We start from the raw sequence: 576,716 nt of genomic DNA, 5'->3' as shown, positions 1-576,716 counted from the left end.
GCCCTTCTTATACAGCACCGTGCTCCCTCACTGCAGGTCTGCAGAGTCTTCCCATTTACAAATGACGGAATGGACAGAATGGAATGGGATGGAGGGTGGAGAGGTCACCTCATCCAGGAAGTGGCCAACCAGGATGCACCTAGCTCTTCTGACTCCAGAGCCCACTGTCCTGGCACCCGCTCTGCTGATTCTGAGTGATCGTCAGTGGTCTGTAGAGAAAGAAAGAAGAGGGAGAGAGAGGGGAAGGAAGGAAGGAAGGAAGGAAGGAAGGAAGGAAGGAAGGAAGGAAGGAAGGAAGGAAGGAAGGAGGGGGGAGAGAGGGAGGGAGGGAGGAAGGAAGGAAGGAGGGAGGGAGGGAGGGAGGGAGGGAGGGAGAGAGGGAGGGAGGGAGGAAGGAAAGAAAGAAAGAAAGAAAGAAAGAAAGAAAGAAAGAAAGAAAGAAAGAAAGAAAGAAAGAAAGAAAGAAAGAAAGAAAGAAAGAAAAGAAAGAAGCCCCTGCTTCTACCAGTCCCAGTGTCTGACCTGCTCCAAGGTCCAAGTTAGTACCACTGACCTGGGTCAAGCTATGGCAGTGAGGCTCCTGGGAAGGGAAGCACTAATTTGCTAATTATACATTTAAATTATTGGCATGGATCATGTTTCCTGATTAGATCTCACAACGTTCAGCATTGCTCCACAAATCTTGAAAAGGTTTTTGGATATTTGTGGTCAACAGAGTGGGGAAGAATGAGGAATGGGCAGGCACTCGGCCTTGGACTTCATCCTCGGATCACTGAGCACGGCTCTCCTTTCACTCAGCCATTCTCCCGTCTTCAGCACTCTGAGTCCCTGCTAGCACTGTGGCAGGTGTTGTAGACAATACACAAATGAGCAATGTCTGCCCCCTCTCCACTGGGCACATCTGAAAAGGCTTCCTGAGAAGAAGGAGGTACTGGTAAAGAGAGGGAGCCACTGGCCCCAACAAGGTCACGTCAAGCAGAGTGACGTACGAGGTTAAGACTTGAGTCAACCAAAGGCTTGGGGGACTTCGGGGACAGACACGTGGATAGTGCAATCAGAGCACAGTTAGCAGAAGGGAGCACGGCGGGAGGTGGGTGGGTGGACAGCAGGGCCAGATGACCAGGCTCTGTGGGGCTGAAGGCTCGGTTCATCCTAGCAGAAAGCCATCTAGAATCTTAAGCCATATAATTCGATTTTTATTTCAAAAGGGTCACAATGAAAAGAAGAGACTCAGAGAGCACACATGCACAAATACTCCAGATCAGGAACTTGGACTGGGTGGGGGGTGGCAAACCATGGCTGGCGACCAAAGGGGGCTCTTTACAGAAATGGATTTCCAGCACGTGGCCTGGGAGACTGTCAAGGGATTGGAGCCGGGAGGGTTTCCTGTGGAGGTGACAGGACTGTTGAAGGTGGGAATGGAGGAGAGGGCGAGGTTGACCAGGTCTGGGGCTGAGCCACAGGTGAAAGCCACCCAGCACCCGGGAGGAGGACCGCGGACGGGAGAGCAGCTCCAAGGCAGGAAAGTCAGAGATGCCATTTCCAAGCCTGTGTGAACCAGTCCCGAAGGGAAACCTCACGTTTTAAATCACTTTTGTGCATCAAAGACGTCATAATGATGAACAGTCAGTCCTGCCACGGACGGACGCCATCATTCCCATCTTAGGAGAGAGAAGCCTGCGCCCCGCCCAGACCATCACACGTCCCCAGCAGACACACCACTTCCATCCACTCACTCAACCGGACTTCTCTCCCCAGCATGCAGGTGGCCCACACGCTGGGTCCCTCCCTTTGGCTGCGGGGCTTCTGGGAAGGAGCAGCTTCGTGGCTTCGTGGCTTCCTGGCCTCCTGGCCTTCACATTCTCTGCTGACCCCTGGTCTCAGCCACAATGCTTCCCTGGGTCTCTGGGGAGCTCCCTTGGGACAAAGGACAAACTGACTGCTCCAACAGCTTCCCCAGTGACCAGCACTCTTCCTGAGCATCCCGGCCTCTCCTCCCCCAGAGAGCCCAGTCCTGGCCTCCAGGAGTGCCTGCGGCCCTGGGCAGGGACCCTCCGAGTCCTGCCGCTCTGCCCGCCTCTCCCACTCACTCCTGCGGTGGAAGAAGTGTCCCTCCTACCAGCCCCATGGCTCCACTGCTCCTGATTCCTGGGAACCTCGCTCCAGCCATTATGATCAGAACAGAAAACAAGGTGACTGGCAAACAGAAAATGAAGCAGAGAAAAACTCTGTCCCCACACACCCCTTGATCTCTTTATTCCCCTCTCCCTTTCCCAGCTGAGCTGCTTGAAATGGCGGTTTATACGCGGACCCTTTGCATCGTCCCCCAGGCTGTCCTGATCTCTGGCCTAATCCGGCCGCCGAGAGCGCAGACATTCCTGGCTCCATGGAAAGTTGATCACACTCGTTATCTTCTTCGGATCCTGACAACCCGGTGGGAATCATAACGCTCCCCATATCACACAGGAGGAAACTGTCTGAGAAAGTTGAATTTGTCCTTGTCGTTCCTCATACACGGCAGGATCAGACCAGGAACGTCCTCCCTCCCCACAGCACATCCAGGACAGCCATCCACCTGCCTCAGCAGTCGGTGGCTTGGCTCGGGACCTGGAAGCTTTGGAACCGAGCGCGCACTTCCACTTGACTTCTGGCCACGGGAGCCGCGGGCTGGTCCGTTCGCACTCTGCCGACTGCGTCTTCCTGGTACTGCCTAGAGAAGGCCGTGTGGCGCCTAGAATGTCATCTGGTAAGAAAACGAGGCCTCCTGGGTGGGGTTGCTCATCGCTGGGGAGCCCTCGAGCTGCCGTTCTCGCGGACCCCTCCTCTCTTCCAGCGGAGCACCCCGCTTCCGACGTCGGCCAACTGACCAGGTGCGTTGCAGCCGAGCTCCGTGAGGAGTCACAGACAAACACACGTATGTGGCATTCGGAATATGCCACTCACAAACTCCGGCGAGGAGACCCCTGTCAGCACGCGGCCATCCTGCACAGAGACACGTACCGGTCACCTTCTGCCCATCTGCCTGGAGGGTGCAGTCGGGGCATGGAGGGGTGCGTCTGTCTGGGTGCGTGGGTCCTGCTTATGCTAATTACCTGGATGCAGAGTCCCAGACATTGAGCCTGGAAAAACTTTAAAGGCTCCAGCTTTACCATTTTATAGGTCAAAAAGGTTCAAGGTCACCATGTCAGGTAAAGGGCCACATCTGCACCTGATGTGACTGAGTCCTGTGTGAAGGGACTGGTGGAGATGTGAGAGCGCTGAGACCCAGGCAGGCCTGTCTTGGCTCTGCCCATGTCACTCCTGAGTCAACCAGTGGCTTCCTGCTTCCTCAGTCTCCCCTGGGGTGAGCGGGGCCTGGATTCCACTCAGAGGCTCCTCCTTGGTCCTGAGCTTTTCAGCGGAATGCATCCCATTAGCCCTGGACTGGGGAGAGCAAGGGCCACACGGTCCCCGGCCGAGCAGCCATGACCTGAGGAGCCTATGTTGAGGTGGCGTGCTGGGCGAGCCTGGGGCAGCCGGCCAAGCTCCCAGCCAGTCACTCCAGTCAGTTAATTAGGCCCCTGGCTGAAAAGGACCATTGATCTCTATAGACTCTGCCGGCCAAGCTCCAGAATCCTTCTTTAATTGAAAATATGCTGATCCACCTGAAAACTTGAGCAGCGGAAAAGACAAGACCCAAAAGGCTGGCTCATGGTGCAGCCTGGCAGGCGCTGCTCGCTGCTGCTCGCTGACTCAGGTTGCTGGCTGGGGAGGAGGATGCCCGCTCCGCGCCCTGGAAACCCTGTGCCCCCTGAGAAACCCTCCCGAGAGCAACCGAATTGGGCGCCAGGGGCCTGGGGAGAGGGAATGAGGCTTCCGCTGTGCTCATCTTCCACTTCCTCACCCACCCCCGTCTTCTCCTCTGGCCTCGAGGGTCTAATAAAGACCCCGTCAGTCTAAATGCTGTGGTGGAGAAGGCAGGAGACGGCCCTTTTCATTCCCCTCTCCTCCTCGTCAGCTGCGAGTCCTGAGCGACGCCTGCTACCCTGCTGGGCCTTGTGTCATTTCCCTGCGGCTGCAGTGGTGACTGACCAGCAATGCACTAGCGCAGACAGAGCGTCTGTCCTCACGGTCCTGAGGCCAGAAGTCTGGAGCCATCATCACGGCGCTGAGCTGGGGCGGCAGGGCTGAGCTCCCCTCGGGCTCAGGACGGGGCTGGGGCCGAGCCCTGCCTCCTCCAGCTCCTGGTGGCTGTGGGTGTCCTTGGCTGCTGGCTGCATCCCTGGATCCTCAGGGTCAGCATCTTCCAACCTCTACCCCTCTTCACTCCAGCTTCTCTTCTGCACATGTGTGTAAAATCTCTGCCTCTCTCTTAAGGACACAGGAGATCGCTCACCTGATTCTCCAGGGAAACCCAGCCTGATCCTCATCTCGAGATCTTCAGCCTGACCACACTGGCAGAGACCAACTCCCCTGACCCCCCGCAACAGAGGTAATGGATTTCTGGATCTCTGCGTAGAATGGAGGGAAGTTTTCAACATGCTGCAGGCTTCAAATAGTTCACTCATTAACACATTGGCCCTTGGAACTATGCTATTTTACGCACTAAGATATATATCAACTGCAGAATAGTCCACATTTAAACCTGCCCTGATAAAAAGCTAATATTTTAGTGTTGGACTTAATCGAAGGAATTCTTATATACTCTGAATTTCGAGAAAACCAGCTTGTTGTGCTACCTGTCACATTTGAAAGAGTCCATGTTAAGTCTCAGGGGCTTGAAATCTTGGTGGAGGAAGAAGTGACAGAAGACCACTTATGTCCTCTACCTCTTTAAGAGTGAATCTCATTCTGAGAACTGAATGAGTCGTTTATCTGGGAATGTAAACGGATGACTACATTTTAACATTAATACTGTCCTGCCTGGTTCCGACCTTCCTGGGATGTTGGGTGTTTGGTTTAACGGTGCCAATGTGTGTAAGTGGTAGCTACTCCAGGGAGGGTATGCTGCAGGGGGAGGAGTGAGACAGTGCCCGAGGCACAAAACCCAAGACCACACACACACCCCTCAGTAATTAAGGGAAATAATATTTCATGTTATAATTTTGAAACTAAAAAATGAATTAAAAAACCCATGATGAAAAACATCACATGTTTAAATAACAATAAGAAGAGCAGTCACCAGTCCAAAACGAAGAAACTGGGATTAGTGCTTCTGTTTTTAGATTTCAAGCTGGATTTTGCAGTTCCCTGGATTTTCCACTCCAACCGAAAGGTTGGCCAGCAGGAACACTTTGATAAAGGACAGGCCTCTGAGAGTCAATGACGGCTGGTGGACATGAGTCATTCTGCTTAATGAATATTTATTAAGTGGCTGCATTCTAGGTGTGGGAATGACAAACATGAAAGTCTCGGGGTAGGTCTCTGCTCCAGACCAAGTCTGAAGGCGTGTGGATAATGGCGGGACTCAGCAAGCGCACAGTCATGGGGAGGAGCAAGAGCTGCCTTTGCCCAGCCCCTTGCCTTACCTGTGACGCCCTGCGGTCTTGCAGAGCTCCTGCGTGAAGAAGCCCTTTACTCCAGCCGGTGAGCTTACCCAGAGGCCTGTACGCTATCCTCCTCAAGCACCACCGTCATGGTTTAGATATTAGGTGTCCCCCGAAGGTGCATGTGTGAGACGATGCAAGAAGGTGTAGAGGTGAAATCACTGGTTAGGGGAGCCTCAGCCCAATCAGCGAATTAATCCCCCATAGGGATTAAGTGAGTGGCAGCTGAAGGCGGGTAGGGTGTGGCTGGAGGAGGTGGGTCCTTGGGGGTGTGCCTTTGTGGTGGTGAGGAGAGTTCTCTCTGCTTCCTGGTGTGATGTCTTAAGCCACTTTCCTTCATCACATTCTTCCGCCATCTGTTCTGCCTCATCTCAGGTTCTGAGGAATGGAGTCAGCCATCTGTGGACCGAGGCCTCCGAAACCATGAGCCCCCAAATAAACTATTCCTCCTTAAAATTGTTCTTGTGGGATCTTTTGGTCACAGCAATGAAAAAACTGACTAAAACACATTTCACTTCAATTGTGTGGATCATATTCTATCTGTTGGGCACTATTTTAAAAAATCTGTGATCTTCATAGTTTCTTGGGGTTTCCTTAGCAGAATCTCAACCCGGGTGAGGGCAGCAGGAGGCTGGACTCCACCCAACCAGGGCAGATCCACACTCAGTTGTATAGCCTGAGCTTCTGAACAGGAGACCATGTGAAGGGGATCTGTGACCTATAGCATTTGGTAATAACTGGTCTTGGTCTGTGAATCCCAATCTGGGCTGCAATGTCAGATCCCTGGAGCCTATTTCACTGTGCAGATGCCCCACTGTCCCTCACTGCACTCCTGCCCATATCCAGGGAGTCCACTGTGGGATGCAGCCCTCCATAGGCAACAGACACAGTGAAGTGTGGGTACCAGTGCTTTCTATGGCTCTAAATTTTACTGGGTTGTAAATTCCTTGAAAATTTCTGATTTATCTTTGTATGTATCAAAATGCCAGAATACAGCAGGCACTCATTTGAAATTTTGGATCTTTCAGAGTATCAGTTAGGAAGACTGGTTATGTTGCAGCTATAAAAATAACAGAACGAATGTGCATTCTTAAATCTACGTACACACTGTGTGACAGCTGTTACTATCAAACACACCATCCCGCCCATCACCACCCTGCTGTACACCGGACCTCAGAACTTGTTGGCCTTGTCCCTGGAACTTCGTACCTTTGATCAGCATCTCCCCGTTCCCCACCTCCACCCCAGCAGACACCATCCCACTCTTGGCTTCCTGTGAGTCTGACTTTTTTAGATTTGACATAGAAGTGAGATCATACAGTATTTATCTTTCTGTGTCTGGCTTATGTCACTTAGCAGAAGAACCAAACAAATGTTATTGCTTTGTATCAGCAAGATAAACGTGTCTGTCAGGTAGACAGGGAGCTGTTTCCCGTCTCATCCTGGGATCCAGGCTGATGGAGCAGCCACCACCTCAAATGCTAGTGACCACAACAATGAAAGAAAAAGAGGGTTCTAGAATGTCACACACTTAAATGACAATGTCATTTCTGCTCCCAATTTATTGGACTGTACTATTTATACATCCCCATTCAACTCTAAGAAATGAAATCCTTCCACGACTTGGGAACTGGAGTCCAGGAACACCTGGTTGACAGTAGCAATGACCATCACAGTGCACTCTTCTGGTCAGCAGACTTGGGCCACTTTCAGGCGAGAGGCATCCTCCCTTGGAGACCATCCAATAAGGCATGGCATCAACCTGGAGCTCGCAGCAGAGGTGCAAGACAGTCTCTGCACAGGTCATGAAGTTCAGTGGCATCCATGCCAGGTCTGAATGTGACTTACCTCGCTTCTGATGTGGGGGAGTGTGCTGACCTGGTGCTTCTGTGGGGGGTGAAGATTCTGAACTTTAATGGGAGCACACCAACCCAGGGCTTAGATGAGGGCCACGCAGCCCGGTGCTTCACGAACGGTGAGATGGCCTAGTGCTTTTATGGTGGTTCTGGTTCCTCTGTGCTCAGGTGAACGAGCAAGGGTTTTGAAGGTGCAGGTCCTGCATAGTATCGTAGGTATCTTCATTACTTGTTCAAGGGCTTTTTATGTTGGGTATTAGTCAGTTTTCTGTTACTGTAACAAAACGTCTGAGGGAATCAACTTATAAAAAAGAAAAGACTTGTTTGAGCTCATGTTTTGGGGGTTCCATCCCATGGTTGGTTGGTCCTATCGTTATTTCATTCTCGGCAAGGTCACACGTCACTGAGAGAGCATGAGATGGAGCGAAGCAACTTAACTCATGACCAGGGAGAGAAAAAGAGGACGCGGACAACCTCCTTCAAGGGCATGCCCCAGTCACCTGATGTTCTCCCACAGGCACCTCTTAAAGGTCCCACCTCCTCTCAACAGCTCCACGAGCTGGGGGCCAAGTCGTTAATACATGGCCTTTTGGGGAACGTTTACCCAAACCACAGCATATAACTTCATCACTAAATTTTGCTAGTTTATCAGGCCAAATCATTACTTTTGGACCCATTTAGGAAGCACAGACATTTTCTTTAAAACAGGAGGACAACAGAGTAAGTGTTTCGTGAGGTCAAGTCCAAACGCACCGAGCTGAAGGGATGCAGTTCGAGCTGAGGGCTCTTACGTGACCGAGCAGAGGAAAGACGATTGCCGGCAGAGGCACTTGTGCACCTCCTAGGGCACCGGGTCCTGAGGTCGTCAGTCATGTAGAACCCTGGCGTCTCTACACGCTTTATGTCCCGGTGAGGACTGAGGCCCCTCCGCCTCACGGCAGCCTGGAGTCAGGACTCTGGCTTAGCGATCGGGCAAGTCGCTCATCGTCACCCCGGCTTTGGCTGTCTTCTCCCTCAGAGTCTGTGTTTGTCCCACCTGTTTCCGGTGGATGCCACCGCCTCACCCCCTTAGTGAAGGTGACCCCGCTGGTTCTCTATTCACCCGGCACACCTCATGCATCACGGGGAAATTACGCCCACCGTGTTTACCCTCCTGAGACTGTGGGGTTTAAAAGCGCCCCCACCCCGAATTCCACGTGTTGGAAACTTAATTCTCCAATTCGTATGTTAAAGCTATTTGAAGGCAGAGGCTTTGGGGGGTGACTACGTTAGTGGAGGTCATGAGCATGGGCCCTCTGTGATGGCATCAGTGGCTTTAAGAGACCTGAGCTGACACACTTGCCGTCTTGTTAGGAAGCAGTGAGAGGCCTTCACTGGATGCCAGCCCCAGGCTCATGGACTCCCCAGCCTCCAGCACCGTGAGCCAATTAACTTTCATTCTTTATGAATTACTTGGTCTCAGGTATTTTGCAATAGCAACAGAGAGTGGATGAAGATACTGACCCCAGGCCGGAAGAATATACTCTTTGAGTTTTGTTTCCCTGAACTGAGACACCTATTATCGTGTCGATGCATACATCTGAGAGAGTAGTCTCTGGTGAGGGACGATGTGCACTTTCAAGGAACAGAGCTCAAGGGTCATCAACCCTTGGCGGGATGGAGGACTGTCAAGAGGCTCAGAGGGGGAGTCTGTCTCCTTTATCAGTGCCCCTAACCCGTGCATTGCCTTCAACAAAGAAGGGCCAAAATATTAGTTTTTAAATGCCTATATTCAAAAAAGTCATTTCATAGTTACAGATTAAAATACAGTCTGAATCCTTAACAAATGTAAGAGAAGGTGATATTTTCCCAAGTAAGATAGCTGGTGGGAGGCTGACCCAGTGGCTGAAGGAAACAGAATTGAGTGCCATTCTTTGAGCCACTTTTTAGTTAACTCTACTTGGTGTCTTACTTAGGTACATGCCAGACGCTGAGTTTGCAATGGTGAACAAGAACAATAAGTCACTGTCCTGCCCCAAGAAGCACAGCCTCTTGGTGGGGAGCCACGTGGGTATTCCTACGTATGTCAGGTGAGGGCTGAGGTTAGAGGCCTGTAGGCTGGAGCACAGTGAGAACCAGCCACTGGCTCACATCTCTCCCCTTGCCTGTTGTTGACCTCCAACCTCCAGATTTTGTGAAAATCTTGTTTTCTAGTTCATTTATAAAATGGAGACCCTAAACTGACTTTTCTCATAGGATTTTGGTGAGTACACATTCCCCAGTTTGTAACACACAGTGAACAAGTGAATAAGCCACTAACTAGCTTTTAAGACTTGGTTCCTTTCACGTATCATTTATCAGGGATACTGTGGGACAGAGTTCTCACTGGCTGAGATACAATCTAGGTGATTTTCAAAGGTGGAATCGAAGATTTGTAGAACCCTTGGCTCTTCTAACCCTACATTTGTAGTATTACCATGAAACAGCAGAGCATAAGTTCCTGGTGACAAGTTAAAACAAGGCTTGACTCATCTCTTACAGGCCAGGGTGCAGTGACAGGTCAGGGATGTGCTTTTGCAGGCTGGGAATATTGGTGGCTGCCAATCAGAGGGAGGCACAGGGCTTGGAGGCGATCTTCCCAAGCCCTGTGCCTACTGTCCTCTCCCTTGCTGTAGCTGCTATATTTATAGAGCCAACCTCTGGAGCATCTAAGTAAGCTACCTCAAAGGAACTTACCAAAGAAAATCAAGAAGCTATGGGGAAGCCAGCTTCCCTTATACAATTGTGACTTTGAGTGCAACCCTTCGAAAAGTATGCGTTAAAGACAATGTGTGTCCTGATTACATTTCTAACTCTCAGCCGTGCCAGTCTCCAAAAATGAGAGATGACATTTCTATGGCACCTCCAGGTCTCCAGAGCTTCATCAAAATGTCTGCACAGCCTCCCTTTGTCCATGAAGTTGAAGCTTTTTAAAACAAACAAACAAACACACAAAAAAACACCAGGGAAGTATCTGACTCCGTTTAGCAGATTAGGGTCTTTGTGACATGCAGATCCCTCAGGGTGTCTTCTCCATCCTTTTCTCCCACAGAGAGTACAGACAATGACGGTGCTGCTGCTGATCAACCCCAGAGCAGGGAGAAGGGATGAAGAGACTCCGCTGTCCTTTCCTAACCGTCTCCATTGGATCAGGATCTGGGCACCCTCCCTGTTAGGAGGTGCGGACTGGTCAGGCGTGGCTGGAGACGTGACCCAGACACACACGACAGACCTGTCCGCCAGAGCAACGCCTGAGCCGATCTCACTGGGTGCAGCCCAGCCCCTGGTAGTTCCTTTGACAAAGGATCACTGGAAATGAATCTCTGAAAACTTCATGTTGCGTAGCACTAGTGCCGCAAGGACAGTGCTGGTGGCGGCTCAGAGTGGAATGCAGAGTGGGTCCACTGGGTGTCGTTTAGCGTGATAAAACTACATGTGTAGAATCTCTTTCTTTGTGACTTCACAGGTGACATGTGAGGACAAGCAACAGTGAGGCATGGACCCAAAACTCTGAACCAGGGAACTGAACTGCCACCAGACATAACCCTGATGTCACAGGGACGTGTTGGCGCAGAGCCCTGGTGAGTGTGGCAAGGTCTCACCCGGGTGACCACCCTCAGAGGTCCACAGTCTCGGCACTGAGGTTTGTACTTGTTCATGGTGCGTGTCCTCGCAGGCCAGCTGGAGGCCTGTGCTCCACTTTTCCTCCCCTCGGTGACCCAGAGCGTACTCTGTGGAGCTGTGTCTACGTTGGGCATCGTGGCAGGTCTTATGCTGACTGTAACTTCCTGTCTACAATGGTGGGGCTTGTCACATGGTCCCACGCGGCTCAAGGAAGCCCCAGGGTGCAGCTGATCATTCGCCCAGAAGGGGTCACTGTAGTGGCCCCTATGCTATCTTAACAGAACATGATGGGCTCGGGGTCAGTGTGACCTTCGACCATAACCAGATTGGAAAAGTTAGCCCCTCTGAAGAGTGTCTATTGGATGATACCCGAAGATCATTAGATTTAGTAACAAAAACAGTCCTAGATATTGTCAGGTCCTTTCTGGAGAAGTGGGATTTAAATAGAAGCACATGTTTAGATTCCACAGGTAAATGCCTACCGTGGAAATGGAAGCATCGGTTTAGCAAAACCTCCTTCTTCGTTTCCCTTGATCTGACTCTGGTCACCAAGCAAAATCTTGAGAATTAGGCTTTCATGAGGCTTTTCACCAAAGAAAGACAAGGATGAACAGGCAGATGCCAGCATCTAAGCTACTCAGTATGATTTTATTTAAATCAATATAGTAATATTCTGGTTTTACAAATTGCTTCCTGTAAGCTTAATTAACGGGAATTAGCTTCTTAAGTTAAACCAACTGCAGGGTGCTGGAGAGGTGGCATTTCTGAGTCTATGCAGCTGAATGGAGGTCAATAGTGAAACACAAAGAATCCAGCAAGTTTGTTTTTGGACACATCATCAAAGGAGGTTAGTGGCTTACCCTATTAACAAGTGGCCCCTTTTGTGCTGCCAAGATCCCCTTAAATGTAGACTTGGACGTGCACCAGGATCATGTAGGTGGCCCACATATTCCAGGTTGCCTTCATAATCAAGTTAAAAATCAGAAAGTTAAAAGGAATACTCTTAAGTCAAACTACCTTAATAAAAGTATATACAAATGTCAGCTCGGTTCTTTCAGCCTTCCTCACAAAGCAGTGCGAAAATGTCCTAAGACAGACTCATTGCCTACAGTTATTTTCCCCTTACATCCAACATAATTTGAGAAATGTAGACAAGCTCCCTCTGTGGATGTGGAGGTTGTTCTGGGGTTGGGGCGTGAACCTGGGCTGAGACGCATGACGGGAAGCCTCTGGTGCCCTGAAGGGTCTGCTCCAGGGAAACAAGGGGCGTTCGGGGGGAGTCTCGGGGACGCGAGGAACATATTATCTGAAACTGAAAGAAAGAAGCCTTTTTGAGACTGGCAGAAAACTTGGCCACGATGTGGCCTACGACTGCTGGAGGGCAGAACTTGTAGATGAGGGTGGATATTTGGCTGAGGAGACTTCCAAGCTAGTGTGGACGGTCCAGTCTGTTTCTCTCTGCTGCTGATAGAAAATGAGACAGGAAAGAAATAACTAAGGAAGAATAAAAGAAGCAGCCTTGGAGGACTTGAGAGGTTCTCAACCTCTCCAGATTGCCAGGGATGCTAAAATGAGGGAACCCGCTGCTGAGGAAATGTGCTCTGGAGGGAAGGCCAGGGCGCCCAGGACGGCTTCTGCGAGGAGCTTGGCATGTGACTGATGTCCCAGAGGAAGCCAGCGTGACAGGGCTCTCCAGAAGACTCTGTGGAGAGCTGTCTGGACGGATGGCATGCATGGGAGGCCCATGACGTCCTGGGAATGTTACACCACAGAGACGTGTGGACTAATGGACAGCCTGGACCAGAAAGGAGATGCTTTCCAGGTCCCCAAACTCTGTAGGCAGCGAGTGAACCAAGAATGCTGCTTGTCTGCAATCCCGTGCTGCCCTTCAAGAAAAGGAAGAATGACTCAGCGGGAGGAGCTGCGGACCTGGCTGGGTGACCAGGCAGCGGCTGAGGGGAAGGGCCACAGGGCTGCAGAGCACCCAGAGGGCAGAGCGTGAGAAGCTAGCCCTGTGGGTGGTGAGCATGCCCAGCCTCACGAGAGACAGAACAGCAGGAGAGACAGAGAAGAAGGCCACGCGAAGATGGAGGCAGGGGTCGGGACGAGGCTGCCCACGCCCAGCAACGCCGGAGCCACCAGGGCTGGAGGAGCTAAGCGAGGGCTCTCCCAAGGGGGTGGGAGTCTTCCGAGTGAGCTGGGCCCTGCTGACACCTTGATCTCTGGCCTCAGAACTGTGAGGGCTTTCCTATTGTTTTAAGCCACCAAATGTGTGGTAACTTGTACTCATAAACACAAATGAACGGGAATCGTGTGCCTGCCCTTTGTGAAGGGTCCTGTCCAGGTGCCGGGGAAATAACAATGAACGGACAGTGTTCCCCAAACGTGCAACTAAACTAAGGGCAGTGACTACTGCAGAGGGCAGTAAGTCCTAGATGAGGACAGCCCAGCAGGTGGCGAGGAGGTAGCCAGGCTCAGCTTGATGGACACAGGGTGACTGGGGAAAGGCGCCCAGGCTTCCGGCACTGACATGGTGGGGCTGTTACCAAGATGGACAGAATCAAGAGGGTTGCCAGGCTGGAGGAGAAGGTGACTCCAGGTTTTAATATTTCAAGTTTGAGGTAAAGGTAGAACATGGAAGACGTATGAAAAGCCACGGGAGTTAGGCGTGTGGCTTGGGGGCAAGGCGGGATGGTTTCTGCCGAGTAGAGGTGGCGGGGTGTGTGTAAATGGAAGTTGAGTAAATGGAGACAATTGTTTCAGGAAGTTCAACTCTGAAAAGGAAGCAGAGAGAAGCAGACTGGACCTTCCACTCTGGCTTGGGGGAGTCACTCAAGGGAAATATCAATGGGGGGTGGCTTTTGTATGGGAGGGTTTCCAATGACCATTTGTTGCTGTGGCAACTGAAACAGAGGGAGATGCTGAGGACTCAGGACAGAGGTGTAGCTGAGGGGTGAGCCAGGGCTCTGAAGAGCCAGGACACGGGCCCTTGACTAGTGGCACATCTGTTCTGTGAGACCAGAGTGAAGACAGAGGATGGGTCGAGATGCCAGCAACCGTGGAGGTGGAGTGATGCAGAGAAAGAGGCCCACTGTGTTAGGGACTTGTTGTAGGTGACAAATGGCCTTAAACCTGGCAGCTTAAAGCCACCGCTGTGTATTACCTTGCGGAGTCTGTGCATCAGGAACTGGGGTGGCTGAGCCTGGTGCCACCAGCTCAGGTCTCTCCTAAGATAGCAGTCGACTGTCCATCAGGGCCACAGTCACCTCAGACTTCAGCAAGGGGGGACCAGAGCTCGCCTGGCCACGGGCAGTGCCTGGTTTCTCGTCTTATGGGGATTTTACGCTCAGCCTGGGGTCCTCCTGGTGGGCAGCGGCTCCTCCAGGGCCAAGATTCCAGGGGAGGAAGCAAGGCAGCACCTGGGAAGAGAGGCACGCAGCCTTTCCACACCCTCTGCTCAGGAGCAACGTGTTCTGTCTTCTGTCACCTGTCATTCACTAGACCCGAGTCCCATCCACACACAAGGGAAGGGTCGTGACTCTCCCTTCCTGGAAAGGAAGCGTAAGAACTATTTTCTGGACATGTCTTTTTAAGCTACCATACCCATATCATCTGCTGAAACGAGAACATACCAAAAATGCTGAACTATTGGGCTGTCATGTGGTATTTTTCTCTGACCCATAACAAAGGTAGTCATTGTCAAGACACACGTTTATTCAGACTATCTGTGTATAGACTGAACAGAATTTGCCAGAATTTACCTTTGCACTGTCTGCTAAATACTCGGAGAGATGAGAAAAGTCTAGTGTGCATGGATGTGGTATCAGGAATCCTTTGTTCTGGGTTTCCTGTCGTTCCATTAGCATCTTCATGGAATCCAGGAAGATCCGAAACTCGACTGTTCAGATGAAAGTAGAGAAGAGCTGGGGAACGTTCTTCTGTTCCCTGGTCCAGTACATCACTTGATGAACTCAGGAGGGTGGCCGTTGACCAGATCGGACAGAAATCAACTGCACATTGTGGGAGGCCAGTGTATCTCTTACCAACACTTTCCTTTCACATGGCCGCCAGGCATTTATTTGTGACCTCTGAGTGCTAAAATGTTACTTTCTTTGATTCATAGGGCGATCAGGAGAAAGACGTTAACACGTGTTTACTCGTGTGACACCCCCAAACCAATTCCATGGCCGCTGTTTCCAACTAAGCCTTGGCTTCCACGGAGGGGACAACACTTTGATTGACTTGGAAGTGCTGCTGTCCTCCTCCTGGACATGGAGACCACATTGCAGGTCTTTCTTCCACCGTGGTTGCCTTCCCATCTCGCCAACCCCGATTCTCTTCTCCAGACTGCGTGGCAGGCTGTTTTGGGTCTGCACCTCTCTGATCCATCTCTCTGTGAGCAGCAGGGCCCTGCAGCCTTTTGCTGGAGCTGCCCAAGTCCTGCTGTGGTGGCTGTCACACCTTTCCTCTGTTCACGATCCGAACTCATAGGAAACATGGTCTTAATAGTGCAGGGTTAAGAACTGAGCCAGCACGCTCTACGTGCAAAGCACTGTGGTTGCTCCACAGGCAAAAACCAGACTGTGACATTAGCAATGACGACGCACTTAGCTGCACATTTATGTCTTATCACTTGGAGTCATGTGGCAATGAATCAATCACCATGGCAAACTTCGAGTTTTGGCTGCTAAAATCAGTGGTGGTGGAGAGAAACCAAACCTGAGCGCCATTACGGAAGCAGATAATCTGTGCCACGCCCGTTTCACACTGAAACTATTGCTGCCCTCAGGCTCTGGATTTTGGGTCACTGTACATATTTTGTGCTTTTCCCCTAATTTTCTCTCCGTACTGCCCTGGGGACTTTCTGAGTTCCATGGAAAGTTTCTGGAGAGATGAAATTCTCAGTGATAAATCAAGGATGACCCCAGGTAAGCAGAAATGGCTGGTCTTCTTATGTTAAAAAGAGACCCCATATTTAAAAAGAATTGACACCTCTACCTGGCAGGTGAGTCCATCTTGTGAGACACGCCTCTGCCCATTCCAAGTTTGGCATGACCGTCTCTGCCCACCAAGCCTGCAGTGGGTCTCCTAAGGAATATCTTCCTCCCTCCTTCCTCCCTGGACCCACCCCACCTCACGACTCCCACAGCACACAGGCTGCCCTCCCTTTGAAGAGGAAAGTCAAGGCTCCTGTTTGACCGCGAGCCGCAGAGCAGAAGGGAAGAGTGGAGGCAGGTCCTGGAAGCTTGTCACGGCTGTGCAGTGACTCCAGGTGGAAATGTGCGTGGGCCCCGATGTCCTCATTCAGTGGCTGGGTGCCAAGGAGGCTGTCCTCCCGAGCCTGACGGCACTGTCAGATGCTCCTGTGGAGGCCACCGGGAAGCAGGAAGGCTCTGCAGACCAGCTGTCCCCCACTGAAGAGTCTCTGCAGGGAAGGGCCCTGCTGGGTCCCTGGGAGTCGCCTTGCTTCTTCTCTTCCTGCATCTCTTACTTCTCATAGCCTGGCGACCACTGCCTCCTCAACACTAGTCTACAGAAATGAGCTTCCCTTTCCTTCCTCACTGACCAGTCCCATCCTCTCCCCTCTCGGTGCCAGAGTCAGAATGCAGCGTGGCCCCTGGGTGGCTTGCTAAACTTGGGGGTGCGGTTTGTCTACACTGTGGTCACACCCATTTACTGTCCCCTCTGCCCCCTTGCCTTGTTCGTCCTCATGGTGATGACCCGCCTTCTCACCGTTGGCCTGCTCATTGCCCAGGTGTGCCGCCCACAGGAGGCCTTGGGCGCTGCTGTCCTTCGTCCGGCTGAGCAGAGGCCGAATCCAGCCCCACAGCCCATTTTCCTGGAGCCACCGCTGACTGGAGGCCTGGCCAGCAGAAAAGCCAACCAAAGCTGAGGACTTCCGAGGAGGCAGAGTTCACTGAGCGCTTTAGGAATGCCCTGTCTCATCTGCTCCGATCTTGTCTTGGAAGAGAAGACCTGGCCTTCACAACCTATGGCCCGAAAGTCCCCATTTTTCTGTGACGATCATTGATAAAGGTGCCCACTAGCTCACTCAAGAGCTTCCTGCAGTTTTAAAGGAAAACAAACCAAAACAAGAATGAGAAGCAGCCGTGCTTCTCATGATACTATTTCTGTGGCACTGAATTGTTCCATGAACTGTGGACACATTTCAGGAGCTCAGAAGAATCTCCAGGAATGAGAAACCGAGTCTGGGTCAAGGGAAAGGAAAGGTACGGTCAGCAAGCCTGGCCCTGTGGCCTCCCATCCCTTGGTCCCATGGCTGCCCAGCTAGCCCAACCCGCTCCCGACTCTGAGGGAGGGGAGGCTGCCAGGGAAGGCAGGACGGTTTCCCCTTGACACTGAAGACTTTCCGTTTGGTGATGAGAACAGAGCAGAAGTATTCAGAGCTGCCAGCTGGACCTCGGGCCATGTTTTGGAGACGTTGGGATTGTTAAAACTGTCTTTTACCCAGCTGTCTCCAGTGGTGACAAGAGCTCACAAAGCCCAGAGGGGTGTCTCGCAGTGCGCTCTGGGATCCCAGCCCTGGCTTTGCCAGAGTGCTGGAGAAAGCCAGTTCCTTGGCTGCCAGGAATGTTCTCGGTACCAGGCGGGATCCTTGCTTCCTCCTTTCTCCAAGTATTTAATTTGCTTAGTGATGGTTTGCAAGCCATGTTCCTACAGAGCACACGTTTAGTGCTGAGGAGTGCCACAGTTCAGCTAGAGAAGGGGTTAGGTCCCAACACAGAAACCAGAGCACAGAACAGGACGGTACCTGAGTTTAGCTGTTGCTGCCATAAACCTTTTAAAACCCTCCAACACCCCAGGGAGCAATGAGTTCACAAAAATAAAAAGAGCACGAAATATTTATTAAAGTGATTGAAAAGATGCCTTTTAGAATCCCAACTCTACCACTCAGGTGGACAATTGGATCTACTGCCCTCCAGATTTAGTTTTATCATCTGTAAAACCGTCAAGCAAAAATACTTAGCTCATTGGGTAGTTGTATTAAGTTAGATAATAGAAGTTAAGATCTTAGTATAGTAACTTGCATGTTACACCCTTAAAAAATGCTCCGCTACTCAGAGTTGAAATAGTGGAATGTAATCCTCCAGTAAAATATTTTGGACTCAATGAATAAATTGACTTTCAGATGTTTTCAGATGTAGTACGGAAAAAATGTACACATTGGTCCTGACCTTAAGCACTTCATAGTTTAGTCATGGAGAAGACATAGGTACAAAAACAGTAAATATCAAAAATTTCAGGACGATGTAGACTGATAGCCAATAATCGAGGCTACTGTTGTGTGAATTCAGACACGATCCAGGCAGAAAGTGGGGTGCTGAGCTCCGGAAGCAGGAGGAACTGACTCCTGATGAGGGACTCCAGCCCTGGGGAGGCGTGGACATCCAGAGACGGAATCAGGAGAAAGCTTGTCCCTTGATGGGACCACTCCTGAGTGGAGGCCAGAAAAGAATGACCAAGTAACCAAAGAGAAACAGAAGGGCAGAATCCAACTGTCAGGTCTCAGCCCAGGTCGCCCATCTGCCTGGAAAAGGTGGATGTGCTGGTGGCTGTGAAATGAAGCGTTTCAAGTCAATGTGACCCCAAGACTGGAATAAGACCTCCCTAGCTGCTTTGATGGATAGACTGGTCCAGAGGAGGTGGCCTTGGAGTGACACTGAACTCAATAAACACTCGTGCATATGATTCTGTGGCATAAATCAGGAAAACATTGCACCCACCCAACGATTTGTCTCTGCAGGTCAAAAATTTCAATTGACCCCTACGGGTCAAATTCAAGCTTCCTTTTATTTTTCTTAGTAGTTTTATGTTTTTCTTCTGAGAAAGTCATTGTGAGTCTCTCTCTGAGAAGAATGTGTTTATATGAACCCGTCATTTCTCTAAAACGGTGGCTTCATCTTCTGTTCTCCAGCTCCAGGGAGATCGCAGAGAAAGCAGATGAACTTTAGCCCATCACGTGGCGGATATCCACAGTTCCTGTCTCGAGCTGTTGGCTATTTGGAAATCACTGGCCACCATTCTGCCCAGACAGAGCTACCTATTTTGTGGTGCATAGTGTGTTCTGGTTCCACCACTTGCTCTGATTCGTGGGCTGCCTATAAAGACGGTCAGCACCTCCTGGGTCTCTAGCAGCCTCTGCTTCACCATAACATCCTGTTTTCCTTTTCTGCCACCTCTTGGCATGCACCCTCCCAATCCATGGTACCACCAGAAGAGACGGGCAGTGCAGGGCCTGGAGAGAAGTAGGCACCATTTGTTGGACTCGAATTTACCCAAATTCACGTGGCCTGATCAATTGGAAAATGTCCCTTTTAATTTCCTCTTACTGCATAGATCAGAACAATTTCTTGATAACTGATATGTTTTGGTGACTTTTGGGTTTAGTATGTTTAGGACAACTCTCTAGAGACAAATTATTCAATGAATCTGAAATTTCTTTCCTGGTTTTCTTTTCTAAAATAGATTTACATATGACCCATGACCTTGATTAGGGCAGATTGCTTGCCATTGAAGTTATAGTATTGTCCTTCAGCAAGGACATTTGTCTTGGCAATTACACCACATGGCCAGACTTAGAAGTCAGGTCAAGGTGGACGGCAGGTGCAGGTGGGCCTGTGGTGTAGCCCAACAGGGTCCCATGGTCTGAAGGCAAATCAGAGGCTGATGTCCCTACGCTGCACCTGGGAGGTCTCTCTTGCTCTGATACTTCAAAGCTCTCCTCATGAAAGCTACTGCGAGAAAGGGAACCTCAGTCCCTGCTGTCTCGGGATTCACCCCAGCGGGAGAAAGAATGACCACCGAGCGTTGGACGCAAGTTGGAAATTCACCTCAAACATCTCCAAAGGGCTGTGAAAATTCTCTTCACAGAGAATCGGATAAATAGCCTAAGGTGCACTTGGTGTCAGGGGGCTGTGGAGAATCCTACGGACATTCGATGTGTGTGAGGCTCAGGTAATAACAAAATGATACACTCGGGAATTTAGTGAAAATCAAGAAACAACAATGGTGAGCTGTGTGGCAAAAGAAGCCAGAAGGGACTGATGAATTTTTTGAGTCATCTAACAAATCTTAGCAGAACCTCTGGTGGACGAAATGCAGTTTAACGAGGATGCGGCGTCGTCCATGAACAGGGATCTGGCACATCGAACACGGTAACACCGAAGGATGAGGTAACATGGAGCTTGGCCAAGACTTGGCTTTGCTTCCCTCTTAAGTAGTCTAATGCGCTTAAAGCCTCTGATTCGATAAGCCATGTTGTTTGTCTCTTCATTCCTGGAACAGGCGGCCTGAAGAACAATTTGGTTGTGGAGGCTGAGTTTCGGCAAGGCCAGTGGTGCTGAGTGAGGCAGCCCAGAGGGGACGGTGCTTTTCACACTGGAAGACACACGTGTGCCTCCTGGTCCATGGCGCCTGCCCACGTCCGCCGCAGCAGGAAATGTGGAAGGACTAATGATACTTGGCAAACCGGGGCACCTACCTCTTGCCTGTGCTGGAAGGAGCCTGGGGACTTGGTTTCTGAAGCTGGGTTTGAGTCTTAGTCCTGCTCAGACAGCTATGCAGACCCTCTCCAGGGGCCCGATTCCTCCTTCACAGGACAGGAGCAGGATCTCAGACCTGCAGGTCTGCAGAGAAGCCCAGGCATGCTGCAGCTGTGCACACTGGTAGCAATCACGCCCTGGACACATCCCCTGGGCTCGGCCCTGGAAGGCTGAGGTAAATTTGCACCAGACAGAGCATATTTGGTAGACAAATGAAGTGAAGAGGGAAGGAAATGTGTTTTCTCTCAAATTCTGTAAACACCATCTATCCATCCATTTTCAACTATCCAAATCCTTTCCCCAGTTCCACTTCCCCATGAAGCTTTTGTCTCATCGGACTGCAATGGTTAATTTCTGAGTTCTCTATTCATAGATTCTTTTGTTGCACTTGGATGTCTCTTTGCTCCACCTACATAAATCGTGAGCCTCTTGAGTGTCAGTAATCTGCTATTTCCTTGTTCCCTACTGCAAGCAACGTGGTGCTGTCCCCACAAGATGGTTTAATAAGCACTCACTGACCAGTGGACTGAAACCTTGCTTGCTGGTCTGAAGCATCATCTGGTGGCTAATGTGCTGGAATACACAATTGGATCACATCAATGAATGCCATGGTGCTAATGTTAGGCATCATTCATTTTGAAAATGTATATTGAAAAACTCCTACTTTATGGACTTAGCCACATTTTATGAAGGTTATTTGCATTTGCATTTTCTAATCATCTTTTATGATATCATCACATTTTGATTGGTACCAAAGAGCCTTCATAAAACACTGTCTTCAGTTGAAAACCTTTAATGAGGAATGAAAGTCCCCTAACATTCTGGAATACATGGAGCTTGAAGCCTGTGAACAGGCTTGATCTTTATCTGAAAGTTTGTTTTCCTTTGCAATGCTCGGTGGTTGTGTTGGTTGCTGTTTTTTGCAAACCCATGATTGTGTCTATTGTTAACTCCCACTAATTCAGTACCTATTAAGAAGCACCTACTGTGGACCCAAAATTGTTAGCTTGAGGGGTTCAAAGAAAGGTATGACAATCTTTGTCCTCAAGATGCTTACTCTCTGTCCATTTGATGGAATTTTAAATAGTTGCCATAAAAATGAGGCGAAGGTAGTGATGTTCCTGTGCAGGGTGTTGTGGGATTCCCCCGAAGTCCTCAGAGCCCAGCCTGGGAGGGGAAATGGAAGCAGGGGTAGAGGATCCGATGCAGAGGACTCTGCTCCATGGAAGGAGTGGAAGCCTTGTTAAGAATCTGAACTTGGATCTGTGCGCTGTGGAGCTCATGAAAAGTGCCATCACTGGTGTCAAAGCCTCTGTATTGGCTCACTCTAGCCGCAAAGTGTGAGTGTGAGTCCAAGGAGACAAGCAAGCTGGAGACGGGGAGACCAGGTGGAAAGACGTAGCAATCACCTGGGAAGGGGCGATGGCTTTTACTCGCAGTTGCTTTCCGTGGAACTGCAGATGCTTGGGCATGCGAAGGCCCTGCATTCATTCTTTAAGTAGTCACACAGTCGGTGAGCACCTGTGACCTTCTGGGCCTGGAGCGCAAAGGGACAGAGAGAACATCTAACTCCTGTCAAGGCAGGACACAGAGTGTGGCCAGCACTGTGTGGCGGGTGTGACCTGGAGTGAGGCACACCAGTGAGGGACTGTGAATCCACCCTGGGGCCAGGAAAGAGTCCAAGAGCCAGCCCGGAAGGGCAGACATGGCACAGAGGCTCTGGGCAGGGGGAAAAGTATCCAGAAAGGAGCAGAGGTGCGAGGGGCCTGGTCTGTGTGGGGAAACACGGCGGGTCTGCACGGCTGGAGTGTGGTGGGGAGGGACCCCGTATGGAGCGCTATGTAGTGGAGAGCGATGTGTGCTGCCTGGAAAATAACCAGGAATCACAAAGGATTTTAAACCAGGATACCTCCCACTGAATCTGTTTGGGAAGCTCTTCCCCCAGCAGATGAATGGATTTCCGGAAGAAAAGACTGGGCTAGGGAGACCCAGAAGCCACGAGATGGTCTGGTAAGGGAGGTAATAGGAGATGACGTAGAGGAGCTCAAGTCCAAGAATCAGGACCAGGTGAAGGTCGCAGGGAGTGACCCTTGGTGCCCGGCGGAGGCGCAGGCACGTGGCCTCCTCTCCACCGGACTGCAGGGAAGGTGAGCACGGGGCGGAGCCTGGGTCTCTGCAAAGACGGAAGTTGAATGCTTTCGTTTGTCCTTCGAGCTGCGGAGTTGAAATCCTAAGGTGCGCACAGCGAAATGCTGGGGATGAGTGGTGGAGAGCACAGCTAGCAGGCGCGAGCTGAAGAAAAGGAGTGAAGTGTGGGAAAGATGGAGGGCGAGCCGTTCCTTCCATCTACCTACCCACCCACCTACCCACCTGCCTATGGGGAGATGGGTGTGTGTTGGGGATCCACGCCAGGCCTCGTGCAGGCTAGGCAGCTCTGCACTGAGTTTCATCCCCAGACCCTCAGGAAGATCTACCGAGCACACACGATGTGCCAGGTACCCTGCTGTGTGGTGGGGATATGGACCATGTGGGCCAGGGAAGGACCAACTGGCCCTGGGGTTTCTCATGAGCTTTGAAGGTGAGTTGGCTTGATGCACGTGCTGGTGGAGCCCTGGCTGTGGGAGAAGGGGTGACGGTAGCAGTGCACAAGTGACCTAAGGAAGGCAGCGTGGCACAGCCTACATGAGTCTCAGGATAGCAGAGTACAGCAGGATGCATGCCGTCACCAAGCCAGGCCTCAGTACCAACGCCGCTGCCGTGTGGAGGGCGGATAGCCCTGAGGAAGCAGCTCAGTCGCTGTCAGTTTTCTCACTTGGGAAATGAGGGTAAAGAGAGCCACCTTTGAAGTCTACTACTGGAATTCAAATGAGGAGCATGTGAATTTCCAAGTCAAAGGCTTGGCTCAGAATATGTGAAAAAATAATCAATTCTAGTCATCACGATTATTTGATATATATATATATTTAGAGCCATAGGAGAATCAAAGATCTAGAAACTCGGGTGATGGACACCTGCTCTGAATTCGCTGACACCGCTGTGGGCCGAAGCTGTGCACACTGTCAGAAGGAGGAAACAGCCACAGATTGACTTGTGGAAGGATCTCAGGGTTTTCCATTGCTGTCAATTTCCTTACTTTTAACTTTTATTTTAGTGAGTTCTGCATGATGTCTAATAGAGCAGGCCCACATTATATAACTTCCTCACATGAGGTGTCCCAGTTCCTAGGCTGAAAACTGAAGCTCAGGAAGATTGATTTATATGTCCAGAATATATTACCACTACCAAATTCCAGGGGTCAGCTTGGTTTGTGATGCAGGTTACCTGCACAGCTCTAAGGTGCATGCAGATACATCTACCGTAACACTGCAGGTGCATCTAAGATGCTCTAAGACAACATTGAAACAGAGCATCATGAAATCAGGCCCAGAGGGCTAGAGCTTTGTGATCTGCCCAATGCTCTGCCAATGGACTGGGCATCCTGGGGCTTAATCACCTGAAGAGAACATGGTGCTTACTGAGCATGCTGGGTCTCCAGGCAGGAAGTTCCCCAGAGCTCACAGCAAAGATAAGCAAGGCAAGGGCTCTGGGAAGAGCCAGCGCAATTGTGGGGCTGGGGCCAAGTAAGGGTGATTTTGTCCCAGTTGTCAGGGTAACTCTGCCTATTCAGGTTAGACAGTGCGTGGAATCGAGGGCTTGTAGCTTGGGGATCATTTTAGAAGTCAAACAAGGAGAGTATTATAACCACAGGAGATGTGGAATCTGTCTGACTTACTGTGATGGGTGATGGGCAAAAGCAAAGTAGCAGCATTATGATCTTTGTGCCACGCCTCTGGTTTCTAAACCTCCAAAAGCATCCTCCAGATGGCCTTACAGGCCCTCTCTCCAGGGACAATATTTAATATATTGGAATAAGTCTGAGCATCAGTCCTTCCTGTTGTGCAATATGCATCTATGGAGCTATAAAAATCAAGAGTGTAAACTCCCTCTCTCCTCACTCCCAGTGGGATCTCTGACTCCGAGTGGGCAGAGCAGAGATAGCTAGGCTTTCAAAACAGCTCGACCTGAGTTCAGGGTCCACTCTACCAGGGGCATGGCTGGGACAAGTTACCTACCATTTCAGGAATCTTTGGCCCCGTCTGTCAGATGATGGCAAGCACACGAGTCGGTCCAGAGGGGTGGAAGCCCCTCAGACACAGTGCGTGTTCTCGCCTCTCCCTGACCTCAGTCAGCCACCAGCAGGAACCTGGCAGAGAGCATCACCAAGCTAAGATCCAGGACACGTCAGTTCCGTATCCATCCTGTCAATTCTGCATATGTCCCTGCCCCTCGTGGGGTGTTTTGGGAAAACCACTGGCCTTGCTGAAGGCTGGAGTGGGGGCCGCGAGGGCCCCTGAGCTCCCAGGGCAGCACTGCCCTCAAGGGTCTGCTGGGGTCTCTGCCACGGTGCCGTCTGCTCACCAGCCTGTGCTGACCCTCCTGCTTCTGAGGCAGCCTGAGATTTCCTGGCGAATCCCTCACTGCACTGCTGTGAGCTGCCTTCTTGTAGTCATTGACTTTTCCCGGTGTGAGGTCTCGTCTCTCCACCTGGAACAACAACATCTCTGAGGGAAGGTGAGCTTTAGGGCTTCTTGGCCTCTTTCTGTTTGAACCAGGATGGAAGTTGGTGATTCCTAACCCTTGCTGAAGCGACAGTGTTTTGTACAGAGCAGCCAGGAGACAGTGTCAGGAGGGCGAGCAAAGGTGCCTTTCTGGGAAGGCCGATCCTCAGATCTCCTGTACACCGTGTCTCTACTTTTTCTGCCCCTCTGCAGAGACCTGTGGATTTTCTTGGGACTTACCTTTTTAAGGGGAGAATTTCTCTGTAAATTTTTGTGAAGTCCTTCTCCAAAACAGGCTGTGCTCTTTGACACCATGAGAGATTTTCAGTTCCTTCCTTCTGGAAGGCTCCAGGCAGAACCAATCCACGTGACATGTGCTCCCGTGGTGGGGGTGGCAGGTGTGACTCAGAGCATGTTTGACTTCCAAGAACATCTTTCCATGGGGTAATGGCTAATGAGCTCACCTTGGAGTCTGCCAACAGAAGGGCCCGCAGAGACGGAAGTTGTTCATAGATTGATTAATGTGCCTCTTGTCCAGGGATCGCAGCCACATCCATGAAGCACATCCCAGATGTGAGGCGCAGGAAAGCCAGGCCGTGGGACACACGTAGTTTTGAGTCAGGAATCTCTCAGCCCTCCCTAGCCAAGCTCCTCTTTCCTGATGCGGGAAACAGAGACAAGAGCACCTGCCCTGGAGATGATCGGGCTTAGATAAGTCAGCGTACACGATGGCTGGAACTGCGTCTGGCACGGGGAAGGCATGAACGCTGGAGTGTGGTGCTAATGGCCGTGGTGGGGAAGTCCTTCCTGTTCTCCATGGACAGAAATCCTCCTGGGCTCTGCAGGGGCCGCCGCCCCAACCTCCGCAGGAATCCTCCCGGATCCTCCCAGTTCCTTCCTTGGGCTCCACGACGCTGCGCTCGTGCCTCTGTGGCCTGCTTCCTGACCCCATCCCACCCCATGACTGGAGGTCTTGCTTTGTGCATCACCAATGCTACCGGCCGGAGCCCCTCCGCCTCGTGGCCCTGGCCCCGGTGTGTTCAGGGCTAGTCAGCAAGGCTTTGTCATCTCCCCTGAGAGCCCAGAATGATGTGAGCAGCTCAGCTTAGTTCAACACAGTCCATAGCTGGTAAAAACACCTCGATGGCATGTGTCACCAGAGTGGGGACACTTTCTGAGTGACGGTGACTGGCTGTGGTGCTTTCCAGCTTACCCTCATCGGCAAGCAAACGGGAAGGATGACATTGTCATCCCCGAGTGATGCTGGAGAAAGAGCAAGAGGTGGCTCTGCTCCCCAGAGCCTGGGATCGTCATCTTACCTGGCTCTTGTAGAACTTCAGTTTTCAAGGTGTTTTCACATATATTTTCACTTATTGCTTGCTTAGAGCTCTGAGAGAGCTTCTCAATCAAAACTGGAAGCCAACAAAAACTCTAGGGTCATTTAACAGCATATATCTTGGATGCCCACTCTGTGTAACGCACCCATATATCTTGGATGCCCACTCTGTGTAACGTACCTCATAGGCCCCAGAGACCCACCAGGGAGGAAGGGAGGAAGGACTCCAGCCCTCCGGAGTTGGAGAGCAGAGGGAGCCAGGGAGGACCAGGAGGGGTGGGACGTGTCCCCACACAGGGGCGCAGTTGGCCCCAAGTAGGACTTGGGTGGGGGTGGGGAGATTTCTAGCTACTGTCTTACATGTCGGTTTCTCATTGGCCTTACGACAGGCCAAACATCTGCCCTGCCGTCTCTGGGATTGGTGAGAGCCGTTGGAAAGCGCAGGTAATTCCACATATTAAATTACAACACACTGGGCGGCTGGTAGATGAAAGGGCCTGGTTTTATGATCTCATTCTTTCCATGCAGTAACCATATGGTCGCCTTTCAGCTGAAACACCGTCCTAGGCTGAGCTGCTTGGCAGCTGCTGGCTGTTTTTGTTCCATACAATCAAGAGTGCTTTTCTTTTTTGATTATAAACACAATCAATATTAAATTTTTTGTATAAGTCGAGGAAGTCAGAAAAGTAAGAAGAAGAACAAAGAAACCCCACAATGCTGCAGCCCAGGGAGTGCCATCATCTGCCTTCCCCAGTGTCCCCACCCAGCATTTTCCCCTGATGTGGTCATTCATTCACACTGATAACCGGGCCCTCGTGGATGCTCAGGCCAGCCCAAGGCAAGAGAGGAAGCAGGTCACAGTGGTGGATTCAAGTGCTCAGCACGGTGGCACCTCACAGATGCGTTTTAAGTTGAACAGGGGATTTTGGTTGGTTTTAGGTTTTCAGGTGATCCGCCATTCAGGGAGAAGCTGTAAGCCGTAGGACAATCTGAGCCACGTGTGAATATTTTATTATTATTCCCTATAGTGACCTTTGAGGCAGGTGCGTCTCCTCGTTCCTGCTTTGCAAGGGAGTAAACTGAGTAACAGAATCAGACAGGTGCCAGGCACTGATCACTCATGCGTGGGACGGGCACCACTCTATCAAGGTCACACTCACCTGACCTCCCACTTGGAATCCCAGGTGGTACACGGTTTGGGCTCCTTATCAACGTGCCATCTTCCAGGAGACCCAAACAGAAGTGGTTTAGTTAGACTCGATGAGACTTTGTGAGGAGAGGGCTGGCTGTGGACCACGTGGTGGGCACGCTGCTGGTGTGTGGGCTGCACGGAGAAGATCCTCCCTGGCTCACAGGAGTAGACTCAGGAGGAGCGCAGCTGGATGCGGGACCAGCACGAGAGAGGAGAGCCCCGGATTTCAGGGTGAATAGGAAAATACTCCCTGGAGACGGAAATGGAAGATGGAAGATGTCTGGGATGGAAGACATCCAAGAAGGAAGATGGAAATGTCTGGGATTTTGGGGTTTTGGGGGTTTTGTCTTATTTTTGCGTGTGTGCATCCACTCCTGATTTTGTGTGACTCATTCTTCTGAAGACTTCTAAGCCAAGTAGCCCCGGGCTACAGCTGAGTTCCAGATACAAAGACAATGGCATGTCTCCCAGTGCTAATGTGAGCTGTCCTTCCCCCCTTAGGGCTGGGTGAGGTGTCCCAGGCCCTGGGGGGCTCTCAGGACCTATCCTGAAGCCCCGAGTCTTCCCTGCCTGTCCTTATGCTGCTTGCTCTGTTGGCCACGTGCTCATCCTAGCCCTGCCCTGGGCTGCCCTGCCCTGACTCACCACACTGCACTGTGCTGGTTTGGTGGCTTGTCTGTCTCTCTACTCTGTAATCCTCTGAAATGCAGGAACCAGGCCTAGTTTAGAGGTTGGTAAATAACATAAAGTTAATTTGCTGAATCAGTGACAGAGCAAGTGATAAATGAATGAATGAGAGCTGAACTTAAGTCACGGCTATTTTATGAACTTTTCCTTATCACTGGACTATATTAAAATCCAGCTCACCAGGACTTGATTCTAATCTGTACAATACTGTTTGCCTTCTCTTACTGTATTTGTTGGGTACCAATTATGTGCAGGACATTCTGATCTCATTTATTTCTTACAACAACCCCATGAGGTCATTTCTATAGGTAAGGAAATGAGCCAGCATAGCCAAGAGCCTGCAGGGCACTGGGAAGTGGCGGGTGGGGTGTGTGCCCAGGTAGTGGGAGTCCAGAGTTCGCAGGGGGTCCCCGCCCCTGGAAGTCCTGCAGGCCCTGGGGCGGAAGCTCCTTCTCTCTTTCCACTGCTCTTCTCATGCGGCCACTTCCTGAGGGGTTGTAGGGAAAGGGATTCTTTTCCCAGCCGAGAAGACCAGGAGACCATGTCTGGGCGCTTGTCTGCTATCACACAGCCACTGTCTGCCAGAGCTAGGGGCAGGGCCGCTTCCTCAAATGCAGGGCCAGGCTCCTTCCCAGGGAGACGGCGCCTTAGCCACCCTCTTATCAACAATTCGGGGCAGAGGGTGGAGCTCATGGCACCCTAGAATTGCAGGAAAGTGCATGGTTACCTAGATCAAGGTCCTCCTTTTAGACAGTAGGCCTAGAAAAGCAGGGTGACTTCCCCAAGACTGTGGAGAAGCTAGGCGAAAGCCTGGAGCAGAGACGACAGAGGACTTACAGTCAGAGGATCTGGGTCCAGTCCTCACCCTGGCACTTGGTTTCTGCTGACTAATATAATAGAATATGAGGTGTAAATTATTCACATCCCAACCAAGGCTTTCCTGCCTTTTTCTCTTTGTAAAAACTCCGTTTATTCTGTCTGGCCCGGGCTCCTCTATTGCGCTGCTATGGGCTTCTCTCTTGAGCTGTGTTTCTGGTGGTCTCCTGAGGGACCCTCCCAGCTCACCGCTGCCCTGTCCTCTCACCAGCCCTCTGTTTCGTCTTGGATGCAAAATCAACTTCTCTCCCTTCCCGTGGTGCTGCACCAGCGGCTCGGGCCCCTTGCTGGTTGTCATCCTGAACCAGCCTGCCAGCACTGAAATATTCATGGCTCCCTTTGTGAAAGATAACACTGGGAAGCTTCTCATTGTAAATTAAAATTGTCAGGGAGGCAGAAACAGTGAGAGAGGAAATAAAGCCAAACCAAGTTTGCCAAGGTATTTCAGTGGTTATGACCAAGAAGGGTGCCCTTAGCTCCATCCTGCCAGGGCCACAATGGGGGCTCAGTGGGAGATGCAGTCACCCTCACTGAGGACCGAGAGTCGCCATCTTGACCACCTCCACGGGTGGAGTTTTTGCTGTGTACCTGTTCCTGGTACATAGTAAATATTTGCTAAATAAACGAATGGCCTTGGGGGAGTCACTAATCTGTTTCCTGGCCTATGAAAGAATGCAAGCCACCATATGACAAATGCCAGGCGTGGGATCATTAAAGATATTTTGTTTTTTCCTCCTTCTCTTCCTCTTTTTCTTCTTTCTCCCCAAGATTGAGTCGATCCTGGGTTTCCCTTTGAGTAGACTTCTTGTGGTCCATCCCAGAGTAAATCTAGAACCCCTGGGGATCTTCAGACCAAAATAGTCCTTTCAATGTGGGTGTGTGGCAAGGTGCATCCCTGGGGTTTTGCCTGGACCCTCCATTCCTGGGAGAGAGAATGAAGGAAGGGCAGCACGGATCACAAAAGGCAAGTTGCTTGGTTCAAGGAAGTAGGGGCTTCCTGTGGTTCAGTTGCCTGTGAGACCTTGGGGTGTGGGGGGCGGACGGCAGCCTCAGTCAGGGTAGACCCGACGAGGCTCAGAGGCAGAGAAACACCCTCCCGCCACTGTGGGGTCCTCGGTCGAGTGAGCTCTTAGCACTTTCTGTTTCGACTATCTGATCCCTGACTCTGCCACCATCGTCTTTGTATTCCAGGGTCCTGGGCAAATCACAGGGCTGAGCTGGATTTGCAGAATGAATGAATGAACAATCAGAAAGGGGAGGGGTAGGAGCAAAAATGGACCCTCGACATATGCAGCATGGTTATGTTAAGAGTTTTATTCCTTTTATGAGGAAGAGAATACAAAGGGCCAGGTCCAGGGACATCACAGGAGGAAGAGAGAGCGGCACCTCAGCAGAAGACACCCCATGCTAACCTAGACAGGAAATGGATCCTCCGGGCTGCCTTTCCCACCCAGACAACCAGGCCCAGTGTGGGAGGGTTGGCCAGCGGCCGGCGGGCTGCAGACATGTACCAGCCCTCCCGGGAGTCCTGGGCAAGTCTCTGGCTGCCAATGACCCCACACTCCTTCCCACTCCCCAGAGCAACCCGGCCACGCTCGTCTAGCCAAGCTCGCGTCTGAGTCCCGTTCTCTGACCTCTCTCTGACCACAGCCCCTGCGTGCATCCTCAGCGCTGGGTGTACAGACACTCGCCTTTGAGTTGAGGAGATTCAGCTCGGCCCTCAAACCCTGCAGCCCCCTTTCACCTGCTGGTCCCCCCGCCCCGAGCACAGAGCTCTGCAGACTCCTGGGGGTCTGTCTCTTCAAGGCAGAGGCCTGTCTTGTGAGGACCCTGGGTGTCATTTCAGCAGACTTAGCTGTAGAGAACCCGGGCGCCTACCCCTCCGAGCTCTGCCCGCCCTCCCACTCTCCGTCCCTCCCTCCAAGTTCTCTGTGCTGAACTCAAAGCTCATTTTATGGTAAAAGCAGCAGCAAGGCGAGTCAGGGTCCCAGAGGTGACCAAAGCAGCACACTGGGTACGTGCCATGCAAGGAGTTGTCGCCAGGCATGGAGACAGTTGCTATGGAATATGTTGAAGCGAGAAATGTGGCTTAATTGTGGATGTGATTATAAATGTGATGCTAGTCAGAGAGGCCCAGGCAGCTGGCATGGCTGTTCCCACATCAGGGAGGAGAAAGGGCGGCAGAAGCAGCCCCAGGAGTTCCAGCCGCCATTAACCGTGCGACTCCAGGCCTCCTTTCCTTCACCCAGGTCCCGCAGGTGGCAGATCTAAGCATTTGCGAACTCACAGTCGTAGTCTGTCATGCGGCACATTATGAACTTCCACTGGCGATCCCTGTGGGGAGGTCCGGAAAGGGATGTCAGCGAGGAGAGCCGCCCACCGGGAGAGTCCCTGAGCCGCCCAGCAGAGGAGGGACCCCTGCTGGGAACAGGATGGATCTAGGAGCTGAAGGGACGCCTAGCCTCCCGTGTTTGCGGAAGACTTGTCCACGAAGTCTCCAGAGAACCCACAGACCTGCGGGAGGCCAGGCTGCCCCTTGCAGGGGACGAGGCCCCAGCCATGCAGAGGATCCTGTTCCCCGCTGGTGGTCAGCTCCAGAGCGTCCCCCAGGACCGGAGGGCCGGAGGCCTGCGGTGTGGAGTGAAGCTCCCCAGCGTGGTGCACCTTCCTTGACACTTCTTTCTCCACTGAGGGCTCCCCTGTACCAGCTTGGCCTGCACGTCTCTTAAGAAAGCCCGATGCAGAGAAAGGAAGGGAGGGGAGCACTCTGGACGCCCCGAGGTGAGAGGACATGCCTGCCATTCTGGACCACTGGAAATAGAATTGCCCGATCGTTCTCGTCGGGGAGGGGCACATGGGACAAAGAATCGCTCAACTTGGAGAAGAACATGGTCTGGCGACACGTCAAGGAAGGGTCCCTGCTAAGGGCAAGGCCCTGCTCTTCATTCAACCACTTAACTGCCTCTCAGGCGTCCACCCTGCCCGACTCTCCTGCCATCCTGCACCATTTAACAGCAACCACAGTGACTGAGCTGTGAGCACCGAGCCCCTCCAAGGCTCCCGGCCTGCTCCACAGCACACGTCTCTCCACCTCTCACACGGGCCTACTGAGGTGAAGAAGCAGCCTGGGAGGGTGAGTTCCTCTCAGGGAATACAAGTAACAGGCAATGCGGCCAGATTCCAGATCTGCGGGAAACAAATCTTGGCCTTTTTCTTACACCACACTCTCTCTCAGCAAGGTATCCCTATCCCACCAGAGGATGCAGCTACCACACCCCTTGCTCAGTCCTAACGAAGGGCAAAAATAGCTTCTCTGTATTCGATTATTCAAACCCTTCCAAAGCACAGCGGGATCCTTTAACTCAGAATCATCCTTCTGAATGGGAAGTGGGATGCCCACTTGTTCTGGAAGACGATGTACCCTGCTGGAGCCGTCCAAGGCAGGCTTCACAGTGCCAACTGCTGCTCTAGGTATCTCTTTAGGGCCGCTGGGAGCACACTCCCTAGCTGAGTCTTTGAGGCCCTGGGTGATCAGCTATTCATTGGTATTTGTTCCTACAATTGTCAGCAGAGGACATGATTTGTTCTAGATATTTAGCAAATTGGTGGCAGGTCTTGTTTACTTGTGTACCAAGAAACAGAGATAAATGAGACTTAATGGCCAACTGTTCACACTGCTTTTAAAAAGCAGTTAATTTATCCTGAGAGAATTTGGTCCTAATGGGACTAAGCCGTTCCACTAGGTTCAAACTCCGGTTTCCTTCCAGGATGGTGATTTTCAGCCAGGGGCAAATTTGCTCCTTAGGGTATATTTGGCAATGTCTGCAAACAGGTTTGCTTGTCACCACTGGGGATGAGACACTAGTGCCATCTAACGCATAGGCCACACATCTAGAATCACAGGACACACCTCTGTCTCCAGATGTCCACAGTGATAATGCAAGTTGAGAAGTTCTTCCCCAGGAGGGAGCCACCATGATTGGCATATGAAGGGAGAGCAGGTGCCCAGTGAGCCCTCACTGACAGTACCATCCAACCTGGGCCTCGGCATCTTCAGAAGGGTCAGGAGACCCTACTCGTAGATCCCTAAGCCACTGATATAAGTGATAGCAGCAAAATTGCATGGGTGAAGTCATTCTATTTTGGGGGGTTCATTTTTAAACAATGTTATGATGCATACCTTAGTTTTCTATGATTCTGGGTTATCCACATAACTGAAAATTTCCAGACCACCAGGAATTGAGCATTTGAATTGCCAAAATATATTTATTTTGTAAAATTTTGGATGTCCTCTCTCTGTACTGTATCTTTCCTTCCTTCTTATTCAGGAAATGGAGAAAACATTTCTTTCTGACTTGCAGACATTGTTAGGAGCACTGAGCACCCTTCTATGATACTGTGCCCGTTGCATCATGGGAACACCTCCCTGCCGGATGGCACTAGCTTCCCAAATTTGCTGAGTTCTCCGGTCTTTCTTTTCCTTAAATATTTTTGTTGTGCATCACATCATTCAGCTATTTCTTCTCACTGACGAAATGCGTTTTATTCTAAGTAATATTCTCTAAGTTGCTCCTTCTAGAAAATAGGTAAGTGAGTTAAAAATGTGTCTCAAGAAAAAAATAAGTAAGGTGTGAGAACTGTGGGGTTCTTCTGTGGGTGTTTTGTTCTTGTTCATGGAGCCTGCAACCCGTACTGTGCTTTTCCAGAACTATTTAATAGCTTTCTTAAAGGAATTCTATGCCATCTTAAATAAGTTATCTTCAGTTAAGTGAGGTATAATTTCATTTGAAAACATAAATATACACAAAAGATAAGTCACACTTGAATTCAGCATAGCCTGTTATCTAATGAACTAATGTAAGTTTTATTCAGTTTGAAAAACATGCTTTGGTAATTTTCCAGGAATTCATTTCTGTATAAAGTGACCACCAGCTTACTAAAAGTAGGTAAAAATCCATCTTTTACCCCTGAATTAACCTGCACCTCTTTCTAGATCATAGTGGAGCTAGGGATGAACCCCATGCAGGGAGCATATCTGCAGGAATTTTGATTCCTGTTTTCTTTTTATTGCTTTGTCTTGATATATTCCAGATGGGGTTGTGGAGCTGACCGTGAGAGGAGATTTCAGTCCATGTTTGTTTCTTTTTTCTTAGGTTAAATTTTCCTCTTTCATTTAAAAAAAAATTCTAGCTTTGTCAAGGATAGAGGTATTCCTCTTTCATTTCTAAATATGTTTAGTGGGTGCTCTGGTCTGATGTTAGTGCCCCCAGTTCATAGGCTGGAAGCTGATACCCAGTGTACCAGGGGCATTAAGAGGTGGGGCCTCTCAGGAGGTGACCAAGTCTTGAAGGCTCTGCCCTCACCCATGGGATTAGTGCCCTAATAAGGAGGTTGAGAGGAGCTGCCTTGTCCCATCTGCCTATGAGGACACAGTGAGAAAGTGCCACATGTGCAGCAGAGAGCAGCCCTTACCAGACATGGAATCTGCCGGCACCTTGATCTTGGGCTTCTTAGCCTCCAGGTGAGAAATAACTTTCTGTTGTTTATAAATTACCCAGCCTAAGTTTTTATGTTATAGCCACCCAAACCCACTAAGAGCGTAGGCTATTGTATTCCTCTCTCCCTTCCCCCTCCCCTCCTCTCTTCCTTCCTGCAACCCAAGGTGGGGGTCGTATAGGTTAGGGGGACAGAGTCCAGTGTGACAATGGTGCTCTGCAACTATTTTTGCCCTCTGCCTTTGATGCTTGGTGAGAAAAGTGCTCTTTGCAATTGCATGTGGAGAAGAGCCTGGGACCTCGGGGGACACCAGGCTTAGGACTCTGCTGGGGTCAGGTGGAATCCACCCTCATCTCCAAGGGGGAGCTGCCCTGGGAGGGGAGCTCCTGAGCCCAGCTCACTTCTCCTTGCCGCCTGCACTCCAGCCAACTCCTCAGATAACCCTTGACTGAGCAGGAAACTAAAGTAGGGAACACTCAGCGGGCAGTGTCTGCAGGCGTGACCTCAGGGAAGGGACCCTCTCACCTTTCCACGGCAGAGAAAGTGGTGGTTGCTCCTCGAATGTAGTAGTCATAGTTGTAGGAAATCATGTCCATCTCCTCCCCATAGTGGCCTGGGTATTCTGTCGTCAGCCTGTGGGGAGCACAGAGGGGTGGAGGAGAAGGTCAAGCTCGCCACGATGGCAGGGGGCAAGCAGCAGGCAGCACGGAGAGGGACGAGGGATGGACGCCTTGGGTTACAGCCCTCCAAGCCCCTCCAGGCCCCAGGGCAGCGCCCTCCTGCCACCCTGTCCCCCTTTCCTGCCTGCACGATGAAGAGGCACAGACTCCCCGGACTTGGATGCAGCATCCAGTGGATCACTCTGTTCAAGGTGTCAGGGATAATACTACAAACTGCGGAGTAGGCTCATTATTACATCATAAAATCAACTGATTTGGCCATGACCAGCTTTAAACAGGAAGAAATAAAATAGAACAGAAGATATCAGAGAATGCATTGCAAGCAATAAAGATAAGTTTGCATGTGGGGGCAAATTTTTTTGTTTCAAATATTCGTGTATGTATATCAATGTGATGTACATATTGTGTGATAGTTTAATATATATTTCTTATGTGTCATAATTAAACAAGTGTTCAAAAATATTTAACTAAAATGTAAGCTCCCCAGGTGGAGTTTTTGCTGTGTACTGGTTCCTGGTACATAGTAAATATTTGCTAAATAAACAAATGGCCTTGGGGGAGTCACTAATCTGTTTCCTGGCCTATGAAAGAATGAAAGCCACCATATGACAAATGCCAGGCGTGGGATCATTAAAGATATTTTGTTTTTTCCTCCTCCTCTTCCTCTTTTTTCTTCTTTCTCCCCAAGATTGAGTCGATCCTGGGTTTCCCTTTGAGTAGACTTCTTGTGGTCCATCCCAGAGTAAATCTAGAACCCCTGGGGATCTTCAGACCAAAATAGTCCTTTCAATGTGAAATGGGTTATCCAAGTCTATCTCCATCCCCAAGACCACCCGGGAAACAGCTGGTTAATGAGTGCCGGTCATTCCATTTGGTTTATGTTCATCATACTGATGACAGAAAGATCTTCCCCTTTGTAGACTAACGATCTTCCTCCTAAGATTATAAGGGTGGTCATAAAATCTGGAGAAGACTGAGTTTTAAGCTGCAGGGGTCCTTGGAGGATTCTGGCGTACAGACGCAGCAGGACAGTGGTCAGCCCAGGAGTTCTGGGCATGAGTGGGACCCAAGGCCACTCCTGGCTCATGGTCATGGCTTTGTCCACATTGCTCCCCTCCCTGCCTCCTGGGATCTTTCTCCGTCAAATGCCAAGCTCAGCCCATAGTGGGCCGCGTGTGTCTGCTTGATGTGCAGATGAAGGAAAGTCAGGCTGTTAGTTCAGGTGCCCATTTTGTGCCTCTGAGGAGACCTGGAAGCAGGACTTCCTAATTCTAATGGAAATGCCAGTTAAACGTCTCATAATGGACCTAGTAGGGCCTTGTTTGAATCCCACTGGTTTGTGCCCTGGAGATTCTAATAGGACTGTGTTAATGTTTTACCCACCCCCCAAAAAAAGGAGATTATTGAGAACATGAATAATGTTCAATGGGATTTTGGGGATGGAAGTCCTTTTATTTCAGAGAACATAAAATACTCTCCAGAACAGAACTGTTTGTATATGAGGTATAAAGGTTAATAATCAATCACGTTTTTATCTCTGCCAAGGCAGTGTTTTATGTTTGGCAATAGTGTGTTAGGCTAAATTCAATTGCCAAAACTATTTGGAAATAATCAGGCTAGATTTTTGCATTTTAAGTTTATATTGGCCACTCCAATCTGCCCTCTGATTACTTGGATAGTTAAGTACATTTGGAATTCAGTGGGGGAAAAAAAACTTGCATTTTTTGATAAACAGCAAGAAGCTTTGAACCCCAAAGGGGGAAAGGATGATCCAAAGCTTTCAGTAACTAGGATTCTCCATGACTTCATGTTTGGTAACAGACACAAGGTTGCCTGCTGGAGAGGAAAGTGCATCTGGGAAGCCTGCTGTGGATAGGGCTGCTGCCCAGTGAGTTTCTAGAATGTTCTGGGGAAAATACAGCACATGCTCACTGATCCCAGCTGGATTCAGTTTTGTTTGACGTTTGGAAGTTTCTTTGTTTTGTATCATAAAACCATGAGATCAAGTTAAAAGAATATCTCACAAAACTCCAGATAACGGGGATAGAGAAATCACCCTGACTTTATGAAACTAAAAATATGGAGGGAGACATGGCCCAATCATTGGTAGAAAGAAAACCTCCCAAACACCACCCATAGCAAGAACGTGTGTTTCAGCACCGCTCGGGAGTCTGTATTTTTGAACCAGATGGATGTGTCTCCATTTGGTTGTTGATGATACTTACCCGCATCCTAATCCGTGAAAGCCCCTGCAATGGCTCCTCAGAGAGAAGAAAGGATTTGAACTTTCAGAGGTAGACACTAGTGAGACAGGGCGTGGGGACTAGCCGGGAAGTACAAGAGGCTCCAAGGAAGCACCATGGTAGGGGACTGTGGACCGTGGCATTGGCCTTCCTCAGGGCAGGTGTGACTCCGACTTCCTTGTGAATTACTAGGTCACTCTAGGGCAGTTTTGGCAAAGCCACTTCAAACCGAGCCTTGCCACACATCTCTAGACCGATTAAAACAGTCAAAGAAGCCTTCAGCTTGGCACCATGGAGGGAGGGCAGGTCAGGAAGGTGGCTTTGCTTAATTTCTTGACCTGATTACTACCTAATTCAAAAGTCCTGTTCTAATGCCCCACAGCAGGCCAACCCCACATATTCAGCATTTGATTAAAATAATGCAACTGTGTCTGGCATCTTGCTTCTTAACCTTGGCCATACAGTGAGCTCCCAGGAGCCCGTGCAGATGTGGGCACCGAGAAGCCCCCTGTAGGCTTGCCGTTGGGTTGGCTTACAAGCTACATTCAACCAATGAGAAGAGATCCCCCTTCTGACAGGCACACCATGGGGGACTTCCTGAAGTCAACCCAGCCTGCTCACGATCCATCCTCATACAGGGCTGTTTCAGCAAGCAGTCAGGCATGAGAACCTGTCACACAAGGCTGCTTTGTCTGCGTCAGCAATGCCCTGACCCCTCCAACAGGTGTTGCATCTGAACCAGTTCAGATTATTTTTGCAAATACAGGAAAAACAAAATCCAATGCAACCATGTATAAAGAAAAGTGCCCATGAAGGAATAAATACCCCAGCTTACCTCCAGAGGGCTGGGGCTTGGCCAAGTGGGACTGATGGACCAAGGCCTCTGTAGGGCCCTTCTCTGCAAAGATAGCCTGCACCCTGGAGCTGGGGTTGAGAACGAGAGTCAGACGGCTGCACTCTCGTGGCTCTTGGGGGTTCATATTTCATCAGTTCAGTGTGTATCACAAGATACGGGAACACAGTTCCAGGGATATCTGTGGCTTAAATTGAAAGAGGAGCATCCCTGAACATTTTTCAAACTGCTCTCTTGGATCTGAGTTTCCAGCTCTCCATCCAAGCCCAGGCCTGGGTGGCAAGCACCTGTGTTTTGACTCAGTTGACTTTCATCAGTCACACGATGCCACCGCCCTTCTGGGCCTGCACACCAGGAGGGACGACTTCACCCCAACTTACCCTCCACTGAAGTGACCACTTCCCTGGCTTCGCCACCAGCTGCCTCTGGTGCTATTTCCTACGGCTTTGCTCCCAGAGGTCTTCTTTCCTCACTAAGGTGGGACGTGGCTCAGAGCTGTGCAAAGAGCAGGGGTCTTGGAGCAGATGGCCCTGCGTGGCTCAAGTGTGGCCCTTTGAAGAAAGCCACAACTTCTGGCCCTCATTTCCCGCTCTGTGGAGCAGTCCTGCAGATGCTGGGTGTGAGCATTACCTGAGCTTACACAGGAGCACAGGCTCGACTTCAGCACCTAAGAGCTGTCCTCGTTGTCGTCATTGGGAGCTCCACCCCAGGCTATAAATTCTATCTATATCCACTCACACTCATCCGCTGACTGGGTGCACGAGTTGCTGTGTGGAGAACTGACGCGTGGCCTCCAGGATCCAGGAGGGAGGTGCAGCAGAGGAGGCACAGTGAAGACACAGACCTGGCTGCGATCCCAAGGCTCGTGTCCTAAGCAGCGAGGAGGCCCAGACTTGGGTGAACCAACACTGAGGCCCCCAGACACATTGGAAATTCCTGCTTCTGAGGTTTGGGTACAGGAGGGAGGCCCTGCCCGTCCATGTGCAGCAGCAAAGACAGGTCTGAATTATGACCGTGGCTCCGTAATGGCACAGCCACCCCAGCTGAGGAAATGCATGACCCATTCCACCCAGAGGGGCTGCTTGGGCAGGATGAGCACCTGGTGCCCGGCGCAGCACAGATGAGGTTGCTCGCGGGCCTGGGTGTGCTGAGCCTAGCAGGAGCAGCTTTAAATTCTCAGAGCCTGGGGGTTCCCATCTCCGTACCAATGCTTCCAGCTCTTTGGGAGGAATCCACATAGAAGCTGTCCTCTCACCAGGCCTCTGGGAAATGGGCTACCAGAGGTCACCCTCCAGGGGCAGCGGCAACAGACAGCACGGTGGAGGGACCTGCGAGTCATTCCTGTCCCTGACATAGCAGGACGAGGAGAGGCTTGCACACACACCCATCTTGCCCTGAAACGTGGGCGATGAGGCCCAGAGCTGAGCAGGAGCTTCGAACGGGTGCTTTGGAGGGGAGGAAGCAACGGGCGACTTGGCGGATTTCATTGTTAACCAGGGCTGTCCAGGACTTTGGAAAAACCACACTCTGGCTTGTGACTTGGGAACGGAGAGAGGGGGGCTAGGCCGCAGGGAATGTGAAGTCGGAGATTTACAGAGTCCCTGGGATGAAGGAAGAGGCAAAGGTCAGGCAAGTCGATGACTTATATATTTTCCAGTGAACCCACTGAAATACCACTGACCGTTTAGAAAAGGCAACAACTGCTCGGTGCAGGCCCTTGGCTCCGGGGACACGCTTGGTCTCTGCCTGGCCGGGAGACAGTCTGGTGTGCGTCAGGCAGCAGCTGGGCCTGCTCAGAGAGTGAGCTGTAGTGCAGCGCTCTCCGAAGGGGGGCTCCTCCAGGGACATGTGTTGGTGGCTTGCAGACACTGGACAGGCAGTTTAAATTCTCCCTTACAAATAAATACATGCACATTTACATGCTGTCCAATCCAGAGGGGACCGTTTGGAAACCATGTCTGCATCCATCAGGAATGCACTTTCTTGCCAGGGTTAATGAGGCGACGCTGTCCGGCGAGAAATGGCACAGCCCACATCGGAGCAGCACCTTGGTTCCCACCAAACAAATAAACCCTGTGCTCATTTGGGAATTGGCTGATGATCTGTTTTTTCCAGCTCAGAGTGGTGATATGTCCAAATCCCTAAATGTTCTCAGCACAGAGATGCTAGACACTCAGCTAGTTCAAAACAGTACCCGGCATCTTTCCAAAGGGAAGGGAAAGAGCGGGGTCCCCACCATTGAAGCGGAGTTCCCTGGGAGGTGGAACACCAGTCACGGTGAAGTAAGGGGCGGTTTCGCATCAGAGGGTCATCAGGTGGGAGCACAGTTCTAACTTCACTCTGCAGGGCCCTTAAAAGGATCCAGTAAAATAAGGCACAGAAAAGATGTCTTTGTCAACCAGAAAGCTCCATCGCAGCCACCCAGTCCTGGCCACCAGGTCTAGGCCCAGCAACGTGCAGTTATTCATTTCACGGATTTATTAAGGGTCTACTTTGTGCCAGGCCATATGCTGAGATGCTGGAGAAATAAGACCCGTTTATGCCCTAGAGGATTCATCCAAGACATGATAGAACGCCGTGACTCAGGCAACTTAAATTTGCCCCTGAAACGTCTAGACGCCCGTGTGGTAGTGAGTCACGCTGCGTGCCGTGGTGCTCAGTAGACACTCATTCTGCTGCTTCCCTGAGGTTTCCTTTGAACAGGTGCCATTTCCTTTGGCCACGGTAGCTCTCAGCTCCAATACCATACCAGAAACAGAGCCCACCCCGTGGGAGCCCCCTTAGCGGACCTCACTTCACAGTCAGTTTGCCCTGCCTTTCTGCGGAATTCTCTCCTCTCCCCTGCACCATGACTGTCTGATAACAGCAATGTGTGTGCTGTTGGGGAGGGTGAGGGGTTCTAGGCTGGGAGGGGTGGACCAAGGCGAGACCCGAATGTCTTCAGCAACTCAAGAAGAGTTGCTCACCCTGTTGGTCATTAGTAGACTTGTCCCAGGTGTGTCTCCATGCCCACATCAAATTCTCACCGTCTTCATTTGTGAGTTACATTTAAGGGAGTTTTTTTTTTTTTTTTTTTTTTGGTACCAGGGACTGAACCAGGGGTTCTTAACAACTAAGCCACATCCCCAGCCCTATTTTATTTTTTATTTTGATACAGGGTCTCACTAATATACTTAAAGGCTCTGGAAATTGCTGAGGCTGCCTTTGAAACAGTGGTCCTCCTGCCTCAGACTCCCAAGTGGATGGGATCACAGGCTTGCACCACCACAACCACGAGACGCGATTTCTAAATACATAGAGGAAGGACATCTAGCATTTGTGAGGAAGCAGGGGCAGCTCGAAACCAGCCTTTGGGTAACATTGGAGTCTTGAGCTTCATAGAATAATAGTGGAATTTGAGGCTCAAAGACCTATCATTTTAGGTCTCAGCTTTCAAGTAAATATGACAGCAGCCACACTCAGAGTGTTGACACAGACTGCAGAAATCCTCAGCATGCAGGAATTCTAGGAGGTAGGGTTGCTTCTCCTTAACCAGGGTGCGGAGCAGTCTGTGCCTGCTCCGAGGGACTCTAGGATGTGTAGAGCAGTGGTTTCCGGCTGAGCCCGGCCTGAGTTACTCCACTTTGTAAAGCAGAAGTTTGTCACAAGCTACTCCATTTGTAATCTCAGTGCTGAGGTGAAATGACTCCACACCTTGTTTGTACAAGTAAATAACCACCAGCTGCCTGGCACAACCCTAAGACACCGACTGATAAATTAATCATGTTAAAACCATGACCCTCCGTGGACTTACAAGATTAATCAGAGGCACGCGGATGCCTGAGCGTATCTAACTCAGTGGAAAAACCAGGCGCACAAGCTTATGGAGGACAGCAGACCACACTGGATGAGGCAGCCCCTCAGCAGAGGTCCAAGAGGAGAGGAGCACTCTGACTCCATCGCCTGGCCACTGCCCAGGAGCCTGGCCAGGGGAAGTCAGAGAGTCGCCACAACGATTGCTAATGCAGTCAACAACCAGCTGTGCTGGCCAACAAGGCTTTGTCTGCCAGAGAGAGGCTGGTTCCATCCTGTGACATGCAGATGGGGCAGGGGACACTGCAGAAGGCTGCTCCTAGGTCCCGGCAGGCTCCCACCTGCTCCCCTCTCCTCTTGGGAACCTTTGTTCTCTTTGAAGACAGTCCTGGCGTCTGGTTGTCCTCTGCTATCACCTCTGGAACTGAGGCGTCCGAGGCTCAGAAGCCCTCAAAACACCTGGGTTCCCAGCTGCGATCCGGGGTCTTGGCAGCATGTCTGCGGACGGCCTCCAGGGAGAGCCAGGACTCGGGGCGTGGGCGAACTTCTGCATAAACATGCTGAAGAGCAATTCCCCCGAAGTCAGGGCCTAGCTTTTCATCAGATTTTCAAAACTCTGGGGAAAACAGCCGTATTTTAAGTGATGCACTGAGGCTGTTCAGAGAAGTAAAGAGACTGCACAGGAGGGGCTGGAGGAGAGGTTGCAGGAGGGCAGCTCCGGGACTGGACCCCAAGGTCCTGTGGCCTGCGACCCTCCTTCCACCTACTCCCGGGCCAGGCCTATGACTCAGGACTCACGGTGGTGGTGCCACCAACCCTGGCCATGCCTGCTCACCTGGCAGTGCAGGAGAACGGCTTTGAGGAAGCAGGCTGGGGAGCTGGGCCGGGCGCTGCTCCTTCACGCAGCCTCGGGCCTTGGCTGGCGGGAGGCCTGAGTTCACTGTCAGTGCTTCAGGCTGAGCTTTCGGGACTGCCTCTCCCCAGGGACACTGCGAGCCTCTTGGCCTCTGTGGAGTAACCCTGCCTGATGGCAGAGGCGACGTGACCCGCCGGGCTGTCCTTCCAAGCATCAGGCTGCAGAGAGCTGCGTCACTCGCCTGAGCCAGCCTTCAGATCATGTTGACCTTTGGGTCCCTTTGTCCAATGCAGAAACGCCTGGCTTGTCAGGACTTGGGACAAAGTTATCTGGGTAAATAAACACACCCATTCTCCTGGGCCCCTGGAAGCCTAGGTCGATGGAGCACTGGGCATCGGACTCAGGGGAGGGGAAGAACAAAATCTCAGGCTGTGGTTACAAATTGATCCAGAGCAGCACCTTTGTCTAGACTCTAACTCCCAGTAGGGCTGTGGGGCATCCAGGCTCCCGAGTGGGTCCTGTGGCCTGGGATGTGACAGGAAGTCAGCATGGTGGAGGGAAGAAGCACAGGCATAGGGTCGGCTGGCTCCAGCTCAAGAGTCAGCCCCACTGTGGGAAGTGGCTAGGCCATGTGGGGTCAGCCATGGCCTTGCTCCAAGTTGTGTCCCTTTCTGCCCAGAGAAGGACATGGGAGCTCTGGGTGGCTGCAAGTCCCTTGCCATGTGACTGTTCTACCGTGATCATGCATCTTCATCATGCTGTGCTGCTCTGTGACCGTGCAGCCTTACCTGAGGCCAGAAGCAGGCACCAGAGTGCCCCCAGGCTCCCCAGCAGCCCCAGGAGTGGGGGGACCGGGTTTGGCTCCCAGACTCACCAGCAGGAGTATGGGCACCTCTTGCTGTAGCGGCAGCAGTAAAATTGCCACTCCCGGTCCAGCACTGACTCGAAGTAGCGGCTCTGGAAGCCCGCCACCAGCCCGTTGTTGGAGCATGTCTGGTACCTGAGGAGAGAGCAGACCCGGAGCCTCAGGCGCTGGCAGACCCTTCCCCAGCCCCCGGCTCTGCCACACGCTCCTTCCCTGGTCTGGCTCCTAACAATGTATTCCACTTTTAAACAGATGACAGAAGTGGTGTGGAGATGGCAAAGCTCACTGATGGTATTCACATGACCCAGAGTCTTTCAGCTGGAGGGAGCTGGGGACACTGCTCCTGAGAGCCGCTATGAACATATGTGGTCAGGTGGAGGAATATGTGAATGGTGGTCATGACTTTTACAAATGCAGGACTGTATATTTTTTCCTGCCTTGTAAAATATCATCACTTTACCTGAACCTAAGCAGCAGACACACGGAGCTGCAGGGAGCGGAGGGACCCCAAACCCAGTCTGTTCTCTCCTAACAGCACCCAAGCCCAGAGGTGTGCAAGCCCTGGTCCAGAGCCTCCTGGCGGACAGCCAGGACCACCACCGGGTTCTCAGGGCTGTAAAGAACCTTGCTATCGCTCCTGGCGCCACAGGGTCCCCAGCTGCCCAGACCTGCAGCCACTGGCCCGAGGCTGGAGCATCCTCACAGGGGAGCAGCAGGCCACTGGAACTCAGCTCCCTGCAGGTCCCTCTGCTGCCCAGCACCAAGCCCTGCTCCAACACGGCGGCTCCACCCACCACAGTCCAGAAAGGTCTCCTGGTGCCCAGCCCAGCTGCTGCTGCTCCTAGAACCGCCCCTTGTGTCTGCCGGCCCCTTCCTCACCCAGGGCTGGCTGGAGGCAGTGCAGGCACTCTGTCCCCCTCCAGTGCTGGCTTCTTTCCCTCCCCACCCCACAGCACCCCAGGTTTTGCCCCTTTCTGGGATGATGAGGGCGTTGCTCTTCTCTCCCTCTGTTCTCACCTTCACCAGCTGCCCTGGTCTGTGTCCTGTTGCCATGCAGAATACCTGACCCGGTGCTTTATAGAGAATAGAGGTTTATTTAGTTCAGTTCTGGTGGCTGGAAGTCTAATGGTGTGGTTCAGGGCTCTGCTGAGGGTTTCTTGCTGCATCTTAACATGGCTGAGGGTACCACAGGCCAGACAGAGCAAGCAGACTGACCTGGGTCTCTGTCCCCTTCTTACAAAGTCAACGGTGCCACTGTGGGCCCCATCCACACGACCTCCTCTATTCCCAGTCACCTCTCAGTGGCTCCACCTCCAAAAACCGTCTACATATGAATTTGGGGATCTGATTTCCATTACGTGCACTTTGGAGGACACATTCAAACCGCAACACAAACCCTTACAAAACAGGTCTTCAGCTGCCTCTGTCTTGGCATTTCCCACTCATCCTGGTGCTGACAACCCCTTTCAAGAGTGGGCCCAGCGGGTGGTGTGTCATACAGTCCCATGGCTGCTGGAATACAGCCCTGCTTCTCCAGGAAAGATAAGTCCCCAGAAAGCACAACAGGTAAGGCAAGAGTCAGTGCCCTGGGCTGCCTGTGAGGGAGGCCCTGCTGCGACACCGTCAGCCACTGGATCATTCTGTTCTTTCTCGTTGCTGGGAACGAACGTGCAGGTCTGAGGACACTAGGCCTCAGCTGTGCGTGTGTCTGGGGGGAAGGCGGCCGCCCTCTGCATTCGGGCAGCCTTCCTCTACCCGCCATGCACACGTGGGCTGCAGGGTAGCACGGTGGGAAGGTAGCTCTGGGGCTGACCTTCCAGCATGCTCTCTGCTGCCTAACTCCTAGCAACGTGGGCAGAGCTCTGAGAGTCAAAGCAGAGCTCCTGCATGTGCCAGGAGAGAAGGAGCAGCAGGCTGGGGCCCGGGTCTGCCCCTCTCCATTGCCAGGCTACTTCCCTCAGGACTGGGCTGGCTGTGGCCTCCCTGGAGCCACGATTCCATGGGGTTCCACGGGGCTGGTTGTCCTGTGCACTCAGCCCGCCAAGGCAGTCAGTTCCCTGAAGTAGAAATGCACGTAGGGAGATAAGCCGACCGGTCTCACAGAGTGGAGTGCTAAGGACAATCCAAGTTCTAGGAATTCCCGCTGGCTGTCAGCCAGGCTGGTGGCTGAGGGCCCCGTGTGGGAGGCGTGCTGTGTCGCTTTCTCACATACCACCTCAGATAACGCTGCCCAGAGAAGACTGATTGGACCCCACAGGCGCCAGGCCTGGGAGCATGCGGAGAGCCGTCAAGCTGTCCCCAGCTTCGGTTAGACTGCCTTTTGGTGGAGTTAACCATGCTCAGGAGATTGGTGGTGAGAATCATTCCTTCCAGGATGGGGTCTTGGAGTGGAGCATTTCCCTAGTGTGAGTAGCCGAGAGGCTAAGAGCATGGGCCCTGCTGCACTGTTAGTCCTGACACCCAGCACCTTGCTTCCTGCCCCAGTGGCCTCAGTGGCCTCATCTGTAAAGTGGACATAATAATTGCACATATTATCAAGTCACTGTACAGATGACATAAGAGAGTGCACATAAGGTTCCTAGGAGTTTGTTCTTTCTATGGTTAATAAATCGCTCATGGCTGTCGTGGTTATTATTACCATTATTATCATGTTTGGTACTGGGGACTGAACCACTCAGGGATGCTTAACCACTGAGCTACGTCTCCAGCCCTTTTTATTTAGAGACAGGGTCTTGCTAAGTTGTGTAGGTCCTTGCTAAGTTGCTGAGGCTGGCTTTGAACTTGCGATCCTCCTGCCTCAGCCTCCCTGGTCACTGGGATTACAGACATGCCCACTGCAGCCAGCTCGTGGCTGTCATTGTATTCCATCTCATCTCTCATCTGCACAGTCGCTGGGTGTGCACTCAGCAGAGGCTGCTCCCCTCGAGTGACCCGTGGCCTCGTCGCTCTCCCTAGCTGGTGACAGGTGGCCTCCCGCTCTCCCTAGCAGCTGCTTTCCTAAGGCAGAGCTCACTGCTGTGGGAGTCTGGCCACCGCATTGTAGCACACCCCCTCCTCCCTGCCCAGGAGGATGCAGGGTCCTGTGGGAAGCAGCCATTTAATCTTCCGTTTGCATCCCTCACAGGCCCTGACCCAGGTCCAGCAGTGTTAATGGAAGAATGAATGAACAGTGACCGAGCAGCCATTTCCGTGGGTCAGAGGCCAACGTGACTGAGCCCCTCACTAGAGTCTGTGCAGGGCCCTGAAACTCTCTCCAAGCAGCTTCCGCGGAGCCCGGAGCCCGGAGCCTGGCTTCTCCCCAGTGGCCCGCTGGAGGGCGGGTGCAGCAGCTCCAGCTCCGCACGCCCTTCGCCTCCCCGCTGCTCTCGCTCGACATCGTCTTTTAAAAAGCGTCCTGTGTAGTGAGACTCACCTGAGCACTGACCTCAGCTGTGGGATTGCCGCACAGGGGCCAGGCAGGTGAGAGGGAATGGGGGGCACCCGGGAGGGGGCTGGAGGGCCTGCATTGCTGCCTTACCCCGACTCCGTTCCAGAAGAAACTGTTAGTGGTGCAAAGACCTGTCGGGGCAGAGATCCCCTCCGCGGCACCCACTCGCCGCTCCTGAACAGCCGGGGCTGCCAGCTCTCCTGGCGGGCTGGGCGCGACCCAGCCGAGGCTCCACCCTGCTTCACTCACTGTCCCCTGAAGCTCGAGAGTCAATTTCCACTTCACAAACTGCAGCAATATTAGCCCTGCTCCACCTGATACTAGAAACTTTCTGGAAGGAAATCACAAGGCAATTCCTCCTCCTCTGACAAGAGCATTTCAGACTGTTCTGAGAAAATGACCCTTCTGAAAACATTTGCTCTCAAGGCCATCGCTCTGAAAGCAAAGACAGAAGACGTCTTCTGTCTCTGCAATTGTAAGACAGAGGCAACAGGATGCAGGGAAGGAGGCCCCTGAGGAGGCAGCAGACGGAGTGCTGGGCCCACTCTGGCCTCAACGTGCTCCGTGGAGCCCCACCTCAGTCACTGAGAGGACTCCATGAAAAAGCCGAGGCAGTGACTGGAAGACCCGGGATCCAAGTTCAGATTTATTTTAGGCCAAAGCTCAAGCTCGTGAGCTTTCGGGGAACATGAAAATTAAGTCTACCTTGCCCTCTGTTTCTGGTCACTCTGGCCAGGCTTTCTCCTGTTGTCTGGATTTTTCATCAAGTCCAGGCCACTGGGCAGGAAGGACACAGAAGCCAGACAGGAGGTGTGTGAGCCTGTGGTTGTTTGTGAACCGCAGCAGGGAGTTCAGTCCCTCCTTCCCTCTGGTCCTGGGTCAAGCTCAGAGAAAGTCTGACCTCTTGGCGAGCTGCGGCCGGGTTGGGTGGGGTCTGAGCAGGGTAAAGGGCCCCAGGACCACTGTGCTCAGGAGCTCTCCAGAGCTGGTTGTGCTGGTCTTTTTATTCCCAGCTCCACAAACATATTGATGTTTCCAGGGCTGCTGTCCTATCTCTGACCCCACTGTGAAGATGGGCCAAGATCAGTGCTGACTGTAATCCAGACCAGTGTCCGGCTCCCTGTGTGGAGGGGGCTGTGTGGTCTGGCCTCCTAACTCCCTCAAATTTCTTCCCATTTATTGAAACTGAATGAGGCTTTCAATTGAACCAGGAGGGTTTCCTTCTTTTAAAGAGTCAACTTTTGCTAATTCTGTTTTCCCCAGAATAATTCTTTAAGTTGCTCTCAGGCTCTTTAAACCTGGTCCACGGAACAGTGAAACGTTCATTAAGCCTTTCAACAAATGCTCACAGGAACCTGCTCTGTGGATGGGCTGTACTTGGTCTGGAATTCTTTCTGGAGGTCTGGTACTGACAAGCAGACCCCATGATGATGGACATCAGAGCCAAGAAGCAGATGGGGACCAAAAACAGCAGAGCAGAGAAGTGGGGCCGGGGTGGGGACCACGGGGCAGGGAGTGGCAGGGCCAAAGGCGAACCCAGCTGGGAGGCAAGTCCTCCAGTCAAAGGAGCTTTCAACGTTCTGGATTTGTCTCCTATACCTGAAGCCAGTGAATCCATGATCCTTCTCACCCCTTCTGCTGACGCGTGTACCCGTCTCTGGGAAATGACAGGACCAGAAGAGAAGGAGGGGCTCTAGGTCAGCTGCTGGCACAGCTGATAACAGGCGGGAGAAGAGCTAGTTATTATTGCCACAATTGTAAGTATTTAGAATTTAATAGAAAGAGAGGCTGCATGCTAATTTCCAAACACCACTTTCTGTAAGTTTGGGGCTGCAATTCAGAGCTGTCGGGGTGGAATGCTGGTTTAGTCAGCTTTCTCCTGCTGTGACTGAGTGATCTGGCCAGCACAATCACAGAGCAGGACAGGTTTATTTGAGGGCTCGCGGTTTCAGAGGCCTTCATCCATAGAAGGCCCCTCCATTCCTTGGGGCTCGAGATGAAGCTGAACACCATGGCAGAGTGTGTGGCAGAGGGAAGGAGCTGGCATCATCAGGAAGCAGAGGGAGACTCCACTCTCCAGATACAAATATATACCCCCAGGCCCACCCCAATTCCTATCTCCAGCCCCGCCCCGCCACATCGGTGACCACTTTGATTAATCCCATCAAGGGTTAATCCACTGACCGGGTTAAGACTCTCACAGCCCAATCACTTCTCCTCTGAACCTTCCTGCGTTGTCTCACATGTGAGCTTTTGGGGGACGCCTCTCATCCAAACCACAGCAAGTGCCTCCAGGAGTCAATGAGACCAGCCTCAGAAAGCAGATCCCCACCTCCCCAGCTCAAGAGGTCCTCCTTCCTTGACAGTCCAGCTCACACTGCTGTCCTCTCCTGTGACCTGTCCATATAGCATGTCCTGTCGCTGAACAGCCTGTGGCGTGACTGTGAGCTTTTGGAAGATAAACATCCACCACTTATTACCCACCCTCCTGCCAAGGCCATAGGGCATGAGCAAAGCTATTCCTGCCTACAACTGGGTATGAGTCCTGCTGTCCACGCTCAGGTTCAAGTTGGCTGTCTGTCACCAGGCATCAAGACATGGAGCAGAAATGACCTGCTGACCAGTTTCTCTGGAAAGAAGGAACTAGCACAGGATAGAGGGCAAATACCTCCCCAAGACACAGAGTTCTGCCCATTTTGGAAAAATACAGGTTGCAGAGACTACCACAAAGTCCCTAAGAAAATCCAGACTATCTTATGAGAGGTGTTAGGGTCCTAAAAGCATTTCCAGGCCATTCAGGCTCGACACAGGGGCTTATGAACATCAGCTATGACAATATTTGTCAACCAAAAGGCCCAATGCTACCTCAGTGTGTATTAAGTTGTAACAAGATACTAATAATGTGTACTTAATATTTGGAAATTATAATTTAATTTGCTTCAAAAGCAAATTGGTCAGTATCGGACAATCTAACCCAGCAGTTTGGAATTCTGCTCCAACTACTGAAGTGATCAGCCTTGTGATGTTTATCCCAGGAGCCCTGATTTCTGCAGAGCAGTCACAGAGTCGCCGTGAAGAACGGTTGTTGGATGCTTTCCATGTCTGGGCATTGTGCTGAGATTGCACACGCATCAATAACCAAATGCCATGATAATCAGCTCCTCCATCACTTTCTTATACACAAGGAAATGCAGGTTTAGAAAGGTTAGGTAATTTCCTTAAGGACACACAGCCAGTAAAATACGTGTGTTACCTCATTTAACTCCCACAACAATTGTGGGCATTGTTTTCGTAGATGTAGAAACAGGTCTGAGGTTGGCCTGGCCATGCAAAGGCTTCAGTAGGACTGCATTTGGGGAATTTTCTGTCTGGTTCCCGAGTCTTTCAACGCTCAGAAACATACACACTCGTCCCGACTCTGGAAGTCTCATACGGATCAGAGGATCCCAGGAGCCCAGGGAGAGGCAATCTCTGAAGGGAAGAGATGAATTTTGCCGTCCTTACAAGAAGAGCCAAGAGCCCTTTTCTCCCAGACAATCAGGTCCCAGTACTGAGAAGCTTGGAGGGAGGGATCATTGGCGGAAAGCCCAGGTCTGCCAGACCCTGCTCTGCCACACAGCCACCTGGCCTCAGAAGTCCTGGTAACGGGGATGTGAGACCTTCTTTGGCTCAGCACTCACCATGGCTTTACCTAAGGAAACAGCATCAACGCCTCATGCCTGACCCTGGCACTGGGCATCAGGCTGGCTCCTCTGCCATTCCTTAGCAACAAGCGGCAGGTCTCCTTCAGAGCCGCGGTCTCCCCGAGTTTTAGACAGATGCAGCCAGTATACCCGCTTTCTAGTGCCACCATAGGGCTATACCAGGAGCTCCTCCAGGGCACAGACCCTGTGTGATCGACCCTCAGATTCCTTCATTCTGGCAAGTGCATGATGTAGCATTGGAGGGGAAGTTAAGGGAGGACTGGATCACGAGCCACACGTCGCCACGTGCCTGAGGCTAGGGCCATACCACCTGCACTGAACCTAATGGACTCACTGGCTTTTCAACGGCTGCACTCTCGTGGCTTCAGCTCCTGACCTGCGACATAAGAAGACTGTTCCGGGTACAAGTCACCAGGGCCTTCCAGGCCTGGGACTCTTGGATTTGGCTGTGGTCAGTTGCCTTTTAAATCCCATTTTTACATGCTTGTTTAGCCTTTCCATCTTGAGTGACTTCGCACCAACCTAACAGCTGTGAAGACGGCACACAGGATTCACGTCGGCCCCCCACGGCCTCCCCGCGGCTACCTTTCAGAACCCGGGTGTGTCCGTGAACCGGGAGACACTAACAACCCCACACTCCAGACTTCGTTGGGATTTCACCAGCTTTTCTACGAATGGCCTTTCTCTGTTCCGGGATCCAAACCAGATGATGCCATGCGACATTTAGTCTTCATGGCTTTTGAAATGAAGAGTTTACTATCTACTTTTTAAGTGGATGGAGACGTTAAGATCATGGGAGATGCAGGCTGGATGAGGAGCACCTCCCGCGGTCACAGGGAGCCCTGGCATCCCCTGGGCGTGCTTTTGAGATCCTCAGGAAGTTTTAAAAGACCAGGCTGCATGTTGGCCCTGGCGAGAAACCAAAATGAGACATCAACAAGAAGCTGAGCCCCTGCTGGGAATCAAGGACAACGAAGTGGACCTTCGCGGGGACCGCTCCAGCTTCTCGTCGCAGGGAAAGGGGGCCTTGGCTGGATCTGGAGGGCTCCGCACTCGGGTGACTCATCACTCACTACGTGTGTGCTGGGCCAAGGACGCCCGCACCACGCCAGGCCACCGGTCACGTTTATACTTTGTGAGGGACTCAAAGCTTGAACAAGACAGCCAGGAGCACAGGAGCAGGGCAGTAAGGAAGCTGTCAGAGTTGGGCGAGGCCGGCCGGTGAGGCTGTGCCCAGCTCCCACTCAGCGCAGGAAGCCAGCGGGCCTGGGCTGCGCGAAGCCCCGGTCCTCATTACAGTCACACGTGGACGTGTCCAGCTTCAGGCTTCCCTGGTGCCGACAGGGCTCTGTGGGACAGTGGCATTTCTCCTCTTCTTCTTGTGTGAACGGCCACTGGTGAATTCAGCTCTAGCACAGATGGCGCCAGCATAGAACACTTCCCCAAATGCAGCTCCGTGCGGACCTGCCAGGCAGAAACGAGCCTCCCCGAGCTCCAGGTTCACAGATGCTTCTGAACTGCCACCGAAGGAGGTCCGTGCCAGGCGTGGTCCTCACTGTAGACTTGCTTCGGAGCGCCCGGCCTTCTCCATAAGCACCTAAACACCGTTGTCAAGTTTGCGTTTCAGACTCTCCCCCTCTTAAAATAAACCTGAACGCTCACTTGCTTGTGCAAGGTGGCCAAGTCGCACAAAGCCAGGGACTCTCACCTCGAAGGGATCAGAACTGGAAGCCTTTGGGAAGATGGAATCGCTTCCCAGCCTGCGAGCCATGTCTTTCCTTTCAAATCTTTCACCAAGACTGGAGTCTGAGCTCAAAGTCACAGGCAGCTGAAAAATACCTGGGGCTTAACTGGCAACAGTCCTGGGGCAGCTTAGTCCTACAGGGAAGGGGCTGTCTTGCATGTTCCAGCCCAGTGACTAGAGGAGGGGGAGATGGGTAGGAGCAGGTGGGAGGGAGAAGGGAAAGCGCACTGGACCCCGCCCACCAGAATGCAGAGGGGAGGCGGGGAGAGATCTCACCGGCCAGCCTGTCTCTAGACTCTCAGGGGCCAAACAAAACCCTGTCTCGTCACCTTCTTCCTCTTTTGCTTGGGAGTTCTTGACAAACCAGCCACGAATTGGCAAGTTTAAAACTCGACATCATTTGGCTTCCCTCTCTGGCAAGGATGTCAAAAGAATCCGCAGACAGCCAGAAAAGCGAGGTACTTCCCGGCGCCGCCCCTCCATGGGCTGCAGAGGTGGCCTAGGCTGAGTGCCCATTTTCCAATGAGCCAGGAGCCTGGAGAGCTGAGCCCTGGGCCAAGGTCACATTGCACATTGTCACTAGCACCAGGATCCACTCCCAGGCCTCCCGGCTCAGAGTGCAGGGCTGTCCCTGCTGGACGGAGGAGCACAGCTGAGTGCTCCTGTCCTGTGGCTCCACAGAGGGTGTTGGAAGGAAGCCCTGCCCACGCGAGGGTGCCCTGAGACGGGGCCAGGAGCGACAGTTGTACCTAGGTCACTCCCATGCTGCTGCCTGGCGTGAGCCCGGCTGTGGGAGTCCTGGGCTCTGTCCTCCAGAAAGGCCTGATCTCTGAGTCAACCAGCTGTCTGAGGGTTTGAGATCATGCGATCTGCTTGCCAGAGGCAGCGAATGGGTACAGTTGGCCAGCCAGGCTGTGCAGGCAGCCCCGAGCCTCGCTCCCTGCCCCAGCTGCCCCTCCCCACCCTTCCCCCGGCTGGCGGGCCCTCGCTCAGCTGCAGTAACCAGGCTGGCCTTCAGGCTGGCCTGTGCTGGCAGATCCGCCTCTCCCAGAATGAAGGACTAGCCTGGGTCTGGTTCCGTGGTCCAGGCTCTCCTGGGGGAGGTGAGCTCTGGGGCCAGGAACCACGCTGGGGGTCTGTGGTGGCTCTAGGGGCCTGTCACTGTGGCTAAGCACATCATCTTTGGAGCTAAGACCGTCTAGAGCCAAATCTCAGCGTCCCACCTAAGGAAAAGCACCAGTGTAAGACCATAGTCTGTCCACCTATGGAATGATTGATAGATTTGTTTTGAGCATTAAATGAGATAATCCATACAGAGGTGCAGCAGGGTGCCTGCTCAGGGTCAGCACTCAATACACAGCAGCTGTTTTTGTCAGAGACCCCTCTCTCACCTGGCTCCTCCACCCACTGGTGTCTTTTCCTCTTGGATTGTGGTTGTGCGGCCCCTGCCTTATGATGGACCTGCCGTCCCCACTCCACGCAGTGCCCACTGAAGCCCCTCACAGGGCTGCCTGGCTCTCTCCACAGACAGCACACTGGCAGCAGCCGGCTGGGCTTCCTCCTCCTGAGCCTGCCTCCCCAGGGCTGGCCTCTGCCTCTCCCCCAGACCCCAAAGTCCAAGCTCCACCCAGGTGTGGTGAAAAACTGGCTGCCGGGACGGGCTTCTGACCAAGTACCTCCGGGGCTGGACCAGGCTGGGACAGTCACCTCAAGGGGAAGGGCAAGCTGGGACCCCTTCCATGCCCTCAGGGGAGGACAGGACCTCTCTCTTAAGGCCTGAGTAACTGTGCTCCAGCAGCAGAACCCACTTTGGGTTCAGGCGGAGAGAATGTTCTCGACACCAACAAGAGGGAGAACTGGGGATCCCCGCAGGGAGAGCCGCCTCCCCTCGCCTCCCTTTGCCTGGGTTCCACCGCCCTCTTCCCTTCCCTTCCTCTAAATCAGTGTTTCTCAAACGCTCTGTGCTGAGGGGCCAACGGTTTATTTTCCCTCAGCTACTGTTTTGAAAAATAGTAAAAAATCAATCAATAAATGACAAAATGGAAACAGGATTCCAATGCCACCGTGGTGTTAAAGAGTCTCTTGAGCAATTTGAATTCCTGCACGTGGCTATGCTGCGGACCCACGCCAGCCCCTGGACCCAGTCCAGACGAGCTTCCACCCCTGGAAGCACAACGCCTCAGGGAGCCCACCTGCCCCAACACTCGCCACCTGGGTTTGTGTCCTGGTGCCCCCGGGGCAGCCCTGCCCACCTGGAGCACACCAGGGGAAGGCAGGGCACAGGCCGTGCCAAGCTGGGGCGCCTCTCCTCCCAAAGAATCTAGTGCCTCGGGCACGAGCAGAGACGCTGCCCTTACCATTCCATGCCGGCCCTGTTGATCTCCTCCCACCAGCACTCGGAGGGCTCGCCCAGGCTCTGGGGCGTGGGCATGCAGGCGTAGTTCCACTGTCTGTCAGAACCTTCCTTCTTGCTGAAGATGCTCCTCACGGCCACCACGACCTGCCCGTGGGGACACTGGAAGCTGAAGCCCTGCCGGTTCAGGTTCACCCACCCGTCATCGCTGTAGTCGTGGTACTGCTGGTACGGGTACCCGTAGTCACCATACTGACCCCAGGCCACCGTGACCAGTGGCAGAAGCAGCCACAGGAGAGTGAGGTCCATGCTGCCTGGCGTTTGGCAAAAGAATGTCACCCTAGGTTTGCTGGGCTGACTTTTATACAGCTGCCGCCAACATGTGGCTTCCAGATGTGGGTGAACGGGATCCAAGTGCAGTGTGTCATTGCTCAGGCAAAACTTCTCCACTCTGAGAACTTGGCACGAAGTATATTCAGCTTGTTTTAAGGTGGAATTCTAGGAATATGTGGGGAACATGTAAGTTGGAGAAACTCCCTAGAGAAAGGACGACTTTATAGACAGATGAGGAGAGCCAAATGGTTCACTGCCCCTCGAACACTCTCCTGGAAAAGACTGGTCCCCAGTGTGTGTCCCTCACCTCTCATGCTCCACTCCGCGGCCCGCTGCACTGCCCCCTCACTGGCAAATCCCTGGACTTGTGCCCAACCCACCCCCACCAGAGGTGTCCGGAGTGCTGTCTCAAAATGCAACACTAGGAGGAAGGACAGCTCCACTCAGGCCCCTGCCGACCTGGTGCCTGGTCTTAGCCCAACACTGCTGGACCCTGGGTCCAGTGTGGGTGTGCTGGTGGGGGGTGACTCTCCGGAGGCCTGAGCTGCATGTGGACATACTGTGGACCCTGAGCAAGATAAGCCGGTTGTGATTTCCACAGGGAGCATCTGCCTAAGCGGCTGAAATCGGACCCGCCCACATCTAGAATCTGCTCTGCTCCCAGTTCCACAAAGGGTTAAATCTGAATACACCCCTTCTGCCCCTCCCTGTGTTTTCCTTCACACTGAGTTGTCTCTTCCTCGAGCTACAATTTATATGTACTAAAGGCACCTTTTGTGACATTTGGTATACAGACGGGTCACCAGCACCATGATGGAGATGGAGCGGTCCTGCCAACCCCACACGCCCTCCATCCCTTTACAGCCAGGTCTCCACCAACCCGGGTCCCTAGAAGCAGCGGCCTAATGGCCGTCCCTGTGGCTTTGCCTGTTCCGGAATGTCAAACAAGTGGAATCGGGCCCTGCGTAGTCTGTACGCCCTCGCCCTAGGCGTGACGCTCTTCAGACCCGACGGTGCAGTGCTAGGCACTCAGCTCTTGTTGGGTAAGGATGTGCCATCCATAGTTTAGACTTTTACCTCTTGAAGGGCATTTGGTTTGTTTTCAGGATTTGAAAGTTAATTATGTATAATCACATAGAAGTAATTATGAATAAAGTCACTCTAAACACGTACAGGCGTTTGTGTGCAGTGGGAAATTCCTTATTTCATGGGTAAATACCTGGGATTGGGATGGCCACATCACAAGGCACATGTGTGTCTGACTTTAAAAGAAACCGTGGCTCTGGACCAGAGGAGCCGCGAGTCTCCCGCAGTGCCAACTCCTGCGCTCTACCTGTTTCAAATGTGTTCTCCAGGTGGCTCTATGCACACCAGTGTTCTCCAGAATGGAGAGCCCGTGAAAAATCATACGCTAAGCCCCACCCCTGCCCTGCCCGCCCAGGAGGCATTCGGGCCAGATTATAGATCAAAGTAGTCTTACAGGAGAAACAGAGTCACCCCTGGGAGTTAAGCATCTGTCTGTGTGTGTGTGTGTGTGTGTGTGTGTGTGTAAATGTGCTCACATGAACATGATTACCAGAGACAGAGAAGAGCCTCTGGACTGAACAGGTGTGAGTCCCTGTCTGGTTTTCGGCACTGTCTTCTTCCACTGCTCTGTTCTACCCCTAAGTGACCGCCGTGCTTGCCCTGCAGTCCTAGCTCAGCGAGAGCCCTGATGCTGGAGCGAAGAGTCTCACCGTTGTCTGAGCCACGCCCATGCCACTCAGGCAGGGCCCAAACGGTGACACCCTTGACAAGCCCCAGGGTGGTTCTCCTGCGTGGCCAGGGCCGAGGACCATGGCTCTAGACTTTTTCTTTCTTTCAATTTACCATCCTGATGCTCATGAGCTGTATCCTGCCATCAGGGCGTGACTCACGAGAATCTTCAACCTTAAAGAGCCTACGAGACAGTGCACATCATTGTAAGCATTTGTCCTTATCAGACATTTATTTTCCAATCATTTCCAGGTCCTGCCTGGTCCACATTCTCTGCAGACCTCTCTTATTGGACAGTTAGGGCTGCCATGACTGGACTTCCCGAAATGTGCAAAAGTGAACATCTTTAGGCTTGTTTGGGAATAGACTCCTGTCGCGTGGCACGGAAAGCAGCTTAACTCTTGCCATGCCTCAGGGGACTCCAGGCACTGCAGAGGCCTTTGCTCAAGTTGCGAGACTTGCAGGAAATGCTTTCCGAGAGCAGGCATGAAGGAGTCCAGTTTAATGCATTGCTGGCTTACCCGGCATTTCAACCACGTTATCAGATTATCTTCCTCGTGACTTTATGGTACGTACCAATGATGCACAGACGGGAAAACTGGTCCGAGAGTGTTTTGGACTAAATTCCTAGAGCTGAAAGTATGTGACCCCAGGTCTTCTGAGTCCTATTCTGCAATTCCTCCCATCACCTCATCAAAACTTGGTTACTATTATAACTCAACCTTTAGAAATTGCCAATAAAGCAGTTATAAAGTTCTTTATCTCATCACACACCTAGCTGATTTCCACTGTGGATTTCTGCTGCTACTTGCAAAGTGCCCTGGACAGTCCCTGGGACTGCATCTTAGATCAGTAGCTTTCCGGGTGTGGTCCTAGGGTCAGCAATGCCTGCTTGCTAGAAATGCAGATTCTCTGGCCCCATTCAGACCTACTGAGTCAGAGGCTCTAGGAGTGTGTGTCCTAACAGGCCTCTCAGGGGCCCGGCGCACGTTAAAAGTAAAAACCACTGTGTGGAAGATCCTGGGAGCATTCGACCCAATTCCAGGAGTCACTAGGTAGGCAGGGGAGCCCGTCTGACCCGACTCATCCCTCATCACTCACTCCAGAGCCCACGCTTGTAACCACCAGACCTTTGCACTTCCCCAAACCTGAGGGAAACGGAAACATTTCTCCTTAGAGTATCAAGGTGGCCGAGCTGAAGAGTGTGGATGCAGGGCAACTTCCTGCCTGACCATGGGACACAAATCCTTTTTTCTTTTTTTTTTTTTTTGATGGTGGTGGCGCTGGGGATTGAACCCAGGGCCTTGGCATGCAAGGCAAGCAAGCTACCAACTGAGCTATACCCCCAGCCCTCAAATCCTTTTTTTCTGGCAACGACTTTCATCAGCTCGGAGCTAGGGATCTGTAGGCAAGCTCGCTCCCTCAACTCCTTCCCAGGTGCTCGCCTCCCGGGGTGTTCCTGCGCTCCTTTGTCACCATGCTCTAAGATTTATGGCTCTCGGTCTAAAGGGAATAAAAGCGTCTCGCTTTGTCTGTTTCTTCAGTCTTGCAGTCTCCAGGAGATCCTCACAGACACACGTTAATAACCTGCATGCTTCTCCCACCGATCTGACTTAGGCTGATTTGATTTCGAGGCCCAACTACAGATACAAGTAGAACTAAGCGTGGGGAGAGGCTCCCCCTGCCCTCCAGAGCTAGGCCTTGGGATACCATGGACTCGGTCAACGAGAATTTAGAAGCCTGCAGGATCCTGCTACCTCTTTTTCTTCCTCCTCCTCCGTTCTTATCTTTTCTTCTTCTTTCTCAACAGCTTTCTCGAGGTAATTCACATACCAGGCAATTCACCACTTCAGGGCCAGAATCCAAGGGCTCTTGGTACATCCACGAGTGGTACATCCACCACCACAACCCGTCTTAGAATATAGATACATACAAGTATGGGTGCTGGGAGTTCCGCCCAGGGGTGCGCTGACGCTGAGCTCTGACCACAACACTCTTTAAAATTTACTTTGAAACAGGTCTTACCAAGTTTCCTAGGCCGATCTTAACTCACTGTCTTTCTGGGATGACCACCATACCACCAAATCTGGCCCGTTTTAGAACATTTTGATCACCCTACAATTACAGTGAGATTGCAATAAATCACTGAGTTGATCTTAAAGCATGAGATGGAACTGTCTTTACTCACCAGCTGGTAGTCCAGATTCACCAGCTGGCGGGACAGAGGGGCAGGCTGCAAGTCTACACCCCTCAACCCCTCCAGGGGTTAGAGTCCACCACTTATACCAAACACAAAGCATGTCAGTACATTGATCGTAAGTGGCTGTTGCTGTGATTCAAAACTACAAACAAGCATCATGAGATCTAGAATCATAAGCAGAAGGGGAAGTGGGTCAAAACAACCCTAGTTGAGTACAAGTTAAAGAATGGTTAGTAACATCAAGGCAATTATTCTCTGACAGGGCATATTGTCCAAGAAAAATGGAGACAAAGAGGAGAACGATTTTATGTTGTGTAAGAAGAACAGGAACATTCGCGTTTCTAAGCAGGGTGCGCTAAATGGGGTCAGTGTGGCAGAGGCCGAGTTTTCTCATGGGAGAAGCATTTCTTACAAGACACGGTGTCTCAGGGAAACAAGGAGCCTGGTTATAGCCCACATAGCCTGGCCCATAACACTACAAGAAATCCTGTGTCTACTAGCTGTTTTCTTCCATTTCTTACAACCGACCTTCTTTCAGTTCCTAGATTTGTCTATTCTGGACATTCTGGATAAATGGAATCACTTGAAGTGTGATCACTCATGACTGACTTCTTTCACTCAATACGATGTTTCCAAGACTCACTCAAGTTGTAGTGTGTATCTGTGCTTCTTTCCTTTTTATTGTCACAAAATGTTCTACCATATGGATATACCACATTTTATTTTCCGTTCACAGAGTTGATGGATATCTGGATTGTTCCCACTTTGGCTATTGTAAACATCCACTCCCGTATGAGTTTTTGTGTGGGTTTTCCTTTCTCTTGGGCAGGTACCCAGGAGTGGAATGTCTGGGCAAATAGCACCTCCGTGTCTCACTTTTGAGGAGCTGCCAGCAGCTGTGCCACTTCATGTCCCCACAAGCAGCGTGGAGGGTTCCACACCTCACCAACATGACTGTTAGAATGGCCTGGGTTCTCCTGAGAGCTGTGCCAATCCACAGCCACTCACATATTTTGAGACCCAAATCTACTCGTGGTGGCTTCCTTAGGCATTCGATCCTTTCTCGAGAGTCTGAATATCCTACTTCGGCCTCCTCTCAATGGGAAGCCCCAAGTGGTCTTTCAACTCCTCCTCAGTTACTTTGATACTTCCAGGGTTGGACTAACACTGTTGGGCACTGGCAGGGAACAGTGAACCTCCCTGGTGTCATCAAGAGCGGAAACTGACCCTCTGCATTCAGCTTTCCAGGTGTGACCTATCTGCTCCGGGACAGGCCATTGGGACAGCAGAGGGCAGGACTCGTTCTGGACCAGGATACAGCTGGCAGCCCCAGGTGAACAGAAGCCTAGCCTGAAATATTGGGGGGAATCATTGGAGGATTCCATTTTTGCACAGTGACTTTTTTCTTCAATTTCTTTCTTTAGTGTTCTGTAGTTTTTATTGTAGAGGTCTTTCACCTCTTCTGTTAGATTGATTCCCAAATATTTTTTTGAGGCTATTGTGAATGTGATGTATGGGAATGCATTTGATTTGTGGGTGTTGATTTTCTACCTTGCTACTTTGCTGAATTCATTTATTAGTTCTAGAAGTTTTCTGGTGGAATTTTTTTTGGATTTTCTAAATATAGAATCAAGGCGTCAGCAAAGAGTGATAGTTTTGAGTTCTTCTTTTCCTATTTGTATGCCTTTAATTTCTTTCTCCTATCTAATTTTTCTGGCTAGAGTTTCAATGATGATGTTGTATAGAAGTAGTGATCAAGAGCATCTTGTCTTGTTCCAGTTTTAGGGGGAATGCTTTCAATTTTTCTCCAAGTAGTATGATGTTGGTCATGGATTTAGCATAGATAGCTTTTACAATATTGAGGAATGTTCCTACTATCCCCAGTTTTTCTGGTATTTTGAACATGAAGAGGTGCCGTGTTTTGTCAAATGCTTTTTCTGCATCTATTGAGATGATCATATGATTTTTGTCTTTAAGTCCATTGATGTGATAAATTATGTTTATTGATTTCCATAAATTGAAACAACCTTGCATCCCTGGGAATGAGCCCCACTTGATGGTGGTGCACTATATTTTAAATATGTTTTTGTATATGATTTGCCAGAATTTTATTGAGAATTTTCGCATCTATGTTCATCAGGGATATTGGTCTGAGGTTTTCTTTCTTTGATGTGTCTTTGTCTGGTTTTGGTATCAGGTTGATATTAGCCTCATAAAATGAGTTTGGAAGGGTTCCCTCCTTTTCTATTTCACAGAATAATTTGAGGAGAATTGGTGTTAATTGCTCTTTGAAGGTCATGCAGAACTTGACTAAGAATCCTTTTGGTCCTGGGCTTTTCTTGGTTGGTAGGATTTTATCATCTTCTATTTCATTGCTTTAAATCGATCTGTTTAAATTGTGTATGCCCTCCTGCTTCAGTTCAGGTAGTTCATATGTCACTAGAAATTTGTTGATGTCTTCAAAATTTTCTATTTTGCTGGAGTATAAATTTTCAAAATGGCTTCTAATTATCTTCTGTTTCTCAGTAGCGTCTGTGGTCATATTTCCTTTATCATCACATATTTTAGTAATTTGAGTAGATTTCTCTCTCTTTCTCTTTGTTAGGGTGGCTAGGGGTTTATCAATTTTATTGATTTTTTTCAAAGAGTCAACTTTTTTTTTGTCAATATTTTGAATTGTTTCTTTTGTTTCAATTTCATTGATTCCAGCTCTGATTTTAATTACTTCCTTTATTCTATGACTTTTGGTATTGATTTGTTCCTCTTTTTTCTAGGGCTTTGAGATGTAATGTTAGGTCATTTATTCATTGACTTTTTATTCTATTAATGAATGAGCTCAGTGCAATGAACTTTTCTCTTAGCACTGCCTTCACAGTGTCCCAGAGATTTTGATATGTTGTATTGGTATTTTCATTTACCTCTAAGTATTTTTTTATTTCACCCTTGATTTCTTCTGCTCATCAGCAAGACATAACAATTGTAGTTATTTATGCCCCAAACAATGGAGCATCTGTGTACATCAGACAAACCCTTCTCGATTTCAAGAATCAAATAGACCACAACACAATAATCCTGGGTGACTTTAACACACCTCTCTCACTACTGGACAGATCTTCCAAAAAAAAAAAAAAAAACTAAAGAAACTATAGAAGTAAACAATACAATCAATAATTTAGACTTAACAGACATATATAGAATATTTTATTCATCAACAAGCGAATACGCTTTTTTCTCAGCAGCACATGAATCCTTCTCTAAAATAGACCACAAAGCAACTCTTAGTAAATACAAAAAAATGGAGATAATACCCTGCATTCTATCAGATCATGGTGGAATGAAATTAGAAATCAACAAGAGAATAAAAAATAGAAGCTATCTAACACCTGGAGACTACATAATACACTATTGAATGCACAGTGACTTTTCTCTTCTTTTAACTGTGTATAATCAAAACTTGGCTCCAGCTCTCTGGGGCCAAAGCACAGTCTTTATATCCACACTTTCAGGAGCCCCATGGCAAGTGTCTGTCGAACCATCGTGTTCTCCTTCTGGAAAGACTGCTTTCCAGTTTCACGTGTGGCTGAGGAAGGTCCTGAGCTGCCTCCGCCCTCCTACTCTGCTCCCCCCATTCAGGTGTGGTGGGCCTGAGGTCTGTGAGCCCAGGCATTGACCTGTCGCCCTTTGCAGCCAGGCCTGGGCACAGGGCAGAGCCTGCTGCAGAAACCTGCTCTGTGCAACACTGTGGTCCAGGGCCTGCAAGAACAGACCATCCCTGACCTCAACCTCCTGCTTTCTGATGCTCGGAGAAAGACAGAAATGGGGCAGACCCGAGTGGAAGTCAGGACTCAAGAGTTGACCAACAGCATTATTACTTTTCCAAATCCTACTTAGCATAAGTTTGGAGCAATAGCAGCGACCCAAGTGCTGTGTAAACCCCTCGACTAGTGCACTTGACTGGGGAAAACCTGCTATGGGGTTCCTTCTTTCAATTAGCAATAATCGTGCCTCAGACAAACCTCATTGGCTATGATACTGCCATGTGCAAAGCTGAGGTTCCTTCTTAGAGTGCAAGAATTCTTTTTCTTTTCTTCAATAAATTCTACTTTTATACTCAGTCATCCTGGTTTGTGGATTTTGTTCTTCAAATTCATAGGACAAGAACCCAGAAAGAAGGAAAAACTGACAGTGAGTTCCTGGGGTCTCTGAGAAGTGCAAACTCACATAGACCCCAGGTGCCTGCAGAAGCAGAGAAATTCCGCCTTCACTTGCCAGCAGAAACAGGGAATTTCATCTCTAAACTTCTATTTCAAAAGGATTTTAGACCATGTTCTCTCTATTTCACTGATATATTTTGTTTTGATGAGGAGACTGTCCTGGGTACTGCAGAATGTTGATCACATTCCCAGCATCTAACCACGAGATGCCAATGGTATTTCTACTGTCCTGTGTGACAATCAGAAGTGTCCCCAGACACTGCTGAAAGTCCCTCTGGGAACAAAAGCATCTCTGGTTAAGAACCAATGAGGTGGGTAAGTCTGTGGCCTCTGCTCTATCTATAAAGTGGGAGGTACTCACAGTACTTGCCACTCACCAAAGAGAATTGTGGGAATCCACCAAGTAATGATCTTGCAGGGCCTTTGTAAATTGCAGAGCTTGATACAAATGTAGGTTGTCATGGCCTCAGAGAAACACTAGAAACTGAAGTTGAGGGGATCATCATGCAAATCAGCGTAATGAGCAGCCCTGGGGCCCTGCGGCAGCCAGCGTTCCTGCATAGATGAGTCACCGGAGGGTTTGGGAGTGAGCGAAGCCGGGAGGATGTGGCTTCTCCACGCTCAGCGGCTCTGTTAATCATGTGGGTGAGCGTGACGGAGTGGGTTTGTGGGGAGAAGCATCAGAACAGGGCTGAGCACCGAAGGCAGAGAGCAGGGGAGGCTCTGGAGCAGCAGCAGAGAGAGAAGCCACAGGGCTGGAGATGGGAACCAGGATTGTGCCAGGTGGGCAGGGAGGTGAGGCGACACTCAACCATGTCAGCTCTGAGGCGCCGGAGGAAGGAAGCTCCCGGCTATGAGTGCACTATTACTTTGGGTGCCTGAAGTCCCCGGAGATGTGTGGGCTGCCAGAGACGATGGCTGTAGTTGCAGCAGCGTGTGCTCATAAGGGGAGCAACAGGTCTCAGAAGACCGTCCGCAGCCTGGAGCTCGTGACGCACTAGAGCGCATGTTAGGGAATGTCCTGTGGGGAGACTAGGGTCCAAATGTGGGGAAAGAGAACACGATTAAATCAGAAAGCACATGAGTGATGTCGTTCCAAGACAATCTTCCCCACTTGAATTCAGCTTCTGGGTGTTTAGATCTGGAGCTTGTGAGTAAGTTGTACTATCTTACCTTCGTGCAGCGTTTTGCACACACAGTCCAGCAGACAGGAGGAACTCAATAAGTACTCACTCTCTGTATCTGCAGGATTAACACGCCCTCAGTTTGTCTTTGCATTAAAAGAGGCAGTCACGCTGCTGGGTGACCAGATCCGGACCCAGCAAGCCCACATGCCCCCGTTCCAGATCGGAACCTCGAAGCACCCCACAGCCCCACAGCCAATCCCAGGGGGCCTGCTAGGTACCCCCCAGAGCAGTTGGCATTCGAGACGTGGTGAACGTGTCCTTTAGGGGCAAGGTGACATATCCTCAGTTTTGGAAGAGACCGATCTCAAACATTTAGCAACCGGGAGCCTCCGATCCACCTGAGGTGAGGTGGCAAGGGCCAGGACTTGGCCAAAGCAGTGTTCCTGAAATGAACTCCGTGCAGAGAAGAGGACTGTCTGCACCCCAATCCTGGACAAATGCAAAAGGCAGGTTCCCGGGTTCCTGGCCCCCCAGGGGAGGAGATTCTGAAGGTGCAGCCCTGGAATTTGCCTTTTCAAGAAGCTCTTCCATGACTGTTATGCATAGCAAAGTCTAGGATCAAAACTGAAGGTGCATATTTATTTCCTGGGGGGTTTCTCCTTTCATATTCCCCCTGTTTGAGACAGAACAAGACAAGGTCTCAGGCCAGGGAGCAAGCACGGTGCGCCTTGGCTCTGTGGCATTGGGCTGGGTCCTGCCTCCCTCCGGCCCCACCCAAGCAGACAGTGACAGAGAGCTGGAGGCCCAAGCAAAGGCAGCAGCCCAGCCTCCCTCCACCCTTCGGCAGCCTGAGCTCCACACACTGAGTGCTGCGAGTCCTATTTTCTACTCTCACTTTTGTAAATGCTGCAATATTAACGCTTAACAAAATGATTGGACTCTACGTCAGTGAGCTGGCTGCACCTAAACAGAAGCACCAGAAGATTGCAGCCCTGTCTGCTGTGTTGCTGGAGTCCTGCTGGGTGTGTGTATGTGTTTACAGACATTTGTGCACTTACACATACATGCACATGCTTTACTTACAATTTATCACAACAATTTAAAGAGACAATACATGTAAAGTGCTTAGAACAAAACCTACCACTTGAGAAAGAAACTTATTTTGAAGGAATTAGCGGAGAGAGGTCAAAATCTGAATTCTATTGCTGGCCCTCTGCTGGCCACGCCCTGGTGGGCAGTGGCTGGGTCTCTGCAGGCAACCTTGGCTTCTGCAGGCTGGCCCCTCTTTCAGGGTGGCTGCTTCCTACCTCCTGCTACATCAGGGTTAAGGGTAATGTCCCAGTGGCTTCAGGTGTTGCTGGCCCTGGCCTGCTTGCTCCTGACCAATTCTCACATCGTAGTGCCCAAACACATACCTTTGCAACATTTTCCCTCCAGAATGTCAAAGGCAAATCTTTTCCTGAAAATGCATGGGGACTCCCTCTGGTTTGCCCTTCTCTGTGTGGGTCAGGTTTCCCACCAGCCCAGGGAATCCTCGTCCCCAGAGATCTTCCTGAGCAAAGGAAACAGGCTCTGCGGGCCCGCTTGCTTGTGTTGCTGTCTCTCTGCACACCCTTTCACACTCAGCAGAGGGAATGTCATCTCATCCCCTTCAGGGGACACATCACCAACTTTACAAACAAGTGATAGAGGCGTAGAGGGAAGCCTGCCCCAGGCCACCCAGCTGGGCCTGTGAGAACACAGAGCTCATGTGCTCAAAACAAGGAGTCTCTCAGGATGGCCAGGGAATGGCTGAGAGCTTGCAATCAGATTCCTGGACCTGGAGCCCAGAGACTGATGAGGGTCTGGGGAGGGAGCTGGAAAGCGAGAGTCTGCAAGGCCTTGTCTGCTACCTCTGCCTGGGCGCTCTCCCTCCTCCCTGTGCCTGGAAACCTTCTTCTACTGTAGATCTTGACTTCTGGGGAAGTCTTCCTGACCCCCCAACTCAGAAAGTCCAGCATCTTACACTGCACCAACCTCCTTTCGTGCCCTCAGGACTGTCACTACGATTTATTTGTGTAATTATTTGATAACCTCTGACTCCCCACAGTAGACCGTAAGTTCCCAGAGGGCCAGTCCTGGGCCTGCTCACACACACCAGGGTCTCCTCAGTGTAGAGTATGTTTCTGTCACATTGCTGACACTCAGTACATACTTATCAGATGTCTGGTGACTAAAATTAGGAACGGGGACCAAATGACCTCTGAGGTCACATTCAGCCTTCTGACTAGGAATGCCATCTACCTTCAGGAGCGAGGAGCAAATTCTGTATGATGCTCCCCAAAAGATCAGATTCAGATCAAGAAGTAGTTCAGAAGGACAGCTTTTCTGACATCACTGACTGACAGATGACCCCAGGATATCTAAGCAGTGCTGCCCACTGAGCTGAGAGATGAGCCATCTGAAGGCAGGGAACATGCTTGTGGGCACCAATGTTTCCCCAGAGCCCAGATCAGAGACTGTGTCTTAATGGTAGATGCTGAATCAGCATCTTCTTGCATGGATGATTGAAGTACAAGCCTGTTCTACTCCTCTTTTCTCAATTCATATCCCTCTTCCTTCAAAAGTGCTTTTAGGAGTCACTGAAGCAAGACTTGAAATAATGTGTCCTTCTGGCTAGTGATATTACCAAGAAAATTATCAACAATGAGCAGCGCACCACGTGACAATATCCCAAACGGGATGGCTTCGGGGGCAAAATGCAGTTCATGCAGCACAAAGGCAAGACTGCAAAACTACCATTCTTTGGCAACCAAAGTGAGCAAATCTTCAACAAAAGCAGAGCATCAGTGCACAAGGAAACAAGCTTCTGGTCTTTTTAACTCACAAATATGAAAAACCACGAGGAATGCCTTGCAAGATCTAGCTTTTCTCTACTGTCATGTGAGCACACGTGTGCATCAGATGCACCCAAACCAGCTTAAATGGCCCTGCGTCAACATGTCTATTTTTTGTGACAGTGTGGCCAGGCCAAACGCATGACAACTTGTGATCCCCAGTAGCTAACCCGTGGCTGTATTCTGATAATTCAGTAATCCAAGTTCTCAAGACATCCTGCATCCTGACTTTCAGGGTGCCTTGCAGAGCCCCCAGATGGTCTTTGCTCTCCCTGGGGCAAGGAAATGCTCCTCCATTCATTTCACAGCAACAACAAGAGCACCGGTGCTTCCTTAAAGCCTGGAGCAGTACGTCTGCTTTAAATAGTGTCCTCCCAAAATTTCTGCAAATGCAGAACCTCAAAATGTGACCGTGTTTGGGATGAAGATCTCTGCACACACAGTTAGTCAAGAATCGTAAGACTGACGAGGCTAAGATCCTGTGATTCTTCCTAATCATCCTGGTCACCTTCATCAACTCATCCTGGATCAGGCTGGACCTATAGGCTGATAGTTGGTGACTTATAAGAGGAGGAAGGGACACCCAGAGACAGAGACTGGAGGGAGCATCCAGAAGCTAGGAAGAGGTGAGGGAGGACCCTTGCCTAGAGCCCAGGAGGGTTCGCCACCCGGACCACTCCTCGATGTTGGACTTCGGCCTCCTGAAGGGTGGAGAATGAATCGCTCTTCTAAGCCACCAGGTTTGTGGCACTTTGTTACAGTTGGAGAACTAACCCGTCTGGATGCTGGGGTCACCTCCAGGGTGGCTCGGTCACCCTTGCAGCTACTCCTGAGTGTGCTGGGCACAGTCCTTGACAGCCTCTGCAGGTCCCCTGGGACACTTCTCTCTGTCTCACCCTACCATTCCAAGAAGGGGGTCCCGACCCCCATTCTCGTGCACCGACTCGTCTGTTAATTAGGAGCCACACACATACGCACTCATCTCGGCATCTGGAATAGGCCTGAGAAACATCAAAGGTGACGTCAGAAGTCTTGGGACTTCAAAGTTCCATATGTACAGCCAGAGACCCACGGAGGGCGAGGCTCTGTGGACGACGGGCCCTCACCAGCCCGCTCCCGGGGAGGCCGAGCCACTGTGAGCAGTGGCTCTCAGCAGCGGGCGCGCAAGGGCCCCACCAAGTGTCTCCCTTCTTTGGGTCCCATTTTCACTCTGGGTGTGGACATGTCCCTCTGCTGGCCGGAGGCTGACAAGCTGGGCCCTGTGGCGGGAAGGGCAGTGCTTTCCTAGGCAGCAAGATCGTCAGAAAGGAACCAAGCGCTGCATGTCAGCAAATCCCTCGGCGCTCCAGGGACACAAGCCTGGGCTGAGTGGCAGCTGGAGGGGAGAGGGGCTGAGGCAGCAGGTGTTCCTGGGGGGTTCCTGATGAAAGGCGGGGCGTCCTGGATGGCCACCAGGGTGCTGTTGGTTTCCTTCATGACGGGCATTGGGTCCGTACTTTGAGTTCACCTACTGGCCACCTGTCAGAACCATGAGCGGTGTTAAGGACAAGAGCATTTCCTTTGGGAAGCACGTTACGTTACGTGTACCCCTGCTCAGTGAACGTGGGCTACAGCGTAGGAAAGTACCCGGCATGTTAAGGGAACGGGCTTATAGCTCCTTCATCCTGCCTTTCTGTCTAGAGTGTACTGTGGAATAGACAGTTACCCTGAAGGACTCGAGCACTCACAGGGCACTAATTTCTAGAATGACTTTACTGGCTTGTCTAGGAGTGATCCTTTCTCACTCTAACTGGGGTTGCATGTGTGCTACACCTGGAATATTATACCTCTTCAACACCTGCATTTCCCATCCAGGAATGTAATGTATTTGTGCATTTATCAAATCTTGCTGGAGACCTCTCTGGGCTTCTGTTTCCTCATTTGTTAAGAAAGGAGATTGAATTAGATGAGAAGAAATCTCCAACTCAAACAGTCACTGATTCTACATTTAAAATATATTCTTTAAAAAAAATACTTTTTTTTTTTAATCATTGACAAAACTTATGTCTCAGAAACCTTGAAGTCATCATTTAATTATTGGTCAACTGGTTCTTCTGTGTTTATCATTAGACAGAGCTGCCTAATAAACTACCGCATAGTTAGACTATCCAACAGGTCCCTGGACACTAGACCTTGGCCAACTAGACACATACTCTTTTCACTTTTCTGGCATGGAAAAGGAAGTACACTGGAAAGTTCTCCCCAGCACCTTGGAATCATAGGACTCTGCTCTGCCTCCTTTGCAGAGCCAGATATTCTGCTACAAATGGATTTCAGGGTGAATAACACCTGCATTGAGCTCTGGTGGCCTGACTACAGACAGCCCCTTTATCACTCTTCATCAGGCACGCTGGGCGCAACCCAGCTCAGGCCAGGATACTTCATGGGACAATGACAAGAGAGCGTTGGATCATTTATGGCCAGTTCAGTACAAGCTCCCAAACCCCACAAGTGCTAGAAAACCTCAAATGCAAAATTCAAAGACAGAGAATCATGTGCAAATTTTAATCTTAAATCCTTTAAAAGAATTATCCAGAGAAGTCCAGAGGTGATACCAGAGTAGAACGTGCCACCTTATCGGTCGAATCTGGGAACATTCACCAGTGATTCACTCACCCCCTTTGCCTCTGAACTGCTGTCTGTTTTGGCTTCTTCACTCTCGGGGTGGAAGTGCTCGCTGTACAGTGTCTGGATAGTCCTGCGCATCCTGGGGGTCATGGCGGGAACGACTCTACTCCACTCTGGTTACCAGCTCGCCCTCCAGCTGCTCCTATTCCAACTGACTCAGGAAGACAATTTGATGATCGAGATGAGACCTAGGACTCTTTTTCCTCCATTTCTCTTAATTTCCTTCTGGTCCTGGTTGGAGACAGGACGGAAGTGAGGGATAGCCACAGTTGAAAACCCAGGAAGTCTTTGATGAGGTTTGCAGAAGCTCCTCTCTCTCTGCTGGCTCAGAGAGGTTGGCAGGAAACCCCCAGACAGTACCTCAAATCCCGGCCCCCACCGTCCTGCCCTGAGACTCCATTTCTACCATGAACATGGACAGCTCAGAAAGCTTTTAGTTCCCTGGCTGTTAGAAACCGTCTCTGATAAGCAGGTGTGTGGTGGCATGGGGAACGGTTGCCAGGGGCCCCCGTTGGTGAGAACTGCCTTTGGCTGCGTGAACTCTAAGTCGGCGCTCACCCAGCTGTGAGGCACCCAGTGCAGAGCTCAAGGCTTGGTTGTTGGCACTCGATGCCCCACACCCATCGACCAGGGGCAAACACAGCTCAGCGCGGCGTGGCCTTCTCTCTGGGACTTTCCCGATGGCCGCAGAGGCGTTTCCTCCCAGCGCAGCCGTGACACTTTGTCTGCGGTGCTTCTGTTCAGATTGCAATTGTCTTGCTTCACTGCTTTAAAACCGGCAGCTAAGACCGTGTGTTCCAGCCAGGAGCTCCTCGCCATCCGTGGGGACACAGAAAAGGCTCAAAGCCACTTGAGAACTCATCTGAAAGGATGGCTCAAACACAAAGCTCCTTTTGCAAAACTGGAAGAGAGGGGCTCTGTCCCCCAAACAGCAACGGAGGCAGCAAGAAGCAAACGCGTTTCACAGTCACCCAGACAAGGGTGGCGGGAGACTGAGAGTGAGAGAAGAGATTGAATCACACAAGTAAAAATTCACTAATGAGGGAGCCCAGCAGGAAAACCATTTTCATGCCGGGTGAAGGCTGCATCAACGGGCAGAGTTAATAGTGTGAGGCAAGTTGGTAGGAGAACGTTAACAGGGACGCACTGGGAAGGCTCCCCAGGTTTGCAGGAAAGGGAATCACGATCACTCGACTGCTGACTGGCGGCTGACCTTCAAGTCCAACCTCACTGACGCACCAGCAAGAGGCAACGCAGCTTCCAAGGCATGTGTGAGAAATAGTCATTGGTGGATCCTTCACAACGGATTTCTACAGGCGGTGCCATTTGTCGCTGTGCGCTGTGCGTGCAGACAGCCTCCCACTGACCGACAGAGAGGACGGAGAGGAGGAAGAGGGAAGCTGGAAACGGACCCTCTGTGGGTTTCCACTGACACCACTCCTCCTCTTCTGTGCCTTTTCATCTTCTCAGTTATTATCCAAGACGCATGTGCAAATGCCTGCCATCTGAAGGCTGTGGCAGATTAGGGCTGGCTGGGGGACTCTTCTCCAAGAAGAGGGAGGAGGTAGTCCCTCATCAGTTCCGGGACCTCCTCCACGGAGACCAAACCCTGGCCACAGGCTCTAGGTAGGAGAGCAAGAGTGGGACCTAGTGCTAGATGGAGTGAGGCGGGCAGGCGTATTCCAGCATGTGGCGTGCGAAACCGGGGCCCAGGGTTACGCCACGTGCATCTAAAGATGGCAACTGGCAGAGAGCAAACGGCGTCCTGATTATGCCTGGAGAAAGGCAGAAGGCGTTTACAATTGGCTGTATGATAATCAGTCCAGCCGCCTAGCGCGTGGACAGATACACTTTACATGTATGCTTGAGCGAGTGATCGCTTGACCTTTAACAGGATTGGATGGACATATCTGGTTACAATTGCTTATGCATGAGACTGCTTGTATATTGAGGGTGTTATTTGAATAAACGGGAAGCTGCTTCATGAACCTCTGAAGTGTACGTGTCTTTCGCCCGCTGGTCGGGCCGTAAGTGCGAGAAGTGGCACCGAGCCGCTTGGAGCAAGCCAGGCAAAGAAGCCGCGGTTTTTCGTAAGCGGCGCCAGCGGCTTGAAGCAGCCCCGGAGGAAGCGCGGTTTTCCGTACCAGCACAGCACAGCCCTGTCCTAGGTCCACGCCGTGTCTTGTCAACCCAGGAAACGCAGCACTGCATGTATACAATCCAGCTCCTCCTCAACATTAAAGGGCTATTTGAAAGTTAGGGTGAAAGCAGCCCTTAAAAAAACAAATTTGGTGTCTATTTGCCAGAAAGTTCCAGGGGGTATTACTGTGGATGGAAATGGTTCTAATTCCTGTTCTTGGGAGTCCACCGCCTTCTGTCTGTGGCTGGGGTCTGCCTTACCCCCTTGAGAGGGGCAGGCGAGTTGCTTAGCCATTCAGGCTTGCTGGCAATTTGGAAAATGAGGTAGTTGAAGTAGATTAGCTCCAAAGTGAAGGCCTTAAGACTTCGGATATATCAGACAACTTTCAAAATCTGATGAGAACTGTAGACCTTCTTTCTAGAACAAAGTACATATATTTGACTCTCAGCATACATTTTCAGGGAATTTGGGGACACACTGAACCCTCCATGGACCATGGGTCCCTGCTCTCAAGCGTTCTTTCCTGGTATCCTATTACTATGAATTCATACCAAGAAGGGGTAATACTCAGGGCCCTGGCTCCTGCCCTCTAAGACACCAATTTTAAATTCAATATTCCAGAGACTACCAGTTAAAAATAAAAGAAATCTGATGTCTTGAATTTTAATTCATACAACATTATAACATTTTAATCAAAGGACTTTAAATTATTGGCCTTAGGTTTCTTATTGAGTTTTTATAAATAAAATTAATTTTTTCTAATGCATCAAACTTTCTACTTCCATTATGATTTCAAAGCAATTTCCCTTGGGGGAAAATATTTTGACCTTGGACAGTGAATTTACACATTTTAATAGGAACTAATATTCACCCGTGAGACGCCTTTGGTCCTGCCTGGCGTTGTTTCAGAATGTCAGGAAGGAGAGGGAAGGGCTGAGTGCCTAGCAGACGCCATCACAGATTCCCTCTGTGATCTACCTGGTGGACTGGAGCACAGAGATGATGGATCCAACGTGCGAAATGGGAGACGGGCAGGTGGAGGAGAGGCGGCACGCACCACCCATTTCAACAGAGGAACGGAGTCAAGACAGTCCCACGAAGAAGGCAGCCCAGAGGAATCAGCACCTTCTAACTCACAGACTCTTTTTTGCCTAAAAGCTTCTAGGCCATCTTTCATTAAAGCATTTCCCAAACCCCAGGCAGCGTGGGGCCAGGGCTCCTCCTGTACATCCCTCTCCTCCTTTGTCCCATCTTTTGGGAAAAAGTGTCAGAATGGGAAGTGGCAACACTTTCCTGTTTTAGTGCCCAAAGCCCCGCAGATTAGGTTCCTTGGGCCAAGGCATCGAGAGCCCAACGGTCCCCTTTTCTAAGCTGCAAATAATTTTGGAAATGAAGAGCTGTCAGAGAGATGACTCGGTATAACGTGACCTAAGTTCTCCCGGTTCAGTTGCTCTCAACCATTCCCATGCGCACGAAGAAACCAAAGATGGATGAGTAAGGACAGTCACATTTTGATCTGCAGCAAGAAGAGGGAGGGGCCCTTAGAAGCAAGGAAGGACACTCGTGAGAAGGGATGCCTGGGAGGGGCAGCTGACGGCGCCCCGTGCAGGAGAACGCAGGAGGGCCTGGGGACCGTGCACGGGGACAACTTTGCCTTCTTCGGTTCACCTCAAATACTTCCAATCAGTAGACGAAAATGATATGTTCCACATTAGTCTGAATATGTCAGTTATTTTATTTTGAAAACTTTTGCACATGGTAGGCAGTAAAATATTTGTGGAATGAATGAAATTATCACCAACACCCCTGAGCCATATGATAACTAAGCTTAAAATCCTCCTCGTTAAAATGCAGTTCTAAAGCTGAGGCCCCTCAGTGCCGACTGACGTTTATCAGGCCTGGCCTGGCCATCTGTCCCACATAAATGCCACCAAGGTCATTCTTCACAGCTCTGCGTACTGTGCTCCCTTCTAGTCTTGGGATTTGTGTATTCTGTTGTCTTCGCTTTTCGTCATGGCTACATTGATAATGCACCTTTCACTACTATGAACTGCATGAGCGACATTTAGAGAATACGGGACAAGTGTCACAGTGCCTTTGCCCATTTGCATAGGTGTATATCAGCAATGTTTTCCTTAGCAGGTTGCAACCCTGGGGCTCCACGGCCACTCAATAGCAAGCGGTGGAGCAGGTCCTTGGTTACCTGCTTCCCGGTGCTGGCTCTCAGCTCTTGCAAGGCACCTGTGTTCTGCAGCGAGAGGGTCGAAGTTGCTGATAAGTGGGAACCGGCTCACCATGTAATTGTGATAAAGCAGAGTGAAAAGCTCCAGAGGAATAACAAGCACTCAGGACCTGGCGCCCGGAGGCTGCATTTGGCCCCGAGTCCCTGAGGCTCCCACCCTGCCAAGGCCGCAGCCACGAAGCCTGCTTCTCCTTGGGCAGGTGATCCGGCAGGTGATCCGGCAGGGGCGCCCTGCTCTGCACTCGGGGCAAAGCTGGGGCGACAGGAGACTGAGGCTTGCAAGTAACCTTAGGAGAGTGCTCCTCCTCGCCCACACCTCCTGCTGCCCCTGCGAATCTGCAGCACCAACTGGCCTCGCCCTGTTTTCTGGGCAGCCGGGCTCTCCGGTGCCACCACTGGGGCAGAATCTTGCCTCTGCGCTTCCTGCTCTGGCTGCCTGTCTAGCCAGCTGGTGGAAACCGCCTCACAGCCAGGGGTCCAGAACTTCACTGGTTCCTTCATATAAAGCCATGAATACAGGGTTCGGCCTGGGCTAGTAACCACAGACCAGCCTGGGCTGCCCGTCCCACCACACCCCAGGGGAGCAGCTGGGCTCTCTGAGTTCTCAGCTCCAGCCCGACCAGAGGGGGATGGCCCAGAGTGGGAGCTACATGCTTGCTAAGAGACTGAGCCGCCGCTGGTGGCATTTAAAGGTACGGTCTCATTTAGTTGTCATTGCGCTGCTGTGACAGGACCAGAATAGCCTGGTTCCCCAGCCAGGGAGCAGGGCGTAGGCAGGCGAGGCAATGCCCAGGCTCACCCTGAGGGACGCCAAGACCAAGCTCTGGCAGTCGCTGCTTCCCTGTCAGCCGCAGGGCTGTGCTGGGTGTTCCCGTCTGCAGGATGCGCGTGCAGGACACGCCAGCACCTGTCCCTGGGAGAGGCTGCAACTCGGGTTCACTCCACTGAGCCAGGGCGGGGACTCTAAACCCCCACCCACGGGCCCACGTCCCACTGCAACTTAGGCCCACCCAGGAAACGAGAGCACGTGATTTTGTGCAGACGCTGTCACCTGAGGGCAGACTCACCCACATCAGAGTCCTGCGTACTACTCTCTGAAACCCTGAAGTCACTCACAAACTGTTGTCAAGCTAGGGCTGCTTCCCTGTCCTCCAGAACTTCTGGGTGTGGCGCGGTGCAGGGCCCGGGCTCCGGAGTCAGGGGTCTGGTCCTAAACTCTCTCTTCCTGGCTGAGTGACCTCAGGCGAGCCAGGTCCTTGAACCTCAGTTTGTTTTATCAGTGGTATGTGGCTGTATTGGTCAGGGCTCTCCAGGGGAACAGCATCAACAGGAAGTGTGATTATGACAAGGGGATTTATTGGATGGGCTTACACAACCAGAACCTGGATAGTCCACAATGGCCGTCTGCGGCTGGAGAGCTGGAGGAACCAGCAGCTGCACAGTCCAAGAGGCGGAAGCTCCAGAACAAGAAGGATCAACAGTGCTACCCTAGTCCAGGACCAAGGCTTCTGGAAACTCCCTGGAGAATCACTGGCAGAGTCCGCTTGGGAAGAGTGAAGAAGCAAGAGTCCGATATCCTCAGACGACGGAAGCAGAGATCAAGAACCCGTTCAAGAAGAGCCGAGCTTGCGTCTGCATCTGCTTCCTTGATCTTCCAGCCTTTATTCCATCCAAGCCACCATCCTATTGGGCGGTGCTGCCCACGCTTAGGGAGGGGCTCCACTTCAGTTCCTATCCCACATGCCAATCATTCCTAGACACGCCCCCGTGGACACGCCCAGAGGCCTCTTAATCATCATCTCTTAATCCAATCAAGTTGACAACTCAAATTAACCATTACAGTGGCCAAGGAGGTCTATCCATACCATGCCTTGGTTTCCCCTTCCTTAGGAGGGAAGAGATCTGAGACTCCTTCCTGTCTCCTCCATTCTCACAAAAGCTTTCTAAGCTACATCTAATGGCCCAGAAACAGGAAACCCAACCTAAGATACTTATTATAGGGTTCAAATAACATTTGTAGAAGGATCCTGAAAGGGGTGAATCTACCAGCAGAAGGGGAATAGGACCCTGGCCCGCTCCCATGGCTTCATATGCAAAAATTCCTTAAGACATAGGAGAGACTTGAATTACTGATGCTACCATAATAAATTATTTCTTTGGAAGACATGCTTTTAAATAATTTGCCCAGGGCCCGAAAACATCCAGTGTGACCTTAGTCACAACCATCATTCACCAAACTTTAACAATTCCTCAAAAATAAAGCAGCATGGCAGCATGTAAAGTCCAATAGACCTAAGAATTTTCAAAAGAGCATCAGATTCTCATTAATTTTTATCTGACCAAATTAACCAAAAGGAGACAGAGTATCTGCCCATCAGTTGGTACCTGTCAGGCCCAGTTCAAGTTACGTTAGTGTAAGTGGATCAGAAACATGAAGCCATCAACCCTTGGATGCTGTGGCTTTCTTTCATCATTAACACCAACACCCACAGATGGACAATGTGCCAAATACCACCAAGCCCCTCTTCCTCACTCCTCAGATCCGGTGTGACAGCATATGGTCTCATGGTAGACTTCTCCTCCTTCTTTATTATACACTCTCTCTTTTTTCTGTAACTGTTTTTTTTAATTGATTTTATTTTTACAGTCTGCATTTTGATTCATTGTACACAAATGGGGTACAACCTTTCATTTCTATGGTTGTACACAAAGTAGATTCATATCATTCGTGTAATCATACATGTACATAGGGTAATAATATCTGTTTTAGTCCACTATCTTTCCTTCCCCCACCCCTCCCGCCCCATTCCCCCTGTACACAATCCAAAGTTCCTCCATTCTTCTCTTCCCCCCACTGCCCCCCTCATTATGTTTTATAATCCACTTATCAGAGGAATCATTCAGCCTTTGGTTTTGGGGATTGGCCTATTTCACTTAGTATGATATTCTCCAACTCCATCCATTTTCCAGCAAATGCCAGAATTTTATTCTTCTTTATGGCTCAGTAATATTCCATTGTGTATATATGGCAGTTTCTTTATTCATTCATCCATTGAAGGGCATCTAGGTTGGTTCCACGATCTAGCTATCGTGAATTGAGCAGCTATGAACATTGATGTGGCTGCATCACAGTAGTATGCTGATTTTAAGTCCTTTGGGTATAAATTGAGAAGTGAGATAGCTGGGTCTAATTGTGGGTCCATTCTAAGTTTTCAGAGGAATCTCCATATTGCTTTCCAAAGTGACTGCACCAATTTGCAACTCCACCAGTGATGTATGAGTGTGCATTTTTCCCCCACATCCATGCCAACACTTACTATTGTTTGTGTTCTTGGTAATAGCCATTCTAAATGGAGTTAGATGAAATCTTAGGGTGGTTTTAATTTGCAGTTCTCTAATTACTAGGCATGATGAGCACTTTTTCATCTATTTGTTCATTACCTGTATATCTTCTGTGAAGTATCTGCCCAGTTCCTTGACCCATTTATTGATTGGGTTCTTTGTATTTTTGGTGTAAAGTTTTTAAAGTTCTTTATAAACTTGGGAGTTTGGAGATTAGTGCTCTGTCTCAAGTGTGTGTGGAAAAGATTTTCTCCCACTCTGTAGGCTCTCTTTTCACATTATTGATTGTTTCCTTTGCTGATAAAAAGCTTTTTAGTTTGAATTCATTACATTTATTGATTCTTGCTTTTATTTCTTGTGCTATGGGGGTCTTGTCTTGTTAAGGAAATCTGGTCCTAAGCCAACTCGATGGAGATTTGGGCCTACTTTTTCTTCTATTTGGTAAAGGGTCTCAGAGGCAGGCAAATGGGCAAATGGTGGATGATAGGCAGCAGTCAGTGAGCAACTGCTCTTAAAAGTAGGTGAAACACTGGCAGACAGTGGGTGATCAAGGTGGACAAATGGGATAAACAGCAGGGGATTGATGAGCAGCAAAGACTACCTCACAGAGAAACAGAATTTCCTCTGCTTGAATCCCAAGTTACGGGGTGACAAGGATCACAGCCTCCCTCTAGTCCGCCATCTTGGATCTCCTATTATAGTCTCTTCATTTTAACACCAGAGGAGTGCCATTTATAGAGAAATCAGTCAATTCCTGCCACCTTGGTGACCACCCCTACTGTAGGGGCAGACTCACCCAGGGAAGTAAATAAAGCCATGACCCTAAAGAGCTACCCAGCTTCCAGAAGGGCGCAGACTGCTTTGCAGGAGAAAAGCAAGGAACCAACATCCCCACACACACAGAATGTCACCGCGAAACGCCCACCTTGAACTACAGGTGGAGAGGGCAAGTATCATCCTCTGAGACTCTCTCATGGAAATCTCCTATTATCAACTTAATTCAGCAAACTGCACGTTGAATTTTATTTCCAGGTGGCATGACCGTGGCAACCTCCGATCGTCTCACCAGAGCAAACACAAATTCTCCATAGAGAGTGTGCGTCCCAGCAGCCTTTCCTTGCAAGCTGAACCAGACAAGGGTTCACAGGAAGCCCGCCTGAATCACAGCCAACAGCCGTGGACCCAGACCCACCAGGACATCAGGCCCTGAAGCACAGGGTGCCACATACAGACCGAGTGTGTTTAATTTGTGTAAAGAAGTAAGAGATGTTGAAAAGGGACACGAGACTGAAACAAGAGCAGCAAGCAGAGCCTCTCTCGGGAGAGTGCGGCCTGGGCGTGCAAGAGCCCTGGGGCAGGCTCGGAGCAGACGCCCAGCTGAGAGTACAGAAGAGGAAGAGGGACTTGAAGACGCTGGCCAGAGAGCAGCGCCGCGGACAGGGGATGGGCGGCATGACACACACGTCTGGACCCAGAAGGGAATGCAGGAAAGGCCACCCTCTCTAAGCACTGGTGGCCGTTTCAGAAACCCCAGGTGCGGCCCGGGCGGGGCTGAGCCTCCTCCCTGCCGTGGACTTCTCCAGATCCTCAGGCCTCTCTGAGGCACGGCTTCCTGAGCCTCTAGCCCGCCGCCCCTTGCTCTGCCTGCACCCTTGTGCCTCCGAGAGGGTCCCTCTTCCCGTCTTCTGGGGGTGTGAGGCGGCGGCTGCTTTAGCATGCCTTCTGCCTCAGTTCTAGGGCGGCCGTTCCCGAGGACCCTGCCCCACCCCAACAGTGGGTGCATCTAGTGATCTGGTTCTGGTTGTTTCCTTCCCTTCCCGAGCAAAGCTGTGGGTTTGGGTTGATTGTTTTGCCCTGCTGTGTCTTTGTTTGTGACCTGGGGTGACAGGGTGGCTTTTGTTCCTTGGGGAGAGGTTCTGGATGAGGTTTCACGCTTCACCTGTGGCCAGAGTGTGTCAGCAAGGGATGCTGTTCTCTGGTCCCCAGAGCTGCCTGGGACTTTCTCGTGAGCGCCCGAGGGATGTCCGCAGTAAAGAATCGCTGGGTGAGACCCCCTTGTCTGTGGCTTCCCAGGCGCCATCTCTCCCGGTGGCCTACACTTGGGCTTTAGGGATCTGTTTTAAAAAAAAAAGAAAACCAGCTTCTTTCTTACTGACGAGTTAGATGGCCCCATCCTCCTCGGGTGCTCTGCTGCACGTGACTTGGACTTGATGCTCGTGACTCCTCTGTCCTGGGGTCCCCTCCAGCTCAGGCCAGTCCAGGACTGGGGCACGGAGTAAGCCTCTCCCTCCAAAAGCCTCCCCAGACCTCTTACCTTTGTTAAACAAGGGGAGCTTTGCCCTCTCTTAGAGAAAACGTGGGGAGATTTAGGAAGACACCCAAAGAACAGATACAGTGTTTTTCCTTTTCTTAAACCCAGACCTGTTGCGTGTAGTACCAAGACTTAGACATATGTGTTAAACACATGGATCGAGAAGAGATTACTATAGCTTATTTAGGCAGGTGGCAGATAGACTAGCTGAATTGCTTACAGTTCCATCTTTGGAGCTTAAAAAAAAAAGGTCTTGGATTAAAATTTCAGGTTGTCACTACCTGACCACGTATCCCAGGACAAAATTACTCCATCTCCCCAGGCCTCAGTTTCTTATCCTGAGGGTGATTCATAAAAGGAGGGTTATGAGATCAGAACACGTTATAGCAGTAAAAATGCTGCGCGGCCGCCAGCGCATGTTCTTTCCTCCCTTTGGAATGAGGAATCATCGTGGGCGTCGACGGCACTGTGGACGCTGAGGATGCTGGAAGGCTCACAGTCCGTCGGTGAGCCAGGCTCTGCCAATCTGCGTCCGTCTCACCACTGAGCATGGCTAAACCAGCTAAACTTCTCATGGAAAATAATCTCAGAGGGAGGCACCGAAGGGGCTGCCAGGGTCAGAGAAAGAAGGAAGATGTAGGGAAACGGGGAAGAGTAAAGAGAGAGCCCATGGCTTGGCCGGTGGCACACTGGCACCTGGTTTCCTGAGGCCCAGAGGAAGTCAGATGATGGGCCTGCTAACAGGAGGATGGCCCCGGCTTCCAAACCATTCCGCTGGACTGATTCAGCGTTCTTCTGCGGCAGATGAATGGGCCACTTTGTAGGTAAAGTAAGTAATAAATATAGCCTGCCTGATCACCAGTGAGCTGTACGGCTCTGCCGAGAGAGCTTGCTAACAAGCCGGGGGACACGGTCTCCAGGACCCTTGGCTGCTGGGGGATGTGCCCGAGTCCCTTGCAAGGCATGGTCCTGGCCACACAGCCTTGGGCGGCTGAGGTCGCAGTTTGAAAGATGTGAGTGTGTCTCACCTGAGTCCATCCTGAGTTACCAGGAATGACTAAGACCTCACAGGACAAAGCTGGAGGTCGAGTGAGGTGGTGAGTTGGAGAAGTCCTTATTCATGGACAGCGAAGCTGCCGGCAGATAAGGCCTCGGTCATTTACTCAGAGAGAGCAAAGTCCCAAGGGGGAGACAAATGCCCCCTCCCCCCGTGCATGATCGGCCTCTGCCCACTCACTAGGAGTGGCAGAAGTCGCAATGACCACGAGCCGCCCAAAACCCACAGCCTCAGAATCAGGCTCAACTGACTGGGTGCTCCACTTCCAGGCTGCATGTGCCTGGAGAGGGTCTCACCTCTGAATCCCTGCTGTGGCCTCCTCAGCTGCTGAAGAAGAGGCAGAAGCCTCTACCTCGTACCTTAGTAGTGCTTGGCACCGGAGGACTTTTCATAGCAGACCCCGCTGGCTTCCTAGCCCACATCCACCTCCTCCCTCCTGCTGGATGGCCCGTGGACACTAGTGGCAGATGCCAGCTCCTCCCTCCAGGAGGCTTCTTGGTCCTGAGCTCAGTGCTTCCCGAGTTTCTCACAATGCCCCTGCTCTGCTGCAGTGCAGTGTCGGTCCCAGTGCGTGGGACTTGTCCATCCTTCACTCAGTGACTGTGTGCTGCCTCGGCTACCTCTGTCATGCTGCATCCTTTGTCCCTGCAGTGAACAGCAGGTGAGCCATCCTGGCAGGAGAAGCACAGTGTGTCCCAAGGACACCGGGCTGAGCTACATGCTCCCTCCCCACTAACTAGCCAGGGAGACAGCTCTCAGACAGCCCAGGGACCTCGCATGCGGTATGCACCCGCCTTCACTGAACTGCACACAGAAGTAAGGACGTGCCAGTTCAAGGTGAGGGTGTGAGTGCTTGCGGCTCCTCGTCGGGCCCCTCCTGTCTCTGAGGGAAGCTAGTGCCATGCTGGGGGCTGCAGAGGCCCATGTGGAAGAAAGCAAGGGCAGCCTCTGTCCTGCAGCTGGTGAGCAGTGAGAACTTTAGTCCAATGCCTGCCCCCCACTGATCCTGCCAATGACAGTGGGTGCCTGGAACATCTGCCCCTGAGGAGCCTTCAGCAACAGCTCAAGTGTAACCTTGTGACAGACTTCCAGCCAGGGGTGTCCAGCTAAGCAGTGCCTGAATCCCCAACTCCAGAAATGGTGGGAGAACAAATGTGTTTTGTTCTAATCAGGCAAGTCATGGTGTAGTTGTTATGCAGTAGTAGCAGATAAATACACCAGCTGTACGGCCTTACCCAGAGATTTAATTTGCTGTCCTCCAGTTTCTTCATCTGAGTTTCTGCAGCTGCAAATAGGGGGATAAGACCACCCACTCCCCAAGGTGATTCTGAGATCAAATGATATGAGGCAAATAAAAACAATTTCTACAAAGAACTAGTTAAAGCAAGAGAGTCCATTTCTAGACATACCATAATTCAGAGGGAGGCCTTTTCATCTTAGTTGTGTGATAACAAATGTCTGAGGTCCTAGAAGAACAAGCGAGGGTTGTGGGACACCACTGTTGGGTCTGTGGGGAGACTTCAGGGCCTAGCTGTGCAAGCAACTGCCTCAGCGTTAGCCTCCTGCGTGCACCGCTCTGACATTTGTCAGCTGATAATTAACGCCTGGGTGGGGGGAAATCCAGCATCCTCTATTTATATTAAGCCTAAACGCTTCTTCTCTCAAAAGATTCAAAGGAGGACGGAGCCTATGTTGGAAGTCTCCGCAGCGCCTCTGCCTGGCACAGGCTGTGGATGGCTGCCGGTCGGCCGTGGGTGGGCGGGCCACTCTGGTCAGCAGGGAGCCTTCCATGAGAGACATGACCAGTGAGCCCACATGAGCAGGCTCCAGGGTGTGCAAAGGCGTAAGCTGGACTCGGCTCCCTTGGGGCTCGAAAAGCTGCATGTGCAGAAGCAGCATTACCCAGACATCCCTCAGCCTCAGAGTGCAGGGAGAGCAGGGATGAGCCCTAGGAGTTGGTTTGTATTCAGGCCTCTTCATTCTGCTCGAGAATACGAGGTCTGTGGCTAGAATAAAAATAGCAAGCCGTGGTATCTGAATGGAACTTGTAATCATTTACAGTGTTTTCCACCTCTTCATGACCTCACAGGATTTTAAAAAATCAATCATTCCTCGAGAACTGTGTTCGGTCTTTATTAGTTCCAAAACACTAGGCTTAACATTGTGGAGCATAAAACGCGTGAGAAAAGTTTCTTCTCCAAAAGAGAAGATAACAGTAACTATAACAACAGCAGCAGCAGCGACACCGTGAGACATCGAGTGAGACCTTGTGCTGAGGACTTTGACTCATTGTCTCATTTTATCTTCACAAAAACTTTTAAAAGAAGATAAAATATTCCTATCAAAGATGAGGACTAAGGCTCAGGAAAGGTAGGAATTTCCCCAGAATATAGAAGTCAAATGCCCACAGCCAGGACCTGGGGATCTCTATGTCCCAGGTCTTTGTGAAGTGCACTCTGTACCTGGCCACCTCCTAACTCATCTCTATTTCAGATGTCATGACACCTAGTGACATTTTATATAGCATTTTATAGATTTACAAAAGCATCTTTATACATCATTATACTTATTTTCACATCTGACCTCTGAAGTTGACATCATCCCCATTTAGCATGAGAAAATACAAGCTTGGACAGCCTCTGCGACTAGTTCAGGGTCATCTGTTAAAATCAGGGTGGACCTGACAGTCTCTCTGAGCAACCAAGACACCTGTGGTCTTTTCCTGAACGCAGCGCTCACCAGGAGTTTCTATCCAGCTCCTCCCCATACTTGATTTGGAGACGAGGCAGCCCCAAACACAGACATGCAATCTTCCCACGTTAATCCAGACCCTCTGTCCTGGGTGGTGCTTGATCCTCCTCTTGAAACCCTACATGTCTAGGAGTCCTGGACAAGTACACACGTCAAGCTAAGCCAGCGACCGTCCCGAGAGGGACCAAGGCGCTGGTGTCTTTCCCTTCCTCTCCCTCTCACAAGGGCCCAGGGGGCAGTGACATGGCCTCTGCAGCCCCTTAAAGCTTTGCCATGGACTCCAGAGCATTCTGTCAGGTGCTCACCCAATGCAAAGCTGTGGCTTTGTGACCTCAGGACCAGGGCCAGGAGGAAGGAGTCTGCTGCTCCAGTCTGTGCAGAGAACATGGAAAACCCCCTCGGCAGGATGCAGAGCGCTTCTAGATGCCCCCGCGTGGACCGTCCCCCTCCCCATTCGGCTGACCAGCACTGTATTGCAAAACCAAGAAGAGCATCAAGAGATGGAAGGAGACTCATCATCCCGGAACTGAAGGACAGGGTCTCAATCTGCATTTTCTGTTCCGCGGGGCTCAGAGGCTTCTGTGTGCTCAGGAAAACTTGTAGAGATCGTGCGTGCCTCCTGGGTCTGTTCCATGTTGTGTATGCTTGCTGCTTTGTTTTGTTTTTAACTTTTTGGATTTCAGGAACGGATAATTGTTTTTATTGTATTTTATGAAAGTACAGTACGAGAAATGAAAATTGAAAAAAAAAAAAAAAGTACTGTGTTCTCAACCAATGAGTTTGAGAAGCGTTGACCCAGACCACGTTTACTTCTCTGTGAAAAGATCTCTTGCCAGTTTAAGTGCTTGAAGAAGCAAACGGGGCATAAGGAAAGTCACAAGGACGGATGGGGACCCAGCTGTCTCAACTGTCTTGATTTGCATTTCTGAGGCGCTCTGGTTGCGTGAGAGCCATCCAGAGCACCAGGGAAGCCTCAGAACGCTTCCTCACAATCCCATTGACCCCTCTCTGCTTCTTTAGACTTCAATGTCCATAGGTGACTTGGAATTACCAGCCGACACCTGAGCTCCGAACAACCAATCTTCAGATTTGACCTTCTCCTTTGGGGGAAGAGGAAATGTTGGCCTTGAGCATGATGGTGTCTGCTGGTAATGACGAGGCCATCGACAATATTAACCAAGCTATCTGATTTAGGATTCCAAATTCTAAATTTAGCATTCAGACATAGGTTGAAGTCTTTATCAGCACATCTGAGTTTACAAAGTAATATTGAGATCTACCACCGAATATGGAAAGGAATGTGTAGTATCTGTAGGAAACTGCAGGGTTTTAAAAGCTATTTCAGGTCAAATCACATGTCTCCGTAAAAGTCGTGCTAGGCAGTCTGACAGATCATTCAATGTGATAGAGCAAGCCTGTGAGCTTACAGTCTAGTTGCATTTAAAAAAATAATTATCTGGCTGTGTTTTTGAGAGTGCATTGTTATCATGTTTCAAACACAATAATTAGTAGAGCTAGCAGAAGTAATACAGCTTCTCCATTTGGATTTTAAATTTCTGGTGTGTCAAAGAATTTTATAGCAGCCCTATTTAGCTCATGGGGAAAAAAATCCAAATATTTGACAATAGGAGAATTTATATCAAGGTAGATTTATAACAAAATACTTACTGAATATACTTTTTCAAATAACAAAGAATAATGTATCAATTCATAACAGTGGCTCTTCAAAAGAATATCGGGCAAAAAAATCACAAAATAGAAAAGTGGAATTACTGTATGAGTCATAACTACATGAATATATGTTCTTGTGTTCAGAAAAAGAATTAAAATGTAGCCAGGTGGCATTTATTGTGTGTTTTTGTCAATAAAAATATGAAAAAAAATTGAAAAATAAATTTTTATGTTATAATTTTTAAAAAAACCACAGCAATTTAGAGACAGTTTATGACAATTCAGGAACTGCCACAAATCTCAACAGCAATAGGAAGCACAGAAAAATAAAAGGAAGCAGGTGGATTGGAGAGTCACTAGGGCAGGCTCAGAAAGCCGTGGCCTGGCAAGTCCTGCCCGCTGCCTGCTTCTGAACAAGCAAAGGCCCTGGGGAGATGGCCAGGCCACTTACCTGTCACATGCTGCTGTGACTGCAGAGCGTTTGCAGCACAGACCGTGTGGCCTGTAGAGCCTAAAGTATTTACTACGTGGCCCTTCCAGAAGACGTGCTGCAAGTGGCTGGTCCCCCAGGGTCCCTGTGCTGGGCGATCGGGTCACTGCATTGCTGCTGTGGAAAAGACTCACGCTGGCCTAGCAGAGTGAGCAGCTCCCACGAGAATGGGAGTTCCAAAAGTGCACGGTGCCCCTCTCTGCTCTCTGGCTTCCTGCCTCATCACGTGATGCCCCCTCCTTCCACACTGTCTCACTGTGACAGCATTAACCATGTTGTGACTCAGTCAAGGGAACCCTCACCAGAGAACAAGCAAATGAGGCTACTTAATCTGGAACTTTCAGCCTCAAAACTAAATAATACATCTTTTCTTAATAAGATTCCCAGTCTCAGGGGTTTTGTGTTAGCCACAGAAAATGCGCTGATGTAAGTGACAACTCCTAATCTAAATGATAAGGAGGTTTGAATTGAAATCTATTGCTGTTTATGGGAGTTCCATTTCAATAACAGATGTAGAGGAAAGACCCTAAACTACTGCAAATTACTTAGGTCTCTGTCTGCAAATAAGTGTTACTGATTGATTATAGGCTGAAGAAAGTTTGAGAAAGAACCAGGGCAGTATTTTTAGAGAGAACTTTCAGAGCACAGGCTTATTTCTAAGCAGAACTGTCATGCATAAGAGTGCCAGAGCTACATGACCCTCATGTGGAACAGAAGTGAAGGGATAGAACTCAAGTGACAGCCGAGTCACCTGGGCCTTCAGGGCCTCCTCTGGGTCTTTCTTATCCAAGACTCTCAAGCAAGAAGCTGGTCGTCCCAGCTGGAAGCATATAGTGCCCGTGGCAGCATCAGTCAGAAAAGAGGGAAGCTTGGTCACTGTCAGAGCAAGAACGTGTCTCAGGGAACCAACGAGTCGTCAAAGGGGACGTGTGCATGCCACATCTAGTGCCACTGGAGCCTCAGCCCAAGCACACAGGCTTTCCGTGCCTTCTGCTGCCCAGCCCACCTCCTCCCTGCCTCCCTCTTCCTTCTCCCCAAGAGATCATTTTCCATGTTGGGCTGCAGACAAGTGGCCCATGCCAAAGTGGACTTATTCTGCACCCAGAGTGGGCCCCTGACCACTTCCCACCCAGCAGACACTTTGCTGCAGGCTCCGACACTGTCACCTGCTTGTGGGACAGCCATCCTGTTTTGAGGTCCCCTCTCTGGGTACAGTTTCATCTTTTGTGGGACAAATGAACTGTGTCAGCTGAGGACCTGGAGGTGAGCAGCAGCCGCTCTCAGAAGTCCCTGCAGGGAGGCCACAGATCCTTGCTGAGTTCTTGTTCTCTCCAGTCACCCTCCAAGTGATCTCTGGTCAAGCCACACCCACGACCAGACACACGTGCTGAGTACTGGAAAACTAGGACCCAGAACACGTACCAGACACAGTTGTGCAGGAACCGTGGTTCACAGCCCCAGCAAAGGTGGCACTAGGGACAAAGGACATGCTCTTCAGGAGTGACTGGCCATAGGCCAGATATCCTGTTAGCTCAAGGATGAGCACTCTGACTTCCCCTCTGCCCTCCCTGTCCTTTGCTTCCTATCCTCCCTTGTCAATTTCTTCCTCAAAGCATCCCCAACCCAGCAGCTGCAGTGATCATCTGAATTCTCCTGGGACTGAAGAATGTTCTGTGATCACGTGAAATTGCAGGGAGAGAGGGATCTTAAGTGTCTCAAGCCACGTCAGCCAAGCACTTGCAGCTCCCTTGCTCGCCGCTGTTCAGAACCCGCCTTCCTGACTGCTCAGAGCCCAGGAGGAGATGGAGATGCAGGACGCAGCACCCCAGCCCACCATGCCCACTGCAGGCTCCACAACATCTCAAGTAGAGGTGCAAACCAAGGAACAGCCAGCTGGGTGTGAGGCAGGGCTGCGCTTTGCTTTCTCTGCCCATATCTCCTCTCTGAAGAGAGATGGAGTCTGGGAGAAGCACAGCAGAACCAGATCAGAGAGGTGCCCAAAGGGCCTGATGCTGAGCTGATAAACTCAAGAGGACCTGGGGGAGGGGGCTGGAGGGAGAAAGGGAGCAGGACCAGGAGGAGGGAGGGGTGTGTGCGGGTCCTGGGCCGCCTGCAGCGGAGCCTGTGGAGGATGCTGCCCTTCCAAATCTCCCCTGTGCTCCCAAAGGGCAGTCCCTCCAGGGCCACCATTCCCTGCCCACCTTCTGCCAGACAGACCTTTCTCCTCCTCTGTAATAACCTTGACCCCCCCCCCCCTTTCTCTCTCTCTCTCTGTCTTCTTTCTCTTTCTCAGGTCCTACCTCTCTGTCTGAGAGAAGGATCCATGCTAAGATTTTTGTGATCAGTAACAAATTAATTTCTCAGATAAAAAGAAACACTTTAAAAGAAAAATTTAAAAAAGAAAGCAACAGAGTGAAGAGTCAACCTGCAGAATGGAAGGAAATACGTGCAAACTATCAACCTGACAAGGGATCGACGTCTGCAATATGATGCATTAGTCAGCGTTCCCTGCTAAGACAAAATACCCGAGAAAAACAATTGGAAGGAGGAAAAATTTATTTTGGCTCCTGGCTTCAGGGATTTCAGTCCATGGTCAACCAGCTCCATTGCTATGAGGGGAGGCATAGCAGTATGGCAGAGGGGGTGGCAGAGGAAAGCCGCTCAGCTCATGCAGCCTAGATGCAGAGAGAGAGCAAGGAAGAGACAGGAGACCCATGTCCTCCAATGAGGCTCCTCTTCCCAGTGTCCACCACCTCCCATTAACACCTTTGAATTATGAATCCGTCAATGGATTAATCCACTGATGAGGTCAGAGCCCTCGGGATTTAATAATTCCTAAAAGTCACCTGGAACACTGTTGCCTTCAACACATAGGTGGACATTTCAACTCCAAACCATAACACGAAAGGAACTCAAACAACTCAATGGGGAAAAATCCAACTTAACAATGGGCAATTGATCTGAAGACACTTCTCAAAAGAAGACACACACATAGTGCACAATCATAGAAACGAAAAGTTGTACCCCATTTGTGTACAGTGAATCAATACGCAGTCTGTAAAAGTAAAAATTTTTAAAAATTTTAAAAAGAAGACATACATATGGCTGATGAGTCTGAACAATCCTCAACACCACTAATCATCTGAGAAATGCAAATCAAAGCCATAATGGAATGCCAACTCACCCCAGTTGAATGGATAGTGTCATAAAGATACAAATTAGCAAAAGCTGGCAAGGACGTGGAGAAAGAGGAATTCATACCCTGTGGGTGTGAACGTATATTATAGCAGCCGACGTGGAAAACAGTATGGAACTTTCTCCAAAACTTAGAAATAGAACAACCACATGATCCATCTATCCCACCACTGGGTGTAGATCCAAAGGAAATGAAATCAGTATGGCACAGAGAACTCTCAGGCTCAGGTAGGACTATTCACAATAGTCAAGATGCAATCAGTCGAGGCGTCTGCTGAATGGATAGACTATGAGGTACACAGAACAAGCAGACATTACTGAGTCAATGAAAAGCATGAAATCCTGTCGTCCACGGCAACCCAGGTGGAACTGGAGGACGTCGTGTCACGGAAGTAAGCCAGGCTTATTTCTTGCCCTCCCTCATTTGTGGAAGCTAAAAAAGTTGTAGGGAGCAGAAGAGTGGTCGCTAGGTCTAGGAAGGGTCGGGGAGGGGTGCAGAGGTCAGACAACAGGCCCCCACATGCCGTCAGGGAGAAGCAGGGGTCCTGGCGCCCCAGGGGAGAGGAGGGTGACCGCAGTGTGCAAGTTGGTGTGTGTTTCAAAATAACTAGAGGAGTCCAAAGTTGCCCAGTATTTACTGAGTTTTCTAGGTGGTACTTATCACGAGGCCCACGTCAATGTGCGTGAATACAAACCCAGAAAGATTGGCAGAGCAGTAGGTGGCCGAGAAAGGCTGATGTCTGTCTTTTGGACCCTTTCTGCTGTAGCCACTGTGAGGAAGACTTGGGTCTGGTTCCTTGACCTCTGAGCTGGGCCACACAGGTGCCTCCTGGTGGGCAGTGCAGACAGGTGGCTCGTTCCCCACAGCAGAGCACGAGGCGGGGTGCTGGCTGGTTAGGCCACATGTCTAACATTTGGAAAATAATGCAGGAGTACCACAAAGCTCTGTGGGCCTCTCCACGCATCCTGACATTTTTATTGCCGTCTGTCCTCTCCTCACCGATTCAGCCTATGTGACTGTCCTATCCCTGTAAAACACCTGGTGCCCGGAAGCTCACCTGTGAATAAAGCACAGCGAGGAGTCATTGTCAAGTTGTTTCTGGAAGCTCCGAAGATGGCAAACAGGATCAGCCTGTCCTCCTCTTAGAGATGGGAAAACTTATTCATGAAGACATTCTGAGGGCCTGCTGAACAGCTGTAGGAGGCAGACCACGGGCAGAAACCGAAGCACGTCTGGGTAAAGGAACCTGCCACCTGCCTGCGACTCGAGTTCTGCCAGGCCGCGCCGTCCCCGGGAGCCTGCCTCCTGACTGTCGTTAGCACAGGTCCTCTCTCTGAACACTCTCGCTTCTGGGTGGCCACACCATTTAGCGAGAGCTCGCTCCCATTTTGTAGCCTCTATTTGTGGTTTTCTGCATGGCAGCAAAGGAGATCTTCATTGCTTTGTACTCATTGCCAATCTCTAGACAATGGATGGCACCTTCTGCTCACCTGTGGGTCCAGCCCCTCGAGTGGAGGTGTGCTCCTCTCCTGCTGTACTGGCAACAGCTCGCACCAGGGGCGCCTCGTGTGCCTGACACTTCATTAGGTGTCCCTCCTCTGTTCTCTCAGGTCCTGGGAATGCGTCTAGAGAGGACTGGATCAAGCGTACATCAAGCACGTCTAGAACACAGGGACTGAATGTGTTCTTGAAGGTTTGGAGAACTATGGGGCTCACGAGGACTGGCCAAGGGCACCCTGAGACGTGTGCTCAATATTCCAAGCCTGTTTGCCCGATGGCATCTGCAGATTCTAAAGAAACAACCGAGGGCCTAAGAAGCACCCAAGCTCAGATCCCGCCCAGGAGAGGCTCCGAAAGAAACACTGCGGGTCGCAGCTGGACTCCTGCAGCTCCAGACCAGAGCGCATCTCGCAGCGGCTCAGGTGCCTCCACTCAGGACTGGATCAAGTGGTCTACTTCTTTAACCACTTGCCAGAAGTAGATGTGGATCCTCTCTGGGAAGACAGAACAGCAGCCGAAGCCCAGCCCCTGGCCGCTGCTTTCCTTCCTGCCCTCACCTCTCATCCTGGACAGATGGCCAGCCCGGCTGATCTCCACGCCCGCAGTCCTGTAGGCTTCTGTCTGCTCAATACTGAAACCAGGAGGACTTTCTAAGACACAAAAATTGTCTCACTCCCCTTCTCAAATACTTTCCTGAGGTTAGTTAAATAAGTGCTAGAACTTAATAGAGTCAAGCCCCCATGTTTTTAAGTGGTTAGCAAAGGTACCCGTGACCAGGCCGTCTCCCCACTTCTCTCTTCTCTCCCCCTGGCTCTCTGCTCTGGTGTGGACGCCTCCTCCAAGGCCCCCGTGCTAAAGGCTTGGTCCCCAGTCAGTGGTGCTAGTGGGGGTGGCCAACCTTTAGGAGGAGCCCTGCCGGAGGAAGGCTGGGGCAGCGGGTGCCCCAGAGGGGATATCAGGACCCTGCCCCTGCTTGCTCTTTTTGCTTCCCAGCCTCCAGGAGGGGACAGGCCTCCCCACCACACGTGCCACCATGATGTCCTGTGCTGCAAAGTGACCACGGACAGAAACCTCTGAAGCCTTGAGCCAAACACGCCTTTCCCGCTCCTCAGCTGTTTATTTCAGACGGAAGTCGACTCTCTCGCACGCGACACGCGAGCTTGAGAGGACAAGGCTCTCCCGGCCTCCATGTGTCCCCTCCTGCCCGTCAGCCGGGCTAGGGTTTACACCCCTGTTCCTCTCCACATGTGATGCTCATCTGGTCACTTGTCCGTTTTTCTTTTAAAATGCAGCGGATATCATGTTTTTTTCTTCCTCGGTTGTTTCTAATATCTGTCTTCCTTACAGGTCGACTGCGTGCTGGCAGAAGGACCCAGTGCAAAAGGAGGACGTGCGGCCCCGCTTCCAAGGTCACTAAGAATTCCAAGGAAGAAGCGGCAGCAGACGTCCAACGCCCACGGGCACGTGCAGCACAGGCTCCTGCGTGAGCATGCATCTCACGCCCTCCTGAAGCTGGCCCTGGTGGAGGGAGGCAGTGGGACCGGTTGACTCCTGGAGCGGGCGGCTGGCACCGTGCCTGACACCGCAAGCGCCCCTCGGTGGTCTGTCGGGGGAGGAAATGAAGGAGAATCCTCGGGGCAACTCTAAACAAGTTTTCAGACTTTTCTCAAAGCTCGCACCCACCCTTCTGTGGCCCTTCTGTCCACACCCGGCTCCCTGTGCTGTGGGTCCCCCTTCCCTCTCTCCCCGCCCTTCCCTCTTCAGTGTCCTCGACTTTTCAGTGAGTGTTTTCCTTTGGCCACAAAAATATTTTGTATCTTTCTAGCCTCAAACCAAAAATAAACAAATCTCCCTTGATCCCCGCCCCTGCCATCCCAGGACTTGGCTCTGCCTGGTAGAGTGGAGACAACCTCCAAGGCGTTGCAATCAAGCTCCCCGGCTTCCAGGGAAGCGTTCTGGAAGGGTCCACAGGTTCGCAGAAATCAGCACAGATCTGGGCTCCTGCTGTCTTGGTCGAGGCTGGGTCACCTGCCTCCCCCCGTCTGCGAGTCTGCCTTCCCTTGGACCTGGGGACAGCATCTTATCCTGCTCCTCCTTCCTTCTGCTCAAGTCCGGTTTGTGCCTGTTCTCTGTCACTCGCCCGTCGTCTCTGTGCTGAATTCTGACCCCGACCTTCCAGAGCGTTTCTTTGCAGGTAACCCACAGATTTCAAATTCAACACTCAAAACCTGAATTTATAGTTCTGCCCTTGAAACTTATCTTCAAATAGCCTCTGAGTTGTTCATGGAGGCTTATTTTATTAGCTGCTGTGACGTGCCAGCCAGATGGTCCTTGCAGTGGCCAGCTGGCCTTCCCTACCTGCTCAGGATGCTGCTGGCCAGCAGCCCTGTGCACCGGCCTCTCCAGAAGGGCCCAGCGGAAGACAGCTGCCTGGCCAGGGTCGCCCCGTGAACGGAGATGACCCAGAGGCATGGCCCCAGAGTCTCCCCAGGTCCCCACTGCTTGAAGGGCCACCCTGGTCTCGGCTCCGGCAGGCCAGCTGGGGCCTCACTGAGTCTGCACAGAGCCCAGCTTCCGCCAGCTATTGTTCCCTTCCCTTCTCTTCCGTCCCTTCTTCCCACGGGTCTGTGCCAGGAGGCGCTCTTCAACCCCGGGCACACCAACGCAGGCTGAGTCTGCTTCCTGAGACACCGTCTGTCACCGCGGGCGTCTCACTGTGAGTGTCACAGGCTTCTGGGCTTCCGAGTGCTCACAGGCCCAGGCTGACGTCCCGTGCCTCCCCTGTGCCTCCTCCGCCGTCTGGGTGATGTCCTCTGTCCTCCAGCGTCACCTCCCAGGACGTTTCCTGACCCTCACGATTCCCAGGCTGCTATTTCCTTGCTCCTGGGCAACGACCAAGCACAGCGATTTCATTTCAGTGACTTGAGCACCACACTGGCGGCGGTGAAGTCAACTCCGAGTCAACTCATTTCCAGGTTCTTGAGAGACAAGGTCATGCTTTTTGACTTTATGGAACCCATGCCTTACAGGGCAAGGCATGTGGCTGGAAATAGAATAAAATGCATGACTGAATTAATGAAACGAATGAACGTGTGCTCACGTGCACGGTGACACTAAGTTATGCACAATGTATGTTAAAAAAAAAAAAAAAAAAAAAAAAAACCTTAAGGAGTAAGATTTCAGGCACCTGTAAGCTTTTAACTGAGAAGAGGCTGTAGCATTGGCTTCAAGTTGGCCATTTAGATGTTCAAAACAGATAAGCTATCTATTTTCCAGTCAGATTGTTTTGGTTACCTCATTTGATAGCTATTTGATGACTGTCTCAATTTAAGGGCAATATTTCAGCCAGCAGCTAATTGAGGAACTAAATGCAGTAAAGTCAAATTTCAAACACTGTATTCATGCTTTTGTGTTCAATGGAGTACAGTTCACATTCCACCCACAAAAATGATGTCAACTCCAAGGGAGAAGAAAGATAATCTATGTGCCACTTGGTTTTTAGTTGGAAAAAGAAAGAAAGAGAAAGAAAGAAAAAGAGAGAGAGAGAGAGAGAGAGAGAGAGAGAGAGAGAGAGAGAATGAATTTCTGGATTCAGTGGTCAAATTAAATGTAAATAAATCCTAAATCTAGATGGAATTCATCCAAGAATTTTGAAGGAACACTCAGGACTCATGACAGTATGAAAACATTGTTAGCCATGGCTACCAGGGCAGAAGACCGTCCACACATCTCCCATCTGTAGGACATTTTCCAACAACAGACTGAAGAGTTGCCTACTTCCATATTGAGCAAGGACATGGAATCTTGATAAAGGAGGTAGACTGGACATTTAAGCAAGCATAGCCTAGCCTTTTCCTGCCAGGGCAGATCCTGGCTAGTGAATTTACTTAAACTTTTCTGGATAGTGAATTCAAGGACAGAACAATGATAACAAAGGATGTAGCCAAATAGCAGATGCTTTCCCCCAAAGGCATTTTAACTGCTCTGAATTCTAAAGACAATGAACCAAGTGCTTCTAGTGAGGAGCTTAGGAAAGTGGGCAAGTACACAAGCTGCGTTTGAGGGGTTGAATTCCTCTTATTGGGGGACCTTCCTCTCCTCACTCACCCCTCCTTCCTACAGCCTGGGTTACCAGCACCATTACTTTATCCACCCACATAGAAAAGAGTCCTACTCTTCTACCCCCAGGAGAGCTGGTTTACCAAAACAAAAGCCTGGCATCTCTTTTCCCTGATTAAACCTTTCTTTCAACAGTTCTTGGAGGACAGAATGAAGCGGGGTGTCCTAGCACAGCAACGGGATTCCAAGATGCCCATTCTGTCAGCCCCGTCTTCTGCTAGATTCCCCCGTGTTGAAGTAGTCGCTTGTTTGGTTTTTAATGAAATTTGCCATGACACTCCTCCCTCCAAAGTTTCACACGTGTGCCCTCCCTTCCTTCCTCCTGCTAACAGATTTCTGGTCTTTTAAAACCCGATGCAGAAGTTCACTCTTCCTTCAACACTTCAATTTCACCTTCCTGGCGCCCTTGCTAAGCATAGATTACGACCTGATCCTGGACCAAAGCACCACCAGGAACTAAAATATTAAGTGACAGAATCCCAGAGGTCTCATGGCCTTTGAGCCTCCTGAGTCTCACGAGCCAGTCCCATCCTGATTTATTCTTTCCTACTATCCTTACAACCCAGCAAGAGATGACGCAGGAGGTAGAGGTGGGCCTCAGATCCACGAGCTCTGAACTGAGGCAGGTCCACCTGAGACTGAACATGAAGGGAAATGAAGACACTAGCACTTATTTCATGCAATAACTGTATCCCCAAATTTTAAAATAAACTAAAACGCAGCTACGTGAAAATCCAATGTGTGCCTGTGTGATCCTTCTCTTTCTAGATCCTATGGGGAGGCTAGGAGGTAAAGGAAAGTAGAACACTTGGAAAGCAAGGAAGGAACCAGTATTCATGGAAAACTGCTTATGGACCTGCCATTTCTCCTGCCTTGTTTCATTTGGTCCTCAAAATTATCTGATGCTGTGATCTTGGTCCACTTCACACAGGGATACGCTGAGACCCAGTGATGATTCGGCATTTACCCTTAATCCCACGGCCAGTAATAAGAAGGAACGGGAATCTTAACCCAGGAGTGGGTGCAGGGCTGCTGCTGGGGTTGTAGCACGCTGTGTTTCCACCAAGGCACGTTCATGAACTGGGAGGAAAGCCTTCTGGGGAGCGGAGTGGGGCTTCGGCGGAAGTTCCAGGGTGAGCATTCTGTTCTCAAATTTCTTCTGGAAATCCCTTCTGCAGACTCTTAGTTTCAGCCCTCAGACCATCATCTGATTGCCCGTCAGTAATTCACCTTTGCACAGATGAAGAACGGGCATGTGAGATTACTCTGCTGAAGGGACACAGAGGAAGTAAGGAGGACCTGTTCTGTCCTCCCTTCAGATTCGCCATCAGCCTTGGAGGCAGAGGGCTGAGCAGCCACCTCAGGGTGGTGGCAGAATCTTCCTGAGAGGAGGAGCCCGCTGGCCACCAAGGCCAGTTCCCAGACGGCCCTGTCAAGCTGCTCAGCTAACTAACCTGGCACTGTCCCACTCTACGTCTCCTCTTTATTTTAGATTTGTCCCTTTGCCAAATGCACTTTAAATGTTGTCACTAATAAAGCTCTTTATCTTCACATTTGCTGATTGTGGTTTCTTCTCCCCCGCGTGTGTGTGCACGGGTGTGCTTAAGGAACAAGGGAAGGAGAAATTGCATCTCTTTTCATTAAGAATCAAGCTTCCTGCCAGAATCCTCAGAAAGTTAGAGGTTTCAAAATCAAAAAGCATAGAGGGAAATTGCATAGGTATCTGGAAAAGCAGAAATTCAGGACAGCGAAGGACCAGCAGTGCGCCTGGGGAGGGGATGACCTCGTCTGCTGTGCGTGCAGGTGTGTTCCCTCCCTCTCCTTGGGCTCCCGCCTCACTGACTGCCCAAGGACCAAAGCACCCGACACCCTCGCAACACCTTCCCATGAAGGAGTTAGAGTGTAACCCCTGGGTGGCTCAGGGCTACAGCAGAGTCCAAAGGCAGCAGGCTGTCCAAGCACCAGGCCCTCAGTGGTGTCCACCTCGATGCTCTAACTCAACTTGCTCCTCACCGGGTCAGAAGAAGCAGATAGAATGTGTTAGCCCAGGCGAGACCCAGAGTAAGCAGTAGCTGCTTGCCTGCTCAGAAGTTCCCCGGCCCCTTCCCAGTTACTGTAGATTTCCAAGTAAAGATTTGTGCATTTCCAGGGAAACCGTCTCTCCACCCGGTTCTGGAGCACATATGACCTGCGGAAAGCCAGGAGGTGCTCCCTCCTCAGGCCATGGTGACTGGAGCGGGTGGTCACCTCAGCTGCTCCCGTCAGCAACTTTAAGAATGGTAGCTGGGAACACGGTGTAGACGCCTTCTTGACACCCGGGGGGCCACACAGCCTGAGACTCTGGCAGCCACCTTGGAATCAGCCCCAGGCAAGCTGATGCAAAGCTGGTCATCAGGTGACATCTCGAGATGCTAAGTACAACCTTAGCTCTAGCCAGCTCACTTCTGGAATTTTCCATTTAATGATCCAATACATTTATTTTATTTTTAAGCCAGTTTGAAACTGTGATTTTTCCATTCACCACCCAGAGCCTCCTAACGAATGCAGTCTGTTGGAGACATCCCGTGCCTCCCCTGCTTTTGGCCAGGAGAAAATGAGGCCCACGGAGGAACCAGGTTGCCAAGGTCAGACGGGGACCTGGAGGCAGCTTCCTTTCTCAGAAACGTCTCAGGCCACACGTGTAGACAGTCATGTTATTTGCTAGCTGAATTCATGTCCCAGGCAGCCTTTCACTTACGAACTCGTGAAAACTATTCTCCTGGTTACCGGGACTCCCTGGGTGTGGCCCTGAGTAGTTCAGGGTGAGTGGAGCGAGACCTCGCAAGGCCGTGCCGCCTTCCTACCCTTCTCAGAGCTGCTTGCATTTGCTGCACCGGGCGTCTTGCTTGAGGGGCTGCGCCCGCAGGCAGCCTGTCCTCGAGTGACTTCTACAGCAACCAGCAGGCGTGAAGACCCGTGCAGAGTTCAAGTGATTTTCCCCTAATTACACGGTGTGTTTCCCAACTTTGTGAGCAGCTGCCTGTGTGGAAACCAACCTGTTGCTGGGCTTTCTAAGATGCTGCGAGCAGGCCAGCAAAACACTCACAAACAGGCACCCCACTTCCCAAGTCCCCCAAACTAGTCCATAACCCTGCTGCTTTCACAAGACACTCCACCCGCCCCCAGGCCTCTTTCCCCACCCCCATCTTTTTATGGTACTGGGGTTGAACCCAGCAGTGCCCTACCACTGAGCTACATTCCCAGCCCTTTTTGATTTTTATTTTGAGACAGTGCCTCACTAAGTTTCTAAAACTAGCTTCGGACTTGTCATCCTCTAGCCTCAGCCTCCTGAGTTGCGTGGATTACAGATGTGTGCCATCATGCCTGCTTCTCAGAGAAATAATAAACCCAAACACTGAAATATAAACTACTTATTCTTTTTTTCCCAACTACTTATTTATTTAACAATGTCTATTGAGCATCTACTACCCATCAGGCTGAGTCCTAGGCCCTGGAGATATCCCGGTGAGCAGGACACCAGCAGGGAGCTGGCCGGCTAGTCTCCTGGGGTGCCTGCCCTGTGGACAGAGGAAGGGAGGAGGACCCATGGAATCAACAGCCGTGCTGCTTCATTTCTTGGAAGCTGATTCTAAAGCAATTGTGAAAGTGTTAACATGTTAACATTTCGGTTATGAATTTCATGGGCACTCACTACATTATTCTTGGTCCTTTCTCTTTTCTGTTTTTCAAGTTAAAAAAAGTGGTTTGTAGAAGTGAGTAAAAGGGGTTGTCACTGGATATCAGACTGAAGTGAGCTGAGGAGTGGAAGGGGAAGGGGACAGAGGTGGGATCATTCTTTCAGGACATTTGGCAGAAAAAGGAAGCAGAGTCTGGAAGCGGGACGTGGCTGAGTCTGCTCATGGCTGGGAAGAACCCAATGGAGGCAGAATCTGGATATTCAAGGCCAAGAAGGAAGGTTGTTCTTGAGAACACAAAGCTAGAGAGGGACTGGCGTTGACAGCAGGAGAGGACGCGAGGTCCTGTGACCCGTGACCTCGGAGACAGGCTGAGGGCAGCCACGCTGCAAGTGTGACAGTGGAGGCCTCCCTGGAGGTTTGCCCGCGGCCGAGTCCTGCTCCTCCTCTATGCGAGATGGTCACGAACACGCCTTTCTCCCCACACGCAGTAGTCGTGTGCGTTACGGGCGTGGTGTCCGTTTCAGTTCAGGAGATCGAGCACTGACTGGTTGGCTCCTGGACCTGCCGCACCTCGCCCTGACGGGGGTCTTTCTGGACTCCGCTCACCGGGCACCTGGTGGCTGCTGGGGTCTCATTTTCACCTTTACCACCACTGCCCCATTCAGAGGCCCCTCATCCCTCATCTAGACCACTGTGACAGCTTCCTATCCCTCCCCGTCCGTCCCAATGCAGCTTCCCCCTGAGACGGGGATTCTCCCCCGAGACCCGCCCATGGCTTCTCTCTCGTCCAGATAAAGATCAGCCTCCGACCACCAACCCACAGTAGCCATGGACCCTGGGTCCAGCCGACTCCGTCTCTCCTCCCTGGGCTCTTTCTCCCCGATCCAGACTGGCGTGCTTACGGGTCCTCGAGTTACTTCTGCCTCCCCTGCCTGTGGGCTGCATGCCAGCCGCCCCTCCGACCTGTCCCTTCCTTTGACTTCCTGGCCCTCCCGTGGATGGCTGCCACTTCCCTCCAGCCTCCTCCCCACATCTCTGCTGACCCCCAGGCCTGGAGCAGCTGCTTCTCAAGAGGACGCCCAGTCCACCCCATCCACCCCTCTGCATTTATCTCCAGCTCACTCTCACTCCAGATCATCTTCCAGCTTGAGGACAGCTCTGTCCCACGGAGCACTGCTTCTCCAACGTCTTGCAAAATACCTGGCTTTTGATAAGTATTCTTAAAATTGTTTGTCAAATAAATCAAGGAAAGCATTTTTTACAGAGAGGGAAATGACAACTCGGGATGATCAAAGGCCCTGCCTGAGGACGCTCGCCCAATAGACGAATGTTGAACCTGGCCCTCCCCCGCCCTACCGCTTCCCCCTCCCGTCACCTACCTGCCTCCCCTCCCCACCTGTCCTTCTCTCACCTCCTACTCTCACACCCTGGCATGTCTGTGTGCTGTCGGTACCAAGGCATGGCGCATGGATGCCAACCAAGTGGACATTTCCAGCCCACGGTTTTCTTCAGAGCTGAAAGCCATATCCAGGGGTCTAGTCAACATGTCCTCCTGGAGGGACTGAGGTCAAACTTAAGCCCATTGAACTAATCTGGTCTTTATGTTCCAAACCACAAGGTGACCACTCCTTTTCCAGCTGCTACGTGCTCCGTAGACATGGGCACAGCATCATGGGAACGTAGGAAGAGCCCAGCTCTACCCGGAGGAGCAGAGGAGCTCCTGAGGGAGTTGCATGCCCGTTGCATGAAAGGGTTTATGACAAGCTTCTTCCCCTTTGTACACGGGAAGTCCAGGGGTCAGCTGAGAACACCATCCCCTCTTTGGTTGGACCATATGGTGACTCTGAGTATAAACGCCTGGTGTTCCAACTCCAGTCCCTCCGCAGAGCTGGGCTGTCATCCTAGCTGGGCTCCCAGCTCAGCCCCTCCGCTGCGAGTCCTGACTCCAGAGCTCTGTGGGATAATAAACACAAGAGCATGGCTCGAAAATAGAGCCTGCATCTGGTGTGGATGGTTGTTTTGGTTTAATTAGGACTTGCTGTTTCCTGAATTCCTATAATCTCGTTTGATGAATTGTGTTGGTTACTTGCTCTGCAGGCTTTGTACACGTGGCACTATCAGAGGAAATGACTCCCTCTTTCCCCTTGGAAAATAATTTCCTGGTGCACTAAAATAAATAAATAAATAAAGGCAACCGTATCCACTTTTTATAGTTGTCTATAGAATTTCTGAGAACTGCCAATACCATGATGGACAGTTGCTCCTCCGGAAGAAGGTGGGCCTGGCTCCAGGGTGCCCTGAGCACATCCCACCCTGTACCCATGTCTGCAGGCACAGTGGGAGTTACAAGATGAGTAAGACCATCTTATTGTCCCAGAATTTCTCAACCCGATTCCAGAAGTTTCTCAAACTGCCGAGGTGGCCACGCTACACGGCAGGCCCTGATAAGAGCTTCAATGAGGCAGTCAGCCCCGTCACTTGTTCATCCCAGCATAGTTCAAAAAGGACTTCCACACACGTCACCTCGTTTGGGCCTCGCTCTGGCTGGTGGGATGGTGTTAGTACCTTCTTCTCAAACTGGGAACACAGGTGAAATACTGGCACACAGATCTTTAGAATCCCGGTTGAAGCTGTTCCTCTACCTTCTACAACAGTGCAGGTGAAAAGGAAAGGAATTTCCTAAGCAAGAAGAAACACGTGAGGACAGCCATCTGCGGAGGTGGGAGAAGGTGAGCCCGGCTGTCCGCCGCCTTCTGCTGGTGCTGTCGGAGCTACTGCAGCAGGTAGACACGGAGCTCTGTGTCGACGCTTGATGGACGCAAAGGCAAACTATTCTTGCCTTCAAGGATTACTGAGCTCATGAATAAACATAACCAGAAACAAATGAGCCTAATTCCAGGGAACATCTAAACGGCAGCCCTGCTGTGAAATGCATGCCCCTGCTACAGCAGGGCTTGATGTTGGTTTATTTATATTTTATTTTATTGATATATTGACTGGCTGCAGGGAAGGCAGGTTTTTTTTTTTTTTTTTTTTTTTTTTTAATGTGAGAGGGTTGAATTGCTCTGAGGAAATCAGTGCCTTAGTGATGAGACACTGAGCTGGGCCCTGAGAGCCAGGACATGCTGCAAGGCTGCCCTGCTCCATGTCCAGGGAGAGTCGGGGTGGACACTCGGGTGGACGCTGCTGCCCAGAACACTTGCTGGGCTTTCGGAGGCTCTGCAAGAGGTGCCGAGCTGTGCTGCTCATCCACCCTGGAACCAGCCCACGCCTTGGAAGAAGCAGGTAGACAGAAGGTGTGGGCACACTGTCCTCTGTGGCCAGGGCAGGCAGAGGAGCCATGACTGGCCTTGACGGAGCCTGAGGCCTTCCTGTCGGGAGGCGGTACACGCAGAACCGCATTTCTAAATCCTGACCCTGGGTCTCTAAATAAAGCAGACGGGTATTGTGGCACAAGTATGGGCAGTGTTGGGCCATCTGAGTGGCTAGAAGGGCAGGGCCTCAGGCGGCCCACCGCGCACTGAGGAGCAACGCGGCCTGCACACGCGCAAAGGAGCAACCACTCGGGCGCTGACGCAACCCCAACTCTGCCTCGCATCACCTGCTGACTAGCGGAGCTCCCAGCCAACCCATGAGGACGCGAAGTCCCCAAGCTCCCTCCGCCGCCCACCCTGGGTTATAAAGATGCCGCCCCATGGGACCCCCTGCGACTTCTCCGCCCATCCTGTGGGACTGGCGAACCCGGGCCCAGAGCCTTCCCAGGGAAGCTTGTCCTCTGGGCTCACACCTGGCCTGCCGCTCGCTGGCTACCCTTGTCTGACCCGCTACCCGGGTCTGATCTTATGGCAGCCCACACACTGCACCAGGCCCTGCACGGCCACCTTCCAAACTAGGTCTGCCGGTCGCTCTGACCGTGTGTTAAACACGTGGCTATTTGATATGAACTTTTGCCACAGCAGATGACTTGAATAAAGAGTTGGTGGATCTGCTATGTCCAAAGTCACAGTCTGGGGAAAATGCAAAGGGTTATGATGGAACTGGGGACACAGCACACGAACATGGTGTATGAGCATGGTGTGGAGGCGTGGAGACGTGGAGGCGTGGAGGCGTGGAGGCGTGGTAGGCGTGGAGGCGTGGTAGGTGTGGAGGCGTGGAGGCGTGGAGGCGTGGAGGCGTGGAGGCATGGAGGCGTGGTAGGTGTGGAGGCGTGGAGGCGTGGAGGTGTGGTAGGTGTGGAGGCGTGGAGGCGTGGAGGCGTGGAGGCGTGGTAGGTGTGGAGGCGTGGAGGCGTGGAGGCGTGGTAGGCGTGGAGGCGTGGAGGTGTGGAGGCGTGAAGGTGTGGTAAGTGTGGAAGCGTGGAGGCGTGGAGGCGTGGAGGCGTGGAGGCGTGGTAGGTGTGGAGGCGTGGAGGCGTGGAGGTGTGGTAGGTGTGGAGGCGTGGAGGCGTGGTAGGCGTGGAGCCGTGGTAGGCATGGAGGCATGGTAGGCGTGGAGGCGTGGAGGTGTGGAGGCGTGAAGGTGTGGTAAGTGTGGAAGCGTGGAGGCGTGGAGGTGTGGAGGCGTGGAGGTGTGGAGGTGTGGAGGTGTGGAGGTGTGGCATGGAGGTGTGGAGGTGTGGAGGTGTGGTAGGTGTGGTGGCATGGAGGGTGGAGGTGTGGAGGTGTGGTAGGTGTGGAGGTGTGGAGGTGTGGAGGTGTGGTAGGTGTGGGTGTGGAGGTGTGGTAGGTGTGGTAGGTGTGGCGAAGGTGTGGAGGTGTGGATTGTGGAGGTGTGGAGGTGTGGAGGTGTGGTAGGTGTGGAGGTGTGGAGGCGTGGAGGCGTGGTAGGTGTGGAGGTGTGGAGGCGTGGAGGTGTGGTAGGTGTGGAGGTGTGGTAGGTGTGTTGGCATGGAGGTGTGGAGGTGTGGAAGGTGTGGAGGCGTGGAGGCGTGGAGGCGTGGAGGCGTGGAGGCGCGGAGGTGTGGAGGCGCGGAAGGTGCGGAGGTGCGGAGGTGTGGTAGGTGTGGAGGTGTGGAGGTGTGGAGGTGTGGAGGTGTGGTAGGTGTGGAGGTGTGGAGGTGTGGAGGTGTGGTAGGTGTGGTAGGTGTGGAGGTGTGGAGGCGTGGAGGCGTGTTGGCATGGAGGTGTGTGTCTAGGAGAGGAGGCAGCTCCTGGCAGGGTCCCTCTCAGGAAGGCTTTGTTTGGTTTCTTGGAGCGGAGAAGGTGTATTAATTTAGTTCTGATGAAAGAGTAACAGAGAGGTGATAGGAGAGCGGAAATGAAAGGAGCAACATTCGAGGTCACAGGGGAGGATGTGACCTGAGCTGTAGGGGAGTCCTGTCGACAGCAGCGGCTGGAAGGGTCCTGGCCATCCACGTGGGCTCCTCCCACAGAGCTCAGGTCAGCTTGTCGCCAGACTGACTACTATTTTGGTGTTGATTTGCCATCACAGTTTCATTGAAGTTTCCTTGTCATGCAGTGAACCATACATATTTAAAATATGCAATTTGAGACGTTTTGACTTCTGCACGCGCCTCCAAAATCATCGCGGACACCAAGAGAAAGAGCGTGGTCACCCACCATGTGAGCGCTCGTCTCCCTTCCCAGTCCCTCCCTGCTCTCCCCACACCCCTCGCCAGGGGAACTCGGCTGCTCTGCCGCTATAGATTCCTCTGCATTTTCTAGACTTCACATAAGTGGAATCATACCACACGTGCTGTTTTGTGGTCTGGCTTCTTTCACTTAGTGTAATTATTTTCAGACCCATCCGCGTTCTGCATGATTACTACCTCATTCTTCTGAGTCACTGAATCATGGTCTACTGTACGGGTGCCACAGCTGATTGTCCAGTCACCCGCTGAAAGGCATTTGGGTCATTTCCAGTTTGGGCTACTGCTAAATGAAATTACTATGGACATACTCATAGACAATTTTTGGAGACATATGTTTTTATTTCTCTTGGCCAAGTACCTGAGAGTGAAATGCCTAGAACATATGGTGGGTCTATGTTTAACTTTTTATGAAAATACCCATTTTTTTCCAAAGTGGTTGTACCATTTTATGCTTTGGCTAGCCTTGTCCCAGCTCTCCGTGTCCCGGTGAGAATATGGTGAGAGTGTTGACGTGGCCACCACCAACGTCTGCGCCATGCTGTTCCACTGTGGCTCTAATCCGTGGTTCCTGACTGATGCTGTTGAGCGTGCTTCACCTGCTTATTTGCTGTCTTAGGTTTTTTGTGGTAAGGTTTTTCCCAACTATTTTCTGATGCTTTATTAAAATTGAGTTTGAGAAGTTCTTTATATGTCTTGAATTCAAGACCATTATCAGATATTTTACTTGCAAATATTTTCTCTCAGACTGTGTGGCTTGTCTTCTCATTCTCTTAGTGGTGTCTTTCACACAAAGTTTTTCATTTTTGTGAGGTCAAATGATCAGTTTTCTTATGAATGGTGCTTTTGGTATAATATCTAAGAAATCTTTGACTAATCATGGGTCACAATAAAGATTATAGGGGTCACTATAAATCTTCCATAAGACTCATAGTTTTAGTTTTACATTTAGGTATACATCCACTTTGAGTTAATTTTTGTTTATATGATATAGATTTAACTCCCCTCCCAAGTCCTCCCCCTCTTCTTATGCTGGGGATCCAACTCCGGGCTCACACAAGCATAGCACCTCTGAGTTACACCCCCAGTCCATTTTTCTATATGAATAGCCAAGTGCTCCAGCACAATATATGGAAAAGACTACTTTTACTCCCTTGAAATACCGTTTTTCTTTTGTCAAACATCAGTAGGTCATCTCTATGTGGGTTTACTCTTGGACTTGAATTCATTGCTCTATTTGAGTTCAGAGTCCTGCTGCTGCTTGAATGATTTGGCAACCATTTCCTTCTCTTTAGTTTCTTGAAAGAACTTGTTTAGGATTGATGCTATTACTTCTTTAAATGATGGTAGAATGTACCAGTGTTACTTGGTATATACATGCTTATTATTTTTATATCTTCTTATTAGACTCCTTTATCATAAATGGAACTTCTCACTTCTCATAATTCTTTACCCTGAAATTCAATCTGTCTTACATTAAGATAGTCACGCGAGTTTCCTTTTGAACAGAGTTAATTTGGTGTACTTCATACGTTCTTTTACTTTTAACTTATTCATGTCTTCCTACATAAAGTGGATTTCTTATAGTAAATATGTTTGAATCCTGCTTTTTAATCAAATCTGAAAATCTTCTTATGGTGTCTACATCATGTTTATTTAATGTGATTATTGGCATTGGTGGTTTTAATCCAAACATAATGCAATTTAATTTGTTTCTGTTTCATTTGTCTCTTTCCCCCTTTTCCTCTCTTTTCCTGCCTTCATATTATTTTACAATAATGTTTTCTTCTCCTTTGCTGGCTCAATAACTATAGATATATGCTTTTTCTTAGTTGGTTGCTTTAAGATCAAGAGTATATATTTAAGGGATCAGAGCATATGTTCAAATTACTTCCATTCTCCACTCCAAATCTTTGTGATATTTTTTAATTACCTAAATATTTATTCTATTTTCTTATCACATGCATAGTTTCCAAAGAGAAGTCTGTTGTTCTCCTTATCTTTGTTTCTTTGTTTATATTCCCCAATTTCCCTGTGGTATGTCTACATTTACCTCTATGTCACTGACTTGAAGAAATTTAATTCTGATGTGCAGAGAGGAGTCTACCATCAGGGGTACTAGAAAAAAGACTGTGCTCATGTGACCTGGAAGGCCACAATCATGAAGCAGAAATGAGATAAGAAATGCTGTCAGGGGTGATTTGGGGAAAGAGCTGGATAAGAAGAAGAAGGAAAAAGAAAGCCAAAGGGAAAGAGAGAAGACTTTTCTGATTGGCACATATTAACCATACAGAATGGAGGGCTTCATTGTAGAATATTTGTGCATGTGTAAAACCATAATTTGATCAATTTTCCCCTTTTCCCTCCTTCCTGAGCCCCTTCCTGTAGCCCACTGGCCTCCCCTGCCTTCTAACTTTATAGAGTCCCCTTCTTCCTGTTTTCTTTTTCTGACCTCCACGTAAGTGAGAAAACATACAGTAATTTTCTGAGTTTGACCTAATTCACTCAAAATTATAAAATTACAGTTTACAGTTCCATTTTCCTGCAAAAAAACATAATTTCATTTTTCTTTATGAAACTCCATTGTATATCCACACCACCTTTTCTTTATCCATTTGTCTGATTCCATAACTTGGCTATTGTAAATTGTGCTGCAATAAACATGGGTGTGCATGTGTCTCTTAAATATGCTGACTTTAATTCTTTTGGATAAATAGCAGGAAGGGTATGGCTGGATCATATGGTAGATCTATTTTAGCTTTTCAAGGAGCATCCATACTGCTTTCAATAATGGCTATACTAATTTATATTCCCACCAACATCATATGAGTTTCTTTTCCCCGACGTCCTCACCAGGATTTAGTGTTCTTTGTATTCTTGATGTTTGCCATTGGAACTAGAGTGAGATGGACTCTCAGTGGAGTTTTGATTTGCATTTCCCTGATGGCTAAAGATGTTGAACATTTTTTTCCATACAATTGTTGGCCATTTGTACATCCTCTTTTGAGAAGTATCTATTCAATTCATTTTCTCATTTATTGATCAGTTTATTTATTTTTATTGTTGAGTTTTTTGAGCTCTTTATATATTCTGGATATCAGTCTCTGTTGGAAGAACAGCTGGCAAATGTTTTTTTCTCCTATTCAAACCATTCAAAAGATGATGTTTCAGTTTTCTGTAAACATCAGAAGTACAACTGAAAAGATAACCATAAAGCAAGTTGTATTTTCATTTTACATAATTAATTTTAATAATCAGTGTGATAATAATACATTAAGGTCTTGATATACAAAACCTTTAAGAAGAACATAAGTCAGCTTTACTGGTTCGCAAATATTTCCTTCCCCAGAGGCTGTGGATTACACCAACTTATCCCTTGAACTCTTCTCTGGGAACCCATCAATCTATAGGATAATACACCTGGAAACACATTTCCTGAAGTACTAATGGCTGGGGTTGATTACAAGAGAGCCAGAGCACAGGTGTCATGCTCCAAAGACAGGACTTTCATTCCATCCCTGCTACTTTCTGTTTGAGCCTGAGAAAGTCACTTAGCATTGAAACCTTAGTTCCTTCAACTATGGAATTAATGAAGCAACATTCATTACTTTTAGGAAAAGAACTTCTGTTCCTGACTTATCAGCATATTACAAGAATCAGATACCATACTTGTGAAAATACTTTCTCAAGCGTAGAGGATTATCTAGGTCTTGAATTTGCTTTTGTCAGAGAAATTAACAACGTGGTTTGAAGGGAAGGTCAGAGTTCATTAACGTATTGGTGGAAACAAGTTTGCAAGTAGCACAGTGTGATTTTGGGGAGGATGAGATAGTAGGTGGACTCCAGAATTTTAGGTACCGTGGAATAGCAGCTGGTGGGAGATGGCAGGGAGAGGGAATTAAAAAGATGTCGGAATTTATAACCTGCAACAGCTCTGTAACAAAAATAAAATCAGAAAAATTAAATCAGCACTAGAAAGGATTGGGTCCAGCTGCCACTGTCAGATGGTGACCCACATGAGCCGCTCCACACATGGGCAGGGTTCCGAATTGCCAAGGCCACGGTCACCCATTTCTGGGAAGAGTAGAGGAGCAATGTAGGCCAGGAGAAATCACTGTCCTTACGAGGCTTGATTTATTCCCACTTCCCAAGTTGTGATTGGAGATTGGTCGCTATGCAACCCACACACAGAAAAGAGCAATCTTTTCTACAATCAGGAGATGGAACTGCTTTCCCAGGCTGTCAGTCCTGTTGCTATGGGAGACGCTGTGTTTACAAGTTTGACCCCTAGTGGAAGTATGAGGCATAAGACCAGCATAAGCTGACGACTGGAGTTAGGACCCAGACCCCCTTGAATCAGCAGAGGCATGTCTGTTGTTTACTGAAAGAGCTTTCGGAAGCTGTTGAAGACTGATTTTCCTGCCATTCATGCTTAAAACTTTCTGCAAGTCTGTTTCAAGATAAGTTCACCCTTTACAAGAGTTGCCAAGTCAGAACTTCCCTCAATCCCTCTACAAAGTCCAGTGACATCCACTTGCCATCTGATTCCTATGGAAGCACGGTGTTCCCCAGTCAGAAGAACCAGGGTTAGGAGAGCTCTTAAAGCCCACCCACTCCTTGGCATGCTTCATGTTCTCTGGGCCAAATGCTATCCCATGCATATATTAACTAATTTAATCCTTCCAATGACATTTGTTGATCTCACACCAAACTCTTGCCAAACGTAAGACCCTATGGTTGCCATAAAATAGTTCCCTCAGGAAACTCAGAGAAAAGTAGGTGAGGTGGACACATAACTCAGTATTTTATATTTTTTTAAATTTTAAAGCCGTGATTATGTAAAAGGGAATACGGCAACCTGGAGGAAGGATCCCCATCTAGGAAGTAGGGGCAGGGGAGGTGCCAGGGACAGTCTACTGAAGGTGTCACCTGAGTGCTAAGCTCAAAAATGAGCCAGCAGTGTGCAGCAGGGCTGTGAGGTGGCCAGGAGGACATTCCAAGCAGAAGGGAGAGGACGGGAAACAAATGCACGGAAGCAACGAGCCCCTGGAGACGTGCAGACCTGCAGACGCAAAGACAGAGACGAGAGATGAGCTAAGACAGCCAGCGGAAGGAGCGGGGCAGGGCCGGTGCAGCCAGGTCGCCGTTCCCGGGAGGGTTCTGACCGGAGGTAAGGGGCCCGACCTCCGTGGGGTGTATTTCACGGAGTCCACCTCCTCCGGAAGATGCGGCCAGCACAGGGTTGAGACCGACCCCCAGTCGGGGTGCTGCGGAGCTCTGAACTCGGCACAGGAAGTGTCACAATGAGGACCCCGGGACGAGCCACCTAGAGTGAATCAGCGCCACCCAGGAAATGCTCTTTCTCCAACCTCCACTGAACTTGAACAGCGTCCTCCTTTGTTCTCCTCCTACGGAGCCATGTTTAGCCCATTTCCCATTAAAAGCTAAAGGGTCATTAAAAGCCAAGGTCAGACTTCTCTTCCTGCCCCGTCTTGGCCACTGACTGTCCATGAGTCCTTAGAGCCAGCTCCCGGTTCCACACCCACAACTGGATTGGAATAGATGGGCTTGGCTCTGTTCCAGCAGGAAATGTCCAGGAAGTCAACGCTGTTTTGTTTTTTTGTCTTCAAAGATACAAAAGTACCACTTGGCATCTCCCCTCCCAGTGTTCACGAGTAGGACAAGAAAGTGAATATGTGTGATCATTAAACTTCACAGGTCTGCAGCGTGAACAGGGTGCATTAAACACACATATGGCGCCTACGAAACAGCACGTAAAGCATTTGTGTGTGCTAAACTAACTGCCCAGGACGCCCTGATGTGCCAACTTAGTGAGTCAGGTTTAATTTTCTTAACTTTGATTTTTTACTTGAATTCTTTACTTGAATAATCCTCTGATTGGATACGTAATTATAAAGAAGGTGAAAACTGACTAAAGGTCTTAGTTAAGAAAACAATACAAAACTCTTCACTAAAATGCTACTAACATTTAAGTTGTCGATAATGACTGTTTGAAACATTCTACTGGGTGGAAAGCAAGAGGTCAAAGCTAAAGTGACAGCGTGTCCTGGGTATGTTTCTAATGGTATTACAAGTTTGGTGGCTGGCAGTAAGTTGGCATGCCCACTGCTTTGCTGAGACCCAGTCTTAAAGCCAGGACTGCTTAAGCCAATCAAAGGTCATCCTTCACGTTCAAGTGTAAACAATCCCAGCTCAGGCCCGGTTGTCTTTCTCTTGAAGAGATTTGAAGAGCGGCTCTAATTGCTTGACCCAGAAACCAGCCACGTACAGCAGTTCACTCTGACAGTCTTTGGACTTGCTCTTGCCGGCCTCCTGCTCAGTTTGTCGGATCCACCCCCATCATTAAAGGGACAGAACAAGATGCCGCCTGGGCCAGGGGTGTGATGTCTGGAGTCTGTGCTGGAGGCCCAGAGTACATCTGTCGTCCGTCAGTTGGTCTCTCGTGCAGACATCTGTTGTGCTCTGGGCTGTCCACCCAGTCAGCAGCCTGTCCCTTGAACTGCAGGGATGTGTGGAGCCCATGTCGGTGGAAACATGCAGCAATGAGGGGCGTTCTCTGTGAGGAACCGTGATGAGAACTCACGCGGTCCTGGAGGTGGGCACGCTGCCCTGGTCAGCAGGAGAGGCAGGAAAATGCCTGCCTAGAAGACAGCATGCTGGCCGTGAGCACCCAAGGGCTGCTTCCAGGAGAGGCGCTCTTCATGCTGCTGTTGGCTGGGAGGGAGCTGGGAGACCCCTGGAAACCCTTGGGTCCCTGCAAAGCTTGTCCAGGGCTGGTAGGGACCTTGGCTATCGGTCCCTTCCATCCCTTTAAAGTGACACGACAACACATCCCTGTCTCCGGTCTGAAACTGGCCACTTGGGTCATCACTTTCAAGTTGCTAGGACAAGAGCTGACTGCAGTGGTTCTGTGTTTGGGCAGGGCGGCAACCTGGAGCTGAAAACGGGGGCCACTGAGACAGAGTCGCAGCCTGGGAAGGTCCCTACGGCATCGCTGCCATGTACAGGGCCTCCCAAGTGGACAGCCTGCACCCAGGGACAAAAGAGAGCCACAGGGTGCAGGATGAGATCATCACGACGCTGTGTTTACACTGGCTAACGTTTGGTTTCTGTTTTGTATATTTTGTAAGATACATATTGTTACAATTGTATAAGTACTATAATAAACATGTATATTAATCAGGGGACAACTTAAAACATTTTCATTACTCAGGGTGCAAAATCAAGGACATTTCCAGGTCCCTGAGGCTGTAGCTCAGGCCAGAGCAGGCACTTCTGGAGGAGGCCTGTCTGTGCCTCACATTCCAAAGTTCTGGGGTCCAGGCAACTTTTATTGTCATCCGTCATCTCTGCAAGAGCCTAGCTATACTTACAGGTAGCCGTAAGTTGCTGCTGTTTCCACAGAAGCTCTCTCCAAGGAAGATTTAACTTAAAAATGTTATAGAGGAAGATACAATGTATCCGAGCCTCTTATCTGGTTGCAGCAGCATCAGGATTTTGCAGGGGCAAGAAGAGTGATTAGCTACCGAAAGATGCAGTGTTCCCTGGGTCATTTTAAGGGGATTTATTTTATCTGTCTGTGCTGTACACATAAAATCTGGAATGAAATGGGAGTGTGTGTGTGTGTGTGTGTGTGTGTGGTATACAGTATACATTCAGTATATATTTAGTACATTTATAGTAGCATATATAGTATTTGGTAGTCTAGAGAATGGGAAAAGAATAAACAAAACAAAGCAGAACCACCCAAAGCACGGAAGTACAAGTCCCCCATAAATAGGTGCTATTATTGATAGAAGTAATTCTCAAGACATCTTTTTGGAAAATGACTAAAATAGAGTAATGTTTCAATGGAATTCTTTTCCAATTATCTGCACTCCAAATGGTTCTAACACTGTGTCCTTGGATCCTGAGAAACTGCCCCAAAGGCCTCCTTGGGTTACCAGTGCAGAGAGTCCTAAAGGTAAACATGTTCTAACCAATGCCTTTATTTAAAACTGGAAAGGGATTCAGAGGAATATGGGAAAAAGCATTGTGATTGTAACAGGGTGATAGAATCATACATATTTCCCCTAGTATTTGCCTTTGAATGTGGCATCATGGCAGTCTGACCAAATAAAACAGTAAGTGCGATTGAAGCCTTTGAGGCACAGCTTGTGGTGTTTTGAGGGCCAGTATTGAATGTGAATTTACCCCATGGAGGAAGACACTCCTCACCGTTACTAGGTCACTGTGTATACTCCATGGAAACTTCCTTCCAAGGTCACTGTATGGGTCCCACCTGGCTCTGGGGGAATACCCAGGCCCCTTGTTCTTCCTGTTTACTGAAATTTCACCAGATACTGCTGGTGCTGGAAGTAGGCCAAGTCCCCACCTCTTCTCTTCAGTAAGTGAGCTAAGCCCGCCTGTCTGCAAGGAGCTGCTGGTCTGTGGGAGACACAGGACTACCTCGGAGGCTCTGAAAGCTCTCCTGGGACTGTCACTCAGCATCTTGGATGTCAATAGATGCCTCAAACCCAGCATGTCAGAGAGGGATGTCCAATCTGTCCCCCTCCCTGCCCCAGAGACTATGGTATGCATGGCCTCCCGCATCCACTCTTCCAGCAAAGTGGACCAAAACCTTGGAGGAGTCTTCTTTGTCCCTAACACTCATGTAGCTCATCAGGTAGCCTTGAGAATGCAATGCCAAAGCATCCAGACCCTGATGCCATCTTCCCACCTTGCAGCTCCTGCACCCAAGCCTCCCTCAGCAGCCGCCTGGTGCACTGCAGTTGCCTCCTGTGGGTCCCGGCTGCGCCTACCTGTGCTCTGTGCAGTCTCTACTGAACAGAGGCAGTCATGCCTTAAAACTGTCAATCAGACCTGGCCCCTCCCTCTATGGGGAGGACACTGGCTTCCCTCCCCCAGAGCAAAAGTCTCATGATTAGCCCCACCCCTTCTCTCCAGCATCTGGAGTCTTTAACCTTCCTTGGCAGAATCTCACTTTTATTTCTAAATTGTTACAGCTGCTGACTGAACTGACCCTTTCAAAACTTGGCTATAATCATTCGTAGCTGTAAATTCACTGTATTTGTGAAATTTGTAAAATAGCTCCTGGTTTTGCTAGATACCATAATCTTCTCCAGATAAACTTATATAACAGGTCCCAGCATCTTGTTTTGATTCCAGTATAGAATTTTTTTTGATTTACTGATGTAGTAATCATGCTTATTTTTCTATATAGAGGAGTTCCCTGTTAAAAAAAAAAAGAAAAAAAGAAATCCTAGGTACCAAAGAAATAAATCAACTGAGAGGAGAATATTTGTTTTATACAAAAATCACCTAGAGCAAGGCACAGTGACTCACACCTGTAATCCCAATGGCTCAGGAGGCTGAGACAGGAGGATCACAAGTTCGAGGCCAGATTCAGCCATTTAGCAAGACCCTAAGGAACTTAGCAAAACCCTGTCTCAAAATAAAAAATAATAAGGGTTGGGGATGTGCCTCAGTGGTAAAGCACCAGGGGTTCAATCCTCTGTACCAAAAAAACGAAAAACAAACAAACAAAAGAAACCCTGGAGCTATTCTAGAAACAGCTTCCTTCATGCTATGGATTGGATTTGTACTTTGTTTCAGGAGCAAAGTCAGGATCCTCTCACGGATGCCTCCTTTGGTTCTGCTGGTTTTCTACCATCTTCACATTTTTCATTATGTATTAATTTCCTTTCTCCTTCCCAATAACTCCAGTGTGGCAACAATAGAAGGCTTTACCTTTCCCGTCACCTGAGACACGGAATCATTCTCAGCTCGGGGATTCTCTGCGTGTTTCCTTACGGAACTCACTGTTCCCACTTCCCTTTGCCAGGAGAAGCAGGCTGGGTTCTTCCCTTTGTCCACATGACCCAGGGACGGGCAGAAGCTTTGGAATCCAGGTCTGAGCGCTGGCTCTGAGGGGGTGCAAGCTTGATTGCTGTGCAGTATGTGAAGGGCCGGGGGAAGTTCCCCAGGTTCAAATCCAAGGCCACCCTCACCCTCAGGTGCCTTCGCTGCTCTGAAGAGTCGCAAATGAAGGTCTGAGCTCCAGCTCTGCTGGTGCTGACCGGCCACATGGTGCTGGTTCCAATGTGAGTTTCTCCAGAGTCTGATCCTCACAAAAACCCTGGAACGGGATGTTATTTCTTTATAGCCATGAAGACAGAGGTGGCCATCAACCACTGGTGGCAGAATTGGACTTGGAGCCAGATCCTCCAGCCCCAAGCCCAGAGTTCCTGGGCATCCTGCCACGTTCTCACTCACAAACCACCACTGCAGGTGGGCCCTCCAGGTCTTGGAAGCCACCCAAGTGAAGCTCCCCGCCAGTTTGTTGTTAGCTGCAGTTACTGCAGGTAATTTTATTAGCCAGTAACCTTGGGGCCACTTGCACCAGACCGGGTGGTTCTTAAGGTAAGCCCTGTTTAGCAGGAGCCCTGATACCAAAAAACACCTGCCCATCTCAGCACTTGAAGTTCCCAAGCGCTGTCTGACCGTCATTGACAATAGTCATTGAAAGTGGAAGTGTGTCAGAACAAGAAGTTCAATGGGGCAGATGGACACTGTGCACTAGCACACAAAGGCACCGTGAATTAGAGGACAGTCCAGCTATGCTGACTACTTAGTGCTCCCCCAATAATGTCATTACGATACAAATAACATGAAGAACTCCTTGATTGTATTGACACACCAAGAACCTACCAAGATTCAGCGGCAATGTCACTTGAGATACTTGGGGCACAGAATGCATTTATTGAATTTTTTGTTTTATTTAATTAATCTATTTTTAGGGCAAGTCCTAGGGAGGTACTATATGCGCTTGCCTGGTGTAGTTAAAAGCAGGTGGTGTGTTCTGAGTCCAGTAGGTCTTGCAAAGGAGGGTCCAGAAAACCAATGAGCCAGGACAAGCCGGAGCCCACATGACACATATTTACCATAGTAGGATGGACACGTATAATCTTCCAACGATGGCTGAACTCAGTGGAAAGAATTGAGAAAAAATGTTCCGCCTAAATTTCAAGTTATTTTGACTATGGCCGGTCAGCCTGGCTCTTGGCTCAGTTTCCATCTGCCCCTGGTGGCAGAGAGCCAGTCACCTCCCTGGTCCTGGGCTGCCCAACTGTCTTTGGCCAAGTCCTCAAAGACCTCCCTTCTTCAGGGCCTTCTAAGCTCGACTGGAGCAAACAGTGGGTGCTTGAATCTCATCAGGTGGTAGGTGACAGGGCATCTTCTCTGTGGTGGCACCTGGTTGCTAAGGGACCCTGGAGGCCTCCATCATGACCCCTGGCTCCGTGCCCATCTACAGACGCAAGGACTGAGTCTTTATTCCCTTCGCTGAGGCTGCGGGTAGCAACCAGTGGTGACTTCGTCATGGAAGAACCCAGGCAATGAAACAGCCCCAGGTCGATCTGAGCTCCTGCAGGAACACGTGCGCAGTGCGGCTGGCGACCTGGAGGCTGTGGAGAACCAGAGGGTGCCGTGTGCACGGAGGCTGGGCAGCGAGAGGAGGACTTCCCGGCTCAGAGCCTAGGGTGTCGCCTTCCTGTGCCCAACGCACACCAAACAGCACACAGTGTGACCCCAGGTCCGCTAGACGTGCCTACTGGGAAGTGACCGCACCTGGAGATGGAGGGGAGGAGCCTGTTCCGGCTGACCCGGCTCAGAGAGAAGGCCAGCTGGCCCAGTGCGGGGGGACCCGAGATGCAGGGCCTTTCTGACATCTCAGTTGGCATGGCAACAGAGACCGGCACCCCAGGCTGGGTGCAGGGCCAGATGCTGGCGGATCCCCCAGACCCTTTTCCTTCCAGCCCCCAGGAGAGGACCCTGAGCACACGCAGTCCCCTGGAGGCTGGCCGTCTGTGGTCGTGCTTCCTGTGGGCTCCATCTGGCCGCTCTCCTGGGGGCGACATCCCTTCCACACTCACTAGCTCAGCTGCCCAGGGCTGCCAGCACCCTGGCACCTCCAGTGGGTGCCTCCAGTGACAGAAATGTATGGCCACAGTTCTGGAGGCCAGAAGGCCAAATCGAGCATCAGCAGGGTTGCTTCCTTGCCAGGGCTGCAAGGGGAGGATCGGCTCTGGTCTCTCTCTGGCTTGCAGATGGCCACACAGTACATTATCGTCATTTTATTTCTGTCTCTCAGTATCCAAATTTCTTGTTTTTATAAAACCATGAGTCTTATTGGACTTCAAGGACACCATAGTGGCCTCATTTTAACTTGACTATCTGTAAAGGCCCATCTTCAAATGAGTCCTCATTCAGAGACCTGGGGTTAGAATTCCAACTATATCCCTTTTTTTTTTTTTTTTTTTTTTTTTTTTGAGAGAGAGAGAGAGAAAGAGATACCCAGTTAGACCCACAGTGCACATGACAAAAAATATCTGGGGGTATCTCCCTTGTATTTCCCTCTGCCATCTTTACTAGATGGCATGCTATCATTCCTCCAACCCTCCCTGCAAACACAGAACCACAGGGTTTCAGAGAGACAGGGAAAGGGGGAGGTTTTGTTTTTACCAACGGAGTTGTCGACAAGGAGAGGTGGAGGTATGGCCAGGATCGAGAAGCTAATAGACTCCTGCGTACCTTGATCTGTGGAAAGAGATCACTAAGCGGGTCTTTCCAGAAAAATCTCCAAGATTTGAGATGGCCTTGGATGTGTGAGGCAGGTGATGATCCAGACAGAGGGTCTCCACAGGGCAGGTTGCAGGAAGGACATACTCACAGACAGGGAGCATCGTGTGTTTGTACTGTGGAATTGCCTTCTCACAGGCTTTAAATTTGAACCTTAAGAGGCTTGCAGAGAGAAAGCATCACAGAGTGAGGAGTCTGTAAGAGCATGGGCCGTGGAGACAGGCAGCCCTGCCTGGACCCCAGCTCTGCCCTCCGAGCTGTGTGACCATGGACAAGTTACCTTACTTCTCAGACCCTCGCTTTCCTTGTCTGTTAAATGGAGAGAGACGTGAGGTTTACGTTTGCAGCTTGAACTACCAACTTTATGATATAAAACATTGTCTTCATGTATGACGTAACAGGAGTGTAGTGGGCGGTCACTGAGTGTCATCGTGGTGGGTACAGGAGGAGGGAGGGTTGAGGTTAGCGATTTTCATTCTTGGCTATACTTGAGCATCACTGGGAAGTTTTAAATATCTGAATGTTTAGGCTGCACCCAAAGTTTACTAAATAAGAATATCTGGAAGATTCTAAAATGCAGCCAAGGTTGAGAGGCACTGATCTAGATTACTTATTCCAGTTTAAATTATACTGTGAGTTAATAAAATATCTACTCAAACCATTAAAAATCCAAAGGCATGCCATACATAGAGGGAAAGTTTCAACGCAGTTTCAAGCTCTGTAACTCTATTTAAAAGCACTTTGGAACTAAAACGAAATGAAGACCACATTTATCACCCTGAGGACATGTTCACTTTGACTGCCAAACACTTTTTAGATGTTAGAAATTAAGAAGCTTCAGAGGGATGTGCTTTGCAGACTGATGAGAATTACCCCGTGTTGTTCATACCCATAAACTAGGAAGTACTGGTGCTTTTCAAGCCCCTAACTGCCCAATCATTAGAGGCCTGAGTGCCTTTCGTTTCTCTTCCTCTTCAGTTTAACACACCCCTGGGTCCCTGAACTTCTGGTCCACTTGCATCAAGGGTAGGCTCACCCCTTCTGGAATCATGCATGGTCACATCAGCAAAGCAGGTTCCCATTAGGAGACAGAGTATGAACCTGGGGAGGAATGTATCCCAAATCCTGGGGAGCCCAGGGTCAGCTTGTGCTTACTCAGCAATCCATAGTTGTAGACATGCTTCCAAAGATATGGCCAAATTAATGGAGCCAGGATCTGGGTTTAATGGTGTCTCTTCAGAAAGTCAGTATCTTCTCCAGCATATCCAAGCCCTGAGTCTCCACAGTGCTATCCAGGTCCCTGGAAAAGACCCAGTCATTCTGGCAGATAGCAAGGAGAGCATTGGCTGGCTCCATGGTTAGATTGGCAGAAGGCATAACAGGAAGTCCAGCCTCAGATGCCTCATCTACTGGCCTGGCAAGTGGTTGATATCCCCACCTTAGAGATTTCTTTGAGTTGGAGATTGAAGACCTCAAAAATGTGCAAGTGTATTTTGGGGTGGAATTAACCCTGTAACACAGATCCATCATCAATTCCTTTGAACATATGATTATGTGTGTTGATTGGTCAACTATGAAAAGACGTAAAGAACAAGTAGAAAAGACTGAGGGCCAGTGGGGAAGATAAAGTGCGATGCGCCGTTTTGCTGCTTTCGTGAGACAGGAGGAACAGTGGTACCCATGCAGGTGCTGAGTAATCTCGGGGGACGTGCTTCATCGTCCACTGGTGCACTGGGCTTAAACAGGAGGTTCCGTCACACGGCATCCAAAGGCATCTGTCTTGAGCTGGCCGAAGGCATCAGAATGGAAAATGAAATACCACAAGGGGCACTCACACCCCCGCTGTTGGAGGGGTGCCTCCCAGAGTCACACCAGGGCGAGGGGTAGGTACTGGGCTGGCGGGCAGGGCTCTGGAGTGGTCCTCAGTGACTTCCCTCCAGCAGTCCCAGGGTGACCTCCAAGCTCTCCGGCGGCACAGGTGATGTTCTTGCACAGGGGCCTCTGCCTTTGCCAGCTTCAGTCCTCGGATTGCACTTCCCTGCGGCAACACTGCTCTGTGGCCCCTTGGTGCCCACTGGCCTCTCCCCTCTGCCTGTCTGACTTCCATTCATCCTTGAAGACTTGATCTGGACGTGGCTTTCTTCAGTGAATCCTTTGCAACTCCCCAGATCTCAGGAGCCCCTTCTTCCTGTAAATGCTGATAGCTGCCTCCTGTCATTACCACTGGGGCCTAAGTTGGGTATCTGTCTATGTAGTTTCTGTAGATAGAGAGAATAATTTATTCACTGCAGTTTAGGATGATAAGAAAATAATTAGATAGATGGGTGGATGGATGAAAGGAAAGTCTGCATGGCTGAATTCTGGATCTTTCTAGAAACTCCTGAGCCTGATATAGACTAAGATATGGAAAGTGGGACAGGTGGAATGTGAATACCTTGTATCAACATTTTGATTGTCCCTAAACTACTACAGTTAAATCTTAGTTGGAGTTTCAAAAAGCATCCCCAGCCCTATTTTGTATTTTATTTAGAGACAGGGTCTCACTGAGTTGCTTAGCACCTCCCTTAGACTGAGGCTGGCTTTGAACTATTGGTCCTCCTGCCTCAGCCTCCCAAGCTGCTGGGATTACAGGCGTGCACCACTGTGCCTGACCTCAAAAAGCATTTTAAACCATGCCTATTTCTTCAAGTTCTTCCCCTAACAACATTTTAAATGATTGATACATTTTGTACTTTTTAATATGCAGCTTACTGGTTGTCTCAAGTTTATATTTTGGGTCTAACTTTTTGTTATGGTTTAGATATGAGGTGCTCCCCAAAAGTTCATGTGTGAAAACAAGAACACTCAGGGTTGAAATGGTTAGATGATAAGAGCTATAACCTAATCCTTCACTGATATGGATACTGGGTGGTAACTGTAGGCAGGTGGGGTGTGGCTAGAGGAAGTAAGACACTGGGGACATGCCTTTGGGGTTTACATTTTGTCCCTGCTGAGTGGAGCCCTCTCTCTGCTTCCTGGTGGCCATGTTCTGAACTGCTTTCCTCCACGATGTCCTTCTGCCATGATGCTCTGCCTCACCTTGGGTCCAGAACTATGGGGTTGGCCATCTATGGTCTAAGACCTCTGACACCATGAGCCCAAATAAGCTTGTCCTCCTCTAGTTGTTCTTATTAGCTGTTTTGGTCACAGCAACACAAAAACTGACCAAAACAGCTCACTATAACTTACCTATTGGTTAGGCTTTTACATGTTCAGGATTTCACCCATGACAAATGACTTCACATGACATAACAATGGTGCCTGGTATATGCCAGGCCCTGGGTGAGGCACGGGACTCACTGTTGACTATGACTAATACCTGTGCTCCCGGAAGTTGACATATACCCGCTGCATTTGGGATCTGAGACTTCCTAGATGTAAAGAGGCGTCCCCACTTAAGGACAGAAAATGTGCCCTCAGCAGATGAGTTACTTTGCTTATAGTCACGCAAGCTAAGATGCAGTAGAATCGAGGCTCACGACCAGGACTGCTCACTGCAAGTTCAGCTATTTACAAGATGACCGGATCTAGAGGTAAGTTCGGTGGCCTGGATGTGTCCTCCTACTATGTCACAACAAAGGTAACAATCAATAAGCAATGCCAACAAGATCGAGGCAGACGGAAAAAGGAGCTCCAGGAGCAACTGACAGATAGAACCGAGAAAGCCGAACACTGAGCACAGGGTGGGGGACGCTGGGAAAGCAAGCGGAGCAGGCCGCAGGTCTCGGGGGCTGGGAGTCAGGGTTTCCTGGGGGGTGGAGGTCGGGAGGCTGCACGGAAGAGCCATCATGCTTGCAAAGGCAGCTTAGACCTGCAGATTCTACTCATCCTCCAGGCTTTTTGTACTCTGGAAAACAAACTTTTCTCTTAAGAAAAGTTAAACTAGAATAATTGGATTTAGGGGACCCTAAATCCACCTGAGGGCAGGGGGAGACGCTTCATGAATTGTGAAGGAATTAAGTAAAAGCCTCAAATTGAACAGTAATAATCCACTGTTTACTTCCCCAACCTTGCCCTTGGATAGCCAAGCTGTGCCCCCATCCAGTCTCAGTGGAATTTAATTATGTGCCTCAAATTTAATTATGAGTTGGAAAGCAAGTATCATTTCAAGAAGGAGAAGAAAAATAAGAGTCAAAAAAGAAAAGAAGAAAGAGCAAATGATGGGGGAAAATGTTTGCAAACCATATATCAGACAAGGCTTAATATCTAAAGTATTAAGGAACCCTTAGTTCTCAATAGAAAACAAAATGGGCAAAAACTTAACTAGACATTTCTCCAAAGAAGACATGCAGATGATCAAGGATATGAATAGACACTTAACCTCATCTATTGTCAGTGAAATGCAAATCAAAATCATAATGAGATATGACCTCATATCTATCCAGATGACCACTATTAAAATATACAGAGGGTTGGCGAGGATGTAGAGAATTAGACCTGTGCACACTGTTGGTGGAAATGTAAAATGGTGTAACCACTATGGAAAACAGAGTAGAGGTTCCTCAGGGGGGAAAAAATTCAAAATTCAAGATAAAAATAGAACTTTTATATGATTTAGCAATCCTAGTTCTGGGTAGTTCTGCAAAAGAATTGAAATTAGGATCTCAGAAAGATATCTGCATGCCCATGTTCACTGTAGCATCATGCACAAGGGCTGACGTGGAAACAATCTCTGTCCATAAATGAATATGGAAAACGTGGCACACGTGTGTCTGCGTGTGTGTTGTAGGGAGTAACCCTGGATTATGTGTGTGTGAGAGGAATATGATCACTTAATAACAGATTGCATAATTGCATATGCGCATGCCATATAGCTGTACCATACACCTGTATATTTGCTGTATGAAGCAAGTACATGTCCTACCACAGAAGGACAACAGTACACGACTCTAAGATAGTCAGAGAGTAGAATGGTGGTCGCCAGGCACCGGGGAGAGGGGACAGGCAGAGTGGATAGTCCAGGTTACGACGTTTCAGTGACGTTTCAATGAGTAAGTTCTAGAGATCTGCTGTACGGCGCCGTGCCTGTGAGTAGGAAGACTTCATTGTATGCTTAAAATTTTATGACGAGGGTAGATCTTCTGTTAAATATTCTTAACCACAATAAAAGGAATGGACAAAGAAGAAATTACTCAGAAAAAATAGAGACTGTGCTGGCTGGCAGAAAATGAGAACTTTGAAAACCAAAAATTAATGTTTTTAACTAACTCTTTACAGCCGTGAAACAAAAACAGTGCTGTAAAAAATAGGAACAGAGAAAGAACAAAAAATGTCTTGGAGACCTAAACATTACGGACATTTACTCATAAAGTCGATGCAATGTTTGGGAGAGAAAGTCAAGGGAAATCTCTTAGAAAATAAAAAGAGTAATGAGCTGGAAAACGGGAGACAAAAGAGGAAAATCAGAGAATCACCTCATATTTGATGTTTAATATTTTCTAAGATAAAATTGGGTTGTAGAATCATCAGATCCAGGAATTTAAGGTGGGGAAGGTGGGGGACAGGGCCGTAGGGTGAAGAGAGATGTGGCTGAAGCCGAGAGGTTTGCTCAGGACCCCTAGGGAGCTTCAGAGCACTGTGAAGACGCCCTCAGCAGAGACAGACCTCAGACGAGACCCCCAGACCAGTCACGTAGGAAAGGCTTGAAGTCAGAGGTTCTGAGCCTGTCGGTGGCCAAGCTGGGACCCACAGGTAGTGGAGAAAGGTTTCAGATAAGGGGGAATTTAAACTCCGACCAACACTCGCATACCCACATAAGCTGTCATTCAAACACGCCAAGTGTCAAATCATTTATCTCCCTGTATCTTTGTTTTAGAAAGTTGTTAAAGGATGTTTTCCATCAAAGAGGGAAATACAGAAAAAAATGAGGAGTCAGAATTCAGAATTCAAGAGGCAGGAGGCAAACAGGAAAAGGCACAGGACAGTCTCAGAGTCAAAACGAGAAGGCCCAAGAACACAGCTGTGAGCGGCCTTGCCACCAACCATCGAGAACAGCAGACAGAGGCAAGGGAAGGTGCCAGAGGGCGTGTCTGCCAGAGAAAAGACAAAACTATAGACTCTGCCTGTCCTTCACAAGAGGAAGCAGACCTGGCGGAGTTGGGGAGTGAGTTAGTGAGAGACCCACAAAAGCAGCGACTAATTCCCCTGAAGTGGAAAACTGGACAAGACACAGAAGCCAGTGGCACTGGGGGGCCCAGCCATGAAGTCCATTGATGTGACCCTGGCTGTGCAAATCCTGAATATTGACAGAGCCAAACCTGTAATATAATATTGCTGCAGTTTGGTCTTGAATGTCCTAAGAAGCCCGTGTGTTGAAGGCTTTGTCCCCAGGCCTGGGATGAGCACACTGGGACCCCAGCCTCTTCCAGTCTCTTATTTTGCCTCTGGCTGCCAGGAGGAGAGCAGCTTTCTCTGCCAAGTGCTACCACCATGAGGCACTGACTTGCCACAGGCCCCAAAGCAGTGGAGCCAACTGCCAGTGGACTGAAAACTTAAGCCAAAATAAACCTTTGCTCCTTTTAAGTTTATTATCTCAGACATTTTGTCACAGTGATGGAATGCTGACTAACACAAATATATTTGGAATACCTTTGTAAATGTGCCAAGAGAAGAAATATCAGAGCTAAGTCCTCATTTCCTATTGTAGGAAATCAAATGTCTAAACTTGGAAAATCAAGGAATGGATTGTAATGTTTACCTAGCAAATGGAGATTAATAATATAAGATGTGGCCAAAGGAATTGACTATCACATAGTAGTAGAAATTAAAAATGAAAAGAGATGGAACTACTATTTTTCATTGCAAACTTTGTGAAACTGTTTAAACTTCTAGACTACAATGTATATTAATTCGATAAACATTAAAAATTCAGTACATAGAAAATTAATGAAGGAAATTAAGTACATAGAAATTCAATGACAGGGAATTTAAAGACATTTTGATACTTTTTTTTTCTTTTGTAGCAATTTGATATGACTTGTAGAAATCTAAATCTAATTATGTCCTTGAGACACATTAACTTACTTCCTTTCATTTTTAAGAAGTCACGAATCATGATTCTTCCTCTGTTGCCTGTTGGGATGTTGTTGGTGACCTAGTAAATGCTTCGCTTGAGAACGAGGACATCAAAGCTCTCCTCTTGGCAGAGTAAGGATGTGAATCACCGAGATAGGAGCAGAATGTTCTGAGCTGACTCCAGCATTTAGCAGCCACTGATGCCACGTCACTACCAACATGCTGAGAACCCTGAGGTTGCGTTAACCTGGGGAAAACCGAGGGGTATTTGGCATGCTTCAGCCAGGTTTGATTAGAGACAAGAAACTGCTCAGTCTGTTAGCACACCACCTCAGAGCCTGCTTGAGGCTCTTCGGAAAGGGAAGCAACTTCTTAAAGCTGCGAAACATCTTTCCTGCGCTTCCTGCTTTGCTGAGTACCTGGGGAGGCAGGGTTCTTAGTGTGAGTAAGTGGGTTTTTCCATCCTCTAGTCTTAAAGCTAACTCATAAAATACACGAGGGACAGGAATCTGGTTACAAGCCAAAAACTCAGTTGTCCAGCCTGAGCTCAGTGTTTCAGTAAAACTGCAGCACATAGGAAATCAGGGTGGCCAGGCAAGAGTCTGCCCTCAGTCTGCCAAGGAGTTTGCCAACACTTGTTAAGTTAAACATCATCTTTAACTTGCCTTTTTCTTTCCCATTCCAAAGCACGACATGATGGCTGGGTGGCCAAAACACACTTTCCCAGGGTCCTTCATTTCATTGTGAATCTTCCTGTTGGATACTCAAGGGATATTTAATAGCAAGTTGTAATTCAGAGAAGGAAGAGGGGAAAGGAACCATTGGAGATGGAAGCTAAAGCTGTCTATTCTCAGGTCTGCCTGCCCCATGTCACCCTGGACACCCTGCTTGAGAGTGTGGATATCATGATTGGGACACACGACCACTGAGCCAGGGGCTGTGTTCCCTGGAAGAGGCATCCAAGCAGGCTGGTCCCCTTTCCAGGGCTAAGGCCGCTTGGAGAAGGCAGTGAGAGGGAACGACTGGCAAGGTTCTTCTCAATGAAAACATGCAGTGGCCCCTACACGCTGGTTACACGTGGAGGCGCAAATGAGCCACGTTTTCCTGAGCTCTGGGAGGCAAACCCAGGGGAAGATGAAGGTGGTAGTTTTCTGGAGCTCCAGGAAATGACCACGGGAAGATGAAGGCACCGTGGGGCCTGGAGGATGGAGGACACCACTCCGGGGAATTTCCCTGGGGAAGAGCACAGAGAATTCTTTGACCTGCAGCAGCAATCACCTCCCGGCTTGCTCACATCCGGCTGTCAGACCTGATGCACCGTTGCTGCTGTGGCATTGTTGAATTGAATGACTAAAAAGGTCGGCATCATTACTATGTGGTTTGAGAAGAAAGAAAATGCCAGGTGGAAAATCCGTGGGTCTCCAGGGCCTCTCATCCACAGTTCTGCTCTGATTTGCTGACCGTGCTATGACTCTGATTTGCTCCAAGGAGCAAAACCACCTGTGGCAGCTCCTGAGTCCTGTGGCCACCTAGCCCTCTGCTCTGGGTGGAACACAGGCCACTAAGCTTATGAGATTCGGTGTCAGGTCTGCCCACAGGCACATTTGCTGGTTTAAAGCTTACACACAGGTGAGATTAGCATATGAACTATGTGGCCACAGGAGAAGTTCTGGGGCTCAGGGCAAATACTTCAAGAAGAGGCCAAATAATCTCATCATGGATTCTTCGTATGACCTTACAGCAGTCACTAGAAACTGCTAGTTTTTCTACTTCCTGTAATGAAAATTGCTTTCTTTTTGAAGTAACTTGAGAGAAAATTGTAATATATCACTGATTCATAATTAATTCTCGAGATTTTCTTCCTTCATAGAATGAGACTAATAAATTATCAGTATGTTATGTATTAGAAATTAAATCATCTCCTGGCAATAGATAAGCAATGATTCTTGAAAAGGCTAAAAACTCTGACTTATACAACAAAAGACTTAAATTTTCATCTCACCTAGTTTGGTGCTGCTAGCATGATTCATGGCTTTAAATAATTTTATTTGTTTACTTCATTGTTTACTTTTTTAAAAAATATTTCTAGGTACTTCACAGCCACGATACTAAAGAAGACAAGTGTACATGTAGCAGCATGTAGAGCACTGTATATTGATGCCAACCAGTCATGTGAACAAAATTCCCAGAATTTTGGTCACTGTTTTGATATCGAGAACAGTCTTTGATAAGACCGTGAGTTTGATATTGACTACATGCCACCATCTTTTATGTGACAGCAGAGAAAAGCAACTTATTGCAATACTTTTTTGGCTATTTGTTTATCAAGCAACTTAGCAATGGATTAGCAGAGAGTTGCTTCTTAAAGAGTCAAGAAGCAGGAATTGAATGAAGCATGTGTTTCAGAATAGAGATGAAAACCTTGTTGACAACTTCTCATTTCATCGTTTTGCCAAGAGTGGTTATAAACTCACTCAAAAATGTAAAAAAAACTTCACTAATTTGTGATAATTACTACTAATAGTCACTAATATAATTACTAATATTATTTTGTGTTGAAGCAGAATTGAGAACAAAGTCATGAAAAGTTGGCAAAAATGCCCCAAAGGCAGATCTCGTTACTTCCGTAGGTATTTACTAAAATGCTTACCTCTTGCCCAGAGATTTTGCATTAGCCCACCTTTTCTTTATCCAGATATATATGAAATAACACTTACTCCCAACAAGACATGCTGTCTTTCCTGCGTTGGATTAAATGAGCACTTATTTAGAGCTTAGTCTACATCAGGCTGGGGCTTTCCATTGCAGAAACTGAGCTCACTCCCAGTCATTCATTTTCTGAGACCACCCCAGCACTTTACTTATACCAATACCTAACATTTTGTTTATATTAAAGGCACAAGTTAACTCGGTTAGGGCACTCGCTGCCCTGCTTTATTGCAAGCCTGACACTATACTTTGGGCATAATAGGTGCTCAATAAGCACATGGAGAAAGACAGAAGAGGCAGTGACCTCTTCTGATTGTGGACCATTAAGCAATAAGTACTATCATATCTAAAATAATAAATGCAATTGAATGAGAAAATGCAAATTGATCTTTAAAAATCCAATTACATAAGGACTTTGGAGATAATATTTGCTGTGTGTGTTTCTATTATTAGTGTGAATAAATTATTGTATCTCTTTAAAAACCCCCTTGGTTAAGTCAGGCAAGACAGCAACCCAGACTTGGGAATGACCACTGGCCTTAGCCACACCACTGCCCTATGAATCAAAGATTCTCGAGACAGCTGAGGATCAGGGAAGAACCAAAAACAACCTTGTAAATTCTCAGTCTTTTGCTTGTGCACAAAGAAAACACCCTATAAATAAACTCTACAAATAAAATTGAAACCCTGGAGGCTTGGGCAGAGTGAGGGGACTGACCTTCTGCAGGCAGAGCTGGGGACATGGGAGATTTGAGACAGGATCCACCAGTGGAGACTTTGGTTATAATCCCCTTGGTTATAAGGAGTCCTCATCAGGTCAAAAAATGCGTCACCAAGGGCAGGGTCCCATCCATTGCGTTCCAAACACCACGGTGCCTAACAGAGGGACAGGTGACGAGGTATCATTAGTGTGGGAAAGGATCTTTACCAAGATATAAACAAATAACTGACTGCTCACTCACTGAACCTGTTTACCTAAAGAAAGCCTCTCCCCCTGCTTGTGAGGTAAAAGGTAGTCTGCTGCATTTGGGGGGGTGCAGTGTCAGCTCATTCTTGAACAGGAACCAGCTGTGGGAATCTGGATTGGGGACTTGCAGGATAGTTGTCCATGGAGTAGCCTGGGGTAGAGGAGAGAACCCCTTTTCTAATGGTTAGTAAGCTTTCCTGCTCTTTGCTCTAGAGGGAGACACTAGCTCCATCTTCTAGGTTGTTTACCATACAAAAGTGCTGGAAAAGAGAATTTGCAGCAGCCCATGTCTCTTTTCACAAGGAATCTGAAATATGAGAGACTTAAAGAAATGACTCTCAACACACGCATCACATGCATCTGTTCTAAGTGGCAAAGAGGAAGGCACGCACATGAGAGTGAGCAAACACGTGGACTTAAACGCAAGGGGTGGTGTGCAGAATCAGAGTGTGCGAGCCTCTGAAAGAGAGGCTATTTGTCAGCCAGTGTGTCAGAGAAGACTCTTAGGAGATGGTAGCACTAGAACAGAGACCTGTACCACGGAGCCATCCGAGTATCTGCCAACAGCATCCTACACTGAAAGAGCAAGCCAGCCAAGGCCCAGTGCAGAACGCGGCTTGGTGGACAGGACAGGAAGTCAGCAGGAAACCCAAGGAGAGTGGCCAAGGCAGGAGCAGGAGGAGTTGAGGTTGGAGAGCGAATCAGGGACCAGGCGATGCGTGGCGCCCAGTGGCCTTGGTGTGCCGAGGAAGAACTTCCTTTGACTTTAAGTTGCATAGGTTGCATTTGGCAAGTTCATAAGTGAATGAACAAATGAATGAATGATTTCCCCTTATTTCTGAGTTGAGTGGACATAAAAGGGTCACAGGATGGGGACTAGTTGAGAAATTTTCATTCTAAGTCACTGCCAGGCCTAGAGGAGCTGGAGCCTCAAGAAGAAGGACAAGAGTGACACAGAGGAGCAAAGAGACGAGGGCGTGCCCCGCAGCCGCCTCCAAACAGCGGAAGGCCCGGGCCCGAGGCCCACAGGCCCAGGAGCACTGCTGTCCCATGCTGCTGCTCGCGCCCCTCGCCAGGCCTGGCTGCCTGTCCCTGCCCCTTCCCAGCTCCCCTGGGCATTTTCCTTCCCTGGCTTCCTTTCTTTTCCTCCTCTACACATTTCTGGCCTCCATCCCTCCTGCTCCCAATTGCCATTGCTCAGGTCTGCGGCCCCACTTTGCCTCCACCCGTCTAGCTGGCGAAAGGCTCCTTGTCTCTTTCTCCATAGCTCCGCGTGACGCCCTGTGAGGACTGCACCTCTCGCCAGTCAGAGCTTCCTCCTCCGCGGGTCCTGGCAGCGGGAAACGCCCTCCCCTCCTCAGGCTGGCCCATGGGCGACCGGGGAGGGCGAGACTCCCACTCCAGTAACACGGGGGAGAAGCACCCACCGGCCCCATGGTAAGAGCCAGGCCGGCTCTCGGACGCGGGTCTGGCACGTGGCAGAGGTGCTGCCCGTGCATCTGTCTTTTCACTGTGTCACCACCTACCATGAATCAGCAGGTCACTGGGACTGGAAAGTGTGTTTGATTTTATTCCACCAACCTCTTCCGAGGGTCTGTAGATGCCAAGAACTGCACTGGGCGCCCACTCAGACCTGCTGTGCGGCTCAGGGAGCACAGCACCGTGGGCAGGTGGGGCCTGCGCACCGCAGGACTCAGAGCCCCTCGCAGCAAGGGATACCTGGCGGCATAGCTGAGGTCACAGCCCCCAGAGCCGGATTCTTCTCATTGCCACTGAGTGGCCCGGCGGCTCTCAGGGCCTCAGCTCCCAAGGGCGGGCTAGGCTCTCCACTGTTGCAACCACAACTCAGCACCAACTGCTCTCTGGATTCTTGTCTTGAAAATCCAAGGACAAAATCCATGGGACAATGGAAGGCAAGAGTGAAAGAAGTAAGATTGGCTCAAGTGTGAAGAACAGAAACAGAGCTCTTGGGAAGGCACAGGGAACCCGGCAGGGGCTGCGGCAGGAGGGTGCTCCTCCAGGGCTTACACAGCACTTGGTCAGCGCTACAGGTCCAAAGGTATGCTACTAAGGGTTTGGAAAAGGGCCAAGCTATCCGTTAGCCCTGCCATCCTACGCATCTCTGTCCAACCCTGTTTTCCGGCTGCTGGTTGGGAAGCGGGAGGTGGAGGTCATCACATGGTGGATGCTCAGCTGTGCAGCTCCAGCGCTATGAGGAACAGGCGTTGGCATCTGCTCGGGCCGGGTTTTCCCAGCCTGCCACACCTCAGACCTGTGCAGGAGTGGTGGACTCTGCACAGCCGGGGCCTTGTGCTCACCACCCCACCAGCCAGCCGGGCCACCACTCTGCAGCTCCCAGACAAGGGCTTGGCTCCAGTGGGACAATCACACACAAATAAAATAGTCCAGGGTTGCAGGCCTCAACAGACACACTCACGGGACACAAAGTAGGCCCAGAAGATGGGGCATTAGTTGTTGATAAAGGTGAAAGGGAGGGCTGGAAAGAAATCAGAGAGGGCCTCACGTAATGTGTGGCACTTCAGCAAGCTGCATCCGGACCCAGAGCCTTTCCCTAGGTAAAAAGGCACAGAGACAGGCAAGACCTCCTCCGAGCAGCTCAGGATGGTGGCCGTGGAGGATGCAGAGTGCTGTTCTGTGTGACCCCGAGAGTGCTCGCGCTGAAACCTTAATTCTCAAATTCATACCTGGATGTTATTTGGAGACAAGGGCTTTGGAGGTAATTAGCGTTAGAGGAGGCGGTGTCCCCAGGATGGCACTGAGAGCCCTACCTCACCGTGTGGCCCCCCGGCCTGTCATGATGCAGCATGAAGGCTCCCACCAGATGCAGACACCATCCTGGTAGACGTCACAGCCTCGAGAACCATGAGCTAAATCAACCCCCATCTTTAGAGATTGCCCAGCCTGCGGCATTCAGTTATGGCAACAGAAGACGGGCTTGGATCCAGGGGAAATGAGCTCAATCAGAAGAGATGATGCCACAGAATCAATCAGCAGGGGAATCGCACTTGCGTGTGCTCGTGAAAGAATTGCGTCATGTTACTGTTCTGGAAGAACTACCAGGTACCTGCCCTGCCCTTGATATTTGGTTGCAGTGAACTATTTAAAAAATGAGTTAACACCTCCACTACAGAGAGGCACACATATGTGCACGTGCACCTGACCCAAGCAGTACGGAGAGTCAGCAGAGAGTCGTTATTGCTTCGGACAGACTTAGAAAGGATTTCACAGTTTTAAACAAAGTTTGCTAAGGATATTTTCACTTTAAGAGTTAACACATTTTTATTACAGAAAGTTAGAAAAACAGAGTTAACAAAAGCAGAACAGAGAGATATGAACATTTTCACATTTCCCAAAGAGAGTTGATATTTTGATTATTTCCTTCTAGCCCTTTTTCCTGCACAAGCTTTATTTGTTTGTTTATTTGTTAGCCTAATTGTTAAGACCAAATGAATTTTAGGCTGCAGAGAAGGGAATGGTTTAATGGGATTTCACCTCAGATAGATGGCTGTAAAGGTCGTTTGACAACATTTATTGATTTTCCATTACGTGTCAGGCACAGCGCGGAGTGCTATGTCAGAACAGTAAACACCGTGGGCACAGCATCTGCCCTTGCAGGTTTCCATGGAAATGTGAAGGCCTGGAAATAAAAGGGTGGTGGAAACTTTGGGCTCTCTTAGCGAAAGCTCCCCTCTGCAGCTCCCGTGGCCCCCTCGCTCTGCAGCCCGGAGACTGTGACTGAGCACCCACAGGTCAAGGGCCTCCGGGCTCTTGTGCCAAATGATAGCGTGCCTTGATTGGAGCTAACAGGAAGGTGTAGGACTGCCTCTCTTCTCCTAATTCCTGGACCAACGTTGACTCCTTGAAGCTGCCCTTCCCCTGGCAGCCAGAGCTGCCCCCTCTACCTGCCCCCTCCCTCGGTGGCAGCACAAAGAACAGGAGGTGGCCCTGCTAGTGACCTCAGCTGCCCAGGCTGCCTCCCTCCTGCCACAGGGTGAGGAGACCTGGCGGCGGGGAGCAGAACCCCAGGGCCGAACACACCACGCGTTGTCTTTTATCTTAGATGGGCAAAGCCGTCCCTCCTCCTTCCACACCCAGAGAGCCAGTCACCACTAGCAGGGGAAGCTCAGGGGTGGGCGCGACTCTGTCCGGTGACTCCTGCTGCAGGAGATCCAGCAGCGCACACAAGCTGCAGGTTCTCACCCTCCGCCGCCAAGCAGAGAGCCTGGCCCAGATTGCGGAAGGCCCCTTTCCAAGTTAAGGGACAGTGGCTCCTACAAGTCCCTGGCCTCCGTGGGCTGACCATTAACCACATCAACCCACCTCAAACAATTCCTGGTCACGGATCTCCTCTCAATAACGTGCTCACGCCAGGATCCCCGGCAGGTTGGGGAGTGCCATTACACACGCTGTCCCATCGGCGTTAATAAGTAACTGAGGGATGGCGGGTTCAGGAGCAGGCAGCCTGGTGGTGGCACCACAGCGGGGCACAGAGGGGTCGGGTGGCAGGAAGGCAAGAGTCCTGGAGGGTCTGTAGAAAAATGTGACAAGAGTGAGCTTTCCTCATTCCTCTGCACACACGCCCTGATCAGTCAAGGTCATTCTCACAGCGACTGGTAATGCCATGAACTTGAGAATCCACTGGGGCAATCGCGTGTCTCTATCAGCCGAAGCGAATGCCTTTGAAGCTGGGAAATTCCTCTGACTGGTTAAACATAACACAGGCCCGCTTGGAATGGCCAGACCGTAAACGGGACAGCAACGCGTGGGAGAAAAAACCTGGATGAGGAGTCACCATGTGAGCCGGGAGCTCTTCTGATGGTCTGACTTTGGATTTTAATCGGATTCGGCATTGTGATTTATGACACTTCCCCCTATAAAATACTCCCTAGCTCCTCTTTCTACCAGACCCAGACATAAATACGGATACAATCTCCGTCATTCCCCTGTGGTCCCTGCAGCTGTCGTGACTTAGATTCCCCATAGGCGGCCGTGGTCCCAAGGTACCCACCTGGAACAGAGGCCGTGGCAGGCACTCCCCGAGGCTCTGAGGAGGCTCAGAGGACACAGCGTTTCAGGAACGATGAAGCTCTGTGCCTGTGAGGTGCACTCACCTTCTGCACAAACTGTGACTAGGGAGCACATCAGTTTCAAGGGCAGGAAACCCAGATGCAGTCAGCAAGGATTAAGTTTGGGGGTGGGACTGAGAGACAACGGGAAGGGGAGGGGAGAGGAGGGCAAGGAATGTCGGATTCTTACTTTATGTCACTTTTCAATATGATAAATACAGATGAGTTTTTATATTGCTATGTCTCAGCATTTACAGTAAATTAGAAAAATAAGTGGGGCACACTGCCGGGGAGCCCATGCGTGTGTTTACTTGGGAAGCCCAGGAAGGTGTCCAGTGTCCACTGAAACGGAAGCCCCTCCGTGCCTTCACCCTGTCACTCCTGACGACGGTCATCACAGCGCACACTTGCCTCTGCCTTCCACTTGAAGCTTTCCGAGTGTTTATTAAGCACTCCTTTGTCATATGATCTCAGTGCCGTTAGTGTAATTAACTGTATTTAATGACTAGAAAACAGAGGCACAGGGATTTAATAAACTCCCCAAGATCCCCTTTACTGTGGAGAAATCTCCGGAGCACTAAAGATGCATGGAGTGACCCTCAAAGCAGTCTGTGTTCCCGCTGTCCTTGGCAGACACTGGGTCCCACAGAAGCTAGGTCCCCGGACACAGGTGGCCTCCGACATCCTGCTATGGCCACCCATCGCTGGTCACTGAGTTCCCACGTGCGACTGAAAGAACACTGTCAACTACTGACCCGAACCTGGGCCCTGCGCCTAGTGAGCGCTGAGAGTCTGAACGCCAGTTACACTTTCCGGAAGCCAGCATCCTTCCCACCCCGCGGAGGGACACCTGGGCTGCCGCCTGCAGAGAGCCCCTGAGACATCCCTCTAGGGAGCCTCGGTGAACTCAAAGGCGTTTTGCACATGTCAGATGTGTTACTCGCTCTTGCGCTTCTGAGGGCCACCGGCCTTGCCCAGGACTCATGTCCCCACAGCCACCGGGATAAGAAGCCCTGGGAGGGAAAAGTGAGAGCCACTCTCAAGGGAAGAGGAGAAATAAATCCCCGCCATGCGAGCCCTGCACCTGCGTCAGCCAGCCCCAGCTCCTTAACAGCCTGTCTTCTCTCCCCCGGGCCAAGGCTCTCCTCCTGCAAATGGCCCCAGCCCCACAGCCATCCAGCCAGCGTGGACATTGAGCAAATGAGCTTCACCCGTGAGTCCCTTGCCTGAAGCGCCACAGTACCATCAAGTGTCCTCAATGCCTCTCTCCCTGTCACTGAAAAGGAAGCATAAAACATTCAGCTTCCTGTTAAGTTTGGGGACTCCTTAATACCGAAGAACACGGAGAGGCTGGAATCCTTCGGTGCATGACTGAGTGTGATTAGCCGGAACGTGACGTCCCGCTCGCTGTTTGATGGAGCCCCGGGGTGGTTCTGAATCACGAAAAATCCAAGAAGAGGCAGAGGGTTCTAGGAGAAAATGCAACCCCGTGGCCAATGTAGAGCATCAACCAAAGAAAGAATCCCTCCCGGAACAGGGTAGACTCTGAATGACGGAGTAAACCCAGGACTGGAGCAGGCGCGGCAGGCGCCGGCGGGGGACTCTCCCAGTCTCCACTACCAAACCTGCATCCCGAAAACTGCTCTTTCTCACCCGCCAATAGATTTCCCAATTTTGATCTTAGAATTTACAAAGTTTCTCAAGTACTTGCTTTAATACTAGTCTGTAGATGGGAACTTCGTTTCTCCGGATCCGATCCTCATTCTGCTTCCTGCTCTGGCCCCTCGGGTGCCTGGGGCCTCCTGCACCAGGATGGGCAGAAGGGGCCTCTGTGGTATGTCCAGCTTCAGGGGAAAAGATCTGACAGGTCTAAGTGCACTGGCATTGCACACATCTGTTAGCTTCTCCCTCAAGTCAAGGAACGTCCGTTGTGTGATTTGCTAAATTGTTGTTTTAAAACAAAGTGTGGATTTTCATCACATGCCTCCTCTGCATCTCCTGAGTAGCTTAGCTGATTTTTCTCCTTGAGTTCTTAATGTGGTGAGTTACTTTTTAGATTTTCCAACATTGATTCTTCCTTGCATTTCTGCAATAAGCCTTCCTTGATCATGATGGACTTTAAAAATAATAGGGGGCCAGGTTCAATTTCCTTATATTTTGTGAGATTTTTATTTGTGTTTGTATATGAAAATTTGTTCATTTACAAAAATTTGTTCATGTATCAAACTCAGGATAGCTTTATGAATTGATAGGGGAATTTTTTTTATTTCATTTTCTCTGGAAAAGTGCTTATAAGAAGAGTAAGTGATGAATTCTCTATTTGATGGGTAAACTTGTCTACTAAACATGTCTACTAAATCAACTTTACTAATATTAATATTAACATCTTAATCAGTTTTTATTTGTTTGATCTATCAGTTTCTGATAGTCGTTAACAAATCTCCAATTATGGATTTTGTCAGTTTGGAGAGTGTGATGAACTGTTCTTTTAATCATTAAAAATAACTCCTTTTACAACTATTGATATTTGTGCTTTAAAATCCAGACTTATCTGATATTACTATTGTAATATCAGCTTTCTTTCTTTGTACTATATATTTTAAAAAGTTTTACTTCAAAGTTTTCTATGTCCTTGCTTCTGAGGTATATTGTCGCTGCCTGTAGCAACAATCCCGCAGATATTTGTTACCGCCTGCAGCAACAATCGCGCGGGTATTTATCGGAGGTGGACTAGAAATAAACTACTTCTATTCCTGAGCTTCTTCCTTGCTTGCTTGCTTATTCTCTTGCTCATAGAGGAAGAGAGGCTTGCTTGATTTTAGAGGAAGAGGGGCTTTGAGAGGGAGTAAGACTTTGCTTAGAGGAAAAGAGACTTGCTACACTTTCAGAGATCTACTTCTTAGAGTTCTGCTGCTGCTTCTTAGAGGTGCGTCCTGCATCCTGTGAACTAAAGGTGCGTGCTAGAGGTGCGTGCTAAAGGTGCTGTCTATCAGGGGTGCTTCTTAGTGGTGCGTCCCGCGTATTGCGATCTGTGATCTGCCTTCTGCCTACTGCTTTTTGCCTTCTGCCTACTGCCCGCTTATATTCCCTCCAGGATGCAGAGGGTAGGGCCACGCCAGTGAAGATCAGGCGAGGAGCCAGCTGCCCAATCACGGCAAAGGTCAAAACAAGCAGGCAGGAGCAGGAGCACTCGGGAACACATGTGCACGCGTTGTGTGCGTGGACTCACTTGAATACTGCCAATGACAAAGCACCTGAGTGTGTTTATGTTAACCGACTTCCTCACCGCAGATGTGATCGAAACAACTTCTGGCTGGCTGCCAGGCGCCATCTTGGCGTAGTCTGCATGGCATAGCCCCTAACGGTATATAAGTAAGGACTGCTTTCCACTGAATTTGAAATTTTCTGCCTTTTAAGTGCGAGTTTCATCCCTTCTGATTTACCACGAGTACATATCTATCTGAACTTTCTTGCATCTTTTTGTGTGTTTTCCATCTCCCATGTTATTCATCAAGTCCTTGTTCATATTCTATCCAGTTTTCTTCCTTTTCTTCATCTACCCCTTTGAATATATGTATTTTATTTTCTCTTCATCATGGACACATAATAAAGTCCAATTTTAATCGATGTCCCTTATTTACCAAGTGGAGTAAACCAATGCTTTAAATCCAAACCCCTCATGTTCATGTCGTCGACAACCTTCCATTATGCCCATAAACTCCTCAAAATGGTCCCTCTTGTTGTTTGCGTCATTGACACCATCAGGCCCCCGTTTCCTTACTCATTGCTTTCCATGTCTCTAACCCTTTTTCTGGAATAATCTTCTTTTCTCCAAGGCTCACCTTTCTGTGGTTTCTTCAGTGACCATGATTAGTGAATGTGTCTTCCCTTCTTTGAAAATGATTTCATGTTGCCATACACTTCCATGACAGCTGAGCTGGACACTTGGAGGTATTATTCCATTTCATTCTGTCTTCTGTTGCTGCTGAAGTCAGCTACTCGTCTTGGCCAGTTTTCCTTGTAAGGAGACCATCTTTTTCTCTTGGTAACAAGAGATTTGACTTGTCCTTGTCTTTGTCCTTCCGCAGTTTCTGTATGGAATTCGCTCTCCTTGGGATCGATCACGCAATTTTAATGTGAAGATTCATGTCTTCCTTTAGCTCTGAAAAATTATCAACCAGTATTTGTTGCTTTTTGTTCATCCCTTTTTCTCCAGCAGGGGTATATTAAACTTCTCACTCTGACTTCAGCCTCCTTTAGCTCTTCCTAGGATTCCCCATCTCCACCTTTTCCCTGCGGTGGATGTTTTGCTCAGATCCATCTTCCAGTAATTAATTAACTAGTTTTGTTTTCAGATACATGTACTTTACTGTTTAATCTATATTGAGGTTTTATTTTTCAATTTTTCTGCGATTTCTCTTTTTCTATGACTTTGCTTTTTGTCTTCTGATTTCTGTCCCTACTTTTAAAGTTCTAAAGTGAACATTTAAATACGTCTCCTTTCTCAGGCGACCAGTCTCCCTCCCGTGCTGCTGTCGAGTCTTCCTCAGGAGGAGCTCGTGCTGCCTGACGTTCCTCCTTCCTGGAGGTGGTGTTCAGCGGGAGTTCTGTTGATTGAGCTGTGAGCCTGACCAGGCTCCATGTTTGCCTCTGCAGGGCCTCTGGGTTCCACCGCAGCTGCACGTCCATGCTGACTTCTAAACCTGGGGTTCCGAAGCCCCATGGGCCATGTATATTTAGATCCTACACACTCTGCTCTGTGACTTTGAGACCCCGTGGGTCCCGATGTGCAGCTATTCCTGAGGTCACAGGTGGATTTCTGATCCTTTTACGTGGGCAGGACCTGCTTCCGAGAGTCCTAGCAATAAGTGGAAGACGGCTACAGCTGTGTGTGATGACTCAAACGACTTCAGCCCCAGGGCCTGTGCGCTCAAGCGTGAGAAGTCCAACCCCTACCCACAGAACTCTCAGTACCTGATGTCCTGCGAGTCTCTCCTCCTTTTGACTTCAGGGTTCTCCTTATTTCTGCTGCCTATGGATCTTCTCTTCTGTTGAAGTTTTATGCCTGGAGCAGGAGGAAGTTCCTTCTGCTGGGTTTCCCTGGCCTTCACGCTGGACTTGGCAGTGCTGCACTCAGTTCCTGGCCTCGAAATCTTCACTCGATGCACAGAAATCTGTCCCGAAGCTGCTCCGACCCCTAAGCCCATGGTTTGTCCTAAGTTTCCAGTGTAAGCTTCCCATTGGCAGAAAGACAGACTTCCTGTCCCTGTAGCATAATTGATCTGTCTTAAACTGTTTTTTCCTTAAGTAGGAGATGTCTCAAACATTTTAGATGTTTGTATAGAAATACTTGTAAGTCAGAGAGACATTGGTGAGTATGCCAATCAATACCACCTACTAATTATGTGGCCCTCAGGTAAGTCTCCCGAGCCTCAGTCTCTTCAGATTTTAAATTAGAATGAAAGTTTCTTCTTCAGGGCTGGGGTTGGAGCTCAGTGGTACAGTGTTTGCCTAGCAGGTGCACGGCCCTGTGCTGTTCCCTAGTACTGGGAGAGTTTTCTATGTAGGAACATTTTATTTCATTCGAGGCTTGAGTGACTATGTATTGAGCATATGACTTGGGAGAGCATTGTATTTACAATGCCATCTACATTTCTTTGTCCAGAGCAAGCCTTTGATTCTAAGGCACATGATTAGTTTTACCAAATGCAAATAGGTGGCACTTAGTTTTTAGTGTATGTATGTCCTATGCAGTATTTGGTACATCATACTAAAAAAATCATTCACTGTTTATCCAAAATTCCAATTTCCCTGGGTATCTTACATTCTATCTGGAAAACCTAAACTGGACCCACCTATTCCAGTTTGAACAATAGGGCTATTTGGGAGAGACCTCCTGTGTGTGTTCCATGTTTGCCAACATCTCCTTTCAAACCAGATGGCTAAGCTCAATTATAGTTTCATATAGAATCTCTCTCAAGGCACAAGGGACTTTTTAATCAAATGGTCCACCCCTGCAATTGAAGTCTCAACATTATCTTTATTTGATCTGTCCTTCCTTTGGATCAAATTAGCCACATGTGCAATGAAGTTGACAGAGTACAGAAACTTCCTACATCTTTTAAGTCAGCTGAGCTAAAAAGGAAAGCGACCAGCTCTGGGCACGTGGTGGGTTAGGAAGTCAGTCCTCCGGGAAGGGTGCTTCCTGCCTGTGTTCTCTCGCTCTGGCCCTCTAAGGTCGCTCTGATTCACAACTCCTCACTCACCATCTGGGGGGCCCTGGACAGACCATCTCCTCTTCCAGGGGTCTGTTTGCATCAGAAAGCCTGCAGATCCTCATTCCGTTACCACTTGGGGACTGTCGCAGATGAAGGAGCAGCCGGGAGGTGGACAGCATCAGGCACACAGTGGACAGTTGAGAGGACCATAACCACAAGGAAGGTTCCCCAGACAGGAGACCACGCTGGGGCCTGTGCCCTGGATGAGGTAAATAGAGCTGCGCCTCCTTGAGGGGTCCCCAGGGTCCTTTGTGGTGATGGGCTGCTTGGTCAGGCTGTCCATCAGCAGCTCCCAAGGGCAGCTCTTCCTCTCCTCCCCTCCTGCGTGCCCTATGCCTTGAACCTGGGAAGTGCCTCTTCCTCAGAGCCCAGGCCACAGGGTGCTGTTGCCTTCGCAGGAACCAGGAAAGCAGGGGTTCCCTGCAGCTCTTTCCAGCTCTAGCCAAGGTCCCGAGGACCTGCCACCCGTTAGCGAGAACATCAGACCCTAGAAAGTGAGAGTGAAGCGAGAGAAACGTGGCCTCTGCTCTCTTTTATTCCTTCTCTTGCCGTCAGAAACTAGGGGATGGGTGGCAACAACGCTATAGAATTGGACAGAGCTCGTGAGGAAGGTGGGAGGAAGAAAGAGAGAAAGAGGAAGGAAGGAAGGAAGGAAGGAAGGAAGGAAGGAAGGAAGGGAGGGAGGGAGGGAGGGGAAGGAAGGAAGGAGGGAGGGAGGGAAGGCAGCTAGTTCTCTCTGAAGTTCCCCATCTTAGAGACTAGAGTGGACTTGCGCAGACCTCTCTCGCTCTGTGCAGCAGATCTTTCCTTGCAAGCAGCGAGCAGTGACCTGCTTAGAAACCGTCTGTCTCTGAGGCCATCCCAACAAAGCTCCTGTCTCGGGTACAGCGGCTCCTGGGACCGCATCTCTCTACCATGCGGTTTAAAGTGGAGCTCAATAAAACCAGGATTCCTTTCACAGTGGGGAGACTCGTCCCAGCTGCCTTCCAACCCCCAACAGTCTGTACCCCGGAGGCAGTTGTGCGCGGTGGGAAGAGGGAATCGGGGTAGTCAGCTTCTTGCAGGTGTGGGCACATGGAGTGCCTGTCTATACCCGCGTCCCTGCTGCTGCGTCCTCCTGGGCACCCCGAGCCCCCCTCCGGCACCCTCTGCACCCTGGGTAAGGAGTAGATGAGCATCTCCATCTTCCAGGATCTAAACTCTGGAGAGAAGGGAGAGGGTCTGTCCCTCTCGTCACTGTCCCTGTGTCTCTCACGCCCGCCCAATGCCTGACACATCAAGCCTAGTGATTAACGAGGCTGTCATTGCGTTGCTGTCCATCCAGGGTGACAAGTACCACCAGTTCCCAGTGGTCGAGTCCTCTAGCATCACTGCAAGCCCCTTCCTTAGATCCACGAGGACGGCAGGCGGGGCTCCCTGGAGCCTCTGGTTGCAACATTTTTGTCAATGGCTCAATATACCACCTCGTTTTATGTGCCTTTCTGTGTAAAAACGCCTTATTTCATGTGTTTTTGTTCACTAACATCAAACTCGGGCTGGGGATGTGGCTCAGTTGTTAGGTGCCCCCGGGGTCAAACCTAGTACCAAAAAAAAAGGAAAGACCCCAAACGACAGCAGCAGCAGGAGCCCCTCAGACCACCGCCGCTCTCAGCGGTTCTCACTGACGTCCTCCCCTTCAGCTCTGGAGTCAGTCGGGTTCCTCGGCGGCTTGAGGGTCCTCCTCCCTCGGGGATCCTCCCCTGAACTCACTTACCAAACTCCTCCATTTCCTCCAAGGACCACCCGAACCTCAAGCCTCTGGTCCTCTCAGGCTCAGAGAAAGAAATAAGCTTCTCACACGCAGAAGATGGGCTGTCATCCCTGAGTCCTTCGGAAGTCACTGAGAGGCACCGTCCACGCCAGACAGCTTATGGATCTTGAGGTCAGAACCCACACCTTTGTCGCCTCTGAATCCCCGGTCACCCTGGCAAGGACTGGTACACGACAGTGACCGAGAGCTGCTTTGTGAAAGATCCTCACGTGGCACCTGCACGGCTACCCAGTGCCTTATCTCAACAGCCGGGTGCCGGGAAGCCTGGCTTTGCCCTGCCCCTACCCCAGGGGCATTCCGCTCTCAAGACAGAAACAGAATTGTTGCCATGCTACAGAAACCAAGGCCTGTCCTCTGTAAAGAAGGAGATCACATGTCAAGTTCTTTCCTTATTGGACAGTCCTGCTAAGCCAGGCAGCCCAGATACCCATGACCATTTCACGTCAGAGGGCGGGCACTCAGGGCTCCGTGCTGACCACTAGGAATCTCTGTCCCCAAGTTCTTGTGATGGACAGCACAGCACCCGGGTCTGGGTCGCGAGGTCAGCAGCCCTCCTCCAGGGCATACTTGCTGGTGGGATGCCAGGGACTGTCCCTGCAAGGCTTGGGCTGGAGCCCTGGAGAGCTAACACACCCGATGGAGCAGCGACAGCCGCCTTCTGTCCAGTCCACGCTGCTGACCTCTTGGGAGTGTTGGAGACACTCATGATCTTGGCCTCTTTCCGTCACCTCACAAGGCGACAGAGGTGGGGCCAGTGGGGGAGGTGGGAAGGCGAATGAGATCAAGAAGGAAGATCCTTCAGGCTGGTTACATCACACATAGGTGCCCCTGGGTTACCCAGAAATCACCTCCAAACCCCTCCCAGGTGAACACAAATGATTGATAAGAGTCTCAGATAAAGCAATGGAACCCTGATGTATGGCTTATGGAATTAGTCACTGCTCTCCACTTGGTGGGTCAACTAAGCTGGAGTGTAAGAAGAAATGGCAGCCCACAGTCCTGTGGCAGGGGAAGAACAGATGCCCCTCTGTGGAGTAAGCCTTAGGGGATCTTCTGTAATTCTTCAGCCCAGCTGGGCATAGTGTTACACACCTGTCACCCCAGTGATGCTGGAGGCTGAGGCAGTAGGATCACAAGTTGGAGGCCAGCAAATTAGCAAAACCCTGTCTCAAAACAAAACAAAACCAGAAAGGCCCTGGGATGTGGCTCAGTGGTTAAGCATCCCTGGACTCAATGCCCAGTACCAAGGACGACTCCCTCAACCCCGGCCCTCTGGGCTCTGCTTCTCAAGTCCATCTTCATTTCAAGGAGCTGAAGTCTAAGGAACCGTATGCCCAGAACTACCCAGGTTCAGCACTGAAAGGACCTTAATCACAAAACAGTTTAGCTGGAAACTAAACATTTGTAAATGCAAAAGTAGAATCTCCCAGGAGGCAAGTGTGAGTTTCCCAAAGGCACCAACCCAGCTATTAAAGCAAGGTTATTATTGAGCTCAGGTGTCCAACATCCACACCTTGACCAGGGCCCCTGCAGGTGTGTGTGGCTGGTTGCTCTTCCACTGTTCCCTGAGGCTGGAGGTCTGAGGACCATGTGGCTCAGAATTCCAGCCAGCGAGGGTCTAGGTTCATCACAGCAGTGAACAAGCACTGGATCCAGGAAGCTGAGGGGACATGGAGAGCCCTGCAGCTGCAATGGGCAGTGCCAGGACTCTGTGGGCATCAGCACGTGGGCACCGCTGTCCCGCTGCAGATCACACCACCTGCTGTGGCAGCAGCTAAGGTCAGGACAGTTCCTGCAGGTTCTGAGCGTTCCTGGCCTCTCCCTCAGCCCAGGCTGTCTTTTCCGTCTGGTCTTCTCCTGCTTGAACACCACAATGGCCTCTGAGCCTCGCTCTCCCCGGTGCCGCCACCTCCTTCTCAGGACTGTCTCTGAATGACCAGTTACGCAGGTGGCTTTCGAAGGCCTCAAGCAGAGTTCAGAATGTGCCCTGGATGACAGTGAATAGCACCAACAGCTCCTTCCAAAGACTTCTGCTCCCCGAAAGAACCAGGGCTGCCTGGACAAGGCCCAAATCCCACTACTGAGGAACATGACGCGATGTCCCAAGGACACAGCTGGCCGCGGTGCAGAGATGGCAATGCCAGAGTGCAGACGCGTGGACAGGGAGCCGTGAGATGCTGTGTCCCAGGGTTCCCGTGACAGTCTGGAAAACCTGCAGACCCTCTTCCAGAATATTGTTTTTAAATGCACAGAATACAATATGGTTTGTTTCAAAGGAAAGCCGTTATATTTCAATATGTTCCTCAAAACACTAAAAATCAATTTTTCCCCTACGTATACATGTGTGTGTGTAAATACATATTTTCTTATTATCTCAAGAGGCACCAACCTTGGACTGGACAGCACTCTAACTACTGTGATTCTGAAGTAGAGATGAGCAAGCACAAAATTTTGGTGCAGGAGGCTGCACAGTGACGAGGTCTCCGTTGGACTTTTGATTTGCTCCCTGTGCTGGTGAGGAAACGGAAGGCTAAACCTCAGTTAGAAGCTAGCAGAGATAATGGGGTTATTTTTTCTATCCACGTTCATGGGCCACACTCAAGAACTGCTTATCTAGATGGGTGGGAGAGCCTTCTTTACCCTCCAATGTACTTGAACAAAAAAAATATCTGGAGGCTGAAATAAGATCTAGAACCTCAGGCACCAAAACAGGGACATGTTGCCTTCCACAACCTCCAGTGCGTATGCAGCACCCTCAGGGAAAAGAAGGCTCACGGTAAATGCAATGCCTCCAATTTCTTTAAAGTAGGGAAAGGTCCAAACATGGAATGAAAAGCCATTCTTCCAATGCCAGCATCGGCTAGGGGACGGACATGAGTGGGATGCACCTGTTTATGAAAAGGCAGGACAAGAGTCCTTTCTGTGTATTGTCCCTTCTCAGGGGTAAGAAAAGCAGAAACCGGCTCCCTCCTCAACGGCCGCAGTCCTGGCTGTTGACTTCCTCCAAAGAAAGTCGGGTGGGACAGCATGAAGCCTTAGTCTCCTCTTGAGAGGGGTTTCCACCTTCGATGTAAACGTTGATCCAAACCCCTTCCAACCCTGGAAAAGTGTGAGAGCACCATGGAAACCCTTAAGAGTAAAGGAGAGAAAATCCAATTTCACTCAGATGGTCTGAATAATACACTAGAAATCTCAGCCCCTTTGAACAACAGAAAATTGCTTGAATATTTAAGCAAGCATTTGTTCTTGGGAAACAAAATGTTCCGCTCTAGTGGTTGCCACAGCAACTGCCTGGGCTAAAAATACAGAATCCACCATAAGAAGAAAAAGTATGTACCGAGCAGGAAAGGGAAGAGAAAATGGGAAATCGCTCAGAGGAGGATCGCGGGCAGAAATCGGCCTGCACAGACCGGCAGGGACCCGATGGGTGGAGAGCCACTCCCCATGGGCACTGTGCTCAGGTAGAAGCCTCGTCTCCGCCCCATGCCTCCATTCTCTCCCACACCTCCCCACAATGTTCCCTCCCCCAGGTCACATTCAGCCTGTGCAGGCAGCCCACCCTCTGGGGCCACCCGGGGCCACAGCACAGACGCAGCTCGGCCATAGCACACCAAGGCTAAGCCTCTGTTGTTGCTCTGCCTCTCCTGGGGCCTGGTCTCCCAAGGTTGTCCTCTGAAGAGACTGAAAGAGTCGCCCCCCTCCTGTCCAGGATCCTGCTGCAGTCCTCGCCGTCTCACAGGTACCCCGCCGTCCCCAAGCTTTGGACGTGGACACCTTCCGTCTCCTTAGCTCCTCATCCATGCCTGGCTGGCTTTAAGAACAGCTTCCTCCTGGAGCACATGTGGCTGCTCTCGCTCTCACTTTCAAAAGCAGCTGGGACGTCAGTTTTGTGTGTTTCCATTTCTTTAATCTAGAATCTGGGCTCCTAGAAACAAGGATCCTGCCATAAGCTTTCACTTTATCCCCCACCCCCCACCCTCGTGGTGCTCAGCATGGTGTCCCCAACCTCCAATCCCCCAGATCTCCACCACTGTGAAGGCTGGATGGGGGCCAGCCTTTGCCCGGGTGGGGGTCTGTAGGGCCGGGCCCTGGGGTGTGCCTGTAACAGCAGTTCTTCATTCAGTACAGTCCTGGCAATAATGCAGCGTGGCTTCCTCTCGGAAGACTCCTAGCCAGCTGCAGAGACCCCTCCAACCTGCACGGCCTTCTTGTCCCACCCCCCTGCTCAGGTCTGGCTTAGTAGAAGGACAGCTGATTTAACAGAACTATCAGCTTCCAAGTACGCCAGGGGTGTAGGTCAGGGTGCTTCGCTGCACCGGGGAGACCAAGGGTCTGGACCAGGAGAGCAAGTCTCGGTCTCCAGCCCCACCCTGTCCTCCCCAACCTCAGCTAAGAGCCTGGATCTCTGCTTCCTCGTCTGGACAAAAGGGTTCTTCATAGGCTGCCGAGGATCAGATTGGACAAGGGTGTTGATGTGCTTTGAAAAATGCAGCCTATGGGGCAAATTATCCGCCTGCCCTGGAGCTCACAATGTCCCCCGGCAAAGGAAAGCCCCAATGCACCCACAGCTCCCAGCCCGGCTTCACTCCTGCTTATTTTCGGTTCTGCCTTAATGTCTACATTCCCTTAACTCCCCTTAAATTAGCAGGGCTACTTTGCATGAGGGACCTCAGAGGCTTCACCTGGTGGGCAGAGCGATTTCTCCGCCACTCCCCATCCAGCTGCCGTGGGAGCCCAGCACTTGCTGCAGCCACACTTCCTCTCTGCATGGCCTGGCCCCACGTCCAAAGCACCCTCCAGTCTCCCCATGAGGCCACTGCTCCCACCGGACCTCCCGGCTCTGCCTTTTGGGCTGAGGAAAGTCATGCTCCAGGGAGGCCGTTGATGGGGCTGAGAGGAGCGGACCTGGCCAGAGCCCCCAAAGGCAGACGGTCGCCTGGGCCACCCCCACCTTGTTGCTGAAGCCCAGCAGTGGTTTCCCAGGCTGCAGGATGAAGCTGCCTCCAAGAGGCTGCCCAGGACCAGCGCCAGCTGTGGCTGCAGCACGCCATGCCCTGGCGCCCTGGCCCACTCAGCTCCAAGGAGGCACTGGGAGATGGTCCCGAGGCAGCTGCCATGCTGGCCGGAAGAAGCCACCCTGGGCATTGGCATTCTCTTTGCACAGCAGCCTCCTCTGGAAGATTCTTTCACTCCTTCAGGCCTCCGGGAATGTGTGCATCAAGTTTTTGTCCCTATTCTCCTTTCAGAAGCGGGAGACCAGCAGGCCTAGCAGGTTAGGAGCTTTCTCATGCCTGTAGCAAGTGCATGATTATGTTCAGTCAGCAGGCTGAAAAAATCCACTTAAGACGCCCACGCAGATGGCCTAAAATAGTCCGATTTCTGTCTCCAAGAGTCTAATTCACACCTAGATCTTGAGGAGAATTTGAATTACATTTCCTTATTTTAAGTTATCTAACCCATTCCAATCTCATAATGCCTCAGGAATACTGGTTGAGCCAGAAATAAGCGGGCTAAATCCAGGCATGGTAAAAATGGTATTTTCTCATTTATTCTTTTAACCCTTTGATAAGCATTTACAGAGGACCACCGTGTTCCAGAAAAGCCTTCTGCTGGTGATGACAGTCATTGGCACTCAAATCTGGGGATGGTCGGGGGCGGGTGAGAGCTGGAAAGGGTGGCATAGGATGTCGCTTTGTCTGTACATTGTGGGCAGGTCTTTGTGCTCTGCACGCGCACAGGCTTGGGTATGAAACTCAGCTTTGCCACTTCCTAGCTTTGGGCTAATTGTGTAACTTCTCTGAGCCCCAATTCCTTCATCTGCAGAATGGGGTGGTTACAGTACCTACCTCACTGGGTCAGTGCCAAAGGTAAAAGGACCTATCAATTCTCCAGTACTTGGCTTAGTGCCTTGGGCACAAGAAGGACTCAGCAAATATTGAGAAACCGATATTCAGTGGGGCCTATTTATTTGATGTTGTCTAACATGTTCACGAATATTGCTTGCAATGTGACAGGCAGTGGATCAAGCACCAGACACCGAAATATGAGTGACCTCCAGTTCTAACTCCTGAGTAGCCCAGCATTTAGAGTCGTCAGGGGGGAGGCTATTTCCTGAAAAAGGAACCAGAACATAGAGTAGAGGGGACGACAGGGAGGTCTGTGTGGGTTTTATAGGTGCAGTCTGTGCTGGGGCCACAGAGGTGGTTCCTGGAAGAGTCGATGTCAGGATGGGAGTTGAAGGCAAGGCGTTTTCCGGACGCAGACATGTACTCGCGTGTAGAGATGAGAATACTCCAGACAGAGGGGTAGCGGAAGCCAAGCAGCAAGAAGGAAGGGACTGGGATCAGCCCGTGCACCTCGCAGCTGGTCACGGGGAGGCCAGATCTGGATGGGACAGGCAATGAGGATGAAAGGAGGACTCGATCAGGTCATGAGGCCTATGCCTGGGGTGAGGAGCCCAGGTTTCATCTTTCGCACATTTGAAGGATCTGAAAGGTAATAATGTGGGAAGTTTCCCTGTGTACAGACCGGAGAGTCCACTCAAAGGAACAAGGTGACAGGGTTGAAAACGCTTCCAAGACTGCTCCAGAACCCAGTCAGGATACATGCATGCGCATGCGCATGCGCACGCGTGCACACACACAGGTATAGCACACCCAAACGGCTGAGAACCAGAGGCTAAGAGAGAATCTTATAAGCAGTCGGAAAACAAAGTCTTCAGACTTTTACAAAAGCAAAATAAAACCGTCAGCTCTTTTCTCAAATAAAACAAGGGATGTCGTACTTAAAATGTGAACAAAAATAACTGCCAATCTAGAATTCTGTGCCCAGTGAACACAGCCCACTATGAAGACGAACACAGACATCTGGGCTTGTTCTGGTTATTTACAGCCAGGACGTATGTGAAGAAATATAAAACACGCTCTTCAGGATTAAGAGACACACTGCAGATAAAGGCATGGAAGTGCAGAAAGGTATGAAGAGGAGTTCAGAAGGAAACGGAGTGAATACTGACTGCACCGCACCAGAAATCCCACGCACGTGAAGTTCAAAGCCATGTACAGCTGCAACCATAACATCAAGGGTGAGAGGAGGAGGGGCAAAGTGAAGACTTCAAGATGAGATAGTCTACAGTCTCTGGATGTTCAGAGAAGGAGTAAAGCCACTGATTTACATTAGTCATGGGCGTCTACTGTAATCTCTGTGAAAGCCGCCAATAGAATGTGTGTGTGTGTGTGTGTGTAGTACTGGGGAGTGAACCTGCATCACTGAGCCACATTCCCAGTTCTTTTTGTTTTTTATTTTGAGACAGGATCTCACTAAGTTGCTGAGGCTGGCCTCAAACTTGTGATGCTCCTGCCTCAACCTCCCAAGAGGCTGGGATTACAGACAGGCACTACCTCACCCAGCTCGAAAGAATGTTTAAATATATGTAACAAACAGCATTCAGGAGGGACACTGAGAAGTTAAAAAAAAAAATGCTCATTTAACAGAAAATAAAGGGAAAAAAGATAATTTAAAAGTCTGGCACAAGTAATTAAAATAGAAAATGCACACTAAAATGAAAGATTTTACCTCCAAATTATACTAAATGTGTGTTTATTAATACCTTGATTAAAAATAAATATCACATCAGATGAATAAGAGAAACATGACAATATGTTCTTTACAAAGAGTACAATTTAAATTTAAAGATCCAGAAAGACTAAAAGTGAAAATGTGAAAAGTTCTCTGACTTGTAAACACCACCCAAACGAAAGCACCTGAATCTTCAAAGGTATGGGCTGGTGTGGACTTGGTCTCAGAGGACACCCGGCATCAGAAAGGGATGTTCCAAAGTGCCAATGGTCGACCACCAAGAAGATACACTAATTCTAAAAGTTTATGCACCTCCAGTATAAGTTTTAAATGTATGAAGCAGAAACAGAAGTAAAAGGAGGAACAGATCAAGTTACAATCCTAGAAGACTACTTAATAACATTGTCTCAGAAACTAATGGAAGGAAGCCAACAAACATTTTGCAAATATGGAAAAGATTTAAACAACATGATAAACAATATTAGAGATACAGATACAAAACTGTAGCTATATAGAGGCATCTCTCTATATACATAAAAGTATCTGTAGATATGTAGAGGTTAATGAATATAGGTACATCTATATTGATACATTGCACAATATAAGAATATTTATTCTTTATAAAGTAAATAGAACTTTTACCAAAACTGACCATATGTTGATTCCTAAAATATTTCTAAACAAATGTCAAAGAATTAGAATAACTAAAGTATATTTGTTATATCATAGTAGAATTAAGAAAAAATAGATAATAAAAATTTCTTAAATATATAGGAATTACTATTCCTCTAAATAACCCCTAGCTCAAAAATTAAATCTCAATAAAATTTTTAAAAAATATTTTATATGGATAATTAAAAATATATGTTAAAATGTGTGAGATACAATTAATGTAATAATTAGAGCTAAATCTGCAGTCCTCAAACCTATATAATGGGAAAAAGGAAAGACTAAAACCCAGCACAAGTAAGTTCCCAAGAAGAGAACAAAACAAAAAAAAGTCAAGTTAAAAGAAGTAGAAGGAAATTTACAAAGATAAAAGTAGAAAAAATTACAGGAGTCTCTCATAGACATAACTAACCACAACAGAAAGTTTATTCCTAGAAAAGCTTAATAAGACTGATCAATGCCTAGCAAGACTGATGAAGGAAGAGAGAAAAATAACCAAGATCTTGAAAGAAAAAAAAAAAAAAAGATGCCATGGGTCCTGTAGCTACTACACACATGAGGACATTATTATCAATTTGTGACAAACATGATTTGAAAATTTAGATGTAATAGACAAGTTCCTATAAAAACATAAGTTACAAAAACTGACACAAGAATAAAACAGGAAGTAAGAATAATCCTCTATCTATTAGAAAATAAATATGTAATATAAAACCTTTCCCACAAAGATATTTCCAGGCCCATATGACTCAGTAGGAATTCTTCTTGAGCACTCCTGATTTCTAGTCTGGCATGTAAGGAACTTCAATTCCCCATTCCTATCCTAACAATAGGAAAAACAAACAAACAAAAACCTGAAAAAGTGAGGTAGCCTGGCAATCATGTTCCTCTAATTGGAGAGAAAAACGGATGAATGCGGAGAATCACTACTCATCGGAGCAGACACTCAGGAGCAGAACCGTCCATGGGAACCAGTTCTGGGGCAGGAAAACCTAAACTGTAATGGACAGATTCCTGGGGGCTCAATGTGGACAGGAGTTAAGTACTACAGGGAAAACCATCAAGGGCCTGGGGTACAGGGTTTTGTGAATTTAACCTCCCATTCTACCAGGTCCTCATGGTGATATTGGAGAAAACCGCGCCCCCCCGCCCTTGTTTCCAACAGGAAGAAGATAAAAGTGACCATTTTGAAATATGTTACTCTTTCTCACCAAGACCCACCGTTAGGACAAACTTCAACCGGAGCCTGACCTCTCTCACCATTTCTTTTCAATGTCATACTGCAAGTCTTAGTTAATGCATGAAGATAGGACGAGACGAGAAAAGAAAAGGCACATAGATTGGGAAGGAAGAAATAAAATGTTGCAGATGACAGGATCATCTACGCAGAAAATCCAAAAGAATTAACAACAACAAAAAACCCTCCTGGAAATACTCAGCAATTATACCAAAGTTACAGGATAGAAGGTTAGTGTACAAACACCACTTACTTTTCTATACACTAATATGGAATAAGTGGAATTTGAAATTAAAAACATTACCGTTCACATTAGCACCTAACAATGTAATATTTTAGTAAGAAGTCTAAATATACCTGTACAAGATCTCTATGAGAGAACTACAAAACTTTGATGAAAAAAATAGAGTCTAAATAAATGGAGAAATGTTCCATGTTCATGGATAAGAAGAGTCAATATTTTCCAAATCTTAGTTTCTCCATTTGAGGTACAGATTCAGTACAATCCCAATCAAAATCTCAACAAGTTACTTCATGGTTATTGATAAACTAATTCTAGAATTCATATGGTGAAATAAAAAAGCCAAAGGATTCAGTCAATATTGAAGAGAAACAACAAAGTCAGATTGCAGACACACTACTCTACTTCAAGACTTGCTGTGTAGCTACAGTAATTAAAATAGTGTGGTATTCATAAAGGAATCAAAAGATCAGTGGGATAAAAGTGAGATCACAGAAATACAGTGTCACACAAGTATAGCCAACTGATCTTTGGTAAAGGAGCAAAGGTAATACAAAGGGTCAGAGAGTGTTCTTCAACAAATGATGCTACATAAATTTAACATTCACAGCAAAAAAATCAGTCTAGACTGTTGGGAGAAATCCTAGTTCTTGGCTGGCAGCAGTGAATGTCTCAAGTGTGTAAGGAAAACTTGCAGGGAGGAGCGTTCTGCTTCGGCTACCTAGGAAAGTAAACGACTGCCCCAAGTTGACTCAGTGTTACTAAGGGAACCGGTATAGGAGCCTGGTGGTCTGATCCCCTGTGGTGCATTGTGGTTGGGCAAGAAACCTATAAAATGTACAGCTGTTCCCACAATAAACGGGTTTACAGGCTGCTCACCACAAGCCTGCTTCCACCCAACTCCCAGAGTCTGGGTCTTGATTCTGCACCCTTACCCGGCATATGAGCTAGCCTGGCACAAGAGAAACTACACTAGACATAGGCTTTACACTCTTCAAAATGAAGTACAGACCCAGAACTACACAACTTCTAGAAGATAACCTAAGAGAAGATCCAGATGGCCCTGGACATGAATTCTTAGATGCAATTCCAAAGGTGTGGTCCCGGAGAGGAAGTACATGCTGAGAATAATGCGTGCAATGTTCCAAGTGACCTACTAAAAACCTAGATGTGATCTTGCAAAAACAGAAGGGAGATCAGTTGAGTAGAAGAAGGGATCCAAGGGGGAGAGAGGTACTAATTCCCTGAAAAACTCATGTGTGCGATATTTTTACTCCCCAAATGTGAGACAAACAAGATTTTATCATGAAGGGCTTTGTGTTTATTTGCTGGCAAAATCCAGAGTTAATGGGATGACTGCTGAAATATGATGTGTTGTCCTTGCCGTCTGAGAAACACTGAATATAAACCAAATTTGGAGGTGAGGAATTTATACAAAACCAAATGCATATTCTTGCATTCTTTAATGGACTTGACAAATTTTCCCTAGCCAGCAATTCTGATCATCAATTTTTCAAAATATATTTGGGCTGCCGCTACCCAGATGCTTCCCTCAGGCTTGAACTTACTCCCCACGGCTGGTGGGCATGGAGCCAGCACAGAAACGAAAGACCCGAAGTTCGCGTGGCCTCGCCACGGTGGTTGTGTAGTTGGCTGTTCATCACGGTGACAAACACCTGAGAGAAACAATTTAGAAGAGGAAGGATAACTTTGGCTCACAGTTTCTGAGCTGCCCTGGCGGGCCAGTTCCGGGGCTCTGGGCTGCAGAGAGAGCATGAGGGGAGGGTGTGGTGGAGGGAATCGTTCAGCTCAGGACAGCTGGGACCAGAGAGAGAGGAAGGAGACGGAGCAGGACCCACCCCGCTGGGCCACGCCCCAGGGACCCACTTACTCCAACTATGTCCCAGCTCGCAGCGATCCATTTGAATCATTAATTCATAAGTGGCTTAATCCACTGATGAGGTCCGCACCCTCGCACCCCAGTCACTCCCCCAACCCCTCCCCTAAACCCAGCTGCACTGGGGACCACGCCTTTCCGTGCAGTATATACGCGGCATACCAGCGGCATGTCACATTCCTCACGTACGCGTCTGGCACTGGGAGCCAAGTCCAGCTGTCCGCCCCACACCGTCCCCTGGTTTACAGTTCTAATCCCAACAGGGAGAGAATGGCCTAATGGGCTTACCTGTAACAGGGAGCCTTTAAAAATCAGAATTATTCAAAGCACGACTCCAGCAACATTTACCCTTGAGAGGCTCTGAGGCAGGCAGCACAAAGGGAGGCCACGGAGGCTCTTGGCAGCCAACCCCGGGCAAGCAGCTGCTCCTCCACGTTCCTCAGCCTCCTCCCCACAAAAAACAGGTAGCACGAGAGCCGCTATGGCCTGCCAGCCCCGAGAGGCTAGTCCCTGTTGCTCCCAGCGTCGCTCCAGTCCAGGGACCTCAGGCAGCGCCCTCGCCTAACTAGCCATGCAGATAATGGCAAGTTCTGCAGCAAGTGTGGGCCCTTAGTGCTCTTCAGGGGTCTTGATCCGCACCGAGTCCTTCTCAGTCACAGCAAAATCTGGAGTCCATGAAGCCTTAAATACCCTCTGGTCCATCAACCCCTGTTCACTGAGGTGGGCGGCCTGGGATTCAGACTCCTGCCGTGCCGCCTTGCTCTCCAGGCGTCCTAGATTAGAACTATGGGAAATATCACAAGTCCAGACCTAGAGCCAGATCAGAGGAAGGGAGCCAGTTCCTTACAGGACTAAGTAGAGGTTCTGTGCAAAAAAATTAATAAAACATTTTGAGGAGGTTAAATGCCCCCAGGGATAAGGACTTGGCCTCCTTTGTCAGCACAAACTCAATGAAAACTAAGACTTACGTGTAAATGTATTTTTGTTGAAGTTTTTCCATTGAGATTAGAGGAGGGCAAACTGATTTAGATAAAATGAGAAGTGACCTCAGCTGACCCAAAACTTTTGCCCAAAGCACAAAACAAAGCCCCAATCAAACTCTACGCTCAGAAGTTCAGAGAAAGGTCAGTAAAGGGGAGGGTGGGTAAGAATGGAGACTGAGAAATAAAAACATGGAATGAGTCTCCTTTTCCTGACCAAAAATTGTACTGCCAAATTGTCCTACGAAAGGCTCTTTATACAGATGCCCATCCAAGCCCAGTTAAAGTAAAAGTAAGAGGCAATCATCAGACTCCTGACTTGGTTCTCAAGGAAAGGGAAGTTCAGTGAAGCTTCTGAGTTGCTGACTCGTAGACAAACAGGTTTCTCATACATCAGGAAGATGTGCATTGATTGAAAGGGGCTCCCACTTTTTCCCCAGGGACGTAGGGGCCTTGAAAATGATTTGGTGTTCAAGCGTACCAAAGATCAAAAGCAGGGACCACACAAAGCCAAAGGCAGCCACTGTGTAGACCAGGCCTCTTAGGTCTGCTAAGGTGTAGGCTGGAAGTAGGTCAGCATCTGCAGAACCATAGGAGGACCCAAACTAGAGCCAAGAACTAAGACCTCGACATTCCTAGACAGAAATTCTAGAAACATGAGGATTATTCCATGATGGTAAATCCATAAAAGGTAGCAAAGAATTGTTTTTTATTTTTCTTTTTAACTGTATGCCATGAATTTTTTATATCCTACCCCAATCCTTACCTTAAAATGGTGTTAGGGAGAGAAGGCTGGTCAGGGGAAGAGAGGGTGGATCACCACTTTGATCTAATGTGGCATATACTATATTTTATAAGCAAGTCAGGTAACTTGGGAAAGGCAAAAATAAGTTATTTGGGCAGAGCATGCTTAGGGGCAGCAGTGATCAAACATCGGTTTCAGTTAATCCACTTAAAATACAATTTGCACAACCCCATCCTGCATGTAAACCAAAAACATGGCTCCAGACAGAGCAAAGAAAACAGGAAACAGGCCCATGAGCTATTCAGTCCTCCCTGTCCAGCACTAGCTGGTCTTTGTGGATCTGACTTATATCTTGAGAGAGAAAGTGCAGACACTTGAAGTTCCAGCTGGGGAGGAAAGAAAAAAGGCACGGCAGACCTCAGGAATAATCTCATTTTCCACTCTCCTCCATCCCATTCACTGCCTGAACCACTATGCAGTGGTAAAAGAACAAATAAGATTTGATTCTGCTCTTGAGAAGCTTGTGATCCAATGGACAGGAATATATAAATGGTAGTGAAGTCAGAACTCTGAGAGCCCAGACTCGCTCTCTGTAAAACATGGAAAGTGAGAGCCACCCACCCTGTGAACTTCACCCTTCCAGCTTCCGGGAGAAAGGAGACCAGTGGAGGAGAAAGCCAAGGCTGAGCTGTTCAAGATCAAGGCACCTGCACTGGTATCTGGTGAGGGCTGACTCTGCTTCCAAGATGGCGCTGGTTGCTGTGTTCTCAGGTGGCAGGAGGGCCACCTTCCACATGACTTAACTCCCAAAGGACACACCTCTCAATACCCTCACACGGAGGATCAAGTTTTAACATGAATTTTGGAAGGAAAAGACATCCAAAGTATGGCATCACACATTGGGCAAGTGAAGTGGAAGAAGGGCTGACCGTTTTCTGAATTTCCTGTACACACGGTCTCATGCAATCATAATGAACCTCAGAAGCAGATATGGTTATACTGATTTTACTGAGTCTCTAAGAGTTCAAATCATTCTTATAGGTCATCACAACTCATTTTAATAATAAACAGTACTTCCCAGCACAGAGATTTTTCCTGCATTGACTCAGCCCTGTCAAGATGGTAGCCCCACAGGACCTGCTGCAGGTGAGAAAACAGTGTGAGGAGGTGGGGAGCAAGCTGAGTGCTTTCCCAGCCGATAGGTGTTGTGTTGGGGCTTTACACCCTTGTCTAGTTCACAGACCTCTATCAGGGCATAGCAAGCATGGAATACCAACCTTGCTCTGTCTGACTACAAAACCTGTTTTTTCTACACAGTACATTTGTGACTATGTAAATGATATACTTATTTAATTACAGCAACTTCAGTTTAAGAAATAACTTTTTAACAGAAAGAATTATCTTGAAAGAGAATGAACTGTACGTAGCGAGTTCTCTGCCGCAAAATGCGTTGAAGTGGAAGCTACATGGTCAATTGGAAAAGGCACTGTGCAGGAAGCCAGACTGTGACCAGGCCTGGGGACTGGCGGAAGTGACTCAGCTGGGAGCTGTGGGTCCACAGTATAGTAGCACAAGTGGCCCTAAGGAGGCAGATTTGAATTTTTGTCATATGGTTTCTACTTGGATTCTTCGTAACACTGTGAGGCAATATGAAAATTCTTCCCCAAGTATGTACAGTACCTATCCCCACCCACAACAAATCTCAGCAGGTCTGGGCTCAAGGGAAGCCAAGAGCCCTCCATGCCAAACTTGAATCTACTTCCGTCCCTATCCCACTGAATCCTGGCGCCTGAACATGCTCATCACCACCACTTTCTGTCTGCCAGTCACTCACCTTGGTTCCGTTTCCTCATCACCTAATTTTATTCATACTTTGGGAAGCTAATTATTTCAGAGGATACCAAGGCCCCAGGATATCTGAACCAAACATGGTAACTCCAGTCCCCTTGGAAAGTGACTCACTTAGTCCTGGGCCTGTGACACAATTTCGACTAAGGAGATGTCAAGGAAGCTCTGTCAGTGAGTCTCTGGAAAGGTGTTTCTCACTCCTCAAAAGGTGTGTAGTCTAGCAGATTCATTTTCTGCCTGAGTGCTGTCACCTGCTTAAGACACCTGCGAAGAGAGAGCCATCTGGTACCATCTGGGGCGCCAGCATAAGAGGGCCAAAGAAATGCCTGAGCAGAGGAGGGCTGGGGCCGGCGCTGTGCTCACAGAGCCGCGCTCACTGACTGGCGCGTGGAGCTCCTCCACTGGGCTTCTCCTACAAGGACCTGCGTCCCTGGTTGTTTACCTGTTGTTAACGCCATTTGCCGGGGCTTTTCAAGTTGTAGCTAAAAGCAGCCTTGCTGATAAATTGAACTACTCTGCTAATTCTCAGGGTTTTAAACGTGACATCTCTAAGAGTCCCATCACAGAAGGTAAACTTTCTCTGAGAAGACTAGGAAATAAAATATTAATAAGAGTAAAAATGATTTAAAGTAATACAATCATTATTATTGCTAGGCATCATGAAAAAGAGATTTTGGAATCAGATAAACATGCTTACAATATATCTCTTCATCTTGCCAGCTTATTAATCTTGGGAAAATTATTCAAGCTCTCTGATGTTGGTAGCTCATATTTTGAAAGGAAATGATCTAACAGTATTTTTGCAAAGTTGTATGAAATTATGTTTATGTATTTAAAGCATCTGGAGCACAGGAGGTACTCAATAATTAGTAGCTCCATCAGTTGATCTCTTTTCTAGCCTGCAAAACTGATAATAGAACTTAGTTCATGAGGTGTACCTGAGTAGTAAAGAGACCCTGAGGGTACATGATTGGTACTTTCTATGAACTATAATCTTCTCTTTGGGGATGGGAAATGGCTTGATCAGTTGGGCACAGTGGTGCACACCTACAATCCCAGTGACTTGGGAGACTGAAGCAGGAGGATCGCAAGTTTGAGGCCAGCCTCAGCAACTTAGTGAGATCCTGACTCAAAACAAAAAAATCAGGGCTGGGGATGCAGATCAGTAGTAGAGCCCCCACTGGGTTCAATGACCAGAACTGAAAAAGAAAAGAAAACAGAGAATCAAATAGAATGGAGGCCTTGCTATCTGGTACAGGACTAGGAGACAGCAGTCGCCATCTGGATGTTAGAAGAGGGCACCATGGGAGGGGCAGAGGCCTAAAGACAGGTCATTACCTCTTTTGATATTTGGGCAGAGGCTGGCTGTCCTAGAACTAGAAAGCTGAGGTGAAGTTGTGTCACAGACACCCGGAGCTAACAAACCAACGGTCCAGTTGGACTAGCAGGGAGAACGTCCTATAGGTCCTTGTTGCTTTCTCCAAGGCTGTCCCCCCTCCTGTTCTTTCACTAAATGACCATTCTGTGCTCTTTCACATTCAGTGACTCTCTTTTTCTTTCTTAAATGTTGTAGGGAGTATTGAACCCAGGTGCACTCTGCCATATGCTACACTCCCAGCCTTTGATTCGATTTGATTGACTCCATCTGATTTGATTGAGGCAGGGTCTGACCATGTTTCCCAGGCTACAGGCTCGCAAACCTCCTGCCTCATCCTCCCAAGAGGTTAGATGATAGGTGTGCACTGTGGCGCCCGGTGACGTTCGGTGACTTCCATAGTTCTTCAGAACTCAGTGTTCTCCTGTGTTTTATCAATTCCATTAAAAAAATAAGGCTGGTGTCTTAGCTGTGTGTTTGGAGGCTTTCCTCCAAAGAATGCTGACATTTGTGATTCTCCCGTGAATGCCAGGAAGCGCCCTGACCAGAAAGCCCTAGTTTCAGAGAAGCAGTTGATGAGTGGTGACTTTGAGCAGCACTGTACTCTCCTGGCATAATTTACTGCCTATAAAACAAGGAGGCTTGCCTGAAGTCCCTCCTCTGACTCAGAGTCACCACCCGGCCCCTCTGGCTGCCTTTTCAATCCCATTGGCCTTTTCTGTTTCTCAGTGTGGCCGCCATATTGTATAAGCAGCTCCCTCTGCCAACTTCTGCCACACCAGGATGACCTAGCAGCGAGCACCAGGGGTAATCTCTGGTGTACAGTTAAACTCCCTTTCTTGGTTCCCTTGCAGAGGTGGGACCACTCAACTGGGTCCTGGAGAACCTAATGTGGGAAAAATTGACCTCCAGGAATGGTCCTAAAAAGACTCTTCACCTTCCTGCCTCCTCCCTCATTTCCTGGCAGAGCCTAAAGATCCAGCAGAGGAAGCTACGGTCCTGGGATGTGGGGGACACATGATGGAAGCACACTTCCAACTCCACACCTGTCCTTGCCCCAGCCCCCCACCTCTCGTCCTACAGTGACATAAGCGAGAAGTCACTTTTATTGTGTGAAACCACTGAAATTTGGAGGTTATTGAATTATTCTGATTGTACAGCAAGCTATTACAAGTCTTCTTGGAGATTGAGTGTCGTGTCACCTTCTTGACAGGGCTCAGTTAGATTATATCTGGTTTCCACAAAATGATCACAACAAAATATAGTTAAAGAGATAAAAAGAAGAAGGAACAAAGTAAAGGTGCACATTCTTAAATAAAAAAGAGCTGTCTCTTTTTCATGCCATTATTTTTCTCTGCAATTAACAATCAGACATTCTGAGAACCTGGACCAGGTATTTGAAGGCCTCTGCCCCTGTCCACCAACACCAAACACCTCAGCAAGACTCATGGGAACGTCGAGTGCCCTGTGGGCCTGAGCGCTGCAGAGGGCCCCAGCGGTTCTCCACCCAGGCTCACACGCTCCGAGTGATGGAGCTGTGGAGCAGAGACGTCCATGTCAGGCAGCAAGCAGGTGGGAGATGCCCTCGTCCATTTTGTGTAGAGTGCCACAGACCTGGCCATCTATCAAAAGTAGAAACGCAGCTGGCTCACAGCTCTGAGGTTGGAAGCACCAAGGGCCTGGCACTGGCATCTGGTGAGGACCTTCAGCTGGGTCGTGCCCTGGGTGGAGGCCGGAGGGCACGCGAGGAGGAGAGCACAAGTCAGAAACAGGGCCTGAGCTTGCTTCTCATAACAGCTCACTCTGAGATACCCAACCCACTCTGGAACGGTGACATCGATCCATTCATGGGGACAGAGCCCTCATGGCCAAAGCACCTCTTACTAAGCTCCATCTCCCAATGCCGTCATGTCATGTGGGAGATCAGGTTTCCAGCACATGAACTTTGAGAGCTGTGTTCAAACCATAACACAAGACTCCATGCTTGAAGGTGCTCTTTCCTTTGCATCAAAAACTTTACGGGTCAGCCCTTTACTCTGTGTAGAATAAGCAAATTAAAATAATTTTTAAAAATATCAGTAGAATAGAAGCTACATGGATATTGGTTAGAAATAAGGATATGTCACAAGTAACATCAACTTCCAAATTATGCTGAATTAAACCATACAGCAGCTCCAAAAACCTAAGAGATAATTTTGAATGAAAAGAAAAACTCAAGAATGCTAAATGTGTCTTAAGGCCAAGGGGATTTCTGGTGACTGGCCATTTGACTTTTTGACGCAACATCTAATTCATCTTTGCATCCCTGAAACCTAACCCTGGGGCCGGTACTTGGTGACTGAACCATATTTGTTGGATTAAATTGGCTGTGCAAGGAAACCTGGGGGAACCCTCCAGGGTGGTCAGTGTGCAGTGAACGCATTTCCCTAGAATGAGAAATTAACCTATTTTGTTGAGAAAATGTTAGGATGGATCTATTTTATCCTTTAAGAAAAAAAAAATTTGTAAATGCTAAAATTCAGCTAGTACTCCATGGGTTTACCTTATTACATTGGGGACTGAATGGAAAAGGGAAGTAAGTAGGTGGCATAGGCGTTTCTGTCCGTTTGCCTGGGAGTAAACCAAGGACTGACTGGAACATTTATGGTGCTCCCATGGAACTCTCCTATGGACAGAGGGGGAAGGAAGGGGAGATGCCAGCAAGAGGGAGTTACATGTCAGTCAATGTCCTCCCAGGATGGTCCCAGGCAGAGCTGAGGACATGGAGGTCAAATGTAGGAATAGGGTCGTCCCTCCTTTCAAATATTACTGGAAGGTCCCGGGTGCTTCCTTGAGGGGACAGACAGCAACGTGCTTACCTCAGAGGCGAGGGCCATTGCTGACTCATGGACATGGTGCTGCTGGGGTCTCACTCTGGGGTCTCACTCACAAAGGGACCAGAGTTCCAGCCACAAAAGCAGCAGCTCTGCATCAAGGAGAATTAGAGGCGATCGGGCCTGAGGAGCAGAGGGTTCCTCTCTTCTCCACGAGACAACAGCAGCCAAGGGAGAAAGTCTACCGGGAGCTCCTGGAGGACGGGGACGTGTCATTTGTCTCTGTGTTCCCCATGACATCTAACGTGGGGCAGCCGTTCAAACCTCAGATTGGCGAGTTTAACTGAAGCCAGTCGGTATGTTGTGCCGCCTACCATCAAATCTACCAGAGGCAGAAGAGGGGGTTTCCTGACACGAGTGAGGAGACTCTATAATCAAAAGTGGTGGGGAAGCTTCTGTGGTCGTCCCCCTTTATCTCCAGGGCACGCCTTCCAAGACCCCCGTGGCGGCTTGACACCATAGACATACCGAATCACTTCTACAGTGCTTCTGTCCTGTGCACACACACCTGTGACAAAGTTTAACTTATAAATTAGGCAAATAGATATTAGCGACAATGAACTAGAACAATCATAATAAAATATGGTAACATGTTACTGAACATAGCTCTCTCTTTCCCCGTCACGGGATCTTACTGCACTGTGGGTTTTAGCAACCTCAGCGTAAGTTGGTATTTTCTTCCTGTACTCACTTGAGAACTTACACTTTCCCACTTACAAGAATTGCTTCGTGGCTTCTCTTTAGCATATTCAAATTACCAGTATCACTACTCTTACACTTCGAGGCCAGTAAGTCAGACAAGGGTCACTTAGACACAATGCTGGGTCCCAGGGCAGTCAGTCTGATAACACCGACTGACAAATGGGGCTGTATACATGCAGATGCACTGGACAAAGAGATGGTTCACACCCTGCAAGGAAGGGAAAGGGACAGCAGGAGGTCTCACCATGCTACTTGAAGAGCAGGCAGTTTAAAACTTGGGACTTGTTTGTTTCTGAAATTTTCCATGTAACTTCTTTAACTGAAACTGCAGAAACTGAAATTTCAGATAAATGGGGGTGACGATTTGTAATTTGTCATCCGGGACAGAGAACTGAGGTTTGCATCTTGAAAGGAGGGCTTCGGGAGGGCTGGTCTCTAAGAGAATGATATTTCAGTGCGCCATACGCAGACACAGAAAGATGGTTGGCCTCTTCTGAGACAAGTCCCCAGGCAGAATGGCTCTGACGGTCAAACCCCACACTCTTGGGAATGCACAAGAGCCCGACAGCCACATATCTTCATATTTTGAATGTCAATCAAAGTTTCAAATACGGCATCTCAGAGCACGTATTTCATGTTATTCCCTGAAGAAGGTTTTAGAGAACAGGCCAGTCTTAGTCATGGCCCTGGTGAAAAGAGAGATAGGGAGATATCCTGTTCCCAGAATGTTGAGATTTCAATCAGGCACAGTGACAGACACTTGATAGGGAGATTTGCAGAGCATCCACCCCGGCACATTCCAGCTGTCTGCTCCACAGGGGCTGATGTGCCACGGCCTGAGCCCAGGTGAGCTGGGAGGACTGTTTAGCCTAAAACACCCGAGCAAGCCATGACTGCCCTCCAAGCCTGGGCCTCCTGGGCCTCATCATGACTGGGCGAGTACAGGCATGGAGAGACGAGCCCAAGGGAAAGGGTGCCGATGTGCTTTAAAAAAAGACAAGAAAAATGTCTCCAGAAAAAGCCAATTTGAACTCTTATTTAAAACTCCATTGCCTGGAAACATGCCCCACTCATCTCCTTGGACAGCCTAGGGCCTTGGTCCTCTGCAGAAAGTGGTGAAGGCCCTGGGCTCTGGGTCAGCCTCCTGTCTGAAGGGATGCCCACGGCCATGAAGGTGTGTCTCTCTACGTCCCCACCCATGAACCAGGCAGGTACGCGAGGGGTTCAGGAGGAGCTCCTTCCTCATGTCTTCTTTTTCCTGGCATGGTGAGGGTAAAATTATCATCAAAGGTCACTTACTGGGGCTGGGGAGATAGCTCAGTTGGTAGAATGCTTGCTTGTCAAGCACAAGGCCCTGGGTTCAATCCCCAGCACTGCCAAAAAAAAAAAAAAGATCACTTACTCTGAGTGGGACACAACAGGCTAGGTGTTCCTTTTAAGAAAGCAGATACTTATAGAGACACAGCACAAAGTCACAGCCCCTGCAAGGGCCCCTTAGTCAGCACTGTGACTATAAGAAAACACTGAGTCAACAGGAGTTAAAGAGGTGCCCAAAGTGAATGAGGGAAAACAGGTGTGGAAAGGAGAGAGAGCCCCAGCAAGGGGCCGGATCCCAACAAAAGCAAGTCCCTTGACATAAAGGGAAACACAGGACTTCAGAACTGCACAACGGTGGGCTGATTCTTCTGGAATCGGGCATACTTTCAGGCAATGTCGTTTTCTGATAGTTGTACAAATAGGCGTTTTAAAGAACACATTTAAAACACTTTTCCTTAGGTTTAACTTTCCATTAGCTCTGCAACCTGTCAGTCAGTTGGCGTCTCCTTTCCTGATTCTGCATCTGTAAAGTGGAGTGCCGACATCCATCTGGAAGAGATCTTCAAGAGACCGCAGCCTGGCAGGCGGTAAGTCAGGTGATCACCTGCCTGGCGTTGCACCCCGCCCTCCATCTGCACTGGCAGGGCTGCTGGAGGGTGGGACAGTGGCTCAGCTCCCAAGCTGGTCATGTTCAAGCTGCAGAACCTGTGAGCTCAGTGCCCTGCACAGTGGCCAGGACTTTGCAGAGGTGATTCAGTTAGGGACTTTTGAGATGTGGAGATAAGCCCCTGGATTAACTGGGTGGTCCAATGTGATCACAAGAGAGAGGTCATGTGAAGACAGACACACAGAGTATTAGGTGCTAGACAACAGATTTTGAATAGGAAGGAAGAGCCCAGAAGCAAACTGTAGAAGCTGAAAGAGGCAAGGAACAGATTCCCTCCTGGAGCCTCCACCAGCCCGCTGACACTTTGACAACTCATTTCAGACTTCTGACCTCCAGACCTGAAGGAGAATGATTTGTGTTGTTTAGGCCATTATGTTATGGCAATTTGTCACAGGAGCTTCAGAAAATGAATATAGCAGAGTTTGTTGTTCTATCTCTAGTCCAGACCTGTATCCTTAGATCTGGATTCACATACGAATACTTTCTTGATACCTTTGCTTAAATATATCAGAGCATCTCACATTCAGCTTCCAAAACAAATTTGCAGCTTCCATCTGCCGTTACCTCCCTCTTCCCACACAGCGCACCTGGTCCTTCCACAGTGACCTCAATCTCAGGAAATGATCCTAGCATTGCACAACCCAGAGGCCTGGGCAGCCTCCTGGCCCTGCCCTAAGCCCATTGCCAAGTCCTTACTGTAAAAGGCTTTGGATTCCTCCAACCTGCCTCCCTCTCTCCCCCGTTATCAGCAACCTAATCATGCCATTCCCCTCTCAGCTTAGTCTAACTGGTCTTCTTGCAGCTATTCTTGCCAGTTTTAAGTACATTTTCCTACCCATAGTCAAGGGGATCATTTGAAAATACAAATTGATGATGCTTTTCTGCTTAAAACCCTGCACGCCATTGCTTTACTCATGAGATTAAAGCACAATCTTCACCATGGTCTAAAGGTTCATATTATCTGTTTGCTTATGTAATTCTCCAAAAGGATCTCAGACTGCAGTGTTGCTCGCTCTGTGCCTGAGCCATGCTGACCTCCTTGGCATTTTTGAAGCACATCATGCTCTGTCATGCCTCGGGGACTTCACAGTTTATTCCCTCTATCTTGAGTGTTTCCCTGTCAGTCTTACTGGTCTGTAAATCCTCTAAAAGGCAGAGAAAAGAAGTAAGTCCCAGCCTTCATCTGTCATTCCTCTGCACTGCTTAGCATAGTACCCAGCGCTGCTGTGGATCAGACAGATAGACGATCTGAAGGTAGACAGATGATAGATGGATAGATAATAGATACATAGAGAGACGATGGATAAAGGTTGATGATAGACAGATAACAGACAGGTGTTTGCTGAATGAGTGAAGGAGGAGGGCCACCTCTTCTCATCAAATGTAATGCAGACTGAACTTCTCTTTGGGTTGCTTTGCTTTATGGCAGCACTGTGTTAGTCCACTTTCCCTTACTAAAAAAATGTGCCTGAGATCATTGTACACAGAGGAAAGGTCTCCTTTGGCTCACAGAGGGCCTCGTCCATGGCCAGCTGGCCCTGCTGTCCTGGGCAGTACCTCAGGGAGGGAGGATGTGGAGGAGCCCAGCTTCTCACCTTGGGGTGTCCAGGAAGTGAATGAGAAGGAGCAAGAGCCCAGGTCCCATGTCCCCTTCAAGGGTGGCCCAGTGCCCCCTCTTGAAAGCTTTGCCAGTGGAGCACCCCAGCTGGGACCAAGTTGTTGACACATGGGCCTCTGGATGACATTCCGGGTCCAAACCACACTAAGCACAAACAGGGGACTCCAAGTCTGGGCGTCTGTGGCTCTGCGATTGAATCTGACTCTAACACCTTGATGGAGGACCTGAGAGAACATCAGAGAGTAACCACTTTCACTGGTTTGAATGAGCTTTTTGTAGGGTGTGTGGTAGGCCGGATTCCGAAATGACACGGCACCAGGGACCCTCCTGAGGGGGTGGGGCCCTGTGAATGGATGAGGGCTCCCTCCCTCCTGGATCCTGCTACAGTGTGTGCCTGAAGGATCGTGTGGATAACATCAAGATGATCCTACCGAGGAGGAGCTGAGCTGGCTACGAGCCCTCAGAAGCAGTTTGCTCCGGCTTTCCTTGGAGGAAGAAGGCAAACAACCATGTTGTGTGCTGCTCGCAGAGAAGGGCAGCCTCTGGGACAGAGAGTAGACCCTGCAGACAGCTAGCAAGACTGCATGCCTCGGACCCAGGATCACGGGACTAACTCCTTCCCAGGCCCGAGCAGACTTGGATGAAAAGCTCCAGGTGAGAGGGAGACCCCAGCTGATGGCCTGGCCGCAGCCTTGTGAGGCCTGACTGGACCAGCTGGGCTGTGGCCCTCCCCACCCAGGAGAGCGCTGCTTCAGCCAAGTGTCCTGGCAATTTGTCACGCAGCAGTAGAGAAGAACAGAAGCGATATCCCCAGACTCTGCACAGTGCCGGGGTTTTGTGCTGGGCACGACAGGCATGCCACATTAGGACCTTCCATCAGAAGTCAGTTTCCAATTATCTGCGGACCCAAGAATCACAGAACTTAATTTTATTTTTTTTCTTAGTAGCATAAAACATTGACTTTTCTCACTCTGAAAACTCAAAAATAGCTGAACAGATTTTCTTTGGAACTTTCCAAAAATAAAGATTCTCTTCAGGGCTGAAATCAAGTCTGGGAAATGCTGATCTACAGGGGGGGGGGGGGGGGGAAGCTCACGCAGTAAGTAGCTGATAACAGGCCACACGGACTGACCTTCGGGTTCGCTGGAGACAATCGTCCATTGTTCCGCCACTGCGGTTGCGGGCAGGGCAGCAACCTGGCACTGGATGCAGCCCAGTCACTCCCAGGAGTAGAGGGGTCAGAGCTGAGCCATAGCCACGACATCGTCCTCACTGAACGCGGCCCCGCAAGGCAAGCAGACACCCAGAAGGGGCTCCGGGCGGGTGCTCCGGCCCTCCCGAGGGCTTGAAACGGAATCGTGATTCCTTGGAAACAAGAATGCGCTTTCTCTTCATTCCAGATTCTTCGGGAAGTATGCTTGGCCTCGTTTCGAACACTCTCTGTCTCAGTGGTTCTGCCACAAGAGTCCCCCACTTCGTCTGCCCCGTCTGCGGGTGTCGCAGGAGACTGGATGTGGAGAGCAGAGAGAGCACAGGACACGCAGCAGATGTGAACTCCAGGGCCCAGGACCGGACGGGGCGGCCTCCGCCCCACTGCACAGCCTTTCTTCGTCGTTGGTTCTCCAAAGGTCACATCACCTTTCCAGAGCACTGTGCCTGCCTTCCCTTTAATTATGGGCAGTTGAGACAGACTAGACTGGGGCGGCTTCTGTGGGGACAACTGTGCATCCTCTCTGCCTCCGTCCCCTCTGAGTCACCTTACAGACCCCCATCCATGAGTCTCCTGGAGCTCTGCTGTGTGCAGAGTCCCCCACACTCAGACCTCCAGTGTGCCCACAAAACCTACTCAGTGAATCCCGAATTCCTTCAGGGCATGTCCCCGCCATTACCTGACTTTGGCGTGGAGTTGAGTTGAAAGACTGGGTGCTGTTCTGGCTGAATCTTGGCAACTCACGTTACCTCTGTGATCCTAGCTTCTCTGCCATGAAATCAGAATCATCCCTACACCCTAACAACGACCTGCAGGGCCAACAGTTACATGCGAAGCACATACAAGCCATTCCACATGTGTTATGGTTTGTATCTGGAATGTCCCCAGAAGCTCCTGTGTCAAAGGCTTGGCTGCCAATGCAGCGATGTCCAGAGAACACTGCTGCTCTCGGGAAGAGACTGGATCATGAGGGATCTGACCGCATCAGTGGGCTGATCCGACGCTGGCTGACTGGGCTATGAGGATGTGGTGGAAGCAGTAGGCAGGATGGGCTCATGGTTGGAGGACAAAGGTCACTGGGGCCATGCCCTTGGGGACTTTATCTTGTCCCTGGTCCCTCCTCTTTCCCTCTGCTTCCTGGTTGCCCTGAGCTTACAGCTTCTGTCCACCCTATTCTTCCACCATGATGTTCTGCCTTGCCTTAGGCCTAGAACAATGGAGCTGGCTGACTATGGACTGAAACCTCTGAAATTCTGAGCCAAAATAAATCTTTCCTTCTCAAAGTTGTTCTTGTCAGGTATTTTGGTCGCAGTAATGCAAAGCTGACTAACACGACATGAAACACACTTCAGAGGATTGCTGATTTCTCTCCATTTTCTTCTACTCCATTTCACAAACTTTCCACTCAGGTGTCACCATTCCTCTTTCAAACACATGCTGTAAACACTCTTTTCTCTGCATACTAGTTCACTCACATCCCTCTACATTTCTCTATCTTTCCTTTCTCCTTCAGCTGTTATTTTTCCTTTAAGGTGCAAATAAATTTCACCTTCCCCCATGAAACTCCTGTGACCCTGAGCCGAGCTCACAGCCCTCACAGTGTGTGACCCTTTGAATTCCTGAAGTCCTGCGCCACTCGTTTGGCACTCAGCTTCTGGCCCCCTGGCCACTTCCTTCCTATGCCTGGCTGGGTCCCCATTGCAAGTAGGAACTCCTGGAGAGCAGGGCGCTCTGCTGGCCCAGTGCTGTGGCTGAGCAGGCATTCTCTACACGTCGCTCAGGAGGACAACGCCATCCCAATCATGAAGCGTGATCATTCTCAGGTGAATTGCAGACTCCGGTTTGACGTGTTGACACGCGTCGTGCATTCTTAATTAGCAAGTTGTCAGTTCGGCCTCATAGCTGCTTTCCTAGGGCACTGCACAACCACATACCAGCTCTCGTCAAGACGTTCTCAGGAGGTAATAAAGATCATTCCCTGCCATTCATTTTCTCAAAATTGAGAAAAGCAAAGAATAGTGATTTATGTGATGTATTGAGAAAATGTAATGTGAAATTTGATATAGGAAATTAAAATAAATTTTTTCTGGCCCCCCCCCCATGCCAATAGCAATGTTTCACTAGCAACTAGTCTCTTATTTGACATCATTGAACTACCAATAGTTCTGGATGATTGGGAGTCTCTAGTTCTCTGTTCAAACTTTTAACTTTAATACCCTGAAAGAAGATGATTTTATTGTGCCTCAATTGTCATATTGGGTTTTGTTTACTGATTTTTTTCTGATTAAAATAAAATCAAAAGAAATCCAAAATAGGTGAAAGGAAAGAAATAATAAAGGACAGAAAACAACAAAATAAAAAGCAGAAAAAGATTAAAATACAGTAAAATTAATAAAATTGATAACTCTTTAGCCACGCTGAAGAGACACCAAAGAGAAAAGACACTCTGCAGCGTCAACAATGAGGAGAGACACCACCTGCACCCCAGGCCTTAAAAGGCTGATGTGGAAACACGCGGACATCCTCACACAGTGCACTCAGCAGCTCAGATAAAGTGGGGGAAGTGCCCGAAGGGAATTTGAAAGAAGTAACTACCTATCACTTAAGAGATGCCCTAAGTAGCTTTTTATCTATAAAAGAAATGGTGTATATAATTAAAATCCTCCCCCAAACAAAACTTCAGGCCCAGATGAGTTCATGTTCAATTCTACCAAACATTTATTGAAGAAATAATGTCAATTCTAGACCAGCTGTTGCAGAACTTAAAAAAAGATATGACCTGACTCATCTTCAGAGGCTCATATTACCCGACAACTGAAATAAGAAAAATACACATAAAAAACTGGATATCACCATTTTTCATAAATATAGATCCTTAGTAATCTTTTAGCAATTCAAGTTTGCAACAGAAAAGATCCATTCTAACAAGTGGAGCACGCGGAGACCCAGGTCACTTTAACCTCCAGAAATTCATCAGTAGAACTCATCATGGGGAGAGGAGGAAAGGCAAAGAGATGATTGGTTCAGTAGTTTCAGGAAACGCATTTGACAAGAGTCAACACCCATATGAGATAAGAATTCTCAGAAGAGAGAATAGAAGGGAATTTCCTCAATATAATAAAGTTTTAAAAAAATGATCTCACTCTACCAACAAAAACTAAGTTCAATGGGTCATAGATCTAAATTTACAATTTTAAGAGCTAGAACCAAACTTTCCAGAAGATAAAGTAGGAAGTGCTGGCAAAAGACACAAAAAGGACATAAAAAGTATGAGCGATAAAAGAAAAAAACTTAAGTGGGACTTTGACAAAATGTTTAAGTTTATTCTTCAAAAGACATTGTTAAAAGTGAAAAGAGAGGCTGGGGTTGTGGCTCAGTGGCAGAGCAATTGCCTAGTGTGTGTGAGGCCCTGGGTTCCAGCTTCTACATAAAAATAAATAAAATAAAGGTCCATCTACTACTAAAAAAATTTTTTTAATGAAAAGTCACAAAGTGGGAAAAATATTTGTGAAACCTATATGCAATAAATAACTTCATATATTCAAAATACATAAAAAAGCACAACTCAAAACAATAAGTCATCCCTATATATAAAATTGAGTAGAGCAAGGGAAGAATTGAGTGAACTTTCATCCAAGATGACATATGTATTGCATATAAGTAGTGAAAAGATACTCAACATCTCCAGTTATTAGGAAAATGTACATTCAAATCATATTGGGTTACCGCTTTGAAACTACTAGACCAGTTAAAATTAAAATAGTTGTCAAGGTCACCTGTCAGTAGGATGTGGGACAAGGGGAACTCAAACTCTGCAAAAAGTACACACACTTTGAAAAGACTCTGGAGCTCCTGACGCAGTTACCACTTACCAGGTACTCTAATAGTTACATTCCTACCAGCTTCCCAGAGAAATAAAACTCTGAGCACACAGAGGCCTAACCCAGCCCTGAGAGCAGCTCCATTCACAATGGCGGGAACTTGACACAACCCAAACATCCAACGCCCAGGAAGGGAACGCAGGATGGCCTTGTCTGTGACGGAGAACCGCCCACAGTGCTAGGGGACACGGGCAGCAGCGCAGGAGGAGCTCACACAGTGTGGGTGTGCTGGCACAGACGCCACCGGCCACAAGGCTGCCCGAAAGATGTCGGAGAGCAGAACTCCAGCCACAGAAAGAGGGGAGGGCTGGTCATGGGCCAGGCAGCTGGGGACAGGGAGCATGATGGAGCCTGAGGCAACGCTGGGGGGTCTGTACCACCCCGTATCTTGCTTGTGGTGGGGGTCGCATGGGTAAACACTGGTGCCGAAATGCATGGAGTTGTACGTTTAAACTAGCAAACTCTATTGCATAAAAGATGAGCTTCAGTAAGGCTTCTGAGAACCAGTCACACCATCACTGATATGCTCACTGCCTTTCCCTGCTTTGGGTACACTTTCTAAATGAATTTAAAAACTAAAAATTGCATACACTTCATTTTCCACTTTCTAAAAAACTCAGATAATAAACAGTTCCGACATTACTGACAACTTGGTGAGATTTAAATCCTACAGGATATTCCATGAGTGTACACCCTAGTTATTCTTTCCCTTCTTGATAGAAATTGATATTTTGACTTTTCTCTATATTAATTAATACTCTGAAATACTATGTGTATATATTCTTGTATATTTTTCAATTTTTTTCTTATAATAACTTGTCGAAGCTGCAATCATTAACTCAAAATATAAGTACATTTTAAGATTTTTAAATGCATTCTTAAATTGTTTTCCAGGAAGATTATGCTGACATAACTCTGATAACTAGTATACGAAAAGAATGCTGTATTCATTATCATTTTAAACGTTTGCTTACACTGTCTTCCAGAACTTTGCAATCTAGCTGGCCCTGGGTGGTAAGTCATCTTCTCTATACCTCTGTGCAGAAAGGGCCAGTGCATGCCACTCACCCACCTGTGCACAGGGATTATCTCATCATTTCCAAGGAGCTGGGCGTCTGCAGATGCTCTGCTGGAGTGACAGTCTGCTCTGACATCATCTTCCCGACACTCCAGAGCATGACTGTGCCCACTGCTTACCCCTGCCTGGCTGGCGAGCTCCTCATGTGGTTCTGAATGCCCAGTGTCCACCCGGCTTCTGTAAAGGCGTCTGATCTGGGCGTGCGCTCCTCCTCGGCTGGAGTGCAGTCGCACGCCCCGTCCGTCCTCCCACATCGAGGCTAGGACTCGCTCTTGGTTGCTGTTTGCCTCCCTCCCTACCTTTTCTCCTTTCTCACCACTTCCCTCTCATCTCATCCAGCCAGCACCCTTCCCAGTTACCAGCGATGACCACGTAAGTAGAGAAGGAAGGTGACACAAGGCTTCTGAGCCTATCCTCTCTGGCCTTAGGCTGGTCAGTTTTCAGCCCCTCTTCTCCAGTCCCTTCCCCGCTGGACTCGACGTTCCCTTCTTCCTGCCAGCGTACTCCTGCCCAGGTCCTGAGTCAGTACGGACAGCAGATGTTTCGATTCCTTCAGGCTACAGCTGGGTTTGGGGTGGCTTTGGGTAGGGCACCCACTTACTTCTGATGACCTGTGAGACTCAGCTTGGGCACCGTCTGTGCCTCAGGACCTTCTGCAGGTCTGGTGGCACTGCCTGCTCTCCCCTGTCCTAACCAAGCCCCTCTTCCACCTGCAGTCGCCGGCCCCTGGACTTCTGCACGCCTATCTTCCTGCAAGCCCTCCTCAGACGGCAGCTGGAGTGATCTTTTAGAAGCATAAATCATTCTTTCCCTTTCACTGATTTTCAGGGTATTTGTTTTTGTTTTGGCTGGTGGTTTTATGGTTCTCCGCCTGTTGTTATTTTTTATCTGTATCATCATAAACTCCAAAACATATTTCACATTGCTCACGGTCTTCAACGTGTACCAGTGTGAGTTCCTCCAGCAAGCTCCCGGGGGACCCTTCTGACACAGCCCTTTTATTTTTGATGGATCCCTCACTCCCTGGCACCACAAGGTTCACCAGGCCTGTGTTGCTTATCTCCAGCCCCATGCTGGACATCAGCCCTTTCCAGGAAGCTCTGGGCCCTTCCAGTGTTTCTGTCCCTCTGAGGCCAGACTCCGGGCCTCAGGGGGGTTCTTGCCACTGGTCTGGCCTGCTTCTGGGACGTCAGAGTGGACACAAATAGAGAATATGCATTTATTTGGCTTTCCTGCATGACTACATTTTAGAATAACAAAATTTCCAAATTGATAAGGAATTTGTTTTTCTTTCTCTTCAGTTTGAGAAATGTGTTTATTTCTCCTCTATTTAGTGTTGCGATCTGCATACAAGCATTTCCACTTTTCTTCCAGATTGGAGTGGTATGGTATAGTTGAACATAATGGCAGCACATGGAGAGGTCACAGTAGCGCAAGCACCCAATGTGGCACTGTAATCGGGTCGGTATCGCTCCCCAGCGGTTCCCCTTTCCTTCCCCTCTCCCCCACCCCAGGACCCTTACCTCCACCCCACTAATCTCCCTTTGAATTTCATGAGGTGCCCGCCCACTATCTTTTCCTTTTTCCTCTCTAGTTTTCACGTATGAGAGAAAACATACATCCCTTGGCCTATTACACTCAACATAATGTTCTCTCTCAAGTTCCACCCATTTTCCTGTAAATGACATAATTTCATTTTCCTTATGACTGAATAAAGCTCCATTGTGTATATGTACACATATTCCTTACCCATTCACCCCCTGGCGGACTCCTAGGCTGCTTCCTTGGTTTGGCTGTTGTGAATCGGGCCGCTGTAAGCGCGGGGATGCCTGCCTTGCTACAGCATGATGGCTGCGATTGTGTAGAATAAACCCTGAGGAGCAGAATGGCTGGGTCGCGTGGTGGTCCCATGCTCAGTCTTCTGAGGACCCTCCACGGTGATTTCCACGGTGGTTGTACTAATTTACAGTCCCTCCCACGGTGCACAAATGCTCCGTTTCCCCACATCCCCTCGGCATTCATCACTTGTATTCTGGACGACTGCCACTCTGACAGGAGTGACATGAAATCTCAGTGTCCTTTTGATTGGCATTTCCCTGATTACTAGGGATGCTGGAAATTTTTTTGTGTATTTGTGGCCATTTGTATTTCTTCTTTTGAGAAGTGTCTGTTTAGTTCATTTGCCCACTTATTACTGGGGAGGGGTGCTTTTTGAGGTCTTTATATATTCTAGATATTAATTCTGTCAGAATTGTTGCTAGTGAAGATTTTCTATTCTGTAGGTTCTGTTTTCACATTCTTAATTGTTTCCTTTGCTGTACAGAAGTTTTTTTTTTTTTTTTTAATTTGATGGCATTCCATTTATTATCTTTAAACATATTCTTCTGAGTTTTAGGGGTCCCACTGAGGAAGACATTGCCTGTGTCTATACGTTGGAGGGCTGACCCTACGTTTTCTTTTAGGAGTTGCATAGTTTCTGGTCTAATTCCTAAGTCTTTGATCCATTTTGAGTTGATTTTTATGCAGGGTGAGAGTTAAGGGTCTAGTCTCCTTCTTCATGTGGATAGTCAATTTTTCCAGCACTGTTTGTAGAAAAGCTGTCTTTTCTCCAATGTATGTTTTGGGCCTCTTTGTCAAGGATCAAATGAATGTGATCTGTGTATGTTTGTCTCTGTGTCTTTCATTCTGTACCATTGGTCTGTGTGTCTATTTTTATGCCAGTGCCATGCAGTTTTGCTACTGTAGCTCTGTAGTGTAATTTGAAGTCAGGTATTATGATACCTCCAGCATTGCTTTTATGATTTAGAATTTCTTTGGCTATTCTGGGATTTTTATTCTTCCAAATGAATTTTAGGGCTTTTCTTTCTAGTTCTGTGAAGAATGCCATTGGTATTTTGATGGCGATTGAATTGAATTGTATATTGTTTTTGGTGGAATGGTCATTTTAACAATATTAATTCTAACTATCCATGAACATGGGAGGTCTTTCCATTTTCTAAGGTTCTCTTCAATTTCTTTCTTCATTGTTCTACAGTTTTCACTGTGGAGGTCTTTCAACTCCTCTTTGATTACATATATTCCTAGGTCTTTTATTTTTATTTTTTGAGGCTATTGTGAATAAAATTGTTTTCCTGATTTTTTTTCCTGAATAGATTGTTAGTACACAGGAAAGCAATTGACTTTTGTATGTTGATTTTAAAATCTGCTACTTTACTGAATTTATTAGCTCTAGCAGTCTTTTGATGGAGCTAAGGAGAAGACCATACCATCTGCAAACAGCGATAATTTGATTCTTCTTCCTTTTCTTTTTTTTTTTTTTTTTTTTTTTTTTTTTTTTTTTTTTTTTGCAGTGCTGGGGATTGAACCCAGGGCCTTGTGCTTGCAAGGCAAGCACTCTACCAACTGAGTACCAACTGAGTTATTATATACCCAGCCCTTCTTTTCTATTTTTATCCCTTTCATTTCCTTTTCTTGCTTAATTGCTATGACTGGAATTTCTAGTACTATATTAAAAAGAAGTGGTGAGAATAGACATTCTTATCTTATTCCAAACTTTAAAGAAAATGCTTTCAGTTTTTCCCCGTTCATTGTGATGTTGGCTTTGGGTTTGCCACATAAAGCCTTTGTGATGTTGCAGGAGGCTCCTTCTAGCCCTAGTTTCTTAAACGATTTTATCATGATTGGGTGTTGGATTTTGTCAAAGGCTTTTTCTGTATCTATTGAAATGACTAAGTGCTTTCTGTTCTTGTTTCTATTTATGTGACAAATTCCATTTATTTATTTACATATGTTAAATTACCCTTATAACCCTGGGATAAAACCAACTCGGTCATGATGTATAATCATCTTAATATATTGCCAAATATGAATTATTAATATTTTATAAAGTATTTTTGCATCTGTGTTCATCAGGGATATTGTTCTATAGTTTTCTTTCCTTGATGTGTCTTTATCTGGTTTTAGTATGGTGACACTGGCTTCATGGAATGAATTTGGAACTACTCTGGTACAATTTAGCTGAGAATTCTTCTAGTCCCAGACTTTTCTTTTTTGGAAGCCTTTTTATTACTGCTTCTATCACATTTCTATTTATTAGTCTGTGTAAGTTTTCTATGTCCTCTTAATTCAACTTGGACTGGTTATATGTGTCTAGAGATGTATCCATTTCTTCTAGGCTTTTCAATTTATTCAAATATAAGTTTTCAGAATAGTCCCTAATGATTCACTGGACTTCTGTTATGTCTGTGGTGATTTCTCTTTTTCCATCTCTAATTTATTATTTGGGTCTTCTCTTTTTCTTTTGGTTAGTTTGGCTAAGTCAATCTTGTTTATCTTTTCAAAAAACTAACTCTTCATTTCATTGATCCTTTGTTTTGTTTTGTTTTCATTTTCAAGTTCATTGATTTTGGATGATCTTTATTAATTTCTTTATTATACTGACTTTGGAATTGGTTTGTCGTTCTTTTTTCAAGGTCCTTGAAATGCATTAAGTTGTTTATTTGGGATTTTTCTGGTTTTCTTATGTAGACAACAGTAGTTATAAACTTTCCTCTTAGAACTGCCTTCTTAGTATCCCAGAGGTTCTGGTATGTTGTATCACTATTCTTGTTTGATTTTAAGAATTTTTAAATTCCTCCCCAATTTCTTCTATCACCCATTCATCATTCAAAAGTAGAATAGAAGAGTGAAACAGACATTATTACCTCATATATACATACAACTGCATGACCAATGTGATTCTACAATATGTACAATCCAAAAATATGAGAAATTATACTCTGAGTTATCAAAATGCATAAATGCATGCTACTATCATGCATAACTAATTAGAACAAATAAAATTTTGTTTTAAAAGTTTATTATTCAATCTCCATGTGCTCATATTGTTTGTGTATGGCTTTTTATGCTTATTTCTAATTTTATTCCATTATAATCTGATGAATGCAAGGAATTGTCAATTTTTGTATTTGTCTAAGGGTTGCTTTGTGGCCTAAAATATGATCTATTTTGGAGAAGGTTCCATGAGCCACTGCAACTGTGTTTGGCTGTTGTTGAATGAAAAACATTCAATAGATGTCTCTTACATTCATTTTATTTAAAACATTTATCTGGTCCAAAAAAAATTTTTACTGAGTTTATGTCTGAATGACCTATCAATTGGTGAGAAAGGGGTGTTGGCATCACCCAGTATTATTTTACTGGTGTTTATTAGAGGTTTTAACTCAAACAGTGTCTCTTTTATATAATTAGGTGCATAAATGTTTGGGGCATAAATATTTACTACCATTATATCTTCTTGTTGGATGATTCCCTTCACCAGTATAAAGTGACCTTCCTTGTCTCTTCCAATAAATTTTGGCTTTGTCAGACATGACAGTAGCTACTCCTGCTTGTTTGGGGGCTCCATTCAAGTGGTATAGAAATGTCCATCCTTTTCCTTGCCTGTAAGGCAAGTCTCTTGCAAACAACAGAGTTGGGTCTTGTTTTTTAATGTGTTCTGTCTGTCTATATCTCTTAATTTAAAAGTTGAGACCATTTACATTCATTGTTATTATAGAGAGATGTTTATTAATTCCTGCTATTTTGATTTCTTTTAAATGCTCAATTTGGTACTGTTTCTCATTTGCTTAGCTACTCTTCAAGTGGTATTTGTCTATTTGTGATCTCTCAGGTTTTTTATTCCTTCAGTGTGGAATATTTTTTCTAATTAAGTTCTGTACTGTCAACCCAGTAATGAGAAATTCTTTAAGTATCTGCTCATGTTGGAAGTTTTTTATTTCTTCTTCAATTTTGAAGAGTAGCTTTGCTGGATATGGCAATCTTGGTTGAGAGTTATTTTATTTTAGGACTTGAAATTCATCATTCCAAGCCCTCCTGGTTTTTATGGTTTGTGTTGAGAAATTGGAAATAATTCTGATTGGCTTGCCTCTAAGTGTAACCTGACATTTTTCTCTTAAGACTTCTAAAATTCTCTTCTTGTTCTTTACATTAGGCCTTTTAATTATAATGTGTCATGGGGAGGATCTTTTTTATCTTATCTATTTGGAGTTCCCAATTTTTCTGGGATCTGAATGTCCATCTCATTCTCAAGTTTTGGAAATCTTTTTGTTAATATTTGCCTGAAGAATTTCTGCATTCCATTTGCCTGCATCTCACAAACCTCTTCAATTCCAATGATTCTCAGGTTTGGTCTTTTAATGTTGTCCCAGAGTTTTTGTATATTCTGGTCATGGTTACTTATTTTCTTTTCTTTAATACTGTTTGAAAGTTCAAGACTGGCCATTTCATCTTCCAACACTGAGATTCTGTCTTCAGCAAAGTTTTCTACTAGAAAGACTTTTCACTGAACATTTTATTTGCTTAGTTGTGTCTTTCATTTCCAAGATTTCTGTTTGGTTCTTTTTCAATATCACTATCACCTTGTTGAGTTTCTCATTCATATCATGTTTTGACTTTCTTAATTCACTCAGTTGTTTTCCTGTTTACTCTTGGAATTCATTGATATTATATAATCATTCTTTTTTTATTCTTTATCTGATAATTCATCCATTTCAATGTCTTTGGAGTCAGTTGCTGGTGAGTTATGGACTTTAGGAGGCATTATGTTACTTTGTTTTTTTCAAATATTTCTTGTATTCCTGTGTTGGGTTTATGCATCTATTGGGATGTGTAGGAATCCTCTTTCTTTAAAAAATAATTAAGGCTTTTAAATCTACATGAATTCATAAGACTAGAAAATCACCATTTACTAACAAAAATGAAACAATTGATTCAAGAAATGAACATTAACAGATGATAAAACCATTAGGAAAATTTCTGGGAACCTCTACAATGGAAAGATAAAGCTACCTCATCTGACCTCACTCATCAATTTTAGCATGTAATACATATACTCTACAATGGAAAGATAAAGCTACCTCATCTGACCTCACTCATCAATTTTAGCATGTAATACATATATATATATACCTCACCAGTCACCATTTATGAAATTGTCTTAACCAACAAAACATGAAATTGAAATTTAATCAAGGTTAAATTGTCATTTAGATCTATTATCTTCTAGGCTTCCCTCACACTGCTGCTCCCCATCATTGTGAAATCAGTCCAAATGGTTCAACCTTGCTGGCTTAAGTAGCACTGCTTTCATTATCAGTGAGGCAGAATGTCCTCTCACGTGTTCATTGTCCATTTGTATTTCTTCTTTACTCATTAGTTGATTTGAGGGTCTTGCCACTGATATCATGAACTCTTTTTCTCTGGTTGCTGCATATGTGCATGGAAATCTGTACAGATGATGTAGCATGCTCCCTAAGAGGAAAAGTTGAAGGAGATACCATGGAGGCCTGGAGGCTGGGCAGTTCTGAGGCTCCCAGTGTCCTGAGTCCCTGAAGATCCAGCCTCTCTGAGCTCAGGGCAGAGAACACCAGTCACCTACGGGCAATGTGCTACTCTATTCTGAGAGTGTAAACAGGAACCAGCTGGAGAGTCCCAGCTTTTCTTGGCTGTGGACCGCTATAGGAACTGAAATATAAAACAGGTTTGGCAAGTGGAGAAGCTAAAATATATATTACTCTTTGATGGAAAAATATTTAAAATATGTAACAAAGTATCAGAGAGATTTATTTATGAAAAGGTTTTTATTCTACTTTTAAAAAATAGTTTCAGGAAGGTAATTCGAGTCCAAAGAAACTGTAACAAGATGGCACTCAGCCCCAGCAATGCCCAGGAGGACCCTTCCCAGCATGAAGCTTTATGCTTAAGGTGGCTCTTCTATGTTCTCGTATTCCTCCTTTGTTTTCTGTTCCCTTCATAACTTTTCCCTCATCTCCTTTCTGAAAGCCAGCCAGGATGAAAGAGTCCACTTTCACCCTCCTGTTTTCCTTGGGTCTTTCTAGGCTGGAGTCCTGGAGGTCAAGATTCTGGAAAATCAGAGCATCTCAGGGAGGCTGGAGTATTTTTGCAAGGCTGAAGCAGGTGTGAGATAGACGACAAGAAGAGTCAGTGGGTCAAGGGGAATAAAAGGTCAGCATCAAAATGCTGAAAGAAATCAGCACAAAAAAACAGTCAGGAGAAGCAGGGGAGAGACATAGAGACCCACAAAGAGGAAACTCGTTAATCATCTGTTCTGTATCATCCCTAATTGACATTTCATTTTATCGGCATAATTCTAGGAGATAGGTATATTATCCATATTTCACCCAAGAGGAAATAGAAACTCAGAAAGGTTAAGTCAGCTGCTAAATGTCACACAGCAAGTGTATGCTGTTAGGGAGGTTTGATTCCTGTTGTCTACTCTTGAAGGCCACCTTTCTGAAATCATTCTCACTCCAAAGAAGAACAGAAGGGGTAAATGGACCATGGAGAAATAGTGGATTCTGGGATATCAATTTTTGTGAAGTTATAAAAAAGGCACTTCTTCAAAGATATATGAAAACTCTATAGAATTATAGTTTTTAACTCTGACCACCGTCCCTTGAACATAAATAGGAAACAAGGGGTCTAGATGGTAAAGCTGGCAAACTAGGCGAGATTGAAATCAAACTTGCTCAGGAACCCAGGAGAAGGAATTATTTGAATTCTCTTGGAAGATTTCATTTCTGGAATGGTCATGACCTAGAGAAAAACTAGGCAGTGGGGCATGGTACCTGGGTTATAGCTCCTTGGGAATATTGTGCTGTCAGAGAATTTAGGAAGCACCAAACCTTGGCAGATATTATTGCTTTTTATTTTTATTTTTTATTTTTCTGAAATATCCTCCATCCCCTTCCTCATCTGCCTGGAGAACTCCTATTGAGCCTTAAAAGTCCAGTTTCAAAATCAGTTACTCCATGCTTCGAAGTTAATCAACCCATTCTTGGTATCCCTTGGTGCAGGGGAAGAAGGAATCAATGGTGGCCACCTTTAAAAGAAACCTACCATAATTTGAAATGACAAACAATTTTAAATGCTGTATTAGAAATGTTTCCATCCAAGACCTTATTGTTCTATTTTGGCTATTTCATTCTTAAGAAGTATTTCCACCAAAGGGGTAACAAGATTAAAAGATAACAGCACTGCATCCCTCCTATAAAAAATGTTTGACCCGGAAGGTTAAAATGTGATTAGAAAATGACATTTGTGCTTCCATTATCTTTTCTACCTTAGGTGGCCCCTCATACTATAAATATGTGAGAATTGATAAGAACTCAATGACCCAGTCTTCAATTTCTCTCTTCCTCTGACTTTGCAAGTCTACCATTTTGATCTACAAGATTAATTTCAGAAACAAGCTTCTTTTAGAATGCTGCTTCCTATAAAGCAGGAACTCGGGCTTTTTTTTTTTTTTTTTTTTTTTTTTTTTTTTTTTTGGTGGTGCTGGGGATTGAACCCAGGGCCTTGTGCTTGCAAAGCAAGCATTCTACCATCTGAGCTATATCTCCAGCCCAGGAACTCAGTCTTTTTTAAGCCTTAAAGCTACCTTCGCCACTGTTAAAAGGTGAATGGAAACCTACCAACTGACCCACAGTCACGCAGAACTGCAGCAGTGATCAGATGCATTGATTTTTCACTGAGAAGTGAATTCCTCAACAGCCCCTGAAACCAGCCCTAGTAGGAGCCTGGCTGTAGTTTAACTCTTGAGTCACAGCTCAGGAGAGGAAATAGACAGCATCACCCATTGGATGAGAGCCCAGGGACCCCGGATTCAGGGTCCAGCAAGGTCGGACAGTGTAGCAGTGGGGGGTGGGCAGCACACATTTAAACAGCCACTCTCATCTTCTAATAGAATGGCATATTTTAATATCAATGAATCTCTGTAGCTCTCCCTCTCCCCTGTCCTGGAGGGTGAAAGAAAGGGAAAATTCCAGGCTCTGCAGTTCCTTGGGACCACTGCAGTGCGGCCCAGGAGCAGGTTAAGCAGACTGCAGTTGGGACAGAGCACCTCCAGGAGAGGGGGCTCTGCCCAGTGGCCAGAGACGGCTGCCTGCTGACCGCCAAGTGCCCATGACCTGGCCAGCCCTGGTCATCCTGCAGGCTTCATGTCATCCCTCATGTCCTTCCCTGTTTTCTCTTCTGTGGTCCTGTAAAATGTAGAGAGTGAGGGCCCAGAAAGGTGAGCAAGAAAAGTGCAGCATGAGATCCTCTATTGTCTTCAATTTTCAGAAAAGTGCATCTATCTTCTCTGATGCTGCAGTCCAAAGCTTGGCACGGTGGTGCAGAAACAGCGTCGGGGCCCAGGGAGGGGCCACAGAAGAGAGGCGGGAAGGGAGCCTCACCCCAAGCAGCCTCGCCCTCCTCCTGCTCAGAAGTTCCTCTGGAAAGACTGAGGGACTCAGGGACACCACCGCTCAGAGGTCGGGACTGACTCATCCTGCTCCCATCTCCACTGACAGAGCAATCCAGCGGGGCCTGCAACCACTGAGGCCTGACGTGCTAAGGCTTGTCATTCCTCCAAGGCAGAAGTCTGGGCGTAATTTGTCTCTTGTTCCCCCAGATTTGCTTGCAGAACTATATAGCATGCTAAAGTTGCTGCTGGAAGAAGGAAGGAAGGAAGGGAGGGAGGGAGGGAGGGAGGAAGGCAGGAAGAAGAAGAGGAGGAAAGAGAAGGAGATGGAAGGAAGGAAGGAGGGAGGGAGGAGAAGAAGAAGGAGATAGAGAAAATAAGGAGGAGGAGGGAAGGAAGGAATAAAGGAGGAAGGAAGGAGGAAGGAAGGAGGAAGGATAGATGGATTGATTTTTATTATTCTTTGAATAACTGAAGAGTTTTGACTCTATAAAGCAATTTTTGAACTCTAAGATAAAAATAACTGTGAGAACAGCACTCTATGGGTTACTGATAAAAAAAAAATCTTGATTTTGAAATATACCAGGGGAGAAAAATCAGAAGGGTTCAAGGGGCCAGTATCACAGAACTCAACAGAGTCCCGGCTCCCTTCTGTTGCATCAGTGAGACAGCCGATGCCCCCAATCCCAAGCCGCGACCTCCACCCAGCACAGCTAGAGCGTGACTCCACAGAGACCATGTGCTAGAGAGCTGGCCAGAGGCCAGCACATCCCTTTGAAGGGGTCGAAGTTGCCCTGTCTGCAGTGTTCTTTGGAAAATGACTTTGGGAGAAAAAATAAAAAAGCAAGTTTTCAACCAATTTGGTGAATGCTCATTGCTGGGGAATTAACTTCGAATAAAGAAAATCTAGATGGAATTAACTTGGGGGTCCAACTTACAGTGTATGACATCTACGTAAGTCCGTGTTTCTTTGGAGCCTAAAAGTTCTGGTTTTGAGTCAGAAGACACCTGCATCAGAGTTGCCCGTGCCAGACTGGCTGGCTCAGTTCCCAGCCGCACTGCCTGGCCTCTGTCCTCCTGGCCCCGTTCTCCACTTACCCAATCCTAGCCGACCTTCGGAGGAGGTCCAGGCTTCCAGCACCTCCAGGAACCTTCTCCAACCTTGTGTCCCCCGGGAGACCGTTCCCTTCTCTTTCCCCTAGGGGCCACAACTATCCAGACCATGCATTACCCATGGGGCAGGAGGTATCTTGTGGGCAAGGTCTAAGCCAAACCTCGGTGGTGACCACTGCTGAGACTCCCTGCTCAACTCTGGCGCCATGCCCACTGGGGCCATGAGAATCCGCTGGCCGGACCTTGTACGCGACCTGCCCTGACCTGTGTTATCTGGCGTGATGCTAGAAGATCAACTTCACCCGACAAGCACCAACCCCTTCTCCAGGAGAGGACAGAGCGTTCCTCCACCCAACTTTCATCACTTCTAGATTTTTCTAAGCCTGTTATCATACATGCCCCAAACCAAATTCTCAAAACCTACTGCACTTTACAAACCATCTTAGGCCTGAATTGTTCTTTGGTAACGTGAATCGTATAAAAAGACTCACTTTAGACCGTGCTGGAAAGGCACTTGGATATTTGTTATTCCAAATCTTTGCATTAATAGAAAAGAAAACTGAGGCCCAGAAAGAGCTTGGAGTCACCCACAGTCCCAAAAGGATGTGGTGGGGACCAGGGTCTGGATCCCAGGGTCCTGGCCTCAGGTCACTCCACTGCTCTTCTACCTGTCTCCCTCTTCTCAACTAGACAATCCCCTGGGAAATCATCCTGTTCTCTTGTAGGAGAGGGTCCCTCTACGAACAAGGTCTTGAACTTTCTGACAAACCCTGCCCATTTTCTGTGCTCCACCAAAGGTCTTGACTAAGATCTTAAAGGGATCCTGGGGTGAAGTCTCAGTGGACAGCGGTCACGTCTGTGCACTGTGATCCTGCTCGCTCCTCAGGAGTGCCAGGTGGATTGACTGCAGCCAGGCCAAGAGCCTGGCGCACACAGTAGCTTGGTCGTGGTACTTTGCCTTCCCTTCCTCAGCACCAGAGACCAATTTTGATAATCATGTAGAAAATCCAACAGGTGCCCAACTTCTGTAATCAAAATGAATGACAGTGGTCAGAACAAAGCTTTCGGTTTTCAGAGTGTATAAATAGAAATATAAAAAATCAAGAATTCTAGCTTGGAGAGTTGTCTGTTCTCCTAACCCAGCACTGTTTGGTTTATTACTCTGTAACCAAGAATGGGTGAAAGTTTCACAGGGCACACGGCTCCATGTGCTGAATTATAGATTTCCCAGTGCATGAGTTTACACTGGCGTTTACATTCCTGAACCTAATGCTTGAGGGAGCAGATGACTAGCACATTATATCATGTGTGAGTTCACTTTTTAAAGCCGAGTTTAAAGGATAGGAAATGAGACAAGAAACTAAGAGAATAAAGTCTTAAATAGCGAGGAAATCTTAACTCTGTGGCCCCAGATCATTCTGAGAAATCAAATTAACAATTTTTCAATTTTCTGATTTATCTTCTTCTTTACTCCTTAGTGACAGGAAAATTATTTTCATTAGAGACCTTTAAAATATTAGCTTCCATTCATATAGTGATTATATGGCATCATGATAGAAAAGACCTCACAAGAATAGACCCCACTTGACTCTTGAGGAGGTAGAGCATGAGATCTTAGTTTTGCAGATGAAGAAAGCAAGATCTGGAGACAGCTCATGGCAGCAGCGTGGGGACAAGAACCCGGCGTCCCGGCAGAGAGCACTGCTTCTCCACGGCACGAATCAATCACTGCTCCTCCAAGTCCACGCAAACCCACGGGAATGGCATTGACAGCAGAGCCGGTGACGCGGGGCCAAGTATCCACACCCACTAGTACAGACCAAGACGGGCTGACCTTACTGCCTGACCTTGGGAAAGTCATCTCTGTGCCTCCGCATCCACTTCTGTAAAGTGGGGATGTTCATAGTTCAAACTTCTTAGATTTTTTTTTTCTGTATCAAGCATCTTGAATTTTATGTTTTTCTTTATTTGTTTTTTATTTAAACAGGCTGCATTCAAACTTCTTAGATTAGTATGCGGACAATACATGGAAAGCAGCTGGCACAGTCCCAGTGGTCCCTCAGCTCTGTTATTGTAAAATCACTAATTCTCTACGTGCCACAAAACAATCATTACACTCCCTGTGCCTTCCCTCCATGGGATAACCCCCAGCCACAAGGGCGTTACCAGGAGGCAGCTGGATGTGACTGGGGTGGGTTCCTAGCTGTCAGTCCTCGGTGATGGGAGGAGCCAGCTGCAGAGGGAACCCTGGGCAGCACTGGCTCTGAGCGTGGGGACCAAGTCCCCCTTTCTTCATCTACAAAAGGGACTACAAATACCCAGTCTTTTTAAGGTAGTGACACTCAGAACTGTCAACCTTAATAAAAAGCATGTTATAGACTGTTCATTGCTCCATAAATTAAAGCCAATCGCAGGAACGAGGGTGGTCTTCTTGTATGCATAAGTCGTGGCCTCTCACCTAAGTGGCCTTTGGCCTCAATCTCATGCCCAGCATCTGGGAATTTAGTGTCGGGATAATGAGTTAACATTCTACTAATTAGGTCTCGCTTGTGGCCACAAGTTTGGGTATTTGCTCACCTACAAGGAAAATGTGGTTTTGCCTTAGAGCATGAGACCCTGTCAAAACGAATGACAAGGCTCCGCGACAGCCGGCTGCTCCTTCCCACGAGCTGGGATAGGATGACATACACACCTCGCCCGCCGGCCCTGCTCTGGGTGCTGTCCTGATTGACCCTTTGCTTTCACATTGCCTTCGAAATGTCACAGCCTGGGCAAGGGTTGCTCCTCCAGCTGGCTTGGCGATGTGCTGAATTTTCCTTCTCTCCTTTCCCGGCACGGCCACCTCTGTCCTCTGGACTGTGACCCACAGGAGCCACCGGACTCGGGGCAGAAGTGGCGACTGGAGCTTCCCGCCTGCGGAGCTTCCCGCCTGCAGAGCTTCCCTCCAGCTGCCACAGAGAGGCGGCGGCTGTTCTCCCTGCCTCCTCCCTTGCCCGGGTCTCCTGGGAGCTGCCTCGGGGCAGCATCTGTCCACACCTCTGCAGGAGGACTACCACCGCAGGGCCTGGAGGTGGCCTGGCAGGTGCGCTGGTGCCTGACTAGCAGCTTCTTTGGGTTCCATCTGAGGAAGCTGCAGCCAGCATCGGCCGGCCTCCCGAGCTCCTCCAGCCCCATCTGCCCACCGCGCCCTTGACTCTGCGGGCTGCGTGGGGCTCACTGCCACATCCAGACCAGCTTGTCCCCCACCCTCTCCACTCAGCCCACTTCAGGTACCAGAATCCCCGTGATTCCCTCCTAGTGATCCCCGTGGGATAAGCCGGCAGGGCCGGGGGAGTAGAGAGGCCTCAGTGCCGCCCTGTTCCAGTGCTTTCTGCTCCAGTGGGTATCCCAGTGGGAGACGGCGGCCAGCCACCCGCCAGCATGCACGGCAAACGTTCTGATCACTCATGCTTCCATTTGACCACGAGGGAGTTAGAGACTTGCGGGGTAGAGACCTGAGCCCCAGAACCAGGTGCCTTCAGAGGAAACTAGTGGGTGGATCCCCAGCAGCAATCGAGCACTGATATTTGGTGTGCTAAAAATAAACCCGTGCTGTCCCGCAGGGGAAGGTACCTTACCTACCTTCTCTTTCCCTTCCCGTGTCTTGATGTTTCAGTAAGACGAACTCTTCCCAACTCAAAGGGTGTTCCTCCTATGGCTCAGGATTCACTCAAGAAAGTACATGGTAAGCTAGAGTGAGCACCATAAGCACAGCCATGAGGCATCACCTCCAGAACCACACCTGAGACGGGGCATCACCTCCAAACCACACCTGGGATTATACCAGCAAGGTGAACCTGAGCCTAGGACAGTTCATACCCCTCCCTCCATGACTTCATTTGCCTTCAATTCAGTGGCTTCCAGAAATAACCGAAGTACCTAAAAAGAGTTTTAGGGCCTCTAGATCACGTGAATATGGATGCTCAGTAGGGAACCGTCTTGGTAACATGGCTAGGTAGCTAAACTGTCCTATGGGCCCAATGAAATCAGCCTCTAACAGACACTCCCTGCCCCCCTCACGCCCTGTGTGAACATTTGTACTGAGAGCAAAGAGGTCCTACAACAGAAAGGCAACCCTGGAGGTCCAGCCCTCGCTCTGTCACTGGATCTGTGTGAATTCGGACAAGTTATTCAATATCTGTTTTACTTTCTTCACCGTTAGTGTGACTATTAGTAGTGACTTTCTCTTCGGCCTGCTTTGCGGCTGTGAGAATGCACGCACACCCTCTCACACACGTGCACACACACAGACACATCTGGTAGCGTTTGAATAATGTCGGGTGTTGTTATTGCTAACCACGATTAGGGTCTTACAGGGTCAGCTGAACCCATGAAAAGACTCAGTCTCCCTTACCACATCCCAACAGGTGTGGAATATTGTCAGGCTCTTCCCAGAACTCCGAGGTGGACGGACAGCACCAGCCCTGGCCCCAAAACTCGCTCCCAGGTAAGGGTTTCCTGGCTCAGCTGATCCTCCTGGACTGACGACGGCTCCACGCGGGTCTGTCTCACCGGCCGGCCGGCCCAGTGCTCAGCCTCCAATTCCCTTCATGGAGCCAGAGCGATTCCCAGGGGTAAGTGCTGTCCTTAGCAATCTTCTCCCCTCAGGAATCTAACAGTTTCCATAATTTCTCTCATTCTCTCATTGAGGTGTGACTTTGCTGAATGAGAAAAGCATTTTTGCTAATATTGGGTATTCGCTCAGATTTAAATAGGAAATCCTGGTTGTTCTGTCCTCAACTGTGGTCTTACAAATCTTAGGCCTTGAAAGTCTATAACAACGTCCCTGCCAATTGAAAATATTAAAAATAAAAATCGTGATACAGCTTTCCAGTTGGAAAAAAGAAGCTATTAAGCATCTAAACTGAGCCAGGCCCTTGGCAGGACAGAAGGACACCATGGGGACCATGTGAGGTGAAAGGGCGCCTTGGTCAGATGGACCGCTGACCTCTGTCAGGACCAGGTAGGCCACCGTGAGGGGTGGGAGAGAGGAAAACCGTCCGAGCAACACAGGCCCAGAGGAGCGCATGCGCAGAGGGCATCCCAGATACTGAGAGGAAAGTCACGTTCTGCAGCTAAATGTGAATGGGAGCCTGAGGCGCCGCAGGGAGGAAGTGACCTGCAGGCATCCACATCTCCAGGCCCGTCTGCTCATCTCCACAACAGTAAGGGCAGAATCGGAGACCCAGGGTCCTTTCCAGCTCAAGGGACACTGAACTCTCACTATAATTATAAGCAAGGACCCCGGGGACCTCCGCCCTCGCTGCTTACAGAGGGAGGGCTCTTTGTCCTTAATGACTCCACAGAAGCAGTACCATCAGATCCAGTATTTTCCTTTGGCAGATTTTCTTTGAAAATATATTTTTTTCCAACTAGTTATAATATTTCCATAACAAAAAGTAGATTCTGGTTCTTTGAGAAGAAAGATTCCTTTCCTGAAAAATAAACCCAAGATACTCAAGGGGAGGAATGATTGCTTCCTGGGCCATGAGAAGCTCTGTGGGTGGCCAGAGGGGGTAGAGGGTGGGAGAGCAGAAACGCCATTGGCGAGACTGTGGAGCAGCCCATCGGATCCAGTGCCATCGGCCAGCAGGGGATCGGCACTGTGGTCCAGAAAGGGGCAGCCGGTCGACACTGGCCTTCAGCATGGCTGCCTGAGGCTGATTTTCAGGAACTGCTTGGTCCCTTAGCTCTTGGCCATGCGAGGCTGTGGAACGGGAGCACCCTCCTATGCACGCCTGCTTGTCCCTCTCAGGGACCCGGAGCGAAAGTCCCTTACCCTTCTCAGCCACAAGAAAGCCTCATGCACAGCAGGCCAGCGAGTCACCATGAGCCCCTGGCTGGTCATAGATCCGTTACAAGCCAAGGACCCTTCAGATTTGTCCTGTTGCCAGAGAAAACCCTGAGGACAGTTTGATGTGGTAATTCTTGCCAAAAGTTTTAAGATAAAAGTGAAATTTTAACAGATCTGACTTTTCTTTTCCATTTGTTCCCCATACATTAAATAGGTTGTTTAGCCAATTATCTCAACTGCCTCGCTACAGCAGGAAGATAACCTTCATACAGAATCTATCTCAACGTTTTATCATCCCAGACCTAGCACCAAAACATGATTTTATAAATCATTTCACCTACTGCATCTCCATTTCCCTTTCCCTGAGATGGAGATTAACATATTACTCATCATTAAAATTTCTTTGAGTCCTTATCATTTACAAGGAACTGTGCTGGCTGCTTTTAGGGATTCTTTTCCTTTGTCCTTAAAACAGCCCTGTGAGGCGGAGACTGACTCCTTAGAGCCCCTGGAGAGCATGAGTCCTGCCAAGCGCCACAGCTCCTGGGGACGTGGGCCAGATTCGAACCACTGCACCTCAGCGCCAGCAGCCTGTATCCTCAAGTCCAAGGTCCCCCTCACTCCTACCTGGGGAGTGGTCCCTGAGAACAGTCCCTGCAATCTGGTGCCCGGGTGAGATTCCTGAGGCGGTGGCTGTGCTCCAGGTGGGCTCCATCCCAGGGTGCTTCACAGAGGGCCAGAGAAGCACGGAACTGGCTTCTGAAGAGGCCAGCACTGGGGACCGTGCACTGTGCTGCTCCTCCAGTGAGAGACTCAATGGCAGCATCCTCCAGGAGCCTCCCTCGGGGCCAGCTGCCTGCAGGACCCTGGACTGGTGGGTTTGGGAGAAGAATCAGCACAGAAAAGAAGATGACTGCACGCACAAATCTGGCTTCATTAATATGCATCATTAATTAGTCAGGCAAACTCCTCAAAACAGCATCCAAATCAAGTTTAAGTGCAAAAGAGAAAACAGCTACTCTCCTAATGAGAAGGAAATGCAGTTCCTCCATTCATTCCCCGAGGGGCGTTGCCAATGTACCAAACTTCCCCAGTACTGGGGGTGGGAGGAAGGGAGGGAGGGAGGAAAGGAAGGAAGGGAGAGAGGGAAGGAAGGAAGGGAGGAAGGGAGGGAGGGAGGGAGGGAGGGAGGGAGGAAAGCAGCTCCTGGCCCCAGGCCAATGCCAGTAGGGCCTGCTCAGCTCCAGGTCCCGGCCCCTCCCTCGCACCCTCCGCCGCAGCTCTGGGATCTGGGGCCCTGGAGAGCTAGAGAAAGGGCGAGAGCTTCGACCTGGTTGTAAAGAAACTATTATCCAGCTGCATAGACTTTCTGTTCCCTTAAGCATGGACCCTGGTTTTAGATGATCTTTTTAGATATGCTCTTTTCAAAAACAAAAGCTAAAAATAAACCTCTAAAAAAAAATCCCACCATCATTAACACAAGTAGCTTATTTCTATTTGGTTATTGTTCCTCCACCAAAGGGCACAAAGCAGTTACTCAGAGGGATAATTTGGGGGACAGGAATGACAAAGACCTGCACCTCCTGAAGGCTTCGGCCTCCAAAGTCCTTCTCTGCCAGAAGCTAAGCCACCTGCTCCTAAACACCAAACCCAAGTGACAGCAAGATAGGGCCAAGGTCGCGCTGGAGAGGCGTGCCTGACATCAGCTTGAAAAGATAAAACCTGGTTCGTGTTGATGTAACTGTCTTCGAAAGATACCGTCCGCCGTCCGCTGACTTGTTTAGAGAAGAATACGAAGAGGTACGTCCTCTAGAAACCTGGGAATGAAGCTCTCGTGAAATGAAAGGCAGGATTTAGGTGTGAGGCTGAACCGAGCCTCAATCCCAGGCTCAGAGGTCGCCCTGTGCTGAGCACTTCTACCCTCGGGTTCTGAATTAGCTCTTTCTTCCCTTCCTCCCTCCCTGCTTCTCTCATCCTTTCTCCGTTTCTCTCCCCCACCCTCTCCTTCTTTCTCTCCTTCTCTCACGCTCTCTTTCCAGTGCTGGGGGGAGAAGCCAGGATCTTGACTGAGTAAACACTCTACCCCCGAGCTGCAGCCCCAGCCCCAGGCCCGAGTCCCACAGATTGGGACATGTGAGGAGCTGTGGCCAGCACACAAACAAGTTAGGTGGCCTAGTTCCAGAGAGGAAATAAATCCAGAAAACTGAGTCACAGAGTTATACACAGAAAATATCAACTCCCTGATTAGGTAAAACTTCACATTCCACTATTAAAAGGATCACAAGGTATTTATTGGTTTTAAAAAAGAAAAATAAAAAAAAATATGTTATAGTTGTCATATGACCCAGATCAATATTCGGGAAAGTACAAACTATAGAATATACCAGGAAAATCCATAAGGGTGCCAGAAAGATTTAACTGAACTGTCACAGAAAATCAAAGCATTTACTATTGGTAGCAGCAATCCCAAGATGGCTTCAAGGTCCCAACACCAAGAAACTGCGACTTAGGCCAGTGCTCAAATCCGACCACGTTTGGCGTGTGCTTCACGAGGAGGATCCGTACACAGTTGTCAGGTGTGCTACTGGTCGCAGCCCTGGTTCCACACGCACTCGCTGTACCAACATGGACGAATCACTTGGCTAAGGTAAGCTTCTGCCTCATTATCTGTCGAATGGGATTGATAATCACTTAGACCCAACAGTTCGTAACTGGGTTAATGCCTGAAAAGCAGCAGACCAGGATGTGTCAATGAACCGTGTGGCCACCCTCCTCCTCCTGGTGGACAGAACCAGGAGGGAGCTGCTCACGGCAGGGGTGGGGCCTGGGCCACTGAACTCTCAATCTGCTCCTCACACAGCCTCCAATCTTTACACCAAGGCCGCTGGAGTAACGCAACTTCCAGACCAAGTCTGCAACTGGGAAAAAGACAAGGAAGCCAAAGCCAAACACTGTGTGCCTCTTTCTTTGCTCCCCATGACATCAGAAAGGCTTTGCCAACAACAGGAAAGAGTATAAAATGCACATTGATCTACAACTTCATTTCTCTGTTTCTTTGACTCTCACCATCACTTATTTTTACAAATTCAAAAATTAAAACCAAGTGCAGTGGCACATGCCTGTAATCCCAGCAACGCAGGAGACTGAGGCAAGAGGATCACAAGTTCAAAACCAGCCTCAGCAACTTAATAAGGCCCTAAGCAACTCAGCAAGACCCTGTCTCTAATAAAATATTTTTTTAAAGGTCTGGGGATGTGACTTGGTAGTTAAGTGCCCCTGGGTTCAAACCCTGGTACCAAAAAAATAAAAAATAAAAATAAGAAACAAGATTCCTATAAAGTGGACATCCCATAGAGATGTCTTAGGTACCAGGGAAAAGCAAGGGAACTAACTGATTAGCTTCAGTGAGGCACCAATCAGATAATCACTATCTTCTTAATGAATTAGGACTTAATCCTGATCCATTACTGGCCCTTAATATGGACAGTGTTTGGATTTCACAAATCTGGCTTTTTGATCCAGCCTGAGGGATACCAGTGGCCAGGAATAGATGAGGGTTTGTAAAACCACTGGCAGGAACCTCCCACAAATACGAGACCAGCATGGCGAAGGCGTGAAGCAGGGAAAGACCACTGGCTGGACAGAGCCAGCACAGGGCTGCCAAAACCCTTCCAGCCTTGCTGGCTCACTGGAGGAGGACGAGGAAGGGGCAGCATCTGAAGAGCAGTCTTCCAGTCCACTCTTTGCTGGATGGTCGGGTGGGAGAGGGTCCCCTTGGCCCAGGGCTCCCTGGACTATCTGCTCCTCTCTTCTGAACCTGGAAATCACTGTGACTCTCAGGATCCCCCACCTGGATAGAACCAAGAAGAGAAAAGGTGGGGAAGGCTAGAGGCCCAGAGGAGAGAGGAAAAGGAGGACTCCACCGGAGGTCCCCACCTAGGGGCCGCGTGCCCAGCAAGAAAGAGGCCAGGAGGCCACAGACCGTTGCTCCTCCATGTACGCAGAGGCCTCCACTATCTCTGTGCAGATGCTCTTCTAGGAACTGAGGAAGCAGAGATGAATAAGACCTGGTCCTCTCCCAAAGATCATCATGAGGCGAGGAGGGAACCACAACACAAGCACACATACAAGTGCACACGCGCGCGCACACGCATGCGTGCACGCAAGTGCACACACAAGTGCACAAGCACACATACAAGTGCACATGCACAAACACACACATTCATGCACACACAAGTGCACAAGCACACAACAGGTGCACATGCACACACACATGCATGCACACACAAATGCATGCACACACATAAGTGCACATGCACACATACATGCATACACACATACACTCAACCCCATTTTCATACACAGGCATGCCACGTGGCAGTGCTAATGTGAGATGTGAATTTGTCTAAATGGGTCCCCGGGGACAGATGCCCAAGAGCAGGTGGGCTGCTAGGCAAGGCATGCTAAGGAAAGTCATTTTGGCCTAAAAGAGGGAGCAAGGCTTTGGAAAAGGTCAAACTGAGGTGCGAGCACGGGAGGAGAGGACCCTGAGCGGAAGTTTCCACACATACCAAGGGCAGCGACAGGAGAAGCCTGAGAGAGGAAGTGTGGAGGGGATGCAGGGGACGGGGAGTGCTGGGAGAGGCGCAGGCCCACCATAGCAGGCGCGGCCTCCATGTCTGGAGGGGGCAGTTCCTCTGTGAGCACAGGCTCCTGAGCGCCTCGGTGGACAGGCTGGAAGGGGACCATCAAGCACACCTCAGCAAAGTGACACTCATCCTCGTCACAAATATGGGGACGCCTTGAAGGGTTATGGGAAATAATACTCCTGCAAGATAACCCCAGAGAGAAACAGAGGGAGGTGCAGCTCCCAGCTCCGGAGGAGGGAGGGGAAACTAGCCCAGGATTAACCTCCCAGCAAAGCCCTTCCCAATAACAATGGCTCCTGGGGGAAAGGGGCGGACACTAAATGCTGGGCCCTAAACTTTGACCTTCCCCCATTGCAAATTAATCCCAAATGGAGGCTCAACAAATAGTGAAACTCTGGGAAACAGTGGATCCCAGGGAAAGTAAGACAATGGGCAAGATTTGAGTACTCATCCCTCGGATCTGGACTCCTATCTCCCCAGACAGCAGGGAGTTCCGCCTTCACCCTCATAACTATACAACTAGCCCCTAACGGCCGGCCTGCACATGCGTGGCTTCCAAAGATCAAACCATCCTCATCATACCCTATGAAACCAAAATCCCCTCTGTACTCGAGGGCCACTTTCACATCCAGAAAATGAGCCCCAACAACAGTGCCCAAGTCCACGAATGAACAAGAGGCTTCTCTGAATCCGCTGAGGTCTGCATTCTGTCCTTTTGTGCTTACACGCATGGCCTTTGTTCTTTAAGTCAATTTTGGTCCTAAATGTTGCTGTCTGGAGCGAACGCCATGTCCTCTAATTTTCTAAAATTGCCAGGCAAATGTATTAGAAAGGCAGGTAAAAACCAGGCCTTCTGTTTCTTTACTGAACTTGAACTTAAGTCTGAAAAGAAAGACTCCCTTCATGTCTCCTCACCCACACGGGTGCCGGTTCCTCCTGTTACCAGGCTCCCGTGCTGTGTGTGTTTTCCTGTGGCAGGAGGAGTGCTGCACACCACCTGAGAGGAGTCCACACTGTGGCGTGGTGTGGCCCCTTGGGATCCAGGATAAAAGGACTCAGTCCTAAGTTAGTCTCCAAACTGGGAGGGAGCAACACTGGTTAGGAAAGAGGAAGGCGGTCTGGGGGCTCCAGCCTGCAGGCAGCTCAGGGTCACTGGATTCTGGGCTCCAGCTCCTCCTCCTCCTCCCTCTCCTCCTCCTCCATGTTCCCAAGCCCCTGCCTCACCACATGGTTAAAGGAGCAGCCACCAAACAGAGATGTCCAAGTCTCATGGAATGAGCTGGGGAAATGTCGACCTTTGTGAGCTTTTGCAAAATCTTTCTTAAAGGGCCTGAAAAGACCTGGCAAGTGCTTTGTCTTCCTGGGCAAATAGGTGGAAGCGTGTGGCGGTTCAGCGTCAGACGCACTGAGTGCTTCCGAGGCTCCGGGTGCCTCAGAACTGCACACAGATGTCTTCCTTCAACCATCTCCACAGCCCCGCAACACAGCTGTGAGCGCTGGGCAGATGAGAAAACCGAGGCAGAGAAAGAAAGAGGCTCGTTCAGGACTCGGGGCTGGTGTGTGGTGGATGCACATCTTGGCAGCCTGTCACAAGAACTCTGGAAGCCACTACTGCATTATAATGCCTCCCAACGGCATGTGCCCGTGAGATGTCCTGTGTGTGGAAAGTGGACAAATGTCACCTGAGCTTCTCAAGTGCAAAGTATTCCAGTGGATAAACATGGATTCTTGTGTCCCCAAGAGTTCTCCATGACGCTGCCCTGGTGCCTGTAGAGCGTTCAGGACGGCGTGAGCCGGAGAACACACTTCCACGTGGGTAGTGTGGTTGCTGTTCCGACTCTCCAGTGCTCCAGCCCTGAGCACCTGAACAGCTGGACCTTTGTCCACTTTAACCTTGAACAGCAGGACCCGCCTTCCAGCCCTGGCCATTACAAGCCACCTCACACTTCGCCCCTGCCTGGCTGAGGTGCTCGCCCGGGAGTCCCACGCCGGCATTCCTGCACCCCCATTTTTTTGTGCAGAGAGGATGAGCATCAGCTGCAGGGTTATGCCCGCGAGGGCGGGTGAGATCGGAGAGGGTGATGCCCAGGCAAACACCGCAGATTCTGTTCGGTAGCACCGCCCTCAGCGCCTCACCTGGCCTACGGAGCTGGGCGGGCAGGAACAACGGCTGGGGCGTTTCCTTTTGTGAGACTGAGTTAACGTTGCTGGGGAGACAAACCCAGGTTCCCTGTTCAGTTTACTTCCAGCTCCTGTGTCTCCTCACCTGGGCGAAGCAAAAGAAGAAGAGGACTGTGGCTCTTCTGTTAAAAACTCCTGGAGCTCATACTCCAGGTGAGAATAATCCACTGGAGGAGCAAGCAAGTGTCGGGAAAGTGACTCAGCGGCCCCGGATTCGAGTGTGCTATGGGGGACTCACAGAAGGAGCGCTGCCTGCGTCTCTCTCAGGACCAGCTCCCGCCTCCCTCCAGCTGTCACCAGTGCAACCTGCAAGTTGGAACTTGTGTGCGGTTCTCCGCACAAGCCAACACGGGACAGGGAGGGTTAGAACGCTTGCTGCCAGGGAGTGAGTCGGGGTGGCGATGGAGCAAGAAAACAAACGGTATCCCGTCAGGGAGGGAGCGCAAAACCGCAGGAGGGAGCTCATCCATTGACTTTGATTAAAAAGATAAAGAAACAGGTCACTGACAGAGTTGGACCAATGTCCAGGATGATCTGGGAAAGGCCCTGGGTCCCACTCCGCTAAGGCTGCGTCTGCTGGGGTTCCCCCCGTGTGCCAGCGTGTGCCGCAAGCCAGGCAGAGCTTGGTGAAGACTGAGACCCAGCCAGCTCTGCGCGGCAGGCGCGTGTTAGTGTCTGCACACGCCTGCTGGTCGGGCGTCCTCATCCTAACTCGTCCTGGATCCCGAAGGTCCAGGACATGGTCCCTGTTTCCCAAAGCTCAGCTGAAACATTCTCCCCAGGGATGCCTACAGCAGACCTGCAGATGAGATTTGGTCCATTTTGGACATGCTCAGAGTCTGATTACCGTGTTCTTCAACTCTCTGCCCATTGGAAGCTACATCTTTCCGTATGTCCTTTATTAGACGACAAGATTCTGGAGTGTAAGAAGCGTCTTGTTTCTGCTTAGCAGTGTCTCAGTCCCTACACGTAGCTCAGCACACAGCAAGTGCTCGGCTCGTATTTGTCAACAAGTAAGTGAAGGCATCCTGAACATACATGACCAGCAGGCAAGGGATCACGCCCTGTGAGGCCACAGGGAGCCCATAGAACCAAGGCCGCTTTGGCTCAGCTCCTTCTTAAGCATGTATCCTTTTCCAGACGGCGTTGCTCAGAGGGCAGGCTGGACATTTGGATCACAGCAGGTTCACATCACAGCTGCCTCTTTCTCACACAATGTTGGGGTCTGGCTTTGCTCCCATGACCACGGGAGGTTCAAAATGATTTTCAGAATAACTTTGCAGGGTTTTTGGTCAGCTCAGGTTCACTTGTGTTTCCCAAGACTGGAAGGATCTGAACCTCATGGGTAAACAGCTCATTGGCTGAGACACAGAAATCCTGAGAGCACTTGGCAATTTCCTAGCAGTTTACACACGGCCAACCTGCCTACCTGGGAAGTTTGGGTGCAGCCTCCTCTTCCCCTGGAGGTTCCTACAAATGCCCTGGGGCTGAAGGCAAGTGGCCGGAGGCACCGAGAAGAGCTGCCTCCTGAGCTCTCTTCTGCAGCTGCAGGAGGATCAGGAACTGAATCCAGCTCCAGTGGGGAGGCCAGATCACGCACTCTGGAGCAGAGACACGGGCAGCCCGAGTCACACCGTGGCTCAGAGCCCTGTCGTCGATGGAGCTCCCTGTAACCTCACAGTAAGAGGTTGTGACCAGAGGAAGGCTCAGAGGACGAGCAGGATGTCCACGAGTGAGATCCCTGAGGCTGCGCTGGCCACCCTGCCTGTGGTCAGTCCTGGGCCGGGCACTGGAAGAGCCCAGAAGTCACTGGCTCTTTCCAAAGTGAAGAGTTTCCCCCGAGGAGCGGGAGACGGTGACTGGAGGAGCCCGTTTGGGCTCGGCCCTGCGGGCACGCTGACCAGTCCACCTGTCTGAGACCTCTCATTGTAGCAGTGGCGGTGGTGCCCGCCGTGGTACCATCCCAGGGCTACGCGCACACTCCAGCCGTGACTGGCCCACTGCAGGTCCGCTCATCCTCTGGCGTCTGCATTTCCCGCCCGAACGTCTCCATGTTTCTTTTTCTGTTGTTACTCAGGCCACACGGTGTGCCCTTTACCTGGGCTGTGTGTTTCACGTGCTCTGAGGAGCCGGGCAGTGCCACTCTCTGGGCTGGAAGGCACGTGTGTACATGATGGTCATGACGTCCTGCAGGATGACTTCGGCCCCAGGGATTGCCGAGAGAGCCCAGGGAAAAGAGCGTCAGTGGGCGACTAAGTCCAGAGGCGACCAGAAGCCTCCTCTGCTCACCGCCGTGGCCCGAGCTCCTGCCTCCGACAGTGGACATGGGCAGTGGGCCGCGCCAGACGCTGCTGTCCTGAGCGCCTTTCTTCCTGCCCAGGTCCACCTCGCCTGGGCCCCACTCCCAGATCCGGCCCTCCTCCTCCGCATCCCTGCCCTCTTCCCTGACCCGCTGCGTGCACCTGGCCCCTGGCTCCACCTGCTATGGTCCTCTGTCCCGTCCAGGGCCATTTCCACACTTACTAGTCCCAGCCTTCCCTCCACGGTCTCCCTCCATCGGAACCAACTTGGCCTCAAGCTTCTGCCCTTTCAGTCTCAGCTCAGCACTTTCCAAAGCCCAGGAACGACTCACCGTGTTCCTGTACTTCCTGCTCTGTCTCCAGACTCTCTCCTGATTCCCATCTCCTTCAGCCCAGGAAAACCTCCCCCTGGGGATGCTTGCTGACCACCCGCCCCACCAAGGCCTGACCACAGGTGAATTTTGAAGTAGAGACCCCGCAAGCTATGCAGGCATGAAAGTGGGCTTCTGCCATTCAGGGGCTCAAGGACTGGCAGATAAGGCAGACACATCAAAGAAGTCAAGAAAAACTGGCCATGACAAGTCTCATGTGCGCATAAAACTACTATAGGACATTTTCCTGGGTGTGAAGGCACTGGAAGTATTTGACAACAAATGGCTCTAATTAATCATTTTTATGATCCTCTACTTTCCAAATTATGCCAACATATGCGTAAAACTTGATTTGCTTGAGTGCAGGGGGTAGAGAAAAGAGAATCTGCTGAGTCAGGAATGATCGGTCAGTGTGTCACCACAGGACGGGACTGGACGACGCAGAGCATAAAGCGCGACTGCAAGGATAGCGTAACCATCTCAGCAGCAATTGGTAAGTCGATGGGTTTTTATCACTTATTTATTTCAAGAATGGCAACAGTTTTGAAGCATTAAATTTCAAGTACACACACACATACACACAATGTGCTAAGGCATCATTTTTCAATCATTGTCTTTCTAGAGTTGACTATTTTAAATTTCAGATATATTAGAATAGTCCACACTGTTTAGAGGTTGATAGTGGCATTTCCTACAGTGCAAACAAAGCAGGGCTATTGATTAATGACAGAAGATCATCTCGCTTTAGTAGGTGCGCTGGCAAATGGAGAAAGCTACGGAACCAAGACCTGTGCTTGCAGAGCTGGCTCTGCCTCAAAGGGCAATGCTCAGTCAAGGCCGCAGCCACCTTGCTGGGGTCTGGACACGGCTTGACTGAGTGCCCAGGGCTCGTGGGTAGGAAGCTGGGTCCCCATGGTGATGTGGAAGTCATGGGACCTTCAGGACATGGAGCCCAGAGGGAGAGCATCAGGAATTAAGGTAGCTCTGCTGGGACCCCGTGATCCTCACGAGGGGGTTATTATAAAAGAGCAAGACTGGCCCTTCCCCGCTCTGCCTCTCCAGGTGACCATGTGATCTCTCCCTCTTGAACATGCTCCTGCCATAATGCCAGACACCATATGTCTTTCTCACCAGAGGCTGAACAGATAGATTTTGAATCTCAGAAACTGTAAGCCAAATACTCCTCTTTTCTTTATACCTTTCCCAGCCTCAGGTATTTTATGATGGCAATGGAAAATGATTTAAGACAGACTACACCTGGCACCCTGGGAGCTCAGGATTGTGTCCTGACTAAACCTGCCGTGATGAAGAAAAGTAAAGCCAACAGTCTCTACACTGACGCCAGTCTTCACGCCCCTGCTTTAAAGAGTTCACATTAGTTATTATGTAATCTCACATTCTGCACTCAATTTTTAACTTCTATGAGAGTGTAGAGGCATTTCTTGTTTTGTTTTGGGTACTAGCATGGCCCCTTTGATTTTAGCACAGATAAGCAAAGATAAATTATTTGTGAAGTAGTATTACATGATTAATTGAGTTTTAATGCACCGGAACCAACACTGCGGGTAGAAACGGTCTAATGGAAAGTGTCCTCGGGAGCACTCAGATGTTCAGAATTACATAGACGCATCTGGGATTTTCTTAGCCAAGTCGAAGATTAATGGTGTTCACAGTTTTTGTTTGGGGCCTGGAATCGCGCAGCATCGAGTCAAACCTTACAGACAAGGAACCACCGGTAAAAGGGAGGAAGCCAGCTGTGGGGGCGGCCCGTGCCCCCCGGAGGGACTCCACATGTCCAGAGCAGCGGCCTCAGGCTGAGCCTACCCCGAGTTGCTCTGTTCTGTAAGGTTCCTCTGTTTTGTCTGCCATAAGCTGCTCCCTGCTGAGTCTCAGGGCTCAGGCCGAAAAACCCCACACCTTGTCTGTACAAACCCCCCCAGCCGCCGGCACAGCCCTAAGACACTGGCTGATAAGTCACTAGTAAGAATGCAACTGGTCAGAGTGACCCTGACTAAATTGACCAGAAGCACAGGCTGCACAGGCCCCTCAAACCCAGGGTGGCAAAACCCCGGTCGCCAGCCAGCAAGGAAAAGCGCCAAGGAGGACCCTCCGAACTGCCTTCCCCGGGTTCCAGCCGAGCACCGTTGCTCCTGGCTTCGTCAACCATACCCAGCCCACTCCAAGCTGACACTTCGGGCAGTCACTCTGAAACTGCCCTCTGACAGCTCTGCACCTGACCAAGTTCCCGGCTGGTTCCTCATCTTGTCTGGCCACCTACCTTGGTGCCTGCCCTGGGCTCTCAGCTCAGCCTCCTGAACCCTGAGGCTGCCTTACCCCTTCCTGGCTCATGACGACAGTGACCAATGAAAGTGGTGCGGCCTGAGAATTTACTGTCACTCAGTAAGTTCCGACTTCGTGGAAAGTCACAGACTGCTTTGGTCTACGTTAATGGCATGACCCTCTCGGGACAGCAGCCTTAGGCTCCGCTTACCTCAACCCTCGTCTCCCCGGCAGCTCCCAGGGTGCCTGCAAAGCCACCCGGGGCCACAGGGAGCACAGTGTGACAGCCAGTGTCTGTCATCCAGGGTTTGTAGTCCTGGAAGGAACACAAACAGGAGAAAACTAAAATATAATCAAGTGGTAAAAACATGAAACGCACAAGTTTCAGGGAAGCGAATGTGAGATGGATGAAAATCTCTGCATGTAATCTGACCCATGGAGTCTGCTTCTGTCCTCCAGGAGACTCCAGGGTCACCTGGAGTTGTCCCGGTGACAGAACATGAGGAAACGCTTCCCCAAATCTGCCCTGGGGGCCTAGGAAGGCGTTGGGGACTGTCATCGATGTTGAGCTAGGTCAGGTGCCCTGAGGGCCCTCACTGTTCTAGAACCTGGACCCCATGGTAGACAGGGCCGTGCTCTCAGGCACCAACGTGAGTGGAAGAGAACAACTCCAGAGGCCCCTGTGCCGTGGAGACGAGCAGGCGTGCAGGAGTCTCTGGGTCCTCCCTGCCCTTCCCGGGAAGCCTGAAGGTGCGGCACTGCCAGGTCGCCCCTTGGTCCTAGGGTGACATTCTCTCTTCTGCACTTCCCTTCTTTCTTGTCCCGCTCCCCACCAACATGGCCTTCGTCCTACAAGGGTTTGACAAGATATGGCAGCAAAGCCAACAAATGTAGTAACTTGGACAACATTCTCCTACCCCTATCTCCTCCTAAGTGGCTTCCCATTCCTCAGGGTCTCTGGAAAGTGGCACTGGAGTGAAGGCCCGGTGAAGGGCAGGGGCAGGGGCTGGGTTTCTGGGGCAAGAGTGCCTCACACAGGGCACAGCTGTGCGCCAACCCAGGGCAGGAACCTGCTGGCGTTCCCAGGGAACGGCACCATGCCCGGCCCTGGGATCAGGGTGAGGAAATGGGCAGTGTGGGCAGCTGGTGGTCAGAGGAGGCAGGCATGGGGACGTGCCAGGGAAGTCCCGGGAGGATGCTGACTCCAGGAACAATGACGTGAACGAGGAAGACGAGCAGAGGAGTGAGACCACACAGACCAAGGCTCGGCATCACTTGGCCGGTTCCACAGGACAGCAGGATGGGAACTACGGAGACCAGACAAGAGAGCAGTGCCATCGTCCAGGTGGAGAAGAATAGGTCTGGACGTGGTGAGAAGCGCTGTCTTTAAACACCGTCGAAGGCGGCACCAGGGACAAGGAGGAAGTGGAGGAGTAAAGAAGGCCCACTCTGTCCAGTCACTGGAGGTCCATTCCATAACATGGAGACCGAGGAGGGGGTGTTGCCGAAAGCACGTCGCCTTTGGACGTGGTGACTTCGAGAGGCCTTGGGCAGGGTGCCTAGTTGACCACTGGACTCAAGCGTCTTACTGCAGTCAGCAGCCCGGACAGCAGGGTCAGGGGAGGGCCCAAGGTAACCAGGGGAAACGCAGAAAAGGAAAAGTCACCGACTGAGGCTGGGAAGCCGAGGAGTGTCCTTATCAGGAGGCCGATCTATTCTACTGTCGGCCTTCACGGTAAGATTTATTGACCATTTGTGCTCCTGTCTTCGCAGTAGAACTTGATATTGTGGGGAGAAGACGAAAACCCATTTTTAAGCAAGGTTCGTGCACAGCTCACAAAGAGCCATGGATCCACAGCACCAGCAGGAAATGCATGCCACCCATCATCCGTTTTGCCTCACTCGGAAATTACACTGTTTCACCTAAAAGTCAAGCTTGAGTCTGCGCAGCTCCTCTTTCCACCGTCAGCCTGTGAGGACCAGAGACCCTGTGTTCTTCATGGTGGTCACCTCAGCACCCAGCACTGTGCCTGGCACAAACTTGCTTGGGCCAAATGAAGTTGGCAAAGTGGAGGGTCCAGCAAGCTGACAGCCAGAGCTGGTCAGAGTTTAAAGGGATGAAAGGCAACAGGATATTTTTAGGACTCACAGATGTGTATTTGTGAAAATGGCAATTTTCTACCAGATAAATTGTCTACTTCAAAATACAAAAAGGAGTGGTGTGTAGAATTATAAAGAAGCATTTCAGCTAGCTATGAAAATGGTCTTCGAGAAATATATAAACTCTTACAATGAAAATTTCTCTTTCTTACAAAGTTGGAAGAGTGAAAATGTAAAATGGTGTCTAGACGGATCAACAATCCCACTCACATCTGCCACTTTAGACAGTTCAGTCACAGTCCCTGGTGCTGCCTGTCAGTCATCCAGTGTGCTGGTGCAGAAGAGCAAGTGTTTCCTCTTTCAGCGCCTGCCATAGTCTTGGACAACGGTCCCCTCATCTAACTTCTTTCTCAGCCACTTTTCTAACACGTAAATCAGAAGTTACCAACGCATGGCCCCAGGTTCGGTTAGAATTCAGCAGTATTTCATTTGGCCTGCAAAGAGATAGATTCCTTTTTTCATATTGAAATACATGTTCCCAAGCCAGGTAGGGTGTCACATGCCTATAATCCCAGCAACTCTGGAGGCCGAGGCAGGAGGATCACAAGATTGAGACTAGCCTGAGAAACTCAGCAAGACCCTATGTCAAGATAAAAAATACAAAGGGCTAGAAAAAAAGAAAAGATGTTCACTTTTTTGTCTATATTTTCTTGAGGAGAAAACAGTGGAAACAAACCCTGGAGTCGTGTTTTCCAGTGGGAACATCAGCTTGGAGCTGAATAGCAGCTGCCTCTTTACGTGGAGCCATTTTCCAGTTCCTACACATCACTCATGTTACACATGCTCATCTGAGTTTCTAGCCTCTGAGAGGAGAGGTTTTCACTTAAAATAATTTTTTTGATTGCAAATCTCTAACCAATGGACTCCAACCATCCAGGTGCATAACAGCCACAGTATCCCGGCCCCGCAGAGACACCCCCTCCAGCCCCTCATCAAGAGAGCACTCCACGGCAAGGCGGGCCTCTCAGGGGCTGCCAACGCTGGCTGGGGGTTCTGCTAAGAGACATAGCTCAGTCTTTGTTGAGCTCAACTTCTATTCTTGCTCTGTCTCCCATTCTTCGTAGAAGGAAATCCTTCTGAAGTTTGCATGATTGAATAGGTTCAGAAAAGGCAGCAGAGACCCACCACGGGGCTGCCCAGGCAGAGGCCCACTGAGCCTCTAGCGCTTCGGTTTGCAGCCTGTGAGAGCTGGATTCATCGTTAAAATGATACACTTTGTTATACGTGATGCTTGTTCGGTAGCCATGCAGTGGGACTAAGCGTCACCCACGTGTGCGATGACCTGGTGGACGTTTCTCCATTTGTCTGTCGAGCACGGTGATAAATGCCACCTTGCCCCTTCGCCACACCCTCTGTGATCAAGACTCGCTCTGAGAGCGGTTGGAAGAGCTGGCAACTGACAGCTGAGGTGCCCACCCTCCGTGGTGATAGCCCTTGGCTGGCAACAGCAGGTGCACCTGGTCGGGAATGGAGATCCTCCTCCTTCCAGCTGGAGGCGACTCTGAGGGGTCGTTGCAGCTGAAAAGCTCCCTTGGGGATGACCCCTCCTGAGTCTGAGCTCCCTCCATGACTGCTCGGTCCTCTAACCCCTCCTGGGTCCCAGCCTCCTTCCTTGCTTTTCTACACAGGCCCGACCCGAGGGCATCCCACGCCAAAATTCTTAAAGGAGACCTTCACCTCCACGTCGGCTCTGGGGAATCTGGTCTGCAGCAACACTAACGTTCTTTTCCTAATTGGAAAGACCCCAGGATCAGAGAGAGATGAAGCCTCACTTCCAAACACTCAGGGCCCACTAAGTGAGGACCCTTGACTCTGAGGTGTGTGGGACTGACCAGAGGGTCAGGGTCACAGTGAAGGAGTTGGGCGCCTGGGAGTGTGGCGAGGAGGGACGCCTGCACCAGTGCCACCCAGCAGGGACCTGAGAGGCCGGCTCCCGTGGCAGACCTGGTGCCTCTCCTTCGCTCTCTGTCCAGGCCTGGTTGCTGCCCTCCCACTGAGAGACGGGAGGCCATTCCTAGAAGTTCCCTTCCTCTATAAGTTGACCCGACTCATTTCTATCTTATCAGACCTGGAATCTGACTAGGGCAAGAGGTTACAGGAGTGGCTGCAGCTCACAGAGCTGTGGGTCACACGGTGTCACACGGTGTGCAGGGTAGGGTGTGGCTTCTCTGCTGAAGCAGGCAGCCAAGACACAGCAGAGTGACAGGGGAAGCTGGATGCTCTGGGCACGCTCTGGTGACAGGCTGACTCAACTGCTTTGATGACTTTAGGGAACCGGTGTTGATGTATTAAGTATATAATGATTTTCTGTTTACGTAGGAAATACCATTTTCTTAAATGTGCACATTTGTATGTAAGGAATGAGAAGCCATTTGTGTTTATGAAATATGCATTTTAGCCAGAAAAGCACATTTGACAATGTATTTATCAGTATTAACTATAAGGGGTATATGTATTTTTTCTTTACACTATTTTCTCTAATATTTAGATGACTAAAAGTATTTAAAATAAGTTAAAAAAATTACCACTTGCGACCACCTGAGGAAATCACAAGCCAGTTGGAGGGAAGGAAAAACAACTCTGCACTGCCAGAAAACAGTAAAAAGGGGCCAAAGGACTGGAGGAGGGGTGCTGGGGACAATGGCCATGTCCTACCCGTAAACCTGCTGGTTGCAATCCTGCACCTCGGCATAGGGGCCACTTGTGATTCTATAAAACTGCTTTAATCTCTTAGAGTCACTGAGCTAAAATGTATGAGAAACGAACACTGCTTCATGGTGCACATGGTTGAATTTTGCCCATTGAGTCTACAGATTTTCCAGCTCTCTTTCTAAAAACGTGGACATTGACAGAGAACATATAGAATCCCCCAAGTGGGAAAGGCCACCGTGAGGGGTTTCGGAGGACTTGGAGAATGGAGAACCTGGAGCCTCCATTTAGTCTCCTCTCGGTGGAAGTAGCTTCTCCTGAGTGAAGATGGTCAGCCTGCCTTTCCTGGAGACCCTGTAACTCCCTTACCAGAAAGAACTGATTTACAAGTGGAAACCATTTCCTTGCCTGCCTCATTATCATCACTACCGCTGTCTTCAGAACTGTAATTACAATCAGATACCTGGTGTGACTGAAAAGTCAGGAAGGTCCGAGCTACACACTGCAAGAGTGGTAGGAATATTTTAAGTTACATCAGAAAAAACAATAAACATTACGTGTGGGTCCAGATTCTGAGCATGTTGAACAAAGAAAGAAACTGCATAATGCTGTCTGAATTTATTAATATAGGCACCGTTACTGGATTTTAAAAAGTTAACCTGCTAGTTTAAATTTATGGCTCTTACTGTTTTCTCACTGACTAAATTCTACATTCAACATTGACACAGGTGAAATAAAGCTGCAGGTCATACGTTTCTTGAAATAGCATTATAAACGTTATCTAGAGACTTTGAGAGAAAACTGCTGAGGTGATTTTGATCGTCCACCCACGCTTACATCAACAATCACTCTGAAGAGCCCTGGAAACGCTCCCATCACGGCAGCCCTGAGAAGCACGCTGCTCACGGGAGTCTCCATAAGTGGAGCTGATGAAAGGCTGAAGACAAGATGAACACAGGGGTTTCAACAGGGATCCAATGATGCAAGGTGGCATTTCACCATGAGACACAGGTGAGCATAACTGCCTAACACCCTCGGGTCAACGTGGTGATGGGAGCGACTGTCTGGAACTGCATTATGCGCAGGTGCAGCAGCAAAGTCGCAGAGGTAGCTGACTACTTCAGTTTTTCAACTGATGTCCTCTGCTTGAGCTACCAGCTCAAGCTGTCCTACTATTTAACACCGGCTCACACTACAACTCCTTCATTAACATCGTGTCTTTGAAAAGGATTTTTTTTTTTTGGCCACTCTGGAAAGAAGTGGATACTACATGGCAATCAGTGGAGAAATCAAGAGGAAATGAGGGTGGCAATTTTCAATATGATTCCAATACTTGACGAGTTAAGTAGTGTCCGACCACTACACACCCATAAGTAACTGAACCAATGGAAATAAAAGTCGTTTCTTTCAATTTATACACATGAGGCTTTCCATGTGCACATCCTGTGGGTAAGTAGCTGAGGTTCTTTGAGAGTGCTTTTCCTTCCATTTTACATGTCCTTCTTTCCATGTAACTACCAGGTTATTAGGACACAGACACATACAAACTGCTTGGCGTACCTGCTCAATCGACAGAACTGTTAGAGATTTGATTTGACCCAGGGCACCATAGAAGTTACTGAGACACCACAGACACCAAGAACTGAGCACACAAGGAAACCTTTACCCACAGGCATCTTGACAGTGAGGGGTTCATTCATCACTGTGATGAGTTCTAAGGAAGTTGATGATATGGCACCAAGAGAACTGTCCAGATCTGACGAGTAGGGGCCAGGTTTGACTAGCCACAAAATCCCTTAGGAAGATTGATTCCAGACCTGATTATTTCATGAACTCAGAGTCTCACATGAAGAAAAGGAAAAAATGTTGAAGCAATAATATGATATATAATAAATCTGAATGTTCTGTTGTGCCGCCACTAAACCCACAATGACCCTAACCATATAGCATTCTAGAGTATTCCATATAAATCCATTACCTTTATAGATGAACATTGAAAGGACCTGAAAAACATCAAGTAGAAATACTGCTCCTAAATGTTTTCGTAAGGAAATGTGTATCAGAGAGCAGGGGTAAGTTTATAAAACTACAGCAGGAAAATGTCTAAAGTTACAGAGGACAGAAAGATACATATTCCATCAACAGGCAAAGAAAAAACAATCCACCGTTTTTCTCCTGACACCAAAAACACTCACACAATATGTGCAGGGATTTCAGATTTCAGAGGCAACATATGCCACCTTTACACTTACATCCAGTACAATTTTGAATGAGATTGGGTCAAGAGAAGGTCCTTTCCTGTGCTGGGACATGGAACATGGTGCCAGCAGCTCTGCCAGTTTCACTTGCATGACAGAGAATCACGCTGGAATCAAAATACCTGCAGCAGGCTGGAATATTTTGTGTAGCCCGAGAGAAATGCTTGTAAGAGAATCAAACTCAAGATACCCTGGCCTAGAAGCAAAGCCAAACCTTCTTTCCCAGGTAATTCTACTGTTTAAAAAACAGCATTTGTTTTGCTATGAGGTCTTCACAGTGGTTCTTTAAGCATAATTAACTTGTCTTGCTCAAGACTGGTAGAACTCCAGCAGTACCTGATAGCAGCAAACCCAAACACCTTGTGGTAGGAAATACCTTCAAGGGACCTGGAGACCCATGTAATTAAAGCCCCACTGGATGCGAGCTCACAATCCAAAATTACAAAACACTTATGGGAAATTTCACCAGGTAGATACATAAATATGAGGACTAGGTTCCCACCAGCAGTTTATAATTGAACAAAAAACCAGAGACTACAAAATAAAAATATTCTAAATGATTACACAAAGAAAAACATAGGAAAATAACACGTTGTGAAAAAAAAGAATAGGATATTTTGAGAAAATGCCTAAAATGAAAAATAAATCCATCAAAATTGTCCCCGTAGAGAGGTTAAGTTGGAATCTAGCTACAGGTATAAAGAGAGTTAATTAACTGAAATATATATCTGAAAAAAATACCTAGAATGTAGCATAGATAGGCAACTGGATGGAAAATACAAATAGGAAATAAAGAAATATGCAGGATGAAGTGAGAAAGTTTCAAATCTATATAGAAAGGTTTTCTGAAGGAGGTAAATTAATTGGACAAGATATTGAAATGTTAATCTTGATGAAAGACAAGAATCCAGAAATTTAGAAATCCACTATGTCCCTAACAGGATAAAATAAAAATGAGCTCACGCATTGATCTCATAACACAGGAAAGATAAAGAGAAAATATTGACGGCATCTAGAGAGAAGACATTATGATTTGCAAAGAAATAGCATATAGTCCAGTCCCAATCCATTCAATAGCAACAATATAAATCAAAGGTAATGAAATAATGTGTTCAGCACTGAGAAAGAATCACTCTCAATTTAGAATTTCATGTCTGGTTAAACTACCATTCAAGACTGAGAGTGAATTAATGTTTTCAGACAGATACTGCACAAGTTTACCATGAAGACACCCTTACTGAAAGAATTTCTAAGTAGTTAAAAAAGAATTTTAATCTAGAAAGTATGAGCAAAGCGACTGGAAAACATCAGCCATTCTAAGCAACTACTGGATTTCACAATCATAATAATTCTTGACTTTACAGATACACAAGATCAAAATAAAACATGTAAGGTAAAATGCTGGACATAACGATGAGTGATTGGATCCCCATTGTCCCCGTCTTCCTTTTTCTTCCCCCATGGAGGTAAGAGATAGTGATTAATTACAAACTTTGTTAAGGACAGTGTGCATATTAGAACTTTAAGAAAAACACAAAAAAGAAAAGAAATTGAATGTGTAAACTGCAAAAGCAATAGACACAGAAGAGATTATCAAGAATATTAATGCATGATCATGACAGACCAAGGGACCACGGAAATCAATACACTCACAATGAACTGAATGTTTCTCATCCACTTAATCAAAAGCCAGGCATACCCACAAGCCCTCCATCATCTTGCAGAAGTAGCACACTCAGGGCTGGCCTGAGCAAGTCTCAAGTTTGGACAAGAGAGTGGGTTTCTCCCAGTATGCCCGCTCCAGCCACACACTGCCACCATGCTGTATTACCACAGCCATGACCTCATGGAAAGTTCTCCAAGACCATATTTTGCATCTTATGTACAGATGGCTCAGCCTGAAATAGCCAGAAAGGCACACTTCACCATCATGAAGCCACACAGAAACGGTACTAAATGTTAGTGGAAAATAGGTGTTCTTCCCAAGGGACAGACTTGAAATGGTTCAACTCATGGATTATATGAAAGGAGAAATGCCCTTAGATAAGGACCTGAATCTACTGGCCAATCTTCAAAGGAACAAAACATGAGGTTCAATGACAGGGAGTTAGAGAAGAGTCATGTAGAGACCTCTAGGAAAGGTTCCAGAGTATGAGAACCTTTGGTTTCTCATGTAGTATGGAAACTCGGACAAAATCCTCCTCCATACAGGGTTGTCTTGAAAATCAATTGGTAAGATGGGCCACCCTATGGATGCCTGTCAGTCTCTTAATCTAGCTACCTAGAGTGTGTCCAGTGATCTTATGAATGAACTATCCAGGCTGGGTAGGCTGGAAGTGGGTAAGGTCTCTATAATAATTTCATATGTCATTTGAACCAGCTAAGACCATGCTAAACGTCCAATTTGCCAACTACTGTGTTCAACTCCAAGTACTCAAATCGGGGCCCTACGTGGAGGGACCCGTCAGCTAACTGGATCAAGTCAACTACATCAATGCCATTCTGTGCAGAAAGGGAACCATCTAACTCACTGGAAAAGAGCGGGTATTTATTTTAAATGTCTCCTCTGTACACCATTCTTCGGCCAGTACCAATGTGGACCTACTAAATCTTAATGGAAAATCATAATGACCACATACAAACTGTATCACAAGGGAACAAAAGTTAGGTTCCTACAGGTAAAACCCCCATCAGTCACGTGTCTGACGAGAGGCAAAAGAAAAGGGAGCTGGTAGTCAGGGATAGAATCCATAACTAAACTACCACCTATTCCCTTTGCTCATGAAAACCACTGACGCATAAGCAGTATGATCAGGTGTTGTGGTCTTGCCAGCCGAAAGCATTTTATCGGATTGTTCTGTCAGGAGTTTTCATTATAGAAATAATGATTTTCTTTTCAATTATATTTTAATCATGACAATAATTTTCAAACTATATGTGCTGCCCCAAAGAAATTTACAAGCCTCCCTCATCATGGGAGGCATTGATCCTTCAGATCAATGCGCAGGCCGGGGAGAATTTGGGTCTCTCTTGTGCTGTTGGAGCAGAGCACATCAGAGTGAAATCCATCCCCGCATTGCGCCTGAAGTATTCGCACACAGCATGCTAACTGAACCCTAAGGTGTGTCTATCTTTAAGAACACTTGTGAAAACAGATATTCAAGAGGGGCAGAGTCACATTAAGAAAACACACACATAGAGTCCCATAAGGCAAATCAATGATATTTGAAAAGTGTAACTGAAGTGCTATTGGATATCGCTGCTGGTCCCAAGTCCATCTGCCCACCACTAGAATGCCGGTCCTCAGGAGAGGAGAGTCAGTGGGGAAGAATCAGGTCAGTTCAAGAGCAGGTAAGAAGATGGGGGACCCACTACCCCCCAAGACTACCTTAGGGAGCCTGGCCGTGTAGAGGGGCCTTTGCAGGGGGGACGAGTAGCTGCAGCAGGACAGGCAGGAGGGCTGTGCTGGGTCAACCTCCTCATCTAGGGCACGTCTGCTTCCCTGCTCTGGTTGGGGCACCGCCATCAACCTTGACCTCCTGGATCTGTGCCCTTGACTCTAGACAAACGTGCTGCACTGGGCAAGTTAAACTTCACGGCCAGGTACCTGCTGTGTGTCAGCTGATGCACGGGACTAAAGCACAGGAGGGCCTTATGCGTCCCCACGTAATCGGAAGGCCACCAGGTGTTCTGGCTTTTGTGAGCTAGAGAAAAAGTTATTTCGCTGGTGACATCTTCCCCATTTAGGTCTCATTTTTCCTTAAATTTAGCCAGAAGATCAGGCAAAGGGAGGAAAGTAACTTTGCGGAGGAAGTCTGGCCAAGGAGTGGCCACCGCTGTGACAATATTTAATTTGAAATCTTGTTATGTTAAAACAGAATGAAACATGAACCGGGTTTCTTCCAGTAACTTTCCCATTTGATATCCCTGGCTGTTAAATTAAAAGTGACCTTCCTGCAAAGACATAATATCACGAACTAATGAGGAGAGGCGATCCTGAAGGCGCCCAGCAGGAGTGAGTGAGAGATGTCATTCATAAAGGAACCGTGCACCTGGCAGGAAGTGCCTTCCCATGCCAGGGAATGTGGACACGCCCTTCCTGCGCACGGCAAGGAAGGATTTTTCGAATTCTGTGTTCCACCATAGTTTTCACAAAAGTACTGTTTTGGTGCATCTCATTTCTCAGAAGCAAATAAATGTAAGTCAGTGAAGCCTGAGCAGCAGGTGGACAGTAGAATTAAATGCATGATTGAATAGAAAAGATAAGAAGAAATCAGAAACCAAAGAGCCAGGAAGGAAAATTTACCAGTTTACTAACTAGAGTCTGAAACAGAGGGAAGCATCTGTTCTGGTCGCAGAGGCCAGAGAGAGAGAAGGTAGGCACGGCAGAGTCCAGGATCCCCGAGCCATGGGGACAAGCCCGACCATGGGAGGGGTGGGGCGGAAGGTAGGGGAAGCATCTGGAAAACACCAGCTTCTGTCCTGCTGAACACCAGTCGGGACGCCAAGTAAGGCCCGTCGTCTCATCTGCTGCTGTCTCCCTTGGCTCCTCGCCCAGCAGGCTGAGATTTGTCACGCAGCACCTGGTTAACTCTGCCACGCAGCTCTTCTGCTCAGGGTGACCTTGGCGTCCACACAGTCACTCTTCCAAAGCAGCTTGTTCACATCTGCAGGGCCGGTCAACGCCCCACCTTGGCTACCCACTCCCGCGGGCACCTCCCGACTCTTGACGCCTCCAATGCAGACCCGCTCGTCCACACCCTGGGCCACCTCTCTGGGGGACATCAGTCCCCTGCCCTTGATTGGCACATGCTTTCCAGTTCCATCTCCTTCAAGGACACTCCCTCACACCTGGCCTGGACGCCTCACCCAACCCTCCAGGGACCGTCCTGCCAAGCTCTCCTCCCTCGCTCCCGTCTGTCCAATGGTCTCATGTGTCCACAGACAAAATCAAAACAAATTTAGGTTCAACACCTTAACGCCTTCTTCAAGCTTCTAGGATGGAGTGACTTTTCATCCACCAAGTTGGATGGGTGTTCTGAGGAGCTGAGAAGAACAGGTTGGTGTGAGAGAGAGAGAGGAGAGAGAGAGGAGAGAGAGAGGAGAGAGAGAGGGAGGGAGGGAGGGAGAAGGCTGGGAAGGGAGACAAAAGAGGACAAGCAGATTAGGGGTTCAAAGCTACTCTCTTCATAAGGCAGGGACAGGGGGACAGAAGGACGGAAGACAGTTACATAGGGCTACTTCAGGTCACGACGTGAGGATGAAAGCAGGAAATAGTTGGCCGGTTGAAACGGGTCGGTGGGAGATACGGTGCCTCTGTCTTCTGCTTTCCCACGGGTCAGAGAGTGACTTCATTTCAGCGCGGTGGTGTGGAATTTAGCCAGGACTCCATTCTGAGTTTGGTCTGCTCTATTGGGACCCGGAACAGGAACTAAGTCCAAAACAAAGGTCCCCCATAACTTTTCGTTTGACACATGCTGACCTGACACTGAATTGACAATTACAAGTGTTCATTTGGCCTCTGCAGTCTACATGAGGTCCTCTCCTTCACCTCTTTCCTTCCTCATTCTTAACAGGTGACCTTGGCCCTCCCTTAACAGAGAAAATAAAAGCCAGGAAGTAGAAAGGCCCGTTTTTACACCCCGCCTACAACTGCACCTGCATCAAGCAGCACCAGGCCTTACCGCCCTGCTGCTTGTTAGGCTGTCTGACTGCTTCTCTCATGCCTGGACCTTACATCCAGCTCCTATTTAAATGTAGTTTTTCATGATTAAAATTTTAGTTCAATAATTTTTAAAAAGAAAGTAACTTAATCACATGTGCAAAGTCTTCCAACCACGTTTTCAGTCAGCATGGCCCCCTTGTGAAAAGTCAGCAACGGAAAATCAGATGTATAAAATGAGGGGCAGATAGGTCTGTGGCCCGAAGTACATGCTTATAAATTCCATAGGAGAAGCACAGACAAGGCACAAACTGTCCAGGGCAGGAAGAACTTGATTAAAGGGAGGGAACATAAATTGGGGCAGAGGATTCATGGACCTGGGCCCAGGAGAGAGTTCCACGAGGATGTGAAGGTGGTGTGTGAGGGTTCTGAAGAGAGACCTAGACACGGGACCGTCCTGCCAAGCTCTCCCCCCTTGCCCCCGTCTGTCCAACGGTCTCATGTGTGTCCACGGACAAAATCAAAACAAATTTAGCTTCAAAAGACCTTAATGCCTTCTTCGAGCTTCTAGGACGGAGTGACTGTTCATTCCACCAAATAGGTCAGAGTTGTGAGTTGGCGCTACCAGACACACTGAGCGAGAGGTGGCTAGGGGCAGAAACGCTGGAGAAGCCCCAAGCCCTTCCCCTTCCCAAGACTGCGCCTGTCTTCACGTCCCTCCTGCTTCAGCCTTGTTTGAGTCCAGCTCAGGAGGACTCTGAAATGCCAGGCCAAGAAACGCAGGCCTTGTTCTTCAGAATACAGAGATGGTAAAGCGCGGCACTTGTGTTTGGCTTTTAACCAGCGAGGAGGAACTCAGAGCCGTCCTTCAGAAGGCTGATCTGATGGCAGTGTGTGAAGAATTTGAGAGACTAAGGAGCCAGAGAATCCAGCTCAAAATGACCACAATTCTGAATAGTATTAGTGCTCTAGGTAATCGTGAAGTTTTTCAACTAACCTTAATATCAAAGAAAAGCTACTGAAAATCCATGTGAGAATCCACTCTACACGGTTTATACAGCTGGCATGTCACAAAAGCAGGTTTATCATCTGCTTTTGTAAATTTCACAATCTTATTTTTAAAAATAAGATATAAAAGTCCAAATAACACTCTGAAATACGGACCACAACAGTGCAGAAAAAATACTGCAGCCAGGTTTTAATTACCTGGGCAATTGTTAAAGTGTAGATTACCAGGCTCTTGAGACAAAGGGTTGGCAGGCTCTTCTCTAAAGGGCCAGTGAGTGAATAATTTAGAAATCTGTGGGATACTTGATCACTGTTGCAAATGCTTAACATTTCTGTTGTAGCAAAGAAGCAACCACAGAGAATACATAAAGAATAGACAGGAACTAGGCATGGTAGCACTGGCCCAAAATTCCAGTTACTTAGGAGGATGAGGCAGGATAGCAAGTGCAAGGCCAGCCTAAGAAACTTAGTGGACTCTATCTCATAACAAAAATAAAAAGAGGGCTGGGGTTGTGGCTCAGTGGTAGAGTGCTTGCCCAGCATGTGTGAAGCACTGGGTTCGATTCTCAGCACCACGTATAAATGAATAAAATAAAGGTCAACTGACAACTAAAAAATATTTTAAAAAATAAATAAATAAATAAAAAGAACTCGTGGTCAAGTGACCCTGGATTCAATCCCCAGTACCTAAAAAAAGAAAAGAATAGGCATGATTGTGTTTCAATAAAACTAGGTTTACAGACTCTGTCCACGGATATTCAATGGAAGGTAAAATTCATGGCAGAAAGTCTGATGAGAAACATAACATTTATATAATCTTGACATGGCCTCTGGTGAAGGCCCAGTCCCAACACAACATGGTGGACAACAGGAAAGAAGTGGCTGTGTGCAGAGGCAGCCAGGCCCAAAGGGTTGCCTTGCTTTATAACAACCACTCAGGAAGAACTCACTGTCTAACCAGTATGAGTCCCTTCCCAGAGCAACATCCCAGTGACCTAGTGACCTTGCCCTAGCCCCCACCTCCTAAAGGTCCCACCACCTCAACACCACTCACTGAGGACCAAGCCTCCAGCACACAAACCTTCCAGAACAAACCACACCCACACCACAGCATAGGTCAACTACAGGTAGAAAAAGAGCCCAAGTCTGTGAGAATATAGAAAAAGAATTTTAAGGCCATGAGAGGCAGGCACAACCAATTCATGCATCAGGCAGAATATCAGTTCTTCAGAAATGTCCAGCTGGCTTTGATCAGACTCTAATTTACAATAATATGCGATTCAATTAAGTAAAAAAAAAAAAAACCTGAACTTGGTCAAGTAGAAAATGCTAATGAATCCATGGCATATTTCAATATGTCTCAAAATATTTTCATCGATGTTGAAGAAGTACAACAAATCAAAACCACCAGCACTGTGATAAGAAGAAGCCCCTCACTGTAATGGAATCTGTCCAACAGCCTAGCACTGCCGCCATAGTTAAATTTAAACACCAACAACAAAAAATTACCTAAGAATGGGGCAGATCCACATGTGATGGGCCCAAGATCCATGCAATTTGCAGATTGATCTCTCTCCAGGGAAAATAATGTAAAATTGTGAATATGATACAAGATGTAATAATAATGAAGAAAGAGAAAATAAATCATGACAAATTACGATTTTTTAAAAGTTGACAAACACTGTAATCCAGAAAAGTGGGTTAGATAGTTGGCATGACTTTCTATACTTCTCCTAGATTTGGTGGCTGCATATTCTTCGACTGCCTTTCCACATGACAACATTTCTGTAAGAGTGATCCATGCAAGAAAGGACAGGGTTGTGCTGGTAAGAAGCCCTAAAACTAAAGCTTAATTGGCAACAAGCAAACATTGCCCTACCCAGGGATAAAATGCTTCTTAGCGATGTTACTGTGCTTGTAAGAACATCAAAGGATGATCTCTGGGTTGATGGAGTCCTGGAAAAGTCGGAAGTCTGGGGGTTATGCCAAACCAACCAAGCACCTTGACTTTGGGGCATTTTATGAATAAAGAATAGACTTTTGAAACAAGATAGGACTAGGCTGCTTTGTACGCATGAGAGTGATACAGGACCAAAGTCTATAGTTAAATAAGTCCAGAAGGGCTCCTTCACTAAGAATAAACAAACATCCTACCTGCTGAGACAGCGTGGTGCAGGGTGTTACAGAAAATCTTGGTGCATGCTGCCATGGAGGATCTTGGACCCATGAACATTCAGGCAGTTTATTTTCCTCCTTTATTATGAGCAAGTCAAGTTCAGAGTTCAAGAAGTTTAAGATGACTCCAGTTGTTACAAAGTAACAACTGATAAGGATTTAAAACTGCCAGGTCAAGGGCTGGTTGGGCCCAGTTCATCAGCTAGGCTCTCGGCTGCCAGGGTCCCAGCCAGAGGACAGGGTGCAAGAGCAGGAGGAGCAAGTCAGAGGATGACCTTCAACTAGCCTCTGTTCGGCTCATAAAGTGAGAACACGGATTCCAGGGCAGGAGCAGCAAGGTCAAGAGTGAGCGGCAGAACTGGGACCCCCACGCGGTGTGGACCCCAGTCCACCCGGCTGCCTCCTTCCGGAGTGGCCCCTGGGCCAGCCCCAGAAACACAGCTGGTGACCACCGACCGCCTCTGGGGCAGTTAAAAGAACCACACCTGTTTAATCAGAAGCAGGAAAACTAAAGGGCTAAAATCGTTGCTAGGTTAAGGGCTGCAAATATGCAAATCAGCATGAAAATGGGTTCTGAATCTCTCCAGGTGGCACAGCTAGGCCCATGTGGGAATCCGTCAGGAGGCAGATTCTGAGGCCTGAGAACAGGAACGGTGGCCGAATATTTGCCTCTATTAACTCAGAAGAGTGCCCAGAACACTCTAAGTTGCCAATAATAATATTTGTTAGATTAATAAGAAATAAGAAATAATCATTAAATATGCTGTCTTATTAATTCCATTTTACAGATGAAGCAACTGAGACACAGAAATATTCTATTACTTGTCCAAAGTCAAACAACAGAGCCAGGATTTGAACCAGAGACCAGATGCTACCACCTCATCCTCACTGGGCAGGGAAGAGCTGACACGGAGTCCAACACACACCAGGGGGGCCCGGGGCTCTGTTCCTGCATTCGCAGCTGAGCCTCGGGTCATGCTGGGTGTCTGTCAGTGGTTGACACCACACGACTCAGCCTATTTTTGACTAGTTCAGTCTCTATAGTAACAAGGCACCTACAAGTCCTGGCTGACCAGAAACACGTTACATAGAAGCAAAATCCCCTTAGTGTTGTGTCCTCCCTTCAGATTTCCCACCGCATCAAAGAGCAGTGCGAGCTCGCTTTCCTCTCTAGGCCAGACCCGAAGGTTTCCAGTCCAGCTCGGCCCCTTAATGTGCTTGCTCAGCCTCGGCCAGACGCCAGGCAGCCTCCTGCTCCTTCCCTGCCTTTGTGAGGGAGGGGTGTGAGTCAGAGCAGGAGAGGCGGCGTGTGTGCGGTGTGCGTCCTGGCGGAGACCAGAGCAGGCCCAGAGGAAGCGTTGCTCGGGGCCCAGCCCGAGACTGTGCTGGGGAGGAGAGGCACAGAGCGGGCTCCTTGGTGACGGGACAGGCTTCTTAGCCAGACCATTATGTTTTCAGTGAAGGTAGGAAAACCTACTGCTTTAAAGTCACCAGAGAATCTCAGGGAGTCAGGGCAGAAAAGGGCAAGGGTGAGCCACAGTCGATCTGAAATGGCCCCACAGGCACATGTGTTGGAGGCTTGTCCCCAGCCCCGGGAAACTATTGGGAGGTGGTGGGACCTTTAAGAACTCAGGCCTAGAAGGGGAGGTTTTAGGTCACGGGTGGGAGTGTGTCCTCAAAGAGGACCTTGGGTCCTTAGGCTCTTTCCTCTTTCTTTTCACTTCCAGGCTGCCACGAGGCAACAGCTTCCTCCACCACATGCTCCCATCAGGATGTGCTGCCCCTCCACAGGCCCAACGCACAGGGCCAGCCAACCACGTACTGAAGTCCTCCAAAACTGTGAGCCAAAATAAGCCTTTCCTCTTTTTAACTTGATTATCTCAGGTATTTTGTTACAGTGATACAAAGCTAACACAGGATAGCAACAATTATTGCGCAACTCCAAGTATCCTGGATTGTACCAGATATTTTATCATTTTAATCTCATTTAATTCTCCCAAAGCTCAAGGTCACTCAGTGGCAGAGTTGTAATTTGAACTCAGTTTTTTAGGATTCCAAATGCATTGCTCTTCCCCCTCTGTTAACCTCCTTAATATTTTGAGCAATATCTTGACAAAATTTGTCTTTGAGAAGGCACTCTTGTTTTATTTCCTGGATGCTAATGCTACCTCAGATATCTGATGTGGTTTTCATGGGACCTTATTCAAATGAATTGGTTTGTGGAAATGTGAGAGAATAAGGTTTTAATGGGACCAGCAGTAACGATTTAGTGGGACCAGAGCTGAAAATGTACACGAGCTTTTCAAGAAAAAAAATGTAGGCAACCAACATTTTCAGTTTGAAAATAATGGAGTTAGTCCGTGGTGCTCACCAGTGCTACCGTAGAACTCACCTTGAAGACTGAGATGGGGGACTTTGCAGACTGAAGCCTGCACGCACTTAGACGCACAACTTCTAGTTATGTGATAAAAGGGCCCAATGAGAAAACGCAACCCCAGCAGTGAACCCTGGAAAGACATATTCACCAAGACAGAACTAAGGGCCGGCCACAGAAGGCTGGCTTTAGCTAGGATATCCACGATGAAGGGAGAAGGATTCTATTTCTCTTAAGGAGGACTAGAAGCTATCCATGAAGGAAAGAAGATTCCAGAAGTATGCATCTGCCATCTTCAAAGTCAAAGAGCCTCGGAATTCTAGCCTCGGTAGCTCGGGAAATAAAACAGGTTGGGTGACCAGCTGCTATCAAAATGTGTATTTCAACCCATAGAAGGAGTAATGGATTCATAAGCCAACCTGCTGAAAATGGAAAGAGTGCTTGAGGAGGGAGGTTGCTCCCTGCTCCCAGAGATGCCATTTCACTCTAGGTAGAAGGGAGGGAGGGAGGCAGGGAGGGGGAGCTTAGCTGAGCTGTACTGCCACCCGCACTGTAACGAACTCCCGCCATCCATCTCCCTGGTCTGGAACCTGCCCTGCCTGCGATCCTCCTCAGTGCCCCATCCCTCTCTCCAGGACAGACCTGCAGCATCTGCTCCATGTCCCTCCTAAACGTCCCCTGCCTGTGGGAGGCCCGTTCTGTCCTCAGCAGCTGCTGCACCCCCCACTGAACCAACTTCTTTCCCGACCCTGTGAAGGCCTGCCTGTCTTCCAGCACGTCACACCCTGCACGTCACACCTCGGCACAGTGTCTCCGTGCACCCTTCGGCTCCGTGATGGGAGTAGGAGGTGCAGAGAGTAAACTCCAGGGGACAGATCATGGCAGAAGGCCAATTACGGCCACTTTGTTGGAACCAGGACCTCCGCCTGCACCTCCATCGGCCATTCTCAGGTTCCGGAGGACCCGCCGCTTTGCCCCCGATCCAGCTAAGTTTGTGCATCAGGTTCTGAGTCTGGCTCCTCCGGCTGCCCTTGTTCTCCGCAGGTGGCTCCTGTGGCTCCGCCACTTTGCCACTTTTGTATTCAGGGAACCAGGGAATTTCGGAGTGGCAGGAACCCCGGGGGCCAAATGCCAACACTTCCCTATGGGCAGGGAGGCTGGTGAGGTGAGAGAACGGGAGCCACCCTCAGTGGGTCAGCCTGAGGACACAGGAAGTTGTCTGTTTCCAGGAGCCGATTGCCGATGGCGGCCACCCTGCCCTGACACCCACCACCTGACCTTCCTCTCTCAATTTGCTGAGGCCGACTTGTTACCTAAAATGTGATAGGAAGAAATGTACAGGCTTTTCTCACCAGAGACTCTCAGCGACTCCTTTGGGTGCAGAGGTCCCGACAGAGGCACTGATTCAACAAAGAAGTGAGTTTCGCAAAATAAAGCAACATGAGTCCTAAAGAGATGGCATTTTTCTTCTCGGCTACCACCTACATTGCATATTTCATTTTTTGTTTATTAAAATGTTAGTACAGATTTGAGCAAAAACTATTTATTTTCTCAATTCTGAAACAGAACAAATCTGGGATGTCAGAAATCTCAAACCGAATCTGTGCCATGTGTTTGTGTCTTTGATTTCGAGTTCCTAATCAGTGCTAAATCACCACAGATGCACGGATACTGTCATCCCATAAACATCAGTTCATCTAGAGATGAATCGGCCCACAGCCCATCTGGAGACAGAAACGAAAGCAACATTCACCAAGCGCCATGCGTGTGTCAGTCTCCCATCTCATGGCGACGCCCACAGCACTCCTGGAGGTGGGTGCTGCTCCTCACACGTCTCTGCCAGAGGAGGCAACCAGGTTGCGTGCTTTACAAATGGCGGGGCCAGGCTTGAATGCAGAGCCTGGGGAGCTGTTTCTTCTCTCTGCATCTCTTCCCAAAGAAAGCCCCAAAGGTCACCAGCATACTGCGTCAACCTTTAGAAAAGGAGAGCAATGAGGAAAGGACACTAGAAAAAGAGAAGAATGACCAAGTGCCTCATCAGTCCAAGCAGAGAGGACATGCCCCAGGGCATGGAGGAGAGAAGTCAAGGGCTGTCCATACCCATCAGCAAAACAGGCTGAGCCAGGGTCCTCTCCTCAGACCTCGCCCTGAACAAGAGCCACTGCCCACATCGTCACACCTGTCCCACACTGGGGGGCCTCTGTAGGAGGTGGCCAGGACCAACGAGGGCCATGGATGGTTAGCAATAGGAGCTGAGTATCCATCAGTCCCCAGGACCCACAGCCAAGGCACACAGGAACTGGCAGCCCAAGCCTGGCTCTTCCATCCAGCTGCCACTGTGCACCTTGTGGCCAAGAAGCTTATAGTCCTCAGGAGCTAAGTTGTTGTTTTTTTGTTTGTTTTTTTTTTTTTTTTTATTTTTACTTTTAAAGACTGCATTTTGATTCATTGTACACCAATGGGCTACAACTTTTCATTTCCATGGTTGTGCACAATGTAGATTCACACCATTCATGTACTCATACATGTATGCAGGGTAACAATGTCTATCTCAGTCCACTGTCTTTCCTTCCCCCACCTCTGCCCCATTTCCCTCTACACAATCCAAAGTTCCTCTATTCTTCTATTGCCCCCCTAACCCCCCATTATGTATCATCATCCACCTATCAAAGAAAACGCTTGGCCTTTGGTTTTTTAAATTGGCTTATTTCACTTAGCATGATATTCTCCAACTCCATCCATTTACCTGCAAAGGCCATAATTTATTCTTCTCTATGACTGAATAGCATTCCATTGTGTATATGTACCACAGTTTCTTTATCCATTCATCTGTTGAAGGGCATCTAGGTTGGTTCCACAATCTAGCTATTGTGAATTGAGCAGCTATGAACATTGATGTGGCTGCATTACTGTAGTATGCTGATTTTAAGTCCTTTGGTTATAAGACCAAGGAGTGGGATAGCTGGGTCAAATAATGGTTCCTTTCCAAGTTTTTTGAGGAATTTTCATACTGCTTTCCAGAGTGGCTGCACCAATTTGCAACTCTACCAGCAATGTGCAAGTATGCCTTTTCCCCACATCCACATTTTCTCAGCAAAGGAAACAATCAATAATGTGAAAAGAGAGCCTACAGAGTGGGAGAAAATCTTTTCCACACATACTTCACACAGAGCACAAATCTCCAAAATTTATAAAAAACTTAAAAATCTTTACACCAAAAATACAAAGAACTCAATCAATAAATGGGCTAAGGAACTGAGCAGACACTTCACAGAAGATATACTGGTGATCAACAAATACATGAAGAAGTGCTCATTATCTCTAGTAATTAGAGAAATGCATATCAAAACCACCCTAAGATTTCATCTAACTCCAATTAGAATGGCTATTATCAAGAACACAAGCAACAATAAGTGTTGGCATGGATGTGGGGAAACACATTATTTTCCAGAGACTGCAACCTTCAGTTATGAAACCAGTAAGGGCAAGCCTACTTCTGCCCACAAAATCTATTCACATTCATGGATTCAAAGTTGGAATTCACATTTTCTTTCTTATTTTCTTTTTCCCTTTTCTCCTCAATTTTAAAGGACTTGTCAAGTACTCTCTGAGTGGCAGGTTATGAATGAGCCCCAAGAGGACAGGACCCACGTGAGCAGCTGAGGAGATGGATCGAGACTCCAATAATGCGCGTCTCCTCGGTGACTCCTGATATCCACTCTCGGGCCTCCTTCCTCTCCACAATGTGTCCTTTCTCTCAAATCCAGTCATTTCTCCGCTCTGGTTTTTCAAGTTTCTGCTTCTATGAGCTTCCCTTGTTCTGACCGCTGTCTATTGTGTCCGGCCATGCTCGCGTTCTTTCTAGAAGTCTTCATTTCTCAATGAGCATTGCCATTACTTCAAGTTCTTTTCCAAGTCCTGAAACCACATCTCTGAACACACTTAATTCAGCTTAATCTCTGGTAACGTCAGTCAGGGCGGCGGTGGCTTCTGATACATAGTAGGGCACTGGAACGTTCTGTCTCCATCTTGACGATGCCACAGTGTACTGGGAGATGGACTTGAGAGTGGGGCAGGTCACCACGTTGACGGGAATTGTACCTCAGGAAAGGACTCCCGGGGATGGTTTGGCAAGAGTCGTTCAAGTGTGGCTTGAATGTCGCCCGCCCAGGTCCTCTGAGTCCTACTTCTGCTAAGGTTTTGTTTCTCCATAAGAGGCAGGGGCCTGAGCACGTTGATGAGGCTGCCGTGGAGATGAGCGATGCTCTGTCCCTGAGACACCAAGGCAGGTGTCCTTCCGGGTCTTCCAGGTCACAGGCAAGCGAAGCCCAGTGCCCCCTCTTAACTATCTGAGTGGTTCCCCTGTAATAGCTCGAGGTCACAGGCTAATGAAAACAGACCACGCATGGACGTTGCCGATCGTGGGGACAGCCCCCATCATTGCTTCGCCTCGCTCTTGGTTCTCTCAGTTGTGAGGCATGTGCTGGACGCAGGGAAGTCCTATCAACACCAGGACGGTTGGTGGTGGTACTTCGCTGCCCTCGAGATCAGAGACACACTCAGCAGAGGCATGGTAGTGGGGTCTGCTCTGAGCTCGAGGTCACGCTCCATGCCGTCTAGAGCAGGGTCACCATCCAGCCAGCCCTGGGCAGACGGAGAGGGCGAGCGGGTGTGAAGGGCAGAGTCACTGAGGACAGAGCAGGAAGGAGTCGGAACCCACCTGTGCTTCAAACCCAGCCGCTTCACTCTAAGCCACTCTCCGTGGACATGCTCTCTAGTGCTCTTAAGAGATATTGCAAAGGGTATTCTCAATATTAATTGGGGGAAGATAAAGGTTCAGGGAGGCCAAGTGTCTGCTTCATCCACTAAGGGAGGCTTCCGAGATTCATGAACAGGTTTCCTGTGGCCCCGGATGGAGAGCAGCTCTGCCTGCTGCCTCCTGGAACAGGAGGGTGCGTGTTCTCGTGTTTCAGATTCTACTTCTGGATCTGAGCGGTCAGCACCTTTGTGGGGCAAGGGGAGAGGATCAAGTGATGAGATGTGAGCTTTCCAGCTGGGAGCACTGTCCAGGTGGTGGACAAAGCCACACAAGAAAGCATCATAGCAAACTGAGCCAGAACACTGTGTAAGTTTGTTCTGACGGGAAACTTGGCCTGTGTGATGGTCACGCAGGGGTCCAGGGCTGTCGGGGAGAAATATCCTGCAGGATGGACAGGGAGACACGGAGGCAGAGCAGAGGCTGGCCTTTTAAGGAGAGGCAATGGGAAAAGCTGGAGGTCCCGGTCCAGGGCACAAAGGGGACGCAGTAATGTTACTGGTTGAATTCCAGAAACCAACACATCTGAGCCACCCAGGCAGCAGGCAGGGCACAGCCGCAGCAAAAGCTCAGCCTGACAGTGGTCACCCTCTGAGCAGTAGATCTGCCCATGAGCAGAGGCCAGCCTCACGCTGGGGCTGGGGGAGCCTCATCCAACCCCAAAGAGGGCCCTGGCATGAGCTGGGCCAGACGTAGGACCTGGCCAGCAGGCCAGCCTTTCGGGTGAGGGTCCACAGAAGGCGTGGTAGGAGGAAGGGCCCACACGTCTGCCTGGTGCACCACACAGCCCGGAGGCTGGGGTTCAGGGAGGAGAGCAGGGGCGCCCAAAAATCAGGCTGGTCATCTGAGCCAGGCTCAGCTCACCAGCCAGGGAGTGAGGAGACAGGGAGCCCAGGGCAGGAACCGGAGGGCGAGGGGTCGTCAAGGCGCGGACTCTGCAAGGCTCCGCCCACATGCCAGCGGGACACAGGCGCGGGCTGGCCTGTGCCTGGCGGTCACCACGGCGGTGTGGTCACCCTTCCTACAGGCTGGCCCCACGCCCCAGGCCAACTCCCTTCTCTCTTAACATTCTTCAAATTACTCAAGGAAGAAGCTTCTTGCCAGAACGCCGAACACGAGTGCCCCTCACGAGGAATTAGAAGAGAAATCAAGGTGGTGCCTTTCCTTCCATGTATTTTTCTATATATTTGAACAAAAATATGATAACTCCATACGTCACGTTCTGCAATTCAATTCTTAATGAGTATACAGTTTTTCCAGGTCAGTGTAACAAAGCTAATTCATTATTCTTAATTGCCACACTAATTTTCATAGCACAGATATAATAATTTATATGCCATTTTCCCCACTAAGGAACATTTTGATTTTTAATTTTTGTAAAGGTCTACCAGCACCAGCATGCTTCCTCGTCATTACTCTGCACGAGCTCGGCGTGACCGTCCAAAACAGACAGCCAAGCATCTGCTCCCACCCACCCGCTGACAAACCAAGGTGGGTCTGATGCGTTCACCGAGAACAGGGGCCGGGCGGGGGGCGAGGGCTGGGCAGAGGGGCCGCGGTGCTCTGGGGATCCCGTGACTGCCCGCCGCGCCTCTGTTGCACCTAGGTGGAGTGCGACAGAGAGCCCCTGGCTCTGGGGGACACCAGGAGGCCTGGGCGTGGGTCCTGCCACTACCAGCTGGTCTTCTCTGTGGTCACAATCTCTTCTCATCGTCTGTTCAAGGGAGCTGGGTTCCAAGGCCTCTGCCTGGGGTTATGGCAACTTGAAGCAGTGGACTAAAATTCAGCTGTTAGGAGTGTGTGTGTGTGTGTGTGTGTGTGTGTGTGTGTGTGTGTGTGTGTGTGTGTACACGCCTGTGTGTGTCTCTGAAAAAAGAAAGAGGAAAAGAATGAGACTAGAAAAGGATCAACGAGAAAGAAATGATAACAGGGAGAAACCACTTCACATCTTTCACGTCCTGAACTTGAGACTCGGTTTCTATATAACGAACATTTCCAGTGCCTCGAGGGAGTGGGTCTGTAGATCGGACTGTTTAGTATTACGATTCGAGCCAATAAGTACAGGATGCCACTCTTCACCAGGACAGGTGGCACGCCTGAAGGCCCGTGTACCTTCCCGTGGAGCCGCTGGCCACCACTGCCTCCTGACCACAGCCTCTGCTGGCACACATGCTCTCCTCTGGGCCTCCCCTCTGCTGGGCCTCCCCTCCTCTGGGCCTCCCTTCCTCCATCAGGTGCTTCCCCTTCGTTTGTTCTGTTGAGTGGCTGACTTAGGGCATGTGTGGCACGGGGAGGCAGTGGAGGTGGTCCCCGCCCTCCGCCCCGTTGTGTCCTGGCTTCTCTCTTCCTTTCCCTCCGCTCCCTGTCCGCGCTCAGTGGAACCTGTTCTCTCCTGCACATCCTGCCAACCCCTCCTGGAATCTTCCAGATGCCCACCAGGAAGCGCTCCATCATGGCCTTGCATCCGCTTTCCAACCGCACTCCCTGAGTGGCTCAAACAGTACGAACTCATAGTTCTGGTTCTGAGCTCACAAACCCGGGGGTCCCACTGGGCTAACATTGAGGTGCCGGGCGGGCGCTGTTCCCCGGGAGCTCCCGAGGCCCCCTCCCCGTCCCAGCTCTAGGGACTCCCACGCTCGGGCTGCGGACCTTCCCCCACCTCGGAAGCCTGCCACGGCCCATCAGGCCTTTCTCACACCGATCATCCCCCTGTCCTCCACCACACGAGGACCTGCCGCTACATGGGGCTCACTCAGACGACCCCAGGCAATATCCCGGCTTTAGGGACAGCCACGTGGCACACAGACTGCCCTCGGCAGCCTCAGTCACTGCTGGCCGGGTGACGTGGCCTGAGCACAGCTCCCAGCACCAGATGTGGCCTCGGGAGGGGCAGTGCTCTGCCTTCGCCCCGCAACCCAGCAGTGCGTTCAGTATGGCAGGGACCGAGTCTCAAGCTACTGGTGACCCTGGCAGACTTCCTGACCCTGACCAAGTGAGAGGGCAGGGTGTGGGGCGCTGAAGGAGACGCCCCTGGAACGGAACAGGTCTCCTGGCTTCCTCCACTGCAGAGATTTGTGGCCTGGAAAACCCACCTTGCCTTCTCTGAATCGTCACTTCCTGAGGCTGGACTGAGGATGTCCCCTTCAGAGCGTGTTTACATGCCTGATGGAGAGAGCTGATCATGGCCAGGGCCGGGCCCGGGGCTGCGTGGGCGAAGACCTCCTTCCTCCATCACATCCTTCAGATCCCACCTCATGCATGCAGGCTGCCTGGGCTGGCGGCCCCCGCCTTCCACTATCCAGTCAGCCCACTGACCTGCACCAAGGACCCGCACAGAGGCACTCTGGGGACCCAGGGGCGAGTCCAGTCAGCCACCTGACCTGCACCAAGGACCCGCACAGAGGCACTCTGGGGACCCAGGGGCGAGTCCAGTCAGCCACCTGACCTGCACCAAGGACCCGCACAGAGGCACTCTGGGGACCCAGGGGCGAGTCCAGTCAGCCACCTGACCTGCACCAAGGACCCGCACAGAGGCACTCTGGGGACCCAGGGGCGAGTCCAGTCAGCCACCTGACCTGCACCAAGGACCCGCACAGAGGCACTCTGGGGACCCAGGGGCGAGTCCAGTCAGCCACCTGACCTGCACCAAGGACCCGCACAGAGGCACTCTGGGGACCCAGGGGTGAGTCCAGTCAGCCATCTGACCTGCACCAAGGACCCACACAGAGGCACTCTGGGGGCCCAGGTTGAGGCCCAGAACTGAAGGGAATGCAACCTGCTCAGGGAATCTGGGAGTGAACACGCGATAGTGAATAACAACAGTTCTTCCACACTGGAGTCCAAGACGCCCTGGCTGCCGTGTGAGGGGCCCTGCCAACAGGAAATGGGTGGCTCACAGGAGACCACCATTTAACCAGCTTTGGGACAAAGCCAGAGTAGAAAACCAGGAAGAAGCCTGGGAGTTTATTCTGAGCCAACCCTCTGACCGTGACCTCCAAGGATCCTGCTTGCTGCCGAGGCGTGTTCTGGAGACAGGGTGAGCACACCACAGGAGCACGGCCATCCCTCCTCCCACCGACACCGACCTCTGCTGGCTCCCCTCCCTCCCACGTTGCAGCAGGATGCAGAACGGCCTTGCTTTTTTCTGGGAGTATTTAGAAGCAGTCCCCCTTAATTACAGTCATCTTATCTCCTTTGAATTCACCAAAATTACCCCTTTCTTGCCATCAGCACCGTTGCTCCCTGACAGGCGGTACTAGTGAGCTTTGTGCAATGCTGTGTCATTGCCTTTTGAAGCGACATCCGCTCCATAGACTGATGCTCCCCTCTGACTCACTTGGTGGGAATGCGTCCCCCTGCCAGTGTGAGTGGGTGGGGCGGGGACGCAGGGAGAGGCACATCCAGAAGAACATCCGCCAGGGTTCTCGATCAAGGACAGGATGGTTTCGTCCCCAGCAGAAGAGTAGGGGACCCGCAGGAGCAGTAGTGTGCCCGTCGGCGTGGCAGTGTCTGAGTGCGTGGCAGTGTCTGAGTGCGTGACAGGGTGGGTGGAGGTGGTCCTGCTTCTCAAAGGCGTCCGATTAGCTGGCGACTCTCGTCCACCTGCCCCGTCCTCCACAGCCCGAGGCTCCAAGGCTCGGCTCTCCTCCCGCTGTGCTCTCCTCCCCACGCCTCTCCAAGCTGGCGCCGAGGCCCCAGGAGGCCCTCCTGCCTGCCAAGCCCACACGCTCCCGTGCCCAGCAGCCTTCCTCTCCTCGGCCTCCCCCAGCGACACTGAGAAGCCAGGGAGGCTGTGGTTCTGTGAGGGTCCATTTGTGCGTTGCTCAGGCTACTGGCTAAAGACCTACCATGTGGCAGGCCATGGGGACACAGGAGGTCTGTCCCCAGAGACCTCACAGTTCCATGAGGCCATGAGCCAGGGAGGTCCCGGCACCATGGGGCTGACACCCACACCCACGGCAGAGCCCAGGGAGCAGGCAGATGAGGTTTCCCGAGAAGGCAGCTTCTGGGGGACACCCCCTCAGGCCCCCTCCGAGGCTGCATCCTGACATCCTGCTCCCATCTAGGTCTGCAGGCCCTGTGTGATCCAACCCCACGAGACCACACTCTCCAACTCGCTCCCACCAGCATGAACCATCTGCTCTTCTGAGGACAAAATCGAACAGAAAAAGAGGAGGAATGACTCTAAGCCCAACCCAACACCAGTTTGCAGCTCTGATCATGCTCTTATCATTACTCATTTAAATAGGAGTACCTTTCCTTTACATCTGCCTACTGGCTGGAATGCAGATGTGATGGTGGGAGCTGGGGCAATCATATTGGATCACAAGATTCAAGAGGTCGTTTGAGGATGGCGGAGGAACAAGACAGAAAGAACCTGGGATCCTCGTGACTGTGGGACTGTAGGGTTATCCACCCAGACCTGCACGTCAACCAGAATGTGCTTGTATTATGACCAGTCCATTCCCATTATCACTGTAGGTCTCTCCTTTAAAAGCATCTGAAGCAAAATCCTAAATAACACGAGCCCCTTGCCTCGAGGTCTCAACGGCTGAGGCACGTTGGGCTTTCTTTCAATCATTCCCTCACAGTCTGGAAACCTACACGAATGGAGACAGGCTGACAGCGTCATGCTCTGGGATGTCACTGAGCATACAAAATCCTGCAGCACCTCTCAGATCACACTGCTTGAGCAGGTACTTAATTTTTATCTCTATATTCAGAAATCAGTTTGCACCAGTAACAAACATCATCTGTAGGGAAAGAGAAAAAAATTCAAAGTGACAAATGGAGTCCCTCAGAATAGTGCTTCTCAGACTTTAGGATGGCAGCAAGGTTGCCTGGAGGACCTGAAACAGAACTCTGGCCCCGGCCCGCGTACTTGGGGTGGGGTCTGACCATGTGTTCCCCACGCGCTGCCCAGCGTTGCAGCCTCCGTGGGCCCTGGGCCACCCTTCAGAGCATCACTCTGGGACGTGGTGCCTCAGGGAACCTCCCGCAGCCTTCCGCGCACCCAGATGCGGGGCCTCAAATCACGGAGGCTCCGGGCACTGCTGCGGGGGAAGGAGCACCAGAAGACCACGTGGCCGGCTGTCCTGGTCAGCTTTTCTGCTGCTGTGACCGGAGGACCCAAGCTGCTCAATTGTAGAGGAGGAAATGTTTATCTGGGGGCTCACGGTTTTAGAGGTCTCAGTCCACAGAAGGCCGGCTCCATTCCTCGGGGGTCAAGGTGAGGCAGAACGTCATGGAGGAAGAGTGTGGCAGAGGGCAGCTGCTCACACGGTGATCAGGGGACAGAGAGACTCCACTCTCCAGATACAAATCTGTGCCTGTGGCCACGCCCCCGTGCCCACGCCCCCCGTGCCCACCTCCTCCAGCCACAGCCCACCTGCCTCCAGTTAGCGCTCCGTCACCCCACCAGGGATCCATTCACTGATTAGGCCAGGGCTGCGGCCCAATCCTTTCTCCTCCAAACCTGCGGCCTTGGCACTTCACATCCAAACCAAAACAGCGACTGAACTGAAGCAGGATCCGGGTGACTAGCAAAAGGGGAATCTGCACCCCCACAGAGGACCTGAGCACGGGGGGATGGCTGCCGGTCTAGGGTCAGTCTGTCCACCATCCTGCTGGCCACCGAGCCAGGGACACACTTGGCCCACTCCCAGTGTAGTCACTATGGCAGCAGCCTCTGCCGAGCCACAGGGGCGTCTGAGATCCTGCCCAACTCGCGCAAACAGAGCACAGGCTCGAAGGTGCCTGCCCTTTAGCTGGGTCTCCGCCCGCTTGCTGGTCTCCTCCTTCAGTGGAACTGCTGCCCGCACCCCTACGGAGAACCAGGAGCATGGGTTTAAAGACAGCCCGGACCAGCCCACTCCCCGGTTCCACACGGGCCGCGGGCAGACGTGACGCCCAGGCCTGGGCATGAAGCATTGGCTGTGTGAACACAGACCCCACCTTGGGTCTCAGCAAAGCCCACAGAGGACCTCCTCCCTCCTCCCTATCCTCTTCCTGTCCTTCCTCCTCCTTCCTCTGCCTCTGCCAGTCTCCAACCCCGCTCCTCGCGCCTCTGTGAACAAGCAGTGGGTCTTAGCACAGCTTGACTCCCCCCTGGGCTGGCCCGCTCTCCTCCCCTGACCCTGCAGAAGTGCCAAGGTGCTGAGCACCTGCTTCCCGCCTGACTCTGCCCGGCCTGCCTGGCACCCCCTGCCTGGTCTGGGAGCGCCGGGTCCTTCAGGGTCACCATCTCTGCACGCGGAGGCCCCAGCAGGGGACTGAGCAGCACATGCTCTCACCAGTCCCGACAGTGTCCGGGGCCACGTCTACCAAGCCCCAGTCTGTGTGAACGCTGACCGCTCTCCCCAGCTGTCCCGAGTCAAGGCTGTACAAATGTCTGCTTCCAAGAGCTTTCACGCCCACTCCCGACTCCTGCCCAAAACAAAATCCATCCAGGAAAACTGGTCCTAAGCTGAATTTTGGAATGCTGAGGTCAGACTTCTGAAAAGCCTCTCTCTTTTGCCCAACAGACCCTCTGTCGAGCAGGCTAGGGGAGTTTCTGGGCCCAGAGTCTGTCTCTCCTCCACTGCCTTATTACCAGCCCTTGGTGGGGAAGGGGCACCGCCCTAGGAACAGGGTGGTCACAGGAGGAGGCAGCCCCTCCGAGCGTGCTGGAGTAACAAGCGGGGACAAACTCCACAGCCCTGCTCCTCCCAGCCACACGGGAGTCTGCAGATGTGTTCTAGAATTCCTGCGTGGAACAGAGCAGGGTTGGGGGCTCTTCTGGAGCCAAGGCTAATATTTTAGGAGCTTCTTGATGAATGTCCACTCCTACGTCTCCCGTTGCGAGATGAGGCTACTGCAGGTCTCCCAGCCGGATCCCTCCCTGGGACCCCACTGTGGTGTTTATTTTCAAACCAGAGTGAAGGGTGCTCAGAGGCCAGGGGCAACTCCCAGGGACAGCACGGGGTGGAAGGCATCTCCCTGAGCCCCCTGCATGATCGGGTGCCCCTGGGGAAGAGCACCCAGCCAATCATGCTTATCAAAGCATGAAAGCCCAGGGCTCCGGAAACTCATTCTACCTACAGGACTCACCGTGAAAGCCCTCAACCAACATTGTCAAAATAATGCTGGTGTCCCTGGAACGGGGGCCTTTGTGTCTGCACCTGTGAAAGAGACTGTTGTCACTCAGGGTTTTTATTTAATATTTGTTTCAGAAACAAATTTTGAAACCTGGTGCTGCTTAATTATCTTGCTTCTACCTATGAGTTTTGTTACTCTAGTTATCAATCTAGAAAGCTTTAGAGTCATTTACGGAGACCACAGGTCAGTTGATTTAGAAAAACATGCTTTAGTGCCCTTAAGCATATTAAGAAGCATCTATCAATGTAATCTATCTGATTTGCTTTGAAAGTATTTTAATTGTCTAAAAGAACCTCACCAAATATATCAATGGCTTTATAAACAGAAAATTATACTTAACACTTTAGTGACTCTTACATCCTCTGAACACTACGACGTTCATATGCACAGATTTCCCTTCTGCTCTTCATATTTAAAAAATCACACATCTGAGTCGGTCGTTCAGTTGTACAGTTTATACTGGCGCCGTGACCCCATCTGCTAGAATTTCAATTGTCCAGCGCTGTGCAACGAACTGCACCAGCATTTAGAGGTTTGAGACAGCAAGAGCTCATTTTCTCCGAGGGGCCGTGGGCTGGCGGCTTCACTGGCAGCTCTCAGCGTCACCCAGCAGTGGGCCTGGCACCACCTGACTGGACTCTCCACGTGGCCACTCCAGCAGGTCAGCCAGGCTTTTCCCATGATGCCACGTGTCTTCCCAGCATGCAACCCGAGGAGGAAAATGGCAGACGCCAGCAGAGTCCTTCAGGCCAGGCCTGGTGCTCTGCAGTCACGTCTGCCTCCCCCTCTTCCGACGGTTAGCAAGAGCCCACACCATCCCTATTCAGCGCGGGAAGAGACCCGACGGAGCATGAACACCAGAGCAGCGATGTCCTGGAGGAGGCTCCTTGCAGACCAGCCCCTGCAGCTAGATGCTCTCCTACGTCAAAACCTCATATGTGATACGTGCTCTTGGGGAAAGAACTGTCCTCTTCTTGAACACACAGCAAGACATTCCCAATCTCCCTCGACGTCATGTGGCCAGGTGGCTGAGTTTTGGCTCTTGGAGTGCTAAGTCCCACTCCCAGGCCTGGAAGGTCCAACCGTCCCGCTTCATCTACTGTGGACTCCTGCCTGAACCCATCTTCCCTATGATGGTTGCAAAATGATGGGTTTCCAACTCGGACATTCCCCTCACGTTTCCCAGTCGGGAGTCGGCCGCACTGTACGCGAGAGCCCCCTCTCATTCATTTATGATGCACATGAGCTCAGTGCTATCTGTAGGCACTTTGGTGTTCAAATTATCTCAGCTTTGGTGCGTGAGAGTCTGTTCCAGATGGAGCCCTGTCTCTCTCTCCCTTCTTTCTTGCCTTCCCTTCCTCCCTCTTCCTTTCTTTTTCTTCAAGAACATTCTATTTTCTAGCATAAGAAGATATTACAGCCTCATTTCTACCCACCCTGCTCCAGCCCAGGCATTTTCCATTTCTCAAGGAGCCTGATTCTTGGGGAGATGGTATTTAGAAACTAAGATCTGGATGTTGGCTGAGCTCATTGTTATTGGGGTGCTCTTGCTCCTAGGCGCTGTCAGTAGACAAAACTTGGAAATTGATGAATGCTTATATACGTACACATGCAAATCAAGGCACATTAACAAGCAGTCATGCACACACGTCTACACAAACATGTACATGGTTAGGAAACCAGGAGTTCACCAACACCACTAAATGCCACCTGCTGGCAGGGTCTTTGCTGGCTCACCCTCACCCCATCCACTACGTCCTTTGTGGGCAATGAGCTCACATGTGGCAATGACCTACTCATGTGCTTGGTCCTAGAACACATCATGAGTGGTCTCAACTACACAAAGGAAACCTAGTGAAAGTCTAGCACTGCTGTGCTGCTCCCCTCTACGTGTAGTCCAAGGCGGTGCCCACGATCAGCTGGTTCCTCACTCTCTCCCTTCCGTGTGTTATGCAGTGTGTTTGAAATACCTGAGGTTCCTGAGCTTACCTTTTGGCCTTAGGTTCTCCTCCCTTCCCAGGCTGCTGACATAACTATGTGTTTCTGAAATAGGGAGCACACAAGCTCCTGAAAGGCAGGACCCTGCAGAGACGTTCCGGAGTCACGCCACCCCTCGGCAGCCTGTCTGGTTCCCTTCTCTTCCAACACCCCTGGGAGTCCCCGACTTTGTCTATTGGTTTGTCCTACCTCTGTTGCTTTTTGCAAAGATAAATATATGCATTTTAAAATTTTCTTCTTTAATAAAAGGTCAACAGACTCTATATATGTTCTTTGGTACCTAGCTTTTTATCATTTAACAATATCTTTTGGTAATTACACCATAGCAGTTCCTAGAGAACTTTCTCATTTTTTAATAATTAGATAGCTTTACATTATGTGAATTACCATGGTTCACTCAACCCATCTCCTATGAGTAGACATTAGGTGATACTGAAATTTTTTCAGTATAAACAATGCTGAAATAAATAATCTTTTGCATATTTTTCCACATTTTTATTGGTGCATTATAGTTGTACATAATTATGGGGTGTGTTGTTACATATTCATACATGCACACAATATAACAATATAATTTGGGAATACACTCCCCACCATTTCCCTCCTCCTTCCCCATCTCCCACCCCTTGGTCCCTTTCCTCTACTGATCTCCCTTTGATTGTTAGGAGACCCCCATCTTTGTTCTACTTTTTCCTCTCTAGCTTCCACTTATGAGAGAAAACATATATACCTTGACCTTCTGAGTTTGACTTATTTTTCTTAACATGGTGGTCTCCAGTTCCACCCATTTTTCTGCAAATATCACAATTTCACTTTTCTTTATTGCGTGTTCTTTAACATTAGGAGGAAATATTTAGAGTCGAACCTAGGGTCAAGAGGTAATTGACAACGTCACCACCATGAAGTTTGTGACATTTCCCCCTTTCACCAGCAATTTATGAAAATGCCTGCTTCTCCAGCCTGCTAACACAGCATATGGATAAGCTCACGAGTTGTCGCCCATCTTGGTGGGTAGGTAATCGTTCTCTCTTCTCCAGGTTCATTGATGTGTTGCAAATGGCATTACGCTCAGTGAGACAAGCCAGAACAGAAAGAAGAGTGCTTCGTGATCTCACTTATCACGGAATCTACGCGCCAAACACGTGGATACAGAAAGTGGTGACCACCAGAAGAAAGAAATGGGGAGATGTCAAAGGGTCAGCTTGCAGGTATGTGGAACAAATAAGTTACGCAGGATAAATAAGACGCAGGCATCCAAAAGGAAACAGTCTCATCTATTCAGATCGTAAAAAAGATGCAATTCACCAAAGAAGCAGGAATTCTCCCCAAGTAAACCAGGGTCACAGCAAATTAGAAAATTCTCAACTGAGAGAGAATGGCTACCACACAGTGACCTGGGTGGCATGTAAGTCCAAGCACTCCCCACGTCCAGAGCAATGCTTCTCTGAAAGCCTAGCCCAGTCCTGTCTGTAACTTGCTCTGCCAACTGGACATCAAATCCCTCTGCTTCACACTGGATGTTTCCATAATTACACTTGCAAATTTCTCACTCTGTCTCTATTTAATTCTTTAATAATCTACTTTAACCTGTTTTCCTGATTAAGGTGGGGAAAAGTTCCATATGCCAGTCTAAGTGAACTCCATTGGTTCAATCAGTATTGGCCACTTGCCTCTGTTAGAATTTTCTGTATATTCCTCCTTGCTAGGAAGAATGCATTTGTATAGGTATATAAATACCTCAATTAATTCAGATTCTACTTTGTACCTTTGTAGCTTCTAAGATCACTCTAAGCCTGCTTTTCAAGACTCCCCCACCTCTCCCACAGAGTTGATACTGTAGATCACAGATTCTTCATTGTTTTCACAGTAGAAAATTGTTTCAAATGAAACTTGATATATCTAAAAGATCTATACAAAGGATACATTAGAGCATGATCGCTTGCACAAAAAATTCAAATCATATTCTTCTATTTGAAAGGCTTCCTAGGTGCATTTTTCATGTGAATAGAACAACTGTAATATACCAATTAAAAATGTGGAAAGAAGATTGAATAGAAGAAATACACTGATAAAGGCAATGGAGATCTAATGATGAGCATGAAACTTTAAATTCAGGGTTAAGCATGATATTTCTATTTCTACATAAACCTCAGCACCAATTTTATTTTGAAGCAACATCCCCTGCAATTTTAGGCTATTTATTTAAATGGATCAAAAAAGAGGAATGCTAACCTTTCACTAGCTATCACTGGTGACATCTAGCAATTATAGGAATTCCTCATTGTGGTCCAACTTGAACCACACGATAGAAGTATGAACCCTAACATGCAATCACCATGCGGTATGCTACCTGTTCACTTGCTATTGCACCATTGACTGTGTTGTCTGAACAAAAATATAGGAGAAGTACAGTCAATTTTATTCATACATACATAAAATATAAATATATATATCCATTAAAAATGTATTTGTGAAAATTTCAAATACTTTTAAAAGCCATGACCAACCAGTTCTGTTGGGTAACAAATTGAAACTGTGTGCAGTTGCACACATGCACACGCACACAGATGTGTTTTGCCGTCTCACAGTGCACACTGCTGACTGCTTTACCTGTGTGTTTTCCACAAAGGCTCAAAACAGGCCCAACAGGTAAACACCAGCGCCAGTCCTGCTGAGCTTAAGGAGATTTCATAACTTGTTGAATACACGTAGCCCAGGGACGGAATTCAAGCCTAAGCCAGTCTAGCTCTAGTTGACCCTTTTTCTGTGTTACCCCCCAGGATTTCTAATTGCCAGTGTCATTCCTCGCCTAACTCCCTGACGCTCTCGAACCTAAGATGGGGGAAAGGTGGAAATTATAAGAGAGCATTATATATAAAAATATAAAGTGTGAAAGTCTTGACTTAATATTAATTAAGGGTTGCCCATTTTTTGCATAAAATAGTTCAAAGTAAGGTTTTTCTATATAGAAAACTCCCCAGGATATATTTAAAATATCTTTCAGTATACCAGAAATCAAATTACACACAATTTTCTAAGCTTTAATAAGCTTCCTTCCTTAGATATGATACCAAATAGTAAATCCTTAGGGTCTAGGGCAACCTGCCTCCAAGATGGCCCCAATGATCCATGCTTCCTGATACTTAGGCTCTGTAGCATCCCTTTCTATATGTACAGTGCTGGCCTGTTTGTAACCAATTAAATAATCATAGAAGTAATAGCATATCTCTTCTGAGACAGGGTCAGAGAAGACATTAATGCTTTTTTTTTTTTTTTTTTTTTTTTTTTTTTTGGCGGTACTGGAGATCAAACCCAGGGCCTTGTGCTTGCAAGGCAAGCACTCTACCAACTGAGCTATCTCCCCAGCCCCAGTGTTTCTATCTCGAATGCTCTTTGGTCAATCACTTTGAGGGAAACCAGCTTCTATGGGGAACAGTCCCATGGAGCAGCCCACATGGTGAGGAACTGAGAGGCCTGTTGCCATCAGCAATATAAGGCAGCCATCTTGGAAGCAGATCCTCCAGTCTCAGCCAAGTCTTCAGATGATGTAGTCCTACTTGATATCTTGACTGCAATCTGGAAGACTCAACCAGTACCACCCACATATACCACTCACAGATTGCCGATGTGCTAAATTGTGGAGTAATTTGTTCCACAGAAATAATAACTAATATAGGACTTCCACATTTATGTTCTACAGCTTCCTCCAAACCCACTGGGGATTTATTTATTCATCCAAAAAGTATTTATTGAATGTCTCATCTATGGACATTCATATCAAGTTGAGTCGTCAGGAACCTAAGAATATAGCTGTGAATAAGAAGTTCTTGCTTTCACAGAGTTCACATTATAATGGAGAGTTATTTATAGTTATTTATGTGTTTGTCTTATCTTCCTGGAAAGATGACAAGATTCTTGAGGAAAAGAACACTTACTTTTATGTCCCTACAGAAAATAGAATGGTTAATCTAGTACTTTTACATTATCTTGTAATTTTTTTATCTATGTGATTCACCTCCACAGAGTATTTCAAGACTCTTGAGTGCAGAAACTCCGTGTGTGTGCATGCATGTGCGTGTGTGTGCACGCGTGTTCAATGAAACGCTCGCAGAGTCCCCAGACAGAAGTCTCTCTGGGCAGGGCTCCAGACCCACCTTCCAGAGCCCATGTGGGGATGATGTCCTGTGAGAATGAGCACCCTGTTAGGCTCACTGCCCCCCTTCTCACCGTTCCCAGCGAGGTAGACAGTCCCAACCTGCCCCACAGATGTTCGGCCTCCCCCATTGAGAGGAAGCTCTCATTGTGAACAATGCTGAAATGTGTCACTGAGATCTGATGAGCACATAACTGGATGATAGAGAACCAAACTGCCATCCCTTTAGTTTCCGCAGCTTGGATCAGAGGAATGAAAGGGGGCCAAGATGTATTCTTGCTTCAGAGTCTTGGAGGTTTCCACCCTCCAAGGAGGTGTCCTGTTTCACCTTCATCGTGGTCAAAACTCGACCCGTGATCACTGTGTGGGTTTCACTTCTGCCCAGACCCACACCCTGTGGGCACCGTCCAGTCTCCTGAGCACACAAGTCACCCCCGTGGACGCTCTGCACGGAGCTTTACCTAACTGTAGAGCTTCGGCTCTCAAACCGGAAATACAATAAAAACCTGCAGAGGCTTGTAGGTGGGAGTGAGGCCTGGCGGGGAGGAGGAAAGGTCAGGGAAGGAGGACTTTCCACCCAGCTCTGCAGAAACACGGGCTTGCAAGACTCACCAACAAGAGTTCAACAGAATGCTACCCAAACCAGGGGCTGTGGCTGCTAAATAATAAGAAGCCTTTATCAGGAACACTAGGAACCCTGTCACAGGAGAAGCATAAAGAATTCCAGGAAAAACGTATTCAAAGCCCGTTTCCTAGGCAGCCGAAGCCGCCCACCTTCCCCTGCGCACATGGAGCCAAATCCAGTTCTCAAATGCGCCACTCGCCTTGGCTTTCCAAGCAAGCCTGCAAGTTCCATGGCTTCTTTCACTTGCTGGAAGAGGCCTGGATGAGAAGGGTTTGCTGCTGCGGTCTGGCCATTGGAACTCCTTCTGCTCCAAGCTCACCTTCCTGCCAACGCACCTGCGGCAAGTGTCCGATGGCTGTGGTCTCCTGGAGCTGGGCTGGCACCTCAGGAGCTGAGCTAGAACGCAGCCTTGGTCTTCCCACGGTTTCTGAAAATGCTTGGGACAACAGAGAACATGAGCGGTTTTCTGGGGCCCTGGGTCGCTTTAAGAGTCTGGCTTTAGTTGGGTTAAGGGCAAGGAGGCAGATCTCAGGGAGAAAACGAGAGTTTGAGTAAGTAAATCACGGTACATCTGTGTGATGAAATATGACACAGCCATTAAAAACGTGTTGCAAGCCAGTCCTTGATGGTATGGAGGGAAGACACGGGGTCAGATGGAAAAGCTCCACACAAGTTTCAAACATAGAAATGTCCTAGGAAAGTGAACATTTATGTATCTGGAAAGAAAAAGTCCCAAGTGTTGACTGTAACTTCCTCTGAGTATAAGAGAATGGAATCTTGATTCCCTCAGATTTTCTATGATGAACACATTAAATTCTAGTCATAAAAAGGCATTAATTTCGGATAAAGCCAAGCAATCAGGGGAAGGCAATGGACAAGCTACACAAGAGTCATGCCAGTTTACAACCCAGGACCTGCCCTGGCCTGGAGACCGTCTGCCTTCCCTCCTCCAGCTCCTCTGGGCATCTTCACAGGCCAAGGTTTCATTATCCACCGCCATAGGCCTCGTAGCTCTTTGAATGTCCACCCTGTTCCCCGGGACTGCGTCTTGTTTCCTTTTGCACACAAACCCCCACCTTCAATGACTAAGCCGAGAGGCGGGTGAATAGTCGGTTCCACAGGCCCAGGTCAGTGGAGGACAAAGGAATGGCAAGGGTGTGTGTTCTCTCTCTCTCTCTCTCTCTCTCTCTCTCTCTCTCTCTCTCTCTCTCTCACACACACACACACACACACACACACACAGTCCCTCACTGAGGTGGGCAGCACCCTGCATAGAACTTGGTCATCTTCAACAGACCCGCTTTAGGTGGACACGGCCAGCGCCCCCTCGCTGCCCACGGCACAGGCTCTCGTGCCCTTAGAGAACACCCTGAGCAGGGCTGACCAGACCCGCACAGGATCTGGCTCCAGACACCTTACCGCAGAAAGGACTTCACCAGAAGCTGCTGCAGCCAGGTGCCCAGCACAGAGCAGCGGTTAACAGCTGCTGTGCCCCTTCCGGCTTCCCAGGCAGCCAGACCGGCCCTTTCCTGCAGGAACCAGACTCCTCAAGGCGGAGGTTCCGAGAAGGGTGCAGAGGAAGTCATGTGACATCACAGCCGGTCACCAGCCGCCGTGTTTGCTTTGGCCCTGCTCAACGCCATTGGAGCCTGCTGTTTGGTAAACACCCACCTGGACGGGATGCCAGGTCTTCCGAGGCACAGGTGTGCTCCGGGCTGGCCCACCCCACCTCATCCTCACCTTTCTCCTGGCAGTTTCTGGAATTGACATTTGGGTTTATAACCCCTGCTTGGAATGAAGCCGTGGGAACAGTGACTCTAATACTGGGAAGGACATCTTCAAAAAAAATTAATTGTAGCAGCAAACATCCAGAAGTGCTCGTGCAGCACCAGAGTCCATCCCTGGGGATCTGAACGCGGTTGTCACCTGACCCTTCAAGGCACACCCAGTCTGCACCATGGATTCCGCTCAGGTCCCTTCCCACTGGTTCTCTGGGTTCCCCAGCTCCTGTGTGCTGGGGTCCAACCTGGGCACTGAGGGCTCTTTTCAGAGGACTGAGGTGGGACTACGGAGCCTCGTAACTTCCATCCTCCCCTCCCGGTCCCTGCAATGCAGGATCAGTCCGAGATTCCACTTGACGGTCCGCCCATGCTTGCCTTCCACCCTCCCCTTCACGCTCAATCATTCTCACTTTACCTGCAAGAAAATCAAAGCCAGGTTAACTACCCCAGAGGGCAAAACGGCACCTGCAGAACCCAGCTCTGCCTGACCTAGGGAGGGAGGTCGCGCCAAGGAGAGCAGGGCCTGGACCTTCCTCCCGACCGTGACACCATCTTTTGTACAGCAACAGTGATGTTCGTCCAGTGGTGACCTCTGTCCCTCTCGTCCCCTCTGTCCTTCTTTCCTCCCATCCAAGTCCTCTTCACTTGGGAAAACGGCATGCCAAGGACTCAGTCGAGGACTGGATATTCCAAGGCTAGCATCCACGTTGGTGGAAGACACGATGGGAGCTGTGGACACTGCCCACCCAGGGCACAGTCTGACAGGTCATGCCACCCTCCCTGACGCCAGGAGCTGGCCTTAGCTGTCTGTGTATTGTTACACTGTGCAGCAAATGCAAACTGCAAATTGGAACCGAGTTGCATAAAAGCCGAGTCATGTTCACACACTCAGCGAATATGGACAGAGACCTGCTCTTGCTAAGAGCGGTGTTCAGATGTGGGGCGTAGTTAGAAACCAGCTGAGCCTCCTCAAAGGCTCCTCCTCAGGCAAGCATGCATTACAACGGTCACTGCTTCCCATGGATGTGTGTGAGGCAGTAAGGACACAAGATGGCCTTCAGGCTGCAGTGCAGATGTGGCCTCCGGGTTCCACCAGCCTCCAGGCTTCCCTGTCACCCTCGAAGGTCACACAAGGGCACAGCCTCACTCCTATGCACCTTCCTTAAGCTGATTGCTTGTTTTCTAGGTTGATACCCCGGCCCCCATTGCCGTAGACTCAAGTGTGAATGGAACTGTCAGCCAAAGTCCCACAAGGCAAAGAATACACCAGGAGGTCACCAGAAGATGTCCGAGAAAAGTGGTCGCTTCCTCCTGTGCCACAGTTCCCAGGAGGTGGCCTGAGTGCCTTCGTTTCTTTTTTTCTGAGAACCAGGGTACATCTTGAGTTCTTCATAGTTACCTTTTCTCTGATGCTTTAAACAAGAAAAGAATACAACCTAATAAAAATAAAATTATGTTTAAAATCTACTACTTTTTTCAGTGTGTTTTACTATGGTATACATACTCTTGTTTAAACCACATAACTTAATTTTTTCATTTATTGTACAAAAATGGAGCAAGGAAAACATTATTGTTATGATTTTACAGATGAGAAAATCAGAGCTCAGAGTTTTTGAGTTACATGCCCCAGGGCACACAGTTCTCTCTGTTTAGTGCCACGCCTCAAAGCTGGTGTTTGACAATTTTATTTGAATGGATAGTTTCATATGCTTCCATTTTTCTTGTTTTCATATGTATCCCAGAGAGTACTTTCTCCCAACATTTACTCTCTGTTAGTATACCTCCATTAAGAGAAAAAAATCTGATTTGTTTTTTGTTTTTATTCATAGGATACAAGAGTATCTTGAAATTTTGTTACAAAGATCACGACATTTAATACTCTTCTTCCATAACCAGACAATGGCTGAAATAGTCCTTTTTATGTTTCATTGGTCAGTAAATTACTTTAATGATTAACGGGTTTTGCTCTTTAGTTGACTTGGTTAAAACATGATGTTGAACAAATTCTATGGCTGAAGCCGACAGTTCAGTTTGATCTCTTTATTCTCAACAGTAATAATAATAGTGCAACGTGAGCTCACAAACTTTAGAGAGGTGGAAAGCATGGCTATTTGGTTTCACGAGGGCTGGGCCCAGAGTAGCCATGACTTCACATCTGAGCAGAAGAAGGCAGGCAGATAAGGAAGTACAGGAGGCTGGTGCAGAAAAGCAAAGAAACTCAAGCTGCTGGGTGAGGCTGCGATGACCGGCCCCTGACAGAGAAACTCGCACTTCAATTTCCCACCCACACAACCTTTCCTTTTCCTATCTCCTGGGTCTATCCGATGGTCTCAGCACCCCAGGCCTAGGAAACCCTGTGGACATAACGGAGGAAAAACCTGGGATCTTGCTAACACCCAATCAGCTTTACACCAGCTGAATGACCTTGCTGAAGATGAACGGAACAGAGCTGGGACTCAGGAGAGCTGCTAACGGACGTGAGGCAGGTCTGCAGAGGAGATCCCCCCAAGTCCCAGTTGAAGCATGTCTGAGAAGCAGGTCTGCAGAGGAGAGTCTCCAGGTCACAATCTAAGCACATCTGTCACAGCAATGGCACAACTGCTCTTGGTGATGATGTTTAAAGAAACCCAATCAATGAAACATCGGATTTTGTGCTTCTTAACACTTCGTGTAGTCGCCTGGTGAGGTTACTACGGAGACCATGGACCCCTCTCACATCTCGAGCAATCAGAGAAACGCAAATCAAAACTACACTGAGATTCCATCTCCCTCCAGCCAGAATGGCAATTATCAAGAATATAAGAAACAATAAATGCTGGCGAGGATGTGGGGCTAGAGGTACACTCATACATTGCTGGTGCAACCACTCTGGAAAGCAGTGTGGAGATTCCTCAGAAAACTTGGAATGGAACCACCATTTGATCCAGTCATCCCACTCTTACATTTATACCCAAAGGACATAAAATCAGCATACACAGCCACATCAATGTTTATAGCAGTTCAACTCACAAGAGCTAAACTTTGGAACCAACCTAAGTGCCCTTTGATAGATGAATGGATGAAGAAAAAGTGGTATATTTACACAATGGAATTACTCAGCCATAAAAAGGAATGAAATTCTGGCATTTGCCAATAAATGGATGGAACTAGAGAATATCAAGCTAAGTGAAACTAGCCAATACCAAAATACCAAAGGCTGAATGTTTTCTCTGATATGTGGATGCTGGTTCACAATAAGGGGGTGGGACTAGGGAAGAACAGAGGTACTTTGGATTAGACAGGGAAATGAAGGGAAGGGAGGGGGAATAGGAAAGATAGAATGAATCAGGCTTTACTATCCGATGTGCATACATGATTACCCGTGTAACTCTACATCATGTACAACCAGAAGAATGAGAAGCTATACTCCATATATGTATACTATGTCAAAATGCATTCTACTCTCATGTGTAACAATAAGAACAAAAAAATAAAGTAAAAAGCCTGCTTTTGCACACACTGTCCTTGTCCCCAGTTTCTTCCAGTTCTCCTCTCACTAGTGGATCCATGGACTCGAGATCTGCGGGCCCAGCGGGAGAGGTGAGAACTCTTTCAGATAACTTCTAAGGCTGCTTCTCAGTCTGACGTTCTGTTCGCCGGTGAGTTCTCATTGCAGCCGGGTCCCAGCCTGACGGGCCGGGTTAGGTTTCTTAACATGCTGAGCTTCTGGAGCTTCACTGTAATTGTAAGGAATAAAAGAAATAATGGGTTTCTAAAGTCTCATCTCCTCCCTACAACCTCTGTGGGGAGCCAAATAACACTCCCCTTCCCAGAGATGTCCACACACCTAATCCTGGACCCTCTTAATATGTTAAACTATGTGGCAAAGGGACTTGCTGATACAAGACAACAAGATGATCCTGGATTATTTGGGGACTCCAATCTAATCACATGAGCCCTAAAAAGCAAAGACTCTTTGACTGGAGTCAGAGAGATGTGGCAGAAGCAGCAGCAACAAGCAGAGGGGAAGGTGAGGAGGGGGGAGCATGGGAAGGACTCAACCACATGGCTGACCTTGAAGATGGGGAAGGGGCCACAACCCAGGTAATGCAGTGGTCCTGGGTGCAGAGAATGACATCTGCCAGTCACCATCAATGAGAGGAGGCCTCGGCCCATCACTACTGAAGGCCACACTGGGCGATAACCTCCAGACCCCCAGTGAGGACCCAGCTCTGCTGAGTTCCTGATGTGGTCTTGGGAAACCCTGTGTCTCCTCTCCATCTACGACCTGTGAGAGATCAGATGTGCGTTCCTCGAAGCCTGCAGGCCTGTGGGGACAGAAAGCTAAGGTCCTACCCCAGGACAACCTAATTCCAGAGGGATGGATGGGAAGCTGCCCCCGGAGTTATCCAGGCTTAGGTGCTGCCTCCCCCAGGCTTTTATTGCAGGACCCAGAGAGGGAGCTGCGAGCCGCGCTGAACTTGGAGGTGAGGTGAGCTGCTGGTCAGGGTCTTCCAGGACAGGTTCTGCATCAGTGTGCCCGCCCCACTGGTGGAATGTCACCGTTCCTTCTCCTGGACCCCAACTCTCACTCAACTTTTCTCATCAGCATTAGGTCGCCCTCCACTCTTGTGCTGGTTAGCTCTCTCCTGGGACCTGGTCTCAGGATGCTACTTGGTTTCCACATATAAAGATGCTGCAGGCACTGGGTGAGCAGCAGAATGAGGGCACATGGGTCTCCAGTACACTCGCTCTGAAGGACACAGCTCCTGAGTGTCCCTGTGATTCCTTAGAGCACCACCGTCCCTGAGAGCAGGGGCTGCAGGAAGACGTGTCAAGCTGCCCCTGGAGAGAGTGAGCCTGGTCTTCTAAGCCCCAGTGCCTGCCAGTGTCAGGACATGCCTTCCACACAGCGCAGTTGACCTGGCTTGGAGTCATAGGGGACATGTTGGGGGAGCAGCTATCTGGAGATGCATTGGTCTGGATGGTCCCAACAAGTACAGAAGCCTAATTATGTACGAGTGGGCATTGTATGGGTGGGCTCAGCTGACCACATGTGCAGAGGGCCTAGGACTCTTCAGGAAACATGATCACGGACAGTGGTCTCCATGGCATGATGGGATCAAACAACCCTGTTTCCCAGAATCTCAAAGCCACAGAGGAAAGTGATTCAAAGACTTCCAGCTTCTGTGACCACATTCAAAGGGACTAGAGCCAAGCAGGGGCCCACACTTCGGCTGTGCAGGTGCAGAGCCTCTCCGTTGGCCTCAGGGACTAACCTGGCAGTCACATTGGCTGAACTTCGCTGGCCTCTTTGATCTCTGGCTGTTCAATATGGCCCTGTGCTGGGCATTTCCAGGACTTACCACAGCTTCTTCTCTCCTTTCTTTCTTGTGTCACAAAGGTCTTGATTGTCTCGATTACAAAGCACAACTCATCAGATGCCAACTCTCAGAGTGATTTGCTTCTCATTCTACCTCCTGTATGAATTTTTTCCTTATTGTTTACTCTTGAAAAATGTCTGTCAAGTTACATGATTGCTATGGGCACAGCTATTTGTCTAGAATCTCTACTCAGGAGCACAGAAGCGGAAGGCTCCTCGGGATAAAAGGGAAGGAGAACAGGTGGCAAGCTTTGGAATCAGAAATTCTGGATTTGAATTGCTGACTGCTCTGCAGTAGCCTTCAGTAATTGTGAAATTTCTTGTTGCACGTCTCCTCACCTGTGAAGTAGGAGGATTAGGCCAGTGTTGTGAAAACTCACTGGACGTCTGTTCTACGGAGGCCTCCCAGCCTCTCCATCTCTCTCCTGGGCTCGCCTGCTCCTCCTGCGCGGGTCACACCTCATGCCATTTCAGGAGCTGTCCTTGAGCACACCAGCGCTTTCTACCAAGGACACTTGCATGTTTTCTCTCGCCTTGGAAAGATTTGCCCCAGGTAACCGTGTGGTTTGCTCCCTCTCGACTTCGGGTGAATTGCTTGAGTCGGAGTCGTTCACTGCCAGCCCCGCCCACCCTCCTGAGTACCCTGGGCTCCCTCAGCTCGGTCATATCACTTCTTCAGCAGTTTGCACACTGTCCTCGTCCCACAGAGGGAGGACAGGGTCACTTATTCCATCCACAGCTGTACCTGCAATGATAGAAGCATGGCCCAGACATTTTAGGTGCTCAAAACATAAATGAGTGGCTAAAGGGACTTAGGTAAAGTACTAAGTGCCACACTGGAGAGAAGCAGAAGTCACTGCCAGACACAGAGCATTTGTCTGAAAGAAACTTTCTGGAGTTTTCCTTGGTGATCAAAACCTTAAACTTGCTTAATAACTTGGAATTTAAACTTCCTTCACTCCGAAACCTTGAGGGTGAGGAATAGTTTGCATCCAGGGAACGAGGCTTAGTCTCCTCAGAAGCAGCTACATACTGCACCAGAGGATGACTTGCGGCAGGTCACTCACTGAGCAGGTGACAAGGCAGGGGACGGAGGGGAGGGCCATGTTCCCCTCTCAGGAGGAGGCCTGGGGCCCGGCAGTGGCTCGAATTGGCCTCACGAGATATGGACTCAGGCCCTTACTCTGTCGCCTAACAGCTGAGGGACCTGGACTACAGTTTTCCCTTCCTGTATCTGGGGTTCTCTTCCCTTTAAATGACGTAAAAACAGCCCCCATTTCCCAATGCTTCCACGTCTTGCGAAAGCCTGGCTTACAAGACAGGAGGCCAGGCGCCGGGAGTGTTTGCAAACTGCTCATGGCTTCCCAGGACTGGTGGTTGTTACCATTGTCCAGCGAGGACAGTAGCCTCTTCAGGTTCTCCTGACCTCAAAAAGAAAAAAGTGCTACTTAGTCACTTATACGAGTCTCTGAAGTGTGAAGTACATTCTGCACGTTTCTTCCCAGCTACGGCTTGCTCTGCTGCAAACCCGGAGAGCCGTCTGGCACAGCGCTGGTTTACTCCAATGGTGCTTCTCTTCAGGAAACTCAGAATGCATCGCAGACAAGGATCTCGCTCGTTCTTTCACTCTGAGCGAGGAGAGAGAAAATTCTCTGAGGCCGAGGGCTGGAGGAAAGCAGGATCGGGAAGCCCTGGTGGCTGTCTTGCCTGCACTGCCCCCACTTCTGAGGGTCCATGGAAGGTGGGCCTCTGGCCTGCTCCAGCTCCACCAGGAACCCAAGCTGGGGTCTCTCCCAACAGCGGGGAAGGTGGGAAGAGTCTTTACAAGAGTCTGTGACTCTATCTTACACCATCTTCATGTCCTGGCTGTTCATCCACATTGCACCAAATATCTCATGACTGATAGCCCTTACCTGGATCCCTGACCACTCGTTGGAGGCCCCTTCTAGTCTCCAAGAGGCGTCAGTCCTCCTTGAGGTGACAGAAGTAGGGAAGGCTGAATTAACCAAGCAAGGCCTCAACCTCCTGCCACACAGACCCTCGATATCAAATCACCCAATCTCTCTTAAATTACAGGATAGCCTACTTCCACTCTGCGTTTGATCCTGTCCTCCTGGTGGGCCCCAGGTGACAGAGACTACACGGGGACGTGGATGCTTTGGCCTCTGTCAGCTTCACACATTCTGAGTTGTATCTGAGGCCCGAAAAACAGACCAACAGGACACATTCTTCCTAGAAAAAGGCTCAGCAAAATTTGGCCCATGTCTGTTTTTCTCTAAAAATAGAACTTCAGGGACACCTGAAATGCAGGAAGAGCCAGAGGCCTGTGGGAGCAGATGCTGCCAGTGAGTGCTGGGTCCCGCTGGGCCCTGGACGCTTGCTTCTGCCTTTCCCAGTTTCCCCTGAACTCAGCTCTTGTTCACCAGGCAGCTACAGGCTCAGGTTCAGAGGAACCAGTGGCCCTTGGAAGCCTCTCAACCTCTCTCTGGCTGCTCAGAAGTTAATAATTGAGAGACAAGTGTTGGTGGGAAGGAAATTAGTTTATCCCAGAACCAGCATCTTGAGAGAACTAGGAGGGGCTACTGACTCAGAGCCTCATCTCAGGAACTTAGGGGCACATACGGCTTCACAGGGAGGGTAGGGAAGTGCAGGAGGGCTACCCGCTGAGCAGGGTCTTCCCCACTCAGGACCTGAATGCTGCAATCGACCTTGACCTGGGCCAGTTCCAGAGGCGCAGTGTCTGCACAATCAACACCACAGCAATTCAGAGCATTGCCTGGGTTAAGGAACGTTCTGGTATAATCTGATCCTTCTGATATAATCTGAAGGCCACCAGGCATTTGGGGTTCTACAAATCTAAAAAAAGGTTATCGGGCAGTTAACATCCTAAGGGCTTAGTCGTGACTTCTTTTCAGAATTGAGAACGCTGGCAGAGGAAGCGGAAGGAGCCTCGTGAAGGGCACAGGAGCGGCACTCCCAGCTCTCCCCACACCAGCACCTTGGCCTCCCCACCCCACCCCACCCCACCCGCCGCCTCTGCCACCCAGGCCCTGGGAGCCACCGCGCGGGAACGGCTCTCTGTGTCTCAGGTTCATCTTCCTCTCGTTCCATTTGCCATGATTGTTCTATTTACTATTTGCTTGTTTCTTCTCTGATATCCCACGATCGAGGATACGCTTCCCATGAAGAGCTGAGAGTAAATACTTCAGGTTCATTCCACACAGTTTCTGTGGCCAGCGCTCGACTGCTGCTGGCGCACAAAAGCAGCCAGAGACAACACACAGATGAAGCTGCCCGGCTGCACCCCGACCACTCTACACCAACAGACTCTGAAACTCGAGGTTCATATACTGTGCACATCATGAAATTTTCTTCTCCTTTCGGTTTTTAAAAAAGCATTCAGAGCTTTCAGGTTTTACAGTAACAAGTGATGGAGCGGATTTGGCCCACAGTCTACAGTTTAACGAGTCTTGCAATAGATTGTAAGTCCAGGAGGACAGGAGTGAGTTCATCTGCTTTGTCATTGAATCTCTCATATCTGGCAGCACACCTGGCACATAATAGATGTTCAAGAAATACATATAAAATGAATGAACCCATGAGGCCAAGTTCAAAGTAAAAGATTTGTGAACTGGTAGGAAGAGCAGAGAAAAAATCAATAGCAAAAATCTAAACACACAGAAGATCCAGAGACAAACCACATGAATACAGGCATCTCATACTAGACAAAGGTGCCAAAAGCATTCACTGGAGGAAAGATAACTTATTCAACAAATAGTGCTGGGAAAAATGAAAAGCCACATGTAACAAAATGAAATTAAACCCTTATTTCTCACCCTGCATGAAACTCAACTCACTGTGGATCAAAGACTTAGGAACTAGACCAGAGACTCTGAGACTACTAGAAGAAAAAGTAGGCCCAAATCTTCACCATGTTGACCTAGATTCTAACTTCCTTAACAAGACCCCTAAAGTACAAGAAGTAAAACCGAGAATCAATAAATGGGATGGACCCAAACTAAAAAGCTTCTTTTCAGCAAAAGAAACAATAATGTGAAGAGAGAGTCTACAGATTGGGAGAAAATCTTTACCACACGTACATGAGATAGAGCACTCATCATCAGGATATATAAAGAATTCAAAAAACTTAATACCAAAAAAACAAATAACCAAATCAATAAATGGACTAAGGAACTGAACAGACACTTCACGGAAGAAGATATACAATTGATCAACAAATATATGAAAAAACGTTCAACATCTCTAGCAATTAGAGAAATGCAAATCAAAACAACTCTAGAATTTCATCTCACTCCAATCAGAATGGCAATTATCAAGAATACAAACAACAAAAATGCTGGCAAGGATGTGGGGGAAAAGGCACACTCATACATTGCTGATGGGAATGCAAAACGGTGCAACCATTATGGAAAGCAATATAGAGATTCCTCAGAAAACTTGGATTGGAACCAACATTTGACCCAGCTATCCCACTCCTCAGTTTATACCCAAAGGACTTAAAATCAGCACACTACAGTGATACAGCCACATCAATGTTTGTAGCAGCTCAACTCACCATAGCTAAACTATGGAACCAAACTAGATGCCCTTCAACAGATGAATGGATAAAGAAAATGTGGGAGATATATATACACACACACACACACACACACACACACACACACACACACACACACACATGATAGAATATTACTCAGTTTTAAAGAAGAATGAAATTCTGGCATTTGCTGGTAAATGGATGGAACTAGAGAATATCATGCTAAGTAAAATAAGCCAATCCCCAAAAAACAAAGGTCAAATGTTTTCTCTGACATGTGGAAGTTAATTCACAATAAGGAGGGCAGACAGGAAAGAATAGAGTTACTTTATATTAGGTAGAGGGGAGGGAAGGGAGGGAAGGGGTGTGCGGGAAGGAATGATAGTAGAGTGAAACAGACATTATTACCTCATGTACATGTATGACTGCATGACCTATGTGATCCTGCAATATGTATAATCAGAAAAATGAGAGATTACACTATCAAAATGTATAAATACATTCTACTGTCATGTACAAGAATTAGAACAAATAAAATTTGAAAGAAATTTTTTTAAATCTGAACACAGAAAACCTTCTGGTCAAAAGTTGAATGAACCCAGTCCTAAATTCTATGTCAAAATGTCCGTGGCTAAATGCACACCGTCTCGTGCAAAGGTGTCAGTCCTCCACAGATTCAGAGCTCTGCGCACACCCTGGTCCCTGTGGGGTAAGCACATCGGACGTGTGTGGTAAGGTTTTGTTTTTCTGCTTTTAGGACTGGAGATAGTACGAGAGGGGCTGGTTGGTGTGCAGACTGGGTGGGTCAAGACTTGGGTAATCTAAGATGAAGAAAATCTTAGAGTCTAGTCATTAGAGATGCTAAGTCAAGTTGATTTCAGAAGCTACTAATTCAGTGGACCTGGTTGTGATAATGGAGACAAGATGATTCCTAAGGGCAGATCTTACCGCAGATGGCATTTTGTTCTTAGCTTCTGTGCTCTTGCAGAAAAGGATTTCAGGAGACATGAGACTTAGCAAAAGTATATCAAAGTTTATGAAGAGAGAAGAAGTGGGGGCAGCCTCAGGGAGAGGGTGGGTCCTCAGAATGGGGGCACCAACTCACCTCCGTGTTGCAGCTTCCATTGGTGTAGGAGAGGGAGTGTTAGAAGGTCCAGCCCGAGTACCATCTCTGGGCTCTGGATGGACAGCTAACTACCTGAGGGCAACTTGGTCTTCTGGGCCTGGCAGGTCCTAACAGGACTGGTCTGCAGAATTCATGGTCCGTGGCCCCAGTCTTGATCATCCTCTTCCCCAGGTCTAGGGACCTCTGCCTGTGCTGCTTGCGCAGGGTCTTGTTTAAGATGTCTCAGCGACAAGGCCCTGCTGAGCAAACGTCTGTGCCTTTCATTCTCACCCCTTGAACTTTCCCATCTTCCTCTTGTAAGAGGATCATTTATAGAGCTGAGATCAGGCGAGGGTCCTGACATAGCTGTCTTGTCAGAGCGTGTGGTGTCCCTGAGGGCCGCTGATTAACTGACTCATTCTGCACTAGGTACTTCCTTAAACCCCTGGACCACGGCTCATATCTAATGCTACCTAACAGTGGCGCATGCCTATGATCCCAGCTATGTGGGAGGCTGAGGAGGGAGGATTCAAAGCCAGTCTGGGGCAACTTAGAAAGATCCTGTCTCAAAATGAAAACAGAATAAAAATAAAAAGAGTAGCTCCATAGTAGAGTGCTTGGCATGTGTGAGGCCCAGGGCTTGACCCCAGGGACTGCACAAAAAGAAAGAGTTATTGGTTCAAAATGCAAATTTAAGATGTTTTCTAAAACAACTATAGCCTATTTTTTATTTAAATAGTAGTGAGAATAGCTATTTGAAAATTTGTACATGTTTGTGTGGGTGCGTGTTGCATCCTGCCCAGCAGGCAAAAAGAAAAAGAAATCCTTTTCTCTGTTACCTCGGTTGCTTTTACTTGAATGACGCCTCCCGTTTTCCTGGTTGCCTGTCTGTTCACCAGGTCGCTGACCCACCTTTTAAGGCCTTTCTGTTCATTTGCATGAAGCTCCTATATTTATCTATTTACATATTTAGAGAGAACTTCCTGATCTCAAGTTCCCTCTGAGAAAGGATTTTTCACCTGAAGTCCCTTGGATTTGCAGGGGTGGAGGGCTGTGTCTCTGAACCTGAACAGGAAATACTGTATTTACTTTCCTTGGCCTTTAGTTGAAATTAGGATTCCTCCAGCTCTTGACTGTATATAACCAACCACATTGATATTAGCAGCAACTGTAACTTTGCTGCCAAAGGAAATTATATTTTCTAAATCACATCGCATATGCTAAAATATGTTTCATGCTCATTGCAACTTCAAAATTACACTGGTTATTAGACCTGCTACTCAATTATCATGGGTTAACTAATTTAAGGGGTTAATTAAGAAGAGATTTATTTTAGTATATTACAAAATTTTTTTGTAATTGAATTTCAGCAGAATGTATTTTCTTTGTAATTCTAGCTATTTTTAAAATGAATTTTAAAACATCATTCTGAGAGAGAGACCCATAGGCTTCACCAGGCTACCAATATGGTCTGTGCATAAAAAATTAAGAATTCCTACCCCGACTAACACTGCTGGCTTCTTTCCACACTTTCTCTTACTTGTCTTTGTGGAATAAGAGTGAACTCATCTAGTCCATAAGGAGTCATAGAAGGAGCAGTACATCTTCAGCTCATTCCTGGCTGTCCTCTCTCCTACACAGGCTTGGCTCTGCCTCCTGCCCTCTGCAGCTTTCAAGGTAGGCCCTGCCCGGGCCACCTGCAGCCATCGGTAACGTCCCTCGCTTGTGGGGTGCAGTATTTAAGAAGCCCACAGCAGCCTTACCTCTAAACCCCAGACTCTGTCTTCTATCACCAATAAAATTACCTTTTGACCATTAGTCTAATTTCTGTGTCTATTCCTAACCTGGTTCCAAACTTGAATGAACAGCACATTATGAGTACCTTAATAATTTTGCAAATTCTACTCAAAATTTATCTTTCATTTTTCTTCATCTTTTAACTACCGAAATTTAATTTCTGAATTGGTCCAATCATTCTTTTCTTTTTAATTTCATCCACTGCCTTAAGCTCAGTGAATTTTTGCTCTCATATAAATAAGCTTTCGTGTTTTCTTCTGGTATCTTTAAAAGATCAAACATTTTACTTTAAAATCTTCATTAACCTGGAATTTATTTTAACATACATCATGCGATGATGGCTTTCTCGATAGATTTTCTTTCAAATTTCAAACAGCTAACGAAATTCCTCAAATGACTGTCTGTTGGACATTCCTCCATCTCCTCTCTCTCCACAGCAATTGCCTACCGCATGCCTCTCCTGCTCGGCGTGGCTACGCAGGCCTGCTCACGACCATCCCAGCTCCCGGCGCAAGAGCAGCGGCTTGAGTGGACGTGGCCTTTCTGAGTGGTGTTTGGGCCTGGTCCACTGGTAGAAGCAAATTGCATGGCCAAGTGTCCCATCCATGGAGGAGGTAACTTCCCAAGGGTCTGCTTGCGGGGAACTGTGGCGTCCCTTTTTCAAGCCCTCTAGACAGAAGACCTCTTAAAATGGTAGAGACCCTGAGCGTCTCTTCCTCTCAGATATCATTCTGCCAAACTCTGCGGGGCTCCTGAAGGGAATACCGCAGGCGCTGCTTTCAGACTGTGAAACACTATTCACTAATTTGGAGAAATGAAAACTCAGTAAGCTGACCTTTTATTTAGAGTCATCGGGTGTATCTTCGTTTAATAGATGCCCTTTGTCCTTTGATGCTTCACCCACACGCGACCTGCCTACCTCTCATCCATTTCTCCTGGGCAGGCTGAATCTTTCTTGTGACCTTCATGTCAATCAAGACTTCGGTCAGGGGTATGTGGTGCATAGAAAGAAACAAATAAACACACACACAACCAGCCTCCTCTTAATCCTGTCAGTGTTTTCCTGTGGAAAGGAAGAATCCTTCAGTTAGACGGTGGGTAGGGGCGGGTATTAGCTCAGCAAAATGGTCCACACCAGGGAGCCAGATCAGATCGCTCAGATGGACGGTTCAGTTCTCTCTGTCCTCCAGTAAAACCAGCGAGGCTAAGGGCGATGCCCTAGCAGGAAGGCAGCAAATAGGCAGGCGGAATGGTCAACAGCACCTGAGGAAAGACGCTGGCCCATGTTTACACGTCTTCTCTTGCTTGGATTCTGATTGGATCACTTTTGCCTGGGCCACTTATGACCTTAGGAAGAAACATCTGCTTGTGAAAAGTGTCCCCAGCTAACTTCGGTCCCAAGTCCCGAGGCTGCCTCTAGTTCCCCCGCCTCGGCACAAGCTGGTCTGAGGTCTGGTTGTGCAGTCACTTCCCGTCCATGCCAGTCCAGCTCGGGTCCCTGGCACAGGCGGCACTGCTTTTCTGGGGCTCTGGCCCTGTGCGCAGCACGCTGGCTACCAACAGGAGCTGGCCTCCAACTTTGTCCTTCATGGGACAGCACTCAGGACTCCCACTGAGGACACGTGGGGCAAGTGTCCTTGCACCTGGCTCTGCACTCACGCCCCGTGGGACCTACCTGGAGGAGCTTCAGGTAATGGCCAGCTGTCCTGCAACATCTTTCAAGTGTCTCAGAAGAAACCAGAGGCAGACATGCAGCAGCTGCCCCAGCGTCCCTGCGGACAGGGCTCTGCCTGCTCAGAGTCCCACGTGGACCCTGTCACAGGAGTCGCTGCCTTCAAGGGACACCCACACTCACAGGGCCACTACAGCTGCCACCACAGCACAGCCAGGCCCAGCTCAGCCTCCTCCACTGCTGTGCTCTGCCCCCAACCCCTGGCCTGCTGCTCTCTGGCACAAGGCCATCCTCGGGCCTTGAGACTCATGATTCTTTTGTGCTGTGTCAACCAAGTGACCTCCGCTGGCCACAGCTGCTTCCTTTCCTCTACTCCTGGCTTTGTTCAGGTTGCAGTTTGTCACACCGAATCATTTTCCACAAGTTCTGCGTTGTGCAGGTGCCTCTGAGCCGAGAATAACTTCTGAGTCTGGGAAATGTACCGCCAGCCCCAGAATATTCCTGAAAACAAATGCAGGGTCTCGAGCCAGTATCTCTCAAAGAGGAAACCCCAGGACACATATTGCCTCTTCAGGTTTCCCCAGGGGTGAGGCAGGTCGACCCACTGCAGGCTGGGAGGAAGGGAGCCTTTCCCAAGCAGCGCTCGGTGGGTCAGTTCTTACCTGGAGTGGCAATTCTTAGAGTCTGCGCATCTACTGTAAAGTTTTAGGGAAAGACACGGACACTGCTCTTCTCCACCCCGCCACATGCTCAGCATGTGGCTCCCCTCTAGGCTGTCCCCGCCTCCCCACCCTTGCAAGGGGCAGACGCAGCATGACAGCTACAGCCAGGCGCACATGGCTGGAGTTGCCTTGGCTCCCAGTGAATGATCCCCTCCCCCAGGATGTGAAACAGTGCCTGGAAAACCCTTCCCACCCCTCCCACCTTCCAGGGACCCGGCTGGAGACCAGCCCAGCCCTCACCCCACCTTCTCCAACCCCTGACAACCATGGCTGAGCCGCAGATGTGGTCCCTGACCACTCCCCCATCCCCGTGCTGGGCATCTCGTCCATTCCCATTCGCTTTGGTTAAGAAAGGCCCTCACGCCATGTTAAGAGAACAAATAATAAAGATCGTAGGATATCTCAACAGATGCACGAAAATCATTTGACAAAGTTCATCATGCTTTCATGACAAAACCTCTTAACAAACTAGGTTCGGGAGGAATGAACCTCAACACAATAAAGATCACACAGGCCAAGCCCACCGCTCACTGCATCTAACCAGGAAAGCTGAAAGCTTTTCTTCCAAGACCCGGACAAGACCAGGTACACTAAGCACTAGTTCTGTTCCACACAGCAGCGAGAACCCAGAGCAATTAGAAAACAGAAGGAAAGAAAAGCATCTACACCAGACAGGAAGAAGTAGAGTCGTCTCTGCAGAAGAGACAATCTTACGTGTAGAAGACTCGAAAGACTCTATCAAAAAATTATCACAACTAATAAAGTCTCACAACACAAAATGAGTTCTATTTCTACATACTAACAATTAAGTATCTGAGCAAGAAAACAGTCCCATTTACAATAGCACCCCCAAAAATAAAATAGTGAAGAATAAATTTAACCATGGAGGCAAACACCTGCACACTGAAAACTAAAACCAATAAAAAGAAATCAAAGAAGACACAAACAAATGAAGAGGCATCCCCCAGAAGAACATCGTTAAAACTCCAAATGATCTGCAGATACAACGCAATCTCCAGCAAAATTCCAAGGACATCTTCACAGAAATAGAAAAAAAAAAAAAAATTCTAAAATTTGAGTGGATTTTAAGAAAAAGAAATTATTTGATTTCTTTTAATTTGCAAAAGAAATGCAAATCAAACCACAGTGACATGCCAGCTTACCCAGTTAGTATGCCTAGTATCAAGAAGATTTTTAAAAATAACAATTGCTGGTGAGGATGTGGAGAAAAGGGACTCTGACATACTGTTGGTAGGAATTAAATTAGTTCAGGTACTATGGAGAAGAGTATGCAGGTTCCTAAAAAAACTAAAAATACACCTACCACATGACCCAGCTGTCCTACTCCTGGATGTATATCCAAAGGAAATGAATCAGCACATCTAGTGGATAGCACACACTGAAGCCTTGTTCACTACAGCACTATTTACTGTAGCTAAGATACAGAGTCAACCCACGTGTGTATTCATGGGTGAATGGAAACAGAAAATGGTGTGCACATGGAATGCTACTCAGCCATAAAGAGGAATGAAATCCTGTCATTTGCAGCAAAATCTATGGACCTGAAGGGCATTGCTTTAAGTGAGCAAAGCCAGACAAAGAAAACAAACATTGCATCTTCTCTTTCCTGTGTGGGAGCTAGAAAAAGTGGATCTGAATGTAGAATAATGATTATCAGGGGTCAGGAGGGATGGGGAGAGAATAAAGGAGGTGGAATAATGGGTACCAAAACAGAATGAGATACAGGAATGAGTTAGTGTTCCACAGCACAGTGGAGTGACTTCAGTTCACAATGACCTAGTATACATCTTATAAAGATCCAGAGGAGAGGAGCTCAAAACTCCAAAGAATGTGACAAAGAGACAGAAATGCTAATTACCCTGATCTGATCAATGAGTGCTGTATGCATGTGCTGAAATATCAGACTATGCCCCATTAAACATGTATTTATTACATGCTCAGTAAAAAGTAAAATTTCATTTAAAAAGTATATATATATATATATATATATATATATATATATTATAATGTTAGAGCAATCAAAACAGCATGGTACTGGCACAAAAACAGACACACATCAATGTAACAAAATACAGCACCCAGAAAAGCCGTGCATAAACAGTCGACTAATATTTGATGCAAGTGCCAAGAATACACAATGGGACAAGGAGGATGTCTTCAATCAGGAGTGACAGGAAAACTGGATATCTACATTCAAAAGAAGGCACCTGGACCTCCATCTCATACCACTCATAAAAATCAACTCACTGGAGCAACGTAAACATAAGACCCAAAACCATGAGACTCCTTAGACGGAAATAGGGGCGACTCTCCTTGAAAACGGGTCTTAACAATGACTCTGCAGATATGACACCAAAGCAAAAACACACTGGCAGGGCTGCACTGGACCGGAAGCTCTGAGCACAGCAGAAATGATGGGCAAGGTGGGCCGCCTCCAAAATGGCAGAAAGTAAGTACCTGTGAGCCTTGCGTCTGATAAGGGTCAACGCCTAGAACATATCAGGAACTCATATACTCAAAGGCAAATTAATTAATTAGACAACTAAGAGTGGGCAAAATATCTGAATAGATGTTTTACCAAAGATATGCAGCTAGCTAACAGGTACCTGCAAAGATGCTCACTGATCATCAGGGAAATGCCATAGCACCTGTCCTGACAGGAACACCAGAAGCCAGGCTGAGTGACTAGAAGTCAGGGGAGGAAGACCAAGACAAGGAATGATCTAGAAACTATGTGCTATGAGATCCTGTTGAAGCCTCATTTGGCATAGATTGGCCCAATTTTGGAAAGGAGAAAATTATGAGATCTGATAGTCATTGTCATGGACCCGAGTATGATATATGGACGATGACCAGATTTATTCTGGATAATTCCAAGTATTCGGGGGAGGGTAGTGATAAGTAGGACCAATAGGCAAACTCTACATGGAGAGTAGAGTCCCAACTCAGTATAAAAGCGTCCACCCCTGGAGGTGCCCAGGGGGATCATAAAGCCTCGCTACAGAGGACGTCGACACTGGGGAGTAGCACAGAGTCAAGCAGCCCTTAAGTCCCACGGCACTAATAAGTCTGGTCATTGCATCAAGAAGACAAAAAGGAAAGTGAACTCAGCAGGACCGACACTTACTGAACCTCTGCTTGGTGCCGTGATGGTGTGGTCCCTGGACCAGGTGCTGTGCCAAGCTCTGGAGCTACCAAGAAGAGCGAGGCAAGGTCTCTCGACTCCTCCACTCCTCCATCCATCGAACAATAGACGTATCTGTACGTGAAGAACAGACAGCAAGGTAGACGGAGCCGCCAGTGCTACCTGAGCAGGTTGGCAAGGCCTCGCAGTTAAGGTCACACCACGGCAGGCTCAGCAGGACAAGTCTTCACCCCGGCAGCTGGTCAGGACACAGGGGTTCCCACACGAGGACCAGAAGGGACAGGATAGTCCCGTTCCATCTGCAGACACCCCTTCCCATACAGAGAGAAAACGTCAGTGTGGTGAACATTTGACGAGCACACGACCGGCATCTGGGTCAATCACGATGGCGGCGTGAGGAGACCTGAGCCTGCAAACAGCCGAGGGGGGATCCTCAGGTGGGATCTGCCAAAGACGGCCCCTCTGCTGCACCTCTCCCCTCCAGCAGTCTTGTCCCAAGTCCTTTAAGGACTGCGTCTTCTTCCTTCCCCAGCATGGCTCCAGCTCTCCTTGGAGAGGCTACACGAGGCCAGAAACCTTTGGCTTTTCCACCTGCCTCAGGAGACTGGAGGGGAGGGGAGGCGGGTGAGAGCCGGCATCTGAGAAGGGATTCGGCACTATAAACAGGACTTAAAATATTCCAGAGGCTACCACAGGCCAGGGCCATGGAGTCGGGCAGGGCTGGCCCCTCATCTCCTCTGCACGCAGGCCAGTGAGTAGGCTCGGCTTTTTCCATTCCTCCCCACGTAGATCTTCAAGTACAGCGGGTGCAGGTTTTCCAGCCCAGTTTATCTGTACTGTCCTGTCACTCACTCAGCAAACCTTCACAGAGCACACTGTGTGCCAAGCACTGTTCACCTGGTGGCAGCTCTTTCTCCATAGCAGCCTTCTCTGGGCTGGGTGGTGGCTCAGTGGTGTGCCTGCCTCTTTTGCCTGGCGCTCCCCCAGCACTGGATTTTAAAAAAAGGATTCTCTAAGAGGATCTGTTTCTTGATTTGCCACCTCTGAATAAAGAAAGGAGTTGAGAGCTGCATCTGAAGAGTACTGTACCTAAGGACTTTATGGAAATAGCAACTGAGGGTGGTTGAACTTCTTGGTATTATATTGCAATTTACAGAAAATTGAAGAGAGTTCTCAGCCTGTTTCTGTAATTGCTATAATCTCTTACTCTAAGGGGCCTCGTGGCTGATTTCTAGATACCTCTCTTCCCTCAACTCCACTAAAGGCCAGCCTCCACTCACTGGCCAGACACAAGTGGCTCTCCTCTGCTTCTGTGTGAACCCCAAATCTCCCTGTCCCTTTCTGGGAACCTGACTGCTCCCCTGACCCCTCTGAACCTTAGTTCCTCATCCATAAGAAAACATAATGGCGGCAGCTGGGAGGGTTATAGTATCGGATCCAATGTATTCTACTTGCGAAGTTCCTTAACCAGAACCTGAGGTGCATGTTTTCACGTCCCGTGAGTCCACACTCACTACCGCTGTAGCCCTGGCCCCCCTACTCTGGTTGTACCCCATTAAATCTACAGGCCACAGAGTACGGCGCCTTGACTGCAGCTGACACCCCATAAATAACTGTGGATTCATGATCTAATCAGAGCCTGAAGCATGAGTCGCGGCCTTAAGAAGTTCACAGTCTGGAGAGGCAGACGCATCACTCTAGGGTGACAGCCGGAGCCTTGGCCCAAGGGGCGGCAGACCCCACGGGCGGAGGCCCCTGAGAGGCGCTCGTTCTCCAGGAAAGACTGAAGAGGGAACCTCAGGCTGCCTCCTTGGCCCCAGTCCTCCCTCCATGCAGAAGGGGCGAAGACTGCCCTGTGGGGAAAGGTAGGGGAGGAGTAATGGAACCCAAACCCCACGCCGGAAGGTCCCACGCCGGAAGGTCCCACGCCAGAAGGTCCCACTCGCCAGCCAAACGTGCTCCAGCCCAGGCAGGCAACTGAGCTCATCTGATCCTGCTGGATCGCTGTCGTCAAGAGCAGCTGCACCTCCCGTTACCTCTCAGCCACACTGCTGTCCCCATGTCCTGCTCCATGCCTAACCATGTTCAAGGTCCCCTGTCAGTTGGTGCCTCCCCCCCACGTCCCTTCCTCCAACCCCATGCACCTGTGGAGAGGGACCATGTTAGGGGATAGATGATAACTGTGGGAAGTGCTCAGTGTATGGCTAAGGGACAAAGTTTCCAAACTAGGCAGAGCCAGGCAGGGTTTTAGGAATTAGGAGAAGGCTCCATCTCCCTCCATGGAGGACAAAGCTATGGGTATTTAGGATTTAGGTCACAACCTGCCAGTTAGCAGAGGCAAATGGAAGGCTGGGGTGCATGCACCAGGCCCTGGGTTCAAGTTCTGGCACACAAGGAGGTGGGGGAGGAGGTGGGGTGGAGAGAAAGGGAGGAGAAAGGAAGCGAACCTCAGAGACTGATGCATGGAACAGGTACAGTGGGCTGTAGAGTCCCATCCCACCCCCAAGGAGCTGGTGACAAATAAAGGTTTCTGGTCAGGCACGGTGGTGCACGCCTGTAATCCCAGCAGCTTGGGAGGCTGAGGCAGGAGGATCAAGAGTTCAAAGCCAGCCTCAGCAACTCACTGAGACCCTGTCTCTAAATAAAATACAAAATAGGTCTGGGAATGTGGCTCAGTGGTCTAGTGACCCTGAGTTCAATCCCCAGTACCAAAACAAAACAACAACAACAATAAAACACAGTTTCTGGACTCTCCACCCAAAGATTCAGATTCAGAACATCCAGAAATCTTTAACAGGTTCCAAGCAACCCTTCTTTGTGGGCAGGTGTGGAAGCTACCAGGCCAGAAGCCTCCGTTCACAGAGGTAGAGGCAGCCTGGCCAAGGCAGATCCACTGGCCTGTTCTGGCCGGGCTGGGGACAGGCGGTCTATAATTTCCCCCGGGCCTCAGCAGTAGGCAGTGCAGTGGAGATGGGAGCAAGACCTGTGTGTGTTTATTTGCAGGCAGCGTGACAGCCATTTGATTGTTCTCAGCAGCACTGCTCCCGGGGGCCAGCCCGCTGTGCCCAATTTTCTTTGATCTGACACTTAGGAGATTTTCACTGCTGCTTTTTGCAGAGCTGAACACAAGCTGCAAAGGCCCAAGGTAAATATGTCTTCTCAGAGGTGCAAACCTAGCGCCCTGGTTGCTAAGAAGAATGGGAGGGGCGTCCAGAGTTTGAAGAGCATTTGAAGGTCACAGCTTGGGAAAGCCTCCTATTCAAATAAGTCCCTTCTCCAAATGCCCTTCCAAGTTAAAACCATGTCCCCTCTCACTCCCTCCCCGACGCGAGATCAGGATCGGCAGGGGAAGGGAAGGGAAGGGAAGGGAAGGGAAGGTGCGGGGAAATGCTGTTTGTGGGTCCAGCTGGAGGAGAAATGTCCACTCCCTCTGCCTCCTTTTAGGACAGCCTCCCTTCTTTTGTACAGTGTACCCTCTAGAGGACAAAGTAATGACACTGAGAGGTGCGAGAGCGGGAAGCAGAGCGGAGGAATGGAGACAGGGAATGAGAAGAAGCCTGCGCTGCCCTCACAGCTGGACAGCCTCTCCCCTGTGGCGTCCAGCAAACTCCGAAGCCAGGAACGTGAGGCTTGCAGACGCCAGGCGAGGCGCTCAGGTGGAAGAGACCACAGTGCAGAGGCCCTCAAGTCCCGAGGATCCCCCGCGGCTGGGATGCAGAGCAAGGGAAGAACAGGAGAATGTGACCTGGAGAAGTAGCGGAGCGAGGGGGGCAGCCCGCGGAAGACCCCGAGGACCCGCGGAAGACCCCGAGGACCCGCGGAAGACTCCAACTTGACCACAGCAGCACCACAGCAGAAGTTTAGCATAATCATTTGGTGCCCTAAGTAGGAAACTGTGGCTGCGGTGTCACCACTAGACTGAAGGGTGGAGGCAGGGTGACTCGTTCGGGGACCACTGATCCTGTGAGACACGTTGGTGACTAGACCAGGGCGAGGACGATGGCAATGAGGAGGTGGTGATGGAATCTCCTCCTTAGTACTCCTGTGAGAAAGGAGAAGGGAAAGAGCGAGTGCGGGAAAAGCAGGACCTGGGGACGGGCTGACAGGGACCATTATTCTCTCTGGTTTTGCGTATTTTGGGGGGAGGGCTACTGGAGATTTAATGCAGAGGTGCTTTACCCCTGAGCCATGTCTCCAGCTCTGTTTGTTTTTATTTCAAGGCAGGGTCTCTAAGTTACTTAGGGCCTCACTAAGTTGTGGAGGCTGGCCTTGAACTTGCCACCCTCCTGCTCAGCCTCCCCAGCTCTGGGGTTACAGGTGGTGGCCACCACAGCTTCCACTTTTGCATATTTCAAACCTCTTATAAAAATATTTTTAAAATTTGGAAAGAGAGTAGATGACTTCAGGAAGCCTCATACCCGGGAATGAGCATAGAGAACCACCTCGGGACACAGGGCAGGGTTTGGTCTTCTCAAACAGTTGGAAATAAAAATGTGAACAAGTTGTGTTCAGGGACAGAGGAAGAAAGCAAGAGGGAAAAAGAAAGACCATGTTGGGTGACCTCAAAATTCCCAGAAAAGGAGGGAAGAAACAGGAAGTCCAGGTTGGGGCTTGGAGAGGGAGAAGATCCGGCAGTCAATACACCTGGTGTCAGAGCAAAGAGCAGAGGAGAGTCAGAACTCGGGAGAAGGCAGGCTGCATGTCTGTATAGGAAGCTTGCCAGAAACTGAGACCTACGTTGTTTCTGGGGATTTCAACACCTCCCTCAGCGCATTGTTCCATGAAGGCCAACCCTCCTGTGGACCAAGGTGGCTTTTCCCATTCCTGTTGCTACGAGGGTCCTTTGGGTTTGTTTCTTCTCTGCAATCCTCCCACAAGCCCACAAGGGCATGGCACCCAGCACTAGATGTGAACCTCTTTAGGAACCTTGGTGATTACAGTAGTCTAAGGAACCCTCACCCTACAGTGACCCTCACTGTTCAGAGGAATTAGCAATTCATATGAAATCCCATAATTGGCTTTATGGAGGAAGGGACAGGAAGTGGCCAAGGGGACAGGGCTAGCTGTTCTCCCCGGGAAAGGAGGAAATGTAGAACACGTTAAGAAGTCCTGGCTCTGGTCGGCTCCAGGGCCTGGCACGAGCCATGAGAGAAACTTCCACTTCCCTACTTCTGCTCATGGGCTGCAAGGCCCCTGGCACCAAGGAAATTTCCTGTACTTGTGCAAAAGCTCCAGGAATGCCAAACTGCAAGAGTTCCCGCTGCGCTGGGCTGAAGGAGACTTGCCTGGCTTCCAATAAAGGAGGATTTGCAAACTGAATGACTGATATCAAACAGATTCCCAGGGGATGATTTAACATGCACGTGAAAATAAATGAAAGGTACTCTTAATGTGATATGGCGTCTTCAAAAGATGAGCCTAACACACAGCAAGTGTCGAAAGCACCCGTCCCCCTGAAGTCTGAGTTTAAAGAGAACAGAGGGGCACAGGCCGCTCTAGGGCTCTGGTGCTGGCCCTGCAGATGTGCAGTCCGTGAAATCGCCCCCCAGGTACCTATGACCTTCATGTTTTTCTTACATATCTTACACTTGAATTAAAAGATAATAAACTCTTTTCAAAATGTTGCCTATCCCAAGCGGGTGATCTGTTCATTAGTTAGGGTGACCTCTACTTGAATTAACTAAGGCACCTACTTGACAATGGTCAACTTTAACGTCTTCTCAAATACTCAGGTAGTCTGAAAATCGCCTCAGTGCAGACGTGGTGCAGAGTTGGAATGGGTGAGGAGTCCTTGAGCTGCCGACTGCGTGTTGAAGCACCGGATGAGCGGCTTGTCCCTCCTCATTCAGCCCTGGCCAGCACCTTGGGGGACTTGCAAGGAAGCAAGCACAGGAAGAGAGGCAAGAGACCGGGGTCCTGGGAAATGGGGCTCGGTGCCTTCCGTGGCTCCTCCGTAACACACCACGACTCCGACCTTACAGTTACTGGTGAGACCGTGTGCTTGCCACCCACGGGCTGCATGGCCACGAGAAGGGGGTCCTAGCCTCACGTTTCCAGCACCTACTAGGTGCTTCACAGCACCTACTGGGTGCCTGCTTCACAGCAGATGCTCAATGCACACTGTTCTTGAACAAGTGGATGAACAAATGGATGAATAAATGAATGAATCTGAAATCCAGCATTCATTTTAGTTGAGTAAAAAGAGGAGTCTTCCAACCAACCCTAAGACATACACTTGCACCCCTACTACCAGGAGGAGTCAAAAGAAAAACTGTTCAAATAAATGTCAGGTTACTTTGTCCTTATTTTTAGTGTATAAAATTTTTCATCTTAATAGCACTTGAAAACCTGGATTTCCTCATTTTCAGCGTATTAGTGAATCTTCACATTTAAAATAAGGAACCTCTATGATAAAGTCATAAAGGACCCAAGGGAAGAATAGATGAAATATAAAAGTCAAAAGCGACTCATTAATAATCATAAAAGAAATAGGCTGCACCAGGACGGAGAACTAGACGGGTTAGCACAAAATAAAAAGAGGAGAGAGACTCTGTCAAAACACAGGCGGAGCTGAGGAAGAAGGAAGGCTGCAGCCCCGGGACCCAGGTGTGGCGGGGGAGGGCGGCCATCTGTAAAGACCTGCCCCACAGAGCTGGCCAAGGGCTGGACCTGGAGCAGAGAGAGCCTGCCCCAGGCCCCAGGATGCACCCAGCACCCCCGCCCACCCCAGGGTCCCCTGGCTGCTGTCTGCCGGCCCTGCCCACGTGGTGAGTGGTACTGCAGTTACTTGCCCTCCCAGGGCTAGTTCCGACGTCTGGCCTCGGACGCTGTCAGCCCTGTCAGACAGCACAGACCCAGGCCTCGTCTTGCCGCGTCCCAGCTGATCTCCTCTTAGAGTTTCTTCTGCAGTGAGCTTTTTATTTAAACAACAGCATCATGGAGAGAGCACCCACAGGCCAAGCCATTCATCTACTTAAAGTATACCATCGATGGTTTCAGTACAGTCTCATACTCAGGCAGTCACCACAGTCGATTCCAGAACGTTCTAATCATCCCAAAAAGGAGCCTCGCGCCCTTTTTCAGCATTCCCATGTCTCCCCACCCCAGGCCTGGGCAGCTGCCACTCTGCTCTCTGTCTCTACAGGTTTGCCTATTTTGGCATTTCATATGACCGAGACCATGCACTGCAGGGTCCTTTGTGGCTGGTCTGTCACTGAGTATAAAGCTTTCAAGGTTCACCCCTGTTCTAGCAAGTATCAGTACTTCCTTTGTATTTCTGACAGCAGTCCATTGTGTGAATAGACCACATTTCATTTATTGGTTCGTTGATGATGGACATTTGGCTCAGGCCTGCTTTCTGGCTCTTGTGTGTAATGATGCTTAATGCTGACATAGTGTTCTTCCCTGGGACATTAAAATCGGAAGGAAGCCAGGCAGCCATCTGCCTCACACCTCTGTTTTAGTCAGCTTTTCACCACTGTGATTAAAGATCTGACCAGAATAACTTTAGGGGAGGAAGAGTTTATTTGGGGGCTCACGGTTTCAGAGGTCTCAGTCCACAGACACTTGGCTCCATTCCTCAGGGCTCGAGGTGAGGCAGAACTTCATGGAAGAAGAGTGTGGTAGAGGGATGCAGTTCACATGATGATCAGGAAGCAGAGTCTTCACTAGCCAAATACAAAGGCTCGCCCCCGATGCCCACCTCCTCCAGCCACACCCCACCTGCCTTCAGTTGCCACTCAGTCGGTCCCAGCAGGCGATTCATTCACTGACTGGGCTGAGGCTCTCGTAACCCCAGCACTTCTCCTCTGAACCTTCCTGCATTGTCTCACATGTGAGCTTCTGGGGGACACCTCACATCCAAACCATAACACCCCTTCAACTCGACATCCCTGAAATTATGTTTGGCCGCATTTGAATGGTTCCCAATTCAAATTGGGAACCATTTGAATTGAATAGGAGCAGGGAGCTCCCTATTTCCTGTGAAGAGGCAGCGTTCCTCTCCTCCCGCTCCTGTGAAGCTCACCATCCATTCCAGCTATAACAGCCAAAATGTGTTTTCTTGGGTTGTGTCTTGGGCCTAGCCGAGTCTCCTGGAATCAGGGTACAGCTTACTCCCTTTCTCACACAGCACTGAACATTTTAATCTAATTACTGTGCCTCCTAAGTTTTTACCAGGTTCTCCACTGGGAACGCTACATGATTTGAGATGTTTCAATTTTAAATTTCTGGGAAGGTGAACAGCACGTCTCAACGTTTTTTCCACGTGCCCTTTCGACTTGCGTGGGTTTGACAACAGCCCCCAGATTTGCCCCTGAGAAATGGCTGTAGGGTCTGATTGACTTGAAACCCACTCTTAGCTCCAGAGATGAACACCAACTGGCTTGCTTAGGTCAGATCAGCGAACCTTGTTCCCTCTCGCCCTCGCCGAGGTCTGGAGAGAGAATCTGGAATGGAACACGGGACGAATCCAAGTGCACTCAGCCGCTCTCTCTGGGAATGGCGGGCGCGACCTTCCTCTCTTGTGCTTGATGACATGGGGACGTGAGACTTGAAACGCTATTGGGGACGTGGGGAGCGTGCAAGCTGAGGGTGAGGCTCCCATGGAGGAAGCAGAGTGGAGAAATGTGTGTGGTGACCTTGGGGTCCACCAGCACTTACCTGCGCATGACTCACTCCCTGAATTTTTGAGTTCCATGAGCCGAAATGCCCTTTTTTCCAGCTTAAGTTAATGTGGGCCAGGTCTCCCACTTAAAATCGAGAGACCCCAGTCAGTAGCACCTCGCTTAAGGACGCATCAGTTCCCTGCTGCAGGCTAAGACATGGCGCCCCAAGACTACCACTTCCGGCCCACGACCCTCATCCTCTAATCCACGCCAAGTGGCAGGGACACTGTGCTCTGGTCTGTGCTCGGTACGCAGGGGGCGCTAAACGAGTGGCAGCCATTGCCCTCCACATGCCCTCCCAAACACAGAAACAGGAAGCTCCCCTCGTGTTCAGAGACCTGAGGGGACAGAGGCTTAAGGCACTGTCTGAGGGGACGGTTGGCAATCAGGAGAACAGCGAGGAGACCTGAGACCAAGGGCCACATGACACAGCCAGAGAAGACACAGAAAGGAGGCGAGAGCAGGGTCCTGCGCCACCGTGGTAACCAGTGACTGCTCCCCAGCACCTGGCACGCTGCTCACGTGCCTCCAGGGCCCCATGCCCAGCGTCTTCTTCTTGCTTCAGCCTCTCATCCAGGCCCAGGTTGAGCCTCACTGCCCCGGGCAGTTTGCTTCCTCTAGAAGCTGTGTCCACACCCGCAGGCCAGCCCCCAGCACAGCCTCAGCCTCCGACGCCCGGGGCCAGGGCTGCTCCGCACCTGCCTGCTGCTCGGGGCTCCATGGCCTGTGTGTGCAGTGAGGTCTTGCACTGGACTGCAAAGAGGAAAAGCGTGTCCTTCTGCCTCCCCAAGAAATCGAAGGCTCCATTTTGGTCTTTTGCACTTTAGACACCACGGGAGTTGCTCCGTTTTTTGTCACTGTGAGCTAAAACAACCAATGGGAACAACTTAGAGGAGGAAAAGTTCATTTTGGGCTCATGGTTCCAGAAGTGTGGTCCATGGTGAGGACCTTCCATGCCCTGGGCCTGAGCTGAGGCAGAACATCGTGGCAGAGGGTTGGCGGTGGAGAGCTGCTCGGTTCATGGAGCTGGGAAGCACAGAGAGAGAGAGAGAGGGTAGGCACCAGGGATAACCTAAGAACCCAGGAGGCCCACCCAGTAATCCATTCTAAGTATTACTCCATCAAATGGATTAATCCACCAAGTGGGTTACAGCTCATGTAATCGAATCATTTCATCTCTACACAGCCCTACAGTAGCAGGTTTGGGGGACACCAATATCCAAACCATAATACCAGCCCAAGGTTTCCCACTTTAGTACTGAATTGCAAATGCGACTAACCTGAAGTTCTCTCTTATCTCTTCAAGCAAAAGAGAGAAAGAGAGTGTGTGTGTGTTGCTAAACCCAGGGCCTTGAACCCAGGGCCTTCCGCCCAGTAGGCAAAGAAGACTGATCCTCAACTGCACTTCTGTTCTCTTTCTCCAGGAAGGACACTGTAGGGCCCAGCTTCAGTGGAGTCCGTCTCTAGATCCTCGCCTTCTGTCCAAACCCGGTGCGTGGGAGCAGGTGAGAACATGGCTGCTGGTGCCAGAGTCCCCTCACCACTGACATCCTGGCCCAGCGTCACGTAAGGCGCACTCCTGATACCTGCTTAAACTGACTTTAATGATTGCTCAGAGCAAAATAAGATTTGGAGCACCAGACAAAGGGACAATTTCAAATATTATTTCTGTGACAAGAAAATATTCCTAATGACCTAAGAGAAAAAAACCTTCACAATCAGATAGTATGCAGTTATTTGCTTTCTACAAAGTTAAACATATTCATGGGGAATCATTAAGCCTTATTTTTGATGAGTGAAAATTGTTCACTGTGACTGATACAACCCCCTTTCAGTTCCATCTTGTTTATATGAACGTTCTCAGTATTTACTCATGTGAAACACGGAAACATTACCTCACACTCTCAATAAATATTCATCCAAGAACACAAACAAATTTTAAAATAACTTCATCTATCTCATCAAGGTAGACATTTGCAATAAAATTTTGTTCTGTTGGCTATTTATCAAAATTTATGATACACTATAATGCTTCAATCAACTGTATAGCAATACTATGGAGAACGATCAATCAATTTAAAACATTCTTAACACCTAGGGCCTTATGTCCACAAAACAAAAATTTTAAGAACTTTTAAGAGAGAGGGAGAATTATGATAGAGTAATCATAATATTTTGAACAATAAAATTATTTCACATTTGTACAAAATTCTGTAGGGAGTAGTGAAATGAGCATTTTATTACAAGAAGGAAAGGACTGCAAAAATGTCTGATAGTTAAAAAAGATTTGTTTATGTAACTTTTGAATATTTAAACATGATGAATTTCGATTCAAATGGACATATTGAAAAGAGTGATAAATGTGTTTTCTAAGAGTAACCTGCAATAAAAATGTGTTTGATGGAGGCCAAGATAGGAGGATTACAAGTTGGAGGCCAGCCTGCACAACTTAGTCAGACTCTGTCTCAAAATAAAAAATTAAAGGATTGCAGATATAGCTCAGGAATAAAGCACCCATGGGTTCAATTCCCCATACTGGGAAATATATGTTTGGTTTTACTTCATTGAGGATAGATACACGCTACTCTTAAATCATTGTCTATTAGTTCCAAAATCTGTTCAATCTCAGAGTCTGGCCTGAGTCACGTTGTTTTCTCTTGAGGAGGTGCTTCATTTTCTTGGTTCTTCGTATGTCAGGTAACTCCGGATTCTATGCTGGACATTTTGAACGTTATGTTGTGGAAATTCTGGATTCTGTTCTTTTCTCCCAGGAACATCACTACCTTCGTCTTAGCAAGTACTTTTCTGAACTAGGTTTCAACTGCAAAGTTTACTTCTGGGATGATGCCGCCAATCTCTGCTCAGATCTTTGCATTTGGTCGGCTAGTTTGAGACAGTCCTGCCTGTGCACAGCTCAGGAGTCAGCTCAGGACCTGTGAGAGCCGTGTTTGGGGAGCCCCTCTGGTTCTTTCCCTTCCAGAATTTTTCTCTTACCTTTGGTAGTTTCCTGACTTCGCTGTTCTTAATCCCCAAGCCTGAAAGACTGCCAGCTTTGCAGTGCACGATGCTTCTGCACGTATTTAAAAGCTGGAGTCAGACTTGTTCCTTTCCCGTGAGGTCAGGGTTGGTAGCCATCGGTCTCCCCACCCCACGCAGGTGTGAACGCCAGGCTGTGTGCTCTTTATTCCAGATTTTGCAGTGATTTTCTCATGGGTGGGAGGAGGGTGGTCATCAAGTAGGGTCTTGGTTCACCATACCTGGACAAAGAACCCATTTTTTTCCATAAAATGTGAATATGTATAGGCTGGAAATGATGCCCTTTGCCATTACTTAGACTAATGATGAAAATGTTAGATATTGAATTTGTAAGGAAGTACCTATTTTTTCCCCCCTGAAGTTGCTCTAGGGCGTGTCAGAAGCTCTTCTGTGCCCTTTCAGGTCCTTTCAGCCTCACCTGACTCTTCCTCCATCCCACATGATGGCCACTCGCTCTGCCCGAGTTTTGGCCAGTGTCATGCAGGTAAATCTTGTTGTTCCTCCTCTGTGTCACACCAAGTGCCTCTGGCCTCCCATCCTACTGACCACCAAGCATGAGATGCAGTGGGACCCAACACGAAGCCCACGTTTGTGTGACCCAAAGTTGGGGACATTAATACTCTGGGGATGAACTTCTGACATGTGAGAAGAGAGCAATAGACAAATCCTTTCTCCCCCAACTTCTTCTGAGATGGAGTTCACTGGCCTTGAGGAGTCAGTGCAGCAGAATCGAGCGAGCAGTCGTGGTTGGTGAAGACCAACTCAGTCCATTGCTGTATTGGTTCCCTTGTTCCCAACTCAATCTCCTTCCTCCCTAAAACGACCCCATATGGTAGGAGTACAGAAGATTTTTTTCCTCAGGCTCAAGAGAAGAATCCCAGCTAAATAACCTACATACCACAGCTGATTCCAGTCTGCAGGACCTTCCTGGCCACTCTAACCTGCAAGGATCACCCTTCTGCCAAAGTCGCTCAAGTTCAATGACCCACTCTGTTCGTTAGGAGGAGTTTTACCCCCACCTGTGTGACGCTGCAGCAAACAGAAGACTTCCAGGCCCAGGCTTGCTAGAAGGCCTACTTCCCGAAGTAGCAGTAGACCCTGGAACTCTGCCCCTCAGTCTTCTTTCTCCTTTTCAAAAAATGCTCCCCGGCTGTCTTACTCGTGGAGCAAAGGGTAAAGAATCGGCAGTAGGTGTACAAAGACAAGGTGGCAGGCATTCGAGCGGTGTGCGTCCCACCGAATAAGCACTTCCTAATCCTTCGCTATGTCCTGCTCTTGGTCATGTGAGTGCAACTGCCATCTCCAGCTGTCATGTTGGTGGACAAAGGAAGGACTGGAGGCGATGTGTGTGCCCCGAAGGGAAGCGAATCATAGTCCCCGGGAGCAGGAACTTTCTAATCATCGGTGGAGCCAAACCAGTAGAGCAGAGAGGACAGCAGGAGCCCGCCTCCAGCAATGTGGGTGAAGAGGCCGTTTCCAGTGTGACACCCAGGCCGGAACCGCCTGCCTCTTCATGCTCAATGCCGAGTCCCCAGAGCTTTAGATGGAACGGTTTCAGGTAGCCTGAGAACGCGCATCTCTAACAAGTTCACAGGGGAGGCTAAAAATACTGTTATAACAATAATGCTCATAATGCTGCCTAGGGACACACTGCAGAACCCTCTCGGGATAGCAATTAAAACCGTCCTTCATCATGGGCAGGAAGCCATAATACGCCCTCCTGCGTCGCTATCGTTGCCTTCTGGCTGCGGCCAAGCAGGAATGAAGTCCCTCTCTTTCCAGGGTGACGACCTACTTGCAGAGCAGAAGCAGGTCTGTGCACACCACGTCAGGAAACACCACCAGACTGCTTTCCCCAGGTTCACCACCTCAGCCTGCCAGCATGACTTCAGTTAAACTAACTTTTGGAGAAACTGGCATCTCCTGTGCCAGCAAATGACATGATCCAATAGTTACCTCTCCCCTCAGAAGGAAGACCTCAGTTGGCACTGGCCACCAAAGGAATCACTGTAACCAAGTGGGGGGGTCCCAAAAATAAGCAAAGTGCCGTGTCAGGATGCCACACGTGAGCCACACACAAGAGCTGTCCTCTGGAGGGAGGCACCCCATAAAATCCTTCTCCCTCCGACATCACCGGGCATGCCTGCAGTTCTGGGAGCTAAAGGCCTCTCTGCCGGCTGCAGAGAAAACCACACACAGGCTGGGCAGCCACAGCCTCCAAATATCTTTGCCCACAGAGTCTCTGTGCCACCCTTCCCAGAGAATTGAGTTGGTGCTGTACCCCCAGTGGTGCTCCCCGACCCCCCAACAGCACAGGAACCCCCATGGGCCCAAGGAGCCATCTGACTCACGTTCTGGCCTTCAATGACATTAACATTTGGATGGGTAAGGCCTCAAGGGACAAAGGAAACAGAAATAGAAGGCAAAACCTGGCTCTGGAAGAAGTGAAATCACCAAGAAAACACAGGTCACTCTGCCCCACAGTTTCTCTGTGAAACAAATACACAGGGCCCTGTTCCACAGAAGCCGACCTGTTCCCCTGGGGTCCTGGCAGCTGAGGGAAAAGCTCTCCAAGACAGTGTCTCTGCAGAGATGCCTAAGAGACTGACTCCTACTACCTTCAAAGAAGTCTGGCAGGACCAGGGGAAATTCAGCTTTCATTTAGCTGAAGCTACTTGAGTACTGACCATTCGTCAGACATGAAGACCAGCACCTGTATTCTTGCTGTGCCGAGGAACCAGCATCCGGCTCTCCCCTCAGGAAGGCCCAGGCCTGCGTGGGCACATTTGGCTCCTGAGGCAGACATCAGGAGGCGGAGGAGTCCGGTGCGTCTAAAAGATGAGGAGAAGAGGCCTGGTGGGCTCCACACGGCCCCCCACCAACCGCCACACAGGGGTGGAAACAGCAAGAGCAACCTCTCCAGTCTCTCCCTCAGACATGGGGAATGAGAGCCACCTGGAGCTTCCTCTGCAGGTGACCCTGAGGTGGAGCCGCAAGTCCCACCAGCCTAGGGAACAAGGGACCCAGGGAGCCACAGGGAAGGGGCACGTGGAACATGTGGCTCTTCCCGCTTCACAGAGTGGCCCTCAGGGGTCAGGGAGCAGGACAACACATCTGTATAACACAGGGCTCTATACCAAAAGTCTCTGTGTCCAGCTAAAAAGTACTGAGGGAGCACCAGGTAGAAGTCCATCTACGAAGCGCTTCTGGATCTGATGCTGTGCTGTGCTTTTTGATGGCTACCAGGTTTGGTTATCACTGAATCATGGACTGTGAGTTTGGCCCAAATGCACATCTATAAAGTGGCAGCAAAAACTAATTTCCAGGTTCTGGTGACTCTCGTGTTCATGTGTCACCTTCAAGCCATCTGCTCTTCAGAGTGGATGTCATTAATGTTGGAGTCTCACGCTGCAACCTGAAGAAGAGTGGGGGAGCCAGCATGGATACAGCTCCTCCCCCAGGGGCCGAGCCTCCCCTGTCCACCCGTCATGGCGGATCCGTGTCCCCTCCACGTGGGTACAGAGAAGCACCCATGCCCAGGACCTGCATGTGACTGTGTTTGGAGATGGAACCTTTAAGGAGGTAATTAAGGTCATAAAGCCCCGAGGGACCCACGCAATACTGACCTGATGGCTGTCCTTACAAGAAAAGATTAGGACACACCCTGCCCAGTCCAAAGGGCAGGCGTGGGGAAAGCCAAAGGCAGACATCTGCTAGCCAGGAACCCTGAGGAAACAAATCTCCATTGCTCCAGCCCCGCTGTCTGTGGGGTCTTGCCACGGGTGCCCTAGCAAATGAGCACACGACCTCACTTTATTCCTATCACAGTTGTGATATTAAAGTGGATGGTGCCCATTTTCAAAGCGATGAATGGCGAGCTTAGAGAGTGCACCCAGCCAGTAAGCGGCAAAGCCATGGACCCGATCTGATTCTCTTCTCACGCCCCACCTGGGCTCTCAGGCCACGCTGGGCTCTAACCCTGAAACTCCCATTCCCTACTCCAACACACCAGGCTCGGAAGTCCCCGTCACGGTGGAAACACCTGCAGAGAGCACCACATGGGTACCTTCCGGGAATTCCAAAGGCCAGACACCGAGCAGGAGGCGGGGGTTCTGGGGGGCGTTGAGGACGAGCGAGGCTTGCAGAGGAGCAAGGGGACCCACCTTCCGCTCTGTGGACCCCGGGCTTTTAAGCTGAGGAATTCCTCACACTCCACAGAAAATGGATCCGTGGGCTCAGAGGACCCAGAATCCAAGCCTAGGTTTTTAGCTGGACAGTCTCCTAACGAGCGCTATCTGTACGCTATCTCGTCAACAGCCGTGTCGTGGTGACAATGTTCCATTGGCGAAACTAGGTGACGCATCCGTGGAACGAAAGCAGGACTTTCCGCACTCTGAGCCCTTCCTCCCCGTGGACCACCAGGCAAGGAGGGCTGCATGTCAGCCCATCTCTCAAGACCCCTCTGCAGCCTCCTACAGCTGCCCCTCTCCCCACCCTGCCACCCTTCACCAGTCTCTGGGGGCAGGGCCTCTGGCAGCCTCTCCCCGGACAGTCTTGGTTTGGACAAATTATTAAAAGGAGCTGGAGCCTAGCAAATCAGAACCTTAGCTCTCCAGGCCGCTGGCTCTTCTCTAAGTTTTAGGAATTCCTAAGTTCCTGATTCTTCACCTCAATAAGGGACGTCTTTGCACCTGTGTTCCCAAGGAGATCAGGAGAGGGCAGCAACCTGTCTGGGGATACGGAAGCCACGTGTGCCTCTTCACTGTGGTGACTGTGAAATCCTGCCCAGCGCCATCGTGCTCCTCAGGGAACAGAGGGCGAGTCCGGGGTCGCGAGGCAGGGCACAGGGAGGGGACAGCTCCGATGCTGAGAGGCCTCAGCCCGTTCTGCCTGGACGGCAGCACATCTGCTCAGCGGCGCGGCCCCACCCTGCTTGGCCCGGGTTTCTGGGCCAGGGCCGCTTCTCCAGGGAGGCCGCCCCGCCCGCTCTCAGGCAGCCACACCCTGTGCCCAGCGCCCCTCCTTATCTGCTCTGTTCCTCCTTTGCTCTCATCACCCCTGGTTTGCGTCTCTGCTTTCCCGATATGGGGTCCCCTCCCCGCCCCCCACATGGCGGGAGTAGGCTCCCTGAGGACCTGGACTGTGACCGCTTTGCTCAAGGTCACCTTTCAGCGAGCACAGCAGAGTCCAGCGTGGAACAGAGGCTCGCTAAGTATCAGCGAAGAGAATGGAGGTGGAAGGAAGGGGGCAAGCCAGGCTGGCTGCCGCTGTGACCCGTGCCCCAGACCTCCCAAGGCGCCAGCTCAGGACACAAGAGTCTCTAGGAGGTGCTGCCTGAGGCAGTGCCCCTGCCTCCTTCAGGATCCAAGGCTGTGCTGTTCCTCTGCCTCTCCTCCCGCAGATGGCTCAGCAGAGTTCTCAACACCATGCCATGGCCTCCCCTGGGTGGCGGCCCAGAGTGGCACAGCCTGCAAGCAGAGCCCAGGGCTCCTGACTCCGCCCGCATCCGAGGTCACTAGGCAGGATGCCCCAAAGCCTCTCCTCTGCTCCCCAGAACAACACAGAGAGAAAGGGGCACGTGGCGGCAAGGGCCGGCCATCAGCCCTGGTGGCACTGCACTTTCCCAGGCAGGGCCAGGCCACCTTTGAGTCTGCGTGTTGGCCCAGAGCCAGAGAAAATAAAGCCACCGCCCTCACCTGCCCAGAGGCCAGCTCCTGCCAGCCTCCCTCGTATTCAGGCTCCAGCTGCGACCCACCTGCCTCCCCTCCCATTCTCTCATGGGGCTTCGTCTTCTAGAATGTCCTTCCAGCCCAACTGGCTGGCAAGCTTCTCCCACTCAGGATTCAACCCAAATGGGGAACTTCCTGACCCTGACGTCCTCAGCCTGGACTGGCCCTGGCCCCCCTCCTGCCGAGGCCCCTGTGCTCTGCTGTGTCCACACTAATCACTGCATTGTGATCGCAGCCCCCCCTGCCAGGGGCTACCGATAACGAAAGCTGCGTGCCGTCCTTCAGGACCACTGGCCTCCAGTCCAGAGTGCCACACACACACCTGCAGCGGCATGAGTGGCCTTTCACTTGCTCCTCCACATGGACTGGACTAGGCACGGTACCTGACGGACAGGCCTGCAGCAGAGGCAGACGGACCTTTGCTCAGGAGTGTGCATCCTAACGCGGGCAGATAATAACCCAGGGGACAAGTAAGGGTTGATCATTATTACGTCACAAAAAAAAAAATAAATGGTACTTCACTCAATATTAACAGAGGGTCTTCCTTTAGGAAGAGCAGCCAGGAGAGGCACAGCTGGTCACAAACATGACCAAGCTGGGCGCAGAGCTTCCTCGTCATCGGCAGCCCTCTACCTGGAGAGTTTCTATCCTGCAGGATCCACTGACAGTGGAGATTTCAGCCTGGTTTTATGTGCAGATGACAGTGCAGATTAGGTCATCCCAAGGTCCCCTTTCCAGTTGCTCATCTTCCAGGTCAGTGAGTTGGGAGGACTGGGATTCTGCAACACAGTCAAGATAAAATGTGGTCACTCCTGAGAGCTCACTGTGCTGGAGCCCTGAGGCTGGCCTTGGGGACACCATTAAAGGACTCGTTCGAGCCCTGGCGAGGCACAGGTGCAAACACCCGCAATGACACCAGAGAAGCAGCCCAAGAGCAGGACATGAGGAGCCCAGCAGAGGGGCAGGAGGCAGGCCCGGCAGAGGGCTGCGGCTGACGGTGGCTGGGCCTGGCTGGAAGGTCAGCAGAAGGGACAAGAAGTTTCAAGCAGTAAAGCTTGAAGCAGAAAGCATGAAGACAGACTGGCAAGAACAGAGGTGCGGGGGAGTCCCAGGGTGGTGGCAGAGGATGAGAAGAGGAAGAGGCTGGGCCTGCCCCAGAGTGTGTAGGCCTCGGTTCTTGTTCAGAGGCAGCTTGCAAAATATCAGGAAGTAGATTCCAAATCAGAGTCAGCATCCACAGAAATACCTGGTGAATTCCCTGTCCTGGGAGTGGGAGTGAGGACAACACGGCAGGTCCTGCTCCCAAGGCCACCCCAGCCTTAAGGAACACAGCCCCTGGGTGAGAGGCTGGTCAGGGAACACCTGGGGACACAAAGAAAGGGACAAGGAAGGGGAGCAGATTTCTACCCCATTCAGACCAGTCATCCCGAGAGCACTGAGGAGGAGGGACAGGAGGTCTGTGGGGAGGAGCCTCCCCACCCGCCAGGTGCTGTCCAGCCCTGGGGCTTGTGGAATGTGCCACACCTTCCACAGCAGGTGAGGTCAGCCAAATGGAGCCTCAGGAGCGGTCACACTCCCAGGCCTCCTGAGAACCCAGGGGCACCCCTAGGACAGCACCTGCCCTCTGTCCCTCCAGGTGCTCTGACACAAAGACCTTCTTGTGAGAGGTCCCAGAGGGCCAAGCCTAGTGCCCAGCCTGAACCGGAAATCGTGATACATGGAGACACACAGCAGATACACACCAGTTTCCCAATAAGAGGAGGTCAGAGCCAACCGGTACCGGGCGCTTATTCTGTGCCAGAGTTTGATTGTACACACAGGTCCGTGAACTATCTAGGTGTTTACGTACCTGCTTGTTAGGTTGTACTGGACAAAAAAAGCAAGCTTTGAGTCTCAGTTTTGCCTCAAGTATGGTGCCAGGGGCTCTAACCCTGACTCGGGCACCTCTCCGTGTGAGAGACCCTGGGAAACCCTCCATTCCTGCAGGATCAAGTTTTCCTCAGCTGACAGAAAGCTGACTGCTTTCTTTAAAAGCCCCCAGTCTGACAATGGAGGACAAACCTTGTTTGGAGCAAGCGCCTGGAAATACGTCTGGGAGGTGTCTGTGCAACTGAGCACACCTGATACCTCCGTGGCTCATTAGCTCACCCACACACAGGCCATTGGGAAGGCAAGGGCAGGTGTGCCCAGGGCTCTTGGCCTGCCCCGCCAGCCACCCTGGGCTCCCAGATCCACTTCCTCATGGAATTTCCCGTGTCAGGAATCTGCACCCACCCGCCTCCTGCAGCTCTTCCCACCTGCCCTTCATCTTGGAGTCTAGAACCCCTCAGGTGCTGCCTGGGGTCTGGATTCTGCGCTCTGAGCTCGACTCCTTGCCCTTGGGGACAGCACCACTCGGGAATGCATGGCGAGACAGGGAGTGGAGTGCCCCAGCAGCTGGGAGAGGAAGTAAAAACCAGAGCAATACCGAGAGGAGGCCAAACTGAGCACAGAGCAAGAGGAAGAACACCTGGGCAGTGGAAAGATGAAGAGTGGACGCACAGAAAGCGAGCCACAGCCAGTGAGGGAGGCGCCCGAGGGAAGGGGGCTTGGGGTGGGGGAGAGCTGCAGAAATCTACCCTTGCCTGGGGCCCGGGACTCACGAATTTCAGTGTCAATAAAAGTCACATCAGTAAAAACTGCACGTTAGAATGTGGACTTCAGCCCTGCTCCAGGGCTGGATCCCTGGGTCCGAGTATGGTCCTGGGCATCCCCATTTCTGCAGGCAGCCGGGGAGCTTCTGCTGGAGGCGCTGGTACGTGCGGCTGTCAGGCTCTGAGGCAGCCCCCCGCAGGACTGGAACCCAAGCCTCCCTTTGGGACTCCACTGTCTGGGCCCTGACAGGCAGAAACTGGCTCTGTGAGCTCTGACTCTGCTGGCCAGGTCCCCACCTGAGCCTCTGAATGAGCGCAGTTTTCTCCTCGGCACTTTGGAAGGCAGCTTGGTGGGTATCACAATTCAGCAGACCATGTCTTCTTCCGACCAAAGGCTCCTGGGAGCTCAGCTACACCGGCCTTCCACAGTCCCCGCTCTCCAGGTCCCCGCAGCGCACACTCCTCTTGAGAGACCCTAGCTCCAGAACAAAGTCCGTGGTCAAAACTTCCACATGTGAAATGGAGGAAATGTCATTCCAGCCCAGAATAGTTCCACTCACCACCACAGTGTTGAAGAGGGGTAATGCATGACCCCAGGCAGGTAGTCTACAGGTTTGTCAAGTGACTTAATATCAGAAATGTCCATGGAGGGACAATGGCAATTGCCTAGAAAAATCATATTTTTTCTTGAGACCTTGAAGTGGAGAACAAAGAAAAGCACCCTGTCAAGGAGGAAAAGCTGAAATTTAACGCCGCCTGTTCTTCATCTCCTCGCTCGGAGCTCGACACACACCCAGTGAGTCTGGCTCTGGAATCAGTGGGTTCCACTAGCAGTATTAAATTTCCAAGCCTTGGTTCTCTTTGGGCACTACCTGGTACCCTGCCTCACCTGAACGCCTGGTTCCTTGCTTCTGGTTTCCACATCGACCTCCAAAGGTGGCTTCCACGTAGAGGCCATGGGATGATGAGTAACCGCAAGATGCGACTATACGTGTCCCAGCGGGATGCAGAGACTATCAACATCTCTGGCACTGCCACAGTGATACGAGCTATCCTGCACTTCTGACAAAAACAAAACAACAAATATTTTTACTATACCCATGTATTCTCTGGGTCGGAAATTCAGAAAGAACGGCTTATCTCTGAGCCACAGTGCAGACTCAGCTGGGAAGACCTGACTCCCGGGGTTTATTCAACAGTCAGAAGCTGGAGCCCCCTGAGGGTTTGCTCGCCCACAGAGCTGGCGGTCAATACTGGCTGCGCACTGGGACTTCAACAAGGGCAGCAAACTGGGACTCTGACACATTGCCATTCCATGCAGCCGAGAGGGCTTACAGTGAAGGGCCTAGGTTTTACCAGCAAACAACTCAAGGGAGCCAGACAGGACGCAGTAGCACTATGTATCATGTACCCTCAACTCCACTACGGCTTTACATCTGCCTGATTTAAGGAAAGGAACAAGACCCTGCCCCTCAATGAAGAGGTGTCCATGTTATGGGGCGCAACTTAAGAACAGACCGATCACCACTGAGAAGTCCAAATTTGAGAGTCTTTATTAAGCCAGCCACTGTCTCACACAATGCCCCAAAAAATGACTATTGGGAGAACAGCCCTGACCATAGGGTTGCAGGGGTTCTTATACCAAAATCACATCAATCGTAAGTGTCTGTTGCTATGATTCAAAATTACAAACTAACATCATGAGATCATCGAGAGAGGGGGAAGTGGGTCAAAACGACCCTTACCTAGGTACAAACTGAAGAATGGTTACTAACATTCACACAATCACCGTTCACATGGTGCATTGTTTAGGAGCAATAGGAATCAAAAGAGAGCAATTTTTCTTTACATAAGAATTGTCATTTTGTATTGCTAAACATGTCACACTAAGTAACTGATGATGAGCACAGAGGTGGGGTGTTCCCATGGGGGAAGCTTATTTCCTACATAACATGGAGTCTCAGAGCAAAATGGAGTCTGTTTAGTCATTTCCCTTAGAGTCTGGCCTATAACATTCTCACAGAGCCAGATCTGTCAGCCCATCACATCCAGATCACATTGTAAAACTAATAGGAAATACTGTTGTAACCATCTCCAGAAGATACAATTGCTCAGTCCACCCTCTGGCTACAGTACTTCGCATCCCTCTCACTTGCAAACTACTTGTCTTTTCCTCCGAACCCCCCACGTCTTATCCCATTATGACATCAGTTTAAGTTATTTAAATCAGGTCCAAGTGTATGTGAGCTCCATTCCTCCAACCTAAACATCAGTGAACTAAATAAAGTCACTGGCCCCACACACCCACCCACACAATGGCTGAACATGCCACTGTGGACGCTCCTGTTGCAAAAGCCAGGAAAAGAGAGGTGCACAGCAACCTCGGTGGCACACATCTTTCTGAAACCCACCCTGGCACTTGTTGCCTGCTTTTGATTAAGGCTCAGTTCTGCTGCTGTTCTCTGGTTCTTACTCACCCCTGGGTTCTGGGTCCTGCCCTCTGAGTCATCACAACTGTGCAGTAAGAATGGTCTGAGTTTGCAACAGGCTAGTTTATAGGGGAAGAGGCCAAAGGTCCCCTTCATTGGTATGATTTCTGTCCCTTTCAGTGAAGGCTGGTACTTTCCTTTTAAAAACTTTGTGAACTTTTCAGTATCCATTTATGATATACTCTACCAGACAAAAAACTGCAGCCAAAAACCTTGAGATGGGTTTCTCTGCACCTCCGGCTCCCTTTGAGAACGCACAGGGCAGTGCCCTTAGGATTTTCATAAGTCCTATTGTCAGAGAGGGAGGTCAGGTTCTCCCAGTCCCTCTGCAGTGAGGACAGTGATCTCAGAAGAAAGAGCACTTGGGCGGGAAGCCAAGCCTGTCACTGCCACTCAAAGCCAAAGCCTTGTGGGGGGCTGGACATGGTCAAGTCAAGTTGGCTCTGGAGGGAGGCTTCAACCAGGTGGACCCAGGGGCCTCTCATATCATTAGGCTCAAGCAAGCTAATCATTAGGCTGGAACTAATGAAGACGACCAACCACGAGAACTCAAAGCACTGTTGTCAATGGACTTGAACACCTAAGAATTGCAAATGCTGGGACTGTCAGATGAGGAAAATAAAATCGTCATGAACTGTCCGATGTCGCATTAGCTGCGAGTAACAAAGATAAGGTACCAAAACCAAATAAAACAAAAACCCGCCAGTGGTGAACAATCTTACAATATCACTCCCAAATTGCTTGTTAACTAGAAACAAGAGTGGGCCAGGTAGCTCTAAATGGAGAAACCACTGGATGGACACCAGCTTCACACGTGGTCCAAGCCAGCAGCACTGGTGGGGGCGCGGTGGGGCTGGGCCTCCCTGGGCAGCACTGAGAAAGGCACACGCCACACAGGTGAGACCCCTGCCCAGAACAGTACTCCAGAATCTGCACATCAGCAGACAGGCGAATCAAATCAAGGGACATTTTACAAAATAATTTGGCATGAACTTTTCAAAAATATCAAGACGATGATTTTTTTAAAAAAAGGGTCTCAGGGGGCTAAGGCTGTAGCTCAGTGGCAGAGCCCTTGCCTAGCATGTGTGAGGCACTGGGTCCAATCCTTCGCACTGCATAAAAATAAACATAAAATAAAGGCAAGCTGTCCATCTCCAACTACAAAATTAAAAAAAAAAAAAAGAGGGGTTCAGGAATTTTTCTGGATTTAAAGAAACTAAATAAACAGGACAGATAACAGAATGAGTAATTCTTGAGTCTATGATTCTATCCTGGATGCAAGAAATTAGGAAAAAAAGTATTGGGACAATTGGAGACATTTGAATTTGTCTATATATTAAATTATTTTATGCTTTCAATGAATGTATTGGTGTTCCATCGGGGCATATCCTTGTTCTTTGAAGACATGTTTACAGATATTTAGGGTCACAGTAACAAGTAAACTCTTAAATGGTTCAACAAAAACTACTTGTGGGAACGTGCAAGTGGTTGGAGCAAAAGAGAAAATGCAAACATGGCAGATGCCAGCAGCCGGAAAATCCAGAATACGGGAGCCAGACATGCACGAGGCGCCACTGTTGCAACTTTGTATTGGTTTGAATTTTTTTAAATTAAAACCTGGGGGAAATACCAGCTGCAAAGGAGACGGAGAGTGAGACGTGGGAATCATCAGCACCAACACTCCACGCCACCGGCCGCTCCTTCCTGCAGGACAAAGCAAAGCTTGTGCGGCCCGGTGGGAGGGAGCAAGTCTCCCAGGGTCACAAAGAACAGCACTAAAGTGTTGAGTGGGCAGAAACCAGAGGGCCAAAGCTCCAGGCGTCCCTCACCGCTCAGAACTTTCCTCCCCGTGGAAAGTGCCCCACCTGACCAAGCAGGAGGGTTCAAAGGAAGGATCTGCTCCCCGGTACCACTGGTGAATCTGTCCTACTGATGAAATGTGAGCCCAGGAAGAGAACACACCAACAGACAGAATCAGGTGTGCCAGGGTGCTGGGTCCAAGCTGGCGTCCTCTGGCATGTCCCTTGTGTTCCTTTGATGTTTTAAAACTGGCCAGGAGAAGAGTGAAAAGAGATGGCACCACGGAATGACAGCCCTCAACCCCAAGTCAGAGGGTCAGGGCAGCACGCAACTCTGGCTTCAGTGTCTCTCGTGTACACATTGTCCTTTCCGTTTGTCAACCAGCTGTCACCATCTTCTGCAAAAGCCAGCAAGCTGACATCTCTGGGCCCCTGGTCACTCTTTGAACCTGATCTGGGGCCTGCAGCAAGTCACACTGACGTCAAAGCATGAGGGGTCCCCTGGGGAGGTGGTCTGAGCTGAACCATGGAGCCAAAAGTGCTTAGGACTCTAGTGCTCTTGGTTTAAAAAGGTGATGAATCTGCTCCGTGAGGCCCCGAGGAGAGACAGGGTTTTCTCCTTCCCTCGAGTGAGCCAAGCACAGCCCACTGAGCTTTCCAGACTCGAGGCTCACGTCGAGGTTCTCTCTGCGTCTCTTGGGAGGAGGGTGACCTCCTCTGAGTTCTGGTTTTGCAGCTCATTGCGTATGTGCAATTTCATGTGTAATGCATCTAATCACACTTTTAGAAAGATCTGTTGGGTTTTCTGTTCGTCTTAAATGGCTTATTCTGGAAGAGACGCCCACTGTGCTAGGAAGCAGAGTCTGATCTATCCTGCTACTTTGTAACTCCAGTCTTGTCAGAAGCAGGGTGTCCACTACAGCAGGGCACCTGGAATGTTCAAGAACCCCCACTAAGGAAATGAGATCACAGAGAGACAGTGAACCAGCACGTGTTCCTCCAGGAGTCAGAAAGCTGAGTGAACTCTCCTCCTGCTGGAGATGAGGGCTCCGTACACTTCACGAGACAGCACCCTCCCTCCTCTGTCTCATGAAGAAAAGTTCAGCACGAGAGCGGCAGAGGAGAATGGCCTGATCTACTCATCTCATCCCTTTGGTAGCATGGGGACTGAAACCAAGTGTTTGTCACCGTCATGAAGGGACTTGAGCACTCACTGAGCTTGGCAACCAGACGCTTGGGGGTCCCAGTTAGTTTCTCTTCCCCAAGTCAGAGCCAGAGGGAAAATAAATCAGTTATCTTTCTCATCCCATATTAATTCTAAAACTAATTTGATTTTCATCTCCTACAGTGTGCTAGGAAGGCTTGGAGATGCAAAAATAACTAACCCACAGCACCTACTCTCAGATTACTGATGAAAGAGTGGGGATGAGCCTGCTTGGATCCAACAGAACCAATAGAAAAGGAGAGGACGAGCAGGAAGAGAGAGGGTGAATCACAAGGAGCGTCCCAGGAAGTGTGGGAAGAGAGGGTCCATACCAAGACCAGACAAGGGAACTCTCTGCCACAGGAGCAGAAGGAAAAGAAGAGACGTGCAGAGTTTTTGCAGTGCAATATACAGCAAGATGACTCACATCGTACTAGCGAGTTTGTCCTGGAACTACCTTGAGCCATGATGGATTTATCACCAGTATAATCTCAGAAGCTTCCAATATGGATGACTTACATTAAGGGAAACAGTAGAGGGATCATTAGAATAAGATATGTAGAGAAAATATTTAATTATGGCTAAATGTCATCGTGTCAGTCATTCTCTGTAGATACACTTTTCTTAAATCTGGTGATTAAATGTCTAATTACATTTTAAAATAAAAATTCCAATATTTTTTAATGTTAAGTGAAATAAGCCAGGTATAAAAAGGTAAATCTTGCATGATCTCACTTATGTGTGAAATCTAAAAAAGTCTAACACTCAGAAACAGTAAAATGTTGGTTACCAGAGGCAGGAGATTGGTGGGAGGAAAAGAGGTTGATCCAAGAAGGCAACATTTCAGTTAGGAGGAGTATGTTCAAGAGATTCATCGTACCTCAAGGTGACTGTGGCTAATGACAACATACTGTGTACTTGAAAATTGCTAACAGAGTAAATTTCAGGTCCTTAACACACTTCACATACACACACGGATAGGTATGTGAAGTAAGACATCCATTGATTAGCTTGATTTAGCTATTTCACAATTTAAACATATATGAAAACATTATGTTGTGCACCATACCTGTATGCAATTTTTACTTGTCACTTAAAAGTTAATAAAAATTTGAATATTTTTAAAAAATAAATCATGGTTTATGTAATAATCTAAGGGCAACGAGCTACTCGTCATTCCCCAAACATAAACATTGAGATAAATCCTGGAACATGAACTAAAGAAATAGAAGCATCTGGGTCAAGAGCCGTCTGTCCCTGTATTTACTCATTTAACCACTAATTTAAATTTGACATTCTCCCATGTGGAGTCCTGCAAGCCCTGGACACCCAGGCTAGAGCAGGACGGAGCCTGCGATTGGCTGGGCCCTGGAGTCACCCAGGTCCTCCTGCAACCACTGTCTCCCAGTGAAAGAGTGGACACCTTGCAACTACCTTTGCCTCACATCTCATCCCTTTGACTTGCTTTTTTCCCCTAGAATGCTAACTAGTTCAAAAATGTCCTGTCCCTTCCAAGTGATGTGCAGAGTTTTTGCTCTTTTTTATCTATTAATGTTTAATAAATTCAATTTAAATTTCAACCAAAGTATAACCAAAAAAATTTTTTTCACGTGGTGCTGGGGATGAAGTGTTCTACTTCTGAGCTACATCCTCAGCCTCCCTTTTTTATTTTTATTTCATGCCAACATATCCAGATGGGCCTCAAACTTGTGATCCTCCTGCCTCAGCCTCCCAAGTGGCTGGGAGTACAGGTGAGTACCCCTGTATCTGGATTCGCTACACAAACTTTTAAAAGGGAGTTAGAGAATAGATTCCCACTGAGACCCCCTCTTTCCTTCCTCAGATTCTCTGGGTATCCAGACAGCACAGCAAATAAAATTGTGGTGTTTCATGGCAACTCTGGCCACCCGACTTGTACTTTTGGCAGTTAGTGACTAGTCAGAACTTTCTCCACTGCTGAGCAGGTCGGATTTCATAAATTCATTTGTTCAAAAGTGAGGCTAACCAAGCAAAATGTGCATGGACAGACCAGCATGCCCATGGGCTGTTGCTTGGAGCCCAGCTTCCTGGACCAAATCCCAGCTCTGCCGCTTACCTGCGACCTGAACACCTGACCTCTCTGTGCCTTAAACTCCTCATCTCTAAGTTGGGGAAGGGGAATCTAATATCTCCCTTTAGTGAAAATTAAAGCAGTTCATACATTTAGAACGGCACCTGGCACATAAGAGGGCTTAATAACTGTCAACTCTATTAGCTTTCTGTGAAAACTTCAGTTTCCCCAAAGAGCTGTACCTAGGGCTGGCATCAGTTCTAACCCTTCTTTTTTACTTTTTTATTTCAACTCTCTTAATAATAGGTTTCTACGTTGTCCCTCTTATTTTCACCACATTTTATAATAAGAGCACAAACCTTAGAAATAATGGACATTTTTATGAACCGGTGTTTGAATTCTGGTATCTGAATAATGAAAACTTCTTTTCAATAAATTGGAAAGCCTGTGGTTGCCGCCGAGTATTACAGGAATTATAGGGCTGCTTTTTTTTTTTTTTTTTTTAGCTTGTTCTTTTTATCTTGCTTAATTAAAAACAAAAAAAAAAAAACAAGAAAACACACCTCAGGCTGTGAATACCGGCAAAGCAGCGGTGGCCACCGCGACTGCTCCCATGACCTGCTTGTTGATGGGGCAGAGTTGGCACATTGTAACCAGTGCCTGGCCCTGGAATGTCTGAAACGGATAAGCTGACAGGCCATCCTGTGGAATGAGCTGAAGTACGTTTGGGCTGAGAAGCACATGTCCCTCTTCTCATAAAGTACACTTACTCTATAATGCCGGGGTGCTCGGCAAATTAATAGGGGGTGATGAGTGTCTGCTGTTGTGGTGCTGAGGCTGTTGTGTTGTTGTGGTGAGTGACTTTTTGTGTTGTGATGAGTGGCTGCTGTTGTGGTGTTGCGGCTGTTGTGTTGTTGTGGTGAGTGACTTTTTGTGTTGTGATGAGTGGCTGCTGTTGTGGTGTTGTGGCTGTTGTGTTGTTGTGGTGAGTGATTTTTTGTGTTGTGATGAGTGGCTGCTGTTGTGGTGTTGTGGCTGTTGTGTTGTTGTGGTGAGTGACTTTTTGTGTTGTGATGAGTGGCTGCTGTTGTGGTGTTGCGGCTGTTGTGTTGTTGTGGTGAGTGACTTTTTGTGTTGTGATGAGTGGCTGCTGTTGTGGTGTTGCGGCTGTTGTGTTGTTGTGGTGAGTGACTTTTTGTGCTGTGATGAGTGGCTGCTGTTGTGGTGTTGCGGCTGTTGTGTTGTTGTGGTGAGTGACTTTTTGTGTTGTGATGAGTGGCTGTTGTGATGTGTGGCTGTGGTGTCGTTGTGGCTGGGAGCAGCAGGCAGGTTCTTTGGTCAGCACCCCGCGTACATTACCTCCGACACTCAAACCCGAAACCACAGCTCTGGCGTCACACTGCCTAGATGGGCTCCCACTGGCTGCATGGCCTGCTCAGGAGGCAGAGCTGCCCGGAAGCCCACCCTCGGCGCTCACATCTGCCTCTCCAGGATGTCCCCAACTTGCCACCAGGGCTCCGGAGCCCACCTGGGGTGGTGTGCTGACTCCAGGGTCCCATGGCAGAACTGCTCCCTTCCCACCAGTGTGACACCAGGACCCCGCCCACGCCCGAGGGACGCAGCCCCAGTCCCTCACCTCTGGCTGGGGCGAGAGAAAGAACCAAGTCCACGGACTCATCTGAGATGAGTTCAAGGTCGGCCAAGGGGAGGGAGGTCCAGCCAAGGGCCACCCACTCTGGGGCCACGAAGATAGAGCTACCTTTGTTTTCCATGGGTTTGTTTCTTCATTGGTGAATTGTTTTTTTCATTTTCCTGATTAGTTCTAAAAAAATCAATTCTCTTTTAAAATTTTCAGGCAATTCAGAAAGCTATCTTTTAAGTTTCCTCTAATCACACCTCATGGAGTTAATATTGCGCTGTGGGTCCTTCGGGTTGTTTTTTTCAGTGTGAGAGTGTGACGTTTAGTCCACTGCACACAGCAGAACCCCTTCTGCAAGCCCCAGCCCGTGCCCTGCAGACCTGCCTGTTCTGATGTAAATCACGCGCAGCCTGGGCGTTCACCTGTGAAGTGAGACCAAGGTCAACGCCATCCATCACCGTCTTAGCACGAGCTGGCATTTGTATTTAAAACAAAATGACCCATCCTTTGGGCTTTGGGGGTTATTCTCTATTTCAAAATTAGAGTTCACGATTCTTTCTCCAGTCCTCCCTGCCCACATCTACACAGAAACTATAAAAAGTGACGTCAAATTATGAATATTTATACCTATTTAAAACACCCTTTAAAATACTCGCTTGAAAGCACCCAGGCTCACGGCTTGTTAAAGGCACACTGACGCGTGTCTCACGTACACTCTGGGCTGCTGAAGATCCACACAGGGCTTGATTCTAGGAAGGGCTTCCTGAACACCAGCACCTCTCATGTCAATCCTCAGATCAATGAATAAGGAACTGCAGCTTCTCAACCTTGTTGAAGTAAACATGCTGGCTGTTTTCCTCTGGCTGTCAGTGTTAACCACTGTGTAATTAACAGCAGCTGGTGCTCATAAAGTCCTGGCACCCAACGGAGGCGTGGCAAGCTCTGCTGAAGAACAGACCCATCGGACACCATGCTGCCCTGCAGGAGGCATGGTGGCCCCGGCAAACCAGAGGTAGGCAGCTGACCCCAGGAGATGGGGCACTCAGGATCCCAGGTCCTAGGTTCCGGAAGCCACTGCTACCTGGCTTGGAACGTTAAGTTTGCATAAAGTCGGGGGAATAACAGCACCACTGCAGTGTGGTGGTGGGCACTAGATGGGCCCACTCTGCCAGGGCTGGTGGCGGTGACCAGGTGTGGTCCCTGTCCGCAGAGGTGGAGTGCATGGCGGTGCCACATGAACCCAGCACTGCAGAGAACACAAAGAGAAGGTTCCTGCCAACTGTTGGGCACTGTCAAACAAACACTGGGCTGGGTTCTTTGATCCTGACAACTTGGAGAGGGAGGTCTTCTTAGCCCCATTTTTCAGATAAGAAAACTGGGACTCAAATGATTTTTGTTCAATATCATAGCATCTAGAAAGTCCTCTCTCTAGAAGGGGCAGGAAAGGGGAGGGATATTGGCCAAAAAACATTGTTCTGCTGTGAACATGCATGAATCTGTAACAACAGATCTCACCATTATGTTCTACAATAACAAACCCATTAAAAATAAGGGGGAAAAAGTGCTCTCTCTAGAGAAAAGGGTACTGCCTTAGTTCAGGCTGCTGTAACAGAATTTTGCAGCCTGGATGGTTTATGAACAGCATAAATTTATTCTCAGGTTGGGTGTTGGGAAGTGCAAGATCAAGGCTTGGGACTCTCCAGGTTCTTTAATAAGGGCACTAATGTAGTCCACCCTCATGGTCTAGTCACCTCCCAAGGTCTCACTGCTGAATACATCACCATGTGGGGTTGTTTCAGCTCAGGAATGGGGAAGTAGAACCCGCTGTCTTCAGAAGGTGCTGCAGCTGTTAGGTGCCTTGCTGGCTGTGTGCCAACCCAATCTGACACACGTAGGCCAAGTAAACGCCAAACACTTAGGATACCCAGGGTTGGTGAGGATGTCCAGAAAGCCACTCCCATTCAATTAGTAAGAGCTATGAAAGACAGGCACGGGTATGCCTTTCACCCAACAGCTTTCTTAGCAGCTACTTATCCTACATGTCTTTGGGGGCAAATATGTCAAGATAAAAAGACCCTAATGTTAGGTCGGAATTTGGGCGACTGTAGGAGGGAGAATGGAGCAACTGAGACAAAGGGCAGTGCGCCAAACAGTGATCAATCAAACGGACAAGAAAACTCCACTGACCCTTAACTCTACCTGTTGACCCTTAACTTCACTGACCCTTAACTCCACCTGCTGACCTTTAACTTCACTGACCCTTAACTCCACCTGTTGACCTTTAACTCACTGACCCTTAACTCCACCAGCTGACCCTTAACTCCACCGGCTGACCCTTAACTCCACCGGCTGACCCTTAACTCCACCTGTCACTCAGCAGGACCCCCGCCCATTCCAGCCTATAAAGACCTGGACGGCCAGGGCCACGTGCGATTTTCTCTGGCTCCCTACCTGACCTGTAACCTGGGGGGCTGGGAACTTCGCCTGAGAGTCAAATTCCAATAAAGCTTGCTTCGGCCGCTTTCTGTCCGATTTTATTTGGCCGCTAACCGTGCCCCCGAGCTTACACCTAATATTCTCTCCAACATTGTTTGTAATGCCAAATGTAATTCCAACATACAAGTCTTCCAGTTTGGAGCTAAACAAATTGTGCTACGTAAATAATGAGATGTGATGTGCCCTTTAAAGGAAAGAGGGAGCTGGACGGGAAACGGTGCCCAAGATTGACATCTGTGTGCGATGGTAATTTCCTGTCAAGGATTGGAAAACTCCTTATGGGCAGAGACAACTAAAAGTGTCTTCTGAGAGGAAAGGAGATTAGATCTGTGTGTTAGATGAAAAATGGAATTGTGTGACAGGCTGAGAAGAGGAAGGCCCTCCAGGCAAAGCCACCATCCACTGGGGACTGACACCAAGTAGTGGAAAGACCCCTGGTTGTGGCCCCACGCTCCTAACCCTAGAGTGTCTGGGGAGGGCCTCCCAGAGTTTGCACACGGAAGTCCCCGGCTTGGCAGTGAAGAGGGACATTGCCCATGAGAAGACAAAGCGGCCTTCGGGAGGGAGAGCTCTCTTTTGATGTCTCAGGTTCCCCACCTCTGACTTTGGCTAATGAACACTGTCATTTCATTGAGTCTAACAAATTAGGACTGTTGGGCTGAATCAGAGGGAGCTGGTATAGCAGATCAGGTTCAAGACCAGATCATTTCTGTTTTCTTTCTTAGAGATACAGTGTCTCAAGGACCTGGGCTGAAAAAATTATCTGATCGTAAACCATAGAAAGTAGCAACTAAACACAAAGCACTGTGTTCACAGATACTGAACTCACTTGTCAAAGCAAATGAGTTTTTATCTGTTTTCCTTGTTCACAGGCTGTTTTTGTGAGGTGGCTAATTATTCAAGTGAAACTTGTGGTAGGCCTCTACCACATCCTGAGGAAAGGCACCACTTTTCAGACTTACTTGATTTATATTGGAGTTATGAAAAATAACATTTGAAAAGTAAATTTGTACCCTGAAACAAAAAGGTTTGAAACCACTGCTTGAGAAACTAGCTAGCATGCCCTCGACAATCTTCCACACTGAGGAGATAACGTGAGTAGCAGGGTCCAGTCCCCTGGGTCTCTCCCAGCTCCAAAGGAACTGCCCCAGATGTAGCTGAAAGGAAGACAGAGACCACGCTGCACTGACGCGGGACCATGTCGTAGTTATTAGGAATGAACTTTCTAAGGGAAGATCAGCACCAAGATACTTAAGAAGAGCTCCAAGTCCCGGCCCCTCCCCCCACCGCGCCCACATCTGGGGAAGCATCAGGCAGACAAGGACTGAGCAGAGCCGCCACTGCCAAGAGAAGGGCTCTGCCTCAGGCAGGCCTGGCGCCACGGGCAACGTGACCTAGACAGTTACAGAGGCCTCCAGACACGGAGCTCGCCAACCCAAGGCCTCCCAGAGAACAATACCTGCTTCATGGGTCTGTTGTAGGCCACAGTACACTCCCAGCACCCAGCCCAGAGGAGGCGACAGAAATGTTAGCGCGCAATAGACGAGCCACGTGACCCTGAGCCAGCGCTCTTACGTGTGAAGGCAAAGAGTGATCTCTAGGATCACTAGACAGCCACGAGTCCGAAAATTCTCTGAAGCATTAAGACTACTATCAACAGCAACGCTAAGCACTGTGAGCACTGGTTTCACAGAAGGGTGTGGCCCCTGCCTCTGCACACTCGCGGGTGGGCTGCTGGGGCAGGTCCCATGGCAAAGGCAGGGGATGACGGGCTGGCCTCTGTGGTAGAGGAATTACTCGATTGCACGACGTCCACCACAAGGGTAGAAGCAGGGAGACCTGAGCAAAGCTACTGCAGGGACCCCGGTGGCAGAATCGGTGTAAAAGCCCATTTAGAAAGAGCTCAGGAGAAAATGGCACGGCCCTCAAGCAATAACTGCAAACGCCAAGTCAGCCCAGGGCCCGAAGTGGGCTCGTGGAGGCCGGGGTCTGAAGCTCACTCTGGGGGGCATCAGCAATGCCCCTCTGCCAGCCAAGGCTCCTGACTTGGTTGATCGGGGAGGTGACCGGGGCATTCACTACATTGGGCCTCCCAGGAGATGAGGGTTTACAAGCGGAGAAAAAGAGACCTGTGCTTGTCATCTCAGCATGAGACTGCAGTGAACATGTCCCAAGTCCCCTGGGCCTGGCAGTTTCCCCCAGAGCTGCCAGGGTGGCCTCTCCAAAGGCAAATCTGCCCAGGTGCTTCAAAACCCCAGTGCTCGCCGCCACCCTCAGGGTAGCCCCAGCTACCTCCTTTCCATCCCGCGAACACACTGTCCCTCTGGCAGCTCCCCGGGCCTGCAAACACTCGGCAACCGCCGAACTCCTCCTCATCCTTCACGGCCCACTTTAATAACTTCTGAGAAATCCCATCCCCTCCCTGGACCTTGTCCAAAGCAGAACTAATGGCTTCCTCCTCTGCAGACTCAAAGCTCTCTGTACACAGTGCCATTAAGCCTGCACACAGAAATAGAATTATGAACCCTTAAGGCTGAGAGACAGGGTCTACAGGGGACAGCTAGGAGCTTTAGAATTGGATTAACCCATGTTAAAATGTAAGCACGTTCTTGCCATATTAACTTCAAGCAGGTTATTTAATTTCTCTACACTGTTTCTCGTAAGAATAATAATGCTCATTTTACAGTATTGGTGTCAAGATTGAGATCATTTAAGTCAGTCACCCAACGGAGGACCTGGCTCCCAACAGGTCTCCGGAAGGGGCGAGTCCATTCCAGACCTCCAGCTCTCCAGGGTGTAAAACGTCCTGTGTGTGTGAAGAGCCCCAGTGGTGAACTGACCCGCACATAGTGGGTGCTTGGCAGGCGTTAAGAGGCATGAGTCTCCAGGACATTTAGTTCTGCATTTTACAAGCACCTCCATCCCCAGGTCAGGACAGCAGTTTGAGAGCGACTGTGTCGCAGTCCTCAGCTGGGGCTGTTCCAGGCCAGTCGCTCCCGGAGGCGCAGGACGGCCCTGGGTGTGGGTCCTGAGCAGCGCGCCCAGGCCTCTTCAGAGAAGCGTCTCCTTGCTCCTCGGGACTACTGTTCCGCCTGCTGCTCCTCATTTCCTTCTCAGCGGTCCTCCCACTCCTGGCTGTGTCTGCTCAGTCTTCCCCCGCCTCCGTTCTTCACCGCATATCAGGTGGTCTTCCCAGCCCGCTTTGAGCTTGGGGCTGCACAGCCTTCTCAGGCCTCCCAGGGCAGCCTGGGCCTCTGTGAACCCTGCATCTCCAGAGCAGCGCCGGCTCTTGGCTCACCCAGAGCCTCCCCGTGCCTCCACTTCTGGCCTTCTTTTCTTTTTGCGTTTGAGACAAGGTCTGGCTAAGTTGCTGAGGCTGGCCTCCAACTTGTGATCCTCTCTCTCTGCCTCCCAAATCCCTGGGATTACAGGTGAGCACCACCACGCCCAGCTTCAGGTCTGCTTGTGGCAGTTAGCTCGGGAACTGTGAGCAGGTGGTGCTCTTCCAAACACAAAGTCCAACCCTAGAAGACTGACAGGTCTGGGGCCGATCCAGGAAAATGCACGTCTGCTCAACCGTTCTCACTGCACCCAACATGGATGGAGCAGCGGGGGAGCACGGCCTCAGGAGTCCCCTGGGTCCTGCTCTGCATTGTCCTCATCACATCCTGCACGTGTTTAAGTTCTCCAAAGCCTGGTCTGTAAAACTGAGACAGCCATACCTGCCGTGCATTAGTTGATATCACGTGTATCCGTTATCTATCAGTGCCGAGCAAATCAGCCCAAAATTTGTGGCCTAAAAACAGCAATCATTGTTCTTTAGCTCTCATGGGTTTTGGGGACAAGGATTTGAGAGCACCGAGCTGGGTGATTCTGGTCTGGGGGCTCTCGTGAGACACAGATGGTGGTCAAGGACCCTTCATTCACATGCTTGGTGGCGGGGCCAGGAAGACAGGGGCTGGAGCAACTGGGGTTCCCTGGGCATGTCCCTCTACCCACTGTGGGGCCTAACAGCCTGTCCCCACTGCCACCCTGCACAGTTCCTTCAGGGTCCCTGGATTTCTTACATGGTAGCTCAAGACTCTGAAGGCTTGGGGAAGAGTGAGCACCAGCAACTGGCAACTGCATCATCTGGTGGAGACATTCCAGGGGAGAATTAGACACTTCCTCAGTCTGCAAGAGTGACAGAGATCCTGGACTGCTTTTAAAGACACCACAGTATGTGATGTGCCTGTGCCCCATTTTTTGAAAATGTATCAAATGGCTTAACAGAGAAATGTCTCTGCCTCCTACCATTCCTGCCAAGGTGAAAGCGTTTATCAATTTAGGCAAAAGACACAAAAAAATGAAAAGGAGAGACAGAAAGAACAACAGTTGCCACTTACTGACCCCTCGCTACGTGCCCTGCCTGGTGCTCCATGCTTTGTAGACATCGGCTATTTTAATCCTGAGAACCAAGGAGGCTCCATCATTAACTCTGTCATGCAGAACCTTAGAGCCTACAAAGGTGAAGCGAATTGTCCAGGACTGGAGAGCTAGGAAAGGCATAAAATGCCATGTAATCCCGAAGGGCCCACCCTAACGACTGTGGGCACAACCACCATGTCCCCACTGAGACCGTCTTAGCCGGGTGAGTGACTGAGGAACCCGTGACTTGATGCCAGCCCCACTTGGCTATGCCGAGCGGTAGGGTATCTGAGGGAGCAGGTGAAATGGAACGCAAGAATTCAAGAGGCCCAGAAATAGCAGTACCTGGCGGTAGCTCGTGGGGAGAGAACAGAGGAAGTGAGGGCCCAGTGGGACGAGCAGGCAGCCGGAGGCTGGCCCTACCTGGCTACTTCCTGGGCCCTCCTGAGCACAGAGGGCCTGTGAACAGCCTCCAGCCAGGCCCTTCTGCCACCACTGTGCCAGCTTAGCCACCTCAGGCTGTCTCCCACCAGCCACGGGTATTTCCTCACCACCTCTCCTTCAAGAGGGAGAAACTGCCTCCCTTGAAGCTGACAAGTGTCCTAAAGATTTGCTGAGTGACTGAACAGGCAGAGATCATTGAACGAGGATGGAGGAAAATCTTGTCCTCCAGTTCATTCCGCCCAGGGTGAGGCCAGCCAGCGTGAGGTACTGAGGAGATGGAGCACAGTCCTCTGCAGGACCCACAGGGCCTCTCCTCCTCCAGACCCTGGACCCAGGTCCTCAGAGATTCCAGCACTAGTAACAGTGAGCTGTGTCCCCCACATGGCTTGAGAACCACAGCAATTCTTGCCATGTGCCCCAGGAGGTCAGCGGGCCTCCCCCGGCATCCCTTTCCTTGGATGCTTCTGGCCCCCCTCCCATGTCTCCACCACCATCCCCACTGTTGCCCTCCGTTCCTGTCGTCTGAACCTTTCTAGACTCCAGCTGCCCTCGAGTACTTACCCTCCCCTGTGCAGTGTGACCCTCATGTACTCCTCGTTCCCTCTCTGGAAAGTCAGTCCTTCAGGACATACTTCTGAAGCAAGCACCGGGCATGGCTTAAGTAGTGGGGACTCAGCAAAGAATATGGCGGGGAAAGCCCCTGGCTTTCCTGAGCGTATTTTCTAGGGAGTTTTTAAACAGAAGGAGAATTTACACTGCACCAAAAAAGAGTGGTCAGGGGCAGTGTAAGAGGACTGAATTCAAGTGCAGCATGCTCAAAACAGGGCAGGGAACTTCCCTTTTGTCTCTCATTGAAACCACAACCCGCCCAGGTTTGGGAAGCTTGGTAGAAGTGAGATGATGCCCTTAGCCAGGCACCTGGGTTCTCGCAGGATAATGCAACCTTTTCTGGAGTTACCTGTGCAGTCTGGGGATCACCTGTACAGACCTTATCCCCCAGGTGTGCCAGCATCTGTCTCAACGCCCTGCCTGGAGTTTCCAGCCATGAATCCAGAGGTGGGGGAAGTTGCTGCATCCACCCAGCGTCCTTGCCTTGCTCTGACTAGTTCCAGGATGGCGCCACTGATCTGCAAGTTCTGTCCACAGACTGCTGGAAGCAGGTGCTTGCCTGTGGTCCTCACGCCCTGCCACAAGCCCTCCCAGGAGCTGGGTCAGCTTCACTTTCAATCAGAAATTTGCAGGGTAAGAGGAGTTGGATGACTTAATGAGCAAGTGGATAAAAGATGAGTTTTACATTAAGACCAAGATATTTTAGGGAATAGAATGAAAACATCACATGAATCTCAAAGTTAAAAGCATGTGACATAAGTCTAGTTTCTTCACCGGCAGCTTTAGGCTTGCCCCAGTCTTCAGGGGGTTGCTGTCCCTCTCATCCACCTGCCCAGTGGATTGGTCAAAAGGCTCTGGTGAGCGACGAGCACTCTGAGGCTGCCCTGGCCTTCAGCCCCTTTTCCCAGAGCCCCTGGAGGCAGGAGGGAAATGTCGATGCCAAAGAGCAGCTTCAGCTAGCATTGGCAGGTTTCCGCAAGACAGCCCAACCAGAGGTGCCCTGGAGCAAGAGACAGATTGTTCTCTTTCAAAGTAACAGCTTCCAGAGTACAGAAGTTTCACATTTGAGCAAAAGAAAATGGCACCAAGGTTCTTTCCATTTTCTCTGCCAGTCTCAGCTGGTTGACATTTGACCTCACGATATCATGGTACCTGCTGTGACATCAAGCATCTTACACTCATGCAGTGACCTTACGGGCAGGAGAAGAGGACTCACTCGTCCCTTAAATCCTTTTAGAAGCGTGAGACTGCCTTTCCCAAAAGATCCCCGACAGAGACTTCCCCTCATCTCCCACTGGACAGAACTAAGCACGAAATGCAGGCAAGGTGAATGAAGCTCTGCGATGAAGCCTCCAACCAAGACTGGTCCGCCTCGGGGAGCTCAGGAGGGACCTGGTTCCCTGAAGAGTGTGGCCACCAGCACGCAGGCCAATCAGGATTCTGTTTGCAAGGGAGAGTACAGCGCTGGGCAGCCAAGAAACCAATGGAGTGCACCCTTCAGCACCTCCGTGTCCCTCGCCATAGTCACACGGCCCTGCAGGGAAGCAGGGGCCCCAGCGGGGAATGATGCCCCGCAGTTTTCCATTTCTGAGATGAAAGTGCTTTGTTGCATATTTGTTTTTAATCATCTGATTTACACAATATTCCATCAGGCAAATCCAATGGGCTGCTTTCCAAATTTGAAAAGTCTTATCAACTTGGAAGAAAGGAGCAAACCAAGGCCAACTGAAAACTGACCTCTTCACAGAGCAAGTGTGAATGTGCCTGTCCCCTGCTGAGTGGCTGTGACACCCCTCCCCCAGCACTGGAAGACACACTCAGGGACACAGGATGTGCAAGTTGGGACATGGTCACCTGCTCTCCCAGCTGCTGTGCATCTCATCACACAGACAAGCAGGTGAAGAGTGACAGCAGAGCAACAGAGGCAGGACGGGACCCTGCTCTGCTGTCCACCGTTTTCACAAAGACTCCGAGTTCCCACTTGTAACCCCTATCAAGGAAAGTCACATGCTATACCCAGGTAAGACTGATAATAAGTTGAGTCATTGTAAAAAGGTGACTTGGGATGGCCTAGAAGAAGAGATGTCTTGGCCTTCAGGAAGAGATGATAAAGCAGATCAGAAACCACCTTCTCGGTCTCCTGCAGGTCCACAGGAGGCCGAGCCCTTGTTAGGAGGCCAAGAGGCCCTCCTGCAACCTTTGGCCGGTCGTTGTCAATCACTCTAATTAGACTGCATAATTAGAGAGATTTACCCCCTAGTTCAATGGTAAATTTCCATGGGATCCTAATTCCAGGTGTCCCAGAACCAAATGTCCTCAATTCACCTCGGCTCAGGTCAGCATGTGGACAGAGGAAAGCTACTGCCTACCATGCTCCTCCTTCCCCTGAGGCCCGTTTCAATAGTGTCAGGCCCTGCACCACATCTGGGAGGGATGGCTCTGGAGCTCTGTGGTTCCCAGCAGCGCTGCGGGAATGTTTAGGAACATGACCCGCCCGTTCCATATGGCTGGCTGTGGTGAACTACCAGTCCATTTCATTCCAGAGCTCCTCTGCATAAAGATCCCGTTTTCCCATACCTAGACCTATTACAGGTGGGATCGATGATTAGATTCTTCATTAATCTCTCACTTGTCATACTCTCCTCTGTGATCTTCTAAAAGTTACTCAACCTCCAGAAGCCTCAGGGGGTTGAATTAATTATTAAATGAGCTATTATATGGAAATCAAATGGAAATATGTAATAATATTTAGTGTTCCATAAACGTTAGCTGATATGACTAAAGGATTGCATCATTTTTACTTAGTAGTGGGCTCCTGGAAGGGGAGGAACTGAGCTCCTCTATTCCTGCCTCAGGAGTTTGATGAGCACAGGACAAATTAAGAAGAGATTAGCAAATCTGTGTTAGATTTTATCAAAGTCACCCAGCACGTGTCGTCTGCACCATTCAAATGCTGCTTGTCACCTAGACACTGGCTCTGCCTTCTGGTGTGCAGATCACTTAGTCCCAGTGAGTTGTAGTTTCCTAGAAGGGTGGGATATCCCATTCCCCGTAGACCCCACCCCACCTGGCTCCTAGTAGGTGCTCCGTAACTGTCCACAGGCTTACACTACGTTTCTGAACTCTGAGAACAAGGCAATCATGTGAAATGTGTGTAAGAGCAGGTGGCATGCACAGTTACACCCCAGCAACACCATAATTTAGGAGTGGGGGGCTGGGGTGGTGGCTCAGCGGCAGAGCGCTTGCCTGGCATGTGTGAGGCCCTGGGTTTGATCCTCAGCACCACATATAAATAAATGAAATAAAAGATTCATTGACAACTAAAAAAATAAATATATATAAAAGAGAAAAATTAAAAAAAAAAAAAGGAGTGGGATGAGAAGTCAGAACCATCGGGGCACGAGCTTCATTCAGACTGACGGGAGCGGGGTGGGGTCCTGACAGTGGGAGCATGCAATAGGAGCCATGTTCTTTGTGGGCAATGACCACACTTCCTTCTTTCTCACGAACTTCCCACAGAGTCTGGCGAACACCAGATGCTCAATTAATGTCAGTTCAGATGAACGTATCCTTGCTTAACCCAGCCCTGGCTCAGATGGGTGCATGTTGCACATCCCTGCACGGGGACACAACGCTCCCGTCCCACCCTATTCCCACCCTCCACAATCTCAACTTGGCAGAATGAGAGTCACACTCTGACATCCTGTTTGTGGGGGCAGATACAGTCCCAAGCAGCTAATGCACACTTGGCTTGAAGCGCTTCAGTGTCCTTAAAATTTTCAATGGTGAGTCCTCCTTCCTATAAGACAGAAGATCCTTCTGAGGTATCTCTTGAATGTGTTCTCTTTTCAAATTAGCTCTTCCTTAGGAAATAGTGCTCCCATCAGGACCAGGCCTTGAAAATTATTAGCATAGACACTTCTTCAGGAGACAGACCAACCAGAACTATCAGTCGAACGTGTTAGACTGTATTAAAATGAGAGAGAAGGGGACTTTTTTACTTGGTCTCTTCAACCAACATTAACTTTCCAAAGACCACAGGAGATGTTTTGGACAGCAAATGATATAAGATTTAAATAAAAGTGCTTAACCAATAAGGAGGTTTATCATTTTGCATAATTTGAAATCTGGAGGTACAGCAATTTCAGGGTGATTAACTCACTGACAGAAACATCTGGATCTAGCTCAGCTGTCCTGCAGCTTTCCCCACAGCCCCAAGGTCTGCTGGGATTAGTCTCCCATGCTGTCCACAGTCTTCAGAGGCAGAGAAAGGGAATGTCTCCTCTTTGGCCAGAATCAGTACAATCTTCCCATGATTAAGTAATCACTAGGCAAGGACAGGCCACCACCGTTGGCTAGACCAATGAAGATCCACTTGTGATTGGGTAGGTCAAGCTTTAAAAAAGCACATGACCCCTTAGAGGAGGTGAAGTCAAGCCCTTGCCCCCAAGTGCAGAGTGGTGGCGGGGGTGGGCTGGAGTGCAGGTGGCCTGCAGGGCCCTCCATGCCAGTGCAGGTCTGAGGTCACCAACCTGTCACCCCAGGTGGGCCAGCACCAGGCTGGGTGTGGCTGCCTGATCCACACAGCACCACAGCCCCAAACCCCAGAGCGCCGGTGATTAGCTGACCTCAGCCTCCTGGGAACAGCCAGAGTGAGAACATGGAAAGGGCGCAGACCTGAATGGGAGCTCAGACTCCGGGGTGGACCAACAGTGTTGGTTCTTTTCCAAATCCTGAGCGGCATAAATTGGACCAACAGCTTGACCCGAGTGCTACATGAACTCCTAGATTGGCACACTCGGGTGGTAACCTGCTAACCGGTCCCTTGCTTCTGTGAGCATTCTGTTTCTATTCTTCATGCTGAAATAAGTTCTACTCCTTACACTCTTGTCTTCTGTCATCCTGTGAATTCCATCCTTTGGATTTGTGAGACAAGAACCCAGAAAGAAGGTAGCAGGTGAGCCACTGGGGCCTGTCACAACACTGGAGGGCATCACCTGCCACTTACACCACTCAATGGCAGCGGACAAGAATCCAGCTTTGCTGGTGTGACCCTCAGAGTCCACGCTGGCAGCATCCCCTGCTGTGATGGCCTGTGATACTGAAAGGGCTTTCTGGGCTCCAGCAGAAGCAGGGAACCAGGTTTCAACAACAACGAGCTTCGCTAAGAGTGATCTCGAGCGTTAGATGTGGTGATGATCGAGTTTCTATTTCACTGATGATTTATTATTCACTCACAGAACCTGAGGTTGGCCAGTCTCTACCGTCCTTGCTCTCTGGGACCCCAGGACCACAGGGGCCTAAGGCCCAGGTCTCTCCTCTCAGCATTCTCAGAAGGGCCAGAGTGAGTGTCTGGCTGAATTGTGTCTGCCCTGAAGTTCACATGTTGAAACCCCATCAATCTGAACCTCAAACTTGACTACATTTGGAGACAGTCTTTAAAGAGGTAAGTTGAAAGAGGTTGTTAGGGTGGATCCTAATTTAGCCCCATAAGGATGTGTCCTTATAAGAGGAAACGTGGACACCAAAGGAGACACCAGGGGCACACATGCAGAGGAAAGACCATGTGAGGACACAGCAAGAAGGTGGCCAAGGAGAGAGCCCTGAGGAGAACCCAAACCTGAAGACACCTTGATCTTGGACTTGCAGCTTCCAATACTATGAGGCAATAAATGTCTGTGGTTGAAGCCACCCCATCTGTGGCATTTTGTCATGGCGACCCTAGCCAATGAATGAGGAGAGGCAAAGGGGCACAGTCTCAGGGGGTTTCCTCTACCTCCTGCTCCCCAAGAAGTCCCCAGCATCCTGCCCTCCCTCCGCATGGCAGGTGGCTTCCCCCAGCTGAGGGGCCTTCCACCCATGATGAATGCCAACCAGCACTCGGATTCCTCAGCAATGAACACAGAGCAGAGCGCACAGTGCAAAATCCCTTCCTCCTCCAACTCTGCCTCACACCACAGAGGACTGGAGGGTGCTGTGGGCTCAGGCTACAGAAGCAGCTTCCCTCAGCCTGGAAAAGCAGCGGCAAGTTTTGGACCTGACAGTGAACTTACACAGAAAACCCACTTGAGAGTTTTCAAAGGGCAGGCAGTTTCCCTAAAGATGCCTCCATGTGTCATCCAAGAGAATGGGGCTCATGCGGGTCAGCAGCTGGCACGAGGCGGGGGGAACAGGTAAGGAAACTCCTGACAGGCGTCCTCTCCTGTGAACCAGTTAGCAGAGATGGGCATGCCTGACACTGCTAGGAACCAGGGATGGAGATGGGAGAAGGGAGGAAAAAAGTTCAGTGTATAAACTTGTATTCATTTCCTGTGGCTGGTGTGACAAATTTAGTAGCATAAAACAATATACATTTATTTTCTTATAGTTCTAGAAGAGAGGGGTCTGAAATGGATCTCCATGGGTTAGAATAAGGGAGTGTCCAGGTTGTGTTACTTTATAGAGGCCAGAGTGGAGAATTTATTTGCTGGCCTGTTCCAGCTTCTTGAGGCTTCCGCATTGGCTTATAAATCCTTCCATCTTCAAAGCCAGTAAAGTCCGGTCAGCAATTTCTCGTGTTGCATTCTTCTGGTGCTGACGGGCCTGCCTCTCTCTCTGACTAAAGAGGACCCTGTGATATAACCCAGGATGATCTCCCATCTCAAGACCCTTAATCACCTCTGTAAGCAAAGTCACATAGATTCACATGCTCCAGAGGTTCAAATGTGGACATCTTTGAGAGGACAGTAATTGCAGAGGGTCGGGGGGCATTATTCTGCCTCAATCTGCTCTCAGAGATTTATTTCTATTCCACAGAATACACTCGCCCCATCCCCAAAGTTGCGATCTATCACAGCATAATTCAGAGTCTAAATTCCATGGAAACCTCATCAGTGAGAAGCCCCACCTCTCATCTTCACAGTCATCCAAGTGGATATGAGGAGGACACTGAGTGTGAGCCATCATTTCAGAACAATCCTTTCCTACCTGGGAGCTGTGAAACCAGAATCAAGACATCTACTCAGAAGTTTAGTGATGGGACAGGCATGGGAAACCAGTTATAAACATCCACACAGAAGGAACTGGAAGAGTCAGCAGTCCTAAGCAAACCTGAAGTCCAGGAGCAGAGTTCATTCGGCTCCGGGGCCCCAGAGGCTCAGGCCTCTCTCTTGGAGACACCCTTTCTCTTTCACAAAAAGGAACACTTGCTTGAGGTGAATAATTCTACCAGCCTGTTTCTTTCCCATAGAACTCTGAGGAAAATGAATTAGTAATTAAAAGAATAAAGATATCCAAGCCAAATGATATCACTGGACTCAAACTTTTAAAGAAGAATTAACATCTACTCTACACAAACTTTTCCAGAAAATTAAGGGATGGAATATTTCCCAATTCATTTTATGAGGCAAGAATAAACATGACACCAAAACTAGACAAAGACATTATGAAATAGCGAAAATTACAAATATCCCTCATAAATGTAGAAGAAAAAATTCTTAACAAAATATTAGCAAACAGAGTTAGCAATATATGAAAAAGAATTATAAACTATGACCACATTTGGCTTATTGCAGAGATGAAAGCCTGGTTCATTATTTGAAAATTAATCAATGCAGTCTATCATATTAATAGTCTAAAAAGAAAAACACATGATTAAGTCAATTGATGCAAAAAGTTATTTGACAAATTTCAACAGGTATTCATGATTTCAAAAAATTATCAGAAAAATAGCAACAGAGGGGAACTTGATCAACTTGATAAAAATCATCTATATTATACCTAATGCTTAATCTACATTTCACCTAATGGTTAAAGGCTGCAGGCCTTCCCATAAGATCAGAAATAGGGCATTTATTCATTGAAATGCCAGAAGTACTAGCCTGTCGCTGGCTCTTTGCGGTTCCAAAATCCATGGATATTTGTCACCGCCTGCAGCAACAACTTGCATGGGTCTTATGGGTGGTGGAGTGGAAACTGAGGCACTTCTATCTTTCTCTTTGGTGTGCTGCTTTCTTGCTTGTTTATAGAGGATAGAGGAAATGAGGTTTACTTGCTTTGAGAGGTGAGAGAGAGACTTTGCTTATCAGAGAGAAAGAGAGACTCTGCTTAAGAGAGACCTTGAGAGAAGGACAGGCTTTGCTTAGAGCTTAGAAGAAGAGAGACTTGCTACACCTTAAAGTCCTGCATTCTGTGAACTAAGGGTACATCTACCTAAGGTGCCCTAGTGATGCGTTTCAGTTCTCAGTTCTGCGATCTGCCTTCCACCGCTTCCCCTACTCGCTGCTGCCACGCGTGTGTCTTCTTCTACTGCTTTTCTGCTAATGGCTGCTGTGTCTCTGTCTCACTCCGCCTACGCTTATATCACCTCCAGGAGGCGGAGAGCAGGGTCACCCACGCCTCTTACACAAAGATTAGGCGAGACGTTCCGAGCAGGCAATTAGTGCTCGAGAACACATGCGCATACATTGTGTGTGTGGATGAGAAAATCACCTGAGTGTGCTTATGTCAATTAACCTCCTCACTGCTGATGTGATCAGGCGCCATCCCGGCGCCGCCAACATGGCACAGCCCCCAACACTAGCCAGTGCAATAAGGCAAGAAAAGGAAATAAAAGGTATTCAGATCAGAAAACAAGGAAAGCAACTCTCTCTTTTAGAGGAGAACAATGTTGTCAGAAAATCCTGAGAAGCCTAAGAAACAAGTACAACAGCAAACAAACAAACAAACAAACAAAAACCTAGGCTTATACATGAATTCAGCAAAGTCTTGAAATTCAAGAAAGCATACATAATCAATTGTACTTTTAAGTACCAGCAATGAACATGTGGACACTGAATTCAAAATAAGATACCATTAAAATTGTGAAAATGATAAAAAGAAATACGTATAACATTAATAAAACATACAAGAACTGAATGCAGAAAACTGCATAATGCTGGTAGAAGATCAAAGAAAACCTGAACAAATGGAGCTGGCAAAGGGCAGACACATTTATAAGTGAAGACCACGGAAACAGAGTCATCCAAACACGTCTGATATGGGTTGGATAAAGGTGCGAAGGCAATCCAGCGCAGAAAGACAGGCTTCTCAGCAAATGATGCTAAACTCCATAGAAATCCATTGGCACAAGGATGAATCTCTGCCTGGGTCTTAGACCTTACGTTCCAAATTGATCAGGATTAAATCCAAAACTACAAAACTACTAAAACAGAAACTATTTAGGAATTCGGAATTGGTAAAATGTTCTTAGACCTGGTAACAAAGACAAAAAGGAAAAATCAACTTCCTCCAAAATTTTTTTTTTTAATTTCCTTTGCTATACACCTTGTTAAAAGGATGAAAAGACAAGCTACAGAGTGGGAGAAAGTGTTTACAGATCATACATCTAACCAAAGACTGGCTTAAAAGTAAATTTTTAAAGCTCTTGAAACTCTAAGCAATCCAATCGGGAAATGGATAAAAGACATGAACCATTTACCAAAGAGGAGACACAGATGAGCAGGAAACCTGTGCAAATGTCCAACGTCATTAGCCACCAGGGAAATGCAAATTAGAGCCACAAGGAGATATCCCCAACATGTCTGTGAGAACGGCCGAGGTAAAACAAGTGGCCACATCAATGCTGGAGAGGACGTGGAGAGATGGGCCCACCCACGCGCTGCTGGTGGGAGTGTGAGCCACAGACACACCAGGAGACGTGCAACTCCCACGTGACCCACCAACTGTGTTCTTGGACATTTATCCCAGAGAAATGAAGACACATTCCCACGAAACTGTACACAAATGTTTAGAGCAGTTTTATTCATCAGGTTCCAAATAAGCCCGATGTCCTTCAGTAGGTGAATGATTAAACCACAGGACAACCACGACACAGATTCTACTCAGCACCCTCCTGGAAAAACCTCCTGAAAATCAAGCCAAACGAGCAAAGCCAGTCCCCAAAAGTTGCGTGTTATATGTTTCCATTCCAGAAATGGCAAATATCTCAGAAATAGAGACCAGCCACCAGCTTAGCTGCCGAGAGTCAATGAGGCGGTGGGTGGGGAGAAGTGTGTGCAGTGAGGGCACCTCACAGTGACGGGCATGTTCTTCATCTGCACTGTACCCGTATTGCTCCTGGTCATAACAGGGCAAGGTGTTACTGGGTAACAGGAAAAAGCATATCACTGACCGCTTCCTCCTCCTCCACCCTCAACGGATCACTCCAGGTCCCCCCAGTTGGGTTTTGGGCTTTCCGCACACAGCAAGTAACTCAGGCACCAGCTGGGTGTCCTATGACTCCATCGACTGGCACCGTCAGCTGGCGACAGCATCAGACCCACAGGTTAAAAGCTCCAACCCACACAACTGCCCCCACTTCAAATCCAGCCTCCAACCCCCATTCTTCACCTGTGCTCCTAACCGACCAGATACGGATCAGAGGTCCCCAGCCTCCCTCAGGTTCTACTGTTTGCTGGAATGATTCACAAAGCTCAGGAATGCTTTACTACGTTTTCCTACTCATTATACAAGCACATGACTCGGGAACAGCCAGATGGAGGAGGGGCCTAGGGCAAGGTTCAGAGGAAGCGGCGCGGAGCCTGGGCACCCCGACGTGCCCAGCAACCCCCAGATTCTCTGAATGTGTCCTTTTGAGTATTATGGAGGATTGTAATGAAGTCATGATTAATTAAATATTTGCCCATTAGCGATCAATTCACATGATGCACTCCAGCCCTTCTCCCCACCCTGGGAGCTGGGGTTGGGGCTGAAAGTTCCAGCCATCAATCATCTCATTCGCATATGAAAAGACATTTATTACTTTGGAGAGTCCAAAGCTTTAGGAGCTGTGTCCTCGGGATGTGGAGACAAAAACAAAGGCATATTTCTTTTTCTAAATCCCATCACAGTTACCAAGGGGGAGACTAGATAAGGGGAGGAGGGGCCTCTCTCTATCACTTCTTACACTACATTGTGAACCTACAACTATTTCAAGATGAAAGGTTTCATTCAAAAACAATTTTTAATCGGATTTACATAAAATTCTAAATCTCCATCTATTCTGCTTCCAGAGAAGATCTGACCCACTTTTAAATACAGCTAAAATGGCTTGCAGGGAGCCCGGGTGCACCTCAGCTTGGGTGTGCCTTGCCAGTCTGTCCCGGTTCTCACCACCTCTGTGTCCCTCATCTGTTATTTATTACCCAGTTTGTCCTCTGTTCCACCGAGGGAGACGCGGCCCGGTCCTGGTGAGACATTTGACTTTTCCACTTAGTAGACTGGGCTTGCGTACACCAGTAGAACTGGGTGTTAGCAGATCAAGGTCGCGCTATAGTGTTAGCCACTGGCTGACCTCATGCCTGAGACACACAGGCAGAGACCCTACCTTATAGTAGAAACTTGTGAAAATTTCAGAAAGACCTGAGTTTAAATCATGGTTTCTCCAACTGACCTTGAACAAATTACTTAAATTTCCACATTTTTGCTTTGAAAATGGTGTCACTAGTACGTAACACCATCAAATCAATGCACCCACCACCACAGAGTGGGAGTTCATTGGTAAGGTTTCCCCAGAGCCCCAGGACGCCTCCCCTCATTGCTGTGCATTCTTCCCAGAAGCAGCAAGGTATGCTAGAAGAGATTGGCTCTCACTGGACTTCTACTCATATATCTACCGTCAACTGGAACTTTGCTGCCTGCATGTCTTTCTAGAGTGATCTCACAATCCTCCCAAGATTATTGTAAGGATTCTACAATGTAGACATTGTTATATGTTCGCCTTACATTGGAGCATAGCTATTTGGTTATTTTGACTTCGGCCAAACTGTGCATTTAACTACTTTCTACCACCTCTCACAGTCTCAGGCTGACAGAACTTGGTAGAGTTTGTCTTCCCAGACTGTTTTCCAGGGAACAGCCGTGTTTTTTGCATCTCTTTGCCTGTTACTAACATAAAGTCAAGAACTTCCCGATCTACCCTGTTTTGCAGCCTCAGAGAGACTTTGAGAATTTCCTCTCTGCCCCACCTTCTTCCCCTGGCACCTGGACCTCTTCTGGGATGGCCCAGGTCAGTGACCTGAGGACTGCACTGTGGCTAAAGATTCTCAGATCCTGTGTGTCAAGTACACAGTACTATTACTGAGGCCACCTCCCCATGGTAACTTTATTGACACGCCTTTCGTGAGTCAATGATCTTTTATTGGCATTAACTTATACTGGCAAAGAGAAAGGGACAAAAAACACAAGGAGCAGGCTGAGTGTAGCCCCAGCTCACCCTGAGGACTGGCTGCTGGCCAAGCTGCTCAGGGCTGTAGCTCAGCAGAGATGAAGAGGCTCAGGAACAACAGGACACTCCCGCCTCTTCCCTGAGCGTCAGGGGCCTTCCCAGGAAGCAAGACCAGGAGAGTCGCACGCTTACTTCTTGCTGGGGAGAGCCCAGACTCTAAGACAAACCTGGGCCTGAGCCCTGGTGCACCCAGTGTGGCTGTGCAGACTCGGGCAAGGCCCACGACCTCTTGCTGGGCGTGGTTTTGGGGGTTTTTGTGTTTTTTGTAAGATGGAGATGATAATCATACTAGTGTCTGGCTCATGGGGTCTTCGAAGGTCACACGGAGGCAACACAGGAAATGTGTTTCTGCACTGCCTCCTTCATTAAGTGCTTGGCGCTGCTGGTATCCTATTCATGGTGGGATTTGCAATAAGCCAGGGAGAAGGAACAGCGGGGTGGAGGTATTTCAGCCACTCTCAGTAAAAGAGCCACAGGGCACACAGGTTGTACTGGAAGGTGCTGCAGGGCAGCTCACACCCCTGTGTCCCTCAGGTTCTCAGGGGAAACACTTAAAAATTAAACAGTCTCAGCTGGGCTGCAGCTCCAGGGCGGAGCGCTGGCCTCGCAGGTGTGAGGCACTGGGTTCCATCCCCAGCACCGCCTAACAAATGAAACACAGGCATGCTGTCCATCTACGACGACAAAAAGAATTTTAAAAAGTGAAACAGTGCTTTCCTGTGAGATTAGAGTTCCAAAAATCTTCTCTTTTCAGTTTTGGTAACTGTGTTTGTTTGTTGTTTGTTTGTTTTGGTGCTGGAAATGCACTCCAGGGCCCTACACATGCCGACAAGCTCTCTGCCACTGAGCTACATCCCCCAGACCTTAACAGGGGCTTTTTTTGTTTTGTTTTTTTTAACAATATCCTGGCTTCACTTTTCCATCTCTGTGAATTTGGATGTTATTCATCTTTGTCAATATCTGTTTTCTTATCTACGGCATTAAGCTCTGGAGCCACCTGAGATGAGGTCCGTGGAAGGGCTTGGTAAAACTGGGATCACCAAAAGCTCAGTCACAATGACTCCAGGGCTGGCCCTAGCAGTGCCCCAACTTAACATCTGTGAAGTGAAATACACTCTCAAACTGAAATCAACAACAGCTTAATTGGTCCTGTTAAGTTTGCATTTTGTAAAATACATGTAGTAAAGAAGATAAAACTGTGGAGAAAATTGTTCTAATAAGGTACACGCATTTAATGTGAAGGAAAGTATTTGCAAAACTCGATTAATACTTTAGGAAGGTGATAAGATTCATAGACTAATGGGTGGAGAACAGAGAAGATTTCAATGCGGTCATCACAGAACCCATCCCGCTGACAGCCCCTCCTAGAGCCCAGACAGCTGGCAAGGTGTTACCATCAGTGCTGACACGTGGGGTTTTGTTGGTTGGTTGGTTGGTTGGTTGGTTGGTTGGTTGGTTGGTTTGGTGGTGCAGGGGGTCAGGGGACCAGGGATTGAACCCAGGGCACTTGACCACTGAACCACATCCCCAGCCCTATTTTTTTGTATTTTATTTCGAGACAGGGCCTCACTGAGTTGCTTAGCACCTTGCTTTTGCTGAGGCTGGCTTTGAACTCACGATCCTCCTGCCTCAGCCTCCTGAGCCGCTGGGATTATAGGCAGGTGCCACTGTGCCAGGGCACATGTTGGTTTTTATCCTATTGCTCCCCGATCAAGAACTGCCCTGGAGCTGCAGCCCAGCTGAGACTGTTTAATTTTTAAGTGTGGCAGAAGCTCAGCCACAGCCTGGCGCGTTACACCCTTCCTTCCCTCGTGGCTCTCTGCTCCCCTCTCCGCCTGGGCCTGCTCTCCCTGCAGCTGGCACCTGCGGCCCACCCCAGCTGTACTGCCTCCTGGTTCATGTGTGCTTCGAGTCCACTCCAGACATGCTCCTGGGATGTCTTCCTCTGTGTTTATCTCCCTCCCTTTCATCTCTTTGATCCTGGGTACCCCTGCTGATTCTTCTAGCCCTTCGTATTGTCTTAGTACTCTGCAGTATTTGTATCCTAAATCCTAGTCACTCCTAGTGCCCAGCTCCCCAGATCTCCTCCCTGAAAGTCCTGCCAGGTGTGGCAGCTGGGCAGTAATCACCGCTGCCACTGCAGGAGCTCTGTGCTTCCCTGAGGGTGGATCTCCCTCTCCAGGCAGATGGTCCCTGCTTGGGGCCTGGGTGGGCCTCTTATTTGTGTACATTGTGTGTCCTTTGCTCGTGACTCTCTCCAGAGGACATGAGGCCTTACACAGCAACAGGGCCTACACGTGCACACAGACACACACACGTGCACAGTAATGGCAAACTGGAAATTATCAATAGAAAAGAACAAAAAAGGTCAGTTTGCCGGGTTGGGGGTGGGGGTTCTAAGATCCTCCAGTGCCGGGTTCCAACCCACGTCCTCTCTGAAGATGCTCAAGTCACCAAGGCTCAATGCCCGACTGTCCGCACGTTATTTGCTACTGAAACCCTGCTACTGAAAGAGCAGGAAGGGAACCAAATACAAGCCAGCAGCAAGGGGAGTATCGGAAAGAGCCCCAGACTTGGAGTCCTCCTTCATTCGTTTATTCCTTCATGCAATAGGATTTTTCAGCATCCACTGTATTCGTTAAAACTACAGGGTACCATTTCCTGCATTAGGCCCCAACAGACAAGGCTTAAAATCCAAAGGGCTCATTCAAGTTCCATGTCAGCAGATTAAAACTAAGTTGTGGCCTGAGCTGGGAGAACCGGGAGAGGAACAGACAATGTCCCAGACAGGGCCTCCTGTTTAACCTTCACGAAAAGGTAACCAAGTCGTCTGATACCCACAAATCAGTTATTTTTCTATTGTTTTGTTTCCCAGATTTAGAAGGAGAGTAATTTTGAAATGACTGTTCTGCTTTTATTTCTTTGTTTCTGCTTTTTCCAGACTTTCTGTCTGCAGAACCAACATCCTTGGCTCCACCCATAGAAACATTGTCTTTTAAGCCATGAAGAGTTGCCTAATTCTAGAATCACCCTTAAAGTCAATAGAGATCTCTCAGTTAAATCAGTTATGATTTTATCCTTTAATAAGTACATATCAGGTGCTGGTTGGATAACTAATTCTCTAGCCAAAGTGCCCCATGTCACCTCTCTATCCTTATTTGTTAAAGGAAAATGAAAATAAAAAAGAGGGCCAAACTTTTGAGTACCTCCCCCCTGGGTACATAAAAACATTCATCCTGAGACCTACTTTTCTTTTCTTTCCTTCTTTTACCTTTTAAAATATTTCACATGTGGATTTTCAAGGAATTCACATTTATAAAGCAAATTAGGTAAATCTAATAATCAACATGTATAAAAACTAGTCAGTCTCTTTGGTAATCAAGTCATTGAAGAAGAAATGCCGTTACGAGGAGAATGTGAACCACAAGGACATCTCACTACGCACCCTTAGGAACAGCTAAATAAAACACTCGCCACGTTAGGTACTGGAGAAGACGTAGACTAAGCAGGACTCTGACCAGTGTGTCAAAGAGTCCAGCCCACTTTGGAAAACAGCTTCACAACCTCTTAAAAGGATGAAATGGATGTCTGTCCTATGACTGAGCGAGTCCACTCCTAGTCATTTATTTATCCAAGAAAACTGAAAATACGGGTCTACAAAATCCTCGTGGAGGAGTGCTGACCATAGTGTTAGTCACAGTAGCCCCGATCAGAAGCAAGGCAGGTGCCCATCACGGGAGAATAAACATACTCCACATTCACACAGCAGAATGCTAGTCAGCAACAAAGATCAACACGCTTCTCACAGGAACAGCGCGGATCAGTCTCAAAAATATCAAGCGGAGACTGCATTACTCCACTTACATGAAATTCTAGAACCTGCAGTGGCAGAATGGCTCCTGGGGACAGGAATGAGGAGGCATGGCTAAGAGGGCACCAGGAAAAGTTCTGGGGTGACTGGAACATTCCTCATCTTGGTGTGCATCACCATTACCGATGGACTTAAAATCTGACCATTTTCTACATTCAGTTCTACCTCAATAAGGCAAACTGGACAGGATGCGCTGGGGGAGGCTTAGGAGACGGGACAGGTTGAGGCTGGACTGTGGTGACAGCTGCACACCTGTACCCATGCCTCTGAACTATTGTTCCCTTACAGTGAGTCAGCTGTGTGATTTGTCAACTGTATTTCAATCAACTGTCAAGTAAAGACAATGCCTCGCTATGAGGACATGGAGAAAGACCCCACTCAGCTTCTGCATGGGATGGGCCTTCTGGTCAGTGTGGTGACAGGCGCCAAGGGCCTTCCAGGAGGGGAGCCTCCTGGCCCAGCAAGGCCACTTCAGAAATTCACTACAAGAAAGCACCAGAAGACACACGAAGACCTGGATTTAGAGAAGTTCACGCAGGTGCCGTTTGTAACAGGTAAAACAGGAAGGCAATTTAATGTCTGTAAATGCCACGTTAGTGAAATAAATACGTATGAAAGTGTGCACCTGGGCGGCATTTCAATAATGTTAATCAACATGATCGACATGGAAAGCTACTCATAACATATCGGCAGGTCGTGGCGAATATGCAGAAGGCAGCACGGTGAGCACTACACAGGACCGAGCTCTTTAGTGCTACGCAGCAGTGTAGGTGTCTATGCTAACCCTGCTCCCACCCAGGGCTCACAGCAGGGATACACCACACGTGACAAGTGCAGCGAGCTCTGGGTGCAGGAGGATCATGTGTGCCTTTTTAAAAGACATAGATGATTAACTTTCAAAATAATCTTTAAAATGGGTCAATAATGGGAGGGAGTAGAAATCACTGGGACTGCGGTTCACGTGGGGTCGAGATGAGGATCTGGGGTAATCATGAGGTCATCTGCGTGACCCTAATGAAAATCTGGTGCAGTGGAAATGAGACGTTGACTTAGGCTTCACACTGTGCCGCCGAAGACAGCTGCAAGGAAAGCAAAGCATTTGAGAAGGTCACCTCTGCCTGGCGTTTCTGTCCTCTGGACCCCGGCATTCCAACTTCCGCACATGCTTACATCAGAAAACACTCCCTCGTTATTCTCCTGTGATAGCCTGATCAGATCATCCATCTCAGCCCCAGGGAGAGAGCCCCGGGTCAGAGAGTGCTTCCTTCCCCAGTTTACAAGGCACAGCCACCTGCTAGACCGTTCTGGGAAGAGCTCGAACGGGAAGAATTCATAGGTCTACAGGATTCACTTGCTGTCTAGAGTTCAGAAAGTTCTGTGAAGCTGCAGAAGGCAAGCAGCTCCATGTCCGGAGCAAAGCACGGTGGGCAGGTGGCTCTGAAGAAAACCTGCCCCTCTCAGCAGTCCTTCCAGACAGACAGATGGACAGACATGTGCAGTGCAACCTTCTCTGCGAGCTTGAGCTCCAGAGCAGGGTTACCTTGGGCACAGCTGTCTCATCCAAAGAATGAAACTGGCTCCCAGAGAGGGCACACTTGTCCAAAGTCAGCCAAAGTCAGGAGTGAGCTGTGATCAGGGTCCTCTGGCCCCTGGAGACTCAGAGCTGAGGAAAAAAGGGACAGTGTGTTGTGATGGAAGACCCTGGGTCTAGAAGCTGGTCTAGCACTGGCCATGTCCTTCACTGGCCGGGCGCCCTTGCCACCCTTCAGGGGACGTGCCTCCCTCCTGTAATGAGGGACCTCCTTCAGACCAGACACCCCTCTCTGCCCTCCCCAGCGTCGGTCCCGCCAGCACTGCCCTGCCCTGTCCATAGTTCTTTGGGTACCTGTTAAATCATCGCAAGGTGAAAAAGATGTCCTGTAAGCTGCCCAACCAGGGGCCAACGTCTCCTGCTTGCTCTTGCTGTTTATGAGAGGCGTCATTTTTTCCCCTGCATGACTGGATTGACCAGGCACGTCTATGTCTGTACTCAGAGCTCTGATGCATATGATTTGCAGAGTGAATACAAGTTTAATGTTCATTAAACAGACACCAAGAGCCCAGGGATGTGTGGAGCCAGGAAGAAGCAGGCTCCCGGGCAGCCGCCTCTCCCAGGGGCTGGGGCACCCAGGTCCTGGACCAAGAGGGGAAGAGAATGGGTGCAGAAGAGAGGGTCTCACCACAGACAAATAGCCACCCAAATGAGAGTTCCCATCTTCAGTCAACTCCACCCATCTGACAAGGCAGAAGCACTGCCACACTCAGTGTGGCCACCCGAGTGTCCAAGGTAGGCTTTGGTCCAGCAGGAGTTTCTTTACCAGACGGCCTGTCCTCTGGGTGCCACCTAACATCCTTCTTGGTCTCCAGATGCTACGTCATTATGATCTTGCTAAGGAGGCCTCTCCTTAGCCTTGAATTGGGTTGAATTTTGGGTTCCTAAACCAAACTTTTGGTAAGGGTCTTCTCTTGTGAAAGTCCTTTATGCTTTTTGAAAAAACCTTATAAATGTAATTTTATTTTAACATATAATACACAATGATAAAAATAAATGTTTTCAGATAGGGTGGTGTTAGACTATTTATTTCACTTTCTCGGCAGGTCATAACAATAAAAAAAGTCACTAAGAAAACTGCCTAACATTTCCTCATCAGAATGTCTTGCTTCAGCGTTTGTTTCTAGGGAGCACCCCGTTAAGCAGAAGGTGCCTGTGATCAAAGCAAACCGTCCTGAGGAGATGGGAGGAGCCTCTTGTGGCTGGACAAAGTTTTATTTCACGGTGGTGGTAGCACAGAGATGTGCTCCATTACTGTCGCCAGGAGCCCAGCCTGAGCTGCCAGGCCAACCTGCACACACAGATAAAATACACCAATGGCGTTCTCAAGCAGCCTGAGGAAAGAAGAAAATCAGACCACGATTACGGTCAATGAGGGCTAATGATAATGGTGAGCTTAACATTTAAACGAGTATTTCTTTCAAAGGGGATTAAACATAACAGTATAATGTGAACTTCAGAAACACCACAGGCACGGCATGAGAACACCATTTAGGGCTCGCGACCCGTGGACAGAGTACCACCCTGCCCTGGAGCAGCTCACGCTAATTGCAGAGTTATTATTTTTCTGTGAAGTTTCTATGTTAAATTACTGAACGAATTTGTACTTTGAAAATCTAGACTGTTGAAGCTATCAGGAATCAACCAGATTGTCAAGTATACATTCCCTTGGTTTACAAAAACTGAGATCCATATATTTTTCTTTTCATGCTTTGCTCAAGGTCCACGCTTAACCACCGAGGGAACAGTAGCATTCAGGTCCTCAAAACTGTTCATGTCCCAGAGTGCCAGGATCCCACACACGTGTGGATCCCGTACTTTGCCCTCAACGTACTCATATAAAAGTTAAAATGTAAGTCTATAAAGAGGTCAATGTCCACCAGTAATGAACCAACCAATAAATCTCACTGATTTTTCAATTTATCCATCACAATTTACTGGTTCATTCCAACAGTCTTTCTAAAGAAAGTTTGGTTTCTGGATTTTTGTTGTTATTGTTGTTAAGATATCCTGCAGTTTAATTTATAAACCAATGTACAGACAAGGTCTTCTTTATTCTGTAGGTTGAATAAACATTTTCAGAGGAAGATCATTGTTTTTACTAACCCAATCATAACATCAGTTATATAAAATAGAAGATATCTATGTGTCCTTACTTATCCTATATCAAATAGGATATTGTTAAATTGTGCATTTCCTCCAGGCATGATAGCACCTGCCTGTAATCTCAGGGACTCGGGAGGCTGAGGAAGGAGGATCCAAAGTTCAAGGCCAGGCTCAGCAACTTAGCTAGATCCTTACTCAAAATAAAAAACAAAAAGGCCGGAAATAAAGCTCAGTGATAGAGCATCCCTGGGTTCAATCCCTAGTACCAAAGCAAAATAAAACAAAACACTACCTACACAACTTTTTAAAGTAAAACAGTCACACACAAAAATCCACCTTGAATTTTCTTATCAAGACTTATTGCTGTAATATTACACATATCTCCTTGCCCTCTAAAGATCTGAGTGATCCTTTGAGAGTCAGACTTTTCAAATGAGTCCACAGAGGCTGAGAGTTGTTAGAGAGTAAATGACATAAGGAAACAAGCTCTGGAGTTTTCCTCCCAAAAAGGCATTGGGGAAGTAAGAAGTTCCCTGAGTTGAATCATAAATATTTCTGTGCACTTTGAATGTTCTTCGTTTGGAGTTTTTACTAGTTTTAGAGGTGCTCCAATTAAGGGACTGGGACACCAGCAAGGGCCTAGATTCATCAGCCGGATCTCCAGCTCTTAATTATTGGGTGCTGTCAGGCCCTACAGCACATTACACTTTGATCGGTGAAATACTCTCCCAAGAAATTCTATTTGTAAAATATTTTCACAGAGAATTCCAGTTGCCGATATATTTTTGGCAAGGAAACAGCAGGGAGCTGAGAACCTGGTGCCTGCGGGCCCTGCTGACTCAGTGACCAGGGTAGAAGGCCTGACCTGGAGAAGCCAGCAAAGGCTGGGGCGGAGCTCACAGGGGAAGGACAGGTGCTCCTGAGCGGCAGCTCATCAGCCACCTGGCTCCCCAGGCCACTGCCAGACCCCTGGGTAAGGAGTGTTGACCCAGAGAGGCAGAGGTAGTGCTGGAGACAGTGATGACAGAGGAGAGGAGACACTGAGGCCCTGAAGACGCTGCCCCCTGAGCACAGTGAACCCTGAGGTCTGCACACACCAGCCTTCAGAGCTGCTCGGAACCTTCCTGAACCAGATCCCAGAGTACAGATAGGGCTTGGCTCTCAGCCCAGCAGCAGTGGAGCGGAGAAAGTGAACTTAAAAGAAAATACCTATGATATATGCAATAACATGGATGGATCTCAAAATAACTATGTCACGTGGAATAAGCCAGACTTTTCATTTGTTTGTTATTTCCGTACTCCCACGGTGCTGGGGACTCGAACCCGGGCCTCAAGCATGAGGGTCAGGCACTCTACGTGATGCGCTACATTGCCAGCACAAGCCAGACTTTTAAAGTTGAGTACATACCCTATGATTACATTTATATAAAACTCTAGAACATGCAGACTGACCTATAGTGACAGAAAACAGATCACTGGCTGCTTGAGGGGCAGGGGACAGGGTGACAAATGGGCACAAGAAAATGTGCAAACTGTGGGGTTTGGGCAGGTAGGGACAAGTGTGCTCACTGTGGCCAGTGGTGATAGTTTTGGGGGCGTTTACATATATCCAACTTATCAAACTCTATGCTTTAAATGTGAGTGATTTCTTGTCTGTCAATTATACTTTCTTGAAAAAAAGATCCACAGGCACACTTCTCTTGTAGAGATTCTGATTGAGTTGGGCCAGGGTGGCGTCAAAATCTTTAAAGGTCTGCCCAAGAAAGGGGAGGGAGGATGGGAGAAAACAGGGGGGATCATGAACCAAAATCAATTTCCATACATGTATGAGTTTGTCAGGATGAACCCAACTACTATGTATAATTATAAAGCTTAATAATAATAATACATTTTTAAAATCAATTGATGAAAAAAAATAAGTCTTCCCAAATAATTGGGAAAGCAAGTTCCAGGTACAGAACCTTGTGACCATAGTCAGGACCTTGGTTATCTACAGTGGTATTGGAAGCCACTGATCCTTGGTAGGAACCAAAGTCGGAAATTAACATTGTCAAGATGGCCAGACTACCAAAAGCCTTATACAGATTCAATGCAATTCCTATTAAAATCCCAATGACATTCTTCATAGACATAGAAAAGCCAATCATGAAATTCATTTGGAAAAATAAGAGACCCAGAGTAGCCAAAGCAATCCTCAGTGAGAAAAGTGAAGCAGGAGGCATCACAATACCAAGACCTTAAACTCTACTACAGAGAAAGTAACAAAAACAGCATGGTATTGGCACCAAAACAGACACGTAGACCAATGGTACAGAATACAAGACACAGAGACAAACCCACATAAATACAGTTATCTCATACTAGACAAAGGCACCAAAAATATACACTGGAGAAAAGATAGCCTCTTCAACAAATGGTGCTGGGAAAACTGGAAATCCATATGTAGCAAACTGACATTAAACTCCTATTTCTTATGCTGTACAAAACTCAACTCAAAGTGGATCAAGGACTCAGGCATTAGAGTAGAGAACCAGCACCTAATAGAAAAAAAGTAGGCCCAAATCTTCACCATGTCAGCTTAGGAACTGACTTCCTTAACAAGACTCCTAAAGCACAAGAAGTAAAATCAAGAATCAATAAATGGGATAGAATCAAACTAAAAAGCTTCTTCACAACAAAGGATGAACAATCAATAACGTGAAGAGAGAGCCTACGGAGTATGCAAAAATCTTTACCACCTGCACCTCAGAGCATTAATCTCCAGAATATATAAAGAGCTCAAGAAACTTAACACCAAAAAAACAAATAACCCAATCAATAAATGGGCTATGGACCTGAACAGACACTTCACAGAAGAAGAAATACAATCAATCAACAAATATATGAAAAATTGTTCAACATCTCTAGCAATTAGAGAAATGCATATCAAAAGTACACTGAGATTTCATCTCACTATGGTCAGAATGACAATAATCAAGAATACAAGCAAAATAAATATTGGCGAGGATGTGGAGGAAAAGGTTCATTCATACATTGCTGGTGGGATTGCAAATTGGTGCAATCACTATGGAAAGTAGTATGGAGATTCCTTAGACAACTTGGAATGGAACCACCATTTGACCCAGCTATCCCACTCCTTGGTTTATACCCAAAGGACTTAAAATCAGCATACTACAGTGACATAGTCACATCAATGTTCATAGCAGCTCAATTCACAGTAGCAAAACTATGGAACCAACCTAGATGCCCTTCAACAGATGAATAGATGAAGAAAATGTGATATATATATATATATATATATATATACACACACACACACACAATAGAATCAATGAACTATAAAAAAAGAATGAAATTATGAGAATATCATGCTAAGTGAAATAAGCCAATCCCAAAAAATCAAAGGCCAAATGTTTTCTCTGATATGTAGATGCTAATTCACAATAAGGGGGGTGGTAGGGAAGAATAGAGGTGCTTTAGATTAGACAAAGGGGAGTGAAGGGAGGGCGCGGGGTATAGGGGTGGAAGGACAGTGGAATGAATAGGACATTATTTCCCTGTGTGCATATATATATTGCACAACTGGAAGAATGAGAAGTTATACTCAATTTATGTATGATGTGTCAAAATGCATTCTACTGTCATGTATAACTAATTAGAACAAATTTTTAAAAAATAGATAAAAAAAAAAAACCCTGCCAGCCCCAGTGCCCCGTGAGAACACAGGCCCTGTACAGACAAGTAATTTCCAGGGCATCTCTTACGTGAATCTGATCAGAGGAGTCCGCCGGGCCACTTCTGCACACAAGCACATCACATAGCTCTGCGACGAGTGGAAGTTCATGTCGTCCCACACGTCTCCGTTATCTTACTGCGTCTCCTGATAGCACTGGTGTGGGTGGTTTCCTATGCTCTGGAGGAATCTGTCACACTTGGACATGGGTCTGCTCATTTGCAGAAGAGAAGCAGACAAAATGGGCTCTTGGAGCCCAAGGTCAGGAAGGAAGAAGGAGCAAAAGAAAGGTGGGTGGCTGCCGCCCACCTTGGAAGGGAGAGAGAACCCACTCTCCTGGACGGAGCCTCCAGGACTGATATGGTCAAGTGGCAGGAACCAGAAGGTCCTCTGCTAACTGCTCTTCCTTTTTGCTTTGGGAATCAGAAGCCTATTCACAAGTCAGACCTTTTAACTTTTCACAATGTTCATCTCCCAAATTACCAACCCTTAGCCAGTTGTCTCCAAAGCCTACATAGGTGAAGGCCAAGAGAAGCTCATCTGTGGCTTAGGCCTAAGCTCATGGCTGCAGGAACAGCACTGTGCTCAGAGACCACATAGGACCAAGGAGGAAGGATCCCGCCTCTCAGTGTTGCCATGGGGACTGCGGCTGTGCTCACAGAATGCTCTGCACATCATGACTCTTTTTAAAAAGAGAAAACAGTTCCTATTTTCCAAAGGCTGAGTGGGGAGTGAGGAGGTGGCGAGAGGGGAAATAGAAGGTCTATGAGGGTAAGAAGTGGGCATCGCGGTCCAGGCAAAGGTGGACTAAAGCGGAATGAGGCCAGAAGGCCTCCCTCCACCACTAGGGAAGTGGAGAATCACTCCAACACACGGGCAGAGGCCTCCGTCAGCCACCGCATGCTGTTCTCCGGCAAAGCATTTCCTGCAGGAAAGAGTAGATCTGAGATTTGCAAAATTCATTTTCAATTTCTTAGGCGATAGCCACCCAATCAGAAGTAACCAGAAAGCATTCCCTCCGAAGGTCCCAGACACCATGAAATGGGATCCCTTTCCCTCAGAGCGTGCAGACCCTCTGCACATGTGTGCACAACTTCTATCTAAGGTTCTCAGGACACCTGGGCCTCTCCTCCCTAGGAATACAATCTACCTTTCCCTGATGGCTGTCCAGACATTACCCCCAAGTCTCCATGGAAGAACTGTTCCCATGTTTCCTATCAACAAGAGTGGAGCCAAACAGCCTTTGATGTCCCCAGAGTTACTTGATCACCCACATGACACTGAGCAGAACTAGGGGACTGGGAGACAGCAGCTCAGCCTGACATCTGCCCAAGGCCAGCAGTAAGGAGTGATATGAGCTTCTAGGTCCGTCCAATCTACCATCTGTCGCTGGCTTACCATGCCACCTTGGGTCACTGACTTCCCCACTCTGCACCATCTGTGAAATGTGCATAATAGTACACCATGTCCTTCAGTCCCTCCTTCATCCTCTCCTACTCTCCCTCCCTCCCTCCATCTCCTCCTCTCCACGCATGTCTCTCTCCCCCTCTCTCTGTCTCCTATAGAAGAGAGATAACATGTCTGTAAAGTGCTTTGAGCTCCTTGGAGATAGAAAGTCTATAAATATAAGCTGTTATCACTGTTGCCATGGAAACACACACAGACCCGTACTCCATTCCTGCCTTTGCTGAGCATAACTCTGGCCTTCCTGCCCCACTGGCAGTTAACCAATCAATGGCTCTTCAAAGCTCTGCAACCAGGCTGCGGGTGGGGACTCAGGACTAAACTTTTTGGTCCTCTTCCTGTCACTTTTCACAAACTGTGCTTCTGTACTAAGGCAGAGGGTGGTGCAGTCTGGCCAGACCAGCTGTTATCCAACCATGTGAATTATTGCAGACGTAATCAATATGCAGATTAGGGTCAACCCAGACCCTAATCTGCGGCTTATTCTACCCGGTTGCTAAGGTTGCTCCCCATGCCGACTGCTCGACTTCACAATCAAGGCTGCCAGAATGCCGGGACGGGACCCCACAAGGGCCTGCCTCTTCCTGTTGGCCCATGGCCTCTGGAGAGCGGAGGGAGGGCTTCTCACTGTTGTGTCACAGGACAGATGTCACCTGTGCCCACGCGGAGGTTGGTGAGTAACTGAGTGAATACGTGCTGTCCTCTTTTGCCCCGTGGGGAAAGGATGCTGGGCACTCCTGTGCAGGATGCTGGCCTGGACTCGAGACCCCAGAGCACATGGTACCTGCTGTGGCTGGTCTGCTTCCCTCCACCACCAGGTGAAGGGCACGGGGCCACTCGGTTTCAGGTGGTCCTGGGAGAGCCCGAAGCCTGACACAGGAGAGTCCACAACAACTTCCTGAGCCTCACTCCTCCCAGCCACAAAGTCTGAAGAGCACTTATCTCATAGGTTCGTGGTAACGGTTGAGCGAGATCTGGACAGAAATCCACAGCTCCGTGGTTGGCACCAGTAAGTGACAGCCGCATGTTGTTCCCTTGCACCGGCCTGCCACACACATGGAGAATGCCCTTTGCTTTGAATGGCACACCTGCTCACTTATTCTGAAGTCCTGGCTGGTGCGCAGCCTCACTGAGACGGGAGCATGTGACTGACTGCCTTCATAAGTGGGGGTCTGGGAATGTGAAGGGACAGGAGATGCTCCAGCGCTTACAGGGACCAGGAAGGACCTGCGGCATGCTCTGCAGGGTCCAGTGCAAAGTAAAATATGGGGCATTTGCTAAAAAATTACTTCTAATTTCCAGAGGATGACATCTGAGCACTAAACCAGGCCTGGATCCTTCTAAGCTGCGGCCCCTGCCCAGCTGCAGAGGCTACATCCTCGTGAAGCCAGGGGCACAGGTGACCTGGCTTTGTGGCTCCCAGTCCTGGTGCAGAAGATCACGGCGACAGCCATCTGTGGGAGCTGCTTTGGGTATCACATTGGTCTAACATGACATTGGAAGGACCAGGAATGATCTGGATACACTGAATTCATGTTCTAAACTGAACTTGAACTATAGTAAAGGTCACTTCAGAAGGACAAAGCTCATACAAACAAGTGAACTCGTGAGAACAATTAATGACAGCATCAAACACAAGACAATTGTGCCTAGAGGTGCAGATTGTTTCTGCATCCTTGTTCACAGAGAGGCCGAGGAGGAGGGAGGTAAATAAAAAGAGTATCAAGGACATCAATTTGTTCAACTGCTATGTATTAATCCTCCAGTGTATACAAGGCATGGTGCTCCACCAAGCAGGAGGAACAGAAAGGTGTGTTCAGTCACAAGGTGAGAAGGTTAGACCAGATGATCTCTAAAGTCCCCTTCAGCTCTGACCTGCTAGGGTTCATCAACGAAGAAACAGAGTTCACCTCAAAGACGCTGGAGTCTAGAGCAACAGCAGAAATAAAGCAGAGTTACTCTATGTAGATTGTTATTCTGGGTGTTTATGAACACATGCTGGTTCAGCGAGGAGTATGATAAACTAAGGGGAATCACAAGAAAACCCCCAAGGGGATTTTGCAAATATTTTTGAAAATAAATTCAATGTTTGGCCTCCATCCTCCCAACACTGGGCAAGGTCTAATCTATCCTGGTTTCTTGGCTTTGTCTCTGGTTGCTTTACACTTCCATGGCTATGTCTTGATAACCCACAATTTTTAGTGAGATAATGGGACCACTGCAAATCCATGACATTCTGTTTACCATGGGTCTTACAGATGGCAGGGAAGAAGAGGTGTGCGTGGGCACTCATCGGGCCACAGCCATTGTGTGCCAGGCCCTGCCATGTGCTTTTAATCCTCAAATAAGCCTGAAAGGCATTAATATTTCCACTTGGAGAAACTGAAGATTAATTTGCCCAGATTACTAATAACTAATAGGAGGAAGTGAGAATCTCATCAAGGTTTGTCTGGTGTTTAAAGCCTTGTGCTCAAAAATTGGCTTCAACACATTTAGGTAAAGACTCTTCTATGAATTACCAGGAAGAGTCACACCTTGGTGAAAAGAAAGGGTGTATGGCCCGTCTCAATCATATTCTTTATCAGTGGACAGAGGGGAAGGGGGAGTGAGGACCACCAGGAATGAACCAGTAATTAATAAGAGCGGGCCACATTCTGCCCCAGCCTTATTTTTTGACTCTGGGAGAATTCACCATCTGCCTGCCCTGTAGCTTAGTTTTACTATCAGATGAAGAAGAAGACGAGCTTCCTGTTTGAAGGGGGATAGAACACAGATGTGCTCTTGGCTCTGACATGCAAGGTGGGACAGGAAGTGTGAGAGCCACAGAGTGGAAGGACAAGGGTCTCATCCACTTCACATCCACCCTTCCCCTCCAGGTGCCCAGAAGGGAGAACTACCTGCTGTGTCCCCAAGCCACTGTAGTTCCGGCCCCTGCTACACTGGCTTGGCTTGTCTCTTACATGGAATTGAGGGCCAGCCTTGAGGTGGATTTCCCCTTGAGTCAGGGCCTACCTCACCTACTCTGCCATCACTGAGCGCACGGGCACCCTGGCAAAACAGTAGTTTAGGGAGCACATCTAGCAATGTCTGCAGACCACGAGACATTTGAGGCATTTGAACTCACCCTCAGTCGCTCGGTTGAGGGGCCTGAAAAGCTTGCACCTGGAGGACGCAAATTCTTAAACATCATACTCTACAATCTCCGAAGGACCATGTTCTGTAGGTGCAAGTCATCTGTTCTTAGACATCGAATGCCGAGATCATGTCCAATTCCAGCACGGGAGCACTTCCTCCCTGCCCAGGGCTCCAGTTCTCAAACTTTGACGCACATCTGCAGCACCAGGAGGACTCGTGAAATGAATTCCTACCTCCACCCTGAGAATTTCAGATTCAGCAGGTCAGGAGTGGGGCCTGTGAGTCACATGTCTAACAAGTTCTCAGGGGGCTGCTGGTGCTGCTGGCCTGGGGACCGTGCTTTGAGAGCCACTGACACAGAGCGTGTGCCTCCTGCGGCATGACGTACGGAAAGCACAGCACCACCACAGGCCACTTGGTCTTAGAGCCAGATGCTAATGGCAGCACTCAGCACCACGCTCTTTTAATACAGTCAGAGGACAGGGATGCACTTCCAGTCCGTCGCTCAGTAAGTAGAAAATACATAATTTATTTAACAAATATTCTAAGTGCTTGTTTTCAGTCAGGCATTGGGAGCCAGGAGGGACAAGGCGGACAAGAATATCGGCCCTCACAAAGCTTTGACTCAAGCGGGAAAAGCTGTCATTTATTGAACGTCTATGAAGTCCTAAGCCCTTTACATTAATGGCCTCAGGTTTGCATAAAGTCAGTGACACACGATCATCATGATGTCCATTTCCACAAAGAGAGCAAGAAACCTGAGAGCTAAGTAACTTCCTCGAATCCACGCAGCCTCTGCCCGCACATATCCCCGGCACCACCGTGAAATGCAGTTGCCTAACTGGGAAGGGACTTTCAGCTGGAATGCCCTACATTTTGTCAGAAAAATTCTTTTTTCTTAGAAAAAGGATTCTTCATTCCCATGACCTGAAAAGATCCCTGAGGTGTTGGGCATCGTCAAATGTAAGAGCCCAGGGGCCAGGGTGGGAGATCACGGCCTACCAGGAGGAAATAGTTTGTAACCCTTGTCCATAACCAACTTCTGAACCATCTGGCCAGGCAGGCTGGGGTTCAGAAGTTTACTCTAAACAGCAACCTTCCATGCGACCAGCAGGTTCCTGGTTAAAACTAGAGGCTCCTCCTTCCTGCCATCATTTATTCAAGCGACACTTCCTGAAGCTCCTGTGCTCCAGGCACTGTGCCGGGCACTGTGGAGAGCTCGGGGGTGAGGCGTGGTCCTCACCAGCAAGGGGCCCATATGAGCACAGCTACTCCGCCCTCCAGGTACTGGACTTGAGTGCCTCCCTGGGGTGTCTCACATCTTAAGATTTCCAGGGGTTGTGCTTTTTATCTTTATTCATGCTCCAGTTCATACATCAGTTCATGCTGTGTTTTTATTTATTTTTAGTGGAGCTCTTAATAATAGGAGTTAGGCATTTAGTGAGATAATTTCTTTAAAAAAAGAAATGACAGTTATTTTTCAAGATTTTGCTAAAATACTTTTAAAAAGCAGGAGGGTCCTGGGGCAATGAGAGAAAGGGGAAAAATCCATGGAAGTTAAAGAATCTATGATCCTTAACAAAAGATAGGAAGCTGCCCTCAAGGAGGCCTGGGTAGGGATCTTACAGGAGGAAGAGGCGAGCTTTGGAGGGGAGTAAAGTGTGAGCGAGGTTGGCAGCGGGAGAGAAGCAGACCCAGTGCTGGCTTCCTCTGGGCTTTCCCGCCCTTCACAGTTAGATTGCCCGTCTAGACCACATGCGCCTCAAATCTGATCCTTTTTTTTTTCTGTAAGAAATCAAAAATTAAAGTTAGCCAGCTCCCTGGTTGGGACATCGTTAATAGGAGATTACACATCTGATTCAGTTTGGAGCCTTGAAATCAGACTTGAGGTACCACAGAGGACTCAGCATTGTCGCCAGTCTATGTGGGGGTGAGGGTTTGGTGGGGCAAGAAGAGAGAACAAGCAACTGGTGACAATCAAGTCTCTGTTTCTTTCTTTCAGATATCTGTGCAAAGGTGCCACCATGAACATGCAGTGAGCACACTGTGAACACACCATGGGCCCTCTGTGAACACACCATGAGCACACCGTGCACTCTGTGAATACACCGTGAACACACTGTGAACACACCATGAGCACACCATGAGCCCACCATGAACACACCGTGAGCACTCTGTGAATACACCATGAACACACTGTGAACACACTGTAAACACACTGTGAGCACACCATGAGCATACTATGAACACACAATGAGAACACTATGAACACACTGTGAGCATACCGTGAATACACCATGAACACACCAAGAGCACTCTGTGCACACACCGTGAACACACCATAAGAACACACCATGAGCACACTGTGAACACACCATGGGCCCTCTGTGAACACACTGTGAGCACACTGTGAGCACACCATGAACACACCGTGAACACACCGTGAGCACACCGTGAACACACCCCATGAACACACCATAAGAACATACCATGAGCACACTGTGAACACACCATGGGCCCTCTGTGAACACACCGTGAGCACACTGTGAACACACTGTGAACACACTGTGAGCATACCATGAACACACTGTGAACACACCGTGAGCATACCATGAGCACACTGTGAACACACCATAAGAACACACCATGAGCACACTGTGAACACACTGTGAGCATACCATGAACACACTGTGAACACACCATGAGCATACCGTGAGCACACTGTGAACACACCATAAGAACACACCATGAGCACACCGTGAACACACCATGGGCCTTCTGTGAACACACCGTGAGCACACTGTGAACACACTGTGAGCATGCCATGAACACACTGTGAACACACTAAATACATTGTGAACACACCATGGGCACACCGTGGGCCCACTGTGAACACACCATTAACACACCATGAGCCTACTGTGAGCCCACTGTGAACACACCATGCGCACACCATGAGCACACGTCGCTCATTATCCATGGAGCCCTGACTTCCTAAGCTCCGTCAACAGCTGTCTCCAAATTTTCCCTTGCATTTTCAAATTCCAAAGAGCAAAGCAGTATTGCATGTTTCTTTCCTCTAATTTAAGAACACTGAGGGAGCTTGTTCACAGTAGTCTCATCCCGGAAGCTCGTTCCTACACTCAGCTTGGAGCTTTTAATAACGTTGCTGTCCCATCTCCCCAAATTCCTCACACACCCTACAGTGGCACGTCTCAAACATTAAAGTTAACAATTAGCTGGGAGGCGCGTTCCCCTGCAGATTCCTGAGCCTTATCTTGATAATCTGGTTCAGTAGGATAGGATAAATCCCAGGAATCTACATCCTAAGGAAGTTAACCAGGTACATTTGATGGATAGCTGGTGGTTGGCTTATTGAGACACTATGCAATTCCATCAGGACTGGAGACGTAGGTGCTCATTCAGCTCATCGCTGCATGCAGAATATCCACCCCTCACTGTGCTAAGGCGTAGGGAGTACCAACATGGAGAGTCTCTTCTCATGAAATTAAAGTGTAAGCCAGTGGTCACACATGAAGAACCCCATCTGCAACAAAGGGCACAAAGAATTACACAGTGCCCGGAAGACCTCTGGCTCACGCATTTCCCCTAGTTCCTGAGTATAAGGACGTCTTCCTCTGAAGGCCTAGTAGGGGTTATCCAGCCAAGAGAAGAGAGGTGGACCTTACAGACTAGAGGGAAAGGCCTTGCTAAGGCCTTGTGGCCAGAGGGAGTTTGGAGCATCCAAAGTTACCCAGTGTCTTCAGCAATGGGGATTCATACAGACTTCCAAATGTCACTCTAACATTCCAAACTTCTGAAAGGCTGGGGCAAGGGAAGACTTGTGGATTTGCTTAAAGTAGCTCTTAATTCACAATTAAATGCAAACTGCACTGAGATCAGTTGTCAGTCATCCAGCCCAAACTGAGGCTGCAGAGGGCACACAGGGCCTGGGGAAATCGCAAGTTCCATGTCACCACAACCCGTGCTGGGAATGGGCAACAGCTGTCTGCATCCACAGGCCCCTAGAGAGGCTGGCAGAGTTTGGAGTGACTGTCACTTTGGGAAGCAGAGAAGGTGGGGGACAGGATACCCACAGGGCCGCCCTTGCCAAAAAGCAAAGCCCAGACTGTGCACCGCTCTCCCGCACCTGTTTTCCGCACACTCCTCGGGATCTTCTCCAGACATGCTCCCCACTGCTTACAGAGCCACCTCTCATGACCCCAGTGGCCTGGACTCTTCTAATGGTTTACTCTTAAAATGGATTGTTTTTCTTGACACAAAAGAAAGGGGCTTGATCCCGTTGAAGAATAAAGTGTTAGATAATGTCTCCCTCCCAGGATTTATATTTGAAAAGTCCCGGACAACAGTAAATAACAAAAGAGCAAATACAGATGTGCCAACTTTCCTCATCCCATGGCAAACACAACAACAGAACCTCTTATTTTTAGCTGGGCATGTGGTACTCAAAAACTCTTTCTCAGCTTCCCTTATACCTAATGAGGCCATGTTCTGACCAGTGAGATGGGAACAGATGTGTCCTGGGACCTTTTCTAGGATGGATATTTCTGTAAAGAGCAGTTGTCCTGATAGTTTTCCCCTCTGTCCTTCCCTCCAGCCTGGCACCCGAGGCACCATGTAGGAGGTACAGTAGAAGGGGAAGTTGGAAGAGGTCTGGCTCCCTGAGTGCTTCACAGAATAGTCATCACCCCTACATGGACCACCTACCTCTGAGTGAGAGGGAAATAAAATCCTACGCTGCTGAAATCACTGTTATTTTGGGTTTCCATTACTCCCAAACATAACCTCATTTTTTAGAAACTATCAAGAAGATTTTTCTTTCCTTTTCTCTTTCTTTCTTCACAGTGAAGATTTTTCTTGGGGCTGGAGTGAGGGGCATCCCTCAAATGTGGGAATGACATCCTCTGCCTTCACACATGGCTATTTCTTTAGGTCGGTCCAAGCTGAATCATAAGGTGGACAGTGAACATGATCTTGGGGGCAAGAGACCTCCACCTGAGGCTAGTCCTACCACAGACTTACCAGTCATTTTCCCTCACTGGTGTTCCACTTTCTCATCTGAAAAACAGCCTTCTTACAAATCTGATAGTTTCTAAGACCAGACGTGTTCAGCCTTTCTTAATGCCCATACCAATCTGCCAAAGGAAATTATTATTAGGATGAAAAATTCCATCTTACTAAAAGATTGTGCATCCAGATATTAATTATTTGGAGCTTACAACACATTCTACAATGGGTCACTAACATACATGAAGGTTTGGTTCCCAAGTAAACTCCAAAGTTACTTAGCTCACAGTTGGTATGGGGGAAAAGAGCACTTGGTCACAAACTGGAGAGATGGACAGGAGCATCTTCTATTCCACTGTTGGCAGAGAGGGCACATTCTTCCCTCAGCCCTGTGTTCTGGAATTGAGAACAGTTGCCTCCAGTACCAGTGTTTCCCTTCACACCCAGATTCATGTGGAAGCTAAGAAACCAGGAGTCTGGCTGGTATTGAATATCCCGGGCCTGCTGCAAGTGAAAGGCTACTTTCTGAGTGTGTCAACATTTCCTTAAGCAAACATTATGCAGACTCCATGGGGGATGCAAACGGGGAGGATGTGCTGCCTCTGACTTTTCCTGTTGGCTGGTGGCCCAGGGCCCCAGTGTCACCCAGCTTTGCAAGGGAGTGGAGAAGCCAGGAGGCAGGCCTGGATCCTGTCCTGGAGGAACTGAGTACCTTTGCCTTCCTGCCCTACGAATGAGGTTTCTGAGGGATATCATAGTTTCCTGAAGATCCCTGGTCTGCTTCACTCCAGTTCTTCCTTTAAAGAGGGCAGTCTAGACCCCATGTGTTATCTTTATTAAAAAACAAAACAAAACAAAACAAAACCAAAAACAAATAAACTTTGCCCCAAAGGCATTGTTTCCATCTGCCTGATTCAACAGCCCCTGCCCCTGAGTCTCTGCACATGCTTCCTCTGCCTTGCCTGCCCTCTTGTCCTCAGAGGCTCACTCCCCCTTGACCAAGTGTCTTCATCTTCAGGAAGCCTCCTCAACACTCATGAGGAAGCATGTCCCCTCTGTATGCTCTCCCAGCACCCTTAGCAAGGGTCAGGCTGACCCACCTCAGAGAATGAGCTGCTGAAGCTTCTCAACTCTGCAGCGGCCAGCTCAGCGTGCCGCTCCTCAGTAATCAGTGGATGAATGCTCTTCCTCTCTGCTCCTCCTGGTCTATCACAGTCCTGACCAGGGCCTGCCCCCTGCACAAGGGTGTCTGCGTTCCCTGAACTCTCATTGCACCTGAGGTCGCCACCTCCGTTGTGGAACGATCTTCACCCCCAGCACTGCTGCTCGCTCAGTCCTGCGTCCCTCCTCCTCTCCCAGACCCCACCGCTGGAGTCCAGGCGCTATCTTCACCCGCCTTTGTTGTTCTCCCAGTCTCCACAGCAAGGCACACACAGCAGGTAACTGGTGAATGATTGATGGATGAGAGCATGAATCCAAGAAAGGATTTTTAAACTGTAACCCAGAGGAGACTGGCATTTCCTTGGAGAGCTTTTAACTTAAAAAGCAGAGGCTGTGCCTGGGTGCCCTGAGCTATGCCTGCCCTTTCCATGTGTCTAGTTTCCTTCTGAGGACACAGTTAGGCCTAGTGGTTATGAAACTGGGGTCTCGACCCAAACAGCCTTGATCTGAATGTGGCCTTCCTCCTTCTATCTTTAGGGACTTAATCTATAGGAGTGTTAGTTGCTTCTTTTATAAATGACGATGGTAATAATAGGACCTACTTCCTTAAGTTGTAAAAACGTTAATATAAAACAGAAAATTAAAGGTCATCCATATTAAGTACTTGGTATAGAACCTGATTTACAGGAAGAGTCTAATAATGCAGCTATTATGCATCAGTGTAGCTTCTAATGAGATGACAGAAGGCTTAAATCAAGCAAGAACTCCTGGGAGGCCAGGGCCCCAAGGTGCTGTCTCCTGGCCACTCCACTTATTTCCATGGGCAGTGTCCCTGGTGGCACCCCTGTAAGGAAAGGCACAGCACTGGCTTTTAGCATCCAGAAGCTGAGTACCTAGGTGGGTCTTGTGACTGTGTATGTGAACAGGCTACCAGGTTTGCAGGACGCACTTCAGTAGAAGTGGCTTCCCAGTGGGGTCACCGGCTGTGATGCTGCATGCCCCCTAGGTATGGAACAGGGCATGCTATCACTTGGTAATGCAAACCCATGCTGTCGGCTAGCTAGGACACAGCCGTTTGCCTAAAGGATTTGCTCCTCGAGAGAATAAAACCTTCCTCATTACTTTGTAGAGAGATGAGTATAAATAAAGTTGTAATCCACTTTATGCAAATTAGTTTGCATTTTCCTGCCTCCCAGCTCCTCCTCAAAGTAAAATAAAAGCAAAACAATCATTTTTCATTACTTCCCTTTGGTTTGATCCCTACAAACTTAACCACATTAAAATGTAATATTGGTAGGATGATATGGAAATGTACAGTGCCTCAGAAAGAAGAAAAACGGACATTTCTCATGAGGTGTAGAGGTTCTCTTCTCAGTGTCTGCCCTACCTGTCTAGTTGCTCACTTGAGTGTGTGCTATCTGCTCCAGGGCCAGCCAACAGCTCGGCAGCCACTTGATCCTCTGCCTGGCTCCCTGCTCCATATCCTGGCCACACTGCAGGGAGGAACCGAGGCCAAGGCAGTCAGGGCTTTGGTTTCCCAGCAACCTATGACCTGCTAGGAAAACGTGAACTGTGCTGATCTGATTCCCTCTCCGTGGAATCCAGACTAAAAGTAAAGCAAGCTTTCCAGTTAGCAGTGGGTCTGCAACTGCAAGATGATGAGAAAGGAGGCCCATAAGAACCGAAGCCAGTGACCTCCATGCACACAAAGTTGCACTGGGGGGAGCAGAGGAAGCAGAGAAAGTCAGCGGGTGGTTAGAAGGGAGAGAGAATTCAGGGTGCAGCTGAACTGCTTCAGCGGGTGAAGGCTACAACAGCTAGAAAACAGATCTCCAGACCCTGGCCCAGCACCACCTCCAGGACAGGACCTGAAACACCAGCATTTGCAGTGACCTGTCCTGCAGTCCCGGGATGGGTGCCTCTGCCTGGGCGTTCCATGTGTATTCACATGGAACTGTTTTAACTATTTTACTGAGAAGGCGTGTATCTGTTTTTGCAAGTGCAAGATCTTTTTCTAAAAACCACATCTGACTTCAGAGTTAAGAGAGGTCTTGGCTCAAGAAAACATGAAGCCAGCTTTGGGACAATAGTAACTGACAAGAATGATAATATTGCCTGTAAAGTATAGGTTCCTTAGATTCTGTGCTCCTCAGAACCAGAGCCCCTGCTTGAAAAAGGACACTACCACGTGAGGAGTCATGCAGGGGAAGGTAGCAGGGCCACCAGGGAGTCCCACCAGGATGGAGAAATGAGAGCTTCTACTTTGAAAAGTGGAAACAAGGGAGGCAGAAGAGAAGTTCTCAGTAGATGTAGGGCTACCACCACGCACATGCACCAGATTCACATCTTCCCCTCCAAAGCGGAGAACTGGGGCTGGCCAGCAGTTATAAGGAGCTACTCTGAGTTTCCCAACAATAGGCTGTCCCGCTGCCAGGTAGGGAGGACAGAGCCCCTGGAGGTATTGGACTGGAGACTATCTGGCTAGCCACACAGCCCTGCAGACGGCAGCCTGAGCTGGAGGGCCTCTGCCGTTGTCAGCACCGGGCACAGGAGCCAGCACCGGGCACAGGAGCTCACCCATGACTCTTCCTGGCCTTCGACTATTGCTTCAGTAAGAAGCTGAAGATTAGAGACCATAAAACAGGCATTCCTTTCATCTCTAGAAGACTTCAGATATTCCGAGCAGAAAAGGGGTCATAAAACACTTCCCCAATCCTATGTCATCTACATCCATCCTGGGCCTGATGAGACCGTGCGGCTAAAGCAAAGAGCTCCTGGTCTTCCTCACGCTGCACATAAAAACTATCCCCATTCTGCATGGTGCCAACGGAGCTGAACCTCCTGTATTCTCTGGCCAGCACAGCCTGGATAAATCTACATATGTACATCTCCTGGCTTTTGTTTCTATAAATTGTGACTCCTCTGTAGGACCAGCGGAAAAACAAACGAGCCTCTTTTCCCCAGTTTGTTCAAACCACATAAAATTCATTTTCCCCTTTTACGTGGTTTGGTTTGCTTATTTCTTATGTGGGTGGATGGCCGAATTTCGGCCGGCTGAGATCCAGGCAGATTTCCTGACTTGGCTGCTGATTACAGTGCCTCTCTTCCAGGATAACGAAGTGGTGGGATCTATCCTCAATGAAATTAGTTCTTGGAAAGGTGTTCACTGGTTGCCTTTTAAGAAAATGGAAAATTCCAGAAAGGAACTTCTGTTCATTACATTTTTGAGATGGGGGTCTCTCATGTTGTTCAGGCTGACCCTCAAACTCCTGGGCTCAAAGGATTTTCCAGCCTCAGCCTCCCAACTGCTGGGGATGTAGCTGAACTACACCCTAGTCTTGGAACTTTACAGAAGGCACTCCTTGGTTCCTGCCCTGGAGGAGTACCAGGAGCAGGTGGGTTGACTCTGAAAACTGCAACAATGACCTGGCACCACTTTCCTGGGACCCAGTCCAGCTAACTGGCAGTCATTCCAGGGAGTCGTGATTCCTTACAGAGATGATGCTCCTCAGTGGCCCTGCTGGAACAAAGTAAAAAGCATTCCCCCATTGTCCTCTCTGCTGTGGTCACTTCTGCCATTCACACACTTCATAATTTGACAAAGTTCACTGGGGTAGAAAGGAATTCTGGCAGGTCTCACTACACCTGCTTTGTGGATGTCCCCGTTAAGAAACAGCCCAGCAGAGAGCAACTGAGGCAGGTGCCAGTCAGGACCTGGCAGCCAAGGTGACCTGTTACTTCCACTGAAGGTAGGAAGGGTCCAACACACCAACAGGCCTTGGCAAGAAGGTTCCTGTTCATTATTTTCATATTGTGTCCTCAGACAGGACAAGGGTTCAATTCCAGACTCAAAGAAATCAGAGGAAAGCGCCAGAATGACCTCAGATGAAAGCAAAGGAATAATTCAGTTTGTTCCCATCCGGGGGGATGGTTTCTTTAAGAGACCAAAACCATTCTGGAGAATGATCTGCTTTTCTACTAAACATGAGGAGTCCCTTCTGAAGCAGAGTGACACCCTGGGGAGCAGTCAGGCGTCCTCCTATCAGGTGATGGCCAGGCATCCACCAGGCCCTGCCCTGGTGACCAGACTGCAGCACTTCCCCAGCTCTGCACCACAGGGCTGCACACTCAGGCGGCCTCCCAGGGCACACAGAGCCGCCATTGAGCACTCTCCTCTGCACTGCACACAGGCTGCTGCCAGGATGAGTCACTGTGCCACACATCCCCCATCCCCTGCGCCTACTTAAAATACTCCAGGCCTGGCTGAAAAGCACCCCACTGTGTGTGAGCACGTGTGTGAGCGTGGGACTGGCAGCCCAGCCCTCCGTGCTCTCTGCAGAGCAACTGCATCTTGTGGCCAGGGACCCGGGGTCCCGGGGTCAGAATGCCAGCAGCTCTGAGTTGTTTTTCAGACCTGTTCTCTCACACAGGCTGCCAAGTTGCACCCTCTCTTTTGCACCCTAATTTTAGCCTTCCTGGGACCTTGTTACTGGGGACGGCCTGTCCTGTCTTCTCCCAGCCCCACTTCTGACTGGTTGTCTTGCTGCTCACAGGACTGCCCTGTCCTGCTGTCATCCCTTAGACCCTGGCTCTGCCCCCAGAAGGTTCCGCTTTGACCACCACAGTATCTGGTTGTTCCCTGAGTTAGAACCTGTCATCCTCACTTGCACAGAGGTCCCTAATCCCCCTCCACTCTGCAGCCATTTCGCTCCCTGCGTCTCCTCCATCCACCCACACACAGCATTAACCTTGGGGAGAACCAATCACAGGACTCCAGAACCATCCCTCTTCCCTAGCCTGCACAGAAAAATACCCTGAGCCTTTAAACTGAGCTCAAGAATTTTCTCCTTTGTTCTGCAGAGAAACACTGCGCTTCACAGGCATGTATCAAACAGCTTCTTAGTTCCCCAGGATCTGCACCTCCGTCCACACCCAGCGACACACCCCACCTGCCAGAGGCACCCCTCCCTCCCAAGAACCACGCACATTTTGCTTTCAACCTGCTGCCACAGCACCCTTCATAGAAGGGGCCTTGGAACAAAAGCCCAGCCCAGTACAGCCCAAAGGGACATTATGTGCTTGAGTTATTCATTACTTGAGTTAGAGGAGGTCACAGAACAGGAAGCATGCTGGGATGTAGGGAAAGGTGGCATGGAGGGTGGGGAATTCGGCAGGGTGACCTTCTACTAGCCTGATGGGAACTCAAGAATCCTGGCAGGGGGTAAGTCTCAGAGTGAGAAGGCGGTAAATTCATAGCAACAGCCCCAAGGTTAGACAAGGTCAAGTGGAAACAGGGAATTAAAACTAAGCTAGCTACTTAATAGTTCTTGTTATGCACCAGGCCCTGTGCTTAGCGCTTTCCCACAGCTCCGCCTCATCCTTGCTACCATGTAGCACTCCAGTTTTACAACCGAGGGGACAGCACTGAAGAGAACAAATGATTTGCCCAAGGTCACACAGCTAGCACACACTGAAGCTGGAATGTGGACCAGGCGGTACCATGTGGTGAGGAGGTTAGATGGGTGGGACAATTCCAGATAGAGTGGCCGGCCAGGTGGAGTGGGCGGTGAGCCACTGAGAGGTCTCTGAGATCCCGTCCTCAGCAGTAATGCCCAGCTGAGGTGGAAACATGGAGGGTTCTAAGAAGTGGGGGTGGGGGGGTGGTACTGGTTTAGAGTGGGATGCAGCAATGGCTCTGTAGGCATGACCTTCAGGGCTTCACCAACACCTGGGGAGAGTTACATGCACCCAGGCAAAGAAATCAAAGCCAGGGAATCAAAATGTGAAAGGGCAGATATCTGCCAGAGGAAGACAGTAGGTCAAGGACGAGAGAGAAAGCCGAGAAAGCCTGTCTTTGCCAAACACAGCATCAGAGTTCTTGGCATTTGCCACAGCCCTGGAGAGCTAAGGTAGGGCACTGCCTCTGTAAGGAAAAACGGGGATCCTGATGAAAACTGATCACTCTGAACCTCTGGGTACACACTGTTTGACCACATGCTTCTCCTGGAGGGGTAGGGGTGGGGCACAGGCAGGGCAACCTCCTTCCCACGCCCCCTTCCCCCATTCACCCTTTTTTGCTGGTTCTGCCCACAGGGTTTTCTCCATCTTACAGTAGTGGACACTAACAAACATGCCCTTCCTGGCGACCTGTTCTGCTGGAAAGTCCTCTGTGAGGTAACTCCTGCCTGGAGGGGGACCAGGGGCATCACATCGCAGGTGCAGCTTCTTCCTCCAGTTCTACCACCAACCACCAGCTTGGGGCTTTGCCAACATAAACACTGCAGGGGCAAAGTAGGGGGTGGCTTCCTCTCCCAACAGGCTGTTCTCACAGTTGCCCTTGACAGAGCCCTGCAGCAGCCTCTCTGGGGCTGTTCCAGTAGGTGGATTCTTCTTCCCTGAATTTTGGGAATTTTCAAGTTTGCTCAGGTCTTCAGGTGGGCCTTGAGAAAGATGACTGAGACAGAGCTCATTTTGTCAAGCTTGTCTCCAGGCCTGCAAGGTCGACCTTGGGGACAACCTTGGGTGGCCTGGGCAAGCATCTCTGTACTGGAGAGATCCTTGCTATGGGGCTGGGAAGTCCCCCTTTCCAGGATGGGTCATGCCGCTCTCTTGGGATGGGCTTCTCTGCAGGGACTGCATGAGCATTCCTCATTTTTCTGCTGTGTCACTGCCCTGAGAAGTGATTTGTGAAGCTGCTTTGGGGCTCAGTGGAGGGAAATGAAAACAAGAATTTGACTTTTTAGCAACGGCAGATAAAGGATGAAAGGGGTACTCCATGCCCAGGGCTGCCCTGCAACGTCCTGCCACATGACCTGGGTTTTCTCAAATGTACTTTTACAGCCCAGCGAAGAGGTCGGTACTCCCAAGGGGCGCCCCCGAAGGGGCGTGAAAGCATGCCAATTAGAATACCAGCCACCGACCTGGCGAGGAGAGTCCTGGGCGGCCGGGTCACGTGCAGACATTGTCCCCCGGGGTCTAGGCTGGCCTGAGCCACAACCGGTTTCGATAGGACGACTCACTCCAGGCTACCGCCCAGGGTGGGTTTGGCAATTGTCCTGCTCGAGGTGGTTCAGGCCGCCCACAAGAAGCACAGCCCAGGAGTAAGAAACCGGGGCTACCGGCCGGGTTGGCCTGGCGGAGAGGGACGGGCCGGAACTGCGGCCACAGTGGTAGGGAGTGCGAGGGGGCGGCAGGTGCAGGAGCTGAGAGGCAGGCGGGGCGGAACTGGGCAGTCACAGGCGTCCCGGAGTGACCTTCCCCCACCCCGCCAGGGCCTAGGAGAGGTGGGCCTACAGCTAGGGGAGACCGGGAGGAAGGGCTGGGTCGGCACAGTGGGGCCGGGCTTGCCGGCTTCCACGGGGCTCCGGACGACTCAGGTGCAGTACATTCCATCTCCGAAGGCGCGGTGCGCGCCCAGCCAGGAGCTGGGAAGGCGCTACGCGGGCCGCAGGAGCCCTGCTCTCGCTCCCTCCGCCCTTCTCCGCGCCCCCGCTCCCCAGCCGGCCCCTTCTCGCTCCTTTGTGCCAGCCCGGCGCCCGCCCCTTCGAGACTCAGGCCCCGCCCCTCCGCGCTGCGATTGGCCACCCGGGCCGCCAATGGGCGGGGCCCCCGGCCGCGGAGGCGCGGTATATAGTAAAGGTAGGGCGTGCGCCGCGGCCAATTCCTCGGCTCGTGGCCGGCGCGCGCTGCCGGTCCCGCAGTCCGCCGGTGCGCCCTTCCCACTGGCTTCCTCCTGCCCCTGACTGTCTCTGCAGAGGTCACAGGAGGCGGGGGTCCCACGCGTCCCCAGTGGCAGAGGGAGCGGCAACCGGGTTCGCGGAGCCCCTGCGCCCCCAAGGGCGAGAGGAGTGCGTGGCGGACCCGAGAGCCGGCAAGCCGCTGCGCGCCCCCCATAGGTGCGGGCTCGGAGCCGCCCAGCCGCGCGTCCCTCCCTCCTCCTCCGCCCCCGCCGCCTCCCCTCCTCCCGCTCCTGCCTCGGCTCCTCCACCGCGCGTCTAGCACTCGGAGAGCCGCAGCGGCAGCAGCGCGTCGAGCCTGCGGAGAACCGGGCCCGGTCGCCGAGCGGCAGCCGGAGAGGAACCAGGGCGCACGCCGCAGTCACCTATCCGCAGCCTCCCGGCGCGGCTGACCCGCCACCATGGCCCGCGGAAAAGCCAAGGAGGAGGGCAGCTGGAAGAAATTCATCTGGAACTCGGAGAAGAAGGAGTTTCTGGGCAGGACCGGTGGCAGTTGGTGTAAGTACGGGATCTGTAGCTCGCTCAGCTCCTGGTCTTCCCTGGGCGGCGCATCCCCAGCGTAGGCCCTGCGGACAGTTCCGCACCCTTCGTGCTGGCCAGGGCGGAGGGGCATCGGATAGGAGGTTCTCCTCTCATCACGCCAGCCTGGGCTTGTCATCCTGTGTGAAATGCGGAGTCCCCACCAGGCAGAGGGTTATATGTACGGTCGCGATCTCGTCTTGGCAATTTTCAGTGCCTGCTACCGACATCGCTTGAGCCCTTCCCTCCCGGGAATGGTCAGGCTCCGGAAGACTGGATATGTCTCTCCCCTAGCCGTATCCCAAGTCCTTAAAAAGAAAGGTTTGGGTTTGAGAGAAAATCATGAGGTAATCGGATCTAATGCAGATGAAGCTGTATGTTGTCGCATCCTTTTTTCTAGTCCAAATATGTGCCTAGAAGGGAGAGGAGAATGGGGAGGGGAAGAGGAATCCATCCACACTGCAGTATTTCATGATCATAGCCGGGTTTTTCCCCAGTCACCACAGCCCAGAAATGGCCCAGTAATCTCCGTGTCAGGAGGTCTAAGCCTTGACTGGAAAGACGGCAAAGTCTAGGGTTTTCAAGGTCTACACGGACAGATGCGGACCAGCAGCTTGGGTTTGATTGCAGCACAGGGTCAGTGTAAGAAATGTATGGCATAAATGGAGAAACAGCTCATCTTACAAGATTTTGTGCAGCCTGTTGCTTCATTGGATGGACCCCCCCACACCCCCCCATTCTGCCATTGAAAATTAGATACCTTACTTGTTTTTGCCTCTCTACACCGGGAGGCTGACATTTTTTTAGAAAGGTCATTTTGAAGGGCAGAGTTGTAGGCACATCTATGAGTCGTGACTGCAGAAGGGAGGGGGGACCTCTCCCTGCTGCATCACTGCCCCCTCCTCCTCCTCTGGTATCATCATCATCACCACCACCACCAACACCCCTGACACCCCCACTGCAGTCACTAAGGCAACCTGAAAGGGGCTGTTGCAGTGTTCTTGTTTGGGAGGATCTGTGGGAATCTGCAAGAGAATGAGTCAGGGAAATAGTACTTGGCTGACATTTTGAAATGGAAGAAGCTGGAGTATGATTTTTGTGAAGAAAAAAAAAAAAAAAAGCATCCTACAGTGAGTCTGCCTTGATTGAAAGTGAAGGGTTAAAAATGCATCATACTTCAAGGTTAGTCAAGGTGAAGCCTCATTCCGAAGTACTGGAAGCACAGGTGTTCCTGAGCCATACAAAATGCAGTTCATTAAAGTAATGGCTTCTTATTTCCTTTTATATTTTATTTCATTTTGGGGAGATCGTTTCTCAGTGGGCTTGTTGTCATAGTGTCTCAGGCATAGTGTGTTTTTTTGATGTGGAAAGGAAACTGAAGAACCATGCAGTGTTAGGGTGAACAGCTCCCAGCCAGGGCCATCTCCTAGCAACTCCTGGTAACTTGAGTGAGGCCTGGGAGGTGCACTGCGGAATGGGCGGCCTCCTCCCCAGGCTGGCTGCAGCCTCTCCCTGGTGGTCTCACCCGATGCCCATCACAGGGCCAGGGTCTGCACTGACTCCAGGCATATTGTGAAATTTGCCCTCTAGTGTATTTTTTCCTTCATAAATATATTTCTTTCCTCATTCCAATTCCATGCTTCTTCTTAGATAATATTTGCCTTAGAGCGTAAAGCAGTATGGAACAGCTAGTTCTTTACGCCGACATTTAATAGGGCAGCACCACCGTGAGAGAGGGAGAGGGAGAGACAGTGTTAGTTAATATTTGTGTCTTGATGATCCACCCAGCAAGGTGTGAGTACAGTGATGTGTGAATGCAGACACCAGACTGTCGTGTCTTGTCTCTCCTTCCCAAGGTGCAGATGATGGGCTAAATCTAGTTTTTCTTTGGCAGAAATGTCTGCTCCTTTCTTGCAGTGTAAGAAATGACAGAGTCTCTCTTACGCGGGGAAGGTGACAGTGATTGCAGTCTCATACAGAGAAAATGCCCCTTTCCAGCTCTGGGCCCAACATGGATGCCCTTGGGACGAGGGCAGGCTGCCCTTGGCTCAGTTTTGCTTATAGGTAGATTTTCACCAAGATGGACGCAGGAGACTCGAGCCTGTCACCTGCTGGAGAAATCACAGCATGCAAATCACCTTGTGCTTTCCACCTTTTCAGCTGGGTTAATGGAGGCATTGGTGGTTTTTTTTTTTTAATGTAGAACTGGTCCCAGGTGCCTTTTTCCCCATCTGCCTATAACCTTTTGAAGGATACAGTTTTCTTCCCCCTAACTAAAATCCTTTATGATTGCTTGCTATTTTAAAAAGGAGGGCAAATTGCTTAAAAGGGAAACACACCTCTACCCCTTAACCCATGGTGCTGCCCCCGCTGGTTGGGGGGATTTATCCAGCCCTTTTTTTTTTCCCCTCTTTTTTTAAGTCGCCCCTGGTGACCCGTGTCTGAGTGAGCTCACGGCTCACATGCTCCCCTCTAACCAAGTGGCCTCACAGCAGTAACTGGGCAGGTTTGGCTAAGTAGCATATCAGAGCAGAAAGAGGACAATTCCACACTTCTCTGGGGGTGTCCTATGGGCGGAATGAGTTGGATCCATGTGCCCTCCGAATGGCTTGGTTTTTCCCTTGCCCTGTTTGTATTTTAAACTGCAGCCTTGGGCACGTACTTTCTTCTGTTGTCAGAATGAAGGATCTGGAGTCCAGGGATGAGTAATCAGAAGAGGCAGATGTGATCGAGCTAAGGAATCCAAGGTGGGCTTGGGAGGGCAGCGCGGGGGGAGAATCTGAAGCAAGCTGGGAGCTCTTACTGGCCGACCAGCTCCTGCACCTCTTAGGGGCATTCACTGGAAAATTTTTCCAGATCTCTTGACGTCACAGCCTTGCCATTTGCCTACTACTGCTCAGATACAGAAGGCAGCGTTAACCCTTGTCCTGCTGGGAGGGACGGAACCCTGGCGGCTGTGGTTCTGCCTCTTGCAGCCTCTGCCCTCCTCCCTGTCTGTCCTGTGCCTCTGCCTAGTTTTCTTGCTCTTTTCTTTTGTAACAGGAGAGAAAGGGTTAGGATTAAATGGTTCGGCTTGGCTTTATGTGTTTTCCTGGCTTTGACAGCTCCCTAGCATGGTTGCCCTGGACGGTTCATTCCTGATGGGGAAGTCTTGAAGGTATGGAGAGGGCCACGTGGCCGCTTCCCACCTTGGACATGCCCCCTCCCCCGGCGCCTCCCACCCGAGGCACTTGTCCTCAATAACACTTTTGTTCTGTTTTTTTTTTTTTTCCCCCAAGGACCCTCTGTGTGGTTCATGAGCTCTGGGTCTTTTTAGAAGTAACCTAAGCTGCTCTGTCGGTCCTGACTTGGTAACCGTGCAGCGTGCGGGTTGCCTCTCCTGCATTCGCATGGAGTTGCCTGCCTGGCACAGGACTGCCCGGCCATGCCTGGTACAGCCTGTTACTGCGCGGCTAATCGGGGAGATAATCCTCGTAAACCAGTAACTGATAGCCTGTTCCAGTCTGTGGACTTCGCGTGGTTTTATTTTTTTTTTTCCCCTTTTTCTTTTTTGGCAGCAAGCTCAGCCTTCCTTCTGTTGTCCTGTTAACTATGAGAAAAAGAAAATGGAGTGCATCGAGTCAGTCATTGCTCGGGTGTCAGAAGATGAAATAAAAACGTGCTGGACATTTTTACTGTAGGATTTCCATTGTTCTCTTTCTCCCCTCGTCTTGTCCCCCTGATGGAAATATGCTGTGTTCGGTCAGTGACACCCCAAAGGTGGAGTGGTAGTGGAGAGGAGAGTGGCGCTGGGTTGCTCTGTCAGCCCCCTCAGCATAAAACATCAGGCACACAGAGTTTGGAAGGGCAGGAGCCTGGATTGTTGTGCTCAGTGTCGAGGGATGAGCCAGAGAAGAGAGTGTGTCTCCAAGGGAGCATGCTGTCATATTTTACATGCATTGCATAAGCATGCAGATTTAGTTCTAGATTTTTTATTGGTGAGCCTCATGATTTTTTTTCCTTCGGGAGTAAAATACCTCCCATCAGAATCTTGGTCGTAGTCGAGCATTCCTCCACCATCACACTAAACAAGAAGAAGCTTCCTCTTCCATCAGTGTTGGAAAAGGCAGCTCTGCAGAAACAGGCGGAGGGGAGCCGGGCAGGAAGCTGTTCTCGCCCAGGAGCTGTAGGCTTTGGTTCCGCGCCCTGACTCCATCACAGCCTTTGTGTCCCTCTGCTCTCCCTGCAGTTAAGATCCTTCTGTTCTACGTGATCTTCTATGGCTGCCTGGCCGGCATCTTCATCGGAACCATCCAAGTGATGCTGCTCACCATCAGTGAATTTAAGCCCACGTACCAGGACCGGGTGGCCCCACCAGGTAAACCCACACAACTAGGGTCTTTTTCTCCAGAGGGTTAAGAAAACCCCTTTGGACATTGTTCTGCAATCCTGTTTCACCAGGCCTGGAAGGAGAACACAGGAACCTCTGCCGCAGCTGCGTCGCCTGCCTGCAGTGCAGCGGAGCTGCGGGGTGGCGATGTCTTGCTTCCACAGCTCAGGCGTGAGGGCAAAGAGTCTGCTCCTGTACCCAATCTGCCTCTTGCCAGTCATGTGACACCATGGGCAAGTCGGCCTAAGGACCTTTCTCCTGGCCTTGACCCTCACAGGTGTGGTTAGTGGGGTCCTTCGAGGGCCTTCCCAGCTCCAACACATGCCCTTCTCCTCCCTGAGGGGCCTAAAATTCAGATGAAGCCTTTTGAAAAAGCACTTGAGCTCCTGTTTTAAAAAGCTAACTTATTTTAGGGATGATGTGAAGCCCTAGTGGGTCATCCACTGAGTGACTTCAGGGGTCCAGGCTCTCACCTGCTACTGACTTTCAGTTTGACCTTGAGGAAAGTCATTTTCACTTCTTAATATTTATGCCTGTTTGTTTAATGAGTTTTATTTACTGGCTCTGTGGATCCTCCTTGCAGTTTAATTAACTGTCTCCATTAGCCCTAACAGCTTAAGTGAACAAAAAGATTGTCATAAAACTGCAGACTGTCACGAGTCCCCTGGTGTGATCTGGGTGCTACCAGTGAGGCTGAGCTGTGTCCACATCAGTCCCTGCATAAATGGCCCACTGCTGCCACGCCGGGGCTGGCAGGACAAGGCAGCGAGCAACAATAAACATGAATTTACTGTGTGGCTCTTTCAAAAGCTCACTGTCTGGGACCTAGAGAGAGAAGCGGCATTCACAACTTTGAGTTCCCATCCACAAATGACCTTGAGGTTGCTCTGGGGGTGCTGAAGATGTGTCCTCCTCTGCTTTCCCTAGGCAAGGGCTTAGTAATACTCCCTGTAGGTGACAGTCTTGATGCTGTCTGTGGCACTGAGCAGCCCAGATCAGAGGCTGCTGCTATACCACCTCCCTGGTGCGGGAAGGGTCTTCAGCGTGTGGCACGCGTTGTCTTACAGTCCTTAGTTATATGGCCCTCCACTGTGGGCAAACCTCGAATACTTCCAGTGCACCTAGGAGGGAAGTGGAAAAAGAAAAGCATGTGAGTATATAAAATGTCTACACCTGTGTCGCGCTGCACGCTTGCCCCTAGGAAAGGCTGAAGCAGACTTCCCAGCCTGCAGAGAAGCTGTGGGTCTGAACTAGACACGTTTTACGCGGCTTCTGTGCTGAGGAAGCTCCGCGCCTCTCCATGCCCTCTCCTGTTATTAGAGTTCTTACAGTGGCATTAGTGACATAAGTTTGTGTAAATCTTTTGTTGTGCTTTTGCCGCTTACACGCTATTCTTCAATCACAGTGATGCTAATTTATGATTAGATGACCACAAAGCCAAGCAGTTCCTTTTATTTCCTAGATTTAAGAAAAGAAAAAGTTCCTTGACTATATAAATTTTGAAGAGTCAGCCTTTGATAAACAAAACAGGAGTCTTCTCCATGCTCTTTGCTAAAAGGGAAATTTCACTTTCAAAAACAAATAACCAGAGCGCCTGACCTTGTAAATAAGGATTTGCAAATGACCTTGACTTGACTGTCTGAGGTGCTCAGTCCCTTCCAGCCCGCGCTCTCCCTGTCTGCCCCCCCCCCCCGTCCTTCCAGCCCCCCTGCCTAAAAGACATGTTCCTGGTACCTATATTTAGTGTGCTCACAGCAGTTGGACGTACTGACAAACCTCACTTCTCCAAAGCAGTATTAGTTGCTCATCTGGGAAATATGCGTTCTTGTCCTTTGGTCTGTGTCACAGGAAAGTCTTGAGTCCCCACCTTCCCGGTTGTCTCCTGTTATTTGTCTTGGAATTTCTTTCTCTCTTCTCTTCCTTACCCATCTCCTTATCAGGAGAGTCTAGACCAAGTTCCCCTGCCCACTTGCCCTGTGGGGCTTGTCTGTGTCTCTACCAAGGGACATGACATTCATTTGAAAATAATGATGACCTACAGCCAGGGCTGTGGAGCACTGGCTGCCAAGAATTGTGGTCCTCGAATGGTCCCTGAGGGCCCTGTGTGTTCTAAGGGACTCTTACTGACTCCTCTTGGCACCTTTCAGAAAAGATTTAAAAATTTGTATTTTGGAGAGCTACAGCGATTCCTGAAGTATGCAGACTGAACAAATGTGTGGAAGGATATCCTGACAATTGTTTTGGCTTCAACTTCATGTCCCGAACCCTCCATTTTTGTGATGGTTAAAGAGCGAGAACGCGAAGTCAGCTGTACCTAGCAAGTGAGACAGGCTCCAAGGACGAGCTAATGCTGTTATCTGCTGAATGTGAGGCATGAAAACAGACTTGTCCCAACTGGGTGTCGAGTGCCCTCTCCCCACTGGAATACCTTGTAATTAGATCTCTTCCAAATAGCATGTGTGGTGGTGGCCAAATTAAGCAGTGACAATTGTGCAGTGCCGTTGGGTCTCTGTGTCTGAAATACTGGATACGCTGAAAGGCCAAACATGCAGATCACAGAGAAAAAGAGTACACTATAAAATGCAAGTGAAGTTTCAGGGAAAAGTGGGTAACACATCCGGTTTCTTGGCCCCAAGCAATGGTGGCTGTTAATGCATGTGACATTCCTTACAAAGTCTCATCAATGTGGGATGTTGGAACAGATCTGCCTACTCCGCCTAGAAGGCAGAAGGCTAGAGTCTCAGCTGAGATATTGAGACATACTAAATCGCTATTTTTGTAGCTCAAAAAATGGTTGATGATTGGTAATTCTGTGTTGCCTATCCTAAATATCAAAGCAGCCTCTGAAATCCTAAGCTCCATTGCACATAGCTCCATGTTCAGTTTGACCTCAGAAGGAATAGCAGTTGGAGCTGGACACTATTTGAACACTTCTTAGCTACACTAAGCCTCAGTTTTCTCAACTGTAAAATGGGAGCAATACCCTGTGAGATTAACTGAGGTAATATATGTAAGGCAACCACTACTTTATGGAGATACACCTGCTGGTGTTGAGGAAAGGGTGGCTGTGACGGCCACTCTTCTCCGTAGCCTGCCCTTTCGCTAGAATTCCCAGGCTGTGTGCTGTGGGTGAGTGACAGGGATTTCTTTGCTTACTTAAGTTTTCATGGAGTCAGTGAAACCTTAGCTTTCTATGAGGAGTTTGGAAAACACTGGCTGAAGAAACACATTTTTAGCTGGGTGTGGTAGTGCATGCCTGTAATCCCAGTGACTCTGGAGGCTGACACGGGAGGTGACAAGTTCAAGTTAGCCTTAGCAATTTAGCGAGGCCCTGTCGCAAAAAATAAAAAGGGCTGTCAGTGTGGCTCAGTGGCTAAGTGCCCCTGGGTTCAATCCCCAGTACCCAAAAAATAAAAATAAAAAAAATTCCAGTTTTAAAGGATTGGAGAGGATTGAAGTGATATGTGGTTCTCTGTGACCTTTCACCCAACTACACTTGTGCAGCTGCCACCCTCTCGTCCACAGGAGGCCCTGCCAGGATGTCCTGCCATGATGGTCGGCAGCGTCTCCCCCAGCCTGCTCTTGCACTTGGGTCTGGGGGTAGATGTTCTCAGCTGTGCGGAAGAGGGCACGTGCACAGGCACCCAGACTCACCCACACTGTTGTGCTCCTCAGGCCCTGTCCTGTTGGCCCTGCCCGCCCTGCTGCTCTGCACCGTGGTGTAATGGAAAGGTGTCTCCCTCCCACCCACCGCTGCCCTTCCCCCACCCAAGGTCACTTGGCTTTGCTACTGCGCAATGAACTGAAGGTCGCCTAGTGTCAATCCTGGGTGCAGGGAGGTTCCCAGGTGGCTTGCTTCCTGGCAAGCAGGTTTGAATGTACACTCCTGTTCTTCCTCTTCAGCTTGTGGGTGACCTTTTGTTTTGCTCTAAAGATGGCTCCCGGTGGCAGAACTCCCTTTGCAAGGGTCATATCCTTGCCCTGTTGGTATCAGAATGGGGCAGGAGAGGAGGGAGGATGCAGACGCGCAGGCCACGGTGCACTACCAGCAGTCTCGATTTCGTCTTGTTTGTGAGAGGAAGACATCTAATCTGAAAAGCCATTAGGGTACAAGCTGTTGCAGTGAAATCTTAGCATGCTTAAGTAGAATTCCTGAGAAGTCATTATGTCAATCTCAGAAAAGCTCATTTTTTTTCAAGCTACATCACAGTGTATTATTACTCTCTCTCACTTAGATTTCCGAGGGAAAATGGGAACTCTTTGGTCTCCTTATACTTTGAAGGACTTGTTATTTCTGAGTGTGATAAAGGTGTTTTCTATTCTTTTTTTTTTCTGCCCTAACTAGAAGCTCTTGGTTTGCAGTCTCTCCTCTAACACACATGCAGGTCAGCTGCTTTTACTTTCCCTCCTCCCTTCCTGCCCCTAGATGGTCCTGCAGCCTGTCCCTGGAGGTTGGATGAGTTGGCATATGGTTTCCAGAAGTTACTACCCATCCCGTGGTCTGGTAAAGGGCACAGGGCAGGGGACTCTACCTTGGACAACTCACCTACCCATGTAGCTATTTCTTTCTAAAGACAAGGCCACAACTTGGGTGTATAGAAAGCTTAATGACTAGCTTAAAGCGTTCTCAGAGTTGCGGAAAAATGGGTTCCATTCTGTGCACAGTTGAAGATGAGTAAGCAGAGCCGAGACCTCTGACAAATAGCACCAGGTACCAGACCGTGGGAGTGCTGGCGAAGACAGCGCTGGGGCTGGAGCGTCGCTGAGCGATTTCTGAGGGCTGCAGCGTGGAAGGTGATAGTGGAAAGAGTGCCAACCTCAGACCTTCGGGTAGGACAGTGGGTTCAGTGGCTCCCCCTAGTAACTCAGGACCTGCAGGCTCGCTCGACGCAGATGAGACTGGAGAGAAGCTGGGAGATGAACCAGGATGTGTTATCCAGCAGCTTCCAACAGTAAAGTGTGTCCTTTCCCACACACATGCCTGGGTAGGCCTCAATGGATAGCACGTACATAACACAGTGTCCTTCAGGAGATTAGTTACTTACTATGATGTTGTATATTTAGACAAGTCAAATATACCATGTGTTCTTGTTCTTTGACCTTGAACAAAAATGCATCATTAGTATAAAATGCTGGGATTTGTCTGTTTTTTCTCTTTCTTGTCCTAGGAACAGTCACAAATACGAGCTGTACAAAATGTCAAACATAATGCTCCTGTGGAATTGTATCTGCTTTTAAAAATCATCCCAACTAAATAATTCTTTCACTGCTTGCCTGAAAATTAATATACAACTATAGGGAAGTCTGGTGACAAAGGCTAATTCCTGAGTGCCGAAGGGCCTTCAGCCAGTGTGCAACCTTTGGCTTGAGCAGAGGAAAGATTTCTGTCCACCAAGGGCTTTAAGGCCTCAGGAGACAGTGGGGAGCAGCTGTGCAGTTCGTCCAGGACCTCACAGAGGGGGCGGACGGTGTCCAGCAGGGGACAGAAGTGACCCTGCTTGCTTGCAGGAGGCTTTTTCCTGGCTGGTTCTAGCCTGAGCCACAGGCTGACTCTAAGGTGGGAGGAGAGTCAGAGTCACTGAGTTTCCAGAAAGCACAGAGTGGCCTTTTTCCTGTGCCCTTTCTATATTCTGTTAGGTAAGTTGAACTAAGAACCCACAGCTGTAATATGAAAACAAAATAACAGCCTAGAAATATCTTCTATCCTATGGAGTGCTACCATTGAAGGTGTGTGTGTAAAGTCACACAGGCCCCTGCAGTTGTTTTTTCAACTGGAAATCACTTTCCAACTTGGAGTGTATAGGAGACCATGATAAGGGTGCCTTGTGTGTGTGGCTACCTTCAAGAGCATTTCTCTGCTCCTGGGCCTGCTTAGTCATATGGTAGTCTCTTGGAGGTTTCTATGGAAAACGATACCTATTTAGAGTACTTGGCTGGTGATTCATCAGATGTATTAAATGACAGTTACCAGCAGCTGTGCTTTGGGATTTACTCGTGCTGCTACAAGGTTAAAATGGCTGCATTCTAGTTTAAATACTTCAGACTCACAAATACAGATATTATAATCTTGCTACATTATAAACATAATTGAAAAAAAATACTTTTTTTAATATTTATTTTTTAGTTGTAGGTGGACACAATACCTTTATTTTATTTTTATGTGGTGCTGAGGATTGAACCCAGGGCCTCACTTGGGCTAGTTGAGTGCTCTACCACTGAGCCACAACCTGAGCCCCCGATGAAATACTTCTTAATGGAAAGCCTCTTCTTTTGTCTCTCCCGCTGGCACTGGGGATTGAACCCAGGGGAGCTCTTCCACTGGCTACATCTCCAGCCTGGTCTTGCCAAGTCGCCAGGGCTGGCCTCGAATTTGCAATACTCTGCAATACTCCTGCCTCGGCCTCCTAAGCTGTAGGGGTTAAGGGGATGGGGCACTGGGCCTGGCTTCCTTCCCCTCTCTCTCTTGTCCATCTCCCTTCTGCTGTGAACACCTATAACAGTGTGGAGAATGTGTTTCCTTATTTCTTAGGAGATGGGCAGCCTCTGGGTGCCTGGGAGGGGCATAGACGTGACTGTGCAGTGTATCTCCAAAAAGCTAGTGGGAAGCCCAGGGGCTGTTTCTTTAAAAAGTCTAAATCTTATGCATAGTCGAAATACTCATTGAAAACCAAATATTAAAATACTACACACCCACATTACTATTTCAGTCCTTTCAGGGGCTTGATTAAACATGATGTGTAGCTTAAGACAAATGTTCCTATTGTACGAGTGGTGCCCAGGGGAGAGCTCAGCCAGTGCAGCCTAACCTGGTAGACTTGAGTTCAGGTACTGGGGAGGCAAGTGCTTAGATCTGTCCTGGGCTATAATTTGAAACCACAAGCCACTGATTGGGTGTTCTGCTATCCCTGGCTTCTGGGAGTCACATTGCAAACAAAGCTCATCATTGTTCTCAGTATTACTATAACTTTAAGGAATGGGCACTAGAGAAGGGACAGGCCTAGAGTGTTCCATCTAGTGCAGACATGAAGATGAGAATTCCAGTCCACAAGGTGGGATTCGTGCACCCTTGGGAAGCGTTAGAACTGGGGAATTTGTGGACTGCAGATGATAAAGTTGCCAAATCCAGTCCTGTTCCTCTCTCTTGTCAGTAGTCTCATAAAAGCAGAGTGAATGATCTGAAGGGTTTGGACATCATTTCAAGGGTCCTTTGCCTGCTCTCAGGAGTATCTGATTGCTTTAGAGAAACTGCTTTTGAGAAGAGGAATTTCCCTAAGGGTTTGGAGAAGATCTTGTCCAAGAAGTCTCCTAATTGAGACTGTCCAGGACAGAATAGGCCAGATGACTGACTTCTAGTAGCTTCGAGGATGAGGAAATCCTAGGCTATCTGGCTGAAAAGACAGGAGGCAGAGAAAGTAGATGCTCGACTGAGATCTGCAGAAGAGCCCTCTGGGAGGCAGCGGCCCACGCTGGGTTGGCCTCTTCTGCTTGCACTCACATGTAGTACATGTGTGCTCCTAGTGAGTGTCTGCAGGACACTGTGTGACCTGAACCCAAATTATTTGTACATCTTTTCTGGAAACATTTGAATCAGAAGTTGGGCATATTAAAAGGATGGCCACTAAGGCTTATGTTAATTACTACCTTCTGAGATGCCTCAGGACAGCCCTAACCCTACAGAAGAGAGTAAGCATGGCTGAGCTTCCTGGGACTTTGCTGTCACTCCTTGGCTGCTTCTGTCAAAGATAGTTATTACTTAAAATGGAAAGGACAGGACAGAGACTTTGGCCCAAGATCTAACCCAGCTGGGCAGGTCCTAGGGATCCCAAGACTCAGTGCTTAACTGACCATTTCAGCCCTTGTATTTCCAGCTCATCAGTTTTTGATGCTTCTTGGTAGAGTGGTCAAGATCTCCCAGCAGCCTCAGTCTGCGTTTCTCTCCTGTGTTAACGTGCAGACCTGGCCGCCGAGGTCCCGAGCGCTGCTTCCTGAAGGAGTTGAGCTTTCATGGCAGTCGGTGTGAGCCCCCTGCGTTTTCATCATTTCCTGTTTGCCTTACTAGGCAGACATGAGATGAACCGTGCAGGACTCTGGGTCAGCGCAGCTCCATCCCACGTCAGACGTCAGGTGCTCGCTAACAGGTGCTTGGTGACACGGAAGGCTGGCACAGGCGTCGTTGTAGACCCCCGCTCCAGGGATCCCGAAAAACACTAGCGTGACTGACTGGGAGGAGCTGACATTCGGGCCTGACACAGGTCGCCTGGTCTCTCAGTGGTGGATACTTGGACTTGACGTAGCCAGGGAGTGAAGCACCTGCACAATCCCACCTGCTTTCTGTCCTTTTTTCTGTGGGAGAATCTGCGAAGTAGCCTCACTGTTCTCCAGACACATGTCAACAAAAGGTACTTTGGCCACTGGAAGGGAGAATGCAGGGGCATCTGGCACAGGAGAGGCAGACGCCTGGGTGTGGCCCAGGCAGGACGGAGCCTTGCAGTCGGTCCCCACGCTCACCTTGGGCCTTCCAGGGCCTCTCCTGCTCGCAGTCTGTTGGGTGAGATGCTCAGATTTCACGCTGGTCTTGCTTACGTTTTGTTAGCAGTTTGATTTTTGCTGTAGCAGCCACTGCTGCTGGGCCACAGGGTGCGTCTTTGTCACTTGTCACACTGATGTTCTTTCTGTCAGCCAGCTGCAGTTCTTGCCCCTCCCTCCCTCCCTCGGAGCCTCTGCGGGGCTGCTCCTCAGCTTCATTGACCCTCCAACTCTTCTGCATCTTCAGGTGTTGCTCTGCCCCAACACTCGGGGCTTGTAAAGGCCGTTCCTGCCTGGCAGGTCCCGAGGCACTGGCCTGTCTCCAGGGCCTCTCGGGTCTGTCTCCTCCAGGCTTGAAGGCTGTTCTAGGAACACCATGCGTTCTTCTTCTGAGCTCCAGTGAGCTTCTTGCTTTGGGCTGCCCTGCACGTCCCCCAGGCCCAGGCGAGCTGGCGTGACTCAAGTTGGGAATGACCGTCGCCAGCTGCCTTCCCCATTGCCCTGTGTGGGTGTTGGGGGTATCTTTGTGCACCTCTGGTGGCTTCACTACTGCAGGCTCCTTTGCACTATATGTGATCACAGTGTGGTTTCCAAACTTAACGTAGAGAGATCACTCAGGAGTGTTTAAGGTGCTTTAGACGATGATGTTCGGTTGTGGTGACCTCTTCCACTGTAAAGTGAAGAGCTCCCGTGAGCAGATGCTGCTGCTCCCCTTGGATTCATTTCCACCCCTGTCCACAGCTGCTCTCCGTGTCCTTCAGATCCCACCTCATGCTTCTCAGGTTTCTCCTGCGGTCTTGTCTTGGGCGCTCCTCTGCGCACCTCTCCGCCCTCACGCTCCTTCCCTTCATCTGCAGCCCTTCCATTCTTCTAGGGCGTTGTGTCCTTGGAAAAGCCTGCTCCCAGAGCCACTTGTGAAGCTCAGAGCCATCCTTAGTAACTAAAAAAATAATAGCCACTTGGTGCCATTGCTGCTGGCCCTCAGGCCCCCAGATGGTGCCGCTGAGTTTTAACTACTGCAGTCTCCACCTCTGCTTTGATTCTCTCTCTCTTCACACCTGTCAGTATTGCCACTCATAGATGATAATTTCTGAGAGCAGTAAACCAGGGTTCTTCAGCATCTATTGATGCTTGTTAAGAGTCTTGAGTCTTGTGCTTTGAATGGGTGGGTATGGCGTGGCGCCTCCGAGGCTGCAGCCCCCAGGGAGTGATGTGGGTGCTTTCCTGACCTGCGGGCATGGTGGGAGGCACAGAGTGCAAACCCTAGGCACACAGACTTAATTTTACCTTGCCTGGTACTGATGTGCTCAGACCTGGGTTGGTAACCACATGTACACCCTAGGTACCCGAGTTGAGGCTAAAAGATCCACGTGAGGTTAGAATAGCTGAAGGACCGTGTCTGTGGAGCAGCGTCGGTGTGGACCTGGAGTGGTGTGAACGTGTTGATGTGGGACATACAGGAAGATCTTGGTGCTCACAGCTTCCTGTCATTCAGGAGGGTCTGTCACCTGTACGCCCTACTAGCTAAAATGTGCACACAAGGTTCCTAGAGAGACAGCAGGCTCTGGAGCACTGCACACCTGGGCTGGAATTCTGATCCCACTTGCTGTGATCTTGAGCCAAGTACTGGCCCTTCTGTGCAAGCCGTGTTGTCATTCGTGAAGTGTAGGTAGGGCCTACTGTGGAGTGATGGGAAGGAAATTGCTCAGTATGTGATATTACGCCAAGGTGCTTAATCTAAGTGCCTGAGAAGCAGTTGCACAGGGTGGTAGGAAATCAACTCACTGCTTTAGCCAGGGTGGGGTGGGCAAGTGTGCGTGTTCAGGGAGGGTCTGCTTTCCAGTGACCTCGTTGACGTCTCCCTGATGAACCCATCTTCCTACCTCTCCACTTGGTCCAGGATTAACACAGATTCCTCAGCTCCAAAAGACTGAAATTTCCTTTCGCCCTAATGATCCCAAGAGCTACGAGGCCTACGTGCTGAATATGATGAGGTTCCTGGAGAAGTACAAAGACACGGCCCAGAAGGATGACATGATTTTTGAAGACTGTGGCAGTAAGTAGCTTCCCTGTAGATGTTTGTGGTTCATTTTCTTTCTTGCTAATTTTAATTTTCCTTATCTATTCATTGCCTTCTGGTTGAGGAATGCTCCTGAAATAATTAGAAATTAAACTCTGGCCATATTGAGAAGAATGCATCTTAGGAAGCTGAGCACTCTGGGTGAGGAGATGAGCTATTCCCTCTTACTATTTAACGTACTAATTAGGGGTAATTCTGACGAAAAACTAAGAAACTCTGACTGAAAACTACCAGTTCCAAAAATGAGTGACAGTTCTTTTGTGTTACAATGTACCTGCTATTGAACTAAGCCTATGTTGAACTGTGTAAATGACGCTGCTGATGAAGCATGACCCAGTTTCCTTTCCATCTTCTAAAATAGCTGAGTCGTCCATGATTTAGAGGCAGAGAGGTACTGCCAGAGACCAGGTGGGTGCTGATCATCAAGCACAGGTACCGTAAAGCTTTGCAGTGGGCCCTGTGCCAGCTCTCACCTTCATTGACATGTCTTCTTAGGCTTCTCTCCCATGGAGGGAGAGAAGGCTGCTGGAGAGTGTCACGCTGTGCGTGACATGAAGAGGAGCACTAGCTTGGAATAGGAAATCGAGACAAGGGACAAGGCCCCTCTTCCTTTCTTGGTGGTGCTTAGGGAGTTGCTGGTATAATAGCAAGATGATGTTTGTATTTGTAGGTGTGCCCAGTGAACCCAAAGAACGAGGAGAGTATAACCATGAACGAGGAGAGCGAAAGGTGTGTAGATTCCGACTTGAGTGGCTGGGAAATTGCTCTGGACTAGAGGATGATACTTACGGCTACAGAGAGGGCAAGCCCTGCATCATCATAAAGCTCAACCGAGTTCTGGGCTTCAAGCCAAAGGCAAGTGGGGATATTTTAAATTTTGGAATTGAGATAAAGTACGTAATTGATATGAAAAGATAATCAGTATACAGGAGTTCTAAAGTATGTTCAGTTGGAAGCCTAATCAGTAGAGCAACACCAGAAAGTTTTGTATCTCCCCTGGAATTCCTGGGGTTAAAATGTGAATCTCATTTTCTAGTTATAGAAATTGTGAGTGGCAAAACCAGATTTTGAAGTAAGTCCTGTAGCCCTCTTCGTAATATTTCTGCTTAGTATCCTTTCTATGACATGAAAACTCTTTACAGATGGAAAAAGATATTTTTGAATTAAATCTCCTGGATATGCAGTCATATTTCTGGTCTGCCTGGAGCCACAAGAATTTTCAAAAATTGTTTGATAGTCTGAAAACATAAATTTTTTTCCCTGAATGAAGACTTCATTGCAGTAAACAGAAAAGAAACCCCACCTAAACCAAACTTTGATAACCGTTCAGTTGGCTTTCTACAGCTGTAATGGGGAACCGTTCCTTGAGATCTCTGAAAAACAGCAGATGGCATTGCTCATCATTTTGTGCGAACATATTAATTCTTTAAAAGAAAGAAAAAAATTATTTGTGTCATCTCTGCTTTTACAAAATCAGTTATTTTATCCTCCCCATTATGAAGGGAACAGTGCCACCCTCCCTCATGAGTCGTGTCTCACAGGTGTCCCTCTGTCATGAGCGCTGCCTGCGTGAGCAGTTTTCAGCCTGGTGGAGACTCGGGGAAGGACCGTTATGAACACACTCACTTCTTTTCTGAAATCTGGCCCTTCTATTCAGTAATTTCTACTGAATGCTATTAATTTGTTTCCACAAACTTGCTTACATACCCATGAATAATATTTTCAAAAGAAACTGAGTGTAGAGGTGAAAAGTTTTATTAACTGAAGCATACCCCAGCGCTCTCTTATTGCCACCAAAGACAGACATGGGTGAGCAGGTGGGCAGCTGGCTGGCTGGCCTGGTGGCGCTCCTGCAGGCCTTAGTGTACCTCGCCACAGAATTTTAATCTTCTCCTCACTTATATGTACAAAGATCCGACGGAAGAAAAGTGGTGAGAACCGTTACAGCACACGTGGATTTGATATTCATATTGCTCAGGAATGCTCCGAGATCAGCCGACTATTTAGCAATAAAAGGACTGGTGTGGTGTGGCTGCAGATGACCGAAGCTCATCTCCGGAGTCCTCCTCAAGGGACTGAGGGGTGCTTGCACCTCACAGAGGCAAAGCCTGGCCTGCTGTGATTCGTCTCTTCCCTGGGTGGAGTGCCTGTTAGTGAGGATACGGTAGCATGCCTGTCTCCAGCCTGGTGGTCCATCACCCTTCTGATTCATCACTCCCACCCAGGACCCACCTGTCCTGCTGTCAGGAGTGCTTTTGTTAGTGGTGGCAGGAGTCCGGCATCTCACTTGGTGTGCATTTCCTCAGCTTCACAGGGTAGATTCTGGCAACTTCTTTGATCAATAAGCACTTTATCCTATTTTTTTAAAGATAAATATATTGCTGGCAGACAGTTTGAAAAGACTCAAATCTAGATGATCATGTTTTTCCACAATGAAGAGTAGCACTGCATTATCAATTACTTCCAGAGGTGCAGGACTGTCCATTCCGTCTGACCTTAATCAGACCCTGTAGGTCATATGCTGTGCTGCTAGAAGCAAGCAGGCGGCTGTCCTCATCGCACCTCTGACGAGGTCGAGCCAGGGTTGTAGCAGAAAGGGCTGGGTGCGGGGCCCTGGGCAGTACCCTCCAGCCATTCTACACACCAGACTTTGCTAACAAGCTAGGAGGGAGCCCTCCTTCGGTGGCAGCCTCCCCAGCCCTGGAGCACGGAAGAGGAAAGTCTGCTTGCAGAGGTGCTGTCTCCCATGGCACAGAGGAAAGCCTGGGCTGTGTGCAAACAGGTGTCCATTGTCACCTTTCCCATGCCTCAGCAAATTGTGAGCATTGTTTTGGGGTTGGCTCTTACGTTTCACTGTCCTCGAGTGACGTGTCCAGTTGGTCGCTACTGACATTCCATTTAGCACTGGCTGCATCACAGCCTGGTTGTGGTGCTCACAGCACTTGGCGGTTCACTTTCATTTCAGCAAACTCAGATTTATTTGAGATTGGTCAGGGGGGTCGTTTGTTTTACTATCCTGATGTGTTTTATTATTTCAGTTGATTTATTGTGACAATGTGTATTGGTTTGGGCTGCAAACCAGTTTTATTTTTCAGAAATTAAAAGAAAAAATTCTTACCAAAGTGGGTTTTACTTTTAGCCTCCCAAGAATGAGTCCCTGGAGACTTACCCGGTGATGAAGTATAATCCGAATGTGCTGCCTGTTCAGTGCACTGGCAAAGTAAGGACACATGGGTCACCGAGGGTGGTGGGATCAGGGCAGGGGACCGGGTGGATGAGACTGTTTTAAGTTAGAGGTGAAATTCTAACATAGGAAATGAGAAACATTGCTTTCAGATACCAGTCTCAGGAACTAGAGTTACTGTAACTACTGGGTAAACTCACAAGGACAGAAAAGTATAACAAAAATAAAACCACATGGACTTTTCTCCTTTGGTACAAGAAATTCAGATAACTGAATTTAGTTCATTGGAATACTGGTTTAAATAATTCCTTACTGAGCTACAGAACTGTCATTCTGAGCAGTTTTCAATGCCGATAGAAAGTCACAGCAGGACTGAGTTATGAACACTCATTTCTGAAATCTGGCCCTTTTGTTCAGTAATTTTCTACTGAATGTAGAAGTGCTTCTCAGTGCCTCACAGCATATGTTAAAAATGTGGGACCAAGCTTTTTTTTTTTTTTTTTTTTTTTTTTTAAGTGAAGACTGTCACCTAACAGTTGGTAGTATGGACTTCTCTTTAAAAAAATTTTAAAGATTAAAGTAATAGACATCCCATTTTCCCTCCAGATCTTAAAATAGATACCTGATGAATTGTTTAGAGAGAAGGCAGAATAAAAGGGAATCCCCAAAAGCTATTTTATGCTGGCACCAAAAAAGGAGATGGGTGTAAGAAATGAGAGAAGTAGGTGACCTTTGGAGACGGTGTCACTGGGAGTGATATTGCTGGGACAAGGCCAGGACATTTTTCATGGTTGACCTCATTTCCGGGAGGCTGTGTAGGCTTTGAGAGATACTTATTTGGTATTTGCCTTGGTTTCCCCATTTGCACAGTGAGAATAGCTCCTTTTGTGACAGTCTCTCAGGCCCCTGTGGATTATACTGAACGTATGTACCCCACTGTGGCATCAGACACCTGCCGGTGTCTTCCACTGCTTGAGCAAGGTCTGAGCTAGCATGTCCGGGGAGGGCGGATTTCCCTCTAGCAGTATCTGCACACTGTTTGGGGTTGAGAATCTCATTGTGAAGTGGAGATCCATGATGTGAGCCATTCAACTCTCCTTTCACTCTGGTTTTTAGAGAGACGAAGATAAGGATAAAGTTGGGAACGTGGAGTACTTTGGCCTGGGTGGCTACTCCGGCTTTCCTCTGCAGTATTATCCCTACTACGGCAAGCTCCTGCAGCCCAGGTACCTGCAGCCCCTGTTGGCCGTGCAGTTCACCAACCTCACCTTGGACACTGAGATTCGCGTCGAGTGTAAGGCATATGGGGAGAACATTGGGTACAGTGAGAAAGACCGTTTTCAGGGACGCTTTGATGTAAAAATTGAAATTAAGAGCTGATCACAAGCACAAATCTTTCCCACTAGCCATTTAATAAGTTAAAAAAGATACAAAACAAAACCTACTAGTCTTGAACAAACTGTCATACGTATGGGACCTACACTTAATCTACATGCTTTACACTAGCTTTCCTGCATTTAATAGGTTAGAATGTAAATTTAAAGTGTAGCAATAGCAACAAAATATTTATTCTACTGTAAATGACAAAAGAAAATAAAAATTGAGCCTTGGGACGTGCCCATTTTTACTGTAAATTATGATTCCGTGACTGACCTGTAGTAGCAGTGTTTCTGGCCCCTGAGTGTTGCTGCCTTGTGTGTTTTATTTAGTGTACAGTACTGTAGGTGCATACTCCGGTCATTTTTCAAGCCATGTTTTATCATACCTGTTTTCTACTTTATGTGAGCAAGGATGCTGTCCAAGGTGTAAATATTCAATGGGAATAAAACTGGCATGGTACTTTTTTCTTCTCGGTTTGGCTCTTTCAAGGACAATGGCCCATCAGTGAGCATTTTCACACACTCCATAGTCTTTACCTGTGGTGTTAGGTCTTTTTTTCCTGGGGCGGGGGTGGGCTGTCATGGGGAACTGCCCTTTACATTTTATGTGACGCTACAGAAAAACACAAGACGGTGATGGGTTGTGCTGCGCTTCGTGGTGAAGGCCCTCTTGACCTTCCTTGCCCTGTCCTCCGCGTGCTCTGAAGCTATCCGAGGCCCAGGCCTGCACCGCTCTGCCTAGGCACGGGGCTCATTTGCTTATGCATTTCCTTTTTTTTTTTTTTTTTTTTCCTTTCTCTGGAGGCATCACATGCTGGTGCTGTGTCTTTATGAATGTTTTAACCATTTTCATGGTGGAAGGATTTTATATTTATGCAGTTGTACAATTTTATTTTTTTCTGCAAGAAAAAGTGTAATGTATGAAATAAACCAAAGTCACTTGTTTGAAAATAAATCTTTATTTTGAACTTTATAAAAAGCAATGCAGTACCCCATAGACTGGTGTTAAATGTTGTCTACAGTGCAAATCCATGTTCTAACATATGTAATAATTGCCAGGAGTACAGTGCTCTTGTTGATCTTGTATCAGTCAGGTTAAAACAACGGACAATAAAAGAATGAACACACATCCCTCATGTGCGTGATCACTGTCGTCTAAACACCCTAGTCTGACTTCTGTCCTTTCTGTACTGTTAGTTATCCAAGATCTTGAAGAAGTACTGCACCTGGAAGACAGGCACACACTTTGATTAGTTCACACACAGGTTCAGCCTTGTCCACCTGCACCGGCATCCCAAAGCACCCCCTTCCCAAGAGCCCCCGAGGTTAAAATGAGGCAAAGAATCAGTAAACCATTGGTTTGAAGTTCAGTTTCAGAAATACTTTGCTGGGCTACTTCACTCAGTTTAGAAAACTTGAAATTTTATTTCTTGATAGTGTTTCACTAGATATGTTTGTTTAAAAAAAATATATATTAAAGTTAGCAGTTCAGAAAGTTAAAAAGATTCATACTGTGCTTTATGGTTTGGGGCCTCACCTAAGTCCTTAACTGAATTAAACAATTAGCTTTAGTGTGAGAGATCATAAGACTCAGCTTTCTGAAAACTGTTTTCCAAGCATGACTGAGCTGAAGGTTTCTTATCAGGTAACCAGTGGGAAACACCCAAATGAAAATCATGGCATCAGATTTCTGAAAGTGGAAACCTCTCACAAAAGCCTGTGCAGCCACACCTTAGCCAGGCCTGAGGGAGGAGCTTGGTGTGAGCTGCACCTGAGTCCCTCTTAGGGTCCTGTGACAGGAACACAACACACCAGCAACAGCTTCAGTCCTGCCTTCTGTTTATTCTTTAAAAATACTACCTGAGACGCTGCTGTCTCTACAGCAGCAAACTGTTGTAGACTAGTACCAGAGGCACAGGACTCCATTTAACAAGCAGGAAAGACCCTGCAGAAAATGCCTATGTGTTTAACCTTACAGGACCCTCCCCCACTACTGAGGGAGGGTGGCAGAGCCGAAGCCTGCCCTTTCTCCAGGGTAACCTGGTTAGCAGGCAGGAGTGTTGTTCCTGCACCAGGTCTTCTTGTTGAGCATCAGCTCACTTTGCAGGTTGTAAAGAAGTCTTAAATTTGTGATTTTTGTAAATTAGAAGGAAAGGGGCTGTAAGTCTGAGGAAAGGGGAGAATTTCTTCAAATTGGTGGTAATTTGCATTTTTGAAGCTGTTCAAAGGTCTCAACCTTGGAGAACAAAACCCTGTGTGCTGCGTGTGCATGTGTGTGCACTCTAGCTCCAACCTACCTCTTCCTTCATGATTCCCAAGGTCACTTCCTGTAACCCATCTACACTGTGCAACCCCATTTCCCACCATGACCCGCAGGCAGGCTCCTCCCGCAGCTAGGAGACTTGGGAACAGACTCAGCAGATCCCCACAGCCTCCTCTGTGCCACTGTGCCACACTGCTCTCAGCCAGGACCAGGTCAGTGAACAACTGACTCCTCTCAGCTGGCACTCAAGCGTTTCGTACTTGCTTGTTCCTGGCCGTCTTTTCTCTGTTTTCTTTTCCCGTGTTACCAGTGTATGCCTACCTCAGACAATCCTTGGGTGCAGGGAGTGTGCCCTCTCCCTTCCTTAGAGTGTGTTTATCCCATTCAAAAAAGGTTTTATAGTGCAAGCTATATAGCCCACCTCCTAGAATGCCTGCCTCTCATGCTGGAGGCCCGGGTTCGAGTCCCCAGCACTGTGGGATTGTGGAAATAACAAACAAATGAAACCAAAAAAAGGTTTTATGCAAGTCCCATCAATCGAAATGCTGAGTTCCTCACACAGAACAGAAAGAGAATGAGCTTGCTAAAGATGGCGTTTCTCAAAGGTGGGCTGAGAACCACTTGGAATCTAAAGCACTGAAATATTTAACTGAAGAGAGGAAAAGGGGTTCTCTTCCATGCCTCTGGCAGCAGTGTGCCTGGTGTGCTTTGCCCAGGGTTAATGGGGAGACGGCCTTGGGCTCCGAGGCTTGAAAGTGATGGATCTAGCTGGAATACTAGGTTTCCATTTATGGCAGTAAAATAAATAAATTCATGTATAGCAGTGAATGAATTTAAAGAAAAATAGTAGGAAAAACTTTAGAGGGTACTTAAATAAGTAAAACTTCATGAAACTTGACAAGTGGCTGAAATGAGGCCTTTGCTTTTTTAAAGCACAGCATTAACAGAAGCCAGTTTTCCATTTCTGTACCTGTTAGAGCAAACTTTAGCTTGAACCTATTTCGAACAATAGCACCCTGTCTGCTCAAGCTATACTTATTTCCAGAGGGAACTGCTCCAACTCTAAATTAAAAACATTATCAGTGATCACAAACAAAAGCCCAGTTATCAAAATCTTTCAAAGCTCAATAGTAGCTCAAACCCCTGGCTTTTTAAAGGCTTAGTAACACCTCCTTATCTGTATATCTGGCCTGTGAAGGAGAACCAAATGAGCCTACCTTGAAAATCCACCAGTAAGATCTTACACATGCAGACAGGAACCATCCAAGGAACATTCAAGAACAAACAGTTTTAATCACAAAGGGACCTTGATCTCAAATTCAACAGAGAGAACCTGACTCTCATTCTTTAAGGGTTGGGGGGCAGCATTAACCAGATATGTTATCTGTAATGCTCTGGGCCCCACACCAGGAAAGATGACTAAGAAAAAGAAAATACGCCTGTTATTCTCCCAACCGATGGTTCCAGTCAGCACCGACATCCCACCCAATGTGAAGCAAACAGGCTGGGCCAGGGCAGGGACCCCCGCTCATGCATTAATTCTGTGTTTTTCTCCAAGTGATTTTTAGCATCAGTCTGTTCTGAGGAACCAAGTATCTTATTAAAGTATTGACTCTTATTGACTACAGAATCCAGCTATTTAATCAAAAATGATTCTCATACCCTGGAAAAGGTCCAAATTCTAATAAAACTACAACATACTATTTCCACCATGCCCCACAGCACAGTGTTTTATCAACTTGAATTTCATAAAATCCGGAGTCTTCCAGGCAGTCCACAAAGGGCTACCTTTTCCAAGGAACACATATTTTCCCTCCCTACAGTTTGCCTTTTTTAGGCCAGGTAGGATGAGGCACCTCGTAATTTGAAACCTAGCCACAATAATGACGGATAGAGTCATTATTGGGTCTCTGGTTTAAGTGCTTCATGGATCAAATATTTCATTCCTATGAATGAAACTCTCATTAACTGTGAATGAAGGCCCCTTAATGCCCATAATTTATTATAGGAATTCTTGGTCATGAAATTAGCAAGTGGTGGAGGATACAGCCCTGCAAGGCAGGGAGCAGGGCCGGTGCCTTGATAGGAAGCAGAGTTCCAGCAGGACCAGTGGCAAGGATCGGGCCTTGGGGAGGTCCAGGTGATTCTGCAGAGGGGCCTCTGGGTGCCAGGGGCCTGGTACAAAGCCAACAGACATTTCGGGGTTGTGGTACAGAACGTGAACCGGCACCAGGAGAGAATGCCATGACTCCCCAAACCTTTGTCCGAAGCCGACCTTTCTTCTTTCCTTGCAGCTGCAAATTTCTCCTGAGGTACCTATAATGTTTCCAGCACAGACCATGAACTGGTGGAGGGGAGCGTTCTTACGAAATGTTTGTCTCTACGCTTATTAAAGTCTTAGCTGGCCTAAACTGTTCTCATTCATACCTACTTCCTTTCTCTCCTTCTGCCAGTCATTCATTGAACCAGCATACCAATAACATCCTATCATGATGACTGAAAGATGCACCCGATTCTCAGATAGCTCATGGTCTGGAAAGAGGAAAACCCATGCAATCACTCTAGTCTACAATGAAAGAGATGGAAATAACTGTCGGTGGAGACCAGATATTTCATCAAGGGATTGACAATATAGTTTTGAGGACAAGTTAGGTTTGACATAGATGAAGGAACAGCAAAATTTAGCTTAATATACAATAGATATATAATATCTACTTTGAAGATTAATTTGAAGGATTCTTAGTCTCTATCACTGTTAGATTTAAATAAGAACAATGTCTTATTACTACTACACTACTTAAGTACAGCATAATTTTATCCATTAATCTCATCTCCTTCACAACAGTTCTGTGAAGCTGGTCACCTCATCTCATTACAGTGGAGGCTCCTGAGAATCCGGTGCCATGGCCTCTTCATGTAGTGTTAGGTAGGAGTTCGGGGATCCCAAGATGGAGGAGACAGGATAATAAAAAGAAGCCACTAGAGGACAAGACCAGAGGCCTGTCCCTGTTTACAGTAAATCCCATTACCATGACAACTCCTGCCACTGAGGACTTATCACCATGCCTGCCATAGGTTCAAATTTTAAAATGACCAGTGGGCAGTAGTCTAATTAAGTTTTCTAAAGTAACCAGTGAGGGGAAAATTGGAAAATATTCTAATCAGGTATCATAAGATAACCAATGGAAGAAAATCGGTAAGGTCTTCAATCAGGTATCAATAAGGAAGAGAACACCCCACAGTTCAGAATATAAGACCCTAATTTCCAGACTTTGGGACTTTGAGCCCCTCTTTCTTGCTCTGCCCACTCTGTGCTCCCTAATGGAGTGCTATCTTCACCTTCTATAAATCTGTACTCTGTTACTTCTGTGTGCCTCACTTAATTCTTCATTGGTGACACCAAGAACCTGGACTTGACTGGACATCCTAACGGAACATAAGGTGGGAACTTGCTGAACTGGCAGGACAGGGACTTGAACCTTTTTATCACTTAAGTCACACTGGCTCTGTGGCTTCTTATACAGCAGTCTCTGCATTTGCTGATGATTACACTGATGTAAAAAATCACATAACAATAGAATTCAAACACAAGTAAATTTTCTGTTATTGGCTCAAGCAGACTTAAGAAAAGCTTCAGAAGACTTTCCCAAGTTCACCCTGAGTAGGCAAAATGGGCCTACCTATCCTGGAGCATTTGGGTTCAGCAGGAAATCTTTGCACACCCTAATAACTGGCTTCTCATCATGGTCTCTAGCTGGGCTTCACCTTCCCGATGCCCAGCTTCCTCCACAGAAAACTGAGTCAGACATCTTGGAGGTAGAACATAGGGTCTATTTTCAAATGGTTCTTCATGTTAGTTGAGCATCAGAAATACCAGTGAAGCAATTTTTTTTGTTTATTATTTTTAAATAAGAACAAATATGGTCACATATTGAGGGAATTTATCCTGTTGTGCAGTTCCAGCACCAATAGAAATGTGTGCTGTGCTGTTATACTAGATTTTTAGATAAAGTCTGGTCATCTGACTTTATCTGAGGAACCACTCTGTTAATTCCCCAATAACACGATGCTGAGTTTTACATGCACCCATGTTCTCAATCGAGAGCCAGTTTTCAACTCATGGGTCCCTCACAGCCACCTCGGGCTTCATGGCCCCTGGATCTGTGTTGTCACACAGGGCCACATGCTGTTTGGTTTAGTGTTCTTCTGTCACTGCCTTGAAATTCATAATGAATTTTGAACAAAGGGCTCCACTTTTTTATTCTGATTAATTCTGCTTATACTAAAAGCTTAAGCTAGGGCTAAATAGCAAGGTTGTCCTATTGGCTGAAGGGAAAATGTGATGAAAGGACTGCTTTAAAAATAAGCAACAATAATTCATATGAGTTGGGCAAGTCTGGGAAGCAGCAGGGTGAGGCCAACTGGTAGAAATGAGCTGCCACACCATGAGTGCAGCTGAGGCCCTCAAGGAGCTGAGCAGCGAGGGACAGGGCAATGCTGTGGGAGGCAGAGGTCACCAGTAGGCTGTCCACAGGTGAGCCCTGAATACTTCTCCATCTTTGATAGGCTCCCTTCTCCTTGTTTCTCTTCCTTCGCCAAGTCATTACTTATTCTGAGCCCCAAAATACTCAGAAGTGGACATTCGTGAGAAGAGGTGAAGAAGTCTAGGGTTCTCCAGATACAGAGGCTCAGAGGCAGTGGTTAAGTCCTGACATAAAGATGACACATCTGTTCCTCAAGTCTGCTTACAGAGTCAGAAGACAAAAGTGGAGCTAACTTAGACATGAGGGTCCCCCTCACATATGCTTATCTACTGGCTAAGAGGCCATGTTAGAAATGTTTTAAGACAAAGTGAAAGTGGTACATTAAAATGATTGTATATTTCCTTCATCCTGAGGACCCTAAGACTCTTTTAAAGACGTCTTGATTCCCCTGACTGCCACCCACTAATGACAGTGAAAATAACTCTCTTTTTAAAGTTGGAAGATAATTATTCCTCAACTCAGGGTAGAGCAGTATTGATCTTTTTCCCATGAAATATAAGTAACTTTTTTAAAAATGAAGACACAGAGGTCTTTTTAAAAGAATCTGTTCTGAAACTGTTTCTTGACTTGTTATTATTTGGTCTCTTCTGCCTTAAAGGTGGTTTTAGTTGTAGCTGGTCCTTCTCCACTCCCTAAAAATCCAGTATTAAGAATGGAAGATCATAGGTCAAATGCTTTCTCTCATGTGTGGAAGCTAGAGTGAAATAAAGGAAAGGGGAAGAAAGGATAGACTAACATAAAGAACCAACCAAATACCAATTAATAGAAGAGTGAAAGGAAGACTAGTAGGGTAGAGGAAGGAGAAAGGGAAAAGGGAGGGAAGACAGGAGGAAAAAAGGAGCGATCATGCACTGAAATCAAATTCCACACCTGTATGAGTTTGTCAGAATGAACTATGTATAACCACAAAGTTCTAATAATTAAAAAAAAAAAAAAAAAAAGAAGGACGAGGGTTGTGGCTCTTTGGTAGAGTGCTTGCCTAGCATGTGTGAGGCACTGGGATCCATCCTCAGCAACACTTAAAAATAAAATAAATAAAATAATGGTATCATGTCCATCTATAAGTAAAAAAATTATTTAAAAAAAGGAGAATTAATTATACAAAAGAATAGATGAGCTGCTAGGGTTTAAAAATGGTATAATAGAGAAGATTGCTTTCCTGGCTGCTCCATGGTGTGAAACCAAAAAAGCAGATAGGCAGTTTCTCAGCAAGGTGACAGAGTGGACTAAGAATTGGCTCCTCCACCACTTGAGTGGGATCCAGGGGAGATCCTGGAGTGCAGTCTTCCAGCCTGGTCTGGCAACTGCTGGGCTCTGGAGGTGTGCTGACTTAAAATCTCCAGACCAACTGGCATTCGGCAAGGAACCTGGAGCCTACCTAAGCCTATGGGATGACTTGTCTCACTCCAGCAATGCCATCCTGAGGGTGGAACAAGCATCACACTCAAGACAACCCCATCTAACAGTGCTGAGAAGGGAAGCTGAGAATCTTTTGAACTCCAAAGGAAACAATTCTTAAACTTGTCATCAAGATCTTTTTTTTTTTCCTGTGTTTAATTGTGATCTAAATGGTTCATGAACATTTATATAGAGTCATATTTGATTTTTTTCTCATTTCTAGCATTTTGAAGCCAGTTATTTTACATGGATCAGTTTTTTTGTGAACTAGGATGTTTGATTAGTACATTTGTTTTATATTCTTTTAATTTAAAAATTTTTAACTTTATATATTTTTCTGAATTATTTGTTTCCCTTGATTCTCTTTCTTTTCTTCTGCTAACAGCCAGCTCCTAGTGTTCTTTTACTTTCTTTAATTTTTTACTTCTATCTTCTCTACTCCTCCCTGATAATCATCATATCCTACATCACTTCTGTTCTCTCCCTGTCCATAATTCACAATTGTAAACACCTTTGCAAACTCACTGTTTATACTGTAGGCAATAAGTGATCATATCATTTCTGTTTATTGTGACAACACTGTAGGTTCAATGGCAGGAACTATTTGGTTTAATACTGGATATTGTTTGCAAAGATTGTTATTATTTGTCTCCCCCTAAACACTGACATATTGGAAAGTTTCAGGGACACTATAAGTCCTTGGGGTAGAAACTCAGATCTACACTGTTAGATGTAAACTCAGATCTAACCGTTACACCGTTAGACAAACAAAGAACACAGAAAAGCAAAGGAACGAACTGCCCCAAACCAACTAAGGTACTTCAGTAACAGAATCTATCCATAACCATAGTTGAAGAAATGTCAGAGAAGGAATTTAGAATGTGTATAAATTGATCTGCAAGGTAAAGGACAATGTGAGAAGTGAAAAAAAGAGAAAATACAGGAAGTAAAAGTTCCCTTCAATAAAGAGTTAGAGATTCTGAAAAAAAAAATCAAGAAAAACCCTCAAAATGAAAGAATAAATCAAATTAAAAATTTAATGGAAAGTATCACTAACAGAGTATATCACTTTGAAGATGGTTTTAGGCAATGAAGACAAAATATATAATCGTGAAAATAAAGTTGATCATGGAGAAAAGATGTTAACAGACCATGAAGACAACTCCCAAGAAATTTAGGACAACCTGAAAAGAACAAATTTAAGGTTTATCTAAATAGATGAAGGCTCAGAGATACAAACCCCAAATATACACAATCTGTACAATGACATAATATCACGATATCTCCCAAACATAAAGAATGAAATGGAAAATCAGATATAGGAGGCTTCCCAGACCCCAAATGTTCAAATTTACAACAGACCCAAACCAAGGCAGTATTATGAAAATGCCTAGCATACAGAATAAGGATAGAATTTTAAAGACTGCCGGGGGCAGGGGGAAGACAGGTCACATTTAGTGGGAAACCAATCAAGATCTCAATGGATTTTCCAACTCAGACTCTCAAAGCTAGGAGGTCTTAGGAATAATATATACCAAGCTCTGAAAGAAAATAGATGTCAGCTAAGAATATTATACCCAGCAAAATTAAGCTTCAGAATTGATGATGAAATAAAAACCTTACATGATAAACAGAAGAATTCACAACTAGAAAGCCTACACTATGGAACATACTCAAACATTTCATAAAGAAGAAATGAAAAATAAAAGTGAAAACCAGCAAAGGGAAGAACTATACTAGAATAGTGAAGCAAAGGAAAAACTAATTCAAATTAAAAACCAGAAATAAATCAAAATGACAGGGCATAAAAATCATTTCTCAATAATAACACTGAATAAAAGTGGCCTAAATTCATCAATCAAAAGACAGACTGGAAGACTGGATTAAAAACAAGACCCAACAATATGCTGTCTCCAAGAGACTCACCTCATCAGCAAAGACATCTACAGATGGAAGGTAAGGCAAAGGGCAAAAACATATCATTCACATGGATCTCGTAAACAAGCAGGAGTTACTATCCTCATGTCTGATAAAGTGGACTTCCAGCCAAAGTTAGTCAGAAGGGATAAAGGACATTTCATACTGCTTAAGGCAATCATATATCAACAAGACATAACATTCATAAATATTTATGCCCCAAACAATGGAGCATCTACATACATCAAATAAACAATTCTCAAATTCAAGAATCAAATAGACCACAATACAATAGTACTATGGTGACTTTAACACACCTCTCTCACCACTGAATAGATCCTCCAAACAAAAACTAAAGAAAGAAGTTACAGAACTAATTTAGACTTAATAGACGTAAATAGAACATTTCATCTATCGATGACTGAATACACTTTCTTCTCAGCAGCACATGGATCCTTCTCTAAAGTAGGCCATATCTTAGGCCACAAAGTAACTTTGAGCAAATACAAAAAAACAGAGATAATACTTTGCCATTCTATCAGATCATAATGAAATGAAATTAGAAATCGATGATAAAATAAAAAAACAGAATAGGTGATGATTGCTTCTGTTCCCTTCTCTTCCCAACCTCAAATTATTAAAAACATTTTTAAAAAACTGAGTCACCTTAGTAAGTCACATATAATTTTTAAACATTTACATTTCAAAATTTACCCTTAAAAATGGAGTTCTTGCTACATAGTAAATGCTTTTAACACATTTACTGTATCTTTACAACTATTTTGTCAAGTACATATAATAAGCCTCATTTCTCAGTTAATAAAACTGAGGGTTTTTTGAGCTAATAACTTCCTGGAGGACATGACTCTGTTTAATATCTCAGATTTAGCCAATGCTGATTAAGACCTTACACTAGGAGTAGAGCCTGGCTTGGAGTCTGACTCTGGGCCCATCCTGGCTGGATGGCCTTGAATACATTACTTAACTTCTCTGTTCCTCAGGTTACACATTTAAACAATAATGCCCTAATTTGTTGTGAAGAACAGATGAGTTATTATCTAAAAGGCATTTAACATAGTGTTCAGCAGACAGCAATCACTGTATAGCAAATATTATTCTCAGCTCACAGATGTTCTCACAATGTTGTGGTCTGCCATGTGCTTAAGCACCTTCATCACACCCTGAGATATGGATAGTTCCTGCTCATCAGGAGAGAGCAGCATAACTAAGTGGGTTATGAATGGTAAAGGCACAGAGAGGACAATGCAGACTAAGCTAGTAAGAGACACTGAGGACCACATGCCGTATGAGCTTCTTAAGTAGGGCCTAGGCCAGACATAGTGTTTTCTTTTGCTACAAAAGTCACTGTGTGTGAAATTTCAACATCTGTACATAGACAACAGTACCGCATTGATGTTAATTTTATGATTTCTAATCAATGTTCTGTGGCAATGGACGAAACTGCTTAAGGAAATACATACTGAAGTATTAAGAGATAAATTATGTCTGTAATATACTTTCAAGAAATACAGATAATAAATACATGTGTGCTCAAGGAGAGAGAAGGAAGATGAATAACAGAGTAAAATGTTAGCATTTGAAGAATATGAGCTATGAATTTGTGGAAAGTTGGCATTATTTTTGCATTTTTCTTCAAGTCTGAAATCCTCTAAAAATAAAGTGATAAAAAGTGTTCTTTTGCTAAAAAGAACATAAAGAGTACTGGTTTGCACTTGAAGGGACTGAGTTTGAGTGGTCACTATTTCCTAGTACAAGTAATTTTAAACTCTGTGATTGTTTCCTAACCTAAAAACTGAAGATAATAAAGTCGAACTCATTGGGTTGAATGTGTATGTAAATTTATGAGTCAAGTTATAAAGCGGCATCACATTTACTAATAATGAATTTTCCTCAAGCACAGATTCCATGTTCCCATTCTGAGACCAGCAGCTCAGGAGGGCCATGCTCCACAGCAGCACAATAAGGCTATGGGTGGGCTGTCCCAGCAGGAGCCAGGCCAGCAGAGGACATATCAGGAGCATGTGACATTCCACACTGGAGATTCACATCTGCTGACCATCCAGAAGGCAGGTGACTGACAGAACATACCCTATCCTTAAAAAATGGCTCCAAACAAAAGAAAATGTAGATATAATGACCAATTTGAGACAAGTGATTTTTAAATCTGGCTATACATCAGAATCACCCTATAGAGTTTTACAAAACAAAGTAAAAAAAAAAAAAATACCACACACACACAAATACACATACCATACAACCCCCCTTCAATACACACACACACACACACACACACTGGTACCCCAGCCTTGGAGAATTTGAGGTATTGGGCACACCCTGGATGGTTTTATTTTCAAATAGCTCCAGACACTTGTGAGGCAAACTGGGGTTGTGGATCACTGCCCTTGAGTCAAAGGTGGTTTAGTGGACCACACTCGAGCTGTGAAAGTGGAGCCGGGCAGGTTGGAGTGAGGCAGCCAGCATGTCAGCGGCGGGCCAGGGTGTCCCAGAAGTCAGGGCTGGAACTGAGCCCATCTGATAACATCAGAATTTTGATCTAAAGGAAAGAATGACATCTCTGGTTTAATTTGTCTTTTGCCAGTAGTATTCACAGTAATTCAGAAACCCTTGACAAGAAGTATGTGCCAAGGAAATGGGCAAGGCCTCACAGATGCAACAGGGAATGTGGGCAGAAAGGGACATCTTGAGTATTTGTAAGAGAGACATCAGAGCAGCTCACAGGGTGAGTGCCATTAACATAAAAAGTGACTTAGGAAAGGGATCCTGGGTGTCCTGGTGACTGATAAGAACTTGGACCCAAGGGCAAGTGCAGTCTGGGGACCAGTAGGCTGAGGGTCCTCAAAATGTACATGGGAGTTAAAACCAAGTCCTTGCAGTGCCCTTTTAAATAAGCCCACCTGCGGGACATTTCTTTCCTGGGAGGTTCTGCTGCTCCACTTCATACACGCTGCAGTCAGAAAAGCCCCAGATGAGAATGGTAGAAAACAGAAATTAGAATTATTTAGGAGATGGGCTTCCTTTTTTGTAAGAACAGATGAGAAAAGGGGAAAAACCTCTTAAATGAGACCAGATAGAAGCTGAGAAAACATATGATCTGAATTCACTAGACAGCAAAGGAAAGAGCAGGTTCAATTTTCTCACTTAGATCTGGAGACACTGGAGGAATGCTGAAGCATTCTAAGTCAGGAAAGGTCACTTCCTGCCCCCAGCGATCCGAAGGGCTGAAATGGCCAGCGTGACTGGCAATGCTGAAGATCTCCTGAAGGCAGGATGGGGATGCTGAAGTAACATTCTGAATCCCGAGTAACAACGTCATGAAAGGCAAAGGCGTATTTCCCTAGAAACATTCTCTACTGCTACTAGCAAGAGTAATCCTGGCCGAGTCTGCAGTGCGCCGCTCTGAGTGTGTTGAGGGCTCGCTGCACACTTCCCGGCTAAGGGGAAATGGCAGCGCTCCTGCGTGGCCCAGGGAGACAGCTGCAGGAGACAGGGACCAGCCAGTTAGTGCCAAAAGACAATGCCCTTAGCCTGGCCTGGTCCCCTGGCTACCGCTGTTGTGCAGCAAAGCAGCCTCTGTGCTGCACAGCTTCCCTACACATCCCCAGCTGGACGCCCGCCGCTGACGTGCCAGCTGCCTCACTCCAACCTGCCCGGCTCCACTTTCACAGCTCAAGTGTGGTCCACTAAACCAGCACGCTCTTGCCTCCAGTCAAGGTTGCTCTCGTGACACCAAAGGCACAGGACTTCACCACTTGAAATGCCCTGTAACTCCTCCAGGGCAAAGACGCTCACTCCCTCACATGCAGTAGACCATGTCCTGGGTGATGGCACATCCACGCCATTCCCCCTTTCTCCAAGTCAAAAGAGGCTTCTTGCACATCTCCCTCACTGCCTCCTGCCACTCGTGCTCACACATCAGGAAGACCCATGTTCTGAACAGAACAGCAGGGACACAGACTCAAGGAAGCAAGCACCACAGCTAGTGTGCACGAACAGTTAAGCAGCAAGAGCTGCGGAGGGTCTCGGAAGGGGGAAACGAGCCGTCATGTTCCTCTTCAAAAGAACAGTGAGCATGGCTCCAGAAAGAGCAGGTGGGACAGGGCACGCTTCAGACAGGAGCATCAGTGACTCATAAATAGCCCCAGAGCTCTGGATTGGCAAGAAACATGAGTTGTTTAAAGTCTTATTCATTTAAAGGTTTCATTTGCAATAACTTGTTTCTTAGTTTATTGCTTTATTCTGAGTAGTATAACTCTGCCTTGGCCCCATGAAGAGTATGGATAATTTATCTGGACTATAAAGTTTTATAATTTTCTTCAACCAACTTTCACAGAATGGTAACATCAAAGGCTAAAACAAAACCCAATCAATTAAATATAGGTGATTTTTTATTGGCATATTCCCATGGTGCTGTTTTCAGAATTTGTGTTGCTGGAGTCAAAAAGTGTTTTAGAGCAGGGAGACACTCTCTTTCTATGGATTCTCTTTGGGAACTTTATGATGGAGAAAGATGATGTGGTGTTTCAAGACAACGACAACACTGAAAATAATGTGGAGATGTTGCCAGTGTTCACTCTTTTCACTTTCATGAAGATAATTTTGATTGTTTGAAGCAGCAAAATGCACGTCCTCTACTACAAGTGTGGGGAGGTGGGACTAATATCTGATCAATGCCATCTAAGGGAATGTCACTGGATGGGCTCACAGGAAGCTCCTGGCAAGGATGGGCATTCAACTGGTTGTGCCCTTTCACCCTCTGCCCGTCAGTTCATTCTGCCTACAATGAGCAGCCACTTTGTAGCAAGGGGCATCCACAGGGAAGGGCTGTTGCAGAGGTCTAAGCCCGACTTCTCAAGCTGCTGAACTAGTGCCATCCTGCCCACTCCTTGTTTCCTGAGAGAAAACCTGGCTTGTTCCATTTTGGGCACTTCTGATCCTAGCAGCCAAAATCTAGAGAGATGTAAACAATGACCACCACCACAACAGCACCACTCTAAATGCCTTGTGTCACTGGCTACTGTGGCACATGCCTGTAATTCCAGTGGCTTGGGAGGCTGAGGCAGGAGAATTGCCAAGTTCAAAGTCAGTCTCAGCAATTTAGTGAGGCCCTAAGCAACTGAGTGAGACCCTGTCTCAAAATAAAAAATGAAAAAAGGGCTGAGGATGTGGCTCAATGGATTCAATCTCTGGTACCAAAAAAAAAAAAAAAAAAAAAAAAAAAAAAAAGAAAGAAAGAAAGAATGCTTTGATGCTTTGTGTTGTCTCATTTAATATGACTTACTGATTGTAACTGTTTTCTCTGTATGTCAGTTCAGGAAACTGAAGTTTAGGTCCCATAGCTAGTAAAGAGGTAGAGACAGGATTAGAGGCCAAGGAACCTGCCCTTAACTGTATCTGTTATGCTTTCTCCCCGCTGGGGTAAGGCGAGCCAGCAGGTAGCTGGGGCCACACTGGCCATACTCCCTTACCACAGGGATGTAAGCTGAGCACATGTCTCCCCTGTTTCCCTCTCTACTAAGACACATAAAACATGCAGGTCAATCTAAAAAAAAGCAGTTAGATGGAGAGTACCAGAAGGAAATCTTCCCTGTGTGAGGATTCAGAACTACTGCTCTTGTCTGTCAGCTTCCTCATGCTTCACCAGCCTAAGAATTTTAGCCTGACTTTGTCCTCACTCATTAGAGTCCACAGTGAGCTCTGTATTCATCAATTCACTCAGTCCTCACCCTTCAGAGGCAGTCATTACAAAGTGGGCCAGCTAATTTTGCTTTCTTCAGTGCAGGTGCTGGGCCTGTGGCCTGGGACCCAGGGCCGTCCAGCAAAGGTGGAAGTGATCTACCCACAGCACCATACGCCTGGGTTGCTTTGAAAAAACCAAACTTTGCTGAAGTTGTCTGTAATACTTCCTCGGGGGTGTTTCACTGGCTCTTTCTCCAAGCCTCAGGTGACCTTTCTGACCACAACTACTCTTTGAATCAATCATAATGCAACGATAAATTTAAAGGAAATTTTGGGACACTGGCTCTTCTTCTTAGGTTAACTTAAGATTAATTGTACAGTTTAGAAAACCAGAATCACAGAAATTAAGAACTGAAAAAGACCTGAGAGAATTTTGTACAATCCTCTCACATATATCACTTTCTACTCTCTATGCACTTTCCACAGAAGAAAACACTGGAATTTTACATCTCAAGTTCACTGGAATCAATATCAGAATTAAATAAACTTGAATGGGGGAAAGAAAGAATAATGCTTTACAATGTTTATGAACTGTAATTAATTTACAGACAGTCTATTTCATTATTTCCTTCATAACACTTTATTAAGTGCTAATACATTAGGTGTTAACGCATTACTAAGTACTAGGAATACAACTAATGAGACATGCAAGGATCTAACTTATTGGCACTTACATACTAATAAAAAAGTGACAGTGAGCAAATATATTTTTAAAAATTCCTTAAAATGCCACTAATCCTCTGAAGAACATTTTGGAAGCCTTGGCTTTGACATCCATGTGCTATGAAAAAGCAAGAGTAGTCAAGAATAGACCTCTCCAAGGAAACGCTAAGTTCACAGAGCTCTGCACTATTGAAAGCAGCACCCAGAAAAGGTCAGAGAGCACAGTCAAGGCAGGGAGACGGCAGGCAGGAAGAGAGAATAGGCCTCGCAAGATGAAAAGAAATGAAGACCAATGAAACAAGATAAAGAATAAACAAAAATCCATTACGATGGGAATACAGTAAAGGTGCAGATGGGACAGTGGAATGAAACAAGAGCCAGGTTCCCTTGAAATGAGTTTGATTTCATCCTAAGTATTCAAAGTCACCAAAAAGCTTACGGAGAAGAATGATGTCACCTGGGTAATGCTTCATGAAAACACCTCCACTGACCAAGTGGAGGAAGTGAGCTGCAGGGCGGCACTGAACCTGGGTCCTAGACCAGTGTTTGCCATGGTATCACATTAAAGAAATGTTACTAGATAAAAAATGAGTGGAGCTGGAAGCCCATTTTGGAGTCTTTTACAGAGGCATAGGAAAGGGATGATGTGGCTGGACCAGAGGTACCAATAAAGGTGGTACTGGGCTAAGTGCTAGGAACACAACTAATAATAAGAAACACAAGGATGCAACTCATGGGTGCTACATTCTAGTAAAACAAACAAACAGCAGGAATGAGCAACTGCTGGAAGCTGGAAGCCCCTTTTGGAGGCGTTTATAGAGGTACAGGCAAGAATGATGTGATTGGAATGGAGCAGTACCAATAACAATTAAGAAAGGACAGCACAATAAGATATCACCTCACTACAGTATGATAATGGCTATTATCAAGGAGACTAAAGATAACAAGCGTAGAAAAGGAAACCCTTGCACACTGTTTGTGGGAATATAAACTAGTACCGTCATGGAATATAGTATGGAGGTTCCTCAAAAATACAGCTTCCATATGATCCAGCAATCCAGTTACTGGATCCAAAGGAAATGAAATCAGTATGTCAAAGAGACATCTACACTCCCATGTTAACTGCAGCACTATTCACAGCAGTCAGGAAATGGACCAGCCTAAGTGTCCATCAATTGATGAATGGATAAAGACAACGTGGCACATACACTCGGTAGCCTTACTTCATTCTCCAGAGGTTTCACAGGATGAACTTCAGACTGAGCTGAAGGCACAGAGTGGGGGCACACCTCTGGTGCTTGACTGCCTTCCTCCGACTATAGTTCCCCTGATGCCACATGACGACAAGCAGTTGAGCACAGCCTGTGGAGGTCAGTAGGATGCAGAGTTGAGCCCCCTGCCTCTGATCAACAGCATCATGCTATCTACCCTAGGGCACATTATGGGCTGAATTACATCCTCCGAAGTTCATATGTTGACATCCTAGCCTCAGTATTTCACCGTGAGACTATATTTGAAAAAATAGTCTTTACAGAGATAATTTAGTTAAAATGGGAGTCATTAGATGGGCCTTAATCTAATGTGACTAGCATCATAAGAGGAGGAGATAAACCACAGACAGTTCCAGAAGGAAGACCGTGTGAAGACACTTGCTAGCCAAGGAGAGGCCTCAGAAGAAATCAACCATGCCAACATCTTGATCTTGAACTGGTAGCCCCCAGAACTGTGAGGAAATTAATTTCTACTATTTACACTATCCAGTCTGTTGTAAATTGTTATGACAGGCCAACAGATGAATCTAGCTACTCCTAAAATGATTAAGGTGAAGGAGACAAACAAATTGAAGGTAGAAAAAATAGAAATGAAATGCTGCTCTAATCATTTAGTAGTAGAAGGAAAGAGGGAGAAGAAACTATAGGAGGCAGAGACAGCGTAGCACTTGGGGATTCACATGACATTGTGATGGTCATTTGGAATCTAGGGAGGTCCAAGTCTTAGTTTGGTAGGTAAGAAGTTCATTTGTGGGCATACATCTTCAAAAGAAAATAATACTTGACCAAATGCAAAAAGACACCAGACCATCAATTGGGGACTTATTCTTTTGAAAAGTTTTTAAATATTTTACAATACAAAGAAGGAGGGAAAATACTTTGCTATTGGGCCTTTTCCTTAACTCTCTAAAATGATATCTGTGATATCAATACTAAGCAAAAGCTATTCAGAATCTGGCACTTTTAATTCATGTGAGAATGTCAATTCTACTGAGAGAAGAGGATGTTAGGGTTACATTTAACATAAAGTATAAACACTACATGGGAGTGGGCTGGGGTAAAAATGTCAACTAAAATTAACTACCACCTTCTTGACTCATTTGTCTTGGCATCACAGAAAATTTTCCAGCTTTCTCCTACAAGAGTGTCAAATTTTGGTAAGAATTATTCATAAATGGCCTGGTTCCACAATGAATCAGAGTGACTAAAACACTGGATAAATGTTTCACTTACCTTTTAGTCAAAAACCATAATTCATTTAATTATCTGTTGATGTGTCTTCTGAATTGCTTCCTATGTTGTTGGTGCACATGGGAGCTGAGTATGTGAGATGCACTTAATGGGTACTCAAGTCTTAAAAGTCAATGAAAAGCAGATAACTTTATTAAGCAGGTAGTCAGAGACGACATTAAAAAGTGTATCTTATTTCCACAAACAAGTAATTTGGGCATGAAGGCAAGACTTTACTGAATCTTCAATCCAGGGAATTCCAAAATGACCTCTTTTAGTGTACAAGGTGCAAACGTTGAAGCTGTGACTTAAATGATGCAAGACTAAGAGAATGGAGCTTATGTCTTACTTGTTTGTAGTCCTGGGGATGGAACCCAGGGCCTCATGTATGCTAGACAAGGGCTCTACCACTGAGCTATACCCTCAGCCCTGAGAATCGAACTTTTTAATAAACAAAACCAAGCCATAAAAATCTTAACATTTTAAAGTAACCTCTCTTACTTTTTAAAATTGAAGTCCTCAAGGTGATAGAGAAACTTAACTCTGGTTTAAATTTTAGTGCTAAACATGAATCAAAAGTTTAAAGGCTGTGAAGCTGAAATTAAAAATATACCATTTCAAATAAGCCCTGCTGGTTGTTACATTCACAAAATATTAACCTGTGCTCTTTCATAATTTTAACTAACATTGTTTCTTCCATATTAGGTTTAGTTAGTAGTTAAGAGGGAGTTTTTTAAGTCATTCAGGGACACTATGTCTACCATGCTTTTAATTTGGGAATTAATATTCAAAATAATAAAACAAAAATATGGTCATCTACTAGCACAGGGTACTTCCTATTGTTTTTGTCTAGAATTACTGATTTAGTGTAGAGAAACATTTCTAATTTGGGCAAGCTGAATCTAATTTTTGATTATATTAGAGAAAAATGCCCAACAGGCCAGCAAGATGGCACTTGCATGACTGGTCTCATGGATGTGGACAGGAGGACAATACATCTTCACCTTCATGGGATGTGACCAGGCAGAAAACCTCTGAGTGCTTGTTACTTGAAGTATTATCATTCCCGAAGGCCTGGTGTCACTTGGGGAGAAAAAAATATTCTTTGCTTCACTTCCTTAAGTTGTAAATCTATTATTTATGTCTTTTCTTTAAAAAACTACCGTTATTTAAACTGAGCATGATGTCACATAACTGTAATCCCAGTAGCTTGGGAGGCTGAGGCAGGAAGATCACAAGTTCAAGGCCAACCTCAGCAACTTAAAGAGACTCTGTCTCAAAATAAAAAATAGAAAGGGCTGGGAATGTGGTTCAGTGGTTAAGCACCCCTAAACTCAATCCCTCGTACCAAAAACAAACAAACAAAAACTATCCTTAGGTAAATGACTTTAGAGGTCCTGGGCTCAAAATGAAGAATTTTATACATTGGGTTTAATTAAAAATATCTGACTTGAACTTATAACATTGGTATAAATATCCAGTGGTACTTTGTGATACAGTCACTAAGCAGGGGAGGTAATTTCTATAATCTATTTATTTGGTTCCCATTATTGTACCATTAAATATTACCAAAATTTAACCACTATGACATTCTAGGAATTTATCATTCAGATACGGCAAGGAGAGAAGTTTGACTTCTAAAGAAAATCTTTATTTTCATTCAATTCCTAATTAGTAGACATTCCTTCATTATTTCAATAATTAGTGCTAAGAACTCTTAAAATAACAATGTAAGGGGAAAAAAGCAATTCAGGCAGTTTCCTAGATTTTAAGTATAAATAAGTAGGTCTCCAAGACATTTTTATTAATAAATACATGAATAAAAGATGTTTTTGGTTTTATTGACACTAATTTTTTTTAAATTTAGTTTCTTATACTGACTCTGAATATAAATATCCTCCTTTCCATTTTGACTGGTTAGTAAACATAAAATAGAGAACAAAATAAAGATCATTTGAGAAAAATTATGCCATGAATTAAAATAGGAGAAAGTCACATTACATACCCTTCAACCTTCAAAAGACAAGCCTACTACTTTTCTAGGCACATTCAGTTAGTTGCCAAAGTAATGGCATATCCTCATAAGTCATTACTGATTACATCTTTCCTTCCTTAAGCATGAACAAAGTTCTAGCTAAGAATCTCTGGATGAAGTGGGACATTTAGAAGACAGGCATCCTTGCATTAGGAAAAAAATAATAATAAAGGAATTTTGTAATTGATCTACTATTTTATACTTTTATTATTCATTCTAAAATTATAACATAAAAACCCCAGATATTTAATATTAGAATAGGAGGAAATGAGTAGAAACAGTAAATTTATAAAAGAGGTAAAAAAAATTATGGTGGTAAGAACATGCTACTGTTGATACAAATTACTGCTTCCTTAGCATTTAGAAAATAATTTCAAAATTACTATAACATTTGTGGGGAAATTTTATCCTGTGCCTGGATATTTCTATAAGACCAAAGAACTGTTTACACTTGAGTGCTGTAAGGCATGTATTATTGCAAAAAAATGAATTAAATTTAGCTATATTATTTGTGTAGTAACTGAATCAAACAATGCATAGAAATCTGCCTTGCTACTTATTACCATCTTGCTGGAGGGAGATATTATAAACAATGGGTTTGAAATATAGATGAAGATTTAGATTTGTTTCCTTAGTGAATACCCTAAGAACAAAATCCAATCAACCTTGTCAGGTCAATAAAAGTAAATTATGTGTGGACGTTAAGCACTATCCATACTCCTACTACTAATAAATCAATAACAGCAAGAAATAATAACTTTCACTTATTGAGTATTTGCCATATGCCAGACCCCAGGTTTCAGCCTTGTGGTAGATATTACAGATGCTAAGATTGGGTCTCCCTTTCACTCCATCCTCTTTCCATTTGGCAGTTATAAAGCAACAAACTACATTTCCCAGACTCCCTTGCAGCTAGGGCTCATGCTACAAATTAAGATCCATCAAAACATGCACTGTGTGAAATCTGAAGAGAAAGGCCCAAGACCATCCTCCCGCTGTGAATTCTGGAAAGCAAGCCTGGAGACATGGATGTCTGCCCTGGATGACTCAGCTGTCCAGGTTTCTTTACCGGTTTCAAGGTTGTGAGACACAGTTATGCCAGCAGCCCTGGCTGAGGTGGCAGTAAGAATAACTGCAGGGCACTGGATCACAATTACAGCAATGTGAGGGTGTACTCAATGGTCCTGAAGCAGCTTTGCCCTTTCACTGACTTTCCTTATATTAAATTTCTGACTTAAATACCTAGAGTGGTTTCTTTCTTGGGCATTGAACTCTGATGACAGAGCCCTCCATATATGTTGTCTTATTTAATTCTTACTGTGAAATGTCATTACTTCAATTCTGTAAGTGGGGAAAATGAGTCTGAGAAGGTAATTTTCCTTAAGTCACAAAGTTGGTGATGGAGACTCTGGGAATCAGAACTCAGGTCACCTGACTCTCAAGTGTACGCCCAGAATGACTACACTCCTGGACTTCCCCTCACCTTTAGCTTCTAGTGAAGGCTATAGGAAGCCCACCTGGCACAGTGAGGTCCAGACTCAACTTTAAATTTTTACCTTTGGGCTCAAGTTCAAACCAAGTAAAAGTAATTAAAAGCTCAGCTAACTTCCTCTACTCATCACTTCTGCATGTTACAAACTTTGGGCCAACTTAGAAATTCTAGACTTGCAATTATTTCAACTTAGAATAAAGTAAGAAGTTTTGTTCTGAGAATTGGTTTCTCAGTTTTTAAGCTTCAAATTTTAGTAAAAAGATGCTTGATAACATAGAGCAATAATTTATTAGTCATCAAAAAAGAATAAAATGTATTTCTGTTTATATATAAAAGAAAGGGAAAAAACCTGAAATGCTGGAACTATAATAATGATAAATTTTACACTGCTTACAAAAAATATAGAGACAGTGTGGCATAGTAGAAAAACCCAGGATTACTGTTTAATTGCTAAAAACCCAGTCCTGTGATCATAGGTGACCTACTTTTCCTTCTTTGGGCCACGCTCTACTCATTGTGTTGAATTAGAATTTCAGTTAATCAAAACCTAGAATCAAGAAATGTTAATGCAAAAACGGGTTTAGAGCAGGGCTCCTCTACCTTTGTCACCTCATAGCACACCCACAACATGTTAATTCACATTGTGCCCCCTGGAGCCACGCAGGGAGCAGTTCAGGATTGGAGCTGCTGCACCCAGGTCTCAGGGTTAAGTTCTCACTCCCTGGTGGGGAAGCCTGAGAACTACAAGTTCTGCCTCATCATTTTCCACATGAGAAGCTGAAGCACAGACACAATTTATACCCTTACACAAGCTCTAAATTAAAATGTATGGTGTCTGTTTTCAGTTGCTATACTAAGATGTTACTTAAAAATCTTTCCCAACTTGACCCTTTTCAGCCCATTTTCCACATGTTAACCAGTCATCTCTCTTAAAAAAGATAAACCTGATCACAACGCCACCACTCCCTCAGCAATTGCCTCCTGCTGCTTTCTGGATAAGGATTCATATTCCTGAATAGCACCTGAGGCTCTGCACAGCCTGGCCTCCATCTCCTGGGGGTCCTCCCCCATTGTCCTGTGCTCCTTGCTTCCTTTCCTGGAAGAAACACTTCCCCCAGTCAGCTTTAGAATCTGTCATTCTCTCTGCTGGAGAGTGTTTATCCTCTGACAGCTGACACTCATTTTTCCAGGTCTCAGTTCAAGTGTCATGTGCTCAAGAAACTCCCTCATTCCCCATCTACAGCAGGTTCCCCTATTACATGTCATCCCATCTTTTACTATAAGGCAATAATCAGAATTTGTTCTCATTTATTTCTTTTTGTGATAATCCGATTAATATCTGCCTTCTTCATTAGAATATGAATTCTGAACAGGGGCATGTCTCTCATTCGCCAGTCTCCTCAGAGCCTACACAGTGCCTGGTATTCAGTAAGTGCTCAATGAATGAATTTATGGTTTTGACTTGGTCAAAGCATTCTTTCTGGAACGTTAATCTGTTGAACAGATATATGTGTATCAAATTTCTTGTGATATGAAATATGAATACGGTAATGCTTTACTTTATTCTTATTAGTGAACAATATGATGTTCTTTACTTTGGCAGTGCTGGGAATTGAACCCAGGGCCTGGTGCATGCAAGGCAAACACTTTATATCTGGGCTACATTCCCAGTCCAATGCCAATGTTCTTAACAGCCTCCATGAGGCTTTTCCAGCACACACATCATTTCCTCTGCCTGCAATATCACTCTCCTTTTCCTTTTTTTTTACAAATCTGTTATCTAATACATGAAGCAGATCTCCTATCTTCCTGGAGTCTCATCTGATTCTCATGTTAGGAAATGAGGCACTTACACAGTTTCTGGTGATATCTGGTGAGGATCAGCCTTCCATTACCTACTTCCCAATATGAAAATTACCAATTTCAATGACAATCTTTTCTAGAGACCATTAAGTTCTTTGAGAGTAGGGACTGTGTCTTATTCACCCCTGGTGTCTCGAATAGTGACTGGCACAAACAGGCCTTCAATAAACACGTTAACCTAAGAAGGACCAAAATGAACAATGGGAGGAGAGCTAAGGGAATATAGAGATGATATCCCTCAACTGAGAAGACAAACCAACATAAGAGGGAATAAACTGAATACTTGCAAGTATTAAGTGTCAAAAAAGGCTGTCAAAACAGAACACACAATAAAGTTATTTAGCCCCTAGCAAAATGGATAAAAATATCTTAGTCCAAGTTTTCAATATCAGCATGGGTTTCTGTGACCAGTAGAGCAATAGATTCTTTATTAAAATACTTTAAGGCAGTACTCAGACAATCTATGATGACAATAACCTCCTTATAGAAGCTATGCTGTGTGCTACTGAGGTAAGTTTATAGTTCTTTTTGCCTTGTGCCTACTAAACAGCAGATCTTAGCTCTCAGATGGTGATTGTACAGTAACCAGAAAGTTAATGTGTAACAAGGAAAGGGGAGAACTTTGTACAGAAAATGATGTACATTGATATTTCAAGCAAAAAAATTTTTGTTGTTTTAAACCAGCAACTGTGATTCCTTTACCCAGATTAAGCTACTTGCAACTCCAAGGTTGATATCAAAAGGGACTAGCACTGGTCATTAGAGGGACTACAACTGGTTACATAACAGCCTATGAGCAGAGGCTTCCGGAACTCTCCGGCATGGGTGGGCAGATTCCCATGAGATGGCCCAGGCTCCCACCTGTTTTCACGTACTCTGGCACCTTCCTCCCTTAGGCCAGGTTCACTGGCTGTCCTGAGGCAATGGGAGCTTCAGTGATAGCACAGAAAAGCAGGTAATCAGCAGCTTCCCTGGAAGAGCACTTCTTCAAAGCACATACAACCTCATTCTAGTCCCAACTCCCACTTGGACCACTGCAATGATGAGAAATATCACTGAAGGCGTAGACAGTTCTGTATAGGAGATGACAGGGGCAGTAAAACAGACTGAAAGCCACCAAACAAGAATGTCTACCATATTATTGACCTGAACTGAAAAGCAAAACCATACTAGAGAGGATCCAACACAATCATGGGTACATAGTGCATAAGACATAGGAACTAAGATGTGGTGAACTTGGGTAGTGGAAAATGGAGAGACACAGCATTCAGTATTATTGGGTGGGGGATAGTATGCTTCACATTTATCTCAAATCAATTTGTGGTTTTCCACATAATCCACCATAATTTCAGGCAGACTGCTCAGCCTGTGTCCACCCTGTGAAATGAAAATGTGGGTGCTGCAGTGACTTGTGGTAATTCATGCAGGCATCCGTATACATCGAGAAACAATAACGAGATGACTCACCAAGAGAACAAAGTCCTTTGGAGGACGACATGATTATGCAACACAATGGAGTGGCGGGCCCAGGAGAGACTACAATGCACACGTTGCTTGATGACACGTTGCCTCTTCCCAGGGGCTGAACCATGGGAGCAGCAAAGCCTACTTCAAAAGTTCCCAAAATCAAAGCCAATAACTGCTACTCCATGTAAATCAGAAACACAGAGACATCAGCTCTCTGCCTGCCCGCTCCACTCCTCCCTTCATTCCACAACCATCTGTCAATAATCAGTCAGGTCATTGATAATCAGGTGCTAATATCTTGGGACAGAAGCATAGAACATGATCCCTGTTCTCCAGAGGATCACACTTAAGGGAGAACAACACAGAAACAAGAAACTATTTTTTAAGACACCAAATGCTCTAACAGATGAACGTTCGGAACACTGGGTAAAAAAGCACTCTGCTCGTGTTAATCATGACACACTGCCATGGCAGTGGGAAATGGGAACATGCAGTCATGTAACAAACATGGACCACACCCGCAAGACAGGTCAACACAGTGACTCGAAATAATCCTTTGTGATTCTGGGGATCCTCAACCTTCCCTCATGCCCCAGAGAGCTCAAAGACTGTAGGGGGCCATCACTGAGGAAATTCTGAGGGATAACTAATTTTGTATATTTCATCTAAAACAGAGGAGATAAGTTAGTGAAGAAAAATGTTAATAAGAATAAAACGGGCTGGGTTTGTGACTCAGTGGTAGAGCACCTGCCTCACATGGCACTGGGTTTGATCTCCAGCACCACCTAAAAATAAAGGTATTGTGTCCATCTGCAACTAAAAAAAAAAGAATAAAACATAAGTAAATATATATATCCAATCATTCTAATTATATTTGAGGGAGGCCAAATATTCTGGTTGCATATTCTGTAATACCTTCCCCTGACTTAATTTCTCTACTCTTGTTCATTCTATCATGAACTCTAGGGACTGTACTGAAGGGCAGTGAGATTACAGTGTGTATTCTGGACCAGACTGTCTGGGTTCAAGTTATCCTGTTATCTTCCCACTGAATGACTTTGGGAAAGTTGCTTCACATTTCTGTGTATCAGTTAGCTATTCATCTGTAAATGGGATGACCACATTTACTTCACTGGATTCTCAAAGAGTAACATAAATTAATGCATGGACAATGTTTGGCACATGGCAAGGACTTCCTACAAGCTAGTTAATGTTGTTATCATATACATAAAAATACAAAAGAAATAAGCAGGTGCTATGAAGAAATTAACAAAATAAATACCATAGCACGGATATTTAAATTTTGCCACAAGCATGACTGCATTCAGATCCTAATGATATCAAACATGTATCTCATGAGAGTTAAAACTACTAGCCATGGTGGTTTGGACTGCGTCTGTTCCTTCATGGAGAGAAGGTGTGATTTCGCTGTGGACAAGACGCTATGAAGATGTTAATAAGGTGCCACCTTGGCAGCTAAGAGAAAGCTCAGGTCCTAGGCGAGCAGGGAGCAGCAGCTGTTATTATTTCTTTCACAATTATTCCACAGTAAGCTGTCTACACACAATTATCATCTCTGTGGTCGGGGTATTTGACATTTGAAGACCAAAGTTCTTTCGAGATTCTTTAAAAGCTTCACTTAATCTGCAAAACCTTCTCAGTACGTTTGTTCTAGGAGACACTGGGCCCATGTTTTCTTTCAGTTACACTTTTAGTCCCATTTTTTTCTGGTTAAAACAGAAATGGCCATAACTGTCTAACAGACACAGAACAGTAGTGAGTTTAACAATTTCACTCTGAAACCAAAGTGGGAGGCACTTATATTTCAGGAATGAAAAGGAAGCGTATCTGATTGTATCAATGTTTTATTCCCCTTTCTTTGTCTTCTCTGGGGATTTAATCAGTCACCTGAGAGTTACTTATTACCTCAGAAAATGCTTAGTCACTGGTTAAAAAATGAAGCAGTGTGCAGACCTAAGGCAAGAGTTCAGGGCTAGCTGACGAGAGCCAAGGACAGTGAGTATCCTTTTCACCTTCCTGCACTCTTCTGCAGAGCTAGAGAGGGACGCCGCAGTATGCCTCGGCGGGTCAGGGTGCTTAGGCAAGGAGACCAGCTCTGGAGTTAGGGCACTGTGCTGCCCTTCCTGAGATGCCCTCAGAGGCACCCATCTGTGTGCCAGGCTGGTACCTCTTCTCAGCTATTCCTTTCTACAGGGTGCTGTACACCTCAGACCCTACCAGAGCTGTGAGAAAGTTCTTTCAGCTTCAGGACTGTCAGCTAAAATCACTAGGAAGCACTTTTACTTATTAGTTGTAAAACACATTTCTGTCTACTGGTGGAGGATTATCTGTGGATGATATAATCTCCAATTTATAGTAGACACATCTAGCTTGAGTCAGTCCTTTAACTTCTTTCTAGTTTACGACTTTTGAGTCCCTTCATGATTCTTAATCACCTCCATTCAATTATAAAATATTTGTCTTAAGCCCATAACAAATATTTTCAAATTTAAATCTAAGAATACACTAGTCTGTCTGGATACTTATCAAAAGGCAAGATGTATTTTGGTGAATAGTTTGCAACTAGCAGATGAATGGTTGCTGGACTGCTCTGGATTTCAAGCGCTCCTACTAACCTTTTAATTTATCTGTTGTGGCAAATAAGGGAGAATTGATCAGCTGGGCATGGTGGCACATGCCCGTAATCCCAGTGATCTGGAAGTCTGAGGCAGGAGGACCATAAGTTTGAGACCAGCCTGAGCAACTCTGTGAGACCCTGTCTTAAAATAAAGAAAACATAAAGGACTAGGGACATATGGCTCAGTGGTAGAGTGTCCCCAGGGCCAATTCCCAGTACAGCAAAACACCACAACAAAAAAGACTTGAGATAAGCATTACTTGGTAGGGATAGAACGACATTTTGACTTTAGTTGTTAACAAACCCTAGGCACAGGGAAGTTTTGCGTATCTAGATATAGCATGTATTCCCCACCCTTCTGATGGCTCAGCTAGCTTTTACCTCTCAAACCTCTGATAAATAAGGAAATCATCCATGAATTTAATTTGCTGCCAGGTGACAGGAAATAGAGTTTTAGGATGAAAAGGGAGGTTGAAAAGGAAGAAAACAACACACAAGTGGAGCAAGTTCAGCATGCTGTGGCGCCGAGACTCACCCCTGGGTTCTTTGCAAGGGAATGTGGCTTGTGTTTCCATCATTGAAAACTATACTAAAAGAATAAAAGCCTCCTTTATTTCTTCTTAAAAACATATGATTTGGAAACAGATCCGTGTGTACTCTGTATTTGGTAAGAGCAGAATGAGGTTGAATTTGACAGTGTAATTATACTCAGAGTCTGACCTTAGCTGGGATATCATTTGTGAAGAGCCTGGCCGACCTGACACATGATGGGCATGCTATACAAGTTAAAGGGATTCCTCTGACCTTAATAAGTTTTTTTTCCAATGGCAAGACCAAAAAGTGTTAAGTATTATGATAGTAATTATTACTCATTAACATTTAATTGGATATTTCCTGTTCTCATTGATTCCCCTACATCAAATTATATCATACCACTACCACTGAGATAAGCACTATTATTATCCTTGCCTTAAAGATGAGGGAATCGAGGCACAAGAGTTGAACCGACATGCTTGAGTAGCTAGGAAGTGGCAGACTTCAAGTCGGACAGTCTGGTTTCAAATGCATTGGCCGAATTCAAGGGACTTAGCCCAGTGCCTGACATCAAGTGAGCACTTATAATTATTATCATTATCATTGCTTTGAATAGGTCTGAATTTAAGAAAGCTGTGTCAAGTGACTAGTCACTGGCATGGTAAGCAATGAGCAAAAGATTCAAGGTCACTTTTCTCATAGGGCATAGAAGTTAGTGGAGGAGATGAACATTATTCAAGAATTATATTTACAGTAGAAATGGATTCCTTGAAGCAGTGTATTTTTAGGTAAACCATGTAGCACAATGCCTGGTATAGATCATGGAGGAAACTGCAGTTGTTATTTTCATCACTGCTATCCTAACATCCACTACTGTCATCAGAAAGAAAACTTCCAAAGCCTCCGTAGCCTAGCTATAATTCACATTTACACAGTTATCTCCCACCTCTATTTCAACCAGACTTGTGGACATCAACATCTCCCAACATTAGCCCCGGTTCTCTTCTTCTCTGTGTATAAAAATCACCTTATGGGCAGGGAATATAGCTCAGTTGGTAGAGTGCTTGCCTCACAAGCATGAGGCCCTGGATTCAATCCCCAGCACCACAAAAGAAAAAAGAAAAAAAAAAAAAAAATCACCTTATTCCTCCAGGCCACTTCCAAGTGCCATTTCATTAATGAACGTCTCCTGGTCTCTTCAACCACAGACACACAGCTCTCCATTGCCTCTCATGCTGACTATTTCTGACACTTCACCATACAATTACTGCATGGTGACACTCTCACATGCTGGTGTGTAACCAGAGAGTACAATTTAACTTTGCATGTGCATTTGTCTTGTTTTCCCATCCAAACTCCCCATTCTTTAGAGGCTGAGACTACAAATATTTGTATTCTCAAATCAGCACTTCCTGAAATGGCTACACACTACTATCAATGACTGAGTGAAATTTAAATAAAACATACACCTTTCAACTAACTTACTCACTGAATAAGAAGAAAAAATTAATTTTTAAGTCAATATTATGTTGGAGGACTCAATGTTATCAAGGAAAATCTTCAGTGTTTTCCTTTGAGGTAGAAAATTAGAATGTTCTCCCTTTATTTATCAATTGGTCATAGTACAAAAATGTTCAAGTAGTCATATTTGAGCCCAGGTGGTATAAATGTTCAAGAAGATTCTACCTCTCTAATGACTAGAAAGGATTTCCCTTATTTTTTATGTATGTGTGCTTAGATTTGTACAGTTTTCTTTAACATGGATAAAATCAACCACTGTTGGGATTAAAGAAATTCTAAATAGTTTGCATTTCTCTTTGACCTATGAAACATGACATAAGCATTCTATATCAGATTTGAATAAAACCAAGAGTATTTGAATAAAATCTAGACCAGCACTCTGTGGATGGTGCTACCTAGGATGTGTTTCACCATTTCTGGCAAAATGGGAATAATCGAGGCATCTAAAGCAGGGGTGAGCCTGGAGTTGGCAGGAGTACTCCACCTGGGGAGGGGACAGGATTTTCTCTGTGACAGCCTGTTCACAGTGATCATGAAAAACAGAAAAACTTCTGGTGGATTCAATTACTGTTTTAAACTCTCTGTAGAAAACAACTCTTTTCTGCCTGAACCTGCAGTGGACCGCTTTGGCTCTTGTGCCCTGGGCATGCCACAGCATAAAGCCAGCTATTGGGTAAGGCTGAATTTGTTCAGTTGAAGAGGCAGCCCTTATTCTATAAGTAAATGCAGTCAGTGATAATATCCTTTTAAAACAAAATGATGCTGATGATGGAAGACAATTTTTTCTAATGTCTTCATTTGGTAAAATTTAAGAGTCAATCATTATGTCTATCTCCAATGTGGCTTTGTTACTGTTATTTATTGCTTGGTTTGTTTCAGGAAATGTTCTAGGTCCAGAAATTCCAAATCTAAGCACCATCAACCAAACTAACAACTTTTCACAGCGTGAAAGTCGGCTGCATCTTCTGGCTTAGGGAGTGGTTGCAGTGTGTTATACTGTGCCAACGGCAACAGAATTAAATGCGCACTGGTCAGAATGCCAACTTTCAGGTCCTACCTCAGAACTCCTGAATGAATCAGAGGTTCTGAAGAGGAGTCCAGCAAAGCTGTGTTTTACAAACACGGGATTCTGCTGCTGCTTAAGTGTGAGAGCCACTACTGCATATGGCATAGGTAGAGAAGCTGAGAATGCTGGGATAAAACACATGAAGATTCTGAAATGCCCTCTAAGGTCATCTTCAGTCCTAGGACGCTATATATACCTATTTACTTTATATGGATTTGCCATAATTATTTACTAACCAATCTTTCCAAAATTAATCTGAATTTATTTCCTGGAATCTACAGTAAAGAAATTTACAGGCACCTTTATAAAGTAGGATAATCATATTGCATATAGTCCTTGGACCACTATGCTTCTAAGTTTCCAGTCTGAGAAGATAGCTAATCTAGACAACAGTCTAAGGCTGGGGTGCAGTTCAGCAGCAAATGCCTGCCCAGAATGCATGAGGCCCTTGATTTGATCCCCAGCACTGGAAAAACAAACACACAAAAGCAAAAAAACATGTTACGAAAAGTTAGAGATGATATTTGATATTGTATTGAAAGTTCTATGGACCTATAATTTCCTTTGTGGAATGTGGTTTCAGTCATTAAAATGACTGCTAGAATATATAGTATCAATGCTTACAAACACTTCCATGAAGAAAACAGCTACTGTGACTATTAAGGATAAGTTATTCCAGCACTGTATTACTATTATTCATTATAGTACCTATGCTAACTGATGGGAATATTAGAGCCACGTGTATTATGGAGGTAGTGTGAAACTTACCTAGGGTAAAAGTTACCTAGGGTAATCGAGCAAGGAACATGAGCTTCATTTGTGACAGGATACGGGGACATGAAATTACTTCTTGGTTCAAGATTCCCTTATCTGAGAAAATAGTCAATGCTAATAAAATACTAACAGGGCCCTAATGAATTACAATTTGAGACCCTAATGCCACCTATATTTTCAGGATATTTTTAAGGATAATGTAGAGACTTCTGGAATAAGAGGGCTGAGAAGGAAGAAAAAAAAAAAAACACCTATGCAAACCATGAGCTTTCCGTATGTGCTCATTTCAGGTTTTACCTGAATACAGTCAGCAATGAAGGAAGACACTTGCAGCAGTGGGCATTGCTGGCATTTAGGAGGCAGAGGGAACACTGAGATATGGCATTAGAGTGTGGTGATATTTTAGCCATAAAAAAGGAGAGAGGGAATGGAGGTGCACCATTCCACTCAGGAGATATTTTCCATGTGCATTTTCTTAATGGACATGGATTATATGCTAGGCAGGGACAGAGGATAGTCAGTCTATGAGCGTCCCAGGCCCTCAGGCAGTTGTGCAACTGGGAAGACAAGTCTTGGTCCCCTGCACGCCCATGCTAAATGATGAGTACAGCCTAGAAGAACCTGAAGAGAATGAGTTTCACTGCGGAAGACTCAGGACCCCTGTCCCTGTCAGCCTCTCCATGCAGGCAACGTGTGCCCATGCACACCACATACCTCCAGCCACCAGTCACTCCCTGTGAGGGTGTGTGGCAGCCTTCACACAGAGACTGCCCCCAAGAAATCCAGCTAACCAAGCAAGCTATGGCTGGCTCCCTGCAGAGAAGTCCAAGACTCCCCTGTTCAGAGCCCAGACGCACTTGGAAGTGTAACTCTGCTGCAGTGGAGTTCATCCAGAGAGGCTACAGACTGCACGAACTCAGAGCCTATTACTGTTGCCGACTCTCAGTGAGCCCCAAAAGCAAAATAACTCCCCTGCTGGCCTGACCACGGGGTCCAGGTTTTCCTCAAAAGCAGAGCCAAGGCTGACAACTTGTAAAAAGTTTGGTGTGCCCCACTCAGGAAGGTGGTTTCTAAATGCTAGTTTGACCATTAGCTATATCAACAGAGAAATAGAAAGTCTATCCCAGACCCACCCAACCAGAACCTGCACTAACTGGCCCAGGCCTTTGACCAACCTTTCCCGTGTGGTAACCACAGTTCTACTCTCGACTTTTCTGAGATCAACCTTTTTAGATTCCAAATGAATGAGATAATTTGGTATTCCATAAAAATGTACACTTTTCATGTGTCATTTTAAAAAGACACACACACACACACACACACATCTTTATAAGTGATTTCGATGCATGCCCCTGACTGGAACCACGGCACTAAGCAGTAGTTCTCAAGTTTTCAGGACTTTGGAATTGCCAGGAAGGTCTTTTAAAGCAGACCACTGGGCCTGATCCCCAGAGTTTCTGAGTAGGTCTAGGGTAGGGTCCAAGAATTTCATTTCCCCCAAATTCTCAGGTAATGCAGATGCTCCTGCACAGGGAAGGGTACTTGAGAATCACCAGGGATCCAGGGATCAGTGGGGCCAATTCTATGGGAAATCTGGTCACCAGTAAAATGCCCTTTTGACAAAATGCCCACTTCTAGAAGTGTCCTACCTATACAACACTCATTCTCTCCTTCTGCTTTCATTCCAATAGAGCTTTGGATTTTGTTGGAGAAATCAATGTTCCCAACTAACAGAACTACTTTTAACAATTTTCTCTTAAAACAGGTGAACACAGAACTAATACCCCCAAAGAAGTCACACCGAGAAGCTATTCTGGCTTGGGAAAGACCTGAAGAGGAGACGTGTGCTTCACTTTTGGCCTTTACTCTTCCCTTTCTTAATGCCCGGAATGCAGAAGTGATAACTGGAGATCTGACCACCATTCTGTGACAACAAGGCAGAGAGCACATGGTGAGGATGGCTGAGCAACACACAGGAGCTGCTGGTCTTGATATTTAAGGGCTATCCTACTCATCCACATACCTACCTTCAGGTCTCAAACTCTGGGGCAGGAAAATAAAAGTCCTGGCTTTTAAAGACATTATTTTGAGGATCTCTCATACTAGTGATCAGAAAATTATTTACTAATTTGGAGCATCCCCACCCCGCAAGATCTATCCTGCTACTTTCACATGGATTTGGGGTTTGTCTTTTCTCTGCCCATCTCAATTATTACTCTTGCTTCTTCTGGAACCTCAGTACCAACACAGGCTCTCTTGAATCTTGAACCCCTTCACTAGGCCTCCTAGCATTACAGGAAGTCTGAACAGCCCCAGGGCATCAGTTCCTTGTAGTCCTCAGGGAAGCCCTCTGATCAGGAGGGTAGGAGGAGTTGCACCTCCTCCCCTCATCCTAAGCCTGACGCCTGTGGATCTCATACCTAGGCTCACTTCCCTCTGCTGAAGACCTCACATTTTGGACCATCGTAACCTTTTCCATCCTGCTTCTAGCCATGTTCTGGGTGACTGTGATTCAACTCAACACTAAAGCCTCTCTCAGTTCAAATACCTACATACTAGTCTCTACTCCTCACTGGCTTGCATGTCCATGGCCACATCGTGAAACTGATCATAATCATGAAAGACTCCACTTCTGAAATTTTAAAAAGAGACAAGTCTGCTCTGACCACAGCTCCCTCTCTCTGGTATTCCAGGGACTTCTGTCTGTACCTCAGAAAAGTCTTCAGTCCTTTGGCGCAGCTACTTTCTCCCTTTCTTCTACACCGCCTCTCATTACATATTTCTTTATTTATGATTTCAACCACACTTGCTAACATACTTACAATTTATTCATTGCACCCCCTGTAAAAACCTGCCCCTAGGCCAATTCAATCGGTCTTCAGAAAAACAATAAAACCATGACTCATTCAATCTCCCATTTCAACCAAATCCTAAATATCATATCTAGCTTCTGTGACCAGCTCTTTTAAACCTCCCTTCTCCTTCATTCAAAACCGGTGATGTTGTTTTAGGATTTGGAACAGTAACATGGCATAAATACTAGATATTACATACCATTTTAGTTACCTTAAGTCTATGTTTACTTCCAGTTAATCCTGAGGCACTGCTATTTTACCTAGAATGTACCAGGACAAGAATCCATATACAATTATATATTCAAATTCAGATTTGTTTTGAGTAACTATACATATAATAAAATATTTAAAGTACTTCTAAAAATTTTATTTTACAATCACAAAGTTATATAACCAAGTAACAGAATGTTTAGGAAAGAAGAACTATCCATGTTTTCATTATTATATGAAATGATACTACAATCACTATCTTCTAAAAGCTAGGACGCTCCATGAAGGCAGTGGCCACTTGCTCCCTGCTTATTGCTGTGCCCCCAGTGTAGTGTTTTTAATTTTTCAAAAACATAAATATCTGAGTAAAGGATGACTGACCTATTTTTTTAGTGTGCAGAATTCAAAATTCGAACATACTTTAATTTTCTACCATGATCCATCCACTCAGCAACTTGAGAATTTCAATTTCTGTGCACATAAAGTGATGGTTGTTCCTGCTAAAGATAACCCAAAAAAGAGGGTCTGGGGAACAGATGAAAAAGTGAAAGGCAGAGAAGTGATACTTCTTTCAGTGAAGCTGTGGGAAAAGGAGAAAATGAAACTGGCCCTCTGCCATCACTGGTGACATGGGTGAGATGAAGACTGTCACTGGGAGGCCAGAGGGAAGGTGACACAGGCAGAGTCCTAAATAAAAAGGCATCATTCCTTCCCTGAACATGGAGGGCAGAACAAGTGCCTCCTGGTGAGGACCACAGGCCACAAGCCACAGACCTGGTCAGCAGCCTGCTAGAACTGCAGACGGTGGCCATCGAGAAAGGCTTCTGAAAAGCAAAGGCATAACTGAACATGTTTGCTTTGAATCTCCGCTTGTTATTTTCAGTGGTGTCAAGGTCATGAAAGTCAAGGAAAAACTGAAAAATTGCTCTAGATTGAAAGAGACAAAAGAAAAAACCAAATGTGATGTATGAGGCTGAGTTGGCTCCAGCTACGAAAGCACCTTATTGAGACTCTGGGTGAAGTTGGAATGGAGTGTGAGAATTATATGAAAGTGATGTATCAATGTTAACCCCCTAATTTGGATGCTTATAAGGTGACTATATAGGAGAAGGCCTTTTTTATGTTAAAAAATATACCTTAAAGTATTCAGAAGTATAGGATGCTAGGCTGCCAACTGACCCTCAAATGTTCATTTTAAAAAGTTTATTTTTTGTATTGCAGTTGCAACTTCTCTAAAACTGTGAAAATATTTTTTTAAAAATTAGAATCTTTGGGAGTGGATCTGGGCATCAGTATTTGAAAAACTGCCTAAGTGATTCCAATGTGCAATCAAGGCAAGGTACCACTAATATAGTCTATATTTTCATCAGTAGAAAAAAAAAGTTACATACTGTTTCACTGAGTGCATGAACCATAATTTAATCAAACTCTTCCCTCTTTTCGTCCCAAATCACTTACTGAAGAGCTCTTATATGCCAGGCAAGAAAGAATCTCTTCTCTATGAGCACCTGGTCTCATGTGGAAATACATGAGCAGAGACACTGTGAGGTAAGGACGTACTTGTGATAATCTGTTGGGCAGCTATTATTTGTCAGGCACTATGCTATCTGATGAGGCAGGCACTGTTCTTGTCTACCTTCATAGCACAGAAAGATAAGCAACTTGTCCAGGAGGACAGAGCTGTTTTGACTCCTGGCAATACTATCATAGTAGAGAAGCAAAGTGCTTTGAAATCACATATGGGCCTTCCAAGTGTCATGGAAAGTTTCTGAGAAGAGGGGACATAGGAGCTATCTTTAGACACGCATGTTCTTTCCATCTTTAATTACCACAAATACTCGTCCATGAACATCTGTGCAGATAACTTTCCATTTTGTAGTCAGGATGCCATATTCCTCCTTTAGTTAGATTCTAAGAAGTAGAATTCTGGGACAAATTGTCTAGAAAACCCCCCAGGATTTCAATACCTATTGCCCCTAGGCTGTCACCAGCAACATGAGTTTACCTACTTTACTGCAGCCTTTCCAGAAGTGGGCATTATTACTTTAAAAATGTTTTGCTATGAACTAGGATTACTTTGATTACTAGGTTAAGCTGAACATTTTCTCCATCGATGCTTTAATATATATATTTAAGAACTTTGGCGTTACTGCCACAGAGTACCAGAGAACACTGCCAGTGAGATAACATTCTAGGATGTCTCGTATTATAAACATGGTGCTGCCCTATAATTACAAAATGACTTTGTCACAAGTAGCAGCATCAAAAGAAATCAGATTTCTGTATTTGTGCTAAAACCTTTGACCTTTCAAACTTACTGTGAATTCCAAGAGAACAGAGAGCTTTTCTTGTTTGATTTTTAAAATGCTATCACAATGCTGGCAGGTGAAACAAGCTCTGAAACTGTCTACTATACAAATATATAAGAGAAATAATGGAAGACGGAAAAATATAAACTGAAATCACACTTTCAGCTCTACACATGTGACACAAAGAAACACAGCACAGTAAGCATCACATTAGGGCAAGATGAAGTAATGACTCTCCTTGAGAAAATTCTCTTCTTGCTGTACTCTGCCTGTGATGTTCTGCTCTATGCTTCCTGTCCCTCCTCAGGAGCTGCCTTTCAAAAGAATCTTGGTGATTAATGTTAAGGTCACTCTACCCCTAAACAAGGTTCCTTTAATGAGCAGTGGCACCTGAGGACCAAGTGCCTCCCGGAAAAGGGAGCTGGTCTTAGCGTCACTCTGAATTTCACTTTGAAGCTCCATGGGTGGATAACTCTTGGATGTTTAGCTTTTAAGTGCTTTTATATTACTTTATCATTTAAAGACAAATAGATCCAGCAAATCATTAACTCCTAACTAACAGAACATCCTTGGCTCTGACAGCATTCTATTTCCATTTTATTGATAACAGAAGTGACTTATCCAAGTTGTATCAAGTATGCACCAACCACTTTGGAAAACAGTATGGAGATTCCTCAGAAAACTTGGAATGGAACCACCATTTGAACCAGTTATTCTACTCTTTGGTACATGACCGAAGGACTTAAAATCAGCGTACTTCAGAGATGCAGCCGCATCAGTGTTTATAGCAGTTCAATTCACAATGGCAAAGCTATGGAACTAACTAGGTGTCCTTCAATAGCTGAACAGAAAAAGAAAATGTGGTATACATATACATAATGGAAAATTACTAAGCCTTAAAAAGAATGATATTATAGCATTTGCTGGTAAATGGATGGAACTGGAGTCTATCATGCTAAGTGAAATAAGCCTGTTCCAAAAAACCAAAGGCCAAATGTTCTCTCTGATATGTGGATGCTTACACAAAACAAGTGGGTGGGGGTATAGAAGTTCATTTGATTAGACAAAGGGGAATGAAGGGAAGAAGTGGGGGGTGGGAATAGGAAAGACAGTAGAATGAGTTGGACATAATTTCCTCTGTTCATATATGAATACATGATCAGTGAAACTCCACATCATGTATAACCACAAAATGGGATCCTAATTAGAATAAGTTATACTCCATGTATGTATTATATGTCAAAATACACTCTCCTGTCATGTATATCTACAAAGAACAAATTAAGAAAAAAGTATGCACCAGTCTACGCAAGGAGGCTGCGGGAGTGCCAACTTCCAGTTTTTGATTAATTTTCCAGATTGCACAGTTAATAATTTGCAATGAGATCTTCAATGCAGTGAGGTTGGAAAGATTTTAGTCATTTAGTAAACGCCTTTGTAAACTGCAGGCAATAGTAATCTATTTTAAATTGTATGAGCAAAACCACAGGCATATTTGGGATAATACTTGTATGGGGTATAAATGTCATGGTTAATAATAATTGGTTTCACTGAGTGATAGTCTCTAATCCAACCTAATGATAGGTCCGAAACTATCAAAAGGAGAAGGGAATATTTTTAAAAACAGGTAAATTTAAATAAACATTTAATCCTTTTGGTAAATAAAAACAAAACTTGTTACATTTTTCTATTTAACAATATTTTTTCTTGTGGTGCTGGGACTTGAACCTAGGACCTTGTGCATGCAAGGCTAGCACTCTACCAACTGAGCTATATCCCCAACCCTAGGAGAAAAATTGATAGAGCTAATGCAGTCATTCTTGAGAGCAACAGAAACAAAACTGGTGGGAAAAGTACTTTCTGCATAAAAAGAGAAGCACACATGCATGGAGTTGATAGACTCAGACTGTAGAGAAATGTCTTTTAATTTCATTTAATTTCTTTTTGATACTTAATTTTTCAACTAATAAGTTTTTTTATTTTTAAAGTTTCTTTGTTTTTGGCCTAGAAATGACTTTCTTAACCTCAAATCAGATCAATTTTTCACTTTTTTTTTAGAATTTTTTTCATTGTTTCTTATTTTATGTAATAGATGAGAAGTCAAAATATGGTTCTGTTGCTTATTAACTGATTCATTTGGAGCTGTTACTTAAGCTTATGCATCTAACTTGCATTTTCCTGAAAAACTAGACCTAATGATGTCAGTCTATTAGAGTTGCCATGGCGATTGGGAGAAATAACTCATAGAAAGCACTTATCAAGGTAGGGCCTGGTACAAAGAAAGTACCACTAAGTGGTAGGTATTACTTCTAATGCTATCTCATTGTATACTGCAGTTCTTAATTCCACTGGAATATTTTCATGGCTTATAATCCAATTATGTGCCGGGCACAGTGGTGCACGCCTATAATCCCCGTGGCTCCAGAGGCTGAGGCAGGAAGATTACCAGTTCAAAGTCAGCCTCAGCAATGGTTAGGTGCTAAGCAACTCAGTGAGACCCTGTCTCTAAATAAAATACAAAATAGGGCTGGGATGTGGCTCAGTGGTCAAGTGCCCCTGAGTTAATCCCCAGTACCAAAACACAAGATTCAATTATGTTATAGTTTCTTATTAAATTACTTTAAACCACAGTATATGCTAATTAGAAAAAAAACTTAATTCTTTAAAGCTGACCCAGTTATATACTGCATACTACGATTTGTACTTCTTTTTAAAGAGATGAGGTCTCATTATGGGCCCCAGACTGGAGCTCCTTTGCTCAACTGCTTCTCTTACCTCAGGTGCACACCACGGTGCCCAGCTACAGTTTTGTCTTTTACAGTCACAAGTTATCAGATGGCCAAGTAACAGTGCAATGGAGGAGTATGAAATGGTTTCTTACATGCCAACTGCTGAGAGTATTTCTGAGCTTGGAATATAAACAGAAGGTCGACCCTTCTTTCCCTTACCTCTAACAGGCCATCCTCTGGCAGATCGGTACAGTGAACAGCATTTTGGATCTTAGTTTTACCGAAGATTGCCCTAAGGGTTCCAGGGCGTAAATGCCGAGCAATTTCCTATTAAATACATAAAGATTAAAGTTAGTTTATATGGTGTTCATAAGAAAAACACTAAGTTATATAAAACGTGAATTATTTTGTTTATGAAATACATGTTATGTGTTGAAGATGCTGATATTTTTCCTGGAAACCACAAGAATATATGAAAATTTTGGGCAATGAAACTTCAGTATACTTATAAGGCTTTTTCTGTGGCTCAAGTCCAATGTAACCTATGTCAGAAGGCAAACAATAACTATATTTCTTTTTATCAATAGATTATTGGAATCACAAAAAATGGAAGTCCAATTTGTTACCATAAAAGACTTAACTTTTAAAGACTTGTATTTTATAAAGATCATAACAACATGATTTAGAAGGGATCAGTTTAATGTATTAATATGAAAAGATTTTTTAAAAAATGTTACAGTTCTATCTGCTTAGTACTAGCTAATCTTTAGGGGAAAAACTGATTACAAATAGCACTGAATTTAATGAGTGCTGGGGGTGTTACCAAGAGAATACAAGAAAACAACAGAGGTACAAGAGAATGAAAGAAAGGATGGACAAATTTTTAAAAAACTTAAATTGAATAAGAAAGGAAGTGAGAAAGGAGGAAAGGGGTTGGGTGAACGATGAAAAGGGAGGTGAACAGATATGAGCTCAGCCAGTGGGAAGGGGTGCCTATTGAGAGGAGTGTGTTGAAGTGGGATAGAAAATCTAATTTTCCAAGTGTGGGGAAGAGGGATTAAAGTGGCTGATAATGACAGTTTTAAGGTATAATCACAGTTGAGGTCAGGTTAATGGCAAAAATGCCAGAAGAAGGGAGGACAAGGATTGAGAGGTCCAGGCACTGATGGGATCACCTGGAGGACAGGAAACTCACAAGAATTGTGACAGCAGAGGCTGATGGTGCAAGGAGGCTGAGCAGCATTTGCATGTGTGATTCCAGCACCAAAGAATGTGCTAACAGTGCTCAGTCACAGCCACGTGCCACTTGGGGACATACTGGGTCACACAGGCCATGTATATAGAGCTGGAAGATTCCCATCACCCAGAGACACTGCAGCTGTTGGGATGCAGCCACATGCTGGTGGTGGTGATGCGGGGCTAACAGAGCTGCCCCGCTGCTGCTCCTGTGGAAGTGTGGCTCATGATAAATAGCTCATGATAACAATAGAGAGCCACGCGACTGGCTATGTGTGACAGCATACATATGTATACACACAGCTAGGTGTGACTGCTACTCCTATACTTCTCTTTCCACCCTTATTTTAGAGCATTCTTCCTACTTATTAAAAGAGAGGAAGTCAACTGTAAAGCAGTACGCCATGTTGCACTGGCAGCAGCCACACTCAGCTTGTGTTTAGGCTTTCGGTTTGGATCCTTTTGAAAAGGTTTGATTGATAGACTGGTTTCAGTTTTGATCACTACAAAATGTCTGATATGTGTGCACATGCAAAACATACTGAAATAATGAAAAAATACTACAAGTGGAAGTGAAATGCTAAAGTAAAGTAATCCTTTGCAGAGCATTTTTCTGGTAGATTTTTCCCTAATTGTTTCTAACAGATTTTTTGTTCCCTGTGCTCCTTGCACTCCAGGGTGAAAACCACACTAACATGCACAACTGCTCTTCTTTAAAGGAGCAGAAATGATTATCAGATACACAAAAGTAATACACAGTATCAACATACAATTTCATTTACTACCATAAGTAACTTTAAAATTTATGATATTTACAAATGATAAATTATGCTGCAAAAATTAGAGTAATATTTATTTGCATTTAGGGAATCAAGAGCTGACAAAATTTCCGGCATATTCATCCCTTTCTATAGCCTTGCCTGCTCAGCTCCATTAAGTGCTTGGTTATTTTAAAGCACATCAGGACTAGAAAGTCTACTCAGGTATTCCTGCAGTGAAAGGAAGAATTCTGGCTTCAAGAATGACCTCTAAGACTGACTAAATAAATAGATACATACATACATACATACATAAACAGTACCAAATAGAATGGTGGTTAGCAAAATACTGAAAACCAAGAGAAGGTTTAATTACCCAAGAAAATGTGCATTTTTAAGCATGCCAGTAAAAAATAGGTTTATCTGATATGTCTGGACAAAGAACAAATCGCTTCCATAGTAAGCCATCCTGTTCAGTTCTTCATAAAACAGAAGACAGATGCAAGAATGAAAGTGACCTTCCATTAAGAAGCAAATTAGACTGAAAAGAGCGCTGTGAAATTTACTAATAATAGAACTTTGAAGAAAGAGACTTTTGTGATCAAGCATAGAGTACCTTCACATAATGAAAGGTACGGGGTAGGTAAATCAGTAGATCAATAGACTATTTTCAGGGGAATTTTAAGTACGGGGGAAAAATACTTCCCCTAAACTACTGGACAACCACAGTAGTCTTGATATAAATAAGTAGATAAATATGAAGAGGGGCTATCACAGCTTCAGTCCTGGTCACATTAAAATAGCTATGAAACAAGACTTTAAAGCCTGTTAAAATCAAATCTTCATTTCACAGACAACAAGAGTAATAAAACAATATCAACGGCCAATGTGTAGCCACCACAATTAAAACAGCAAGTGTTCGTGTTTCCAGCCTATTACTAGAACACCCCAATGACACAGATGTGCAACCCTGCCCTGACTAATGCATCTGCAGTTATGTATTTCTGGGAGATAAGCAATATCAGACTAAGTCACAACTAAAAGAAGATAATGAAACCCAGGGAAGGAATCAGAAGTACAAAGGGAAACCAGGGAAGCTATCCAAAGACTATTTTCTGCTCAGTCTGAGGGATCTTTTAGAACCTATGCATAAGATTTAGAAAGAGTAACTTGCAAAATCAAACTCAATTACTATGTACTAGTTTCAATGAATAAGCCATCTGAGAATTCATGGTAAATATACTTATTTGCATTGGAGACTGCATGAACTGCTTGTATTTGAGTAAGCATTAAAACATCTGGTTTATGAACTCTCAAGCTTCATATGTCACTTTCTGTTAGGTAGAATTTAGCTGTAATGTAAATTTACAGAAGGTGAAGAGGGCCACAGTAAATTCTATTCCAGGTGAAATACTTAGAAAATTCCATTCTGTCTCTTCCACTAGATTTCAATAGGTACTCACTGCCTCTTACTGTGTTGGCAACATATTTCAGCCAGCAACAGACACTGGCAAAATGAAACGAAGACTCATTTGACACAGGCACTAGTTTGAGATATAAAATTATGATCTCCTTGTTTTCTTCTTTTTAAAAGGATTGGCCAAATTTCTTGACTTTTATGTAAACTGTTTTATATTGTAGCAAAAACTATGAAGATTAATTTATGTAAGCGAAGTCTGAGACATACATAACATTAGAGTAGTAGAAAATTAAATTACTTTTTGGTAAATATTGCTACTTCTTTTCTATTTTTTAAAAAGTACTAAATTATAAGAGATGGAATCTTTGAAGTATACTCATATTATTGACTACTTAGAAACCTGAGAATCATTCTTAATTTCTCCTGCAGAAAGACTCACTCCACATAGTAAACCACATCCTGATGAAACCAAATTATTATCTAATCTTCCTTTACTATCCTAAAGAAGCCTATAGCTCAACCCCCAGAAACTTCTCCAAAGGAATAAAATAATGAAATATCTTGGATCTATTTTTGGCACCTCTAAACACTTTCATTGCCAAATCCTGTCAATATAACTGTTAGAAATAGCTTCTATCAGTCTACTTCTATCTCTCCTCTGCCACCATATTCTCTCACCTGGAATTTTTTAGATTGAATTCTCTGGTCCATCTGGTTGCCAACATTCCATGAAACAGAATAAGCATTATAAAACCTAAGTTAAATCACACCACTTCTCTCTATAAGACCTAAAGTATTTTTTCCCTTGCAAAGCTGAGGATCAAACTCAGGGTTTTGTGCCTGCTAAAGAAGCGCTCTAACTACTGGGTGCAACCCAGTCCTGAGGTTCTTCTTCTTAGGAGCAAATTCGAAGTTCTCAAAATGCCCTGTAGTTCTGACTGACCTGACTCCCTTCCCACTCCCATCCTTACAGAAATGATCCAGTCACATCAGCCTCCTCCAACTTCTCAAAGGCACCAGGTTCTTTCCTGCTCAAGTATGAAAACAACATTATTGAGTTTAAGCATTCTGGCTCAGAAAGTTTTCCTTTCTCAGGGTTGAAGTCAGCAGAACCCTGGGCATGAGTGTGTCAGAGGCTGCAGCACCTTTGGGATCTAGACATGGGCATGAAGAGGTACACTTGAAACCAACAGCTCCAGCGGAAACCTCTGCCTTAAGGTCCCACAGCTCTCTCACTGAGTTTGTGGTTTGTAAAGTACTTTTTTGTATTAACACCACTCTTCTTTTTAATACAAAAAAGAAAAAAATCTCTAGACTTGTTTCTGTTTCCTGCTCTGAATTCTCAGGTTCCATCTCCCTACCTTTCCTCCACAAAAAGCTCCCCCTCTTTGCTTCCAATTGGTAAGTACTTTCTTGTCACCTGGCTCATACCTTCACCAATGTTAAAATTTATCCTTCCAAAGTAACCTATAACCTAGTACTCCTCCAGTTGAAAACTCATACATAGCAGGAAAATGACAGAAGTATCATCAGAAATAGCAGTGGTATAACAAATTCATCTTAGTAGGGTTCACCCAATTTACAAAACAGAACACAGATCTTATAAAGTTTATTTGTCCTATAATAGAAACATAAATTTCAGCACTTAGTGGAAAAATCTTGTTATCTTAAAGGTCTAGGTTCAGTGTACAGGACTAAATTAAATGAGGTAATGCCCTAACATATTCTAAGAATGCCTGGCCAAACTGAACAGTGTACACTCAACAGAAGATAACAACCACTGTCTTTATAATACGAGGCACTTACAAAGTACTTGCATTTTTAAAAGGATGTACCATTTCATACAAATTTCACAAATTCCCTTATACTGACAAAGCTGACAATGTTTGCCTTTTTACAGATGGTTAATCTGGTTATACCGACAGTCAGACCAGTACTGAAGGAAGAGTATATTCAAAGATCCAACCAACACAGCAATCTCACTTCAGAAGGTTAATTTCCTAAATTGTTCCAGGTTCCCTCTGATTCCCTATAAAATTGCAGTGAGCAGCCAAGATTTTAGACTAAGATTAACATTTCTGAAACCATCTAATTTTCTATATTACTGATGGCAGTGCTGTCCAATACAAATACAATGTGAGCTCCATGAGATTTTAAATTGTGTGGTCGCATTAAAAATAAAAAGTGAAATTTTAATAATTTAACCCTACATATCCCAAATATTGTCATTTCTGTAGGCAACTGATACAAAAATTAGTAATGAGCTATTTGTAATTTTTATTTTATACCAAGTCTTCAAAGTCCTAGGTGCAGATTACATGTACGACACATCTCAATTTGAATCGTGTTCAAACAGTGTATGTGCTAATAATGCTCACCATATCCCACAGTGGAGACCTGCAGAAGCACTCTCTTCCATGACCCAGCAGCATGCTACTCAGCGGGGCCAAGAACGCCTGTTATCTGCAGGATGAACCTCTCCTCTCTGAAGGAGAACTCAGCCTATACAGAATCAACCCTGGGGGAAGGCACTCTAATCCTGCTCTGCACACGACCATCCGGGTGCCATCTCTTCCCTCTCCACATGCCCCCCCACCTCCCTCTGCCCACTTCTACCTTCCATAGCTGGCACTGCAAAGGTTCACCATTGCCCTCAAGCCTCCACTACATCTTTTCTTTTAGCACACAACTTTGTTTCCTGCTGACAGAAAGCATGAGACTATCAAGAATCATCCTGGAGATTCCTACACCTACATTCACATACATATGAATGAACCCTCTCCTCATTCCCTTCAGTGCCAAAGGAAAAGGTACTTCTCTTCCTTTCCTTTTACTACATAATCCTCCCATTTCTTTGCCACTCTAAATCAGGAAACTTCTTCCACTGTCATTTCCTTCTTCCTTTGTTTCTAACCTCTTCTTTCTAAAAGCTTCTTCCTTGCATCCTATAAAAACAAAGATGTCTTTACTCTTATTAAAACAAAACATGGAGGTGGGATTGTGGCTCAGTGGTAGACTGCTTGCCTAGCACTTGTGAGGCACTGAGTTTGATTCTCAGCACTGCATGTAAACAAATAAAATAAAGGCCCATCAACAACTAAAAAAATATTTTAAAAAACCCAACTTTACTGTCCCATCTCTTTCCCTCTGTTTCTGGAAGTTTTAATAAGCTCTACTTCCATTTACTCTTAAACATTTTACCCCACAACACTACCTAAATTGCTTTAGCAAATGACACTAATAATCTAAAAGTCCATATATTCTCTCCATTTGTGATTCTACTTAATATTTAACATTATGGACATTTTTTCCTGAAATCCTCCCTTCACTCAGCCCACCTGATACCATAATCCAGTCTCCTTTGAGTATTCCTCCTTAGGCTCCTGTATTTCCATCTTCTTGCTGCCCAGGATTCACTCCTTATTCTCTTCAAATCTTCTGGCTCTCCACAGATGATCATATTCACTATTATTTATGACTCTTCAGATGACTCTTTAATCCCAGTCCTCTTTCCTGAATTTTTCCTGAATTCCAGCCTGGAATATATAACTGCTTAACTTCACCTAGACATCCCAGGAAATTCCTACACCAACTCATCTAAAATCAATCTCGTTGTACCCCATCCTCCCTCAACACCTCCTCCTCCTCTTAAACTCCCTCTCTTCATGAATGGAACCACTGTTGAACCAAGTACCCTAGGCCAAAAGTCATCCCAAGACCCATCCCTGTCCCTGTCCCCAGGGCCCTGCAACCAAGCTGTTTTCATGCCATGTGGATTCTGTTGGGTTTTTTTTTTTTTTTTAGTTGTTGATGAACTTTATTTATTTATATGTGGTGCTAAGGATTGAACACAGTGCCTCACACGTGCTAGGCAAGCACTCTACCAGCTCATATTGTGGATTCTATTTCCTCGCTTTCCAAGTCTACCCCCAACTGCTACAGTTCATTCTTCTATCTTGTTTAGACTATTGCCTTGCCTGTATCATTAAAAAATTCATTCCCTTTGTTTGTGCACATCTGTCTCTCTCTTTTAAATGCCTTAAGGACAGCCATATATATAAGTCTTAGTCTTTGTGTATCCAATATACTCATGAAAGATTCATTGAGTAACAATATGAATGATTTAGTGGATGAGTGATGGATGAATTAAACAATGAACATGCCCACATTTACATATACTTCATTAACTTCATTAATGATACAGCAGAGAAACTAGGCCTCCTGGTTGGTTAGCAACAGTCCAGGCTCCTTTGGCTATGTTACACTCTTCAGAAGTGCCTATTTTAAGCAACTCTAAAACGAAGTCTTTTGAAATGTAAGCAATCACTACATAATTTATCTATTTTGTGAGTTGGTAGTTTTGTATAACAGATTTCCTCAAACTAGGGCACACCTGTTTGAGAATGGAATTGAGAACTCTAAGCACTAATCCCATAGCTCTGAAAGTGACTTGCTCTGTGACCTTGATTGAGGATAATATTACTGCTTATATCATAGATATAAAATGCCATGTGGCAAACATGTGGATGGGAGCAATCCACCAGAGTAGCACTGGATTTGTTAGTGCATGTTCCAAATTATATTTCCAGTTGGGATATTAAGATACATCTGAATTATCTGAAGAACTACTGAATCTTCTGGTGAATATCCACAGTGCAGAAAAGACCAATTTGCTCTAAACATTAGAGATCACATTATATTAAGTGATCTTCCATCTTATTTGTTGGATTTTCCTATTACTATTGCCCAGTCTTAAAATATATATTCCTCTATAATGTATTAACTCACAATTTTATGTATGATATCGAGGCATACCTCATTTATAAAGACCCTCATTTATAAAGGAAAGAATAAAGTTTGTTCATGATAGCTGCAATATCAAGTGTATTTCCATGGCATCCTATCTGTCCTGTCACTTATTTGTATTCAGAATATACTAAATTATTCAATTAATGAGAATATTTAATAAATCAGAGTGTCACACTACTCGGACACTTTATAAAGTTGTTGCCATCAGGAAGTAGCTTCTTTTTCTTGCCTAAGTCTTTAATGCAGAAAAACATTTTTTTCTTCTGGTAATTCATTAAAATAGCTATTTTAAAAAGAAAAAATTTTTCAGGAGTAACATTCTAATGGTAACTTTATGCTCTCCCCAAATTCATTCTCTCTTTCTAACAGAATTATAAACTCTGAGTATGATCTTGAAATACCAAATTTACAGTGTTAAAAAAAATTGTATCCTCACTCTCTTCTAAACTATCTGATCTTTGTTTCTTCCTGACAAAGCAGTGTTCAGAATGCATTATATAAATTCTATTTTCTATTGTACTACTGGAATGAAGTAATCTTTTTAAAAAAATAAATGATAACATTGAACTCCAACTAGTCTCTATAGTTGAGTATTCTGGAAAACCACAGGAAAAGTAATTTCAAAACTGTCAGTGGATAGTAATTGGAACAAATGCTGGCAAACTGCAATCCTGTTCTGCTAGCACCTCAAGCACAACATGTCCTAAATCAAACCAATTACCTTCCCTACATTCCTCCCTCCCCATTACCCACCAGTTCCATTTCTCTTCTTTGATTCCTGGTGGCATGACTATCATCCCAAATGTCCAGGCAAGACAACACAGGACTATTTCCAACTGCTCCATTCAACACCTACACCTAATTGGGGATACTGGGTCACCAACTAATTTATCTCATTTCTTAATCTGTCCTTCTATGTATTCAGTATTTATTTATTTATACCTAAATACATGAGATACTGGTCCTAGAGATAAGGAAATGAAGATTAATAAGATGGTAATTTTATTCTAAGAGGTCATGCTCTTACAAGAAGTCAGGTAAATAAACTGATGATGTGTGGTGATTGTTTAACAACCAACTATAAAAACACAACAGGAAGGAAAGGATTTGTATCACTTCCCTTTTTTCCTGATGTAACTACTCCTGCCACAGCAAAACACCGAGGGACACAATACTAACCACTGTGCCCTGTAAGCTGGTGCCACTGACCACCAACACATTCCCTGAAAGTTCTAGAAGTGAGACCAGAGCTGTCCCAGAAAGGGATGCAGAGTGTGCAGGAGCAACAGGCAGCACCTCCAGGGACCCATGGGTTCACAGGATCCTCTCAGCCTGTGAATGTCTTTCCCTTCTTCCCAGCTGCTGCTTCAGTTCAGCAAGATGAGAGGCGAGTCAGCCAGACACGGCTTCTCCCTGACTCAAACGCTGCTGATGGCTCCCCGTCCTAACGTCTGATCAGATGAGGCATAATGATCAAGGAGCCTTTCAATCCTGCCCTGAGGCACTTATTCCCTCATCCACTTCTATGTGATTCATGCTTTAAAAATGTTTAGAGGTGAAAAAGAAGCTAACAAACATGAAACAAAAATGAGTGCATGGACCGAGGATCAAAAGGAGCACATCATGGTATTTGCTCTAACAGTAAACCTCTTTACACGACATGCACTGAGACCTCTAAATTCTCTGTGATACCTGAAATCCTCTCAAACACTCGGAGGTGGAGAGGCTTATCAATATGTTCTCCATACTGTGTTCAAGTGATTCCTTTCTGCATGTCGTCCCCCCTTTGCTCTGGTCAGTAAAACTCCAAGCACTCAGAAGTGACCTCCCTGAAGCACGTCTCGAGCCCCAGTTAGAGTTAACAGCTCTGTGCTACAATGGGTCTAAGTTCGGTGACGCTTCGGTAACTAAAACTGTGTTGTCCGTCTCTTTAAGAGCACAGATACTATCTGTTTATTCTCTGTTGTATCCAGAACACTGAGAACATTGCCGAGTATGTGACAGGTGCTCAATTAATACTGAATAAGCATGTAAAAACCTGTGAATCTTCTCAGAGTTGATCAATCCAGGGATCACACAGGGATGTGATATATTCATCTTAGCATCTCTGACAGCACTGAGGGCATCTCAAACAAGGAGGTGCTTAATATATGACGCAGGAATTGGACTGAATCTTCTCTAGGCATTTCATTTTTTAAAGTATTCAAAACCTATGCATCATGATTTATGAAATATATGTATTTCTAAAACTATACAAAAAGTAAAAATGTACCAAACACACTGGCAAACTCAATCGCAAAAAGGCAAAGATGAACTCCTGGCAACACAGGACCATGACCAAAATTTACGTGGGGAAATCTCAATAAAATTAGAGTATTTTTACTGCATAAGAAAAGAGCTGTGACCACTTCCCTAACTGCTGCTTTTAGATGGTACTTCACCAGGTACGGTGGAATCCTGAGACTCATGCAAATAACAAAAGAGCGCCACACACAGAGCCACAGGCTCTAGGCACCATGTTGCAGCTCTTACTGGACACAGGCTTCCTAGTAATTCACAATATTTTTTACTTATTTAAAAATGTTTGATTCTATATCCTATATAGCAAGTTGACTCATTTCAAATGCCCAAAGGTGCATTTTATAACAAGTACATGTTGAAAAATAACCTACAAGGACACACAGTCCATGAGTGTTTCACTGTTTTTGTTTTGCTTTGTTTGAATGTGTATATTTTATCCTATGGCAGGAGATGAACTTCTGATCATATCTGTTTCTTTTTAAATTTCAGGCTAAAACTAGATAGTCATGACCCAAGTTACAGAGCTTTTAGAATCTGATTGTTCAGTCACTTATATGCAAGATTCCAGAAACCATCCAGGGGTGTCCACTCCTGGGCCCACTCACTGCACTGAGAGGTCTGTCCATTCAACTGAACGTCCATGCCATACTCAGTTTCCACAAGAACACTTGAAGTCAGAGATGGTGGCACATGCCTCTAATCACAACAACTTGGGAGGCTGAGATAGGAGGACTGCAAATTCAAAGCCATCCTCAGCAACTCAGCAAGGCCCTGAGCAACTCTGCCAGACCCTGTCCTCTAAAGAATATAAAAAAGGGAAGGGATGTGGTTAAATGGTTGAGCACTCCTGAGTTCAATCCCAATACCAAACAAACAAACAAACAAATAAAAACACACACAGCTTGGTTAGGAGGTACAGCATGCCTCTTTGCACTTCTATGGAGACACAATAACCACAATACAGCGACTTTCCAGGGAGTTTAACCTTGAACTTACTGCTATTTGAAACTAATCAAAACCTTGATTGAGAGAATTATGAACAGAAGATTTCTTAAAGGAAATAAAACAAATACATCATTTCTTTCAGAACTCTACTTCTACACTGCAGTAGCTGTGGGGTCAGATCATTTTGACTTTTTCTACAATTGCCAACACGTGGGGGGGGTGACACTATCGGCTTCTTGTAAGAAACTAGCCATTATGCAGGACAGTGCATGCTAGATCACATTAGCGTGTTCTTTTGAGATCCATGAAGAAATTTTTCACTCAAGTATCAGTAAAAATGGGGCTATTTGTGAGCTACTCATTTGTTGCACCATCAGTCATATCATCTGACTGCATGGAACTCTAAAAGCTGAATCATGTTATGCCCTCCTCCCTGACCATAATAAAAGTACAGGACCTTGTAGCATGCATTTTATCATTTGGATTCTTATTTGCTCTGTGTCCTGATTTACACATTAAATTTTAATTTATTTATTCTATTGTATGCAGTAAACTTATACAATCATACATGTTAATAGTTATTTCAATGATCATAGTAATAAGTAACTACTGGCATTTTTGTTGCAGGTTACTACAATGAATGATTAAAAATAACAAAACTTTCATTTTATGCATTTGATATCTCAATTTTTGAAATATTTAACTTTTATAAAGCTACCTAAACCATTGTGCAACCATTTGCATTATGTATTTAATAAGCTATACCATAGTAAGTTCTATTTTTAAATCAATGCTGTGGTACATGGGCTTACGTTAATTCAGCTGTTATTGTTTTTATATTGGATTCTGCTTTTAAAACATGATAAAAAAGAGATTTGAAATACAACAAATAAACAGACTGTCAAAATTTATTAGTCCAAGTACTTCTGAGACTAACAGAGAAAGTTAACCAGATTTCTTTTCTCATATTGTGTTTGGCTGGCTTCCCTCAAGAGTATAGTATATTCACCATGAGGACAAAAAACTTGAAAGATAAATTCTTGTTTTGGCTAACAGCCATTTATTTCAAGTAAGTTCATGTGTGAGCTGCTTTATGCAATGCCTGTATGACCTGAAGTCTCAAATGTGTCAAGACACAATAGACAATGCAGTACATGGCTCCACACGCCAACTGCTGCAGCTCTCTGCACCGCCTGCGGTTTATGCTCTCAGGGCGATCAGCGTTCCACACACGTGGCGGCACACTTACGTTCACACACTTAGGAACCAGCACAAACCTTGCTCCCCAAAGAAAAGTCCAAAGAAATCATGAAATAATATAAGTTAAAGTTTATCAAACTCTAGGAAGATTTTTATAAGTCTTACACTAGGTATATGGTAGTCTCATAGTCTCCCCTTATCTACAGGAAATATGTTCCAAGATCCCCAGTGGATGCCTGAAACCATGGAGAGTACCAAGCCCCACATAGACTACAGTGTTTCCTACACATAGATACCTATGAACAAGTTTAATTTATAAATCAGGCACAGTAAAATATTAGTAACAACAATGATAGAATGATTATGACAGCCTACATAATAAAACTTATTATTTTTTGTTTTACTTATTGTTTTTTGTTTACTTATTATTTATTTTGTTTTTTAAATTCATTTTTATTATAAACAAATGGGATACATCTTGTTTCTCTGTACATGAAGTAGAAGCATACCATTTGTGTAAACATACATTTACCTAGGGTAATAGTTTTTCATTCATTCTGTTATTATTTTCTTACCCCCCCAACCCTCCCACCCCTCTTATCCCTCTATATAGTCCCTCCTTCCTCCATTCTTGCCCCCTTCCCGCCCCCTATATGTGTCATCATCTGCTTATCAGTCAGATCATTCATCCTTTGGTTTTTGGAGATTGGCTTATCTCACTTACATGATATTCTCCAACTGCATCCATTTGCCTACAAATATCATAATTTTATTATTCTTTATAGCTGAGTAATATTCCATGGTACATATATACCACAGTTTCTTTATCCATTCATCAACTGAGGGGCATCTAGGTTGGTTCCACAATCTGGCTATTGTGAATTGAGCAGCTATGAACATTGTTGTGGCTGTATCTCTGTAGTATGCTCATTTTAAGTCCTTTGGATATAGGCTGAGGAGTGGGATAGCTGGGTCAAATAGTGGGTCCATTCCAAGTTTTCTAAGGAATCTCCACACTGCTTCCAGAGTGGCTGCATGAGTGTACCTTTTTCCCCACATCCTCTCCAGCACCTATTGTTGCTTGTGTTCTTGATAATCGCCATTCTAATTGGGGTGAGATGGAATCTTAGTGTAGTTTTGATTTGCATTTCTCTTATTACTAAAGATGGTGAACATTTTTTCATATGTTTGTTGATTGCTTGTAGATCTTCTGTGAAGTGTCTGTTCATATCCTTAGCCCATTTGTTGACTGGGTTATTTGTATTCTTTGTGTAGTTTTTTGAGTTCTTTGTATATTCTGGAAATTAGTGCTCTATCTGAAGTATGAGTGGCAAAGATTTTCTCCCACTCTGTAGGCTCTCTCTTCACGTTACTGATAGTTTCCTTTGCTGAGAGAAAGCTATTTAGTATGAATCTGTCCCAGTTACCGATTCTTGCTTTTATTTCTTGTGCTATGGGAGTCTTGTTAAGGAAGTCTGATCCTAGATCCTAAGCCAACAAGTTGAAGATTTGGACCTTCTTTTTCTTCTATAAGATGCAGGGTCTCTGGTCTGATTTCAAGGTCCTTGATCCACTGTGAGTTGAGTTTTGTGCAGGGTGAGAGATAGGGGTTTAGTTTCATTCTGTTGCATATGGATTTCTAGTTTTCTCAGCACCATTTGTTGAAGGGGCTATCTTTTCTCATTGCATATTTTTGGCACATTTGTCTAGTATGAGAAAATTGTATTTATGTGGGTTTGTGTCCGTGTCCTCTATTCTGTACCATTGATCTACCTGTCTATTTTGGTGCCAATACCATGCCGTTTTTGTTACTATTGCTTTGTAGTATAGTTGAAGGTCTGGTATTGCGATAGCCCTGTTTCATTCTTCCTGCTAAGGATTGCTTTAGCTATTTCTGGGTTTCATATTCTTCCAGATGAATTTCATGATTGCTTGCTCTATTTCTGTAAGGTATGTCATTGGGATTTTAATTGGAATTGCATTGAATCTGTATAGCCATTTTGACAATATTAGTTCTGCCTATCCAAGAACATCAGAGATCTTTCATCTTCTAAGGTTTTCTTTAATTTCTTTCTTTAGTATTCTGTTGTTCTCATTGTAGAGGTCTTTCAACTCTTTTGTGACATTGATTTCCAAGTATTTTATTTTTTTTGAAGGTATTATTAATGGGGTAGTTCTCCTAACTTCTCTTTCTGAAGATTCATCACTTATTTATAAAAAATGCATTGGATTTATGAGCACTAATTTTATATCCTGCTACTTTACTGAATTCACTTATGAGTTCTAAAAGTTTCCTGGTGGAATTTTCTGGTTACTCTAAATATATAATCATGTCATCAGCAAATAGGGATAGTTTGAGTTCTTCTTTTCCTATCCGTATCTCTTTAATTTCCTTGGTCTATCTAATTGCTCTGGGTAGAGTTTCGAGGACAATGTTGAATAGAAGTGGTGAAAGAGGGCATCCCTGCCTTGCTCCAGTTTTTAAGGGGAATACTTTCAGTTTTTCACCATTTAGAATGATATTGGCCATGGGCTTAGCGTAGATGGCCTTTACAATGTTAAGGAATGTTCCCACTACCCCTATTTTTTCCAGTGTTTTGAGCATGAAAGAATGCTGTATTTTACCAAATGCTTTTTCTGCATCTATCAAAATAATCATGTGATTCTTGACTTTAGGTCTATTGATATGGTGCAATACATTTATTGATTTCCAGATGTTGAACCAAACTTGCATCCCTGGTATAAAACCCACTTGATCATGGTGCACTATCTTTTTAATATATTTTTGTATGCTATTTGCTAAAATTTTGTTGAGAATTTTTGCATCAATATTCATTAAGGATATTGGTCTGAAATTTTCTTTCCTCAATGTGTCTCTCTCTGGTTTAGGTATCAGGGTGATATTGGCTTCATAGAATGAGTTTGGGAGGGTTCCCTCCTCTTCTATTTCATGCAATACTTTGAGAGGTATTGGAATGAGCTCTTCTTTAAAGGTTTTGTAGAACTTGGCTAAGAACCCATCTGGTCCCGGACTCTTTTGTTGGTAGGCTTTTGATGACTTCTTCTACTTCATTACTTGAAATTGATCTACTTAAATTGTGTATGTCCTCCTCATTCAGTTTAGGTTAATTCATATGTCTCTAGAAACCTGTTGATGTCTTCAAGATTTTCTATTTCGTTGGAGTATAGATTTTCAAAAGCTTCTAATTATGTTTTGTATTTCACTCATGTCTGTTGTGATATTTCCTTCTTCATTCTGAATTTTAGTAATTTGGGTTTTCTCTCCTCTTCGTTAGTGTGGCTAAGGGTTTATCAACTTTGTTTATTCTTTCAAAGAACCAACTATTTATTTTGTCAATGTTTTGGATTATTTCTATTGTTCCAATTTCATTGATTTCAGCTCTGATTTTAACTATTTCCTGTCTTCTACTACTTTTGATGTTGCTCTGTTCTTCTTTTTCTAGGGCTTTGAGCTGTAGTGTTAGGTCATTTATTTGCTGATTTTTTCTTCTTTTATTGAATGAACTACATGAAATCAATTTTCCTCTAAAAAGTGCTTTCATAGTGTCCCAGAGATTTTGATATATTCTTTGTTCTTATTTACCTCTAAGAATTTTTTAATTTCCTTTCTGATATCTTCTGTTATCCATTCATCATACAATAGCATACTATTTAATCTCCAGGTGTTGGAGTAGTGTCTGTTTTTTACTCTCTTGTTTATTTCTAATTTCAATCCATTATGATCTGATAGAATACAAGGCATTATCTCTACTTGTATTTGCTAACAGTAGCTTTGTGGCATAATACATGGTCTATTTTAAAGAAGGATCCATGTGCTGCTGAGAAGAAAGTGTATTTGTTCTTTGTTGGATGGTAAATTCTATAAAAGTTCATTAAGTCTAAATTATTGATTGTGTTTTTGAGATCTATGGTTTCTTTGTTCCATTTTTGTTTGGAGGATCTGTCCAGTGGTGACAGAGGTGTGTTAAAATTGCCTAGTATTATTGTGTTGTGGTCTATTTGATTTCTGGCAATGAGAAGAATTTGTTTGACGTACATGGATGAGTCATTGTTTGGGGCATAGATATTTATGATTGTTATGTCTTGCTGATTTATGGTTCCCTTAAGCAGTATGAAATGTCCTTCTTTATCCCCTCTGACTAACTTTGGCTTGAAGTCCACATTATCTGATATGAGGATGGATACTCCAGTTTTTTTGCTGTGTCCATGTGCATGGTATGTTTTTCCCCAGCCTTTCAACTTTAGTCTGTGGGTATCTCTTTCTATGAGATGATTCTCTTGCAGGCAGCAAATTGTTGGATCTTTCTTTTTAATCCAACTGCCAGTCTATGTCTTTTGATTGATGAGTTCAGGCCATTAACATTCAGGGTTATTATTGAGATATGATTTGTATCCTGGTCATTTGGCTCATTTTTTTTTTTTTTTTTTTGACATGACTTGATTTCTCCTTTATTTGGTTGTTCCTTTAGGGTAGTTCCTCCCTTTGCTGATTTGCATCATTGTTTTTCATCTCTTCCTCATGGGATATTTTGCTGAGAATGTTCTGTAATGCCGGCTTTCTTTTTGTAAATTCTTTTAGCTTTTGTTTATTATGGAAGGATTTTATTTCGTCATCAAATCTGAAGGTAAGTTTTGCTGGGTATAAGATTCTTGGTTGGCATCCATTTTCTTTCAGGGCTTGAAAAATGTTGTTCCAGGCCCTTCTAACTTTTAGGGTCTGGGTTGAAAAACCTGCTGATATCTGTATTGGTTTCCCCCTGAATGTACTTTGATTCTTTTCTCTTGCAGCCTTTAAAATTCTGTCTTTATTTTGTATATTTTGTATGTTAGGTATTTTCATTATAATGTGCCTTGGTGTGGGTCTGTTGTAATTTTGTATATTTGGAGTCCTATAAGCCTCTTGTACTTGGATTTCCATTTCATTCTTCAGATTTGGGAAATTTTCTGATATTATTTCATTGAATAGATTGTTCATTCCTTTGGTTTGTTTCTCTAAACCTTCTTCAATCCCAATAATTCTTAAATTTGGTCTTTTCATGGTATCCCATAGTTCTTGTAGATTCTGTTCATGATTTCTTACCATCTTCTCTGTTTGGTCAACTTTGTTTTCAAGATTAAATATTTTGTCTTCGATATCTGAGGTTCTATCTTCCATGTGTTCTATTCTATTGGTTATGCTTTCTATGGAGTTTTTAATTTGGTTTAATGTTTCCTTCATTTCAAGGATTTCTGTTTGGTTTTTTTTCAATATCTCTAACTCTTTATTGAAATGATCTTTTGCTTCCTGTATTTGCTCTTTTAACTGTCGATTGATGCGATCATTCAATGCCAGAATTTGCCCTTTCATCTCATCCTTCAAAGCCTGCATTTGCTCTTTCATCTCCTCGTTTGCTTCCCTGATCATTTTGATTATGTACATTCTGAACTCCCTTTCTGACATTTCTTCTGCATGCTGTCATTGGATATTATTGCTATACCATCTAGGTTTGTTTGGGACATTTTCTTCCCTTGTTTTCTCATATTGTTCAGGTATCTACCCCTCTAATAGTGAAACTCTGGGATATTGCAGATTTCCTCTATTGACTAATATTTTCTCTGTATATTTCCAATAACTCACTCTTAGCCTTCAGTAGCCTGAAGTCTTGGCAGAACTTGATAATGCGGTGCTCCACTAGGAAGCTGGCCTTCTAGGGGTGGTGGCCTTCAGGTGGGGTATATTCCCTGGTGGTTCTGAGTCGGTCCCAAGTCTCTCAATACCTCCTCTTCTTGGCTCCTGGGTCTTGTCAAAGGTCCTCTATCCTCCTGAAGGTGTCTCAGGAAGGGAGTTGCCCTTCCAATGATGACGGCCATGCCCTCAGGAGTAATTCAAAATGCTTGCACCAGCCTACAAAGAAGCCTCTGGCTAACTCCTTGATGGCAACAAACCTCAGTGTGATGGTCGGGTGGGGTTGTTCAGTGATGGCATCTGTCTCTGGCCTGGTGGTTGGGCGGGTTGGCTACCCACTGCTCAGCTCCACAAAGCAGGCGGATTGGGTGCCCGCCTGCTACCTTCACGATGTAAGCAGCTCGACTTGCCCGTCAGCTCACTCTGCGACTGTGATGACTGCGACAGGACCAGAGATGGCCCTGACCTAGGTGCAGGGGTCAGGGTCGCTCAGTTATGAAGTCTGTCCTTGGCCTGCTGGCTGGGCAGGATAGCTGACCGCTGCCTACCTCCGTGATATAGGCAGCCTGGCTCACCCACCAGCTTGCTCCACAACTGCCTATTTTATTTATAGAATTTTCCATTTAAATTTTTGGACCACTGCTAACCATGGGTAATGAAACTGTTGAAAGTGAAACTGCAGTGAAGGAGCAACTACCTAGGTCTGGACTCTGAAATGTGACATTCATGCACATGGAAATTTAGTGGGAAAGTTGCTGCTCCTCACAGCTAGATGTCCTGAACAAAAGCAAAAGTTAAAAGAAGACTGGATAACTCAGGCTTCTGGAAATGTGTGTGTGCTGAAGGTGTTTGCTTTCAAGTCTAAATCTAATGAAGTCAGAAACAGAAGTTATTTAAATATAATCTCATCTAGCTTGGCATTTATTAAAAGGATAAGCTGAAGTCCATTACTATTGATTAGACCAAAAAAAAAAAGAAAAAAAAAAACAGGGGAAAAAAAGAGACATCCAACACCTTCAATCATTCATACAGACTGAATTAAACTTTACTTCTTAGTAGTGTTTGCATATTGCAGAAAAATGAAGCACTTAACAAAATTTAAATCTTTTGTCAGTTTTCCAACAAACAGTATCACCATCAGACATTTGCTAAAAGGCAACCAGAGACTTGTCACTCAAAATGTAGTCTGTGGACCAACTTCCTCATATCACCTGAGAGTTTGTCACAAATGCAGAATTTCAGGTCCCACCAGTTCAAGGGAATCACAACCTTTAGTTCAACAAGACCCCAAGGTGTTTCTGATGCACATGCAAGTTTGAGAAACACTGTGTCCGAGCATTTTTCTGATATTGGAGAAACCAAAAAGATACAACTCAAGTATAATTAGTTGCTTGACCAGGAGGTGTGGAACACACATAAAAGGTAACTATAAAAGGAGTGTAGGCCAACTTCCAGATGAAAGACAGAGACAATTAAGGGCACAGGAACTTGAAGGAAGGCAAAAGTTGACACAAGTCTGGGGCAGCTAGTAGTCTCTTACAGGAAAGACAGTACATGGAAATTAATAAAAAGGGATTACAGTACACCCAACCCTCTCCTGCCTAAGTTTACACTCTATGGTTTTATAAATTTTATAAACCTAGTATATAAAATAGACCCCACCTATCGACCTGTGTGGGGGTCACTGGGCTGAGAGAAACTAACCATAACTTAGTTATGGTTATTTGAAAACAGCATGGTGTTCAGGTACCAAAACTTTCAAAGATCATGAAGTGAGGAACCTCAAGAGATCACACTGGTTTATTCTGAGAGGTACAATTTTCTGTGAACCAGGGTAGGCTTTTCCCCAACATATGTATTTCACTTTTTACATTAAATGTGTTAAAGTTAGGTTTTATTTAAAATGCAGGAAAACTTATTTTTAAAGTACTTCTGAAAGGAATTTTTTTTGGAAACAACAGACTTCTTTCATAATATGAATAGGCAATTCCTAAATTACATGTACTGTGAGTTGAAGTTTCCATTATATTTGAAGTAATGGTTGTTTTGTTACCTAGTGTCAGTAACCAAAAAACAACACATGAGGTGAAAGGGTGGCACAGGTCTGCATGGTCACATTTAAGGGCCCAAAGTCCCTCTCCTTGGCCTAATAGGTGGCAGGAGTGTCCCATGGAGACGTAAATAAGATGTCTTCCTAACAACAGCGTGGCTCCATCCTGCTCATGCCAACATGAGTCTAATCCTGACTCAAGCCTGGCACTGGTGTCTGTGTGTTTCTCCTATGGAGAGGCTTGGAAAGTGCCAGACTCCTTTGTGTTCACAAGTGGTAATTTCTAATCATCTCAAGAAGATTTAAGAACATCTTCCTTCTGTCTCCACACAACAACAGGCCATCTCCATGACTCTTCCCATCAGTGTGGGGGATCGAACCCAGAGCCTCTGACTCACCAGGCTGCAGCTGCAGCCCTTCTGGATGCTTAACCTCTCTTGCTGTCAGAGAAGAGCATTTGTTCACACTACACCACAGCTCTGACTGTGGGCAGCAGTGCTCTAAGAGCATGCTCACTGCCAGCTTTCAGCCAGGTTTCCCTCTCCTCAGCTCCCATACTTCCTTACTCTCCACAGAGCCTACCTCACTTATTTGTGAGGAGCTGTGTGCAGATTTGCTGTAAGCTGAGCAAGTGACCTGAACAGGTTCCTGCATGCTTTCAGGCTTCAGCTTCCCCACAGATAACGTGGGTAACAGTAAGATCAGTAGATAATGTTACCTGTATCTCACCAAATTATTGCTAGGGTCAAATGAGGTGCTGTATATTTAATTGTTTTATAAGTCAAAAAAGAATTTTGGAAAAATATTTTGTTTATCAAATAAAACTAGGATTAATATTCAGGTTTATATAATAGCATAATACATATTAAATACATATTTAAGTATGTAATTCTAGATGAATCAGTATTTCTGGGATCTAATTAGATTTACCCTAACTAAAAAATTATATATTACTTAAAAACTAAAAAGAAAAATAATATCTTCTTGGGTATCAACTTTTCAAAGAAAGACAAAAGTGATAAAATGCCTAAAGTCAAATGAATATCTGGCAAAGGGACAGACATATAGATCAATGGTACAGAACTAAGAGTCCAATATTGACCTATATATCTGTTTCAACTAATTTTCTACAAGGGTACCAAGCCAATTCAATGGGGAAAAGAAAACATTTTTCGACAAATGATTTTAGGACATTGTTTAGCATATGGATAGCTATACATTAAAGAATGATGTTTAGTCCTTCCCTTATGCCATATACAACAATTAATTCAAATGCATCAAAGAACTAAAAGTAAAAACAGAAACTAGAAAACAACATACCTGTAAAAGGTTCATGATCTTAGATTTGGCAAAGGATTCCTATGGATGTGATATTTCTATAGAATATGACATTAAAAGCACAAACAGCAACAACAAATAGATAAATTAAGAACTAAGAACATGTGTGCTTCAAAGGACACCATCAAGAAAGTAAAAAGAAAACTCACAGAATGGGAAAAGTATTTCCAAGTTATGTAATTGATAAGGCTTGTACTTAGAGTATTTAGAATTCTTATGAGTCAGCAGTAAAAAAGACAAATGTCCCAATTAAAATCTGGGCAAAGGAATTTAATAGATAATTCTCCAAGGAAGATACATAAATTCATATAAATGGACAGTAAGCACAAGATGCTTGACATCATTATTCTATAAGGAAATGCAAATCAAAACCATAGTATCTCTTCAGACTCATTTGGGATGGCTAAAAGTGAAAAGATAGATAATAACAAATACTTGTGAGGATATAGAGACACTAGAACCCTCAAACACTGCTAATGGCAAAATGGTATAACTACTTTGTAACACAGTCTGGAAGTTCTTCAGACAGTCACAAGAGTTACCATATGACCTGGGAATATCACTTCAAAGAATACACCCAAGAGAACTGAAAATACTTGTTCCACAAAAGATTGTACACAATGTTTACAGCAGCATCACTCATGATATAAAAAAGGTGAAATCAATTCTAATGTCCATCATTTGAGAAAACAAAATATGGAGTATCTATACAATGGACTAATATTTGGCCATAAAAGGAATTTAATATCATATATATGCTAAAACATAGATAAACCTTGAAAATTATGCTACATGAAAGAAGTCATTTATAAAAGATGACATATTATGATTCAATTTATATGAAATGTCCAGAAGAGTGGAATCTGTAGATAAAGAAAGTAGATTAGTGGTTGCCAAGAGCTGAAGACAGGGTGGCAATAAGAAGATGATAACTGAAGGTATGGGATTTGGTTTTGAGGTGATGAAAATACTCTAAAACTGTGATGGTTATATAATGTGTGGATATTATACAAACCATTGAGTTGGATGTTTTTAATAAGTGGTTGAATTATACTCATATGTGAACTACACCTCAATAAAACTTAAAAATCACACATTTATATCTTGTGTGATTTTGCAAAGTTCACACACAGATTTTCTTATTTCCCTTTTTCAAAACCCACTCTGAACTAGTTAATTCACAAGAGAGTCTTCCTAGGTAATTATAAAGCTGAAAGACTTTCTCTCACTGACTCTGGACTACATCAAATGTGACAAAAATAGTTATACTTACAAGCACTTAAAGCTAAATGTGTCAACATTATATCTGTTCTTTAGTTCTTACAGATAATGCTACTGCACCCTTGGAACTTGGCCAGCGTCAAACTGTAAACTTAATAACCTCTATTATACCAGTGAGGAGAATAATGTTAGCTAATATTTATTAAGTGTTCACTTCATTCTAGGGAGTTTACATTATCTCACTTATTCTTTATGACAACATCTCACAGAATATATATCATTATTACAATTTCACAAAAAAATTAAGTTTTGGCCAGGAGAAAAACTACTGAATTGTGGAGGTGCAGCTTGGACTCAGCTGGGTGAAGAACCCAGGGTCTCAGAACACCTCTCTATACTTTGCAGTTCCTATCATCTATAAGAAATAACTCATGGACCACATTTCCCATGGCTACAACTTTTGAAACTGTGAATTATTCCTCAAAGCCAATATAAAAGGAAAAGGAAAAGGTCTAATTCATCAAAAATACTAAAAGCTTTATTTTATTCAGCAAAATCAGAACTTTAGAGTTGGAAGGTGTAGCACCCATCACTTGGTTTGATGGCAACTTAGCACAAATAATAAAACTGAGGACTTTGATCTAACTCTAAAGGTCTTGTAAAATAAAGGGAGGTAAATGGTGATGTGCTGGGCACAGTTGTACTGATACAGGACTCATGAATTAGTTCATTAGTCGTTACTTCATTTGCTTATTCACTAGCCACTTTTTATTTCAGTCAGCAAATATATAATTAACGTCAACTGTGTGCCAAGCACACCTGAATCCCATGCCCCAGGAGGCTCACATCTGGGTGTGGGCAGGTGCAGGTACAGAGCCATGGTTATGATATAATGTGATAAGCAACACTGAATGGACAGGACAAGGAGGTGTACAGCTCTGGTGAAAGACCTGAGTGGGTTATACAAAGAGGATCATTCATTCAGAGACAATGACTCTTCTCCAGGAAGAGCTTTCTGATTTTCAGCAGAGTAGTCAGAAACAGCAAATCATTTAGAACTGCTTATAGAATACTGGTGAAGAGGGGAGATTAAATTAAGCATGTCTTTTATTCTGGTGTTTTCACCTCCTTCAAAGGTCACATTCTCTGTGAAGCCTTTGTACTTACTTCAAAGAAATGTAGGCACTCCTTTCTTTGAAAATCCTACTCACACTCTGTGCCGCCCTTTAAGGAGCATGCATCTCACCCTGGTTTATTTTACCATAATCTGTGAACTTCTCTTTTCTTTCTTACAGATTGCCAGCAATATCTACAATGCCTTGACTATTGTTAGATCTCAATTTATTCAATTTTGAACTCTATACTTATCAAAGTTCTTATATTTGATACATGAGTTCCTTGAACAAGTTTGCTACCTTTATAGATGATGTAATTCCATTGGAAATTTCTTTTCCTTCTTAAAGTTCACAAAACAAGGATGGCCAGGATCTCACAAAGCATTTGCCATCTAGTTTTCTGATTAACTATAAGATTATATGACCAAAGTAGAAAACCTATGAAAATAAATTTACTATTTACTATCACACTAAAAATTAATCTAGCATAATGGTGTGCATGTTATTGTTCTTTAGAGTAACTAGACAAACAACAATGCAGTTCACTTTAAAAACAATAATTATTATAAGCACATTTTTAGTTCTTTCATTCAGTTATTAATTCCCCACTTCTTACCGAAAGAATCAGTGTCAATAGTCTCTCCTAACCTCATGTGATTTTAGCTTCAGCACCAACACATACATGCATGCAAAGAGTAAGGTTCCATGTCCACAGGGAACATCGAGTGATTCCTGGTTTACTCAACTTCTCTCCTGAAATCAAGATGCAAGGGGCAGCGAGTTCCCCCAAACTCATTCAGTCTTCCCATCGTGCCCACCAAATACCAAAGAGCTAGTTCAACGCTGGCACTCATTACTTATCTGCTGCTGCTCTGGACCTGCTCCATTTTCTCCAGAGAAGCCAGAGACTGTTCAACTGTGTGGATCATGTTAGTCCTCTGCTGAACCCCACTAGGATCTCCATCTCATTCAGAGTAAGACCTGAAGTCCTCCAGTAGCTTAGGAGGCTCTACCTGGTCTTCCTTCTTTCAGCTGCTCTGCCCAAACCCACTGCACTCCAGCAACGACCTGGTGCACTCCAGCTGTGGCACCTGCTGCTCCCTCTACCTGGACTGCTGAGCAACTCTCATCCTCACCTTCACATCTGTCGGTGTGACCTTTCAGGGCAGCCTTCGATACCCATCCTATTTAAAACCATAATCTCTCCCCTTCCTGGAACACTTGATTTGCCTCTCCAGGTTTGCCTTCCCCACGGCACATGCCTGCTTATTTTACTTCTTTATTTCATTTGTGGTCTATTTCCCTCTAGTAGAATGTTACTCCATGAGGGCAAGGCTTACTGCTTGTCCTGCTCTAGAGCAGTACTTAGTATGTAACCGGTTCCTACAAAATACTGGAGCAAATGTTAGAAGAATGATCAAGAAGAATGCCCTCCAATTCTTAGGAGGGATTTCTCAGAGGTTTGGAACAGAGATGGTAGGAGAGATGCTAAGAAAGGACTAAAGGGAAAAGAACTGCCTTGGACTACTAGGACATCTTCTGACTACAGGGATCCTTAGTTGACCTCCAGTTGTCTTTGTTCAGGACAAGGTTCTTAACTTTGTCTGGTCCCAAGGATCAGTCTGATGAAGCCTTGAACCTTACTCAGGGCAATGTTTTTAAAGGCTTAAAATACATAGATCTGCAAAGGAAATTAAATCAAGAGTTGTTTAATAAGGTCTAGTAGCTGATCTAATGACTCCTATAATTTAAAAATAGCCATGAATGAGACATTTTAAAGATATCTATAACACTCTGATGCAATAAGAAAATGTTTACAATCTCCACTGGTTGCAAAGTATAGGTATGGCTACTATAACAGTTTGCTGCTTATTTCATAGGAATTCTGATTTTCTGTTAATTTTAGGAAAAACAAATACATGATCTTTTTTTCACCCAAGTTCACAGACCCCTCAGTTCTATTCTCCAAACCTTAACAATCTACAGATACCAGGATAAGAACATCTGCTCTAGGATAAGTCTCAGAATTTCCTTAAAGGGAAAGCAATTCAAAATTGACTGGACCTCCATTAGCAGCAGCAGAAGGGAGAAGGAAAAGAAAAAAACACATTATTTTTCTAAATTCCTTTAACTGTAGACAATCCTTTTTAATTTATAGAGAATAGGCCTTAAACCTCAAGTATTTATGAATCTTAGTGCACCAGGATGAGTAAGTTCCAACAATAGGATGAAGAGTTACTTTCTAACACTGATGAGAAATCCAAGCTATAAAAGCAGAGAAACCCCAGCATCAGTGGAATATCCACAGCAAGGGCAGCGAGGGTATGGACACAAAGATGCTGAAGAAAGAAGATACAATGTTGGAGTATAGATTTATGTAGCCCTGCTTATCTTTCTCTTTTCCCTAAAAAGTAAAAGCTGGGCTTCCATGTTCTTATGTTCTCCTCAAGGTCTCTGCAGGCAGCTTAGTGAAAATTATGGTTAGGAATTTTCTCTTATCCTGGTTGTCATCTTTAACATTTGGCAAGAAAACTGGAAAACAGCTCATACCAGAGGACCTTTGTGGAGATTTACAATGCATGTCTCAGCATTAAAAATGCTCCAGATTCCTGCAGCAAAGAATCATGCATAACTGCATTGACCCAGAATTTCTCAGTCTTATTTGATCCTCTTTTTTCTCCTTTTAATGCACATATATATCACAGCAATTATAAGACTTTATTATAATTAAGGACTAAACAAGTCTTTCCTTCTAGGACATAAATTCGTCTGGCTCAGGGAAATCTTTTCATTGCTAGTACCTAAGAATACCAGGCACTCTGAAGGTCAGTAAATGGTTAGTTGGTTGGTTAATGCTTGGTGGGTGGGCAGGAGGGCTGGTTGGTTAAAAGAATGAATAAATCGGAAACATGAAAAGAAATGCTTTGGACCTAGTCTATTGTGCACTTTACCTCTGCAACACGTAAGGAACTTTTTAGAAACCTTGAGATACATTTCTAAGGGTAATAAACAGTAAGAAAGGATGACAAAGGCCACTTTCTCAGTGCAAGTCTACATACACTGTTATACTTTAACAACAACAAAGGTGAAATCTGATTGAAGAAAAGGAAAGTCAATTTCATCCTAACCATTTCTGTGACTCTGTAACTAGAGAGACTGTGGTATTAATGACTAAATTAACATTTCATTTGCACTCTTTGCAGTATTAAGTGTTACACCTTAGCAAACTGTCACATTTCCTAGCAGCCAATTACATTCTTTAATAGGAAGGCTTAATGATCCAAACTCAGAGTAATCCTAGATAGTTTCTAAATGTAACCTGTAAATGCCTCTATCACATTTATAGGAGATAGTAAAGTAACAAAAAGACATTCACAGAATTATTGGTTTGAAAAATAGAGTAGTTGAATTTCAATCCAGTAAGGTTTTCAAAAACATGTTTTAATAGTCCATCTGTTTTTGGATTCTAATTAACTAATTCCACCCACTTCTGAATCTCCAAAGTAGAACTTACAAGAAAGTAACATCTGCTGGTTACAGCAGAATGGAATATGGCATTTTTGAAAATAACTAAAGTGTTTAAAAAAACCTACAAAATTAACATTGAAGGAGTTGAGTAAAAGCTTATTATTGCCAAGTCATTACTTTCTTTAAGAACAAAACAAAGCTGGATGTGGTGGTAAACATCTATGATCCCAGTGACTCAGAGGAGGCTGAAACTGGAGGATCAATTGGAGGCCAGCCTCAGTAACTTAGTGAGGCCCTGTCTCAAAATGAAAAGAGGGGAGGGATAAGAATGTGATTTAGTGGTTAAGCACTCCTGGGTTCAATCCCTGGTACCAAAAAATAAAAAAGAACAACAACAAAACAAAATAGACACACTCAAGAACTCTTCAAAGACCAAGGGATTCCAAATTTACTAAAAGCTGATAGGTAGCTAATTTAGAGTCTAAAATCAAGATGGAATGCATATTTCCATTTCTCTTTCCTAAGAGAGATAACATTATTTATATGTACCTAAATTTTAAATCAGTAGGTCAGGAAAAACATTTAAGCAATGATTAAAGTTAAACAGTCTTTGGTGTTTTAATCAATTTCTATATCTATTTGAAAATATAGCAATCATTTCTATCAGGAATTTCTTCGTCTACAGTAGATACAGTACCTAGTTCTCATGACCACATCCCAATTATCAACTTCTGCCAGCTCTATTTACAAAATACATGTTGAAAGTTCCCCTGTCACCATCTAAGCCCAGGGTCCCATCATTAGTCAGTATTACTTTATTCTCTTCCAGTCAATTTTTCACACAGTTATAGCGCTCTACTAAAATACAATTTGATCATATCACTCCCCAATTTAAACTTTTCCATGGCATTTCCATTGCACTGAACAAAATACAAACCAGTTAACATGGCTTTCATACCCCAGCTTTAATGATCTCTTCAACTGCACTGTAGGTTACCTCCTCTTTACACTTCCAGCTAGAGCCAAACTGGACTTCATTTTGAATTCCTAGAATGTACTAAGTTCTTCCAAGATTTAGGGCCTCCATATATGTGTTCTCTATCCTCAGGATTCAGAATAAATGAGAATCTCCCAGGAATCTCTTCATCTCAATTAAGCTAGAACCTCTGTTATAAGCTCTTATACAATTATCCTACTTCTTTAAAGTATTTAACATTTGTTATAATATAGGCATATTTTGTAATCATTTGTTTAATGATCATATTCCTCATTAGACTAAAAAAATTTATGTGGACAAAGCCAAAGTCTATTATTATCACTCCTGAGGACCCCATACCCACAATGGATTTAATAATTTTAGTTTAATGAAATAAAATAAATCCCAACCCAAAAAAATGGAGGCAAAGGCAAAAATCCCTTATAGTGAAACTTATTTCTAGATTACCCTATGTCTAATGCCACTGAGAGTCTTTGGAAGTTTTAATCACAAATGAGTCTTTTTAATATTCTTCATTATACTAGAAGTCATCCCTGTGCATAAAAAGTATTGTTGGTGTTGTTTATTGTTGGTCACTTAAGACACTAAAGTCTCCGTTCCAGAAATGCATGGGGGGCTGGGGATATAGCTCAGTTGGTAGAGTGCTTGCCTCGCAAACACAAGGCTCTGAGTTCGATCCCCAGTACCGCAAAAAAAAAAAAGAGAAGCTACAGAAATGCATGGGTCAACTGGACAGTGTTTGAATACTTGGTTCCTAAGTGGGGTGATAGCAAACAACAAATAACAAAACAATTCAGTATCAGAGACTCTGGTGGCCCTGGGAACTGGAATATTTGGTACTCATCTAGAGAAGACTGTATTCTGAGCTTGTTTAGATACTCCTATGGTAATTTCAGATGCTCTAGAAAATATTCTTAGTGTCTAAATATATGTGTCTTCCATTAGAAAATAGTATACTCAAAAAGCAAGACAAGAACTGCCTGTTGCGATAAAGTGACAACCTTTCCCAATTATTTAAAAATCTTAAAGAAAAAAGAAAGAGGGGAAGAGGAAGAAGTTCTGTGATCAGAATTCCAGCTATGTTACTTAATAGCTAGAACAATCAAAAAGAGAAAAAATGGTTTCATTTAATTTAGTTGAATACTCCACATATTACAGAAAAAGAATATGTGAAATTGCAGTTTAAACTGACATGTGAATCTGAATTACATCTTCTGCCTTCCCAGGAAAATGCTCCCCAGTAATTAAATTTCAATTTTCATAAAATTGATTTAAACATAAAACCTGAAACCATAAAGAAAACAGAAAAAAAAAAACTCCTTGACATGTGTCTTCACAATGATTTTTCTGGACATAAAACAAAAATCACAGGCCAAAGTACCAAAAACAAACAATTGGGACTACATCAAAATGAAAATTGATCCTTCTTTACAGCAAAGGAACATAATTCACAAAACACAAAGCAAACTATAGAGAGAAAATAGTTGCAAACCACGTATCTGAGGAAGGTTAAAGATCTGAAATAGCTAAGGAACATATATAATACAATAGCAAATAGCTCAAATAATCTCTTTTAAAAACAAGTACATAAAAATATTCTCAACATCACTAATTATCAGGGAAATGCAAATTGAAACCACAATGAGATATCATCTCCCAGCTGTTAAGATGGTTATTATAAAAAGATAAGAGATAATAAGTGTTGGCTAGGGTATGAAGAAATGATAACTCCAGTGGGGATAAAAACTGGAACTGCCATTATAGAGATAGGGATCTTTAAAAAAATAAAAACATAACCCAATTAACAGACACTTCTCAAAAGAATAAAAATGTCCAACAAATATATGAAAAAATGTCCAACATCATTAGCAAGTAGGGAAATACAAATCAAAATTACACTGAGAATGGCAGTCATCAAGAAAACAAAAAATAAATGCTGGAGAAGATGTAGAGAAAAAGGAACACTTTTACACTGTTAGTGGGACTGTAAATTAGTACAATTACTATGGAAATCAGTATGAAAGTTCCTCAAAAAACAAAAAATTCTATTAAAATAGAATTAGTAGAAAGAGAAAAATAGAAGAATTTTTTAAAATAAAGGCTTAAAGATGGCAGTCCTGGCTCAGTTGTGATTGGAGATAACTTGTATCGATGAGAATTGAAGTAGCAGGTAAGTTTGATCAGTAGACACTCCCAGTCCGTACACAGGAATGTGGTAGGTAGATGGCTGAACTGATCCAAGGTTAGATGTCAGGGTGTGCCAAAGGACACAGTAAAAAGAGTGTCAAGTATAAAGAGGGGATAGAGAGAAAGCAGTGGTGTCTAGGTGGAGCACAGAGAAGTCACAAAGTGGGAGTACTGTCAGTACGGGAAGGACCTGGACTCCAAAACCTGGAGTTCTTAGCTGAGTCACAGGTGCATGGTGCACGGGGTCAGGAAACCCAGAGAGCTGGGAATCGAGACAGATACCACCATTGTAGGGTTCAGTCTGCAGAGGTAACTATCTCTGTACATTCATCAACAAGAGCATGGCTATACAAGAAAAGTGAGAGGCAGAATGATTACAAATCAATGACAGAAGGAATCCTATTTTGCCCAAGTTGATGGGAAAAACTGGGATGATAAGAAAGAATATGATCAGGGTTTCAAAATCTTCAGTGAATAAAGAATATAACCAAGAGGTTAACAGATAACAAAACAACAGACATCAGTTCTCAAACATTTCTCTTCTGAGTTTGTATAATCTCCTATATGCTGATAAGAAAAACTGACATTCTAAAACACTGTACCACTTCTACATTTTAAAAAAATTTTCAAAGTCTACTAAGTAAGAGATAAAATACCACTTTGAAAATCAAATGAATGGAAAATTTTATCAAAATGTGTAGAGCCACCTTTTGTACATGAAAATATTTGACTCAGTTCAATCTTGGAATAGGGTAAAGGTTTTCAAAGTATGAGAGCAGATGAAGGTAGATATTCATTTTACAAAAATATTCAGATTCCCTTCAATAAGATCCTTTACATTTTTTTTTTTTTTTTTATTGTAAACAAATGGGATACATGTTGTTTCTCTGTTTGTACATGGAGTCAAGGCATACCATTTGTGTAATCCTAAATTTACATAGAGCAATGTTGTTTGATTCATTCTGTTATTTTTTTCCCTTCCCCCACCCCTCCCACCCCTCTTTACCCTCTATACAGTAGTTCCTTCCTCCATACTTGCCCCCCTCCCTAACCCTAACTCTAACCCTTCCCTCCCCCCCATTATGTGTCAACCTCCACTTATTAGCGATATCATTCGTCCTTTGGCTTTTTGAGATTGGCTTATCTCACTTAGCATGATATTCTCCAATTTCATCCATTTGCCTGCAAATGTCATAATATGATGTGATTTACATAATCATAATAAGCTTTAGGAACACATTTTTCATGAAACAAAGCATGATCATGTGCTATGATATGAATAGGAAGAGTACTGTGGACCTTTAAGAGCTGAGGCCTAGTAGGAGGTCTTTCAGTCACTGGAGTGGTACCCTCAAAGGGAACTGAGGAATCCTGGCCCATCCTGTCTCTCTCTGCTTCCTGGCTTTCGATTTGAACTATATGCTGTGACACCCACTCCCTACCACTGCCATCCAGTAAGCTCAACAGGGGCCACAGATCTTGGACTGGAACCTCCAGAACTGTGAGCTAAATAAATACTTTATAAGTTAATTGCCTCAGGTACTTCATTATAGTAGCACAAAACTGACCAATACAGTATGTTAAATTATTTTGGCTTAACAAGACCCACCAGTCCAAGAGCAAATGTAATCTGCACAAATTTTCCACACAATTTACTACTTCTTCGACGACTCTCAGTCTCCTAATGGCTCAGCATGAAAACTGCTAAACTTACTCAACAGGAAAATTCTTCAGCAGGTGCAATCAAAATCTTTTCAAGAGATAAATCTGGAATGAATTTTCTGCCCAGGTGGATTTATTTTCTGCATGTGATAGTGTGAAGAGTGAATACATCTCTAGTTGTAAAGAAATATGTGATATTTTTTCTATTGGCTTCCAAATGTTTTCAAATATCTCTATTAGTAAAATATGTATATATTTTAATAGATATAAATGTACTCCTATCCATACATTATATTTTATTAAAAATCTCTTATTTTGGGGCAGTAAAATAGAAAATTATGGTCAATTATCTCCCATCCCACTGCTTCCCTAATGAGTTGTCTTGTGAACCACTCTATTTGGATACTGCTTCTAGAGAGGCCAGAAGAAATTTTGTTCATAAACTCATTGTTTGTAAGACCACAAAGAAGAAAAAACTGCCAATAGCATAGACATCAATGATGCAATGAGGTCAATGTCTGTAACATGTACTATTACAAGAGATCTACTGGTTTCTGTTAGACTGAATTCACTTATGAAATAGGTCTAAATCTTAGAAAAGAATAAAGAAAAAAGATTCATTTTGGAAAGTAACATATATTCAAGCAATCAGTGAGTACCAGATATTAGGTATACATAAAAATAGTCCATTTACTAATTCATCCAGTATTAATCACATGACCATTATGTACCTGGCAGTCTTCCAAGCAATAATTATATTTACATATATTGTAACAGGGTCTTTCTTTGGATATGAGAATTGCAGGCAATGAAGAAATGGATTTCTAAATTATTTTAAGAAGAATACTACATAATAGGTTGGCACACATGCAAGTTTAAAGTGAGTTCTTGTTAATTATCAATTCTGGCTTCTGCTAGAGTTAGACATAAGTTTTTCCAACAAATATAGTCCACATTTATCATTCATATAAACCTAGTAGCATCTGGCATAAGAACTAGCATGTAGTAAGCATTCAATTCCTATTTATTGGAGAAGTGAGGGGGAAAAGGGAGAAGAAAGAGGCGAGAACCAGATAAAACAAAGAAGTCTGAGGTCAAAGAGAAAGGAACATCTCACCGTCCTGGAAGCATGGTTTGTAACTATTACCATTGTGCTTCTTTTGACCTGGGAACACCATCAAAGGCATGTGGTCCTGCCTGACAGACTAATCTGCATTTAGAAACAGTATGTAATTCAGGATCCTGAGAGTCAAAGGGAGAAGCAATTCTAACAGATATATGCCTCTGCATTTAAAAGTTAATTAACGAGGCTCTTTTCATGGGGCGATCCAAGATGGCAGACTAGAGGATGACTGCATTTCCACTTGCTCCAGAACCCAGGATTCAAAAAGGGGAGGCATTGAGAGACTCAGACTAAAATAGAAGCACGGGGTGAGTCTCCCCCACCCGGTGAAGCTCAGCCTAGGCGGCAGGCCCAGATTCGGGAAGCTTATTAGAGTAGGGCAGGGCAGCTAGAGCCTCCCCCAGGCAGCCCTGAGCACTCTGGCAGTGGGCTCCTCCCACAGGGCCAGATTCTCCAGCTTCTCGGAGCAGGCCCCCCAGTGAGAGCCTTTCTGCACAGAACCAACTCCAAGTCCCTGAGCCACCGCAGCGAGCTCCGGCCCGCCTGCAGGTTGCTTCAGAGACCAGGACAGGGCAGCCAGGGACTTCTCCAAGCAGCCCAGCTCCCTCCGGCGGGAAGCGCCTTTCTAGGCTAGCTTCTCAGAGCAGACCGGCCAGTGAGAGCCTTTCTACACAGAGCCAGCCACAAGTCCCCAAGCCAGCGGAGACCTCCAACCCGCAAGCAGCCTCTGGGACCAGGGCAGGGAAGCCAGAGACCTCTCCAGGTCTCTCTCCCTGGAATCACTAGCGGGCTAGAGGTAGCTTTCGTCGGAAGCATTGCATTATCAAGTTACCCCAAGACTTCAGGCTACTGAAGGCTGGGAGGTGATACACGGGAAATCTACAGGGACACTATAAGCCAATAGAGGAAACCTGCAATATCACAGAGTCCCACTGACATCTGACCAATATGAGAAAACAAGGGAAGAAAATGTCCCAAACAAACCTAGATGCTACATCAATAAAACCCAATGACAGCACAGCAGAAGACATGTCAGAAAGGGAGTTCAGAATGTACATAATTAAAACAATCAGAGAAGCAAACGAGGAGATGAAAGAGCAAATGCAGGCATTAAATGATCACACCAATCAACAGTTAAAAGAGCAAATATGGGAAGCAAGAGAGATAGAGATACTGAAAAAAAACAAACAAACAGAAATCCTTGAAATGAAGGAAACAATAAACCAAGTTAAAAACTCCATAGAAAGCACAACCAATAGAATAGAACACCTGGAAGACAGAACCTCAGACATTGAAGAAAAAATATTTAATCTTGAAAACAAAGTTGACCAAACAGAAAAGACGGTAAGAAATCATGAACAGAATCTACAAGAATTATGGGATATATCATGAAAAGGCCAAATTTAAGAATTATTGGGACTGAGGAAGGCTTAGAGAAATAAACCAAAGGAATGAACAATCTATTCAATGAAATAATATCAGAAAATTTCCCAAATCTGAAGAATGAAATGGAAATCCAAGTACAAGAGGCTTATAGGACTCCAAATATACAAAATTACAACAGACCCACACCAAGGCACATTATTATGAAAATACCTAACATACAAAATAAAGACAGAATTTTAAAGGCCGCGAGAGAAAAGAATCAAATTACATTCAGGGGGAAACCAATACGGATATCAGCAGGTTTTTCAACCCAGACCCTAAAAGTTAGAAGGGCCTGGAACAACACTTACCAAGCCCTGAAAGAAAACGGATGCCCACCAAGAATCTTATGCCCAGCAAAACTTACTTTCAGATTTGACGATGAAATAAGATCCTTCCATGATAAACAAAAGCTAAAGGAATTTACAAAAAGAAAGCCAGCATTACAGAACATTCTCAGCAAAATATCCCATGAGGAAGAGATGAAAAACAACGATGCAAATCAGCAATGGGAGGAACTAGCCTAAAGGAATAGCCAAATAAAGGAGAAACCAAATCATGTCAAAAAACAAAAATGAGTCAAATGACTGGGAATACAAATCATATTATAATAATAACCCTGAATGTTAATGGCCTGAACTCATCAATCAAAAGACATAGACTGGCAGGTTGGATTAAAAAGAAAAATCCAACAATATGCTGCCTGCAAGAGACTCATCTCATAGAAAGAGATACCCACAGACTAAAGGTGAAAGGATGGGAAAAAATATACCATGCACACGGACACAGCAAAAAAGCTGGAGTATCCATCCTCATTTCAGATAATGTGGACGTCAAGCCAAAACTAGTCAGAAGGGATAAAGACGGACATTACATATTGCTTAAGGGAAGCATAAATCAGCAAGACATAACAATCATAAATATCTATGCCCTGAACATTGGCTCATCCATGTACGTCAAACAAATCCTTGTCAATTCCAGAAATCAAATAGAACACAACACAATAATACTAGGCGATTTTAACACACCTCTCTCACCGCTGGATAGATCGTCCAAACAAAAATTGAATAAAGAATCCACAGATCTCAATAACACAATCAACAATTTAGACTTAACTGACTTATATACAATATACATCCAACAAAGAACCAATACACTTTCTTCTCAGGAGCACATGGATCCTTCTCTACAATAGACCATGTTTTATGCCACAAAGCATAAAAAACAGAAACTTCTCCAATACTTGGAGATTAAATAATATACCATTATATGATGAATGGATAACAGAAGACATCAGGAGAAAAATTTTAAAATTCTCAGAAGTAAACGAGAACAAAGACACATCATATCAAAATCTCTGGGACACTATGAAAGCAGTACTTAGAGGAAGATTTATTTCATGGGGCGCATTCAACAAAAGAAGTAGAAATCAACAAATAAACAACACTACGGCTCAAAGCCCTAGAAAAAGAAGAGCAGACCAACACCAAAAGTAGTAGAAGACACGAAATAGTTAAAAAATCAGAGCCAAAATCAATGAAATTGAAACAAAAGAAACAATCGGAAAAATTAACAAAATAAATAGTTGGTTCTTTGAAAAAATAAACAAAACTGATAAACCCTTAGCCACACTAACAAAGAGAAAGAGGGAGAAAACTCAAATTACTAAAATTCGCAATGAACAAGGAAATATCACCACAGACACAAGTGAAATACAAAACAATTAGAAGCTATTAAATCTATACTCCAACAAAACAGAAAATCTCGAAGACATCAACAAGTTTCTAGAGACATATGAATTACCTAAACTGAACAAGGAGGACATACACAACTTAAATAAATCAATTTCAAACAATGAAATTGAAGAAGTCATCAAAAGCCTACCAACAAAGAAAAGTTCGGGACCAGATGGATTCTCAGCCGAGTTCTACAAAACCTTTAAAGAAGAGCTCATTCCAGTACTTCTCAAAGTTCTCCATAAAATAGAAGAGGAGGGAACCCTCCCAAACTCATTCTATGAAGCCAATATCACACTGATACCTAAACCAGACAGAGACACATAGAGGAAAGAAAATTTCAAACCAATATCCTTAATGAACATTGATGCAAAAATTCTCAACAAAATTTTAGCAAATTGCATACAAAAATATATTAAAAAGATAGTGCACCACGATCAAGTGGGTTTTATCCCAGGGATGCAAGGTTGGTTCAACATCCGGAAATCAATAAATGTCATTCACCATATCAACAGACTAAAAGTTAAGAATCACATGATTATTTCAATAGCTGCAGAAAAAGCATTCGATAAAATATAGCATCCATTCATGCTCAAAACACTAGAAAAAATTGGGGTAGTGGGAACATTCCTTAACATTGTAAAGGCCACCTACGCTAAGCCCATGGCCAATATCATTCTAAATGGTGAAAAACTGAAAGCATTCCCCCTAAAAACTGGAACAAGGCAGGGATGCCCTCTTTCACCACTTCTATTCAATATCGTTCTTGAGACTCTAGTCAGAGCAATTAGACAAACCAAAGAAATTAAAGGGATACGAATTGGAAAAGAAGAACTCAAACTATCCCTGTTCGCTGATGACATGATTATATATTTAGAGGAACCTGGAAATTCCACCAGAAAACTCATACAACTCATAAGTGAATTCAGTAAAGTAGCAGGTTACAAGATCAATGCTCATAAATCCAATGCATTTTTATACATAAGTGATGAATCTTCAGAAAGAGAAATTAGGAAAACTACCCCATTCAAAATAGTGTCGAAAAAAATAAAATACTTGGGAATCAATCTCACAAAAGAGGTGAAAGACCTCTACAATGAGAACTACAGAACACTAAAGAAAGAAATGAAAGAAAACCTTAGAAGATGGAAAGATCTCCCATGTTCTTGGATAGGCAAAATTAATATTGTCAAAATGGCCATACTATCAAAAGTGCTATACAGATTCAATGCAATTCCAATTAAAATCCCAATGATGTACCTTACAGAAATAGAGCAAGCAATCATAAAATTCATCTGGAAGAATATGAAACCCAGAATAGCTAAAGCAATCCTCAGTAGAAAGAGCGAAGCAGGGGGTATCACAATACCAGATCTTCAACTCTATTACAATGCAATTGTAACAAAAACAGCATGGTATTGGTACCAAAATAGACAGGTAGATCAATGGTACAGAATAGAGGACACAGACACAAACCCAAATAAATACAATTTTCTCATACTAGACAAAGGGGCCAAAAATATGCAATGGAGAAAAGATAAGCCTCTTCAACAAATGGTGCTGGGAAAACTGGAAATCCATATGCAACAGAATGAAATTAAACCCCTATCTCTCACCCTGCAGAAAACTCAACTCAAAATGGATCAAGGACCTCGGAATCAGACCAGAGACTCTGCATCTTGTAGAAGAAAAAGTAGATCCAAACCTTCAACGTGTTGGCTTAGGATCATACTTCCTTAGCAGGACTCCCATAGCCCAAGAAATAAAAGCAAGAATCAACAACTGGGATAGATTCAAACTAAAAAGCTTTCTCTCAGCAAAGGTAACTATCAGTAATGTGAAGAGAGAGCCTACAGAGTGGGAGAATATCTTTGCCACTCATACTTCAGATAGAGCGCTAATTTCCAGAATCTATAAAGAACTCAAAAAACTCTACACCAAGAATACAAATAATCCAATTAACAAATGGGCTAAGGAAATGAACAGACACTTCACGGAAGAAGATGCACAAGCAATCAACAGATATATGAAAAAATGTTCAACATCTCTAGTAATAAGAGAAATGCAAATCAAAACTACCCTAAGATTTCATCTCACCCCAATTAGAATGGCGATTATCAAGAATACGAGCAACAACAGGTGTTGGAGAGGATGTGGGGAAAAAGTTACACTCATACGTTGCTGGTGGGTTGCAAATTAGTGCAGCCACTCTGGAAAGCAGTATGGAGATTCCTCAGAAAGCTTGGAATGGAACCACCATTTGACCCAGCTATCCCACTCCTTGGCCTATACCCAAAGGACTTAAAATCAGCATACTACAGAGATACAGCCACATCAATGTTCATAGCTGCTCAATTCACAATAGCCAGATTGTGGAACCAACCTAGATGCCCTTCAGTTGATGAATGGATAAAGAAACTGTGGTATATGTATACAATGGAATATTATCCGCCATGAAGAATGATAAAATTATGGCATTTGCAGGCAAATGGATGAAATTGGAGGATAGCATGCTAAGTAAGATAAGCCAATCTCAAAAAACTAAAGGACGAATGATCTCGCTGATAAGCAGTGAGGACATATAATGGGGGGTAGGAGGGGTTAGCGTTAGGGTTAGGGTTAGGTTTAGGGTTAGGGATAAGGAACGTGGTAAGAATGGAGGAAGGAATGACTGTATAGAGGGAAAAGAGGGGTGGGAGGGGTGGGGGGGAAGGGAAAAAAATAACAGAATGAATCAAGGAACATTGCCCTATGTAAATTTATGATTTTTAATAAAAATAAATAAATAAAAGTTAATTAACTTTCAGGTTTATCATAAAATAAAAATCATTTTCTCTTATTATAAAAGCAAAATAAGCACTTTAAGGAAAATTTGTAAAATACATGAAAAATAGAATGAACATATTATCAAAGATAACCAATATTAACATCTTACATATTAAATTAGCTCAAAATTTTAAAACCCCTGGGGATCTGAATTTCTATAATTCTATGGAAGGCTCACAAGCAATAAAAATGAAAAAACAAAAACAAAAATCCACAATAGAGTAATTCTAACCATGCTTAATGAAGCAAGATTCATGGCCTGCAAGTTTCCAAATTAAGCTATCATAGGTTATGACCCATAAGGAACAACATCTCATTTAAGTTATCTCTATTTTGCCCCAGCCATAGGACCTAGCATCACTGCATGTGATATTCAATCAGTAAATATTCACCGAATAAACATCTAGAAAGTAAGAGAGTCAGCATGTTTTTCTCTTCAGAGTCTACAACTGCACACCTGCTCATTCCCCAGCTCTTCCCGAACGATGCCACCCTGTCATTCCCTGCCTGTACTTCAGCTCCAACAACAGTAAAGAGGCTGCTATAGCCCAAAGGTGACACTATAATTCTACTATTTCCCATCTTCAACACCAAATTACGTTTCACTCACTCCTCACAATTCAACTCAGATGTCATTCTCCTCAAGAAGTCTCCCTGACCCTTGTTACCCATTCTTAGGCTGAGCTAAGTGCTATATAATTCAAGTTCCTATAATACCTGCAAACAATGCAAATGACATAGTGCATAAAATTAGCCACTAAAATGGTTGCTCATTTGTAGACTGTCAGCTCTTAAAGCTCCTATCTTTATATTTACAAATACCTGCACAGGTTCCACAATATTTATTGAACGAATGAAAGACTGAAAAAAGTGAACAAATATCTCACTCCTTTTTTGTTCTATTTTTCATTTCTTATTTATTCCTACTTGTTTGATCAGCTGTTCATTCACACTTTTTATCTTAAAAATGAATACCCATTCTGTAGTAAAGATAAATTAAAAATGAGAAGAATGGCAACAACTGAGTAGCTTTCTCTTCAAGATAAAAAGTATCCCTTCCTGTCTTAAGTTTAGTGCTTAGTAAACAGCATCACCACTGTTTTCTCTAAAGCCCTCACAGTAGAATCAGGCATAACTACCACATGTTTCTAATAGATGGGATTCATATCTACTTTTTCCTGGAGAAGACATGAAGGAGACCCTGCTCCTTTCTAGAGCCTCTGTCTTTAACCTCTTCCCATCTAGTCTCCTGTTACATCAAAGGAATAATTCAGGATACTCGAAACTGAGCTACGTACAAGTAATTCCTATCTCCTCCCATATAGGATTCAAATTATACAGAATCTATATTCCTATTCTGGCTTTTAAAGCTACCCATTCCATACTTGTACCTACTAGCATTATCTACCTTATTTTTAAGAAAATATACTTCCTTGTGCTTCAGGTATTCATTTTCCCATTGCTGCACAGAAAATTTGCAAATTTCTTCATTGCTTTCTTTGTGCATGCATTAGTTTTCTTTGTGTATGCATTTTCTTTGTTCCCTAATTTGTCTTTGAAATCCCGATTTACATCTCTCTTCTCTAACAAAGTCTCACTACCTCCAGTTCACAGGAATGGCTCCTTTGCTATATAACACTTTTGGTATTTCAATTTTGCCTGAACATCAATATTTTGGTCCTTACCTGTATTTTTCTCTGTCTCAGAAATCTCTATATGTGTACTCTGAGATCACTGACAAGTGACAAGCTCCATTGCTCACATTTACTTATGGATCTCATATGATGTCACCGTATTGATATTTTTCACATTTAGAGCTCTATTTATGTCTTTCCTATGTCAGAGGATAATGACTTGATTTCTATTATAAAGTTTGCAAAATTAGACAATTTAGCAAAAGGAAACAATAAAAAGTGCCAGAATAAATGCTTCTGTATATTCTAAATTGTCACAAAGCTAGTAAAAATTATCTTTCTTGGAATATTACATAAAGTTGTTATTTGAAATACTATTGAGTAAAAAATTTTGTATATATTCACTTTTATATTACTTATAAAAGAATAAACCAAAAATATCAAATCTGTTTAAATTTTAAGTGAATGTATACACAAACTAGATTAATAGTTACAACTTACAGGATCTGCGGGTCCACAGAATTCTCGAAATGTCTTCGTAGAATTATTCTGTTGAATCTCCATTGCTACGCAAGGGCCAGAATACAATTCGGTCACCATCTCCTATGAGGTGTAATAGAAAAGAATACAAAAGACAATATAATTTAATAATATTTTTGCCCCCTGTCTTTTAATTGTGCCACTATTCCACTAATCCTTCAGAGTTAAAAGTCACCTCTGGCTTCTTTCCCACCTGTATAATGTGTACCAGTTGTTCCCAAATTTTGTTCATTTTTCCTGCAAAAAATATTTTTAGATACTTCATCTCCATTCCTGCCATTACTGCCATTTTAATGTACTGCTCTGCTACTTGAAACTCTCCTTATTTGAAATTATCTTCTAGTATATCTTCCTTCCAAAGGTCTCTCTCTCTCTCTCTCTCCTTGAACCCAGTGATGACAAATTAACATATAAAAACAAAATGGTTTTTTTGAAGAACCTTTTAAAAACCATAACACATTATAGCAACAAAGAATAACAGGGACCAGATTTATTTTCCCCACCTTAAACTTTCAGAACCCAGACAAAATATACAAAACAGTTTTCAGTTTCTGGATGACAGGCATCATAGAGCATGGCCCTCAGGAGAAGGGCAACAAGTGAAGTCAGCCACACAGGTGCCCCACTGCAAATGTCATCACAACAAAACAAAACCAAAACACACCAGGGGGGTGAACGGAATAAGACAGTGTGAACAAAAAATGAAGCTAAAAACAGTCAACAGAAACCATTCAAAAAAGCAAGGAAATAAAGAAAAATGAAGAAAATGAAAAAGAAAAAGATATGCGGGACAACATTGAGCTATCTAATACATGTATAATTAGAGTCCTTAAAGAAAAGTTGACAAACAGAAAATATTTCAAGAATTGCTAAAATTCTTCCAACTTCATTGAAATACATAAAAACAACAAAACTCATTGAGAATAAATGTAAAGAAAAGTACAACAGAGACATCATAATCAAATTAGCCAAAATCAAAAAACCTTAAAAGCAGCTGGGGGAGAAAAACATATTACACAACAGAGGAGCAGATAAGGACAGTCACACCAAGAAGGCAGCATGCCTGTCAACCTAATATTCTCAAAAGCAAAGGAAAAATAGAGACTTTTCCAGACAAGAGCTGGGAGTATTCACCACAAACAGCGTTATACCTTAAGAAATGGTAAAGGAAGTTCTTCAGGAAGAAGGGGAAAAATGCCAGACAAAAATAGAGATCTACACAAAACTATAGTAAACATGCAGGTGAATATAAAACACATTATCTTTTTTTTTTTTTAGTTGCTTAAAAAGGTAATTATTTAAAGCAAAAAATATGAAGAGTGTAGTGTAAGAAGTAAAGTGCACCACGGCAGCGGCACGAGGAAGGAAACACAGGCGCCTGATTAGGATGTGGACTGCTGGGGCGGCAAACTGGAGCACACCAAGCGTGCCCGCGCAGATCTGGAGCACCCAGCAGATCTTCCTCCCTCCCCTTCAGCAGGCAGAAGGGGGAACAATCATGAAGACTGGGGCAGAACAACAGTGGGGAATATATGAAGATGCAAAGTATCAGGAGCTGAGAGAGGCAGGAAGGAAGTGAAAGCAGGACAGACCACGCAGGCCACGCGAGGCCTTTTGATTACAGAACTGAGGCCAGATACTAATCCAAACTGTCGACTTACTTAATAGAAATGGCAGAAGTTAAAAGAGAAGGGAAAGAATTTCTTAATACAGTACACATAACCCTTCTCATTAGAATCCCTAAATATGTTCCAAAGTCAATTTGTTATTTCAAAAAATGTCATATGTAATTGATTTCTTATATAAAATCATGCTGAGTTTGATCTTGTTTCATGACACTGAAGAACTGCCTACACATAAACATCAAGAGCAAGTTCTCAGTAGGAGTAGAACGTATAATATAAACACATGTTCCAAAAGAGAAATGAATTCTGCCTGCTTGCCTTTCCTTCTTCTCTCTTCTCTTCTTAGTCTTAGCTTCAGTCTCCCTTTGCTTTCTTTTAGTGTAAGGAATAGATACCATTAAAATACAGATACGCAGGGCTGCTCAAAATGCACAAAATGTCAAGAAAAACATGTTGAGCTAAGAACGCCACCAAAAGCATAACATTCCTTAAAAGGTAGACTTAAAAATTTAAATCATTTAGTTTTTATTAAGGAGCAGATTTTCTAAATAAAAAAGGATGAATCTGCTTCATTTCATGCCTTGCTGACCTAACCTGACTTAATTCATGTTGGTCCTCACCAAGACTACAACTCCACTAATGCAAGTAGCATGCTTTCTATGTATGACATGGCCTGTGTGGCAAAAATAAAAGAGAAGACTCCCTAGAAAAGAACCTGGTTGAGGAGCAAGGCACCAGCACAAAGCTGAGAAAACTGATAAGGAGGGAAACCAACAACTTTGAAATATCTACCAGTGCTGTTATTAAGGGGAAAGATTTGGCTTGCTTGATTATAGTTACTTGTAAGAATGTATTTCATTGCCCTCTGAATAACTTCCTATTCATCATTATTCACTTGATTCCATCTGCCTTAGTATCTTTCAATTAGCCATTAAGTATCTCTGTGGAGTTACATTATAATGTGAAGAACTATTTACTTATAACTTTCTAAAGCATTTCAGACATATCGTCATTCACTCTGAGAATATTATAAACTTCAAAGAAAAAGTCAAAATGTATTACAGTCCCAAACAAGTTTGTCTTGGTGTGGTGGTGCCTTTTTTTTTCTGCATTCCTCCTATAAAATTTTGCTTCATAAATGAAATAATACTGCATTTTCTACTAGATCTCAGGGATAAGAATGCCTCAGTTAATGGGCATGATCAACAATGTTTCTAGCAGTAAGAATGCTTTAAGAAATATCTTTTTAGAAATTTTTAATTTGCAAATAGCTGTGTATATAAATGGGGTACAATGTGCTATTTTGATTTATGTACAGAGATAACAGAGATTCAATCAAACTAATTAACATATCTATCCCCTCGGCAATTTATCACGTTATAAGAATGTTAAAAATCTATTTTAGTAAAGTTGAAATACACATTACTAGCAACCACAGTATGTATGTGTGTGTGTGTGTGTGCATATATATATATGCGTGCACATAACAATCTGGTTCATTGAGCAGTTTCTCCTTCTTCCTCCCTGTCAATCTCCTTCCTCTATTCCATTTTTCTCCCTTGTGTTTTCATAAGTTTCCTTTTTAAAACACTTCTTTATTTTTATCTGGTTTCCACATATGATTAAAAACATTTGACACTTCACTTTCTGAGTCTGGCTTATTTCACTTGACATGATATTCTCCAGTATCACCCATTTATCAGCATGTGACATAATTTCATTCTTCTTTTGGCTGAGTGAAACTCCATTGTGTATATACACCACATTTTTTTTTTTAACCATTTTTCTGTTGACTGGCACCAGGGCTGGTTCCATAATTTGACTATTGCAAATTGTGCTTCTATAAATATTGATGTGCCTGGATCACTATAGCATCCCGATTTTAGTTCTTTTGGATATATGCCAAGGTGTGGGATAGCTGGTCACATGGTGGCTTCATTCCTAGTCTTTTGAGGAATCTCCCTACTGCTTTCCACAGTGGTTGGACTAATTTGTAGTCCCACCAACCATGTATATCTTTCCCCCACATCTTTGTCGGCATTGTTATTGTTATTCTTGATGACTAGAGTGAGATGAAATCTCAGTGTAGTCTTGATTTGCATTTCCCTGACTGCTAAAGATGTTGAATACTTTTTCATATATTTGTGAGCCATTTGTATTTCTTTTGAGAATTATCTGTTTAGTTCATTTGTCTATTTATTGATTGGGTTATTTGGGTTTTTTGGTATTTTTTGAGTTCTTTATATATTCTGAATATTAATCCCCTGTTAATTGCTTCCTTTGCTGTGCAGAACTTTTTTATTTGATGCCATCATATTTGTTAAACCTTGGTTTTATTTCTTTAGCTTTCAGAGTCTTATCAAAGAAGTCAGTGCCTATGCCAATATGTCTGAGTATTCAGCCTACTTTGTTTTCTAGAAGTTGCAGTGTTCCTGATTTAATTCCTAGATCTTTGATCTACTATGAGTTGATTTTTGTGCATGGCGAGAGATAGGCATCTAATTTCATTCTTCTACATAGGGTTATCCAATTTTCCCAGCACCATCTGTTAAAAAGGCTCTTTTCTCCATGTTTTTGGCACTTTTGTCAAGTACCAGATGACCGTATCTGTATGGGTTTGTACCTGTGTCTTCCATTCTTCCATTGGTCTTCATGTCTGTTTTTATGCCAATACTATGCTGTTTTTTATAGTTTGGTAGGATCGTTTGAGAATAGATGTTGTGATGCCTCCAGCATCCCTCTTATTGTTTGACATTGTTTTGGCTATTCTCAGTCTTTTATTCTTCCATATAATTTTTAGAACTATTTTTTTTTAGGTCTGTGAAGAATGTCATTGGTATTTTGATGGTGTCTGTATTGAACCTATATGTTGCTTTTGGTGGTATGGCCATTTTAACAATATTAATTCTGCATATCTACAAACATGGGAGGTCTTTTCATCTTCTGAGGTCTCATTCAATTTCTTTCTTCAGTGTTCTATAATTTTCATGGCAGAGGTCTTTTACCTCCTTGCTTAAGATTTATTCTCAACTATTTCATTTTATTAGGCTATTGTGAATGGAATTACTCTCCTGATTTCTTTCTCAGTAGATTCATTACTGAAATACAGAAAAGCTAAAATTTTTTTCATGTTGATCTTGTAACCTGCTACTTGTTGAACTTACTAGCTCTAGAAGACTTCTGGTCTTCTAGATATAGGACCATGTCATTAACAAACAGAGAGAGTTTGACTTCTTATTTTCCTTTTTGTAACCTACAATTTCCTTTTCTCACCTGACTATGCTGGATAAAGTTTCAAGAACTATATTGCATAGAAGTGGTAAGAATAGAGATCCTTGTCTTGTTCCTGATTTTAGATTAAATGTTTTCAGCTTTTCTTTGTTCAGTATGATGTTGACCTTGGACTGGCCATCTATAGCCTTTATAACATTAAGATAAGTTCCTTCTCCCCCTAGTTTCTTCAGTGTTTTTAACTAAATGGACTTGGTATCATTGGTCTTTCTGATAATAGCCACTGTAATAAGCAAGAGGTGATATTTCATTGCAGCTTTCGATTTCCCTTGATGATCAGAAATGTTGAACATTTTTTCACATATCTGTTGGCCAATCACATCTCTTCCTTTGAGAAATATCTGTTCAGATTCTATGTTCATTTTTAAATTAGGTGCTTTGTTTTCAACGGAGTTGTTGCTTGAGTTCCTGATATATCTTGGATATTAGCCCTTCTCATATGTATGGTTTGCAAATCAAAATTTAAAAAATACTTTCAATGATTATAAATCATAATGAGATTCCCAAGACCTCAGACATCCAAATGGTTTTGCTTTAAATTTACTTCAATACTTACATTATACTCACTTACTACACCTTTATAAACTTCATAGAATTCTTCAACATTAACCCGATCCATATTGAACTATATTAAAAAATAAAACAAAACTGTAAACCAACCAACAAAAGAAAAATAAATGAGCCATTCTTAGAACTCACCAATTTATTATCCCTTAGATATATTCTTTACTTCAAAATGTAAATCTTTTTTCTGTTTCCTTTTAAAATTTATTTTTATTTCTTTATTTTTAATTTTTTTTGGTTATACACAACATTAGGATACAACCTGGCATAATCACAAAAGCATGGGACTCAACCTACTCCAGTTTAGTGCTCCAACCCCACCTCCCTCCCCTCCCCTCCACTGAACCTCTTCAATCCTTTTACAGTTTCCTTTTTTTTTCTTTCTAGGTCCAGCACTGCTGTTGTAACATGCGTGTGCTTTTTTTTTTTTTTTTTTTAAATTACAGTTTTATAGTTATATATAGTAGTTGGGTTCATCCTGAATAACTGATATATGCATGGAAATTGACTTCAGTTCATGATTCCCCCTCTCTACCACCATCCTTCCTCCCCTCTCCCATTCTCCTTCCTCTACTCTACTAGACTTCCTTCCATTTGTCTATTAATTTATATTTGATTGGTTCTTTATGTTAGCCTATCCTTCCCTCCCCTTTTCCTTTTACTCTAGCCTCCACAAATTAGAGAAAACATTTAACCTTCGAGTTTCTGAGTTTGGCTAATTTCACTTAGCATGACATTCTCCATCAAAATGTAAATCTTGAATAATTTGCTCTTTAATGAAAAAGTGCTATTAAAGATCAGTTGCAGAATAGCAATGAATAACCATGTGTACTTAATATGTCATGCACTATTCTAGGATCTGCATATGCATCATCTAATTTAATTCTCACAATTTTATGGCACAGTTAGTATTAACAGCCCAAATTTACAGATACTTCTCTGAGGCGCAATGAATCCTTCCCCAATTGGCATTTTGTTTCTAGCAGTCTCATTCCACTGACCATGATCTTATCTACTACCCTACACCTCTCTGAATAAAACCTCATTCTTGGTAAAAAGGACTTATGCAATGCAATGCTGTTTGTTGGTAGATTAGAGGTACAAGAAAGAACTATAACTTAAGAAAATACATTCGATTTTGTGGAGGGAATTAAAAACATATCATTTTTTTCTCCAAAGAATTCAGAGAAGTCCCTAGTTGGGTTTCTAACAAAGCCCTTACAAACATCATCATGAATAAGAGTATGCTTACAAGGTCAGTCCTTAACAACTCATTCCTATGCAGGCTGGACTTAAAATGTAGCTAGTAGTAAAACTTCATTACACTTCAGGTCTCACGAACTAAAACCCTAATTTTAAAAAAATGCCTCTGCAGTTTCATTTTATTTTTCCCCTTACTTCATTTCTCTATTGTTGCCAAGATTAAAGATTACTGAGAAATTTCTTTTTACAGAGACAATACTTCAAGTTGAAAGTATTTATCATCATAAGCAACACTACCAGTATAGGAAGGGAATTGTTTGTTATCAGTGTTTTATCTTACATTCACATAACTTTCATTAGTGCAACAAAGTAAAAGAAGATATAACCTGTAAAATATTCCTGAGTAGGAATTTGAGCTATAAACTCTACAAGGCACTGTGTATAGTTATTTCATTTAATTTTCAGAATAACCCATTCAGACAAATAATGTTTTCACTGCCCAGATGAGAAAGTTAGGGATAGAATGCTTGACCTGTGGCCAGTGTCACAGACCTAGAAAGCAGCTGAACCCAGATTCAGAAATATAGCTTTCTGGTCCCAAAAGTTAAAAACTGTACTTGCCACTACACTCCCAGGCCTCCATTATAGGTTCAACTAACACTTCATTTCTTGCTATTTTCATTGAGTATTACAGCTAATCACTGTGCTAGGTTGTAGGCCAAGAGCTAGATCAATGTTTAAAGCTAACATTCCTATAGTTATTACTTTTAAAGTAGGTGTATGTCCTATAATCACTTAATACATCACCAATCAACACTTTTAGAATGTTTTGGCTATGAATTCTTAACATCCTAGGTAAGATTTCACAATTATCCATCTTCTCCACCGTTTCCAAGTTTTGATTAATGACTTTACAAACTAACTGATATTTTTTCTTAAAAAACTTTTTATTATAAGGTTATTGAGTTCAGAAAACATTTTTTAATGCACTGAGTTCACAAGTGCACAGAGAACATTCAATTAAAAAATGCTAAAGATTATTTTTTTAAAATCCTCAAATATATTAGGGCTCACTTCAAATTACCTACCATTTGAATAGCTGAGATTTCAAAACATGCATCTCGAATAGCCATCAGGATCTTTCCCAACAGTCCTAAAAATGAAGAACAAATAGATGCAAAAAAAAAAAAAAAAAAAAAAAAAAAAAACCCAAAATTTGTAAAGCATTTTAGTCTCTCAGAAATACATATTTTCTACATCAACATATTTTGCTTATACTCTATATAATGAAAACATGTATTTTGCCAAAAAACTAAATCTGTACAAATGCTAAGGTACTACATTTAATTATTTGATTCCCAGAGTAAATGCTTTAAGAATATCAACAATGGTCCTAAGGATCATGCAAGAAAAAAATTTAAGATATTATTTTCACATCACAGTAAGATGTGAAAGATACTATGATCACATCACAGTAAGAAAGTAGAAAAGAAAAACAAAGTTGGAAGGGAAGGGGACTGAGCCAGGCTGATGAAGGCCTCAGGTGCCCACATAAGGAATTTGGTCTTTATCTCGCAGAAAAGTGATTTTTATATATGGGATCTATAGACTCTAGGGCCATGGGAATGATTTTAAGATTCCATTTATTTCTTATACAAATCTTCACAGTTTCTTATTTTCAAGTCGACTACAACTCACTCTCTCTCTCATCCCCACCCCCCCCACACACACCCCACATTCTGGTCATCTGGATGCTCACCTAGAAACCCCAATCAACAAGTAGTACTGGTGTCTTACTGTGTGTTTTAGTTACTAGCTTACTGTAGCCAAGTAGTGCCATTTCAATTGTAGCAGGCTGAGGAATGAGAAAAAGATGGAGGAGGATCTATTTCTTAAATGATACTTTTAAACCAAGGGAAGGTCAAATGATACCACAGCACGCTGTGGAAACAAAGGTTTCTCAGAAGTCTGAACACAGAGAAGTGACAGGCTACTTAAGTCATGACTGAAGAATAGCCCCATGCCGAAGTCAGAAGCTGTACAGTATTCATGTTGAACTGTTGATAAATACCCTGTGTTATATTAATGGTATTAACTTAAATATTCACTTCATAGTTTGTAATGAACTTGTAAATTATTTTAGTTATATAGTTGTATATGCAAAAGTTTATATACTTAGTTTTATGTTTAGCCATATTTAATTTGCATTATTCAAAATTAGAATAATTTGCCAACATTGAAAGTTCATGAGCATGACTTTTCTCCAAAATGATATACCATCAAAAGAAATGGGGAGTAACTGAAAATATTGAACAGTATAATTCAAAACAAAGCAGTGTTTCCAGAAGATTGCTAATGTAATAGTGACAGTCAAGTTGATCTCACTAAAAGAATAAGGGATATAAGGAACAGCAAAAGCTTTTATGTTAGCTTTTTGCGACTAGGACGAAAATATCCAAAAAGAACAACTTAGAGGAATAAAAGTTTATATTAGCTCATGGTTTCAGAGGTTTAGTCCATGGTTGGTTGAGTCCAGTGTTCTGGGTAGAAGAGTATGGCAGAGAGAAGCTGCTCTATTCATTGTGGCCAAGAAGAAGAGAGAGGGAAAGGGACAGGTAGGTGAACCATTCCAGGGCACACTCTCAGTAACCCACCTAGTCCAGACATGACCCACTTGCCTACAGTTACCACCCACTCAGTTCATTCAAACTAGGATGGACTGATTAGACTATAGTGCTCTTAATCTAATAATTTTACCTCTGATATTCCTGCATTAACACAGGAGCTTTTGAAAAACACCTCATATCCAAATTTTAGCACTTTTGAAATCATAGAGTATGCTGATTGGGGAAAAAAATCAGTCACATATCTTTAAATATTTTGTCTTAATTTGGATCCTAATGCTTAGATGGCAGCAATCAAAAAGGAAGTGAACAGAAGACATTTCCAAATACAAAGTAACAGTACTAAACTCCACAGAATGTAGGGCTGAAAGAAGGGTTAAAAATGACTTTGGGGTTTTGAGTCCAGTGCTGGGGGTGTGTAGCTTAGTGGTAGAGCACTTGCCTATCATGCCCAAGGCCCTCAGTTCAGTCCCTAACACCACAAACAAAAATACAAAAGATCTTGAATCTAAGAGACTAGAAGATATTAGCACCTTTAAGAAGAAAACTAGTAATTAAACCAAATTAGTAAAGGGAAAAACAGTGAATTTAAAATTTTAAATAGAAACACAAGGTGTGCAATGTAAGCAGTTATAGAGTAGAAACCTAACCAATGGCTGAAAGAATGAATAAACTCCATATAGAAAATTGGGTGACATGGGATTGCATTCCAATAGCGTTAGAGAGAGAAAATGAAGGCTGCAGATGGGTTAGAGTTGCAATGATGAGAACATAGAGGGAACAACAACTTCAGTGACTACAGAAACAATACAGACCAGTGTATGACTCAACTTTTAAATGTACTAAAGAAAGAAGAGCTTAAAACTACCAACTTGAAATTCTGTATCAGTACAAAATCATTCAAGAATGATAATAAAATAAACACATTTACAGATAAAGAAAGCCAAAGAATTTGTTGCCAGCAAACCTGTACTATAAGAAATGGTAAAGGAAGTTATTCCAACTTTAGGGAAATGAAATGCAATGGAAACAGGATCTTTAAGCAAGAAACACTGGTATCAAGGTAAACATATGGATAATACAAAAGACTGTTTTTCCTCTTAATTTCTTAAAAAAAAATGCCCGATTAAAGTAAAAAATTTAACATTGTTCTGTAGATTTCAAAAGTCTGTATTCATAATACACATCAGAAATACAGCGAAAAGCTTGAGCCTAGGAGAGAGGTGATAAGTGGACCTGCACAACTGAAAAGCTTCTATATTTTAAGTGAAGTCATATAACATTATTAACTCTAAATATGGATATGTACTTTATTCCTTAATGAGTATCTAAGAATAATCCCCAAACCAGCAGCATCAACGTCATTTAGGAAATTGTCAGAAATGCAAATTCTCAGGACTAACCCTAGACCCACTGAATCAGAAACTCTGGGAATGGAAGCAAAAAAAAAAAAATCACTGTTTAAGTAGGCCCTCCATGTGATTCTGTCACACACTAAAGTTTGGGAACCATAGCCCTTGGAAGAAAGGAAGGGAGGGAGATGGAGGGTGGGTGCTATGGTTTAGATATAGAAATGTCTCCTAAAGCTCATGCTTTGAAAGTATGGTTCCCAATGTTGGAAGGTTCAGAGGTGGGGTTTTAGGCACGGATGAGAGCCATAATCTCATGAGTGGATTAATCCATTTGATGAATTTGAAGGGACTACTACATAGTAACTGGCTGGAGGAAGTAGGTCACTGGGGGCAAGCCTGGGGGATTGTATCGTCTCTGGTTCCTCACACTCACTCTCTGCTTCCTGGCTGCCATGAACTTGAACAGCTTTTCTCTGCCATACCCTTCCACCTTGATGTTCTGTCTTACCTTAGGGCCAGAGTAATGGAGTTGATGACCATGAACTGAATCTCTGAAACCATGAGCCAAAATAAACCTTCTCTCTTATAAGTCGTTCTGGTCAGATATTCTGGTCACAGCAATAAAAATCTAACTAAGACAATTATGAAAACAGCTTTAACCTCAAAGATTCCTAAAAGATCTGTTTGCCCCACAGTCTGAAGTTATATTATATAATGGAATAATCAAAATATTTAATTGGTTCTTAGATGTCATTCAGTTAAGTTATCCATGTATATTAAAATATACATACTTTCATCTAACTCCAATTAGAATGGCTATTATCAAGAACAAGCAATAATAAGTGTTGGCGAGGATGTGGGGAAAAAGGCACACTCATACATTGCTGGTGGAGTTGCAAATTGGTGCAGCCACTCTGGAAAGCAGTATGGAGATTCTTCAGAAAATCTGGAATGGACCCACCATTTGACCCAGCTATCCTACTGCTCGGCCTATACCCAAAGGACTTAAAATCAGCATACTATAGTGATGCAGCCACATCAATGTTCATAGCTGCTCAATTCACAATAGCCTGATTGTGGAACCAACTTAGATGCCCTTCAATTGACCAATGGATAAAGAAACTGTGGTATATATACACAATGGAATATTTCTCAGTCATAATGAAGAATAAAATTATGGCATTTGCTGGTAAATGAATGAAGCTGGAAAATATCATGCTAAGTGAAATAAGCCAAGCCCAAAAAACCAAAGGCCAAATGTTTTCTCTGATAAGTGCATGACAATATATAATGAGGGGGGGTGACAGGGGAAAGAGAAGAATGAAGGAACTTTGGATGGTATGGAGGAAAATGGGGTGGGAGGGGGTGGGATGGAAAAACAGTAGAATGAAACAGACAGTATTACTCTGTATATATGTATGATTATAGGAACAGTGTGAATCTACATTGTGTACAACCATAGAAATGAAAAGTTGTACCCATTTGTGTACAATGAATCAAAATGTGTCTGTAAAAATAAAAAATATTTTAATAAAAATAAACTAATTAAATTAAATATACATAGATTTATATGGGATATATACATACATGAAATTTATCTTTTTAGATCTTCTGAATACATACCATAAAATCCATAAGAGGATAATATAAAGTACTTATATAGTAAGTTTTGAATTAGTCAGAGGATCATCATCCCCAACTTATTGATTATTCAGAATTGAAGATTTCTGTCACTAATCACTTTGATGCTCATCAGATTTGACAGAAGAGAGGAAAAAATAAGTTTACTATTTGTTAATAGTTTAAGAAAAATGTTTTATAGAGAAAACATTAGGAGAAATTTAACAAATTAGATGGGTAATACTTTTAAAAATAATGACAAAAGTGATTTCTATAGCTAATAATCTAAGAGTTTTATATTTCCAAAAGTCTCTACATCAAAATCTATGTGAACTAATGTAATCTGATGTCAAAGTCTTGCCTAACGTCTTGAGATTTTCTCTTTGTTATACTCTCTACCCTACAGTTACCTGCAAACCTCAAAACTAAGCTACTGCCAATAAATATGCCCACATACTGTGGGAAAGCCTAAAAAACACCTTGATCGTCAGAGTTAAGCTTCTCCTTGCAACAGCAGGGTATAGATGACAGCAAAACCCTATTCACAAGAATGACAGCCCATGAAATGAACACTCTGATGAGCAAAACAGCTTATAAAACTGAAATTCAGAGAAGCAGCCAGGCTACTGTACAAGACAATTCACTAGCACCTGGATACTTCACTCCACAACCCAGATAATGAACAGGAATGAAGTAAAATTGAAGGATGGGAAGAAGCAGAAAGATGTCCACAAAGAAATTTTAAGTTTTAGATGTAAAAGAACTTGTGAAAAAAATTTTTAATCTTGATATAGCCAAGAATGCCTAAAGTAACAAAATTGTTAAATAGTTAAATGTTAACAGCCAATTTAAATCATATTGGAGAAATGTGATTTTTTTTAAAAAAGTTAAATCTAGTGAAATAATAATAATGTTAAGCATAAAAACCAGGTGGAAAAGTTTTCTGTCCCACAGACAGCAATATGTAACTAGGCAATACCATTTCACTAATAATTTTTCAGTATTTTTAAATTGAATGTAAAGAGAAACCCACAGACTGATTTGTTTGCATGTTACATTTCTGTCACTGTAAACAAATACTGAAAAATCAGCTTATAAAGAGAAAAGGTTCATCTTGGCTTACGGTTTTGGAGGTTTCAGTCCATGATGACTGGCTCCACTGTTTCAACAGCAGGTAAGGCAGCAATCATGATGGGAAGGACTCACAGAACAAAACTATTCATGTCAGGGCCAGGCAGCAAACGAGAAAAGAACAGGTAGGGGTCCAGGGTCCTAAAGAACTCCCACTGTGCCCGACCTCTTAAAGTTTCTACCATCTCCCAAAAGTGCCAAGCTGAGGGCAAAGTCTTCAACACGTGGGCCTTTAGAGGACACTTAAGATCTAAACTGTAGCAGACTGTAAATGTCTTTCGTGGTTTTCTGCCTTGGAAGCAAGAAAAAAAATTGCAGAATTACACTGTTAGTGCCAAACAAGAGTTTGGATTCAGCTGACGTATTAAATTGAGAACTTAGTAATGCACTCAAAATCTCAAATTAATCCATTAGCTGATCATAAAATCCATTCTGTTATCAAGTAGACTTATAAAAGAGACCTAATTTAAACAGTAGCATTTCTTATCCTTCATTTAATTACACACACCCAGATCTAAAATACCCATTTTTCCCTATCAATTTCCTAACAAAATAATCCATAAATTTTTTGCAAGGTAGTAAAAAGGATTATTAAGAGCTTTATAGATGTACCCACAATATAGTGACTCTATGTACTGGAAACCATCAAAATGTAACTAAATAAATAGAAAAAGTGTGGTCCCCACATATATAGCTTTAGCATGACCTGGAAACTCACTGGAAATTCAGTTTGTTTGGGTTTAAACCTGAAGTAATAAGTACACACTCAGGAGGCTGGTCCAGAAATCTACTGACAAGTCTTCCAGTTATCCAACTGTCACAGAGCAAGGTCGCTGGGAACGACACAGTATACTGCATAAGGACCACTCACCCAGCAATGAAAACAGATAATACGATCCAAAAGCCCATGATTTTAACTTTTTGAATCACAGTCTTAATCCTATCACACCAAAGTTACATAATTATAAAGAAATCAAGAAGGTGCAAAATTCTTTAATTTTAAATTGTTGTCTTAATCGCTCCTATTCTTTAACATTTCATTTTGTAGATCATTCTAAATCAGAAACACAAAATGAAAATAAAAAATGCATTATGAAAATCAATTTCCCTCCCATCTCAGAATCTCAGTCCTTCATAAAGGCAATCACTGTTAGTCATTTCTTACAGGCTCTTCTAGAAATATTCAACAGATATAAAAATACAGAGACATGTCCTTTTTCTTTCTTCTTTTCTGTGGTACTAGGGATTGAACCCAGGGGCACTTCACCACTGAGTCACTTTCCCAGCCCATTTTATTTTTTGTTTTGAGACAGGGTCTTGCTAAGTTGCTCACTAAGTTGCTCACTAAGTTGCTGAGGCTGACCTTGAACTTGGAATCCTCCTGTCTCAGCCTTCAGAGCTGCTGGGAATACAGCTGTGTGCCACCACACCTAGCAAGACATGGCCTTTTTTTTCTTAATCAATGAGACTACACTGTCTATGCGCTACTCAATTTCTATATAGTCACTGAAAATAAATATAATATACATATTTTTATAATGATAAAAATATATAACAGATAAGCTACATTTAATAATTGTAAAGTGAACATCTGTGGCAACCACCATCTACATTACAAGTCCTCTTCAGGAGCCTTCTGAACATGTCCCCTCCCCCAAATTATTAAACTTTTTCTCTTCAGAGGAGGTTAATACCTGTCTTTGGAATAACCTTTTCTTTGTATTTCACCACCTACATATGCATTCTTGAAATACATTATTAACCTTTGCCCTTATTTATATGAAAAGAATCATGTCATCTTATGCTTTATGTCTTGCCTATTTTACTCAACTTCAAGATGATGATATCTATGTTGCTATGTTTGGCTCTGACAGTCACGAAAAGTACGTCTGAAAATAATTAAAAGTGATACAAGTATATCCACAGTTAGAGCAGCACAATTCACAATAGCTAAACTATGAACCAGCCTGAGTGTCTGTCATTCGATGAATGGATAAAGAAAATGTAGCATACATACACAGAATGGAACTTTATTTAGTCATAAAAAAATGAAATTATGTCATTTGCAGGAAAATGGATGAAACTTCAGGACATTATGTTAAGCAAAGTACATCAAACTCAGAAAGTCCAGGGTCATGTGTTTTCTTTCTTACGTGGAAGCTAAAGAAGAAAGAGAAAAATAAAGGTACAGGGGATTTCATGAAAATCAAAGGGAGATCAAAAGAATAGAGGAAAGAGACAAGGGGGAGGGAGGAGCGGAGGGAAAGGGAAAGTACTGGAGAATGATACTGGCCAAATTATATCACTATATGGTAAGCGAGCACAAATATGTAACAATAAACCCTACCATTATGTACAACTATAATACAGCAATTAAATATGTGGAAAAATGTTCTTAATTCAGAAAAAAAGAGAAGTAATTAGAATTTCTGGATAGAATAAGTGATCATTAAATATACATTGTCTATAACTTCTAAATTTTCTACTATGTATGTTCTATTAATACAAGAACTACCACCACCCTGCAAAAAAAATGCAGTTACTAAGACAAACTCCTGGCTAAAACTTAGCGCTATCCACTCCTGTACTTCCTTGGTGTCATTATTTCTTAATAGGAGCACTTTGGTAGTTTCATTGTCTAAAGAGCACAGTTCTCAAACAAAATTTTCAATTTTATTTGTATACATCAGTGTAAAATGTTCTCCTTAGAGTGATGACTTTTCCCAAAGAACCCAAATTAGTTTTTTTTTTTACATTACCTAATTTATCCTCACATCATTGTTGTAAAAAATTTGAGGCATGTTTTGAATCATTAATAGCAATCAGAATAAGTAAAAACTATGATGAAAAACAAAATCTTATAAAAACGTATTTGAAATTCCATCTTCTGACAAATCCAATGCTTAAATAAAATTGTGCTTAAAGTTTTTCCCATTTAAATTGTGGATATTATAAGGAATATGAAAAACAGCATACAGAGTCTGTGGTACTAATCTTAAGAAAAATAATTCAAGATTTATTTTAAACACTCCAGAATCATCCTAGTTCATTTCAATTTGCTTAAATTGAAATCCTAAGGAACAATGAAAACCACGCCTTGGAAAACCAGGGTATTCCACAATACCTACCATGAAAGATCTCTAGAGACATAACTGGGATGAGTGACCCATCCCCCGTTCTGCACACCCGGAAGCCACCATGTACATGCTATGTGTCAACACAGAGATGCAGTAGATGCAAGTTGGTGACATGTTAGAAATGAATTAACAACTAAAATAAGTGAGTGTTTTGAACCACAGGGGTTTGTAGAGTAAAAAAAATATTCAAGTGTGTAGAAAAGCAAAGAAGAGTGCTATTTATTAATCCACTCAAGAAACATATACATGCATTCTACTGTCATGTACAACTAATTAGAATTTAAAAATTAATTTTAAAAAAGGGGAGAAAAAAGAAACAATGATAGCAAACATGCCCAACATTTTCACAAGTGTCAGCTCCTCCTTTCAACATGTCACTTGGAAATCCCAGGTTTTCAGATACCTTCCTATAAGGTACAATCTTTTTTCCCTCTTTCCTCCTCATAAGAACCAATTTTAATTATACTGTTATATTTTCAGCATTTATAATCTTCCATGTAACGTGAATTATATTCTAAAGTCTTAAAGCATGAGCTCGTGCTTCCTTGGATTTTTCTTTTTTAAACATTTCCTGGCAAACAAACATCATATTCCCTGAATCCCTGGATTTCCAGCTCTATAGGAACCAGCCCAGTTCCTGGTTGGAAGGAAGAGGAAGCATCCTGAAGAACAGAACCAGAGTGCAGGAGGAAGAAACTGTCTTCCTCCTGTCACTGTGCAATGACAAGGCACTGCTGCAAAGGAGTGGTCAGGAGATCCAGGAGACCAGTGCCACAGAGAGGAATGAGAGACCCTATATTTGCTACAAACTCCCAAATTCTTAGAGGTAATGTTTTCTTTCAGTCTAGGTCATGTCTAGCTATACTCAGTGTTGATTATCATGAGTTCTAAAACACAGTCCTCTAACAGACAAGGACATGAAAATAAACGAGAGCATCAGAGCTCTGTATGTAGCTGGCAGTAATTCTCTTCCTCCTAAAGTCTCTGTGCATACCTCGAATCTAGCAAATCAACAGATAAAGATCCCAAAGGCATGTGTGGCAGGTTGCTTCAATAGCCTCATTCCCTAAATGGTGACTGCTGAATCTTAAAAAAAAATACAGAAAAACAGGAATTGCTTAAATTACTTTTTAAAAATGTTTCCTGAAACAAAAACTTGAACTAGTATTCAAAATATAAAAACTCTATATGCAAAAAAGAAATGTAAATTGTTACTTTTACTCATGATACTTGTTTGTAACATTGATACTTGTGAAGTTATTAAAGCTTAAAACCATGACTAAAGTATTACTGGTATAACTTAAGATGCCTACATTAACAGGCCCTTTCCTTGACGTTAATCTCTACCAGTCTATTTCTTTCCATAAAACTGGATTATATTCTAATCTTAATAGAGAGAAATGTCATTTCTAAGACACTCAGCCACAAAGCAAACCTTACTGCTATTTTCATTAAGTTGGTACTACAAAGAAGCTGATGCATATTCAACAAGAATGTCCTGGACACCCAAAATTTCCATCTCTCTAAGAAATTCTCACCAACTTAAAATTCAGCACAGAGGACTACCTCTGAGTCACAGGAACAACTGTAAACCAAAAGTAGACTTTCCCCAACTACCCCTATGACTCTTATTAATCTACCACAGAGAATAAACTAGCAATCTTCCCTAAGGTATTAAATTTCATAAGGCTTGCCTCTGATAAAAGCAGAGTACCAGAGAAGGTGAAGGTGTTCCCTGTCTTTAAATTTTCTGAAAAGTGATTCTCGGGCTGATTGTGGCTCAGTGGTAGAGAGCATGTGTGGCATGTTTGAGGCACTGGGTTTGATCCTCAGCACCACATAAAAATAAGTAAATAAAATAAAGGTATTTTGTCCATCTACAACTAAAAAAAATAATTAATTAAAACAAAACAAAAAGTGATTCTCATTGTTGAGGGCTGTGCCATGTTGACGGCACCAGATCACATCGGCAGCGAGGAGGTTAATTGACATAAGCACACTCAGGTGATTTATCGTCCACGCACACAATGTATGCGCATGTGTTCTCAAGCACTCCTAATTGTGCGTAAGAGGCGTGGCCCTGCTCTCCACCTCCTGATATAAGCGTAGGCGGAGCGAGACAGCGCAACACAGCAGCTAGTAGAAAGAAGAGCGGCAGCAGCTAGCAGAAAGAAGCGCAGAGAAGCCATTAGCAGAAAGGAAGAAGAAGCAGCAGCAGCTAGCAGATAGACACAGCAGCTAGCAGAAGTGGCAAGCAGAAAGAAAAGACAGCAGAGCAGTAGCTAGTAGAAAGCAGAACAGCAGCTAGCAGAAAGCGGCGGAAGGCAGATCGCAGAGCGGAGAACTGAGACGCATCGCTAAAGCACCTTAGGTAGACGCACCCTTAGTTCACAGGATGCAGGATGCACCAATAAGAAGCAGCAGACCTTAAGTAAGGCATAGCAAGTCTCTCTTCCTCTAAGCTCTAAGTAAAGCCTGTCCTTCTCTCAAGGTCTCTCTCTCTCTTAAGCAAAGCCTCTCTTTTTCTCTGATAAGCAAAGTCTCTCTCTCTCCTCTCAAAGCAAGTAAGCCTCATTTCCTCTATCCTCTATAAACAAGCAAGCAAGGAAGCAGCCCAGAGATAGAAGTGGCTCAGTTTCCAGTCCACTACCCATAAGACCCATGCAAATTGTTGCTGCAAGTGGTGACAAATATCCGCGGATTTGGTATGGCAAAGAGCCAGTGACATCTCATGAGTGTTATCAGGACAACCTGAGCCCTATTTTAGACTTATGGAGACAAAAGCTCTAAAGTTGGGGCCCAGGGATAGGCATTTCAACAGTACCCAAGTGGTTCTGGTGCACATCAAAGTTGGAAAAGCACCATCTGGCACAGTAGTGGCACATCACCCCAGGTCAGGATCTACGCACACATCCTGACCAGTTACTATCTCAATATGCTTTCCACCACTGGAGGGAGACGCTACACTTGTGGCCCCAGTGAATCCTAACTCCTGGTCTTCAAACATTTGTGGAATCCCCGCCCATATGGACTCTGGGCTGGGCCACCTGGGACATTAACGCATGTGGAAGCAGAGGCTTGATGGGCACTGCTACACTGGGGAATATCTTGGAATGCTCCTCCAGGAAGCCGGCAACCATGCTGTAAGAAGGCCAGCCTAGGTTATAGCATGGTGAGAGGCCACGTGGAAAGTCTCTGGGGAATGAGAAACAATCTTGTACACTCCAGCCATGGTCTCAACTGACTGAAGCCACACAAACAACTCCTGGTATGCCACAGAAGAACTGTCATCTGAAAAGTCACAGGATTATAAACAATAACAAATTGTTTCTAAGAAACTAAGTTCAGGGTCATTTGTTATAAAGCAATAGATAAGAAGCACTACTGATTCTATTTTTTAAAAAATGTTGTATCATATGATCTCTAAAACTATTACTAGCAACTAATATTTTACTGAATGCTTTACATTGCAACCTGTGCTAAGTGCACCACAGGTATTAACTTACTTATGAACTAGATTCTGTCACTTCCATTTTCACACATGAAATAATGAGGCTTTAGGAAGATCAAGAAATGTTTCCAAGATCACAAAATGAGTGTCAAAGGCATAAAAATTTAATGGTCATTCCAAACGTAAATTATGATCACACTTACCAGTGCTCTAGTAGGATGTTCACTGACTGCTCACCCATTCCTCCCTCTAGATTCTTGCTTCTTCTAATTCTGACAGAAAAGCACAGATCTTCTGCTTTAACTACATGACATTCTGCTCTGAAGAGACCCTAAGGTTCCTGATGCAGATATCACAGTTGCTATGCACTGGTGCTTTGGCTGCCTAGCAACGGATAGTTGTTTGTTCTAGTCAGGTGTGAAGGATACAGCCTGACTTCAGAAGATAAATGACACAGTGACTTTCCATTGCTTGTCTTTGATGGAGACCATAATTATAAAGGCACATAATTAAGTTTGGAATTAACCTATTCATTACTCCTGCTTTAACACAGCATTAATCAATGAAGCCATCAAATAATCAATCAAAACCATCTAAATGTCTCTAAAATGAAGACATCAGGAAAGAACAAATCTACACATTATACAGAATTTCTTGACTCTGGGAGTTTGAGATACTAATGTATTGCCAAAACTGTACACTTAGAAGGAATGCGTTTTATGTTATGTAAATTATGTGTCAATAATGTTGATTTAAAAAACAAAGGCTAGCTGGGCACATGTCTGTAATCCCAGCAGCTCTGCGTTCAAAGTCGGCCTCAGCAAGTTAATGAGGTGCTAAGCAACTCAGTGAGACTGTCTCTAAATAAAATACAAAATGGGGCTGGGAAAGCAGTTCAGTGGTCCAGTGCCCCTGAGTTCAATCCCTGGTAACCCTCCCCCTGCAAAAAAAGGAAGGCTAAAAACAAGAGAATTAACATTCTCACAATAACAGAAAAATCAAAGATTTCAGATGCTATTTACAGCATACTAAAATTTTTATCTTATTTCAGGACAAAAATGGTGTAAGTTCAGAATGTATTAATAAAATTTAGAGCTCAGTATACATGCTAAATTTTAGGCATAACCAATTAAAAATTACAATTTATGGCAAACATTCTGTAAAGGATCAGATAGTTAATATTTCAGGTTTTGCAGGTCACATGGTTACAACTACTCAGTTCTGCTACTGAGGCATAAATGTGGTCATAGACAATGCACAGGTGTGCTGGGTCGCAGTAGAACTTTATTCACATGACTCACAGCTGAGCCCATGTGGTCCGTGGGCTATTGTTTGCTAACTCCTGATCTATGGTTTTCAAACCAGGAAATAAACAAAAAAAGAGTACAATAAGAAAACTTCATCCATCCAATAAAAAGCTAGGAAGGGGGAAACAAAGGAGAGAGAGGAAAAGAGTGGGGGGGGGGACTTTGAGCAAGATAAATAAGAAGTGAATCTACACAGATCAGCAATCAAAATAAAGGGCAAGAAATTAAATCCAACTATTAACAAGGCTATAGAATGGATTAAAATTTTTCTTCTAATTTTTAAAAAGAAATCACCAAAGTCAGTCATAATGAAAATAAGGTATGTAGGAAGGAAAAAGCTGAAAGAAAAGTTACATAAAGATACAACACCCTCTAAAGTAAGCAATGAAAAACAATGGTAATAAAGTGAAATAGTATAAAATGAGAAAAAAGACATAATAATCACAAATAATAAAGTCTCAGAATATACAAAGCAAAATAAAAGTCAAAATTCAAAGGAAAAAATCACATATAATAATAACAGGTCATTTTAACATGTGAGAATTAACAGGTTTTTTTGGATAAAAAGTCTTGATCAAGCACATAAAAAAGTAAAAGGTTATATAAATTTGAACAATCTAATTGAATAAATACTTATTTAAATATAGAGGATACTGCACGAAATACCTTTCTTTTCAAGCACACATTAGGATTTTTTAATCTAATCATGTACTAAGTTGATAAAGGAGATCAACAAATTAAAAAAACAACCACCACCATGATCCTAGAGACCACATTTTCTGATGTTTACATGCCCACCATACTGGGGTGGGGAGGCATCTGGCTAGCAAATGACATTTTAAGAGTAGGGAGAAAGAAGAGATGCACAATCTGGGCATAAAAGGATGACTGATAAGGTGCTGAGAATAGAAAAAAATAAGGCAAATCAGGGAGCCTAAAGGTCTTCACTAGTGCTAGAAAAAAAGACAGCAGAATGGATTCCAGGACACCCACGGATATCAAAATGTGCAGATGTCCACGTCCTTTGGATGAAATGGCAGTGTTTGCATATACCCCACATACAGCTTCCCACAATTTAAATCATCTTTAGACTACTTATAATAACTAGCACAAGTAAACACTATGTAAGTAGTTGTGTTATATACTGTTTGGGAAGAATGACAAGAAGAAAGTCTGTACCTGTTTAGGATAGATGCTATTCTTTTCCAAAGACTTTCCACCCACAGTTGACTGACTCCAGAGGTGGAACTCACAGAGGGCAGACTGCACTTAGGAAAAACAGACTACTCCAAATTTAAAAAAAAAAAAAAAAAAAAAATGAAGGAAAAAAAGTCTGCTTTTAGTCAAATCAATATCTTTTTTAAAACATAAAAAGCATGATTGCTGCCAGATATAGTGGCACAGTCCTGTAATCCCAGTTGTTGTGGAAGCTGGGCCAGGAGAACTGCAAGTTCAAGGCCAGCCTTGGCAACTTAGAGACCCTGTCTCAAAATAAAATATAAAAAGGCTGGGGATGTGGCTCAGTGATAAAGTGTCCCTGGGTATAATGCCCAATGTTGGGGATGTAGGGTGTGTTCCTAAGTATCATTCTCATTTAACTGAGAAAGTTTTAGAGAGGTATTCAACTATGTAATTCTCAAAGAACTTGTTTATTATTCATTTCTTAACTGCCATTAACTCAGGCAGCATAGCAGTAATCTCTAAATTTTACCATAAACCGTGAATATTTTTCACCTAGGTAAGATGTTAGTTATTAAAACACCCTTCATTCTAAATACTATGTAACCTCCTACAGTTTGTTTTCTTTCTTTCTTTCTTTCTTTTTTTTTTTGTAATAAACTTGTGTTTGCATAAGAGGCGTGGCCCTGCTCTCCGCCTCCTGGAGGTGATATAAGCGGGCCATAGGCGGAGCGAGACAGCAGAGCAGCTAGCAGAAAGAAGTGGCAAGCAGAAAGAAAAGACAGCCGGAGCAGCAGCTAGCAGAAAGAAGCGCAGAGAAGCCATTAGCAGAAAGGAAGAAGAAGAAGCAGCAAGCAGATAGAAGCAGCAAGTAGGGGCAGTGGCGGAAGGCAGATCACAGAGCGGAGAACTGAGAATACACCTTTAGGTTGCAGATCACAGACAGGCAGATCAGAGTACGCAGAACGCATCACTAAAGCACCTTAGGTAGACACACCCTTAGTTCACAGGATGCAGGACGCACCAGTAAGAAGCAGTAGACCTTAAGTAAGGTGTAGCAAGTCTCTCTTCCTCTAAGGTCTAAGCAAAGCCTGTCCCTCTCTCAAAGTCTCTCTCTTAAGCAAAGTCTCTCTCCAATAAGCAAAGTCTCTCTCTCTCTCTCTCCTCTCAAAGCAAGTAAGCCTCATTTCCTCTATCCTCTATAAACAAACAAGCAAGAAAGCAATGCACTAAAGAGAAAGGTAGAAGTAGCTCAGTTTCCAGTCCACCTCCGATAAATACTCGCACAATTGTTGCTGCAGGCAGTAGCAAATTGCCGCGGGCGGTGACAGTTAACTCTTTGGTTCTGGGTAGATAGAAGCTGAACTGTTAGCAACAGTCTTTTGCAGAATATGCTGGCAAATGTCTTCTAGGGAAAATTGGGACCCTTGAGTTTTTGCTCCTTTTATTCCCTGGTCCCATGAAATAAAACACAGGAATTTTGCATTTTCCTAGAAAACCACTCCTTTTCTCTGATCTTTATACTCATGTATATCTAGTCTCTTTCTCTGCGTGAACCAGTTAAATTAAATTTCAAACTACAGAAAATTTAGAATTAAACGTGCTATATTTATGACCCAAACTGTCTTCCTCTTTTTAGGGTGACAGTGGATTTAAATATCCCATCCTAGTTATAAGGATCATTGCTCAAGGAATGCTAATTTCCTAGTATAATCCAACCTTTCCTACTCATCTGATTGTAAATATTTTTTGTTTTATATACCTCTAATTAATTTATAAATTTAAGGCAGATTCAATACAGGAGTAAATAATAATTTGGTGTATCCGTGAGTGGATCAAAATAGGAGGTTCATATTCCACTGTATTTTTATAATCATCCCTCTTAATATCTGCTCTCTGGTGGGAGGTGCTGGGGTATAATTCCAGGGTAACACACATACTGCATACAATCCCAACCAGTACTCTGGACCTCCAGTTCTAATATCTACCTTTTGGTTGGATTGTATCATTAATTCACATTAAATACTTTTCTTGATATGATTATATTTATAAAGGCCTTTTTATTGCACTTAACATTAAAAACAATATTTAGATACATACGGATCTACCTATCTAATTTTCTCTATTGTGATTTCTTGGTCTTTATATTACCACAAGATTGTAATTTTATAACATATAGTAGTATCAGGTAATGATAGTTGGTACTTTGCTTTTATATTTCAGAGAGTTCTTGGCTAATTTTAGAATTTTAGATGTTTTTACATTGTTCCCTTCTTTAATTTCATTGAGGTATTATTATAGTTGTCTTGGAGAAAATGGTCATACTTATGATAGATTTATCATCTACACATAAGATGCGCAATTGGTTCTTTGATGTATTTCTTTTTATTTTTATTTTTCTCAAATTCTGTACAATTTTAAATATTCTTACATATGAAATACAACATTCATGTGACAACTTTTTAAAATATACATGGTCAGTCTGAGGAGATAGCTCAGTTGGTAGAGTGCTTGCCTTGCAAGCACAAAGCCCTGGGTTCAATCCCCAGCACTGCAAAAAAAAGAAGTTGATCTAAAATATACATGGTTATTTTTAGTATATGTCAAACTGAATGTAACAAAAATGTGTCTACTTTGAGAACCATTATTTTTCACAATTTATTATTAATTTCTTCATAAATATACACTCCCTTTAATCATGCCCCTGGGTTAACTCAGGAGGAATATGGTTATGTCTTCATATGTCCAGGTGTAATTTCAGTCTCTGTTTTTGGTGGTGGCACATCATGTATGCTTGATTTAAAAAAAAATTCTGCACATGGATAATAACAGTTAAAACTATATCTTCCCTTTATGAGAATGCCTTTCTTCCACATGTTCATCAATACTATCGAACTTTGTTTATAAAGTTAATGATTTTATTTCACATTACCTAATTTCTAAAGATTTTTAGTTTTTCATGAATATGGAACACATATATGGCCTATTTAAAGTGAATGTTCAAGTATCTTGTCTGCTTTTCTTTTTACAGTCTGTAGTCTTCTTCTTGTAAGTGTTTGATTATATACGAGGTAATTAGGTCATTTGGCCTTGCACCATTTCATAGAATCATTTGATGAATGGAATTTTTATTTTAATATTATATAATTTATGAATTTAAAAATATTATTTTGTGTAATTTTGAAAAGAAATAACATTTTTGCTGTTCTTTTTATGTTTTTTTATATTGGGGATTGAAACTGGTGTTCTATTACTGAGCTACATCCTCAGTTCTTTTTTAAATTTTATTTTCAGGCACATTTTGATAAGTTTCTTGGGTTGGTCATAGACTTGTGATCCTCCTGCCTTAGCCTCTAGAGTACTGGATATTTCTGTTGTGTACTACCATATACATCCTGTCTCAATTACTTATGTCAACTTTTGGATGCTTCATATTTTCTTTTATAGTTCACTTTTCATAATTCTTATATTTATATTTAGTATGTGAAAATGGGTTATGTGGTATGAGTAAAGCATACAATAGCGTTTTTACTATCATACAAATATCCCCATATCCTAGCATTTTGTTTGGAAAGAATGCCATCTTTCCTCTTTCCTGTACTACAATCTCTATGATTTAAAACTATCTAAATAGCAAGAGACTTATTAAGATGTTTTTCTTGAGTTCCACCATGTATTAATTTTATCATGAGGTCTACACTGATTGCCTAAACTTTATAACATCAGTCTATTGTGGCATTATGGTGTTTTGGTCAGTGGTAGACTTCATGTACAACAGTGGAATGTATATATCAAATGGCCTCATCATGTAGTAGTCTGTCCCAACTAAATACTTGTCATTACACACAGGTATTTGGAAAGTAGCAGAATCACCTTACAATGAATTTCACAGAATATATTCACCTCAATTAGACATCATTATATATATATGCATATATATGCAATTACATAGTATATAATTGATATAATTTTTACTTATTGAATTATTGAATTTACCAGGGTCTCTCTGAGTTACTAAGTGATTCACTAAGTTACTGAGGCTGTCTTTGAACTCTTGATCCTCCTGCGTAATCCTCTTGAGTTGTTTGGAATACACACTTGCTCCACTACATCTGGCTCATTTGCTTTTTAAAAGCACCATCATTGACTTTGGTGATTCTGTGTTATGTTTATTCTCAATATCTTCTAATTTACTCTTTGGCTTAGGATTTTATTTTCTCTACTCTTACTTTTATAATATTTATTTGTTTCAAACTATTGAGATGGATAATTTGCTAATAAATTCTTTGTTATTTTGTGGTTCACTAATTTATGTCTCTATATTTCATTTTTATCATCAGCTTTGGATACATTCCACTTTTTTAACAGTCTTATGGAGGTTTAATTGGCACATATTAACCTGCATATATCTTAAGTGTACACTTTTATCTTGTGGCATGTGTACATATTCATGAAACCAGCACCACAATCAATCAAATTGTTGTGTCCATTATTAAAATATGTTCCCGGAGATTACATTCCATTTATGTGTGATCTCCAAAATGCATAAATGCATTCTACTACCATGTACAAGTAATTAGAAAAAAATAAATTAAAAATAAAAATTTTCCCCCAAAAAATAAATAAATAAAAAATAAACTGGTGTGCTTATTTTCCGTAACCTTATTTCCATTTTGCAGAACCAGCTTAAGACCACTCCGTGGTTGTTCCTACCCACTCAGTAGCCTGAGCAGTGGGAGCTGCAGACCAGTCTTCAGTGGCTGGGTGGGCACTCCAGTCTTCAGTAGGGAACTGCTGGATAGGCACAGAGGGCACCTGCACACCTGCAGTCCAGTCTGCAACTTCAGGTTCAGTAGCAGTGCACTCAGGAGCTGGAGGAGTCCATTTGCCCTGAAATTCCTCCTCGGTCACAGCTTTTTCAGCAGCAGCCTGCTCTTCCTTTTCAGTCTCTTCAGGATCTCTGTAGAAGTAGAGATCAGGCATGACCTCCTGCCTGATCCTGGGTGTTCACAGGAAATGGTGCCATGCATGCGCAGAACTTCTCGGGCCAGCATCCCCCACATCAGACCCACAGAACAAGCTCCCTTATTGTTGCAGGGAATGGCAATGTCCACGTAGTGCAGAGGAGAGTCTGTGTTACACAGAGCAATGGTGGGCAGATTGACATAAGATGCTTCTGTAAGAGGCGGGTGGTCAGCCCTGGGATCAGTACCACCAGAAGACGTGGTTCCCAGAAGGCTGCCTGGATCTGGTTAGTGAAGGTTCCAGGAGTGAAGCGGCCAGCAATAGGAGTGGCTGCGGTGGCAGCAGCAAACTTCAGCACAGCCTGCTGGCCAGTATTCCCAGAGGATATGACACTGACATCAGCAGGGTTTTCAAGGGCAACAATGGCACGAGCTGCCAGCAGAAGCTTCTCCCAGGTTCTCTTCAGATTTATGATGTGTATGCCATCACTTTTCCTGGAAATCAAGGTTGGTGCCACCAAAGTGGGTTCCTGCTCCAAAGAATTTGAGGACATCCTCTTCCTTCATTTGCAGGACATCAAGGGCTCCGGACATTGTGACAGTTTCCCTTTAAGTTATGACGGGAATCAAGAACAATGCCTATGAACCCCTCCCTAGGTAGCGTGGAAAGGCCTACAGTTTGTTTTCTGATGAACTGATGTTTATATTAATGGAATACAGCAAATAACCCCAGCTGTGAAATTAACTCATTTTGGATTCAGGGTGTTACCTTGTTTAGATTCCACACTGATAAAAGGGGATTAATAACTAAATCTGATGGTATGTTTTTATAGCTCTAAGGGATCGTCCATGCAGGGGATGAATGATACAACGTGATAGAACGAGAACAATGTTGGTACAAATACCAACTCCATCCCCCAAGAGCTGTGTGATTTTAACACAGGTTAACATCTTACTGCTCAGGGTTCTTCTCTGTGAAATGGGTTTCATGTAATAACCACTCTCTTTGACAGTTAAATAATTCACTAAATTTGTGAAGTGTTTAGCACTTCACAGACATGAACTGCAATTTGTAATAAAAATGAGACTCTTTTTGTTCTATACTTGGGAAAGGCCCTTTCCAATAATCTCATAAAGGAGATATGAGGGTCCTCTTCCTTTACCCAAGTCATTACGACTGACAATCCCAAGACGCCCATTTGCCTCTATAGGTTACTAGATGTTGAGACACATTAGCAAACAAATTTCATTATTTTAAAACAAAGTTTTTAAAGCTTAACATATATCTATCTCTTCAGGATCACTGAATGTTATCCTTCCTGAAAGTTAAGATTCTTCAGTAAGGGACTAGTAGAACTTTTGATTCCTCCTAAATCAAACAATCATTAATTTCATTTAAAACTGCCATAACTTACAAATCCACAGAATATTATCACTGCCTACTATTTTATGTTTCAAAACTGTATGCTGAGCTCTATGTACTCGAAGTCAGTCTTACATGCATTTCCATATATTTGGTACATCTGTTATAAATTCCACTTGTTTGTTCTTTCAGAAAGAACAGAGAACAATCACAGAATTCCAAAATTATGACATTCTAAGCAAATCTGGGCCCATTTCAAGCTTTTTGTTGTTGTTGAAACTGAGATTTATGATGCTTAATTTAATCTCTTTACACCAAAAAAATTCACACCTCTTTTACAGTTACCTGGAACATGAATTACAGGAGGGAAATTTAATACTAAGTCAACCAAGTCAATCAGCCCAAATTCATGAGGATGCATTGGTGGAATGTGTCTTCTAGGGTTTTTGGTGCACACGGCATCAAAAGTACCCTTAGGGTGGACATGAAAACTCTTGCAAAGAGACTCTGAGTAAGGACAATCTGATTTTAAGAAGTGAGAAACTTGACAGATAAGACTTTTCTGCTACCGGTCCTATTTCAATTAGCATTTCAGAGGCAATTGTGGCAACAAATTTACAAACTATATAATATTCTAATACATAATCTGCTTCATAGTTAATTAAATGCAGACAATCCCAAAGTTCCTCCATCTTTTTTTTCTAAATCTAAAGTTGCTTGAAAATATTCTCCATGAAAATTGAATTAATTTTTACAACCAAACAGCATTGAGATACAGAATATAACTTCCTCTTACAAGAATTTTCTAGTTTTTCACTTAAAGGTTTAGATAAAACTTTCAAGCCATCTTAACTCATTTCATTGATGAAGAAACAAAGTGCTAAAGGACTACGTTATGAATTATGTAATAAAGTTATTTAACGAATTAATCTGTTATAAGAAAAATTTCTAACACTATTTCAGGGTTCTAATACTATAAAAGCCTAAAACGTTTAGCCAGTTGTGTACAAAAGAGGCTCTCCTAAAATAGGTTACTACTTCCTGCCCAGTGCCAACTTTAAGAGGCAATCAGAAAATAGCTGCTGAATTAACCAGATGTAAACAATAATCCTACTTCATGAACTTAACTTAGACCTAGACTTTAACTGGGGAAAATAATAAAGTATTTTTTCTTAGTGATAAGGATTTTTGTCCCTGTGGATGTTGGATTTTGCGAGCATTTTAAACTACTGCTGTCTTACTAGAGAACTATTCAATTTCACTTAAAAATTAAAAGTTAATGAAACTAGTAGCAATGGCAGTCATGAAAGAGTAGCAATGTCTAACACTGATAATAGCCTTATCCAAGTGCAGGGTAAGTCCTACACACAGTATCATAGTCACCCCATAAAGAAAGCATACTATCACTCTTATTTAACAAATTAGGAAATGGTTCAATGAGGTGAAGTAATCCGTCCAATAGTCCATGACTAGTAAGTAGCAGAACCAGAATTCAAACCTAGAGAGCCTGTTGAGAGCAAAATTTCTTTTTATGAATGGAATTAAACTAACTACATAAAAATAAACATGTTGCATATTTTTTAAATTAAAAATGTAAGAACAACACAAGAATATTCACCTGATATTTCCTCCCTTTTAATCTGATTCCCCAAATGATAATATGTATTTCAATCTGTATATATAAAAAGACTGCAAATGCCTCACATTCACCATTATGTTTTAGATCATAAATGTCCCCTAAAAGTTCATATGTTGAAGGCGTGGTACCCAATACAGTGGGGCCTTGAGAGGTAATGTGATCGTGAAAACTCTGCAGATTCAATTTCAGTTGCTCTTTTATCAGCAAGTCCTTTTTAAACTTCTTCTGTCATGTTAAGACTAGACCACAGATAAAATGAAATATACCAGGAGATGGGATTACTATGAGGCCAAGTTAATCTAATAATAAATTCAACATTTCATTACATCCACAATCTTATCTGAGTTGGTTAACTACACATTTCAAAATGGTCTTTAAAGGTGTCCCAGAAATCCAGGTTTAGAATATAAAAAGACTTAAAATGCCAACGTTCATTCTGCCATTTGCAAAAATGTCTTTAATTTATATAACTTAATGTATATCAAACATGAAAAGGGACTGAGTATAACTCAGTGGTAGAGGGCATGCCTAGCATGTGTAAAATTCTAGGTTCAATCATCCATACTGGGTTAGGGCAGGGGGAACAAAAAAAACACTAATCTTTTAAGAAAGGTCCGATGAAGTGACTTAAACATGTATAAATATAAAAGAATATATAAAATACGCAATTTTACATAATCTTTCATTATGCATTATCATTTTTATTAGATTTCAATTATATTTATCTATGTAAATATTAAGATAAATAGCTAGCATTTATTTTAATTTCACTTTTATTTCAGTCTCTTTCCATGCAGATTTTTCCTTACAAAAAATTAAGTCAGATAAAAATTCAACTGAATAAAACATAGTAAGATGCCAAAGATAAGACTTTTTTTAAAGTTGAGTGTCTTAAATAAGAAATTATTTCACCATATTCAAGTGTGTGTGTTATGTTTGAAGATATATATATATGTACAATATATAAAAATTGAGATCTTTTGTTGCATTCATTTTCCTTACCTAGAGAAATGTATATATATACACATCCATATATATATATGCATATGAAATACACACTTATGTGCATGTATATGCACACATACGCACATATCTAAGACAGATTAGCATAGTGTAAGAAGATCCTGGCTTCCCTACTCTAGGGAAAATATCCTCACAGAACCTCATTGTGCTTCTTGGAAAACAATAATAAATTTACCTACTTGACACATTTGCTCTGAAGATTAAAGAAAATGTATAAGGTCACACTCAGTCTGCTACCTGGTATATATGGTAAGTTCTCCATAAATGTGTTAGCCATCATAGATGTTAGTTCCACATAATTATACTTCTAAGGATCTAAAAATTATTAAAGTATTGCCTAAATAATTAATAAACTATTAATTATGCAACAACACTCTAAGGTTTATATTCTTTCAACCAACAATTCTTCTAGGAAACTAGCAAGAAGAAATGATTAGACAGTCAAATATTTATGTACAAAGATACACTTCAAAAAAATTTTTTAATATCAAAAAAGTAGGAACAACCTACATATTTAAATAGTATACTATATTCATATGCATAGGATTAAATATTAAATAAATTATTAAAATACTCATGAAGACTTAGGTAAAAAATGCCCACAAAAATTAAATTAAAGCGACAGCCTATGGAACTACATTTGAACCATATTAACAATTACATTCATGTGTCTTGGTATACACATGTATACACACATACAAATGCAAAAGAAAAGGATTTGAAGGAAATGCATCGAAATACTAATAATGACCAGAAAAGTTAAATTTCTATTGTTTTTTATTTTCCACTTTTTTAACTACATGAATCACTTTGATGCTTATAAAACAAAATGGAAAAAAATTCATTCAATTCTGTATATTATTTATTCTAGTTTAATAAGGGTGATTTTTTAAAATTACTCCCCATCTTGCTTCCAAAAAATTGGGATAATTGATGGAAATAAATACAATAGATTAAAATAAGCAGATGAAGAAATTGATATTAAAAGAAAAAAACCTTGCCAACTCTCACTGCATACATATATGTGCATACATATGCATGTGTGCACACACTAAAGACACACATTTCTCAAGACGCTTTTCCAGATGTTGAAAAGTGAAGGCAGTTTCTCCAGCTGTCTTAGAAAGGGTATAATACAGGTATGGCACACATTGTTCTAAATTAAATATTAGAATTCTTGGGATCCACCTCTAGTCTCCCTCAGGAGTCCCAGGTTGCTCTGCCATGCAAGTGCTAGCAGATCCCTAGGGAGTACACCAGGCACCTGAAACCCAGCAAACGTAAGGGATGTTGGAAGGCCACTGCCCTCCCCCACCGGCCGCCTGTGCACAGGAGAGCGACTGCGCTGTGGCTCCCCATCTGCCAACGGGTGAAACCCCAGGCCCCCCTCCATCTTGGGACACTGCAGGCCACCAATGTAGCTCCCCTCGTAGCTCCCCCCATGGGGTAGCCTCCACCTTAACACAAGGGACAGGACCTGGAGTCACCTGCCTGCCACAACAACGCCAGCCACTGTCCCGCATATCCGAAAAGGCGGTCCAACGCCACTGCACGACCCACCCCCGCATCCCTACCTCTGAAAGCAGTTGCCTCCATCCTGGACACCTCGGCTGACACTACTACCATCATTAGTTGGGGAAGCTTGCATTGTGGGACACTGCCTGGGGCCTGGAAACATACAGGTTTGACGCTGCCACCGCCACCAACTAGAGACATGGCCGCTTCTATCTAGAGAGGACAGCCAGGACCTGGAAGACCATCACCAAGGTCCCTGTAGCCTGGTTACACCTGAGAGTCCATTTCTCTCTTCGCTCCTGCTAACAGCCAACTTATATTGATTCCTCTTTCACTTTTGCTATGATCTAAACTTCTATATTCTCACCTCCTACCTCATAAACATCACACCCTACACTGCCCCCCATGCTTTCTTCATCTACCTTTAGAAACTGTAGACACTATTGCAAACCTAATGTTTATAGTGCAGATAATAATCAAACACATTATTTCTGTTTATTGGGACAAAACTGTAAACATTTTAATAGGGGCTACTTGATTCAAGGTTGCATATTGTTTGCATTGTGTACTGTTAATATTGATCTCCACCTTAAAGGCAAGGTATTAGAAACCTACAGGGACACTATAAATCTATAGGGTAGAAACTGTAATACCTTGGATGCATACTGCTAGAGGGGAAGACACGTGAACAACAGGAAAAAACAAGGGTAGAAAACACCCCAAAGAAACCAAGACACTATAGTAACAGAAAGCTTTAACAGCACATTAGGAAAAACATCAGAGGAGGAGTTCAGAATATACATAATTGAAATCACAAAGTAAAGGATGATACAAAAAAGCAAATGCAGGCAACAAAAGATCACTTCAACAGAGAGAGAAGCAAAAGATTACTTCAATAAAGAGATAAAGAGTCTGGAAAAAAACAAACAGAAATCTTAGAAATGAAGGACATGATCAAATTAAAACTCAATAGAAAGTATCACCAAAAGACAGATCACTTGGAAGACAGAACCTCAGGCAATAAAGACAAAATATATAATCTTGACACAGTGAAGATGGTAAGAAACCATAACCGGAATCTCCAAGAAAGATGGGATAACATGAAAAGATTAAATTTAAGGATTATCGGGATAGAGGAAGGCACAGAGACACAAACCCAAGAAATGCACAATCTTTCAACAAAATACCAGAAAATTTTCCAAACCTGAAGAATGAAATGGAAAATCAAATACAAGAAAGGACACCAGATGCACAAAATCACAACAGATCCAAAACAAGGCAAACTATAATGAAAATGCCCAGCATACAGAGTAAAGATAGACTTTTAAAGGTTGCAAGAGAAAAGTATCAGATTAGATATGGGGGGAAATCAATTCATATCTCAGCAGATTTCTCAACCCAGACCCTCAAAGCCAGGAGGTCCTGAAACAAAATATACCAAACTCTGAAAGACAGTAGATGCCAACCAGGAATCTTACATCCAGCAAAATTAAGCTGCAGATCTGATGATGAAATAAAAACCTTCCATGATAAACAAAAGTTAAAAGAATTTACAATTCAAAAGCTGGCACTATAGAACATTATCAGCAAAATATTCCTTGAGAAGGAAATGAAAAACAATCAAAGTCAGCAAAGGAAGGAACTATGCTTAAGGAAAAGCCAATCACAGGAGAAACCAAGTCAAGTAAAAAACAAAAATAAAGCAAAAGGACCAGGGAACACAAAGAATATCTCAATAATAACCCTGAATGTTAATGGTTGAAATTCATTAATCAAAAGACAGAGACTGGCAGACTGGATTTTTAAAAAAGACCCAACAATATGCTGCATTTAAGAGACACATCTCATAGGAAAAGACATCCACAGACTGAACGTGAAAGGACAGAAAAAACATTATGATTCTCACAGACTGTGTAAAAAAGCAGGTGTTTGTATCCTCATATCAGATAAAGTGGACTTCAAACCAAAGTTAGTCAGAAGGGACAAAGAAGGATATTTCATACTGCTTATGGGAATCATACATTAACAAGACATAACAATCATAAATATTTATGCCCCAAACAATGGAGCATTTATATACATCAAAAAAACCCTTCTCGAATTCAAGAATCAAATAGACCATGACACAATAATACTGCGTGAATTTAACACACCTCTCTCACCACTGGATAGATTTTCTAAACAAAAACTAAACAAAGAAACTATAGCACTCAATAATATAATCAATAACTTAGACTTAACAGACATATATAGAATATTCCGCCCAAAAACTAGTGTATACAATTTTTTCTCAGCAGCACATGGATTCTTCTCTAAAACAGACTATATGTTATGCCACAAAGCAACTCTTAGCAAATACAAAAAAAGAGATACGCCCCTGTATTCTATCAGATCATAATAGAATAAAATTAGAAATCAATGACAAAATGAAAGAATAGAAGCTACTCCAACACCTGGAGACTAAATAATATACTATTGAATGACATATGTATAACAGAAGACATTAAGGAGGAGATTAAAAAACACACAAAGTAAAGGAGAATACTGATACAATATATCAAAATCTCTGGGACACTATGAAGACAGTGCTAAGAGGAAAGTTCATTGTACTGAGCTCATTCGTTAAAAGAATTAAAAGTCAACAAATAAATGACCTAATATTACATCTCAAAGCCCTAGAAAAAGAAGAACAAATCAACATCAAAAGAGTAGAAGAGAAATGCAAATCAAAACTACCCTAAGATTCCATCTCACCCCAATTAGAATGGTGATTATCAAGAATACAAGCAACAATAGTTGTTGGCGAGGCTGTGGGGAAAAAGGTACACTCACACATTGCTGGTGGGGTTGCAAATTAGTGCAGCCACTCTGGAAAGTAGTATGGAGATTCCTCAGAAAGCTTGGAATGGACACCATTTGACCCAACTATCCTACTCCTCGGTTCTATACCCAAAGGACTTAAAATCAGCATACTACAGAGACACAGCCACATCAATGTTCATAGCTGCTCAATTCACAATAGCCAGATTGTGGAACCAACCTAGATGCCCTTCAATTGATGAATGGATAAAGAAACTGTGATATATATATATATATATATATATATATATATATATATATATATATATATATACACAATGGACTATTACTCAGCCATAAAGAATAATAAAATTATGGCATTTGCAGGCAAATGGATGAAATTGGAGAAGATCATGCTAAGTGAGATAAGCCAATCTCAAAAAACCAAAGGACGAATGATCTGACTGATAAGCGGATGATGACACATAATGGAGGTTTGAAGGGGGGCTAGAGTGGAGGAAGGAAGGACTGTATAGAGGGAAAAGAGGGGTGGGAGGGGTGGAGGGGAAGGGAAAAATAACAGAATGAATCAAACAACATTACCCTATGTAAATTTATGATTACACAAATGGTATGCCTTTACTCCATGTAAAACCAGAGAAACAACATGTATCCCATTTGTTTACAATAAAAAAAGTAGAAGACAGAAAATAATTAAAATCAGAGCTGAAATCAATGAAATTGAAATAAAAGAAACAAAAAAATTGACAAAACCAAAATAGTCGGTTGTTTGAAAAAATAAATAAAATTGATAAACCCCTAGCCACACTAAGAGAGAAAAAACTCAAATTACTAAAATTTGTGATGAAAAAGGAAATATCACAACAGATACTACTGAAATACAGAAGATAATTAGAAACTACTTTGAAAATTTGTACTCCAACAAAATAGAAAATCTTGAAGACACTGACAAATTTTTGAGACATAAGAAATACCCAAATTGAGTCAGGAGGACTAACAATTTAAACAGATCAATTTTAAGAAATGAAATAGAATATGCCTTCAAAAGTCTACTAACAAAGAAAAACCCAGGACCAGATGAATTCTCAGCAGAGTTCTACAAGACCTACAAAGAAGAACTAATATCAATACTCCTCAAAGTATTCCACGAAATAGAAAAGGAGGGAACCCTTCCAAACATATTCTATTAAGTTAGCATCACTCTGATACTAAAACCAGACAAAGATACATCAAGGTAAGAAAACTTCAGACCAATATCCCTGATGAATATAGATGCAAACATTCTTAATAAAATTCTGGTACATACAAAACCATATTAAAAAGATAATGCAACATGACCAAGTGGGGTTCATCCCAGGATACAGAATTGGATCAACATACAGAAATCAATAAATGTAATTCATCATATCCATAACTTAAAGAAAAGAATCATATGATCATCTCAATAGATGCAAAAAAGACATTTGACAAAATACAGCACTCCCTTCATGTTCAAAATACTAGAAAAAATGGGGATAGCAGGAATATACCTCTCAACATTGTAAAAGCTATTTATGCTAAACCCAAAGGCCAACATCATTCTAAATGAAAAATAATTAGAAGTATTCCCTCTAAAAACTGGAACAAGACAAGATGCCCTCTCTCACTGCTTCTATTCAACACAATCCTTGAAACTCTAGCCAGAGCAATTAGACAGAAGAAAGAAATTAGAGGGATACAAATAGGAAAAGAAGAACTCAAACATCACTATTTGCCAAAGACATGATTCTAAATTTAGAGGATCTAAAAAATTACGCCAGAAATCTTCTGGAACTAATAAATGAATTCAGGAAAATAGCAGGATATAAAATCAATACCCATGAATCTAATGCATTTCTATACATTAGTGATGAATCTTCTGAAAGAGAAATTAGGAAAAGTACCCCATTCACAATAGCCTCAAAAAAAAAACTTGGGAATCAATCTAACAAAAGAGGTGAAAGACCTCTACAATGAAAACTACAGAACACTAAAGAAAGAAATTGAAGAAGACCTCAGAAGATGGAAAGATCTCTCATGTTCTTAGATAGACAGAATTAATATTGTCAAAAATGGCCATACTACCAAAAGCGTTATACGAATTCAGTCCTATTAAAATCCCATCTTTCCTCATAGAAATAGAGAAAGTAATTATGAAATTCATTTGAAAAATAAGAGACCTAGAATAGCCAAAGCAATCCTTTAGCAAGAAAAGTTAAGCAGGAGGCATCACAATATCAGATCTTAAACTATACTACAGATCTGTAGTAACAAAAACAGCATGGTATTGGCACCAAATTAGACAGGTAGACCAATGGTACAGAATGGAAAACACAAAGACCCACATAAACACAGTTACCTCATAGTAGACAAAGGTGCCAAAAACATAAATTGGGAGAAAAGATAGCCTCTTCAACACATGTTGCTGGGAAAACTGGAAATCCATATGCAGCAAAACGAAATTAAACCCCTATCTCTCAACCTGCACAAAACTCAACTCAAATTGGATCCAAGGACATAGGAATTACACCAGAGACCCTGCACTTAACAGAAGAAAAAGTAGGCCCAGATCTTCATCATGTCAGCTTAGGACCTGACTTCCTTAACAAGACTCCTACAGCACAAAAAATAAAAGCAAGAATCAATAAAGAGGATGGATTCAAACTAAAAAGCTTATTCTCAGCAAAGGAAACAATCAACAACATGAAGAGAGAGCCAACAGAGCAGGGGAAAATCTTTACCACACACACATGAGATAGAGCACTAATCTCTAGGATATATAAAGAATTCAAAAAACTTAACACCAAAAAATAATAATAATAATAACCCAATCAATAAATGGGCTAAGGAACTAAGCAGACACTTCACAGAAGATATACAGTTGATCAACAAATATATGAAAAAATGTTCAACATCTCTATTAATTAGAGAAATGCAAATCAGAACCACTCTAAGATTTGAGCTTACTCTAGTCAGAATGGCAATTATCAAGAATACAAGGAACAATAAGTGTTGGCAAGGATGTAGGGTAAAAGGTACATTGATACATTGCTAGTGGGAATGCAAATTAGTGCAACCACTCTGGAAAGCACTATGGCGATTCCTTAGAAAACTTGGAATGGAACCACCATATGACCCAGCTATCCCACTCTTTGATGTACACCCAAAGGCCTTAATCAGCATACTACAGTGACACAGTCACATCAATTTTTATAGTAGCTCAATTCACAATAGCTAAGCTATAGAACCAACCTAGATGACCTTCAATAGATGAATGGATAAAGAAAGCGTGGTATATACACAATGGAACATTACTTAGTCTTACAGGAGAATAAAATTATGGTATTTGCAGGTAAATGGACAGAGTTGGAAAGTCATGTTAAGCAAAATAAGTCAATTCTCCAAAACCAAAGGTCATTCTCTCTGATATGTGGATGCTGATCCATCGTGGGGCAAGGTAGGCGGAAGGGAAAGAATGGAAGAACTTTGGATGGGGCAGAGGGGAGAGAGGGGAAGAGAGAGGGCATAAGAAAGATGGTGGGATGAGATTGATATCATTACCCTAGGTACATGTATGATTGCACAAATGGAGTGACTCTGCATCATGTACCACCAGAGAAATGAAAGTAGTGCTCCATTCATGTACAATGAATAGAAATGCATTCTGCTGTCATGTAAAACTAATTAGAATAAATAAAAAAATTAAACATTAGGAGTGCTATTTAATTATGTGAATCACAGTTAAGTGATTGGAAGGACAAGAGGAAAATTAAAGTCAAGGACTCAAAATCTGTTAACAGGAGTGAGCAAGACCATGATCAGTAACCTAAGGAACACCTTCTAAAAATGCACAAAGATAAAGATGGAGATTTGGACAGATTTCCCCTTATAACTTGACATCTCTTATTATATACCTTCAAAGAAAAAATAAATTGAAAAAAAAATTTAATATGTATATTCTTTAGTTGTAGGTAGATATAATACCTTTATTTTATTATTTTTATGTGGTGCTGAGGATTGAACCTAGGACCTCACAAGTGCTAGGCAAGCACTCTACCACTAAACCACAATGCCAGCCCCAATAAATTGAAATATTAAAAATATACTTGAATTTCATGATGTAAAATACATCAAGAAAATAATCATTAGTGAAACAAACTGTTCTATTACCAAAATATATTGGAGCTACTGTACTCAACCTAACACTTACCTTCACTGACAGCATGAGGCTTGACGATGCAGCAGGTACAACTGGTAAACTTAGCAGTGTTCGCTGGCCCACAACCTCCACTCGAAGGGAAAAACAATTCCATTTCCTAAAGACGGAGAGAAAAGACTTTGATCCATATGATATACATATACAGGATATTTCTTGATAGGTGTAGATTATGCAAGTAGTTTTAAAATTTCATAAGTTCTTTGTTTCAAAGTTCCTAAATGTGAGTTTTATAAAGAATAACTGATTAACATAACCCTGTTTCAAGGCTTAGAATCAAAAGAACATATGAAAAAGTATTAAAGCATACATTAGGAACCATTTTGTTTCTGATTATAACTGACAAGGTCTTAAAGTTTGGATATTGGAAGTAATCATTATGAAGTTCTTATTTTCCCCAAAGCATAGTTCATAAGATACAAATCTATTTTTAAACTTTTAATTAAAGTATGTAAAATAAAATTTAAAAAAAGGAAATCTTTATAGAAATAGAGATTAACATTCAGGAATCTGAGAACAACAGGTAGTTAAAACTAACATAATAGTTGTAGCATAAGTCAAACGCACCATGTTTTATAGCCCAATTCAGGTTGTCGTATTTGCTTTGCACATGGTTCATTAAAATGACAACCCAGCAACCTGAATCAGACACAGAGATATTCACATTAATTAGGTCTTTTAATTACTTAGATGCTTTCCTGTCTTTAAATTTTCTTACTATTATTTTCCCTATTCCCTATAAAGCACCAAAACCCTTGTAAGGCATCAAGGGTTACTTTAAATACCATGTCCTCTAGGAGGCTTTTCCTGGTACCCTAGTCTTCACCCTCTTCTCCCTCAAAGTTGTGATTATTCAGGTACCTGCCACTACCAAATTATAAATTTGAAGACTGGAACTAATTGCATATCTTTGTAGACCCCAAAGTACCTAAAACAATGCATGGCTCAAAAGAGATATTCACCTTTTTAATTGAACTTAAAATTGAAAGATCACAAGATATGCCATACTAATGACATTTTTTTTAAAATAAAAGAGTAAGAGGACTTGTTCAAATATTGGTATACATGCTTGAGCTGTTCCAGTGGTGAGATGTCTTAGAATAGAACTTAAAATATTCTGTTCCTTAGACACTGAGTTCCTATCATATTGCTCCCTTTACCACTCTTCTGGATCAATAACATCATCAATTACCACTTTTCATCCTGCACAAGATCTTTTGATTACACAGTATTAGCAAACCTTATGGTACAAATAAGAACCGAGATACCCCTAGGGCCCAGGCAGGTAATCACTGGTGGAATGAAGTGGAACTGGGGGGACAAGAAAGCTTGGGAGAGTTGCAAAAGAGAAAGGGTGTGCGCTTTCCAGAGCTCCAACTTCTCTGCCACCTTCATGACAAAACTCAGAAGGGATGTCTTTATTCCACAAACGATCAGGTTTTTATTCCACCAAAACTGTTCATCAAGATCAACTCAAGGGCTGGGGAGATAGCTCAGTCGGTAGAGTGCTTGCCTTGCATGCACAAAGTAGGCCTAAATCTCCATCACGTTGGCTTAGGACCAGACTTCCTTAACAAGACCCCCAGAGTGCAAGAAATAAAAGCAAGAATCAATTAATGGGATGGATTCAAACTAAAAAGTTTTTTCTCAGCACAGGAAACAATCAATAATGTGAAAAGAGAGCCTACAGAGTGGGAGAAAATCTTTTCCACCCACACTTCAGACTGAGCACTCATCTCCAAAGTTATAAAGAACTTAAAATACAAAGAACCCAATCAATAAATGGGCTAAGGAAATGGGCAGACACTTCACAGAAGAAGATACGTAGGCGATCAACAAATATACGAAAAAGTGCTCATTATCCCTAGTAATTAGAGAAATGCAAATTAAAACCACCCAAAGAGTTCATCTAACTCCAATTAGAACACAAGCAATAATAAGTGTTGGCTAGATGTGGAGAAAAAGGCACACTCACACATTGCTGATGGAGTTGCAAATTGGTGCAGCCACTCTGGAAAGCAGTATGGAGATTCTTCAAAAAACTTGGAATGGACCCACCATTTGACCCAGCTGTCTCACTCCTTGATCTATACCCAAAGGACTTAAAATCATCATACTACAGTGATGCAGCCACAACAATGTTCGTAGTAGCTCAATTCACAATAGCTAGATGTGAAACCAACCTAGATGCCCTTCAATAGATGAATGGATAAAGAAACTGTGGTATATATGCACAATGGAACATTACTCAGTCATAAAGAAGAATAAAATTATGACATTTGCTAGTAAATGGATGATGTTGGAAAGTATCATGCTAAGTGAAATAAGCCAAGCCCAAAAAACCAAAGGCTGAATGTTTTCTCTGATAAGTACATGACAATACATAATGAGGGGAGTGGCAGGGGGAAGAGAAGAATGAAGGAACTTTGGATATTATAGAAGAAAATGGGGTGGGAGGGGGTAGGGGACAGAAAGATAGTAGAATGAAACAAACAGTATTACCCTATGTATATGTATGATTACATGAATGGTGTGAATCTACATTGTGTACAACCATAGAAATGAAAAGTTGTACCCCATTTATGTACAATGAATCAAAATGTAGCCTGTAAAAACAAAAATGATTTTAATAAAAAAACACATAATAAAAAAAAAAAAAGATCTCTTACCACTCCCATGTTACCAAGTGTGCAGGTTAATCTCAGAACTGACCTTTTTTGACCCAATGGTATTTGACTCATTTGAGCACCCCCAAGTCCTGAAATGCTTTAATCACCTGGCCTTCTTCCCATCTCAGCAGTTACTTCTCTCAGTCTCCTTTGCCGGCTTTCTCCTGTCTGTGTGACCTCTACGTGTGGCAGTACTCTGTGGTTCAGTCTGTCTTCTATCTACAGTCATCCTCCTGGTGGAGATCTTGTCCCACGACTTTAAATGCCATCTGTCATCTCTTGGCTCCCACATTTCTACCTCCAACCCAACCTCCTTCCTAAACTCCACATCATAATTGCAAATACCACTTCAAACATTAGGTGTTCAAAATGTCCAAAACAGAATTCATGCTTTCACTCCAAAAATCTGTTCTTTCTCTGCCACCCTGATTTCCCTGTACCCAAGTACACATACAGGAAAAACATAGAAGGTGATCCCTGATGCCTCCCTTTTCTCACTCATCTATCCGATTATCTAGAAATCCTTCAACATATATCAGGAACTGAAGCACCTCCACCAGGCCACCTCCTGTGAAGACAGAACTGAGCTAACAGCTCTCCATTCCAGTGTTCCAACGATGTTCCTGTCCCCAACCAGCCTGCTCTTTTCACATTGCAGGAAGAATGAAACCCAGATCCTGCCCTGCCTCCACACACTGCCTCCACGTCTCCCATCTCATTCAGAGTAAAGTTTAGAGTCCTAGACGTCCTACAAGGCCTCATACGACCTGCCTACTGGCCACAGCTCTGACCCAACCTCCAGCCACTTCTGTTCCTGCCCCGGCATCACTAGCCTTGCCCCTGCGAGGTTCTTCAAACACAGCAGGTATGTTCCCATCTTCGGCATTTCTTCATGAAATGTTCCTTCCCCAGATATTTTCATGGTTTTCTCCATTTCCTTCATATCTCTCTCAAACAGAGACTGTGAAGATTTCCTGCATTCGACAGCACTCCACGCCCTTCTCCAACAGTCCTTGTCCACCTAGTTTTTCTATTCCCTTTCTCTTTATTTCCATCAAAGCACTTACCAACCAAAATGCTATGTCTACCGACTTGTTTATTACTTGACACTCCCCATCAGAAGAAACAGAAACTCAAGCCAGGCATTTTATTCACTAGTAGTTCTCAATAAATACTTTGGAATGGATGAAATTCAGAAACTTATAAATTCTGCAAGTGCTAAGTAAAATAAATATAGCCAAAGGATATGAACAGATACTTCACAGATCTACAAGCAATCAACAAACATATGAAAAAATGTTCACCATCTTTAGTAATAAGAGAAATGCAAATCAAAAACTACACTAAGATTCCATCTCACCCCAATTAGAATGGCAATTATCAAGAATACAAGCAACAATAGGTGTTGGAGAGGATGTGGGGAAAAGGTACACTCATACATTGCTGGTGGGACTGCAAATTAGTGCAGCCACTCTGGAAAGCAGTGTGGAGATTCCTTAGAAAACTTGGAATGGACCCACCATTTGACCCAGCTATCCCACTCCTCAGCCTATACCCAAAGGACTTAAAATCAGCATACTGCAGAGATACAGCCACATCAATGTTCATAGCTGCTCAATTCACAATAGCCAGATTGTGGAACCAACCTAGATGTCCTTCAATTGATGAATGGATAAAGAAACTGTGGTGTATATATATATATATATACAATGGACTATTACTCAGCCATAAAGAATAATAAAATTATGACATTTGCAGGCAAATGGATGAAATTGGAGAATATCATGCTAAGTGAGATAAGCCAATCTCAAAAAAACCAAAGGACGAATGATCTGACTGATAAGCAGATGATGACACATAATGGGGGGTTGAAGGGGGGCAAGAATGGAGGAAGGAGGGACTGTATAGAGGGAAAAGAGGGGTGGGAGGGGTGGGGGGAAGGAAAAAATAACAGAATGAATCAAAAACTATTAACCTACATAAATGTATGATTACGCAAATGGTATGCTGTTACTCCATGTACAAACAGAAACAATGTATCCCATTTGTTTACAATAAAAATAAATTAAAATTTAAAAATTAAAAAATAAAAATAAATAAATATAGCCACACAGTACAAACGAGAAAAATGAGGCTCATTTTGAGTACCAAGGCCTTGAAAGTTAATGTGGCAAAGGCAGGATTCAAATCCATGTCATTATGACTCCAAAGCCCTGAACTTTTTCTGTCATATCTAGTTCTTAAGTGAAAAAAAAATGCTATAGTCTCCTACCTTTAGTGTAACGAATTACTCAACCACTTGTTAAAATTGGCCAATTATTTAAACTCAAATTCTAATTTATTTTCTTGTTCAATTTTTAAAAACGGAAGTTAGCTTCCCAGATACTCACATATGATGAACAAATATTTATTTAAGACAAAAAGTATAGAGGTTTTACACACATGTGTGTGTATGTGTGTATGCGTGTGTGTGTACCTGTACATACATATCTCACTTCTTTGTAAAAGTAAACAATTCTACTTATGGCTCTATGTTGTGCTTTCTCTTTTTCCCTGTGTCATTAGTTATATTCCTCCCACCTAGTAATCCAAAATAACATTTGCAAGAACATTTTTAGTAGGTCACTGTTATGGCAACCAATTCAAAGTGTTCACAGAATAAATATAAAGTCACCACAGAAGCTTCATGTTCTTTTGTGATTTGAGGGGCTAAACATTTTATATAAAGCTGCTCTCCTTGCAAACGTTTGTGCTATCATTCTTGGATACTATGTTTCCCTAAATTGTCTAATATAAAAAGGAAAAAAAAAAAAACTTTTCAACAAATCAAAACTCCAGATTCAATTTGATAAAGTTTAAGCATATTAATTTTTAAACAAAGCATAAAATTATAGTTGCACTGCTTCATAAATTTTCACCCTAATAAGATCCCATGGTAATTGCATTAAAATATTTGACAAACCTATATTAGTATCTTAATTATAATATAAAAATATTGCTAAATGATTTCCAGTTAACAGTTTTTCTGAAACTTTTCATCTATACATGGTAATTTTAAATAGTTTTGTAAATTCCCCAGATGAAAACTGCAAAAAGTATACTTAGATTTCTCTACATAACCTAAAATAACAAATCTGTTCTCAGAAAATAATCCAAAACATTAATAAAATACGAAGTCATCTAAAATGTTATAATAAAATATCAAATGGAAAAAGGAATCCAATTAAAACAATGTAAGATGATGTTTAGTATGTAAACTATACACATGATCACAGGAATGAGCTGGATGGAATATGCCCATAAATAGGTAATCTCTTCAAAACTTTGCTGGAAGGATTGGTAATGACAAATTTTCTTTCCTATACTTTTTAAAATTTAATTCTAAAAGTCTGTAACATTTAAAGCAAAGCAGGTGCCTACTTCCAGCACGTGTGGTGGAGAACAGTAGCTAAGCACAGGGGCTCTGGAGCCAGTGTCTGGGCTCAAGTCCTCAACTGGGCAAGGTAACTAAGCTCCCTGAGTCCCAGTTTCTGCCACTGTAAATTGAGGAGACACAAGTGACGGGCAGTGTGGTGTGAGAATGAAGCAGTTATGAATATCTGCACACAAGTCCTCTTTGCACTGACGTTTTCTTTCATTTCTCTTGAGTAAACACTTCAGGGTGGAATGGTTGTGTCATAGGGGAGATGTACATTAACTTTCTGGGAAACTTCTAAACTGTCAAGTGGTTGCATGACTTTTAATTCCCAGCAGAGACTGTGGTGAATTCTAGTTCTTCTCATCCTAGGCACTTGCTATGGTCAGTCTTTAGGAAGTGTGGTTCTAATCAACAACTCTCTAATATCTAACAAAGCTGTCTTTTTCACATGCTTATTTACCACTCATCTATCTTCTTTGATGACATGCCTACTCAAATCTATTATTGAATTTTAATTGTGATTTTTGAAATAAATATAAAATTGGCATACTGAGAGACTAATGGATAAAAAGCACAGAACAGAGTCCAGAAGTAGAGCCCTACACATACAGTCAACACAGGTGCAAGGCAGTTAAGTGCAGGAAGGATCATCTTCAGCAAATTCTGCCAGAAAAAACAACTCAAAAGGGACCACAGAGACAAATGTAAAACCTGAAACTAAACTTTCCAGAACAATGGAGAGAAATCTGTGATACTTGGTGAGGCAACAGTTCCTTAGTTGTGACACCAAAACCACAATAAATGAAAGAATACATTGAAAAGCAGAACTTCATCAAGAGTAAAAACTTCTCACCCAATGACACTGTCGAAGAGATGGAAAATGCAAGCCACATACCCCATGAGAAAATATTTGCAAATCATATATCTGAATGAAGAATTTGTACCCATAATGCTGAAGAACTCTGAGCTGAATTTTAAAGGACAAGTAAAGATTGCTTGGGCATAAGGAGAGATGGCATTCCAAGGCAAAGTGGCAGAATGAGCATACACAGTTGAGCAAGAACAACAGGGCACACAGGGAGAGACAAGATGCAAGGTTGGGGGAAAGGCAAGGAGATGTGTGAACATCACAGAGTGCATTTACACCAACTAAGATGGCAATATACTCTTCAAGGACCACTGTTACCTATGTGGCTTATCACTGACGTAAATACTGTCATGTAGTACAGGACTGTATAGTGGCATTATGTCTAGTAGAATGTACAGATATAGATTGGGAAGTGCAATTAAAATGAAGTATCAATAATAATTTAAAAAGTTATTATCTATTCGTTAAATATTATATTCTACGTCCTATCCTAAGGACATAAATAAGCTCATTAATCCTCAGAAGAACTCCATGATACAGGTGCAACTATTACCTATTTTATAGACCAGAAGACTGAAAATTAAAGTAAAATTAACAATAGACCAGGAAAAGAAGTGTGAATAATACCAACACTTAAAAAGACGAGAGAAAGTGAAGGAAGAAAAATCAATTAACAAGGCAAAGATCATGGTCTACAAGGTATGAAAAACATCAATGGTGAGATTTAACAAAATTAAAATAGGGTGAGTATTCAAAAGGAGACACCCTCAAATATATTAAATGTAGCAGAAGGATAATGTAAGAGATGCACATTTTTCCTTGGATTTTAAAATTAAGAGGACACTGGTTATCTCAGTCAAAATAGTTTCAGTGGAATGGTAGGGACAAAGCAGACTCTAATTGAAGGGTCTGCTTCCAGTGAGTGCTCAAAGGCAGCTGAGAAACAGAAAGCAATGAACATTAAACATGACAGTTAAAAAAAATTATAGGCAGTTTCTAATAGGAATTCAAGGTAAAGGGAGGCCGCATGTATGTTTTCAATTTGTTGTTAAAAACGGTGGCTCTTGCTTCTTCATACATGCTCCATTTTCCAGCTGCAGTATTTCTCCTTGGTTCCTACTGTTGGGTCTGAATCAAAGAAAGGCTGTATCAAATGATGCCTTCTTTTTGAGTATCTACTTTCCATAAACTACTATTCATACATGAATCCAATAGTTATAACATCTGTGAGACTCAGTAATTTAAGTCTTTAGAATAAGAAATGAGTCTTAATTGCAGAAAACTTATCTTGAGAAAGACCAGGCCACCAGTTCACAAAGGAAACACTGCAGTTCACAAAGGAAACACACCCAATGTCAAAGGTGTTCTCAGTACCAGATCAGCCGTATAGAGCCATCCTGAATCACCAAGGACACATGCTTTACTTTGATACATTTCACAAAACTACAACAATTGAAATATTTTTTTAAAAAAAACCTTACTCTGGCAGCAGAAGCAAAAGAATCTGGGCCATGAGCTGCATTTCTTATGCCATCTGTTCCAAAAAGTGCTCTAATGCTTCCGGGTGCATCTGAACGAGCCACCCCAGAGTTTGCAGGTCCAAGCAGTCTTTTCCATTCACATATTGCATCATCTCTTAAAAGTTCCATGGCAATAACAGGACCACTTGTAATAAACTGGATCATCTCACTACAAAACAGGCAGAAGATTGGTTTGCTTTTGCCAACTTAGACTTCTCTCTTAACCACATGGATATATTTAAATGTGAATATTTCAACACAGACAGGAATATTATATTCTTAGAACTACTGTTGGGAGTAATGAATTTTTATATGAGCAGGATAAGCCTTTTGTAAACTAAGTGTCTTGACATAGCCCAGTTCACTAAAAATCAATATAGTAGTAATGCCAAGTCAATTACCGTTAGCAGAAAAAAATCACTTTGATTGAATTAAGACTATTTCATTGACACTGTGTGTGTGTGTGTGTGCGTGTGTGTGTGTGAACTATTAGAATTCAAAGAATGATGAAGAACTCTCTATTGATAAACATTGACTTGGTTTAGGGATAAAGAAAAAAGGTATCAATGGATCTTCAAGAAATATCCACTTATTAGTATAAAAGCTACTGAGTTATTCCTATATTAAATTTCAAAACATATACAGAGGTTCTTGATTAAAAATCCAGCAATGAGTCACCATCCCCCAGGGAATGTACACTTCCATGTGTACACAACACAGCAATGACAAGTTTAACTGTGAAAGGAGTGCGTATCCTTGCTATTGCAATAAGCAGACACAAAGCATGCTTTAGAGAGAGCCCATGTTTCTCTCTTGTCCACATCAGAGAGAGAGAACAGCACTGTGGAGGGAGGAGCAGGGAGTAACAGCCCTTGTGCCTATTAACTTAGGACTGTACATTTCTTCCTTCATGTACTCCCATGTTACCTTACTCCCTTAGAACTTCACCACTCCAATTCATTTTGAAGACTATTTCTAAGAAATACAACGTATGAAGTGGTATTCACCCTCCACTCTAAGACCACAGGATCCCCTAGCACATACTTTGCTAGCCCTTAGCTACTCCTCAAACCCCAACAAACCAACCATTAGATCTAAGGTGCCCAAATAAAGGTACCAAACCCATGTTTATCCATTCAATAAACATTTGATGATAGCCTACTACATATCAGAATCTATGCTATAAAATAAGATTCCTCCCACAAGGAACTGATGATCTAAAGTCCTGTTAATGTAGCATTCTAAGAATATGAGCTTATCATGTAATAATATAGGGTAGAGTATATCATAAGATATTGCTTCATGAAGCGATATCTGATTACTGCTGCTATTCTTTCATTACCTCTTTCCCAAAACCAACTATATAATTCATCCACTTAATAAAATTTACTGCAAATTAATTACATATAAGACATTAAACTAAGATTTGCAATCCAATGCTATAAACATATAAAAGAACCTATTATAATAATTTCTACAAATCTGTAAAAATTGGATATGCCCATTCTAACAAGTCTTAGGAATATTTTATAAGGCTTGATTTAAAATAATCTATAACAAAAGAGTTAAAGACGGCTTACTTTAGAGATACATGAAATGCCACATTTACAGCAGCAAAATTAACAAGTGTCCAATTATGGAACCAGCTTAGGTGTCCATCAACAGATTAATGCATAATGAAAATGTGGTATATAGACACACAATGGAGTTTTATCAGTCATAAAGAACAAAATTATGACATTTTCAGGAAAATGGACAGAGCCAGAGAGCATTATGGTAGGTGAAATAAGCTAAAATCAGAAAGACAAGTGCCTCATGTTTTCTCTCATATGTGGAATCTAGAGAAAATAGGGTCTCATGAAGGTAGAAGGGGACCATTAGGGTACAACAAGAGGGTCAGGGGAAGGGAGAAGGAGAGGTCAAAGGGTGAAACCCACTCTTTTCTATAATATGAACTAATAAAAAACATTTTTAAAAATCTATAACAGTAATTTTCTTATATAAAGCTTTAAAAAACACTACACTGTATAAGATACCAAATGGCATGTCTATTGTAGAAGTTTGAGTAAATAACATTTATCCTTATTAGAAATGTAAGCATTCCTTTGTATGTCAATAATTAAGTATGCACCACTTTCACTTAAATTTAATTACATACCAAATATTCAGAATACAGATTGTTTCTAATATATATTAGTTGTCATATCTCAATAAACAAAATATATACCAAACTATTTAAGTTCAAATATAAGGGTTCTATGATTTTTTTTATATACAAGAGTACCAAAATAAGAGACTTTAAAAGGACATCAAAAGTATTCATCAGAAAATATAATTATTACTACATTTTTAACTCACTCAAGAAAGCTATACTTCCTGTAACTTAAATCATCCACTTGTTTTTGATTAAAGTTTAAGCTATTTAATGATAAACACATGAAATTCTTTTTTTATAGTACTGGGAATTAAAACCAGTGCCCCCCACATGCTGGGCAAGCATGGTATAACTAAGCTGTATCCCCAGTCCTTTTTAATTTTAAGACAGGGTCTCTCTAAGGCCCAGGCTGGTCTTGAACTTGCAATCCTCCTGCCTCAGCCTCCCAAGTAGTTGGGATTACAGACGTGCACCACCATGCCTGGCCTGAGATATAAAATTCTTATCTAATAAAAGGACACAGAAAATAATTCTTAGAAAAGAACTCTGTGCAGTTGCAAGGTATTGTTTTGGTCCTTTGACAGATTATTCTCGTGAAATAAACTTTTGAATTATAAAATATGTTTCTTGCCAGGTACAGAGGCACATGCCTATAATTCGAGAGGCTGAGACAGGCAGATTGAAAGTTCAAGGCTAGGTTGAGCAATTTAATGAGATCCTGTCTCAAAATAAAAAATAAGGGCTGGGGGTGTAGCTCAGTGTGCTCTAGCACATGTGAGGCCCTGGGTTCAATCCTCAGCACCACATAAAAATAAATAAATAAAATAAAGGTATTATGTTCATCAACGACTTAAAAAATAAAATAATAATAAAATAAAAATAAAAAATAAGAAGGGTAGGGAAATGTGGCTCAAGTGGCAGAACACCCCTGAGTTCAATCCCTAGAACCCCCCCCCAAAAAAAAAATATATAGACATCTACATACTTATGCACATATGTATATAACTTTAGTTTTCTAGGATATCCTCCATTATGTACCACTAGCCTCATATTAAATACCTACTTATAAAAGGGCCTTGATTGGTGGTCAACATGAAAATCGGTTGCTTCCTTCCTATAAAATAATCAAAATGACAATAGTTAAAAGTTATATAAGAAAATTATTATTTTAGCTTAAAGAAAGATGAAAACCTCTTTATATATATATATATAGAGGGAGAGAGAGAGAGAGAGAGAGAGAGAGAGAGAGAGAGAGAGTGCCCCTTTTGAATATTTTGCAAGTGTGAGTCATTTCTATGTTGAGACATAAAATTAAAATGAATAGAAGAGGTAGCATTTATTTTTCTATTCATGGTGGGATGAAGCTGAAATCAAGGACAACTTGTCCAGGTTCCTCAGCTAAGTTAGGGACCCCCATTACACTATTAAGGCAAGCTGACAGACTGGCATCCTAACCAGCATAAATCTGAAGGCAGAGCCCATTCTGGAGCACAGGCAGATGTGGATGAGAGAACATGGATTAGAAGAAAAAATTAACAAATGTGTGGGTGGTGAAGGCTATGCAGACATTATAAAAATAAACTACACAAGTACACAGAATAAAATTCTTCACAAGACTTGAGGAGGGGAAAACAACTCACATATTTTGAGAGCCCACTACATGCAATGATTAAATTGTATTTATTCCTCAACAATATATTGCAGTAGGTATGATCACCTTCATTTTACATATGAGAAAAACAAGTTTAGCATGGTGACATAATTTGTTCAGGTCAAAGAACTAGTAAAGGCAAGATAGGAAGATTTGATTTTGATAGTCTCTCTGATTGCGTGTACTCTTTCTACTACCAACTGAACAAAAAAATCTAGACAGTAAAGAGTTTATAAAAATGTGACATGAATATATTACACAGCAGCTTAAAATGGGGTAAAACTGAGTATCTGAAAAACTCACACAAGGAGTAAATCAGAAGAGGCACTAGAAGAGTACTAAAATGATAAATTCTAAACCGTCCAACACAAACACAAATTTAACTCCAAGGGATCTTTAATATCAGTGAAAAGGACACTCTTAAGTATTTTTTTACTTCTAACATGTCACTAATTCCATAGTCATCTCCATTCAAAATCTAAAGTTGAAACCAGAATGAGAGTGCTTGAATTTCTCCTCCTTATTCTTATCTAATTCCTCCCTTCCAAGGCTTAGAAGTAGATAGATATCATCAAGTGTGTCACTATCTATGAGTTTTATGTTGGTTTTATGAAGAAATTCATCATTATTTCACAAGGATTTATAAATTAATTTTTATTTGTTCTTTTTAGTTATACTTAATTTTCTTAAAAAATCCTGTAACATCAAAGGTACCATAAATATACACACTGGAGAAAAGATGGCCTCTTCAACAAATGGTGCTGGGAAAACGGGAAATATATACGGAGCAAACTGAAATTTAACCCCTATTTCTCACCCTGCACAAAACTCAGTTGAATGTGGATCAAGAACCTGGGCATTAGAACACAGACCCTATGCCTACTAGAAGAGAAAGTAGGCTCAAATCTTCATCATGTCGGCTTAGAAACCAAATTCCTCAACAAGACTCCCAAAGCACAAGAAGTAAAATCAAGAATAAATAAATGGGATGATGTCAAACTAAAAAGCTTCTTCACAGCAAAGGAAACAATCAAGAACATGAAGAGAGCCTACAGAACGGAAGAAAATCTTTGCCAATAGAGCATTAATCTGCAGGACATACAAAGAACTCAAAAAATTAAAACCAAAAAAGCAAATTACCCAATTGATAAATGGACAGAGGAACTGTTCAGGCACTTCACAAAAGAAGAAATATGGTCAACAAATATTATGAAAAAAATGTTCAATATCTCTAGAAATTAGAGAAATGCAAATTAAAACTACACTGATATTCTATTTCATTCCAGTCAGAATGACAATTATGAAGAATACCAGTAACAATAAATGTTGGCAAGGATGGGGAGGGGAGGCTCACTCATACATTGCTGGTAGGACTGCAAATTGGTGCAACCACTCTGGAAAGAAGTGTGAAGAGTCTTCAGAAAACCTGAAATGGAACCACCATTTGATCTAGCTATCCCACTCCTGAGTATGTACATACTACAATGTTGCAGCCACATCAATGTTTATAGTAGCTCAATTCACAATAGCTAAGCTACGGAACCAACCTAGGTGCCCTTCAACAGATGAGTGGATAAAGAAAATGTGGTATATATACACAATGGAACTACTCAGCTATAAAAAAGAATGGAATTAGGGCATTTGCAGGTAAATGGATGGAGCTGGAGAATATCGTGCTAAGTGAAATAAGCCAATCCCAAAAAAACCAAAGGCTGAGTGTTCTCTCTGATATGTGGATGCTAACACACAATGGAGGCAGGAGGTATAGGGAAGAATAGAAGTTCACTGGATTAGGCAAAAGGGAATGAAGGGAAGAGGGATGGGAATAGTAAAGACAGTTGAATGAAATGAACAGAACTTTCCCATGTTCATATATGAATACATGACCAGTGAAACTCAACATCATGTACAACTACAAAAATAGGAAGTTATATTCTATGTATGTATGGTATATCAAAATACATTCAACTGTCATATATATCTAAAAAGAACAAATAAATTTTAAAAAAGAAACTCATAGCACTGTAACTTTGTAATTCTCCACCTATCCTTGACACCTTTGTCATTAAAAAAAAAAGGGAATACTGTCATATGTCACTTAACCATATTATCTATTCTGAGAAATGAATTGCTAAGCAATTCCATGGCACTGAGGTGAGAGGCAAGGCATATTAAAGTAACTGAAACACAAGTAGCCTCTGGAAGGAGTGGCAAGAGGTGAGCCTATTAAGGTAGGTGAGGTCAGATGACTACGGGTCTTCTGTACTCCCCCAAAGAGCTAGTCTGTTTTCTCTAGCAGGCAAAGGGAAACCAGTAAAGGTTTAAGGAAGAGGATGGGGATGTGCTCAGATTTCCATTCTGTTTATGAGTCTCACTCTACTGGCAATATAGAGAATAGAATGAAGCAATCTTGGGTAATCAAGAGTAATTAAAGAACATTAACTTTAGGGGTAGGCGAATCAGTCAGTAGTATATTTAAATGCTTTAACAACTTGAACAGGGTCCTATACTAAGACAGGTGTGATAGGAATTATAAGGAAGGAAAGGCTCTCAAAGATGTATATAAATCAGAAGTAAGAAGACTTAAATAATCAGGTAGGTACTAGAAATGGGGGATAATCAGCATGAATCCAGGATCACTTTCAGACTGATGGTTATTGAGAGAAGTCAGCACTAGAGATGTGCTTGCATTTCACCTATAAGTAGTAGAGATTACATGGACATGGACGTGGACATGGATGGGACCACCAGGGAAAGCACAAAGAAAAGAATACACATAGAACATGCTTCAAGAAAAAGATGTAGCCATGGAAGTAGTTCATTGAAAAGATGATGGAAGTCATTGAGATGGGGAAGCAAATTATCCATAAAGCCAAAAATCCTGTATGATCAGAGATGTTGATCCCTACTAACAGAAGTTGGAGTGGAGACAAAGATTATAAACCAAATGCCCAAATAATAAATGTGGAGTTTGTGACCTGAAGAATGGAAATGAGGTTCAATGTATGGCATGATCTTCCAAAAACAAGTTGTTTTGTGAAAGAATGGAGATTTACAGAGGGAGATAAAACACTGATCCTGTCATGATCCTGTGACACAGGAATATTCAAGAGTGAGCAGCCTACACAAAAGGGCTAAAGGAAAAGGGAAGCTCTTGGAGAAGAGTCAGATTCCAACTAAAGGAAAGGTGGAAGGGTGATTTGGGAGCTCTCTATTACGATGCTGTGGACACAAGAATGTTGGTTTAACATGCAACTTGGCTTCCAAGAAGGGCCAGTAAAAAGGGTCTGATAACAGATTAGTGGCAATACACAACAATAAAGGAGCAAATATTTGTGTAGAAAATAATTAGAAGGACTCAAATTTGTGGCACTCCAAAGGGTGACGAGTTTTAAAAAGCACAGATGGAATTAACAAATTTCAAGGTTAAAAAAAAAAAAAAAAACTCTACAAATTTATGCTGTATGGTGTTCCCAAGTATTGACTGGTTCCAGGATCTTTATTTATGTGCTACAGGGCCTTTATGAAAAACAAGCAGCATCCCTTCATAGGAAATGTGACACCACACTATCAAACACTAAAGGTCTAGAGACATTAAATGCATGTAGCCCTTATATTGTGTTAAACTATACACACTATCATGAACCTCATTTTTCAAATGAAGAAACAAGCACAGAGGTAAATTGGTCAGTCACATGCCTAGAAAGTAGCATAGCTGCAAGCAATCTGGCCATAGACTCTGCTCTAAAATGTAAGCCACTGTCTCCATATAGTATGGAAACAGGGAGATCTTACATAGGAGAAAATTTTCAGATTAAAACATGTCACTGTTGAGGTAAAACTGAGGGCATTTTGTCATCATTTCCCGGATCACACTTATTAAAACTGGGTTGAATGTTCACTGTTTCCTGTTGTCCCTCTTTTCAGAGATGAAAATGCAATTGACCCACGGAATAGAAATCTAGGAACCAATGATTTTTTGAAGCAGAGAGAAGGCACCTGACCAAAACCAAAGAGAAGAACTAATGGAATAATACAAGAACACTGGAGCCAGTTCTTCCTAATTGCCACTTGAAGGCCCCTTCAGAGACTGTGCTACTGTGTCACACTCAGCCAACCAAAATGTGACTCCAGGGAAGAGGGGCTCTGCCCTGAGAGATGCCTGCCTCCATTCTTCATCCTCTGGAAAATTTCTGTCTTTGTTATACCTACTGGGTATGAAATTTTTTAAAAATCAAGTGTCCAACATCATGGAAAGATACTGTGCTTTTTCCCAAAGGCTTTCAGTTTTTTCAGAGAAGTTGTCCCATCTCTCTCATCTTTATTTGGACATTGTAAATATTTTTCTTGTCATTCCCAAGAAAGAAACACCATTTTATCATGGGATTGGAGTTACTTTATTTTTTGATAAAGCTAAGTAGAATAAGTCTTATTTTCATTAAATAACTTAGAAAATGTCTGATAAGATACATTGCATTGCTTTTCAGAGTGGTGAGCAGGCATGTTCACCCATTAAATATACTTAGAAGAAATTAAATGCATCACTGTTGAAAACCTGAACAAATAGAAATAATCATATTCATTTCCTCTTCTATCTCTTATATACAGTGTGTCATTTTTATATATCAAATATTAAGAACATATTACCACTATCAACCATTGGTCTTATAGAAGGAGATGGGGCTATGAAAGAAAACAAATAGTTAAACAAGGATCATCTCACAACTCCTAATTGTTTAGAGTTCAGTGATTATTTATATCTGATAACCTGTTGTTTTATTTTTCTCATTTGGATAAAATTAATATTCTACTCTTTGTCATTCAATGAAGAGTTTTCTTTAAATTTTAGACAACAAAGAGAAAGACAGGAAAGTTTTTTAAAAAACAAAATCAGACATTACATAACTGAAAATGATCAAAAAATTACCTGGAAAGCATCATCATTTTAAGTTTGGTTATAGTAAATCCAGCTTTGTTTATTATTTCAATTATTTCTCCAGCCTTTGTTACTGCATCTGGTTTAATCAGGGCTAATGTTCTGTAAGAAAACAAGGAATAAATGTGAAAATAAACACTGTTCTTCAGTTTTTATTTAAAACTCTCAAGGAATGGTAGTTTCCTTAAATCATTCTAGATAATCAACATCAAAATTAAGTATATAGAAAGGTATATTAAAGAGTTCACTTAAAAACTTCACTTAAAAACTTATACTAAATAAGATTAGTATTTTTTCCAAGGAAATCAAAATTAGGTATCCAATATGGAAAAAAAAAAAAAAAAGAAGAATGGTTAGGGGGAAAAAACACTAAAATTGCTATTTTCAATATACCTAAATTAGAAAACAGGTATTTAAAATTTCTATTTCTTATAGGACATTTTCTACAAAGGACATCTCAAGGACATCTCTAGAGAGTTGTAATGAGTATATTAGAAGCTTGGTTTTGGTCTCCCAGACTTAAACACGTATGCTATCTAATGGGTTCAGCACTGACTTGGAAATAATTATAAATTCTTCTACTGACTCTTTATTCATAGCATGGGTGATACACAGAGACGAACGTCCTCTCACCCAACAATGTATATGAACAGCAAGCACCATCCTAATTTCTAAAATCATGCTTTCTTTCTAGAGGATACATCAGAGCAATGTTCCTCTGAAGTCTCTGAATTAATAGAATTTTGGAAATGGACATAACAGGAGTGTCATTTTACTGATGAGAAAACGAGGCCTAAAGAGATAATACGGAGAGACTGAGGCAGGAGAATCACGAGTTCAAAGTAAGCCTCAGCAACTTAGCAAGGTCCTAAGAAACTCAGTGAGACCCTGCCTCTAAAAAAAAAAAAAAAAAAAAATATACACACACACACACACACACGTGTGTGTGTGTGTGTGTGTGTGTGTGTGTATGTAATATGGAAAAGTCACACAACTGATTAGTTCCATCTTCAGGCCAAAACACAGCTCAGAAGACTTCTAGGTCTGTGCTCCTTCCACATCATAAATAGTGTTACTGTTAATATTATTAAATAGGGACATCATCACCAAATCTGCAAGAATAATATTTGCAGATGTAACACAAAAACCTGCCAGTTGGAATAATTCAATCTATATGATAAAGAATTGCTGCTACTTCCACTTCTATATTTTCAAGTGATCTGATAATATTGGCATTAATTCAAGGAATCCATAAAAGGAGAAAAGTTTTCATAGTAAGCTATTTTTACCATCAAGAAGAACATAAGGGCTGATGAGGTGGCTCAGTGGTAAAGAATCTCTAGGTTCAATTCCTGGTACCAAAATAAAAAAATCTTGCTTTTTATTTCAATTTATTTAATCATTATAAGCCAACCTAACCTATAAATTATGTTTAAACTCTAGAAGAATATTTCACAAACCTTAACTCTTAAAATATAAGATAGCAACAGTCATCAATTTCTGTGAACAAGCAGCAACATTTTAAAACTAGCCTGGGGATGTAGCTCAGTGGTGGAGCACTTGTCTAACATGTGCAAGGCCCTGAGTTTGATCCCCAGCGTCACAGATTTAAAAATTAAAAAGTCTAAAACCATCAGAACTTTGCTGGGACTGAGAATTCAACCTTCTCTGGGATGTTCCTTTTATAATGAAGTCCACAGTCTTATCTTCAGCTTTTACTGCCCTTTGGCTGGTCTCTTCAGATGCCACCAAGGAGGCCTCTGGCTTTACCACCTCACCTAGGATTACAGATGTGAATCTCTCCTAGCTTCTTTTCTACATTTTATATCTATCTATCTATCTATCTATCTATCTATCTATCTATCTATCTATCTATCTATCTATCTATCATTCATCTATCTATCTATCTATCTATCTCTCTATCTATCTATCTTTGGTACCAGGGATTGAACCTTGAACCCAGGGCACTTAACCACTGAGCCACATCCCCAGCCCTTTTTATTTTTCATTTTGAAACAGGGTCTCACCAAGTTGCTTAGGGCCTGCCTGGGTAAGCTGCTGACACTGACTCTGAACTTGTGATTCTCCTGCCTCAGTCTCCCAAATCACTGGGATTATAGGCATGCACCACCGAACCTGGCAACTGAAGGCTAAACTTAGGGTTTATTTTATGTTTTCTTTGTGAGCATATAGTATGTGCTTTCCTTGTGGATAAAGGAAAACATCTTCACGTGAGGCAGGCTATGGTACAGATGAAATGCACCAAGCTTGGCAAAAATGGCAAACTACTCAGAGCAATCCCTACATTGAAAACTAAAACAATAAAAGTAGGTAAGATATCTTTTAAACATTTTTTCAAAGTAAAGATGAATTGACTAGATAGTAATTATGAGGGTGCTAGGAAAGTGACAATGAAAGCAACTTTAGACTTGCCAGCATTGCCTGAGTGGCAAACTTCAACTTTAATCTATACTACATTACCAGGAGAGGGGAATGAAATGCAATAGATGATCCTCCCTATAATAACCTGGGACCATCAGCTATAACATGAACATGATCCAAAAGCACACATTCTCGTTACATAAGTGTTGCTTAATTTCTAAGCCTGGATAATGATCATACAGGTTGCTAATGTCTACAGGAAATAGGCAGAAGCAACACAATTTTTCCCAGGGAACAAATTCACTTCCTTCTGTACCTCCAATATTTCATATATAAATAGGCAGTGCACATACATCATATACATACAAAATACACCCACAAACAATAGTCATCATCGCATAAAGATAACTACACACAGACACACACACAAGAAAACAACATAGGAGAGAATGAAAAGAAACAATACGAACAGAGAGACCTACAAATACTTCAGATACTGAAATTACTTATCCTCAATCAGTTAATAATATGGAGGGGAAAGTGGAAGCTAACAGAGCTCAAAAGATGATAAGAGGATGATTTAAGGTACAAAGGACATGACATGAAGAAGGAAGAGAAAGGAAATAAGAGATTTCCAAAGGAGATAAATATATGGGTAAAGTTTGATACCTTTCTGGCTGTAGGGTTAAAGTACAAATAGGACTCAAGGAATTCCCATTATTCTAAGACTGTGATTAAGTGAATATGAAGCTTGGGAGTTCAAAAGGAGGCTTTTCAATGAAAGAGAATCAATTCAATTTTGAATCTGTTTATATTTAAGTATCTATGTAAAGTCCATATGGAAAGATACAGAAAAGAGAAGAATATATGGTTTTGCAGCAGAAGTGATAATATAATCTTGGAAAGCAACATACAGTTGAAGTCATGAGTATAAAGAGAATTCTCTCACAGGGTGCACGAATAAGAAAAAAAAGACCCTCAGACAGAAACATGGGAAATGTCAGCACTATTTTTCAGCTTTCTCTATTAAGAAGAGGTCAGAAAAACAGAGGAAATAGCCAGAGAGGCAGAGCAAAAGCAAGGGACATACAGTGCTACAGCAACCAGGGGAAGAGAAGGGAATACTTTTTACATTATCCTAAACTTCTTTTGCTCTAGTTGGTGGATGTTTAGCATTTATTAATTTCAATGTCTTTTAATTAATTCATATACTCTTATATCCCAATATTATAATCCTGCCTCAGTATAAAATACCTGAACCCAAAGGCTAGTTCAAAGTTTAAATAGCCAAGATTTTATGATATTCTCTCCTCATAAATTTTCTTCAAAGAGATATCTGATGATATTTCCAAATCTCCAAGTATAAAAAAGTATATGAATCAAATTCTAATACCAAATAATGTATGTTCATTCATAAGTATTCTTAAACTATGTAAGTCTTGAAAATATATAGAGTACTATTTCAGTACCTTTAAAAATATTATCTATAAGGCATATTTATGCTAAACAAATACTTGGAATTCTTGGGCTGTATCAAAAATTTCAAAAGGTAATTTAGGTCAGTCACCCTGCCTTCAAGAAAAGTACTTTTAAAACCCTTGGAAGCACAGGTCTCAACTTAAATACAGCTTGCTATTTACCCACAATTCTTTTCAGTGTAATGAATTCTAATCAAATCAGTACATCTCCATGAGAACAAAAGAATTCATACCATTATTTTGTTTTTGCTGTGATGGACCCTCAAATAAACTGAACTAATAACCTTTATCCATCTGATAAAGTCTTTATAAAAGAGGCTAGATATGTGAATCAAATGTCAGATTTCTTCAAAGGGAACTGAAAACTTGAGGATAATCTATGAGTTAAGTTTAATGACACTGAATTATTTGGATAGTTGCTTCGAAATTAGCTGATGGGCTCCCTGGAGATCAACTTCACCCACCCCCCTCACTATAGGTTTGCTCCAGGAAGAAAGGCGCTGGGTATGCACGTAGCTCATCAGTTTTCCTTGATGTTATACTACACTGAAAACTAGACTAAATTATAATTATTAGGTATAAGATGTTTCTTTGGGACCCTGATAGACATACACATTTTTCCATATGCTTACTGTAATGTCATTGAAGTGAAACAATATCTTTGGAATTCTTAGATTTGGAGATTAATTTAAATCACTCAAATGATTGCTGTATTCGCTGCCCATGGGCAATTAAGAAAGAATCAGAAGGAAAAAGTGGTAAAACGATTTAAATCAGTGAAATATATAATAAAAATACTTTGCTGATTTCTGGAGCTTTTCATGCATATAACTTAACTTCCACCATTGATCCCTACTTTTAATTACCCCACCAATCACCCCATAAATGCGAAAAAAACTCTACAAACAATACAAAATATACATCATAGAAATCAGAGCCAAGAAAGATGATCAAAGAATTAAAATTTCATTTCAAATATAATTCTAGTCTTACAAAGTTGTAACTTGCAAGTAGAAACTGAAAAGTAAACTGTCATTGTGTAATAATGAAATCAATATTCAGAAGAAACAGAATATCAAAAGTTCTTATTTTCTATAAAGCCAAATTTTCAGCTACCATCTCCAAAATGTTCTATATCTTCTAAATCAATCAGAAAATCAGAATGACAAATATAACTTTGATAAACAAAAAGAAGACTGAAGAGATGCATGTGGAGGACACTATACTGTGCTTCTGTACATCATGGGTTTGGATAAGGGTCTCCCAACATCCATGTGTTAAAGGCGTGGACTCCAGCCCGTGGTGCAACTGGCAACCTTTAAGAAAGACTTAGTGGGGGGGCTTAAGGTCAGTGGAGGCAAGGCTTCAAAGAAGGTATAGGACCCGGCCCTTCCTTTTCCTCTTTTTCTTCCCCACCATGAGTCGAATGGCCTCCTTTCTGGATTACTCCTACCATGATGTGCTGTGGCACCACAAACAAGGCCAAATGGTCAATGACTGAAACCTGCAAAACTGACCAACACAAGCAACATGCAACTGGAGAGATGAAGGGAGGAAGCAGGAATGGCTGCCAGCTGGAAACTTCCTCCTGACACACCAGCTATTTTCAATGATGTGATCATTCAGAACTTTTGTGGGACACATCCTGTAAATAATTTAGTATTGTACATATCACCACAACATCTTTAGGGATACAACTGTGAAAAAGAAAGACAAACTAGTTTCTCTGTATCATGCTTAAATACGGTTTCTTTCTCTCTCCCTTTTTTTTTTTTTTTTGTCCTTTTTACAACACTCAAAGTCTTTCTTTAATTAATCAGTTGTCTTTAATTAATCAGGTGGTCAATATTTATTGGATATGTTATTTCTATGAGTAAAGTTCAAGAATAAACAACATTAGTGACAAACAACATAGACAAGAACTTCCTTGTTAACTAGATCAAAAGAAGTCACAATTTGAAAACAGGAAAAAGAATTGATAAATTTTAAATTGTTATTTATTAATTCATTTAGCTAACACAGATTAGGTGCTTATAATATATAAGGAGATGTAGTAAGTACCACAGAAGACATAAAAATTAATTAAGACAGAATAGAGGGAACCATTTTCCAGGTCCTACCCATTCTCCTCTGGTTGAATTCTGCCATTCCTGATGCAGACTGACTTTGAGTTTTAATATTGTCTCTACTCTGTAAACTTAGCCAAGTTACTTAAGACTGCTAAACATCACCTTCCCAGTCTACAAAGTGGAGATAATGTGGGGCTTAAATCAATGATGCATGCAAACCATTCAAGACTGCACCTTGTGTAATAGCTAGCAGCCACTGTGTGCTTCCCAGCACCATCCCTCCACTTCTTTAACCTCGCACATTCCTTCTTTCCTCTTCACACCCACCATCCTAACTTAAGATTGCTATCTTACAAACTCAACATTTACAAAAATTGAACCAGGTTATCCAGGGAGAGCAACAGGCTTCTCCCAGTATGAGATGTACAATTCTTGCCTTCTACCCTTGCTTATGCTTATTCTATTAACCAGAGCCCCAGCCTACTTCTTCAACCTGGTAAAAATTCAATCTGTCTTTCATTATCCAGCCCAAACACCTCCACAAAGCCTTCCTAGCAATTCCACAACTTTACTTGCTTTGGAGTTCCCACTGAGCTTTCTACACTCAATACTTCTCTTTCCTTCCATAAGTCACTTTTTTCTTAAAACAAGATTTTGTACATTCAAATATTCTTAGTTCCCATGAGATACATGTTATAAAAAATGATGGGCATATTAAAAATTTGTCTTTTTTCCCCAGAAAATAATCACTGCCTAAGACTACGGATATCACTCTGTTATTCTGATTGAACACTAAATCACAGAATCTACTCCAAACTATTCTAAAAATGTCATAACATTGAACTGGATCACTGAAAAATCTCCACTTTCTGAAAACACAATAGAAACAGGAAATATGGTACCAAGCCTCATGCATACTGTTTTGAATGAAAAATAAGGTTATGTAATTATTTTCTTACTTTTCTTTCCTGCTGCCCAGTTGACGAGCTGTATATTGGTCACCATAGTCAATTAATACTAGTTGTCGAGAAAAGACATTTACTTTGTTGCCTATAAATAAATCTTCTAAGCGCAGGTCATCATATTTGGTTCGCTTTAAAAAGGTGCGATGATTCTTCACATCATGCTAGAAACAAAAGTAATAATACAATAAAAATATAATTATCAATAAAAAAGGTTAACCTTATCATGAGATAGAAACAGTTTTTATTGCTAGCATATCAAAGATAGGTTCCTTTTTTGCTGCAAATACAAATCACAATTTTTTTATATTATAAATTCTGTACTTCCTAATCCAACCCAGTAATAACATAAAAGTGTCTTATTATATATATATAGCATTTTTTAAAAAAGATCTGTTGTTGGCCAAAGATCTGTTATTTTAGCAAAGTAGTCCTATGAAAATCCCAGAGAAAGACCATCATGTGCCCAAATTTGTATTTTATTGCATAAACATTCTTATACCAAATAGACCTACTTCTTAAAGGTATTGACAATTAAGTGTTACAAAGGGACCCTCGATCCTCTTCAATTTGACTTTCTGCAGAGATTACAACTTTTGGTAATGATATTTGTGACCATGATACCTTTATCAAAACCATATATCAGTTACTGCTTAATCCAAGACATGAATAATCCTGCTTCATTTTTCCGATAAAAAGTATTCCAATTTTTGACATTAAAAATACAGACATAGAACACACTGGCTCTCCCACAGAGACATTTGTTATTTTTTATTTATTTTGAGACAGAACCTCATGAAATTGCCTCAAATCTGAGACTCTCCTGCTGCATACTCCAGAGCTGCTGGGATTACAGGCCCACACCATCTCTGCATGTTAATTGTACAAAAGCATGGGATGGTGATGAATTCCTACATGTGAGCAACGTACTTTGACCAATATTTGCCCTCTGTCTGTCCCACCCCTCTTCTCCTTCCATCACCTTTGGGTGACCTGATCCACCTAGAAAGCATTAATTCTTAACAATCAGATCTATCTCAGATTTTTCCTTCCAGAATCATATCTACTACTATCTAGTGGATTTTCTGACTTGGATGCCTTGGTAAAAGTAACAGATTAAAAAAGAAATAAACCAACCTATAAGTCCTGGTGTTCTCTCCCAGACTCCCCATCTAAATAAATTTTTAAAAAATAAAAAATATATATAAAGGCATGGAATGGGGGCTTGCTGGCCTAGCATGTATGATTCCCAACACCCCCCCACACACACACACACAAAAATGCAGGCACAAAGTTATCTTCTCGTATCAATTATAATGAATAAAAAAGAATTTATACACACACACAAATACATTTTTTAAAGCAACTATTGAAAGGTAATTCTATTCCTCTTCCTGTCTGACCTTCTCCTGCTTTGCCAACTTTCAAAGAAAGAAAGGTTCATTTACCATTTCAACAGATCCATCCCCCGGGTAAAACAAAAGCTCATAACGACGAAGAAGTGAAGCATTGGGATCATACCATTCTGCAATGAAAACGAATCTCTCACTATGATTCTGTAAAGAAAACAAAAGAATTTTAGCACGATAACATATAAAATGTAAGTACTCTTGTATAAGCTATACAAAATGAAAGTGAGAATTTCCAAATATTTGCAACAAATCAATCTGCTACTTTCATACTGAACTATTCTCCTTTTCAACAAAATATCACATCCTCAGAAATATTTCCTGATTTCTCATTGAATGCTTTAGATATTTTAAAGATGAGTTAAGAGCTTTCAATATGCTTCATGATCAACCATCCATCACCCTAATTAACATTTTTTTAGAACATGAGCTCCTAATCCAACTACAGTAACAATTCAAATAGTTCTGAAAGCAATCTTACATACAAACTATCAATAATATGAAAACAAATTGAGAGGTTCAATTACAAGGTATTTTAACTTTCCTAAACTTAAGAATTTAGCAATATTAGGATACTGTTGTAATTAAAATTACAGTAAACATCGTTCTTCTCCTTAGTAATTTCACAACAGTATTTTTTTATAGAAGTAGTGTTAGAGAATGTGTTAGTCTAGGACTTCTGAGAAACAGAAGCCAAGACAGGCTGGACATGCATTTCATTAAGGGAAATTTCTGTGAGTGGGACGGGAAGCCTGGGAGAGCCAGACCACAACACAAATGTGACTGGAGAGCAGGAGGGAAGATTCAAGGGACTCCTTGCTGCGTGGTCTAAGGAGTGCTCCAGTCAGCTCAAGGAGGGCTCCGAGTCCCAGGGAGCGGCAGCTCTAGTATCATTGCTTCCTTCAGTCACTGGCTGGGACCAGCCCTGGGACAGGGTCAAAGCTCAGAAGCAGCAGCAGACTTCAGAACACAACCGCTGGTACCTTTGATCACTAAGTTTCCTATGGTTGGAGGTCTAGGAGATGCAATCTTAGAGTTAATACAGAGAATAAAATTTTAAAGTAAGTCAAAGATTAGCCCCCTTTCCTCCACTATTATGTAGAATTTCCCACTATATATGTTAGTAAAAATAATCCAGTTCCAAAGTAAGTAGATGCATAAGGAAGAAGGGAATTAGAGTTTTGTTGCTAACTCTGGAATTAATGATCTAGCTGGGTTCTTTTTTATGTTAATAATTGACTTATAAATTAAAATGGGAGAAGTTGTATCTCTACTTATGTTTTTTATTAGATTCATAAACTTTAATATAGACAAGCAGTTTTTAAGTCTCTATTTTATTTTTTCCCAAAAAGACACATTTAACCAATGCTTATTAGTCCAGAGAAAATAATTGTAAAATAAGACACATTATGACATTTGCAAAAAGTTTTTCTTCATGCATTTTTTCATGTTTATTATAACAATGCAGGGTTTTGAGTTTAGGTTTCACTGTATATTCTATCATTGTACTTTCCTTTTAATTAAAACTAAGTATTTGTTGCTTATTATTTTATAATCCATGATAAAATATTCATACACATAATTTAAGTATTTCTCTAAAATGAAAAAATTATGAAATGGAAAAATGATGCATTTGAAAACCAATAAAGCAAATGAAAACTTGATAATTCCATTTCCCCAGGTAGCCTCACCATGAAATTTGTAAATCATACTGTTTAATTCCGAGTTACGTGGCATAATTTGCACATCACGCTATCCAGAAAAGGTTAATACAAAGAAAATGAACTGGGGCTGGGGAGATAGCTCAGTCGGTAGAGTGTTTGCCTTGTAAGCACAAGGCCCTAGGTTTGATTCCCAGCACGCGCAAAAAAAAAAAAAAAAAAAGAAAAGAAAAGAAACTAAGGAACTACTTTGCTTCTGGTTATGACACAGTAGCAAGTAGCAAACCAATGCTACTTTCTGAGAACAACCAGAAAAATGGGTACTGAAGATGCTGGGGAGCTTCCCAAGGTAGCCAAGGTATGAGATACCAAGATCCAGAAAAGCAGGACGCTCACTTCAGGGAGTCCAAAGTTCTTTAACCTGAGGACTCTAAGAAGCTGGCAGAGCGCACCTGCCAGGAGTAGAGAACCCAGCAGAACTTCTAGCAGTTTCACAGGGATAAGGACAGTAAACCCACATCTGGGCCTTTCAAAGCACCCAAGATTAGAGGGCAAAGTCTCTGGAAAGAAGGGGAGCACAGAAAAGTGAGCTCAAGTCAACAGAGCTTTTTATAATCTCACAGTGATGGGGAAAGAAAAATAAGAGTTAAACTCACCAAAGAGGAGACCCCTTGTAAACACTCAACATTCTGTTGTGGGTCCAAGAAGCTCATACCCTAGAAGCATAGGTAACCTAAAGGTAAACTAACCCTTACAAAGTCTGAAAAAAGAAAAAATTTATGTTCACTCAATGCTTAGCCCCTGATCATACTGAGGTACTATTTCCTCATCCCACCTCCCTGTGTCTCCAAAAACTTCACAACCTTCTATACTTAATGTCCAGTGTTCAGTGACAAACTACCAGACACACTCCCAAATAAGAACCAAGCAGGTGGGGGGAAGAACAGGCAATAGAAAGAGACTTGTGAATACCTAATGTGATTCAACAAAAGCTTTAGAATAACAATGACAAGTGTAAGAAAACACATGTCAGAATGGAGAATTTCACTAGTCACTAGCCAGAATCGATTTTTTAAATAAAGTGGAAATTCTAAAACTAACTGCCAACATGCCATTCTGTAACTAGCAAAAATATCCTTCAGAATCTGCAGGTGAAATAAAGTCATTTCTAGATAAAACAAAATTGAAGAAAATTCATAGCCAATGTACCTATGTAAAAGGAAGCCTAAAGGAAATTCGAAAGGAAGAAAGAAAATGGCACCAAATGATTCCAAGAGTTGAAGAAAGAAATGAAAAATAATGTAAGGTAACTCTGGGTAAATGTAAATAAATAATGACTACCCTAAATAATGATATTGTCTTAAGGGATACAAAATAAGTAGAATTTGAATACGTCAATAAGAATATAAAGAATGAGGGACTGACAATGTTCAACTTATGTAAAGCAAAGAAAGTGTCTTCTAGATCAGTTGTTAACCTGTTCTCATCTATTAAACTCAAATGCACAGCAGTGAACAAGTAGCTCCCCAAAATAATGACAATGAATCATAAGTGTTCCCTTCTATTTTTTACCCTCTCTTCTGTTAAAATGTCTTCCCTTCCTCTACTACTCCCCAGTCTAGGAAGTACTTCCTAGAATATTTAATAAATTAGTAACAGGAAAATCATTCAAATTAAAAAAAAACCCTGATAATCATTAATCTTGATAATAACAATAATAGAATAACAACTTTTGGAGTACCTAATAAGTGCTAAGTTCATTATATGCATTATATGATTGTATCCTCAAACTGACAATATATCCCAATTTTATGGACAAGAATATATAATTAAGAAAATTTGAACATTGGCTCACAGTTATACAACGAAACTCAAACCTTGGACCTACAGGTTTTGATAAAGTTCAGGCTTTGACCCATTAAACAGTACATGCAGAATATTATGTGAAAGTCAGTATTAAACAGAGTATTGAATCAATGCACCCAAACCAATGATGAACCTAATTATTCACTCTCCCACGTGGGAAATTACAGATATTACGACCACGTTGCCAACAAGTGGCTCCTTTGAAGCCATTTTCACTGTGGGTAATAGTTATTCTAACATTGTCATGATATCATGCAAAACAATATAAAAAAAAATTTTATTATAAAATATAAAAGTAGAGAGCAGTGGTCTTTTAAAATCCCTTGAACTCTAACAACCTAATGAGGTGCTAAAAGGGAGAGTTTGCAACTTTACACAGGAGTCAAATAAATCTGATAAATAAGCATCAAAACAAAAGAAAGACAATAACTATTTTCATGAGATTTCAAAAACTTCTAAGCTCTATGACCTTTGGAGTTTGGACTTAAGTGTTTCACAATATCACCTACCTACAAAGAAAAAGCTTTGATGTCATCTTTCGAAAAAAGTAGCCAATTCCTTCATCTACAACCAAACTGATCCAATGAGATTTTTTTTAATGGCACAAGAATAATAATAGACTATATCTACAAGTGAAGGAACTAACTCACAAGTACTATTTCCTCTTCGAGAAAAGGTTTATTTATCTGAGTATAACTTTATTCAAATGTGACTTAAATTTTGTGTTCTGATTTACTACTGCAGTAAAAAATTTGGTTCCTTCTGAGAGTCAAAGATACAGCTAGAGTTATAACAGTGGTACATGTAGACTTGGCACAGCTGACCTATGCTATGGTTGAATGTCCCCTCCAAAACTGTTACTGAACTGTAACTGCAATTGAGACAGTATTAAGAGTGGGACCTTAAAGAGGCTCTGCTTTCATTGATAAGTTAATGTGGTCATCATAGGAGTGAGTTATCATAAGAGGGGGTTGCTATAAAAGTGAACTCTACAATATGCTCCTCTCCCTTCTACTAGAAGTAAAGCAATAAGAAGGCCCCCACCAGATGCTGGTACCATGCTCTTGGACTTCCCAGCCTCCAGAACCACGAGCCACACAAACCTCTTTTCTTCCTAATTTTTAAATTTTGTATTGGTTCTTCCTAGTTATATATGACAATGGAGCGTATTTTGAAATATTATATATAAATGGAGTATAACTTCCCATTCTTTTGGTTGTACATGATGTGGAGTTTCACTGGTCCTATGTTCATATATGAACACAGGAAAGTTGTGCCCTATTCATTCTACTTTCCTACTACCATCCCTCTCCCTTCCCTTCACTGCCCTTTGTCTACTCTAAAGTACTTCTACTCTTCACTTCCCCCACCATTATTGTGTGTTAGTATCCACATATCAGAGAGAACATTCCATCTTTGGTTTTGGGGACTGGCCTATTTTATTTAGTCTCCAGTTCCATCCATTTACCAGCAAATGCCATAACTTCATTCTTCCTTATGGCTGAATAATTCCATTATGTATCCACTCATCTATTGAAGTTTTTTTGTCCATTCATCTATTGAAGGACACCTACGTTGGTTCCATAGCTAGCTATTGTGAACTGAGCTGCTATAAACATTGATGTGGTTGTGTCACTGCACTATGTTGATTTTAAGTCCTTTGGGTACAGACCGAGGAGCGGGATAACTGGGTCAATTGGTGATTCCAGTCGAATTTTCTGAGGAATCTCCATAATGCTTTCCAGAGTGCTTGAACCAATTGCAGTCCCACCACCAATGTATGAGAGTACCATTTTCCTCACATCCTCACCAACATTTATTGTTACTTGTATTCCTGTAATTGTCATTGTGACTGGATTGAAATGGAATATCAGTGTAGTTTTAATTTGCATTTCTTTAATTACTAGAGATGTTGAACATTTTTTCATATATTTGTTGATCATTCATATTTGTTGTTCTTCTGTGAAGTACCTGTTCAGTTCCTTTGCCCATTTATTTATTGACTGGGTTATTTGTTTGGGTTTTTTTTTTTTTTTTTTTTTTTTTTGGTGTTAAGTTGCTTTAATTCTTTGTATCCTGGAGATTAATGTTTTATCTGAGATCCAGGTGGCAAATATTTCCTCCCATTCTGTAGGCTCTCTCTTCATGTTCTTGATTGTTCCCTTTGCTGTAAAGCAGCTTTTTAGTTTAAAACCATACCATTTATTTATTTTTGATTTCACTTCTTGTGCTTCAGGAGTCGTTTCTAAGCCGACATGGCAAAGATATGAGCCTACTTTTTCTTCTAGTAGGCACAAGGTCTCTAATGCCTAGGTCCTTGATTCACTTTTGAGTTTTGTGCAGCAAGAGAGATAGGTGTTTAATTTCATTTTGCTACGTATGGATTTCCAATTTTCACAGCACCATTTGTTGAAGAGACTTTCTTCCAATGCATGTTTATCACACTTTGTCTAGTATGAGATAACTGTATTTATTTGGGTTTGTCTCTGTATTACTCTGTTCCATTGGTCTTCATGTGTTTTGGTGCCAAAACCATGCCATTTTTGTTGGTAGCTCTGTAGAATAATTTAAGGTCTGGTATTGTGATGCCTCCTGTTTCACTTTTCTCACTGAGAATTGTTTTGGCTATTCTGGGTCTCTTATTTTTCCAAATGAATTTCATGACTGCTTTTTCTATTTCATGAAATATTTTATTGAGTATACTTTGTAGTGTAGGCTTTTTAGTTGTGAATTCTCTGAACTCTTGTTGATCATGTACATCTTTTATTTCATCATCAATTCTGAAGCTTAATTTTGCTGGGTATAATATTCTTGGCTGGCATTCATTTTCTTTTTTCTTTTCTTCTCATTTGAGAGACTGGGATTCGAACTGCGGTCCTTGCGCATGCTAGGCGAGCGCTCTCCAGAAGAAGCTATTTCTTCAGCTCATGGCATTCATTTTCTTTCAGAGCTTGGTATATATTATTCCAAGACCTTCTAGCTTTGAGGATCTGGGTTGGATAATCCACTGAGATTCAGATTGGTTTCACTCTAAATGTGACCTGTCATTTTTCTCTGGCAGTCTTAAAATTCTATTCCTATTCTGTATATTAGGCATTTTCATAATAATGTGACTTGCTGTGGGTCTGTTGAAAATTTGTACATTTTGAGTCTGATAAGCCTCCTGTATCTGATTTTCCATTTCATTCTTTATTTTTGGGAGATATTGTGATATTACTCCTTTGCAAAGATTGTGTATATTTTGGGTTTGTATCTCTGAGCCTTTTTCTATTCCAATAAACCTTAAATTAATTGTTTTCAGGTTATCCTATATTTCTTGGGAATTGTCTTCATGGTCTGTTAACATCTTTTCTCTATGACCAACTTTATTTTCAAGATTATATATTTTGTCTTCATTGCCTGAAATTCTATATTCAAAGTGTTGTTGATGATCACATCAACAACAGTGATAAAAACATCACTGTTGGTGATGTTTTCATTGCCTGAAATTCTATATTCAAAGTGTTGTTGATGATCACATCAACAACAGTGATAAAAACATCACTGTTAGTGATGTTTTCCATTGAATTTTTAATTTAATTTATTGATTCCTTCATTTTGAGGATTTTTGCTTGATTTTTTTTTTCAGAATCTCCAACTCTTTATTGAAGGGAACTGCCTATATTTTCTCTTTCACTCCTTACATTGTCCTTTACCTTGCAGATCAGTTTATGCACATTCTAAACTCCTTCTCTCACATTTCTTCAACTCAGGTGTTGATGGATTCTGTTAATGAAGTATCTTGGTTTGTTTGGGGTGATTTGTTCCTTTGTTTTTGTGTGTGTGTTCTTTTTGAGTCTACCCATCTAACAATGTGGAGCTGAGGCAGCAGAGCTTCTACTCTGTGGTTTTACAGTGTCCCTGAAGCTTTCCAGTACCTCAAAATTTAGGGGGAGACAAATAATAACAACAACCAATGCAAGCAATACATAGCATGAAACCAAACAGATCCTGCTATGACATCTACAATATTAACTGTCACAATAAACAGAAATGATATGATCAATTATTGTTTACATTAAAAACAAGAAGTTTGCAAAAGGCTTTACAATTTTAAATGATGGACAGAGAGAGAAAGGAAGTGATGTAGGATGTAATAATTATGAGGGAAGAGAGAAGGTAGAAGTAAGTAAAGGAAAAGTGAAAGAACAATAGAGATTAGATGCTATCAGAAGAAAATACAGAAAGAATCAAGGGAAACAAGTGAAAGAAAAAAATTTATATGAAGTAAGAATTCTAAAAATAAAAAAAAAAAATACAAAATATACTAATTAAATATCCTAGTCCTTAAAATACTGATCCATGAAAAACAACTGGCTTCAAAACTGCTAGAAATGAGGGTAAAAATGTGAATGTGTATAACTATCCATGAACTTTAAGGTCAAATCAAATAGAGAAAAGAAAAAGGAAAAGAAAAGAAAAAATATCTTGATGAAAAGTCAAAGAATTGTTTCTGTTGGAGTTCAGAAGATTCTCAGCTTTCCCTCTCAGCAGCGTTAGGAGATACCATCTGGAGTGTGATGCTTGCTCCACCCTTAGGGTGCGGTTGCTGCAATAAGAGAGGTAATCCTATAGGTGAAACTCCCAGAAGTGGGGTTAGGCTTAGGTAGGTTCCACACTCTTGGCTGAATGCAAATTGGTCTGGAGATTTTAAATCAACACAACTCAAAGGCCCAGCAATTGCCTTATTTGATTATACCCAAACTCCTGAGTCCCTGATCTACTTTGAATGTGCAATATTAAATTCGAGTAAGGTCCCCCCTCCCACTTTTTTATTTGCTCACCCAACTTGCTGAGAAGTTGCCTGTTTTCTTAGTTTCACATCACAAAGCAGCCAGGAAAGCAACTTTCTCTATTTTGCCATCTAAAAATTGACCTCTTTTCTTTATAAATTACCTAGTCTCAGATGTTCTATTAGAGCAGCAGAAAGACTAAGTCAGCTTTTCAACTACCTGCCTGACTACACATATTCACATACCCGGATAATCACACAGACTTCTTGGAAAAAGTAACCTTTCAAATTTAAAAAAAAATTAATTTTCAGCTTCATGGTCTAGCAAAAAAACAATTCATCTTTTTTTTAAATGATATCAGAGCTAGATGTCATTTTATTCAAATCCTTCATGTTAAAGAAACAGAGTTCCAGGGGAAAAAAATGACCAACATAAGGTCAAGCAGCTAGTTAATGATGGAACCAAAACCAGGAACTAAACTTTACATTACCTAGATCTTCCCATAATTCCTACCTTCTAGAGATAACTCACGGAGAATCTAATACTAGCAGTGCATAAGCTTCTTGCCACAGATGTGCTGACAAGAATGTTTATAGGGACCGTCATTCATTCCCTTTTCATTGGACATTTCAGTTTCCATCAGAACTGTTTAGAGAGAGTATTTAAAGGTTATGCTGCATCCAAAGAGACTTTTCTAAAGAAGCCAATTCATTTTTATTCTTGCAAACATTTTAGATATAATTTCTATATAATAGAAGGGTTGCTCCCTCACATTTGATCATACTTTGCTTAAATTGTGCAAGTAATAACTAATTGGCCCATTTAACTTGTCATGTTATAAGCATACATCTACTCCACAGCCAAGACTCTAAGATCAGAGTCAGGAAATGGAATAGAAGCTTTCATGAGCTCAAGTCTCCAGTGGTAGAGATTAACTAGTAAAATGCACAGTGGTCTGCAGGCTGCTGTACCATAAGAACAACATGTCCATGATTATGTAAACAATAGCTAAGCAGGATACAGTACAGGAAGCTGTGGAAAATTATTAATCCTAAACTAAAAGAAGTTCTGTTCCTACTGCAAAAAATCAGCATAGAGCAACATAATGACCACATTCATCACCAAGAAACTTGAGTGATAACTCAAATCTTTAATATTCTATTTTAAATCCTATAGAGAATTTCTTCTACAAAGACACTCAAAAATGTGTCAAAAGTAGATGCCACTAGGAAGTACACAAGTTGAAAACCATTTGAACCTTCCTTGTTATTACTTGCTTAATGTCAAAAGAGGTTAAGTTGCTTTCTCACTGATATTTCTTTATACTTTAATTATAAAATTCCATAGATAAACTGAAGCTAGAATCCATTTAATAAGTAAGAACTAAACATCCAAAACAATCATCATCACTACAGCCTTTTTCATGCCATATTTCATGTGGAAGCTTTAGAGTTCTCTTTATCAGTTATACTTTAAAAATCAGAATAGACAGATAAAAAAATTCTAATGGAATGAAAAACAGTATAACATGAATATTTTAAATTTATTTGTTCTTTTTAGATATAAATGACAGAGTATATTTTGAAATATTATACATATGTGGAATATAACTTACTCTAAAATAACTTACTCAAATAACTTACTCAAATAACTTACTCAAAATCCCATTTTTGCAGTTGTACTTGATGTGGAGTTTCACTGGTCCTGTATTCATACATGAACATAGGAGAGTTATGTCCTATTTATTCTACTTTTCTATTACCTTCCCTCTCCTTTCCCTTCATTGCCCATTTTCTAATCCAATAAACTGCTATTCTTCCCTCCTTGCCCCACTTATTGTGTGTTAGTATCCACATATCAGAGAGAACATTTGGTCTTTCATTTTGGGAGGCTGGCTTATTTCACTTAGCATGATAGACTCCAGTTCCATCCATTTACCAGCAAATGCCATTAATTTAATTCTGCTTTATGGCTGAATAATATTCCATTGTGTGCATGTACCACATTTTCTTATATCCATTCATCTATTGAGGACACCTAGGTTAGTTCCATAGCTTAGCTATTATAAATTGAGCTACTATAAACATTGATGTGGCTGCATCACTATAGCATGCTGATTTTAAGTCCTTTGGGTAGAAACCTAGAAGTGGGATAACTGGATCAATCAAATGGTGGTTCCATTCCAAGTTTTCTGAGGAATCTCCATAATGCCTTTCAGAGTGGTTGCACCAGTTTGCAGTTTCACCAGCAATGTAAGAGTGAACCTTTTTCCCCACATCCTTACCAACATTTATTTACTGTTACTTGTATTCTTGATAATTGCCATCTGTCACTGGAGTGACATGGAATATCACTGTAGTTTTAATTTGCATTTCTTTAATTACTAGCTGTTGAACATTTTTTCATATATTTGTTGTCCATTTATATTTCTTCTGTGAAGTGCCTGTTCAGTTCTTTTGCCCATATATTGATTGGATTATTTGGGATTTTTTTAGTGTTCAGTTTTTAGAGTTCTTTATACATCCTGGAGTCATCCTGGAGATAAATGCACTATCTGAGATATGGGTGGCAAAGATTTTCTCCCATTCTGTAGGCTTTCTCTTTATGTTCTTGATTGTCTCCTTTGCTGTGAAGAAGCTTTTTAGTTTGTCACCATCCCATTTGTTGATTCTTGATTTTACTTGCTTTAGGAATCTTGTTCCTAAGCTGACATGATAGGGAGCTGCATAACAGAGTTTTAAATCTCATGTCTGCAGTGTATACAGAATATTTCAATGTTCTTTGTATTAATAAAATACTTATAACTATAAAAAATAACTTGTTTCAACTTATTTATATCTTTATGTAGAAAGTTACAGTTGTTTCAATGTAAGCATCACTATTTGCACATTAAAAAGGATAAGGCAGGGCTTTATATATTATAGATTCCTACTCATTAGTTCATTACTCAGTAAACTGAACACTTTCTATGTTTCAGGTATTGTGTATTTCTGAGAGGAACTTAAGCCTTCTGGCTGTAAATTTAGTGGTCTTCTATGTTGCACTGGTTCAGTTAAGACCATCCATCAAATCAAGTCATTTGATTTTTACCCCATCTTATTCAAAATTCATTCAACACTGTTTATATAACTATTCGTCAGTATATGCCATGAGAAACTTTTTAATTTCCCTGTGATAGTATGCATTTTTAAAAAATCAGGTTGTTTTTCCAAACTTATAACAGCTTCTAAAAAAGAAAAATATCATTTTAAATGCCACATATGAAAATGGCTGTCTATTCAAATAACATTCTCATATGAGTCATTTATCAGTGCAGTCACTTTTGTTTCTAAGTAGTTGGTTTATACTATGCCTGATTGGGTAGGTAAGTTTCTTCCATTCATTTTGAAAACATTTTCCCTTCTTCCATTGTTCAAATGGATGAAAAGCAACAGAAGTGATAATGCTCTTTTAAAAAAAAAAAAAAATTTTAGTTGTTAATGCATCTTTTTATTTTATTTACTTGTATTTGGTGATGAGTATCAAACCCAGGACCTCACACATGTCAGGCAAGCGCTCTGCCATTGAGCCACAACTCCAGCCTGATAATGCTCTTTTGTAAAACACTTAATGAACACAAATTATAAACATGGCAATGACAGAACCTGCAACAACCCTGGAAGAACATACAAGACTTACACAGATGAGTTAGCCACATTCTGATCTTTTCCATCTCCTGAAAGCTTTCCATCACAAAATCCAGCAATTTCAACATTCTTCACCACCCACATATTCCCATCCTTGCAGGTAATCTGCTCAACTTCTCCCCCTTTTACATTATTGAGCTTTAAAAATTTCTACAAGAATCATCTATACTTACTATCTCCATTTCTTCTTTTTCCAGACCTGTCAAATGTTGACCTCAAGCAAATGTGCCCAATCTGCTTAATGTTCTCATTCTCCTGGAAATAGGATTCCTATATTTACCAGTGACTTCCAATTTTTTAAAAAATAATGGACACATTTAGTTCTCACCTTACTTGACCTGAAAAGCATCTGACACTCTAACACTCTCCTACTTGAAACCCTTTTCTTAGCTTCTTCGACACTTTCTGGTTATTCTTTCTAACATTTACATGCATTTAATTGGTCAATAAGTAAAGAATAGTTCTAGGTCCTTTTCCAGTGATACATGTGAGAGTGGGTCATACCTGCTTGTAAGAGTTAATTATTACACTTACAGGAATTTTTTGATCCAGTTGTTAAACCATTAATAGCTTGAAAACAGCCATACTAGGACTATTCATACTATGAAAATCAGCAGATGCCACAAGTCAGAACCTCCCCACACCCACCTCCACCTCCAGCTGGTTACTCAACATTTAATGCCCTTTTTGACTGTCTTCCACCTAAGCTTAACCCATGACATCTACTGCCATCAATGTGCAATGTCTCCAAAATGTATACCACTGACTCTGAGCTCCAGCTTACTAGCCACTTCCACTCAGATGACTTTCAAATTCAACAAGTTCTACATAAAATTTGTGATTTCCAACCCACACACCTGGTCCTCTTTCCGTATCCTACTTCAGTAAATATTACCTCCACCCATTCAGCTGTCATGGCAGAGACTGAGAATCACCTGGCTACCTCTCGCATTGCTACACCTCATACTTCCCCAAGGCCATTTGATCTCACTTGCAAAGCATTTCTCAAACCCGTTCATTTCTCTCCACCATCACCACTCCCACTCCAAGCTACGCTGGCACTGTTTCTCTGTTGAACCACTGCCGTAGCCTAACTGGTCTCCTTGCAGCTATCTGGCCTCTCTCCAATTCACAATGCACCCAAGGTGATACTTTTTAAGTCCAAATCTGATTCTGCCACCACCACATCCTGACCCCACTTAAAACTTCTCCCAACTTTTAGGAAAAAGGGTGACACCTTCAACATGGCCCAGAAAACCTCATACAGTCTGGTCTTTCCTGTACTCTAGCTTCAACCCACATCATCCTTCCCCCCTCTCTTGCAGGGTTCCAGCTTTAAAGGACACCTTTGAATTCCTAAAATAGACCAAATCCTTCTTACCTAGTGGGTTTTGCCTAGAACCTCTTCCTCCTCCTTCACCTTCGCCTAGTTTCTATTTTATCCTCCAGACCCAATTCAAACATCTTTCCTCAGATAAGCCTACCCTGATTCACAAAGGTTGAGCCAAATAAACTGTTTTCAGCTATGAGAGTAACCCTGAAGTCATAGTCCCTATCACGTCACAAGTTTTCATTCAGTTAGGATTGTATCCTTGCCTGTAGCTGAAAACTGCCTCTCCCATGAGACTATAAGGTGCATGAGCACAAGGTCTCATGTCCACTTCCGCTCTCCATGAATTCTTAGTGCCTAGAACACCAAATAAGTGAACATAGTAAATGTGGATACTACCCTTCAATTTCCAGTACAATCGTTTGTACCATTTCTCAGTTTTTTAAAAAGGACTTTTAATTTTAGAACAATTTTGGACGTAAAGCATGAAGATAATACAAAGATTACCATATGTGCCACATCCAGTTTTCCCCATGACCAACATCATACACTTGTAAAAGTACATTTGTCACAATTAATGAACCATAATTGATATATTATCACCAACTACAACCAATGTTGTTCCCTACTTTTATATTCAAATGATAGTTTTTATTTTAAAAATGTAACAAAATTTCCTACTATGCGTATGAGTATACCAATGAAATGTATAAGCATTTATACCTAGAGTCAGTAATGACTTAGCTAACTTCGTTTTGGAAGACCACTCTACCCCAATTTTGGCCCTGCCCTGTTTTACAAGATTTTAATAGAGATTCCTCCAATTGTTCTTTATCCTGTTTAATAGGGATATTGCTGGAAAGTTGACATAGTAATATAATAATAAGACCTAAATGAGTCATAATGGCGTTATCTTTTAACTTTCTGCAAAGTAATTTATTTTTATAAAATGATCTTCAGCATTTTAATCACTTAAATTACACCATATGGTATTAATATACACAGAAGTCTTAAATTGAATATATTTGTAGACAATAAGACAGAGAAGTTTCCTAAAACATCAGAATTACTTAATGTAAGTAATTTAAACATTTTTTACATTATTATATACACATATATATTATTGAGCAGAATGTAAAATTCACACAATTACAAGATAAATAGGTAATTTTGAGGAAATTTCAACTGTGCTGGAATTTCAGGTGAAATACATAACAAAGCTTTTGAAGAACTGAATCCCACTATACCTCTCCCTGCTACTGTTTAAAGGGAGGACTCAGTCCTATAATGAGTCATAAGAAACAATCTTTTCTACGTGCATGTATTTAAGAAAAAAAAAAAAAAAAAGAACAAACATTAATCCAGTCTCTCAGTTCAAGAGCAAGTTTACTAAGCTTGTGCCATCAACTGTAATTGTACTTTGGCCTCCCACATTTCAATATTACTGATCATAAAGTCATTCCATTCCTGATGACACTAAGGCAATCAAAAACTACCACTTGAAACTGCAGGCACTGCCAGTGTTGCTGAGTACAAAGAGTATGCCATCATCTGTTGGCACCAAGTGGCATGGCCCCGAACTGTGTATACAGATCGGGAACAAATAAAGTTTTCTCTTGGGATCAGGTGGAGAATACTTCAGAATGTTGAAGGTCACAGGACTTGGAGTCAGACCGACCTCTGGGCTTTGTGATGTTGGACACAACACGTAATCTCTCCAAATCTGTTTCTCCATCCATAAAGGAGAAACAGTCATTATACTTTCCTTATAGGGTAGCTGTGGGGACTAAATGACTTGGGTACATGAAGCACTTAGGATTTTCATTGCCCATATCTCCCACAGCAGTGATGCTGGCTTCTAAGTTGCCCTGGGACTCTGGAGCTGTACCATAAACACTCCTCTCCCTCACTGAACCTTTTCTTAAAGTCACCCAAGAAGAGCCACCTTTGATTCATAATGCCACAAACTCTGCTACACACAATCCTAGGTAGTTTTTTAAAGATCTTTGCCGAAAAAAAAAAAAATCAATACAAGGAAAAGGGAATGTGCTAGGCCACAAAAGAGAAATGTAACTAAAATAATATTCAAGAAAAAACTGCTGAAAATATTTACGACATATATATACACACATATTTGTAGCATATATGTGTATATTATATACATATGAATGTAGTTATTTCTGTAATAGTAATTTTTCATAAAGGACATGAGAGTCATTACAAATTCTTGCCTTTTGAAAAGCTCGTATAGAAATGGATCTGTTTTTACTAAAAAATTGAGTAACAATTTTATTCTTAAATTTCATAATACCATTTGTTACATAATAATGATTAGCTATACAATTCTAACTTCTCAAAAGAAAGGCACTGTTTAAAATCATAAACTGCATTAATCAACACAAAATTACTGTTGCCAAGTATAGATGTGAGAAATTAAATGCTGCACTTTGGCTTCAGTCAGAAATCAAAGATGTTACAAAAATAATAACAGCATTCACATTAGTTTTGAAGTCTATTATACATTACACTTATTAGGCACTTATATGTCCAAAAGAGCTAGTATAATACCATTTAGTTACCCTAACATTCAGACACAATTATGCAGCTAGAGTTCTAGGACCACGCAGGAATCTAAGGATTATAGGAATGTTAAAGAAAAAAGAGGAGAATCTGAAGAAACTACTAATTCCAGAGGCAAAGCAAAAATGATTTAATTTCATTTATAAAAAGAATCAATGTGTATGGATGAGAAAGTTTTTCAGATCAAGGTTTCTCTGATACCAAAAATAAAGCATGAAATTTTTTTTTCAAATAAATTATCCAAATCTCCATTTAATGGTTCAGAAGTAAAGTAAAATTTTTATTCAAGGAATATGTCCAAGTAATTTCTTTTTTCTTGGTAGTAATAAGCATAGAGGGAAGGCAGGAAACACTGAAAATCCTACTCGTTTTCTAATCTCAAAAAAAGAAAGGAACACGCCTTCACCAGACACCCAATCTACCAGTGTGCCTTGATCAGATTTCCCAGCCTCCAAAACCATGAGAAATGAACTTCCATTGTTTATGAACCCAGACCAAGCACTGCTTCTCATGTAAACATATAAGGAAATAGCCTATAGTGCCACCAGGTTGGAATTATGTGGAACAGTGTTCTGATTCTCATAGAAAATTGGAGCAAAAAAGAAGCCCTCCTTCTGAAATTACTTACCTGAAATACGATCTAATAACAGAACCAAGATGACATTTCACTGAAATTAGCAGTTATATTCTAACCAACAATATCGGTTCTGTAGAACTAATAAAGTAACTACCAATTATATATTATTTGAATATTCATTTATATATATTATTTGAATCTATAAGTCATAACTCAATGCCACTTAGAAGCTCTGATTTCTTTCATCAAGCAATGAAGTCCATGGTACAATTTTTTTTAATAAAAAATGAAAATTGCTGCAGGCTAAGTTAGCATATTTCTCCTTATATTTTCCCATTTGCCCAATAACTGAGAATGAATCTCTGCAACATCTCTCACTTCACATGGCATGTCACAATTCAGTCATCTTCTACAAATACGAGTTCAAATCTTTGTTGAACTTTTAAAATACCCAGTACTCTTCATGACTAGACAGCAGTAAACAAGATCCATGTACTTTTATTACTTAATACAAAGAAACATTAAAGGTCTAAACAACTATTAGTTTATCTTAGTCTAGTCCTCTACCATTAATCCTCTTACTCTTCTAAATATTGAAGTGTTTAATTTTGATACAAACTGTCTTTAATTGAATCCTTTATTTATTGTGCAAAAGCTATGAAAAAGGAACAGAAGGAGAAAGAGAAAATGTGTCTCAGAGGTTTACCAAAATAAAAACCATTCACTCAGGACATAGTGGGCCTTCTAACTAACTGGATTTGACTCAGTATCATGCATAGGTCAAAAACTCAGGTTTGCTGTGTTCCAAGGTAGCTGTCTGACCTCTGGCAAATTACTTAACCTTTCTAGACCTCAACTACTCTTACAGGGCTATTAGGATTAAATGAGTAAGCTAATTAATACTGTGCTTAGCATATGGAAAACCTGCTCAATAAATAGTGGGTGCTATTAGAGAGCAAGTGGGGGGGGGGAGTAGGAGTATTCGTAGTTGCAGTACTAGTAGTAGTAGTAGTAGTAGTAGTAAAGTAGCAGAGGCGCTGGTGTACTAGTGACAAGGAGTACTTTCTGATTTCCATTTGTGAAAATGTATGTCTTTATACCCATTTTTTACACAAGACTACCATTTAAAATGAAACATCAGCAAAAGAAAGTCCTTAGAATACATACTGTTACTTGAGAAGGGAAAGAAAAAAAATGAAGGCACTAGTCCTTATCCATTAACACATCCTAGGAAGGACTGGATGGCTCATTCTGGATGATGAGTTAAATGAGTGCAGGCAAAGACTCTAAAATGACAGTAAATACCTATTCTCTTTGGTTTTCCTAGTAACAAGCCAAAAAGGAATCACGCCTCAGTCTTGAACACTGCTGAAATAAAGTTTTAATATGTTCCAGACTCAGATCAATGACATACCATATATCCTCTCTCTATAGTACTTCTAAACTCTCAGTTCCTTCATACATTTTCTTGTCAAAGCACAATTCAAATTGTAGCCCCTCAATAAAATTGCCCAGGAGTCTCCCAGATTAAAGACGTTTTATTCAGTGCTCTGAAATCCTCCTGCATTGACCTGAGCCTTTGGAGGCATATTTATAGTTGTTCCTATACATAGCTTACCTTTTATGACAGTATAAAAAACAAGAGCCATTCATCTTTATATCCCCCAAAGTGCCTTCCAATACTTGGCACTTAGTCAATATCTGTTCAACATTCAATCTTAGATTCATCTAAGAACTAATTCCAGGTGAAAACTGCTTACACAACACCCAACACAAGCTATTTCAGTATGATTTTTACATGTCTATTTTATTTGTTGCCAAAAGATTTTTAAATTATAGGGTTTTGTTATTTCAGTATCTTACCATTATGCTTACACTTCTTAAAAACTTTAACTTGCACATCTACTAATTTAGGATTTGACAGAACTGCTTGTTTCAAGTTGTTTTAATATGTATCAGAAAAATCATACATGTTTTTATACAAACACCGGGGGTGGGGCAGAGAAGAGGAGCTCCTGTGTGCCACAGAGACCGCAACTGACTTCTCCTTTCTGATTGTGACTAAAATTTTAACCTTGGATTTCCTGCTTCAATAATGTAATAATGAGCCTGTAACAAATGCTGATGGTGCGGGTCCCCTTCACTTGGGAGAATCTTCAGTGACTGTACAGACGAATCGATAAGCACTGGAATAAGCATCTTCCTAGACTTGGCCCTGGGTCTTGGGAGGGAGGAAGAGCATGTACACGGGTAAAAATAACAATCCTGATCTGCATGGGCTTTGCACACATTCCAAAGGGACAAATGAAGACCAATATGCACAAAACAACAGCAAAAATACAACATAAAAATGGAGATGGGCTGTGTGATCCACAAGTATGGGCATTTGAAGAAAAGGAATCTACAGGATCATCAGGGGGAAAGTGACAAAAAAGCAGACTGGAAATAAGCATGGGTGTTACTGAAAATCCAAGAGGATGGAGTTCACTAGAAACATAGCATGTTTGGTAAAAGGTAATTTTTAAAACAAAGTGGAAGTAGTGAATCCCTGAGTCAGTGAACATTCTAAGTAAAGAAACTGATAATGAAGCTAATAGTTAAATAATATTCACCTTAATATGGAAATAGCTCTTAAGGGCAGAGAACATACACCCAGGGTCTAGAAAAGTAACTGGCAAACTAGTGTTCAATAAATGTTGTCCAATATTATAAATGGATAGATGGGTGGGAGAAGTCTAAAAGGAGGAGACTAGCTGTTTTAATACAGTCATAAAAGAAATGACAGTAAGAACAATGGATAAAAGAGGCTTTTTAAGTAAGCAATAATAAGCCAATGACAGGGAAAAGATGTAGGTAGGAAAGATAGAGATTGATTAAAGATGTTTTCCAGGTTTCAAGTCAAAGTGAGTGAGAGAATAGAGGATCTTTTCATAGGTGAAAATGATATTATATACAGTTAGCTTTTGAAGTCACAATTCCTCATGTTTGGTCCTGTATGAAGGCAAAAGTTCTAATAAATTTATAGTAACAGTGGGGACTCTCATACTAAAATTTGAGAACAAATTTTAAAAGAACAACAGTAATTATTAGAAAGTAAAAAGTATTAAACTTCACAAAAACTAGCAATTTCATGAAAAATTCCCTAAATGAAATATTTTCCAAAAGGCATAATAACTCTTAGTAGTAGAAGGTGTAGTGTAACATCTAACATTTACTGAGACTTTATTATGTACCATAAACATAACCCAATAGGTTATTATTTCCTAAAATAAGAAACTGAGGCAAAAGCAGGTTAAGTACCCACACCAACTGCCAGAACCAGGACTTCAACCCGTCAAACTAAAAGACCTTTTTTTTTTAATACCAATAGTCTCTGAAGTAGTGGATCCCCCCAGGAGGCAGGAAGAAAATCTCAATCTTTATATATCTAATTTTTATCTTAGCCTATTATTTTCTATTATTATATATGGTTTACAATGTATGTAGTATTAATATAGTTGTATACAAATTATAACTAAATACATATTTGTGGGGGTAGGAGAAATGGAAAGACATTCTAATAGGAATAGGAGACTAAAATAGTTGAGAGATTGAGTCATACAATAGCCTCCTGTCCACCTGTGTCACTATAAGTGCTCAATGTCAGCTTCATCCTGTGTAGTTCAAACTCAGATCACATCTGATCAGGTTCTCCTTGCATGCTCTCACTCATTCCAAAAGCAGTCATCAACTGCTTATCTTGTGCCTAGTTCTGGGTAGATTCTGTGAATTCTAGAAGCAATCCCCAACTTTAAGAGGTCAGTAACATAGAGCCCAACATGTAAATCTCATTACAATCCAATATTACAAGAAAAGTAATGGTGTTGGCCAAGAGCTAGTATTGGGCACTTGCTACATGCTAAACTCTACTGTGAACACTTAAGTATTTTATCTAAACCACATCATGGGAGAGATGGTATAATAATGGAGGTCAGATAAGTTAAAAAACTTTCCCAAAGCCAGGCATAGTGGTACACACATGTAATTCCAGCAACTCAGAAGGCTGAGGCAGGAGGATCACAAGTTTGAGGTCAATTGCAGCAATTTGGTGAGCTAGGCCTTAAGCAACTTAGCAAAACTCTATCTCAAAATGAAATATAAAAAAGGCCTGGGAATGTGGTTCAGTGGTAAACGACCTCTCAGTTAAATCCTTAATACCAAAAAAATAGAAAGAAAAACTTGTCCAAGAGGACACAGCTTAAAAAACAGAGGTGAATCCTCGCAGTTTGATCCTAGATCTCAAGTTCTTAACCACTTTGCTTAAAAGCAGTGAAAGGGGCATCTAAGGGTAGTAGGGCTAAGCTGCCTACATATATACCCAGCACTATTTACTAGACCTGCAGAACTGGAGACCAAGTCCTTTCAACTAAATCTTCTATGAAAGCAAATTAGATCTTAAAAAGTGAAGACAACAATAAAAATCAGGCCATAGTTGCCAAACTTGCAATCCTAACAATGCACTGATCAATGTATACTGCATTTTATAATACTCTATTTTAGGAAAAATTACTTCACAATAGGCAACAAAACATTTTTGCTCATACATACCTGCTCCTTTGCATAAATCATACTAAAATGGATTTATATAATACATTATGGGAAAATTCTTTAACTAGAAATCTGATTTTTCAAATTTGTATGTTTAAGAATCAGTAACTGGGGGGGCTCGGGATATAGCTCAGTTGGTAGAATGCTTGCCTTGCAAGCACAAGGCCCTGGGTTCAATCCCCAGCACCCCCCCAAAAAAAAAATCAGTAACTGGTCTCGACCAACTTTAAGTCAATTATCTGCTTCTGTGTAAATTTGTAGATATTCTGAAGTTAACTATGTAGACAATAAAGGTCACAATTCACCAGGTTTCTAAAATTTAGTTGGAGTCTCCATGTACTTACAATCACCCTGGATGACATACAGCTGTAACAGAAATCTGTGGCATCTGAGAACCTGCCGAGACTCAAGCCAGCTGCTTCCAGTAAGGGCGAGTGAAAAGTGGTTTCCAAAGAACAAACTTATTTTGTCTTGAGTATTCCGAGAATATAGTGAATCATTAAAAATGTATTTCCAGACACAGTAGGCAACTAAGCATAGCAATTCCTACTGAGATGCCGCTGTGATAAGTACAATAGAAATGAAAATAGAACCACCAAAAGGTTTATATTTTCCCAATACCACAGGCTAGATTTTAAGCAATAACTTGTTTTATTCTTATCCTTTACAAGGAGTCTTTCTCTAGGGCTTTTTATCAAAGACCAAGTATTTTCCTACATTGAATTGTGTCAAATATTAACTTTCCCTTAGTGTGGCTAGAACCAGTTTTGAGCCTGGTTAGATTGCTGTCAGGCAGTAACTTCTTCCTCCTAATTGTACAAGTGCAAAGCGAATGGAAGGGGAGCTCAGGTAACACAGTTCTTCAGGTGGAGAGTCTCACTTGCCAACTACAGCTTAGCATTTCTCAGTAACAAAGACAAAAGAGGAAAGGGCAGGTGAATTATTAAACTTAGCTAATTATCCTATTTCACTTAAATTCTTTAAGAACTAAGTCAAAATTAGGCCTAGGTTCTACCCCAGCACTGATGGTGGTGGTGGTAGGGGGGACCCTCAAACTTGCAATCATTTTTAACCTTAAAAATATATATAGTTTAAGGACAATGCCTTCTCCCATTTAGAAAAATTTTGTTGAACATGAGACTTCCACATATTTCCAAGATATTTTCTTTTTTAAAATGCCACATCTTACAATGAACTGTCGCTTGTCTTTACAAAAAGGAACTGATGCTGCAATAAAGAGAATAACTCATGTGTTTTCCAAACTGACACTTGGGAATGCACTTTCAACTTCCTGCTGAATTTAAGAGTGAAAAAATGCCAAAACAACTATTTCCATAGTATGCTTGTAAATCAGGAAACTAACCAAAGAAGATGGAATCATTTGGACATGGCTCCCTGGCTGCCAAGCGGCACAGCTGGCCTACTGGTCCCTGCAGAGCAGCAGCAGCAGAGAGGAGGAGTGGCAGCAAGCACAGGCAAGCAGGGCTGGACCCCACCATGCAGGTGCAGCGAGCCTGAGACCTGGGAGCCACGGTGTGTGGACCTGTCACCCTTACTGGAGCACACAGCCCCCCATTAAGAATTGTGGAATCAAGTTTCATCTCAAAACTTGTTTCACTGTCATCACCTTCATTACAAGACTGACCCTGGTTACCTCCCTTTAAACTATATTCACCACAGCCATCAGCACAGACAACATTCAATACTCATTTTTTCCCTATAGCATTTAACAACTTCAAATATCAGGTATGTTATATATGCTGTTTTTATTTCATATATATATATATATATATATATATATATATATATATATAAACATACATACATCTCCCAGTAGAATGTATTGTTTAAGGACACATCTGAAGGGACTAGGTATATACATGGCATAGAGATGTCATTGAATATTTGTTAAATGAGTAAATTTTAAAAGCAAAATTTATCCACCAGTTATCAAATGAAAAAGGTGGTCATGCCTTAAAGATGAATTCATTCATTCATTCATGCCTTTTTGCCAGGCACACAGCAGACTCTTAGGATAACCAAAACAGATGAGCCTCTGTTGACATGAAGCTTATTACTAATTCTCTCTGCTCAAAGAATGTAGAAAAAACAGAATCTCAGAATAATAAGGGTTACAAAGGCAATATGATAAATAAACATGTTAATAATTAGGTCCAGAAAGCTAGGGAATCCTCCTTCAACGAGATTGGATAATCAAGCCTATCTCCAAGAGATGTTAGAGACGCCAGTCATGCAGAAATCTGGGAGAAAAATACCCCAGGCAGAAAAAATGTATAAAAAGTTTAATGGGGGAGATGGAGTTTGGTGAGTTCAAGAAACAACAAGGCCAGTATGACCTGAAGATGGAGTAAGAAGGGGAGAGAGAGAGGGAAGCGTGTGGCCTCCACTGTGGAGGTTCTAAACCTATACTGCTATAGGTGCACCCTGAAATGTTCTCTCTCATACTTCTTTTTCCATCTACGAAAAGAACCAATGGCAAGGCTAACCATTGTCATTGCTAAGAAATTTGAGAAGACTGTTTTTAAGCTCTCCTTTTGTGCAAACAGAAAAAACATGCCTTCCTCAGAACATTTTATTTCCACTGGTTAGAAAAATATGAAATGAGCAAATCTATGGTCACTCCTAGTTGTACAAAGCTTTGTTTTTCAGCCACTGATGAAATTAATCAGGTTTCAAACAGCCTTTGTAGAAGATGTAGAACATTTGTGAATTCTCTTCACCTGCTAGTAATTTACTAGGTGTCAGAATACTAAAAACAATTGTTTTTTTAAATGCTAATGTATATAGTTTGTAGTGGCCCTAGTTGCAGAGAGAAGGGTACTTCTATGTAAAGCAGACTGGTTCCTTTTTTTCTCTATTTCATACACCAAATGCTGTAGATGCTAAATGTACATGTGAACTTGAATGCATTACAAATTATTACTATTCAGCATTAGCTACAATTTGCTGATTCCATTAGCATTATCCTCAAGAGAAAAGGAACGAGTAAGTACTTTTTGAATATTTGTCCTTGGAGAAAATACTGTGTTCATGGTCAACTGACGCAAATTCAAGAGGTTATAAGTATGAATGTACCTCTGTAACAGTGATCAAAGCCATGTCTACATGTGTGAGAAGTCAGTCCTCTGAAGAGGACTTATTAGGGTAGTCTTATTAGGGTAGTCTTTTCTACTTATTAGGGTAGTGTTTTCTACTCTGTGCAGTGCGTTTGCCTATATTATCCCATGTGACACCGTATTTTTATTTAGTAGCCTACTGTTTGAGTCTTTTGATTAGTTCAAGGATACTGTGGTGCAGAAACAGATTTCAAATGTTATTTTCAAGTTTAATTCCAAAGGCCAATCTTCATCATTTAGATTACTATTTTCCAATACGTGAGAGGAAAAGGTGTGTCTTTGACTTTATGAGAAATAATCTGATACTGTGCACTTCTGTGATATCTAGATGAATGATATCTGTCACATCAATGTGATTAAAATTAATATGCAACTAATAAAATTCATACAGGATCTGTCTCTAAAGAATGTGTCCCATGATGAAGGAGCGCCACCTAACGTTCAATGTGGATGTCAAAATATCCCGGCTAGGGTCTGGGATCGTGGCTCAGTGGTAGAGAGCACTTGTTTCTCACGTGTGGGTTGGATCCTCAGCACTACATAAAATGAATAAAATAAAGGTATTATTTTATTGTAGGTGTCCATCTACAACTAAATTTTTTTTTAAATATCCTGGCTACACAGCCATTTTACAAACATTCCAGTCTTGTAATTATATATTAAATCAGATTAATTTTGCAAAGTCTTTAGCCAAGTAGCACAATAAGAATCATACCTTTTTAAAAAGTTTTATATCATTCATATCCTCTAGAAATCGATGTTTTCAAAAACAAGGGAGTTAAAGCTCTGTCTAGATCTACACAAACATAGAAGAGAACTACACCTAAGAAATTTAAAACATTTAAGCATCTTGATCCCAATTACAGTAGACCAGAAAGAATGCAAGCTTCTAGGCTAAAGAAGTTCAAATCCAGGTCTAGCAGTATAACCTTGGTGTTTTTAAAAACCAAGATTATTTCCTTACATGAAGAAAACGTGTAGTACGTTATTACACACTCAGTATTTAATAGATAATAATTATTAAGAAAAATAGCTTTCCTGATCTGGTTTATAAGCTAATAAGTTTCTTTTTAGTTTTAACATATCCCCCTCCATTACAGCAGCTTAAACATTTGAATGAAAAGATGGCATTTAGCAGGTCAACAATTTCATTTCTCTCTAATCCTCTGTTTAGAGAAAACCTAATTTGAACTCTTTCTTGATCATTTCCTCCAGTCAGCCCCAAGTAAGTTTAAAGCCTTGCTTTTTAGTCACTGATGAAATTAATCAGGTTTCAAGCACCTCTCATAGATGAGGGACATTTGCCGAATCTCTTCACCTGCTTTCTAACAGGCAATTTTTTATGTAATTTCTAGTAATTACATAAAAGCATTCTAAACTACTGAAAACAATGATTTTTAAAATGCTATCAAATTATTTTAAGACTATCTTCCTTGTGACATTTTTAAAAGTTTAATATGTTGTGTGTGTATGTATCACGTGTGTTGTGTTTAAAAGGAACCTTTACTCTTCTTTAACTTTTAGATGAATTTCATCAAGCTCCTTGCAAATTCTCCAAAATTCTCTTTTGATTTAAGCTTCTTTTCAGGTTACAGATTTTTTGTTTGTATTTATAAGAATTTAGGGTAGTCTTTGAAGCAAAGTATTACTGAGGGTCTCCAAGAGCAGCTTATGATACACAGGAAAATAGGGAGCAAACCCTCCTCTGAAGGAGTCCTCTCCTCCATACATTGCTGAGCCCCCACTCATGTTTAGCACTTCAAATGTAACCCAGTATTCCTGTGATGCATGCCTTGATCTATGTGTGAAGAGTACTGAAAGGTAAGAGGAAAGTCAAAAGGCCATTACTAGTTTTAAAGTGAAAACGCTAGCGAAAGAGTGGCCATGTTATTTTAGAAACCATTCTCCCTTTGAATGTAAAACTTAAATTTTTTAATTACAAAAATATTCAGATATCTAAGAAACACAAATATTCACCTTTAAAATTTTGGTTATATGCAGTAAAATTCAATACGTTACTTTAAAACCAAGATGAGTGACTTAAACGATAGAATTATACTTGCCACTAGGTGGAGAAAGTTTTAGTTTTTCCACAGTCATATTTCTGAACCTCCATAAGGAGAAACAGACTGGGTTTGAATGGCCTCACTGTACTTTCACAATTAAATTACTGAATAACAAAATCTCAAGACTACCAGCAATAAAAGTAAAAGTTTCCAAATAATTCATTTAAGCTGAGTAAAAATTCATGGGTCTCAAATGCCAATGTCTACTAAGTACACATCAGGCATCTTTAGCTGCTCTGTTCCCCAAAAGTGTATAAGAGATACTGAAAATTGAACTATGTGTGCCATCTTCCCTCCTCCCCTACCTTTTCCCTGGTTTTGTAGTGCTTTCATTATAAAAATAAATCCATAAGAGAAATTGAGGAAAATGAAATTTAATAAATAAAAATTAATTTTTCCATAGTCACAAAATTTGTTAATAATACTACTAACCTCAGATATTTATTTCTGAGGCTTGTTTTGGATTTTAATGTCCTTCCATTTTCCTCATAACTTCTCATTAGTTAGAAATATAGTTAATAGGAAAACAGCATATTTTATATGTATAGTACATTACAGTTTATAAATTACTTTCATATGCATTAACTTATTTGATCCTCACATAAATGCCTTAAAGATAATCTGAACAAAAAGTATTATTCTGTTTTTATGGAGGAAAAAATGACTGTCCAGGAAGATTGCATGATGCACAGCTCACAAATGCTGCAGCAGAACTAGGATAAAAACTGAAAATTTAGATTACTAGCTCTACACAAGTTCCTTCATGCCACAACAGGCTGCTCTTTTAAACAGGCAGACAAGAGAGGACTACATGTCACCTGTGAATAACATTTAAAGAAAGGCAGCTTTAGCTTCTTCATTATATATAGACAATAAACTTTTCATTTTAATAATTTATGAGGGAAATGTGATAGAGAGTATTTACAGGTCTTTCATCAATACAGCATACAGCAATTTAACATTTTCTCAATATTCTGGGAAGGGTGGCATTTTATTTAAAGTTCAAATCTATTGTTAGACATCTGAATAGGACATATAGAAATACCAGTTTAGTTTTCAGCAGAAGCTGATAGCATAGCACACTACTAGCAGAGTATCATCTTTTAAAAACTTCAGTTGTTTGACAAATATCAAATCCTTGGAAAGGCACATGGCCCCCCACCTAGCTGTTACCTAATTCATACTAAGGAAATGATTACGGACATGTATAAAAACATGCTATTTATGGTATTAACAGGAATAATCAATAAATTGGTTAAAATGAGAGTAAATGAAAGAAATGTAAGTAAATGAAATTTTACTTCTTAAAATTAATCTGGAAAAATGTACAAGATATATTAAGTGGGAAAGGGTACTACCACTCTGTTACACCTGAAGACTTTTTTTTTTTTCCCCCAATTTTATTTTGAAGCAGGGTTTCTCACTAAGATGCCCAAGCTGGTTTTGAACTTGGGATCTGTTGGGACTAATGACACGTTAACTAACTCAGGCTGACTCCTTACTCCCTGGCAAGTGAGCAAGATCAAGGCCTCAAAGGCGGTTTCAATAGTTAATCATGATGAATCGGACCACCGTCAGGGATTGGTTAACAATAATTCTGCGAACGTGATCAGCTCGTGCTTGCCATATAGTCTTATGGGACTTTTGCCTGCGTGAACCCCCGGGCCTTGCTGACCTTTAAGCTGATTGGTTCCCACCTAGCCCCCACCCTACATAAAAGCTGTGTGATTTCCTCAATAAACGAGTTCCTGCTATGACGGGTCTCCCTGACGCTTGATTGTCCTCCGCCTGGAGGGCTGGGAGCGGGCGGTCAGTCAGCCTTACCTATCCCGGTCTGACCTTGTTGGGGAGTGTCCCCTTCTCTTGCCGCTGGTCGAGAAGAGCAAGGGGGCTTAAGACCCCAACATCTGGCGCCCAACGTCGGGCCCCTCAAGGCTGAACCGCAGCCAAAGCGAAGAGGCAGTTTCGAAACCGAAAGTACCGGCAGATCAGGCCAGGCGAGTTCCGAGGTAGGGCATCCCCGAAAAGATGGGGCAAACACACACCACACATGGTGACCCTGCGCTCTCAGCTCTTAGACTCATGCTGAAGAGCAGGGGCCTTGAGTGGTCTGATACACAGGCGGAAAAAGCCTGGGACACCTTTACTCGGGTGGCCTCTTGGCTTCCCGCCGCTAATCTTTTTGACCGGTCCACATGGGATCGTGTAAAACAACTTGTTAAGAAGAGGGAAATCAATTTAGGGGAGGGTCCCCCATTGGGAATCTGCCCTACATTATCTGCCCTTAAGGCCTGCTTCTCTCCAGGACCTCCCAAAGGGAGCTCTAAGTTTCTCCCCAAAGAGCCGCCACCTAAAGAACCGCCGGCTCCTCCCATTACATCTCCTTCCAGAAACTTGCCACATAGTAAACAACGTTGGGAGACCTTTAATGAGGAGCCCAATCCATCTCCATCCGCTCCTCCCGAGGTTGAGGAACCACGAGGGCAGCCAGCCTCTACACGTAGAGAGGGCCCACTACCACCCCGGGGAGGCTCATTGCTGCTATCTTGTATTCTGGGGCCACATCAGACTCCAATGAAAGCCCTCACCCTCCTCCTTCCGGATGGCAGGAAATCTTCCCAGCAGCCATTTTATGATACTGGGGGAGAACGCACTGACTCTACCCTCCCCCCTCCCTGTATGGCCTTCCCGGTAAATGCTAATCCAGGGGGTAACCGGCCTGCTACAAGGTACCCATGGGAGGCACAAGATTTAAAGGAACTAAAGAAAGCTGTTTCAGAGGATGGGCCCAATTCCCCTTGGGCTGAAACCATCCTCCAGGGCCTCGCCCACCAGCAGTGCACCACTCAGGATTGGAAGAACCTAACTAAAACTGTCCTTCCTGGTCCTTTATACTTAAAGTGGTGTGCCTTTTTTAATGAAGAATGTCATGCTCAGGCTGAACGGAACCAGGCCGCTAACCCTCCCGTCCGGTTACTTATGGGATGCTCTCGGGGTCCATTGACCAATTCTCTACTGGCCTCTTACAGGCTGCCATCCCAGCCCCATATCAAGAACAAGTAAGAGCCCTAGGGTTGGCGGCATGGAAAAAGCTAGAGGAGGGCCCCTCAGAACCCCCCATAACAGGAATTACCCAGAAGGCAACTGAAAACCTAGCAACCTTCATTGAAAGGGTAGAAAGAAGCCTTCAGAGAAAATTTCCTCCAGGGCCCCTAAGAGATCAATTTGTTAAAATGTTAGTTTGGGAAGGAATGACTACCGATCACAAATTGGCCTGTGCAGGGATGAAAGATCGCTCCATGGGAAGGTGGATAGTGGCTACCAAAGATATTGGCACGCAAGCGCATCAGTCTCAATCCTTGGTTGCAGCCCTACAGGCCCAAACTGCCTCCCTTGCTGAGGCTCTCACGGCAGCCTTGTCACCAGTCGGAGCTAAGGGCAAAGGAGTATGTTATGGCTGCAGGCAACCAGGCCACTTCAAGAGGGATTGCCCCACTGGTCGGGTGTATTCTGAGGCTCTGCCCGGACGCTCTAGGGGTTCAGCTCAAAGTCCGGCCAGTTCAGCTCAAAGGCTGGCCACCCCCAAAACGCCTTGCCCAAGATGCAGAAAGGGATTCCATTGGCAAAAGGATTGCAAATCTAAATTCAACATTGAGGGAAAACCTTTAAACTAATCAGGGGGCACCCTCCAGCCCTGTCACACAAAGGAGGTTTCTCCCCCAATAGCCCCCCTAAGGCACACTGGACTGCTCCCATTGTCCCCGGGGTCAGGCCAAAAATGGACATTTTTATAGCAGGAAAGAAATTCCGCTGTCTCATCAACACTGGAGCAGATAGGACTGTGTTAAGGAGGAAGTTCCACCTCAATGGAGGTTGATTCCTGGCCCCCAGTTGCTTGGGGTAGGAGGTAATACTAAATCAGAAGAGACCAAAGATTGGCTCAAATGGCGGGATGTGGATGGTGCCCAGGGAGACGTGCGCCCCCTTGTGGCCTCAGGTCTTACTGCAAATTTACTAGGACAGGATATCTTAGGGGAAGCAGAGGTCTATATAACAACTGATCACAAGGCAGTGTATGATGACCTTGAGCAAGAGGAATATGAACAACAATTTAATCTATCTGGCCCTTTTAGCAATTACAGAGGAGACCCTCTTTTTGAGGCATCTAGGCAGAAGGTCCCAGCTCCCTGGGTAAAGCCTCACCCCCAATCCTAAGGGCCACTGTTCCAATAACGCCAGCCATCCAATGGCTCCCAGGTCCCCCAATATGGGTGGAACAGTGGCCATTACCCCAAAATAAGCTTCAACATTTAAGAAATATTGTACAAGAACAACTAACCTTAGGTCAAAAAATCAGCCTTTAACTGCCTTCCAACAACACTGGGCCAATCAGGTGCCTTACCTGAAAGTTGAAGTTGAATGGAAAGATCCATTAACTGGATGCTAGCGTGGTCCTGATCCACTAATAAGTGCTGGCAGAGGTTTTGGATGTGTATTCTCAATTGGAGAACCAAACCCTATCTGGGTGCCCGCCAGGAACCTCAAATACCATCAACCAGAACAATATAATTCACCCAAGAGCACACCCTCTTGAGGTATGTTTACCGCAAGTATTCTAAAATCCCTCCTCCTCCTCCAACTTCCACTCAGCTGTTTCTGCTTCCATTCCCCAGGCCACGAGGTCCCATATATACCAGTGTGGAGGGAGTAACCAGCCCAACCATCAGTGGCATGTCCTAGTAAGGAGTATGATATAGTAGCCCCAGTCCCCACGAGTATTGGGAGATAATTGTTTCACAGTTTTCTGCATCCAAACCTGAATTGATTACTAACCAGGAATAAGGGTTAAAATGCCCTAGGCATCAAGTTTCTGCTAGAACATTTTGGCCCCTTTCAGATCCAAATCTCAGTCAAGGCTTACATTGAAATGTAAATAGAGTAAGCCTGAAGGCTCACTAGGAGACCGGTCTCAAACCCAAGAAAAAAAAAAAAGAGCAAAAAGAGTCTTACTTGAACTCCAGCAAAAGTAAATGTTATGGTGCTTTACTAAAGTATTTAACGGCCGTATCATTTTTCCAGGACTCGTTTTTTTTGAATTCTACATTTTTTTTGAGCTCATGATTTTTTTTGATCAGTTCTATTTTTTTTTTTAATTCAACTAGAGTTTTTGAACATCTGTTACATTGCAATGGAGATTCACCTATAAAGTATCAAGGCCTTTGATTTTGTGTTATGTGGATGTGCTGTCTGGTGTCATGTTTTGTCTGTATCAAAACTGAGCGCTCCTAAAATTAAAATTTAAAAATGGATCCAAATACTTTTAATTCACGTGATTTAAAAAGGTTCAATTTACTTTCCTCCAACAAGAAAAACCTGGCAAATACTGTTCAGGACACTTGTCTGATATCTTGGTTTTTACAAAATAAGTGAATTAGTTGACATGCATGGGATTACTCAAATGTGTTTGTAGAGAAAATTGTTTTGTGTCATCACTAAACTAAAAACAAGGTTACTAAGAGTTATGTCCTAACAGGTATAATTCTATGTACAAAGGGTTCTAAAGGTTTCAACTGTGTTTCAATTAGAGTACTATAAATAACAAAATATTTAATCTTATTAAAATGGAGTAATTTATATAAATTAAGAAATTTCATAAGAGTTGTTTCAGAATGTGAACAAAAACGGGTCAACAGGAAAAAAAATAAAAGGTTCTAGATATGGAAATATATTTAGTGAAAAACAAAATGTTTCTGGGTAAGAAAGTGCTTATGTGATAAAATACATGAGGGTCTAAATAAGTGCTAAGAAAGTCTGTAAAGGGCAAGTTTCAATAAGTTTCCATGTAACTAAGTTGGTTGTATGTATGTGACACAGTTAAAGTTATTTAAGGTTTTTTCCTAAGGTGAAATATTAATGTTCTGATATAAACCAAAGTTTAATCTATATGGTAAAATGACAAGGATTTCTTAGAAACACTAATTTACTCTTAACTTTGTGTCTATTAAGTTTTATTCTTTAGAACAATTAGTCTTAAAAATTGGGGTATACAATTATGGTTAAACAACTCTTAGAGTATTGTACTATGTTACAGAGTCTAAATTTTTCTTTTAAAAAAAAACTAAATTTGGTAAGATAAAAATGTCAAGGTAATTGTGAAATGGTCACTAGTTGTATATTAAAATGTGTTCATATTTTCCAGGTATACAAGTTTTTAAAGCAGGGAATTTATCAAGCTGCTATTCTCCAAACTAAACTTGTCTGTAATAGTAATTTTAAACTTAAAAAGAGTAAATTTTATTGGGGATTTATTTCTATCATTTAATGTTCTATTATAGGACCTGTCATCAATAGGGTATATGTAAAATTTGTTAAATGTATTTCTGAAGGTTATTGAGAGCCTGATTTGTTTAAAGGTTAAACATAAAAACATTTTGTCACTTTGCCACACAAAAGGAAAGTTAAAAGCTCTCTCAGCATTTCTTTAGTTCATGTTTAGATACAATGTTAAATTGTGTTAACTAATGTTCATATAAACTCAGGAGTCAATATATGTAAACTTCTTAAAATGACATTTAAGAATGTAATGCACAGTAGCAAAATGGGACAACAGTGATTGAGATTGGAGTCTCTGACCTCATGACTTTGGACAGTGGACTTCTTTGAGAGCTACACAGAGCTCCTAACATTGCACTTTGCAGGTCTACCATCTTAGATCTACAGGCTCAACTTGATTCCTTGGCTGCTGTTGTCCTGCAAGATCGTCGTGGTTTGGATCTGCTAATGGCGAAGGAAGGAAGGTTTTGCCTGTTCCTTGGTGAGAAGTGCTGTTTCTACACCAACTGCTCTGGCATTGTACAAGATAAAATCAAAAACCTACAAGAAGATCTGGAACATCATAGAAACGAGCTCCACTCTAATTTCCTCTGGACTGGGTTACATGGGTGGCTCCCCTACCTCCTCCCGCTTATGGGACTGCTAATCACCATTATCCTTGCATAATCAATAGACTTATCCATTTACTGAAAAGCTAGGCTAAGTCTGTGCAGCTCATGGTGGTCCGACAGCTTTATACTGCCCTTCATAATGACTGGGAGCCCTATAGGATCATGGATCACTCGTATCAGGACACTGGGGTCTAAGTGTCTCTCCCTTAAGCCCTGCTCCTCCTGAGGGTCCCGCCTGAAGTGCTAAGGTGGTAGTCAATGACGGGTAAGATTCATGGGGAGCTCATACCGACCTAAGACAGGAAATGAGGGCTAGAGTCTCATTGTCCAATGACGGGTAAGGATGTTGCTCTGCCGTGGACAACCTAAGACAGGCACACCTTCGAGTAACGTGGACCCCCAAACTGCTAGGGTGATGGTCCACAACGGGTAAGACCCTTCCAGGGGCAACCTGAGACACACCCTTAATATAAAACAAAAAAGGGGGATATGTTGGGACTAATGACACGTTAACTAACTCAGGCTGACTCCTTACTCCCTGGCAAGTGAGCAAGATCAAGGCCTCAAAGGCGGTTTCAATAGTTAATCATGATGAATCAGACCACCATCAGGGATTGGTTAACAATAGTTCCGCAAACGTGATCAGCTCATGCTTGCCATATAGTCTTATGGGACTTTTGCCTCTGTGAACACCCCATGCCTTGCTGACCTTTAAGCTGATTGGTTCCCGCCTAGCCCCCACCCTACATAAAAGCTGTGTGGCCTTACCTATCCCGGTCTGACCTTGTTGGGGAGTGTCCCCTTCTCTTGCCGCTGGTCGAGAAGAGCAAGGGGGCTTAAGACCCCAACAGGGATCCTCCTGCTTGAGCCTCCAAGGCAGCTAGGATTATAGGCACATACCAGCACACCCAGCAAGCTCCTTTATTATCACGGACATCTCAGCTTAAAAACTGCCTCCGAGAGGACCCTCCCTGACCAAGTACCCAAAGCTACTTGTTCTTGGCACCAGCCACTGTGGCATTACTTGGTTTAATTACAGTGCTTATCACTATATGAAGGGCCCTTCTTCATTTATTTATTCACATAGTTTTTTCTCCCCAGCTAATGAAAAAAGGAATATGAAATGTTATATCACCAAGGAAACTTCCCATGACCACCCCAGGCTAAGTCAGATCACCCTATATTATTAATTTCCACCTCCCCTTGTAATTTTTCTTTTGCAACTCAACTTACACTTGTAATTTATTTTCCAGTATCTGTTCCTCACTATAAACTCCATGAGATATGGACCACTGTGTGGTGTCTTACTAATCCGTGTATAGCCACCAATACCTAGATACACTCAATGCTCTTTTAAACTGAGGAATAATTGGTGAATGAGAAAGGAAGAATGAGGTACAAAAGGCAGAAAAAGGAAAGAAAAAAAAAAGCTACCTGTGATGAAAATTAAGGCACTATAATCATCATATACTCTTCAGTTTTACAAAGACCACTGATTCTACTAAAGAATATGACAGACTTGAGACTTTATTCTTAATAAACACATAGGGAAATTAATTTTTTAAGTTTCAATTTTGTAATTTAAGCTGTATGCTTTCTGATTCAGTTTCAATAAATATGAAACTTTAGAACTGCAATTCTTTCCAATTAATAGTTCCAAGTACCAGAAGTATTCAGTTTATGGATGGAAAAGAAAAGAGTTGCTGAAGACAAAAACAAGAATGCTATTTAGAAAGAATTTTATAAATAGTATTGGAATCTGAAAAAAAGATTCATGGAATAAAATCCTGTTCTTTATTTAATAATCATGAAACTGTCTTTGGTAACTGTTAAAACAGCTTCGAGACATTTGTACTTCAAAGGTTAATTTTTGTGGAACATGGCTGGTAATCTTTAAAGTCCTTTATACTAATTCATGTGAGATAACAGTATTCAAATAAATGCCAAATTTTAGAGACTACATAACAGTCTTTGTTAGTCTAATGGGTCTTAGAATTACCTTCTTTATTCTATTTAAGCATAAAAAATTGAGGACTCCAATACTAGTGATTCTAACTTTAGACATTCCTTATATTACATAATATATATATAAAAGGCATATTAAACTACAGTTGCCTGTCTCTGTTTCACAAGACAAAGGAGGTTTTAGAATTTGTGACCAGAACCTAAATCTAATGCTGGAAGCCACAGGTGTAACAAAACAAGCAGGCTGAAGCTTATCATGTAATAAAATTACAGTGGCCGGAAGCCACACCAGCAGAGCAGGAAACCTCCATGGCAGGAGTTTACAGGGAGACCATGAGCCTTGGCTACAAAACATATGCCCTTGGCGAGGCTGCACGCAGGGGAGGACAGCTCTGTTCTCTTCTCAAAAGGTCCACACTTTCTCATAAAGGACTGATAGCAAATGATGTAGAAGAGAGATCTGGACGCAGAAAGACACTTGAAAATGTTACTCGAGCCAATTTTAGGCTTTCATTAAATTCAAAGTTTTTTCTGTCACACAATAAGAGCACCAACACTTGGTAAAAACAGGAATAAGGTGAATCTGCGGGCCTCAAGGTTTCAACTCTTTTGCCTTTTAAAGTATATCTTATTCAAGATAAACTTGACTGTATCTTGAATTTCATGAATTGTGATCCACAGTAAGAAATATCTTTTACATTATAACCCAGTAGACACGCCATATGTGTACAATTTAATACAAAAGTTCATTAAAGTTACCCATACTACAGAGCAACGCATACGCGGTTTCCACTTTGTCAGTTTCTTGTTTTGCTTCATTTTTTGTTTTTCTTGTTTTCACATTACTGGAGTTGAACCCGTGGGTACCCTAACACTGAGCTACAGCCCCGATCTTTATTATTTTATTTTATTTTGAGACAGGACTCCCTAAATTGCCCCACTGGCTTCACACTTGAAACCCTCCTGCGTCCCAAGAGGCTGGGACTGCACGTGTGCCACCATTCTCACTTACATATATTTTATTTATGTATGTATTCCTTTATCTGTGGTGCTGGGGATTGAACCCGGAACCTTGTGCATGCTTGACAAGAACTCTGCCACTAAGTTATACCCCAAACCTTGATCATTCTGATTTCCGGTTTCAATTATAGCATACTGGATTCATGAACTAATTTGGTGATAATAGGAGCAACCCGAAGGAAAATTAAAGTTTGAATTGTACTAAGTTTGAGGGGCCTTTAAGTTGCCCACATGTAAATACCCAGGAAGCATTAGAGTTAGGCCATAGGTCTGAGGTGAAAACAAACTTGGTAGTGAAATCACAAGTATCAATAGAATTCATGGGTGTGAACAAAAATCAGACAAAGAACACGTATGCACTAAGAAATTAAATGGCATTAGAAAAGACAAAGCCAGTTGAAAATAAAGGAGATAAATAATCATGACCCTCAATTGTCACAGAGAGGCTAACTTGGAGGATTACTGGATTTGGCACTTAAAAGGTCATTAGAAACATAAAAAAGAGCAATGGCATGGAAGTGATCTGAAAGGAAGCCAGGCAATCGGCTTCTGAAGATGAAAAGGACAGGGCAGAAGTTGGCACAAGTAAAAATACTATGCCTTCAAGCAGTTTACTGATAGATTGATGAGAGGACTGGGCAAAAACTGAATCAACATAGGACGGCGGACATGCTTTTGTTTCATTCAATCCTCATGAAATGTATGACTTGAGCATCTAGAAGAAGGGGCTGTGGAGGAAGAGACTTAAAGCACAGGAAAGATAAAGACAACTGGAAGCAAAATATTTTGGAATAGAAGGCAGCAAAGGAGATCCAGAGCGAAGATGGGCCATCTTCCAACACCTCCTCTAAACTAGAAATATAAGCCTAAAGAATGGGTAAAAATATTGATCCGTGTGTAGGAGAGGCCCCGGGCTGAAGAAATTGCCTACTGGATTCTGTCATCTGCTTTAAAAAAGCAGAAAAGAGGTGGGGTCGGGGTTTGTAAAGTGAAGAATGGGAAAGGTCTCTGCGGTCACCGGGCGGGGGCAGACGGGTCAACGAAAGGGCCTGCTGAGCTCCAACGGGAGGGCGGAGGTGGGTCTGTTGCTAAATGCAGACACACACACCCACGACAGCGGCCGACTTGCTGTCCTCCAGTGCCGCATCCTCGGTGCCTAAAATGCGTGATGATCAAGTGACAACCGAACCCCGCCTACTCGGCGAACAGCGCTCACTAAAAACGCTCACCCCGTTCCCCGTCATTCTCAGGAGCTTCCCCAACGATCCCGGGACGCACCTGGAAGGGCGGGCTGACTACCTGAGAGCCCGGCACGTGCACCCGGGCTGCGGCCCTGCTCGGCGGGGAGCCCGCCACCGCGGCGCGAGCGGACCGCCGACCGTCAGAGTCACGCACGCCCATCGCGCGCTCGGCCTGCACACGCGGCCGCGGGCGGCTCGCTCGGGTGCCTCCCCTCGCCCTTCACGGAGCGCCGCGGTCCTCGAGCGGCTGGGCAGGGCCGCGGGGGATGGAGAAACGCGACCCCGGAGCCATTCTTCTGGCCTCCCCGCACTCACCATGGCTTCAGGATCTCAGCACCGGGAACCGGCCGGGGCGACAGGAAAACAGCATCACCACGGCCGCCAGCCGGTTACTCCGGCGACAGAGCCCCGCCCACCCGGACCCCGCGCAGGACGCCCCCTCGCCGCTCCCTCTCCAGTCGCGGCGGGGACCTCAGCTCCGCCCATGCAGCCGGCAGGCCTGCCCCTTCAGGTGTCGCCGGAGCAACGGACGCGCCTTCTACCTTCCTCCTTTCGCACTTCCGTTCGATTGACAGATGACCCGGAAGTTCAGGAGAATAAGAGGCTAGAATCCAAATATTGCTTTTTTTTTTTTTAATATACTCGCGCCCACTTCTCGCATTCTGAGCGTTACACTGTATTTTCAGTGTTCCTAGATTTTAAACGCACCACGGAGTATTGTCTTTCTCTTGTGGAAAAGCCTTCCGGAAACGAAACTGAGTAACCGGAAGTGACGAGAGGGACGTCCCGGAGTCCGGAAGGCCTGGGGCGCATCGGGTGGGAGGGGAGCCGGCGGGGCTGCCGGGTGACGTGGAGCGCACGGCCTGCGACGCGGGGCGGCCGAAATCGGGAGAGCAGGGTCTTGGCGGAGGCTCCCAAGCCAGCTCCGGTAACTCGGGGAGGGCCTCGGAGGCTTCTCCGTCGGGGGAGGAACAGGGATCAATTCCCGGGCGCCCCTGCGTCCAGAGCCGGGCCGCCGGCGAGGGCATGCTCGGCCGGTTGGGGAAGCCGGTCAGGGGCCACCGCGCTGCCTGGCTTCGGGTCGGGCCGGTCGACTTCGCGTGTCCGAGCCCGCGGTCATCCAGTGTGCCGCCGCCGCGTTGAGGGCACTGCGCTGGCCTCCGCCTCGTCGCGCGGCCCTGGGTCCAGGGCAGTCCTGGAGCCTGTGCAGACCGGGCTGGAAGCTCGGGTTACGTCTTTACTGTGAGGAGCTGCATCGCTCTGTCTTGCTGAAAAGGGGCAAAATGAGCCATCTCGAGTGATACTTTTGTTGCTTGTTACACATCTGAACAGAAGCCCCTCTGAAATGTACAGTGAACAGAGTGCGTCGGGTGTCTCCTGAGAGAATGATTCACTTTAAAATACCTGTTGTCGTACCAGTGGTGGATCAGCTCCTACAGCAACTTCAGTGCTTCTAAAACTCAAGGCACACCCCTGACTTGTAGGAGGCTAAAACAGCACCTACAAGTGAACTGTGCCCGATTTTTTATCACCTGTGAGAAGGCACTGTGAACATTTCCCTTTCTAAGTGCATGGGTTCTAAAAGCAGAAGCAATTAAAATATGATTTTTTAAGTGCAGGCACTTATCGACTGTGTTTATATGATATCGTTTTAATTCTTTTCTGTGTATACGTTTTCAGGAATTTTTCCAGTGGAAGTCTTGAAGTACATTTCATTAAAGAAAATTAAAAAATGACTACTCTTCAAGGTTTAGAAACCAAAGGTAAGTGTTCTTATTTTGATAACTTTTTAAGACATGAAATTTATGGTTAAATTTATGAGTGAATCTCATAGTCTCCTTGAATCATTTGTGTTTCAGATCTCTTCATGTTTACTTTGTAGTTCAGATTTTATATTTCAGTACTTCAGATAAATAATTGAACATTAACATCATTAGGTCATATTTATTGGATGACTACTTACTTTTAAAAGTTTAGTGTAACAAAACTCAGTTTTACAACTGTATTCCTTATCCACTGGAGGATGGAGATTTAAATAAACAAGAATCAAGTACCAGCAAGGCCACACTCTCATTAAGCATTAGAAAAGATCTGGGCTCCTCTCCTAGTGTTTGCTGGCACTCTTTGATGTTCCTTGGCTTTTCTGTCTTTGTATTCACATGGTATGCTCCCCTTGTGCATTTTTATGTATCCAACATTCCCCTTTTATAAGGACAGCAGTCATATTTGATAAGGGACCCACCCTAATCCTGTATGATTTCATCTTAACTACGTTTGCAGTTCCAAATAAGGTCTCATTCTGAGGCACTGAGATTAGGACTTCAGCATAAATATTTGGGGGACACCATTCTACCCATAGCACATTCCACATACAGTAGTCGGTTTGTAGTACTGCTTTGCTTATAATACTCTTGATCATTCCCGATCTTTTGAAATTGTTTCCATGACTTCCAAGCCATCACTTGTGCCGTCAGCCTGCTTTGTAGCTCTTTATTGCCCAATGCAGTAACCACATATGACTACTTGAATTTAAATTAACATTTTTTAAAAATCAATATTTGTTCTCATTCATATTAGCTACACCTGTTTTAGTTAGCTTTTTTTTTTTTTTTTTTTTTTTTTTTTTTTTTGGCTGCTATAACCACAAGACCTAACAAGAACAAGTTTGGGGGAGGAAAAGTTTATTTGGGGGCTCAAAGTTTCAGAGGTCTCAATCCATAGATAGCTGACCCCAGAGGGAGGAAGAATATCATGATGGAAGAGTGTGGCAGAGTAAAACAGCTCAGGATATGAAACCAGGAAGCAGAGAAAGAGGTAGCTCTACTTTCCGGGGACAAAAATATATACCTCAAAGGCATACCCCCAATGACCTAGCTCCTCCAGCCATGTCCTACCTGCTTACAGTTACTACCCAGTTAATTCATATCTGGAGTGGTTTTCTGGGTGCTTTCATAAACCATTACAACCTCCAAGTGCTCAGTAACCAAAGTGGTTAGTATTTATTATAGTTCTATTATTGCCAAAAAATTCTTTTGAACAGTGCTAATCTAGCAGTGCCTTCTCCCTGGTTTATCTTTTAAACATCAGTATTTTTCACTTTTTTCTCTTCTGCTCTCAGAGCTTCTGTAATTAATTATCTGTAAGAACAACTTCCAGATTTATCAGTAGCTCAAATCCCTTCTCTTGAGATTTAGACCCTTATAAACTATAATTGTCTTTTCTTAGATATAGACTACTGCTCTTTTCTTAGATATAGACAGTAATCTTGGTATGTCCCAAAGCTAACTCCTGACCCCGCTCATTTTGGAGATAGAGTTGAGTTCTGCCGGCCAGAGCCTTTAATGAGAGATTGGAAGCAGTTTTCTAGAAGCAGACTTTTCAGGAAGCATATTTCCAATAGCAAACTCTGCTTATGTCAGTTCTTTAAAAGGGATTCAGAGCTAGGTGCAGTGATGCACGCCTATAATCCCAGTGGTTTGGGAGGCCAAGGCAGGAGGATCATGAGTTCAATCAAGAGAGAAGCATCTCAGTGAGATCCTGTCTCTAAATAAAATACAAAATAGTGCTGGGGATGTGGCTCAGTGGTCGAGTGCCCCTGAGTTCAATCCCTGGTACCCACCCTCCCCCCACCAAAAAAAGGGATTCAGATATATGTTCAGGAAACAACAAAGAAAGATCACGTGTTTAATTAAATTTGATACAGCTGTATGCAACAACTGTATCAGTCATTTTCACAAGTCACTAAAACAGTTTAATAGCATTAGAATAGGCAAATCAAAGTAATAAACTGGGAATAAATGGGAAATAAGAACTATTAAATGATAACTAATGTGAAAAATAGAATGGCATTTGACAAAAATTAAATACAGTATTATGATTAGTGATTAAAAGCTTGTTCTTGAAGTGCTTCTGAAATTGTTATTTGTAATGAGGATTAGAGTTATAAAACACTTTCATATTTTTTATTTCATTTGATCTTAATTATCTAATAAGGAAAATAAATCCAAGTACTAGTGCTATTCCTACTTAATATGTTAACTGTTGTTAGTGAACAAAGTTACTGTACTGCATGGCCTGAGAAGAAGTGTACTTAAGCTTGACCTTGTCAGTTGTCTGCATTTCCGGTACCTGCCTTAGGTGAGAAACATGGTTATATTCTTGATCATTGGTTGTTTGGTATCACAGAACTTCCTCACAGAAGACATAAGAGCTAGTACTGTCATCACTAGAGTGATGTATCATTGCTGCCAGAGCTGTTCTAAAAGGAAAAAATAGGGCTGGGGATATAGCTCAGTTGGTAGAGTGTTTGCCTTGCAAGCACAAGGCCCAGGGTTCAAATCCCAAGCACTGCAAAATAAATAAATAAATAAATAAATAGGAAAAATCTGTCAGACTGTAATTGAGGAATTAATGATTTAGTGTAAAGGGAAAAAATAAGCAGTTTTTAAAGGCATTAGTTATTGAACATTTTACACACACCTGAAATCTTCATTAAGCACTTCCTCCTTATCTCTGTGCCAAGCCCCTTTTCTGTAGCTGGTGATATAAGAAGTAGGAAGCCTTTCTACTCTAAGGAGCTTCCAGTAGTTTAGTCTGCAAGAGAATAAATCGTCTTAAAATATTGTAGTATTCGCATTGTTCTGAAAGCTCCAGGGGATGGGAGAGGGTGCAGTTGAGGGATTTATCCAAGTTTACATAATACATAGCAGTGGGGACTTACACACTACTCTGACTCAGAATCTGATAGCAGTGGGGACTTAAATTTTGATGCAGTCTGGTGTTCCTTCTCACCCTGCTGACTTTTTTTTTTAATTATTATCTTTGTGGATTCACAATGTTATGAATAAAGGACAGTATTTATTCAGTGACAGACTATAAAATCATACTTTTTGCCTAAATATTCTGGAGCAAGGATTGTCAAATTGTGGCTCTTGAGCCTCCTTGAAAATGGTTGCAATCAGATGATAGGGAACAGTAACTTTGAGTTCCACATCAATCAAATATTGTTCTGAATAAAAAAGAATTTTGTTCTTCTCATTATTGGATCTATAGTACCAACTTTATTCCATAATTATTATAGTTTTAATTTCATCAATAATCATTATTTTTTCTCTTTTGTGTTTAGGTCCCTAGCTAATATCCTTTCTTTTACGTCCTCGTCCACAAAGCCTGAATATTTACTCTCTGACCTTTTAGAAAAAAAACTTTGCCAACCCCTATTCTAGAATGTTAAACTAGTGACCTTACTTGTTATGTCCCTACATTTGACCAGTCCTGGAGAAGGCAATTAGAATGAATCGTGAACCTTAATTTTAGTTCAGTTTATTGGAGAGTGATCACAGGTGAAGGTAGTGTTGGTGAGTATCATAGTAGTGGTCTTGTTGATTCTCCTCAAAGAGTGGAGAAAAGCAAGGGATGGTGTTTTGCTGCACTTAAGCAACACTCATAATTGTGGAGCTGGTACCATAGAGTCTGGTCTTTCCACTTGAGAGAAGGTAATTGCTCATGAATGTGCCCTGGATTGTGCCAGTATATATGTAATAAAGGTATCTTTGTGTGTCACAGGGAAAAATAGAATTATGAAAGGCAAGCTACCAGGTGAAAAAAAAATGTCAAGCCCTGGCTCTCATTGCCAGCTTGCCTATGTGCGTTAGCTAAAATCAGTTGTCAGTGAGACGGAGCTGCCGTATGATACGCAGCACAGCCTTGGTATTCATAAATCTTTGAGTGAGTAGAACAATTCAAATAAAGTTAAGAGTAAATTTAGCCAGGTGCATTGGTGCACACTTGTGATCCCAGCAGCTCAGGAAGCTGAGGCAGGAGGATTGCGAGTCCAAAGTCAGCCTCAGCAAAACTAGGAGCTTAGCAACTTAGGCCCTGTCTCTGAATAAAATACAAAATAGGGCTGGGGATGTGGCTCAATGGTTGAGTGCCCCTGAGTTCAATCCCAGGTACCACCCCCACCCCCAAAAAAGAGTAAATTGGTGTTCAAAAGGTTGAATTTCTTGATTGGAATTTTACCGTGTATTTTGTTTGAAAAAAGAAATTTGTTAAAACCTCATTAATGTTTCTTTGCCTTCTAAAGTTAGCATTATCCATTTTGTAACCTGTTTTTAATCTCCATTACTTAAAATCACAACTCAAAAATGTTCTGACTTGCCTGGAAATCCTGTTCAACTGTGATCAAGTATCACATCTCTTGTATTTTTTTTTTTTTTTTCAGTTGTAGATGGACAGAGTACCTTTATTTATTTATTTTTTTTTTTTATGTGGTGCTGATGATGGAACCCAGTCCCTCACACGTGCTAGGCAAGCGCTTCACCACTAAGCCACAACCCCAGCTTGTGTCTTCAGCCTCAATAGTCCTGAGTAGTATGGCTCCTGTGATCTTTTTATTTTTGTTGTTTTTAATACTCTGTAGTTAATACTTGATTCTAAGTTCTTGAATGACAGCTTGTCTTATTAATAAAATTCGCATTAGATAAAGTTAGACAAACTTAAAACCATATTTTAAGAACATGAGAATAGTTATTTTTAAAAACAGTTCAATCGATATTCTAGTGAGTACTAATGTGCTACAGCATGTTTTTAAATAATGTACAGATCCTTTATCTAACTTTCTCAAATACTTGCTTATCTTTTTGAAATTCAAGTCAGTCTTAAGGTCTCAAATGTGTTAACATTTATATTGAATTGACATTATTTTATTCTAGTATACAATATTTTATAGAACAGAGCACATTAGTTCCACCCCAAATTTCTTTTTCCCTCCCCTCTAATGTAACTTGGGATTCCCAGGACATTACTACATATACAGGAAAATTTTGAACAACAACAACAAAAAAAAAATCTTTTAAATGAAAAAAATTAGTCCGTTTTCTAGTGATAGGACTATCTTAAAAGAGTAAAAGTTAGAATTATATTTTATAACATTAAATAAACTTCTCCTCCTTAGCAACACCCAAAGTTTGTTAGGAATTTCTTTAAAGAATAATAATAATGATCACAGTAGGCCCTAATATTTAATGAGCGCTTACTGTGCCAAACACCATTCTGAACTCTTCACTTGTGTTCTTATTTACTTTTAAGAATTATATTAAATCATAGGATTCAGCATGTTAAAAAAGTAAATCTAAATAAGAACATGAGAAATAGATTATAGAATGATTTTGGAAGATAGTTTGGTAATACAGATCTTCACCAAACCCATTAATTCAATGCTTGGTGATTTATTTGAGAGAAAGAAATACAAGTCAGGTATGGTGGTGCATGTCTGTAATCCTAGCCATGTGGTAGGCTAAGGCAGAATTGGTTGAGTTCAGAAGTTCAGAGCTAACCCTCATAACAGTGATACTTTGTCTCAACAAAGGAAGGAAAGGAAAGAAGGAAGAAAGGATCCAGAAGTTGAGAAGTTGAGGCATGAAAATGTTCACTAAACCATTATATAGTAACACTATTTATTATAGTGAAAAATTGAAAAAAACAAATATTCAACAATATAATAAGTGAATTCTATATAAGCCTGAAGGCACATATTGTAGCTATAAAATGAAAAATACGAAGACTATAACAAAACAGAAAAATATATTAAACTTATAAAATTTATGATTATAAAAATATTGAGGAAGTTTGAAATAAGTATTTTTTAGTGATAACAGGTAAGTTTTTTTCTTAATATCTTTAATAATGTAATATTTCAAAAATAGTAATAGTAACCAAAGATGTGTGACTGTGTGTGAAGATGATCTGTTCTATTTGGTAGTTTTTGTATCTGTATAATGAAATTTGGAAGAGGAAGAAAACTAAGTTCAGTAAAAAGTAGACCTAACAAAGAAACTTCAAGAATTTATTCTGGTTAGGTATTTTCTTTGCTATAAAACACATTGGCAGGTAACTTTTGAACATTCTTAACATTGCCCCAAAACTGCTTACCCTTTTTATAGTGCTTTGGCCAGAGAACTCCATTTCAGGGCCAGAATTCCAGGAACCAGGGTGACAAGCAGAGTCTGCTTCAGTTTGGAATGTTCACAAATTGTATCTCTCTCTTAATGTGGCTTTGAACATCAGAAACTCTAAAGAAGTTTTTTTTTTTTTTTTTTTCGGTGGTACTGAAGATTGAACCCAGGGCCTTATGCATGCAAGGCAAGCACTCTACCAACTGAGCTATATCCCCAGCCCTAAAGAAGTTTAATTTTAGTAAGATCTTATCATTGCTCTTACCAAATTCAATAAGTTCTAATAGTATAGGTATAGTGAAATGTGATTATTTGATGTAGTAAAATATTTTATTTAGTAATAATCAAAACTAAGAACATACTTGTGCTTTTTTCTAAGTTCTGTTTCAGGTCTTTGTCTTAGGAAATTACATTGTATTATTATTTATATATTGCATATTTATGTTACTGTCCATTATTTACATAATCTATTATACACATATACATATATATGAGATTCAGCTAAATAGTAATGAAGTCACTAAAGAGCAGTCAGTAATTCAAGATTGCCTTTAATGTTTCCATAGAAATAAGATTTCTATCAAAATATTTTTGTACCTTTATTGCACCCCACTGTACATTACCCTGTAATACAGTTTATCTTTTTTGTTTCTTTTATGGGTGCTTCCGAATAAATCCAGGGCCTCAGGCGTTTTAAGCACAGGTCCTATCACTGCCCTGCACTTCCATTACCCATTTTATCTTTTTAGGTGTATATCCTGTATCCTAAATTAAATAGAAAGTTTCTACAGTAAAGTGGTCAGCACTGCCTCAGAATGAACTCCAAGAGACATGCAGCACCGTGTTCACTACCTGCCACCACTTCATTAGTCATTGTGATCACTGCTACTGACCTGTATGCTTGTCCTCTACCCTCTCCTTAGTGTCATTCATTTATTTTTCATCACGAATTTATTATTCATTTTTTGCATTGAGTACTGTGTACAAGTACTTCACTGGAAAGATAGTGTACCTAAAATAAGTTGAAAGCCACTGGAGGAAACAGAACACTAGTAAATGTTATGGTGAAAGCGATGTATGTGGAAGTTTAATCTGACAATGCAATGTTGTTTCACTTATGTAAGCAACACCTAAACCCTTAGGTTTAAGAATGTGACTCACTCTTTGCCTAATCATTTCTCTGGTTTAACATGTTTTCCCTTACTCTTATGTAAAGCATTCTTTGCCAGGAGGTCACAAAAAAAGATGAATTTGTTTTGAGGTACATAAATGGTTTGTAAATATGTATATGTAAACCTGATACTTATATTTAACTAAAATTATTATCTACCATATGCCAGGCGCTTGATCTTATGCGAAGACCAAACCAAATGTTGTGATTACAGTTCTCTTGCATCTTCTACCAAGAGAGGCCATTTACTAAGGAAAGGTGGAGTCTGGAAGACTTAATTCATCTTTTATTGACACGTGATTGTTTGGAATATTACTTTTAACTGTGAATATTTTCCTTTTAAAAAAAAAAAAATTGTAATTCTGAATGTAAAACAAAGCAGTCTTGGCATTTCCTTAGCCTTTCTTTCTGGTAATTCATGTTTTGTTTTTCCTGTGTTAGTCACCCTTACTTCAACCCCAATCCGAGGAGCAGGAGATGGAATGGAAACGGAAGAGCCACCTAAATCTATTGAAGTCACCTCTGGAGTCCAATCCATAAAGCATCAAATCCTTCAGAGTCCACGGAAGAAAGCAGTTCCCTCAGAGAGCCCAGGAGTTCTTCAGCTAGGAAAGATTCTCTCTGAAAAAGCAGTAGAAGTTGAAGCTATAAGAATACTTGTTCCCAAAGCTGCTATAACTCATGATATCCCCAACAGAAGTGGAAAGCTTAAGTCTCTGGGATATCATAGAGGAGAATTTCATGGTCAGCCAGAAGGAGTTATAGAACCTAGAAAGGAACTCTCAGAGGTAAAGACTATATTGGAAAAGCTCAAGAACTCTGAACGGAGGTTACTACAAGACAAAGAAGGTCTTTCAAACCAGCTCCGAGTACAGACGGAGGTAAGAATGGCCTTAATAGCTTAAATGGCAGCTGCTCTTTACACCTGGACCTTCTAAGCCTAGGCAGAAAGGTCTGTTTCTTCATGGATATATCATTCATCAAAGGTGGTCATTTCTTTCAAATTTTTCCCCTTAAATTTCTCATTCTCTCTGAGGGCACCTAGAGAGAGTTAATTGATCAGTAAGCGTGATCAAGGATGGAGGTGAGAGGTGCTTTGGAGAAGACTACTATAAATTGTCAAAGTAGGTTACAGTTATAAAGTACCAAACCAAAGGGTGATCAAGTCAAGCTTTTAAGTTGACGACTTAGCAGTCCTTATTTTAAGGATCCATAAATCCCAAGTTGTTCTGCCTGTGTACACATGATACATAGGCAAATGGTGCTATGAGTTGTGTCTTCATCATAAATAAAAACAATCTATAGTGCTTGATTGTGTTGCTGTAATCTTTACATTTTAGTAAAATTGCCTTAACCCTCCCTTGTTTCTCTATTGGACTGTATCTTTTTGCTAGTTACTAGTCTTGTAACACCATAGTGGTTTTTGTCCAATGTATTAATGTATTTAACAATATGTATGTATGTATACATACACACACACATATATATATACACACATATATGTATGTAAATTTTTTGGGAGGAGGAACTGGGGTCTAAACCGAGGGCCTTTTGTTCTGTCAGGTTTTGAGTCACATCCCCAGCCCTTTTAATTTTTTATTTTGAGACACGGTCTCACTAAGTTGCTTAGGGCCTTGATGAGTTGCTGAGGCTGACCTTTTAATTTTTTATTTTGAGACAGGGTCTCACTAAGTTGCTTAGGGCCTTGATGAGTTGCTGAGGCTGACCTGGAACTTTCAGTCCTCCTGAGTCACTGGGATTACAGGAATGCACCACCACGCCTAGTAACTATATATTTTAAATATGACTTTAACCAATTTCTAAGTATAAAAGTGGTACATACTTATTAGATCTTAGTGTTAAGATTTCTAAATTTGTCACACTACTTCGTATATTATTGAATATGCAGCTCTTTCTTCTCTGGATGGTCCTATAATCTCCTGAAGTGGAAAAAATGATAAAAGGATCCTCTCTCATTCAGAAATCACTCCTACAGTATTTAAGACCAAAAGAAAACTGTGAACTCAGACATCTATAAATAGTAAACATTTTTTTACAATACAGAAAAACACAATGAACATGGTACCATCCGTAACTACTATCCAGGTATAACTTCAAAACTATACATGTTGAATTTATTTTGTCTTATAACCCACATTTTTTTCAGTCATTATTTTCCTTGTCATAATGTTCTAATTATTAATAGTAATAGTGTTCTTCAGTGGCTATACCATGCACCAATATGAGTTTGACATTTGTTTTAATTTTTTGCTCTTTTCAATAGCAGTATAAAAAATGTACTTATAGATATCCTATACTACTGCCTTTTCTTAAATTGCTAAAAGTCTTAGGACACAAAGAAATTAACTTGTAGATATTGAAATAAAAACTACATAAAACATTCTCTTATACTTTGGGGCAAAATGTATTGATTTAGTTTTCTGATTGCATTTCCTTTCTGTTGACTGGAAGCAGTTTATTTTCATGCTAAGGAGTCGTACTTTATTATAGAGGTTCAGTTTATAACCACATTATCTACAGGTAAAGATAGAGATAATGTTTGTATACATTATGCATCTTAATTATTTAATATCTTTTTTTATATACACATATTAAATGATAAGCATTCCACATTACACAAAAACACAGGTTGTTTTTGTTACATTAAAGTCAGTGACATTACTTTGAGCTTGTTGTATTGGTTATGTTCTTTTCTTCTAGGTAAATCGTGAGTTAAAAAAGTTGCTGGTGGCTTCTGTGGGAGATGATCTTCAATATCACTTTGAACGTCTAGCCCGTGAGAAGAATCAGCTTATTTTAGAAAATGAAGCCCTAAGTCGAAACACAGCTCAACTCTCCGAACAGTTAGAACGTATGTCCATACAGTGTGATGTGTGGCGTAGTAAATTCCTCGCAAGCAGGTATTTTCTATTCCACATAGTATTTCATTTACTAGTTTTTGTTCTGTCAGGTTTTCGAACAATAGCACAAGAAAGTAGATTGTAGTACAAAAATTCCTGACTGAAGTTGTCAGAGTACTTCATACATCATTTAATATGTGGCTCTCACACAGTCTCCCTGAATGGGAAAATAATGGAAGCATCCTCTCTTAGTCTAGAAATCACTCCTCCCATATTGTTTAAGACCAAAACAAACCTGTAAACTCAGACATCTGGTAAATATTAAAATCACAAAAGGCAAAACTACATTATTTTTCCTCTACCGTCTATCTGGAGAACTCTAATATTGTTCCCACTGCCTAACAGGACACTGTCCATGTCCTGTTCTCAGAGTTCTGTTGTCTAAAAAGAGATCTTCCTAACCTTTTTCTCTATATACATTAAAAAAGTACAACATTTTTACGGCATACCTAATGAGGCTACTCTCTAGCAGGTAGTAAACCAGGGCCCTAGTCCAGGTATCTGACCGCACTGGTTGGGAACTCTGCGATATATATTATGACTCTGTTTATCCCTGTTGACTTTGAGTTTCTGGGAATAAGATCTGATGTTATTCATCTCTATATTTCTAGTGTTTAGAAAAGGACTTCATGTGTTTAACAATTACTGTCTTAATTGTGGAAATTTTTCTCAAAACACCAAAGTTTTCCAGGTTATACTTTAAGAATCACATGTTTCTTAATGTACTAACATTTGTGATACTCTATAGTAGTTGATTATTCTCTTGAAGTCCTTTACTTATTTGTTTCTAATTATGCTAGTATAGTATGCTATTTGAAGAAATGAACTTACTATTTATTGATTTCAAATGAAAGAGTTCTTATTAAACAGTTTAAGAGGCAAATCATGCATATGTTATACAGGTTATTATAATATGTAAGTTCTACCTTAAAAGATGGAAAGATCTCCCATGTTCTTGGATAGGCAGAATTAATACTGTCAAAATAGCCATACTACCAAAAGTGCTATACAGATTCAGTGCAATTCCAATTAAAATCCCAATGATGTACCTTACAGAAATAGAGCAAGCAATCATGAAATTCATCTGGAAGAATAAGAAACCCAGAATAGCTAAAGCAATCCTCAGTAGAAAGAGCAAAGCAGGGGGTATCGCAATACCAGATCTTCAACTCTATTACAAAGCAATAGTAACAAAAACGGCATGGTATTGGTACCAAAATAGACAGGTAGATCAATGGTACAGAATAGAGGACACGGACACAAACCCAAATAAATACAATTTTCTCATACTAGACAAAGGAGCCAAAAATATGCAATGGAGAAAAGATAGCCTCTTCAACAAATGGTGCTGGGAAAACTGGAAAACCATATGCAACAGAATGAAACTAAACCCCTATCTCTCACCCTGCACAAAAATCAACTCACAATGGATCAAGGACCTTGAAATCAGACCAGAGACCTTGCATTTATAGAAGAAAAAGTAGGTCCAAATCTTCAACTTGTTGGCTTAGGATCAGACTTCCTTAACAGGACCCCATAGCCCAAGAAATAAAAGGAAGAATCAACAACTGGGATAGATTCAAACTAAAAAGCTTTCTCTCAGCAAAGGAAACTATCAGCAATGTGAAGAGAGAGCCTACAGAGTGGGAGAATATCTTTGCCACTCATACTTCAGATAGAGCACTAATTTCCAGAATCTATAAAGAACTCAAAAAACTCTACACAAAGAATACAAATAACCCAATCAACAAATGGGCTAAGGATATGAACAGACACTTCACAGAAGAAGATGTACAAGCAATCAACAAACATATGAAAAAATGTTCATCATCTTTAGTAATAAGAGAAATGCAAATCAAAACTACACTAAGATTCCATCTCACCCCAATTAGAATGGCGATTATCAAGAACACAAGCAACAATAAGTGTTGGTACACTCATACATTGCTGGTGGGGCTGCAAATTAGTGCAGCCACTCTGGAAAGCAGTGTGGAGATTCCTTAGAAAACTTGGAATGGACCTACCATTTGACCCAGCTATCCCACTCCTCGGCCTATACCCAAAGGACTTAAAATCAGCATACTACAGAGATACAGCCACATCAATGTTCATAGCTGCTCAATTCACAATAGCCAGATTGTGGAACCAACCTAGATGCCCTTCAGTTGATGAATGGATAAAGAAACTGTGGTATATATGTACAATGGAATATTACTCAGCTATAAAGAATAATAAAATTATGGCATTTGCAGGCAATGGATGAAATTGGAGAATATCATGTTAAGTGAGATAAGCCAATCTCAAAAATCCAAAAGAGGAATGATCTCACTGATAAGCGAATGATGACACATAATGGGGGCTGAGAGGGGGGCAAGAATGGAGGAAGGAGGGACTGTATAGAGGGAAAAGAGAGGTGGGAGAGGTGGGGGGGGGAATAACGGAATGAATCAAATATCATTACTCTATGTAAATGTATGATTATGCAAATGGTATGCTGTTACTCCATGTACAAACAGCATGTATCCCATTTGTTTACAATAAAAATAAATTAAAAAAATAATATGTAACTTCTTAACATCCTGATCAACACCCATGGTAGCATTCTAAAGATAATAAAAATTACTGATATTTTAGTTAATCTTTTAATGTCAAAATTGTTTTCCTTTTAAGGAATTCAGTAATAAGTATGGTCTGAAGCTTCAAATTTTAGTTTTAAAAGATTTTCAGCTCAGGGCTGTGGTTGTAGCTGAGTGGTAGAGCGCTTGCCTCGCATGCATGGGGCACTGGGTTCAATCCTCAGCACCACATAAATAAATAAAATAAAGACATTGTGCCTCATCTACAGCTAAAATAAAATTTTTTTAAAGATTTTTCAGCTCAAACTATATTGTAAAATTTGCTTCAGTTTCATCAAGAGAGTTGGTTAAGTAAAATGTAGTATGTACAATCAGTAGAAAACACGAAGTTGGTTCTTCAAAACTGGGAATGAGCTGGGCCTATAATCTAGCCACTCAGGAAGCTAAGGTAAATTGAGACCAGCCTGGACAATTTAGTAAAACTCAGTCTCAAAGTAAAACTTTTAAAAGGGTTAGGGTTATAGCTCAGTGTTAGAGTGCTTGCCTTGCATGTGAAAAGCCCTTGGCTCAATCCCCAGTACTGCAGAAATAAACTAGGAATGAAATAGAGTTGCATGTGCTTATATGGAAAAAGCTCCAAAATTAGTAAGTGAAAAAAGCAAGGTATAGTAAACCTCGTATTAAATAATCACTTTTTGTAAGCAATTTTTGGTAAAAACGTTTAAGAAATTTTTATGAGTTACATATAAAAAAAGGACAGGCATGCTGGGCAGAAGGAAAGACTTAGTTTTTATTTTATGGAAGCCTTTCTATGTTTCTGTATTTTTCTAAGGGCAAATTGTAATTGAGTAGTAAAAAAAAAAAAAAAAAAAAAAAGCTCATTTTTGTCTTCCCCTTTAATTTTTTTTATATTTAAACTCATTTCATTATTTGCCAAATATAATTAACCTGGAGTAAGATTGGGATAAATTCAGACGCCACTGTATAGAAAATTAATGTTTCCTTTGTCATTTTATAAATAAGTATTTTAACTGAATCCCTTTAATGAGCACTAAATTTATAAATATTTTTAAATTTTTTTAGTGAAAATTTTAAAACAAGACAGTATGACTGTTAAATCTTTTGTTATTTTTTTTAAATGCCAATTACAAAGCAGTATATTAATATTTCTTGTACTGTCCTACTTTCAGAGAATTTGTATATGAAATTTTAATCCGTTTCAGGGTCATGGCAGATGAACTAACCAGCTCCAGAGCAGTTTTACAGCGTCACAATCGAGATGCACAAAGTGCTATACAAGATCTCCTAAGTGAACGGGAGCAGTTTTGTCAAGAAATGGTAGCTACCAAAAGGTACGGCACTTGTTTACATATTGAACTCTTCTAGTTTTTCCTGCTATTTTTGTTACTGCGATAATGTTTTTTAGTTGTCTACATTTGATAACTTATAAAACATATGTCTTGGGAGGGAGGAGGCCCAAAATATAGATATGCTTTTTCACCTGTTCTCAATTAGGGAGAATATTATTTATACCAGTAATTTAATAGAAAAAAAAATCGTTGAAATTTAAAACTGATTTGGATGATGGTTTTGTGGTTTACTATAACTTTTGGTAGAAGCCAAAGAGTATACCTGTCTTTCCTATGGAAGGTAATCTTTTCGAAGACTTTCTACAGGATTAGAGTTCATTTTCAAATCGATATACTCCAGAACTACTAAAAACCATCTTTTTTTAAAAAAAAAGTCTTCCTTAAAAATAAGCTCCCTGCGCTGTATATAATTGAATTATTACCAGTAGAATCAGTAAGGGTCAAAGAGTAAATTGTATGGATGATCAAAAGAACAAAGCACAGTATATCAAAGTATCACAATCTGTGAGAGGCAGCTAATGTGGTGTTTACAGGGAAATGCACAGCCTTAGATGCTATTTTGGAAAAGAAGAAAGGTCTCATCAGTTATAGAAGCTCCCTCAAAAATTAAACCCAAAGTAAGCAGAAGGAAGAAAATAATAAGGGTGAAAGATAAAGTAATTAAAAAGAGAACCAAATGCTAGTTCTTTGAAAAGATAATTTAAGAAACCTCTAACCAGTCTAATTAGGGTGAAGAGAGGAGATTCATATTAAGTGTTAGAAATGAGGGGAGTATGTACTGCAGGTTATATAGACATGAAAAAAATCATAAAAGCCTATTACAACTCTATGCCAATAATTCAATAATGTAGATGAAATAGACAAACTAACAAAGGTTACTCTAGAATAAATATTTATTGATCCCCAGAACTGCAAAGAAAAATAAGAAAGTAAAAAAATATGAATTACCTGAATAGTCCTAATATATTAGATATGAATTTGTAGTTAAAACCCTGTTAGTAAAGGAAATTCTGAGTCTAATTGGATTCACTAAATACTAGTAAACATTTAGGAAAGAAGGAAATATACACAGATTCTTCTAGAGGGTACAGGGGAAAGAAACAATTTCCAACTCATGAGACTGCCATTATCTTAATACCAAAACCAAAGACATAACAAGAAAACTGCAGACCAATATCTCTAATGAACATTGATGTAAAAATCCTTAACAGAGTTCTAGTGAATCAAATGCAACAATATAGAAAAAGATTTGTATGTTATGACAACATAAGGTTGAGCTCAGGTATTATAGGTTGGTTTAGCATTCAAAATCAAAAAAGAAAACCCATAGATGCACAAATCAGTAGCTCCTATACTAAAATATAATAACTAAAAAAGTACTATTCATTGAATGATTTTCAGATTGACAGGTGCTTTCTGTAGTTAACTTATTTGACCAGACTGCCTGGTTTATTGAATTTAGAGAGAGAAAGATACAGGAGAAAGAATATATGATTTCAGAAATGTATTTCTCATTTTTTATTATTATGGATGTTTATATTTTGTCTTCTCACTAATGTTCAGAGTTCATGTGTGTCTTATGCAGATTTTTGGAGGAGCTTTTGGTCTCCTTACAGTGGGGAAGAGAGCAGACTTACTCCCCCAGTGCACAACCCCAAAGCACAGCAGAACTTGCATTAACAAATCACAAGCTGGCAAAAGCATTAAATTCTCATCTTCTGGGGAATGTTGGCATTAGCACTCAACAAAAGATACCATCAACAGTTGAATTCTGCAGCTCCCCAGCTGAAAAAATGGCTGAAAAGGTAAAATAGTTTTCATGATCTGTGGAACTTCTATTACGATCTCTCGAATTTTACTGTACCCTTACTGAAAAGCATCACGATATAATGGAAGTACTTGGCATTGGGAGTTGGGAAGTATGGAATCTAAACCTGATTTTCATGCTAATAAGCTTGTGATCATCGAGACAATTATTTTCTCCTCTGAGCTTTCATTTTCTCTACCATAACTGCTCTATTTTGAGGAGAAAAAAAATTTAATTGTTTTGAAAGAGATCCAGTTTTTTTTAGCAAACAACTCATTGAAAATCCTTTCTTTATACTCATTTTGATATAAAAACTGCTGTGAAATTTATAATTTAGTAATCATTAGTAAATTAAATGGTTTACTTCTGATCTAAGAAATTATGTAATTCCCACATAAAAGTGGGGGAATGTGCTCAATAATACAGAATCAAATAATGTAGACCAATTACCTCCAGTTTTGGATGAATTCAGGGCTCATGCAGGGTGACCTATCAAATATGTGCTCTCACAGTTCTTTGATGACAGCCAAGTTTACCTTACAACTTTAATACCCAACTCCCATGTCCCCATCTTGGACCTTGTTATTCACTAGACCTCTTCCATTATTAAAATCTTCAACATCTTTCTCTCTGATCTGTGACTCCAACTTTCTAACTGATTCTTTCATTTTTACTGCCTTTTTCTTGATCACATCATTATTATTCTTCCCTCGATTCCCGCATTTTTTTCCATCTCATCAGCTCACAGTCCCACCTTCTCTTTCTTCCCTGTCTTTCTTGCCTAGGCTTCATTTTAAGTACCTTGTTCCCTTGTCCTTCCCAGGTACTCAGAACCCAGGCCTTTGTAAGTTCAGCTGGTCAAGAGCTTTGTTTCAGTACCCATCAAAGACTACTACCCCACATTCAGCAGATGACTTTGGATCCTGATTCACAGAAGAAAGAGAGGGTACAGGCAGAAAACTGCCCCAAAGTCCCACTTGATGTCTGGAAGCCTTTCATGTATGATGACCAGTATCATATTCATTTCTCTCCCAGGAAAAGGTGTTCCTCCTTGGCCCCAAGCATAGCCCCTCTCTAGGCACACCACATCCGTGAACAGTTATCCCTTCTTTCTGTTAACTCTTTCCTTTTGGGTTAAGAACATGCCCGTGTGTCATCCATTTAAAAAACAAGTCTCCTCTCTCATTAGTTCTCATTAGGTTATGGCCTCATCACCTTCCCTTCACAACCCAGAGTCTTGGACAAATCCATGCTTGTTTGTCATTGCATGCCATCCACTTCCAAGTGTAGAAGACTCCCAGCCTCACTGTTCTTAAAAAGTACTCTTATAAAAAGGTCATGGATGTTTTTTTCATGGTCATATTTTACTGAATCAAGCGTTTTTTCCTTCAAACTCCCTGACTTCTGTAACATTACTCTATCTGAGCTCTTCTTTGGAGACATTTTTTCTCCTTTAAATGTTGAATCTCTTCCCTACTCTTCAGATGTCTTGGTTTCCAAAGCACCACGTTCTCCAGCTCCTCGCTGCTTCTGTAACCACTCTTTCTCAGTATTCAAGCAGGAGGGCCGAACCCTCTTCCTCTGGCCACGCTTGAGGCTTTCCTCACTTAACATACTTTCTCTATTCTCACAGGACTGTCATGTTCCTTTAGATGTATGCTTGTGGTTTCTCTACCAGAAGCATTTTTTTGTTAGTTCAAGAGATTTGTATACACCTGCACATTTCTGCTTGTTCTACAGAAAGCTAAAAATGGAACAGCCTTTTTCCTTCTAGTTTTTGCATTTGTACACCCCCCCTAAAAAGGAGAAAAATTACCTTTCCTATACTCCATCTTGGTGAACTATTCCTATTGTATATAATGTTTTCAGGATTCCTTAAAGTAATGTATATAAAAGGCCATAGCAGATTATGACATATAGCAGTTTCTTGATAAATGGTAGCCATCATTTTATTATTTTTTTCCTTCATGCCCCAATCCTGTTAATTTTAACAAATCTTGTCAGTTCCTTCTGATTTACACTCAGCTCCTAAGTTCCAGCTCCTGACCTACAGCCTAGACTGTGGCAGTACCCAGCCTCGTTTTTTTACCTGCCTCCAGGCCATCCTGAGCTTTGTTTCCAGAAAGTTACTTTTTAAATGCCAATACAATAATCATATAGCTCCCAGTCTCCCTCATTATTGAATCTAAATTTTTTCATATAGTAAAGAATTTTTGAATCTTTTTTTCCATTCCTCCTTCTCAAGTGCCCCTACCACACTGAAGTTCACATCTAGCAGTGTTGACCACTTCTCATTTCCTACACATGCCCTGTGTCTCTGTCTCCCTAGACTGCTTCCCAGCAGCTGTCCTGTCGCCCCGCCTCTGCACCAACTGTGAGAGTCAGCCTTCCCTACGTCTCACTGGCAAGTCTACATGTGCCTTCTGTGGGCTTCTGTTGCACTAGGTCTTCATTAACTTAAGTTGTAGTTGTTTGATTCTCTATCCTTCTCCCAAACCCTGATCTGCTCGTTTCCTCAAGGTGTGGCATAGTATGTGGTACAGAGAAGGGACTCAGCTGTTTACTGAATGAATCAGTGCCTAGAACAATACTCAGATGTTTATTGAAACCACTCGTTTCCCCTTTTCTACTATTCTCTCTTGTTGGGAAATTATGTCAGTGCATACTTGGTTGCTGCCAGGAGCATTTGGAGTAGTTGACCATTCTGGTCTTTTGTGAATACTATCTTCCCTTGTTTTTTCTGAATCCTACAACTTCCTGTGTTTTCTTTTATCTGACCATTCTAGTTCAGAATGTTGGGGATCCTCAGGGTGGGTGAATTCCTTGTTTTATTAGTCCTTTATCCATTACATTTTCCCACTTAGCAAATCGACAGCCCTTCTTCCTTAGGATTTCTTGAACCTTTCAGCCCCATTACCTCAAGTTGCCATTAGTTTTTAATAGGTAATTGCAGTGATTTACCTTTCTTCTTCCCTTGTCTGCCCCTAATTCCCCTTCTTTTCCCATCTTCCACACTGTGCAGACTAGAGGGTAACTGCATCTCCAGTCGCTCCAGAACCCAGGATTCAAGAAGGGGAGGCATTGAGAGGACTCGGACTAAAATAGAGCCATGGACTGAGTCTCCCCACCCGGTGGAAGCTTGGCCCGGGCGGCACGCCCGGATTCAGGCGGCTTATTACAGTAGGGCAGGGCAGCTAGAGTCTTTCCCAGGCAGCCCTGCACATTCCGGTGGTGGGCTCCTCCCACACGGCCAGCTTCTCAGAGCAGGCCCCCGAGTGAGAGCCTTTCCACACAGAGCCAGCTCCAAGCCCTGGAACCAGTAGCAGGCTAGGGGCAGCTTTCTTTGGAAGCACTGCATTATCAAGTTACTCCAAGACTTCAGGCTACTGAAGGCTGGGAGGTGATACACTGAAAATCTACAGGGACACTATAAGCCAATAGAGGAAATCTGCAATATGAGAGAGTCCCACTGACATCTGACCAATATGAGAAAACAAGGGAAGAAAATGTCCAAACAAACCTAGATACTATATCAATAAAACGCAATATCAGCACAGCAGAAGAAATGTCAGAAAGGGAGTTCAGAATGTACATAATTAAAACAATCAGAGAAGCAAACAAGGAGATGAAAGAGCAAATGCAGGCATTGAAGGAGGAGATGAAAGAGCAAATGCAGGCATTAAATGATCACACCAATCAACAGTTAAAAGAGCAAATACAGGAAGCAAGAGATCATTTCAATAAAGAGTTAGAGATACTGAAAGAAAAACCAAACAGAAATCCTTGAAATGAAGGAAACAATAAACCAAGTTAAAAGCTCCATAGAAAGCATAACCAATAGGATAGAACACCTGGAAGACAGAACCTCAGATATTGAAGACAAAATATTTAATCTTGAAAACAAAGTTGACCAAACAGAGAAGATGGTAAGAAATCATGAACAGATTCTACAAGAATTATGGAATATCATGAAAAGGCCAAATTTAAGATTATTGGGATTGAGGAAGACTTAGAGAAACAAACCAAAGGAATGAACAATCTATTCAATGAAATAATATCAGAAAATTTCCCAAATCTGAAGAATGAAATGGAAACCAAGTACAAGAGGCTTTTATAGGACTCCAAATATACAAATTACAACTGACCCACACCAAGGCACATTATTATGAAAATACCCGACATACAAATAAACACAGAATTTTAAAGGCCACGAAAGAATCAAATTACATTCAGGGGGAAACCAATAAGAATATCAGCAGATTTTTCAATCCACGCACTAAAAGCTAGAAGGGCCTGGAACAACATTTACCAAGCCCTGAAAGAAACCGGATGCCAACCAAGAATCTTATACCCAGCAAAACTTACTTTCAGATTTGACAATGAAATAAGATCCTTCCATGATAAACAAAAGCTAAAGGAATTTACAAAAAGAAAGCTGGCATTACAGAACATTCTCAGGAAAATATTCCATGAGGAAGAGAGGAAAAACAACGATGCAAATCAGCAACGGGAGGAAATAGCCTAAAGGAATAGCCAAATAGAGGAGAAACCAAATGATGTCAAAAAAAAAAAAAAAATGAGTCAAATGACTGGGAATACAAATCATATCACAATAATAACCGTGAATGTTAAGGGCCTGAACTCATCAATCAAAAGACATAGACTGGCAGATTGCATTAAAAAGAAAAATCCAACAATATGCTGCCTGCAAGAGACTCATCTCATAGAAAGAGATACCCATAGACTAAAGGTGAAAGGATGGGAAAAAACATACCATGCACACGAACACATCAAAAAAGCTGTAGTATCCATCCTCACTTCACATAATGTGGACTTCAAGCCAAAACTAGTCAGAAGGGATAAAGAAGGACATTTCATACTGCTTAAGGGAAGGGAAGCATAAATCAGCAAGACATAACAATCATAAATATCTATGCCCTGAACATTGGCTCATCCATGTTCATCAAACAAATCCTTGTCAATTCCAGAAATCAAATAGACCACAACACAATAATACTTGGCGATTTTAACATACCTCTCTCACCGCTGGATAGATCGTCCAAACGAAAATTGAATAAAGAAACCATAGATCTCAATAACACAATCAACATTTAGACTTAACCGACTTATATAGAATATACCATCCAACAATGAACCAATACACTTTCTTCTCAGCAGCACATGGATCCTTCTCTAAAATAGACCATGTTTATGCCACAAAGCTACTGTTAGCAAATACAAGGAGATAGGGATACTACCTTGTACTCTATCAGATCATAATGGATTGAAATTAGAAATAAATGACAGGATATAAAACAGAAACTTCTCCAATTCCTGAAGATTAAATAATACACTATTATATGATGAATGGATAACAGGACATCAGGAGGGAAATCAAAAAATTCTTAGAAGTAAACGAGAACAAAGACACATCATATCAAAATCTCTGGACACTATGAAAGCAGTACTTAGAGGAAGATTTATTTCATGGGGCGCATTCAACAAAAGAAGTAGAAATCAACAAATAAACGACAACACTACAGCTCAAAGCCCTAGAAAAAGAAGAGCAGACCAACACCAAAAGTAGTAGAAGACACGAAATAGTTAAAATCAGAGCCGAAATCAATGAAATGAAACAAAAGAAACAATCAGAAAAATTAACAAAATAAATAGTTGGTTCTTTGAAAAAATAAACAAAATTGATAAACCCTTAGCCACACTAACAAAGAGAAAGAGGGAGAAAATTCAAATTACTAAAATTCAGAATGAACAAGGAAATATCACAATAGACGCGAGTGAAATATAAAACATAATTAGAAGCTATTTTGACAATCTATACTCCAAAAAAACAGAAAACCTCGAAGACATCAACGAGTTTCTAGAGACATATGAATTACCTAAACTGAACGAGGAGGACATACACAACTTAAATAAATCAGTTTCAAGCAATGAAATAGAAGAGGTCATCGAAAGCCTACCAACAAAGAAAAGTCCGGGACCAGATGGATTCTCAGCCGAGTTCTACAAAACCTTTAAAGAAGAGCTCATTCCAATACTCCTCAAAGTATTCCATAAAATAGAAGAGGAGGGAACCCTCCCAAACTCATTCTATGAAGCCAATATCACCCTGATACCTAAACCAGACAGAGACACATCGAGGAAAGAAAATTTCAAACCAATATCCTTAATGAACATCGACGCAAAAATTCTCAACAAAATTTTAGCAAATTGCATACAAAAATATATTAAAAAGATAGTGCACCACGATCAAGTGGGTTTTATCCCAGGGATGCAAGGTTAGTTCAAACATCCCTAAATCAATAAATGTCATTCACCATATCAACAGACTTAACGTTAAGAATCACATGATTATTTCAATAGATACAGAAAAAGCATTCAATAAAATACAGCATCCCTTCATGCTCAAAACACTAGAAAAAATTGGGGTAGTGGGAACATTCCTTAACATTGTAAAGGCCACCTACGCTAAGCCCATGGCCAATATCATTCTAAATGGTGAAAAACTGAAAGCATTCCCCCTAAAAACTGGAACAAGACAGGGATGCCCTCTTTCACCACTTCTATTCAATATCGTTCTTGAGACTCTAGCCAGAGCAATTAGACAAACCAAAGAAATTAAAGGGATACAAATTGGAAAAGAAGAACTCAAACTATCCCTGTTCGCTGATGACATGATTATATATTTAGAGGAACCTGGAAATTCCACCAGAAAACTCTTAGAACTCATAAGTGAATTCAGTAAAGTAGCAGGTTACAAGATCAATGCTCATAAATCCAATGCATTTTTATACATAAGTGATGAATCTTCAGAAAGAGAAATTAGGAAAATACCCCATTCACAATAGCATCGAAAAAAATAAAATACTTGGGAATCAATTTCACAAAAGAGGTGAAAGACCTCTACAATGAGAACTACAGAACACTAAAGTAAGAAATTAAAGAAAACCTTAGAAGATGGAAGATCTCCCATGTTCTTGGATAGGCAGAATTAATATTGTCAAAATGGCCATACTACCAAAAGTGCTATACAGATTCAGTGCAATTCCAATTAAAATCCCAATGATGTACCTTACAGAAATAGAGCAAGCAATCATGAATTCATCTGGAAGAATAAGAAACCCAGAATAGCTAAAGCAATCCTCAGTAGAAAGAGCAAAGCAGGGGGGTATCGCAATACCAGATCTTCAACTCTATTACAAAGCAATAGTAACAAAAACGGCATGGTATTGGTACCAAAATAGACAGGTAGATCAATGGTACAGAATAGAGGACACAGACACAAACCCAATAAATACAATTTTCTCATACTAGACAAAGGGGCCAAAAATATGCAATGGAGAATAGATAGCCTCTTCAACAAATGGTGCTGGGAAAACTGGAAATCCATGTACAAACAGAATGAAACTAAACCCCTATCTCTCACCCTGCACAGAACTCAACTCAAAATGGATCAAGGAACCTTGAAATCAGACCAGAGACCCTGCATCTTATAGAAGAAAAAGTAGGTCCAAATCTTCAACTTGTTGGCTTAGGATCAGACTTCCTTAACAGGACTCCCATAGCACAAGAAATAAAAGGAAGAATCAACAACTGGGATAGATTCAAACTAAAAAGCTTCTCTCAGCAAAGGAAACTATCAGTAACGTGAAGAGAGCCTACAGAGTGGGAGAATATCTTTGCCACTCATACTTCAGATAGAGCACTAATTCCGGAATCTATAAAGAACTCAGAAAACTCTACACTAAGAATACAAATAATCCAATTAACAAATGGGCTAAGGAAATGAACAGACACTTCACGGAAGAAGATGTGCAAGCAATCAACAGATATATGAAAAAATGTTCAACATCTCTAGTAATAAGAGAAATGCAAATCAGAACTACCCTAAGATTCCATCTCACCCCAATTAGAATGGCGATTATCAAGAACACAAGCAACAATAGGTGTTGGAGAAGATGTGGGGAAAAAGGTACACTCATACATTGCTGGTGGGGTTGCAAATTAGTGCAGCCACTCTGGAAAGCAGTATGGAGATTCGTCAGAAAGCTTGGAATGGAACCACCCAGCTATCCCACTCCTCTGCCTATACCCAAGGGACTTAAAATCAGCATACTACACATCAGATACAGCCACATCAATGTTCATAGCTGCTCAATTCACAATAGCCAGATTGTGGAACCAACCTAGATGCCCTTCAGTTGATGAATGGATAAGGAAACTGTGGCATATATATACAATGGAATATTACCCACCATGAAGAATGATAAAATTATGGCATTTGCCAGGCAAATGGATGAAATTGGAGAATATCATGTTAAGTGAGATAAGCTAATCTCAAAAACACTAAAGGTGAATGATCTCGCTGATAAGTGGATGAGGACATAAAATGGGGGGTAGGAGAGGTTAGCGTTAGGGTTAGGGTTATGTTTAGAGGTTAGGATAAGAAGGGTGGTAAGAATGGAGGAAGGAAGGACTGTATAGAGGGAAAAGAGGGGTGGGAGGGGTGGTGGGGAAGGGAAAAAAAATAACAATGAATCAAACAACATTGCCCTATGTAAATTTATGATTTTTAATTAAAAAAAATGTACATAGAGTAATGTAATAATACCTAGGAATCATTGTTAAATGTATGGTTTTTGGGGGTGATGGTATTGTTCTCAAATTCCTCCTTCAGATGTGGTTTTTATGAGTTTTATAGTAATGAACTGAAGCTTCATAGGTAGTCATACATCAGCGAAACGAAAAAGCTTTTATTAGTTCATACTACATACAGCTAATATTACCTCTCATTTTCCTTAGGTTCTTCGCATTTTGGATCCAGTTACCTGTACAGAAAGCTCACCTGATAATCCATTTCTGAGTCTTCACCAAACACATTACTTGCTACAAAGAAAAATATTGGACGATTTCATCCCTATACTAGATATGAAAATGTAACTTTTTAATTGCTGTAATCACTTGCCAGGGAGAACTTATTGTCCTTTAATATTCCATATGTTGAAGTCATGCTTATTTCTAATGTCATTTTTATTTGGGAGTTGGGTTCTTATAATGTAAGCTAATGTCACTTCCTCTTTACATAATGTATATCTGCAAAGAGATTTATGTTCCGGACTTCACATTATCCTTTCTAAATAAATATCTCAGGGTAAGAAAGCAAACCGTGTAGGTATATTTGAAGTAGAGGGTAATTTCCAGGCAAACACAGTGTTTATGCTAAGAGACTCAGATTTTCTACCTGTCTTTGAGGCCCCACATTATTATTTATCTTGTCTATTCTGTAAGAAAAGAATTTATTTGGGTGCACTACTGCAGCAAACTACATCCATTAGTCAAATGTTGCCATACACATTCATTTCATATTGCCTAAGCCGTTTTTGAACAACAGAGTTGAGTAGATGCACCAGGGCTTGTAGAGCCTCAAAGAATTGTTCTTCACAGAAAAAATTTCTGACGCTTACATAATAATAATAATCCTGGGGGGATAGGGAGAAAGAAAGTGTTTCATTCATTTTTATGGTAATTTTTGGCTACAAAAGAGGCTTACAGAAACACTAAGGGTGATTGTGTGTATGTGTGTGTGTGTGTGCATTTTACAGAATGGTGGGTTTCACTGTGGCATATTCATGCATGCATAAAAAAATATTTGATCTTCACTCCCCAATACATCCCTCACCCTTATCCCTTCCTCAACCCTACTGGTCTCCTAATTTCATAGAGTCCCTTCTTTTCCATGTTTCTCTGTTTCTTAGTTTCCACATGAGAGAAGACATACAATACTCTTCTCTCACGTGACTTATTTTGCTTCAGATTATGGTTTCTAGTTCTGTCCATTTTTCCTGCATGAATGTCTCTTGTATGTATACCACATTTTCTTTACCCATTCTCTGTTGAGGTATGCCCAGGGTTATCGTAACTTGGCTATTTTGAATTTGTGCTGCAATAAACATAGTTATACATCTGACTCTAGAATATGCTGATTTTAGTTCTTTTGGATAAATACCAGGGAGTGGTATAGCTGAATCATATGATCATATTTAGGTTTTTGAGGAACCTAAATACTGATTTCCATAGTGGCTTTACTGATTACATTCCTACCAGTGATGTATAATAGTTCCCTTTCCATGCATCTGCACCAGCATTATTATTATTTGGATTCTCCATGAATGACATTCTAAATGGAGAAAATGGAATCTCATGTTGTTTTGATTTGCATTTCCCTGATGACCAAAGATGTTGAACATTTTTCATATATTTGTTGGCCATTTGTTGTCCTTTTGAGAAGTATCTATTCAGTTCATATGTCCTTTTATCGGTTGGATTATTGGGTTGTTTGATGTTGAGTTTGGGTGGGTAGCCCTTAGTGCATTCTGGATATTTGCCCCTTTTGGAAGGGTAGCTAATGAATATTTTCTCTAATTCTGTCAGTTGTGTCCTCATCCTGTTAAAATTATTGATTTGCTGTGAAGGAGGTTTTAAATTAGATGCCATCTCATTTATTCTTCCTCTTATCTCACTTGCTATACTGATCTAATTCAGGAAGTTTTTGCCTGCGCCTGTATGTTGGAGTTTCCCCTACATTTTCTTCCAACAACTGGAAAGTTCTGATCTTACAGCTAGGTCTTTGATTCATTTTGAGTTTACAATTGTACAGAATGAGAGGAATGAGTTTCATACTTCTATATAGGAATATCCAGTGTTCCCAGAACCACTTGTTAAAGAGGCTGTCTTTTCTCCGGGATATGTTTTTTGGCCCCTTTGTCAAGAATCAGGTGATTATATCTTTGTAGATTTGTCCCTGTCCTACAGTCTGTTCCATTGGTCCACATGTCAGTTTTTTTCTAGTAGTACTCTTTTAGTTATTATGACTTTGTAGTATAACTTGAAATTGCAATGCTCCATATTGGCTTTGGGTTTGCTACATATAGCCTTTATGATATTGAGGTAAGTTACTTCTATTCCTAGTTTTTTTCTGGGTTTTTATTATGAAAGGTTGTTGAATTTCATTGAAAGCTTTTTCTGCATGTTGAAGTGATCATGTGGTGTATAACATTTATTGATTTTTGTATGTTGAACCATGCTTGCTTCCCTGAGATGCAATGAACCTGATAATGGTATATGATCTTTTTAATGCATAGTTTAATTCAGTTTGCTAATATTTTATTCAGGATTTTTGCATCTATTTCTACAGTTTTCTTTCCTTGAAATATCATAATCCAGTTTTGGTATGAGGGTTATTCAGGCTTTGTAGAATGAGTTTGAAAGCATGTCTTCCCTTTCAATTTCATGGAATAATTTGAGGAGTATTGACATTTGAAGACCTTTTGCTGCACTCTTTGATGTTCCTTGGCTTTTCTGTCTTTGTATTCACATGGTATGCTCCCCTTGTGCATTTTTATGTATCCAACATTCCCCTTTTATAAGGACAGCAGTCATATTTGATAAGGGACCCACCCTAATCCTGTATGATTTCATCTTACTACGTTTGCAGTTCCAAATAAGGTCTCATTCTGAGGCACTGAGATTAGGACTTCAGCATAAATATTTGGGGGACACCATTCTACCCATAGCACATTCCACATACAGTAGTCGGTTTGTAGTACTGCTTTGCTTATAATACTCTTGATCATTCCCGATCTTTTGAAATTGTTTCCATGACTTCCAAGCCATCACTTGTGCCGTCAGCCTGCTTTGTAGCTCTTTATTGCCCAATGCAGTAACCACATATGACTACTTGAATTTAAATTAACATTTTTTAAAAATCAATATTTGTTCTCATTCATATTAGCTACACCTGTTTTAGTTAGCTTTTTTTTTTTTTTTTTTTTTTTTTTGGCTGCTATAACCACAAGACCTAACAAGAACAAGTTTGGGGGAGGAAAAGTTTATTTGGGGCTCAAAGTTTCAGAGGTCTCAATCCATAGATAGCTGACCCCAGAGGGAGGAAGAATATCATGATGGAAGAGTGTGGCAGAGTAAAACAGCTCAGGATATGAAACCAGGAAGCAGAGAAAGAGGTAGCTCTACTTTCCGGGGACAAAAATATACCTCAAAGGCATACCCCCAATGACCTAGCTCCTCCAGCCATGTCCTACCTGCTTACAGTTACTACCCAGTTAATTCATATCTGGAGTGGTTTTCTGGGTGCTTTCATAAACCATTACAACCTCCAAGTGCTCAGTAACCAAAGTGGTTAGTATTTATTGTAGTTCTATTATTGCCAAAAAATTCTTTTGAACAGTGCTGATCTAGCAGTGCCTTCTCCCTGGTTTATCTTTTAAACATCAGTATTTTTCACTTTTTTCTCTTCTGCTCTCAGAGCTTCTGTAATTAATTATCTGTAAGAACAACTTCCAGATTTATCAGTAGCTCAAATCCCTTCTCTTGAGATTTAGACCCTTATAAACTATAATTGTCTTTTCTTAGATATAGACTACTGCTCTTTTCTTAGATATAGACAGTAATCTTGGTATGTCCCAAAGCTAACTCCTGACCCCGCTCATTTTGGAGATAGAGTTGAGTTCTGCCGGCCAGAGCCTTTAATGAGAGATTGGAAGCAGTTTTCTAGAAGCAGACTTTTCAGGAAGCATATTTCCAATAGCAAACTCTGCTTATGTCAGTTCTTTAAAAGGGATTCAGAGCTAGGTGCAGTGATGCACGCCTATAATCCCAGTGGTTTGGGAGGCCAAGGCAGGAGGATCATGAGTTCAATCAAGAGAGAAGCATCTCAGTGAGATCCTGTCTCTAAATAAAATACAAAATAGTGCTGGGGATGTGGCTCAGTGGTCGAGTGCCCCTGAGTTCAATCCCTGGTACCCACCCTCCCCCCACCAAAAAAAGGGATTCAGATATATGTTCAGGAAACAACAAAGATCACGTGTTTAATTAAATTTGATACAGCTGTATGCAACAACTGTATCAGTCATTTTCACAAGTCACTAAAACAGTTTAATAGCATTAGAATAGGCAAATCAAAGTAATAAACTGGGAATAAATGGGAAATAAGAACTATTAAATGATAACTAATGTGAAAAATAGAATGGCATTTGACAAAAATTAAATACAGTATTATGATGTGATTAAAAGCTTGTTCTTGAAGTGCTTCTGAAATTGTTATTTGTAATGAGGATTAGAGTTATAAAACACTTTCATATTTTTTATTTCATTTGATCTTAATTATCTAATAAGGAAAATAAATCCAAGTACTAGTGCTATTCCTACTTAATATGTTAACTGTTGTTAGTGAACAAAGTTACTGTACTGCATGGCCTGAGAAGAAGTGTACTTAAGCTTGACCTTGTCAGTTGTCTGCATTTCCGGTACCTGCCTTAGGTGAGAAACATGGTTATATTCTTGATCATTGGTTGTTTGGTATCACAGAACTTCCTCACAGAAGACATAAGAGCTAGTACTGTCATCACTAGAGTGATGTATCTTGCCAGAGCTGTTCTAAAAGGAAAAAATGGGCTGGGGATATAGCTCAGTTGGTAGAGTGTTTGCCTTGCAAGCACAAGGCCCAGGGTTCAAATCCCAAGCACTGCAAAATAAATAAATAAATAACTAAATAGGAAAAATCTGTCAGACTGTAATTGAGGAATTAATGATTTAGTGTAAAGGGAAAAATAAGCAGTTTTTAAAGGCATTAGTTATTGAACATTTTACACACACCTGAAATCTTCATTAAGCACTTCCTCCTTATCTCTGTGCCAAGCCCCTTTTCTGTAGCTGGTGATATAAGAAGTAGGAAGCCTTTCTACTCTAAGGAGCTTCCAGTAGTTTAGTCTGCAAGAGAATAAATCGTCTTAAAATATTGTAGTATTCGCTTGTTCTGAAAGCTCCAGGGGATGGGAGAGGGTGCAGTTGAGGGATTTATCCAAGTTTACATAATACATAGCAGTGGGGACTTACACACTACTCTGACTCAGAATCTGATAGCAGTGGGGACTTAAATTTTGATGCAGTCTGGTGTTCCTTCTCACCCTGCTGACTTTTTTTTTAATTATTATCTTTGTGGATTCACAATGTTATGAATAAAGGACAGTATTTTCAGTGACAGACTATAAAATCATACTTTTTGCCTAAATATTCTGGAGCAAGGATTGTCAAATTGTGGCTCTTGGGCCTCCTTGAAAATGGTTGCAATCAGATGATAGGGAACAGTAACTTTGAGTTCCACATCAATCAAATATTGTTCTGAATAAAAAAGAATTTTGTTCTTCTCATTATTGGATCTATAGTACCAACTTTATTCCATAATTATTATAGTTTTAATTTCATCAATAATCATTATTTTTTCTCTTTTGTGTTTAGGTCCCTAGCTAATATCCTTTCTTTTACGTCCTCGTCCACAAAGCCTGAATATTTACTCTCTGACCTTTTAGAAAAAAAACTTTGCCAACCCCTATTCTAGAATGTTAAACTAGTGACCTTACTTGTTATGTCCCTACATTTGACCAGTCCTGGAGAAGGCAATTAGAATGAATCGTGAACCTTAATTTTAGTTCAGTTTATTGGAGAGTGATCACAGGTGAAGGTAGTGTTGGTGAGTATCATAGTAGTGGTCTTGTTGATTCTCCTCAAAGAGTGGAGAAAAGCAAGGGATGGTGTTTTGCTGCACTTAAGCAACACTCATAATTGTGGAGCTGGTACCATAGAGTCTGGTCTTTCCACTTGAGAGAAGGTAATTGCTCATGAATGTGCCCTGGATTGTGCCAGTATATATGTAATAAAGGTATCTTTGTGTGTCACAGGGAAAAATAGAATTATGAAAGGCAAGCTACCAGGTGAAAAAAAAATGTCAAGCCCTGGCTCTCATTGCCAGCTTGCCTATGTGCGTTAGCTAAAATCAGTTGTCAGTGAGACGGAGCTGCCGTATGATACGCAGCACAGCCTTGGTATTCATAAATCTTTGAGTGAGTAGAACAATTCAAATAAAGTTAAGAGTAAATTTAGCCAGGTGCATTGGTGCACACTTGTGATCCCAGCAGCTCAGGAAGCTGAGGCAGGAGGATTGCGAGTCCAAAGTCAGCCTTAGCAAAACTAGGAGCTTAGCAACTTAGGCCCTGTCTCTGAATAAAATACAAAATAGGGCTGGGGATGTGGCTCAATGGTTGAGTGCCCCTGAGTTCAATCCCGGTACCACCCCCACCCCCAAAAAAGAGTAAATTGGTGTTCAAAAGGTTGAATTTCTTGATTGGAATTTTACCGTGTATTTTGTTTGAAAAAAGAAATTTGTTAAAACCCATTAATGTTTCTTTGCCTTCTAAAGTTAGCATTATCCATTTTGTAACCTGTTTTTAATCTCCATTACTTAAAATCACAACTCAAAAATGTTCTGACTTGCCTGGAAATCCTGTTCAACTGTGATCAAGTATCACATCTCTTGTATTTTTTTTTTTTTTTTCAGTTGTAGATGGACAGAGTACCTTTATTTATTTATTTTTTTTTTTTATGTGGTGCTGATGATGGAACCCAGTCCCTCACACGTGCTAGGCAAGCGCTTCACCACTAAGCCACAACCCCAGCTTGTGTCTTCAGCCTCAATAGTCCTGAGTAGTATGGCTCCTGTGATCTTTTTATTTTTGTTTTTTTAATACTCTGTAGTTAATACTTGATTCTAAGTTCTTGAATGACAGCTTGTCTTAATAAAATTCGCATTAGATAAAGTTAGACAAACTTAAAACCATATTTTAAGAACATGAGAATAGTTATTTTTAAAAACAGTTCAATGGATATTCTAGTGAGTACTAATGTGCTACAGCATGTTTTTAAATAATGTACAGATCCTTTATCTAACTTTCTCAAATACTTGCTTATCTTTTTGAAATTCAAGTCAGTCTTAAGGTCTCAAATGTGTTAACATTTATATTGAATTGACATTATTTTATTCTAGTATACAATATTTTATAGAACAGAGCACATTAGTTCCACCCCAAATTTCTTTTTCCCTCCCCTCTAATGTAACTTGGGATTCCCAGGACATTACTACATATACAGGAAAATTTTGAACAACAACAACAAAAAAAAAATCTTTTAAATGAAAAAAATTAGTCCGTTTTCTAGTGATAGGACTATCTTAAAAGAGTAAAAGTTAGAATTATATTTTATAACATTAAATAAACTTCTCCTCCTTAGCAACACCCAAAGTTTGTT

General features: G+C 44.6%; 5 protein-coding genes, 2 long non-coding RNA genes and 1 pseudogene across 15 annotated transcripts; 3 read left to right on the top strand and 5 right to left on the bottom strand.

The window, feature by feature from the left end:
* Positions 1-30,569: 30,569 nt before the first annotated feature.
* On the bottom strand, positions 30,570-55,639 carry DPT (dermatopontin). Its single transcript, XM_079106082.1, has 4 exons — positions 55,293-55,639; positions 44,070-44,195; positions 35,297-35,404; positions 30,570-31,609 (listed from the first exon to the last, which is right to left on the bottom strand). The coding sequence occupies exons 1-4, from the start codon at positions 55,595-55,597 to the stop codon at positions 31,543-31,545; spliced, it is 606 nt and encodes a 201-aa protein (XP_078962208.1). The 5' UTR covers positions 55,598-55,639; the 3' UTR covers positions 30,570-31,542.
* Positions 55,640-122,701: 67,062 nt separating this feature from the next.
* Positions 122,702-337,618, bottom strand: LOC306641168 (uncharacterized protein; the record flags this gene model as incomplete). 4 transcript variants are annotated; one of them, XM_079106078.1, is made up of 4 exons in its annotated part: positions 122,702-125,627; positions 127,684-127,841; positions 313,048-313,170; positions 336,646-337,618. In XM_079106078.1, the coding sequence occupies one exon, from the start codon at positions 337,616-337,618 to the stop codon at positions 336,701-336,703; it is 918 nt and encodes a 305-aa protein (XP_078962204.1). In that variant the 3' UTR covers positions 122,702-125,627; positions 127,684-127,841; positions 313,048-313,170; positions 336,646-336,700. The 4 variants fall into 4 exon arrangements, with proteins under 4 accessions (XP_078962204.1, XP_078962205.1, XP_078962203.1 ...); XM_079106079.1 differs by lacking the exons at positions 122,702-125,627; positions 127,684-127,841 and adding an exon at positions 237,448-238,464; XM_079106077.1 differs by lacking the exons at positions 122,702-125,627; positions 127,684-127,841 and adding an exon at positions 243,307-243,525.
* Positions 235,649-237,319, bottom strand: LOC306642099. The gene is made up of 2 exons (XR_013758379.1): positions 237,186-237,319; positions 235,649-236,082 (listed from the first exon to the last, which is right to left on the bottom strand). It is a non-coding gene; the product is annotated as an uncharacterized lncRNA (long non-coding RNA).
* LOC306641173 lies at positions 293,846-300,467 on the top strand. The gene is made up of 3 exons (XR_013758043.1): positions 293,846-295,655; positions 295,698-298,611; positions 298,776-300,467. It is a non-coding gene; the product is annotated as an uncharacterized lncRNA (long non-coding RNA).
* ATP1B1 (ATPase Na+/K+ transporting subunit beta 1) lies at positions 337,453-357,978 on the top strand. Its single transcript, XM_079106083.1, has 6 exons — positions 337,453-337,959; positions 342,209-342,337; positions 352,776-352,931; positions 353,626-353,810; positions 356,095-356,175; positions 357,256-357,978. The coding sequence occupies exons 1-6, from the start codon at positions 337,863-337,865 to the stop codon at positions 357,517-357,519; spliced, it is 912 nt and encodes a 303-aa protein (XP_078962209.1). The 5' UTR covers positions 337,453-337,862; the 3' UTR covers positions 357,520-357,978.
* NME7 (NME/NM23 family member 7) lies at positions 342,344-543,389 on the bottom strand. Of its 5 annotated transcripts, XM_079106073.1 has the most exons (13): positions 526,715-526,969; positions 505,351-505,458; positions 503,900-504,066; positions 497,003-497,113; positions 491,488-491,538; positions 488,231-488,438; positions 479,789-479,894; positions 447,524-447,588; positions 445,225-445,293; positions 439,714-439,815; positions 398,295-398,402; positions 343,735-343,807; positions 342,344-343,470 (listed from the first exon to the last, which is right to left on the bottom strand). In XM_079106073.1, exons 1-12 carry the CDS (start codon positions 526,730-526,732, stop codon positions 343,760-343,762), a joined length of 1,161 nt encoding a protein of 386 aa, XP_078962199.1. In that variant the 5' UTR covers positions 526,733-526,969; the 3' UTR covers positions 342,344-343,470; positions 343,735-343,759. The 5 variants fall into 5 exon arrangements, with proteins under 5 accessions (XP_078962199.1, XP_078962201.1, XP_078962198.1 ...); XM_079106075.1 differs by lacking the exon at positions 526,715-526,969 and adding an exon at positions 543,059-543,389 and having other exon boundaries at positions 342,344-343,807; XM_079106072.1 differs by having other exon boundaries at positions 342,344-343,807.
* Positions 466,869-470,481, bottom strand: LOC306641169 (small ribosomal subunit protein uS2B-like; annotated as a pseudogene). Its single transcript has one exon. The product of its transcript is annotated as a small ribosomal subunit protein uS2B-like (transcript).
* A 139-nt stretch (positions 543,390-543,528) lies between the features above and the next one.
* On the top strand, positions 543,529-570,030 carry LOC306641165 (golgin-45-like). Its single transcript, XM_079106071.1, is given in 10 exon segments — positions 543,529-543,671; positions 544,424-544,506; positions 552,311-552,750; positions 554,591-554,790; positions 558,590-558,718; positions 560,322-560,541; positions 569,364-569,420; positions 569,423-569,503; positions 569,505-569,522; positions 569,524-570,030. Coding segments are annotated over 9 exon segments (1,203 nt in total). The 5' UTR covers positions 543,529-543,671; positions 544,424-544,475; the 3' UTR covers positions 569,551-570,030.
* Positions 570,031-576,716: the final 6,686 nt, after the last annotated feature.

Source organism: Sciurus vulgaris (assembly GCF_902686455.1).
Source record: "Sciurus vulgaris genome assembly, chromosome: 12".
In the NCBI taxonomy this organism is placed as follows: Eukaryota; Metazoa; Chordata; class Mammalia; order Rodentia; family Sciuridae; genus Sciurus; species Sciurus vulgaris.
Note: the sequence above shows the minus strand (reverse complement) of the source record. Positions and strands in the feature narration are given on the sequence as shown.

Excerpts from the sequence above, each read along its gene's own strand:
- NME7 (XM_079106072.1), bottom strand. Across the intron at positions 504,067-505,350 it reads GGGATGGATCTGTTGAAATG|CATGATGTGAAGAATCATCG; the intron begins GTAAATGAACCT and ends TTTTGTTTCTAG. Across the intron at positions 479,895-488,230 it reads CTTTTGCTTCTGCTGCCAGA|GAAATGGAATTGTTTTTCCC; the intron begins GTAAGGTTTTTT and ends CTCCGTCTTTAG.
- ATP1B1 (XM_079106083.1), top strand. The coding sequence starts at position 337,863 with ATGGCCCGCGGAAAAGCCAAGGAGGAGGGCAGCTGGAAGAAATTCATC. Across the intron at positions 352,932-353,625 it reads GATTTTTGAAGACTGTGGCA|GTGTGCCCAGTGAACCCAAA; the intron begins GTAAGTAGCTTC and ends TTGTATTTGTAG. Across the intron at positions 356,176-357,255 it reads CTGTTCAGTGCACTGGCAAA|AGAGACGAAGATAAGGATAA; the intron begins GTAAGGACACAT and ends TCTGGTTTTTAG.
- DPT (XM_079106082.1), bottom strand. The coding sequence starts at position 55,597 with ATGGACCTCACTCTCCTGTGGCTGCTTCTGCCACTGGTCACGGTGGCC. Across the intron at positions 44,196-55,292 it reads AACAGGGCCGGCATGGAATG|GTACCAGACATGCTCCAACA; the intron begins GTAAGGGCAGCG and ends CTCTCTCCTCAG. Across the intron at positions 35,405-44,069 it reads AGGTGCCCATACTCCTGCTG|GCTGACGACAGAATACCCAG; the intron begins GTGAGTCTGGGA and ends TGCTCCCCACAG.